Consider the following 576,716-nt stretch of genomic DNA (forward strand, 5'->3'; position numbering starts at 1 on the left):
TTGTAAATGCTAGGTAATGAAGACTCTGTGATGTTTCAACTCTAATTTAAAGTCAATTTTCCTGTCCCAATCTTTGGCCTTGTCTCTCAGAAGTTACCATCAGAAAGCTTAACAGAAGTTTTCTAGATGGAGTTATTTTTGCTTGTCAGTTTTGGTAATGATAAACATAAACTCTTGGAGATTAGAGCAACTGTGAAAGTTAGTGAACTGGTAATTCTCGTGGAGGAAAAAATCCATGGCTTTATTAATTAATAAAAACATTATCAAAATACTGTCAGATTTTTCTTATTTGTGTAAAGGAAAATAAATTCAAGGTATATTTTTACAACACTTAACATACTGTGCAGAAATACTAATTTAAATTGACTTTTAAAATTTGCAATAAATCACAAAATAAATGTATGGGTAGGATATCAAGTTAAAAATTCAATACCTTGTATAGTTTTTCATTTTAGTCAGTAATTCCATATGCTAAGAATACTATGAGGACTTTACAGTGAAAATAAATGTGTTTTTCCTTTTGGTAATTGGTACTTATGTGCTCTGCACCATACTAAATAGCAGTGAAAAAAAATGAAGGACATCTTTTTCTCAGGGCACTTGGAAAAGTGATCTGAGACCCCCAACTAGTAATGCGGCTCTGAACCAGAGTCAACAGTGTTAAATACCAAGCACATGAGTTGTATATCCATTTTGAATCTGTTTATGTATTCCACAGAGGTGGTCTGCAGTGCCCTTATAAGTTCTATTATCAGCTCCACTAACAATATATCCACTGATAGAGTTGCAGCTTAAATTCTTGAATTTGTGACTTCATTAAGGTTATATTAAGTTATAGCCCAACGATTTGCCTCTTCTCTTTGACATGATTTTTCACACTCTGAATGAAAATGCTTATCTTCATGCAAAAAAAAAGAAGAGCTCCAAAAAACCAACCCTGCTCATGATATAATCAGCTCAGATGATGGCTTTTTATGCTGATGAAACATGATGAATCCAGGTGGAAGATTTAAAAATCTGTTTCAGTGTTGTTCCATCCATTGTCTGCCTCTCAATCTAATTTGCTTTTTTCTGCCAAAAGTGGTGCTTCTATGTTTGTTAGGCACTGTTCCCAGAAAGAGCCCTACCCTCTGAAACATCTTTTAACATATAAACTTTACAAGGCTGGATAGATTGTTACAAGGAGGCCATCAGCTACTGTAATTTTTTTCTGTAATTCTGTGGTATCAGATCAATGTAGCAATTATTCAAAGTCAGCACAACACAGACTTGCAGCTCTATGTACACATCTGTGTTAGGAGTGTGTGAGTCCCAGAACAATAAAGCAAAACTATATATAGCTAATGAAGTATGTAATATGGGTATCTATGGGTATCTCTAAAGAGATGGTCCTGCATCCGTCAGGTCACCTTGAGTAAATTCTCACAACTGTATGCAAACAGGTTTTCTTCTCAGTTTTTCTATTTTACTCCAAAACTTGGTGGAAAATAAGTGACTTTTCTAGTCTATCACCTACACATATTAGATATTTATTTTTTTTATCATGGCTGAAGACTTTCTGTAACATAAAAAATGTTTTGGATTTTATGACAATAAGCTGGCATTCAGTTACCCAGTTAGCCTGAAGTACACATTTAGGATTCATTTTTGTTATTATTTTTACTTCTTTTGGCCTTTAATTGTGTTTTACCAGTTACTTCTACTGTGTGGTTAATTTCCTAAGAAAAAGGATGGTTTTGAGTATTTTCTTATTTAGCATAAGGTTACTCTACAGAAATATCTTTGAGTGAAAAATCTTTACAGTAACTGCAGTGATGTCTCATTATTTGTTGCATGAGCAGAAAATCTATTTCTTTGCAATGAATAGATACTTATAGTAATCATCAACAGAAGAACAACTACTTGGCTTTTAACGGCCACATGATGGAAGTGTTTCTTAATTTCATTTTGTTCATTTTAGTTACTGCCTGATGTTGCTGTACCTCAGAATAAATGTTTCTGTTACTAATGGAAATGCTAACAACAGTGGACTCAATTCCCCAGACTCAAGTTATCTATACCAGTCTCTTAAAAATATGCATTGAATTCCTTATCATGTGTCTTACACTTTGGAAGAAGTTTATATATCTTGCTCTAATTAACATTGATCTTGTTCCTGATGTACTGAGCTCTCTGTGGAGTTCATAGTCTCTTGAGCTCTGTCCAGGGAATTAGAGGTGCGCATGTTCCAATTAAATATTTAATCAGACCCTTAACAATCTATTTTCCCCTAATTCCCTTGCAACAAATGTGAGTATAGTATTGACCTAAAGAAGATAATATAGAAAAGATATACTGTGAAGGAGAATGATGACATATATCCTGATTTTTATTTTCTGAGATACCGTGACCTGAGCATAGAATTGAGACAGAGGTGTAAGTCTTTCATTACAGATTTCCATTCTGTACAAATGTCATCAGCATGAATGGTGGAAGTAACATATGTACCATTACCACTATATGCAATAATACATATCTATGTAAAAAACTTCTCTATTGTTTTGAAGGATGTGCTAAGATATGTTTATATTGTGTAGAAACAAATATGCAGAGGGGGAAACACAGGGAAATCAATGGCCTGTCCTGAATCAGCTTTATGGGTGCTGGTGCTAAGATCTGGAATGATGAGAAGCAATATATTAAGACAAGTAGGGTGTAAATATATTTTTCAAGTGGGTTTCTGTTATTTACACTAAGTGCCAAAAAGAATGCTCAGAATTAGTGCATGGAACTTCTTTTTCGATAAATACTTGCTGATTAATTTTACAAAGCCAAAATTTATTTTCACTCACATAAATACAAGTATACTGCAGGTTATGCAGGACTAAAAGGAATAGTGGAGTGATCTATGAATACTTCTACTTGAAGTTTTATCACTTCACTAATGAGAATCCCTGCAAATACTATATTAGATATCTAGCTCTGAGGCAAATATCCCATTAGAGAAGTACACTGATTAAACTTAAATATTTGAGGGACTGTGGTCTTTCAGATCTTAACACTCAGATTTTGTTTTGTGAAGGAAGGGATCTTGCACTTCAAGCATGTGTTGTTCTAAAGTCAGGATAAATTTGAGCTGCTATTATTCCATAGAGTGAAAAATTGTTCTGGTTCTTTCACTGTACTCCTAATTTAGTGGTTTTTATTTTAAAATATCTTACTGGCTGCTACTTTGTAATATATACTGCAGCCCTTAGTCAGCTGAAGGATAGCAGAGAAAATGATCTATTAAACTGTGAAATATTACTGCTGTACAAACACAATCAGCTGGTTTGAATAAATGTATGATGTTACTTAGGCAAACTTTCATTATATGTGTATTGATAGCAAAAGATCTGTTATAGATTTGTGGGTTAATGAAGTATGTGAATAATTCTATTACTAGGCTGCAACCCAGCAGATCCCATAGTCCTCACTGAAGGTAACATTACAGCGGCAATGACAAAGGATTAATTAGACAAAAGAGAGTTTGACTCATGTCTTCAGTCTGTCTCTGAATCATACTTTGAATAATGCCCTAATTTACTGTTAAAAATGACCAAATGTCTTTCTGGTGGAAATATTAAAGTCTATGCCTCCTTTAGTTTCAGTATCCTTTCCACATTTGATGATCTTAAGTTACAATGAGGACATAGAAGCCTGCATTAACTAGTGATAAAACAGGTACCTATTAGCTTTGCGGAATGATGACTGAAATCAGAAACACTGTCTTCTGATAGACTGTTGGCTCTTTTTCTAAAAGTAAATTTCCAGGGCTACAATAAAAGGTGGTAATTCCAGGATTTCCCTTCCAAAGTTATTACAATACATGAGTATCTCTCTAAGATATTGTATCTTTTGGTTTATTTGGCTCTCAGATAATTACTATTAGCTTAATATAAGCTTTGAAGTAGCAAAGCAATTTCTGTGAGAGCAGAGAAAGTGACTCTATGAGCCTTTCCTCTCCTGTCCATCTTTCCAAACTTTCTCATCCTACCAGATGTATGAGTGACTCTAAGTCCTGTTATGAAGGTTGATCCACCTGAATGATTTCTCAACCTTGTAACAGAGGACAGTTTCTGAAAGATTAGGAAAATGATGTCAGGATGGATATGCATGAACTGACTAAAATATACAGGCATATTATGAGAAACATCACCAGAATGGCTATGAACCATAGTCTACCTTCATGTGATAAAGCTCCAAGTAATAGTAAAGTTTTACAGTAGTCCTGAAAAATGAGAGTTGTGAGTTTAGTGATTTTGCTATCTAGTTCCTCAGAGCTGTTGATATCAAGTTTGGCTATTGCCCAGTTAAAGATAATAGAGGAGTAATTTTCTTAGTTTTTTGGTTTTTTTGTTGTTTTTTTTTTAAATTATATTATTTCATTCCACTGTAGCATTTATTTTCTGTTCTATTCAATATGAAAAACTAAGAAAGTATTGAAAAGAGGTGAAACATAATAGAAGAGCAATCCCACATGTAAAGACATTCAGATATCAAAATACAGTTTGTAAGAAGCAGAAAATTATAGTAAATGTTAAGAAATTTGGACAATAAAATATATGGCACTCAAAGACTGAATGAAAACCATGAAACTTTAACTGCTCATGTCTAGGAAAAGAAATGAACAGGAGTAGAAGCAGACAAGAAACTGATAAGGCTCAAAATAGCAATGGACTATCATAAACGGTCTAAATATTTAATCATCAGGTCCTTAAAAAGAAATATGCCTCATATTCCAGAGAAGACTTTGAACTAAAGTAATATAAAAACATTTTCTAGTAAAGCAAAATGCAGTGTACTTTTGCACCTGTATTTGCTACTGTAATTTTTAGTTTTCTTGTTTGGCTGTCTGGTTTTTAAATTAGATGACTGCACATTTTGGAGACAATTTGTCAGAACTGAAAGGAGCAGGAAGTATTACTAAAATGTCTTCAGCAAACAACACACAGCAGGTGTGGATAATCCATCCATCCATCCATTCTTCATTCCATTACCATGTCTAATGGAATTGTCTAGCTCTTCAAGCTGTTTGACAAGCAAACAATATATCAGCTTCTCAGCCTAGGCATTTTCAAAGCAAATTTTCTATCCCTATAAGCAATATACATAGTGGAAAATCATCTTCTTCAATAAGATTTCTGCCATATTTTTGAGTCACCGAGAGTTACAGAAAAGAACTTGAAACATGGTTTAGCTGTTATTTTGCAGGCAGTTATTTAAAGAAGGCCCCTTCATATGTGTTTTATTTTCTTCACAATTTTCTCAGGAAAACAGCACCTGAAAAAAAAATTTCCCCAAATGGGAGTTCAAAAAGTGACTAATTTTTGGTCTTATTTTCCAAGGCATTGAGAGACCAAATGTCTACTACATCTAAGGAACAAACAATTACATGACATCACTAGAAAAATTAAAGAACTATCACAAAGGTTATTTCACTGAGTCCAAATTGTCTACTGGTAATGATTTTTGAGAGAAGATGAGCCCTACAACCACTAGTTAATGTCAATTGTATTGCTAAGGAGAGCAATACAGTAACTCGGTCATATGACCTGGAAATTTCACACCAGAAACGCCAACTATAAATACAATAAAACTGTCTTTTTTAAACTTCTAATCATTGTCTTAGTGTCTTGCATGGGAGACAGGAGTTTTATGTGTTTTGCAGTTTGACAGACTTTAAGATAGCTAGTTCCCCAAGACTTAGTCCCGTTTGCAAGATTCTTTGATATCTGGCCGATTTGTCTAGAAATACCATTTATTTGACACAGAACATAACAAACATACAAACATAGAACAGATTGACACAGATAAACACACAATGAATACATAATTGCAACACTACAATAGTTAAAAATGCAATTATGGGGTAAAACCTTGCTTGAACTATAAAAATAGTTAAAAATGCAAGAAATGTTTACTTGAACTATAATGCAAGTTAAGAAATGCTTGCTTGAGCTAGCTGAAATGCAAGTTAAGAAAGGTACCTATAAGTTAGCCGGAATAATACAATTTAGGAAACTCAAATGATCTTACCAAATCCAATTTGGAGCTGGAATACATTAAAATTTCCTCACTCAATCCCAGGGAAGTAACCACAGGGCTGCATCCAAGCTCAGGGGAGAAAGCTTTACTTCACGCTCCAATGTCCATGTAGAAAGCTTCTACCTTTCTGAGATTTTGTGAGCTTTTTATAGGATAAAAATGTGTATTTGTAGTCACTGAAAATTTTCTCACATTCTCTCTGCATTCCACAGGGGAGTGTCTTTTCAGACTTTCAGTTGCCAGCACCAGGTAGCCCTTGATTAGGCTATCAACCTAATCTGAGCCATCCATATCCTGGGACCGATCAGGGAGAGAGAGAAGGGGGAGGGGGGTGTCCTGCCACACTTAGTAACAGCTTTGTAGATTTGTTTTTAAATCTTTGTAACTTGTTTTTAACTTCTTGTAACTAGAAGCTGTTTGCTTAGTGTCTAGCACATAGAGATTTTATATGTGTGTAACCTCTTTTTGCAGCTTCTTCTCCTAGAGAAAGGAAGTAGGGCTTTTCAATCCTATTGGCAGGGAAATATGCATGGCCTCACCTGCCATTGTAAATGAACTGATTTTACACACTAAAAGTTTGCCCAGCTAGAGATGAGGTTCATCCTCAGTTCTATCTATCAATTTCCTATCCTTGTAAAAGAAATCACATCAGTCTGTTACAGAACACAAGACTTGAAGTAGAGACCTTGCTCAAAGGCAGGATGGACTGTATTTGTGACAGGTATTTGTTCAACTTCCTGCTGAACATAGCCAGTGATGAAGATTCCATGTTCTCTTTCAATATATAGTTTTCCTTATTACGGAAAAGATTTTTCTTGCTACTGAGGAACTCTCATAGGTAAAGCATTCTGTATTCTGAATCACTGATCATTCTCACCACTCAACTGCCTTTTGATTTGTATCCCTCAGTTGTTGTGACCAGACTGGAAAGTGGGCTAGCCTTTGCTTGTAAGCTTTCAGCAGGGTAGTAGGAGGCTTATTTCACACTTCAAAATGGGGTTTCTATTGTGTATATGTATTTTAGCAGCTTGATTCCTGATCACATTATGATCTGCTTAATCTCCTTTGCTTCCACAGAGTGTGGCATGGAATTTTGCCTCCATCCCTGGTAAACTGCACCTTTTTCTAGGTACCTTCTCCCAGTGTATTATGTGGTTTGAATCCTAATTGATTCTGCTGTCTGATGTGTTTGCTGCTGCTTTCAGATTGCAAATTGAATGCATCTACTCTCCCATCGGAATAATTAAAAATGTGCTGAATAGTACCAAAAGTGGGACAGACTCCTGCAAAACCTTGCTTTGTGTGTTCCCCCATTTGACAATCAACTAGCGATGACTCCTCGTGGGCAATGCTATCATTCTAACTATCTTACCCTATTTTGTTGTATGAGCATGTTATGTTAAACAAATGTCAAAAACCTGGATAAAGGCAAAATGTCTTCCTCCTGCTGCATCTGCCCCTACACCAAAACCTATAACTCTCCTGCAGAAAGAAAAGAGATGGGTTAAACACATTTTGTCTTTCACAGTGCCCATCAGTCTTCTCCTTTTCTGTGCTTACAGCTTATTTAAAAAGAAAATTGACAGTGTTTTCCCAAGAATTAATATTTAAATAGTCTATAATTCTCTTCCTCTTACCCCTTTTACTGCATTTTAAAAGTACCCCAAGTAATTTTTCTGGTCTTCTGTACCCCTCTAATCCCTTACTAATTCTCAGAAGTAAAACTGAATTTGTCTCCTCTGTTACTCTTGTAGGCTGAATTTCATCAGCACTTTGTAATCAAGTGAGAATCACTAGCCAATTCTATCCCTTCTGTAACCTGTTTGTTGACCACTACTGATGCCAGTTGTCAGAAAGTTTGATCTTTATCAGATATTTGCTAGAAGCTAAAGCTCATATTAATAAATAATGTTTTCATATTCTTTTTGGTTTTGTCTGTAAATTATATTTGCTTGTCATTTCATTTTCTGCCATCCTACTGATGAGTTTGTGAAATATTTTTCCTACTGTCCTCTGTGTATCATGCTTTTTGTGGATGATTTAATTTAATAGCATGTGACACTTTTCTTACAGTAGAGACCAAGCTTTGGCTAAAGATTTGTATTTCTTTTCTAGTCTGCATTCAGACTACAAAGTCCTGTGGTTGTGTGGGGCAGGATTCCTGATAAGGCAGCAGTCTAGCAGCTGGAGAAGCTGGTAGTCTCACTAGAGGGCACGGTAACTTGTCATTCACCCCTTCAGTGCAGTAGAGTCTCTGTGGGACTTACCTGGATGCAATGGAGAAGAAAATATCTGTAGCAGAAAAGAATGCTTTTTGAGTATATGCATAGAAAAACCAGAGGGAAAATGAAAAAAGGAAACTAAACTCACTGAGGTGAATTCTTAATTTAATTGATCCCACTGAATCCATTTGTTCTGTTATTTAGAACTCTTCATCTATTGCTGCTCCCCAGGTAATCATCCAGCAGTAACATTAACTCTTCAATGCTTGCCAATATTAGTAGGTACTTCCTATTTTTCAAGCCTGTGCTGCTTCAGATAATTCTGAGCAGGCTCATTTATACTCACGAAATAAGTATAAGAAATCAAGATTGCGAAAGTGATACAAAAATGGTATCTTTTATGATGTTCTTCAAAAAGTTTTTCACTGCATTGATTCTCTTCAGTGACTTTGAATTAGCTGACAGTATGGAGCTTTCTTCATTTTAATTTTTGATTTCAAAATTTTAGCATGAAATTATGAGCGTCATTTCTTCCAGCATTCTCCTGGGGAAACTGGCTGCTCATGTCTGGGATATATGTGCTCTCTGCTGAGTTAAATGCTGGCTGGCTGGATGTGGGCAGAGAGAGGTGGTGCATGGTGTTAAATCCAGCTGGGAGTTGGTCACCAGCAGTGTTCCACGGGGCTCAGTGCTGGGGCCAGTCCTGTTTCATATCTTTACTGATGATCTGGATGAGGGGATTGAGCACACTTTCAGCAAGTTAAGTTTGCAGATAAAACCAGGTTGAGTGGGAGGAGTGTTGGTCTGCTGGAAGACAGGAAGGCTCTACAGATAGATCTGGACAGGCTGGATTGATGGGCTGAGGCCAATGGTATGAGGTTCAATAAGGTGAAATACTGGGTCCTATGCTTGGTTGGACTTAATTATCTTAGAGGTTTTCTCCAACCTACATGATTCCATGCTTCTACTTTTTCCATATGAGTAAATGCTTTTGCTTTTGGCACTGAGACACATTTTTAACATTAAATAAGATATATTTAATAAGCACAACAGCCACTTTATCACTAAATAAGTACAGAAATATTTTCAACACCCAGCCATTCATAAAAATCTGGCCATAAAAAGAAGTGCATAGTAAAAGAAAAGTTTGTTATAAGTTCAGCAGTATGAAATCCTAAGATGTATAATTTTTATTTGCTATATCATCATTGTAAATTTATGAACCCTGAAGTTGGATAGTTTGAGTATTTGTGTGTTCCCAAAATACAAAATTGGTCAAAGATGATGTTTATTGTAGAAGCCAGATGAGAAGAAAAATTCTGATGTGTAGGTGACTGTTACTGGTTTGTTTTTTGGGGTTTTTTTGGTATTGTGAAAGCTGTATTTGCAACACCTCCTAATTCTGAAGTATTTCTTACATTTCATCTATCATCAAAATGAATGTATTATTTACTTTCTCTAGTGGTTCAACCAATGTAACATTTTCCCAAGAGAAGCAGCTTTGCTTTGAGGAACATCAAAAGATTCAGTGTTTTTTAGGCAAGACTTTCTAAATGTATACAGCCCTAGAATTGAATATTCTTTCATATGAGAGAAAATCAACTTAAAACATTAAGGAGAGACTTAAGAGGAAAAGAGCTCATGGGTATAATGTTTTCTTGCAGCAGAAATGTTCAGAGCAGTGACAACTTTCTTCAGTAATTTTTAAAATTCATCCTTCCTGTATCAATTACAATTCTGTCATGGGGACCTGGTTCTTAATTTGTTGGTGGTGAAAATATTGTGACACACCTTTACTTTTGCCTCAAGCCTTATGGAAACTAGTGTAAATCCAATTTCCTGCCTGTCTTTGGGGGAAAACAGGGACTGCTCTGTTCTCTGACGCTGCCAAGCACTAATATCCAAACTTCATCCTGGTGTTGATTTCAGTAGTGTATCAGTTTGAAAACAAACCAGTGGGAGATGACAAGTCAGGATTATAACTTTATAGAAAAATTAAAAATAAATGCAATAATACAAGAAAAAGACAACCTGACACCCTGTTAGGGTGGTGATAGCAGTCCAAGTGAAGTAGTTCAGTTGAAGCAGTGATCCTGTGGAAGATCTGGTCTCCACCTGAAGGTCCAGTGGTAGCTCTTGTCCTCTGGGAACCCAGTAGACAGGGCTAGCTCAGGTAGTTCCAAGGCCAGGTTATATCCAGGTGGGAATGCTTGGCTCCTCCCTCCTGGGTGGAACATCTCACAGTAGGATGAGATAATTCCATGAGTCATGCAGTTGGTTCTTGATGGCCAATTGACAGTTATCAGGGGTGAGTCATGGCAGGAGATAACAACCTGTGCCCCAGAGCTTGTGGAGGTGGTAATAGAATAAATACATCTATATTGCAAGTTAGGACGAGCAGGCATGTGGTGCTTTGGGAGTGCAGTGGGGATGGATATCTGGCTGCTTCTTTCTGAGTAGGATGAGGATGTTGAAAGTGGGATAGCAATTAAGTGAAAGTTTTCAGTCTTGTAGTGGTAGCATTGCCTATGCTGCTCTAACAAAAGCACTAACTCTCCTTCCTCCTCAGAGACGTATAAGTAAAGGGATGAGTATATCTGTTCAAGATTTGTAACCAGAAAAAAGAAATGCTTAGTATGTAGTTTTTATCATGTGGATAAAGTAGAGAGGTTTTGGTCCTTAATAAAGAGTTACATTGTAAAGCAGTGAGATTCAACATGGATTCCTTTTTATCAAACCATTGCAAAAGTGTTTCTTATAATAAAGGTGTTTCTGTCTCGTTACTTTGCTGGCCTCTGTCATCAGAATTTCTCAGGAGCATCTGCACAAAGGCTCTTCTAACATGTGTGGCTTCAATACTTGCAGAAGAACCAACTTTTCTGAGTGTGATTTCAGTCACTGCAATGCCAAATATATAGATGTTGCCTCCTGGTCTCTTTTCTCTGGAGCTCAGGGGTAGTATAAAAAGTGGATGTATTAACCTGCCAGGTGGGGCATACTAGTGAGCATGTGTGAAAATGCTGTTATAAAAGAAATGCTGAGGACCTGAGCTGTAAGGCTGTGATTGTGAAAATTTTTATACCTTTTTACTCTTTTCTCTGGATCAAGTTTATAATTGTATTCCACTGCCAGGCTGTGGTGTGGATTTTTTTTTTTTTTTTGTTGGGTTTTGGGGTTGTCTTGCTTTGTTTTTTTTTTTTTCTCCAAAAAGTGGGGATAGACTGTTTTTAAGATCTGGTACTTTTAAAAAAAATGATAGTATTAGGCATAATAGAACCTCCACCTTTTTTTCCCCCCTGGATTGTGTACTTGCCTGATAAGCAGGCAAATTAAAAGATGTAGCTAAATGCAATGTTAAAAGAGAAGCATATAGAATATATAGTAAATAATTTTTAGTTAGATCTCGAGGGCAGAGACAACTGTGCATTGTGTTTGTTTTGCCCTATGCGTCAACATACACACTCCACCACTGCAGCCCTTCAAATCCTTTAGAAAGGATTTAACAGATGAGCAACCAAAAATTATTATCACTTCATTTCCCTTTAGTTCTAGATGTCTACAATAAATAAAATTAAATAGTGATGCCTTGTTTATTTTTCTCTGGACATGAATAAAATAAACAAGTTAACAATTATTTCAGCTGTTCAAAATGTTCAATCACACAGAAAATGTTTATAAATCATTCCTGCTTTGCATTTGAGCTTTGAAGGAATTTAACCTTGTTAAAAAGAGCAGAAGGGTAAAAATAACCTCAACCCAACTCCTCTCATGGCTTGATTTCTTCTCTCCCCACTGCCCATTGCCTGTAACGCTGCTGTTCAGGATGTATTTTAAGCTTGAGCCTGTGGAGCTGCCTTTCAGACTTAGTGTTTACCAGTGGCTACCACAGAGTGGTATCTCAGAAACCTTCTGAGTTTTCCTATGCTTATCTCAAATACCTCTCAGCATGAGTAAATTATAACTTTTAATGGTGAAACTAGAGTTCAGCTTGAAAGGTAAATCTGGCAATTTATGTGAAAGTTGCTTTTTGTGTTTTCTGATTGGCTCATGGTATTTTGCACGATCAAACAGGAAAATCCCAGTAGAAAGAATTCACAGAGTTTTGCAGAAGCATGAGGTATATTTTAGCTGAGCTTTATTACCCAGCTGAGAAAAAAAGAACAGCTCTCTTTATTTTAATCTGGTCATCTGTTTGAACATGATCTTTTATTATCTGCTGCAGTTCTCATGGGGATATTTAATTTATCAGTAAAATTGAGTATTTTCATTACCTCCTGATTTTCATATGGAAAATGTTTGTTTTACTGAAAATTGAATTTGCTGCTCATGGATAGATTGATGAAGTCTGTATACTGTGCTTATGAAAGGAAATGTTGAGCATATAAATCTGGAAAAAGCTCAAGCCTTTCTATTTCTCCTCTCTCACTTCAGACAGGAACTGTTTAAGATTTCAGTAATGTTCATGCTATCGTTCAAATTTCGTGGCTGCTTATTTTTAATTTTTTAGTAGCCTGAAACAAAGGTTAAATGCTTCTAAATTTTGGTAAAGTTTACCTTGAGATTTCAGGGTTTAAATATAAAGTAGATTTTCTAAGCACAGCGTATGCATCCTTGATCCTGTCAGTCAAGACACTCTTAAATTGCTCTATGGTTTTAGGCTGTGTAAGATATTATGCTTTTATACTTCAGTTTCTGTCATGGCATTATAGGAGCAACGATAAAGAAGCTTTTTAATAAGCAGATATATTGCTGTTTAGTTTAAAGTATGTTTCCCAGCCGATACAGCCTCTTTCTGGGACACATTAATTCTCATGACTTTTAAGAGGAAGTTTGCAGCAATATTCTACCATTAAAACTGCCTTTTTAAAGATATTCTAGTCTTAGCATATTTTTCTCTAAAGCTGTGCAGAGGTTATTGTAATCTAATTCTTGAGTTTAGGGCTGTGTCTAATTTCAGATAATTTTGGGCTTTGTCCCAGGCAAGGGGATCCTCACTGAATAGGCTAGACTGTGCCACCTTCCAAACAGTAGAGACTGCAGGATAATTTCTTGAAGAACCTTTCCATTTGTGATCACCTCCTTCCTCTGATTTTCCCTCATTACAAGGAAACAAAGAAGGTAGAGAGCCACTGCCTTTTTTTCTTTATGTCAAAGGGTTTTCCTAACCTGGGAGTAGTGCTCTGGTCATTTGTGGGCTTAGTAGAGATTCTGGCATGGCAAGCAGTCTATATTATTTATAGATCATTTTGGCTATATGTTAGGGGTCATTGGTTATTTATGTCTTAGCAAGCATAGCAGTTGCTTGCCACAAATATTAGGGTAATACTTTGTAGAAATGGAGGCCCCAAGATGAGTTTGGTTTATTGACATAATTTTGATTTGCTTCTGTCATGTGCAAACTTTCAAGTACAAAAGTATGCTTTTATTTCATCAGGAACTGATCTTTGTTTCTGTACCAGAACAGATTAAAAGACTAAAAGTATCTCAGAAAACTGATGAAAACAAATAGTGCCTTTTATTTCCTGGTGATAGATTGTGATCTAAATTAGGATCACAATTAAAAATACATAATTATTGCAACAATTAAAATTGAGAGCAACAGATGGCTTATTACTTAAAATCCTGTTTCACAAATCAGACTGTGAATGTTAAAAGGCACTAATTGCCACACTTTAATGTTATTTGGCTGTAAAATCTGGTTAAAGTCACAATCATCTTTACAGTATCTGGAGAGATAGTTATGAATTGAGAAGAAAAGGGAAATATGAGCATATTTTTTGAACATACATGCAATTGCTTCCTGTAGTCTAAACAACTCACAGTACATAGAATTAAATGGTTTGAAGGGGAGCTGGTACTTCATGTCATCTCCAGTATTCCACAATCTCCATCAGTTACAAAATGCAGATCTAAAGGATTACCAAACAAAATAGTTCTGGGGGTGAGTGGGCAGATGGCACAAGTGTAACAGAGTATGAGCTGTGGTACTGCAGTGATGTGGTTGATCCACCAACCACTGATCTCCTCTCTTCTGAGACACAGAGATATCTGTATCTTGGCCAAGTATGGCTTTGATATAGAAGACACCAATTTTCTTCAACTGCTCCAAAATAAGGTCATGTGTCCTTCCAATGAAGTGACACTACTGGATTTTAAGTGTGGGTTTGTGTATTTTAAGACTCCAATGAGAACTTCAGTCGTAGACTAAGGATGTCCCAATTTAGATAATTTTTCCTCCCAAATTATAATGAATAACTGTATAAGTACTTTTCAGAGGGGATTTTTTTTAAAATTTTGTCTGTTTTTATGATCAAATGTTATTAAAATATATGTTTTCCTCTCCAACTTCTTTGTGTCCCAGTAATAATCTTTTCAGGAGCATAAAAATCATAAAACAGCAGTAATCACTCTCACAGCAGGGGTTAGGGGGCAAAGACAAAGCATAAAATTGAATTACAATTACATAATTTCTAAAAATAAGAAAGCTAAACAATATTTGTCACTATTTTGTGTTTTAAATTGAACTACTTGGCTCTGTGATTATAGAAACTGGACAAAAGTAACATTTTTTTGGTGTACATAGCAATGAAAAGGAATATTGCAGAGTGCTCAGTAGGAAAAGGGGCATTTAAAGTTCCTACAAGAAACAAAAAAACTTCTCTCTTTGCAGAAAAACTCAGAATTAATTTCACACTGCCCCTTCTGTATAACATCTTTGATCCTCAGAGGCTTGTATACGAGAAACAAAAGGTAGGACCTGATCGTAAGACTTTTCTTTTTCCTCTCCCTTTCTGATTTTGGTGTCCAGCTGCTCCACATTTTGAAAAGTGAAAGAGGTGATATGCTGAAATATGAGCAAGTTCTGGGCTAGGATTGCTTAGCCAGGTCTGTCCACAAGGAATCAAATTTTCAGTAACTGAACTATGGTTCAATCTGTGGAGCAAATTGTACACATTTTGCTGTTACTTTTATCACAGCCAAGCACGGTATTTCTCTGCTCGCTCTTAGCTTTAGTTGTTGAAGCAGGGAATGTAAAATCAGGCAGTAAGGGGTCCTTTTTAACCTTTTCTTCATGCTTGCTTGCTCAAGGCGTCTGAGAGTTCCCGAGTGGAGCAGCTGGGGGCTGGCCAAGCCAGAGTCAGCAGAGGTCTTGACTCCACATGTGCAAGATGCTGGGAGCAGGCTGCTGCTGCAGCAGAGTGCCTGCCCTTTACTCCACCTCCTGGAGAGCCAAGCTGCCTATTTCTGCTGCCTCTGGCAGGAGGCTGAGGAAAGTGGATCAGTGATCATTTCTCAGGGAACTTTTATTCTCCTCTCCTGACTGTTGTCATTCCCAGTCCTCCTCATCCCTCTAGTAGTGATGGCAGCAGCAAGCCTGGTCTTGTAACTCTTGTCTTCTCTTCTTGCAGAGGTAGCCTCTTATCCTGGAGTAATGTGATTATGTTGCAAATAAGTCTCACTGGGTTGGAATCAAAATTTCCTGAATTGTAATCCCAGGTTTTTATTAGACTTGCATTTTTTTCCTGCTTGTCTCACTTTATTGTGTAAGATAATGACTACCTGCATTCACTTTGCTGTGGATCTGGGCAAAGTATCTTATATTGCCTTATGGAAACATGAACTTGGATCTCATCTAAGCATTGAAATTATTTTATTTTAAAAAGACTCCTACCAGTGAGGCAAACACAGGTCATTTACTTAATGAAAGTGCATTTAAAATTGAGTAAAATACTCTGTTCTATGCTTGGTGAGGTAGAATTTTTAGAACTGTGTATTTTCTATAGAATCTTATATTGCAAAACAATGTCTGTAGGAGTTTTATTGGTAGAGGAGAAACCTACAGATGAAACCACAGACTATTTTTTTGCAGTTTAAAAGCATATAGTGAGTTTAATTTAAATCCTGTGGAAGTCCAGTCGCATATGGAACTTGGTTTGATTTACAGGTTGCATTCTGCAGCCACTTTACAGATCTTGTACTCATTTTTCATGTGTAATGACCATATGTTCCTACTGCATTTTGAGACAATGTGGCCTCCATCTGGTGGCTAATTGAACACCTGAAATGTCTTGTTTCTTGATAATTAATGATTCTTTGTAGACTAATCAATGAGATATCTTACTGGTAGAATGTGGGTTCAAATCGAAAGGATAGATTTTTGGTAAATGACTTACTATTTATGGGACCCTTCCATGAGAGTGACATGACCACATGAGTGAATTCTTGCCATTTAACTGATTTTTCAATTCAAGTTAAGGGTGACATGGTGTCTGATAAAAAAATAAAAGCACGTAAAAAAAAAAAAAAGAAAAAGAAAAAAAAAGCATATTGAAAGGATGTTCTATGGAGTTAGAGAAGTATTCTGATTACAGATGGAAAAAATAAGTGTATTCTTAACCAGCAGAGGATATACAAACTGAAGAATGGTGTTCGATTTGCCCTGTTTTGAAGTATGAATGTCTATGGAATTTCAGTCAGTAAGTGAAAATGAATATACCTATTTCTAGATTTGATTTTTTTGTACCCAAGTTTCAGCTCATTAGTCTGACAATAAAGCAGGAGTTAAATTTATTACCCTTCTTTATAATATATTTAGAAGTGAATTATCTGTATTGATATAATGGATTACAGCAAAAGCCTGAGTAATTGTTCATTTAAATGTATATCTTACAAGAAAGCAGTGGGGAAACTAGATTTCTGCTCCTCTGTTTTTTTTGAGCTGTTGAGTTCCGTATAAATCTTCAGGTCAGTCAAAATCAGAAGCAGAAAATTCTACATATAAATAATACTCACTTGAATGATAACACAGTGAATATTACAAATTTCCTCTACATTTTTTAGTTAAGGGGTTTGGATTTTAAAATAATGTAAATTTTTCCTCATGGCTATCACTATTTTCTGAGAGGTTAGTTGTCATGTCCTCCAAGCATATGCTGCAAAGGAAGAAGTAAAGAAACTCAATATTAGATAAGTTAAACATTTATCAGCTGAATCAGTAAGGTAAAATAGTAGCCAATGTATAACATAGACATTCATTAAAGTGTAAAATAATAAATATAAAATAGATATTCATTTTACAGCCTGCAGGAGGTTTTTGCAGCATTCAGGTGCCAGCCATCACCATGTTATATTTGTCTGTCTGACCTTGACTATGAAGAATATGCAAACCATTACAAAATGTTCTTCTCAGCATTGGTTAGCACAGCTAAAGAAATCGGTATAGAGGAGGACACAAGCATCAACTCCAGGTAACACTGGAAATGTTCAGAATGATTTATTTTACAGAGCAGCTTGTGTCTTAATCAGGAGTTTTCTGTAGCTGAGAATTTTTTACTAACTAGCAGGAGCGAAACTTTATTTTCCAGGTGTAATTTGTTGTCCAGTGCTGTGCTGTTACTGCCTGTACTATGCTTTAACTTTGGCCTGGGAATGGAGAATGACTGATCAGTTCCCAGTGGCCTAAGACAATGGCCTGTTTTTGGATAATGTTCTTAGTGAGATGGTAAGCTCTCTGAGGATGGCTCCTGGAGGGTTTTGCCTTTTTTTGGGTTGGGGGCAAGAAGCAGCGTCTAAGAAAGTAGTCAATTGTGGAGGTTTTACCTCCGAGTTGCCAGCTAGAGGGCCGGCTGTGGGGGCAGGGACAGCCTGTGCTGTCTCAGTCATGGTGACAGTGAGATCAGCCCATGAGCCCCTGCGGCAATGTATGCGCCAGCTAAGAAGATCATTGGCCCAGACGCCTCCCCCGCCCCTTTCCCATATATGGCTTAGTTTCCAGACTGTTCTCCTTTGTTCCCCTCCTAAGTTGTACCCCATTGGTTGGTTTGAATTATGTATCCTCCCCTCCCCTGTAATGATTGGTTGTTACCCCTGTCCCTCTTCCCTATGGCTTTCCCGGTTGGCCTGCGTGCCAAACCACTCCCTCTCTCCTTCCCCTTAAGACCCTATTCCACTGTGTGCTCGGGGGCCATTTTGTCCTGGTGCTTGGGGCCATCTTGTGCTGCTCACCGGGACACCTTGCTGCCCGACATCAACTGCCGCTGACAGCTTGCAGCCTCCGGAGCTCCAGACCCCGCGCCCGTCCCTGCTTCTCCTCCCTGTCTCTCCTTCCCCGGACCTTCCCTACTGCGCCGCATAATAAACCACTGGAGAACCGCAGACTGCCTGCTGTGCGTCCTTCTGCCGCCGCGCCCCCAGCCTACCCGCTTGCCTTCTTTTATTTTTTACAACAGTCAATTTGAGAATTAGAGATTTTGCTTGTCTCTCTGATTGATGCCTTTTCATTAAAAAAGACCAAAAGATGTTTTTAGAGCAGAATGAAAGCATGTGAGAATGACTATAATAGCCTGCTTACATCACTCACCTGGGTGATAAGATGCCCAGATTTTTTATTCACAGGGATATTTATGGGTATCTCTACAGCTTTGAATGATTTTAGGAAAGCTGTTCACTGTAGGATGATCCAAAAAACTGTACTAAAATGCTATTTTGGGGAATAGAGGCTAATTTGAAATCGGGTCTTTGCATATTTTTAAAGAATTTAATTTTAAGTCTCAAAACCAACTGATTTTTATGACAACAATATCTTAAAAGTTTTCCTTTTTTTTAATCGTAATTTTTATTGTTTTTCAGTTCTGAGACTGAACTAATAATGTTTATACACATGTATTGTTAACTGTGAGCAGATATCTCTATAAACAGGGTACAGGGCACTATGGGTCTCTGTAGCAGAGACATTCAGGGGACAAATTTTTAAGGTGACAAATTCTGTATCTGTAAGGTCAAGTCCAAACCTATCAGCAGACATGAGCTGCAAGAAGATACCTGGTGACATTAGAAGACTAATATATCTAGTATAACTCACTGTGAGAGACTGGGATGTTCACGACTAGTGTATCACACATTGTTAGATCAGTGAAAGACTTTTGCCCACTGCATAAAGCAACTGCTCATCTGTGACCACTGAAACCCCTGTCCTGAGTATGCCTCCATGAATTCCTGGAAATTTTGACAGCCAGCTAGAAGTAGCTAACATTGAATTAATTTGCATTCACACAAAATTTTTTAGTAAAAAGATATGGAATAGTGTTACTTTGATATAGGAATGGCAGCATGCCTTAGAAGTCATGGATGGTTTATTCAGGTGTCTCTATGTAAGAATGCATGCATTTGTGCTCATTCAGCCCTCCCTCTCTTCTCCCTGAAGACACAGACAGAAAGTTTGTTTCCATGGTAATGTGAAAAATAAATTAACAAATAGGGAGCTTAGTCAGTTTCTAAACCTTGACATGCTCCCACCAACCTCAAATTAGAGATTCAAAACTTTATTCTTATATGCAGATCTGATTTACATGAAGAACACCATCTTAAGGTTTTAATTTTTGTGCTTAACATTTTTCATCAGTGTCAAAAACCCCCCCTCACTATTTTGGTGTGAATAGCTCTGTTTTCAAGTACAGACTCTTCCTACTATGCATACAGTGCCCAGCACAGTGGGACCTCATTGTTTTTTGATGGATACTGCTGTAGGACACATAGCAAATGGGTTTCAGAACAGGTATTTTTTTACACAATCAATTGATTTTAGTTTTTTTAATGTCGGCTCTTGCTACAGGGATTCAGTGAGACTTGAGAAAATATGGAACAACTCTAACGCAAATAATTGAATAAACTGAATATCTTATCACATAGATGTCTTCTTCAATCTTGGGTATGATGGGTTAGACTCATTACTGTATTCCTGAGTGGATGATTAAAGAATAAACAAAAAGCTGACAAACTATTGAAATGAACTGGAATACAGTTAATTTTGAATCTCTGCTTCCTGTAGTTCTGTAGCATAGTTAATGCTTTCTGAATGTCAACAGAAATTGTCCCTGCTGAGAGTGAAATTGGTGGCAAATGTAGAATACATGATGTATTTTATTTCTAGTTTTCCTTCTTTGCTGATGTGCAGCAATAAATTGGTTTTATCTGATGCAGTTTTGTGACCATATGCAATGAAGGCACTAGCAGAAAAATGTAAGTGATAGAAAGTATTTTATTTACTCAGTTTATGAAGATGTATTTCATAATCATGGTTCTTAAATATGAAAGGATTAGTTTTTGCACGTTAAGGAAGTATGTCCTGGTAAAGTACATAAAAACACTGCAAACGAACTATGATTAATATAAAATACATCTGTCATGGAAACAGTGTCAATTTGTGCTGCTTCCCCAACCCCCAAGTGGACCCAAGAATTATGAAAGCAAAATTGATTTTTGCCTTTTGAAAGGGGTGTAATTATGAGACACTTCCACTTTTTTGACGTCCAGTTCGAATGCTCTTGTGGAACCAGGTTTGACAAGGTTTGTCGGCATTTTCTGAAGGTGAGATAGACATAGATACTCTCAAAATGCTCATTGAACTGCTCAAAATGACTAGTCAGTTCTAAAACATGATGGCCTTGGCCCTGCACTTTAACTGAAATTAGGCCAAACACCAGTAGGAAGTGAATGAAGTTTTTCTGAACAAAGTATTTTGACTGATTTGCCAATTCCTCCTTCAGTCTATCAGAGGACAATGCTGTAAAACTATTGAAGCTTGAGGCTTTCTCATTTGGAAGTAGGCTTGAGTACTTAATGCAAACATCTATGTGCTTCATGCATGGTAGGAATGAATTCCCTTCAAGAAGACTCAAGAAGACTAGGAAAAGAATGAAATAAGAAAAATAACTCAAATTTAATGTATAACATAGCAGAAAAGTGTTTAACAACAGTTATCAAAAGAGCTTTCTACTGCAAATAGTGCAAATAGTGCAAATAGTGCAAGTAGTGTTTCCAAGACTTCCCTTAAGAGGAAGAGGAAAAAATGAACCCAGAACATGAAAAAAACAAACCCAAAACACCAGGAAGATAAATATCTTGCAAGAGGTGAAAACCTGACACTGCTGTGACATCTCAGCTGAATGTAATTCAAAGAAAATTAATCCTCTTTAGCTCTTTTATCTTTTATGAAGCTTACAGTAGTAGGAAGAGAAAAAAAGTTAAAAAATTGTAAGGCATTGAAAATGTAGACTCCAAATGCATGTGAATGATAGTAGCAGATGTTTTGTTTCTGATCAAAAGGCAGCTCTGATCTCTGTCTTCCCTACTAACTGTAGATTTTACAGGTAATTTGCACTTTAATTTTTCTTCCTCTTTTTAAATGGGACACAGCAGCATTTTTCACATAAACAGCTAAAAAGTGGTACTAGAGGATAGATTTTTGTAATACTTCTTTTACAGTTCCTTTTCTGTCTTAGCTGGACAGTGTTCAGCCCTTTATGAACCTGTCTCGTGAGGCTGCATTTTGGAGGGTATTTTCCTTTCTGTAAAATTATCTGATTTCCTATCACTCCCACAATTTGCATTCAATTCCCATTCCTGTTTCAATTTCCCCATGGAAAATAAGTTTTTAAAAATTCTTTCCAGGCTTGTTTCACTTTGGAAACCTTAATCTTGCAATGAATGATCTAGATTTTTACAGATAAATTTAAGGAGACTGGTGGGAATATAACTGTAAATTGTATTCTCTATCTGAATGCAGTGGATAGTGCTAGGTAATATTAAATGTTAGCTTGATAGTTGGAGTGATACCTATTCACGTAGGCATCGAGGTTTGATTTCTGAAATCTGTTTTAAAACTAAACTGCATGTGTCATAAATTCTCTGCTGTTTTGAAAAGCAACAACCATTTTTCTTGGCAGGACAGGTGATTGTGAGCCACCTATATGGGTGTTCCTCTGCCCACCTTGCTCTCTCCAGTGCATGGTTCTCCTTTTGTGCTGTTCAGGTGTTTCCTGGGGATAATCTCCAGCTGGGTCAGGTACAGATTCCTCTTCTGTAACTGTGGCAGTCCTGGAGAAATGTGTTCCTCAAGAATGATATCCAGAGATGTAGGAGTGTAAGAGTAAGGACCTTTCACAGGCATTATATTTCTCCAATGGATTCCTCTAATGGACAAAACAAAGGGAAACATTTCTTCTATCTGCGTAAACTCAAGACCTGGCACTTAGTGCTGTGGTTTAGTTGACATGATAGTGTTCAGTCAAAGGTTGGGCTTGATGATATTAGGGGTCTTGTCCAATGTTAATGATTCTAGGCTTCTAAAGAAATAATGTTAATTTCATAGTGAATTTTCTTATATTTTTAACTAACCAATCTTGAAAACTAGGAACACTCCCAAAGAGTATTTGTAGATCAGAGCACCACAGGATTAAATTTCAATTATGAAATGTGTGAAAGTTTTCACTGTCACATAATTGTGCAGCATTATTGGACTATATTTAAGTATTCTGAGTTATACCATCTAAAGGATCTACCAGCATTCTAGAATATTAAAAGAAAATTTTCTTTAGAGCAGGGAGAGGATATTGTATGAAGAATTGCTTTTCTACAAGTGACATGTACCAAGAGATAAATTGCACAGGCACTTTGATATTTGATGTTTTTCTTAGGGATATAATTATCCATTCATTTAATATTCTTATGGTTGAAGTGCATGAATTTGCTCTTCTGTATGGAAAGATGGGAAGAACAAGTTTACTTAACTAAACATTTTATTTAAGGAGGTATGTATTTGAGAGGGGTGATGATACGTTACTTTAGAAATTTTAGAGCCAGCATGTTACAGTGTGGGTGGGAAAATGAACCCATTGTGTATATTTGCTTTGCTGTCTCTGCATTCTATCTGAGAAGTTAATAATTTATTATATCTGACAAATAAAAGGCTCTCTTTCCAGGCCCCACTGTTATTTAGACTTAATGTACAATCCAGTGTCTTAATTTTTCATACTAGAACAGTGTGATTCTTGGAGTTTTGGCTGCTCTCAGGTTTAATTCTGGTTCAATAAGGTATTTCTCTTGGGGTTAGCTTATGAATATGGCCAGTGAAATAAATCAACTTTCTCTCAACAGACCCTAGCACTAGTGGTGTTTCTACCTTGATGGCCAGGAGATGTACTTTTCCCCCCATCTCTCTCTTCAATGTGTATTCTGGCAGGCACTATTATTTGCTATCATTCTCACTTCTGAAAGAATGGCTGAGTCCTCTGTCCCCCAAGGCTCTGAGACAAAAATACTTGAAACAAACCCAAACAGTTTGGTGATGTGGAATTCTTTATCTTCTGAATTATTTGTAAAGTTCACACATGAAATTCTGTTTCCTCTTTATTTTATTGAGTCTGATTTTGAACTAAGCAGCTGTCACAAAGTGGGAGTGGGAGGAAAACAGGACAATAATTTAAATTTAAAGATAGTAGCATAATTTAAGACAACAGGATGCTCATGACTGTTTTCAGTGATTGCTACCATTTATGGCAAAAATTAATGTTGCAAAAAGAAATCTTTGGTTACAGGAAGATAAACACATAAAAGATTAACAAAGTAAAAATTCTGAAAATAATCTAATGTGCAAAATATCTGAAATAAATTAATTTAAAAAGCCATAGTTGGGTGTTTGGAGTGTAGATGTCCTTGTCTCTATGGCTGTATTGTGTTGCTGTTGAGCAGCTAGCAGAGTAATGAAGGCATCAGTTCTCAGTGGCAAGAAGGAATGACCTTTATTGTTTTGATTTCATCATATATATAGAGTTCTCAAAAGTCACCCAGATTGGTCAGTCAGAAGCTTTCCCCCAGGCCTGATTGGCCAGGCCTGCACTGTCCAAGTTCTGGGACACTGTTCCAACAACATCCAAACTTTATCTTTATTTACAAAACACAAGAAAATTCTCATGGGAAAAACCTGTGCTAGCCACAGCATTGAACTAGCCTTATTGTTTCACAATGGAAGCTTGGATAACATTTAGGATTAGATTTTAAACAATTACAGAACCATACGTTTTATAGGCTTGAAAGAAATAATTGAAGTAATTTGCACTTTGAAAGAAAATATTCAGCTCTGTGTTTAATCTCTGTGGATACCTCAATCCTAGTCCTACATCCTCTTGATATGATTAACAGGGCACATGCAAGAATTTAGCTGTGGGCATCCTTACCATGAAAGATGCCTTTCTGATGCTTAGAGGATTTTTAAAAAATGATTGTAAAAGTAAAGTCTTCAAAAAACTTGCAATTTGTTATTTTTTATTACATTATATGATAATTTTAATATTATTATAACTGAGAGGTTGTCCATTGCAGTCTATTTCCATTACAACTTTCAAATCTGTACTCAGTTTCTACTTGGGTTATGCATTTATCTCTTTAAAAATAGTGTGGTCAAAATTGAATAAAAAGTGTTGTCAAATGGTTTTAATAAATTTTATTGTATTTAGATGCTTGAGATTATAGTTTCTTAGTGGGTCCACCCTATGAGAAAAACAATCCCTTTAAAGATGATATATTTCATTACAACTATATTATATAGAGTGATTTGAGGCACAAATAAATTTCATTTAATTCACATGGACATGAGTTAAATGCAAAATTTCAGTGTAGGAAAACAGAATAATCTGTTGGTTCTTTGATTTTTTTTTCCTGGTCAATCAGTTTGAGGATAAATAAGTGATAAGGGTATAGTTGCTCATATCAATTAGAGACAAAAATACTAAATATATGTGATATTACTAATGTGAAATAACATTAAGACTTCTGTGTTTGGAGGTTTTTTTTGTTGTTGTTGTTTGTTTGGTTTGTTTGGGGTTTTTTTTTTTTTGTTAAGGCAAAGTATTTAATTGCTTGGGCTGGGAACCAAATAGTAATGCATCATATCCTCAATGAATAATATTGAATATATTAAAAAATTCTGAAATGTTTGATTTGTTTCAGGATTGCACAAACAACACATGTACCCCGAGATATTGATCTAAGTGGTATGACAAGTTTTTTCAAATGTGCCTGTTGAAAGGTGTCACTGGATATTAAAATAGTTTCCGCTTTGATGCTCTGAGTCCAGCTTTTGAATGTTATAACTTATTTTATTCTTGTCCCACTGTCAGTGACTGTAATAAGTGGCCATGCTGCATGCAGTGCAGGATGAGTAGGTGGGGAAACGAGAGTGGGAGTGAGGAAACTAGTGCTGTGTTGTCCCTGAAATGTCCAAGTATTGTATGGAATTCAAAGCAATATGAGTATTAAAATAGCATTAGTCCCACTTATAAGCAATGAATAATGTTACATTTCAATACTTTTTTCCTGTCATGTCATTTGCTCTGTCACATGTTGCTAATTAAAGATAGTGGGAGAGAGCTCCCTTGAGGTATTGCATGGGTTTGATCTCAGTTTGAAAAAGATTTGCATTGGATGTCCATTGACCTTTCCACATTCAAAATGTTTTATGAATTAGCCTGTGCTTGCTGACTAGCTGGTTTTCAGTCTCATGTCAGGTACATTAGTATTGTTGTTTTGAACTGTGATGGCCCTATCATCCTTTAATTTTTTAGAAGGAGAACCAGTTGTCTCTTCTTTCAAGCAAATGTTCCTCATGTGACAAAAGAAATAGAACCACATCAGGTGAGTTGTTCACAAAGGCAAGGTCACAGGAAGTTGTAATGCAAAATACATGACTTTCTGAAGAATAAAAAGTTTATTTTAAACAATATTATACAATGAACAAACCCCATTTTTTACAAAATATCAAGCTGTTATGATGAATGCAGAAAGGCCAAATGCTAGATAAGTTTCAAACAAAGAAATGATAAATGAGTGTTGCATGAAAGCAAGAGAACTAAGATAAGAAAACCAAAAGGGATGGACTGGGTGGACAAAGTAACTTTTTCCATTTTGTAAGGTTATTTTTATGAATAAATGTCTCCCAGGAACAGAACTGAACACTGGTGAAAAATATGAAATTAAGATCTCTTCATGGACTATCTGTGGAAGTTTGATATCACCCTCCAAATTTAGTATACCTTTTTTATTCTAATCTAGAGTAAAGATTATAAATGAAATTAAAAACATATATATCTATATCTATATCTATATATAAAAATGAATTTAAATAACACTCAAATGGGCCAACAGTATTTCTGATCCATTGATCCCATCTACACAATCCTTATACAGCTTTTAGTTCAGCAAATCTCTTTCTAAAATGACAACTGTCTTTCTTTAGAACCTCACAAACAGAATTGTCATAACTCATTAATGCAGTGAATTAGACATAGATTATTCATTAATTTATCTCAGTGATGTATTTATTAAATAACTTAATTTCTTTCTGGTCAAGTTGGAGTCTTTGTTGCCTCTCTGAAATTTCATTACTACTGGGAGCAATTAGGAATTCTTTAGCAGGTAACAATAGTGTAACTAATTTTGCTTTGCAGTGCTTTGCACTTTGACATTCATTTAAACTGGCTTTGAATATCTGAAGCCTGATTAGATAGTAATTTTAATTTACTTTGCTAGGAGAGACACTTTGCACAAATAACTGAATAACAACAGTTCAGTGTAGACAAAAGGTACATAATGAAAGGAAATGTCTAATGGAAATGTGTATCACTCAGCATCTCAGGGAGGTGTCTAAATGCATGAAGAATATTGTTAAGGTGAAATATACTTGGATAAGGCTTTTAGTTATGAGAGTCACAGTTCTTATTCACAAATTTATAGAAAATGATCTTTATAATTCTGTCTTTGATCTTCTTATTTTTTATCTAGTATTCTGTGTTGTCTTGTTCCCAAGGAGAATGCATGTGTGAAATATGTAATTAGGTGCTTTAACAGGCTTTGAATGAAAGTCCTCTTGAAACTCCATTGTGTATGCAGGCACGTGTGTGTGACTGCTTGACAGGCCAAATCCTGTGGACATAGGAGTTAAAGCTGGTAATGAATTTGCAGTTAAATCTTCAGAGAAGCGTTTGTGTATGTTAGCTCTGCTTTTAGTTAAAATGAAAAAAATGAAAAAAAGAATGTCTTTCTATCTTGAATTCTATTACCAGGTTTTTTTTGTTGAAAATAATGATTCCTAGATCTACTGAGCACAGTATTGTATGACAGTTTATTCTAAATTTTTACAGTATTATAAATTTTTTATGACCTTCTGTAATGTTAAACTGAATAATTTCTTCTTGAGCCTTAAAATATTTTTAAATTTATTTTACTAGAAACTTTTGAAATTATACTTGCTCCATGAGTATCCTAATTTTAGACAAATGGTTATAGCAAATAATTGTAATTAGTTAAACTGCAACCTACAGTGCTATTGAATGGATAGGAGTATTCTTTTGAGTCTGACATGGTAACTGATGTGTTCACAACCTGAAGAAGTTTAATAAGAATGCCACAATCCATGAGTAACATTCAGAGTTTCTCCTCTAACTGCAATGTTCTGGATTACATTAAATTAAATTTAAAATTTGTGCTTTATCACATATGGCAGCCTGACTTGATTAGTTTTTTTAGGTGATAATGTATGAACTGGACAAGAACCTAGGAAGATTTAAAGATAACTTTGTAAAAGCCACTATCAGCACTGGGTCTGAATTCTAGAATTACTGGCCATTTGAGCAAGTAATTTCATAACTTCAGGGCTACAAATTCTCTTTGTATTTTGTGTGGATCTTTTTATTTGCTATGTGAAATTATTGGTGATAAAAAGATCAGGCAGAATAGAGAGATTAATTTTAGATGCATGTTCTCTATTCTGCTAATATTTCACTACTTCAAAGCACTGAAAACAACTAAGAGCACAGATTTTAGAGAAGCAAGTCTTGCAAAATATATCCACTACAATTTACTTTTAATTTACTCAATTCAGTGACTTAGTCTGAGACTCAAAGTCACACAAGACAGAGTGCATCTTGTGTCATTCGCATTTTGATAAGAAACCGTCTGACATTTTGAGAAATGACCTACTCTGTAATCACAATCAGAATATATAAAAGCTCTGTGATACAGAATTGTTTCCTTATTTAAACTGGACTCCTGTTCATAAGTTATTAACTGAGCTGTGGATTTTGGCTGATAAAGACAGGCTGAGTTTTTTTCCTGAACTTGTCTTGAAATATTGTAGAGAACCATATTGGCAGGGTATTCAGGTACCCAGAATGTGAATTCTCTTGGGAAAATATGTACAAAATGAACAGGATTGTTATCCCTATAAGAACAAGTTTCCAAGGGTGATTTAGACATTTGATTTTCTTAGAAGATGGTATTTAATATTGATGTTATCTTGTAACATATTATTGTAAAATATAATTACAGCATATCTTTGCATATCAGTCAATGTAAACAGAGAGTGAACAAGCAGAATACTGAGTGAACAAGCAGAATACTAAGTGAACAAGCAGAAAAGAAAGACAATTTAATGTATTAGCTTTAGAATTATTAAACAATTTTGACTGATGATGCTCTCTTAGAAGTGGTACTAAAACTGCAAAGCTGTATCAGCTGATTGAAGGAATCAATCTTCCATCAGTATTCTGCTGATTTTACAGGAAATAATGCTGAATAGGTAGTGTAAGCAAGACCATCTATGACTGAGAAGGACAATTACACAATTTATATGACCTAAATAAAAGAAATGTAATGGCTCCTTGAAGTGGAAAACTGCTTTACAGTCTTTGGGAACTTCACTTTTAAATATATGTAACAATTCTGGTTTTGGAAGATCCAGTCTAACTTCATTATCTGTTAAAAAAAGTTTCCAAATTGTAATACATAATAAAATGAAAATATTTTCAAAGACATCAATGGAAAGCTTGATTTTTATATTATTTCTTTATTTAGAATGTTCTCAAATAGCTGTTCTCCAGTTTTCTGAAAGAAGACACTCAAGTGGCCTTCTACCTTCCCATATCCTCTTAAAAGCACAGGTCCTTGAGGGCACAGGGTAGGGTCTGTGTACCCTTTATAGCTATACAAAGGTGTGACTAAGAAATGGAAACTGTGAGAGATTCCTGTAAGAGATTTTGCTTTTAGTAACTTCCACTCTTTAATGTAGAAAACTTCTCCTCCTTTCTCCTTCACAAGAGTAGATCAAACTGCTGTACTGCTTGAAAGGGTTTGCTCTTTCCCTCCTTATATCTGGCACACTGTTGTGAACTTTTGTGTTGTTTGCTTTTATCTGTTATTTATCAGATTAACATTTGTGCCTAATGGTTTGCTGAATTATTTTATAACTACTATCAGATTTCTTCATTTGGGAAACATCAATATTTAATCTCGTACACCTACCATTACTAGATAATTGTTTAAGAGACATCTAAGAATTCTTCTGTTTTCCAAACTTCATGGCAGGTCTGCAGAAATCTCTTGTAAATTGTCAGGACTCTTCTAGGTCAATAGTTTCCTAAGAGTTTATCAAAACTCAGTTAAGATGTTTTATTTCCTTCTTTGTCTGAAGATGGTAATAGGAAGAACTTTTGTGGATTATATTTTTCTTCTTAATATTATTTTTATTCTATAGAATAAAAACATGAATAGAATATACTGCCAGTTTCCCCATGCTATTTCAACTATGACTGGGACCTATTACAGATAGGATTGTTTGTTTTGGATTATCCTGGAAATTAGAGGTGTAGAATTAGTCATTAATTGGTGGAAACAATAGTGTATCACTATTTCACTCATATTTTTGCAACAGTTTCAACAGTATTGTGTGGAAATTATCAAAAATTTAGTGTATTCCAGTCAAACTCAGATTCTTTTTTCTGGAACATGTCAGATGAGAACAAGTTATACTTCAGTTAAACATAAATTGCTGATTTCAGTAGCTGAGGCAACCATGCAAGATTCTTGAGTTTCAAGGTTTGCTGTCTCTCATTGCTTTTGTATACCTGTGAAGGATGGAAAAATACTTGGTTTGACGTTTTCAGTCTTTATGTCTTTTTATCTAACTTCTGTATTTTCTCGAGTATCAAGTACATTTCAAAAGATGATTTAAACACATTTAGTAACATGTCTTAGGTTTCTCTTTTCCAGTACAGCCAAGTTATCCTTGTGTTTTACAAGCAGCTCTAGGTAAAGAGTAGAACAGACAAGCATTCTGTGACAGTCTAGAAATGTTGAATGCCCTGCAGTTTATATACAGGAGAGCACAATAGTTTAATGTGCAATTAATACACAATTTTTCCAGGCCTCCCTAAAATCAGCACTGCAGGATTGGTTAGTTGTTTTTGTTGGTTTTTTGTTTGGTTGTTTTTGGGTTTGTTTTTTTTTTTTTTTTGTTTTTTTTGTTTGTGGTGTGGTTTGGGTGTTTTTTTTGGGTGGTTGTGGGTGTTGGTGTTTTGTTGTGTTTTGTGGTGTGTTTTGTTGTATCTCTAATTTTGACACAGCTGTTATCCAATTACACATTCAAAACAATTACATGCCTTTTAAAATGATGCATTGATTGTATTTGACACTCACTGATGTCATAGATGCTATTAAAACTGCCATTCTGCTCGTGCCAATGACCAGGCATTACCTGCAGGTTGTTAAGCAAGCCCACTGAACCAGAAAGAAAAGCTTGTGTTGCTTTCATAGGCTTTGGATCAGCGTGGAAATCCACATAGTAACAAGAAAAGGTCAAACTCAACCAGAACTCGCAATTAACACTTTCACACTAGTTTACATTACTTACCTGAAAACTTTTAATTATAGCTACTGGTGTGATATTGCCTGAGGCTTTTAAAACATTGCTTAGTTTGGAAGAAATCTGAAAGTCACAGAGCAAAAAGTAAGGGAGAAACAAATGATTCTCCCGCTCCATTTCTTCAATTCTGCACAAATCGTCTAACCAATGCATCATTTGTCCTTGGTGTGAATTTAAGAAAAAAACAAATCACAGGCCATTAAGAAAACTCATCAGTTAAGGTTTCAGAGCATAGCCCAATGTATTCCTGCAGTTTGACAAAGTAACAGACTTCTTTCTTTTTTCACTTATCTGAGTAGTCCTTATAGTCATAATAATGTCAATTCATTCAATGAATTTCAGAGACAACTGCTGTACTAGTAAGGAAGTATTACACAGTAAAAGGGTCAGGAAAAGGTGTTTCTAACAGTGGGATTGGAACTCTATTTTGTCATGAACCAAAACTCCTACTTGCTGTAGAAAACATCAGCAATAAATAAGGTTGAAGGACGTAATTATTTTGGTCCCTTTCTGTCATGCACTGTTGGAGTCTCTTGTTTTATGTTGCCAATGTTTTGAAATTGTAGCAGATGATTGTCACTGCAGTGAATCCTAAACCATGTGTTACTGAATATCTTTAAATTTCTGTTCTAATTTACTCCTATCACTGCCATTATGGTTGCAAAGATCTTAGTGTCACTTCAGTTAATTGTAGAAGCTGAATGATGTTGTCTAACTTCCAGTGATGCAGAAGAAAATATGCACTTGCATGCTGCTATTATTCAAATTGAATTTTCAAGCTGAATAGTAAAAAGTCTTTAGTTCACAGCATATTTCACACATAAATTTGAACAAGGTGCTGAACTGTGACATCCAGAAGAAAAAGTTATATAAGCAGGTTGTTGAGCTTGCTATCTGTAATGCACTGGGCATTCTGAAGCTATAAAGTGATACAATACTTTATATTATTGTATACTATACAATTTTTATAGTATAAAGTTTTTTTCTTAGTCTTTGAAGTTACTTCTTGATCTATTGATGAACTCCTGATTTACTGAATATTGTGAAGGGAGCGTGACAAGCACAAGCAGGTTTTTCTACCTTGCAACATTAGCCACCTGTGTCAGTTTTCATCCTATTTGCTCTGTGAACTGAAGGAATTAAAAGAGACTTTCAGATGTAATCTGTTATATTTGTGATCATTTCTGACAGTACAGTTTTATCAAAAATGTGTGACAAAATGGAATCCTTCCTTTAGATTGGGGTCATCTCTAGGATAACATTAAGAGATGTGGTAAGTCTTAATCTCCTTTTGCTGAAATCCAGACCTTAGTAATGCTACTTTTGAATTACTGATTTCATAAACCAACATCCTGGGCATCTCAGTGTTGCATATGAAATCTTGCTCTCCTCAGCTTTATCTCTTGTGGCTGATAGTCATCTATGTGCAGGGACTTTAAAAATGTAAAACACACTTGCCACACCAATTTGCTTTTTTGGCAGTGACCTTCCAGTAGGTGCTACTTTTGGCTAGATCAGAAGATAGAAATAATTATTTGTGTGTTCACAAAAAGAATTCCTGAACGAGTTGCTGTATATATACTAAGATACAAATGCTTAGAGGATTTATATTGTTTGAGAGTAAAGGTTGATCTTACACAGTTCGAACATGGGTTTTTTTAATTTCATTCTGCTTGAAAATTAAGGAGAGAATCATAATTTCTGGATAGCACACATTCTTTGTGATTTAAAAGAACAATTTTCAGGGATTGAACATAAAAAGTAAGATGAAACTGCTATTTTAGAAATTAGCTACTAGTCCATGAAACTTTGTGAACCTTCAGGGTGTTCTCACCATCTTGGATAAGTGTTTGTGGAGAAGATAGAGGTTGTAATGATATTTTTTCTCATTATTTAATTATTTATTAATTTGAATTGTGGATGGTGATAGTTTCAAGTAATTCAGTATAACTGATAGCTACTGCACTTTTAAAAATCTTTGCTGGAGTTTTAGAACAGTACTGAAAAATTTATGTATCCCCCAACCTATTGTGGAAGAGCAGGGTACACATATCTTAAGGGTTTAGAGAACAAGGACAGATTTAATATCCTAAACAGCATTATCATGAAAATTCTCCTATATGTAAGTAGTATGCAGATCTGATCTGTTTCATATGTAAAGTTTAAAATATAGACACTGTGAGGTTGTCTCTGTACAATAACAAAATGTCTACTGCTGTTCTCTAGTTTACAGCTGGAGCAGTAGCTGCCAGGTTGTTATTACTTCTGCAGTAATTTATACTGTGTCTAAATTGTGCATAAGCTATGCAGGGTAATGAAGTAATATTCTGGCTCCAGAATCAGCTGGAGCTTTTCACTTTTATTCCTTTGGTACAATCCAAATAATCACTTTAGGGGAGGAAGCTGTTTCAAAAGGATGATATAAGTTAGCCTTGCTTAATTTCTTACCTATGCTTCTTTTTTTTTATTTAGAAAACAGAGCCTTGAAGTATTTCTAAAAGGAAACTTGACTGAGTCACTGTCTTTCTGTCAGCTGGGCGTTTACCAGAAGAACAATTATTCTTTGATGTTGTATTTAATGAAATGTGTTGTCCAAATTCTGTCTCCTTAGTGACATACAGCTGTAATGCATCATACCAATCTAATACATCAAAGCCTTCCTCACTTTGACCAGAGAATCACAGAATGGCCTGGGTGGAATGGGATGCTCGAGAGGCTCTTGCTTGAACCCTCCTGCCATGGACATAGACACCTTTCACTAGACCAGGTTACTCAGAGCTCCATCCAATCTGGCCTGGAACACTTCCAGGGATGGGGCATCGAAGGTTTCTCTGGCAACCTATTCCGGTGCACCACCACCCTCACTGTAAAGAATTTTTTTCCAAATATCAAATCTAAAACTACTCTCTTTCCATATGAAGCCATTTCCTCTTGTTCTGTCACTACATGCCACTGTAAAATGTTCCTCTCCATCTTTCTTTTAGGGTCTCTTCAGGTACTTGAAGGCTGCAATTAGGTCACCCCAGCTTCTTTTCCAGGTTGAACAGACCCAATTCTCCAAGCCTTTTCTCATAGGAGATATGGTCCATCCCTCTAATCATCTTAGTGTCCCCCTCTTGCTCCAACAACTTGATGTCCTTCCTGATTTGGAGGCCCTAGATCTGGATGCAGCACTCCAGGTGGCTTTTTTACCAGAGCAGAACAGAAGGGCAGAATGCCCACCCTTGCCCTGCTGCCCACACTGCTTTGGATGCAGCCCAGGACGTGCTTGGCTTTCTGGGCTGTGAGGGCTCATTGCTGGGTCATGCCCAGTCTCTCATCCACCCCAAGTCCTTCTTGGCAGGGTTGCTCTTGATCTGTTCATTCGCAGCCTGTGATGATAGCAGGGTTTGCCCTGACAGAGGTGCAGTGCCTTGCACTTGGTCTAGTTAAGCTCCATGAGATTCCCAAGGGCCCACTTCTCAAGCCTGTCTGGGTCCCTTTGGATGGCATCCCATCCTTCAGGTGTGTAAACTCCACACTCAGCTTGATGTCATCTGCAAATTTTCTGAGGCTGCACTCAAATCTTTTGTTTCCGTAATGATGATGTCCTTTAACTACCTACACCTTTATTAATACAGCAGTTTTCTGCTAATTTCTGTTTGCCGCAAGGTTGGTCTGGATGTAGTGCTTTATTAGGCTGTGCCAGTCCACATTTTTTAGATACTTTGTTCTCCCTGCTGCATGTTAATGAGAAAGCTATACTTACCTTAAAGGGAACATATTGTATCTTTTATACTTCTGTGCTTTTACAGCAATCATAACTGGATAATTGCTGCTCCTTAGATATAGTGCTGTAAGATATGTAGTCACATCAAATCTGTTGAGTGATTCTGTAATTATGTTTCGCTTATTTTCTTTGCTGAGAAGTAGTATGATTATGCATAATCTTGCTTTCCTTGATTAGCTGTTTGACCAATATAGTTTTATAATCAATAGCTAAAATAAGAAGAAATGAAAAGTTTTAAAAGGCAATGGACAATATATTTTCTTTTGAAAATCAGTATTCCAGTAGTAGAGGAAAATGGGATCACAATTTGTATAGGGTTTGCATGGCCAGGCTTTGGTATTTAGGGCAGATATAGGGGGGCTTCTGTGAGAACCTGCTGGAAGCTTCCTCCAATATCTGGCAGAGCCAAATCCTGGCAGCTTCAAAGATGGATGTGCTGCTGGTCAAGGCTGGGCCAATTATGGTGGTAACGCCTCTGTGATGACATATTTAAGAAGAAGAAGAAAAACTATATTATTGAACAGATGTAATTGTGGTCAGTAAAAAGCAAGGTGAGAATAAATGAGAGGAACAACTCTGCAGACACTGAGGTCAGTGCAGAAGGATGGGTAGGAAGTGCCCCTGGTGCCAGAGCAGAGATTCCCCTGCAGCTCCTGGTGCAGCCCATGGTGAGGCAGCTGTGCCCCTGCAGCCCAAGGAGATCCACAGGGATGCAGAGATCCACCTGCAGCCCATGGAGGAGACCCACACTGGAGCAGGTGGATGCCAGGGAGGAGGCTGTGACCTTGTTGGAGGCCAGTGGAGAGAGGAGCCCACACTGGAGCAGCCTGTCCTTGAAGGACTGCACCCCTGGAAGAGTGACCCATGCTGCAGCAGTTTGGGGAGCATTGTTGTCTGTGGGATGGACTCACGTTGGAAAAGTTCATGGAGGAGGGACCCTGCACTGGAGCAGGGGAAGGACTCCTCTCCCTGAGCAGTGGGAGAAACATTGTGCTATGAACTAACCATAACCCCCATTCCCTGTCTCCCTGCACCACTGGGGAAGGAGGTAGAGCTGGGAAGAAGGGATGGATTGCGGGAAGGTATTCTGTAGATATTGTTTTACTTCTCATTATCCTGCTTTGTGTCTGTGTTCTGTAAAGTTCTTCAGTTGTTTAGAAATTCCTGAATAAGACATTTCCTGTTTCTGTGCTGTTGAATTGTTTAGTCTGAAGTCTGTCAGTAGAAACAGCAACTGAAAAGACATTTTCTGACAGGCTTTGATGCTGTTTCCACTGGATCTGTGCTAACCTACCTCTGCCAATATGAGGAACCTGCATTAGAAAGAACAAGGTAGTATTTTAAGGCAACATTAGTTCAAGAAGAGGTAGATTTAAATTGCATGACTAACTGATTAGGGGTTTAAAATTCAGTGTGCTGTAATCTAATAGTATTACCTATTAGCATATCAAATTGGTGGCACTTGGAACACCCTCTATACATACACAGAAATCTGTACATGAAAATAATAAAATAGATAAAATACATTTTTGAATTACAGTTTGCACATTACAGACACGTTGCCTGTTTGCTGTCTGCACAAGACAATATTCTTGGTTTACCAAGATTATCTTGGTAATTATTTTCCAAGATCATGACACATCTTTTTTGTTTCAGACTCGAGATATGCTGTTGCCTGTTATTTATGAAACAACATATTTGTTCTTATTAGTCTTGCTTCTAAGGCTTTGTTTTCCAGATTTATGTCTAAAATAATAAACTTCAATCCAGATTATTTCTATGAGATCTAAAGTAGTTCTTATTTAATATCATGAAACAGTGTAGAAATTCCTTAACCAAGTGGCTTGCAATATTAAATATGTTTATCACAAGTAGTCAATTCCAAAAAAGTCACAGTAAGTTGCTGCCAAATCATTAAATGAACCATGGAAGAGGCACCTGTTTTAGTGTTCTGTCTACACTAAAAGGAAAAGAAAAATAAAAGAGCTTAAGCTACTGTGGGTCTTTTAATTGACTTTAAATTATTTCAGATTTGAGACATCATTATAGTTGAATGACAATGTTTTTCTACATGCCTGTATTGCTCATTCATCCACTCAGTAACTGAGACTATGATTTGTATCCAATTAAACTTGATCTCTAATACCCGATGATGCTGAATTAATATGTATTTAAAAACCCTGTGCAACCCATCTACTTTGAGACCTTATCAAGTTTTTAGTAGTGAGGAGAAAAGAGAAAATGGACTCCTGCTGTGGTAACTATCAGTTTGCTTTGTTTTTCACTCACTGAAGATCATATTATATTTATTGTAATTTCTTTTAAGTTTCCTGGTGAATATGGAATAAAAGAATTAATTTAATTTGTCTTCTAAGCCTTGTTCATATGTATAAATTTCTATCATCAGTTGCTTATGGTTCTGCTGCTTTCCCCATTGATCTCTTCCATTTCAAGAATTTAAATAATATTGTATTGTTTCCATTCACTCCCAGAACAATACTGTAATCACTGACAGTTTTACATTCCTAATGAGATTTTAGAACGTTTCTGCTTGGCTTCATCCTAGACTCTTTAAAATTGTATCTACTCAATCTGTCATTTACTAACTTTTGTGTAACAGAAAATATACTGTAATCCAGTAGGACTTCAATGTTTACAACATCTGATTGATCTTAAATACTTTATTGCTTTTTAATAGCTCAATGCATCCTGACACAGAATGTGTATTCTTTGTTAAATCCCCTATTTGCGGCAAAATCCATATAAGAAATTTCATTATCTTTTTCAATTTTTATAATTAATGTCAATGTCTGCCTGATATTTCCTCTCAGAAATTCTGGTGTTCTCAGTATTCTCATCCCTGAAATAATAGATGTATTTATTCAGCTATAAAACCTAGCAGTGTTTCTGAGTTCCAGTTGCTGGAAAATGAAAGATAGTTAATGGACATATGAAAATACCAAGCTCAAGTACTCTTACAATAAAGGTTGCATTGTGGAACAGTTTCTGCAAAGCAGTGAGGTATTAAAGTCATATTTAATGGTAAGTAATCAGATCACATAAAGAATAGTCAGGCTATCACACACAGCTTCTGAAAGCTGTGCAATTTTAACCTTGAACTCAAAGGCAGAAAAACAAAAAGTTGTTCTGCTTGATCTCCTTTGTTCAGAAGCAGAAATGTGGAAAGAAAACTTCATTACAATTTCTTCATCATATAGGTGATTAGCAATGAAAAATCCTGACCCATTTTTCTAATAAGGGGAGCGCACTTCTGTGGTGTCCACAGAAATCTCCACACTGCTTCTAAGGACTTTATTCTTCTTCCTCCTTAACCTAATTCTTATAAATTTCCTTATTTTCCATTATTGGAAAATAATGGAGATTTAATTGAAATTTAATGTACTTGGTCTTTCTTTGTTCCTAAAATCTACTGTCTATATGATTTTGTGATCACTGTAAAAAACTTGGCACTTTTGAAAGAGATTTAAATGTGCCATGAGATTTGTTTAAACTAAATCTCATACATGATGTAGATCCAAGTCAAGATTCATTAACTAGCTCTTTCTTGATACAATCCTCAATAACATTTACAAGCTTTATCTCTATACGATGGTGTTCTGACATGACATTTGTCCAGATTTTCAGAATAGTGGAAATTTCCTGGCAGAAATTATTTGCCTCCTTTGGTGCCTCACTGATTTTTCTAAGAACGTTGCATATGGGGTGTGTGTATGGCTCATTGATGACATAAGCTCCAAATCATAATTTTCAAATTTAGGGTTAGAATTTTATACAATGCAGATTTTGTGTTAATTTACAGGTTGGTTAATTTGATTTGATAATTTATTTAAGACAGAGGATTACTGTTCCTATAACACAAACTACTCTGTCTTTCCTGAATATTTTATGTTCTGCTCTCATACAGTTACACTGATTGTCTGACTTCCATAAGCTTCCAACATGTCTGGTGTATTAATCTTGTTTCTTATGTTGGATCACACGTTTCAATTTCTCCATGTTGTTTCTTAGGCCTCCAGCATTTACAAAGGGGAAGACATGCTATTGATTTTTTTACATTTTGTGTCATTCTTTTAAAATGGCAAACAGTTTGTTTCCTATTTCTTTATTTGATTATTTGATTGTTTCTATCTCCTGACCTACCCCTTTTTTTGAGAAACAGAGGATTTTTTTGCCTTCATGTTTACAACTGTTGTCTTAAACCCTGTGTACTTGTTCCTGTCAGGTTTCTCTCACTACTCAGTGTAAAGTTCACCCTGTTAATTTCAATCATCAGCACCTTGGCTCCTTAGAGCTGAATTCAGGCCCTTTCCTTATGTCCAGAGTGCCCTCAGCTCCTGAAAAATTGAATAATCTTCCTTTTACAGCAAATTTTGAAACTGCATGTCCATTGCTATTCCTGGACAGGTGTGGGTAAAATATGTGTGTATATGTATACAAAATATGTATATATATACATTTATATATTTATATTTGTATAATTAAATCAAGGTATGTGTTTCAATTTATAGGCAAACCCCATGTGATTATAATACCTGGTCAAATCTGTGAATATTAACACACTTACTTCATTGCCATAGTGTTATTCTCTCATAAAAGTTCCTTTTGGAAATATCAGGTAGTTCCTGGTAATATGCACCATGTAGTCAGAGTTTATATTTGAAGGACAAGAGGAATAATCCTAGGATCTAAATTTGTATACAAAAATATTTATACTGTAATTTCAGTCACCCACATAGTTTTAGGCATCTTTATTTTGTTTTGGGGTTTATATTTTGTTTTTCTACTGTCCTTCCAGATCAGCATTGTGAATCCCAATTGGAAGAATTATTCTGGCAATCATTGTCAATGGGCAGCCATATGCCATTTGCCACATTTTAAAAATATTTGGAAAAGCCTTTTGTTTTTGGCTAAAGATTGATGAGGAAGCATGTCTTGCCTTCTCACTCCTCTTACAATCAATCTAGTAAGACTTGTTTGAAACATTAACTAATTTAGAAAACAAATAAAAAAAACTTCCAAGTACCACATATGCCAGTAAGTTTTATTCCATTAGATAAAGGACATATTTTTGAAATCTTTGACATTTAAAAAGATGTTAGAAATCCCTAAATCCTATCCAATTTATACTGAGTGATTAACATCCATGCTAATTAAATAGACAAAGTGGTGTCATACTCCTTGGTTGAATAATCATTAAAATAACACAATTTTTGTTTGTTTGTTCTGCCCATATTACTCAGTTTTAGGTAATGCAATTTTTAAAAGGAAATTTTAGTTTACTAAACCACATGGTTACAGAAATTCTCTCCGCAAAAAGACATGTTGAGGAAAAGTGTTCCCTGTTATGTGTGTAAATATTCGCACCAACATGGATGATCCTCAAAATAAGTCTGTGTAATGTAGGCATGACTATGGCTTAACTGCTTAAATGCCGTTTAAAAACTGCTTATGGCTTAAATGCCATTTTCACTGTTCTAAGCAAACAAAACCATATCTTTATAATTTGTAACTTTCTAAATTAAAAAAAAATCAGTAATAGATGAGTGAATGAGATTAATAAGGACTCTTTTATGAAGTAAATGTTATGTTTTCATAGTTGAGGAATTTTGTGCAAATACTGTTGAATGCTCATCCTGTATATAGGGTAGAGAGGGACACTGCTTGATGGCCTGAGTCCTTTCCAGCATCTGACTGATGGAACTGAACGCCATAACAAACTGCATTATCCCTCTTGATTAGGCTGTGCAAACTGAGTGCAGAGAGTTCCAATGTATCCTCATTCTCTTTTAGTCTGTCTTGCTAGAGCTGGAAGGCAGGAGCTTTCATTTTCTGAGCAGTTTACTTCCAGTGTCATTCCTTGTGTCTCTCTTGCAAATTTACTCTGTACTTCGTCTGTTGTCTGGTGATGTTCTTTCCAATATCTGTTGCAATATAAACCATAGCCAGGGTTACCAATTATCCAAAGCTGAATTCAGAATGACCTGATTGATGGAATTTCAAATTTCAGCAAACTTCAACAAATACTAGCTTTTAATAGCCCCTGATAGAAACCCATGGAGCTGATATACAAGACAAGCTACATATTGTGTTGCTTATCCTTTAATAAACCCATTGATTTCACAGCTGAACTGATAGATATTTCTACACATAAATTTCTTTTTAACAGCAAATTGCTGAAAAATTTTAAATTCAACCCTTTTGCCAGTATTCTCTCTGCTAGGTTTTATGATGGCTTCTGACACAGATGTAAAAGTCACATCTGCAAAAGAACTCATAGGAGGTTATCTCTGTTTTCTTCTGCTTTTCCTGTCAGCATTGCCATATGCCTACCAGCAGTTAAAATTGCATGGAAGTATTTGCAAATGAATATGAAAGAAATCCTTGATATGTCTGATGATCAGCATTAGCAACACCATATTTTTGGTTGCTTCATTCACCTGCAAAATCTGAAAGTTGTGGCTAGCACAGACCTTTCCCGTGAGAATTTTTTCTCTCTTTCCTGTGTTTTATAAACAAAGATAAAGTTTGGATGTTATTGAAATGGTCTGTGGAGACATGGGCAGTTCATGCCTGGCCAATCAGCTTGGGGGAAGGTTTTGAACTGACCCAATCTGGGTGATCTTTGACAGTCTATATAAGTTGGAATTAATTAATAAAATCAGACATTTTGCCACATTGAAGAACTCGACTTTCTCTCTCTAGTAGCGGTTCAACAACGCAGAAAGTTACAAGTCAGCATGGAAAGATTAAAACTTTCCTACTGGGATTTCTTTACTTGAGTTTTTAGAAGGAAATCTTTCCACAAACCTTAGTATTTAATGAACGGATCTATGAAAGAGGCTTCTGACCATGAGCATATCTAATAAAGCACAGTAATCTTAATTATCCTAAGGATCATTTGTAACAGCAGAGATGGTGGGTCTTCCTGCAGGGATGGCAATAAAACTGACAGCTGGAGTGATGGACAAAGAAAGAATGAATTAGGTTTTGAACCTCCCTGATCCACCCAAATCCCCATTGCTTTCTAGACACAGTTTATGGCCTTTTCAAGTGTTTTAAATTAACCAGCTTTTGAAGAAGTTAGAACAGGGTTCACTCCAACTCCAAATGAACTCTCAAAAAATTTTGAAATAATTAACATGTTAAACCTGGTTACTGGGTAATGTGCTGTTTCTATATAGTTCTGGAGTTACAGAGCCGTTCATGCAATTCACACTACAAGATGCTCTGAAACAAGAGAGAAAGAAATCAGCTGACAAAACCAGCAGCAATTGATTGAAGATATTTAACCTTTCATGCTAATTTTAAATGTTGTTCAATAGGAACTGTTTTTTCTATCTAAGACTATTGCTTAAGTTTTAATAGGAGTGATTTGTATTCCAAAGTGAAGGAAAAGCCCCAGTGAGTTCAGTTTCTTTCTAAATGAAATTGTCTTTATCTTTCAGCTGCAGTCTGGTAGCCTGTGAATTTCATTTGACAACAGAGGACAGGAGAAGAGTGAATGAGTTTAGTTTCATTCTGAGTTTATTCTAATTTGTTCATAATAGACACTCAATGTCTCTCACCAGTTTGGGAGAAAACTTGGTGTAGTGACTTCCTTCAGGAAAAGGTCTTGTATGGGAACACAATAGTTCTCTGATACTTGTTTCTCACAAAACTAGCAAAGGGCTTGCTTTTTCAATGTATTTAATTTAAAAAAATATATAGATTTACAGGGCAAAAAAATTTTTTTTGCCATCCTGGCTCTAGCAATACTTCTGTCAAAGTAGGAGTTAGTAATGATGTTTATTAGCACCTTCAGGAGTGGATATGAACAGAGGTAGAAGATTTTTCCAATAGGTGTTTTAAACTATCGTCTTCCTGCCAAAGTTTCCAAATGTCCCTTTCCCTCTGGTGCTTCTTCAGGTCTGTTCAGTTATTTGTCTTTTCATTAATTCCCTGGGAGTCTGGGTGCACTTTAGTGACTCCTTGGGTGCATTCACCCCTCTTGTGCTTTAGACCATTGAACTACTGTTTTGGGCAGAGTTTATTTAACAAATGTGAGTTTGAAACTGTCCCTATGAATTCCCTGGTCTGCAGGGAAGAGATTATATGAACTTTATCATCATAATTGACATTTCTTGCTACAGAATTAGAGATTTGATCATAGCTACAGAACCACCACAAGAAGATGAGTAAAATTCTTGCCTGCTGGAAGGAAATTTCTAATGGCAAAAAACCCCACCCCAAACCCAAACAAAAAACACCAAACAAAATCTGCTGGTGTTGATTGTGGATGTCCTTTCTAGTCCACTTCAGGCCAGGTGGAAGAGCATTTGGGATAGCAGTAGAGAGTGGATGGAGGTCTGATAATGCCTGCGTCCTGGAGCAGATGCTTTGAAGAAATTCTTGTGTTGACAACTCGAATTACATTGGAGGTTGTTGAGACATCACTGTGTCTCAGCTCTCAAAATAAAAAGGCTGCCTCCCACAGCCTTCTCCACACCAAGCATAGTCTTTTTTCCTGCCCCTGCCGCCTTCTTCTGAGTATTGCTATTTCAAATATTTTCATTTTCCATGTCATTTGTCTCTTTGGTTATCTGTAGGAAAATACTCCCTGAAGGTATGTGTAATACTTTTAAGACAAGCCAAGAATTTTTATTGCTTTGTATTCATTCAAGCCTTCTGTGTGATGACAAGGGACAAGTGAGGGGAAGCTGTAACTTAAAACAGCTGATACAAGTTACTTGAAATGAAAATAAATTTAACAAGTTTCTCATACATTGTTATGAACTTGGAGGAGCCCATTCTCTCAGAGGCAAAAAACCAGGAACATGTCCATGGAAGATGGAGAGAGATTGTGTACTCCCCATCCTTGGAGATGCCCAAGGCCAGGCTGGATGGAGCCCTGAATAACCTGATCAAGACAGTGGCATCCCTGCCCATGGAAGGGGGGCTGGAAATAGATTATGTTTGAGGTCCCTGCAACACAGAATCCATTCTGTGATTCTACACTAAACCAGAAAGCTGACATATTGTACTTTTATTTGAAAAACTCCTGAATTTTACAGAACCAGACAATTTAGAATTAGGAACAAATTCTTTGCTGGCAAGAATTTCAGACACTGGCACAGGTTGCCCAGAGTAGTTGTGGATATCCCATCCCTGGAACTGTTCAAGGCCGGGTTGGATGGGGCTTTGAGTAACCTGCTCTAGATGTTTTCCCTTCCAAACCAGGTCATTCTATGATTCTATGAATATAGGTTTCCTAAGGATTTAAAATCAATAGGAAAATAGTAACTGGTGTGTGTTGGTGGCTGGAAAACAGATGGAAAAATGAAAAATAAATAACTCTCAAACAGCATCTGCAGATGCTGACTATCAGTCTAAGCTTGTGACAGCTCCTGCTTCCAGTGTGAATTGCTATTTTGCCAAGTAAATGACAAGTAATAAACACTGATAAATGGAGTATGGAAATCCTAAAGTATATTTTGTATTTCTCTTGGCTTCATCTGATAATAAATTGATGTTTTTAAAATTCCAACTTCACTCATTAGTATCAGAATTTCTATTTTCAGCATGAAATGATATTTCATATGTGAATATGATAGCTGCTTTTTTTCCATGATTATATATATTGAAAAAAAGCTGGTTTGGTTTATGATTAATTATTGGAATATATTAAGTCTTACTGTCTGTTTTTAAACTTTCACTGCCTCGTACTGGAAGGAGAAAATTTACCAGCAGGCATCATACAGTTTAAGTAATAATGATAGCACTTCATATAAATAAGCAAATATGGGCACAAAAGTCTTTTGTACAAATAAACTGTAAGAGACAATGTGGCACCGTGAAACATTGTCATACATAAATATGTATCTTGAATAATTGTGGGAGTTTTTTTGTAATTGTTAAATTATACAACATTTTCATGTAACAGCCTGTGACATGGTTTTCTTATCGATGCTTATTCACTGGTGGTAAATATACTGAAAAAGCTGGTATGGGGTAAGCAGGATCTGGTTTTGAGCACTGCGGAACCCTATAACGCTTATGGATGCTGCTTTTGATAAAAGACCAGGAGCTATGTCTACAGCTGTTAATTCAGAGGTGGTGATGCCCCAGTGATCCTAGCAGTATCCATGGGAAGGGTGGGAGTATGACAAAATGATGAAAGAATGAAGATCAAGTCCAGGGTTTTCTGAGCTTATATAGATTAAATGGCCAGAGAGAAATACTAAGCTGACAGAGTTAAAATGCAGTTTGCAAACCTGAGTCATTGTGAATGCAGTTATGCTGTTTTTATTTGTTAATCCTTATTTCTTATATTTGTTTACAAATAGAGAAAATAAAACATATTGATGACGATGTAGTTTGGGTTAGCACAAAAATAATCATTATAATTTTGAGTTAAGTGGTACACTGGAACCAGGCGATGCAGGTGAGACATCTTCCTCGCTGTCCATTTTAAAGATAATCATGTTCATTGCCAGTGAATAAACATGAGGTTCTTGCTTGCTCTGACGCTCCTAAAATTTGGCCAAAACCAAAACACAGTGCGATTGACTTGTGCAAATTTCTCTACTCGCTTGATCTCTCTTTGCTCATTATAACTTAGTAGGATGGATCCTTTTTTCTCATCTGTACCTTTGTTTTCCTCTTCAACATGGGCTCTCTGAGGAAATCATGCAAAGGCTGCTTTCCTCTCTCCTGCCTGTCTGTAGACTGTTTGATAAAAGCAAAGGTCCAGTGCTGTTGGAAAAACTGTTAACAGTCTATCACATACACAGACTTAATCTTCTGTTTTCTTTTCACCTTTGTGAAACAGAGGGCAAAAAGCCACTGCAAATCCTTTATTAATTTCACTTGTTGTAGTAGAAGTACTTCCTCTAAGTTATTTCGAAAAGGCAAAAAGAAGGGCATGTTGTATGACTCAAATAAAAGGGAATAATGTAGAAAGAGTGTTTAGCAACTGATTATTTAAAAATTACAGCTAAAATGAGTGCAATAAAGGAATGTTCAGATGTTAGGAACTGTCAAGCTCAGTATCTAAGCCTGAGCTGTGTGTAAAAAAAAAATAAAATTCAGTGACATATTTTTCTTCCTACGTGCTTGAAATTTTCTAAGAAGGAATTTTAGTGATACATTGTTCACCCTGCATTTACAGCACTCTGCCAGAGAAATAATGACTCCCCTTCCCAGTTTCTGGAAGGTTAAAAATATTAGAGTATGTATTAAAATAGTAGTGAGAAGAGTTATATATGCATATATTAATTCCATTTTAATAAAAGAATAAATGCAGTGAGCTACAAACAGAAGTCAAGAAAGGTGGGAAAATTAGTTAGGCAAACATTTTCTGTTATTCAAGGATTGCATTGTAACACTAAAATCTAGGCATAGATTAATATAATCTTCTGCTTGCCAATTTTTTCTTCTATTTTACCAAATAATTTCTTGATAACAGCCTAAAATAAGTGCTATTGTGTGAACTATAGTTTTATTAGATTTTTTTATAATCTTTCAGCCTTAGGATGTAGGCTGTACACTGGCTATATAAAACTTTACAACTAGTAAGAAAATCATTCAGTATAAAATCCATTAGAAAGAAATTACTTTAGTCAGAACATGAAACTATCCTTCATTCGTGATTTCTATGAGACTATTGGGCAGAATACTTAACTCAGATCTCCTCAGGTCAATTTCTTTCTTTAATACTAACCTGCAGCTATGAACATGTATTATTAGAGAAATGATGTAATGGAAAATCACCCTGATGTGAAAGCATATTAGAAATCACAAGTGAATAGGCTTGCTTGGGGCATTTGAATAACAAAGCAATGCATGACTGAAAGTTGGCAACACTTCAGCTCCTTTAAGGCTCATAGATTACGTGGGTTTTGTTCATAGTATCTAACTAAATAGGTTTCACTTTCTATTGCTATTGAGATTTGTCACCAGATAATGAGTTGCAAACATGGTTGAGAATTTATAGAATGTCTTACCCAGGACAAGATGAACAGTAGAACTAAGAAGATCTTATTCATTTGTTGGTAATTTTAGTTGCAATGTTAAACTCAATTTTAAAGCTGTATGAACTGATTTGAATAACCAATCAAAGTTAATATGTTATGCTTTAGCATTTGAGTAATTTTCATGAGGAAATGTATTTAAGAAATAAATCTTGAAGTAGTCTAACTACTGTTCAGAAGTTTTCAATGGATTTTGACAACTTTTGCAACACTTATAATTTACTGGATCTAAAATGACATGAAAACGTATCAAATTTTTAAAGTGTAGTTGTACAAAGTATCCTATTTTTCTTCATCATCTGAAAAAGAGATCTGCTCTTCTCCAAAGGTCATGGCAAAAGAGAGGAAATCAAATTATTTGCCACAACAATGTCTACAAAAAATCAGCTAAATCATAAAGGAAAATATGAAGTCAGTGAACTATAGATAAAAAAACCCAAAGCAATTCCCAGTCACATTACAATGCAAAATGTTGTATTAAAGTGACAACGCTGCATGAAAATTTTACCTAATGACATAAATAAATTGTATCAACTTAAAATTATTAGCTAATAAATCATGCTGTCTTCTAACACATTTTGCTACGCTGAGGTTGATTTTCAGCTCCAGCTTCACCTATGCTCAAGATCTGAGAACGAAGGCACAAAAGAAAACAAGGCAATGACAGAGTGATACACCTCAACTCAAACTGGACATTTTTAAGGAAGGCAAAACTGAAACTGTCCTACTCCAATGGGAACAGGGGGACATGGGAAGGGGATGTGCAATATTGTTCAAGGCGCCACAAAAAAATCATCCTTCTGTTTCATTACTTGGCCCTCTCATGTACAAAGCTCCCCTTGTTTCACAGTAAGTCTCTTACAGGTAGAGGATCTGATACTCAGCTGTTAAAACCAATGCGTGTTTTGACTTCTGCATCAGAGAGAGTTTGGATGAAGTTAAAAGCGCTTACAGAAATCATGCAGTGAGCCTCTAGAATCAGTCAGTGGCTGCTCTCAAAACCAAATCACTTGCTGGGGAGAAAAGATGAGTAAATGTGCACAGCAGAATCCAGCTGAAGACAGACCAGCTGGAAAGCAAAGAAAATCACTGGCAGAAATGCAGCATATTGGTATTCCTTTAATATTTTAGGGTATGAAGTGGTCTTAACATAATTATGGAAACAAAATCCCTTTATGAGCTATGGAAAGTGAGGCTGATAGATCACAGATTTTAAAATTCTGATTGTGAGTGAATCAAGGACTGGCAGCTGTGATTATAGCTGTGGGAGTAGTTTATTTTCAGGCAAATTCTAGGCAATTTTCAGTTTTCTATATCCCACATGTCTGACCATATATAAAAAAGAAACCCAAACTCCTCTTCTGCTTGACTTATGAAATGAAATAGCTACTGAAATTGAAGTAGTTTTTGTGAAATAGGTAAAATTGCTGTTGCTTTTGAAAAACTTAACCTTGGGCATGGAAAAACTAAAGAGGGGAATGGTTAAATCACTTTACAGGTTTATATGACTGCTGATGGGAATAAGACCTATCATTATTGAGAAGGAAAAGAGAGTCAGAAATGTTATTTTCTGTTTAAATTTTGTGTTTCTGGAACAAGGCTCTAAATCAAACCATTTTTGAAAACCAGACAGGAAGCCAAAGCCACTTGCTTTAATATTATTGAAAATATTGTAGGTCTTGGAGGAGGATAGTTTTGTTCATATTTTGAGTTGGATTGTACAGACCATGATTTAAAATAAATACAATTAAATTAATTTGTCCAATAATTACTTTATGTAATCTTTACATTTTTGTGCTTTGTGCAATTGAGAAGAATCATTATAAGCCCTAAATATTAGATAAATTATTTAGGCATTTTGAAATGCTGAAAATTTGGTTCTGATCTTTGGAAATTTTAACTTTATTCTACTGTTTTTTAGATTTTCTCTACCTCTAACAAAATGATTTTTTGAGACCCAGTTAGTATAATAAATTTTTCTACATTATAATACATTATATTGTTAAAGAACTATTGAAGGGCCTATAAAGCAGGCATTGTAATATTTTGCACTATTCTCGTGATTGTCATGTCACTATTACATCAGATTGCATTCTACCAGGTTTATTTTGGAAATGGCTTGTGTGTTCCCTAATTATTATTGCACATGTTTCTAGAGCTTTTGTTCAACATGTTAGAACTGAATATATTAATCACTTGATCATTGCACAGCTAATTTCTGCTCTTGGCTCTGTAATCTAAATCCAGAGTAGCTCCATTTGCTACTTTCTGACCAGAAAATAGTACACTAATGTTTTTCCTATAATGTTCAGAGTACTGTAAGATTCGTTTGATCTGCCATAATAGCTCTTCTATATTAATACCTTTGTAAGTGTTTCCAGACAAATGATGCCCTCATTTAAATGCAGAAGATCATAGAAAGGGTCTTAATGGTCCTGTGCAGCTTCCAGAACATTAAGAATGTCCTTGAAATATTGTGGAAACTGATGCAAATCCTGGCTCTGTGCCTCTCCATTTCAATACATGAGATTTGAGAAGGTGGCAAGGAAAATGTACTGTCTTCTAAAGCTAGGATTTTTTTTTCCCTCAGAGATAGCCTTAAAGAAATAAGCAATCGTGTTTGAATCTCAAAAGTATAATTACAGCAGTTAATTTGGTTAATTATTCACTTTATGTTTATGTCCTGATCAGACCAGAAGCATAATATTGTAAACACTGTAATGTTCAGATACTAATATTAATTTAGATCTGTAAAACTGTTCCTCTGATAGAGTACAAAATCCTTATCACAGGAATAAATATTTAGTTCAACATTTCCAGAAAGCTGAGTTTGTAAGGGGAAGGAGAAGGGTGCCTTTTAACTGTTCTGGTGTTTTTTTAAATTTCTCCAGTTCTGAAAACAATTAAAAACCATTTCAGTATTTAATCTAATTTAGGCAAGTGTCAAAGAATAGAGGACTGGGCTCTGGCTTTGGCCATAATCTGCTTCTAAAGATAGTATTCTATCAGTTTGAGATTTGGCAGTGCATGTGTGTTAATGTGTTTGTGGCATCTATTTCCTTCTTGCCCAAAGCAGGGAAATTGATGGGAGCTGAAGCTCTGCTGAATGCTTTGGGAGACTGTGTTGCCTGTTGCCTGCCACTCTCCAGTGTTAAGGAAGTGCTGTCTTGTTTTCAGTTGATGGGAAATGATCATGGTAGGGTATTGGAGCATGCTCAATAGGAATCTGAGATGAAGAGAAGGAATATAAGGAAAAACTACCCAAACATGGCAAAACATCTGTCCTGGGGAACACCATCACATCGCCATGGATGCTTTCACAGTCTGTTCTTGCTGTCAGGAACTGGTGGTTTAACACTGAATGAGCGAGATAGCTTCTGGACACCAGGCACATGCATTTAGGACAGAACAGAATGATTTTATGGACCTTTTTTTTCTATTCCAAACATTTGTTTAAATTGTAGCAAAAAAAATTAACAACCCTTGTTGTTATGTTGTTTTGTGTTGTTTCAAATTAGTCATCAGTTTCATTCACTCCTGAAATATCAGCCTTTCTCCAGTCTTACTGCTTTGCTGTAGCAAATCATTAGCAAATGCTTTTTGAAATGTCATTAATATGTGGGAGGAGCTGCAAGATTACTTTGCACCCTGAGAAAGACAAAGCCAGTTATAATGCATTAATGGATACTCCTTTCACCATCTGCACAGCCTGACACTTCTGTACAGTCTGAAGTTTCACACAGCTATTTTTTCTGCAGTGTAGTATGTAAACAGTTGACTTGAATTCTGCTCAGTGCCTAGGCTTCTATTCCGTGTGATGTTATTTCTCCATCAGATTAACTGTGTCCTTTTTAGATTGTATAAATCACAGTTTATCACAAAGGACAATGGAAAGACATTTTGTACTGAGGGAATTTGGTATGCAGAAATTATCTTTTGCAGACTAAAAGCTGCATAATTCAAATTATGTGTTTAGTCACAGGATGTTCTCAATTCAGATGAACAGAATGTAACATACTTATGATGCCAAACAACTGACAGACATTATAGACTTTTTTTTGAGCTGCAGAGGGAAAAGGAAAGTATGCGAAATGGGAAGGTGGAAAAATAGTTGATATATACCAACCCTTAGCACAGGGACTATCACAAAGAATATCTCCTCCAAAGGCTAGCTAAAAAGAGAGTAATGCAGGTAAGAATAATTTTTTGAAAAACTATAAATTGACTTGTACTCTTTCCATGAGGACAAGACAAGTTTGTAACACTTAAGGCCAAGCTTTTTATGTGATACTGGAAGATCTCACACGCTTGTTTCTGGGCAAAACACAGCCTTCTGTGGCAACAAGTTGCTGGGCTTTAAAAAAACCCTCTATACTACTGCTCATAGCTGGATATTTTGAATGTAAATTTTATTCTACTCCTAGCAATATTTTCAAATAAACCCTGGGATGTGTACTGAGTGCCTTGAGGGAGCAATGCTTGCAATCTAAGGAAAGCAATAAAAACAAAGAGAAAAGTGAAAAGGTAGAAGGCAAGTAATTCAGCGACTAGTTTATTTCAGCTAACACCAGAAAGTTTTAGAAAAAGTACAAACAGTTTGAATGTGAAAAAGGAACAGTACAAAATGTCCACAGGCTTGTGTTGGTTTTCCTGATTTTTTTTTCTTTTTTTTTTACTCCTTCAGACAAAAATTTTCTGGAAGAATTAAAACATTGCTAATGTTTTGTTCAGGAACTTACAATTTAGTCCTGGATGGCTGACTAATATTTGGGCTGCTGGATTCTTTGGGACTGGCAATAGCAATAGATATTTCTATCTTTGACAATTTTCTAATCTTTATTTTAAAAATGAAGTTGTTTCCTTGAAGAATTGACAAAAGACACCATTTCCACTGATTTAATTTCCAGATATTCTCTAACCAGGACATATTTGATAGGTACTTGGATACCTTTTTTTCCTCTTTTTGAGTTCCATTTTCTTCTAGGACATATTGTGGCCATTTGTTACTATGGAGGGTTTTCTGGCTTTCTCTCCTCTCCATCCAGCAGTACCAAGGAACATATCTTTCTACCCTGATCCCCTTTGAAGTGAGTGATGCTACAGTTTGCAATGCCTGTTTTTATAATGAGTTGAACTAGCATAACTATCCTGAAAATAGAGTTCCTGTCCACTGAATTGCAGTACCAGTGTTAATCTATACGAGGCTTGGGTATATTATGACTAAAATAAACATTAGCTTTGGAGACTCCCCGTTTGCCACCTTCTTTTAATCCACTGAGCATGAGGCATAGCCAATGATGTGCTTGTTATTTTTGTTAGAAAATGAGACGGTTTTGTCCCAAGTGTCCTTATTCCATTTATTTGTAAGCTTTCTGTGGGAAGCTTCTGATCTCTTAGTCCAATTGCTTTTCCTCCAAGGCTGTTTATAATGGTTTAAGGGGTCTCCAGGGCATCATGCACAGAGTGCTATAAACCCTCACTTTTGCAGGAATCTGAATGTTTGCAATATCTACCATATATAAGTGATCTCAGAACTTTGTTGAACATTTCAGATTAGACATCTGATTTTCATCATGTTAAACGGAAGTTATGAATGGAGACAGAAGTTGGAAAAAATAATTTTTGTTCCCTTTATTAATAGGGAACTTAGGGTTTCTGCTTTTGGTGTGGATTTCAGTCTTGGCTGGCTGCTGGGTTTTTCATTTTTTCTCATCACATGTTATTGGCAAATGTGCTACTGCATGTCTAAAACTGGGGTCACAGGTTGTTATTTAAATTTTACATTTGAAAGTGTTAGGGGGAATCAAATTTCTGAAACAGAGGCAAGGCAATGTGGAGTCATGGTGATATCTATACTGCTCTAAATAGCTCCATGGTGCAGCAAGTAGAGTGCACATCACTTACCTGGAAAAGCAATAAAAGATAATATTTTTCCAAGGCAGAGTTTGCATGGGTGTCTCATGAACTAGGAGTTTGTGACCACCTTACTGTGGCACTTGAGTGAAAGCCAAAATGAGGTAGTTTAAGTAAATGTCATTAATCTCCTTTATCTAAGAGCAGATGAAGTATTTTTCATAAGTTCTTAACTGATTTTTCACTGTAATATTTCAAGTCAATCAGAAGCGAATGGAAAAGAATGTCAACTCCTACATTTGACTGATAAATAGCATGCTACTTCACTCCTGGAAGTTTGTAAAAGTTTGCCCTCATGCTGAAAATAAATTCTTCAGGTTTATTTTAATCAGGATTTTAGAAACAGTTGGCAGAGACTATCAAAGTAACATTTTCAGTTGAACCAGTCTTTCTAAATGATGAGTGTTCTGGAGGTCACCTTGTTTAACCTAAGGTTTTATAAATTATTTTGGACTAAATAAGAAAAGCTATTTCTTTGAGACTGAATCCAAAACCTACTGGGGAAAAAAAATTGGATTTTGATGAATTGTAATCTCTTGATTCAGTGTTTTACAGGAATTATACATGGAAAAGAATTGTAGGGAACTCCATGAAATTATTGTGACAGCTGAAATAAAAATCGCAATAGCTTAAAAAAATATTATTAAAAATATTTTTTCTTTTCAGAGCAGAGTGAACATACTGAATGAAGCATGAAGTTTCACAATTTTCAGTGTGTAATCAGTGAACTATTTTAATTTGGCATATTTGACACCACCATTATTGTTTGCAAAGAGAATACCACTAATTTGAGACAGTCTAATTAATCAGCCTAATTAACATTAAGGTTTCAGCAAAGATTGAGCAGTTTTTATTGTGTCTTTATTTTTGCCATGCCACAAGGAGCTTTTTAGTTTTCCTTCATGATCCTAAGGTTATAAGCAAAAATATAGAAAACGGTGAGAAAAAGAGAGAAAATACTCCATTTTCAGCCTTTCTGGAAATCAGGGGTTTGCATTACAGTGGAGCCTGAGACAAGAACTGAAGATTTATGAAGATCAGGTTTTTCCTCTGAACTCAAAGGTGCTTTCTCTGGAGATGGGTTCTGCTTCAGGCTCCTAAGAGACAATGTCTCACCCTCAAGATAACAGATTTCCCTCTGAACTCCCATGAATTTTGGATCAGTCACACACCTCTGTGTGTCCTGAGAGCCTTGCAAGGCAGAAGAAAGACTGATAAGGAGCTCAGGTCCTCTTTCTCCTTGCCTGTGGGAGATGTTGAAATTTCTCTCAGAGACAGCAGGAGCCACTGCCTCGAGGTGCTCAGGCAGCACAGGGATGTGCAGGGCTCTGCCCGGCCAAAGTCCCAGGGGCTGGGGTGCTGTGCTGCGCTGCCCCTGCTCTGGCAAGAGGCAGCCAAGGAATTTTGGCCCCACTGGCCCCAGTGTTTCACTGGGCTATGGCAGGGAGCAGGTCCTCATGTGACAAGGAACCTTATTTCACTCTGCTTAGGTGTTTCTAAAGTACCCCATACAAAGCCTGAAACTTTGAATTCTAAGATGAAGATTTTTTCCCAAAGCTTTGCAACTGTCTCTTTCATCAGTACTGAGAGAAAAGAATAAGGTAATGATTTGCTTAAACAAAGCTGTTCCTGACAGTAGGGAGTTATTTTATATCCTTATTTGCAAAATGACTAAGCATTGTTACTTTTTGCCTAGCAAAAAGTAGCCTGAAGCACGTTTGTCTGGTTTGCTTAGCATTATCTGCTGCTCAGAGTTTGAGCTGAATGGTGAATTTGTGAATGTTAAAACCTTCTGTCACGAGTGGAAACAGAGGGTATATGGATTTTACCAGTTGCCTAGGCCTATGACAACTAGTTACCAAACCTATTCAGAGTGACCAGCACCCCAAAACCCAGTCTCACTCGTAAGTTCTTATAAAGACAGCCGATTTATGTCTAATGTAAAATAGATTATAGTTTATTAGACACAGGTGAGAACGGAACAAAGAACTAGACAAATTTTACTACACAACACATGAAAAGCTATTCATAGCTAAAACAAACATATATATATGTGTGCCCAAAATAGGGAGATTAAAACAATACAGCGCTAAAAATGAAAAAGGTACCTATTAATATTATTGTAGCTAGCAAAGAGGAATACAATTCAGGAAACTGAATGCTTCTTACCAAATCCAATTTTTGGGGTTGGGGATGCACCAGATCCGCTCTCAATCCCACGGGAAGTAACCGCACAGCTTGCGTCCAAGCTGGGGGAGAAACTTTTCCTCACGCTCCAGTATCCATGTACAAAAGCTTCTCATTTTACTGAGTTTTGCGTGGTGTTTTATAGGGAAAAGAGTGTGTATTTTGCGGTCACTTGAAAATTACTCACATTCTCTCAGTGTCTCGCTCTGAGTTCCAGACGCCAGCATTGATAGTCAGGATTAAGCCATTGACTTAATCTGAGCCATCGATCTCGGCTAGCAATCAGGGAGAGAGAGAAGGGGGGGGGTGTCTGTCCTGCCACACCTTCATAGGCAATTACTCTGTTACAGAAGGAAAGGAAAATATTATGCAGGGTACTGATCCTGCTTTATATTTGAACACAGAGTAAAGTCCTTTTGTTTAAGCATAAAGTACAAATGTTTACCTTGGACCCTTGTATAATTTTAATTAAAACACAAAGTCATGCCTTTGAACCTCTACCTCTGAGTTATATAAAATGAAATCTCAAAATTAAAATTTCTGTGAGTAGTAGTTTGTTTTGCTCTATTGCTAATCTTAATAAACACACTGCAGGTTAGTCCCATTTATAGTTTTTTTCTTATCTTCTTAAAAAGCATTCTGTGATCAGTTTGGTCATGTTTCAGCACCTAGCTAATTCTGATTAGCATTACAATCTAGTACAATAAAAGCAGTTTAATCAGAAATTGCAAATGAACCTCAACCACATCTAATATAATCAGCTATTTTGCTGACATTGCTTCAGCAGCAGGATTGTCAAATACAGAATGAAATAGCTATATGTATGAATAGCTTTAGGACATGTTTGATACTGATTTAGAGGAGAATTTGCATAAACTGCAGTTAAAACTTAATTAAAAGTAAAAACCCTGTTGTATGCTTGTAAGGTTGAACAATTTTGTCTAAATTTAATGATGAGCTAGTCTGTCCTCAACTAATCCTTTCCACTCTCTCAATCTGTCATGAGCACAGCCTCTTGCATTGATTATGTAGACAGTTGCTGTAGGTTCCAAGCATCACAAGAATTTACAGTACGTCTAACTACTAAATATCCATGGTTCAGCACTTCATGATTTTTTTTTTTAATTACTTTTAGGACTAACAAATTTACTTTGGCATGGAGTTTCTTGTCTTATTTAAAAATTACTTTATGCTGATGACCTATTACAAGACTCATATGTTTTATCAAACTCAGGAGTGTGGTTGAGGAACAGTATGCAGAAATTTTAATTTGTTTACCTTAGCAGACATAAACAAAGAAACAGAACGCTAAGCATTAAAGAAACCTAACCAACTGGAATGATATATTAGTTTGAGAAACATTCAATAATGAGTGGGGATTACAAATTGTTTTCAAATAACATGAACAATAATTTGGCTTAGAGGCTAGTTTATTATAATAATTTTTCTTCCCTTTCTCCTTGTGAACTAAAGAAAAAAATATTAATTCCTTTGTATTTAATGTTTCAGTTATATTTCTTGACACTGAGATTAGCTCACTTGGGTGTAGCAGGGTGCTAATAATGCCAAGGTTGTGAGTTTGATCCCTTTATGGGCCATCCACTTAGGAGCTGGACTCAATGATCCTTGTGGGTCCCTTCCAACTCAGAATATTCTGTGATTCTGTGATTAATGCATCCACCTGGAGTCTTGAATTTGTGTTGTCAGAGCAAGATATATGAATGCAAAATGCTGTCTACAGTTAAAATCTTGTGAGATATATGGCAAAGGTTTTGAAGTCTTTAGTAAATCCAAGTGCAGGTTAATCTTTGGCTATATACAGGCAAGGATCCTTTTCAGAGTGGTATATTCTCCATGGACTTGGCAGAGAGAAGTAAACAATGCCTATGGAGCCATAGGCCACATATATTTATATAAAAAACTAATGAAAGTCAATATAACTTGGACCAAACCTTCCCATTCAAATTCTCATCACCTTTCAAATCCCACTGCACTGTCGTTATCATTCAAAAAAATCTCACCAGAAAAAAAAATTGAAAATAGTGTTTTAATGTTGACATTTTAATGCTATGAGGTGAAAATATTTTAAATTGAGAAGGATATTTCCCTTATAGATAGGAAATTATTGCATAAACATTTTAATAGAAATTCTAAAATTCTAGAATACAGAAATATTCAGCAATAAGCAACTTTTCCAAAAGAGAACGTGATTTAATTATTTTTATGACACAATGTATTCTGAATGTATTCTACACACATTTAAGCAGAAAAGGCTCAAGCTGTGCAGCTGGATTTCAAAATTTAGCATAAAATGTAATACAGCACTGCACTGAAAAGCCCCATTTTTATTATATAACCAAATTATTAAGCAACTGGGTGATTAAATAGAGTCAAGAAAGAAAAATAACTTTCTTCTCCAGACCTAAAAGCTTATAACATCAAGTAGCATTCTTGTTAATGGATAAATAAATAAAAGAATGGCAACAATGCAATGGTTATTAGAATGGTAGCAAGTTCTTTAGTTTTGCATTCTGGTTTCTTGCTCTTGATGCAGAAACAAGTCAGAGGCTTGGGATTTGTTCTGTCAGTTTCTGTCACTCTGCCTTTTTTTAGTTTTGGGAAACACCACCTAATTTGGAACTGAGAAAAATGTCCATGGAGAAATGGGATAGCTTCATTTTATTCCTGCATTATTTTAAAAGTAACCTTATCCCTAGCTCACAAGTAAAAATATTAATGTAATATAAATTACAGTCTTGTAGGTTCTTTTGGCAGGGAGGTTACTAATGAATGTGCTTTATTATTCTTCAGTCTTTACTCTTACATTTGATCTCTTAGGCAAAGAATACTAGAAAAATTCAGGATTTCCCCCCCCCTCTATTATAACACAAGTTACAAAATAACCGTGAAAAATATTCCTCTTCTCCAATCACATAAAAAATGAAAGCTGTAGAGAAGTAGAGTAGAAGCTCTTTTGACAATTCCCATTCTATATATGAACAATTTGAAATTTGCACTTACTACACTGGGCATTTTGTTTGACTTGCAATACTTATTGTGTATTTTTTTAGCCGATCTTGCCTTCCATCCTTCTACTCTCAGCAAGTTTGATCATTTATGTATGTTGTGTCCTTGTGCTCCAACACAAAATCTTTTGACTCAATTAAATTCAGTATTGTGTAGGTCTTGAAAATTCGCCTGACATAGCAGCTTAGAATTCATAACACTTTTCACTTTAAAGCAGGAAAATAACCTGAATTGCACATCCAGTCTTTTTGGATGTTGAAGCCTTTTTTGTTTTATTTTTTTTTTCTGGAAAGATATCTTTTCCTGGAGTCTAATTCTTCAATGCTTATCCCTCTCTTTCTCTAAGCTTTTCCTCATTGTCTATACCACCACAGTTTTAGTATTTCTACCTAGAATTTTCTTGTTGTTTTATCTCAGCTTTTTTCATTGTCCTTATTCTTACAAATATTTTAGTGAAATGCCTACATGGATATGCACTCTACAAACCCTTTTTTTTTTTTTTTTTTTTTTTTTTGCTAAAGTAGGCTATGGAATCTTCTGATAGGAGTGAGATGGGAAAGGGCAATAGAAAGGGCATAAATTTGTTGTGCTACCTACCAATTTTACCAAAAAGAGGACAATTCCTTCCTTTTTATACTGAGTGAACAGTAGCTGGTTAGTCTCCTGCTTTCCTTGTGCACATTTTCAATGAAGTTCGACACAACCAAAAGCAATTGCCATTAACATAAAACAGTATAAATCATAATGCTGAAATGTAGTGCAGAGAAAAAAGAAATTGGGTACTGATTGACTCAACAATTTAAGCTATTAAATTTTGACCTTTTTTCCACATATTTTGATTTCCTTCTGCTAGATTACAAAAATTTGGATTTCATTCCTCATTTGTTATATAAAGCAGTCCAATCTCTTTGTGGTTTAAAATATTTCCTGCTAATAACAGTGAATAGATACTTTTCCTTTTTTGTATCTGTAGTATTTATAACTCAATGCTATTATCTCAGTCTGAATCTTCCTGTCAGGCTTATTCTAAACCAGAAAAGCTGATTCTTTGTTAGATAATACACATAACTTGAGAAACTTGCAGAGCAGTTTTAGTCAAGTGTGGCTTGATTATTTTTATTTTAAATCAACTGAAAATTCTCTGGTATAGCTAGATACTGTTCTGAACAGATAATTTATTTGAAAGTCTGAATAGAAAACACTGAAGTGCTGTCGTGTGCAAAAAATATTTTTTTCTTATCTACTTTTGACCAATAATGTTAGAAATTATTAAATTTTAAAATTTTTGAAATACTGTCTGTTACTTGCTCATAGCATGAGAAGTAAATGTAAAAAATCATCTTTTATTTCTCTCCTGCGAGTTTGTGATATCATACTAAATATATGCACATATAAATATCAAAAGGGATGTTTGAGGGAGATTAGTTTGTAATTGCAAGCTTGCTATTCCTAAGAAAAAATATAAATGTTTATTTATTTTAAATTTAAATTTGTTTTTTATTATCCATTTTACTGTGGAGATTCTGAAATAATTTGAATTTGTTAAATAAAGTCCAGTGAGAAAAAAGCCTTTAAAAAAAGTGAATTCTCTAAACAGGTAAATAATTTATATAATTGTAATTGATTTGTACTGACCATTTATATTCAGAAGTAAGTAGAAAGAATAAATAACTTTTGAATGTCTGATTGTTTGTTTTGTTGTAAACTGACTGCCATTTATGAGGAGATATGAATGTAAACTACATTTAATGACTTTTATGAGGCTAATATTCTAAATTGACCTCTTTTTTTGAGAGATTTTTAATTTAAAAACTCTCCTGATAAATAAAGCTGTATGTCATTAGATAATCTATGCAAGTGTAATTTAATTGATCATCTAAAAATATTAGTTTGAAGCTCAAAACAGGGATTTGCTATTAATCTAATCAGTCAGTGAGTAAAGGCATTAGATTCATATATTACCTGGAAAAGTGGTTATTATTGCAGTAGACAGAATGATCTGTGGGAAATTGAGCATCTAATGAATGAAACTTGTTTTTTAGGTTTGGTTGTGTTTTTTTTGCAAGCAGATACTGACTGTTACAAATGAGTTTCTTATTTCCATGTATCTGTTAAACAGATGAAGGCACCAGCTAAGCATGCACTGCTTTATGTTCTTAAGTAATGTGAGTGAGGGAACACCTGTTCTATTACACAGCTGAATGTGGACTTAGTAGAAAAACACATCACTGAGTTTTTTTCAAAAATTTTTTTTAAGTTAATCCCATGTTTAATTGTTTGGCCAAATGCAAACATTAGGTTAAAATTTTTGAAACATTTAAAAGCACTGAAAGCTCATACAGGTGTTTGCACTGCACCAGGAAAGTCCACATAGTGCACAGAAGCAAACTGGGGATTCCAAAGGTGCTACATCTATGGTGCTTTGTGTTCCCTCATGAAGTCACAACAGCACTGATCACTTTCCTGAGTCTTACATCAGGCTTAGAATCCACAAAACCACTTTGCTTCTTCCCTGCAGTAACTGTTTTAGTACCAGTTTCTACAAACTCCCATCATACATAGCACTTAGCAGAAAGACTCTGTCTAATTACTGTCACAATGTACACTAAAGGCTTCCTAGGGTAGATTCAGCTTTCACTTACTTTTGACTTTAAAAAAAAAAAAAGATATACATGAGCTAGTCTTAATCTTATGGTCTCAGGCCTCTTTTCACAGACGTTTTTTTCTTACTCCAGTAAGGATGCATGTTTTTTTGCCTCTCCGTTTTTTATTATCTACTTGCTGTAATACTAGAAATTGCTTTATGTAACAAGGAGTTAATACCTCAATTTGAGATATTTTGTCTAAATATATTTTTTCCTTTGGATTCTAATATTATTGACCATGTGAGAGAATGTGAACCCCCATGGTTTCATTTGTATCATGTGTTTACTTGAGTTTTCAGCTGCTCCTCTAGAACACGAGTATAACTCTGGTGACTTTGGATGCACAAAGGACACATAGTTATTAGCAGCATCAAAACATGAAGCAGGTCATTTTGAGGTGTAAAACTTCATTGTTTTGTGAGACAAAATAGGAATAGGATTAAACAATAGAATTTTATGCAGGTAAATGTACAAGTTCTTACAGGGCAAAGCTATGCTGGACGTTGTACTATCATGTTTCTCAAAAATTCTAGAGTATATTAGTAAAAAGGAGATAATTTTTTTGAAACTGATCTTGCTAAGATGGTCCACAATTTTTCTCTTGGAGAATGTGAGTTGTCCACCATCCCTCCAGGCCACTTACAGAGGAGCTTCCACATCACTGTTCCATATCTGACTGCATATATTTCAGATGACAGGGACCACAACAACTTTGATAACTTCCTAATGAAGAGTTTGTTAGGAAACTACTAAATTGGTCACCTCTGAATTTATTATCTGACGTTATTTTGACATTGCTAATAAATAACCATTTATTGTAAGTGGTTTTTCTTCCAGAGAAAGAAATCCCTTGTTTAAAAAACAGCTCACACAACATACAGGAATGTGTTTTTAAATATAGGGAGTAACAGATGCTAAAGAGTTAATTTTTTAATAGAATTTTTAAAAATCCTGATGTTAAGGGCTTTATGTACTTTGAATGCACCTGGCATTAGAAAAATATAGCTTTTAAATGCAAGTAAATTCTTTACGTTCAAGGAAACTAAAAAATTGTGAGTCAAAGTCTTACAGTAAAGAGAAAGTTATGATAGTTGAATAAACAATCCATGTTTGTAAAGGATTCCTAAGACTTGAACTTTCATCAATGAATTTATCTTTCTGAATCATTGAAAATTGTTTCCTGAATTTCAGTTGAACCTTGTCTCTGACTGAAGTTATTTAATGTCTTTATTAATGTCACCTAAAGTACTATTTTGATGATTCTGCTGATTTAACTTGTATATATCTTCAATATGACAGTTCTTTTAAACCCACAGGAGTGGAATATTTAAAGTTTTACATTTATTTAACCACCATTTACTTTGCATTATTGCCATTAATTATGGATAAAATGGCCATAACAATATTTGTACATCCATTTCTAGCTTGTTACTGTGTTTCAGTGTTTCATGTTAGGATGAGGAAATTTAACTCCAAGTATAGGAAACCATGCTGGAACACATTATCCTTTCCAAGGACTGTAAATGCAACACTTTCAGGACCTTGATACTTATTGATGTTATTCATTAACTAGTACCACAGTGACAAAAAATGACTTGTGTGCAGAAATGGACCAGTACTCAGAGATTCTAGGCTTGAAATCTGGAATTTAGGATTAGAGAAAAATGATTTTTCATCTTATTCTTTCACATAAATTCCTTTATAAACTTAATGCTTAAGCCACATTTTTCTAAATGTGTATTTTTCAAGATTTATTATAATTTTGCTGACTTTTTCTTTTTTTTTCATTTCAAAGCATTATTCTTCCTGTGATTGCTATCCAGTGCAGCATATGTAGCTCCTACATAGCCTAATGGAAAGTGCACAATAACAGCATTATATTTCCTTTTATTGTAGTCTATCCATCTACACGTTCGCAGTAATGTTTTGTTTGCCTTTTTTACTGCAACTGTGCTTTGTGTTTCTGGTTAAAATGATTTTCCATAATAACCTTGGAATTGTTTTCCTGATCAGTGTGCTAAATTATTGGGCCATTTGCCACATATTGTATAGCTTGTTTTCTTGCTCCAAGCCTAATTATTTTTCATTTTTCTGTACAACAAAACGCCTTTACCATCTGCTGTGTTGTTCATGTAAAGAATCAAAATCTGACTTAGTTTATACCATACAACCTTACTTATTTCATCTTCTAATCCTACAATCTTGAACATAGTGACCTAATTTCCATGTATCTCTTGAACTGATTCAGACACCAGAGAGCAACAAAGTCCTGCAGTCAGACTGCCACTTTTCTGCATCATTTGTACAATTAGAAAGGACGTGTCCACATTGATTACTTTTTACTTCTATTTTTCTTTTTATTCCTTATATTTCCTATACAAAGCAAATATCCTTTGTATGTCTGAATGTATGTTTTACATTATTTATCATGATAATATCGTAATAGGTGGACTTACTAGCAGAGCTTTAAACTAGATTTGGTGGAGGGAAAGGGATAGTCTCCTGAGCATCAGAGAGGAACAAGGAAGAAACAGCCTTCCAGGAAACAGCTAGCTATGATGTCAAACTCAATGAATCTAGTACAAAAAAAGAAGTTCCTGTCTACTTGTGCAGTGCCACTGAAAAAGCAAATGACTCTTAAAATTATAATGAAAAACTCAGTATGCTCACACAGATATAAGACAACAGAGATGAAAATTCACAAGAGGGATAAGAGGGATTATGCTTCTCCGGATGATAAACTATCTACTTAAAGTTATAGATGTGTGACAAGAAAGAGAGTGATGTGTGCAAAAAATACAAGAGAATTACCAGTTACAGAAAAAAGATTTGATCTGGATGTCAGTCCTGAAGTCTTCTGCCACTGGCAAAGAACAAAGAAATATTGTTTAATATTCACTTCATACAAGGCATATGAAGAATGAATCTCTTAAGGCAGTGACCATGGGTCCTAAAAGAAGAGCTGCAGAATGTTTCTGAAATTAGCTGAGCACATCCATATTTTAGGCATGCAGAAGTCTAATTAAGGGAGAATATTATTTTGCCAAACAGTAAGAATGTGCCTGAGAGCTTTACAGGTTTGTGGGGTAAGTCAACATCTTACTAGGGAAAAGCCTAGATATTTAAAAAGAGACTGCCCTTTTTTCTTTTTTTAAATGTATTGTAGAGCTCCACAGAATGAAACACCATAGTAAGAACAAAAATCTAAAATAAAGTTGCACTAATTTTAAAAATAAAGACTTAATTTCTTGGAGCAGGAGAGAACAATTTTTTCACACATTGCCTTTGATTCGGTAGATTAAAGAATATTTGGATCTTGGTGCTCCTTGATCTAAATCAATCCCTAAAGCTAAATCCTGATCATTGCTGTGTTGTGTTACACATAATGATAAGGACACAAAATAGAATCTTATTTGTTTCAGTTTTAACAAAATATTATTCAAACTAAATGGCAATGGTCAAATTATTATTTGTAGCATTAGTATACTCTCACGGTAACATTACTAATTAATTGCATGGGTAATTTGCTGGTAGACATATTTAAATGACATTTATTAATGATTCTTTGGCAGAGTTTTTGAAGTATGTGGAGCCAGGGTTTTGCTCACATTTGTCTGTGGGGTCAAATACCACTGAGGGATCACAGACAGCTCTATATGAACAACCAGCAACTTCTTCACATTCCCAACAGGCCAATATAAAGCCATTTACAAAGTAGCATAACTCTTGCAGAGGACATTCCTGATGGTTTATTTCTATGGCACAGTGTTTTGAAAAAAGGCCTGCTTTTTGATAAATACCTGAGACAGAAACATATTCTTCAGAAAATCATGAAGATTTATTATTCTACTCCTCTTTGCATCCTGTGCTTTTCCCTTGATATTTGTGATGATTAACCCTTCTGCATGGCAGGAAATCTTACTTAAATATTTCTTTTTTTTTTTCACCATACAAATGGAATTGAATACAAGGCTAAGCTATATGTGTTAAGAAATGTTCCTTTATCTTTTGATACCTAGCCAGAATAATAAAAGGGTTTCTGAATATATATATGAAGTGGTTGGGATTTTATCAGCTTGCTTCTCAGCTATCTCAGAGAACAAACTCCCTCAGATTACAGAAATAGTGAAAAGATCCCAAACCAATCCTCTAAAAGCTTCAACATTTCTCAAAAAAACCTCTTCAAATGCTTTCAACATCCCTCTGCCTTCAAGAATGCTACAGAGTCAATGTTCAAGGGACTAATAGCAATTCAATATTTATGCCAAGCTGAAGCAATCAGTTGTCTGTCTGCATTCTGCACTCCAACATGTAACTCTCAAGTAAGAGTTTCCTGGATGTGGTCTTTGCTGCTTTGTGTTTAGGTCCCTTCATTTATGCCCCTGTTTTTGGGCTCCTAAAGGGAACTTCTCATTATTTATGTTTCAAATATTCCCCAGAGCTACCTTTGCTAGAGCAAAATGTTGCTTGAAAATTGATGTAGTGAGACTAAGATCTTTTTCAAATCGCACCCCTGCTTTTTAAGGTACCTTGGGATGGGAGGTGCTTTGGATTCGGGCAAATGGAGAAATACATATGGTAGCAAATAGCTACAATGAGTGGGCCTATGCCTTAGCTGAAAGATTTATGAAAGCTAAATTTATGCTTTTAAATTTAAGAATGAAGACCAAAAATAAATATAAGTTGTTGGTCATATTTTGGGCTCAAATGCACTAGTGTCACTCACGAAAGACAGTGTTACTGGAGTTATGTTGAAGTCTTCATGTCAACTTTATAAGAAAAAATAAAAATAATGGTGCTTCTACAATTACAATTCTCTTTAGTTTAAAGAAATACAGTTAAATATTAGCCAGTGTTTTAAGGTTTTTTGTTTTGGTTTTGTTTTTTTTTTTTGTATTGACAGTACTGTAAGCTGTCTAAATCACGTACGGTAATTTAAAAATATGGGAATTGCTACATACAAAAACCAAAATGCCAAATAATGTATGATATTGATCAGCAAGTGAGATGACAGCATTTTGAGAAAAGAGAAAACAAAATTCATGCACAGAAGTATCTCAGGAGAAGTGAAGCATTTGTCTTTTTAAGCCAATCAAGGACAGTAAGAGAGATTGCTTCATAATAGTTCAAAGCATATCCCATAAATATGAAGAAGGAAAAGCAAAAGCCATTTTATGAAAATTGTTGGGTATCCTATGTAATCTGGTTAAGTTCAGGCCCATTTCTGATTTACTGGAAGTGAATGCTTTTATGAATAATGAGCTTTCTACAGAAATTTTAAGATAATTTATGAAAGATTCAAAGGATGAAATAGCAACTTTTGGTGTCTGCTGGTCCAGAAGAGTCTCTTTAAGAAATCACAGTGTGCAAATGATATGTGCTGGAACTGCATTTTGATTCCACTGCAGTATCAAGATAAAATACAATAGCAGAGATGAGGCAAAGTGTAAGTGCCATATACATGACGCAGAAAACAACCTGGAGTTTCCAGAATATATGACCTATCAGTGTCACAAAATTTTAGCCTGAAGGTTCAGCTTCAAAAATGACTTCAGGAACTACGTTTTGTTCTTTCTCTTTCTTTGCTGTGTTTGAGTGGGTAAATCCCTATCATCTTGAATGTTCTTTGCTTGTTTTGTTTCTTCACTTGCAGTTGCTCCTAAAGGAAAATCATTAGTTAACAAATGGCTCAGAACTCCCCAGTTTTTAGATCTCTGTATACTCCACAGTGCTTATTTGCTCCCTGCTTACTGTAAAGCTCTTCACTAAGTTTGTCAATGGATGTAAGCCTTGGTATCTGACCAAAGAAATCAATATTCTGCTGTCTCTGAAAAGATTTCTCCCAAATACTTCATTTTTCCTACTACTTTAGGAACTGTTTATGGCAGACCATTGGCTTCAGTTTCTGAGCCCCATTTTTGGAGCTGTTTTGATTCTAAACTTGTACTCAGGGGAGTGACATTTCATCAGCTTTTCTTCCAGATTTGAGGAAGGGGTCACCAGGGGCCTCTGCTTACTGTAGTGCTTAAGACTGTCTGAAATAGTGCAGTGTCAGAAAAGGAGAAAGTCTTGAGCAAACTGGCCAAAATATCCCTGAAGAGGGAAAGAGCTAAGTCAGACATTGCTAGGAATTTTCAAATGTCAGGACTAGGATTGTGATAGTATCCTAAGAATATCCCCAGGAGGAGTATGCCTTGATAATCTCTCTTTTCTCACTTTTAGTTTGATTAAATATGGTTTTTTTTAATCAATATTATAATACTAGAACTGCTAACAGTTTCCTCTATTTTGAGAAAGCTGAGTATAATTAATATTGCATCTTTTCACTCTCTGAAATGTAGAAGCTTGTATTTTTAATTAGATATTTGATCAATTTTTATTTGTTTGCAATTTCCATGTATTTAATCCAGTTCTAATTTTTTCCCTTCTGAATAATTCAATCAATCAAGATTTGACATGAATTTCCCATATATTTACCCTGAAATCACAGCAGTCACAAGTCTATGTTTTCATAACAGTAATTTATGCTTCAAGATTTAAAACTATAGAGTACCACAACGCAGGGCCACATTAATATTTTAGAGTTTCAAGTAAATTTGTCTCTGTGGTGGTTTTGATTGGCCCAAAACATCAGTAAAGTGTTTTTTAACATCCAGGAGAAATTTGTACCCCTCAGAAGCTGTTGTGGTAGGCCTGGGGAGATGTCTGAGGGGTGGGGAGTGGCACAAACATGGCTCTTGTGTGTCCTGAGTGAAAGTTCTGGAAGTTTTTTCACCAAGTCCAGCAGACCCAATCTCTGATGTCTCTGAAGGTGATGGACATGCTGCCGCCCAAGTTTGGGCCAATTAGAGATGTTAGTTATGCTTCTGTGAAAACATATTTAAGAAGAAATCAAAACAAAGTAGGCAAGCAGTTCTTTGTAGTTAGAAGAGGAGGAGGAGGTGGAGGTAAAAACATGTGAAGGGAGAACAGCATGGAGACACCAAGTCAGTGGAGAAGATGGGGGAGGAGGTGCTCCAGGCGCTGGAGGTGAAAATCCTCTGCTAGCCGTGGTGAAGACCATGGGGGAGCAGGAGGTTCCCCTGGAGCCCATGGATTCCACAAGGATGCAGAAATCCACCCACAGCCCACGCCAGAAGAGCAGGTGGATGCCTGGAAAAAAAACTGTGAACCAGTGGGAGTCTCATCTGAGTTAAAACTGCAAAGGCCTTGCAAATGAGAGGTAGGCCTTGCTCCTGGGATGGAAGCAGCCTGGCCTCGGTTCGGGAGAGTCTGCACAGCACCTTATGGACAAGAGGACTCATGTTGTTGCAGGATTTGGGCGGATGTTGCTTGTGAGATTGGACCCATGCCAAAGAAGTTCCCAGAGGACTGTCTTTTGTGGGAGGGACCCTGTGGCTAAGTAGAGAACGCCTCTCCCTGATGGACTGACCAGAGGAAAAAACCCCTACCCTGCCCCCTGTCCGTATTGCTGGTTTGGAAAGAGGGAAGGGAGGTGAGCGGAGAGACTGCTTCTTAAGAGGGAGTGGGTGAGAGAAGAAAAAACTGTCTGGAGAGTGAGAGAGAGAGAGAAATAAGTAGAGATAAAGAGTATCTGTAGTAGAAGAATAGTGGTGATGAATAGATATATGGATCTGCACTGTGGACTGAGTAAATACCCCACACCCTGCCTCCCTATCTGGGCTTGCTGGTTATAAGAGAGGAAAGGGAGTGAATACTATGGATTCGTAAGAGGGAGGGGGGGAGTGAACAAAATAATGTATGAAAAGTTTATTTTTGCCTTGCATTTTATCCTCCAACTCTGTTAAGTAATTAAATCACTTTTTGCAACTTTAAGTTGGAGTCTGCCCTTTTTTTTCTTCTGTGCGTCCTCCTACCTACCACTGTCCTATCTCGTTTGACTCATGAGATTGGTGTGTATTTTTAGTTTTTTCTGTAGCAAGAGAGAGTCGAGGTGCCTGGCATTTAGTCAGAGTCAAACCCCGACAGTCTCATTTACATGCATTCTAGTGAGGGTGACAGTGTTGTGTGTGTTTCCTCCAGGCCACCTGATCAGGTGGATGCCTTCTAGAGGCAGCTGGAAGTGCCCTCACAGTCACAGGCCCTGCTTCTCGTGGGGACTTCAATCACCCTGACAATCAGCGGAGGAACAAAACAAGGCACAAGCAGTCCAGGAGGTTCCTGGAAAGCTTTGATAACTTTCTGGTACAGGTGATGGTGGAGCCAAGTAGGAAGGGTGTGCTGCTGGGCCAGACAAAGAAGGTCTGGTGGGAGATGTGAAGTTTAGGGGTAGCCTTGGCTAAGTGACCATGAGTTCAGTATTCTGCAAGGAGGAAGCAAGGCAATTAGTAAGATGGCAACCCTAGGCCTCAGGAGAGCTAATTTTGGTCTCTTCAGTGAACTTTGAAGAATCCCACATGAATGTGTCCTAGAAGGAAGAGGAGTCCAAGAGACCTGGTCGATATTGCAGGATCACTTCTTCCTGGCTGCCTGGAGTGCATCCCTCTTGGCAAGAAAATGCAAAAGGGGGCAGGAAACCTGCATGGATGAAGAAGGAACTCCTGTCAGCAGATATACATGACCCTGTTTGAACAGTGAGGTTGGACTAACTGACCTCCAGTGATTGCTTCCAACCACTCTGTGATCCTTTGATATAAAAGGTCCATTGAGTCAGCCACCAGAATGGCATTTTTCCTCAGAACTGCATATAGATCTTCAGAAGGAAGCCTCTCTCCTTTAGCAATTAATGACAGTAACTGATCTGAGGCTGATGGTCCATAGGGATAAGTCTGGAAGTGCCTTAGGTATCTCCATGGTCACTATAAATTTATCACACATTCTGAGAGAAGGCACTACTGAGTACTTCCATTATTCATGGCTATCTTTGTTCTCTATACACTCAGAAGGAAAAAGGGACACCATGTTTTTCTAGGGGACATGTTATGTTACTTTGATGAAAAATGGTTTTGTAAACTTTCTTTTACTCTCACTATATTTCACTCCAAAAGACACTCCAAAGAGATATGTGACCAATGTGCAAAATTATAATTTTTTAACTACTCTAGCTTCTGATTCAGTGAAATTAAATTCCCACTTATGCTATAAAACCAGTGCTGCACTGTGTTTTATATAAGCACAATATATAATATCAGATAAATAACCTTTTCATAGATTCATAAATACTACAGAATCAAGAGAACTGTAGTTTACTAAGGGCAGATTTTATGAAGGCTAACATGCAAAGTGGATGTTACTCCCCTTTCACCTGCCCCACATTCTGTAAATTGTTCTTCATGTGTGGATAAAAACCCAAGTAATATGTTTTTAATTCAAAGATAACCTCCTATCTCCTACCAAAAAAAATCTACAGCAGTTGTTTTAAAGCCCTATGCTTTACATTGCAGGCCATTGTAAGGAAGAAATACATATATGCTGCTTTCAAGTGTGCATGCAGAGAGTGAGGAATACGAATGATCTCTTCACAGATTTTTTAAAGAATTTTTACTGTTACACTGACATTTACAAAGAGATAATTCATGGTGATTCTACTTGGAACGTTTTATTCATTTTTACTTTTCAATTTATTCTAGTCATACTTTGCATTAATCATCTTTTTTTCAGTACAGAGAAGAAAATAAACTGCTTTGCAATTTATAAAAAAGTCAACTTTAATATATAACTGAGTAGAATTCAGATTGGTATGAGCATTCTTGTGGTATCCAGTGTTTCCTGACAACATTCTAAAAGTTTAGGAATGTCTTTCCTCTGAGCCAAGAAACAGAATGGCAATTTTGCATCTGAAGATTAAAATTGAATTATGTCATGTATGCTTAATAATTAATGTGTTCTGTATACTGGCTGCTTAGAATAATTCAAATGCTATATGAGATCCAAATGTGATTTTTGTTATGACTGAATGAATCACCAATATGTACCTTGTCAGTAATATGCAGAAACTACTGATATTTGGAATTGCTTTTTGCTCAGCCATAGTTTAGGTTTACATAACCCCAGTGGTAAAATAAACATGAAAAAAACATCTGTTCAAATAAATTCAGAATTACTAAATGACTTACTCTCAAATGGCACGAGAAAGAAGGCTCATGGGAAAATGTTAACAAACAGTAATGCTGCATCACAGCTTCTATAACTTTGTCTCAGCATGGCACACCACAGAGCAAGCTGTCTGCCAGTTTCATTAAATTATTTGGGAATTGCTTTTTGTTATGCACTAGGGTACTTTTTTCAGAAAACATTATTTTGTTGTTAAAGTTGAAAACTATTTTTATTGATTCAGTCAGTTTACAGTGTGTTGCTTTCAGGGAAGGGTAAGTTATGAGAAATGCTGGGGTTCCTGCATGTTGCTAACCTGACTCCATCAATGCTTCCACACAAATGATAAGCACTGATGAACAGAAATGATGAGCAGCTGTCACTTCAAAAGCTTCATTTGCAATAAACAGGGAAATGTTGAGAGGAGGAATAGAATGTTGTAAATTTAAGGCAAAAATGCAGGCTGTTAATTATCTTGCTGAAAATTCTAAAGCTGTGCTTCCAATTTTATTTAAGACTTTGCATTACCACAAGACTTTTCCACAGTCTTATGCTCTCACCATGAATATTTGAATAATGCATTCCCATTTTTAATTTATCTGCTGTTCTCCATAATCTCAGATCTGCAACTGCAGATTTCTGATGTCTTCTAATGTCATTGAATTTACACAGATGTCTGTAATTCATTTCAGTGGGCCTTTTTATCCTGCATCATTTTACTGAGATGATTTATTTTTTCTGAGTGTGTCTTTCAAACTTTCTTGACAGTCGCTAGGCACTTTCTAAAGTCTGATAGGTTGCTCCATGGGCAAGGTTGTGCACTGACTTTTTTCCTTTTGAAAACAAGTAAGAGAGACTTGATAAAGTATATGAGAAAATTTACTTTGGAAGAGTGAAAGAAAAAAGTTAGCATAATGTCTTCATAAACCTTAGATTCAACAAATTTGAATGACATCACCTTCCCCAATAAAAAATATTCTATGTCTTGTAAAACGACACGAATGAATTTTTAATTTATTCTATCAATAAACAAAAATAAACAAAATAAAGGGGTATAAGTCTTACTTATACCATACCTAAAGCAATATTCCTTCGTTACAAGTAATGTATATTTTGAAGTCATGTTTTCCTCTAAGAAACCTTTGTTCATTTGGTTTTTTTTTTCCTTGATCTCTAAAATTTCTATTGCCTTAAATTATTGCTTTAATTCTCTGCAGTCTCTTCTTTGATTTGATATGAATTTATAATGGTTTTCTTTTTCATCTGGCTAGTTAAGAAAGAAGTTAAAGCACTTTTTCTTACAGTAGGAATGCACTTAATAGGTAGCCTAACTCCATCTTGAGACTTGCCATTCAACAATGTATTTGTTTATAAGCAATTTATAGAGCATGGCCACCAGTATTGTTTGTATATGCAAATGCATTACTTCAGAGGTCTACTTGAAATCTTACTGATTCTTCAAGCATGTTTTCTTATTTTTCAAATGCAGGATTGCTGTAAACCTAGAGTTGAGCATAATTTTAATTAACACTTGAATATCAGCTTTGAACAAAAAGAGAGAACTAAAGAAGAAAGTGATTCACAGTCATAGCATTCAGTTCCATTATCTAATCTAACACACCTCAAATTGCATAATAAGAATTATTAAAAAGTATGGGTTTTAATCCACTTCGGTTGGTGCAAAAGTTACCGATATAAAGAAGTCAATCCTTTACACCTTTCAGACCTTGTTCTCCTTCTATTATTTGATATGTATTATTATGTTGTCAGCGGCTTACTTAGAATTTAATCTATTCTGTTCCCCAAATGAAGCAGGAGCAAGTGAAAAATGCCTACAATAAAAGTTGTAGTTAAATACCTGTGCAGGAACAAACTGTTTTTTTTGGACTCAATATGTAATTTCTGTTGATTAGCACTTGATTATTATTACATGGACACTGGAGTTGCTGAGATAATTATTGCATGCAGTTTCTGATAGTTTAAAAACAAATGAGCTGTTTCCCTTCGGATGTTTTAGACCAGGCAAAAAGTCTATCTCCTTTTATCTTGGGCAATAAAACTTCATTTTTAATTTATCTTAACTCAGGAGGAAGATTATAAAAATTTCCAAGGGGTTACTTCAAGTATTTTTATAATTCCCAAGTACTGTTCTTAAAATGACTAATTTTATAGAAACTGCTTTTAACCAGAGGTTTGTTTTAACACAGACAAAAAGCATACAAGGGTTTATAATCAAACCTGGATGAAAAAATTGACAAAAAACCAAAAACAAAATAGTCCAAGTTTGTAGAAAATTTTGCTTGACAAGTAAGGGTGTGAGCTTTTGAGATTTGACATAACAAGGACTTGTTAAAGACACAATAAATATATCTACTTATATTAATTTAATTTTCCCCTTGTTGATAGTAAGGTATTGGTTTCCAACATGGAGATCCACTTACTAATTTTTTGTAGAGCAAAGTCAACAGTAAGTAAAAGACATTTTATGCAACTCGAAGTATTGTTGGAAATGCATTAAAATATCTGATCTTATTTTGATTATAAGAGACAGAGACATTTAAAATGTTAGAATAATATTTTTATAACAGAACCTTCTTCTTAAGGAGTTCATATAAGACTTCTTAGTATCTGTCACATATGAATAATACAGCAGTTTTAATTAGATATGAAAAAGGAGGTTAGGTCACACATTTTAATATTACGTTGGAAGAAGGCAATTTAAAGCTGGGTTCACTTTCATATGTTAATAAAACTGGTGTTTTTTAGGGTAGATGTCAATGTTTTAGCAGAATATTATTATTTTTTGGTCATTACTGGATAGCTTCATGAATATTTATTTTCCACTGCTTATATTAATATTGTGAACATTGATGTATTCTCACAAAATGTGGAATAAGATAACTTCTTTGGATGCTACAGGATATGAAGCCAGGTTTATGTTTTCAAATAGATCACTCGCTGTGGAATAGCATACATAGAAAGAGAAATTGTCACATAAAACCTCTTATTTTACTGAGAGTTACAAATAAGACGAATGGAGCACACCTGATTTTTAGATAAAGTAGGACATGTAAACAGTTAAGATTAATCCTTTTATGAATTAAAAAACAACACATTTTTCAATTTTATAAAGTATACAGCAAAAACATTCATAGTGCTCTGTAGGAGGAAATAGCTGTCTTGAAATTTCTGTTTTTAATGATGGAAATGTCTGAAGAATCATTACTTTGTTTTTCTTTCTAATATTCACCAAAAAATATTGGTATTAACAGCCAAGAGTAAGACTGCAATTTTATTTGCAAAATGAAAGGATCATGAGATCCAGTAACTAGTCCTGCCTCCTTCCCAACCATCTTCAGAAATGAGGAAGTAATAGTTGGTTCTACTACCCAAGTAGATCTCATCTCCATGTATCAGGATTCATTTTCTGTGAAAGAAGTATTACAATGAGAGATGTAGATTTTTTTTTTTGCCTCTAAATGTTAGGTATTGATATCTCAAATTCTCTGGTCCCAATTGTTTTTCACTTTATGTCTTTATAAAAGAAGATACAGCCAAGAGATATCCATTCGGTTGCTGGAAATATGTCTAATTTTAACTTAAGCCAGAAATGCTGCATTTTCTTTTTTTGTTGTTGTTTTGCTTGGTTTTGTTTGTTTGCTTTAATTTTGAAGAGGGATTACTTGGTCATTGGCAGTACCTAATATTAATAAGAAAGACATTAAAGGAATGATTCTTTGGGTAAATATCACTGGTCAGGTCTGAATGTGAGCATTTGCTTGACATTAACTGTATTAGTCAGAGCAGGGTAACCTCCAAAATGCCATATTCCTGAACTGTGTCCTACAGTAAAATAGGATTAGATGTCATCAGGACTGCCTAATGTGAGAAATATATCTGTATGTTAGGATGGATCTGTGGTACCTGTTATAACTATTAACCCCTCCGAAAGCTTTTTGATTAAATAAATGAAAGAATTATCAATAACATGGTTTTAACCATCTGATGTATTTTCTCTATTCAGTTATAAATATCTAGATACTAAGTACCTGAATCACTCACCAAACCTTTGAAAACTATTAAGGTCAATGATGTAGCTGAATATATTTCTGTCCCTTTTTTTTTTTTAAAAATGAAATACTTTCTACTGATATAAAATGATGGCTCTGGAGTATGAAAGCTTTCAGGTACAGGACAAGGGTAAGTGAAATGAAAACAAAAATGTAAGCTTTATTCAGCATGAGAGAGAGGACTTTAGAGATGATATGAAGGATACATCAACATCTCAGGGGATTGATGATTCAGTCTTGAGGTCCATTCAATCTGTGATTTTACTTTTACTTTTATAAAAATATCCATTTTACTGTGGTTATACTTTTGTAGTTCCAGTCAAATAGGACAAGATAAATCCTAATATAATTATATTTAATGATTAGATTTACCAGCTTTTCAACTTTTATCTTTTCTGTGGAGTAAAAGTAATTTACATTTGGTAGCAATTTTTTTTCTCCTATAATGGTTGATTTCAGCCTTTAATTAAATTTTTTTTTCTTTCTTCTATCAACTGCTAAAAACCTCAGATCCTCCTAGCTGCACTATTTCTTCTATGCACTGCTCTTGAATCACAATTTTGCATCTTAACTAAGGTGGAGGAAGACACAATTATTTAATATATATAAAAAAATCTTAAATATAGTTTATATTATTGATTGCTACCTTCCTTTCCTCTTAAAACTGTTATTTTAGGAAATATGCATTTTAACTCCAAAGCAATAATACACCAGGGCCAAAAGGAAGTTGTTTCATTTACTTTGGCATCTATACTTTTGAAGAGTATTTCATTCATTGTTCCCATAATTTATAATCTGATTTCTCCTTAAATGTTTATAGTAAAAGTGCCACTATAGCTCTTTGCACCATAGGCTATACCATCATTCAATTGCTTACACTGCTAATAACTTTTTCCTGATATCTGTCTAAACTGTTCTTAGCCTCAAGACATTGTTCTTTGTCTGTCATTTCTTGAGACTGTGACTGCGATTTTTATCATGTAAACTGTCACTGTGAGGGCATTTGTAGACTGTTGGAAACACATAATATCCCCTTAGTATTCACCATTCTAAATTACTTACATTCAGCTCACTCAGTCTCTCATTACAGGATTTGTCCTCCAGCCATTGTGTCAGCCTCATTTCCATTGCAATTTCTCTATTTTTTTTTCTGTTTTCCTATTACCTTTTGGGGATAGGAATGTGTAACCAAAGACATGAGTAACCTGTAGCTTGGCCTGACAGAAAAATGCTAGGACTACATTAAGGCGCTAAATAGTCATATATTCCAAAACATATTTTCCTGTTGTTTTCCATCAGTCTAATAAAGTCTAGTTCATGGGACCTTATTTACACCCATTTCTTTCTTTTAATATTTTGTCTTGAAATGTTATTTCAGTTTTATAAAAGCTATGCAGCTATGCAGAAATGTTAAAGTACATTTTATGATGCTAAAGTAGCTCTTCAAGATAATAAATTGCTTTTGAACCATAATGGTAATTGAAATCACTTTCTGATTATTCCACTGCTGGGAAGTTGAATTGATCTGATATATTGCATCTTTCATGTTCCATTAATGGTTTTCAAAATGCATGAAAAGAGTGTGTAGGTTTCTCCTCTTATAACAAAAATACAAAACCAAGAAAAAGTGTGTTTAGGTTTTATAAAATCCTTCAACTTTAAACAAAATGTAGAGGTTATTACTGAGGTTTGGCAAATTTTATGCTGCTCCTCCAAATAGGATAAGGAGCTGCTGGATTTTGACTTAATTTTTGAGATTCTAATATTAACCATGTTTTGCCTCTATCTACTTTAGTATCAAACACAATGTATTCAAAACCTCCAAAATGCAACAATTACCATCCTGACACACACACACACACAAAAGCAAAGAAACAAACATACAATAGAGAACGTAAAAGAAGATAAATAATATTTATCATAGAAGTGTAAGCATCAAAACATATTTGCAGGCTTGTATTTTTTCATAGAGTGAACAGTAACTTTCCCTGAATACCCATCAAATATATTCATACAGCAAAAACCACACATGGTGAGCACTATTACTATTGCTGCTGCTGAGTATAGTACCTAAGTGCAAGTTTCTAAAAACATTACTTTGGGAAAAAATTACAAAATAAACCCAGCATATTTTGGGCATGATTCAATTTCAGAGTTTAGAAGCAGTTCAGAGACAATTCTTGGAGAGCTACCAAGGTAGCTGCAGTGTTAGATGCTCAAACACACCTTGGCTGTGCTCCACTATAGCAGGACAGTTGGCATCCAGTGCATAAGAGAAAGAAAAGAGGAGCTCATGGAGTAGTCTCTGCCTGCTTAGATCAATGGGTATTAAGAATGAAACTGTTGCTGGATTAAATAATCTGACATACATAATGCAGGCTCTCCTGCTCTTCTAAATTAAGTTATTGTTTTGAATACAACATAGCTGTTGAAACAGAACAATCATGTAAAAAAAAGAATCCATTCTCTGCCACCCTTGTAGGAAAAAAATCATGTGTGAACATTATTGTGGCCTTGATTTTAAGACATTTTGGGAAATAGATTAGTCTTTGATAAACTTTTTTACTGGTAAATTATTCTCTGTGCTGGTTTTGGCTGGCGTGAAGTTATTTTTCCTGAGAGTGCCTCATGTGGGTTAGGTTTTGGATTTGTGCTGAACCCGGGGTTGATAACATAGAGAGGTTTTTGAGCAGAGCCAAGGCCTTTTCCCCTTTCCATACTGCCACACTGGTGAGGAAGTTGGGGTGAAGATGTGGGGAGTTTGGGAGGAGACACAAGCTGGGAGAGGTGACCCAAACTGATCAAAGGGATATTCCAGACCATATGACATCTTGCTCAGTATATAAAGTGGGAGGAAGGAGGAAGGGATGGCTGTTTGGAGTTTTGCTTCTCAAGTAACAGTAACATGTGATGGCACCCTGCTCTCCTGGAGATGGCTGAACACCATGGGAAGTGATGAATGAATTCCTTGTTTTGCTCTGCTTTCTTGTGTGGCTTTTGCTTTCCCTATTAAAGTGTATTTATCTCAACCCATGAGTTCATTACCTTTTACCCTCCCAATTCTCTCATTGATACTACTGGTGGGGGAGTGAGTGAATGGCTGTGTGTGGCTTGGTTGCTGTCTTGATTAAACCAGGACAGGTTCACACATTTCTCTTGTTTTATTGCTAATCTGAATGTTGTTAGTTTCTGGTTACAGATGCTGGAATTTGTTGCAGCTTCCTTCCACCTTTGCCCACTGCCCATCCTCTGTTAACTATTGTTCTAAACCCCTTTCATTGCTTCTTTATGTTAATGTCCTTTTCTTTACCTGTGATCATTTTTACTGCCCCTCTGAAAAAAATTATGTGCTATGTAAGGCATTGTTTGCAGAGTAGTTTGGTTCCTAGAAGTGAAAAATCCTGGAAGCATTAAGGGCAGGTATTACCACTGCCCTCACCATGTACAGTTTGGTTGGATTTGTTTGTTTTTCTGACAGTTAAAGGGCAGAAGTTTGAGGATCTTTCAAGGTCACCATTACAGAAATTTTCAGCCTAACTTTTCTGAATATCTCTTTCACCTGAGCATCACCAGGTTTTCAAGGGGCACCATAAGACTTCCACACAGCCACACTAATGATATTTAGGGTAGACAGTCATACAGTGACTGAATGGTTTGGATGTACTTTGGGATGTGTGGTTATTTCACAGTAAATTTCTTTTCCTGACTGTTTAGGCCCCTAGAAACAGTTAAGTTGTAGACACATTACTGTTTTCTATTTACTGTTCTGTAGTAAAGAAAGTTATCTATCCTGACTATAATACTGTGTCATTATATTAGCATTTGAGTGCTTAAAGAGGTTAGACTGGTATTTGACAATTCCTCTGGGCCTTCACAGAAACACTATGTTCTCTTCTCTCCTGATTGCAGAGAACTCTGAATTAGTTTGCAGTCTGTGTTGTCAGGATAGCTGTCCTTTTCTAAAGTTACCATATATTTTCATGGATTTTATTCTTTTTTGTAACTATAGAATAAAATTTATGCACAGAAGAAAAGCTAGTGAATAGAATGTTATGTGATAAACTATTTCAATTACTTCCCATTAAAATTCAGGAAGCAATGCAATTAATTTTCTGAGTAAGAACTTATACCTAGTGACATTAGGCTAGGTTGGATTTGTATTCAGATGCTCTTACTGCCTTAATGGTGATGATTTCTCAGTCTGCTAGGAGATTTAATTTTGTACAGAAATTAGTTTGATGCTTATGACATTTCCTCCTATATTATTCCACTGTAGTTAAGAACACATAACTGCTCCTATCCTAAGCTGTTTTCAGCTACAGACAGAATTCTATTTTACATACAATGAAAGCACTGAAGCTATCAAGAACACCAAATAATAAAAGTTTCATTTTTCCATCTGAAATATATTTTGAGGTTGTTTATCATTAAGACTTAACATCCAAAAAACCCCAGTGTTAAATGCTGGAGTACAGCCTGGCATCACAGAAAATTAATTAAATCAATTATATGGGTTCTCATGATCAAAGTAACATAAATTAAACGTAGGTTAACAAAATATATGTTGTAGCAAGATGTAGAAATGCCGATTATTTGTTGCTGTGTTACTGTCATTAACTCTCTTTCAGGTTTCTTGCATTTTCATATGTCATTGCCACAGAGAAGCATGGAATACATAAAGCTTTTATGTAAGAATTGTTCCTCTTTCTTTGGGGAAGCATCTGTGCATTTAAGCTTTAAAAAATGATGATAAAAATATTATTAAACCATTAGAATCCATATGGAAGAGATTTGATAAGTAGTGCTATTCAAGAGTAAAATAAAAAAATTTAATGGTGGGAATCCAATGGAATTAAATTCCATAATATGGATGTCAAAACTACGTGAAAAGACAAAGCTCTGGTCCGGATGGGCTGAATCATGGATACTCCCATCATTGCATGATAGAGACAAAGCAGAGAAGGAAGAAAACCAAATTGTCTTCTCTGTTAATATTCTAATTTTCACCTCTGGAGTATTGAAGCCTATGCATATCAAGCAGCTGGTATCTGTGACTTCCCACCTGGTTCTTAAGCAAACCCCAAATATAACACATAGGTTGTTTAACAATATTCTTCATTAATCATTCACACTATGTCCAGTTTCTGTCATCTTTTTTGTGGTGTAAGTAAAGATTTATAGTTTGTGAAGACTCCCTAAGATGTGTATAAATGTATATGTAACTCCATGAGCAAAGCATTAGATGGATGTGTATAAACTTAGAATGTTTTCTTCCTGATCCCATCTGATACTATAGGTAAAACTGAAAATGTTTCTCAAGTTTCCAGGAACTGTTAACTATTTTTAAGTATCAGGCATACAAAATAAGGGCCCAAATAAGTGATTTGAAATACATTTTGAAAAACTCAGAACCAATTCCTTTTTAAATATGCATATTATTCCATAATATAGGCAAGGATCTTGAAAATTATGTCTTGTCTGAGTACCTGAGAAACACAACAAATACAAAAAGCTTTAAATAAATGAACAGTTCATCTTAGCTTTGATATTTATTTATGTAGACGCCAATGTTCTGGACCTTTTCAAGACAAAATTACTCTGGGTGAATGGTAGTACAGGAATAGAAGGTTCAGTAAATGTATGTCTTTGTATACATCAATTTGCCCATTTATTAGTTTAGCACCTCAACAGTACCACTAAATGATTGAACTGGTTTAGAAATGAAGTACTAGACTGGTTGGTAAAAACACCAAAATGTATCATATCATTATCAAGAATTTATTCTAAACCTAATTTTCTTTTTGAAAGTATTGGAAGTAGAAATAAAAATAATCTGAGATGTTTAAGATGGTATATAACATGTCACTGGAATATCTGAATTGTTACTTTGGTCGCTAAAAAATTAAACTAAACCAGCTGAAGGACAAAAAGAACTTTTCTCAATGGATCCACCTGTAAAAATGAGGGCAATAGTTTATGTACAAGGACTCAATTGTAGATATCTTATACCTAAAGGACAATTTGCAAACAGATCCATTCAGAGAAATGCTCCATTTTCAGTTCTGCCTGCTGATCAAAGCACTGACCTCAAACACAGCCCTGGGGCAAAGCTTTCATTTAACAGTACCTGAATGATCCTCAGGCAATCTGTGTAATACCCATGGATGTAACAAATAAAGACCATCAACCACCATTCATAGCATTTTGCTAACTTGCCTCCTGTCAGCATGTGAAAATATTCAGTCATATCCAAATTAACTGAACAGTCAAAATGGGACCTCCTAGGATCACTTTCAGTTCATTTCAGAGGATGCAGGTACAGACCATGTAATGTTATAGAGATTATATAATGTACTCTATGACCTGAATGCTAGGCTGGAAAATAAATAAACCTTGCAGTTCAAGGTGATCCTTTCTGCTTCCTAGCTGTAAATCAATGTAAGCATGCAAGGTTGCTAATATTTTGACTTCAGAAGAAAACATTAAATATTAAAACAAACTTGTATATAAAACAAAGGGTACAAGCAGTAATGAGAAGTTTCATTACTCCCCAAAATAAGATGAGATCCACCAATAATGCCTGTCTGATGAATAAGGATAACAGCATGTACTTGTCGATTTACACAATATTGATTTAACAGTCTCAGTATCTTTCCTCCTAATTGCTTTTGTATCATCAGCTTGTTTACATTTACTGTATGCAGTCAGTGGATCTCACAATGTGCAGCCAGGAGAAAGTGAGTAGATGCAGAATTGTCCTTCAGATCAAAGTAAAAACATAATTTACTTGACAAAAATACACATAGAGCTCGTAAAAATGTCAGTTTATGGCCTAAATTTGTTCAAATATTTGCTTCCATCATCTGTTACCTACAAAGCCTGGAACAAGTATATTCATGGTAAGATTTACTGATTAAAAGTGAAAAAAGACCAGAAAAGAAGTTTTATGAACTTAGTGAGATTACATTTGAGTTGCTAACTGTTTTAATTGTTATAAAAATATGAACTTACACACAGCCTGTGGAATTGTTGCTTTACCAGTGTAAAAGACATTTGAATCAAACTTGCTCTGCACTGGTTGCTAAATGTTCCTTATGGGTCCCATGGAAGTTACATTTATTAGTTCTGTAAATCTGGATTACTTTGCAATACCAAATGTTTCTTCAAACCTCTTATAGTTCCTACGCCATCTTGAGAACTACTTTTATTTTAAAGTTTCACTTCAAGACTCAATTGTCACAGGATATAACATAGAGGATTGGGTTGTTTCCATTTCAGTAATTTCTTATGTTGTCTGTGGAAAAGGTTCAGATTTCACCAAAACAAAGGAAGTCCTTTAACCTTCATGGTTAAGAGACTTGATGTCTTGGGACTTTGACTTGATCTTCTCTTATGCAAAATAATGCATAACTACCTGTTTGAAAAAAGCATGACATCAAACCAAGATAATGCATTTTCACATGCTATATTACAGTTACAGCAGGCATTCAGGTTTTTTTAGTCAGGGTGATCTGTGAAATAAGTAATTTACTCTTACAAGTGAATTCTTTTCCTTTTGTTCTGGTGAAGACTATTGAACTTTCTACAAATAAGTGTAGACTGTGATGTCTACAATAACATGACATGTGACTCTCAATGTACATAATTGTATTTTTATGCAGTTTTGTATAAAGTTGTGTCACTGAGAAACACATGATTTTCCTTGGTGGGCACCTGAATGTGTAGCTATAGGCCACACAAGTGATTGAGAGGTGAAAAAAGAATTTACTTTATATCTTTGTTATCTTTTTTTTTTTTGGTAGGATGTATAGAGAGCTTTTAAAGAAACACCTTGTAAAAAATTTCTCAGCAAAGTTAATTCTTTGGTTCATGCCTAGTTACCTACATAGCTGAACTTTACTTTCCTGTCCCATAAAACTATTTCAGTATGATTTTTTTCTATACAACAGTTAAAATTATCTGAGTGAGGGAATGGGGATATTCCAATGCATGGTACCTGGAGTAGGCTGGGATTTTTTTGGACCAAAATATTGCATTTTATTTCTTTTAAATAAAAATTAATACTATCATATATACACATCTGTAAGTATATATCACATTCATTTCCACAAAGAAATTTTATTGAGAAAAAATGCCATAATTAGCAATCTAAAAAGTAATTCTAGCATGTCTAAGAACAGCTCCAGAAGAAGAACAAAACCAAGAAATAAAATGAGATTTGAAAAGCTTAAGTTTTACCCTCCTGCTTTGAATGATTACTGACAGTCAAAGTATTGGAAGCATAATGAATAAAGCAATAAAGTGATAGATTTTCAGGCCTTTTAAGTAGTCCAGAAATTTAATGATGGTTTTTACTTATCACTTTTACCTTCATGCATTTTGTGCTTGCATGTGCCCACCTTTACAGCAAATAATATAAAAAATGTTTTTGTGTAATAACTTTTGTTCATCCATATTTTATTATTAAAATTGCTTAATGTTTTTAAAATTACTCCCTGGGGTAATTAAATGCTCACTTTAATTCAATTGTTGGCCTTTCTAATGTTTTACTCTGGAGCTGGGAAAGTTTACAAGTATCTGAGCATCATCAGTAATAGATTCTGACACTTCTGGCTTCCAGCTAACTAGGTTTAGAAAAAAGCTACTGAAATTTCTGTGACAGAGCAGAATGTACACTGCACAAAGTGCATTTGCCAATGCTTCTTTTTCAATGTGAGACTTTAGATGAGATATGTCTGGAGGGTAGGAACATATGGTTGCTCCATGAAGTCATTTATAGGAGATATTTCCTTGTCCAATCACATCTGTGGCACCATCAGATGGCCTATTTTTTTCTAATTTACTCATCCAGAAGAATGCACTACCTGTATAATATGATCCCATCCAAATATTTTGGGTTCCCAGAAGAGCCAGTTCCAACAGCCCAGAGTACAAGAACAGAAAACAGATTTTTTTTCTTCTTATAATTCTATAGTGTTCTTAGTGGAATTTTTGATTAAGGATAGCAATTTTAGTACAAAAAACTGCAAATCAAAAATACTCCTTTTCAAAACTAAAGTTTTTTGGGAAGCTTGCCCCAATCAACACACAATTTTCTTTAATTTTTGTCAGTTTTGACAGGAGGTAAAGTAATTGTGACATGTAATACAAACTGAAAAATTAGAATATAAAATATTGCATTCTAATCTCAACATATTTCTTTAACTTCACATACTATTTTACAGTTACAGCAGGCTTTCTGGTTTATTTTTTTTTTTAGTCAGGGTGATCTGTGAAGTAAGACATTTACTCTTACAAGTGAATTCTTTTGCTTTTTTTCTGGTGAAGACATTTGAACTTTCTACAAAATGAAACCTTTCCTCCCATCAGAAAATTGAATTCCAGTGATTAAAAAAAAAAATCAATATTGGTAAAAGCTGACTATACAAATTCTTTTGTCCAGAGGGAGTTTATGAAGACCTCAATTATTATTAAAATCATGGCAAAAAGATTAAGTATACAAAGCAATATTTTCAGAGACAGTGTCCTTGTTGTGGTAAGATATTGATCTTTAGTCTGGGGGTGTTAAAACAGTTAACTGTATTCTGTGCCAGTAAGAAGTTTATAACCTGATAGCTTATTTATGATCTACCTTGTTCTTTTGATTTTATCTACTTTTGATTTTCTTGATTTAAAAATTCTTGTGTTAATTTTATGTCTCTGTTTCTACTGAGACTCCCTGATATGAGGAAAAACATGCTACTTCCCCAGTGTATCACCCACTACAAGAAGATTCTTTCCCATAAATAAACTCTGCTAAGTCTCCCTTTGCTGAGTAAGTAAATTTCCACTTGCAGATGCAAAATTTCCTTTGAATAAGAAAAGGAACTGTAGTAGTTTTTTTTTCTTGCTCAGATAGTTTCTGTAATGCAAACCAAATGGCCTGAGAGCACAGAAAATTGTCCTGTATATCTAATAAATACATTTGTAAACAGACTCTGGTGGTCATGGCTTTGAACTGCTGGGTCATAGCTGTGAGCATGCTTGCAATCCCTTTTTGCCATTTGGGAAATTAGGACCTTTATAACAGGGATGAGAGATATCTGTGTCACACTCACACTGGGATATTTACAGCTGGATCTTTCAGGCCAGCTTTTGGGCTGGAGGAAGGGAAAGATTTTTGCTGCAGGACAATACGTGAGCTACTGTGCAAATGCAGGATTTTTGTAAGTTTGATTTTATTAGGTTCTTCTAGACATTGCCTGTGCTCCCTCAGGAAAGCCAAAACTTGTCTGCCTAATGTAGAAAATCTTCCTGCTAATATTTTAAACGGTGTTTTTATTTTTTTTGTCGATTGAAATGCAATGACACTGAAAGACAAATGGTATCTTTGGTGTTATCAATCCATTACTATTTCATAATCAAAACACAAATTGGTACAAATTTTTCAAAAATATTAGGAATGTTATTTCTTTAAGAGGGTAAAATGCTAGATCTTGCCTCAAAACAGAAAAAACCCAACATAATGAAGAGTTGTTTTAGTCTTGGGAGGTACTAATTTTTTTACTTCCAAAAGTAAATGGGAATCTGTCAAAGTTATGTCATGTCTGATATCACTTATCTTAAAAAGTTGTTGGGTGCAATTACCCTTACATGCAAAATAAATATGCAATAAAATAAGTAAAAAATATATGTGGCATGGACATGTGTGGTTCCTTTCTCTTTTTAAGTTTCTTCTTCCCAAAATGAATACAGTAATTTGTGTGTAATTTAGGTAAATTTGTGTGTTTGCTTTAAATCACCTCTGGTCTGATTTCAGTAAATCAGATGTCTGATATCTTTTTTGTTTCTGAACAACAGACAGACTGAAATAATATAAGTTCCTGGAGTGTAAACTAACCTCATCTACTCATGAAAAGCATGAAGCTTCAAAGCTTAACTTTGGCTTTAGGCAATGTAATGACTGAAAGCCAGATCCTCTGTGGTTTAAATTAAATTAATTCTCCTTCTCTGCCTTCAGTGACTTGCACACACTTACAGCAGCTGAGCCTATAACCTTACACTCAGAGTCAATTTGTCCATAAGAGATACAGACAGAGCTGTGAAATGAAATGCATTTAGATTTTTCAGTTCTCCTCCTGATATTTTTACTCATTCATTTCCTTTTTGCCTCCCGGTGTCTTTGGGAATGAGGTAAGAGGAACAGCATTTAAGCCTCGTTCAGTAAAAATGTAGACTACAATGGTATATTAGATTAATATATTACAAATCTGTAGCATTTATTTATATATTATGCCTCTGCTATGGGCTAAATTATGCCCACACGTCCCTCTGCTTTAATTCTCAATTTGCATTGCATGTGCAGAGCTTTTGAAAGGAAAATATGATTTTAGCATATTTTGCCAATATCCCAACTTTATATACATACCAATGATCACAATTCATCCATGAATTTAACAGAATTTTCTTTATTTTATTATACGGTATCATCCTGACTTAAAAGCTGAAGATATGGCTTATTTTTCATCTTTTATGTGTTTCTAAAAAGAATTCAGTACTCATTCAAATGTACATTTAGCAAAATTTTCTTTCTTTACATTGTACTTGCTTTACAGTTATCAGCATAGAAATTTTAAACGGCAACAAGATGTCAGTGAACATGACAAGCCACATGATTTTTCACCATCTGTATTCAAAGGACTTCAGGAAATCAGTGTTTGTATCCTCCTCTCTAAGGAGCACTTACTGTCAGCTGAAGTAAATGTGTTTAATCTGGATACTTTCTTTTGAATTTTAGGGAACAGATGCTCTGCCTTTGTGTAAGAGCATAGACCAATGAAAATGTGTGTCTGTTAAGTAGCAGCATTGGACAAGATTTTCCAAAGTGTGTTGTTTGAGCACTTACTACACATACCTGTCTTCCTCTAAAAGTAGGCAACTTCCAAAAGATTTATTTTGTTTTCTGGTCATGCAGCTAGACATACCTTTCTTGGCTAGATTTTTATGGAGAATTTTCAATGGAACTATTTTGGTATTATCATTATTTTATTTATCTAACTTGCTGAAAAGAAAAATCAGTTTTCAGTAAAATGTAGTAATAATTATGCTTTTATTCAAAGCATGTATTTTTACCTTATCTCAGTTAGAAAATGGATTTGATTAAACCCAGAGTTTCTCAAACCATACCTTCTTCTTCCCACTGAGTACATTCTAGAAATAATTACAATATAACAGTTACAGTGTTTCATATACAAGACCAAAACGCCATGGATTTTCTTCAGAGAAAGCAATAAACACAAAGGCAGGTTACAGTATATAATCAGCTAGAGTTTAGCAGACCTCGCCCAGCCACTTTGCTGAAACTGATTATAGCTCTGTATAATAATAACTGATTAGAATTGTTTCATGCTAGGATCTCTTAAAGATATAATGCTTGACAATTCCTTTTTCCAACCATAGGAAAACAATGTTAACAAGATGTTAGCTGTCAATATTGTTGTAATGCCAAATTTTATGCACATGTAACAAGCTACTGAGAAAATGGGAGTCTTCCTTCAGCCTCTGCACAACTCTGCACCACTGCAGCCTCTGCAGGTATGAAGTAGCTGCACCATAGTTGCTAGGAGACTGTAAAGCTATTAGTGTTAGCTGCAACGTGACCTGGGTCTACTTCTCTTAGAGCATCCCTGTACCATGGGCAAATCCTGCATGGGAAGTTCAAAAGCAGTAAAAAAATTCCAGCAAGCTTCTGGGCCTCAACCAAGTAAGTTCCGAATGGACAGTATCAAAAGGTAACTCAGCATAGGGAAACAGATTTAAAAGAAGAAAATTCTTCAACTTCTCTCAAAATTACCTACCCACAAACTTAAAATTCTCAGTCTGATATTTTCCAAACACTTAATTTTCCAATGTGCAAGGTGTTTTATTAAACTCACTGATAAAAAGCTGGTGTTGTTATTCTTGCTTGTGTGTCCTTAAATCCTTAATCCTGCTTGACTGTTTCCTATTTTTCAAATGAACAGGTTTCTTATTGCAGCTCCAGCATCTTTTATGGAAGAAAAACAGATTTTAATTCATCCTAGTAATGAATAAAACACAGCATATATTTCTAGTGAAATATCGATAATAGTTGTTGCTACTGGTTGCCTATGGTTTTGCTTTCTCTAGGAAAAGTAAGTTTGTGGTTAAGATTACACATAGGGGCTCATCAGGATCATAGCTTTAAAGGAAGGGATTATGCTGGACATCTCTTGGAATTTCTTACATTTTGTTGCTCATTGCATTTCTTCAAATTACTCTGAAATATGCCTATAATTTTTGATACATCTGGAACATGACTGTAAATCTATTCTTGATTCTGCCATATAACTTTGGTAATGTATTCCATGGATCTGTGTCATTTTTGGTGTCATCTGTGCATAATGGAATACTATTTTCTCCTACATGGAATAGAGATTTATTAATAGCTGAGGATTGTTTAGATGCAATGGAGATTGAAAGCATCTGAGAAGAAAAAAGTGAGAGATTCCTTATTGAGTGTTGACAGGTATCGAAAGTAAACCAGAAGAACAGAAATCAGTCCAGGGCTCTTTTTGGTACTTTGAGGCTGCAACAAGAATGGATGATATGATTTGTATTTGCTTCTTGAACTTTTGGAATATTTTAGGAAATCTAATATATCAATACAGTATAAATATGTGTTTAAAGCTTGAAAATATTTTTTAGAGCTTAGGACATAAAAACATTAAAATCTACCTTCATGCAGAATCAGGCTGTAAGTACTCTGAGCACCCAAGCAGTGATTTATGATTTAATCAAGACATAGGGCTTAGATTTACCTGAGTTCTTTCAGAGGCTTGTTTCTTCTGATGAGTCCACCTGTTTCAAAACTCAGCTTAATTCAGGAATACACTCAGATTTATCAAATTGAAAGACCAAGTCAGACTTCTATAGGAAGGGGTGCAGATATCTGTCTTAGGCTTTTATGGGAAGATTGTACTTTCAGAACCTCTGAAAGTTGGAGGTAATCACAGCACCCCACAATCTATTATTTGCAAATCCCAAAACACTTTACAGTCTTGGCCAAAAATTAATTTTGTTTATTTTTTGTAACCATAAGCAACATTTTGGATTAGGCCTTCTGACTTCTGAGAGTCCATCACTCGTTCTACTTAAAAAAGATAATGAAGATGACTCTGGATTGATATAAGAATATTGTCCAACATAAAATTCCTTACTGGTTTATGAGTGCATTCTGAAAATGACAAAAATATAACTTCTGATATATGAAGGAACTTATTTCCACTCTGGAAACCACATTATAAAAGTATTTCAGGCTGTGTTTCACAAGTTGCTCATCAAACTCTTTTGGGTTTGGGCTATTTATCTACTGCACTGAAAGTTCCGTAAAATATTTGTAATGGTGAAATTTTTCAAAGATCTTTGGGAAATTAGGCAAAAAGCCCTCTTCAAATTTCTTTTGAATGGAAGTGGTAATCGAACTCATCCAAATCTCAAAGTAATTTTTTGAAATAGAGCAAAATTAGAAAGAAATCAATTAAATCAACCAATCAATAAAATAAATTAATTTTTCTTACTAATAAGACAATAAGACAAAATATTCTCTACATTACTGTAGCCCAAAGTCAGAAGACAGAGAAATTACAGCAAGGCAATAAGAGAATTTAACTTGCTTCATCTGCGTGAAGTGCCCTCTTTATGTACTGTGCAAAACTAGAAGTTTCAAGATATGTAATCAGCTGTGTAATGCAACAGACTGGTCAAAATTAAGTGCATTTTAACACTATATTTTAAGCAGATTATGAAGTTCAACATTTAAACAGAAGACATAAATTTAATATCTAGTTCACAGAAATGACAGACTCACACAGAAATAAAGAGAATATATTGTTTTCCACACTACTTAAATAAGGGAAAATTTTAATATTGTGGCTGCCCCACTTCAGAGATGATAGGGAAGTATGAATACTAAGTTACAAATAGTTTTTGCTACTGTATTACTGGTAAGACAATGCTTTAATTTTGTGACTTTTCCTGAAGAGATTTTTTCAAATAAAAGAGTAATTCTTCCAATATTCCATGTCTTCCTTTAATAACTAAGAGCAGTCAATTTAAACAGATTTTTTACCACTCATAATAAAAATAAACACTTCTCATTGTGTGTAGAAAATATATTTAGTCTATATATTGTTCAACTGCTAGGATACAGTCTAAAATATTAAAGTACACTTGGGAAGTATCAAAAGGATTTATGTTAATGAAATATTAATAACTATTTACATATGATGATCAGACTCTATTATTCTATGTCTGAAAAGCAATATATCTCGGTAGGATTTTTTCTATTATTGTAGGACAGTATAACAAAAATTCACTAGAAGAATTTTGGGCTGGCCTGAATTGCCCCAGGGAAGAAGTTCCAAAAGAGATTAGAACTCCAAAAGAGATTATTGAAAGAGATTCCATAATTCATTTGCTGAATTATGCATTTTTGTGACAGAAAAATCTCCAAACCAGCAGTCATGGCATGGGAAGATCCATGGTGCAGGCGCATTACTGCTTTATTCTTTATAGATACTGCATTCTGTTCCTCATACAAAAACTGTGTCTGTATTTGCATCTGTCATCTCACCTTTATTACCAAGTTGGGGTGAGAAAGGAAAACTAGTTTATATAAAGAAATACTTTCACTTTCTGGGACCTGATGACAAGTAGGGCTTTTAAGACTTACCCTCACTGAAACTGCTTTGATGGAGCTGCTTTTCTTTTAAGCTTTAGCGACAAAAGCCTTTCAGGCTTTCTCATTAAAGTAATAAGGATATTGAACAGTATTACACATTTGTTATAATGCATTTGAGGAGTTATCTTTGTCAACAGGAAACTAAACTTTTTTTTTTAAGTTCAACATTCTTTTTTCCCAGTCTTCTTCAAATGCTATAAATCAAGAAAGTTAAATAAACAAACAAAATTTCAAATATGACAGTACCACTGAGAAATCTTTTTTGGGTCCTATCATTAAATATTGCTGCTGTACTTATTTATTGTAACTACGGTTAGACCAAAGTTGGCTTCATCAACCTTGGTTTCTTCACTTTTAGGATGTGAAATACATCTTTGAATTTGCTGGCTTTTGCATTCCTTTGACAACCTATTTGTGTTTTGTGACTAGTAAACATCAAAACACATGTGAAGTGTATCCATTGGAATGCAAACTATGTGGTGGTGAGAATCAACCCCTTGTTCCCACAAAAACTGTTGTATGTAGTACCTTTAACAGGTAGTGTTTGTGGTAGTGAAAATGATAATAATAAAGGATACAGAGGTTAAAGGGTTTTGCTTTAAAATTTCAAGAGCTATTTTTCAGCATTAAGGTGAAAGCCTATTCTGTTAGCTCAGCAGAACAGGATGAAATACAATCATAAAAGGGAAAAGCCCTGGAACATTATAATTCAAGGAATGTAGCAAATACGTTAATTTATAATCTCATGTCAAATTGGAAATAATCTTTTCATCTTTTAAATACAGAAAATTGTACCATAAGGGCTGAAACATCAGCAATGCTGCAGCCTGCTTCAGAGTTTCAGAACTCAATATTTGCATTAATTTCCTAGTTTTAAAATGCACTAAATAACCTGACGAGATGAAGGAGGTTCTTAGAGAAAATATGTGTGTGACACAAGTGCCTATAGGCCATAGGTTTATAAGAACCTTGAGGGAAAAATGTCTTAACAATACATATTTGCTTTGTTATAGCAACTTGTAACTGAGCTGGTTTTCATATTCTTTTTCTGCCTTCTGCCTCATTTAAACCATCTGACACCTGCAAATTCATTTTGAAGGTATATATATATATATATCTATATATATAGATCTATCTCATATCTTGTTTTCCTTATTTTCTCTTATTAACATTTATAAAACATTCATTCACTTTGTTCTAATACATAAATACTCATCTATAGATAATGGACCATTTTAATATAGTAACTGGTAATAAGATTGGGAAGTTTTCCTGAGCTTTGTTTGTCATTTGTAATCAAACAGTATTTCATAATAAGTGACCTTTTCATAAGGCTGTAGCAGAGGTTTTGGGCTACTGTTTCTGGATCCTCTGTGTAGGATGAGGTACAGCAGAACTCTGACAAAAATATTCAAACACTTTTCTAAATATTATTATCGTCTCATCACGAAAATATACCCATGGGTAGATGGTAAGTTCAATTTGCTCCATAAGGCTTTATGGGAATTTCCAGAGCAGTTAAAACTGCAAGTCAAAAAGCAGAATTTATGAGTGTTTATCACTTAAATCTAAGCTAGTTGTTATCAGTTGTACTCAAAAACTGTTTTACATACAGCATATCTTTTGCTACTAAGATAGTGGTAAAGCACCCAGCTCCCTTAAACAATAAAGAAAAGATGTGAGACTCATAAATAAGCCTCAGTGAACAGAAGAGTTTCCTGATGGGCTTTTCTGAAGAGTGTTCTTCCTCCATGAAAGTGTCTCTGTAGTAAATCTAACCCTTTAGGCATTTAATCATTTTATGTGGCTGTCTCATAAATATCTGTGACTCACACTGGGAGCCAAGTGATCTTACAGTAAATATCATGGCAATAAGATGATGAATCTTTGTGTCTTAATAAAATGATGACTTGGATTACTTGATTATCACTTAGGAAAAACATCGTACAAAAAGCCAAGATGCTGAGAATATTGACAAAATAATGAAGGGTAGGTAAAATACATGTCAACTTGTCCTCATTTGAAAATAGAAACTCTAAAGGGTACCTTTGAGACAATTATCCAGGCCCTGTAAAATTTGGTATGTAAATACATACATTGTGGAAAATGTAACCAAACATAGTAATAATCGTTCATCCTAGTGGATTCCTGCATTTCTCTGAAATAATTATTTGGAATAAAATGGAATAAATAAAGTTTATTCATTGAAAAACAATTGCTTAATGAAATAGAGGTATAAACTACACCAGCTTAAGAGGAGAAAAAAAATCTGTATTTGTGGACTGTCATCAGATTACAACTACAGGAAATGGAGTATCAGCAATTTAAAAAGTGTTTAAATATCAGAATTTGGAATCTCAGCTAGTTTTATTAACTTACTATATTAATAAACTATCTAAACAAGTTCATAGTTTGAGAGAGGAAAAAACGTTTTTGCTAAATTCTAGGACTATTGTTGAACATTAATTGTTTAGTCTGCACAAGACAGTCACTGCTAGTCAAATATATTTTTGTGTGCTCTACTTTTGGGACAGTCCTGAAGTTTTCAGAACTGATGTCATAACTGACGAACAGATAAAAAACTTGTTCCATTAAGAATTCTACAATTAAGTGATTCTACCAAGTGACAAATTAATCTTACTGAATGATTTCAAAATGGGCAGTTGTTGAATCTTAGACACAGTTCAAGACAGTCACAGAGATGTCAGGAAAACTCATATTGTGAAAATATTAGAGCTAGACAATCATATTTCAAAAAGATGACTAAGAGAAGATGATGGGATGCCAATGAATCAAAAGTTAACATTTCCTTGATGCTGTCTTTATGAATGCCTTTTTATAGCTCAGTGTCAATTAACTGCTGTGTTATCCATTTTGCTCATCTGATCAACAGTTGATACAAGGTTGGATGTCACCATCAGACACCAAAGGCTTGCAACATGTACGGTAAAAATGCTACCCTGCAAAGTTGAAAGCAGCTGTTAGCAAGCTGCCAGAGGCTATTTTATACAACTATTTACATTTAGCAAGTGGCTGAGAGGTAGGCAAATGACAAAATGCAAAGATGTTCTCAAGAGAGCAGTGAGAAGCATCTTAGAAGACGAAGATCATCTTCTAGTGTCAGCAAATATTCTGTGTGACATCAAAGCGCATCAGCTAAACTGGAACAGTGAACGGCACAGACAGTGTCAGAGACAAACAGTCCTGGCCTTTTGAAGGGCTGTGATATGCTTTCACATCTGTGAAGACTGGGCTAACTTCTTGTTCATAGTTACACTCTGATGTGCTGTAGTATTTGGGAAATCTACAACTGCATTTCAAGTATTTTGGAGAAGATATTATGTATGTGTAAAACATCATTGTCCTGAATTTACTGTAAACTGAAAATATTTTCATAAATAGGACAATTTACTTGAGAATATTCTTGAGGTGTTTCAATAGAATTTGCCCCCCTCCCAAAATTAAAGTACTGGGTCTTACTCACAGAGGTAAGTTTCAGCTTACTATTTAAGAAACTGAGGTGCACTTAGGATAAAATTATTTCACAGGTTTGAAATGTATCCTGCATAAGGAAAGTTGCTGTTCCTCTGGTTAAACAAACAAACAAACAAACAAACAATGCTTTCTGTGGATTTTAATATTCTGTAGTTGTGTGCAGAACGTAGGGTCCTCCCCGTTTCACTGCTCTTCAGTATGCAATCAACAATATTGTTTCTAAATGTAATGACTGAACTGCAATTGCATTAGCAATTGAACTGTGATTATCCTAGTATTTATGCAACAACCTTTGGAATCAAAACCTAAAAGTTACTATCTTGACTGGCTACCTAGTTATTTCTGAAATGATTGTTTGGAAGCTAAACCACTGTTAATCTTCAAAACACTACATAACTCTAAAATGTTCAAACCTTTAAAAAAAAAGAAGTAACGCTGCCAATATTTGATTTCACTCCAGGGTCAGTACATATGGACAAAAACATTAGAAATAACCCTTCAGTAGAAAATTTGTTCTATTTTTCCATGGTTTTTTTAATGTCAGTTCTTCATATGATACAGATTGTGTTTTCCACATAAAGGAGAATAGGTTTCTTAGCTTGATAAATGCACATTTATGTTTATGTTTCCAAGTTTATGCTGTATGTGCTAAGAGCTGATCACCGATCCAAGTTATTTTAACTGAACCAAATACACAACCAGAGTGCAGATAGGGAGGGAATACTTTGTCACCTAGGGAACTGGGAATCCCTGACTCCCAGTAAGTTATTCCTAAGGTGTGTGACTAGAAGGTGGAACAAAACTTTATCATCCATCATAATTTATTTGATTTTTAAAGTTACTCAGACATTTGAGTCATGATTCGAATTTGTGTTTAAAGGTAGGTTGGTACTAAACTCCTTGTTACTGTGGATGCCAAAGGGTCTGGAAGCCAAAGAAGATGAACAGGATCAAGCAGAAAGTGCATTGAAAGCTTTTAGAGCTGAAAAACTAGGAAAACACATAAAGAAAGACAACTAATTCTTTGAAAACCTTTTTAAATAACACAAAACTCAAATGCTGGATACGTAAAATGATGTTACATGTAGTGCAAACATATATATACATCCAATACAAACATGTATTCATGATGTGTATTATGAAAGGCAGAAACATTATAGGCATGTTACAGGGGCTTTTTTCATGTGTTGATTTGGTTTATTTTGTCCTTTGGTAAGAATTGATTAGGAGGACACCTAGAAAATGGTGAAAAGACACTTTGTTGGAAAAGAGGAGGAACAACATCCAGGGGGAAAAGTAAAGGCATAAAAGAGTGACTACAAAACAGTATGGAGCCAACACGACCAGACCTAGAAAGGTATGGCACATAACTAACGTACACAGACCGCCAATAGCTGGTGAACAAAAGCCAGTCAAAGCTGACAACATTTTCACTCATTAGCAGCCTTTGCAGCTGCCATATGAATCTTAAATTCTTCTCCCCAGACACTTTTTCTAGATGGTTTACTGGGTGCAAATGCATCACATTCAATCTAAGATCTCCTGAGGGAATCTTTCCAGTGGTTTCTTGTGACCATAAAAATTTAAAGTGAGGTATTACCATGATTAGCTGCCATTTTATATCTCCTGTCTCATCATACCTTGTTCTGTTTCTTATGGTATGTAGAGGATGGGCTATTTGCAGTGCATAATGTTTGCAAATTTTGCCATGTCTCACTTCATACATTATTAAACAACAATATTATGATTGTATGAACATGTTTGTTTTGGAACTTATTCACTGAACACTGTATATAAACATATGAAGCTATGAATTATTCATGAGCTATTTGTTTTGATTTTGCTATGAAGTCCTATGTCTTTGTAGCACAATTCCAGTGGATTGCAGTGGTACTATTGCTTACCCTTCTGTTCATTGCAGGTTAAACAAGATTTCCTGCTAGCCATACAAAGAATTGTGAACACATTAGGTACACAACAATTGCAAGGCTATATTTCTCTGACAAGTGAAATAAAAGAACCTATTTAGATGTTTTTTAAAATGGAAAAGGTTCTCAACAGTGTCAAATTGAATTCATATCTCTTATTCAAATGAATGCATATAAGCATTTTTTCTCAGTATTTATTCATGTTGAATACTATTGATAGATATACTCTAAGGAGAAAACAGTGTTATAACTTACCCATGAGTATAAGTGCCATATCTTGAGTAAAAGTAATGACTGTGATTTCACTGTCCCGCAATTGTTGTCTCTGTTTGGAAAACATAGGGCTCTAGTCTCTCCCCGAGGGCTCTCTACCCTGACATAGAGCATGGTGGTGGGGCAGAGGCTTTCTACAGATTGAGAGGAGGTAGCAGCCCAGTGAAGGTACTGGCTTACTAATCTATAAGCCAAGTAATGTTTGTGTTACCCTAATTCCAAAATTTGGCTCGGGAACAGATCTGCATGTGGGACAAACTGTGAGAATTTTGCCACCTTCCATTGATCTGCTTGGCACATTTTTTTTTAAATTTTTTTTTAAATCAGATCAAGACTTAGATTTCTGTTAAAATAAGAGAGTTGTTATGTTGTGATGCGTTCTTCCCTCCCCTGACCCCTCCCCCCTGACCCCTCCTGACTGGATGATGTGATTCAGGACTGCCTCCCAGTCCAGGGATAAAAACCCCAGCAGGAGCCAGAAGGAGCTCTCTTTCGTTCCAGCCTGGATGGATTTCGCTTCCTCCCTTATCTTCCCTTTCCCCTCCACAATCCCCCAACCTCTCCCCCTGTTACCCTAAATAAAGTCACCATGGAGACCTGGAATGAGACAGCTGCCTTTTTAAACTTGCGACACTTCTGCTAGGACCGAGTCTGACCAGCCCCACAACTCGCTGTCACGGAGAGCTTTCCCCATGCGTTCCAGCTTCTGGGCAGCCCTCCCCCCACAGCAGTGGGGGGACTGCCTGAGGATTTACACTGCTGTACTGTTAGTTATAAACATTTTTGTCTTAAAATAGGAAGCGAATCTAACATCCCCGGTGTCTGCATCAAAATTACTTGGCTGATATGTTTTGTACAGAACAAGCTGAACAGAGACTGAACAAAGGTAGTCCTGTAAAGGAAAATAGGGGAGCAGGTTTTTTTACTGATTACAACTAGAAGAGAAACATGCCAAAAAAAGTGAATAAATCAAATAAGAGCGTAGATTTGCTTTTTGAAACTTTCTACATTGCTGAAAAATAACGTTAGAAAGTGATTCAGCAAAGACATAACAAGTGTATTAGTTGAAACTTAGAGACAATTTAGAAATAGGCACAAATATCCCACGGGAAACATGAAAAAGCAGTTTAAAAACTACCAAGAGAAATGACTAATTATATATATTTTCAAAGTCCTAACTGGAAACTACCTTTTAGCTACATCCATTGTTGGCTTCAGTACAGATGAATGTATATCTTTGTCTGCATTGCCAGAAGAGGTAGGGTATATGATTTAATGGTACTTTCTAGCTTTGAAATCAATTCTGCTGTTGTAGGTTTTCCAACAGGATGAACAAAGGGGAAAGAGAACAACCATGATGTACCTCTGAATCCACAACAGACAGTATCTTTTATTACTTATTTGGCAGCGAAAAGATTGCTCTAAAACCACTTCTCTCTTCTTCCTGATCCAGGAAGTCTCTGTCTCCTGAGACATGGGAAAATTTGTATGTATCTTTGGTGGATTTTATTTACAGAATAGGTAATAGAGAGCAGGCGATATCAGCAAGCATTTTTATGATAGGCAACTTCTGTATCTCTGAGAATATTTTTAGTGATATACTGTCTACATGATGTATCTTAATGTTTTCTGTTAATGCTGCCCTTTCACATGTGAAGCAGTGGCAGGCTTTACATAAATAAAATGTGTGTAATAGGTTTGCCATATTTAGAATATTTGAAAGCTAGCTGCCATACAATTTTATTTTATTTGACTAAACCCATACATTTTCTGCAATGCAATTTCAATTTGCCGCAAATATACAAAATGACTGTCAGACTTTCGAAAGAGGTGAAGACAATTTTTCAACAGAGAGATGAATGTTAGTAATATGAGAAATTGTGATTTATTTGAGAAATATGAACCTTCAAAAATCTCACTGTGACATCTTGCTTCCATTTTGCTGTGCTATGAATGTGACACTAAGTATTAGCACAGAGCAATATAACAATGCTACTCAAAGAATCAATAATTGAAAACTATGAGAGTCACTGGAGGCACAATCAAATTGCTGCTGTCCACAGAAACTTTACTACTTAAAATGGATGTTTTAGTTATGCAAATTAGCTAAATATGTTCCAGGCAGCTGTTGAGGTCACTGGTCAATGCTCTGAGTGAATTCCAGCTGATTGCTAGGCTTCATCACAGACCTTTGTACAATCATTTTAAGTGGAGGAACAAAAGGAATTTTAAGCTGAGAAATTGTGCCAAGTCTCTGCTTCTGTGTGAATTTAATTTAAAATAATGATAAAGTTATATTTTAGTATTACGTACTAATACTCCGCCACTTTTATTCTCTGTGTTTTCTTATTCTTTTGAATTGTTATATTACAAAAATGTGAATTTTATACTTTAATAAAGCATACTTCTGAAAATTGAATAAACACTTGAATAACTTGTTAACAGATTACGCATATAACTCCTTGCACTTATATTAAAAAAAGAAAAGAACAGTTTCTCTGTTTACTGAATATTTTTCTCCAGAGAAAATTTACAAAGTATTAACCATGAAATTTTTAATCATTTTACTAATCGACTGCTTTTATTCACAGGTGGAAATTATGATTGTATATTAAGATAAACAAGGTGAAGGGCAGATATTATAAAATCAGTTACTCTTATCAGCTGCTTTTGGATATATTTGAGTATCAGATATCTAATAACAAATGTGTCTTTAAAAATTAAATGTAATGATTCTAATTCCAATAAGAATTAGATTCTAATCCTTAAATGTAGTTCTTAGGCTCAATTTTTAATTTATTTTTAGTTCAGTGGGATGCACATTTAAATTACGCTGGATAAGGAATAAAAAGAGTACTGGGAACAGAGATCAGAATGCAGTAGCCCCTGGTATAATATTTACTGGTGCCACTTGGAAACCCTTTGGGGTTTTGACTACTAGTCAAGTTAATGTTGAAAATTTCTGAAGACTTTTGCAGTTGAAAAACTTCTAGCCCATAGGAAATTTAGGGCACTGATAATCAAGCAGCAAGATTCAAATGAGCTAAACAGAAAATAGTGCGGTGACCACTCCAAGTGCAGTAGGACATATAAATGATAAGGAATATCAAAAGAAGAAAAAATGACACTTTTGTTTGCAACTTGTCTGATCCTAACCTATTCAGCTCCTCTCAAAATAAGGAAAGAAAGTGAAAGCATCAAGATTGATGTTACTTTGTGATTTCATATTTTTATAGCAAATCCATACCCAACATGTCTTTAAAACAGCAGGAGTTTATTGACTGCTTTTGAAGCATAACAGGATAACATAAATCACTGACTTAATTCTTTCATAGAATGTCTTTTAAAGTCTAGTTTATAACAATATAAATCACCTTGGGATCATCCATAAGGCAACCAAAAGCATCTGATGGCAAATCTGACTGCAGGCATGCTTCTGGGGTAGTTGAAGGCACTATCTCTTAATATTGAGGAAGAATATCCCTTCACTGTATTTAATTTTCATGATTCAGTCTTGAGCTTCAAAAGCTAAAACAACAATGAATTAACCTAACTTGCTCTGCCATGTACTGTTAGCAAGCAGTCCTGAGAGTGGCTTTTGCCAAGGTTTACTTTTCACTTGGAGTCCCTGTAAGGAAATTGTAGGTTATGTTCCCTGGTTATCAGGGAAATGAAAATGAATTAAGTAATGAAGCAAAAAAATGCTGTTGATATTATGGTAGCCACATCATTACATCTGAGGAAATTATGATTGTTCCTGTAGTAAAAAGAATGATATCTAACAAACTCTGTAATGATAATATACCAAGTTATCCTCTGTTACACAGAGGCTATCACAGGGACTGTGATATATGGTTTCAATATATAAATCATGCCATTTTTATCTTGGAATATCAAAAAAGGAAAAGCTGTGACTTATTTTGAGACATATTTATTTACAGATAAAAACATATGTTAAAATAGTCTGTCATAAGATCAAGGAAGAGAGAAATTAACTTTTAAAAGGAAACTCTCATTTAGCTCCAAGTCCTTATTGTATTTTTTGAAGGCCTGCTTCAGCTACACCTTGATGAGTTTCAGGCAATTGTCTCACTCTTTTGCTGCTTATTCTACTAAACAGGTGTCTAATTTCACTCCACTTCACTTTGCTGCTAGTAGCATTTTGCCTCTTCCTTACAAGAATCTGTAACATGATATGCAACAATAACAAATGGGAAACTCTCTTCCATGTCCTCCTGCTTTCTGTCTACTAAACCTACCATAGGGAATCAACCAGGGCTTATCCCTTAGGCTCATCATCTCTTTTCCATCCTAAAATATGAAAAGCAAATAAAAATGATCCTCCTGTCATTAAGATTAGCATTCACTGATTTGTTGCTCCTGGCAGAGCTGGGAATGAGCAACTCTTTCTTCTGTTTTATTTACTAGCAGAAAAAAGATGCTGAAAGGATTTAAGGTTGTCTGTGCATCTGTTATCTACTGCACTTTGATTAACTTGATTCTTCTATATTTTCCTGTATATTATGTAGAATAATAACTTTGTGAGCCTACATAAGCTTGGATACCTGCAAGTCGGCTAGTAAATCTAAGATTTCCTTATACAACTAACTTTTTAGCTATTAAGTAATTCAAGTTTTCTGGTCCTGAAGTCTTCTAGTGGATGATCATAATTTTACAGCATGAAAACCAGTGGCCCACTGTCAAAATTTATCTTGTTTTAATCCTTATTCTCCAGAAATTTGGGCAAGTTTGGCACATGACTGCAGCAGTATGCCTTTCTGAATTCAGGAAATCAGCCATTGCATCTTAGTAGAGATGTGACCAGGAACCTGTTGAGTGATCCATCATTGTAAACCCTGATGCAATATTTCCTCCTGCTTCAGCAAATGCTTCAAAGTATGTGGTGATTTTCATGGACTGTCTGCAGCACTTGCTTCACCTTGATTGTCCAATTATCACTTATCTGTGGCAGCCTGGAAGTTTTCCTGAAGTTCCAGAGATGATATCAGTCATGGGTCTGGGTTCTGGCTGGTGGGAGAAGCAGACTTTGGAGTGGTCTAATGTGTCAATAAAAAAGTGAAGAACTCAACCAGAATTGAAGCAATTTGGTCAAGGTTATGGAATGCCAACAATTTCCTGTGAAATTGTAGTCAATTGACCTGTGTAATAAATAATAAAAACAATATTTTCTATAATAATTTAGTCCTTCAATATTTGGTTCTATTAAATATGTATGAGCAGTTTACTGAGTACGTCAATACCAAAAGATACAGCAATGCCTTAGAGCGTTAGAAGCCCTTAATGCTGATCAGAAGAGCCTCTGAAGAGCTCTCCAATGGTCCTATAATTTTACCCTTACCAAGGATAATTATGTTTTCTACTTGAACACAATAAAAAGTAGTCTTGATTTTTAAATTTTTTTAATCATGCTTTTGGAAGAACTGAATTTGTACTTAGAGTTAAATGTATGCAGAATATGCTGATTTTGAAATCTATACCCTAAAGAGCCCCTCTGCATTTATTAAATAAATTTTATTGTTTTCATCTTAATCAGAATGAAACTTTAGTCTGAAACTAAGCTGATATGCTAAAGGAAAGCAATGGTTTTGTTTTATGTGTTATCTTTCTGAGGAAACTGTATATATGTTTGCCTTCTGATAATTCAAATTAATTATGAACAGGCTTTTGAAGTAGATAGGGTTTTTTTCCTCTTCATTAATCAAAAGTTTTGGAGACTTTCCTTGTATTATAGCAGGGATATATTCTCTGGTTGCACGGAATTAGATTTTTATGTCTGAAATTATGCAGAAACTGATTTAAGATGTGATGAAGACTCTTCAAGTTACAGTTGTTTGGTGCACACTGTAGTAAATTTTGACCTTGACAGGTGAAGACAGGTGAATTATGATCCAGCCTCTGTGAGAAATGATATGTCTACCATATTAGATTAATTTCCTGCAAACTTCACCATTTTGCATTACCAAACCTTGTAAATGTCATCTTTATCCATCATCATGCAATATTTTGATGCTGCTTATGAAGCAGTTCTCATTTCATTTTCAGCTTTTCTGAAGAGTTCTATTGAACTGTCAAAATATGTTTTTTTAATTCTGCATTTTTATTAATTTTTGTCTAAGTCTGCACAGCAACCCTTAAAAAGTTAATTAATGTAGTTTAGTTTCACTGGAAATTATTTGACAGAACTTCTCTTTGAATTTCCTTATTTCATTCCTTAGTTTAATTACAAAAATAATATAGGCCTTCATTTATTCTTCACAGAAAATATGAAAAAAAGGAAAAAAAATTAGTCCTTCTCAAAGATTAAATATCATATTCAATATTTTTTCTAACTAGCTGTCTGTTGACCCTTAACTTAATGTCTAGCATTACTTTCCAATAAAGAGAACCTAGATTTATGAGACGAAAATAGAGTAACCTATAGAAATCTGAAAATCCAAAGATATGAATTAAAAATAAAAGCTAAGACCCTAAAGACAGGCCTTTAAATCTGTACTCAAAGATCTTCCTTTTCTTCTGTGAAAACTGTGTAGACAGTACTGATGAACAGGGCTTCCCTGCCTGATAAATTACATTGGCTAAGCCAATCAAAATCACAGGAGAAATATCCCATTTCCCAGGGCTTTTATGAAGCGGAAATTCTTGTCCATCTGCCTAAATTCTTCAGCTGTTACCACTCTTAAGAAATTACATTCCTAATGAGAATGCAATGTTCCAATTCAAGTTAATTTATATTACTAATTTATCTTATTAAGCTGAATTCCGAAGGTGGATTTTATCCCCTTTGTTCCTATTCCACTATTAAGTGATTTTTATTTATCTGTCATGGAATATCCATATAATATCTCCTTTCAGTTAATCATCTAAATGGGGTAGTTTGGTGTTTCTTTAGTGCAGTTTACCTCTTCAGCTCCTCATAATCACAGATGAGAATGTAAAGGTGTTGGCTTTAAATGAGATTGTTCTGAGCCTTATCCTGTTCATTGTATCCATCCTGGAATACACTGCACACAGGCAGCTGATTTTCTGCTTCACTTTTTCAACAAAAATATCATTTGGAATATATTGATCAGACTGTTTAACCTTGAAAATAAAAAACTTAATTCAATAGAAACTTCTCTGTCACACTTGAAAAAAAAAGACTTTAGTTCAATTTTAATTAAAATATCAAAAATATGGCATTTTATATAGGACATATTTCTGCATTAATTTTTTTTTAATTCAAGATTTTAACTTCCTTTTGTGTTTTAAAACATTTTTTTTTTGCCTTCCCAGGCCTTATGAATATCAGTCACATTAATTTCTTATGTATTCTGTTAGAAGTGGCAAACACCTCTCTACTCATTTGAACTCCATTATGTATTTGGGTTCTTTAATGTATTTAAACATTTTTCCACTCTAGATCTAATTTGTTCTGTCATCTTTTTTTTTCAGTTTCTTACAGGTTATTTGACACCACTGTTTTGACTACAATGTATATGATGTCTCTGTTCTCAACATTTCTGTGGCTGAATTACACATTCAAGGTAAAATTGTCATAAAATGAAAATAAAATAAATAATCTGGAAAAAGGCTGAGAAGGAAAATTAGAAGTTTGATAAAGATTACATTACATAAAAATATCTTTCCCCCCCTTGTTTTGTTGCTTTTATGCCCTTTTTTATTATAATTATTTTCCTTCATTTCTAAACGTGTAGTTCTTATTTTCTGTGTAGATTATCCAGAAGAGGGAGCCATGTGCATGCACACTTAAATTGTATACTGCAACATCAGAGTCATTAAAGAACAAAAAATGTTCATATGAGATTTATAACACAATTCTTCTCCCAACTAATGGTTGCTAGGTGACCTGTGGTCAACATATTGTAACCTAGCAGGAAGCATTGGGACAGTGTTCAAACAACCTCGTCAGGACACTATAAACATCTGATGTTCATGGCAGTTCTAGAAATCATTAGGATGCTGTTACATTGGGGAATTCAGAATATATTATTGGTACATTTAATGACATTTCCATATCTCAGATGTTGAGCTAACTTCATTATTTATTAGTGTGGTCAAGAAGGTGCTTTAAACTACAAACTTTTTTTAACATGAATATGGGTGATAAGACATGCTTTGGAAATGAAAAGTTTTTGCTACACTCTACAGGAAGGGCAGTCATATGGTAAGAAAATTGTATACTATTTACTACATTTTAGTGATCAACAATATGTTAAGGAATACATTAATTTTTAAAGACTTCATTACATACTTCACTTCTGAGCTCAACACTTTTAGTTCAGAGGAAAGGAATATTCCTTTCTATGAGGATAAATATGAGGGCTCAGCATAGAGGCTGAGTACCACAGAGACAGTTCCTATTTAACCCTCTTGATATGCAGAAATCTGGAGTTCTAAGTTTGTGAAAACAGTCTTTTGATAACCTTGGAAGACCATGGTGGAGCTGCTGTCACTGTTCACCATGCACATTCATGGTTGCCTTTCCTCTGTGAACCTGACAAAAACCCAACAAGCAGGCAGATTCTCTGAAACCTAAGGACAAAGACACAGAACTGTACCAGTGTTTTGATAGTCCATGATAGGTGTAGAAAACTACAGTTAAAGTTTGTGGGTGCCTTTATGTATAACTCTACGTGTGGTTACATAGCTCCCCCAATCAATTTCTGCTCAGACATGCGTTCATATTTAGGTTTACATCTGCATCAATCTTGACAAGATGCTTTTAAAAGCTTTTCAATATATTTCCAAGACTACAATCACCTGATTTAAAATCCTTGCTTTGCCTGGTGGATACTGGATAGCAATAGGCAATGGGATGTGTGCAGACTCCTTGCTTCCTGACTCATGCCTGGCTATGACCACCACGGGCTGAAACCCTTGGCTACTTCTGTAGTGATATGCCAACACGTGGGGCAAGGAGATTCAGCTGGCTGTACAAATCCTGTCCATACAGATCATATCACATATCAGAGCAGTTTTCCTTTTGAAAAAGCCCGTTTTGGAGCTGGACAGTGAAGCTGACCAATGCGATTATAAACAATGGTGTGGCAGTACATCTGTCATCTCTGAGACTTATTCAGCAGGGCTTGCTTCTTTAAATTTCCATCTGCAGTGACAATCATGAGTCCAAACAATGCTAATGTGTATCAAAATAAAAAGGCAAGCATGTTCTAAGTTCCCCTGATTTTCAGATTTAGAAGGGCACCCTAACTCCTTTTTTCAGAAATGTTTCCTGAAGCAGAATGCTGCTAAAGGTCCTATTTTACTCTGTGGTCAGCTCATAACTGAAAGCCCAGATGATAGCATCATGGAACAAAAGCTTCAAAGAATACTTCTGATTTCGTGTTAATTTATTCATAATATAGAAATAATTGTTCATCTGGAGTTGAGTGAAGTATGAAATCTGATAACATTCAAAATGATGACAGATTTGAAAATTTATCAGGTCTCTCGATAGATTCCGAAGATGACTTCTGAATGGCGAGCTATATTCTTTACTTGGCAGTAAATATATATTATGTATGTATAAATCTATTATTTTGACTTATGAAGTTGCAAGGGGGAAATCCATTTCCAGCTTCTTCTAGTTATGTTCAATCCTTTAGAAAATCTATATAACAGTCTCTATCTGAAATGATTAAAAAATCAATAACACACTTCTTTTTTGAGAATTGTGTTTTGATAACCTTTCTACAAGTACTATTCTAGACATCCTTCACCACTTGCCTGGCTGTATTATCTGTAATTGTCTTTTAATAGACTGAGACTAAATTTTTAGAAAAGAATTGCATCACCAGGGAGTAAGGGTTGTCAGATACCAGTGAGATGTAATACATCAAATGCTGTTGTGTACAGCCTTATCTCATATGCTGTTTGTTGGTTGTTTTTTTTTTTTCCAAATAGCGCTTTTGACCCTTGTAACCTATTTTCTAGTTCAGAACAGGTAAATAATGAATGCAAACCTGCATGCAGCTCCAAAGAATTAATGAATCAATGAGAACAACAACATATTGGATAAAAAGTTCATGACCTGAAAAGCAGATACTACAAAGTTTCTTTTCAGCAGGGCTTTTTTTTTTCTCTACCACTAAAGACAGAGCTTTGTAGGAAAGTTTAGAGAGGTTTGTTTTGCCATCACCAATTATTTAATATGCTCCTCCAAAGTATTCTGCTACTTCATTGAAAAAGCATTTGAAACATAATTGAATAAGACCTTGACAAGTTCTTGAATACCTGGGATTTAATTCTGGCTAAGCAATTTACTTTGTAATTTAAAGGACGCATTTAGCAGCTTTGTATATTGAGTATCTTATCACCTACATAAAGATATTAGCAGTGAATGGGTACATATAGGTTGACAACATTTAATTAGACAGGGTGTTTGGGCAGTGTTTTGGTATGCACCAGCATGTCTTGTTTTATGTAATTTAGTTAAACTATTTTAGTGATGAGTTTTAATAATTGCCTCAACAAATTGTCAAAAATAAGAGCTGGTTGAAAATGCACCCCAAATTTACTGTCAGGACAAGGTAACTCTGCATTACTGTACTTTGAAGACAGAAGTGATATCATGGGCCAGATGAGTTTATGGGTGAGAGAAAAAAGTCTTCCTCAAGGCTAGTGCTCGCTCAGTCAATAGTCACCTATGTGTGAAGGTCTTTGGCAGAAACCTGAGCATGAGGGAGAGGAAATCCAGCCCTCCTAGGTGAGATATGCTGTGCATGCAGAGCTGATGTGCTGAAGTGCAAAGGGTGGGTGGCAGTGCAGAGTGGCTGCTCACAATGTGACCAGGAGTCTTCCTTTTCTTTATGGGCAGAGGGACTTGGAGTAAGAAAATATATGTGATGGAGAAGCAAAGGTGTATAAGAGCAAAGAAATTTCTTCTTTAGTGAAAAAAGGGATGAACATTTGCTTCACAGTGCAGGGAATATGCTAGAATTGGGATAGCTGTTCTACCAAGTCAGTAGCATGATAAGTTCTTTTCCTGACACATGAAGCTATGCTTTCTTCTTACTACTCCCTGGTGTGTTTGCCTGCTTCAGGACAGACAGGAAATTTATTTTGGCACTATTTTATATGGGTGCGGTGGAGGGAAAAGTCTCTGTATAACATCATACTTCCCCAGTTCACCTGCACACAGGCTAGAGTTTAGTTACATGAGTTTATTCCAGGCCTCCAGCTAATTTTTTTTTTTTTTAATTTATTGTGGTGCTTTCCACTCTGTGCTTTGCTGATTATGCACTCCATAAATATTTGCCCCTAATACTTAGACTTTTCTTGATTTTTAGGAAAGCAATAAGATGAAAAAGATTTCTTGAATGGCAATCTGTCTGTGATAAACACAGTCAAAATACCATAGTTGATTCTCTGATTTTTTTTTGAGGACGGTGTCTAAATTTTGGAAACTAAGATCTCAGAACATAAAGGTACAAATCTGGGCGAGAATATATACATATACATATATATATATATGTATACGTATATTCTGATTCTTCAGAGAAAAAAATTTGGCTCAATGTGCTAACGACTTTCTCTTAAGCATTGCAAATAAATTTTTTGCTATTTTGCCTTTTTTGGGGCTAAGCAGTTTGTACCCTCAAGCTCATTATTTACAGAACTGAAAGGGCAAAGATGTTTTTTGAGATTTTCTTGAATATTTTGTTTTATTTTGAAATGAACTATTAGCCCAATCTGAAATGAAATTGTGGCTTCCTCTCTGCCTCAGGCAGCAAGCCCTGGAAGCCACACGGCAGACACACTGCTACATGAAATAACAGGTTTAGGCCCATTATTACATAAAATATTACCATTTATCTTCAGGTGCAGGGGAGGTAATGTGGATTCTGCCATTAATCCCAGTAGTTGTAGGACCTGTCTCTTTGACTCTTTGAGAAACGGAAACCAGAAGTTCTGCTTCTCTGAAGATTTTGGAAAAGCGTAATTAATTAAAAGTATCTTTTTATCAGTATATTTTATATATGTTTTCTATTTAAATTAATGGGATAATAGTTCTTGAATATCATTAATGATATTCTGGGACCTGCTGAAATCAGTGGGAGTTCAGTGTTCATCTTAGGGTCAAGATTTCATCAACTTTGAAATTCCCTAGGTGTTGCTTTTCAAGTACTTGAAGGAGAAAGAAAACAAAACTGAAAACTGAATAATTACATACTGGAACATTAAGCCTGGTGAAAGTCACCTTGCAAAGTTGATATAACAACAAATAATTGTTATTGTTGATTTTGAAAGATGTTAAAAGATGTATAAAGATCTTGTAGTTTTCTGATTTCATGGTTTATGGCCCTTGAAAATCATGATGCAAAATATATTTTATAGAATTCAGTTATTTTCTTCAATAAATTATAAATTATAAATATCTCACAGGAGGAGGGAAATTTTATTTTTGTATCAGAAGAAAGAAACAGTTAACAGTTATCCATATTATCCACATTGTAGCTGTACAATAGAACTTACCTTGGAAAGTGAAAAAAACAGTTCAGAGCTCACAAACAAGTTTTGAATAACCTTCAGAAATCTATAGTTTGCCTTTTTGTAAGATGCTAGGTCCAAGAAAAATGAGAGAAATTTATAATACAAGTTTGATTTATGTTTCCATTTATTTTACCAATGGAAAGGTGAGACTAAATCTTAAAGTTGAATAAAAGTTACAGAATTAAGTCTGAGGCTAGTTCTGAAGCCAGCTACATTGAAACCCTCTCCTCTAGATGTGACCTGCTGATCTGGTTGCTGAAACTTTTGTGAATTTTCCACTGTCAGCCCCAGTGGAAAACTTTACCCCAAAAGAGCTTTTTCTAAAGAAAACCCCATTGGCTTCATGCATATGAAATAGCTGTGGTATTAACAGGCATTTGATGTTATCCAAATATAGAAATAAATTAGTTGTATTATCAAGTTAAAAGATGTCCTGTGTATCATATGCATGGTGAGCTGCACTGAAATAAATTACTTTTAATCTCTAATATATTGTTTCCTTGATCTCTTCATTACTATAGCTGTGAGGTGTGGACTGGCATATTTACATTTGAGAGAAAAGATACACCTGAAGTTTTTGAAGTAAAAGACACCAATAATGCCTAGGTAGTAGAATTGCTCATTAAACTTGCAACAAGTGAACTGCATACTAAAATGCTTGTTTCTAGAAGAGTACCAAAATAGATCTGAGGTTTCTAGACATGAGGAATGTATGGAAAGTATTCTCTTCCTATGTATTTGTTGCATATACTAATCACTTTCACAGGGTACCTGCATTATTTCTAATCTGAATATTTCTAATCTGGATATGATTAGGTGAATTTTGCAAACAGTATTCTCTTTTCAAAAAGTCCCCAAAGACAGACTTATATACATATATTCCTTCTTTAAAAGAACTGCAAAACTGAGTTTAGATTTGGTATGAGAAAAACAATTAAAATGAAGATCGAATGCGTGGAAAGAAATTAGGTAAAATTATATGGTAATTGGATTAATTGTTGTGTACACTTGTGAAGGTTTACAGCTGTGACTATATGTATAAATTTATTATTACTTCCCTTTTTGATAAGACTGTATATAGAAGTTAGTACTGAGAATACTTAAAGAAAGTGAGAATGATGTCATGTTCAACTCCCAAAGAGAGGTAATTTGGATTCTATGAGATTATAAAAAAGAAAGCTGATATAAATGAGGAAGACAAGGGTGGAAATGTAAGGAAGCATTAAATTATTCAAGAGCCTAAAAATAAGGCAACTGTATCAACTTTATAAGGATGTAACCAGCAGAATTAAAGTAGAGGATGTTTTGACCAAACCAGAAAGATTAAAAACATTTTTTGAGTGATCTCAATGAGAACAAGATGCATGTCATGGAAATGAAGAGATATCATAAGTAGCTATTTGTCAAGGTATGGGCGTTTACTGCACTGTAATCTAGGAGAAGAAAGCAGCGAAAAGGCAGAAATCAGATGGTTGTAACAGCTTGTTTGCTGGATGAATCTATAACACTTTGATTGCAGGGCCAAGTGATAACTGAATAGAACTAGACTGACAAAGGGGTTAAGTTAAAAATCAGGAAAAGTTTAAATGATGGGACTCTAATTACATTGAGGTAGAAGTTTGCATTTTATAGAGCCCCTGCAGAGAGACCTCAACAGGTTAGAGAGCTGGGCAATCACCAACCGTATGAAGTTGAACACGGGCAAGTGCCAGAATCTGCACCTGGGACAGGACAAACCTGGTTGTGTGTGCAAACTGGGGATTGAGATGTTGGAGAGCAGCACTGTCGAAAGGGACCTGGGGGTCCTGGTTGACATGAAGTTGAACATGAGTCAGCAGTGCCCTGGCAGCCAGGAGAGCCAACCCTGTCCTGTGGGGAATCAGGCACAGCATCACCAGCCAGGCAAGGGAGGGGATTGTCCTGCTCTGCTTTGCACTGGGGCAGCCTCACCTGAGTGGGGCAGTTTTGGGTGCTACAATATAAAAAAGATATTAAATCATTAGGGAAGTTTAGGGTAGATATAAAGAAAAGATTTTTCACCCAGAGTGTGATCAAGCACTGAACATGCTGTCCAAATATGTGGTCCCAGCACCAAGCCTGTAAGAGTTCAAGAATCATTGGGAAAATGCACCCAGGCACATGGTGTGATCCTTGGGGTGTCCTGTGCAGGGCCAGGAGTTGGACTCGCTGATCCTGATGGGTCTTTTCCATCTCCACATGTTCTGTGATTCTGTGATTCTATGATATTCTGTGATTATGATGCAAAGCTGTTGACAGTGCATGGAAATTTCTTTTAGCACAAATTCCTTAATCCAATAATTTTCAGACTATTTATGATTGCATCTTAATTAGGGTTCACTAAGATTTTATATGATCCAGTGTTTTTTACATGGATCATAGAATTTTGGAATAACAGCTGGAGACTGCTGACACTTTAAAAAAAATCACAGAAAGATGCAATGAACAGAGGCTTAAATGCTAAGTTAAAAATGTCATAGGAAAGTTTTTAAGAGAGATGGAAAATGATCTCTGAATCTGAGAAGAGCTATAAACTTTTTTCCTCATCCTGGAGTCCTAAATGCTTGATAAGATGTCCAATGTCTGTTGTTACTTTCATTCAGAATTCATTTTCAATACAGAAAAAAATAAAACAATTATTTCAAAAAAAGGGCTAGATTCTAAATAAAATTTTTAACTTTTTGAATTGCTTTCAGTCTTCCTGGCAGTAAATGAAAAATGTCATACAGATGTTGATGCAGAGTGAAATTTTGTTTAGTTGCCTTTGGTGCCATGGCAGTAGGTGGTCATTGTCCTTTCAGCTCAGCTGCCAGAACACCATGTGAAAATAAAGATCAGGCCTCTTGGAGTGCAGCTGTTTCTGGTTTTTTAGGTTTAAAAGTGCTGGATGTTTGACAAGATTTGGGATGTTGTATATAGTGTATTTTGAGCAAAATTTGAGCAAGCTACAAGGAGATTACTGAATATTTTACAGCTTTATATTTTTTCAAGAGTGGCATTTATTTTAGTTATTATAATGCAGAACATCACTTTAGAAAACAGATGATTGAAGATCAGTTTATATAACCAAATCTACATGAGTCATGAGGACAACTAGAGACTTTCTTTCTAAAAAACAGGGATCTGAAAGAATGTGTTCTAATCCTACATGTAAATCTTATATTGGCAACTGTCTGCACACTGAGATTCTACATACTTGTGAATAAGTAAGATTGATTATTGCATTTTTATTGTTCAGAATTTTGATGCACTATCTATAATCACAGTTCTCTGAGATTTTCTTTTCTGTGGAATCTCTCCTTTCTGCTAATATTCCCTAACTGGATTCAGGCATTTAATGGGAACTTTCCCTTGAAATCAGGTCACTGATAGTAACTACATGGTGCTATTACTTTTCCATCACTGCTTTGATCACATTATTGCATTCTGTCTTTCTCCCTCTCATCATGTTAAGGTTTCCCACATTTGTCACAGAAGAGCTGAAGACTGTTGTGCTGCTTATAAACAAAAACTAATATTTTGAATCATGATGCATTTGCTAATACAGATAAATAAATTTATTTAGAATGCTGCACCAAAGATTAGAAATACTGTTTAAATTAACAATTTTTTATCAAAAAATATGATCTTTAGAAGAGAATGCAAAGACCAAAACTCCCCCTAAATAATTAAGGGAGGTACTACCACAGTGAGGGTGAATGGTGGTTTGCAGTACACAACACAGACCTATGGCAATAAAAGCTTATATCCCAAAGCATGCAGCTTAGGGTGAGCTAAACAGTTGCTGCTGTTTCTATTTCTGACCTATCCTTTCCTTTTGAGTGTTTTCTGTACAAGGGCAAGCTGTTGTTGCATTGGGAGCAGAGTAACAGGATTTTAGTACATAAAGAAAAGGAATGCTGGGGAAAAATATTTTCTGTAAATGATTAATGACTACAAATTTTTGTTTGAGCTGAGATTTTAACGTTCAGAGAGCTAAGTAGGGTCCTGTAAAAGAAGGTAAAATTACATCTACGTAAAGTAAAACAAAAACAAAGATGGTTTGATGATTATTGTGCAACGTTTATATCTGGAGAGATTATATAGCAAAGCCAAAAGACTTAAGACTTGTGATGCTATTATTCATTGAATGTCTGTATTACATACAGAGGAAGGTAAAATCTATGGTCCAAGGAGTTTTGCTGTTGTGTTCATGACTAATGATTGTGACATTCATGTGGAATTGAGCACCTCTCAGTTTCAAAGAGCTATATCAATAAGATAGAAATTTAGTGAGAAAAAAACACAACAAAAATAAAATCATTGACAATAAAGCTTGGTAAGTTCTACCGTTTAGTCGAGTTTTTTAAAAATCCATGTTGCTTTTAAGGGGAGTTTTCTTGGGTCTGGGTAAAGTATTGTTGAATTCTCAACTGGATACTGTAGATCATACATTTTTGTTCCCTTTTTCAATTGCTGTGGCACCTGTTGCATGTGCTTCCTTGATCATCACAGTGCCAAGAGAAAGGTAGTCCTGGGGAATGCCAGTTTAGAATCTTTTGGCAGAAAATCCTTCACCCATGTGCAGAATCACATTCTTTTCTCAAGCTGAGATTCAAGCTAAGCTTCCCTCTCCTCTCCTATGATCAAATAAAGTAATTGTGCAGATAGCTGCTACTGCACTGATAGATTTAAATTAAACACTACATGAGTGTGAATTTTAATGGTTTCTTTATGTCTTCTTGGCACAGACCAGACATTTATCCGTGAATGTATTAAATACAGTTTCAAAAGTTGCAGTGAAAAAACATATAAACATGCTAAAATGTTGGAAAGGCTCAGTAGTGACACAGAAGCTCCTGTTCCCAGATCACAGAAACAAGATGTGATCTACAGTACAGTCTCCAGCTCCTTCATGAAGTCCATTAAAAATCCCCAACCACAATTATTAATAGTGGTCAGTATTCCTGCATGGATTATAACTGTAGCATCTCAGGGTTATTTCTATGACATCTGGGTAAAAATAGCTATTTTTGAAATTCTGTATTAAAATTAATCAGATAAGAAAAAGAGAACAAACAAGGACCTTGAATAAAATTCCACTATTAGGGACAAGCATTTGCTATTGATTTTTCTTGAATATGTATTTCACTATGAATGAGTTATCCCAGGTACCAAGGTCCTATATCCTACTTACCAAAGAAAACAGGACTGAAATGGATTCCTGCCTATTTTGACTGGAATGTTTTGATTTTCAAACCATTCTCAGGGGGCATCTCATGGTTTTTATTTGGCTAAAGACAAACAATTTTCGCTGTGGCAAGATCAGTGAATGATCACTTATGCAAAGTTTCTTATTTCAGTACAGAAACTTAGTGTTATGGCTTAATTGCACCTGCATACATAATACCAAGTAGATACAAATAATGTAATTTAATTCAGAACAGTAGCTAAGGAGGCATCATAGAAATTACATTCAGACTGATCAAAATTTAAATGAAGAAAGATATCAAGGCTCTTCATTCATGGAGCATGGTTCTGAAGGTAGCTCCAAGCTCATTGTGTTGAAAGGCTGGAAGTGATTAATTTAATGAGAGACACATTTTACTTGAAGAGAACAACCTTAAAAATATCTGTCAAGCCTGTTTTCCTCTTAAACCATTTGACTGATGTTTATTCAGCTTAGTGAACAATCTTTAACCATCAAGGAAAGTGGTTGCCATCCTTTTTCCCTTCAAAATCTTGTGCTACAGTAGCACAGTAGGTGTTGGGTATGGCAGAGATTTGCTCTTTGCTAAGAGTTGGCTTGGACAGCCCAGTCTTGTCCAGATGGGATTGTTTGCCTTGGATACTTTGGAGAGACAAGAACAAGGCCAGAGGGTGTGGAATCGAAAAGCTGGAATAGGAAACAAATTAGTTTGGTTGCTGGAAGGGGCTGATCACTTCCTGAGTAGAACTGATGAGCTGCCAAGGACTGTCATAATGAAACATACCAATGCCTCCTGGGGGACTCTGCTGCAGACTTCCCTCTCAACGTGCCTTCAAAGGAATTTTGAACAGACTGATGCCAGACAAATTGTTATTGCTCTGCTGTTCCCCTTTCATTGTAAATGCCGGAGTTATTTATTAGAAAAGGCCTAGGACTGTGACATCTTTCTAATGTAAAATGTGATGGTTTATTCTGTTTGAATCAAATTTTATGTATGCCTTGAATTGGCAAGACAGAGTGTGAGACTTTAATTTTGCGCCTATCAATTAGTCAGACATTAAAAGGAGTTTAAGTGGAAAAGGCTGGATAGGTACCACAAGCACTGGAAAGTTTTTATAGTTGCTGAAATAAAAAATATTTTCCATTTAAAGACACCAAATTAATAAATTTGAATCAGAATGTCACTTTAACTGAAATATTTTGGTTTATAACACAATTTTGACTAATCTGCAAAGAAGAAAATATTTATGGTTTTGGATAATTTGTGGTAGTGCTAATAAAACTTATCTGTCAGATTATTTTAGGTACACTATTGATGAAAAGTGCCATGTATTCTGAAGTTATTTTTCTGATTATTTTAGCCTCCACTTGTAAAAATTAATGTAGATATGATCATTTATCCTCTGGCAGTAGTTCACATCTAGACTTTTTCTTTGCCCCCAGTTTTTTTGTCAGTTTGTAGTAAATTCTTTTCCAGTTTGAAGTTTTGAAAGTTTGATGTAGATGTCTTGACAATGAATCCATAGACATACTGATTTAGGTGGAAGATCATCTTTAATTGTTTTTACTGGTATTTAGAATAGTATTTTAGATAACAGTAATCTGAAGTATTATAAATGATTTTGTAAAATTGGAAAATAATAATTTAATTGTATTTTGTACTTGTCAAAGTCTAGAAGATTAGAGAAACACTTAATTTTGGATTGCAAAACATGCAGAGTAAAGTAGATAATGAAGAAGCTTTATGTGAAATGAAATAAACCACTGCCCTTCTATTTGTCTCCCTTCTAGCCTGAACAGAAGCTTTGTGTACTCAATAGAGAGACAGCATCTTCAAAGAATCAGTTATTTAAATACAGCAAGTGATTTAAAAACATTCTTCAGTTGCAAGTTCATTACTAATTCTACTATTACTAATCCATTACTAATTCTACTAATCCTACAATAGTGAATCTATCATCCCATTATAAGCACAAATGGTTTGGTGTCTTTGCTGTTAATATCTAAGCTTAGGCCTGGATGATATCATAAAAAAGAGACAATTCAGAGATGAAGCTGAATTTTCTGTATTTCATTATTGAATTTTTTAATATATGAAATGTTGCACTTCTTATCATGGAGTTAATTGTAGGAGATGTAGAATTTCTGTTCTACTCTCTGTCCAAGAAAAGCATTTTATTAATTCTCTAAGTTTAACCTTATTTATCTGAGGGTTAGGTTATTCTCAACCTTATTTTTTTCTATCTTAATTACAAAACCCAAACTGATTCTATAAGTTACTATTAACAATATCACAAACACTTCAAATCTTCATTAAAAATTCTTTCTTTTGAGTCAGTTTTTAGAAGCTTTCATTCAGTTTCAGAAAAATCCTACCTATCTATGTTTCTCCAACATCATTAAAGTTTTGGTATGACTTTCAGGTTTCATCCCAATTAGAATGCATTGTTATAGTTTCCTGTCAGAAGGAAAATCTGCAGAGTTTGCCAACACTGAAGACTCCTGAGACTTTCTTCCAGTGCCTGTGCATATCTATCTAGTGCCTCTTGGGTGCTCTGGGGTCTGCTGCTGAGTCTCCAGATAGTTATCCAGGAGGGAGTGAGTTTCCCACAGGTTCTGCACTGTATCTGCCATCCTCATGCTGATGATTCAGCAGGTCCCATGTGGCACTAAGTGCTTGTAGGCACTAAGAGCAGCTGAAGTCAGCTTTGGTTTTGATTTATGTGCCAGAAAGCTGAAGTCTGCAATCCATGATGATAGCTATATTGTGAGCTTGAGTAATTAAAAGGCTTCTGTGTATCCTCAGTGATGACTTCAGACCCATCCTTTCTTTATTTTCTGTTGTCGATCACCATAACCATAATTTCTCACACTAACTGTAAAAAGTAATTTCTTTCACTTACACAGCCAGAAAATGTTGTCCAAGGAGAATCAGCATCCAGGTGTGATGAAACAAATCATTTTAGTCACATGATAAGAGCAGAGACTAAATTGGAACTTTGTTGATGCACTTGATCCAATAGAGTTTTTCTTTCTTCCCTTTTGTTTTTCCTTAAATGATATTGAATTTTGACAGACTGGTTTAACTCCAGCCAGCAGCCAAGCCCCACATAGCCACTGGCTCACTCCCCCACCAGCAAGACCAGGAAGAGAACCAGAGGGTAAAAGTTAGAAAATGAATGGGTTGAGATAAAGGCAGTTTAATAGGGGAAGAAAAAGCCACACACACAAGCAAAGGAAACCAAGGAATTTATTCACTGCTTCCCATGGGCAGGCAGCAGTTCAGCCATCTCCAAAACAGCTCCATCATGTGCAACAATGACTTAGCAAGTCAAATGTCCTTGCCTTCCTCCTTCTTCCCCCTGCTATATACAGTAAGCATAATGCCATATGGTCTGGAATATCCCTTTGGTCAGCTGGGGACTGCCCCAGCTGTGTCTTCTTCTAGCCTCCCATGCACCCCCAAATTCTTTGCCAGTGTGTCAGAACAGAAAAGCCTTTGGCTCTGTGTAAGCCTTGCTCAGCAATTACAAAAACATCAACACTGCGTTCAACACAAAACCAGCGACTGTGAGAAAAATTAACTCTATCCCAGCCAAAACCAGCACATTGGCAAACAGAATCTCATTTCTCCAAATTTAAGGGATATGCAGGAATTTGCATATAATTTTCAAATGATGTATGGAAGACTGATACATTTCCATCTTCCAGAAAAACAGGAGTTTAAATAAAGTTAGCTGAATTCTGGGAAAAAAGTAAGCTATTGAAATTTTGAGGAGAGCAATTTCTTCTCTTATGAGGAGAAATACCATTTCTGCTGTGGGAAAGCAGAACATGCTCTCAAAAATATAACATAGAGGAGCAGGACATGTAAAGGAAAAAAATTTCTCCCTTAAAAGGTGGAACATATGCTTGCATCCTAAACTGCAGCAGCCTTAATTCACTGCAAAAGACTGAATGGAATGAGAAAACAAGTTTTTTCTCTTTCCTTCATCTTTAGGGTAAGGAAAAGTGGAAAATATAAGCTACAATATACTATGATTTGGGAACTATGCTTAAATAAGACCAAAGACTTTGGGGGGGAGGGCAAAATACATATTATAGAACTTCTCCTTATTTGAGCCATTTGTTTCTGACACAAAATGTAGATTATTTATGAAGTGACCTGTTTTTCTGACTACTTATTCAAACCCTCAGTTTTCAACAATAAGACAGATAGTCCTCAGGACAACTGGCCTCTTGAGCTGGTAGATGGGGAGACGGAGCAGAATATCCCCCTGTAACCCAGGAGGAAGCAGTTAGTGGGCTGCTGAGCCACTTAGATGCTTGCAAGACCATGGAGCCAGATGGGATCCATCCTAGGGTGATGAGGGAGCTGGCGGAAAAGGTCGCCAAGCCGCTCTCCATCATTTATCATCAGTCCTGGCTCACTGGGGAGCTCCCAGATGACTGGAAGCTGGCCAGTGTGACACCCATCCATAAGAAGGGCCAGAAGGGGGATCGAGGGAACCACAAAGCTGTCAGCCTGACCTTTGTGCCCAGCAAGATTATGGAACAGATCATCTTGAGTAGGATCACATGGCACCTACAGGACAGCCTGGCAACCAGGCCCAGCCAGCATGGATTTAGGAGGGGCAGGTCCTGCTTGACCAACCTGATCTCCTTTCATGACCAGGTGCCTAGTGGATGTGGGGAATGCTGTGGAAGTTGTCTTCCTAGACTTCAGCAAAGCTTTGATACTGTCTCCCACAGCATTCTCTCAGAGAAGCTGGCAGCCCAAGGCTTGGATAGGTGCACTCACCACTGGGTTAAAATTTGGCTGAATAACTGGGCCCAGAGATGGTGGGAAATGGTGTCACATCTAGTTGGCAGCTGGTCACCAGTGGTGTTCCCCAGGGATAAGAGTTGGGGCCAGTCCTGGCCTAGCTGATAAGGTGGTGTTAAGTCATAGTTTGGACATGATGGTCTCAAAGGTCTTTTCTAACCCAGCTGGTTCTGTGATTAATCTGTTCTATCTGCTACCTCCTACCTCCTTTCCTCTGAATGAATACCTGCCAGCTATTTACATGCTTTTGAGAGTTTCCTTATGCACTTGATGATGATCAAAGGATGGATTTTTTATGGTACTTGGGCTCATGAAGATGCAGATAAGCACCTTAGGTACCTTTGAATAAGATACTTAGGTATCTTTGAAAATTTCATTTGATGACTGTTAAGAGCTGGAAGTTCCCTTAAAAATCTAGTCATGTATACTTAATGCCTATCCATATTACTGAAAGGGACTGTGAATTGGGATTTATGTAATGATTTTTTTCAGCTCATTTGTAAGCCTTTGAGAATAAATCAAAATTCACTTTGATTGACTTTCCAAATGGACACTGAATAATTCTTTCATTATCCTCTTAGTATCAGCTGAATAGCTGGATAACAGGAAAGGTATTCCATTCCTTTATTATCCTGTACAGAAGAGGAAAAGTAGTACAGTGCTGAGAAAAATAGCATGGAGAGGGAATAAAATTGTAGTAAGGAGGTTTCTAATCCTGCTATTCATCCCCTATTGTAGGCAGACAGCTAAAAACAGCCTAGGGGGTTACTATACTATGGGAGGTATATTATGCAAACATACATGACACGAGTATTGCAATATAACCAAAAACCAGATTATTCTTTTCCTCCCTTTATTTTTGTTTCCCACTGCCCTAGGAGGCAGAGCCTAAGGCAGAAGGCTGAGCTGTGCATGAGTCTTTTCCATGCACCACAACTTTAGTCAGTGACAGAGCATCCAGAGCAGTATTTGTACTAATGGTCCTTAGCAATTGAAATGTTCAAATCCTGTGGCAAAGACCTGAGCTACCCATCATGTCAGTTACAGCTGTTCACACTGAGAGAATTTCCACGTGCTCCATAAACATCCCAGTCTCCAAATAACAGCATGATAGCCAAAGAGCAGAATGACATCTGCCAGGTTACATGTTGTTGAGCTTCAGAGTATTATGAAGAATTTTAGGCTCATCATAAATGAAGCTCTTTCCTAACAGCTTGGTTCTCTAGGAATCATGACTTTTCCTCATAGCTACATGTTTGGACATCATGTCCTCCTCAGACCCAGCCACCACAGGGCTCTGTGGGATTTCTGAAACAACTTTAATGTGCCCTGCAGGGCGGGTTAAATTATGATTTAGTTTATAATGGCTTCTGTCATAGCATTAATTAAATTTAAAAGTCTTTCATTTTATCTTAGCAGTAACTGCAGAAGCTTGAGACAAAATATCTGTGCACTAAAAAACTTATTTGTTTTTGCTTTTAGAACACTTTCTGTTCTGGTCCAGTGAGTTCTACTAAAAGTCTCTCAGTCTTATTCTTTTCAATTTTCATGTATTATTATTTTTAACTCTTGTATCACTGTTAAGTATTTTTTCATTTTAATGTATTTAAAAGCTTTTAGATTCTTTGTGGTGTTTTGCAAAATGTTGACAATAGGTGTATAATGTAATGAACAAAAAAATGGCTGTCCTTCACCTTTCTTAAAAACAGGATTTTGTTTTCAATTGTGTGTAATATTCAGGCATCTACAAGCATGCCTAGATCCCCAGAAACACAAGAAAAAAGAAACCACATTGGCATCAGTTCCCTCACTTTTCAAGAAAATTTTCATTTCAAGCCATTCAAAATATTTCCTGACTTTTTTTGCTCTCCATGTGACACAACCAGTCACATCTGTGACCACCCCATCTCTGCAGTGTTGTGCAGCGTGTCAACCCCTTCATCTCAGTTTCTCTAACTCTTATTGCAGAGCTTGCAGAATGTAGCATAAAATAGAGACATAAAAAATACTCAAACTAGATATGTTAATAATTGATTTTACTCCAGATCAAGCAGACAACAGTATCAATTGCATGGAATTACCACTGCTGGTACTAATTGAAGAAGTGGAAGAACCAAGTGTTATTATGAGGCAATGCAAAAACTGTCTTAGAAAATACACGTATATTTACTCCTGTTGCTGATTTTCAGGCCATAGATAGCACATATTTTAATTTAATTGTAACTACCTGGTTAAATCAATAAAGCTGTTATTTTTATACGTATGCCAAATAAGAGAGCTTTCTTTGAGCACTTTTAACTCATGCTTAAAAATAGCCTCCCAGCATTATCTTACAGACAGATCATAGCAATGTAGTTTTAATTCATTAAAAAGGTTAAAAGCCAAGAAAAGAAATATTTCAGAAGCAAGGAAGTTTATATATAGCATCTTTTGATGACTGATCAAGAAACATTGCATTTCAGAAGGATATGTAGTGGTGGTACAAAGGGGAGTACCTTTAAGCTGAAGCAGGGTAGATTTAGATTAGTTATTACGAAGAAATCCTTTGAGAGGGGTGAGCCAAGGAGCAGAGTGCCCAGAGACTCCTGATCCCTGGAGTTGTTCAAGGCCAGGCTGGATGGGGCTTAGTGCAAGTTGTTCTAGTGAAAGGTGTCCCTGTCCGTGGCAGGGGAATTGGTTTTTAGGGTTCCTTCCAAGCCAAACATTCTATGATTCCATGATCTTTTGCAAATCGTGAAGTTGGGAAGCTGGGATAACTGGGAAACATTTTTTGTCAATAAACAGGAAGGCATACCTTCAAGTTGAGCAACTAGAGAATTAATTTATGATACAGATTGTGACTTTGCATTCTTGTTTGCATTTGGTTGGCTAGGATTTCTTTTTAGCTTTCAAGTACAATATATGTCATTCAAGCAGGAATACCCAATAGAAAGACTCTTGTTACAAAGAACAACAAAAGCCCAGGAGACATCTAGGAAAAGCTGTTGTGTTGGTAAGAAATAAAGCTGCCTTTCCTATTTGTTTTATATTTAGCTGTTTGCCTTTTATCTGCTCATACCATTATCTTCACTTTTTACTATAATTTCCTTTCTATTTGTATTATGAAAATTCAATTATCACAGTTATATTTCACTGTTTCTGTGGTGGTTTGACCCTGGCTGGATGCCAGGTGCCCACCATAGTTTCTCTATCACTTGCCTCCTCATCTGGACAGAGAGAGAAAATAGAATCAAAAACTTGTGGATTGAGATAAGGATCACTCACCAATTACTGTCATGGGCAAAACAGAATTGAGTTGGGGAAATTAACTGAATTTACTACCAATCAAATCACAGTATGGTAATTAGAAATGTAACCTAAATTTTTAAACATCCTTCTCCCAATCCTCCCTTCTTCACAGGCTTATCTTCTCTCCTGAATTCTCTGCCTCTTCCCTGCTTCAGTGGCACAGAAGGACGGGTTGTGGGGGTTGTGGTCAGTTCATCACGTGTTGATTCTACCATTTCTTCCTTCTCAGGGTGAGGACTCCTTACACTCTTCTCCTGCTCTAGCATGGGGTCCACCCACAGGGGACAGTCCTCCATGAAGTTTTCTGACGTGAGTCCATCCCACAAGCTGCAGTTCTTCATTGCTCCAGCGTGGGGCCCTTCCATGGGGTGCAGTCCTTCAGGAAAAGGCTGTTCCAGTGGGGGTCCCTTCCACAGGGTCACAAGCCCTGCCAGCGATTCTGCTCCAGTGTGGCCTCCTCTCTCCACAGGTCCTGGCAGGAGCCTGCTGCAGGTGGATGGTCTCTGATTTGTTTCAGGGCTCATGGTAACCTGCTACATTTTCTATTCTCACATATAGTTTTACTTCCTGATCAATCTTAGTTCTCATTGATTTGCTTATTTGTGGTAACCTTTATAGAGATATTTTAAGCACTTCTTTACAACTTCTTATAAGGGATTTTCCTCTTCTCTTAAAGTCAATATTTGTGAAAAATTCCTAAATTTCTTAATGAATACCTTCAAAATATTCATATTCATAGATTTTTGAATATCATTGATACTGTCTTGTTAATTAATAAACTATCTCATCTTCCTTTTTTGAACGTACAGAACATGAGTTGATATTTTTTCTTAAGACTCAGACTTCAAACACTGTGATCAAAACATAGATTTTGTTCATTTGCTCATTTTCAAATGGGAAATTCCCCAAGCCTTTCCCTTCCAGCAAAAAACAGCAATACCAACATAACAGGCAGTTATTATTTTTTTAATGCCTTTTTTTCTTTTTTAGCCTGAGTTTGAAGACTTTTCTGTGTAGTGCACATATTTTTTTGAACTGCTGTACCACCCTTTCCAATTTTTTGATATATTCACTTCAAAGCTTTGCTGCTTATTGCGTGAAATCCATCTATCTTCTGGCAAAATACAGGCTTTCAATTCTGACAGTTTATTCAGTGTGTTTATTATTTTCTGTATGAAAGAATTCACTTCCTACTACCCTTATGTATTGCATTTACTTTCCTTTTTTCAGATTATAAAGTAATTATTTACTCTACTCTTATATTCTATATTAAAATATGCCTCTGAACTCTCTGAATTGTTTTCTGTCATGCACAGGCAGTTTATACGCAATATCCAAGATTTCTAGTAGAATACATTATTCTCCAACATATGTACAAGTAGGCTCTGTGAAGGATCTTACGTACATTCAGATGTATTTCACAGAATCAGAGAATGGATGAGGTGGGAAGGGATTACAGTGGGTTGTGTGTTCCAACCACCCTGCTTAAACAGGGTCATCTCGGAGCAAATTGCACTGGATTGTGTCCAGACAGTTCTTGAATATCTCTGGTGAGGGAGACTCCCCTGCCTCTCTTTACAATCAACTCCAGGTCATGATCACCCACACAGTAAAGAAGTTCTTCCTCAGGTTCAGGTGGAACTTCCTGTGCATCAGTTTCTGTCTGCCCTTTGCCTCTTGTCACCACTGAGAAGAGCCTTGCTCCATTCTCTTGATGAGGTCCCCTCCCACTCATCTCCAGGCTGAGCAGCTCCATCAGCCTTTCCTCACAAGTGAAATTCTCCCATACCTTAATCACCTTTGTTGCCCCCACTGGACCTGCTCCAGGAGCTCCATGTCTCTCGTCCTGAAGATCCCAGAATGCCACACAGCACTCCAGATATGCCTCACCAGGGCTTAGTAGAGGGGCAGAATCACCTCCCTCAACCTGCTAGCAATGCTCTTCCTAATGCACCCCAGGATACCACTGGCCTCCTTGGCCACAAGGACCCACTGCTGGCTCATGGACACCTTGTGTCCAACAGGACTCCCAGGTCCTTCCCTGCAGAGCTGCTTTCCAGCAGGTCAACCTGCAGCCCCAACACCCTGTGCTGATGCATGGGATTATTCCTCCCCATGTGCAGGACCCTACATTTACCTTTTTTGAATTTCAGACTGTTCTTCTATACCCAACTCTCCAACCTGTCAAGGTCCTTCATAATCATGGCTAGAAAACTTATTTACAGCAGCTACAATAAGCCATGTTCCTTTAAACTTCAGGGAGTGAAAATGCTGGGACTTCACCCTTAGGCAGTGATTGCTTTGTTCAATTCTACTCTAGACTGCAGTGAGTTGCAAGTAAACTTCAGAAATAACTTTCCATGATCTCTTCTAAATCTTCAGCTTTCTCACTAGCATTATAGAAACACAAGAAAAAGCTTCGTGTTAACACTTGTTTAGATGTGCAGGAATGAGTTAACCTGGTTTAGGTCTGGTTTAGTTGTTGTGTTTCTTTTTGGTTTTGTTGGGCTGGTTTGTTTCATTATTAAGGGATTGATTTTCTTTGAATACAGATGCCTAGGAAATGAAGATAGGTCAGCTAGGGAGTCCATGAAGCTACACCAGCATTTTCATTAAAAGGTATCAAATAGATAAGAAAATAGCAGAAAATTTCATTTAGTGAGAACTAATTTTTTATATAAGAGTGACAGCAGGCTGTGACCAATCCCAGGGAAATTGATTTTGTGGTATAATGAAATGGAATATTAGACACAGTTTCAAGCTTAATACTGTAAAAGTATTAGAGCATAGAAATGTATATGTTTGTAATTCTCCCTTGCTTTCTCAACACATTGAGTTCTTAGATTTTTATTCTTCAGAGATTTGTTCTAAAATGAGAGTTAAAGACCAGTTCTCATTAAAATTCCATGAGATTATGGTATTTACTTTCTGAAAATCTTATTAAATCTTTACATTCATTTTCTTCTATTGTCTTTTCAAATAGAGCAATACAAGCATTTTACTGTCTCATGTTGTCCTGTACAGAGACTAAGGTTAACATTTGGACTATAAATCAAAAATGGCTATTTCTTTTCTTTTTCATTATCTGGTTCTCTTTTCTTTTCGTGGTGGGGTGCATTTTAGATGATGTATTTGCCCCACTGAGAGCTGCAGGATTCTGTAAAATCTGTGTTGAAACCCATGTCTTCATCATTATCTCACTTCTAAGTATTCTTATAATCACAAATGTAGTAGGGTTTCTGTTGCTGTAAAGATGAATAAATTAATCTCAAGTGGCCCATTATCAAAGGTGAAAAACCCTAATTTTTTTACAAGTGTGAAATAACAACCCATATTCTGATTACCAGAATACATTGATTAATTGCTAGTAAGTGAACACTACCTGAAAAATTATGACTATTCAAAGTGCAGTGTGTTTAAGGAATGGAATCACCATCATGTCTGCATACATATCTTCTTCATATGACTCCTCATAATACCAAACCAAATTAAAATTAAATAAATCTGATAGTAAATTTCAAGTTTAATTTCAAGTAAATTTCAAGTTTAATACTCTTTTTGAAATGCCTCCCAATTTCATGGGCCCAAGGGAATATAACTGCTGTATTTACAGATAAAGCTGCTTTAGTATCTTGAGATAATTCATGGGAAGGCTTTCACTACAGGACAGGGAATTTGATTTACAATTGTAGTCGGGACCATGGAGCTAATAGATGTGATGATTCTGGTCAATAATGTCCTGCTCCTGTTGCTTTGTAAACCACAGGGTGCATTTCCTTGGGTAACAAGGAGTGAGATAGACTTTGAGTCCCAGACTGTGTAAGACTATGTATGAGGAGTCTGCATGGAGGGAGACAACAATTCTTTCCAGTCAGCAAACTCAAAACATGTTCCAGGAATGATTCATAGCTTCTGTTTGCCATCATTCTTGCTTCTGCTTTACATACAACAGTCTCTGCTGAGAAATGGTTGTCTGACAAAGCTGGGGTAAATGACTTACTGAAGAGTTTCTTCCTCCAATCCTCTGGCTTTTTAAACCATAGTAGCTGATGCAAATAGAGTTTGTGTTATGCACTAATAGCAATGTGTAAAGTCTGTCCACCTATACTATACTATATTATACTCTTTTTTCCCATTTATAACCTCCTAATGTTGTAAGCATAAAAATATTGGTTAGAATACTATTCATTTCATTGTAAAAACATATTCTTTTTACAATTTAGTAAAAACATATGCTTTAGGGTACATTTATGCACTGCTGGCTGGCTGCTAATCACCTATAACAAATATGTATTAACCATATATTTCTTCAATATTTCTATTTCAATTTTCTACATCCACTTTTATCTTTATGAAAATACTCACAAAGAAAATGAAGAGACTGGCTCATTTCTTGTCCACTACTGCACATCAATCAGTGTTCTGGCAGTAAGGAATGGCACAGACTTAAACGTTATAGGATAGACATCTTTTCTTAAAAGTCTGACCAATACATAGCGTAACTGGCAAAATGCGTTTTGCTGCATTCTCTCTTAATTTTTATCAGAGTATGAATTTCCTTCGATGTTAAAAACCTTCAAGGCACTGCCCCTCTCCATCCCTCCCTCCCTCCCTCCCTCCCTCCCAGTTAGGGTCTGTACCTGTTGCAACGTGGAGTGTTGGGATTCCATGTGCTCCTTTGTCCCTCTGCTTTGTATACCATTGTTCATTTTAAAATATACTCTGCTGTACCTCAAAACCTATTGGTGTGTAACCCTCCTGCCAATCTTCCCTTCGTCCTCCTTGGACTGGCTCAGAGAGAGCCAGCCCCTGCCCCCTCTCCTTCCCCTTAAAAGGCAGAGCCTGGACGAGCTCGTGGTCTTTCCATCTCTGGGCTGCTAGCATCCCCTCCCTGCCTTGTGTCCCTTCCCCCTTCTCCTTCCCTGCACCCTTTTACCGTTACCCCAAATAAACATCCCTAGCAGAACAGAGATGGAGTCCAGTTCTTCCTTAGTCTCACTATATTCCTGCTTGAATTGATGTGGTTTGAAGACTGCCGCCATGCCGCAGAACCTCGGGGGCCGCCTGCCCCAGATCCGGTGGGATTTACAAGAACCAGAGACCCGGTCCGGGGGGGAGCTAGTCTGTGCCACCCTCCCAGACCGCGCTTCTACATGTACCCTGTTTGCCACCAAGTCACATCACTAGAATATCATGGTGGAAAGGAGGAGAACCAGTGCTCCAGTGTATTGAAACACAAGTGCCTCCAGGAGAACCTACTACTCTAAAGGAGAAGAGTTAGTAATGAACTAGAAAATCAAACAGGTGTAAGATACTTTTTTTAACCTCAATTCCAAAAGTGGTGGTTTTCCTTCTATGACTAGGAAACAGATACATTAATTGTAGTAAGTGGTAAGTCTGCCTCTAAGAGAGGTATAGCAAAACATATTTTTGTGTTATGTATACCTGCATAAGGGTCTAGTTAAATAGAAGATAATTATTAATTTTGGGGGTGTTTATGTCAGCAGCATTCACATAATTTCTGTAAATATTTTTCACTTAGACACTCCCTTTTCACTTGAAAAGAAATGTTGGTTACTGAATCCATGGATTTATTGATTACTCCTAGAGATGAACATAGAGTTACCTTTATGTTAGTAATGATTATTTCACAGCTTACTGTGCTTGTAATTTCAAAATAAGGAATGCAATTGCATTTTGTTCTCTGACAGGAGTAATTAACTACCTCTGCACAGTGTTTCCATAGCACATATCTGCCAGTGATTTAGATTGTTTGTCTACTCATGTTACAACAGACAAGGGGGAGGGAGATGACATCTGTCATCTAATTTATTTTTCATGGCATTATGCATATAAAGTAAATGCTGGTTATGCATTAATGTTAGTGAAATAGCAAAATTTTGTTGCATTTTTTTTTTGCTTCTAAACTATCACTTTTATAGCCTTATGTTTAGAAAATAAATAAATGTCTTCTATGCCTTCTGTTGCCTGTGGTATGAATTTCAGAGCTCTGTAAGAGGGAAAGACCCAATAGAACCATGTTCAATGAATCTATCCTCTTACGGATAGGTTTTTCTTATTTTTAGTGAGTGTAGAATGAAAAAGACTTTTTTTATTCACTTCTCATAGGGAAGTAGCTAATATGTCATCCTGTCCTCCAGTTTGTGAATATTAATTCCAGCATTTCAGTCTGACAGGTGCTTGCCTCCTCAGGCATTAACAGGTTAAGCACTGGTCTTTGAAAAATGAGTTACTGTTTCCATATGAATTATTTCCCTCAATAAAATTAATACTCTATATGAAAAAAAATCCTCTTACCTTTATGTTCTGCAAAGTTTCACAATACTTCAAGACAATCCACTGATTTTAATGTGTTCCTCTCAATTTCAGTTCAGGTCTGCTATCTGTTTTTGTCCTTGGCTTCATGAAAGAGAACATGCACACAGAAAGTCTTCACTCCTATTTCTTTGAGCCTTGAAAATTACCTGCTTTTAATTGCTCTGTAACAAAATAAGCAGTGAACTTTTAATTCCAGAAGGATATTAGGAGCATTCAGTGATATTTACAGGACCTTTTGTTTCTTTTTATCTTAGTACATTTCTAATTATGCTTTTTATTTATCTTACAGAAGAGCTGAAGAATTCCAATTAGGAATGGGCCTCTTCTGTATTAACATTCTATTGAAAAAGAATTGTGTCATGCCCTGAGGAATTTGCAGTATGATTTAACTCACAAAAGTGAATTAATTGAATAATTTGAAAGAATAGCTGTTATAAAGGAAGTCTAATGTATCAACCTGTGTGATATTAGCTGTGGATATCCAGCTTTTAAAATCCGATGGCTAAGCTGTGAGCCTCAGTTTGGTCATTTTTCCCATCCTAATCTCCCTTCTCTGGAAAATGTAGTTCTTCAAGTTAGAGACAAAACTTGAAAAAGTGAGCTTTCATGGTACAGTGAAGAATGGAAAGACCATTTTGAAAACTATTTCAAGACATTAAGGCCTTTTAATTTTGGAATGTTTATGCCTTTTAGTAAAGTGAAAAATTCATAGCTCAAGCTGGTTAAGCAGAGTTATACAATGCTGAGTAACACAAATATGGAGGATTATATTTCCAGGACAGTTTAAAAACCAAGTCAGTTTAAATACTTAGAAGACTGGCATGTGCAAAAAGAAAATATCCAGACTGTCATTACTTTAAAATATTATTCATTACTTCAAAATATTATTCATGTGTTATCACTACATTATTCTCTTTTAAAATGGTTTCACTAAAGTCCTAGCTCTTGCTTGCAGTGCCACATCTACAGTGAGGATCTGGGAAACCTCATGAGCAACAGAAACCTGTGCAGGAGCAGATACAGTATGTAGAAATCTTAATTTTTTGGCAAAATCATTTGATAATTTCCCTAAACTTACTGGAGTCTTGTGTCAGTTTTTCTCCTGGTGCCCTAGGATATGCAGTGAGAAGTGGAGCCAGAGCCATGTCTCAAAACATATCCAGATGCCAAAACATCTTGTTAAAACATCTGATGGTGAATGGTTTTGAATGTAAATATTCATAATTAATATTATACTAGGAAAAGAAAATTAATATAAAGTTTGCAGTCACTGATATGCTTTCTTTTTCTTTGCTTGTTTTTTTTTTTTTTCTGTACAGATGATGAATGGTACTATGGCCCTAATAGGAACCATGCTATTTCATTTAGCACACTGATTTTTTTCAGCTTCTGTCCTAAAGATTTTATACCAAAATATTATTAAGACAAATGATTTTTCCAGGCTAATTGAATGAAGCCGAAGAATTTATTTGATTATTTCTACTTTTTGCATAATTATTCCTGAAAATCTGATTTTGAATAAAAACAATATCGCTGACATCATAATTATTGTTGTTGCTGTTGTTCTTCTTCTTCTTATTATTATTATCTGTATTACCAAAACCTCAATTATAGACCAGACTCCTGTGGGTCTAACTTTTCTGTGAATAAGAAAAGAAGTATATAACCAAGACAACACATATACACAGGTATAGAGACGATCAGAAAAACACAAAGATTCAATTAACAACTGTAAATCAGCTTAAAGTGCAGTGCCCAATGGATATTTTTGCCTTTCCTTGTCCTGTTTTATGTAACAATATTTAAATTTATTTAATTTATTTGCATTTTACAGCAAAAGTGACCCTTCTTTCATAATAAGAAAAAGTCAATGAGACTTTCTGATAATGCAAAGTATTCCCTTAATCTGAATATTATACTGAATATTGAACAGCCAAGAAACTATGGAAAGCCATGGAGATATCTCTTACAGAGAAAATGTCCCTGGACCAAATGGCAGAGCAGATATTTTTCTGTAAATCTCTGCCTCTCCTGTTAAAGGGTTTGACCACTCTACTAATCCAGCCTAGACCATATGTGGCCTCTTCTTCTGACCAATAATGTAGGTAACTATAATTTGTAGATGGGTAATAAGGAGAGAAAAAACCTTATAATATTATAGAAAGTGAATATATCATATACCTTAATTTATGTTTTGGGCTACTCAGCAACCCAGCTTTGTCTTTTTTGGTTAGAAAAAAGATTTCAGTTCCCACCTATATGTCTTAAATGGGCTACCGAACACTTTCTCAAGGAATACAACCGTGGAACTACTGTACAGTCAATGTAATTATTCAGTTATCCCCTGTAACATTATTTACTCCTCTTATTTTTTTTCTCTTTGATAGTGAGAAAAAAGTGGGGTACCAATGAAAATGAAGAAGAAAAAGATCAAGAAAGATTCACTAGAAAAAGAGGTGCAAAGTAGCCGCAGAGCTATTTTCTTCAATGCAGCTCCTAAATGATTCATTTTTAAGCTCTTTTTCGTTTGTCTTAGCCCTTTAGAATTATTCATATAACCTGTGCTGAGAAACTTCACAAAATTGTACTTCATTGTTTGTTTTTCTATTTAGGGCTAGTTAACATTTATAGCTCATTGAAAGTTGATCGTTTTTTCCTTTATCTAAGACACCAATTTTTGCCCTTTAGAACACACTCCAGTTCTACATCTCTCCTTCCTCCTTTCTTCATCTCAGGTTTATATCTTCTAATTTATGGATCAAATGTTGTTTGCCAGCCTATCACTGTAAATCTTTCATGAGCTGGTCTGGATTTACGCTGAGGAAAAGGAGGCAAAATTGGCTTCATGCCTCTTATGTGGTGTAATCTCTTTTCACTCTAAAATACAGCATCTCCAAACATGGAGCAGGATACAAAACCCCCTGGAGCTAATACAAAATCTCCTGTCCATAGTAACTGTTTTCAGCCAGGATATCTTGCTGAATTCTCTCTTCCTTGATCAGTGCCTTCTTCCAGATCCACATCTACTATTTTTGTTTCAATTCTTCCCAGAAGGATGTATCTTCTGCAATATTTTACCACTTGTCTTTTTGTTCTTGTCCATCGAGTGCATGTTTTCTGTCAGCTCACTGAATTAAAAAATGGGACAATTAAACAGTTGCTCTGAGAGTCAAATGCATTTTTTTCGTAATCCTGAAGATGAGACACTAAGTAAATACCAAATGCAAAAAGGTGGTACATAATTTTTAATACAATTAATATGTTAATTCACTTTATTTAATTATTTACAAATTCCTGAACCTACCATTCTCAGACCACTGTTAAAAATCTATCTCTATTACAGCCAAGCTGCTTCTGTAGCTAAAAGGAAAATGTTATACATGATATAAGGCTCACAAAAAGTTATATATCCAGTGAGATCAGCACAGAAAGGACCAGTTTTCTGCCCTCTAATAAATCCTGCAAGTCTCCATTCGTTATGTGCAAGCATATTCACTCTGAACAGAATGTGTTACTTTGTACTTGAGGCCGTATTTCACCAAGAATAAATGGTGCCATGCTGGGTAACTTGCCAGCCTTTCTGCTGTAATGAATCAGAGGGCTGGGCTGTAACTCCACACCCAGGAACTGGGCGAGAGCAAGGCTCTAGTGCCAGCAGCTGTCGCTGCCCTGAAAGTCCTGCTGTGTTTTCTGTGGCTTTGAAAATGCCCCAGTAGTAATTTTCTTCTCTCATCCCATTCTCAGAAAATATGAAGAAATGAAAGAAGTGCTGTTTAATGCAAAACTCTCCTGCTGACTAGTTTAAAAACTGCATAGTAGCCCATGAATTGGTAGTACTTCCACTGTCATTTGACACTGAAAGCAGCTGTCAGTGAATATTTACCTTAAAGGAGTTTGCAGGTCTTTCAAACAGATATTTATTCCCAAACCCCTAAATTTTATATTTGTCAATATTATTTGGAATCTTCTTTTATTGGTCTTAATCACATTTTATATTGAATTTCTATAGAGAAATGGATTAAAATTTTTATGGACTTCAATTCTGCTAGGATGGGGCTCCTTTTGTTGTGGGTTTTCTTTTACAAACACATTAGGCACACACAGCAGTCGCTGAAATTCTTTACCCGTAATCAGAAATTCCCCACTAAGTCACTTGGCACAGTGGAGATGATAGCAATCACAATTGAAACCATTCCTATTTAATCTATTTTGTAACAAGTTATATTACCTAATTAGAATTTGAGGATTAAATTTTGAAATGGAGTATTTTAATGCAGTTAAATTGCTCCAGGATCTAGGAAAGTAAACCCATGTGACATTTTATTTTAAGACTAGTGTACAGCTTTTCATTTGAACATTGTCAAAATGTAGCATATTTTTAGACAGAGAAGTTAACCTTGAAGTAACATATCCAATTTGTATTAAATAGTAGATGCCAGAATTTTTCACATCCTGTAAAGACCATGATTAAGGCTTATCTAGTAAAATAACCAAAGACCATTCAATTACTGAAATTTTATTAAATATCTTTTAAATAAAATTAAATACAATTATTTCTCTATTTTTGAAAAGAAACATTTTAATTTTTAAACATTTAAAAAATGTAAAATACACTGCGTTTCTCAAACATTAACATTAGGGATTAGTAACAGGCAATGCAAAACATAATTCTGTTGAGTTTAAAATGTGATGCTTCTGTCACTGAAATGTACATTTTGCTTCCTCTCATCATGCACTGCCAGGAGTGTGTTGGGACCCCAAGGTGGGATACAGAGACAAGAACCTTTGCCTTTAACCACAGCTTGCATTCTGAGCTAGATGGGGAAGAAGTTTCAGGGTGTCTGATAAATCTTCCTTTTTATCATCTACACTTCATATTTCTGAGAGAGGATAGTATTTTGCTTGTATCAAAAAATTTAATATGTAATCCTGCTTTCATATCAACTGGTGTATGAGTTGATCTCTGATTTAAACTGCTCTGGAAACAGGCAGTATGGTGAAGGAGAGGAATTCAAACGCTGCCCTGGGAATGAGGATATTGGGGGTCTCACTTTTGCTGTAAGACCTTTGGCTAGCTGGGTAATTTTTTAGTGTAAGAATTTTCTATTTGTAAAACAGGGGTGATCATATTCAACTATTCAATAAATGGTTTTTCATTAAAAAAGCACTGGCAAAAGTGAAAATTATTCAGGAATTAAAAATAGTGAAGTTGTGTTCTTAAGGGGAAAAGTGACTTTATGGCAGTAAGGAACTGCGGCAGTGTCTTATCTGAAAAATTTAAGACCTGCGTGAAAAATAGACTTTGATTTAACACAAAAAGCAACCATTTACTGTGTAATTCTCTGTCAAAATTGGTGACTGTAGATGCTGAGCTGTCAATAACTAAGATTTTCTCATAATTCTGTCTCCAGGCAAACAGGAGAGAAAACAGTACTTATGTAATGGGGGTTTTTTTCAATTTTTCTTGTTTATGTTTAAAAGGGAAAAATACTTGTGGGTTTATAATAGTGTTATAGAAGGCTTACTTACTAGCAGAAAAATTACCAGAAGAAAGAGGAGTAGGAGAAGGCAGTTAATAGCTCATCTCTTTCTCTGGTGTTATTGGAAGACAAACAGTAGGAGATTACTGTGGTTGTGCAGAGATGAGCACTCTGCATACGACAAATTATTACACAGAAGTCTGGAATGCACAAAATTACAAAGATATCTGTCACTGTTGAGCCGCTAGCAGAGAAAAAAGACCCGGATTCTCAGTGCGGCATAAAAAAGAAAGCTTTTATTATTTGATTCCAACTTACTTAGACTTTTCAGAGGTCACTCAAATTGGTCAGTCAGAAACCTCCCCCTAGGCCCGACTGGCCAGGCCTGAACTGTCTAAATCTCGAGACACTGTTTTTAACAACATCCAAACTTTATCTTTGTTTATAAAACACAGGAAGAATTCTCATGGGAAAGACCTGTGCTAGCCACAGATATCTAGTGAATTTTTAGGTCATCTATAAAGTATGAAGCACTTGCTTTCTGAGAATATAACTAATTTATAGTGTTTCAAGTTGTCACAGGACTTTGATGTAATGTGTTTAGGTATATCAGCCACAATATGGCTGTTCATCTATGTGCTTCTCTGTTAAGTTTCTGCCACTCTGAGGTGGCTTCTCTCTCTGACATGGCAAACAGGGAGACATAAGCTGTAGTAATGCAATTTTCACATCTCCATGTACTTCCTTTGTTTCCCTGCTCTGTATGTTATTGGTTCATTTTGAAATATGCATTCTGCTGTACCTGAAACCTATTGGTGTGTACCCTTTGCCAATTTTCCCTTACTCCTCATGGGACTGGCTCTTAGAGAGCCAGACCCCTCGCCCTTTCCTTTCCCTTGTAAGCCAGTGTCTGTGTCAGAGAGAGGTCTTCATCTCTGAGCTGGCAGTCCCTGAACCTCCTCTGCCTTCCTCCCCCCTTTTCCTCCCCTGAAACCCTTTTTCCTTACCCCAAATAAACCTCCCTGGCAGAACAGAGATGGATTCCAGTTTGTTTCTTCATCTTAACCTTGTTTCCCACTGAATTTCTGTGGCTATGAGACTCACACCACGCCAAGCAGACCCCAGGGGCCATCCACCACAAATCTGGTGGAATTACGCAGACCAGGGACCCTGCTCCGGGGGGGAGCCTTCTCCTGCCGCCCTCCTGGACCCTGCTACATCAATAAGCCACTCAGGTTCTTCATTAATTAATCCAAGATTGCATTAGTATTTTTGAAGGTGTTGAGATTGAATATCTTAAGGCACATGTTCTTGTTTGGGAATTCAAAGGTGTCAAATTGTAAGGAGGATCTCATACACAATCATATGCCTGGATAAAAAATCTAACTCTGTCAAGATAGATTGGGTTCTTTTGTCTGGCAAAACATTGTTTCCACCATAAAATTGATTTCCAATAAATAGGATAATTTACTAATTTCACAAAACTGAAGCATAAAGCCAGGAGCCTGAAAAGTTCATTTTAGTAGTTTTCAGCACTTTACCCTGGATTAATTTCTGCTTTAGAAAATATGTATTTCTTGTTTTGCATTGACTGTGTTTGTCATTGACAGTGAAATTCATCTGCACTACCTGACCCCACACGACCATCTGTCTGTTTTGGCTGGGCAGTGATGCCTGTAAGCACAGATCTGACCTCAGACACTGACACATTGCCACCAAGGTCACCAAACCAGCTGGAAGCCTTGCAGGAGTCAGGCTGGCTGGTGGAAAACTTTGAGAGGTCTTTTCCCAGGAGCCCTTCTGCCAGACCACGGGGGCAGCAGGACTGCACCACCAGCAAATTTTTGGAAATCCTTTGAGTGAAGAAAATGAATGTCAGGGTTTGTGGGGTTTTTTGTTTCCTTTTTGTTTTTCACAGTAAACAGTTTTTGACTACATGTTAAGTTATATCTTAAAGTTATTTTTACAGTAAAATATGGGATCTATGAAAATAGCTCCTTTTAGTGATTTAAGTACACACAGTTAATATGAATTAAATTTTCAAAGAAGTGATTGACCTTCTTAAATTTGTGCAGCCTCTCAAGTCTTTAAATTACTTATAGTTGTTCTGAATGAACTTTTAACTGTGAAGATATGCTTATATGCATATAGAAAAAGAGTGCTGAACTAAAACTCAAGTCAAAAATTAACTCTGCTTTTTTGTTCAAGTTGTTGTGAACCAAAAATGTAATTGTACTAATACTATAAATAATCATATTGCTTTATGTCACATATTCATTTAAAAGCTTTTTTTTCCCTACCAAGTGGAGCTTATAAATAAGGAATAAATGGAGGCAATTATTTTAGCCTATATATTTGTGAATGTGGTTTTAGAGCACAGTTTCTCTGGACAATTACAATATCACTGAATTTGTGATTTTTATAATAATTTCTTTATCTTGGATCCTTAGTATCCTTGGAGTGATAATATATTCCCAGTCCTCTGGACCAGAACCATTTAATTAAGAAATTGCTCTAATGATCTCCTTGCTGACTATTTCTAAATTGTTTAATTAAGGATTCTGGTTTTAGCCCTTTAAAAATGTCATCTTTCCAAATCTGACCCAAGTTACTCTGTGTACTAGTAGTACTTTCAGGCTTAATGATACACTGAATATTTAATTTTTGACCAGCCTGAGTCCTAAGTGATTTCCTGATGTCTTCTCAGCAGAAGCTGCTGTAGACTTAGCATGTTTATTATTTTGGGTCTCCTGAGTAATATTTTTTTACCCAAAGGAACAAATTAATTACTTACTAGAAGAGAAGTTTTCTATCTTTTGGTAGTCCAATGAGAGAGAAAGAACTGTGCTCAAACAACATACAAATTGGAAAGAGCTTAAATAGCAGGAGAAGAAATTTCTAATGGAAATAGTGAAGCACACAATCTATACAATATTCCTAGTGGAAGGAAATTGAAAATCCATCTTTTCTAATGAGATTACTGCTGATCTTTCTATGAGAATTGGTGCTATTTTTCAATTGTTCAAATCCTTGATGAATTAATTATTTTTGGCTGTTTATAGGATGTCTTTTCTATATTAATTTAGCTCTTCAATCTGTCCATATCAATAAATGTAATAAGTAGTCAGTTATATTCTGCACATCTGTAGTAATGACTCAGGGAAAATACTCTTTATTTACACAAGCAGAAGAAACAGTAGAATTTCCCTTCATCTCTGCTTGTTTCCAGTTTCAAAAAGAGTCACTCTCTTTTTGAAGAAACACAGATATTTCTGATTATCTTCTTTGCCTCTTTGTTTGTTTTTGCTGCCATTGTTGCAGTCATTATTCAAGTAAAAAAATTTGCTGTTCACTTTTTAAAAATAAGTCTTCTGTGATGGATAATCCTAAATAATAATCTCAGCTCGATCATGTGTATGCCACAGATCATTTTTACAGAAGTGAAGAATACTTGAAGATGAGAGATGAACATGAACATCCAGGATGATGCACTTTAGGATGATGCTGGAGCTCGCTGTCATTGTACTCCCTGAGCCACAGCTGTGGCTGTTATCACCTGCCTGTGCCCCTGCTCCCAGGCAGCTCTGCAAACCCCTGTGCTCCTCTCTTCAGAGCAGAATAGCAATGCTCCCCTCTGCATGAGCTGACATCCAGTGGGACACTGATGGCACAAAGGTGCTGAGGGCAGTGCAGAGCTCTGTGCCTCAATGAATCTCTCCCATCACACTTCTTCTCAACTTCAGAAACTATTGCTATGAGAAAGAAAAGCACCTTTTTCCCACGTGAGGTTAGACAAACTTTTTTCAATGTGTCAAAGGAATTCTGTGTATGGTTTGAACAGAACTTCACAGAGTTGATAGTCAAAACTGTAGATACGTGGGAAGACACTTAAGGAAAAAAGGGATTTGTTTTGACTTCTATGGCATTGATACTGGACACATTGTTTAATTTGAATAAATTTAAAATGTTATATGAGAGTGTAGATTTTAATATAATTTTTAGTTCAAAGGAGCATTCAGATTTATTTTATTATAGAAAGAACTTGCTTCACGATAGCTGGTTTTTTTTAAAAATCAGACTTTTATTAATATTATGACTAACCTTATTCCTTCTTGCCCTTTTAAGGGGGTGGAAGCAACTGGTAAAACCAAAATTCTCAATTGCATTATGTATTGATCTTTTTTCTCCTAACATCATGTGACCTGAGACAAAAGCAAAGGTGAATATTTTTCTTCTCCTTCTGCAGAGAATTCATAGTAGTGTGAATGTAGGATTCATAGAAATGACTTCCATACATAAGGGGTCAAACTGTCAGAGAGAGTGTCCTATTAAAGAACTGAAGAATGAGGAAGTCCAATCAGAATTCCTGAATGTACTAAAGCAGCATCATCACAGAGAGAAAAATATCCTGAACTCTAGAAAAACATATTTTCTCACCATTCTTTGTGGAATACAATCCCCAGGGTAAACTACACCAGACTCCCTTGGAGTGTAAAATATTTAGTTCTGCATTTTTGAACCAGATCGAAAAGCAGTGGTGCTATTTTATGCTTCATAAAGCATACTGCACTCTGGTAAACTCCTGCCTATAGTGCACTTAATTTCGTGAAATATTTCCTTCCCTTTATCTCTGCTCTATCTTCTTCTCCCAAGACCTGCAGAAGGGCTGCAAAGGTATCTCATTAATTTGAATACATTTATTCCCCAACTCTTTTGGATGCAGGTTATGAAGTAATGCAGGAACAGTCAATTGAATGTTTAGGAAAATTCATGAACTCTTTCAAATTCTGTAGTGCAAAAGGGAAAGAATGAAGAGGATTAGAAATCTACGGAGGAAGCTAAAATAGATGAATCCTTTATTTTGAAAAGGATACAACTCTGGATGAAAAATATTGTTCTTGAATATTGTACTTCTGCTAAAATGCTTACTCTTAAGTCAGCAGGTTTACCCCCTTTTAGCAGCACTTGCCATCTTGATTCTCCAAAGCTTTTAGGAAATGAAACAGAATGAGGATCTGGCTGCTCTCTGCCTGGGGCTGTCAGGTGTCTGCAGCAGTCATGTCTAGAGGCAATATTTCATCACAGCTGGAAAAGCATAACTAGAAGAAAAAAATTTAGTTCTGCTGGACAATAGAAAACTCATTTGTCCTTATCTTATGGTGTGTGAATATGCAGTACAGTACAATAAATCTGGGAGAAAGCCTTATTACAAGCTGGCAAATAGTTACTTCCATTCAAGGGCTTATTGAGAGGTTTCTTAGTAGTGTGTAGGAGCAGGTTAACAAGGGAGCAGTTAGCATACTCCACCTAAGATGGCCCCACAAGCATTTCTTTTCAGCTAAGATATTGTTTTCTAGTTCATGTGTGCTGTGCACATTCTTCAGGCAGGATCAGTTCTTGGCCCTGCTGATGGCATTGAACCTACGCCAGCAAAAGTTTCGCTAAGCTGTTTTTTCACACTTACAAAGACTTCAAGCCCATGAGAAATATGAATTTCTTATTTCTGTGTTGCTTATGAAAGCAAAATAATGCCTTCAGTAAAATACAATCTTTTAAAGGAAACATAAGAAAATAGTCCATACAGTAGCAAATAGGAGGAAAAAAGGTACTTCTAATGTTGACATTGATTGATCAGAAAATATTTGCTTTCATATGAAGAGAAACAGATGCCTATTAAGTCTGACAAACTTCTGAGGTGTCTATTTTCATCCCTGTTCATATTAGCACCCATTTCACCAGCAATACAAAACACACTGTGTCTGCCTGGCACGTGGAATAAGCATCTGTCAGGATATCTGCATCCACAATTAAATCCTGAACAAGCCTGTATAGTATCTAAAGAAATAGAAGATTAAAATCTGGCTGTTTCTATCTTGAGAATTATTTGTGGAATTTGATTGCCCACAGTCTACAGGGAATTTAACCTTGCCCCGCTATGAAACACAGAGAGCACTTCAGCTGCATTACCATTAATTTAATCACCCAGAAATCTACCACTGGGAAAAGAAGCTTGGGGGAGGAAGGAGACCCAAGAGGTGCACAGTAGTGCTCCTTTGGTCATCCACTCCATGGAAAACATAATCACAACAGGCATTGATTGACCTCCTCCACCTAGTGTCCACAGAAGATTGAATTTACTCCAAGCCTAATGTGGTCTAATAAAAGTATTACCTCTCTCAATAGACCTTTCCTCCTGTACTGAAACACAATTTCTCTAATGAGTGTGGTCCTTCTCAAATAGCCCTGATTTATAGGGAGGTTTAGTGTGACTAAGGGTGCAATAGAGAGTAAAAACTTCCACTCCAGTGTTGTCAACCCAAAATCTTTCAGGGCATTCAGTTCACGTACCCAAATTTCATTATTATTTTTCTCCTTCAAAATGATTTTAGACTGGAAGAAACAAAGTCCTTAACAAAAAGAGCTCTATTTAGGTAACTAGATATGAACAATATATGTCAAGTATCACTAAAATTTTTTTATGTTTTAGTATCCTTAATATTTTTCCACATTTTTTCTTCTGAATTGTGTACTGGATTTACACCTTATCATTCATTATTCTACCTAAAAAGCAAGTTTTCTAAAGTGGGAATATAACATCTGTGATTTTCTGCTGAGATCTTTTCATTGAATTTTACACGGTAAAAGGTAGAAATGTCCATCTGATTTGGTCATAGAACCATATGCCACACAGTTTCCTCCAATTATATTTGTGGTAAACTGTGATGTTTCTCTTTGACTAAAATATATTTTGAAGAAAGGAAATCAGTTTTGAAATGAAGTTGTCAAGAAATAGGGAACTATTCTTTACCTCAGTAAGTTATTTTGAGTTGAACCACTAGTCACTCTCATAATGACATATATGTGCCTTTATTTTTAATATGAATCTGAATGGATTTAGTATCCAGACTTTTAAAGTAGGGGTTTTCTTCTATTAAAGTAATATATTTCTTCTGCTAAAAACGTTGGTATTGTATTTTCTTGGATGTATTCCAATATATTGACTAAATAATATCTCAGGCTTCTCTTTTGAAGAAGTAACTGGGTTTTCCTCCTTAGTTATCTCTTCTTTTTGCATTTGTACTTCAATTAAGATTTGGGGTTGTTCTATTCTCTTTGATCTGTCAATCTCACTTTTACATTGCAGACATCTGAATGAGCTGCAGTACTCTAATTTATTTTCACTGGTGATCATGCAGATACCTAATGCCCGATTTTTTCAAAATCATTTGCTGTTCACATTAGCTTTCTTGGGTGTGTTTGGTTGTCAGTCCTTATGGAAATAGTGCCACTTTTATAAAAATTACTTGCTTTAGGCATACAAATTTGAAAATACTAGTATTTGCTCCAAGAAACTCATCCAAAAAAGGAGTTTGATGTAGTGAGAATTTAGTATGCCCAGGGGCATCTATTGACTTTAATGATGCTTTATACAGCCCAAATACGTTCCCATGTGGGAATCCATGAATCAAAATTGAAAATATTTAAGATCTGTAACAGGAAAAAATAAGTGTAAAAAAAGAGAAACATGCTAGAAAAAGAAATCATCCTCAGTTGGGAGTACAATTCTTCTAGTTTCAAGATTACATTTTATTTTATTTTATTTTTAATTTTAATTTAATTTACTTTTTAATTTTTTTATTTTATTTTATTTTATTTGTGTCTGAATAGTAAAGAGAAGACCGATAAACTGTTGTAAGAACTCCAGTACAGTGGAACTGGAGGACAAATCCTATGCTAGAATTCTAAGGTGATACTTGATAGTTTTCCCATTGATTTAATGTTTTTAGAAGTGTATATGTCAGCTAAAGCCAAGGATTTAACAATATCACTGTATTTTCATTTGGAACTTGTTCATTGGAAACTTTTTTTTTGAAAGTGGAAATCAATTTGTAGAGTACTTCATCTATTACTCTCATCTTCAATGCCTTTGGGAAAAGACATAAGAAAAACCATCATAGATCACATGGAAACTTAAATCAATTTTTTAATAATTTCAGAACATTTATAAAATCTAAATATGAAAATTGAACAAAAGCTTTCTAATACTGATTTTAAGCTGAAGTTTCAGCAATCCATGGCCAAATGCAAGTAAAAGATGGGAAGCAAAATGATGCTATTTCATTCATCTTATGATTCTAAAGTCAGGAATGCTATATGTGCATGAGAGCATGAATCAGCAAGGTAGGAAATTACATTTACTCCACCACAGATTTAAGTAGTTGCTAAGATTCATTAATTGCAAAAGAAGCAAGATTAGCTTTGGCTTCCATAGAAACTTCTAAAAGCCCAAAGGAGCAACTTCTTGTTGTAAGTGCAGTTTATACCTGATATAGAGCCATAGTTTTTGAAAGACAAAATTAAATAAATATTGATCCATCTAGAGAGTCGGCAATTTTCTCGCACCATTGCAGACAGCCAATGCCATAATATCCCTCTGAAGGTAGAACAGATTTAAGACAACTTAAGTTGCTAGTGGCACTAAAGTTGAGATTGACTCATTTAGCAAAATCCCCTGCTTTCACAAAATAGTCAGAGAAAAAAAATGGACTAAGTGGAGATTGGTTTCATTTGATCTAGGAGATCCCAGGACATTTATCTAACTCCCAGTAAAATTTAAAATCTGCTTCCATCAGTCAAGATATGTGGAGAATACAGGGAGAGGGTAAATATTTCTAATGTAAGTGGATGACTAGCCTGTAAGTAAAATACATCAGCATCTTGGGACAATTCATGTGTGTGAACTAAGTAAATCCAAAAGGGACTCCTTTTCATCTGTTCTGCACTGGTTATTTTCTTCCCTCTTTAACTTTACAAAAGATTCTGAGGCAGGCTACTCAAATTTGGAGAAAATTTAAAGAAAGAAGTGCCTAAAAATGTCCCTGAAAACCAAATAACTCTATATTTCTTTGCCAAATCTGAACTGATGTAAAGAATTACTTGGCTGAAAATAAATTGGAAAAGCTTAAAATCAGAAAATGCTTTTATAAAACTTTGATCAGTGGAAAAAATTTTGCTTTTTTTTGGAATGACCACTTCAATACAGAAATGTTCTCTTCTTATTCACAACTGTTAACTCAAAAAATTAAAGTCCACTAACAGAGCCTATCTAATGAATAAGGTCTATTAGAATCATCAGGATCTGACCATAAAGGATTACATATCTTATGATACTGTTATGGTTTTTTACAGGACATCACAAAAGTGATGTCTTCTACAACACTTCTAGTAGATCACTTCTACAACACATCAGAAGCTGTTGTGACCACAGAAGAATATCAAGTTGTTCTAGGGTGAAATTAAGGTGGGGAATTATGCTTTGCAATATCAATAGCAATTTCACATTAAGAGTCTGAAACCTCTTTGTATCATTTCACAATAACACATTATTCTGCAATATGTTGCAACATATTGCAGCTACATTGCTTTCACTTCTTTTGGTTTATATGAATCATCAAAACTATTTTAAATCTTCAGGTAGACAGGCTTTAATATCAGTAGCTTCTACTGAAGCTTCAGTCTCTTCCATTTAAAACTATGTTTATATGTTAGTACTGAGTGGAAATTTGTCACTAAAACTGTCAGTAGTCTTCTGTGCCACTTCTGCAAACATTTACTCATGAGTTTATTTTTAGGTATGCTTGTATTTGCTGAAGGTCAAGTGCTCAAGAGCTTGGCCACATAAGAAATGTTATTCCAGAACAGAATAATGGTTCAGTGATTTCCATATCCTGTTCTAGTGATGACCAGTGATGGATGCTTCACATCTACTTAATGGTGCAGTAATTTATCAAGCAGATATGATTGTCCTTATCCTAGACAGCCCTGGCTGAAGAGCACCGAATCGCCAGAACTGCTAACACTAAAGATGCTACAGGCATTGCTGTTTAATGGTAAATCTTTTTTTGTGAACCATTCTGCCTCTAATGGGTTCGTCTAGTATTAAAAAACTGTTTTCATTGCAGTTTCACCAAAGAGTTGGATGCCTGTGAAGCTAAATTTCACTTTAGGAGCAGGTGATGATTCTGGTCTGTCATGATTTCCAGTCTGTCATTTCTAATCACAGATTTCCAGTGATGTTAGTGCTCATACTTCTAAAACCAGGAATAAAAGTACAAAACTAGCTGGATGTTTTTCCATTCAATCATGTATATAGTGATCTACGTATATTAAAGTCATGTATACAATGATTTACATATATTAAAAATCAATTCTAAACACAAAGTCTACTGCAGACACCTGATATGATACTCCTTCTGTGTTAGAGTTTAGTGTTGATAGATAATGTAGCAAATGTGGAAAACCTGGAAAGGACAAACAGGAACTAGATAAGAACTTAACTAGATCTTGAGAAAAAAAAAGTGAATATTTTTCATTTTGGTTATGTTCCTAATAAATATTGAAAGAGATAAATATTTTCTACCTTTAGTAGAAATCACAATTCATGTCCTAGTTACTGCAAACATGAACAATCCAATTTGCTGTTGAGCAATGTTTCTAGAGGATGATGTGCTCTCTCAACAGCTGTACTTTGCACCTAGAGGTAGAGCAGGTATAGAATCTCAGGTACTTTTAGAATTTTTTAATTCTAAAACAGACCAGGAGTAGGAGGATGAGGTTCAGATTCAGTAAAACAAAGTCAAAGGGAAAAAAAGTGGAAGGAAGCTGTTGGTCCACTTTACTAGGTGTATTTCTTTTTTCTCTGGCAAATATTCAGCTGGCCAGTTGCTGGAAACTTTTAAAGGTGAAGACTTCAAAGCAATTTATATTCAATGCTTTGTTGTCCTTTTTTTTTTAATGCAGTCTGCCCTGAAATCTAACCTTGATTTTGCTGCATTATACTTCCATTTTTATCTTGGAAAGCAGAAAATACTACTTTATCTTCTCTTTCATTTCTCCTACATGCTTTGAGATCACTGATTGTTCTACCTTTTCTCTCAAAGAAGAACAGTCTTTATCTAGTCAAGCTCTCTTCTGAGTTATTTTGCCTGATTACTCTTGTTGCTATCTTCTGAACTTCACTGAAGAGACTAATATATATTTCTTAGGTGACAGCTCAAGACTTGACAGATTAACTTTCTCCTAAACAATACCAAAGAAAAAAGAAAATAAGTTTATACTTCAATTATATAAATGAAAATATTATCATGTCTGTCTTCATGCAGGGCCTGTTGGATTCTCCTAAGGTCCTAAGTGGACAGAGAAGAGGCAAATATGTAGGACACCAGCAGGTAACAACAGTTCAAGGACTCACAGGTAAGTTGTCAGGTAATGAATTGCACAGGGGACAGACTCTATTTATTGGGTTGTTTGAGTCAACTGTTGAATAGTTTGCAAGGTCAGGCAAAATTTCCTTGATGAAGTAACAACTCTATGTGTAAAAATTGATTTTCTTTGGTATCAGGATTTGATCTAGACCTTTCTCAGAACACTGCCCAGCTGTTTTGAAATAAATTATACAACTAGTTTTCTATTAGTGAGTTCAGGTTTCTAGAATGTATCCAACACTGCATTGCAATAAAAATTCCCAAGCAAACAAACAAATAAGCAATGATCTAAATCCAATATGTTGTATGTATATTAATTTTACAGATCTGTGAAATCAGTTTCAAAGGGAGGCTTCACTAGTGCTCATTTCTCTTTCTCTTGCAGTTTAACATATTGGAATACATCTGTTTCAATTCAATACATGCTCCTATATATTTTTCTGTATTTTAGAAAAGTATGAAATACAGTTGAAATAAAAAAGGGTTAGGCTTTAAAAAAAAAAAGTCATGACTAAATTCTTTTGGTATTTTAACTCAAAGATTGAGAACTCAAAATCACGGTTTGCATAGCATGGTTTACACATTAAACTGTCAAATGATTGTGGTTCAGATCAATTGACTTACATGTGAAGCTCCCTAGAATGTTGGTGGGAAACTACCCACAGATCAAGGACAGTCTGTGATTCTAAATACACTTACATTCTATACAGTATGGAAAGTTGAGTACTGCAAATATTTGTACTTTTATTTATTCCACTGGTTAGCTTGCCATAGGAGCTGATGAATCCCTCCCTAATGGTGAAGTTGCATCATCTGTTTGTGAGAAATGGAAAAAGGGGTAATATATTTTGAAATTTGGAATGGAATTAAGTTTGCATTCATTAAAAATGTAAAACCAACTCCAATCAGGTCTATAATTAATAAGAATGTTCTGCACATAAATTCTTAGAAAAATATTGGCCTAGGTCAGTATTAACTTCAAGTGCATTAAGTTCATACACTGATTTTAAAGGAACTATGGTGGTATAGGGAAGGCAGGAAATTGGCTTGCCTCTGTGACATCAGGAGTCACAGCCTAGAGCCAAATCAGCATTTAATCAGCTAAACTGTAACTCCAGTGCAGCTTAGGCAGCTCAGCTCTTTCAGACTGATTCACAAAGCCTCTGTCTGACTGCTTACATGTGCCAATAGACTTTTGGTCAGCAACATTAGTTAGCTCCCTAAAATCTAGATGTATGTAAACAGCATTTTTAAAGCCAGACATTGTATTTACTCATTTATCTTACACCTAAAGCCATGAAATAAATTTGCAAATGTGACTAGACACATTTTCATTTGAAGAAGAGATGAAATCTTTTTGTGGATCAACAATGTTTTTTCACGGAGTACAAATTTATGAAAATTAAAAATTCACTTCCATAAAGTGCTTTATAATGCAATCTTCAAATGGAACAAATGCCCATTTATGCCAACAGGGAATTTGGCTCATATTGAAACTTCCAGTGACCCATTTCTTTTGGTTCAAATAGGCTTCATTTACACCTTAAGGGTTTGCTGGACATCATTGTTCTTTGTGAAATCTCAGCCAACAGATATTAAAAGAAGTTCAAGAAATAATGCCCATAGCAAGTAATTAAAAGAAACACAGACAATGCTCAAACAAGGCACTTGTCCTTCCTTTTTCTAAGGAAGGACACATTATTAACAGTGAGAGAATTCCCTCAAAAAGTTAGTCCTTGATTATAACTTGAGAATCTCACATCTACCACATCCACAATTTATACAACCGTGTTGCTGAGTAGAAGGGGAATGTTTTCCCTTGCCTCAGACACTTATAAAATTATGCAAACAGATATACCAAGGAGGAGCAATTTTTAATCCCCTGGTTTTGCATCATTATGGATTTCTAAATGGATATGAAAATCAGGTTAATTGCCTTCTGTCCTGGACAGCTTGCCACAAGTCTCTTTCTGACCTGCATGTAGGTACTGCAAGAAGGATATGTCTACAAACAGCAGCAGCTGCCACTGTAGGGTGTATTGGCAGCCTATCATTTTTGGGTATAAGTCAAGAGTTAGAGGACGTATATGGATGCCAAGCTCTCCTTTTATCCTGTATTCAAGTTTGGCATGCATAAAAGTGGGTATTCATCCACTCTTTATTCCACAGTAGCAGAGAAGGCAAGTTTATGGCATCCATATTTTGTCCTCTGTGGGCACCTCTGATTTTCTTTACATTTCACTTCTCTGTAAAGTGCTGTTGTGACAACTGACTCACAGTGTTTTTTCATTGCTCCTACCAGTTCTTCAGGTGTTTTCCCTAAAACTTTGCAGTCTCATTTCCTCACCTTTCTGTGTTTAGCACTGCCTATTGGTTTTCTAAATCAAAAAAGTCTATATTGGTTCTGTTTGTTCTATTACCAATATTCACTTGATCTGTAGTCTAATGGCTTTTAACTCCTCCTCATTGGTGAACTCCTTCATAGTTATAACATGTGTGTACCTCCTTTTCGATTTAATTTTTGCTTCCTTATGATGGTTTTGTATGTAGATTATAATTCCACCAAGTCAGACATGCATTGAGGGAAGCAGGATTAAGGGAGTCCATAAAATACAGCAGCATTACAGTACAGTACAATACAAGAAACACAGAGTACAAGGAAATCCATGCTACAGAACAATATTTACATCTCTGAACCTGACATTATGTATTTAAAGTAGTTGAGAATATCTACTTATTGGAGCTCAACATCAACTAAAAAGCCAAATTTAAAAATATTGCATTTTCATTCATGTCTGTACTAATGATATAGACTTTCAAAAGAGAGACTTTCAAAGAACTGAGAAGTCATACTTCAAAAAACAATTGCAAGTCATTTTGAGGCAAAGGTACACACATGGAATGAAGAAAGTAGAGAGATAGTTTTGCTGCTAATGCTGAATGAAAAAACAAATTCAACAGGACTGCCAATAGAGCCTTTTGGGTATGCTCTGTATAATAAACTTGCAGAGAGATATTTCACATTCTACTTCTTGTCTTCAAATGACTTAATTGTACCATTAGCTCTATAACCTTGTACTAAGAGTAAAAGATGATTCAAAAAAATCTCTTAAAAGAAATAATCCTAGAAACTTTTCATATGGGGTGGTTTTCAAACCTTTCTGTTCCTATTAATTGTTATGTAATTCAACAATACATGTGATTTGTCACCACATTTAATTATATTCATTAGATATAATTATTTTTACAAAAGACTTGTAATTTTCATTACCCAGCAAAGAAATAATTCAATCTAAAGAGTTAAAAATTGAAAGATGGAAGAAAAGGACATCAAAGAAAAAGAAAAGGAAATTTAGAAAAAAAATTATAAGGAAGAACTGGGGGCAAGAAAGAACAAATCCAAGGACAGAGAATCAGATCTTGCTTTTCTTTACTTTTATAGTTGTCCTCTTTTTATAATAATGTTTTATTTTTAGATACCAACAATTCATATAATCATAGAATCATTTAGGTTGGGAAATACTTTCAAGTTCATAGACTCTAATTGTAAACACACCATTGCCAAGTGCATCACTAAAGCTTGCCCCTTAAGTGCCAATTGTTTGCATATCAAATACCATTGCTCAAAGACATTCTGTCTCCTGTGGACAGCATTGAAAATGCCTCTTCATAGGTGGACTCCAGGGCTGAGTCAACTGGGAAGACTTTTGATCATCTTTTCTGAATAAAAGATATCCGATTATGTCAAAGTAAGGCAAAAAAAAAATTATGGCACATATCAAAAAGTTTTCTATTCTGATACATTTTTACTGTGGTTCCAAAGGAGATATGTCAGTATAGATTTGTAAGCACTAGAGGGACAGATTCTGTCAGAGAACCATTTAAATGCACTTTTAGCACCAGTGTTTACTAAGAAGTGCCTCATTAGTTGACAGTGTATAATGGGAATGGTTTATGTGCTTGTGACTCAGGAAAATAAATCATATGGTAAGATGGTTACTGCTTTCAAGTAATGAAGCAACAGCATATTGTTCTGACATGTATACTCTGGGTCTTCAGGCTATCAAGTATGCAGCTGAATGTGATTCCTGCCTTTGTCTACAGCTCTTTGGTTTTCCCTTAAACCACTATCAAAATTAGATGTTTTTTGGGTTTTTTTGGCTGGAGAATGTGTGTATATCTTTTCTTCACTTTTATTTATTCCTTTTAATTTTCAGCAAAATGATGCATTTTAACTATACAGCAGTTGGTAACAACTTTACAACAGCAATTTTGACATTTACAGTAATACAGTGTGTGTTTGAAACATATCTTTATGGTGCAAATGAGATACATGATATATTGGTATAAGTTAGCTGGAAATGTGATTTCCTGGGGAGGAAGTGGTGTTTCTACCTTTGAAATTCAGGAAAAAGGAAAAGATTATATTCTTGTAAAGTGGTCATTTACACTGAAGTCTCCTCTTCATGAAGTTGAGTTTAGACAAAGTGGTCATCGACAAAGAATGATGCTGTTTCTTTGAAACTTGGCAGTCTGTCCTCTCAGTCCTGTTGGTCTAGGCCTAGGACAGTATGGAAACCTGTTTTCCATAATCTCCTTCCCTCCTTTTTGGATTTGATAAAGGAAGCCTGAAAGCCTCATTCATTGCCGCCTGAAGTCTGGGCTATAGATGTTTTGAAAAAGATCAGAAAGAAAAGGATAATCCATGGAGAGAATCTCTAGTTCTGTGTCAACAGCTTGTTTTGCTGCCACACAATCTAGCCACAGTGGATAAATGAAAATTTTGTAATCATATTTAACAACAGTATTTGCTGGTAACCAACAAGAAATGCTGAGAAGTGTAAGGAGGTGCATTTGACATGACATTGTTGTGTGATATCTGTGGCTGATTTGGGACTTGGAACACTTTCTGGGAACGGGCAGGTAACAGCTACTAAACCCATGCAGCCTGGGTGATTGGATCTCCTGAACTCCTGGGATTTTCAGCCTGCCTCAGTTGCAAACACCCAGATGCTTAAAAGCCACATTGTCATAGTGAGTTTCCCTGAGGTGATGTGATGTTGAAATTAGTCTCACAGAATAAATCCTCCTTAATGTCACTGCTGCAGTGAAAGTTTTCATGGGGAATTGACATGACTTACCTCTTTTCCTTGACACTACTGGCACTTGGCTGCTGCTATGTACCATGGTTTATGTAATTTGTTGTTTTCTCAGTACTTAAAAAGCTAAAATTGAAGACAGAACATCATAGGCTTACAGCAGTTTGCAGCTAAGGATAACAACAATATTTGAAATTTCAGATATTTTTTTTCCTGGCTCTTATCTGCATTTTAAGTTGGCAGTTCCTCTGTAAAAATTGCTGCTGTCTTAATATGGACAATCCATGTGGTGCTTCCATAACCACTGACAGTGTTTTCCAGTCTTCACTTTCAGTGACTCTATTAATCCTATTTGAAACCAAAGAAAATGTCAAGAACTACAAAAAACTTTGATGTGGTATTAGAGATACAGTTGTCTACCAGGACATATCCTTGAAATACTGAAACTCAGTGCTGAAGCCAACAGCAGTAGATACAAGTGCTTTCACTAAGAGCTTTGTGAACAATTGTGGAAGCCAACTTTGAGCCTTGATTGAAAGATCTAATAGATAATAATAAGAGAAAACATTGAAATCGATGAAGTTAGAAAAGGAAAATTACAGTGTTTCTCTTTTCTTTGGATGCTGCCATAATTGCTGTAGAAGAGTAGGTAAGAAGGAGGTCTAATTGGTTCATATTGAAATAATAATTCTATTTCTGTGAGATTTTCATACTACCAAAGCTGAAAACATGTTGTGATTTTCCACCTGTGTCTGAGAATTGGAAACATGTCTTTGACAGTTTGGTGGGAATTAATACCAGGGGTTTTTATTTTTTTGTTTTCTGAGAGTTTTCTTTTAGATAGGAGCTCTAATTAATTTACTGCTCTTTCATTGCTTAATAGGGGTGGTAAAATATTAATAACAACTGGTGAGACAGGTCTCAGAATAATAATATATTTGTCATTAAACTCTATTTCACTTAATGTTATTCTGCCCCTTTATATTATCATTATTTTGTGAAACTTAGTTGTGTTTAATGATGTCATATTAATAGTTTAAAATTTCAGAAGGAATATTGCTCAAGTAGAATTAAATTTGTTTGGAGAGGGTTTAAACTCAAATGCTGATATCTGTCTCCTTTTCTTGTTTCAACAACTGGGAGTCAAGAGCTGGAATACTCTCACTATCTGAGCTCTTTCAATACAATGTTAGCACTAAATATAAGCTTATGAAGCTTTGAGACACCCATCAACCTTCCATCTATCTGTTTTTAAAAGAATTGCCTCTCAAGCAGAAAGACACTTTCAAACACTACTGTATTTGTCCTGACTGATACTTTTGGAAAGAAAATACCTAATACCTAAGACTAATATTAAAGCTCTGCAACAACCCCTGACAACTGATAACTGCAGAGAATATAATTCCTTTACACCAGCTACAGGAAGTTTTAATCCACTCTATCCTAAAAAAATTTCACCTGGTTTCAAGGGCCGGTATTTTCTTGGTGCAGATTTACTAGCTGTATTTTCTTTTCTTCTTTAGGCAGTGTGTCAGGGAGCCTTCTGCACTGAACTCTTGCCTATGACTATGGCCGCTCCTGCTAGATAACCAGCAGGGCCAGGGCTAGGAAAAAGGCAATTCTGCTTTTTTCTGGTCATGCTTCTCTAGATAATGTTTTGTCTACTGCCACAAATTAGAACCATAACAAGGATACCTTCTTTTATAACTGCCTGGAAAGTATGATAAACTGTGGTGACAGTCAGGAGCAGCTAGTGTCCAGCACAATATTATTTTCTTTTTTTTTTTCTCTCAAATACTGCTTTTTTTTTCTGGCAAGATCCATGTCAGACAGTTTTGGAAGTGGCTAGGTAAGTTTTACTGTGATCAATATCCACAACTCTCTCATGGGTAGAGACTTGTTTGTGCTGCAAAATGCTATGGTTATAGATTAGTTACACCTTCCTTCCAGTTTCCTGCAAATACCTCCCATTTCCCTTAAATTGCAGATGTTAAGCCTTTTGTGTTTCATCATCCCATGGCAAACATATTTGCACTACTTCTCCCCTCACTAGTGCAGATGGCAGTGGCATAATGTTTGTCCCATACTGACACCCAGTGTCACTGGCAGGATTTTAAAACATATGCTCAAGTTATATCACCAGATTTGCTGTTGTGGTTACTCTGAACTTGGTAAATCACAGTTACTTCAGCTTTGTCTATCATGCTGCAAAATGCTTCAGTAAATACAGAAACAGTCAGGCCTTGTGCTACTGTATCTTGCATATCACTCACTCTTATCCAACATGCCAGTCTATTTTTATGCAGCAGTTTTGGTGAACCACGAAAAATCTGTTGTCAAAAACATCACATGCCAAGTCAGTTCTTAGGTGCTTACTCTTTTTCTCTGACCTCCCACAGGTGTATTATATCTTCAAAGTGTCTATGAAAAGGTGGATTTTCCTTAGTCATTCTGCTAATTTCTTTCTTTTGTAAATTAAATGAATGTATTTCTGCAAAGGATCCTCTTCCAGTGGTCACATGACATAGATTAGCAACAGTATCTGCTCAAAAACTCCAGAAAGAGTGTTTTTAAATGTGTAACAACTTACATTTCTGAGTCCTCAAAACAGTTCTGTGGAAGTTATCCACTTTTCTGATTGGAGTCAAGAGGGGAAGCCTTAAATCCAGCAGGAGAAAGACACTCCCCTTTTGTCTCATACCTCAGTTAAATTGCTATGCAGACAAACACATTTATTTTCCTTTGCAGATAGCAGGTACATAAATACACAAGCCTTCCACCTACCCAGACAGAACCTCAATCACCAAGCTTTTCTGAGTCCATCTGGTTGAGTGGCAGATGGCAAGCCATGTGTTTAATCTTTCAGATTGATATTGAGCCCCCGTGAGATATGAGCCCCTCAAGATTTGAATCAAACTGCAAATTTTTTTAGTTGTTTATCAGTAGCTATAGCTGGAAAATTATGATTAAGTAATTGCATTTGAACACTGTATGCTTGACTAACCTTTTGTTTTAAGGAAAAGAGAAGACTATCCCAAGATGAATGGTCTGTCTGGATGAGAGCCACAATGAGTGAAACCAGCAGAACGGGGCAGTAACTGGGGGGAAGGCAATTCCAGCAACGGGCGATTGCAACCACAGCTTTGTTAACCACCTGCTCAAAACACACCCCAGACTCAAATGGGGAAAACAACTGTGCCTATGGACTGATTAGCATGAGAAGAGAGAGATAAAACTAGCAAATAGGGGTTTGAGTACTAATTAACAGAAAAGTTATGTAATTTGTAACCAATGAATGCTGATGCATTTATGTGTTAAAATGCATAAAGAATGTAAAGTTTTGACTGCTGGTGAGTCAGCCTTTGCAGGGTTATTACCTACTCCCGACTTGCAGCTACATGTGCAAACTAGAACACAATACAGAAATACTTTGCCTTTCTGTGGGAATTGGTGCTGTGCACTGGGTAAAAAGCCTGCGTTCAGGACAGCAAGATGAACACTCGATCCAACAGGATATTTATAAATATAATATTAGTATATATAAATTTTAGTAGTAATTTATTTTAGCCTCTTGTTATTCTGTTATAAACCCAAACTTTCTACTGACTTTTCTTGAAGTTCAAAACTCAATCTGATTAAACAGCTGGATATGTTTATTTCTTCTTGATTTATTTATATATTTAGGGAGCAAAATATTAATAAGCAAACAAATTAATATGGTGAAATCAAGTTATACTATATACAAATATATTATTTAATTTATAAATGAAAGTCATAATGGAAAATGCAAATAACAACACTGTTTACAAGTCTGTATTCACTTTTTTATTATTACCATAAAATATGGTAATTGGATGTCTGTTTTTCTGAATATATTTTTGGGAAAATGGGTTAATTAATTCACTGGAATTTAATGTTTGACTTTTGTCTCTTCCCTAGAACTCAAAATTAGAAAGTTTTAAAATATCTTATTATAGTTCCTGCCTTGATATGTCATTGGTTTGTCATTCATGCACAGATTTTTTAACTTGTAGTATGACCAAGTCTTCAGGAATCTTTCTCTTTCTGATATTTTATGAAAGTTTTTACTGTAGTTTCCTTTCTCCTCTACTGTGACATTAATCTGTGGAATTATGTCAATATAAAAGTACAGGCAATGTGCCTGAATGTTATACTTAATGAAGGACTGAATCAGTAGAGATTAAAGCATTAAAACATGTAATTATCAACTGTCAGCATGATTGAATAAGAAGTAATCAACCCCAAATTTTTTACTTTTTCTATAACTTTTATTATTGTATGAATAGAGTCTCCCACTGGAAAGGGAGCAGTAAAAAAGGAATTTCATTTGAAGAAGAAATATATTTTTTAACACTGAAACATTATTTAAATCCACCTAGATTTAAACACAGGCAATGCTGAAAAGATTACAAATTTAAGGAGAAGGAAGTCAAAACAGAAGGAGAAAGTGGTGTTGTTTTTCCACTGCAGCAGTAAAAATAACCTGTGATAAGGGTCACCGAATCCTTAGTGGATCTTTCTGGTTCCTAGAACAATTAGCACTCAGTTTAGGTTGGTATGTACACTGGATTGCTCAATGTACTACTTTTATTGGTGATTTAACTTACATATAGTTATTTAAACAGTAAATTTAAACAGTAAATTTAAACAGTAAATTTCTTCTGAAATATTTTGGATCCATATGCATAGCTGGACTTAATTATGATATCTGGCAGCATTATGGAGTGTTTGTTGTGACGAAAAACAAAATTTTCTGGGATTATTTTCTTGTGGTTGTAAATGCCTTTGTGAGACAGGAGATTAGTAAACACAATGCAGAAATGTTCTATTTAAATTAGCTATTTAAGGCCCTAGAGGCTTTCTTCTAGTTGTAGACTTACCTTGTACAGATATGTGCAATATTTTGCATATTGTGCAATACTCACTTGAGCATGCCACTGGTGATATCAAAGAGTTTCCCTCTTGGCAGAACCAGGACAGAACCACCTGACAGCCTCCAGGTACAGGTGCCCATTTGAAATGGAGGTGCTGAACCCTCCAGAACCTCTCTACACCTGTGTGATGCCTATAAGTGACAATTTATGAGTGTCACATCTGGTTAAGAAATGAGGTGGAATTGCAGTCTTGGAACCCTATGGGCAGCAAATTAAACCATGGTGCCTCACTCTGCTCTGGTCAGTTGGTAATGCAAAGGCTTCTACCAACTGCTGTATCACAGTAAGCACAGATTTTGATGTTCAAGCTCAAAAGGACCTATGGAACCTTTAGAAAAGTCTTCACAAAAATGTTATGCAAAGAAAAGCAGTTACCCATTCTTTTAAAATGCAGACTACCTCGATAATGTGCTGTGTCTGGGACACTACAAATGAAAACCAGAACAAGTGAAAAAAGTGAGATGGTTTTGCAGACAAGCTTCTTCACAAAATGGAGATGTATGGGAGTATCCACAATATAAATCAACTGGCATAGACATCAAAAATTTTAGATATCATGTCATTTGATGTCAGATATGGGAACTGTGCAGAGGAAGCAGTTACAAAGATTTACATTTTCCTACCTAATGTACTATATAAAAATCTGATCCTAGTGATGTTTTACTGACAGAGAAAACAGAAAAAGGGAAAGAGCAAAATCTTGTGACTGAGCTTCAGGAGTTGAAAGGCTGCATATATTTTGGCTTCAATGAAGCATTATATTGAGTTGCCATGAATGTGTTTCACTGAACAACTCTGACAACAACTGATATCACAAAAAGCTTACGCAGTGATGTTTGTTGTATGCCTGTCTATTATCAACCTCTCATTTTTATGAACTAAACTGACTTGCAGAGTTCAAGCTTCTATCACTTATGAATAGAATGGATATGAGAAGAACCATGCTGACAGCACTTCTCCTTAAGAAATTATAAAAAGGGTGAATAGAGTACAATGTTGCCTAGTAAAATGATAGCTCTTTCAGACTGGGTTAATTAGCTGGTTTTGTGATACAAATAAATGGTCTTCAAGGGGACTTTTTGGGTTCCAAGGACATATATGAAAATATTTATGATTTCTGTCATTTTTGCATACAGAAATCAATTGAAGGAGTTATAGCCTTGAAAATATATCTTCGGTATTCCTTGTCTTGTTTGGAAATATTCAGCCAAACTTTAAGGAATAACAAATGCATACCTTGCAATTAAATCCTATTCTGAGGTCATGGCAGACCAAAAAATATGTAATTTAATGACCAAGCCAAGTCTCCTTAGAAGGTGACAGAAAGGCAAAGCTTCCAAGTTCTGGTAATTCTCTACAAATGTGAAAACAATATATTGTTATCTTTCATAATTTTTCATTTGTAAGTAGGATTGAAGAGGAAATTTTGACAGATTGAGGTGTAATAATCACATCTTTAGGAAAAAATATTGGTCATAATTTCAAAAAGACATAGGGCAAGCTATAAATGGAAAATTATGTCAGATGCTATCTGATCACTATTTGAATCTGTGCATCAAATCAAATCTCTGGATTACATATACAGAGGAGCAGAAATAACCCTGACACATCATCTTGTTTCCCCTGACACACAGGTATCATTATGGCTTTATTTGAACTGAGTATTGCGTAGCTATCTCTGCTACCTGTGTTAAGGTCTGTGAATAAGGACGCTTATCACAACAGCTTGTCACAACATCACAACAAAGATGATAAGCTGGCTTTCAACAGGACATGAGAAATATATGGCCTCTAGGTTCCTTATAAAAATTTTTACTAGTTTTGGCTTTACAAGCAGGATGGGGCAAGAAGCATTTCAATGGGGCACGAAGAGGTCAGAAAAAATTATTTCTTTACCTTAGTGTCTGAGAAAATATTGAAAGGATGGAAAAACCCAGATAACATGAGGAATGTACAGTATTTATTTGGCACTATCATCTGAAGTCATACATGTGAATGAACACCTGAACATCTTCAATTGCAGATAGACATTCATAAACAATGAAGCAAGTGTACCCTGGGTATTTTATAAAAAAGGCTGTAATCAAATTAACTAGCAAAATCAAATCTCTGGTAGAAAGATTATCTGCAAATCTATGACTCCATATCAGATTATGTGTCATCTTTTGTGGGAAGCTTTCCTTCTAAAAATTGCTAAACACTCCACACACATCATTGAATTTACCTTCTGACTAATGAGGTAGGCAAGTACTAATCTAATTTACAGGTCTGGAAATTGAGAAGCTAAGTGCCTCCCAATGTCATAAATAAGTCTTATTCACAGTGTAAAGAACAGAGGCTACAACTTCTGACCTATTTTCCCTACTTTTACCTTGAATTTCAAACTGTTAAATTTCAATCATCTCTCACCTGTTTGTGAACAGCAAATGGAAAAGAGAGTTACATGACTAGAATTGTGGTAGCAGCCCATCCTAACAGGTGCAGGAATAGTCTGTGTGTATCCATGTTTAGTGAGCAGATTGGATCTCAGCTGCCAGATGAGAAATCGTGTAATATGAAACTCTTTTTCACTGACCTGTATTTCCTTAGGTAGTCTATGTCTGATCTTAGAGTAACTAAGTCTTGAGTGGATGCAGTGCAAGTATGAAAAATGTAGAACCACAGAATCATAAAATAGTGTGAGCAGGAAGGGAACATTAAAGCATTTTAATCCAAACCCCCTGGAATGAGGAGTGTAGTCTTCAACTACATCAGGCTCCATTCAACCTGACTTTGAATATTTCCAGGGATGGGGCATCTGCCACTGCACTGGACAACCTATTCTACTGCTTCACCACCCTCATTACAAAAAAATTTCCTCCTTATATCTAGTCTGAATCTACCTTCAATTAGTTTCAAACCATTGACCCTTGTCCTGTTGAAACAGGCCGTACTTAAATTTTGCCCACCTGAGGTATCAGAAGGCTACAATAAAGTCTTGGATCCTTTTCTTCTCAAGGCTGAACAACTCCAGCTCTTTCAGCCTGTCTTCATAGGAGAGGTGCTCCAGCCCTGTGATCACCTTTGTGGCCATCACTGGCTCCTGCTCCAACACGTCTGTGTCTTTCCTGTGCTGAGCACTCCAGAGCTGGGTTGTCTTTCCAAATTTGGTTGCACTGAACAGTCATCTGCTCTTGTCCTCTCTGATTTACTTGACTCTGGAGTAAATTGATTGCAAAGTAACATGTCTGGGTAATGCATGTGTAAAAAAGAAATAATCTGATTCTTAAAACTTCATACAAGAAATATATGTGGTGAAGCATCTGCTCTAAAAGTAAAAAGTTGTTCAAAGAAAATCTGTTCCAAAAGGTTATTGTTACCATATTAACACTGGTAAAACCTTACATCTCTGGCTCAAGGTTAGAAGTGGGGAGTGAACAGCCCAGTAACATGATGGTTCATTTTGATTTGAAATTGTGGAATGGAAAATTTTTTTCATTAACATGAAATTGTCCTTAATAATCTTGAAGGGAAGTTTTCTGGCTACTCAAGAAACAGAGATGGGAAAATAATGAAGATGAGTAAATGGAGTTCAAGTGTTTAGGTTACAATAAAATATAGAGTTAATTTATCCATTTTCAGGGTTAATTACAAGGCTTCAGTACAACTCTGAAGCTAATGGGCCAAATTATTTTTTAATGTGAGTGCAAAAAAGTTTGAAAGAAGTCCAAATATATTACAAAGAAAAATACTGCTCATAAGGGATATACAAGGAGGAATAAAAAAGCACTTGCCCTGGCAAAACTGAATTTTTTCCACCCTTATGCTGTAAATTCAGCAATTTCCTAAACTGCCAATTGTCTTTTTACATCCTCTTGTCCTCAAAGTTCAAGCTTAGAGCTGTGGTGTTAAAATAGATAGTATTTTAATATGTACTGTGTTATTGACTGAGTGGTGAATGTATTGCTAGCATTGTACAAACAAGTAAGAGGACACAGAGCTTACCCCAAGGACCTTGCAATGTAGGTCAGACACAAGCAAACAAGCTCAGGAATGTTAAAAACTGACTGACACCACATACCCAAGGTGGTGAGAAAATGTCCAAATCTTTGTAGAGGTTAAAATCAAAATATTTTTTCAGGGAGTGGTGGTGGTAATATATTAAGGAGTGTGTTGAGGGAGATTGATGAACGGGATAATATAAAAGAGATAGTTGGTACAGAGGTCTTCAGAGACCTGATCCACTCTACAGTAGCTGAATCTATAAATGCCATGGTTTCAGGCATGTGGGATCAACAGACAAGAGGGTGATAATGTGAAATCTTGTGAAGGGACAATATCAGAGAGGCAGAAAGGAAATTTTGCTGTAGAAAACACAGCAAAAGAATGATGATGAGGCAATTTTGAAGAAGCAGGATAATTGGTAAGGGCATCCTAGAAGTCTTAAAAAGCAATTAAATACATATGCAATACCAAGTATAACCTCTTGGGTCTTAGTTTTCTCTCTGCAAACATGCAACATAACAATTGGACATGAAAGAGAAAAAATGGCCTGCATTTTAATGGAAAAAAAATTCCTTTCACCAACGTTTCTTCTGTTTTGTGTTTTCAGGCTCAATGAAGCTAAATGGAATATTAAGGTTCATCCTGCCATGCATGTTTTTAGTAGTTTTCTAGGCTGTGTTAGTATAAAACTGTTCTAAACCCATTTACTAATCATCTGTTAACAACCTTGTGACATCCATTAAGCAAACCTTTTCCGAAATGTTTCTTTGCAAAAAAAAAACAAACTTTGCTGACTTTTACCTAAATAACATTCTTTTTTTCAGGCTGTTTTAATTTAATGAGATAATTTTTGTACTCTCATTTTATTTAGAAGCATTGGAAACTCACCATTAGCAAAAGATTTGATAGCAAAGGCTAACATACAACTACTGTTAAGTAGTATTGAGAATAAAAGTTTGTTTAAAGAAACGAGATTAACCCCCTGCAGAAAATGAACATATTCCCATGCTCAAACCAACTGCTCAAGTAAATTTCAGACCGAAATAAAACAAGAATTAAGTGGAGAAAGTAAAGCTATCTTGCAGCCATATTTTAAGAGATAGCATAATTTCCTAACATGGGAGAATGGGAGACAGATTTACACCTCTAACTCAGTAAGAATTTACATACTCTTTTTATCACCTGAAAATCCCAGGGGAATGATCTGCCAAAATCAACTCTCATGGCATGCTTTGTTCCTGAGGGAATGCTGCTGTGAGTCACATCTGCTGGAGACAGTGTTGACCCTGCTGGTGGTGATTAACCCCCATTCTTGATGCACCACACTGCATCATTGTCCTTATGTTGAACTCTCTATTATCTTTTTCCTTCTTTCATAAAGTACTGATAATTTTTATATGGGTGAAAATAATAAATTAATATATATGCCTGCTTTGTGTTTCGGCGTATAAAAGGTAGTATTAGTGAGGTTGATAGCAGTCTGAGTCAGACTGTAAGAAACATTTTTCAGGTATGCTAGTGTATAGACAGTGTTGGGTAGTTGGCTGCCTTGGATTAGCCATATTTGATATGGAATCATGACATTGCTGGGAGGTACTACATCAAACTCACAGTCTTTACTGTCTTCACTGCTGCCCAAAGAGCTAAGAAAATTCACCCTTCTGCTGTTGATTGGAGGGTTACTCCTTTTTCCCTCTTGAGACACAAAGCTGGTGAAGTAGCTGCTGCTCTGGCCTGTGCCAGCACTCTAATGCAGTGTGCAGAGATGTTTTGTAAGATAGCTGCTTCTTTGCCAATGCTGCAGATTTCAGATTTACATCACCCCAGCTGTTGCCTCTCTTTCCACAATCAAAATCAGTGGAAGCAAAAAAGAGGCTTGAACATTACTTTAATAACTGATAGTACCTGCTACTGCATTGTCATTACAGGTTGGGGAAAAGTTCTTGCTCTAAGAGAGCCAAAAGTGGCAGATTTAGTAGAACCCCAGAGGCAGTGCTGAATCTTTCCCTCTTACTGTGATAGAGATTGTAAAGTTGAGTGAGACACTGGAATTAGATCTTCTGTAGGGCTTTATATTCCCCTTAGCTCTTTGACATGTATGAAGAGCTCTCACAACATCTTGTCCTTTGCCCTAATGATAGACTAATAGGGATGAAACCTGTTTTACCATTGCTTATTTGCAATATAAGTCTGAATGTTTTGCAATCTGCCTGAGGCAGTAACTGTGAACTGTGGTATTCAACTCCTTTCCATATGAACTCTTTCCCTCTACACTCATCATAATTTGTAATCCAGGTATGGTTCATATTAAATCCCTATTAATAATGCTGAAAGTTCTATCAGCCTCCTTTTTCTGTCTGATTTCTTATTCTAATTACATACTGATCAATGTGTTGGGGTTTTTTTCTGTCATTGTCGAAATAGAGAAGACAGTGATGATACCAACTCATCAGGCAAATAAAAAATTATTACATCAATTTATGTCATTACAAACTGTTCTCAAATGTGAAATCCTTAAAGACAAAAAAAGAAGCCTAGAAACAATGATAAACACTGGTGGTAGTACCATACAGAAATGAAGGGTGGAGATGGGAACAGGCAGACATGTCAAAAAAATGATTTCTGAAATTACAAAATTGTGGCTTGACTGAGAGGATGGGGTGTAAAGTGAATGAAAGTAAAGACTAACAGAAGTGTATTAAAAGAGTTGAGGAGAAAGTAGAATATTAACAGATTGAAAAGCTTGATGAGAATGAGAGAAGCGTGAAATAAAATTGTAAGATTTTTTGAGAACGCTGCAGAAATATTTTTGTGTTGCCCAGCAAGAGGTAAAAATCAGTGCTATCAGTTGACTAGATCTTTGAATAGATGAGCCTTACCTTCTTCTAAGTGTATATGCACATACCCTCAAGTTGAAGCTACTTGTATGTACAAAGTAGCTGTGTGTGGGGAAGGTCACACCTGGGAGAAAGCTGAAAATTTTTGTTAATAGAGCAAAAACTGCAACCTGAAAACCTCTGTTCTAAGTAGTTACTGCTGATGCACATACTGAGGTTTGTTTCAAACTTAGCACATGGTCAATTTATGTGGTCTGACAAACAGAACATCACAAAGTTAATGAATTTTCCTTGGGTCGTGGCAGTAGGATACTAGAACACCTCCATTTCCTTTTTTAATATTCTTATGCTTTCCATCAGACCCTTCTTGGAAATGACTGATCTACTTTGGCTTAATTATTTCATTAAACTCTTCATGATGAAGCTATAGCTAAGTAATTTAATGTAACTGGGAAAAGACACTTTACTGAGAACTGTCAGATCAGCTTATTATATTGCTGAACTTATTACACACTTATAGCATTATGTTAGCCAGGTTACACCCAGTAAAAAAATATTGCTCCATTTGCTTCACTCAAATTACCTACATGCAGAAGATTTACTACTGACACTTCCTGTTTCATCAATCTTTTGTTTTTACTTTACTTTACTTTACTTAACTTTACTCAAAAAGTTAAAGTACTGGGGTAGCTCAACAGAAGTTAGCTATTGACTGTATTAGCTATAATTACAGATGAGAGGAAAAAACCATCAAACATAAAGATTTTAGAACACTTGGGTAGAATGTTTGTCAAACATACCAAAAACTAACAGCAGATATGTATCACAAAAGTCAACTTGATGATAAAGTGTCCCAATTGAACTAGGAAGATAACTAGTCCTATGCAGGAGGAGTATGTCTTGATAATACTAAGGAAAAATTTCACCCCATGACCAAATTTGTGTAAAGCTGGTATGCAAGAAAGAAATGTAATTAGGCATCAATGACTACATTTCTGATCCTTTTGATTGCAACCTGACTTTGACATGGATGGCATTATTAAAGCGCTATATTTTACTCTTGCAGAGCACCATAAATGTCCATAGCTACTGGGAGCAATGATGCTTTCTGAACCATGCTGCAAAGAAAAGGGAAATGGGATGTTGAACAGGAAGGAAGCAAAATGACAGAAAGAACAGCTCAAAAGAAAAAAAAAACCCAGAATTGATACATGAAAAATAAGGGGAAATAAAAGGAAAAATCATAATGGAGCAAAATGGGAATGGCTATTGTCCCAACAACCTTCCCTAATATATAAAAGTCAGCCAGCCATAGTATAACATCCCACAAAATTATCCTGCCTCACATTGGAGGTACTTTTTTAAAAAAGTACAGAGTGGAATGACCACTGACATGAGAATAAATTGACAAGGCATTCTGTGTGTATCCATCTCTGTAATGCAGAAAGAGCAGTTTAGTAAAGTGTAAGCAAAAAAAAAATTGATTTGAAAGGAATATTTATCAAACCTAATGGATTGATTCAACTCCTCATTTTTTTTCAGTAAATTCCCTCTGATTCCAAATGATGTGTACCACATTTTGCTTACTCTATGACAGACAAAGAATCAATTTCTTTGCAGCAATATAAATGAGTATTACTGAGTTAAGCATGGCTAATGCAACTTTGCTTATTATTACTACTATTATTCTCTCAGGCCTGTAACCCCTTCTATGATATTTGCTTAATATATCAAGGTGATGTACACTTGAAGTTTTGCTTTCCCAATATGCTTACATCTTTATTTAACATTGTGTGTGTGATTAATGGAATGTGCTCTTTCTGTTTTACTGTAATGGATGACTATGTTGGAGCAATACACAACTTAGTAATAACATCTCATTCCACAGAAGACATTATAACAAAAATTCATAGATGAACCAGAGCTGACAAATGCATTTTTACCCTGTATTTATTTATCTCTTTCTCTTTGACATCTCTTTACAGCCTGAATGGCTTTCCCTGTAAAATCCCACTGGTAGCACTTCTTCTCAAAAGTTCACTTCTAACTACCCCAGGGGTTACATTACCCCAAGAACTGAGGAGAATATGTTGCTATATTCACAGACTGTATAACAAAGTGCAGATTCAAATGTGCAATTCCTTAATTTAGAAGGCAATTGTGCACTTCAAAGGACTGAGAAAAGTATGTCATATCCCTTGGTTACTAAACTGTTAAAGCATTTTTTATCCTGAAAGGAAAGAATTATTGAAATCCTTTTGCCGACATATATCAAGCATTACAAAAGATAATGTGACTTGCAATTTTTGCAATAGTGGACTAATTCATGTAGTTACATGGATATAGAGAGGACCTATTGACAAGACAGAAGATTAAGATACATCCTGAATTCACTTATGGATTTATCTGTTGCTGTGTTTATACTCAAAACAGAAAACATATTTAAAAAAAAAATAATAAATTTAAAAGGTATTTTTAATGTCCTAAAAGAAAATACATCTAAGTCAAATGCATAATACTTGACTAATTCAAATTACACAAAAATGAAATTCTTGCCATCCAACCTCAAAGGATTGCTGTATAATTGGAATAAATTCAGGAGAAAATAATAGAAAGACAAAGAGTTTCTTAGATAACTTAAATAAGTGGGGTTTTTTATATAAGATAATACTTTATAAGATTTTGCATAATATCTCATCCAGAAAGGAGATATCTATTGAAATGTAATCCATACTGCCTAAAAGGTGTGACGAACATGACTTTACTTTTCTAGTAGCACAATAGGCTTCAAAAATAATAATGAGAAATAGGCTTAATATAAACAAAAGGAAGTACTTTCCCACATAACCACAGCATATAATTAAATTGAGAATCTGTTCATCAGAGGAATTAAAAAAATCCCAAAATACTACAAATGTATTCAGAAACAGATTTGCCAAATTCATGAAAAATAGATACTTAGCAACTATAAACAAAAAAGTCTTAGGTGAAACCTTGGGAATGGGAATTTCCTAAGGTGGAGATTGGAAAGGAAAAGGAAATATCAAGGAGAACATTATTCCCTGTGGAATTTACAACCCTATGTAATTGAGGACCATTATTCATGTCATTAGAGACATGATACTTGTCTAGGGAAATCCTGTACTGACCCTATATTGTCATTCTTCAGCCATTCCTTCCACTTTCTGTTGTACCTATGTTTTGTATCTTCCACTTCAAATGTTATCAGTAAAGGATTTTTGCTTAGTTCCACAGTTCTCGGAATTCATTCTGCAAAGACCACAGCATCTATAGCACCAAACATTCATAGAGTATAATTTAGAATAGAGTATCCTACATCAAAAAACTGTAACTTTTATGAAGCTCAAGGTCCTAAACAGATATTGGATATCTAAGGATAGAGCAAAGCATATAGGAGTGTATTCTTCAGGTCTTTTTTATAGGAACAGGTCCAGGCTTTACATCAAAATAACTGTGTACAATCAGTTTTGACCTTATTAATGCAGATCTATTTTTTCCTCAGAATTTCCTTGAAACTTGATGTTTTACGAGTGTTGTATTTGTCATTTGATTATATTCAACATCATTCACAAATGCAAACGTTATTCTAAAACACTCTGAATGAAATATCTTCAGTATTGATTATTGTTGAAATTATTGCTCCAGTTTGCATCAAAATACTATAAAATTACCTCAGGATTTTTGAGGAATTTTAGACATTCTTAACTGTTTTCTGAAGGTCATAGTTCCTTAGTTGAAAATTACCAACAATTTGCTTATCAGGGTCATAATTTATATGGGATGTTCCCTAAGGAATTTTAAAAGCTGTCAAGGTTTGCAAATATTTTTTTGAGATATTTAAAGTTGTCTGCCTTTAAAATTAAATTAATTTCATAGGTGTACTCCCATTACTCTGGTCTCAATTCTAACGTGCACTATATTTGATAATCCAATGGCCTCTGTAAATGTACACAGTGCTCACTTTTGTTGTTGGGACAGCATGTGATAATGCTCTCTGGAGCGCAAAATTTTCAAATTGAGCCTGCCGGAATATAAACTTGCTAAGATATAAACTTGCTAAGATAAGTCTAATCATAAATAGGGTTTTTTTGGATATTACTCTTGATTTCCAAAATTTTCCTAGGTTTATTACAAATAAAAATATTGCAGAAAAACTCTAATGTATTCTGAGCTTCTATTTTGTGACCACTCTGACAACCTCAGAAATATATCTTTCTTCTAGGTTTAGAACACAAAAATATGCTATCCATTAGGAATTAATGTACATATACAATTACAGTGTCAAGATTTGAGTCTTTAGATGCCTTCAGGTTTATTCAAACTTGGATTTCAAATATAATATACTACATTCTTCATAATGAATGTTAACATACACCATTCTCCAGTGTTTTTTAAGTTAGCCATGCAGATAAAAGTTATTATTGATGACAAGCAGCCTTTTCATGGGCAAAATCTGTGCAAACATTTTTGTCATGAGAGATAATTCATCACTGGAAAGGAAGATGTAAGATTTTTTAAATGATTCTTCAGATTAATTGAAAACTATCTTTGGTCAACAGTGATTTAGAGGCATATCCACCAGATACCTACAGGATATCTCATAGGATTTTTTTTTATTGACAGTATGGATGTTCAAAAACTATTCATCTCAGTTCTAGAGGCTGGTCTTTCTAAGCTGGGTCAGTGGAAGACGCACATGCTGTCAAGTCTTTTTCTACATGTTCCTGTTATAACTCTGCTGGAGATTAGCAATGCTTATCTACAGGGTTTTAGAGAAAAAATTGAATTTGCGTAGTCATTTGTTTGCCTAGTCTCATTGTTAGAGTGAATCCAACATTCCTTATGTTTTATCTGCTTAACAAATGTCTTCCCAATGCATTTAGGTGTAGCACAATTCTTGACAAGCTTTTAAGAATAAATACCTGAGATTAACCTGTTTGTTCTTCCTTCAGAAATATTCTGATTTCTTCTTTTCTTTTAAATAATGAACATACTGTGCAGGCAAAGTTTAACTAATGCCTTACTTCCCTGACTTACTAATTAAAGGAAGGCTCAGCACAACAGAGAAACCTTTCAGCTCTACTTCATGAATAAATGAACAATCCCTTTCAGATAATCCCAAACCTTGCACTTTGGTATAACAGTTTCAGTGAATATTACTGTCACTACTGATGGCATAGATGACTACAATGTTTTCTTTTCAAGACACATAAAAGGCACTTTCAGTTCATGATCTGTCAGAAACTAGTATTTAAGGTCCCTTCCTTTATGTTTGCTTCATGTATGGCTGACTTTGAAGGGTTTTTTCTGCATATTAAAAAGAAAATGTTGCTGTAATTTTATTTGGTTTTTTCAGAGTACATAAATTAGATACTATGTGAGTGAGAGAGGTTGTGGTTTTGAGTTAAAAGCTTTCATGAGGCATAAACAAACGACAATGTCACTCCTCCTGGCTGGAAAGCCTAGTAAAGGATAATAGTTTTCAGGAAACACTGCACCTGTTCTCAAATAAAAGAACACATTAAGACACTTGTAAATTGGGGGAAGAACATTCATATAATTCAAGTAAGAACTATAACTTCAAATGGTATCTTTGCATCACATATAGTACATCTAACCAGAGCATAAAACTTGGAATGATTTTTTTGGTTAAAGTGATATAGATAAATATGGATATTTAAGAGAGAGAACAAGTTATATAAGTGAGGGAAATAGTAGTGTTAAGCTGCTTTTAACAATATCTATTTGCTCTAACTCCCAGGAATACACCTGTGATGAAAGATAAACTGATTACTTCACCTACGTGCCAAATGTCCCATGCTGTCCAACACTGGAAACTGTGTTAGTGAAGCTAAAGACTGGCTTAATTCTTAGACTGGATCTAAATACATTATGATATACATATCATCATGCCTGGCCTGAAAGAGAAGAAATTAGACCAAACAAAAACTAAGAAATTAGTTTGAAATAAGACTAATTAGGTAGGGCTTAGATAGTCCTAATTTAATACACCAAAAAGTAAAATAAGCAGAAAATAACAAGTCTTGATTATATCAGTACAGCTGTGGTATAGTCTTAATATAGGAAGGATTATCTAAGAATATGAGTGACACAAAAGAGAATATTTGTTAGATCAAATGATATAACTGGAAAATCCAAAATGCTCCACAACATATAAGTTTGTCTGACTTGGTTACTGAGAAATTCAAGCAATACACAGGATCTGAAGAGATTTCAAGCTCTGAACTTCATTCCCAACTAGCTGCCTTTTTACTGAGATATATTGTAATGCTGACATAGTGCTGAAAGGTCTAATCTGACAATGTACTGCCTACACATCCCTTAGAGAAATGTGGAGTGATTGCTTTCTCTGGTTCACCCCATGTGAATCAAATATTTACACAGGTTAATGCTCCATGATTAATTAGCTCCTTTAAGTGAGCTGTCTACCAAGCAGATCGTCCACACTTTTCCTTATCAATATGTGAGCTCAGTATTGGGATGGGGTGTTTGTGTAAACTGACAATTGAGTATGAAGTTTTCTTTTTATAGATGAACCTTAAAAGCCTCTGGTTTGCTCCAGTTTCCCAAGAGGAGGGTGAGACGAGCCAGTAACCTCTGACATTTAAGAGTGGGGTTTGGTTTTGTTCTTTCTTCCAGAGACACAAGAAAGCCCAAGATATGGGCTGAGTACAAATGCACCTGAGTAAAAAATACTCAGGTATTTTTTCTTGGCTTCCTTATTCATGATCATGGAATCACAGAATATGCTGAGTTGGAAGGGACCCAATCAACGTGATGGTGGGAATGTAAGTTTTACTTTGAACTTCAAGGTCTCTGAGATTCGATGTGAAGAAGGATAACTTTCCTGCTTAAAAGAGCAGCTGCTGAGGGAAAGCAGAGCCCTGATTTCCCTTGCATCTGCCCCCAGGGTTGTGTGGTAGCTTCACAGAAATGTATTTCAGCTTCCCCTCTTAGCTACTGTGTTTGCCCTTAACACCATCACACTGTATGGATGAGACACGCATGGAGTTTGGATTACCTCCACAGAGGTTTTTGTTTTCTCCTTCAGCATGCTGGCAGGCTTGTTTTCTCAGCAGCAAATGTTGCAATTATGGTGGGTGACTTGTTCTTGTGGGGTCAGACAAAGCTTTCATCTCATTTTGACCTTTGATGAAATGAATCATGTCATATATTTCACACATGCCCTTTCCAGATATGTGATGGCAATCTGTCTGACAGAGACAGGGAGGAAAGGACAAGACAAAATAATAACTGATGTTATCAGCAACAGCAGCAGCAGCAGCAGATCAGTTGTTTTAGTTTTTCCAGCTACATTTTCTGAGATAGCAGAGTAAACATATATTGTTTGTATAATACACAAAACTTTTTTCTTTCTAGAGTAAGTCAAACCACAAAAGAAGAAAAAGTATTATACATCAAAACAGACCTTATCTCATTTTTCTATCTCCTTTCTCTGTCTTCTGTAACGAAGACTTTAAGTGGTTCTGTTTCTGGAAAATTAATCTGACTTCAATGAGTCTGCATAAAGGTTTCTCAACAATTATTTAAGAACATATTGCTGATTTCAACCTGAAAGAACACAGCAGCTCTGAAGTTTGTGTTTTGTAGAAGCTTAAAAAAAAGCATAAGCATAACCTAAGTACAACATTTTTACTTTATTGCAAAAATGAACATAGATCTGCAAATAATCTGGATTCTTCTGAGCTATCCTTGAGGAAAGTTTGCCAATAATTTATCCAACAGTGAAACAAATGTCTTTTCCAATGACTTGAAAAAGGGAAGCAATTTTAGTATAAAGCTTATTGATGCAAGTGACCTTGGTTGATCTTGGAAAAAAGCTTTTTATTTTTTTCAGAAGTAAGCACAGTGATGTGAACACATGAAATACCCTTACAAAGAAGCTGCCAAACATCATTCAAGCAGGTGTTTGTAGCAGTCTGATTCCCAATATAGTCTGTCTGCATGTTGCACACAAAGTGCACATGTTTTTCTGTGGCATCATGCTTACATATATGTGCATTTAAAAATATTATTCCTGCTTAACTCTATACAAAGTGGTTACAACACTTGGTGGTAGTTCTTGGCTCTGAGTATGTACACAGCCACATCTTTGCCCAGTAGTGGGTGAAAGCTGCTGTGCACTGGGTTTTCTCTAGCTGTGCAATAGATTTTTCCTTCTTGCTCCATCTTCTCCATTTCTTGGTAATAAACCTGGACACTTGACCTGGTGGGCATAGAAACATTCTATGTTAGTGTCAGTTCTGTCTGGACTTACCTTTTTTATTTTACATGACGTTTCATTTTCAAGAAACTTTCCTTTATTTTAGAAAAGATAAAACCTTTTGGTCTAGTAAGTGGAGACTGAATTTCTCTTTACAGAAGAAATTGAGGCAGATGAAAGGACACAGTTTAAATGCTATGATCCTTATGTGTGTCACTAGGTCTGTTATTGTCTTCATCTGTACCTGATAATAGTGCACCACTCTAGTTTTAAAACCATGGTCTTATTTAATATGTAATAAAACTGATCTCCAGGTGATGACTGTGTAGTTTAGAAATACAATACAATGTAAATTAAATAAGTCTCCTTTTGCAGAGTTCAAGGTTAGATAGTTTTTTTTCTTCAGTATTCTAAAAACAGTGCCTGGGTTTTAAGAAACTAAATAATATAAATTTTTTAACAGAACAAAATGCAATACATAAATGAAACATTTAGACAAACAAACAATAAAAATCTATTTATTATGAACACTCTATGCTCACAAAAATATTTCTGAAATTGTTTTCTGCAAACTTCTCATAACCATAATATCATACAGGAGCATTTTTGGAATTTCATTAAGACTCTTAGTGTTCCCATTCCTAATCTTAGATTGATAACAGTATTTCATCTGGAAGGGTATTATACATCATCTTGCCAAAACCAGGTGATTTATTTGTCCAATTTCATAAAAGAAGCCAAAGGAAAAGCCAAAGGAAAACTGACTCTATTACCTGCCTCTATTACCTACCTTACAAAGTTCTGACTCTATTTCTTACCTTTATCAATTAAAGCATATATCAGTACAAATATTAAGACGTTTACTTGGATACTAACTCTTGGGTAAAAAACTGCTGATTCAAGATTTTGCCTCCTCACAAGCAATAGAGGGTGTATTTTGAACCTATGAAATAATTTTATTATTTGTAACAGCTTTAAATACTTATATGAAGTTATATTACAGGTTCAGTTGTCAATGTTTCTATACCAAACACAGAAAGGGAGGTGCTTTAGAAAATAGCCAGTGTTTCACAGAAGATATGTACTCTTTTATATGCAGAAGCAAAAATATTAATAATGCAGAAAAGCAGTACTGTATTATTGTGGCTAGCACAGGCTTTTCCCATGAGAATTCTTTTTGTGTTTTATAAATAAAGATAAAGTTTGGATGTTATTAAAAACAGTGTCCCAAGAGTTAGACGGTGCAGGCCTGGCCAATCAGGCCTAGGGGAAAGCTTCTGACTGACCAATCTGGGTGACTTTTGAAAACTCTATATATGATGAAATCAAAACAATAAAGGTCATTCCTTCTTGCCACTGAGAACGGAGTTCTTTACTCTGCTAGCTGCTCAACAGCGACATATTATTATAGTTCTCATAGAGTCAATGAATCTTCAAGTTTGGAAAGACCTCCATGATCATCAAATCCAGCCTTTGACTGAACACCACTATGTCAACTAAACCAAAACATTGTGTCATGTCCAGCTGTTTCTTGAACACATTCAGGGATGGTGACTCCATCCCTTCCCTGGGCAGCCCATTCCAGTGCTTCGCTACCCTGTCAGTGAGAAAATTCTGCATTCTGACACAAGAAATACATATATAGTGCCAGTGTCACTTCTATCAAGAAAAGGGAAGCATTTACAATGTTCAAATTTGAACATTTTTACAATGTTCAAATGGGTACTGTGCCTAATATTTTTCTTTTAAAAATTGAATAGATTAGTTGCCTACAGAGAGGGATATTTAACCAATTTCAAGAAGCAGTTGAGAGGGAAAAAAAAAGCTGTTTAGTTGTGGAGTGAACACTCTAAGAATCAGATCAAGAAACATACCTCTCTTGTCCTGGGGTACAATAGATTTTTGTCAGAAGAGAGTATGCTAAAGGCATTGCTCAAACCAGAAATATAAACTATAAATCCTCTGTCAAAAGACTGACCTCAATTCTGTTTCTTTCAAAGTAGGAAATATCATGGGAAATGTGGGGGAGGAATAAGCACATCTAAAAACTGAGAAATGTGAAAGAATGAGATGTGCAAGAGAGTAATAAGTTAGATGAAACATTTCTGAGCTTTGAAATTTCAAAAGAATACACTTATAGATTAGAAATAATTTTCTAAATGAATACAGAAATTCCAATATTTTCAGCTATATTCTTCCAAAAAGATGCATTTTTTATTGGAAAAAAAAGATCCCCATAATATTTATTTGAGACTTTAACTTTTTGTGAAACTACGTGTGAAGTCAACAAAATGTTTAAATTCTAATATGCTAAACTCTACTTCAAGAAAAAATTGAATTTCAAGTGACTTGGTGACATATTTGAAATATCTCACTGCAAGTCTTTGATATTCTGTGTGGAAAAAGCACAGCATCTTATACTTATTGTCTTTTACAGTTTGACAGATATTAAAAGTTCATTGATATTCTTTTTCAATATCTTTGTGATGGATGAAACCTTTCTTTATGGGAAGCCATATTCCTTATGTAAATAGCAATGCTTTTGTTCTACTAATAACAGAAATCTGCCTAACAGAGCTTGATGGAATTTTATGAGCTCAATACATGGGAACAACCTGCTTCTGTTGAAGATCCTTTAAGATCTCCTTCTTGAAGAATGTCCAGCATCCCTGGACTTCTGCCAGTCACGAAGGCATTTTGCCCATCATGAATGCCTCCCAAGGGACTCTGTCAACAGGCTCCTAAGCAGGCCAAAGTCTGTCTTCTGGAGGTCCAAGGTTCTGCTCAGTGTCTCCTCAGCTCCATGACTGCCAAGAGGTCTCCAACCACCACGTCCCTCCCCAGTCCTTCTCTGTACACAAATATCATGTCCTGTGGGCAGCTCCCTGAGTTGGCTCCTTCACCAGCTGTGTCAGGCAGTTGTCTGCCACACACTCCAGGAATCTCCTCGACTGTGTCCTCTCTTGTGTTGTATTTCCAGCAGACATCTGGTGACCTGAAGTCCCTCCAAAGGGCCAGTGACTGTGAGACTTCTCCCAGCTGCTTACGAAATATTTCAGCTGCCTCTTTGTCCTTCTTGGGTGGTCTGTGACAGAATTCCACCAGGATACCTGCCTTGTTGGCCTTTTGTAAGACCTGCCACCACTGATGATTCTTTTCTTGTCCAGGGAAAGCAATTTTAAAAGTCAAGATTTAAAGTGGATTATGAAATTCAAAGGAAGTTTGAGCTGACACAGAGTCTTTCATATATTTTCTGATATAAAAAAACCCAGCAATTGGGCAAGCATATGCAGTTTTCAGTGTCTCTAAAGGGAAAAAAGGCTTTTTTCAGGTCTGCTTGAGCCACTGCTTACAAAGCTGTCCTGCGTATTTTTCTGTTTTGTTTTGTGGCACATCAGCTAGAGTATAAGAACTTTTTCTTGCTTTCTCACTTTTTAATCTTCTCACCCCATTTGTGCATGTCACCAATTTTAAACCACAGTTATAACACAGGAAAAGACATCTGTGACAAGTTAACCATAGCCTGGTATCTATATATTTTGTTTATTAATTAGGACATTCTTTTAATTCATGTATTTTTAGTGGAGAGCTAGTAAAACATCTTTTCACACAAGACCTCTGAACCCCTTACCGGAAACTTTAATTCAGACACCTCCACAATGCCAAAAGGGTTTTAAAACATCACAATTAATACACAGGATAACGTGAAATATACAACATCCAGACCCAAGGAAATAACATCACTTCTCTGTCCTCCATAGTAACATGTTAATTTGCAAAATTTTCAATGCTTTCTTCACAAACATAACCATAATGATTAGTAATAACAGCAATTATCATCTTTGATAGAAATAAAGAAGCATAGCTCATAAAACCAGAAGATTTTCTTCTGCACACAGCAATTACTCCTGTTGTCAGGAAGATGAAAATTTACTACCCCAGGAAGTCATAAAAACTCTGATGCATTCTTACACAGCACAGTGTGAGCTACATCTGAATGAGACTGTCCTTTTCAATGGCTTCACCCTCACCCTGTACTACTCTGTACAAACTTGTGTCTGTGGCATACTGCCTGAGGTTTTTGCACCATGCACAAGCAAGCTAAGTGGCACACCAACACTATTTATGATTATTTCAAGGTGGGAAGAGTTTTCTACCTATTTGAATCAAGAGGATCTTTTATTGTTTCAGACAATATATTAAGAAGTGCATTTGGAGTGACTGTTTTTTCTCTAACGCCCAAATAGCCAGTGGAGCAGTTAAATGGGGGTTTTTTGTCTCTTAGGAAGAATCTAGCAAAGCTGTGAAAAGGATGATATCTTGTCTTCCAGGCCCATGAATACTTTATTTGTGAAGGTAAGGAACGGATGCAATACACCATCAGTTAGAAGGAAAAGGACAGCCTTACATTGCATCAAGTCCTGGAAAAATACGAATGATTGAAATTTCTGCAAAACCTTAATGCAATGGCTGAAATACTTGGCAACAAGGAAGAAGAAAATTTTGTAATTGCAGCTACGTTCTGTTAAGGTCTTTCAATCATGCAGTAGAATTCAATCCTTGTGGTGATGAGTTCTGCTTTTGTCTGGGATAGAGTTAATTTTCTTCACAGTAGGTACGAAGCTTCTGATTTGTGCAGAAAACAGGGTCAATAAGACAGGGATGTTCCCATTACTGCTGAACAGCTTTGGCACAAGTCCTCACCCCACCCTGCCAGAAAGGAGGTTGGGGGTGCACAAAGAGCTGTGAGGTGACAGAGCCAGGACAGCTGATCCTCACTGACCAAAGGGATATTCCCTGCCATATGGCATCAGGCTCAGAATATAGTGCTGGGGGGAAAAGGAGAAAGAGGGCACATTTGGAGTGATGGTGCTTGTCTTCCCAAGTGGCCGTTAAAGGTGATGTAACCCTGCTCTGCTGGAGATGATTAAACACCTGCCGACAGGAAGGGATGAATGAATTCCTTGGTTTTGTTTGCTTGTGTGTGCAGCTTTTACTTTACCTATTAAAATGCCTTTATCTCAACTCACAAGATTTCTCACTTTTACTCTTCCAATGCTCTCCCCTATCCCACTTGAGGATATTGAACAAGAAGCTGTGTGGGGTTTAGCTGCTGGCTGTAGTTAAACCATGACATGGGGTGGGAATAAAAATTACCTAACCCCCTGGTATAACAAGGTTATGACAACTGCATGACGTTAATATAACATCCTAATATTGAACATTTGTTGCAATCTATGACTGCAATTATTCAACAGCACTAGTTGCTGAGCTACTAGTAGACAATTTGTATCAGATTTTGGAAGTATCTTTATTAGCTTTGGATGTCATGTCAGTTGATATGGTTGTTTACTAACAGAGATTCTACATTTTGTTACTTTTGTCTCAGTCTGAAAAGTTTGTATACAAGGGGACCAACACTCACAGAAAAAAAAGAAATTGTTCCCATTCCCAGTCCAGTATCCATTCTGTATCACCCTTCTGAAAGTCAATGCATATGGCGAAGTTCAATTGACAGAATCATAACAGCACCCAGAGCTCGAATCCACAGGGATAATCAGCTCCGACTCCTGGCCCTGCACAGGACAACTTCAAGGATCACACCATGTGCCTGAGAGTGTTCTACAAATGGCTCCATTGGTGCTGTGACCACTTCCCTGGGGAGCCTGTCAGTGCCCAAATTAAATAAATTAAATAAATACATATAAATAAATTACAATTTAAATAAATTACATTTAAAAGTATGCACATAGATATACAGAAAGTGATTCTTTTAACTTGAAGTACAAACATCTATTTCCTTTATGTTTGTGTCAGATGGGGACTATATATTGAACATTCTTAGGATTCCTTTCTGTTCTGACAGACTAAACAACAGACATTAATGATTGATCTCTTTAAATCAATTACATAGAGAAATTTCCTTACAGGATCCAAGACATCCAAGCAGAGTATTCTGGTACAATGTTTCATCAAAGTGAATTATAGACTAAACAATTAGAAACTCAAGTTTTCTTCTTGTCTTTTACTAAGGAAATGTATGTTCATTCAGTGAGAGCTTGTCATTTACCCATTGATTGCTCACCGTTTCTTGTAAACATTGTTTATTTTGTTGGGTTTTTTAATCAATGCAGCACAAGGCAACCATAAGTTCACTAAAAATAGCAAGAAAAAAATGACAGAGACTTCTTTTACAGATAAGGCTTTCTAAATCAGTAGTGGCATACAAAATAAGTAACAATAGAGTAGTATTTGGAATTAAATTCTTGTTTAGTCAAGTTCCATGAATATATCTAAAGGCTGATCCAGAAGATACCCTACATTCTGCCAACTGCAGAGCTTCCTAAAACTCTCAGGCTGCTTGCCTTTTGAATCAATTTCAGGACATGTGCCTTGTGCTAGAACCTGAATGATCGGGTTGTCCAAGTTGTATAAAGATGTGTGGGAGTCTGAGGTGCAGGCTCTGCCTCATTAGAGATATTTCTACTAGATGCACATGAAGAAAAAAAACTATAAGAAACCCTTTCTAGAGGCACAAGGACTTTTCCACTTTTATACACATAAGGCTCATCACACAGGAGTACATTTGCTGTCTTTGTTCTCTAGGCTCCAGTTTCTGGAATATTTTGAATGCTTTTCTGATTATACCTTCAATTATTAGAGGTATTGGATTTTTTTATTCTATGCTGTATGGTATATTGACAGCTTATCACACAAGCAACATCCTTTTTCTGACTGCATTTTATTTTTACACTATTCAACATAATTGTTTGCAATGGCGATGTCTATGAAGTTTCTCATGTTATCAGATTGATTCTGAAATGTCTAATTTATTGCACTAAGATAATGTAATGAGTATCACCTATTATCACCTTATAGGCAGGTTTTATCTCAGTTTCCCAACATTAAGTCCATGTTTGGAAATTTAGCACCCAGTGAAGGCAGTACAACCTGCATCATGTATGCTATAAAAACAGCTGATAAATTCTTAGTCAAAAAGGATTACAGATGATGCATTAAACTTGTAGTTTCTAAACAATAATACTCAATTTCTTTGCTGAACAAAGAAAGCCATAAAATAGTGAAGAAAACCTTAAAAAAGTAAAATCTGATATTTGAGCACTAGACTATCTCAGGTTTTCTCAGGGTTGCATAACCACAAATTATAGTAAAAACCTGCGTAGTACAGCCAGGATGTATGCAAACTGGGTATTATCTTTGTATACAACTTAAACAAAGAGGCCTCATTAGCTGCGACAATTTACATACACTACATCTAGCCTATACTGACCATTTACAAAACATTTAATATAATAAAAGGTAGGTTTTTTTTTTTTTAAATTTCATTATATTTTTTTCTCATTTTCATAAAGATACAAGGGATGTCCATTTCAAAAATACTTTTGCAAAATATAACTAATTCTTTTCATTGCAGAATATCGTATTTTATTCCTATAATTTTTCTCATTTCAGTACTATTATCTTAAACAATCAAGTTTTTTAAACATCTAGTTGCAGACAACTGGTAAAGTAATACACATTGCCTTATTATCAAAAAATTCCTCAATGGCTCAAGGAAATATCTCACCTGTGAAAGCCTGTATTCCTAAACAGACACATAGATAGCAAACCTGAAAACCTATAGAAAGTTATATTAACTGATTATTCTACTTGCACAGCTTTACAGCTCTGCAAATCATATCACTGTGGAGTACTGAATAATTTCACAACAGTATGAATTCCATTACAGAACCTTCATTACTGGATTATTGGCCCATTAAAGCTATCAACACATCATTCTTGAATAATCACCATAATGATGAGCCACTACCTTAAAACATAATGATGTGTATATGCCCTGCAGCAATAATAAAATAACAAATTATTGTATACTAATATAACAAAGCACTAAGTGGAGTTGACAACAACCAGTAAAAATACTGGCATGCCTGCTTAGTATTCCCTAAAGCAATGAGAACAGTAGGTGAAGAATTTGTTTTAAATACACTGCATCTTAGGGAAGATATGAAGAAGCAAAAAACTGTCCTATGATCTCTGATGTCCAGCCATGAAGGTAAAAACAAGTTGTGCCTAAATATTTGTGTAACAAACCAGTTTATTCCATACTTTCTGGATTTTCCCCATTTATTAATAGCAACAACTGGGATACTCACAAAATTGTTTCAACAAGAATTCTCAAAACAGAAATTCTGTATTTTTCAGGGGAACAGATACTACAGAGCCACTCGTACTGCACATTTTTATATGTGTCTTCCAAAACACCTTCAATTTTAAGCTGAAAAGACTCCTTTGTGGGAATGAGAGAGTGGCTCATTTTCAGTGCTCAATCAGTTCTCGCAATTTCTTCCAAAAGTGCCAACAGGGATGCCAATTAATTGGAGCTAAGATAGATTTTGTGATGTGCCTTGAGATCATTATTATATTTCATACAGGTCACTGACCCACTGTTGGCTAGTAATACATTACTGATCAAGAAACTTCAAACTGTTATGATTCATCTACCAAGCTCTCTTTTTCTTTTTTTTTTAAGGGAATTAATAATTTTTCCTTCTTTTCAGATAAAAATTGAATTATACTCTTGAAGGATACACTTTAGCTGAAATGCAAGTTACTGAATTCAGTTCAGGGGCAGTTGGGTGAAATATAATGACATATGGGAAGTGATCCAACTTTATAATCAGATTGACCCTTGAGGCCCTCAGGTCTGTCAGTCTATGAAGTTTAGCTGAAGTATTCGTGATTTTTGAATCTGCACCGTTGTACACTGTGATGAGCTTCTCCTTAAAGAGGAGCTTTTCTCTCAGTTCTGAAACAGAGAAGATATCCCAAAAGAACTATTTATTACTCCAGCTGTATTGATAGAAGTGTAATCACCCATTATTCTTGAACACAACACATTTTCACTGTAATTTTTTTCCTTTTAGTCCCTTTAAAATGAGGGAGAGTGGGCAGATGAGGAGGGGTATCATTCCTAGATGTTTTTTCTCAAAGAAATAGCCTGAACCTGGCAGGGTCAGTAAGTCCATCTGATGATGTTTCAGACTTCCATGCATGTATATGTTTTCCACTTTCCTGGCTTTGTTATATTTTAGGACACAGTAGAAGGAGAATTATTTTTCAGTTTGATGGGCATTGCCATATTGAATATGTGGAGGCTGAAGTATCTTCAGGACTTTGAAATCCATGGACTTTGCTCCCTGACTAAGCCTCTCCAGTTAGTGGAGAGTTTCTGGTATCTTCTTAATGAAAAGAATGAAGGCACTAAATAATGCATATTTTCTTTTTGATAAATTTGTACCTGACCACAGCCTACTTGTTCTCTATTTTTTTTGAGGAAGAGAGGTATTAAACAAAAAGAGTTTGCACAGAGCAGGTTAAGGGTAAGATGCTGTAGCTGAGTCCACACTCACAAATTGTGTCTGTGAGCAGAGTGAGTACAATGAATAAGGTTTCAAAACCCTTAACTAAAGAAAGTTCTTACAGTTTCCATGGTTGGAGGTGGAAACTTGTAGTCAAGCAAATCTAGTTCCTTCTTGCTGTAAAATGTTTGCCAGTGAACTTTCTGACAATATATATTTTTTCATCTGGTCAGATGATATGGCTGCTGACTACAGCATATGAGTTAAAGATGTAACAGATGGAGAGGATACGCTAAAACTTTAAATTTTTGCATATATAAGGCAGTAATACTCCATCTGGGACTTGCTCTGCCTTTGTGCTTCATCGAACACCTCATCAGACTACAGAAGGCATCTCAGCTTTTCTGCTTTACAGAAAGACTGTCCCAAACTTCTAAATACCAGACAGAACTTTTCAAAAAACCTTTTCCTTGAATGTGTTTAATCACCGTGGGAATAGTTTAATATTCTTATCTTCACATTTTCAAACTATACTGAAGAAAATGTTGATGTGCCAACTCAAGCAGATTATTGGTGCATGTATAATAAGGAACTTAAATGTTTAATGAAAAAAATTAAAACCAACTTACTGATGAGAAAAATGGAATTTCTTTGCTTATAGGCATATAATTCTGTGAAACTTAGTTATTAAAATGGCTAATCCCTACAGGAATAACTGTCTATAACTCCCTGTTGGCTGAAAATTGCAGGTGATAGCTAGTGAAAAATACTAATATTCCTCAGATGTTTTTAAACTTTGCTGTTGCTGCTGTTGACACCTTTGTATTATTTCTATTATTTCTTTATTATTTTTGGATTAGTATGAATAATTTGTCAGTTGTAATACTCAGGCCACTTAAAAGGCACAATTGATACAATTTTTGCAAATTAAACTGCTTGCAGTTACCACTTTCGTGTATATGTCCAGTGGCAGCAGATGGCTGTTATCCAGTGAAAAATACTTCATTTTGTAAATCAGCTCTTAAATACAGCAACCTTGTGGAACCAAAATACTACTGAAAGGATATGCAATAGTAAGTATTTTCTCTCCATTAATTTGATTAATTGCATTGTTTATTTGTTACCAAAATGTACTATAAAATGTAAATGAAAAGTAATACTTGTCCATGTGTAGTAGCAATCGCACAAGATATGCTGGACATATTTGTGCAAAGAGCATGAAACTAAATCCAAAATACATTTAATTAAAAAAGAGATTATTCAGACTCAACAACATAGAAAATCAAATTATATCTAGTTGAATTCTGGGACAATGTTAGGTCACTTACATCCCAAGCTGAATTCCAAATACAAACTATTCTGCCTCATCAATCACAGTGAGAGAGGAGGGTTGCAGACTAGACAGCAGCATTAGCTAATCTCAGCACACAACTGACTCTAATAAAGGCCACTGCTTTCAGTATGTGCAAATGTAGGGCTGGGATGGGAAAGCAACAAATGTAGGGACCCTCTTTATGGAAGGTATTTTTGGAAAAGCACTGTCCTAAATTCTCTCAAGCAGGCTTTGGCTTAAACTGTTTCATTGCATATTGTCTGACTTCCATCCTGCAGAATTGGCAACACCTAAGGGGAAAAGGAGGGAATCCTGCACACACTGACAGCACAAGCAACTCGTCCAGAAAGAATTTTAGCTTTCCATGTGTTAGAATTTGGCTGGCCTACAACTAACTTTCTCTCTTTGCACAAATGGAGGCATCCAATGGAATAATTGCATCTAAGGGATATGTCAGGGAAAATGGAGCGAGAGAGCTCGCTTGCATTATATGGGTATGGTGCCTCCAGCTATTGACATTTTGGAAACTTTTTCTGGCTTCTTCCCAGGATGATTCTGCTCCAACTGAGTAATACAGTTCAAAGTGAGATACAGAAATTTGGAGTTGAACAAACCAATGTACTTAATGAAGAATGATACTTTCTCTTTTTAATGTTACTTAGCAAGTGAATAACGGGAGGTTCTTGCACAACATCCCAAACCAGCTAGAGCTTTTAAGCCAGCACTGCCTATGTCTTTTCTTTTCTATGAGCTTTCCAACAAGCTTTTATAGACCTGCATTTGTTAGAACTTTAACTGTAAAGAGAAACTCTTTTTTAAAAAAGAGAAAAAATTAGAATGCAAAGAGTGAAAGGAGGAGACTTGGAAACAGATCTTACTCCCTTTACCAGCCATGTCCTTAAGCAGCAAGTCACTTTAAGTAACCCTTTCATTTAGGCTTATTTTCATCCAGCAACCCTTACTGCCTTCTTGGGCTGTAATAAATGCTGCAGGGATGACTTTGGATTTACTCTCAGTCTCCAGTAATCTGAATAGGTATCTTTGCCTACTTCAACCTGCACTCTGAAATATTATCCTCTGAATATTTCCAACTGTTCCCACAAAGGAGTCAATTCCTTCCACCTTCTTTTAGAAAGTTGTGTTTGACAAGGCGTGTAGAAATGAGGACATGACAAATGGAAGCTTTCTTGTTTTCCAAATTCATCCTGAAAAAGAATCCCAATGTATAAAATGAGAACAAAACATAAAAGAGTTGCTGCAGAATGATAGATCATCAGTTTTAAAGGAAAATTTACAACTTTGCTGTTGAGTACTGTAATTAATTGCTACAGTAATAGATAAAAGACTTCTGAACATTCAAAGAAATTTTATTCAGTATTTCCCAAAGCGGGAAGAATGAGCTCATTTGCAATCTGATCCTGAGGCTCTATTCAGCCCTTGAACTAAGGGCTTTGGCAGAAGCTGATACAATCACTGCTTTCTTGATCTTCATGGTCAGTGCATAGAGATATATTTGAGGGGACATCTGTGGTGGTTTGACCCTGTCTGGATGCCAGGTGCCCACCAAAGCCACTCTATCACTCCACTTCTCAAATGGGATATGGGAGAGAAAATGTAATGAAAGGCTCATGAATTGAGGTAAGGACAGGAATCACTCTCTGTCATGGAGCAGGCTGTTCCTGAAGAGCTGTGCCCTGTGGAAAAGGGGCCCCTGCTGGTGGTAGAGAATAAAGTTAAGCCCAGGAAGAAGGTAGGTGTTGGGGGAAGGTGTTTTTGACATTTGTTTTACTTCTTATTTTCCTTCTCTAATTTTGATTGATAAAAAATTCAACTAATTTTCCCAAGTCAAGTGTTTTGCCCATGATGGTAATTGGCAAGTGATCTCTCCCCATCCTTATCTCAACTCACATGCCTATTGCTATGCTTTCTCTCCCTCCATCCAGTCTGAGGAGGTCAACTGCTCTACAGCCAGAGTCAAACCACCACAACATCCAGCATGTTCTTTCAAATGCTTGTTTCCTTTTAAAAGGAACTTTTCACTTTCAGAGAAAGTTTTCATTTAGCTGTTGCCACTGTTCTGTTATCTGCTACATGTGACAGGGATGGATAGCCCTCTGAAGATAGCTGTGGGCTGGACCTTTGAACAGGCAGAAAGTGCAGATGCATGAAAGCTGGATTAAAGCTATCAACACATGGCTGTAATCATGCATTACATGTGCATATTAGTTTATCTACAGAAATGGAGAAGAAATGGTGTGTTACAAAATAGAAATAAATGAAATAACTCCTAAATTCCAGTGTTTATGTTAAAATTAAAATTTTAAAACATCCTTCATAAGGTATTTTAGACATCCTTCATTAGGTATTTTTTTCCACAGAAGACACCTGGAGAGTTAAATGCAACAATCTCTGTTATCGATTTTTTAAGGAAGAGTCTTAGAAATACTTGTTTCAATTCTTTTTCTAGCATGGGGAGACTACAATAGCTCCCCAGGCAATTATTTTATGTTTTGTGCCCTTATTCACAGAATGTCAACTGTTGCCTTTTCATCTAAAGAAAGGCAATGTGGCAATGCTGTAAATGCTGATACTGTAGGCATCAGAATTTATCATGCTTGAAGTCAGCTAAGCTTTCTACTTTGTGCAAGAATTCTATCAGAATCACTAGGGATGATCTCTGACATTTTATATCTATTTTTCTTGCATTTATGTAGCTGTACTAATTTACTAAGTATTACTACTTAGGTTTCACATCAGTTCTTCCTCATGCATTACAACTTTTGTATCTTGTGCCTTAACTAAGATTTCCTTTCCCTCTTTCCTCCCATCATCCTCACCTCCTAACTAGCTTACAGAGCTTTTGATTCATGTTTCCTGGACCTCAAAACTACATAACAACATTTCTTCTTTCGTGGTTTGGAGTTAATCTAATTCAAGTTCCTTCCAATCTTTCATTATTGCAAACAATCACTGGCCCTCTCTTCGACACACCATGCTGCATACATAGGATGTATAATCTTTAATAATGTTTTTCTACTTTTCATATCTCTATTTAATGTTTAGACCTTAGAAAGGTCTAAGAAATTTCACTAGTCTCCTCAAGGAAAGCTAATTTCCTTCTTACCTGCTCCTCAGAGGACTATCATCTACTGGCTGATTTTATATGTTACCAGAGAAATCCAGATCCTGTGTCTGCTAAAGCTAGCGAAGGCACCATTACAACCGGTCTCTTTTTTGCAGTGCAGATTATGTGGCTGTATAACGCGGAGGGAGAGGAGGGGTGGAACCAGGCCTCTGCGTTTACCGAAAGTGTCTCTATGGCTATTGAGAGATCACTCCAGTCAGCACTGCCTGGTGCTGTACAGAAAAGCCCTTCTCACACCCGTGCCGGTGTAAGGCACATATTCTCACTCACCCACGGAGTTGGATAACTCGTGCGTCACCAGAGACAAAGAACTCAGAGCGCTCAGTCAGCTGGAGGTTCCAGAGGTTTATTCTGAAGGGTTCCAGGGTGAAAGAGGGCGAGAGACCCCAGCCGTCTACATTTAAAGGGATGGCTGGAGGGTCAGGGGAGAAGAGGCGGGGGGAACACCACAACCAATGGGGAAGAGGAAGGGATGGAATCAGGGGTTAGGTTACAGCTGGGGGGATTTACATAATTTGGGGAGGAACCATCGTGTTCTCCAGGGGGGCTAAGATGTCTCCCACCAGTGAAGCCTTGTGGTAGTGGAACCACTCAGCTCTCCAGCAGTTCCTGAGGTGGTATTATCCACCCCAACAGCTGTATTTTCTCAAAACAGACCTGTTTGTTACCCTGACACTTAAAAGTTTTTCAGCTTTTCAGTTTGTTACTCTTTTGATTACAGTTGCTGGTCATCTGTAGTCTTGTAGGTCCCCTCCAACTCAGGACATTCCATGATTCTATGACTTCCTTCCTTCCTTGTCAAAAGTCAAAATACCTGCTGCTCTTTTGACGTGGCAGGCTCCAGGAGGGAGGCAGAAGCCGGGTCCCCCCGGGAGTGAGGTCCCTGGTCTGCATAACTCCACTGGATCTGGGGCACCTGGCCGCCGGGGTCCTGCGGCATGGCGTGAGTCTCCCAGCCACATCAATTCAGCAGGAAACAAAGTAAGACGAAGAAACAAATGAATCCATCTCTGTTCTGCCAGGGAGGTTCATTTGGGGTAAGGGGAGAGGGTTACAGGGAAAGGAGGGAGCAGGAAGGCAGGGGAGGTAGCAGGGGCTGGCAGCTCAGAGATGAAGACCTCTCTCTGACACAGACATTGGCTTATAAGGGAAAGGAAAGGGGGAGGGGGCTGTCTCTCTCAGAGCCAGTCCCAGGAGGAGTGAGGGAAAATTGGCAAAGTGTGCACACCAATAGGTTTTCAGGTACAGCAGGATGCATATTTCAAAATGAACCAATAACATACAGAGCAGGGAAACAATGGAAGCACATGGAGATGTGAAAATTGCATTACTACACTCTTTATTAAGATCAGTACTTCTCGAGGGTCTTTCTACTCCTTGTAATATTCCTCAAAAATTTTGTGTGCTTCCAGTTGCTCTTCCATTTATCTGCCATTTGACTTTGAGGTTTTCACCATTGTTTATTGTGTGGAATTTGTCATATTTTCTTTTTAACTTGACATGATTCTAAGTATAATTTTTTAGGAATTATTTAAATAGACAAATAGAATCAGGAACCATCTATTAGGGTGATGGTGCCCATTTGCACTTGGATCCTTTCAAATTTTGTTTGAAGAAAGAAACTTTAATCACTCCTCATGGCTTGCATTAATTTCCTCATTCTTGATTTATTAGAGATCCTGCATGTTTTCCTTTGAAGTTTTTGAACAGTTAGGTCTCATGAAGCCTCATGCCCAGTCTAATTCCCCTTCATTTTCAATTTCATGCACAATTCTTTAGCCAGATTTTTTTAACAAAGCTGGAAATTTTCAGAATCCTAAAATACCTGTCTAAATTCAGATCTCATGGCTTCTTGCTTAATATTGTTTTGTTTTCTTTCTGGAACACTGGATCTTTCTCTCTTCACTACTAACTCTGTTCTACATGGGCTGACAGGTTTGACAAACTAAGGAAAGCTGCAGATAGCAAGGGAATGCATAGAGCAGTGATAAGTGAATTAAGAAAGACAAGCTGCTGTGAGTGGATATGTGATTATTAGGATCATAGTTAACAAGCAGAGAAAAATCCAGGGAACATAATGAAATTAGAGAATTATGGAAATCAGTTTGCTAGCATTTAATGAGGGAAATGGTTATAATCCTCACCCATCCTATATGACTCTTTACACTAACTTAATTGATAAATTGCATCAAGGTAGGACATTCTGCATGCTATAACTTTCAAGACACTAATATTATTATATCCAATACTAGCTACTGTTTGCCAAACCGTTAGACCCCCCCCAAAGCAAATTAGTAAAATTCTGTAGAAATCCATATCAATTGCTACTCACTTCTTTATCCTCTTGCTAATGGTTACATAATGTGTGATACAAAGTGGAGCTGCTATCTTTGCTGTTATGTAAAGGTTTCTTTGCTTAATTTCAGTGATAACAAGTTAGCAAATAAAATGTTTGTGTGGGGAGTAATAAAATAAATACATAGATAACACTATTTTTACGCTGAAATGTCATCAATCTCTATAAATAAGTTTGGCGTAATGAGTGCAGGATCACATTTGAATGTGTGGGTGTTTTTAACTTTCAGTAAATCTCCCCATCTCATATACTACGGCACCCTTACATTTTCTACTTGAATTACAGATTCAAATATATGAGAAAAGGATTCCACAATACCATTTGTGTTGAAATCTTTAGCAAATTCAGTTGACTGCAGATATCTTCTTGAACACAATACAATTTCCTTCTTAAATGTCCTTAAGATGCATCTATACAAGTTCTCTAAGGTGGCTAGGGTTTCTTATATTCAAAGGTAAGTATTTATACTTGCAGACTACAAGAGTAGTTAATATTTGCAATCAGTTTATTTAGAAAATTTAGGAGAAACTATAAAAAGTTCATCTGCTTCAAATTGTTAAAACCCAACATTTCAAATAGAGTAGGTAAAAATATCTCATATATCTCATTAAAAAAAAGTATTCTACATCTTTTGTATTTATACTCGAGTTACTGTATAAACAGGTATTTGATGTCTAAGAGTTCTAGTTAGAAATTGCCTATATTCTTTGAATTCTGGACAAAGTACTACGATAACTTTACTCTGTATCTTATGAAAGTTGTGGGAGAAGTCTGACATCTTACTCAAGGACCCAGATCCTTCTTAAAAAGAAAAATAATTGACCTTATGTCTTGTATCTGTGCAACAACCTGTCAAATAATTATGCTCAAACTTTTTCTTAGAATTTTCTTCTTAGTGTTCTGATGATTATTACATTCTGGTGACATTCTTCTGCTTGTAAGTAAAAGTGACTTACCATTCAGCCTGTGATGTACAGCACTGTAAAACAGCTAAAAGTAGTGACTAAAACAAAATAATTGTGTTTTCTGTAAGAGGGATCTAGTATCTGACAGTAATTCAGAAGGTTACAAGGAGGGACACAATAGCACCCTAAGGTGCTAAGGGAAAAATAAAAACTTGACTACAGTGTCCTAGCTTCATTTCACATACATCAAGCATTAACATTACACAACTGTTGAATCCAAGTGTTACATTGTAACATCTGAAAAAAACAGTTCTTTTTAACTCTGTGAACTAATTTGTTATTCAGTTACCAGGATTTCAGTTAAATGGAATTCAATTCAATCGTTAGAAATATATGGATACCTACTGGAGAGCTCTGCACTAAGCCTTTATGTTATCTTGTCTTTCACTTTTACAGTTTATTTAAACACATTTCTCCAAATGCTCACTTCATTGCTTGTAAAAGGGAGATGTCTGAATCTCCAGATTTTTATTCTATTTTCACTAATTTTTCTCAGCCCTCAGTAAAAAATCAAACCTACCACCTTTTCTGATGTCAGAAAATTTCTTATTTTTAAATTTTTTTAATCAAAATTTATTCTTTACTTTGAGAGTTTTCTGTAACTGGATCCTCCCTATCCTTCATGTATGAGATTCTTGTACAATTCCCTGTGCCTGGATGTTCTTCTATTTTTTGTGACCATCATGTCGAGTAATTAGTTGGATATTTTCTTTCATATAAATGGTACCAGTACTGGGGATTCAGCTGTACCCAGAATTTCTATCTTCCATTTATCAAGATCTTCTCAAGATTTTTTTCTCCCCGCTGGAGGGTGAAATGCTCTCTACTCTAACCATGCTTTCACACAGTGCCTCAGGGACTGGTCAAGGCTGTTTGGCATCAGTTGAGGAGGAGAAATAGACCCCTTAATTTCCTTCATTTCTTGCTATGCTGTATACTATTCTTTGAAAATGACCAGTTTCTGTTACATATTTCATTGGAAGCACCTTAGTTTTAAGTCTCAGGTACACAATGCATGTATTTCACTGTATTCAAATCAGAATCAGAAGTAAAAATTCAATAAAACTTGACAAAATTTCATAACTGCTTTGGATGTTTAAACAAATCCCTCTGGCAATGCAAGAGAAATATACTGGGGAAACGATGCACTATATTATTAATATTGAAAAAAAATGTGAAAGGTATATTGAAATCCACCATTCAATTCCTGAAAGATGTTGTAAACTTTAACTGGCAGCTACTTGCTAGAAAGGCAGAACATCTGTTTCATTTGTGAGAAAAATTGTCTCAGGCTTAACAGAAGGCTGTTAAAATAGAAATGGTTATTATATCATCTCAGTTTCTGGAACTTTTACTAATTCCACACTGAAAATTCAGGAAAAAAATGTATTTCACCATAAAAATAAAAGCTGACATCAAATTTCCTGTTACCTTAGCAGTGATTCAGAGCTTTTAGCTGCGAACAAAAACCCTTCAATTTTTCAACAAAAGAATCCCAGCAACAAATGATTAATTTGTCTATGTGAGGAACAGTCAGATTGCAGACCTCTACCCTAGCACCCTGGCAAAGTTCTTCCAGTAGAAGCTTAATCCTAAATAGCCATAAAAGCTGAACAAGAGATTTTCCTGCTCAGCTGGGAAAAAACTCCTTCAGTATTTCCTTCCTGTCACTATTTCATTGCTATTTACTGCTGTCAATTTTTTTCATCCTTTGTATTCCCTTTCAGGCCTGCTATTGTGCAAAGAGAAATGGTATAGTGAAGAAAGAGAATTTAGGTTGATCAAAGTTACTCAACACTAGGAAATATAGAAATTTGAGAGAAAGAGATTCAAAACAAAGAAGAATATAACTAATAATAATACAGGGGAAAACTAGTATAAACTAGTGCAAAGTGGCAAACCAGTGGAGTGCCATACCAAAAAGCCCCTTATATAGCTAAAGGTAAAACTAAGAAAAATATCTGAATATTGACTCCAATGACATTATAAAAACAAACGCTAAAAAAGAAATTGTGAAAAAGACCTGGAAACACCTACCTGATACATGAACATGATGTCTGAAGAGGTAGTCTGAGGATCATCAGAGCCTATCAAACTTGATTTTCAGTTTTTTTCTCATTGATTTTTCATTTTATCTTATTACACCAACTGAAGCCTGTGCTACACCAGACATTAAAGAAGCCACATAAAAAAGATATTTTCATTCAGAGGTAGATTTTCAAATATCCAATAAGGTGTGCAAGCTGTCAGGGGTTTCTCCTGTGATTCAAATATTGACAAACATCTCCCTTCCCCAGTGGTTTCAATGCACTATCTCTTTTCTTGCAGTGGACATATTAATAAGGCCTCTAATGTTAACATGGCTAAGAATGTTCATTTCCTGAGGAAAAAAAATTAGTTGAATCTTTTATAATTCTTTGAATGTGTTTTTTTTAATTCCTGAGAGTATAGTTTAGGTAGACTTTAATTGTCTTGTCAAAGACTTGAGACTCCATTCAGAAGCCTGAGAAATGAATTAAATGTGAATGGAATGGCCAAATATTGTTATGGATAAAAATCCACCTAGAGGACAAGAGAGATTAAATGTTTTATTGTGAGAAATGATTAATAGTTGTCTCTCATACAAGAACTGTCCCTGGAAAGCAAGTGAAGAATGAGACAACTAATGTGAAAATTTCTTAGGCTAATCAAGACCAGAAAGAGCTGTGAAGAGCTTCAGAAAGCTATAAACAAATAGGACAATTGGCAACTCGACCAGCAGACAATTATGTGAAATTACCAAGAGGTAGGTAAAGTGCATGAGAAAGAGAAGTGCAAATCTTTCTTCTCAAAAATGCCAGTCATAAACAAAGAGTTGTGAGTATCAAATTGGAAACAAGTCTACAAGTCAATAGTGAAATCTCATCTGGGGCTTTTGGTGACTGGGCTTTTAAAAGGATGTTCAAAATGAAAGAAGCTCAAGAAGGATGCAAATACTGAAACTGTAAGGGGAAAAGGTTAGGATTATTTTCTTTAGAAAAGAAATGGGTAAGAGAAAATATAACGAAAACCTACAATATAATCAATGGTAGGCAAGATGGAGTGAACATAATTACCTGCTTGTCTCATAACATGGGAACATGGAGACGTTCAATTTAGTTCAAAGGCAGAAACCTGAAAGACCATCTGTACTTTTCCACATACAGTGCAGTTAAACTGTGACACTTCCACTTTCAAGAGTTTATTTCAGCTAAATTTAGTGAGATTCAAAGAGGAATTGAGTATTTATATGATTATCAAGTCAGAGTGCTCCAAATTAGTGACAAATAAAACTTTAGATGTTAAATTCTGCCTTTTATGGTTTTTATGCTTGTCAGTTCTCTAAAAATTAGAAAGGAGCAGGTGACCTATGTAAGAGGACAGATCATGCCATACCTATGCCAGCTGCAGAATGCTTGACTCAGTCCCTCAAGCTTCTTAGTCCTGCTCTCTTTAAACATAAATTACTGTATAAAATATCCACTCACTTAACACAGTATGGCATTTGGTTTTCTTCCATGGTTTCGTATAGTTTAATCGAATATGCAAATTCTGATGTACAATTACTTTAGTTTTTTACAACATTGCATTATGACTCAAATCAGAATGCAACTCAAAGTGAATTGAAAAACAAATAAGAAATGAAGGTAGTTACAAATGCAATCTGAAGTACATGAACAACCACTTTATTTAGCTAGCAAAAATCTAATGGATGCCTGAGCAAGTTTCCCAAAGGAATAAACAAGCAATTAAAAAGTCAAAATCACAAAAATGTCAGTGGTTATTTTGGCTCTCTTCCCCAGCAGGAGCATTCATTAAATAAACATGAGTCTTCTTTTTATATTTCTGTGGTTTTGCCTTTTCCTTGAGTGCTCATTTTTCCTTTGCTTTTGTGGATTTTTTTTTGCTTTTGTTTTGTTTCCTATTGCTTTTTTCTACATTTTATATTATAACCTGGATATAAGGAATATAAATTGCAAAATAGTCTTTCCAGATATCAGAATTACAGTTATGTGAAAAAAGTCCTCAGACCAGAAAAGCTCATAAAAATGTGCTTATTGCGAATGAAATATTTTTTTACAAATATAATATAACAATAACAATAACAATAACATAGAATATCAGCTTGTTTTCTGAAAAGAGTTCAGGTTCTTCTTCTATTAATTTCACAAAGTATCAAGTTCTCAGTGTTGGTTTTTGTCAGTTTCCCCAGTTATTCTTACTAGTCCACTAATTTTTTTCTTCTAGAGTTGATCCATCAAATAAAAGAAACTACAACATGTATTTTTGATTGCACATATTAAGGTATTAAATAATGTATTAGTCTTCTCTGATTCCACATGAAAGGAATGTTAATGTGAAAATGAACTGTCAAGGAACAAGGTTATTCTTAGCTACATTAAAGAAAATATTTTTACTTGGTTTGTGTTACAAGAAAAAAGTTGAAATGAATAAAGGTTCACCTGCATCATTGTATAAGCTGATTATGGATTTTGGAGAAATTATTTCTGTAATCATTCACTACTATGTTCCTTTCATCTTTCTCTCAAACACTTGGTGCCAGCTATTGGCAAAAAGAGAATAATGAAATGTATGAATTGCTAGATTTTATTAGCTGTAGCAGGGATTTGAAAATACTATTTTTACTAGAAAATAGCTGGATTTTTCAATGTATAACCACATCAATTTTTTTCTGAAATCAGAAACTTTTTAGTCATTAATTATATAATCTAGCACATTTCTAAATAACCCATAAAATTCTGTGAGTCTTAAAGCAGGACACCTGGTCCCATATAGGGTTCAGCAGAATATTTGGTAGGCAATTTATATCAGTGATCTTCTTTTACAAGCCATCCCATCACTCTCTCAGCAATGTTATATCAGTCTGAGTGTTGCCTCCTCTCTTTCCCTTTTAGTTTCATTAACTCCTGGCAGTAGCCAAACTTAAACCCAAATGAAAATGAGAAGACCTTGATGAGGTTCATTATCTCTGAAAGTGATAATTATGTTATGATCAGAGGACAAGATGTTGATGCAGCAAATTTTGATAGGTGGAACCTCAAGCATAAAATTATATACCCAGTAACAAATGTCCATGGTGATAGCTTGGAACAAAGCGGAGAGTGACTAGTAGCTTTTCTGCAAAGAAAAAATTGTGGTGAAAGAGGCCCGGTGGAAGCATAATGAGCAAAAAAAGAACATAAAACAGGTTGGAAAGATTATTGTTTTCAGTTTGTAGTGTCACTGGAATTTAAAAGAAAGCTCAAGTGCCGTCAGAGCTAAATATCCATATAAAAATGGTGAAAGCTAAAAATGAGATTAGTTGCAATAAGCTCGGAGTACTTTATGATCCCTGAAAATTATACAGATTTCAATCTCAGAAAGAAGAGAGCACAGGAAAAAGTTTTACTTTACATAATCCTACTTTGGGTTGCGACACTGTATGGACATTACACCAAGACTGGTTCAATACTTAAAAACAGCAATACAGTAATACTCCAGAGTCAGAAATCTGTGATTAACCTGCCTCATCTTCTGCATAATCCTGCAGAAATGTTGTCATTGCTGTTAAGCAAAGCAGCTAGAGTGATTATTTAAATCCCACTGAAGACATTTGGGCCTACTTTCTCTTTGAAATGTGTTTTATTCCTTGCTCTGCCTTGTTGTCTAGGCTGCCTCAATAATTAATGCAGAAATGTAAACATCTTTGGAGGACAATTAACATCATCTGTACCATGGTCCATCTTTGGAGAGAATTAATCAGACTGTGGAGGCATATTATAGTCTAATTACTATGAAATCAGCCTAGATGTCTGGTTTAGACAGCACATAACTTTTGAATACTTAAAATTAATTTGTGTCATTTTTCACCCTTGAACTTGAGCGCCTGGTTTGGATGAAGTGGTTTTGCCCAAGTGATCAAAGCCAAAAAAATTTTAGGGATTTTTCTGAGCTTTGAGAAGTGAGACAAGCCATGTTCATTTGCAGGACAGCACCACAAGCTTCAGTGAGAACTCTACATAGATTATACAGCCGAATATTATGTGGCATAGGAAGAAGAACTAAATAAAAATCCTAACTGAATAATTCGGGGGAAAGTTATCAGTATCTTTTATCTCAGCACAGCTTCTTCTTTCATTACCAGAACTATCTTACAGTCTGTGGGTTTATTTCTTGCTGACCAAAATACTCCCAGTGGACTTTCAAAGGGCTTGATTACTTAGACTCATTTCAGATGTAAATCTGTTGATGTCAAAAAACTCAAGGGTTGAGTCTGGTTCTGGATTAGACACAGAATGACCTGAGGGCAATTCTGACCTGCAGTTTTTCAAGGAATTTGGACAAAAAGGGTCAAGAGTAAATGCAATAAAGAAATATATTAAGGAGTGACCCTGAAGAACTTAATTCACAGGCTATGTAAACAAAATTAAAAGTATTTTGTGAGAAGTACAGTTTGATTTCAATATAATTCCTCTTCCTTTGGAGTTCACTTCTGTCTTTATTACAAGTATTCAGATGTTGAATGGGAATCTGCAAGCTGAGTAAATTGGAAATTCCTTTGAAAAATTTGATGCAGAAAATATAAATGCACTACTTGCCTTTTGCTTTCTTTAGTTGATTCTATTGTCTAGTATAGAAAGAAGTGGTAGAAGAATAAAAATACATTGCATTTCACGTGGGAGTGCTTTGCCAAAATGTCTGTGTTTTATAGGAGAGCTCTTTTACTGACTTTAGTTGTTTTGAAATCTAGTAATTAAGAGCCTAAAATGTATAATGTAATTATTCTCTCTGCAAAAATGTGAGCAGTTAAGGGGTTTTCTTTTGCATCCTCTTCTATCTACCTTCTATCGATATTCCTTTTAAAGGGTATTTTTTGCTAGGATATATTTTTCAAATTTTTCTTTGTAGATTAGATGTTGAATGTATATTTTTGAAAATCCCACAGGGTTTAGAAAGGTGATATCCACATTTTGTGTGTATTTAGGAACCTTTGGTGACAAATGGAAGTTGAGCCACTGGAAACCAGTGTACTTAATGGATCAACTTTAAAAAAACATCAGTAAGCACAACACTGGATGTTTCATGGCATAACTATCTTCTAAAAAATCTTATTTCATGTTTCATCGAGAAATCTCTTTTTTTTTTTTTCTTTTTCCCTGTCATTTGCTGTTAGATGCACAGTTACAGTAAAGGATACCTGCTTTGTTCACTATAGTTTTAACTCCAAAGACTCTTTTTGCTAGTGCAGTGTTGAGATGTCATTCTTTAAACTGGTAACCAGCACTGTTTTATGAGTGAGTGCCTGACTGTGTCTCCTGTGCAAAATGTTCTCTTGCAATACAAATTTGAAACCATATTATGCTCACTATAATGAACACAGGGAGACTTCATGGATTTACTTTGCATCAGCTCAGAACAGAGACTGTTTTAATCTGTGAAATATCTGTAAATAGGGAGTTAGTCAGAGTAAAATAGTTGTATAACTGCTATTGTTAACTACCCTGTGTTTCTATATTTTTGTGAGATGCAAAACCCATGCATATTTAACTGACCTTTTGAATGAAGGCACAACACATGCTGTGTACTTGCTCATGACCTATCATATTGGAGCATGAATTCTGTCCAGTGATGCTTATCTTTCAATGAAGAAAAAGATTGAAAATGTGAAAAGAGAGAACAATAAATAGCTATAATAGCAGTAAGTAGTGGGCTCACTCATGTAATGGTTACAAATACCAGTGGATATTTGAGCTTATTCACATAATGATGGTTCATATTCAGCAGATGCTTCTTCACAACCCTAATCAAACAATGAATAAGTTTAACAGATTATGAATCTTAACAGTTTAACAGCATAGCCAGAAAACTGTTTCACCTGGGGCAAACTGAGAGAAAAGGCATGTGACATTACATGAGCAGATTATACTAGAGGAAAAAAAGTCACCTGAGTGTCTCAGTCTGTTCTTTCCATACACAATAAATTCTGTGTTATGGCTGAAAGGAGGAGCATACTCCATGACTTCTATCAAAGCAAATAGCAGGAATATTTGATGTGTAACTCCAAATTGTCACTGACTTTGTCTAGAAGATAAATATCTTTCTAATGTCCATCTTTTGCAAGGGGCGAAATGACCATTGGGTATGAATAGTCTTTATTTTTTAAGCAAAAGGCAATAGTCAGCTATTTGATCTGAATGGCAATTTCCACTGTACAAAGCTGTACAGCCTAAGTGTGAACCCCCAGAATGTAATAGAGGAACTGATATGGTTAACTAATAGAAAATTAAAGTCAGGTAAGGTAGTTAATGATAATGAAATAGATTTTTTTGGAAAATATATACCGCCAGTACTCATAATCTGACAGTCTTTTATTTCGTCCATAAGATTATAAGACAATTGATAAAAAGTTATTATCAGTAAAGCATTTGTCTTCTTTCTGCATGACATTTTGATTAAGAAAGTAGAATGATACAAAGTCAACATGACATGCATTGACTGGACTCAAGCTGACTAACCAGCAGTCAAAATATAGCAGTAATTTCTGCTGAGGAGGTCGATTTCAGTTGCATCTCACAAAAATTGGTTTTTGGTCTTGTTCTGTTTAACATTATAAGTGATGGGGAAAAAAACCCCATAAAATCAGTACTGACAAAGTTGGCAGATGACATAAAGAATGAGATTGATAAGAAATGAGTATATAAGGTGACAGAATATGAGCAATTATGCTCTTTAATATAACCAAATGAAACATCATATATATGGAAAAGAAATATTTAACTCAAAATTGAAGGAGATTTTGTAAGGAAACTGACCACCTGTGGTTTCCAAAAAGTTAAGAGGCATCTGGGTATGGTGTTGGGTGATAGCATTTAGCAGTTTTTGGGTTACAGTGGTGGTGCTGGATTGACAGTTGGGCTGGATGATCTTAAAGGTCTCTTCCAACCCTGGTGATTCTAGGATTCTAATTTTCCTACCAATTTCTGTAGTTAAGTGAGATTATTAAGGAGAGCAATTTTTTTCTGTCCTCCAGACAAACCACACTAGATGTTAAGTCAATCTATATTTCTTTTACTGGTATTATTCCTAACATGTTAAAAAATTTTCAGACTTTTTACAACCTGAAAATACAGATTCTCAATTGTAAATTATGCAAAGGAAAAGTATATGTTCCACTAGCAAGCTAGCAATAAATGAATAGTATTTTTGCAACTTTTTTCTTGCGTACTTATTTAATCTCAAATGGTGGTGCCCTCTGTCTTCCTCCCTCCTGATATTTTTTCCACTAATCCAGACAAAGTCACTTTATGTTTGAGACTGAAGGGTTAATCTCCTTTTTCTTTCTGTCTGGCCTTTATGTTTGCTCTAGGAGTTATCAAAAGGATTTGGAATGAATTGTGGAAATGAGCACAAGGGCATATTGCCTGATAAGGTAATGTTAAGAAGAAATATAGAATTTATAGAATGGCTGAATTTATATTTGCCTATGTTTAGACTGAGGGGTCAGAACAAGACAGTTAACCTGTGATAATATTCTAACAGGAAATGCATATTTAGGTGTTAGTGACTAGAAAATGCCGAACCTTCTGGCTTAAAAAAAAAAAACAGCATAGGAAAAAAATACAATTTTCAAAAGTGTTATAGTTAGGTAAAGAATAGAAAACAGACGGAGGGGAGGTAAACTGAGTCATTTTATGGAAACATATTTTACAAAGTATTTGATGTGCAATAATTTGACAACATTAGCTACCTCTGTATAGGATAAATTTACTGGACAAAATATGAGAAGAAATCATAAGTAATCAAGGACAAGAATCACTTTATTATGTCAAATATCAGAGGTCTGATCCTGTGTTTCCCTGCATCTTGCCTAGTCTTTCTCTAATGAACAAAGCCATATACAAGGAAGGCATGAAATTCCATTTTAATGTGTGAAGCAATTTGTGTGCTGAGTAGGACATTTGCACTCCTCTGAGACTGAACAAAGTGTAGAACAGGAAAGAATGGGTAGAGAGACATAGAAGGGGAGACAAGGGTTCCTGCTAATAAAGCGCTCTCATTCAGCGTGCAGTCCACAAATACTCAGCATAACTGCTACTCTGTATAGCTTTGGTTTTGCTATACAGAGTATAGCAAAACCTTCTCAAATCTTTGTCAGTTGCTCAGCCCAGGAGGAATGAGAAATATTATCAGTTCCAAGGAGACCTTGGTTGATGGGCAGTGTATAAAATATGGAGATGTTAAACTGATTTGAGCATTGAAAAAAAGGTGAAATAATTTGGATAGACAATCAATAGTATTGTCTTGTACTACTTTTAGGTTACCATGTATTTCTGCACTAAAATTAATAGATATATTAATGAGACTGGGAAAGAAAACCAGTATCTTAGGCAAAAAGGTAAAAATTCCACAAAGATTGAAACCACCTAAGTGAATATGTTTTTACAATATTTCTGGTAAGTAGCATTTTGTGTCATATAATGTTTATAATCACTGATAAACTGATGATTCTAAAATCAGTGGTGTCACTTTTTTGTCAGTCATATCACTGAGTTGTTGGTCTAAACTTTTCTACAAGTTTTATCGTAATTTTTCAGATAAAAGATGTCCTGTTACATTATACAGTATGGTCCTCTGAAAGAGTTTTTTGTTATCTAATCCTTTCCTCTACATTTTAGCATTAGTCACTCTGTTTTATGATGTGGCTTCTATTAATCTCCACTGATCAAGTTTTAATAACTTTTTCGCTTTTACCTGTGTTTCCTTCCCATCTGGAGTATATTAAACAACTTTCCAGTTACGGAAACTTTGAGTGAAGATATTTTTTAATAATTTTGATTTGTTGCAGGAAGCAAAAAGGCTGGAATCTCAGCAGGATTAAATACATTCAGCTTTCCATAGTTCTATGAAATTAAATGGCAGTGTGCCAGGCTATATACTGTGAGCTTCTACATGTAAATATGGAAACAAGCTAGGTTTTTCTTGCAAAAAGTATTTGAAGCTTTTCTACATACTATCACCTTTTTATTTTTATTTTTTCCTGGGGAAAGTAAACTCTTCCACATACTACTCTAAGGGTTTACAGTTATGACAATGGGGAAAAAAGCAATGCATTCCTCTTGGCAGGCAATGGAATGAAAACAAAGGCCATCTATAATTCAGAACTACAATGTATCAAATAAAATCATAATAAAATAATAATGATGTGATTCATGAACCAGAAACTCTGTTTGTTCAAGAAATGTTGTAATAAAGTTAAGAATGTAATTCATTAGTATGAAATACAAGAGTTTCCCAGCAGGAGCTGAAAAAATCTCAAAGTAATTTCTTCATTAGAGTTTAATAGAAATTGCACATGAATTCATGCATAATTAAGGTTGAATTAGCAGCAAATAAGAGGCATGGCATCCATAGAACCCTCACAAATGATGAGAGTACTTTGCTTAAGAACAGCAAAGTCTGGACAAGTGACTCCCACCTTCAGGATACTCATTTACACTTTACTGCAGCATATAATGAGGTTGGTGTGGTATTCAGGGTGCTTAATAAAAGCTAAGTTCCCAATGGTCAAAGTCTTAATTAAAAAAGTGTCCTGGATAAGCTACTATTCCACTTTTTATCATTATGACTGTAATCAGTGAAGAAGAAGTATAAATTGTTTGACACCTTGTACAGCTGAAGATTGCTTCAATTTAAGTGTTAATCAGAACTATTATTTTTATGTGTAGCATAATAGCAATATTTGCTTTTTCAAGGACATAGGGTTATAACTGAATATATAACAGAGATCAGGAGCTGAGGACTGAGGGACAGCACCTGCTTCTCTGCTTGGAAGCTTGAGGTCTGCTGCTTCTTGGCTGCTCAGGCAGATGTGCTGAGTGCAGGTACTTTTTGGGGTGTTTTGCTTTTCATGTAACTTTCTGCAAGTTTATCTTTGGTTTCTGTTTTCACCTTTATTAGGAGATTGAACCACTGTAAGTCTGCGATGCCAATTATCACACTGTGTGACTGTCAGGAGGATGTTCATATGATGTCATGGCATGTATTGGTCTCAGAAGTGGTATAGGGTAATTGCTCCCTCTCCCTTTCTCAGTGAATTTCATGGACTGCCCAAAGCGATATCCACCAAACCTTAATGCCATGTTAAGTGATGTAGCAGTGTGTCTGCAAGTTTTAGTGGTTGAAGCACCACAGCTAGAGATCATTGGCCCTGCACATCTCCCCACCCCTATCCCATATTTAGTTACTGTTCTAGAAAATTCCTCTTTGTTCCCTCTAGCTGAGTTTCCCCATTGGGTTTCAAATTTTTGTACCTTCCCTCCTCACGTCCCCATCGCCTGGCGTCCCTGTCAATCCTGTACCTCTCGTGCTCTGGTTGGTCCTCCTATGTAAACCCCTCCCATGCTGCAGCCCCTCTTAACCCCTTGCGTGGGGACATTCTGTGCTCTTGCGCTCCGAATCCTGACTATATCTGTCCCCCGCATCCCTCCCTGATTCCGCCTACCTTCACTGCCTTGCTGCTCCTCCCAATAAACCCTGGATTCCAATCACAAGAGACTGTATTTCTTTATTCTTGCCTTGTCTCCTGCTGGCCTCCATCCCCGCAGGAGTTCTCGCCTTCACCTGCGAGCTTCACTGCTGCACCTGGCCGGTGTGCGGTCGACATGGCAGCTTGCCTGCTTCATTGTGGCTTCGGGGCTCACCGCCTGAGAACACCCGGAGAGAAGCCACAAAGTGGCAGCACCCAGCTGTATCCCATGTCTTTTATCTAAATTATATTCACTCCTTGCATTACAACGGCATGCTACATTAAAAAGAAATATCTGAGTCACAAAATAAACATTCCAGGCATAAGCATTTAATAGATGATGGATTAATTAATTAAGTTGCTGATTAACTTCAATAAAGCAAAGAGTTTGTCTTGAAAAGGATTGAATTTCCAAAGCTGAGGGTGCACAAGTGGCTTGCTTTAGTATTCACAGTGTTTGAAATATGAAGAACTGACAAGTATGGAACATAAAATGTGAGGATTGAACAGTTTACATACTCTGCAGAAACAAAGCAAAAACCAAGACAGATGTTCCCATTTTCTTACAGAAAACGGGAGCTGGAGAATGATATAAAATTACCCTTTTTTTGGTGTCAATTTATATTAGACCATGATGCAGACACTGCTGTGGTTAAGTCTGATATGACAGGAAATTAACATTCATAAGTCTGAATACAAAGCCTGCAACTAAATATTGCTGTATCTAAAGACAATCTCTGGAATGGAGAGCACAATCAAACTGAAATAGAAATAATTCTGTTTGGTATGAGGTGCCTCTCTCTCAAAATCAGTAGCCATTTGCCATTCCCATCGATGGCTCTGCTGCTGTATGAGTGGTACTTTTTAGAGTGATTTCAGAGGTGGGAAGGAGATGCTCCTTTTTTCATTGAGAAGCATGTGTAGGTAGTGAGTGTTTCACCCAGAGTGACATCAGAAATTACTAATTTTTGTAATTTGAAACATCCTATTCACTCTTTTGAACTGAAATAAATGAAAATTTTATAGGCTATGTATTCATTAATGTAAGTGAATGTAAGTATAGAAAGAGAAACTAGAAATATTTTATTCTATTAATTCTATTAATAGTCATAAGACTTATTATTTATCATTGCTTCTCATGGAAAACAAAAGGTAAAATGATATTTTAAACTATGACTTATTACCACTGCTAGCTCTTTCTACTACCCTCTCTTAGAGGTTTTTTTAAAATACATGAGTATTTTTTTTCGTTCTTAAACAGTCTTTGATTCATCCACATAATTTTATATTTTATCTATACATCCTAAATGCAATATATGGTCTAGTAATTACAGTAAATAAAAGTAAAAAACCCTTTATTTTTATTTTTCCTCTCAGGCTCTAAAATGACTGCATTATTGCCAGAGTGCTGCGTTTGTTTTCTGTTGAATATTCATATGACTGTAATACTGGCAACCATCCAACTTTCTCCTCAGAACTTTAGATGCTTCTTATTGGTGCTGTTTCATATTTGAGATTTTCTTTTTTTGTAAACAGTACTAAATATCTAGGATTATAATTATAGTAATATACCAAATTTCTATTTTTATCATAAAAGCAAACTAACTGCTTTCAGAAAAAAATATTATAACAAGTTTTAGTACTTCTCTTCATCAACATTTAAAATGTTTTCCTTCTCAAGCTACAATATAGTAATTATGCTTCTGAGACTTTTTTCATTACTATTATGCCAAGATACCATTAAAACAGAAATCTAAGAATAATTTAAGCTAATCATCGCCACCCATTTTCCCATCACAATAATAAATGAAAGGAACAAGAACATAATAATTAAAATGATCATTTAAGTTTAGTTAATATAATTGTGTAAGCAAAGACAAGCATATTAGGGTGGAGGTTTTCTTCAAAATCATACCACAACCATAATACAGTGTCCCTTAGAAAAAAAGATTAATATAATGTATCAATATCTTTTCACTGAAGAATATCATGTTCATAAAGGTAAATCCTGTACCTTAGGTTGCTTGTTGTTCTGTATCTATTCTTGGAAATGTTAGAAAGTGTTCACTCCCCCCACACCCCTCCTTCTGGTTTTTTTTTTATCATCATCGGGAAAATAATGTTTGTGTTAAATTTGCTCTTCTTACAGACAGCAAGAATATATATAAACATATCATAATAGTATCCATACAGCTGCTGTTTGCCCCTCGTAATATTGGCCATCATTTTGATTTTATTTATTCCATGCCTTCACTGCTAGTGATTTAACATTCAATAGGATAAAAAGGTGAAAGAAGGAGCAGAGGCCAAAATGAAAAGGATTATAGAATTGGTGTGTCTGTTCTGTGAACATCTATCCTAACACTGTCACAGTCTCCTCTGATTGAATCCCTTTCCTACCTTTTTTAAGACATTCATTAATGTAAAATATCTGAGAAACAAGAATGGGTTTGGGAAACTGTGGAAAGTGCATCGATAAGAACATGAAAAAAATCAGATTACATAAAGGCTTAATCAGTCCCTGACATCATGTCCAACCACAGCAGAAAATGAATACTAATAGGAAAAGAACCATTACCAAGAGAGTGCTAAAGAGCTCTTTCACTAGTGTTACTTCAGATTACAGGCATAAGAAATTTGCCCATTATCTGTTCGTTGGTCTCATGTGCAGTTTATGACAGTGTGTTTTATGGCTTTAGGGGAACAGTTAAAAGGGAGATTTTTGTAAAGACACTATGAATATTATGGAAATTGTCCTCAAATATTACTGCTTAATATAAATGTTGGATGTGTCACTTCTTGGAAGGAACAAAGTTCAGTGAGATAAAGGTACATAAACCCCTTAAAGTTTTTATTTGAAGCACAATAGACATACAGTCTGCACAGTACTTCTGAAAAGATGTGGAAAACAAAGGAAACTTCATCTGTGCTTCAGTGAAGTGCTGGGGTTCAGGGTGTAAGCTAACATACCTGCAACACAAACAGCTGGCATGTCCTGGCCTGTCGCTGTTGAGCCGCTAGCAGAGTAAAGAAGCTAGTTCTCAGTGGCAAGAAGGAAAGGACCTTTATTGTTTTGATTTCATCATATATATAGAGTTTTCAAAGGTCACCCAGATTGGTCAGTCAGAAACCTCCCCCTAGGCCTGATTGGCCAGGCCTGCACTGTCCAGATCTTGGGACACTGTTTTTAATAACATCCAAACTTTATCTTTATTTATAAAACACAAAAGGAATTCTCATGGGAAAGACCTGTGCTAGCCACACTGGCCAACATTGCCCACTATTCCTTTCTGCCTAATTTGGGCTACTCAGCCCCCACAAGCGAAATAAGTTGGTAGGTCAGTCTGAAAAAAGCTGCACTACTGCCCATTTTATACCTCACTTGGAATTAAAAAATGGTTCAAACATTCCTCTCTTCTAGGTTGCTATTTTTTGTGAACAGTAGACTAATTTACAAGAATGGTAGATATATAAGCAAACTTGCGTGAAAACATTATTTTTCCTTGGAATATATCTATATACTGTTGACACTGCAACCTGAAGTAATATTGTATACATCAGCATCTTTAATATATGCTAGTCTGCTCATAAAACCATTTCTGCCTGAGCTTACTTACTGTCATATTTTAATTCCCTAGTGACTGCAACAAAAGAAAATTTCATATAAGCCTTTTTCAAAATTATATTTGGGAAACAACCAATACTATTTACAATCCAATAGAAATGCAACTATTTAATATATCACTACATTCTGCTCTGCTCCAGTCTCTCTGCCTGAATATAATATCCCAAGCATATATGACTCTACTTATGCTAAGCCCATACAGCTAAATCAGATTCCTGACTTTTTTTCTCCAGTTCTATGGTTTGAAATGAGACCCAGATGTTATTATACTCTTACATTTTGTTGTTTAACCTATAAAAATATTAAGTTTCCAAATAATGTCAAAGATTCAAAACCCATTCAAAATTCTGGTCTTTTTCTATCAGTCCAATAACATGACATATTTATTTTCAGAATCATCTGCCTTCTAGGTGCTACTTTTAACACTGATTTAAACACAGTTATAATTTCTGAGATACAGATGAATGAAAAAGAAGAATCTGACCTTGTTCTCTCCAGCTTCTGACTTGCCTTGTTATTACTGGCTCAGTTCTTTATGGACATTTTCCATGTATTCTCTGAGTTGCTCATACTGCTAAGGCGTTTAAAATGCTTCCTACTGAAGTCTTAAACTCTATTCATAAACAAACAGCACTTTTTATCCTTGGTTGAAATACTTGCACAGCCTCCCTCTTTGAGAAATATTTGGGAATTTTTTTCTCCCCATTAGGAACCAGCTCACTAAATGGAAAATAAACTCAAAGACATACTTTGAATAGAACCAGGAAAACACAAGGGACCAGACTGTACGAGCTAATGCCAAACTGCCTAATATATAGATGTTAAATTTCAACCAGGCACTAGGAATAGGATCCAGAATAATCACAGAATTGAGAAAAGGATGCTCAAATTCCAGAAAATTATAGGGAGATGGAAATATAGCTCCTTTCTTGGAGCTCTAACCAAAGGCAGCAGTGAGGAATAACCGGGATGAAGTGAAACCGGGATGCAGTCAGAAATCTCTGATGCTCTGAGTGGAGTAGGACACTACTGCCACAATAGCTACAACCTTTCCAGGAGGGTAAGGCCTTCAATCGTTTTGTGTCTGAGTCAATCCTCAGTTCTGCAGCCAGGAATATAAGTGTTTACAGAATGCCTGATGGGAAGGATAAATGCACACTGGGACAGTCCTGCATTCTTCTCTCTTCTTTTAGGATTCTTAAGGTTTTTGTCCTATAGCACTTCAATGTAAAGTATATCAATATGAAAGTAACTGTGATTAGTCAAGACTGTGCATGACTTTTGCCTCTAAAAATCATGTGTTAGTACAGCAAAAAGTAAGCATTTTGAGTTGAGCAGCAAAGAATAAATAAGGAAATAACAATTATTTCATTGTGATATAGAAATGGTAGTGTAGATAATGGTTAAATGATGAATAAACTAAATACATTTTTCACATGAACAATTTATTTAATCCCAAGAGGGAAATATGAATGATTCAACACAATTAGTTCCATTTTAACAATGTTCTTAAATACTTTTTTAAATTCTAAACGCAAATTAAATGTTGCATCTTTTAGGAGTGGTTCAGTTTCAGACTGTACTTAAAAATTGTCTTTTTTAAATGCTTTCAAAATGGACATAGCACAAAAAACTACAGGGGTCAGTAAAAATCTAGAAAAATGGGACCATGGGGTGAGGGCATGGAAATCATTCAAACAACCTTCTGGGCATTCAGAACAGCCCCCTTGCTGCTCCCATATTACTCCTTCATGAAGTGACCCATTTTAAAAGCAATTAGGTTATCCTCCTGTTGCTCTGACAAGGAATTTTCCAGTTTATAACTAAGTTTGCTCATAACCACTTTATACTCACTTGTGCCAATACTTGCCCTTTACCTTGAGGCGCTTCCCCCTCCACCCATTGTTTTCTCTCTGATTTATTTATGGACAGTTCTCCATAGCCTTCATTTTCTTGACTGAAACAAATCAAGTTTTCCCTTCCCTATTAAAAGATGTCCTTCATTTATTAGCCAAAGCAGAAGCAAATATTTCTCAATGTTGACTCTCTGTGACCCCCACCAGAAAAATTTACAAACCATAGAGGAAGTTCATGGAAATATCCAAGCTGTTCCTCACATTCACAGTCTCTGAGAGCTAGCAGATCACTGCAATTTTCAGAATAGATGATACCTCAGAAACCAAGTGGTACCAAGACAAGAATTCACTCCATTAGCTTTATTTAATAGTCAAGGACAGCTTTCATGGATCTTTATTGTTGCAATCAGAAATTATATTCTTGTTTCCAAAACTAATTGTCATCCTCCCCCCATCCCCCTTGAATACATATTTCAAAGGAATTACTTCTGGTTTCTAGCCAGAATGGATTTTACAATTCATGACTGAAAAAAGAATGACATTGAATTTAACCTCCTAAATGTAATCCTTTTACGTCTTGCTGGCTTGTAACCCAGCCATCTTGGTTTTAATGGCAGCTGTTTTCTCAGATTTACAGTTCAATTTTCACAAATACATGAAATACTTACCACAGGTCTCAAATGACATGTGTTCAGGAATGTTACAATAATCAATAAAGGCATTTTTATAGTGTCACTAAATATTTAATCAAGCTCTCAAGAGTCTTGTGCCGAAGTGCTACATTATGGTTTTCTCCTTCTGGCATTAACTGTATTAGATGGTCTGTAGAATCTGATTATTTGTCCTTTGTGGAACATTCACTTTTACCAATTGTCAAATAAAATATATATCTTGCAAAGAGCATTTCTAGAGACAGACCCATCTGCAGCATTAACTATACACTGGGAACAGCTGCCTATCTGCTTCAGATTTAGGTGAAGGATAAGTTCCAGAAGACATTAGCATTTTTAAGGCTAAACATTTGTTAGAGTTTTCATGCCTGACTTCCTTGGTGTAAACTATTTTCTAGAGAATAATGGGACCTTAGATGTTGCAAATCTTGTGAGAGATTCTTAAGTATTAAATAATACCCACCATTCCATGTGAGAATGGAAAACATAATGAAACAAAGTATAGAGAGTTTATGTGAGTGGGATAGAAAAAGGCAGCATAAAGGACTAACTACAATCAGGATCCAAAATGTCTTCCCTCAGCTCTGCTTTTATCAATTACTGCTCTTACTCTCTACCTAGTTTTGACTATTTCTCCTGAGCTGTGATTTTCGTCTGGTTTTACATGATATAGATTTGGCCACATACTACAAGCAGCATACAACAAATATTTCTTATCTGCTAAAGAATCTGACTTCCAATTTCTTTTGTATTGTTAAAATCCATATGCACTTCCTCCTCTTAGTTTGAACTGCACATGCAAAATATTGTATGCCTAGCATAGTGTCATTTGATTATTTTATTTAGCTATTACTGTTGTGTTTCTATATTGTTATAAGTTTTAGCTGTGCTATTTGTGCAGTCTTGACTCTTTGATTTTATTAGTTGTGTTAGACTGGTTTTTAAGTCACATTTAAGGGTTTATAATAAATATTTAAAATCATATGCTAGATATGGCTAAGTGAAAAAAGAGTGTAACACAATTGTACACAAAGACAACTCTGTACACATATTTTTGATATAATATATCAAACAATTTGGGAAAATTGTTTCTCTTTAGTGTGCAATGTGTTTTGTTATAACAAGAAGCATTGTGATTCCCACAAAAGCTAAGCAAATAGACATATTTGTGTACCAAACATAAGCTTACTTTTAAATCTCTGGTAATAGTAAATTTCAGTAATTCTTGAAATAAGTCTACTTTTATTATTTCTCAAATAATAATTTCTTTCTTTTACTATTTCTCAAAAATTTACACAAAATATGTTATAACATCTAAAACCTCAACATTCTGTATGGAGACTCTAGTAAATAATAATCAGTTATGACTGAAAATGCTGCAGTGAGCTACATGTTCAGAAGAAAATGTTCTGGTCCCATCACTGCATTACTTTTCCCCGGAGGCATAAACATTGTAGGAAGGAGAACTGTGATACTGTGTATGAAACACAACATCAATTTTTTTCCTGAAAATAGATTATTTGTAGCAATGAGAGATAATGTCTTAAATTCCTACAGTAATACATTTTATTTATGCCAGTGCCAATTATGTGACAAAGTCCAATGTGTTATATGAAAAAATCATCACTGCATAATATCCCACTGCAAGGACAAAAGACAGCAAAAATAAATTGGTAATGATTTTGTTTCAGTTGAAAATACACAAATCTAAAAGTGCAAAGAAAATTGAAAACACTTTTGGTGTAATATTCTTAGTCCTTCCTAACATTAGATACTCTGATGCTAGAATTTCATTACGGTGGCCAACATTGGACATGAGTTGTTAGTGTGGAACCCTTAGCTCTCAGGAAGTTCAAAGTTGTTATTCCCTTATGAATAAGAAACTGCAATGAATGTGAAAAAAAGATCATGTGAACAGACACGTTTTTCCTTCTCAGCTTTAATGCTCTCACACAGCTGCCATATTAGCACCATGTTGCCACACCCTTGAGATAAGCCAGTATCTTCTAGTAGGAAATTTTAACAGAAACATTTCAGTCTAGGTTCTTCAGATTTTAGTCCTAAACAGAAGAAACAACTTTCACACCCCTAAATTAGGGGCAGAAATATCACCAAGTGCCTTTCCCTGTTCCCTGTCTTAAAAGACTTAGAGCTAAAATGCCTCTGGGACCCCCAGAATTCACTGTGAATGCCATGAGCAACTCTTTATCTAGGGATGCCAGGGCAAAACTATAATGACTTTTTAGAAGAAGAGTTCCATCAAATTAATAGCTGGCTGAGGATCAAATTTCTATGGCTTGAGTACAAGCTTTTTGTGGATCTTAAAAATAAATGTCTTTTCAAAAAATGTTGCTGAGACACATGCTTATATCCCATCCAAAAGAGTGTAAAAATCTGATCCAATAAAAAAGAAATTGCTAGTTGTCCTTCATGTATAGTAAGGTTATGTGGCAGTGCAGTATTACGATTCATGAACGACCACCCCACGCCGCAGTGTGGCGAGGCTGCCCGGGGCCAGAACACACCAGGCTGACACGTGGCTGTGGCAGGCAGTGGAGCGGCGGGGGACACGAGACACTGTGAGGGTGTGGCGATGGAAGAAATGCAGGATCACCATCTGAGGTTTCCAGGGATTTATTAAGGTCCCCAGTCGAGGGTCAGAGGATGGTGGAGAGGGGCGGAGAGGCAGGGGAGGATGCGGGGTGCTGGAAAGCCAAGATGGTGAACCCCGAGGGAGGCTTTCTCAGCAGGTTATCAGGAGAGGGAACAGAGGCGTGGTTACTCAGAAGAACCAACTAGGGGAAGCCAGAGGGGAGGAGCCAGGGAGGAGAAGGGGGTAAACCAATAAGATTACAGCATGGGATGGTACAGGCTTCTGCTAGGGAGAAGTCTCTAGAACAGCATCAATATGCAAAAGATCTATAAACACACTACAGCAAGGTTATAGTAATATCCCTAATACCTACCATGTTTAGTCATAGACATCTAGATGATAGCTGTATTTGAAACCCATATATGTTATCAAAATTAGACAAAAATAATTCTACTGAGTTGTTGAATTTTGTAATATTGCTTAGAGTAAGGAGGCATTTTTACCTGTCACATTACAGCAGAAAACCTCACATACCTAAAGCACATATAATATGTAAGAAGTGCAGGATTTGTTTAGGGAACCTGTACAAGAGAGAGTGTGAAAATAGAACTAGATGTTTGCGTTACTGAACTTTCTCAGAAGTCCTTAAACATCTTCTCCCTTTAGGAAAACATTCTGCAGAGAAATGAGGCCTTAGTGTTTTCATATTCCAGAATCACGATGCAGTTTTAAAGCCTCATATATACCTGATATCCAATAGAACAGCTCTTTCTTGTTTTTACAATTTGCAACCTTATTAATGCTATTGTATAACCATGACTGCCTGAGTCTAGCATTGAAACAGAGCATATGTCAGTCTCTGTGGAAACATGAGAAACTACAGCTTCTGCTCCATATCAATTAACCCAAAGGAAAATAATTTGTATTAAATTTCCATTTTTTTATTGCACAAAAATAATAAAGTTAGTTATGTGGCGCCTCTTCCTAATATTCAGACTGAGATGACTAACAAAACTAACTAGAAACTCTAAAAGTTCTATACTTAGGTGTCAGAAATATTACCCCAGAGCTATAGCCTCAGTGACTGGTAAAGCTAAATGTAATTAGTCCTAGATAGCCTTTTAAATTTTTTTTAACCAGAAGCATTTGAAAGTTTTTTATTAAGGAGACAAGCTGGAATTTAATGAAATTATACACTAGCAATAACTTTGAAAGAAAGGCTAAGTGTAATGGAAGAAGATATATAATCCATGGTCAGTTTTTAATGTAATAAAAGCAATTGGTTTCTCAGACTTGAAAGAAATAGCATGTTTTGTGCTCAGTAATGCTTATTCTGGCAGTCGCTCCTGGCTATGTATCTCATATAATTTTGAAAAGTACAAAGACATGAAAAACTTCTTACATGAAACAGAGCTCATGGATATTAAGGTGACAGAGGGTGAAGTGAGGAGTGTAGGCTTTGAAGAAAGCAAGGCAATTTTCAAAGCAACTAATTTTATATTCTTTTTCTAGAGTTACTCTGTCAAAGACACTTAGCTCAGCTGTCATTTCTTCCTTACTAAAGCCATATGTTTCACAACTTAAATCGGCAGATCCATCTGTGTTATTGGTGGCGGATAGCAGTGGTTAACTGCATACCCTGCATACAGATCATTCTGTTGTACCCAGACTCAATTTTCATTTAAAAAAATCAGCAACCAAATCTGCCACACACAAGTCATATACATTTTCAGGTTTCTGACTAGGAACAGAGAATAACAAGAGCTCTTTTTTCTTGCATGTATTATTTGTTCAGAGACATGATGGGGAGGAAAAAAAAAAGAAGTGTGATTTTTTTTTAACGTAATTTCTTCAATGTTTTCGAATTGAAAATAAGTATTTTTCAATATTTACAGTAGCTTTAGAAGATCAAAGAGCTAGCATACAAAATATTACTCTATTCCATCATGAACAATAAGCTTTTATTTATTGTACAAATTAAACTTAAATACCAGTAGGTAATAAAGATTCAGTAGCATCCATTGCCCCATGTCACCACCTGAGACACATTCAGTAAGATATTTCAGTTAATAAAGTACTTTATTTGACAAGGTATGTTATGTGAGTAACATTTTACAGAAGTTGAGTCTTCTGACTTAGGAAGCAAAGGGAAAGAAACGGAAACTATTGCAGTGACAGCATGGTTTCAAGTGAGGTATCATTTTCCAGGAAAAAAATGCTTTCTCTTACTTTCAAACAGCCCTAACAGCATCATTAAAGAATCACAGACTTGCATGCTCCTTTTAAAAATGCAACTCTTGCATAACTAGGAGCCTCATCAATATCAGAATGTTTCTGTTTTTAGCATTATCCATTACATTGCAAGAGGCAGAGGGTCTCATTCCAGCATACCCATCAGCACATTGTGGATTTCTTTGGAACAAAATAAATCTTTCTGAAATTTTAGTATTTGAAGAGCCAGAAGAGATGATATTTGAAAACTGATTTCCTTTAGAGGATGACTGATTACACCTCCAGAGAGCATGTGCAACCAACCAGACCTTTCCTAGCTAACGTGCAGGAGGGGGAGAGTTCAGACAGGCAAAATCTCTCTCCAGTTGCATGGTAAGGGTGGCTCATGTGCCCATGGCTGCCCTTCAAACTTCTGAGCTAAAACACAGTCTGTCAGTGACCTGTGGGATGAGTGGCAGGAGCAAAACTCTTTGAATCTATGTCTTTGTTGATTACTTGGATACTTTTCTTTCCAATGTTCATCCCCTGTTGAACTCAGGGCCAGTACAGGAAACTGTTCTGTTTTCATGCAAACACAGAACTCTGTTAAGAGGGAAGAATTTTTAGAGTTCTGACCCAGCCCAAGAGCATGAGGCGTATTCTAGGCTACTATTTCTCAACTTCAGCCTGAACTAAGTAAAATACCTATCTTCTTCATGCCAAGAAAATTACATGGAATAATTGCTTTCAGTCTCATAAAATTGGTCCCAGAAAAAAAAAACCAAAAACATTGATTAGCACAACAGATTAAGGATAAAGGTAAGCTGAGACACTTCTGCCTCAAAAAGTATGTGTCAGTGAGCAAATGCATATATTTCAGCTTTCCAGCAACTTGACAGTCATGCGCAAATCTATTTTGAATTGAGACATTTCCATAGCAGCTGACACAATGATGGAACTTAGAATTGGAAGAATTGAATGCTTTAAGGTAAAGTTGAAGAGTAATGCTGATGAACACCATAATAAAAAGATAGAGTGCAGTTTCTCATCCATGTATGTATCAGTTGAGACCTGACATTTTCACAGGAATACTGCAGACATGTTTCTATCACCATCACCTTTCCTTAGCAGAATTTAGGTGCAGCTCTTCCCAATGGAACCACACATTTTCAGTCTTTGATTTCTTTTCAACCTTATATCATGTGAAATTCTAATTATATAAACTCATTCTCACCCTCCAAGTATGGAGAACATCTGCCTGTGTGCCAAAACAAAACAATAGATCACCTCAAAAAACATAATGTACAGAAAAGGAAAATATTGGTTCATTTTGGTCTTTTATAGATAGGCTGTGTTTCACATTTGTATATTTACATAACATATGCAAACTGTTCAAATAGTCACTTCCTCTGCTCCTCAAATGTCCTGCAAACAGCCCACCACTCTGCTAGCAGATTAGAATGTCTTGTCTCCTGAAATCATAATCAGACAGATCCTGAAGTTATCATCTCTGCCTCTTTGCACACATGTAGGTCTACTTATCTTTTCTATTTTCCCCTGAAGAACTGGAGAAGGATTTCTAGACTAAGAGTACTGGATGGGGATTTAAAAATCACTGCAAATCTTTTTTAATAACACTGTAAGTTTTGTGTCAAATAAATCCTATTTGTTCTTCCAGCTCTATATGCATTAACTTTGTCCTAGTGGCAATTTAAATTATGATTGAGGTGCTATAAAGAAGCTGATAACTTTCTAAATATATTGCTGAAGGATTGCATCAAAGCTAATTATTCTCCTCCAACGCAGGATTTGATAAAGAGCTTGATCTTTTCTTTTTCTTAGATGTCCTTATTTTTTTCTCCTTTGTCAAGTATTTTGAGCTGTCTCTTTCCCATGATAAATGGGAATCCTTTCAAAAAGCAGCTAGGGTCAGACTGCATCCTGCCTGCGTGCGTGGGAAGGTTTGAAAAGGATTCCTCCTTTCAAGTGTCCATTCCCACTCCTCTGCTGCTTTCATTGCCAAGGTTGTTAGTGATATGGACTGTTCCTACATAAGAGCTGAGAAAATCCTGACTCTCAAAGAACCCACTTCTGAGAGATCAAAACCAGTTGTGCTTATGATGGTTTTTTTTTCTGAAGTAACTGATTCACTGAGTTGCTCATACAATATTCCCAGTTGTATCAAATTATGGTGAAAAAACCACCACCTTAGATTAATTTTCTTGACATTAGTATAGGCTGTTTTAAAAAAGGATTCTGTGGTTTTTTTAAGGTTTTCTGTTTATTAGAAAGGTTCTTAAAACATAACTAGGTAAATCTAGTGAATTCTAAGTATGGCCAAAAATCATTAGGGGCAAATCCAGAAACTCTCCACTACTCTCCATTTATACAGGCAAAATGAAAAGTTACTTTTATCTGTCAATCTTACTACACTCCTACTTCCTCTACTTTGATATTTGTGTCAAGCTTCAATTTTTCTTTTCCAACAAAGACCAGGAGTTAATCATATCAAGAAAAATTGACGAACATATTTTCAGAAGTGCTAATTAATTTGATCTGATCAATTCCTGGCAATTAATACTTTCTGTCTTGATTTTCCAAGGAGCTGGGGACACATTTCAACCCTGGATGATAACTGAGGCAGCAAAGCTACAGAATATCAATAAACCAGTCAGTCTGGGTGTTAAAACAAATTGAGACATTTAGTATAGGTAAGTAGTCTGGTACAGGGAAGTTTTAATCCTACTTGAAGGCTGAACCTGGAAATCCAAATTGCTTTTTTGTACACAGTAACTCTGCTCTAAGGCCATACTGAACTCATTGTGTATTTGGGAGCCAAATTTAGCTGAGTCAAGATTTCAGTTTTTTAGTTAGAGAATATGTTTATTATTAGAAATATTGAGAAATATTGAGAGTATATTTCTATTCATTACCTAGGCAGCAGAATGACTTTCTAACAATTAGGAAAGATAATACGCTTACTGCTGTAATGCCCCTGCTCCAGATCTGTCAGGAATGATCAATCTCCACCACCTGAAATATCACTCCAGAGGATCTTATGTCTTTAAAGTCATACACTTAAACCAAACTTTTCAGCATTTCAATGACTCCTTTTCTCAGGAAGATTATAAGGTGTTGGAAGGGTTAAAATATTCTTGCAAGAGCTAAAGCTTTTAGCAGATGTGAAAATAAAGCCTAGACCTTTCTTTTCCTAACTCTATTTTAAAAAGGACTTTTTGTTTAAAAAATAATTGCTTCCAATATAGATTTATTTTTGCAAGAGATTTGGAAAACAAAGGTAAACTTGTGTGACCTTTCCCCAGTGTTTTGAAAATAGCAGTGTATCAATGAAATTATTCAATATTACTGAATGTGATTTCTGCCAACCAAGACAATATATTAACAAAGCCCTGCTCATATGGCATATCACAAAAAATAAATGAAACACTTATTGATCCATTTTTTTTTTAATTCAACAGAAGTTCTATTAAAGCAAGCTCATTTTATTGATGTATCTGTCTCACTAACAACTTTCCCATGTTTTAAAAAAACTCGTGCTGCACAATTCTGCAAGAGACCTTACTATTTGAAACATCATTTAAGCACCAATCTTGGACTACGAATGAAGAAGGAAGAGCATTTAAAGTATATATTTGTAATATGCACAGTGTATAGTTCTCTTTTTACATTTGATTTCTCTATTCTACATTTGGTTTCTCTAAGTAGAATTACTCTTATTAATGATGGCCTTTTTTGATTTATGTTTACATTAGATAAGTTTATCAAAAAAGTCCAAATTCTGTGGGATTCCTTCTGTTTTGTGATCTTCCTTGAGACTGCTCTTTCAAAGACTGTTTTCAGTTCCCAATATTCTCCCTCATCCAAAGACACTGCATGCTTTAACAGGTAAGTAAATGGTCTGGTCAAATGTTCTTATCACTGATTTTGGCAATAAAACCAGCAAACCCAAACTGCTGGATTACCTATATAGATTCTTTCTTTTAAATTTTTTTTGTCTGTCTGTCTGTATATAATATTAGTATCATCATAACATAAAATTAACTTCCAAATAGAAGAATTGTGGGAAATTACCTCATGTCTGACAACAGTAATGTTACTCCCTGATGTGAACTGAATATGGCAGAATCACGGCAATCAGTGCGGGCAGGGGGTAGCTGATGGGTTGGAGCTGCCTTTTCTGGCTGGCTGCACTGTTATCTCTGAGTTCACAACTGAGAAAATGGCCTCTGCTCTCCAGCCTGACACTGCAGACCAGAGAAAGCTAGGGCTCAGTAAGGATCTGTTCTGCTCATAATAGGCTCAGAAAAGGTGGGGTCAGCCTGCACAGTATGAACACAAAGCTTTCAGATGACCTTTTCTGCCTCTTTTCCTCTTAACTATTACTTAATATTGTACCAGTCTGTCACATCCCAAAATAGTGACTGCAGATGAATTGTTGTGTGAATCGCTGTGGGGAAGCACATCCGGGATGAGTCGAGGCTGCCCTGAGAGGAAAGGTTATGAAATCCTTCCTCAGTTCAACAGCTCAGGATTGGTCACCTGAACCATCTTTTCAAAGAGTGGACAGAGTCTAAGATGGGAGAGGGGTTATTATACAATAGTAGATTGCTTAAAAACCTTATTAAATTTGGAAGTTTGTGTTCTAACACAGCAGTTAGGTTTTATTTGCTATTATAATGGAAGTTTAACAGTGATGACAAAATCTCAGTTGTTTATACAATAGTGTCTGGGGCTTTACAAGAAGTATCCAACAGGTTAGATAGTTAACATGAAACTGAGTATATATCAAGTAAATTCGCAGCCCCTGCTGCAGTCCAAATCAGTGGTCTGGGAAGTAAATTTGGGCTAAATACATAAACTATTTTCATTGTTGTTGCACAAATACAAATGTTGGCAGATATTTTTCTGAGATGACCTGCTATTAAGTTAAATAGCACACTGAAAAAACATCGAAATAATTTCTGCTTGAGAAAATATGTTATTTGATCAAATATGAAACTTTTCATTCTGTTTCTTGTTCCTGTGTTTTAATTCAACCAAAATAAAGTGTGGAATGGAATTCATCTTTAAAGAAGGAATTGAAATGTTTTTATTTGAAATGGTAGAATCAAGCATCTTGAATTTGTTTTTCAGCCAAAGGATGCTCTCAAATTTTGTAAATGGTTTATATATTCTTCTAAAAGGATCTTTTTTTTTTGTGCAAGCTTTAGTCACTTATGCCAGTAAGCTGTATATTGCACACATATTAAATTTAGAAGAATGTCTCTGTTCTCCTGCTGGATGAGAGAAAATGCAGCTTACACGCAGTCACCTTCCAATGTGAAACTCAAGTGGCCATGTGTCCTTCAACTGTACCTGGCAATCTCTCTGCGCATAATAATTGTAAGTAAGAGACTGAAATGTGATTCAAATGCAGCATAAAATTTCAGAGTCCAAGTGATTTCACCTTCCCAGGAGTATCACCTATAAACGCAGTGCTTTTGAGGGGTAGCACCCCAGAATGTTCTGAGTGTGCATTCAGCAATATTGCAGAAAGCACTGTAGGCAAGGATGGTTGAATGCTGCAGGAAATAAGGATCAAGAGGTGAAAGCAAAAAATGTGGAACCTTATAGAGACAGGGGTGAAGGAAACCCTACAACCATAAGAATGATGTGCTCTGAGGCATTTGGATATTGTGATGAATTCCAGAGAAAGGCTTGCAGAAAACCAGGAGAGTTTCTTTGCCATTGTGTTAGCAGACCTTGCAGACAAAAACTGTGTGAGAAGTAATGCACCCCAGAAGTTAAATTTTAGGCATAAATGTGGAATCATAATTGTTTGGGGTTCTACATATGAGAGACACATTATGTACAAGAGGTTAACTCATGTATCTCAAGCCAAGCAGCCCCTGTTTGTGCTGGCAAATGATTTTATGTCATTATTTGTGGATTTTAATCTTTTTAACTGAGACAGAGCAACAGCTAAATACAAAGTGTTCTTCTGCATCTGACTGAAAGGAATGAAATATGAAGGGAATGATGCAGACATTGGTTTTGAGCATCAGTTTTTTCTTACTTTTGTGATTTATCCCAAAATTATGTAAGCAGAATATGCAAGTGTTCTGTTGTGTTCTGATAGAACTAAGGCCACCAGATACCAGTCACTAAATACAGTAATACAATACTAAATATGATACAACATATTGAAATATAAACTTGCTTTTTATAATGAAAAAGATTGATCTAAAGTTTTTTAAGGACTTCTAAAATATAAAATCTAGACTGTAACTTGATATTTTAAAGTTGGGCAAGTCTATATTCTCTTTTATTATTTTTCCACCTTATCCATACAAAACTTTCCATAAGGTCAGTCAGAAAACTTGTCCGTGTGAATTTTATGTGAATTACACCTTGTTTTCGTTATTTTCAGCTTTTGTATTGTATACTAATTCACGTTTGAGATTTTTCATTAAAATTCATAGATTAAACCAATATAAATCAAATTATATCAAAGAAATTGCACATTACTTCAAAAATGTATAGACGGTGTTCTACTAAAATAAAAATTAGGCTGGAAATTTAAAGCACTACCATTTTAATTAAAGTGACTGTTAACACATTGAAAAGATGAACTTTGAAAGGTTAAATGCTGTTTGCAAGCTACTAACCTCCAAGCAGGTAAAAGGAATGGGGATAAATTAAGAATAGAAATCTACTCATACTATTATATAGCAATATCACAACATTTTTCAAATAGAAAGATATTCCTAGCTCCTAAATTATATTATGTTCAGGGAATTTCAAAATAATTTAGAAAAGTTTAAATGCTTAAGTGGTGGGGTTTTTGTTTGGTTTTGCTGGGGTTTTTTTCTTATTCCCTTTCTATTACAATGCTATTGGGTAATGACAACTTCTGTATAAAGCCAGCTTTTATGTTTGCTGGAAACCTGAGAGCATGTTGAAATCTTACCCATTCCTCATCCTTATTATTCTTGCTCAGAATACTCCGAGCTGAAGCAGTCAAGGTCATGATCATGCATTTGATCACACAGAGTTCCTGTGTTTCTCTCATCAGATGATGGGTTTGGGGCTTTGCTTTGTTTCATGGAGTAGCTGCTGTGAAGAAGGACCTGAGGTTGACAGTTCCTTTTACCAGTAATCCATGAGCTTTGTGGCTTCTGTTTACTAAGAGTTTGCCCTACATGTTATGCAGTCATGATTTCTGGATGGTTATTAGTTTTGACTGGACTTTAGCAGATGGTTTGCATGTAAAATAATTCTTTTCTCTTTCACCCTTCAGCAAAATTAGGCAAAACAGTTAGCAATAGAATTCAAACACCTGGGAGCATTTCCATAGCCCCTATTCTTCCTTCTGTACAGTATTTTGATTCTACTGCAGTGGTGTCAAAACGTATGGTTTTACAATTCAAGATTGTGCTGGACAACATAAGGATTCAGTCTTTTATAGGCTTGACAGTCTGATAGCAAACAATTTTTGAAAGCGCAATTATTTCGAAAAATTATTTATATTGGGTATTTGTACAAAACCCATGGAAATTAAAATTAGTAGAACAGCTTCACGTATCTTTAAGATACAGAAAAGAATGTCAGGCAGGAACTGTGTACCTAAGTCACCTTGTTCTGTCTGGTGGGGGCTCTTGTGAAAGAACTCAGAGCTATTATAACTGATTTACTGTAGTTACTGCAATTCATTATTATTGCAGCTTTATCTTGACATAGTCAGATCTCAGTTTTCTTGTATCAGTTGGCATGTTTATAAATGTGAAACCTTTTATTTAAAAAAACCAGACATCTTTTGCCTTTAGGATATAAAGACTGCAGTGGTGAAAGGACAATGCTATGGGAAAGAATTACTTTTGATCTAATGAATACAAAGGAGACATTTCTACCTCAGGAGGTGAATGGTTGGTCATTATCAGTCACATATATTTTAGTTGCCCTCTGCAGTTGTGACTTCTGGGCTCTCATAAATCAGATGAGATGCTGCTGGTCAAACAGACTTATTATATTCCCTGAGTCAAAAGAACTGCTTTAACCCTGCACTAATCATCTAATCCTATTTTAAAATACTTCTTCAGAGTTATTTTTCACTGCTGGCTGATATCCAGCAAAGGAAAACCAGTACTTGACTTTTATGCAGTGAAAAATGAGAGCTTCCTAGTTTAAAACTGACCTGGTCTCCCATGAAATGCTACCATTTACCAGTCAGCAGGACTTAGAAACCTAAATGCCTTGGTGTGGGGATGAGCACACAGCTCTTCTATATGTACAGAAGTGCCAACACTGAGAGCCTTGAGGAGATCCAGACATTTAAGGCTGCCCTCCTAGGAATAACCTCTCCTCTCACTCTTCAAAGAGCTCTTATATCTAAAAGATACTTAATTCCTACTAGTGTTTTCTCTGTTGTCACTTCTTGATGAGATTTAGCTTATTCTTGTTGCTTCCTTCACATTCCAGTGAGATGTTAGTCTCTTGGGGAATTTGGACATCAGATAAGTTTTATGCACACAGTCCTAGGGCAAACAAAGACCCAAACTATGAATGGCACAGGAATGAGACTAAAATAAAAATTGGTCCCAATGACAAAAAAAACCCCAGTCCAGAACAATATTTTATATATATATGTGTATATATAGACATATATATATTAGTCCACAAAGAAATTCTTTGCCATGTCAGGGAAACTTAATATGGTAAAAGTATCTGACTGTGGCTTGAACAAAATTTCTTCAGCTCTGATTTCCCTTAAGCTTCTAAAACTAAAGGTTGAAATAGTTTTTTCTCAAGTGATAAGAAAGACCTAAATTTTACTATTATTATTTCTGTTATTTTTGTTTAAATTTAAGGAGTAGCAGTACTGGCTAGAATTGTGAATAATTTCATAAATAACCAGCATATCACAGGATAAAAGAAATAAGATATATTGAAGTGCATAGAGGGAGTGGTCAGTTGCATGAGAGCCTTCCAAGCCATAACATGAGATCATTATGTATCTGCTAGAATTAAGACAGAAGAACACAAGTGATTTCTCTCTGCTATGTACTACACAACTGTTCCAAATGTTGCATTCATTAAAAAAAAATCTGTTTTAACTAAGCTTTCATTAAAGGATATGTTCTCTACAAAACAGATTTGAGTTGTGCTAAAAGACAGCCACATCGGACAAGAGTTGTGGTTTTTACTGAAGTATTGATAGAAATACTGTTTACTGAGGGATGTTAGAATTGCTGACAGACAGGTTGTGGAGGTGGTAAGAATACCAGATGTGACCTCTGAATATAAAAGCAACATTCCTAATTTCACTAAATAATATCCCTTTGTGACCTCTACCAAGTTATTTAGGATACATATTGCAAAAGCTCGAAAGGAATTCGTATGTCAAGACACCCCTCATTTTCCGTGGGAATTAGTGCTTTAAATGTGCCTGAGTCACTCACGGATGTGGAACGTGTTCTCTGAAATTGCTTAGGGAAGTGAATCCCCAGGGAATTGGAATGGCAAAATTTTTTAAAAATTTATTTGTAGAATAGTGTTGAATGATAATAACCTGCTTCACCAAGGTACAGGGAGAGCTTGAATTTTACAGTGGTTAACAGCTTAGAAAAATATATGGATATACAAGCACAAATGCATGTTTTCTATGTGACCTAGATGCATACTCTGCCTGGATTATCTTGATTGGGGTTAGAAATCTCACCCTGCACAGCTGGAAATGCAGGAAGGTAATAGATCCCACCAATTCTGAAAATTGTGGCCAGGCCATTTAAGTTACTTGAGAGAGTGCTAACTTCTTGGAAAATTAGGACTATAAAGGCAATGCAGGTGGCCCAGAGGAATCACTGAGGAAAGTGAACAGCCTTTGCCTTGTTTTGTTTACTTCAGAGAGCTCATTGTCTGGAAAAAAGCTGATTCTATAATTCAGTTGATTATCCCACTGATAATGAGGACAGAAAATTGCTGAAGATTTCTCATGTCGGACTATTCCTTGTGATTAGCTTTTAATACTCCTAACCCAAAAGCAGCTTTCTCAAGTCTAAGAGAAATCAGTATTTAATCACCTGGGACTGCTAAGGAGAATGCAGCCCTTGCTGGGTGACAGGAAAGGGTAACACAGAAACATTCTGAGGCTGGTGATAAAGCAGAAGTTATTTCATCTTGTTTTTTGCCCTCTGAAGGAGCACAGATAAGTTCACTGCTACAAGAAATAAGAAATGCCCTCAGGCACTGAAGATCTCAAGAATGCATATGTGTCTCTCTGCCTCTCTCTCACACACCAAAGAGAGCAGCTCTTTAAAAATCCTGTTTCAGACAAATAACTGAATTCATCCTATAGAGCCAGGAGAGAAATGAGACTGTACTAAATTCCAGGATTAACTGTTGAGGAGGACTTCCACACACAGTGGTCCATCAGTGAGGTATCAGAAGCATTGTGTGCTCCTAAAGGTTGCACCCAGTTTTTGACTCACAGTTAGGACAAAAAAACCGAGACAGGATGTGCCATTTTCCTTTCTCTCTTCATCCTTTCCTCTCCAAACCCACACAGGCACATGCTCAAATATTTCTAAAACAAACAAGTATTTTTTGGTCTAAGCCAATAGTCCAAAAGAGTAGGTGGAATGTTGTTACCAGATAAGTCTTTATTCTTCTGGTGGTGATTCAACAAATAGCAGTAAACAGAGGCTGACTAGAAAATTGGGGGTAGGCTGAGGCCATGCTCTCAGTATTTATATTTTTTGTTTGGACAATCTGCTCCCTTGAACATTAGACCTCCTTTTGGGCTTCCTTCCCCTTCCCCAGCCTGGATGGTGCTCTTGGCCATGGACCTGTGAACTAAGGGCACTCCCTTCATGTGGACCTGAGCAAGATCACCAAGGCATGACCTCTGAGGAAAGAGAAATACCTTTACTGAGGGCATCTGGCAGAGGCTGGGTGTGAGCAACACATCCAGCTGTTCAGCACTATCTGCCAGTGCTTTAGGGCTTATCCTAAAGCTGATTTTGGGAGACTTAGTGAGAATTAGTATTGGCACCTGACGTGCCTGGAATTTTCAAGCATCTCCAGCACCAAAGGCTGGTATTTAGGAGTTTGACTATGTACTGCTATAAATCCTTTGGATCTAATTTTGTATATGTAATTTATGTTTTGAAGGGAACACAGGTGCTATTTGTGGCTTTGAATTCACAAATTAAAGTGCACCACAAGAGACATATATCCATGTAAATTGAAACTAATGAAGAGATTCCTACAAAGCTTAGCAAAGATATATACCTTTATAGATCTCTGCAATAAAGGTATTTTATAAAATTGAATTAAATGTATTAATGCAGTAGTGTGTTACTGTATTAAATTAATGTACTGTAGCATTAAATGAACTTCATCTTTCTATAAAAACAATTATTATTATTATATAATGTAATTTCCTATGTGTTAATACTGTAGAAACAAGGAACCATAGACAACTTACAGTTATCATCTCAGCAAGATAGATTAAGAGATACCTGTTATTTACTTTGTCCTCTGTTTTTTTGGTTTTTTTTTGAAACCATCAAAGCCAGATTTTCCTGTTTCTGCACAAATACATTTTTCTTCCACTTCCTCCCTCAAATACATAAAGTCAGTTACAACCTGAAGTCACTGAGTGTCGTGTTTAGCAGCAAGCCATGTGAAAGCATTGCAGCTATCTGGTCTAATGCTGAGCCAGAACCTACCAGTGTGAGGGAATGGCCTGAAGTTGTGTCAGTGGAGGTTTGGGTTGGATATTAGAAAAAGATTCTTTGCCCAGAGGGTGGTTGGGCACTGGAACAGCCTCCCCAGGGAAGGGGTCACACCACTAAGCCTCACAGAGCTCAAGAAGTGCTTGGACAATGCTCTTGGGCACATGGTGTGACTCTTGGGGTGTCCTGTGCAGGGCCAGGAGCTGGACCACATGATCCTTGTGGGTCCTTTCCAACTCAGTATAATCTGTGATTTTGTGATTCTATGATATCTGGGGTGGAGAGGTTGCAAGGAGAAGTGGAAAGCCCCATACTGCTGACAGAGTTGTCAGTGTTCCACTGAGCTGTGAAGAGAGAAAGCTTCTGGCAGCTCTCTGTGTGGAGGTGCACTGAGCAGAGCAGCTGTGGAGAGCTGCTGGCAGTGCTGACAGACACTGCCAGAGGCTTTCTCCCCTGAAAGAGGGAACACAGAAAGAGGTCAAACAGGACTCTGTAACCATCAGAGCCTTGCAGTGGGTGGGTTGAATCTGCTTCACAAGAAGACAGAAGTTTCTGTGTGGTTGTTGCAGTGTTTTTGAAGACAGAAGGCTCAGAGGAGCAGTAAAATATTATTCTCTGCAAAACCCTGTGCAAAATCTTAATTTGGAAGATCCTGAATAACTTCAGTACCTGTAGTTTCTCCCAGATAAATACTTACAATATGTCTCTCATACCGTGAGTATTTTTTGTTTTAAAAAGATTTTTTTCTTTTGAAACAACCAAATTTTTTTTAAAAGGTGAAAAAATCTTTAAAAGAAGATTTAGGAAATGAAAATCAATAGGCATATGTAAGGAAGTGTTTTGTAGTATCTGAATGACTTTGATTAATGCAGATCTTGACCCATTTAGCATAATTAATCAATAGTAACTCAATGTCATTTTAATTTTATTGCGAACAAGAAAAGAGGGAATTAAAAATACTAAAAACCAAACCATTGTAAATTAAATCAAAACAGTTAAGGGTTGTAAGTGATGGTATGTCAGTCATTTCCAGTCCTGTAAATATCTTCTTAGGCATCACAGTAGTAGCTGGCTTTCATAGGTTCTACATATGCCCAGTATGCATTCATTTCAGAAAGGAGTTTAAATGAAATAGTTTCCATCATAATGCTTGAGGGAAAGAAAACAGCCTTCTTTAGTTGTCATTGTGCTCAGATCCAATTCATGATGACTGAAAGCAGAGTGAAATGGGGTGATGAGGATCAACAACAGTTTCTAAAGTTTATAATTTTGCACTAATGGGTATTTTGGGATAAAAGAAATTAAGTTATGACTACATAGCATTTCTTCCTTTCCCTCAAATTTGATCAAATTCATGGTGTTAAAAAGTAAAGTTTGTGATGACTTTTTATACTAAAGAAAAACATTTGCTTCCCCTTCTGAAGGTTAATATTCTGTATTATTAACCTTTCTACACTTTTTTTGGTGGTTTTAATATACAGGGAAAAAGAAATCTGATAGATAAGGCATAGCAGAGGATAAGAGATTATCAGTGGTCAGGAGAATGGATAATAAGAAGAAGGTACTCATACAGATGAGAGCTGCAGCCAGTTAGCTGAAACTGATAGTGAAAGATTAATCCAGCTAAGGAAATTAGTTTCTGGTCAGTAGAAAGCAATTGAAATGCTGTTTATTATTGCCAGCAGTCTCAGTGGCAAAACTGAAAAACAAGAACTCAGTGCAGGATCTGAGAAATAACATTCTGCAGGTAGCAGAAGTGTGTTAGAACAGCAGCCACGGCAGGAACAAAGGTATGAAAAGATTTGCTTTGCTCAGAAGTGACAGAAATAAAGACATAAGGTGATTCTATTTTAAGGGTATGAAAGACTTCAGGAAATAAGAAAGATATGAGGCATAAAGTGCAATCTTTTGGAGTCAAAATCATGTGGGAACACATGATAAAAGATGAATTACAAGCATGACACTGGGAGGTTTTGGGTCAAATAGATAAGGACAGAGAACTTCATGGTGTTTCTAGAGGGAAAAAATAATTCCAGTAGTGATAGAACTATGAGAATATCCAGTTACTAGACACAGACTGAGAAATAAATGAAGTAAATATTCACAGAATCATTTAATCCTGGACATGGTAGTTGAGAGATTAACTAAAAAAATTAACATGCAGAAGAAGAAATATTTTAAACTTCATTTCAGTAAGAACTTGAACTACACATGGTGTTAAAAATAACCAGAGTTTGAAAAATGTAAATTAAATGGTAAATATGTAGAAATAATACAAATATTATGAAATAAATAAATTATTAAGAAATAAATTTGAAATGGCAGACTTGGGGGGAAAAATACAACAAAGAAAAAGAAAAAAAAAATGAACCCAGAAAAAAGTTGGGGAAGATGAAGCAAACTGCTGAGGCACAGAAGCATGACAGTAGCCAAGAATTCATTTCAGTTGAAGGTACTATAAACACTCAGGATCTAAATCTCAGAAAAAGACAGAGAAATCCTTGGAGAAAAAACCCCTGCACTTAGAGCATGAACACCTTGAGATATATAAATATATATATAGCATCTGAAACGCGTGGGGATAAAGAGGGATGATCAGCAAAGTATGTCAGACAAGAAGTGAAGAAGCACAGAGAAGTATGAAAACAAAGCAAGCTTGGTCTTATCTTATGAAGGCAACTAAATAATGATGATATGTGAGAGAAGAGCTAGTGCATGGTTCCTAAACTGAGTTAATATTTAGCTTCACTATTAGTTAGAGACACTGCTGGCCCCTCAGACATACACGTGAACATGGAGTTTACTGCTGCAAAGTGTGTGCTAGTTGAGAAGGCTGGATCAGAAAAGTTAGCACAAGATAATGGGGAGGTCTTAACATATTTTCTTTATTTATTTATTTATTTTTTAATAATCTGATTTATTATTAAACTAGGCCATTTGAGGACAGTCACAGTCATAGAGAAAAGCAAAGACAGAGGGAAGCTGTATTAACAGAGGGAAAAATATCCAGGGGATCCCATCATGTATCCCTTCATAAGGACAATGAACAACTTTAAAAGGGCTTGAAGAAGAATATACTGCAACCTGGATACAAATTAAAAACTGAATACAATGCAGGATAGCTCTAACAAATGAATATCATGCCATGCTAATTTACTAACTTCCTTTGCTTTTTTCATAAGTAAACTCGTTTGACTTAACAGAAATAATTGATCATGGTGAAGAGAGAACAGAGAAATTGTAAGACAGATGAAGAACTCACAAAACACAATGACAGTTTATTGTCTAAGAGATTTTAGTGGAGTTTCTAAAAGACAAATTTGGGACCCATTCTTTTGAATTTTTTTTTATTTACGTTCTTAGTAGAAAAACCACTAAATGTATTCAGCATGAAGAAGGAAAGGACAATCAAAAAAAAAAGGGGGACAGTTGAGACAGTTCTCTGTGAAGTGTATACAATGCTGGTGAACACTTGTCTGACAAGGAATGCCAAAAATTCACAGAAATTCTCAGACTGTCTCTTGACACTAAATAGTGCCTATCTCAATTCAACCAGATGTTTGAGTCCTTTCCATATAATTAATGTCTACTTTGCCAACTTTTTGCTGGCTTCATTGCAAATCAATTCACTCCATACTTAGTCCAAAGGAGATGGTCCAGCCATGCACCTGGCATTGGTATCTGGAGATTAAAAGGCTGTTACATACTTTTGTGAAAATACCTAGCTTTATAGGTGAAGACTCATTCATGCGTTTTGTATCTGACCTTATTAACAACTTTTCTTCATTTGCTACAACCACAACATAAGATTGAAACTTATGCATATAACAAGTTTAAAATATGAAACAGTAATGCTCATTCTTATCAAGACATCTCTCACTGATACCCAGGAGATGAAGAAATGTATTCATATTCAAAGCTACTCATGTCAGTCCTCACATAACCCCGAGGAACCTCTCCTTCAGGGAGCACAAAGTGTATGTGGCTGTTGCATTCTCACTGCCAAACTCCCTGCTGCTTCCACTTAAGTAGAAAAGTTTTAGCAGTTACTGTGTGCTATGAAATTTACATTGCGTTTGCTGCATAACCTTTTCCTGGCTGGCAACAGTGTGATTGCTGTACTTGAGGAGATAGTGGGACAGTCTGACCCAATCAAGTCATGTGTAGAGCCAGAGTTCAAGGGGGTTTGGGGTTTGTTCATCAGAGGAAAGGTTCAGCCCGACTTAGTTCTGCTCCTGTCAGTCAGATCTGCTCCTTTCCCAAATTAAAATGAAGTTTCTGGAAGAGACTGCAAAAGTGAGAGAATTATAGTGGTAGAAAAGACATTCTTCATAGGAAGCTTGAATTCATTAACTATAATAACCAGGATTTTGCTGGTTTGATTTTCTCTCTATTACATTTTTTATTTCTTTTTGTGCTTGTGTAAAAACAGTCAATTAATCTGGATAGTTTATGCATTCATAGGTTTGTATAATGGGGCAATTAGAAAAACAGTTATAAATTATACGTTAAGACATTGATTTATCCCAATGTAATTGGAACTGAACAAGAAAGTGAAGGGGTGAAAGGGCTGTTCTGATTCTTAGATGTCCTGATGTCCTGAACCTGTGAGTACAGCTTTCATCTAATTAAACAAACTTTGCTCAATAAATCAAAAGAACATGGAATTAGATCTTCATGCAAACTACCATATTCTTTAAATCTCCTGACATGCCAGGGATTATTCCCAAAGGTGAGGCAGTTTAATGAAGGTGGAAACCTCCTGGTCTTCAGGACACCTCTGAAACTGCATGCTCTAAAACATGTATATATGTAATGCTATCCAGTTGTACAATAATAGTAAGAAGTGTAGGATTATTGTGAAATTCTATTGAATCAGGGATGTTGCATCATGCTGTATGTTTCCACTGGAGCTTGTAAAACAGTGGTTCTTTAGCCTGGTCTTTCACCTTCATTTCAAATCTGGGCCCTACTTACACAAGAGTTCAGGGAAAATATATTAGTGAAAGAGTTAATAATAATATTTTGCTTTTCATTACCGCCTTGCAATAGTTATCTAAGAACTGCAGAGAGTGGATTTAAAAATAAAAATGTAAGACAGTTCCCAAGATGCTGAGCTGGTACAATGAAACAGCCCAGCAGCTGAATATTCTCCCTGTTTGTACAAGATAACTATAAACAGCAAATCAGTGTTTTTAAATGAGCATCAAATAAAGCAAGCGTAAAAGCATGACTACATCTTCCATTTGTGATCATATGTTTGGTTTCTGTGTTTCATATGAAATTAGTAACAATTGCACTCTTGCAAAAAGTGTTCCACAGAAGTTAAAGAATTTCCTGATCCCCCAGATGCAGAGTGGGAAACATGAAAACTGTTGCAGAATTATTAAAGCAAGGTGGTAATAGCCAGAATTTCCACCTTATCAACCTGCCTGAAGGGCAGAAGCAGCTGGGATGAAGCTAAAAATTTTCTGGCTCTTTCTGGCTGGAATTTTTGTTTGAAATATTTTGTTTTATAAATCAATAACAGTAAGCCCTGAGGACAGGGACCAAAACCCTGGCAGTGGTGAGAACATTATTCATCTTCCTCAGCTGGTTGTTCAGCCCACTGGCATACAATCTTACATTGAAAGTGATAGCCATGCCCAACCGGAATGGATGATAACTTATCTAAAGGATATATCTATTGGGTCTGTATTATTATATTGCAGGTAAAAGGAGTTTTTCAATTGACTGAAATACAATGGAGATTTGGCACTGAGTGAGATTACTTATGAGTAGGATAAAGTGACTTTAGGTTTTAAAGCTACATCAGAGATATAGTAAATACATCTTTTATTATTTGATGCTGAAACTCATCCATGTGTATCAAGTCAGCACACAGCTTTTATACTATTCTCTATAGTTTAGAGATTCCACTCCTGGAAAATGTTATAATAATTTTAAAAGGTAGATAGGTTGTTATAACCTTAATATCTTTCCTTCAAAGGAGGAATCTCTCAAAAGAAATTTTATCAACTCTAGGAAAAGAAGCTAGTGAGGAGCTCTTACACCTATCTGTCAGTATGCGAAAGAAAATGTGAATTATTCCTCTGAAGATGCACTTCTATGTATATCTAGTTCAGTCAATATTAATTTAGTTGTGTTTCTCTTCATTGCTCTTAATCTACTGCAGACAAAAAGGGTTAGGAGAGAGGAAATGTTTTTAGGACAGACACTCCCCCAACATATAGTAGAAGAATACCTATAGCTGCTGGTTATTCACTGTTGCCCCTGCTCCTGAAAATGTCTACCTTATTTTTCAAGCTCTTCAAAACAGAAAATTTTCTTTCCTAGTGTGCTCAGAAAACCCTTGACATTATTATATATACCTTTATAAAACCATCCATCATATACAGTTATTCCATGAATGTTGATTATTTCCTCTGACCAACTTGAAAAGTTCTTCTAACTCCTTACACGTGTATCTGTCATCTTACATCTATTCATTTGTATCTAACAAAGCCAAATGTGCTCTGCTCTTTTCATCTTTCCTTTAGCATCTTCTTGTAGTCTTTTACTTTCCTCCCTCTGCTCTCTTAGATGTGTCAACATTAGTGATCACAGAAAAAGGGAAGACTTCAGGATGATCCAATAGATAGTTCTAAATCAGGAATTGGAATGACAAAGTAACACAGGCTAACCTGCACAGCCTGGGACACTGTGCCCAGCGAGGCAAATGGCAGAAATCATCTTAGGAGACAGCCAGGCAATTTTACGCTGAGAGAAAATTGAAGGAGACAGTGACATATCAGAGAGTAAGGGGAAAGATAAGCTTAAGAGTTGGCTTTCCTTGTATAAGTAATTCTTAAGCTTCTGTGAGACATCTAACTTCAGCAGCTGATGTTTTATGTTACACTGAGGTAAAAAGTTTGCTAATAAAATCAAATTTGATTTCATTTAAAAGGAGCAGAGAGTTGTTTCAGGAGCTCAGTGCAGGTTAAATGTGACACATCTGAGATTTAATATTTGAAAAACTAGCTTTTCTAGCTAGAGATACTGCAGATTTAATGTGCTTGATAAATCACTGTCATTGCTACAATGGGACTGACATAGCAGTTATAGTAATAGAAGCCCAAAGGAAACACAACGTGGTGAAGATGAATGATATCAAACAATACCTTTAATGGAAAACAACTTGGACAGAAATGCCTTGAGCTGCTATGTTTTTTTATCACACTTTTTAAAATGTTGCATTGCTTCAACAGTAATTTTGAAATTGATATGTAGGTGTATGAATATATTGTAAGAATTCAGAAATATAAGTGTATTTGATATAACACATATAGCATACATTATTGAAGGTAACTGTTTTGTTTGCATGAAACAATGCAAAATATGTGAAAATAAGGTGCTAAAGGCTGGTTGAGTTTGAAGCCCTGTATAGATTTGGATATTCCCACAACACCCAACAATTTTTGAACACAATAATGTAGAGTATAAGCAAAAATGAGCAAGAATATTATGCTAAAGATTATGGAATGAGGTTTACTAAACACTTGCATTTGAGCAATGTGACTGCATTTGTACTTGGGCAAAGTTTAGCTACCAAAAACCCATCAGAGGCAGAATTTAGGGGAGGTATTTACACCACTTTGAAAATTAAATTCCAAAAATAAAATCTTATAACCTTTGCCCAGACATTACAATTGCTGTTTCTGGTATAATAACAGAAGCCACTGTGAATTTGCAAGTTATGAGTAATAATTTTCTCAGCACAGTTGGCATTGTGCAGCACTGTAGTGTGCCATACAGAGAAAAACAGTGATGCAGTCACTGACAAAGGAGCAAAGGTGTGTGATTAACACTCTGTGTTAGGAAGCATGGGGCAGGTGGGGGGAAGAACTGGCAGGGCAAAAGTGACAAAAACTCGTTTGATAAGTGCATTGACATAAAAACAGTTCAGTAAATGAGAGAAAGAACCCTGGTGATACAAAGGCAATCCCTCAACTTCTCTCAGAAGCAGAGCAATGCCCAGTCTGTCTCTGGACAGCATCCACCTTGGAAAGTCTGCCCCACCACTTTTTGTTATGTATATGATGTTCTATGGCATGGAACCACCCTTGGGTCAGCTCAGGACAGCTGTTCTGATGGTGTTCACTCCCAGCCTCCTTGTTGGGGGGCAGAGTGAAAAAGAGAGAAAGCCTTGACACTGTGCAAGTCCTGTTCAGCCCCAGTTCAAGCACCAGTGTGTGAACACCAGCACTTTGGTCCCAAATCAAAACCTCAGGAGCACAGTGATTTCTACAAAGAAAGTTAACTCCATCCCCACCAGGCAAGTCCAGTGAGTAAAATCATTATGGACTAAAATTTAAGTTTAGTCTTTGTCCCTGCCTGCCAGGGAATTATTTGTTATGGGATATGATCCTGCTGCCATTTGAGCAAGTGCAAGTAGACCCTAGATCACAGTAAAAGTAGAACCAGATGTTTACTGGATCTTGGAAAATCTGGCTACAATATTCAAGCCATACTGGATTAAATGTCTTTGAAGCTGAATAAAGTATGAAAGTTAATTAAACTGAAAAGGTAGGATTTCTGGAACATGGCTGGTGTGGTCTTTATGCCTCTCTGAAATCCAGATTCAAGTCCAGGGATTTGGGACTTATGTGTCAAGATAATGCTTCATTTTGGCAATTCTATTCAAAGCTGGAATGATTTTTTTATCTTGCAGGACACCTAAGCCTCTGAAATATTGATCAATATTGAAACAATAATATATGAGACTGTCACATAGCCATTCACTAGAGTATTTGAATAAATGAAAATATAAATTATACCACTCCCAAAGAGAGGTAGTTCACACCAGGACTTCCTGTACTTCCTTGGACTGAAAACAATTCAGGTCAAATAAACAAATCAACCCCCTACCACAATTTCATTTTACATTCATTTTCCTTTCACCAAGGTGTAGTCTATCATAGATAACAAGACCCTCTAAAGTGGATGCTGTTTGCCCATAGTTGAAATACAGTAATTTTTTCCTGTGCATGATTTTATGTAGACTTCACTCATGGTCAGTATTTGTTGCCAGCTTCAGTTCTGCAAGCAGTAGTACCTGAGTCATTCCCATGCAGTTTCTTATCTCCTTTCATTACAGAAAGTCTTTTTTCTGAAGACTCCAAAGATTCTTGTCAGGATTTAATAATCAGAGGTTGTTTTAATTTTACTAAATACAAAACCTGTGGTTTCTGCCTTCTAAGTCACAACCTGTGTCAGCTGCATCACTTGAATTAAATTTATTGCCCCAAATGGATAAAAGATTAAAAAAAAAACCTCACTGCTGTTTTAAAATTTTGTGAAGTTTGTGTCACAGCAAGAAAATTAAAGCTGCAGAGTTTTCCTTTCCTTAAATGATTCAGAGTGGAGTGAAAATTGCAGGTCAATATTCTTGTTGGTGTCATGTCACTGGAGGTAATTTCTTTTGCAAGATTATGTCCTCCTATGGCATTCTACCCAACTATCTCCCCCCATCATTTCCCCTAGATGTATTAAAAAGCAATATATTCTTTCACAGCCCATACACCCTTTCTAAACTCAAGTCAACACAAACCAAAGAAACTTAATAAAGTTACTATATATTCCATCCAAAACATCAGATATCATAAATGCTGGTGGCAGAGAGAGAGTGAGTTTGGATCTAATACTCAGTATGAAGTAGAAGCTTAAGAAGCAGTCATATGATTTTAGTTTGCAGAGAAAAATCCCTCTCAATATGTTAGATTGTGGTTGCTGCAAATGTATGTAGCATGAATCCTGCATTGGCTCTGTAACTGTGGTAAGCAACATCAAACTCGGAAACAACTCTACCTAGCAGAAATGTAAACAAAAAATAATAAATTGATCCAAGGGGCTACCTTATATCATTAAATATGCAGTCTAGCCTGTATGCAAAAAACTTCTTCCCTGAACTGAAAATAAGACTGAATCCACAGCAAAATTTCCTGCCTTAGTGCTGGGTACATATGTAGTCAATTTGTTTGTTTTGTCACAGCCAAGGCATTGGATTATTCTTTTTCAATATTCATCACCAAAATAAATCAGAATTAACTGAAAATCATAGCTGGTTGCATTGACACTTAGATATTGACATAAACAATGTCTCTCAAAATTCACAAGGTTGATGTACACAGGCAAATAGAAGTAACTATTTTTCACAATCATCTACCATATTTTTCTATGATTAAAATTCATAACAGAATTTGAACATCACATTTTTTGCAAGATGCTTTTATATTTTATGTATGCAGCTAGAATCATTGGCACTGTCAGTTGGCACTTGTCAGAAAAGCCATACTCTTAGTAATAGAATTTTTGTCTTTGAGGAAGCTTTCTGAATTTTTTTTCTTAGTCCAAGGGATATTTGTAGAATAGAAGATTAAAAGGAGCATAAAAACCCTGAACCATCAGTATAGTACAACTTACACAATTCTTATGCACTATGATATTTTCCTTTTCTAGGAAAATTGCCAATTAGCAGGAGCTGTCATCTCCTGTGAAACTTACTGATCATCTTCATTATGTTCTTCTTCAAACAGGTAATGATCTTTTTTATAAGGTTAGGACTTGTATTTACTCATATAGGCTGTTGCCCTAGGTGGAAACAGCCATACAAAAGGTGTTTAGGTATTTTAGTTTAAATGAGAATTTCATATTTGCTGTCACTATAAATACTGCTGTGATCACACAGTGCCACACATGGCTCCAGATTTGCTCCAGCCTTTATCACAAAAAGTATTCTCATTAGTGCCTGCATGCTCTACTCATAGCCAAGATAAGTTTTGCAAAATAAAATGTAAATAAAGGTAGGGCTGGAAATATGGGATTTACTGGAAAATTAAGTGAGAAAGACTGGTGATGTATATGGGAGAATGGCATTTCTGATGATGTGCTCTTCCTTTTCCTGTCCCTAGGTTCATCCTGGAGACAGGGGTTCTTTCTGATGTGCTTCCAGGAGGGTACCAATCCTCCTGCAGGTGGAGCAGACTGGCTCCAGGCAGAACCTCTCCCACTTGCAAAGTCCTGATGATCTACAATGTCTCAAACCCATCTTGGATCTCAGTCTAGGCTGAGCCCAAACCTGCATCCCTGTACTCACAAAGGTCTGAATCCAAGGGAAGCAGAAAGAAAGGGGCACTGATCTCTAGATGTAGGCTATTACTTCTGTGGGAGGCAGTATTCCTTATGAGTACTTCACAACACAGAGGAAGTCACAGACTTTTGCAAACTCAGGATGCAGCCTTTATGAAAGGTGGTTTCTCTTTGGCTCCTATCAGCCCTCTAGCTCAGTAAGAAAAAGGATGCCTTAGCTGTCAAGCTGGCAGGTTCTTTCTGCCAAAAAAGAAGATGCTTTATGCCTGGGTCCTTCTGAACTGGGACTTAAAACATTTTGCAAGCTTGAATTACATCTCAGAAGAGATTTCTTGATTTAAGCAGATCACAAAAAGAAGCAGGAAAAAAGTACTAGGAAAAAATTTTTTTGGATGTCTGAACAGATGAAAGAGCTACATCCCAAGCAGACAACAGGATACATTAGATAATTTTCCTTTCTTGGGCCACATGCTGGTGCAATAGTTAGCACATATCTTGAGAAGAGATGAAATTTCTAATAAAACAGCTTTCTTTGTACTTCTTGTTCTCTCCACATTTTCAGAAGGCAAATTATCCTTTGCTTTGTCCAGACTGGCTCATTGTTGGATTTCTCACTCCTCTCAGAGGTAACTAGAGATTGCCCAAGAACATTTCCAGCTTTCCAACAAGCAATAGTGTAATGGTCTCTACTCACCTCCTATTGTTCTTCCTAATGACATTTACCTGTACAGAAACTGGGATAGTATTGACTTTCGAGGCATTTTCCCCACTCTCTTTTCCTGTGATGGAAAGCCCAGCTTTTAAGGAGGCTGGGTGACTAGACTATCCTTAAAGGTGAAAGTCCTTCATACTGCACATTTCTGCCTTTTTTACCTTTCTCCAGCTGTCTCTCTCCACCTTGACCCCGTATTAAAATCAAAATGTCTGAATGTATAATGCAAATAATCAGATCACTAGCATGTTTTATATTTGCCATACAAGCCTGACATTAGTCATGACAGTGGTCCTAGACTGGGATGATTTTAGAAAAGATGTTTGGAAGCTTTGACCTATAGACTATAAAACTGCTAAATGTTGGCTCTGATTTGGTTTGCTCTTCATTGTAAAGCCCTTTTGATATCTTAGGTGCTGTTAAAATGATAGCACATCATCTCTTGGCTCTCTTCAGTATTAGGCCAGAAAAGTTACCTTTCATATAAAAAATATAAATATAAATATAAATATAAATATAAATATAAATATAAATATAAATATAAATATAAATATATTTAATCATTGTTTTAAATTTGAAATTGCATATCCAGCACAGTTTATAGCAAATCATAAACTAGTTCCATTGTATTTGACATCTTCTGTGTCTGCCCATGCCCAGACATCAGCTCTTCCTATTTACTATAAGCAGAGGAATCTGATGTTGAGAACCAGAACTCTAGATTGCTGAAATTCAAATTGAAGTCTTTATCACAACTCTTGCCAACATTTTGTACTAGACAAAATTTCAAACTGGAAAGCATTGAGCAGATTTTAAATGGTTGCATTACAGCTATTTTTAAATCCACATTTTTTTAAATTAAGGGAGAAAAACAAGCAAGCTGTTGTATGCTTTGCTGTCGTTAATGCCATATTTTATGTCACCACTTATATTGGTTCATCTTATATTGGTGAGAAAGGTATGTTTTTAAGGGATCCAAACAAGTCAGCCTTCAGTAAGCATGAATATATTCAATACTGAAGAACAATATTTCTTAAATCAACCCTTCCCTCTTTTATTTTATAGATATATCTTTTAATGCCATGTAATAATATGAAATTTTATAGGAACATATTTCTAAAGAAGTTAAAAAATATAAAAAATCCTTACCTCTCCTTCCCTTAATAAATGAATGTGAGCTGTATTTCAATGTGTGTGAGAGAACAAAGATTGACTGTCCCCTCAAGGCATTTGGTAAGATAAGAAATAACCTTAAGGCAATATTGTGACTTTTGCAACTATTGCTGTTTTGGAGATGTAGGGTAAGGAAGTCCATTCCTTCAGTTTTATCTGCCAGAGGCAATCTGCCCACAGAGGACAGAGCTTATGTTTCACATTTCTTGTCTTTCATGGATAATGCTAGAAGTTAGAATTATTTGACATATTAGAGGAAATCTCACACAAATCCCTATAGCCTCCTAATTTTAAACTTTTTTAAAATAGGCAAGAAATATTGAGTTAATCACTTAAATATTGAGACATAAAGCGGTTTCCAAACTTATTGCAGAAAGGAGGATGCAATGTCCTGAAATTCCAACACACCAACTGGGTTATGGGGAAAAGGACATAAACTCAGTTGCTCTGCAGATGTAAAACTGCCATTAAAAAAGAAAAAGCCTGACCAAGTAGCAAACCTTTGGGAAAAATATAAAAAATTACTGTCTTACTAGGGAAGTATTTCAAGATTAGATCTCACAGCCCTTTCAAAGAAGGTCCTGCTGAAAGGCACTTATGAGCCTGGAACATGACCAAATCCAACACTGCACACAGTGTACATGGAAATTAAAATACCTGAGATAAAAAATTGGGTTAATCTTATTACATTTATCTCAAAGACAAAGAGTCAAATAGTTTGAAATATAGAAGTACATTGGGACTGAAACAAAAGTATTTAATTATAAAGTATGACTTTTTTTCTGTTGCTTCTAACAAATGCATTCCAATACTTTAGAATTTTCAGTTGAACCCAAAATCATGGGGGAATTAATTGACAAGAATTATTCTCTGGGTTAAAAACATGGAGTAAAATTGTGCCTAGAACACAACATTAACCATTACCTACTCCCTGGGCAAACTGTCTATGGATTTCTGAGACTATGATACATATTGAAAATGAAGAGGCATTGAATTCCTTCTCTGGATCACTGTGAGCCCCCTGTAGTGGGAAGCTGGCCCCATGTTCTCAGACAATGTGTGATTAAAGAGCACAGCTCTCTCTACAGGGCTTATTAGTCACTTGCCACTAGTTGCCTGCTTGAGAAGCACAACACTGTGTAGTTCAGGTGTAGCCTGTTAACTACTTTTCTCTCTTACTCATTCTTCTGGGTCTTAAAATAATCCCAAATGAGATGAAGTGGGTCAACACATTCCCAAATATTCACTGAAGCAGGAAATGTAAATCTCATGGAATCCTGATTGCTCAAGGGACTTCTAAAAAAGAGTGGATGCTGTGCATACCTGTTGAGGCTCTAAGACACAAAGACAAATGAAATGTGCTTACATCTGACTCATCAGGATTTGTTCCTTGTTTTTTATTGCTGCTGTATAAATGTGAAAATAGCATGAATTACTTCTGCAGACACAGATAACCACTGGAACTAATATTCCAATAGATTCACTAAATATTGCAGACAAGGCACAAAGTTCTAGTATTAGTTAAGTCACAGATTAATGAATTTGACATACAGCAAACATCCTTTCAGGAACACCAAAAAAATTAGACATCTTAAAAATACTGGCTACCTGTTTTGTCATGATGAGAAGACCAACTATTCTGAACTCTAAATTACTAGAAATACTTGATTAGGCAATGATGATTTCAAATACTGAGTTTAAGGATTTTCTGGACAAGAACAGTGGTCCAAATTTGGCTTTAACTGCTGTCTGCTGGCTAGGTTGAGTGGTGAAAAGACTAAGAAACTTAATAAGCTTAGTTTACACTGAAATCGAATTTCAAGAAATATGAGTCCCTGTACTGTTTCCAAAGGCACCTAAATTTACATCATAGTTGTGTGCCTATTTCTCTATATCTATACATGATTCAGGTATTTGTGTGATAGGTTGTCAGCCTGGAATAAATTGACTCATGTAACCCCAATACAATATTTTGCAGCCCAGGACCACTAGGGATTAAAGAACACAAGTCTGTGCATGTGGAACTTCTGAATAACTTCAGTGATGACAGGCTGACTACAGCAGTCTCCATTTCTGCAAGGAGTCTGTCTCCTTGTCTAATGCATTCCCAGAATTTAAACTGCAGTTCCTGGTTCAGCAGCCCTCAAAAAATTACAAGGGCAAGTACACCCACTTCTGGTTATATTCTACTGTTGCTATATCATCTATCTTTTAGTAATCTTCAACTGCAATTATTTTGACAGTTATCTCAAGAATACCCTTCCTTTCCCTTCCTTTCCCTTCCTTTCCCTTCCTTTCCCTTCCCTTCCCTTCCCTTCCCTTCCCTTCCCTTCCCTTCCCTTCCCTTCCCTTCCCTTCCCTTCCCTTCCCTTCCCTTCCCTTCCCTGCCCTGCCCTGCCCTGCCCTGCCCTGCCCTGCCCTGCCCTGCCCTGCCCTGCCGCCCCTCTCTTTCTCTCCCCTCCCTTCCCCATTGATTTTCTAAATTTTGCACGGCATTTAAACACATTTAAGTCTCCAAAGGACACACCAAAGCAAAATAATGAAATACATTTTGATGAACATAGGATACATCATAATAATGTCTTAGTTCCCGCTATTGAAGAGAAAGTCAAAACCATAATTGGATAAAAATTCTCACAGTGTCAAAATTCTGACATTTGGGACACTATTTTTTGTCTGTTTGGTTATGCAAAGTGCTGCTTTCTCTTCACAGTGGTAAATTTAAAATTATCTCATTTGCTACTCTCTGTTTGAACTTTTCATTTCTCACCTTTCCTGTCAATCAGGAAATGTAGAAAGGGAAATAACTTCTTGGTGATTGGACACACATAGCTTTAATCATCTGTCAGCTCCTGCAAATCAGCAGAAAGAACAGTCAAAGACTTAGTTCAAAAACTGTAACCAAAGTGTCTAAAGCTAGCCAGGTTTCTCTGATTGCTGGATTTTGTTAAAAAAATTAAAGAAAAAAAAAAAAGATTAAAAGTGAAAGTAAAATACACTGGGTAACCAGAAATGTTAAATACATAAGGGGGAATTATAATGATACTACACATAAAAGAATATCTGTAACCTAATGGTTAATTAGACTTTGGAGAACATAGTATGTGTGAAGTAATTTGGTTAAATGGAGAATATAACAATTTCCTCTACCTAGGGTTTCTGAATGGAGATACCCATCAGTCCCATAAACTGGATTATCATACTGGACACCCTCCCTGAGGCCACCCATTTCCATCTTCCCACCACCAGTCTAGCACAAAAATTAAGAAAAACATCTTGATAGAGATTAAACAGGAATAATGTTCGAGATAGGTGAGGCTTTCTGCATACTCACTACTCCATAAATACATCTCCCTTGAAAACATGGTCAGGAAACCAGATGAAGGAATGGTCACCTGCCATGTCTTGTTGCTGACATTTCCTGGCTCTTCTTGGATTTTGTCATCTTGCTTGTTCCATGCTGCCTGCAGAGCTCAGCCAGTGCTGGTGACAACGCAGTGAGTCAGGGAAAGGTTTGTCTCTGTTGCCAAGTTATAGACAGCAGTAGTTTATTTTATTTTGGCAGTTCCCTCCCTGCTTCTCAAGGTTTTTTTTCTTCTCTTCCTTATGCAACATTTACTTCATTTTCAGATTCTATAAATGTTTGCTCATATTGTTTACATTGATTTTTGTGCCAAGTGTTTACAAAATTAGATTTGTTGCCTCTTTTCAATCTGCAAAATATCAGTGTCATTGTTAAAGGAATTAAAATAATTTTCCTAAAGGACCTATGATTTTTAAGTTTTTCATTCATGTCAGGAAATGAGTTTCAAGTCAAAAGGCAATTAGATGAATCCTGACAATGCAATTAAACCTTTTCCTTTGATGGGTAAATCCCAAGGAATTTTATGAGAAACAAATAAAGGTAGTCATGAATTGTAACTCCTTTTTCTTTACAGAATAAAAAAAAATGCAAATTAAGAGGCAGAAGCACTCAGGAGCAAAACATCCCACTTCATCATCAGCAGAGAAATTTATCTTCTTTCTTCAAGTACATTCCTATCTCTTCCCCCATTGCTTTACTGTTCCTCCATGGATCAGTGGAAGCATTAGAACTGATTTCTCCTCTCGAGGCATTGATAGAAGTAGTAATAAGATGCAATTCTGATAATATCAGCGATCAACAAAACTCAAAACTCATGGGAATATATTTAAGATGAGGCCAAGTGCTCTCTTGTGGGGAAGTTTCCAAGGCCCCTTACAAGTGATGCATGTAGACATTTGTCTGTCAAACAAGCACAGAGACCTCTGAAATCTAGCAGTGACAATATAATGATATTATGGGATGCAGACACAGTAAAGCAGATTCAGTTTCTTCAGTGAGAATATTTACATGTTTATAAAATAAACACCTGCAAAGTTTTTATTTACTTTAAAAGGTTCAAAATAATGCATTGTGTTAGAGTTCCCCATCTCAAAAACTGTTTAGTAATCTAACCAATTTGTTGGTTTTTAAATGTCTAGAAAAGTGGAAGGGTGAAATAAGAGGCAGAATGCAGTTGAGGCTCATTTTAATTTTATTATTTCACAGTAATCAAGATGGCAAATTCCTGGAACTTTATTGTAAACACCTAACCATAAATATTTTCAAATACAACAAAATGCGCTCACACATCTCATGCACTGATTTTTGTGGCACTCTGAGGAGAAAGAAAGAGCATTACAGCTGTTTCCCCAGTAGCTGAGTGCACTAATGCACTGTCTGTCACCAATCCTGACTGGGTGTGACCACAACAGTAACAGGTAAAAATAATCGTGAAACAAAACATTTTGTGGGGGAAAAAAAATCAGTAGTCCATGATGTTTCATTATATTATTTGGGGAACAACACTTATCAAGGCAAAGCAGAGAAGGTGTTGCTGTACAAACAGTGGTCAGAAGGGAGAAAGGTCAGAAAGCAAAGACTCCTGGTAATGGAGCTCTACCACACAAATCTGCACCAAACAATTATGCAGATTATTACTATAGAAACATGCTGATAAGACAACAAATGCAGATATTATTCCACATGCTATCAGAATATGAAGAGATTTTTACAATCAGATTTTATGAACCTTTAAATTGTTCAAGTTTCTTTATGAAATGATCAGCAATTTTGCTCAAAAGTTACACACAGAATGGAAGAAGGAAGATTATTCACAAAAGTAGTATGCATTATATAAATGTGTAGTTTAACTAAGCAGAAAATGTTATCAACAAACATTTAAGGAAACATTAAAAACACATAAATAATCAAAATCTGTTTACAATTTACAGCTAATTTCCTTGAAATACATTCACAGATTGTAATTCTGTCTAGCAGTCAAATTTTGCAACTGTGATTTTTTCCATAAAATATTTATGTGTAATTGCAAATGGTTGATAATTTCATCAATCATTACAGCTTATTAGACTCATCTTAGTAACCCAGCCACTGAGTTCTGTAGATTTGATACAATTCTAAGATATTGATTGGACTCCAGCAGTTAATTACATTTAGTATGGAAGGGTTTCCATTTATTTGGTTAATTTTATCTTGTTTAATTTATTTCACTTCATTTCACTTTATTGTCTTTTCAATGCTATTATTCTATGCTATGCTATGCTGTGCTATGCTATGCAATTCTATTCTTTCTGCTTTATTTTATCGATTAAACTGATCAATAGTTCCAAGTAGATTCAGATTTTGGCATCTAAAACTTTCCATTTTCCTTGGCCATATCACTTTTCACCAGCTACATGGGCAAACCATAACTGTGACTTGCACAATTCTCTAGGACAGATGCTGCTACTTTTCATTCATTTTCTTGATGTTCACAGAAAAGGCTAAAATCTTTTATTCCTTTAGACAACTTCAGGGCCTACCTTTCTTCGAGTTACAGAATCAGTGAAGTTTGTAGGATTCAACAGGAGAAATGTTGCAAGGTTTTTAGTATTATTTAATTAGGATGAAATGTTTGGAGTTTAGTAAGCGCTTAAAGTAAGTGTTCCATAGAGAATTCATTATGCTTTCTGAGAGCAAGCTCTCCCATTCTGGGTAGAGACATTTGAGGCTGTCTCCAGAGGCAGGAAATGCTTTAGGTAAGAAGGGGAGAGGTGGGAGAAGACATGGTCATTCCTCCAGAAGCCATCCAGCCAGAGGAGCTGTGGGAGTGGCATGCAAAAAAGAGTGTGCTCCATGTGCCCTCAGTGGTGATGTGCTCCCTTTCCCTTACCCCTCCATGTGCCAGCTCTTTGATTCCTGAGATGGGTCCAGATAATGACGTCCACACCAGGTGCAGGACAGGAAGCACTGGTGAGGAAAGGGGGTGGATACCAAGTGATGTGGCTACCCAGATTTGTGCTATACCCCTGCAGGGACACAGCGAGGGCTTTGACAGGAGTTAAGTGATATCCACCTGGGTGGTTCTGCAGAGAACAATACAACTGCAGGATGTTACCCACAGCTTCAGACCTCTCAGCAACTGAACTTGAATTATTTTTATTTGCTTATAATTTTATTTTGATTCTCACCTATTTTTCATTTTGTTGCATTCAGAAAAACGATGCAAGGGTTTAATATTTGGAGTTGCAAGGACAGTAGCATTCTTTGAAGTTGTTAGCATTTTCTCTTAATCATTTTCTCTGTTAGCATAAAGGGAAAAGAAGGAAATGGGTCCATCCACGGTACTGCTCAATAGTGTAACTACATCTCTCATACTGGCAGCTTGCACCAGTACAACATACTTCATGAACAGTTACTTTGATGGATGTGCCCCTGTGACATTGGACAAGAGCACTAATGGCAAGCAGTAAGTCCATCAAACAGATTCTCATTGAAAAAGCTGCAGACCTTGTCAGAGGGTGACCTGTGTGACGGCATGACCATTAATTTTCTCTTTTGTAATTTTTTTCCTTTTCGTTAGCAGATTAGTCTTAATTAAACATTAGCTGTTAGATCAAAGGGAGCTAGATCAAAGAAGGAAAAAGCCCAATGCATTTGTGCTGAAGTATTTGGCATAATACTTTCCCAAAAAAACATGTGAAAAGTGTTATCTGACCATACAGTTGTAGCCAGGGCCTGAAAAATAGGACCCTCATCTTTATAGCTCGAGTCCTGCACAATACCTGTTTGGTTTTTTTTTCAAGTCATACAAACATCACTTTCAGGACTATCGCAGATGAAGGTATCCACATACTGGCAATCAACCTGGAAGTGGTGCCCAGCTTCAACAGTAAATACAAAAATAGTCTTGCCTATGCTACAAATAAGCATCACTAGTTTAGGAGGCAAGTGAATTTGAAGATGATTAAGTGGAAATCTGTTCAAAGTTTTAAGAAGGATTTGACAAGAGAAGCAATTTTCCTTTGAGCTTGTGCTCAGCTTTGAATCTCACTAGAACAGAGTTTTCATTTCACAGGCAGTCACTCAGTGCACACCCGAGCTTTAAAATTTAATGAAGGCATCCTTTGCAGGAGATTCTGGCAATAGCTCAGATATATTAGTAAGAGCAATGATGTCAATCAAAAAAGGAAAAAAAGAAGTGGAAGCAGTGTCTTTCATTGTTATGATCATATTGATAGTTTCAAATCTTCTGTGTTTTGAATTCCAGAACTGTTCTCTACTTTGAACAAAATATAACCATAAAAAAGGAAGCATATTAATTAATATTATATAATTAGTATAATTAGGGAGATAATAGATCTAATTATACAATAGTATATTAATGAATATGCATATTTTAGGGAAAGTACTTTCAAATTAAAATAGACTATGCTAATTTTCATTTAGCTGCTCTAAAAGGTAGCCACAGCTCACACACATAACAAGTTCAGCTACATTCAAGCTTCCAATTAACATCTACACATTGCACCAGTAGGATTTACACACGTGCTGGGGGCAAGGCCAAGGGTAACCTCCTGAATAAAACACTGCTGAAGGAAATGGGATCAGCTGCTGGGAATAAAAGAGCAGGAGGAGGCACCTGAAGCTTTCCAGAGAGTAAGGAAGCCTTAGAGATATGGATGGTGTGGATTCCATGAATGATAGTGGTGTGTGACTGGTGTCAGGGAGACCTGAATTCAGAAGCTTCCCTTGGTGTTGGAGAAGCTTTTTCTGCATGGCAGAGGCTGTCCCAGGCACAGCTGAGGGACTTCAGCCCAATAGTGGGGCAGTACTGGTACATCGCTTTCTGAAAATTATTGGTATTTGAATGTGCATGTACACCTCTCTTATAATTTACTCTACCAAAGCATTCCTTGCATATCCTGTTGACTCAGAGTTTTTTGTGCTGTGCTGGGAACTGACAGGAGAAAATACAAGTCTCCTTGTACTGTATGGGACATGTGAAGCCATTTCAAGTGCTATGTCTATCTGAGATTCCTGATTTTCTTGATCAGAGGTAGCTGAGATTGAGTTGTTTCTATCCTCTCATTGAGGTTAGGATGAAAGGCCATGCTGTCTTTAAAGGCTGAATTTTATTAAGGTACCCTGACTAAGAATGTGGAGCTGCTATGAATATGGGTCAACACATGAGTTATTTAACCTAGAATTATCTTTCCCACTTGCCTGACACTGTGCCAGCAGAAGAGGTACAGCACCCTTGGAGCATGAGCCATGTCCTTCACTCCTGGGGTTGTGTCTGGATGGGAGCAAAGCAGCCTGTACCTTCCATCACAATGCCTGTGACAACTACATGCAGATGGAGTGGAAAATCAATATGTGTGGGGTTTTTTTGTTGAGGTTTTTTTGTTTGGTTGGTTTTTGTTTGTTTGTTTGCTTTGGTCAGCTGCTTTTTATTTATTTACATTTCAGTTGCCTTTACCATCTTCTGGAGCTCATATCTGCTTGCAAATACTGCATAACTTGCATTTATAATTGGAAATTTTCCATGTTTTTATGTTTCATGTTGCCTGTTCTCTTTTACTGTTATAGTCCTGTGATGAAAGTAATAACTGAAGTAGAAAGTATGGGAGACATAACTTGTAGATACAAAGTTGCTTTATAGTACGAGACTTGTAAGCTTGATTTAACCTCTTTATCAGAAGCACCAAGCACTTTTGCTCTTGCCATGACACTTTTTATTAGGACTTTGAAGATGATACTGATAATTAGTGCAAATGTGTGCCTGCTGGAAGCATGAATGAAGAACTCAGCTCAGCAGTCTCCTAAACCAAGCAAATTGGAAACCAATCAATTATTCCTAAGTAGGAAGACAACTACTTTGCATAAGAAAAGATTAATGTAAAATGTAATTGTTGCTTTTATAAGCCAGGATTATTCATTATTTTGTATCTCATAAAGCTGTAATCCTAATTACATACAAGGCTGTATTACAGATCCACAAGCCAATTACTCCTACAGTTGTTTTTTTAAAGTCAAATCACAGGCAGCATCCTCTCTGTACACAGAGTATGTGCTGAATGAGCTCTTCCCAGACATTTCCTACCATCAATACTATGAAAAACCTAATTTTGTGTTCTGCCTTGTAAAAATAGTGCATTCAAGTTCTTTGTACATGTTTTAGCACTGAATGCCAGCAGTTCCTTACAACAAGCATAGCTTTCTGGTTTTACTTATTTAATTACTTACCTGAATACCAGATACTGTTGACGGCAACTAACATGTGGAAGTTTAAATAAAGGATTATCAACACATAGCATATCTGAATGCAAATAATATTAATGGAGAGAATGAAACCTAATTCCATTATTTCTCCACAATGCAAACACTGGTTTGGGGAGTATGGCAAGTGGACTCCAGGAAAGCTTGCATGGATGTGCTTGTTACTTAATTGCAGCTAGCTTGTGGTAATTGACAGCTGGTGTGTATTAAGAGTACATTTTGTACCTGTAATTTATCTATAAATCCACCGACATAACAATATTATAAATCTAAATATTAAGCAGTATTCTTGTTTTCAGATTTCTGACACTCCTGGGAGTACTGCTGCTTGCCTTGCCCCATCTGAAAATTGTGCTGAAAGCTAGTCTGTATCAAGCCATTTTGCTATACATCTTCATTTATCTCTATTATCTTGCCCAGTTTTTTGCCTTTATTAATACATGACATACTAGAGCACCTTTCAGTGCTGATTTATATTAGTGTCACAAAAATTGTAGCCTGCAAAAAGGAAATTCCTTCCTTCAGGAGGATGATAAATATCTAGTTAAGCCTGTAATGACATTAAATGTTAATGTTTTCCTGAAATGAATCAGACAGAAGAGGTGTTTAAAGGAAGAGTGACCCAGAAAGCACAACCAATTGAAACCAAAGTTCCTTAATGCACTTCTTCAGGTATCCCTCAATGTGAATGACACTTGAAAGTACCAGGCCACTTCAGAAGGAAAAGTGATGATACTTGTGGACTAATAGCAGTAGAGAGCCTCTTGAGGGAATGGTAAATTTGGAGGGTTTTATAACATACATAAGATGTGGCAAGAAAGGAAGCTTGAAAGAAAGACCATGAAATTAGAGGATTTTAAGGACAGACAGGTTTAATATGGTAGAGTGGACACCTTGGCTTGTTGTGCTCTGCCTTGTAATACTACACACCTCTTTTGAAGAGCACTTAGAGACCAAAATGGGTTTTTTCAGTTTGTCATGAAACAAAATTTCATAATAAACAGAGTCTCCAGGGGCACTCAAATGTCCCTGAATGCACAGGGAAAAAGGTGTAGGTTATTTGCTGTTGCTTTGTGGAAGAAATTTCTGACAAGCTTGTTAAAAATAAATATGAATGTTTATGTCTTAATAGTTATGGGGTTATACCAGCTGGTAGGTAGGTTGATGGTGACTAATATATCCCTGAATATACATTATGGTGGCTTTGTTCACTGGCATAATGCACTGCCATGAATGCTTTCACTGTTTTGATTCTGTGAACTAAAATGTGGTCTTCAGATTTGCTGTAATGTGTATGAGTGTTTAGGTCCTTTTTTTTTTTCTTTTTTTTTTAATGAAACCACTCTAGGGAAGGAGCTATAGGCCCAGCAGGAAAGGAAATTTCCTTTAAGGAAATTCCAGTAAGATAGCTCTTGCACGAGAGCTGAGCACTTCTGGGCTAAGGGTTTTGACAGATGTGATTACAAGAAGGGATGTAGGATGAAGTTGTACCATTACTGTCAGTAATGTCTTGAGGCATTTAAAATGCTCATTAAAATTCTCAGAACTTATAAAAATTCCTAAGTAACTGAGCTGTGAGGGTAAGTTTGAAATGAACCTACATTGGCTTCAGGACAGAGGCAGCATTATAAAGCAATGAACTGTGACTATATCCTGCTCTCCTGGAATGAGAAGTGCTGAAGAAATGCTTACTCTGCTCTTTCTACATCTTCTCTGTATTCAAGTTTTTGTTGCATTATATGTTAACTGAACATCTTAGGTGCAAGTGATTGCAGTGTTTGTATGAAAAATACTGTTTGCCAACTTTATTTTTGCAAAGCTGTATCTGTTATTTTGTTTTGCTTTAAGCCTATTCTTGAGAAACAAATGGGCTGCTAACTGCAGGAAGGTGTCTCTGGACTGATGTGATGCTGTACAGCAGAGACTGACTTTTAGCTTTGTTTCCTCTTGGTATTTTATAATGCACAAGCTGTGGAAAGGAACATAATTTTGCTTCAGAAGGCAGGGGAATAGGGCCAGCCCAGCCCTCTTCTGAGAGCATCACCTTAGGAGCAGAGCAGCAGGGAAGCTGCTAAGGAGGAGAGGTTGCTTGGGTCAGGAAATCATGGGATATGTGTGTTCGAGGGCAGGGAGCTTTGGCCTGGGGCTGGACACCTCTGAGTTCATGAAATTCTCTGAGAAGGCACAGAACAGTCCAGTCGACCTCTTTGGTTCTGTGACTCTCAGTTGAAAATGGCGAGTGAAAGATTCAAGAGTCTGGAGAAAACAGGGCATCTGAGCAGCAATTAGCTGATGAGGATTTTAAGTGCCATAGTAGCTGGGCCATCAACTGCCAAAGCCCTATCCAAGAGGCAGCTGGAGGAAAGAATTGGTTAAACACACCTGAGGAGAGTGAGAAATTATAGAAAAGGAAGGACTAAAGGCTGTTTAGCACCAGGTGTGATTATTCCTAGCTTCAAATACCTTGATTAGAGAGGACTTTTTATTGACACAGATAGATGGCCAAATCCAAATTCAAAATGGAGGTGATTTATTACTTGCCATGAGATGTACTGGTAGTAGATAGCCCTCTCGAGGGCAAAAGCTAGCTACAACCTTCTAATACTAACAATAACTTCTACTAGCTTTGACCAATGAAAATATTTTCATACAAATAAGCAGCTCTGTTTACCTTCATTCTGCTAAATGACTCCCTTGCTAATGAAAATATTACTATTACAAAACAAACTAAAACTGAACAGGACTCTAACAGCACTTTAACACAATGTAAAGCTTCCTGTTTTCTATTCTTAAAACCAAAGAATGAAACTCCTGCACCAAGTGCTACTGGAGGGGAAACAAATACTTATGGAAGTGTGTGTGCTACAGCCTAGACAAACTCTTATTTTGCACTGTTTTTGCCCGAAGCGCTCCTTGGTAATGACATACCTTGAGGCTTTTTTTCTCTCTAGAGTCAGACTCCTAGAGCAAAAATGTAACTATTAGAAGATAAAACAAAGCTTTCCAACTTTGGAACTTCTAAGGCTTTTCATTACTCTGTATACTTGTGATGCATTCTTAAAATGCAAGGTAGAAAGGCTAAATACAAACCAGAAAAATATTTCCTATTTAATTCAAGTACTTGTAGAGGGACCAGCACAGCCTAATGTTATGAAAGTTACTAATCTCAAAATATACCTGTGTTAATGCACAGTAAAAACATCCCTTGAAAATACACGATGATGCATCTTTGGGCATCAAACATTTACTGTGTTGGACAAAGAAAGAAATTTGGGGTTGCTTATTCATGCCACCTCTCTGTTGCATAGTAGTATAGCTAACTGGAGTAAATGGAGGACGTGGAATTAAAATTTTTAGCATAGGTAACATAAAATTAAAAACCACCCCATAAAGCTCTGTTCACCTGTCTCCATATGACAGTGTCAAAGGAAGTTAAAGACTTGAGTTGTTTGACCTACCCTATCTTTATGGATGATAAGGGTTCAGTTTGCCACGACAGATAACAAGCTCTAAACTTGCCTAGCTCTTAGGGTATGTAGTGTGAATCCATACTTCAGAGAAAAACATACAGAGTTCCTGTTGATACATGCACTGTGCTTAGGGGAATGTCTGCTCTTGGATTTGAGACGTTCTAACAAGAAGTTTTTTCATTAAGAACTCCTGATGAGGCATTCCTTTGTACGTGGATGTATGCATTTGGAAATGAAAGATATGTGGGTCAAAATCCTCTAGGACCAAAAATATCAAGGAGTAAAAAAAACTCCAAAGCCTCAACAAGCATATAAAATCTTCAACTCACACTAGCACATACATCTGTATCACATTTTTCTCTTGAATATAGTTATTCAGTAGTACCAAACAGAGCAAAATCATACTCATTTGTTCATGTATTACAAAGAATTGGAAGAATAACTACCAGAGTTTGTAACTCAGGACATCTTAAATCATTTAACAGTGAGGTCCTGAATTTGTGTGTGACTCCACCTCATGAGACATCTGCAATTATGTGGAGGTAATTTCTAGGTCCTTAACAGGACACTGAACCTTATTAATGTCACTTAACATCACAGTGGAGAGAGATTTATTTGGCTTTCCTGAAGACTAACTGGAGATAAATTTAATTTAAAAAATAATAGTGATTTTTTTTTACACTTTCTTTGCAGATTCAGTTGCAGGGTTTTGCTCCTGTGAATCTCCAATACTTTGATCCTCAAGTATGAATTTCTTTTATTACAACTTTGTAGGTGTCCACTGCTGCAAACACAAACTAGCGGAAAGTGCCATAAACGTTTTAGCACCACACTCTCCTGTTCATTTAGAATCTGAGTACTTTTAAGAGACACTGCTTGCTTATCTCCACCTTCAGGTTTATTTCATTTTCATGTAAATGGTCCCTTTAATGACAACACATGTTATTCCAATTACATAAGCATCTAGTTAAAAACAAACAACATGCAAGAAAACATACAAGGTTTCCTCAAATACAGTTGGATTCATGTAAAAACTGAGGCCTGTGATACAGAAAAATGACACAAATAAGAAGCTGCTGTTACATAAGGATGAAAGACAGTGGAGATAACGCCTTTGCATATGCTTGCTAAGGTCTCGAAAAATAACTAAACCTGAGGGTGAGAGGAGGCGTATGTGCCAGGTAGCATACAGCACAGCAAGCATAAAGAAATGGAGGAGTCTGTGTTGCCTGCTGTGTGTTGACTTGCAGTTCTTACTGCCTGTGCTATAGCTGTGTGTTTCTCACTGCTTTGGTTTATTCTTTAAACAAAACTCCAACCTGTCCCTATACTACTGTGAAGGCTATCGTTTTTAGGGTGATAAGTTTGTAATGCTGGAAGTTATCACTTAAAAAGAATGACAGGAACTCAGTTATCAGTTCCTCATGAATGTTCCAGGAAGGAAAGACCTTACAAACAAAGTTAATACAAACAGTATTAACTCCAGCTCTCCCTAACATGCATTGGCATCAGAAGAGGAGCCATAGATTTCTGATTCATCACACATGTTGCATGTCTTGAAGCTGTTAATAACACATTTTTGTATATATTTTAAAACATGATCGCATATATACTTGTCACTCAGCACTGGAGATCTAAATACACTATTGTATGTATTCACATTCTGCTAATTTTTGTACTTTTTTATCTACAGGGTTTTCCTGACCATATGCCTTGGGATTGGGGTTTTTTGAAATGCTTCTTATCCTTCTGAGCTGTGCCAATACCTGTGTCTGCCTCTTCTTTTATTGCTGGTGCTTTCCAGGCCTGCTTATTTGTGCTGTCTTGAGAACAAAAGTTGCAGTAGATCATACAGGTCTCATTAATGTCACCCCCCTTCTCCTTCACAGCTCTTAATGAGCTCACAAAATGCCTGAGGGGGTCAGAACAAAAGCCCACCTAGCTCTACATTCAGACAGATTGGAGACACTGTTTAGAGGGAATGTGGTCTATTTCCTGCATATTCCCTCCAGCATTTAGAATTACTGCATTAAGGATGGTAAACAGCGCACCTTTAATTTCTTGTGGAACTGTGACCAAGAATTTTCTGACCCTGTTCTGAACCTGCTGATACTCTCTATCACCTTAACTTCCTGTGACAGAGAACTTGAAAAAATAATAAGGATATTAATTCCTTTTAAATAAGCTGCACATTCTAGTATTGTAGGATTTGGTGAACGTTCATTATGCAGCTTATTTAATGCATTTATAAACTTGTAACCCACAATCATACTCACCACTCAGCTGTTTTTTTGTCTTTTCCAGTTGAAGAATTGTCTTTTCCATGTCCCTTCATAAGGAAGAACTCTATCTCCCTGAGCAATTCCCTATACCTTGAACTGCTCAGTCTTTGGGACGTGAAGATCAGAACCACATACAGAACTCACTCAATAGGAATCCACAGAGAGATTTTGTGTAGTTGTAGTGCTGTCCTCTGTCTTGTTACCCAAACCCCTCTACTGATGACACCGAACATCTCTTTGGCTGTCAACACACAGTGACAACTCTACTAAAATCTGTTCAGTTATTACTCTGATGTCTTTTTTCTCAGTTTTAGCTCAATGAGGTATGATTTTTTTTTCTCTAGATGCCTTCCCAAATTTACACATCAAAACCTCCTAGTCTTACCCATCAAAGTTTTAGTGGACTTCTCTCCCTATCAGCACAGTACCATGAGCTAATCTGTAATGTAGGTTGCACTACACATGCATTTTCTACACATCACTGATGAAGATGTATTCAAGTGGTCCCAGCATCTTCAGGAAGACTCTATTTCTGACTTTACTGCCATAAAAAGTGACCATTAAGCCCTATCCTTCTCTTGCTATCTTTTAACAGGTTTTCAAGTCATGAAAAGGACATCTCTTCCATATGAGGTTCTTCAATAAATCCTTACCAAAGGATTTTTATCCTTGTGCTTTTCTGACACAGTGAACTTAAATGCTCCCTTATAGAAGTCCTACACCTTTTTCAGATGACTATGTTTATACTTGCTCTCAGTAAGCTTATTCTTTATTGCCAACTCGACAATCCCATCAGGATTGGAAATTGTTCACTGGTCCATGGCTTAGCCTTCCCTCTAGACTCTCCTTTTTATAGGTGACAGCTGTGTTGGCAATCTGTCAGTTCTCTGACACAGAGGCAATCTGTAATGACAGCTGAAGACACCTTGCTCAGCAGTTCTGCAATCTCACATCTGATTTCCTTCAGAGCTCTTTAATAAATGCCATTTGATCCCAAGATCTTACCAGCACCTAGTTTATCTATTTAAAACAATCACAGAGAATGTGTTGGACCACACTGACCTAAATCTTCAGGCCTAGCTGCCACAGAAAATTTGGCTTCTCTGTCACAGTCTTTATCAGTGGGTGCCCCTTGAACTTTTGTCATCACCCCTCTGACTAGTTTCCTGCCTGGTGCCCTGCTTTTGGTGTATTTTAAAATGTTTGTGCTATCATGCTACCACCAGGAGCATCATCTTCAGATGATTTTCTTAGACTAGTTATTTTACAGTTGACCTGTGTGCGGTGCTGTGATTTTTATTTCTTTTTGAACTGTGGTACATATTTTAGCTGTGCTTCTAATGAAGTATTTAACAGCCACCAGGCTATTTGTAGGTGTCTTGCTTTTTGCTTGTTGTTTATTGCTGTTTGGGCGGGATGGGGAGGGAGGTTTATTTGCATTATTAGCTGCCTTTATTTCTAAAATACCCCAGCTTATTTCAGATTTTACTTTGACTGTCCTGTCTTGCGACATTTACCCTACTGGTTGTACAGAGTAGCTATTCCATGAATACTTCTTACATATTATGTTAGTACCCACGCACTACTCAAGCTACTGCTTTTAATTTGGATACTATTTGATTTGCATACTATTTGATCTACTAGTTGTTCCAGGAGGCAGTCATCTGTCACTGGAATGCTTTACCTCATCAGAAGCTGAAATATTTAGTCTCATTAGCATGAGGTCTTGAGATCTCTCACTTCATGTCTGAAACTTGCAGTTTCTCTTCTCTCACTTTCCAATCACTCTTGTCATCTTGATTAAAGGTCAGTAAGTAGCATGGTTCTAATTCTTTTTTAGAATAAAGTTTCCAACCATGGAGACCTACTGCTATGCTTCTTGTTTCTCCTGTAAGATGTCTGTGCTGCACTCTATGTAATCTTTCCCATATGGCCCCTCTTTGTCACCTACATATCCAGCTGTGCCAGCCTGAAGTTGTTAGCCTAGTAATAGTCTTCTACTGATTTATTTATTTTCCCACCAGGGCTATGAATGCCTGTTATACCAGGGCTGTTGTTCAATACCACACAATTTAATTCTTCCATCCCTTTCTCAAGCTTCTAGCATTGACATAAAGCCCTTGCAAATTCTGTCCTGGTTTCCTTGCACTGCCACATGCCAGTCAACTGGCATAGTGGGTAGGCTGATCTGCCTGCCTGAATAACAGCTGAAGTACCTCTGAAAAGGCTGCAACCCCCTTCACAGTCCACATCAATCAGTGAACCAGGTGTTTTGAGTTTCAGTTTTCATCCAGCTTCTAGTTTAAATACTGCTCTACAACGTTCTGGTGTTTCCACTAGGTAGCTAGTAGGTCTTGCTCTGTTTTTGTGTAAGATATAAGCTGTCTTTCCTCTTTTTTTTGTCCTAAAGTGTTTCCCAGTTCTTAACAAACCTCTATTTCTAGAGAAGAAATAGATAAAAGCATTAGATGAAATGAGCTTTGTAAACTAGTCAATCTTATTTTCATATTTGGAGGCATTTTTATATTATGAATGAAGAAATTCCAACTGCTACTGACAGTGAACTGGCTCATGAAAAAGTACCAGTTGGAAAACTACCAGTAGGGAGGAAAAGAAAAACCAGGACTCCGATGTAGAGCATCATGTGATGGTTTGTTTCCTGAGCCACTGAAAATATACTTTGTAGGTGCACACAAAGATTTATGGGTAATTCACATAATATGAGATGTGAACAGTTAAAAAACTGACTTTTTAAATGGCATTACTAATTCCTATATAAGCTTTTCACAAAGCTGGGTGGACACATAAAACTGGCAACTGCTGTTACTAAAGTTCCAATAGACTCATCTGTACTGAGTTACAAGCATCATTCAGGATAATACCTTCCTCCTGCTGCTACTTCAGAAAATAAGCATATTGTGGGTTATCAAATATTGTTGCCCCCCACCCTCCCATTTTGTCACCACAGACTCAGCTTAAAAGAATGCCAGTTCTGACTGTTGTAAGCCTTCTTGCCTTCAAGATTCCATAATGAATTCTATTATGAATTGCATCCTTTGGCAAAAGAGGGAGATGAACTTGCAATGTATGTATTCTGCATACTGCTGAATCAGGAAGAGAACTCCAGGATGAAAATGTGTAGAATACACTTTTATGTTAATGGTTCAGAATGTCAGAGGTGATCAGAGACTCTACATAAATACTCTGTTACAAAGCAAAGTGAAGGTAAGTTGTAGTCACTAAATGATAGTTTCCTCAAGGATATTTCTCTTAATAGTAGCTAAGGAACTAATGCTATTTTTTTCAGTTCTAAAACACATCTCAAAACAAACTTCAGGTGAAAAACCTTGGAAATACCCTTTGGATCCATGTAATACAGTTAATAAGGAAGACTTAAACAGAAGCCCATTATACTGAAATTTATTTAAATTCTTGAGCACACTATATTCATAACTTTTTAGCACTTCCCAATGAGATGTCTACTATATGCTTCTATAAATTACGCATTCATTGCATAAAACTGCATTCATTTCTCTATCACCATACTATATAAATTATCACAAAAACAGATGAACCAACAAAAGATTCTTGAATACATGTAACATTGGTGGGCTGAAAATAGCAGTTATAGCTTATCTTCATGGTAAGCAGCTCTAAATGAATCCCTCTTGAACTCATTTAATTAAGAAGCTGAAAAGAAAGAAAACATGATTAAATGCTGAAAATGCATATAAAACATAGCACCAAAATTCTTTGAAAAGAATAAACAAGGACTTCAAAACATTAATTTGAAAAGTCATTTGACATTTGTGTAATAAGCTCTTAAGTTTTTATATTCCATTTAGTAATTACTAAGCAAGCATGAAAGTTATCAAATAAAACATGAGTGATTGAAACTTAAATTTGCCTATTTAAAAAAATTAAAAAGCAAAACACTCTTCAAACATCTGTTCTCTTTAATCAAGTTCTGCATCTGCTCTTACTACTTTAAGTGAGAAATCTCTCCCAAGGGATATTTCAGGTTTATTTAAAACCATCTTCTTTTACTGTTGAAGTGGTGCCAGAGCTGGGAGAGTACATAGCAATTGGCAAGGCTCTGTAGGGTTGCAGACTCTTAAATTCTTAGTATTCTAATAAGTTAAGAAGTTTTCAGCACAGTGACATTGCTGTTTCTTTACACCTGGAAGGAAACTTTGTATTTCTAAAATGTAGGTATGCATTGTGTGTCACACCTTTCTAAGTACTTTACCAAGGCCCATAGATTGGGAAAAGGGAACAGAGAGAGAGAGGGAGACAGAGACAGAGACAGAGAGACTTGTGCATGACTACAGACTAACTGTACAAACACAAAAGCAAGGAACTGCTGAATGGAAGTACTGTCTCTGGCTTTGCCCAGTAGGTCTTTCAACTCCTAGATATGCAGTGTGCACTAGCATACATGTTGTAGTAATTTCATCACTTTTTCAATTCATGGCATTAATTAATTAGTCATTACAAAACATAAATACAAGTGCTACGAGCTTAAAAGACTATATCAGTGTAAAGGTGTTCACTGCTGAAAAAAGCTGACAAGCTCATTAGGTAAGACATACAAACCAAGGCAAGACAGATGGCAATTGGCTGGGTGCTGCAGGGTGAAGGGATTAACAAAAGGCAAAAGCTAGCAAGCACAACTTCATGGAGAGATGAATTGTAGGGGGCTGACTGGAGAAGTAAGAGAATGCTGAACACATGTGACTAAAAAGATAACCCACATCTAGAATAGATGTGTAAGGCCATGTATAGGAAAGGATAAGAGAGGAGAAGACAGAGGACTACTAGCGGAGAAAAAGTTTGGAGGGAAGAGTGGGATGGGCTGAAGATTACAATAATCAGGGAGGTAGCACTGGTAGGCTTAAGAGGTATAAAAGACTCAATAAAACAGAAAAGAAATACAGATACAGCAGTGTCATTTGGGATCAACATGCTACTACCACAGCTATAGATCCTTATTTTCTGTCTATACGGGAACTGTATCTTTAGCAGCCAAGAGACATGATACAGAACATGGATAAGAGAAACACTGCAAATTCTAAAACAAGCCTAAGAAAGAAAAAGCCTAGGGCAAAATGCTGAAAGATATCAAGTTCCATCTGAATATGAGGAAAAATTTTCTTATTTCAAGGGTGAGAGAGCAGTGGAACAGGCTGTCCAGTGAGGTTGTGGAAGCTCCTTCTGTGTGAAAACCTGCCTGCAAATGATCTCCTTCAACCTGCTATAAGTGAACCTGCTTTACAAGAGAGATTCATCTCCAGGAGTCACTTGAACTCCACCCATTCTGTGACTATGGAAAACTACAAAAAGCCAAAACACCATGAAAAATCACAAAGCAGCCACAAAGAAGGAGATGGGGGGTGGGCAGTTGCTGAAAAATCAAGAGTGACAAATTGGACAACATCTGTTGGGATAGATCTGCAGATAGACAGAAGATATCCCCTTATGCAAAGCAGGGTGAAGTGGAACAGGAAAGGCTGGCTGAACTGTGCCCCTCCAGACATTAACTAGATGGAAATAGATAATAGGTAAAAGCAAATGGCAAACTGTAAGACTTACGGGAAGGCATAAAAGCAAAAGGAAGCATTTTTAATGGTGGTAACCACAGAAGGAAGGTGCTACTGAGAGAAGAGCATACAAACTGCTTGCCACAGGAAGAAACACAGCCTTCCTAAGAGACCTGCCATGGGTCCAGAAACCTAAAATTCAGATCTCCCATTTTTTTAAAGGATTATGAACCAGCACTGAAGTCAACATTTCCCATAGCGTAGAATATGGAAGTATGTGGATTTTCATGAATTCAGCGTGCTGTTGGATGGTTTAGATGACCAGAGGGAGACTGTGCTGTGTTGCTTTCCATTTCAGTGGGCAGCTTTTTTCCTGAATAACATACTGTTTTAGCCACATTAACAGAAATAGTATAGAAAATGCTACAGGTAAGGGCTTTGTTTTGACAACTGCGTATTATTGTCTTCCTGTCTTTTAAAATAATCCTGATTTCTGCAGTTTTAAAGAAAATAGCCAATTTTGCTGGGCACTATAGACCACAGTGTGAATCCTGGTGTTTAGGAGAAGCAGATTTACCAATTCATAAACATAAGGTGGATCAATTTAATTGTGCATGAAATCAACATGAAGCATCTAAAAGACTGTTAGTAGTGTGCTCATGTTTATTAAAAAACTTAATTTTATATCTCTGCAAATACTATTTGTTCTACGTACTAATACTTTTCCAGTATGTTTCCAAGAAATAACTATTCTATTTTATTCACTTGCATTTAATTTCAATTTCAATATTATACAGGATTTCTCTACTGAAACTAATTTAATTACAAGGGTAGGCATGTGTATACAGCGAATGTGAGGATTTTTGAAGCTCTGGGGCATCTTGCAATTTGTGTGTTCCTGTTGCATTGACCATCCTTCCTCAAGCAATGAATGAATACTTTATGTCTGACTTAACATTTATGGGTTTTTGATGAAAATAAGGCATCTTTTATTTATCATGCTTTCTCACAGCTCAGTTCATTTTCTCTGCTAGCCAATAAAGAATATGTATTTTCCATTCCATCAATCTATAGTTCAAGAAGGCTGGTTATTTTTTATGGTTTAACTAAAAAGTTTCACATTACTCTTGTAAATAATACTGAAATACAATGGCTATGAAGAATAATTGGATAATGAAACATTCAACCGCAGGAAGGTTCTAAAAAATTCTTTCAAAAGCTACTTAATGAAAAATTATGAAAACATAGAATTTTCAGGTGTTCATTTCATTTGAATTGAGATTAAAACAACAAATGATAAAATGTAGGCTTGAAAGAACAATTTAAAGTTTTATGAGTAATGAAACTGTGCTAGAAGTTTCAGAAAATAAAGTAGAAAAAACAATACAGGGCAGTTAATTAGTTGCAGCCAAAGCAAAAAAAAAATTAAGAATTTTTTTTAATATCAGAAAAGCATGGATAAGACTTTTCTCTGCGTGTCCTCCTGAAGAAAACAGCGTTACAAATATTTACATGCCTAAAATCCCCATAATGGAATCCTGTGCTATTGTACTGATGTCTTCTGTTCTGTTTTTACCATCCTCTCTCATTCTTTTTACATATTCTGTGTGCTTTTTGGACTGAAACTACCTAAGGTGAGGTTTTCCAAGTTCTTTCCTGACTAGCAAAGTTAACTTAAGAGTTCATGCTTTTGGCTTATAGTGAAGAATAGCCTCTCTCTGTATGTGAGAGATATCTCTCTCACTCTCATGTGTATGAGATTACAAATGAAATTCTGTGTTGATATAATGAAATTTTGTTGCTCAGTCACTGAGTATCTGATATTTAATATATTGTTTATTCATGTTTAATACTAGGGTGAGAAGGCTTCCAAAAAGCATTCTCTGAGATGTAACAACACACTTGTCCCCTCCAGAAAGAACTGTAAAGGGAAAATGCTCAACAGTATAAAATAAAATTATAACATAATCTTTCAATAGATAATTATATCAATTAAAGCAAAAGGTTCAGCAAAATGAAAACTTTCATCTAGTTCTCATAAAAAAGGTGGATTAGCACAGCCATGAAAAAGCCTTGGCATGGCAAAAATGGCTCTAGCAGAGAGATTTGTTACATGTGAGCTCATCCATCATGCTTGTGTTCGCTCAGTGAGCAACCTTCATGATGACCCCCACTTTGCATCACCTTTCCCATTTCAATGCTTTACTGTATAAGCGTACTTTACCAGCATATTAATTAAACAATTTTTTGCCCAACCCTAGATTTCAAGAAGAAAATCCTGTGAAAGAAAGAATCAAATCAGAATTGAAAAATGTCTTAAGTGGATCAAAAGAAGTATGTCAAAGTAAGTATCCCTTCCTACATACATGCCCTCTAAAGAGCACCATATAGACGTGTGCTCATATCTAGCACACCTCGGAACACTGTTCTGTTTCTCACAGAAATTAGCAATGACAATGGCATTACCAGGGTCAAAGATATTACAGAATTCCCAGTACATGTATTTATGCACATTAGAAAAGGAAATGGTCTTTCCCCGGTTTTTAACTCCAGTTTTATGTTTATCCACCTCTGTTTTGATTTATCTTCACTACATGGAGGTCACTGCAGTAAAAAGAGGATGCACAGCAGGTTGTGTTACTGTTTCACTTTTTATGGATGCATGATGTTTCACAAAGGACTGACTTAGTGTTCAGTGCTGGAGAACAGAAACAATTTAGGACATTTTAATTTTTTTCTTTTTTAAGTAGGATAGTGATGTTGATGCTTAAGGTCATGCATATAGCATTAAAGCAATTTCAGTTTTCTTTAGCTGTTGCTTTAGGCAAGCCAACATAACCTTACTTTTTGACTGATAGATCATTAGTATGCGTTGTTGTTAGTATTGTTAAAGGCAAAGCTTTACTAGCCCGAGGACAATTCATCACATAAAGACTGATAGTTTCAAGGAGAAATCTACAACTAGTGAAACTAAGAGGACAGACATATTTCACATTTTAAGATATATCTGCACTGTGATCAATTAATGAGGCATGGAACTTCTTGGAAGATCCTCAGGAATTCAGACAAAAAGATTAATGTATTTTAGCATTTATGAATGAAGTTAAAATGAAGGATACTAAATTAAAAGGGGAAAGAGAAAATAACAGAGTTTATATATTTGGTCCTCCCCAGTGTTTCGCATGTTCATTAAAATTCATAAGAACTATCCACAAAAAACGAAGAGGCTTTTCTCAAGAACGCTATGGGATTGTGATGAAGATGACATGGTTGAGACCACTGAAGTGTCAAGGAATCAATAATTTGCTTATTTAAAATAACAGAATATGTGGTCAGAGCTACCCAAGAGACCAACAGAAACATGAAAGATTTAACACTGGAAAGGACCAGAGAAGTAAATTACACATTTGTGAAAGCAGTAAATGAAATTTGACAATAGCAGAGCAAAAGGATCAGCTCTAGTGATGGTTTCCAATAATTCTGCATTGAGTGAGGACTTAAGATTTAACGATTAATTTATTCCCATGAAAATCTAGGAATGACCAACTAAGCCCAAAAGATCTTGCTTAATTGTGCAGAAGCAGTAACATTATAAAATACCCCAAGAAAACTGCATAACACTTAGCCAGCTATTCAATGTTTCTAATGCATTTATGCATACACACTGTTCATTTCTTTATGAATTTGCTTGATGGGTGTTACTGATTTTAAGTTGTTGTAAGTTTGTAGGTTGAGTCTACTTAGCTCTTTAAGACAGAATTTGATTTATGGATCTAGTAATTCCTTTACAGTAACAACCTGATATGGCATTACTTCATTTTATCAGGATTGTGATGAATCATTCTTTTCAGCATTGTCCAGGACTTCTTTTAGTTCTTTCTCAACTGGCTTTAGCATACTGACAGGTGCACTTATTTTTGATATGCATCATCTACCAAACTAAATTTTTTTAAATAAACTTTTAATAGAATTCTTCCCCTCACCCCCAATTCTTGCTGTCCTTTTTTCTTTATTAGCCTGGATACTAAAATCTACATAGGCCTCCAACTTCTGCTAGACACTCCCATTAAAAGATGTCTGAATATTTCAATAAATCCAAGATTAATTATGGGAAAAAAAAAAAAAACAAAAATCCACTCCACCCAGTATTTACAGCAAACAGATTAGCAAGAAAAGAGGGAAAAGCTCTGCATTATTTCAATTAAGATTCTCAAAGCTTATAATACCTGATACTACAGGATGTGTAGTAGACCTCAGAAATTAAGTTTGCAATAACACCAATGGTATTGTGTTGGCATGCAAACTCACAGAGCATACCAATGCTCACAGTGCTGTTCAGCACCTCACATCCTAGGTATCAGACAGCAGTGAAAAACCCAAATCGTAAACACTGACAAAAGCAATGCAAAGTCTGCCACAGACATATATAAGCATGTTGTTAATAAGTGATATGAACATTCCCAAGATGAAAGAACTGAAAATGAAACTGTTAGGTTCTCTTTAGTAGCTGATAAATTGCATGGGAAGGAACACACCACCACCACCACCTGCCTTTTTCATTTAGTACACTTGTTATGAGAAGATGGAAGGGAGCTCAGACCATCGGTTGCCATTCTTCAGCAGTGCTTCTCAAGTGCGCTTTGAGCTGCAGATTAAGGTCATATTTGTAGCTTCTTTAAAGTTTAGGACTTAAGCAGTTAATGGGAGGTAAGAATACCTCACACGTAGGAAAACTAGATCCTGCCTTTCACCCCAAGTCAGTCAAGCTAGAAAGTAGTCTGCAGAGAGGATGCTGAGAGGAAGGACAGCCTATCGTAAATGGCAAACTACTAACTCCACACTGATGGAATTTGGCAGTATGATGCTAATGGGCCCTTTACAGACCTCTTTCCTTAGCAGAAATTACTAAAAAGCAGGAGCATAACTTGTACACATATTGCAATGGGAAGAATTCTCTTGTCTTCAGTATGGTGGTATTAAATGCTAAAACTAATCTGAAGGAACCTAAATGTGAATTCAACAGCCTAAAGAGACCAAGCTTTGTAAACAAAAAAATATAGTTCCAAAGTGTCACAGCAAAAACTAATAGAAAAATTGTGGAAAATTGTGTTAGCTGAAATGTTCGATCTAAGTTGGCTTTGCAATGCTGAATCCTTATCAGTGGAACATAATCCAGAATATGAAACTGGCTGTTGCACTAATGATGTGGCCTAATCAGAGAAATCTACTTTTTCACTTGTCAGAAAAATTACAACTATTTAACTGAAGGTGTATGTATAATTTAGAAAAACTATAATCCTTTCTCTCCTCCATGGTGTGGCTGACAAAAGAAAAGGGTACTTTTAGTGAAGTCAAAGCTTAGCACTGTACACTGCTTTGGTGTTTTTGTGCTCTGTCTTATGCACATCTTAGTTATAAAGCCACAAAAATAAATATCTAATAAAGCCTTATAAACTAAAGCATGTTTCCTTTCGCATTTTTCAGGGGGCACTGCATATATACCACATCTGTGCTCAGACCCTTTTAACTGGTCTGCCTTAACAGTCATGCTAACTGTAGCATTCCAGCCCTTTCTGGTTTGCTTGAATTAATCATCATTCTTCCTGCTTCTACCACCTTCCATTGACTTCAGTGGTAAAGATTAAAGATTGTTTACCTGAAAGCTGTTCTTAAACTTCTACAAAGCTATTACCATTTATAAGATGAGAATTTCATGACAGATTACCTGTATGGGTAGCCATGGTATTTGGAGCGAAATATTGACAGCAGGAAGCTGAAGAAGAAGACCACGAGACCGAGGCCTACCAGACATATTACTGGAAAGAAAACAACTTTGTTTATTAGCACATAGAAGATTTAAAACTTGAATCGCTACAAAGAATATTATTTATGTCAATCACTTATAGAGAATTTTGACACAGTTAAACACAAAATGTTACTGCCTTGACTACTGATGCCCATTATCTTCTGACAGGATTTCAAACAGAGATGGAAATAATATTTATGGTTATTAAGAAAAAATAACCTGTCAGGGTAAATGTAGTTTCAAGAAAAAAAGAGCAGAAATTTGAAAGTCAAATGTGTGTGGATGCAAACACCTTACTGCTGATAATGGACTTAGTAACCCATTAAATTATATACATCAAATAATGTCAGTTCAGGTATTTTCTTATTTTTTTTAGTAAAAAAAATTACATTTAAAAAATGTCCCTTGACTAACAGAATCATGTTCTCCCTAGTCAACCATCTATGGCCAAAGTAACAGTAAAGGCAGCTTAGTAACTACTTTATCTAGTTATTAATGGCTAAAAAATTTCACTGTTCTAAGTTCCAAGGCTGGCAGCCAAATCACTTTTTACTCTTAGCTCAATAGCAATATAAATCTTCAGGTTCTGAAGCTAAATAACAATGATGCAGACCTTCTGATTGCACCCAGCTGAAAGTGCTATGAGTCTTTTCAGACAAAAAATGAATTAACAAATTAAATGTTTAAATTAACAAACAAAAATTGGAACATCTGTTGGCACCCTGTGGAATAATAGCATAACACCTTCTCGATCATGATAGCTTGCTCTATTGCATGTAAAAAAAAATTTAAAAGGGGGGATATGTTCCAAACTGATGTATATAACTGAGATGCAGCTCATCTACATTAGATAATGTTTTGGTTCTAGTGAGGTACTTTGAGTTTGAAAACTCCTCTTATACAATTCCTGCTTTTGCCAACCCTTTGCTATTTAATTGCAATATTCATGCTTCAAAAGTGTACTGCCTTTGAGCGAAGGATGAGCAAACATGAAGCCAAGGAAACTGACAATGATTCATTTTTTCATTAAAACTGACCATGTGGAAAGTGACACATGTCAACTGGAATATAAAATTTCTACAGTTATTTTGAGAGAACTAGCCATGTACAAACCTAATGAACACACTTCATTATAAAGAAATCACCGCTTACAAATACGACTTCAAAGCACGGATGAATAAATTGGAAGCATGAACAAGTGCAAGGCAGATGCATGGAAAGCTTTCACAATATGGCCACAAAGAGCAGAGTCTGAATTTTTACTGCAGTCCTCCGATACTTCACTATGTCTGCATTCACAGGCCCAGATCTAAGATCATATTGCAATTAAACTTATGTCACTGTTTCCTTTGACATCAATGTTAAAGCCAGTTACTGTAGAAGATATTCAGAATTAAATGATACATCTACAGCTTGCTGAAGGAGACCCTCAAATCACTATCAGTTAGAGAGATCAGATCTCTAGCCATTCAACCAGCTATTATGAAGAGTTCTAGAACGCTTCTAAAGAAAATAGCTGGCCAGCCTTATCTGTCAGACTGTATATCACAGAGAAAGTAACAAACTGATCTCGAAAGAAAAAGAAGGTAGTGTAGGAAATCTGGTATCTTCCAAAGACTTTCAATGGCTTATACAAAAAAAATAAGTCAGAGGATATAAAAGGTGCAAAGGCAGATGGGCATATTTGTTTCAATCTATGTCATACTCAGTAAAGCCTTGTTTGACATAACAGTGAGAAACTGGATAAAATACTTTAATACTGTGTGTTTATGAGATTCATCGACAAAAAAAATCTCACAAACATTCTGAGTAACAACAAAATTCAGAAAAACATTAAAATTGCACTTCAGGCTAAAAATCTTTAGACATTACAGATTAGGATGTGTACACCTGTACTACACCTACTGATGGGTTTCCACCTTTCTCTGGAGACATGATACTGGCAAGAGTACCAAATAAAAGAATTTTCACACTCTTTTGGATGCTGGTATCTTAAATGCCTAAATTAATTTTGAAAACAGTATTTTGAAACTCTTGTTTTTTATATCATTGACTTCTGATATAATTCGAGAGCCAAAAAGCATTTATGCAATGTATTAAAGATATGGTGTCAAGCTGTACCTGGGCTGAGAATGCTTAAAATATCTTTTTACTGTTATTATTTCATGTGTTGCAGTTTTATCAACAGAACTTTTATGATCTCCTCTTTTCCACCCCACTAAAGGAAAACATTGGTTTAAGGTAAAGACCTTCTGAAAACTTAATCAGATATTATCTTGTAATTTTGCAGTGTCTTAATTGTGTAAAAATTGCCTTAGCTATTTAGTACAACTTACTTCTCCTTTTTCCAACATCCCCTTTGGAGGTAGCAGCTTCATTCAAGAGCACCATTCCCATGGTGATAGCAGCATCTGTATCATCATTGTCAAGGAAAGCAGCAGATGTGTGGATACCTCAGAAAGCCACAAAGGTACATCTATAAACTAAAGCTTTCAAGTTCATAAAACAAAAGAAGGTATTTACATATAAAATCTGCGTATCATAATCTGTATTGTACCAATACACTCACCTGTGGCAAAAATGTGTAGGATTTTATTATGTGCATTCTAGATTTAAAAAAATGAAAGAAGGTTCAAGAAGCTTTAAAGGACAAGTCATCAAGCAGGACACACAAATTTTGGAGTTATGGAAACAGCCACTCCCTAAAATTTTACAATATTCTGAATATTGGTAGTAAAGGATTTTTAAAAAATGAGAACTGTAAGATCCAGAAATCATTCACTGCAATTGCACACAATTCATCGGTTATTTGACACAAACTAAAGCAGTTGGATTGCTTTATCTTCCTCTGCATTTAGATAAGACATTAACTCCCTCTTTAGTGTCATATTGCTTAATCGTTTAGCAGAGAAACATCTCAGAGGCAAAGCACTGTCACTTTCAGTGTTTTGTTGTCTCATTATAACTGTTACAAACATGAACAAGTACATAACTATAAAACGATTTCACTAATCTAGCAAGCTCTTAAGCCATTTGCTTAATTGTTTATTTGAAACTGTATAAACGAAAAGGAATGGTTACTACTGTGCATAACATCTGTTCAGAAGCAGAGGCAAGCCTGAATGCTACCCTGAAGCAGGTGTGAATCATGAGAGCTATAGGACACAATAACAGTAAACACAAACTTCAACACACTTTACACATTTTCAAATAAGGCTGGAGTTTTCAACATCACTTACCCTGGGGCATGATGGGGTAACTTCAAGAATAAGATGTTACTATCTATGCACACAAATAATTCACAGAATTATAATTCACTTCAAACATGCTTGATCCATAAAAAATATCTGCTCATTGTAATATTACACTTGCACTAATTGTAATATATTATTATTTTCATTTTAAGAATGTTCAAAATTAGACCAAAATGCTCAAAGACATTCGAAATTTGCATTATAAAATTTTAATTAATCTGAGCTTGAACAAAAGGATTTAGAACTGAAAATGCTAACACAATCATACTTCATCAGAGATGAGCAGCCTGATTCAGGTTTGCCTTCTAAATTTTATACACACAGAATGAGAAATGTCAAATGAAGAATAATAAGATTTAAAAAAGCAAACTTCAGTGGTGAAAGATGGGAGAAGCAAACAGGCAACAGGAAGGAAATATATTTTTAACACCACCTCTGTAAAAAAAAAAGTGCAAAATATTGTGAAAAAAATTAGGCTTGGAATCCATGCTACAGAAATTGCTCTCTAAAACTTTTACTTAAGATTCAGATTCATGAACCTACAACACTGGGAATCTCCTGTTCTGCTGCTATGCTTCAGGTAGGGAAAAAGAAATGGGGAGAATGTAATCAAAATCATTCCATTCTTTATCTTCCAATGTTACAAAAGCATAAAGATTAATTAATTGAGGCAGTTGTCACAAGAAGGCTGAGAAAAAAATTTCCACATGTATTTCTACCCTGTTTAAGAAAAACCCCTAAGGTAGCATTATCTAATAGCTTTATTTTACCAAGTCCTCACTTAGATTTATTGTAGTGTTTTTGTCCTAAGTTTAACAGTCATGGGGGCAAAAAAAAACCAAAACCCATTCCCAAGATGTGAAGGTAACTCACCAGACTCTCCTGAGGAAGTGCTACTTTTTGCAAAGGTTTTGAAATGACTTGTAAATTGAATTTTCTGTTCTTGATAATCTCATGCAGTATCAGTACATAATCTGGTCCTTTGCTATTTCCATTACCTGGCTGCTTCTGCGAAACAAACCAGCCAATCAACCACGCACCAAAAAAGCCATTTGGCAGACATCCCTTCTGTAACTTAGTTGTTATTTTCTTACTAGACCATGAGTTTAATTCACTTTTCTTACCATCAGGAATAAGAGTCTCACAAAGGTAACTTGTTTGCTTTGCAACTGAGAATTATAGTTCTGTAACCACCTGAATTGTGTTGGTTTCTTTTTCCTCTCTCTTTTGGAGCTTCACATCATTACCCCTAAAGCCTCCCTCACACTGTCACTAGTTTTGCTTCAGTTGTTGCTTTCTAACTTTAGTCATCACTATTGAGCTTTCAGCCTCATTGGCTGCCTTTTACCTTCAATGATATCAGCTTCATAGCCACAGTGTGAGTGTGGTACTTGCCACAGCTCTCTGATGCTGAAGTAAAAATTCAACCTGAGTTGTCATTTCGATACAATAATTAGTTTTTACTACAGAGTACATGGCTTGCTACTATTTTTTATTCATTTCTAACGTTCTGTGTTATGCCTATTTTGATATTCTACAATATAAAGCAATGGACCCAGCTCTGAAAATAATCTTTTACACTATCACAATTCTCTAACAGTGCAGAATGTAAAATTTTAGCAAGTGGTTACTTGAACAGCTTTTCATGTGCAAAAAATGATGCATCAAAAGATGTACTTATTTTCCAATTCCTCTTTATCTGCCTCACTGTGTATTATGAAACTATTTTGAAAAGATGAGGGAATGTGGTGCTCAGATAAGCCAGGGCAAGCAAATGTTTTAAATTCAGATGTTCATGTTTTCTGATAAATTTATTCCTCTATTGAATTTTTTCTGTGTAAATCCTGTTATATATCTTCTTGAATTATTACACTTTTACATATGAAACTTCTGCTTTTCCCTTTCCCGGATGATACATGCTTTTCATAAAAATTGAAAACATATTATTTAGATAGGACTTTTGAAAAGGTTCTGAATTTTGATACAGGAAGAACAACAGTTTTAAAGTAGGATGAAAAAGACAGTGGTCATTACAATTTATAAGCTTATTAAAAAAATGATCAGTAATAACAGAATAGAATATTCAGCCCTGAAAAAATCAAGACGCCTTATCAGAAGTATGAAAAAAACCCAGACCACCAAATCCAAAACCAAACCAAAAATAATGGATCAATAAAATCCAAAATTATAGATATCCTACAAAATAAAACTAATTGCTAGTAAATTTGGGATACTTTTTATTAGCATACTTTAATAGAAAATTTAATCACAGAATACCCAGAAGGAAGAAAACCAGATCATTCCAAAGTTTATTAATGTAATACATAATTTATATCTTTACGTCACAAATTTAGTTCTAATTAGTAGTAAGTGAGGAATGAAAGGAGGAGAGAAAATAGCTTGTCTAGCACTTGGTTACTTTTGTGAAAAACATTTGGTGTTCTCATTCATATTCAGTTGTATTTCTGCCAAGAGTACAAAATCTGGCATTAGCATTACAAACACATAAAGAAACAGCTACCTTTTAAATTGCAGATCACGCAATTGCTTAATAACACATGAGCAAGAAAAACTAGAGAACAAAATATTCATCCACTTGGGCCTGTGCTCAGTTAACTGTTACCTAAATTGGGGATACATTATAATGCAAACTTTAAAAATTGCTGGTTCAATTTATCAGACATGGAACAAAGAAAAGCACATACTTTTTTGCCAAGGAACAATACGATCAATAGAGATCTATGGTGGTTTCTTCTTTTCTTCTTTTTTTTTCTTCTTGCTTGGTTGGTTTGGTTTTTTTGCTGGGAAGTGATGACAAGAACACGAGAAATTCTTTGCAGGCGCCTTACAAGAGGGCATATTATGCTGACAGAGATATTTATATTAACTTTTTCCTACTAAAACTTCTGTGTTTAACATGCCAACTACTGTATGTTTCATCTCAAGTGAAGAAGGATGATTCCTAACTCAGAAATTAAAAAGGCTGAGAATAGTCTGAAAATTACTTATTTGAATATGAATTTATGGATGAATTGTACACAATCAAGATGTATTTAAGTATTTTTAATGGCCTAAAATCCAGATGTAATGATACTAACAATAATCCTGAACATTCTTTTTGTTTAAAACCTGGCTTCAGCTACACTGAATGGTTTTTCAAGAATTTTAGGAAATATTACATGAGTCTTGGCACCAGAGTTCCCCTCAACTTATTGAAACATGTATCTCACAGCAGTGAAATAGCTTGAAGCTTGCATTTCAACCATTGTAAAGCCAACTATACTATACCACTTTCCTTTCTGATGCCTTTTCATAATTTTAACAAAGCAGAGAACAGGTTTGATCCTAATACAGAATTTCCTACAGTGAAAAAAATTATTATTAATTTGATTAGTTTCAGCTTCAATTTATGAGCCTTTCTAATCCACAGATAATCTGATGGAACAATTGCTCTTGCAGTGCTCTTAGACACTTGAGAATGGAAAGGCCATATAAAAGCTTCAAAAGAAGAAAAAGACTCTTGAACATGTTTTAATTCAGCTGCAAAAAAGGAGCATTGAGATACATGATTAAGTTTGTGTTAAATCACTAATCAAACATTCAGGGGGTTTCAGCCTGATTTGCATCCTAATTATTCACATTTAGGATAAGCTAAAACTAACTCTGGGGAGATGATATTTACATTTATGATTTATGACCTTTTTGACTGTATAAATTACATCTGATAAAATTTCAGGGTTAGTCCTGTCCATCTTACATATTTTTACAGTGTGGTTTGCCCCTAAATATCTTTTTATAACTTTACTTATATTTTGTAATCAGTTTTTCTATATTTTCTTGTCTAGTGATATTCAAATCACAGAAGTATAAACATCTCCAGAACAGGTAGACGTGTAAAAGTACTTTACTTTCATTAAAGTTAAGCATACCAGAAAAACAAATAAATGAGGGAATTTCCTAATAGTTTAATTTCTTAACTTTTAAACACAGATAAATTTCCTAAAACAAACTCCATTTGAGGTATTTGTAAGTATGTACGAGATGATATAATTTTCTCTCACTATTCTAACACTATATTGCAAACATCTACCTTATTTTCAGGCACTTTATTTTAAACACCAGACCTAGTATGTTGTCTCATCTGTTTGTCAGCACACACTTGATACTTGCATGCAGACACATAATCTCTCTTGCTTTCCCTAAACACCTATACATATTTGTAAGAATATCACACATCTCTTTCTATACCATAAGTCATCACCAATATGAGTCTAGACTGGCTTTTTACTCTCTATCATTGCTAAGGATCTATATAATATAATTTTATTCTTAGCTGAATGCACTTGAAGACTATTCCATTTAGTAAAAGTTATCTGTAGATCCAAAAGGTAAAACATTTATTTTGGACTAGATTTCTGCATCTTTTAGTCATTCAAGCAAATATGTTTCTTAACAATTAAAATATCCATTAAAATAATTAACTGAAGCCCAAAGAAACCCTTAAAAATGTCTTCAGCCTGTGGTCAAGTGAATGCCTCTTGCTGTGTGGACTAGTAGTCAGCTATTTGAAAAAGGCAAATAAAAATGGGCCAATTGCCAGAGCAGCTGAAGCTAAATTAGCTTTGCAGGGGTCTGCACTTCCTTTGGAATATTTTAGTCAGCAGCTGAAAATGGTTCAAAATCACTAAGCTACAGAGTTGGTAAGTTCATGCAGAGGATACACACTGTATGTGAAGGTAGTTCACCAATTCCAGTGTCCTGTAATTAGCTGATGAAAGATTATGAATTGTGTTTCATGTTTTGTTAACAAATGATTAACTGTAAATTTAAGGTCTCTACATATCTCTCTCACATTTAAGAGTCTTTAATGTCATACCTACAGCACCACATGATGAATTATTTTAAAGTCAAGCAGTAGGAGACCTAGGTAACATAAAAATGTCTTGATTTTTCTAGCTATTATCTCCTTATGCTTCATTACATTTAGCAGGAATCAGACAGCTTCCAGAGGAATCAGAAAAGGTTATGAGGTTAACAGACAGTGCTGGTGGATAATGCAAATAAATAATAGAAAATGCGAAGTATGTTCTGCTGCTTTGGAGGTTGACTTCCAAAGTTAATTAGTAAGCATGCTTAAATATGCTGTAGTGTTGTGCTTTTAATCCTACCTTTATCCACCGAGGACTTTTTTCTTTTTTTCTTATCCTTAAAATCAAGAATACAATAACCCTGTCTCACTGCTTTAGTTACTAACATCATTCACTTTACCATAATCTCTGGGGAACACACAACTACTTGTACATATTGATGCACAACTGACAGAATTATACTTCTAACGGTTCTACTGACTTTTGACTCAAAATTTCAGATTCTTATGCTCAGTGACTCTACATGACGCCTACTGACATACAGGGAGTCACCTCTTTACATTCATCCTACGGTAAAGTTTCCTTTTACCGCAAAGGCGCTTAATACACTTAATTTAAATTCACTCTGCAGGACAGGAAATCTCTTTCATAATAGGTGTAATTTTAACACTACCAAAAAGATTTGTCTTTTTCTTAATCAATAGCTCATATCCACCTACACAGCTGTCCCATTAAACTTTGCCTTAGGAATTCAAATTAACAAATTGAAAAGACATTTCCATTTCTACTTAGGTGGATGTATTTAATCAGCATCCATGCTAACTAAGTTTAATAGTAACAATGAGAAAATTTGTCAAGTTAATCATAATGGCTAATACCTATAATAATGCTTTAGATTTATCTCCTGTACAATAAATAATGTGCTTAATAAACTGAAATCCTTTGATAATGAAAAATATTTACTGTTAAATTTATTCCTTGAAGTTTGGATACACTGTTACTACAAAAACGAAAAAACTAAGGCATATTACATTCAAAGCAGTTTTATTTCTCCAGGGAATGACATAAAAACTTGATGAAAATTCATTAGAAATACTGGCTAGTGTCTACAAAAAAGAGGAATAGAAGAATTGAAGAAATCTTTCAAATTCAACACAGCCTATGCAACATTACTACTCTTTATCTTTTGTGCTGTATTTTGACACCCAGAGCAATATTTACAGCTGAACACTGCACACTTCATTGTCTTTTTGGCTATAACAGTAATATACACTATCTGTATTCAATTGTAGTTAATTACAACAGTAATACTGATTGTGCAGTTTACTGCATGTCATTTCTCTTAGGCAATGACAGCTCTTCATTCCAAAGTTATCTCTCTTTTGCCTTTATGTCTTCTTAATAACTCTAGCAACAGTACTTCAATATCCTTGTCTTTAGGTCCTCTTCCTTGTCTCTCCAAGAATGTCAAACTGCTCTGCATTTTAAAAAATTTTATTAGTACCCAATAATTTCTGCTGATTCTTGTTATCTATGACCCCATTTCTGTCAGAAGAGGGCTGCAAGAATAGACACTGCAAGCCTGGAACACCTTCTGCATGGGGAAAGATTAGAATTTTTTTACTTGGAAAAGAGAAAAGAAAGAGAAGTGTGTTTGGCAAACTCTATAAAACTCCAAATAGAAGGGGGGAAAAAAAAGAGAGAGAATGGACTACTTCCCATGAGTTATATACGAAAGTCACACAGTACATTTATGGTGCAAATTACAGGCTAAAAAAAACCTAAAGGAATAACTTCTGCATATTACATGAAGTTTACACTGAAAATTCATTGCTATAGACTATTATCCCATATTTAATTCAAAAAAGGATTAAAAAGAAATAAGAATTTATTAATTGATGACTAGAAGCTATAATATTCTTTATGATCAATGTGGCTCAAAAATCCCTGAATCGTTGATTATGGTTAATTCTATTTGCACAATTCTTCTCTATATTTTTAAAAGTCATTGCTGCACTAATACATGTGGATGCAAACTGATAATCACTTGAGAAGGTGCTAAACTTTATTGCTGAATCAAAATGTGTTTAGATATGTGCTCTTTTTGCACGGTAGAACTGGATATCTAGCACACAATTAGACTGCCTTACCAGCATTGCTCCTGTGACTGAAGTTATTTCTCTCTGTAAACTATGTAGTCCTAGGGTCCTTAGAGATACTTGGATTCTTCAAAAGCAAAACCTTGAATTACAGACTATACAATGCCTAGCATGCTCATAGCTCCACATACATTAATGCTTTTCTATTAAAAAAAAGAAGATTTAACTTAAAAAAAGGATCTATTCCATGCTCTTATTTAAATAAGTATTTAAATAAATTTTCTCTGTGTAGACTACCATATTTATTCTACAGCAGTTATATTTCTATTTCTCTAATGACTTTTTGATAAATTTTCTACTTCATCAGAAAGTCTCTATACTGAAATTATTCTACACCCCCCCTTAAAATATTATGTATGTAAATTGAACCCCGATTTTCTTGAAGCACTGATTATCAAGCTGACGTGGAGATATATATTACATAAAACTTCCTTTTCAATTGCATTTGCTAACAAGGTTTTGTTGTTTCTGGGGACGATATAAAAATTGGCCAACTTAAAAGAAAACTGAAAGCAGATATTGAAAAGACCAGCATATTTTCATGGATATAACCTCAATTTAAATCTATACCTCTCTTATTCAGTATTACTTTTTCTCTGGAAATAATTACAAAAATTGTTTCTTTAAAAAAAGTTATCTGGTCAATTTATGGTGAGCAATAAGCTATGATGTGGCATTAATAAAAGCAAACCTTGGCTTTTGTTTTATTCCTAGGCAATAAAAAGCTAAAATATAAGGGATCTCATAATTCTACTCCATAGAGCGTTCTGTTCATTCTTTAGTGAAAGCTTCACTAAAGCTATTCCACCAATTCCACAAGGCTGGAAAAAAAAATCCAAAGGGAAGCAATAATATTATGCCAGACAAGACTGTAATTCACACCAGACTGAGCCATGAACTGTAGTTTGGAAGTTTCAGACTGGATGAAAAAACACTTCATGCCTCAAACTGCCCAGAGAGATTATGCAGATCTCCATCCTAGAAGTTTTGAAAAAATTGCACCAGACAAAAGCAAGAAAGACAAGATCCAGTGTTAGTGATAATCCTTCATCAAGAGGAAGATTGAAGTATGTGATCTTCTGAAATCCCTTTTAACCAACATTTATATGATTTCCATTATTATTTCCTGAAGTTACTCTCCAACACAAGAGAAAGGGGAGCCAAATAACAAAACTGAGTAAGAGTCATGTTGTCAGCATAACACAAACTGCTCAAAGTAATAGCTTGAAAGTCATGAAAGTGTATAATATACAAGCACCATCATATCTTGGGTCTTTTCCAACCTTAATGATTCTGTGATACCCAACCATGTGTTTTCACTGTTCTCTGCCACATGCCCAAGTACTGCAGCCTACAGGAAGGACTCACATTGAAGAAGTTAATGAACAACTTTCTCCTACAGGAGGAAGCAAAGGGAAGAGTGTGATGAGTCCTCATCCTGAGGAAGAAAGAGAGGCAGAGACAATTGTGATGAACTGGACACGACTTCCACTCTGCATCCCCATGCACCACTGTGGGAGAGGAGGTAGATAAATCAGAAGTAAAGTAAGTCTAGGAGGAAGGGAGGGTGGGGGGAAGTTGTTTTAAGGTTTTTTATTTCTCATTAACCTTCTCTGATTTGGTTGGTAGTAACTTCAATTGATTTCCCTGTCCTTACCTTGACCCACGAGCCTTTTGTTACATTTTCTCTTTCCCCTGTCCAGCTGAAGAGAAGAGTGACAGAGCAGCTTTGGCTTGCCCTTGCCCAGCCAGGGTCAGCCCACCCCAAGTGCCAATGAAGTTCACCCATATTACCAGTCCTAGGGGAGTACACTGTATGTGTATATATATCTGGTATGTAACCAGCAACTTTGTATGGATTTTACTGCATTTAATTTTGCTTTATAAAATAGTTTAAACTGAGTATCTGACATCTTCACAAGTCTTTCTTACCCATGTCCTAATTATGTAGCTACAGCATGGAAAACCAGATCTTTATATAGAAAACATCTAGCAGATGGGGTAGAATCACTATCTAAAACAAAATATAGAAATGAAATGTAAATTCATACTTTTTCATCTGAGGTATTAAAAATTCACTTTATAGAGAAATACAACATTGCATTTCAACATCTAGCAAGAAGTGACATGCTTACTACTACAAAGTAAAAAGAAGCAACCAAACAAAACATGTACATTACCGGAGTAGTAATGTCCTGTTTTAAAATTCAATGCATCTTTTAAACTTCAAAGGATAAAGTGAATGTACTACTGTTTATCAATCTGGCATACTTTTTTTCTAACTCCCACATTTTCTAACAACATTTTCTGAATAAACAAGTAACAAAGAAGCAATTAAGCAGCTCATAATTACTACCAATATTGAAAGTATAAAGGAATATTAATTTTCATGCGTAACTGTTAAACTCTGTCAAGACTTTGTGTGAAAGCTTTCATACTGAAATTTGTGTGTGACCAAAAACTCATCTCAAGAGTATTGAGCCATAAAATGAAACCTTAGAGAATCCTTTTTGCAAGTGGCAATGAACAACATCACTTAAAGGATTCTTTCAGACAGCTGCATCAATGTAGCTAGCCAACTTCCTGGTTTAACAACAGTATCTGCCAACAAAAAGATATCCCTTTCATGCCTAAGTCAGTCAAATAAAATATGTCATCAACAAAATTTTTGCTTATTTTTAATCTTCGCTTGTTTTGGGGTTTATTTTTCTCATTCTCAAGCAGTCAGCTGGATTGGCTTAGAAAACAGATTTGTTTAAATTGTGGCAGTTCAGAAAAAGCAAAAAACAGTGAAAACATAAACTGCAGCTCTACAAAGAAAAGCATAAAGATCATACTAGTAAGATGAAAACTCTATTACACAATAAACTTTTTATATGAAATGTAATAGCTGTCTCTGTGTACTTTTTAAAAAATGTACCATTTAAAACTATAATCACCAAGTTTTGACTTGGCAATTTTCAAGTGGAAACTCTACACAGATGGAAACTCTAAAGCCCTTTCAGACAACCTGCTTCAGTGTTTGACTACCCTTACAGTAAGAAGCATCTTCTTGTCTTCAGACTGATTTTCTTCAGTTTTAGTCCACTGCCTCTTGTCCTCTCAAAGGGCACTACTGAGAAAGTCTGTCACCTTCCTCCTAATTTCCTCCAATCAGGTATCTATATTCATTGATGAGAGTTCCCTGAGAGTCTTCTCCAAGTTAAACAGTGCCAGTTGTCTCAGCCTTTTCTCATAGGACAATCCCCTCATCATCTTTGCGGCTCTTTGCTGGACTCACTCAATTAAGTCTGCAACGTTCCTGTACTGGGGGACCCAATACCAGAAACAGCATTCCAGTTCAATTGCAAATATTACATTTACTCTGCAAAATAGGATCATAACTTTAAAACTAAATTAATAACAGCTATTTATGGAGCATGTAAGCTTTCACAGGTAGCTAAATGGATGCCAGGCAAATGAACATAATGAAGGTGGATAGCAAATGCCAAAGATGGAGGTAGACAGGGAAGTTAGAGGAAGGGCAGGTTCTACAGCAATGTAACTTCACAGACAGAACAAGAGAGTAGCCACAATCATAAAACTGGGATCCAGCTATTACTGCAGATTGGGAAATACTGTTTTCTTTTGCTTGTTTGCCTTACAGAAAGGTATTTGTGATGGAATAACTGAACTTTAAATATGGTTAATGGTGACTAGAGTTGTCACTCAATGAATAAAGCTGATGAGAAGCACAGTTTAAAAAGCCCTGAGAGCGTATAAGTTTTTCTTACAGTTTATTACATTTCATTAAGACTTCCACAAAAAACCAAACCAAAACAAAACAAAACCAAAAAAACCCCCAAAACCCCCCAAAAAATCCAAACCCAAAAACACTAAAGAAAAAAACCCCAAAACCAAAACCCCAACCTAACTTTTTCTGACTCACTAAGAATGAAAGAGTAAAAGCAGGTCTCAAGAGTCTTTGTGTGAGGAGATGATGTCAGAATAAATCTGATTATTTGTTTCAAGAAGTGGTAGTAAACTGTTTACATTAGGTGGGGGAAAAAGAAAATCCAAGGACTATTAGAGGACAAGCATATTCATGCAGTTGGTAGATTTTTTTATGCTTTTCTTGTAAATAAAAAGAAATAAATACTTTTTTTCATTGAATTTTTAATTATTATCAGAAAGAGTAAAAAAAAAAGAAGAAAATTAGTTTCTGCTACTGGAAAGGTAACACTGAAAAGAAAAAAAAAAGAAGATTAGTAACCAGGCATAAGACTAACAAAGGAGATAACAAAGTGCACATCAGTGAAAAGCAATGCCAGTGTTACGTGGCAGTAAATAGCAACAATGAATATTTATTTCAACATACAATAAGTAAGCCAGAATACAATACCTGCTTAAATGTTCAATGATATTCATTGCCAGAGCAATTTTATTTAACGGCACACTGTGCCTCAGCTTCGTTTTTTAATATTCATCACCAGTTTGAAGGATACTCAGCAGAAGAATAATATGTGACTCTGCCACAAACTGAGCCTGACTGCTTCCATGTATGTAACTCTGTAAAATAAAAATGAAAAGCATTCCTCTTTAAAACTAAGAAATCCTTTGAAAATGGCACAACTGGATATGTGAGAATAAAACCTGTTTTGAAGAAAAAATGCAGGCAGCAACAGCTAGAAATTAACAGCACAGTTTATGTATGTATGTTTAGTAAAAAGGAATGTTAAAAATAGTATATTTAGGCAAAGCACACATATACAGTAAATATAATGTTTCAAACACAAAAGCATTATGCTGGACTCTTTTTCACACTGCTGCTATTGTGGAATAAAGAACATGCATTTATTTGCTCAGATAATACATTTTGGAAGGGAAGTGTTGAAATCAAAGGCATGCCTCAGCATAGCTTTTACAAAAGTGAAAACTGAAGCCTGCTTTCAAAAGATCATTCTACTTTAGTCTTTCTCAGATTGAGTGAAGTTTCTTCACACAAAGTCCTATTTGTCTTTCTCCAATAAGGTACAATTTTTTCCATCAAAGTTACTAATTCATACACCATCATATTTATATGAAAATATTAAATAAATGTTAATACTATAAGTGTAACACAATCTACTACCCTCTCTCCCAAATAATTATTGTTAATAGACTCCCTTTGTACATTTATTTTAAGAACTTGTAGTGTATTAGTGAAAAGCTGATAGTGTTTATTGTAAACTAGCAATAAACCATCAACATGCACAAAATGAGGGAGATTCTCTGTCTTCCTCTACTATATCAATTACAAACACTGAGTACACTTTGTCATGGCATATATTCTTCTTAGGCATAAATAAAATTTTTACCCCAACTAAATAGAAAGAAAAATGCTCACTAGTAAGGTAAAGAAACAGAATTTTTTTCCCCCTCATTCTGGCTGAAGGGATTTGTTAGTTTGATTATTTTTTTAACTCATACATGTTGCTATAATTCAGTTTATTCTGAGTAATTCTGGCTGAATGCCATCCTTGTCATGATTCAGATCAACTCAGATTTTAAATAATTGGATGCTTCAGCAGACAAAAGAATGCCTTCACCCATACTAGTTAAACTCTTGTTGATGCAGTGTCAGATCATGTAATTTATATTTATTCAGTAGACTGTTATCTATTTTTTTCAAAATTCAGTCATATTATGCACATTCAAATAACTAATTCAAACCTAAAGCAGGCAAGAGCTTCATATAGCTGAAGTTTCCATTTCTCAGAGATATCTTTTTTCTTTAACAAGATAGAAATCACTGATCTCATAAGAATACCTCATTGCAGTATCATATGACAATAAGCCAAACTGTATTTCTTGATTTTTTTGGCATGACTTCTTATAGATTTCACTAAGGCTACATACACATACACACTCACACACATATATATGCACACATATACTTAACAGAAAAGAAGAAAACAAGTACATTTCACATTAAGAAAAATTAATGACAAAGTTAAAATGTTTGATAGACTGCGTACTCTGATTCAGTTCAGAGTACTGTCCTGTGAATAGTGACCTTCTGTCATTATTTTTCATGCAGCTAAAGCAATATATAAACATGTAGGGATACATAAACTCTTGCAGAATCTGGATTCAAGAGTGCCTAACAAACATCTATTTCTTCTAATGATCACAGGACAAAGTTATAGTCTAAAGCTTACAATGATTAGTCCAGTAGCACTATTTAGTTTTTATAATCACTACTACTTGTTCACTACACACATGGTAAATTTTATGAAAATGCACAATGGTAACTAAAAAAATAAACTCTGTGTTGAACAGACAATGTTATTATCACTAACTAATAAAACTGCTACCTGGCTCCTCAGATTATAAACACCTTCTGTATCTGCAAAACATTTATATGAGAGATGTCATTTTTATTCATGTGCTGTATACTTTTAACAAAGTAAATTACATTTCCTCTTATGGTAGCAATTTAATTCACCATAACACCATTGAAGAAACAGAATCCAATATTTGTACATAAACACATATACATGCAGACACTATATAGAAAAATTATTCCCTTCCTCAAAATAGTTTGCTGACATTACATTGTTCAGTTTTCCTCCTAATAGGAAAGAAGAGAGTCACTACCAAAAATTATGTGCTGCTGCTTCTGATTATGAAAACCTGTCCCATGCTGGGGAGGAATCACATTTTAAGTGCTGGTTTTCAATGCCCAGCATAGTAATTTTATTTAAAAATACCACTGAAGCTTGTGTGACTTCTGGTTTTGCTTGGGAGTAAAAAATAACAACAAATAATTTTGTTAATGAAATAGGACAATTTCACAGCCATGTAGCTATCAAACCTGTACAATAATGATGTATTCAAAAATGCCAGCAAATATGCTCTCAACTCTGAAAATTTCAAGCATGATTTTTCAGTAGCTATTCACAATCGAAAAGTTGACTAAAAAAATTATCTAATCTAAGGATGACCAGAGTTTTAAGGAAACCCAGTTTGCAATACTGTCCACGTAGACTACTTACAATGCAAAGCTGCATATTTATATCAGAATTTGACAAGTCTCTCAAAAGATAAAAGTCCTTAAGAAACAAAATGATGAAAACAAAGATATAATCACTATCACTATTAATTAGGCAAAAGATAAGAGTCATAGCTGCCATCTAATACTCAGTATAAAGAAAAAAACCCTTGAACTAAATAAAGTGTATTTGCAAACATGATACTTGAACCAACCAACCAAAAACCCAAAACAAACAACAACAAAAAAACCCAACCAAACAAACAACCAAAAAGCACCTGAAAAAAACCTAGAATATGAATTTCTGGCTAAATATCTCATAGAGATTCATGTTATATTTCTTTAAATGTGAGTTGCTTACAAGGAAGTAGATGTTCTTTGAGTTAGTTCTAGAAATATTACATGTAGATCAAAAAAGCTAGTAGGAGACAATTGTTAGTTCCCAGAGAGGGGACAGAAAGGGATAAAAGCAAAGGGAGTAGCCACCTTTAACACAAAAGCCAAATTTCATCTTTCTTTGAGAGGGCAAGAGACCTCAGGTAAACTGAGAGAGTTGAACTAACTGAAAGCACTAGTTGAAAGCCACTCTGTTAAAGTTTTAAGTAAGGCAGATGTTTACTGTACTAACTTCTTTGTTCGATTACAAATGTTCTTAGGTAGATTATTCTTTAAAGTTACCTAGCAATAGATCTGTGTGTGATCAAGAGGGTCCTCAAATTGCTTCCCCAATGCATTGTTCTCCAAGTACTCAAAACAGCAGCATGACTCATCTCTATAGCTATGGGTCAATTGGAGCAATGCTAAGTAAGTACAGAAAGTGACAGACTGTTCCAGAGATGAAGGATAACCAACATAATTTGCATTTGACAACATATTGTGAATCACCTGCCTTTATGACAGTAACTCATTCCATTTCTTATGAGGAATGGATCTTAACCATTTCACAAAGGCATTACAGGGTGTGTTTTTCCTCAGTGAACCTTCAGACCTACTTTCTAAATAGACAAAAAATAGAGTAGAAGTTTTCAGAACACAGAAGAACAGTATTTAATGTAAAAAGTTATGGCAGACAGCTTTTCTTGAAGAGAGAATGGTAAGAACTCTACCACATTCATCTTTGTGTCTTTCTCTACAGGCATGTGACAATACTGTGAGGCCATTTGAAGCATAGATTATATGTGTATCGATACATATTTACGCAAATGTACCCCCCACACAGCAGTTTTGTACACTGCAATGGTCACTGACTCATCAAGTTTTGAAATTCATGGCCATCTGTGGCTCATACTTACCTAAAATAGAATATCTTCAAAGAAACTTTTTCAAAGAACTATTGAAGAATTAGCTATCTATCAATTCTCAAGCTAAAGAAAGGACCTGGTCACATGTGAGGTTTCTTTATTTTCATACTACTTTCTTTCTATAAGAAGATTGCTGAATGACCCATATGCAAGGCACATATTCTCATGAAATTTTATTCGAAGACACAAACCATTAAGACACTGAGAAGTAAGAGTTCTGGTTTTGCTATATTTTTTGCTTTTTGATACTGAATCCACTTAATATTTCGAAACTCTGTGAAGTCTATCTGGCTGCAAATGCTTTAGGCAAATGCTTTAAATAAATTCATGAATAAACTAATTTTTTCTCTTTGAATTTAAAGGCAGCAAGAGGGAGGACCATATAAGATGCAAAAATAAAGTCTGTCAAAATAGAGGCAACCATAGCTTGAGCAGAAAATAGTACAGCCACAAAATTAATACTGCCACACAACAAACAATAGCAAATGTCATGCAGGTAGGACTAACAAGGGAACCAAAGCCTGAGAACTTTGAACAACCAGTCCTTTTCCAACTGCAACATTTTCCTATCTCAGGTCTTATTTCACAGAAGCTTTGAATTTTGAACTGGAATAATCATAACCCTAAATCAGGCCATTTTCTTTGGCAGTGACAAACAATTGTTCAAAGCATGCATATGTTTACTAAACTGTTTAAAATGTTTACCTACTATTCAAAAATTCATTAAATATTCAGTGTTATTGAACTGCAGATGGTACACACACCCATATATATATATAATTCCACACCAGGATAGTCAAGGATAACAGGAATGTAATATCCTTTTAAATCTCCCTAAACACAGCATATGCTTGTGATTTCCCTTCAAGAGTCATAGTTGTCAAGGTTCAGTAATATACTTAAATATAATCTGTACTCTTCCTTTCTGTTAATGCAATGCAAATAAACCAGAAACAAAGTAAGGGGAAGTAAGGCCTCTGCAAATCATGTGCTAATTCTTAAGGCAAGAAGAATTTGTGTAGTACCTAAAATTAAAACATGATTTCAGGTGCTTCAGCAATCTTTCTTAAAACAAACATCATTATGTTTATTTTCCATTAGTATGTACAGGAAGGATGCCAGGGTGAAGGGAGCTGATTAAACGGAGTTGGGTTTAGTAATAGCTTAAAATACAAAGCTACTTCACGAAGCATAATCATTCTGGGTAACTGAGAAATCACTCGTCCTGAGTTTACGAGATGTGACGTGCGGCTAATTAAAAAGTGTATCGAAAACTGATCAAAAGCAGACAATTTTGCTAATAATTATTCTTGAAAATGATGAGCTGAATTTGGATTGCATTTTGAAGAAATCCCTAGATGGAGATTTTGCCCTGAAGGAGACAACAGGCCAAGTTCAAGCTAATATATGTAGAAAGAAATGAAGCAACACAGTAGTTAACTGCCCCAAAGAGAGAGTGATGAATTCCACACCATTAGGATAAGTGCTATTAAGTCTTCTTTTACTACATTAACATTCAGGGTGAAATTCATCAGAGAGAGGAACATTACAGAAGGCCATGGATTACTTAATTATGATTGAGCCTTCAGAATGGCATTTTAATTAAAGACCACCAATTTTGCCAAGAACATGCATTAGATATACGCAGTTGTTATTTTCTTTTAATTTAGAGGGGAAAAAGAACTGTGCAACATTTTCTATCAATTCAGATTTTACATGTTTTCCAAGCCCATAGCAGGATCTTAGCAGGACTTTGATCAGTCTTTATATGTTTAAAATGTTTAAAAACCAAAAGTTCTAAAACATTCTCTCTCAATTTAAACACTCATTTTATGTGTGAATGCAGAAAAAGGTTAAAAATTTTATGGAGGACAAATGACTCATTCAGTAAAGCAAACACTTGGAAATCAAACATCAATATATATTAAAAAATGTTTTATAAAATGATTTCACAATCATAACTGCATTTCTCCAGACAGGTTTCCTTCTGTGTGAACTATGTAATACCTCAAAACCAGCTTAAACTACCCAGCAAGGTTAAGAATAAAATCTTAGACAGCTCAAAAGCCCAACCTTTCTGACTCTGTTATTGCAGCTACCTATTTAAATATTATTCTTTTTAAAATCAGCACAGTTTCACATAGCTCCACTTGAAGCATGCTCTCCAAATATGCTTTTTTAATTCCTACATAATAGTATCTGTTCAGTTCATACAGGCAAATCAGAGTTTTAACTTACTTACGAACCCAATAGGGGACTTCCTACAAAGTTATTAAACTACTCAGGTCTGTGAAAATTAAAATAAAAGCCTAATCTAATTCCCTGCTTTCTTTCCATCACAGAAGATACTATTATCTGCTGGGGATAGCACATGTCCAGTGACCTATTTTCCCTGTAGCAGCCAACTCTGAAAAGCTCTTCTTGTGACCAATGATGTGAAAAAACATGAGATGACACTGACTGGGGCCGAAAGTCATTCACAAGTGTGTTAATGGCTACCAACTTAGAACATCTGCTAGCATATGGATGGAATTTGCTAAAATAATAATAAACTTTTTTGGGGACAGAGGGATGTAATTTGGGTATGAGTTTATTTCAGAGAACTTAAACAACACTGAAACTGAGTAAATAAGTATATGAGATCCCATCTCAAAAACTAAAGAAAGACAAGAAGTCTTGGCACTAGTTTATTTACTAAAAGAAACCTTTGACTATTAATGTTCAATAGTTAGGATAATGTCCAAGTATTTAATAGGGGAATTTCTTTTGTTGTAGATACCCAGATATAAAAGGGGCATCTGCAAATGATACTTAATGGTTCTTAATGTAGTATTAAACACAAAACAAATCTAAACTCACTTACTGCTAACAGAAGTCCTAAGTAAATGAATTTGCATTTCTGGCAAAATGAAGATCACATAAGAGAGTATGAAATATGCAGTCAGCTATTTGAGACAATTTTTTTTTCCAGGAATCTCTAATTTTATGTAACAATAAACAAAATCATAAACTTTAATTAAACACTAACCCACCTGAAACAATTTCTTTTGAACAGTTATTAGCTTTATGAACATTTCCAACTCAAATATAAGGCAACAGTTCACCACCCTGGTGAAAATTTCATATATTTTATTTCTAGCAAGCAATCTCTCTAAGCAATGTCTCTACATGAAATGCAATCTACCTCAGTTATAGACCAGCTAGACCAGGACTAAGAAAACAGCTGAAGTGCACACACCAGCACATACGAAATGTATGAATATGAATATAAAGAATTACTAGACATTGTACTGATGTACTTGCAGTGATTTTATTCTGTTCACTCAAGCATCTTGCTCCAAAAATTAGTAGGATATCTAGAAAACCAACACTGGACCTCAAATAAAACTCCATGTGGTTATTAACTTTTCAGCATCCTTGGTGTAATAGTGCAAGTGTTCAGACTCACTTACTAAACATGACCATAAACCATATCAGCCACTTCTGATAGGAAGGATTAATAACTATGGATGAATTTAACCCTTTTTAAGACATATTTAATGTTGGGGTGTTTTTAAGACTTTATGTAATACAGATACACACAACAATCTCATACAGACTCTGTGATTCCCTCATATTTAAATACAATGAATATGAGTTACATTTCACATGCCTGAGCTCATTCCTGTGTTCACCATTGCCCAAACCAAAACCTGAGTCAAGAGACAGCAACCAGTTTCATAGGACTGGCTGCCTGAAACAGGCTGTGCTGGCTGCCTTCCACAAAGTCCATCTGGTACCAAGCACAGAATATGATCTGCGTTTCCAGCCCTAGAACAAAAGTGGAGAAATCCTCCCTAACTTTTGAAGACTAGCAGGCTGGAAAGGGTAATTGGTATAAATTAAAATAGCATACAAATCCTAGTTTATGCTACTGCTTTTGTTGCTCTTAGGCAGCTTTTATAGCTATACTGCATTATTTAGGGTTTCTAGAAGTATTATCAAAGGAATCTGTTAGTAGAGACAATCTCACAAATCCAGAAACTGTAAACACTCTGCTCAGATATACAGAGGTTTTGATGTAAACTGCTGAGTAAGAGTTAATTCTGAGGGACTTATTAATATTAATCAATCACAGAGTAATAATACAACAAAAAATGCAGCAAGCCTTCAAAGAATCATACTTTGTGGATTTCAGAAACAACCCAGAACTGGCCTCTCTCTTGCTCTCCTCTCTTTTCTACTTCTAATGTCTCTACCTCACATTTTACTAGTAAATAAAATCCCTACTTACTGTCTTCGGCATATGGTGTCGTTTGCACCTTAATTCAGCAAGAGGCATCTCTCAATAATCAGACCTTAACAGCTCGTTATCTTCTTCCCAGTACAATCTCTCTCATTTGTTCTTTGTTTTTGCTAATTAACACTTAAGATCACAAAGCAGCAGTCATTTGGGGAAAGGGACTAGGGAAAAATACAGGCTTAACCTGATTGTCAAAAAGATCAAAATAGAACTGAATGCCTAAAGAAAGGGACAAAACCAAATTCCTAATAAATTTTACTGCACTGTTTTTAAAATTCCTACCAGTATTCTAGAATAAGCCTATACTAATCAGAATTGTACAGCTGAGTTATTAAAAGAAAGAAGTTTAGTGTTGCCCAGAGCAATTTTTTGTGTGGTATACTAGGTCTAGTTAGCAAACTGGAAGACATACTGCTGACATGACACAGAAACTGAGTAAAATGAAGCCTTTAGTAGGACAAATTGAGAATAAAGGATTCACTTCATGTTTAGAACATAAAATTTGAGAGCAGGCACACCTGACAAATAGGAATTTATTTCACAATAACAAACTCTTTGAATCCATGATTTATGAAGGCAGTTATAAGAGTCACTTATCTAAATTCATTGCTTAATGCACTGGCACATGCTTCCTTATTATTAGAATAAAGAGTGAGAACATTTTTTTAAAAGGATGTGCATGCCATTAAGCATCTCGTACTTCAGCAACTATCAAATTTGTGATGATGTCTTTTATAAAGTTTTGTTTATGATGTCAGGCATTAACTTAATATACTATAAAAGCTGGTAACTAAAATTTTTATGTTATGACACAAAATCTCAGACCTATTTGCTGTGTTATCCTTAGCAAGTATTCCAGCCTGCAATGAATACAAATCAAATACTGCTGTCAGCAAGACAAGTTGCATTTCAAGTTTCTTCCATCAGCTGTCTCCAAAAAAACCACCCAAATAGTCAAGCATTGAAAAGTTCCAGGAGTGCAAAAAATGCTAGCTTTACTAAAGAAGCAACGTTAATACATTAATAGCTGGAGGAGGAGGGTAGAGGGGTGGGGGTGGAAATCAACTGAACATTGAATGTCCATGTATTTGGGATAAGGAAAACAGGGAATTACTTGATGTGAAATAAAAAAATCTCTTAAGATGTTTTAAGTGCTAGCTCATGTGAGACTGATACTTGGACTACATTTTGCAAGGAATTAAGAATATTACGAGTACTTAATTGTGAAATTGCAGCACATTTTCATCTCAGAAAGGAGAGAATAAGTTTAGTCACATTCTACAAATATCAGAAGTCAGAGCTATTTAATGTTCAATTGTTGAACCTTGATTCATAAAATAACAAAGTTGTACTTTTCAACACAATCAATATTTTGAAATAAATAAACAGGTGACTATGGAGAAATAAGTTTTTAGGCCAAAGGCAAAGATTATACAATGAATTGCATTAGCAATGCAGATTGAAATGTGAAGTAGAGTTTTGAGAGCAGAAACAATACCTCACGACAAAATGATTCTCTGCAGCAGGAGACAAAGTAACTTGGCTTTAGTAGATCACAGCTTTGCAGAAATGAGGGAAGCTTACAAGTAGGTACTACTAATTTGGGCAAAGTTGTTGAAAAACAAAAACTTAAGATGGTTCAGTTTTAAGAACAGCATATTAATTAACCAGAAAAAGGCAAAATACTGACGTCAACAACAAATTTTATGTAAGAGCATTCACATGTTCAAAGTGTAAACACTGTGATGCCTGAAGGAGGTGGATGAAAACATACTAAGAAGAAAAGGGAAAGAGAACATTTTCTGAGAAGGATGCTATGAATAAACAAAAAAGAGAGGAAAAGGCTAAATAAATGAATGAAAGAAAAAAGCAAACATAGAAGTTAAATTGCTTGGAAGAATTTCTGAAAAGCTGATCTACCATAAAGGAGACAGCAATAGAGCGAGCAAATCCAGTGAGATCTATAAAGTTTTGAGGGTTTTATGGGTTAAACTGCAAATGAGAGATGGAATAGAACAAAAATATCACTGTAAAAAACCATGCAAAGAAGAACAACACAATACTGCTGATTAAGCAAGCAACAGAATATCATAGTGAAGCATAAATATAAATGAAAACTCAAATACATACAAATCTTTTCATACAATTATAGCAAGAAAAGATCCAAGAAAAGACCCAGATCTAAGAAAATATTTCTATGGATGTCCTTTCAGCTCTCATAGACTAATTAGGCAAATATTTTAACACAAACGGTGATTTCTCATAGTATCTTTTAATTCAGAAAAAAAAAAGTTTCAACACACACCTCTTTAGTTTACACAAGGTATGAAGTTCTAGTTAAAAAAACTCAAGGTGACTTTGACCTAAGCAGACTCCCAGTCACATATATTTGTAGAAGAGCAAAGAAGTTTCTTTGTACCTGAAATAATTTGGGTGAAATAAAGACTCAAAAGAAGTCAATAAGCATTTTGCTATTGATTTCAACTGAGCCAATATTTCATTCTGATGGTTTATTGCTGATAGAATTTCAGAACATTAATATTTAGAAAGATATATACTATTGAGTGTGCCACTTAATTGCATAGAACAAACTATAAAGTAAAACCATTTACTCTATATTAAAGAATTTCAATATAACATTTATTTCTGCATAACATTTAGCTGCAGAAGGCTAAAGTGGCTGTCACAAGAAAAATCAAGTTTTCAATATAGACGAATAGGTTCTGCAAACAACCTCGGGCCAGAAATTCAGCAGGTAAACTTTCAACCAGATTTTTGAAGGTTAGAAATGCCTCTCTCCCAAGTTCCTTCTAAATTGACCTGGAGAGTAATAATAAGACAAAATATGGCTTACATTGAGCAACTGAACAAGAAAAAACATGTAGGAGAATTAATTTCTTTACATTCTCCTAAGGCTCCACATACAATCTGGTATCACACATCTAGCAGTTAAAGTTTTTCTGAGGTGAGGTTTTTCCTCTGGTTGTAATCAGAATTTTTTTTTTTTTTTTTAACATGAGTGAACAATAACTTGCTTACTCCAAAAAGCAAGTAACAGATTTACCCCTGACTTTTATGGCACTGTCTACCTCAGCAAGGAACAGTGATAGCTAGAAGCTTTGTATGTAATGTATGTGCTCACCCTTCTTCATGAGTATGAAGGGAAGATCTGATCACACATCGGGAAGAAAACAGTCACAGTCCTCTAAGTACTACTTCTACTATCTCTCAACTTCTGCTAGTAGGAGGCAAGTTTCTGCCAATTCCATCTAAGCATCCTTTAAATGTCCTAAAACTCCTTCAAGTGATAGGGAATGTAGCACTTGCCTTGATAAAGTCCTCCAAAATATAAGCTATTTTCAACACTAGAAAGTCTGTCTTTATGTCTGTCCCTAAGCAGTGAATGTCCTTTCTGTTTCTAAGTCTCTGTCTCCAGTGATCTGTATTCCCTCAGAAGCTAATCTGAACAGCTGGCATGCCTTGCAATGTATGCCAGTATTGCTCCCCACCAGTCCACATCTATTCTTTCCTTCCTCCTTACACCCTGCTAACTCCAAAGAAAGTGATTAGTATATACACCATGTAAATGATTTAGGATGTCCTTTGAAACAGCTAAGCTGGCTAACAAAAATCTAAGAAAAGCTTCAAATATGGATGCAAATTGTTCAGCCACCTTAAAGACATAATAACTTTATTTTTAAAAGTTAGTCTGTGACATCATAAGTAGAACGCTACCACTAAACCTGTGCTGCTGTCAAAATACTTTGAATAAAGTTTCTTTACATCCCTGTGTACCTGGAACTTTGAAGACAGTCTTTAGCATAAGCACAGAAAAAAAAAAAATAACCTTCTATGGCAGAAAAGCTTAACTGAACCACTAATATCTGAATTACTCTGGTAGATGACAGTCTTCAGAAGCTTTCTCAAAGAAGACTGTTCATTAGCATTATATGAAATAAATAATTAAAAGTTGGATAATAAATTAAATATTTTTCATCTCATCTTCTTTCAGCATTTTCATTTTGTTCAATTGTCTTTACTTTCTTTTTACAGTTTGGATCCTTCTAGAACTACAAAAACTACTAAGATTCAACCTGTTAAGGTATAAAGAGAAATATGGAAGAATATATTTGAAAACAATATCAGTTTAGGTACAGCATTTTAACACTATATATTTTTTATACTTAGCACAATTAATTACTCCATCAGGAAGAGGAAAATTGAGAGAGAATGCACTTAACCACTGCTTCAACCATTTTTGCTTACCTAAAGGCAGGTAGATTGGCAGGAGAAGAGGTAAGGTAACTTACAGCAAAGCAAAAATAATCCCAAATTTAGCCTCAATTCTGTAAGATAAATACTATAGCCTAGCTTTTCATGCAGTAGAAAATATGTACTATCAACCATACACCTTGATAAAATCAGTAATACTCTGACAGAGGTTTCCAACTTGCAGAGTTCTTAGCACAACATCCAAAGTTGATCTAAAGGCCATTGTACAAATTAATTTGGAATCTTCTTGTCAAAAGCAATGTTTGTTATCAGCTTCTTGAGTGATGCTAACAGGGAAAACAGGTAACTTTATAAGACTTGGGCTACTGTGAATGCCAAAGGAAGAACTATTTTCAGTAATAAATAGTTCCAACCACCATAAAATATGGTCTATTTTGTGTAATACCAGCAAGTTCTAGCTTTCAGCAGAGCCACAATTCTGCCTATATAGAATTTTCCAGGCACTTAACGTATTTAATGATTTTTTGATTTTAATTGTCATAATGACTCATTAGATCTTAAGAGTTATTTTCATACATTTGAAATATTTGAGATTGCTGATGAAACCCTAAGTCCTGTCAATTTTTATTTGCTAACCTACACATTAGAAGATCAGAATATCATTTAAGTAAAATACAAATATTTCTTCAAAATATCTAAATGCAGTCACTATTCACAAGACTACCAGTATCTTGTAGTTGAGATAACACATAGTTCTTGTAGAAATTATCTGAAATAATTAAACGAAATATTGCTAACAATGACCTACAAGTCAATGGAAATGAAAAGAAAGTCTTCAAAGCTCTCTACAGTGCATCAGTAGTGGTTAAGCCCTTGATTAATTTCAGTGTAAATACCAACAATATTGAACTGGGCCACACGTGAAAGCTTAGCACAATTGTATTGCCATGCAAAATTTGCACACCACTTTTGAATGCACCGGTATTTTGTGCATTAGCTAGCCTGTAGAATAAAATTACAGTATTTAAGAAATAAAAGTAACAAGCCCATGAAGTGCAGCCCAAACCAATTATCAAAGGCAGGGCTTGAATGCTTTGTCAAAAAAAATAAATCCACATGATGGTGATCATAAATAGCTTGTAATGGTATTTGTATATTACACTGTGTGCTAGTTTTCATTCTGTATTTCACATTCCAGTGCTAAACTTTGAAGTTCCAACTGTCTGACAATTCAACACACACCCCAGAAAGAAACACATTATTTAATGTCAATTTACTAAAGAGGTTAGGAATGTGTTTAAAAATTACTTTTTTATTTCCAGAAATGCTCATAAAAATCTCTGAAAGCGACTGGAGTGGAATTTCATACTCTATCAAGACTGACAGAAACATTCAGAATTTAGTTTAACAGTCTGACATATTTATCATTACATTAATATCAAAACTGTATTAAAAACTGAATTTCAGTACATGCAATGAGAAATTGGCTACACTACAAAAGCACTGATAATAGTGTTATCTCTTCTGTTCCAGCAAATATAACCGCAAAGAGGAAGCTTCCTCTATTGACAATTCAAAGCCTTCTTGAGTATTCACATTATGACTCTGACACTTGCATGACTGATAAGAGACAAAGTCAGAAAAAGTTTGAAGGTCATTCTTTTGTCTCCCTTGAAACTGGTATTTTTAATACCATCTAGCAAGCCTTTTCTGGCAAACTCTTTCTTTGGAAATGCACTCTTTTTGGGTAGATATTAAAATGTAACTACTGCATGACTGAAAGTATTCTACTCCCCTTTTTTTTTTTAACTTGCCATATTAAAATAAAAACTTCAGGAATAATAGAACTGACCTTTAAAATGAAAAGAAGCAGCACTGAAATTAGGAAATATACCTATACATAGCAAAATGTTTGCAAGTTATGTTAAAAGATTAAGCTTTTAAAACTGATTATGTCTAGGATCTAAGTAGCAACTTGAATATGTATTTTTACTAAAATTTCCAAAGAGTTGTAGAGAATTATAAAAATATTAAAGGACTGAAAATTGTGTTTGAAAGTCAGAGGAAAGAGGATAAAAATATTTCTATAGTATGACCTATTAAATACAGAAAAATTATATTCATAGCATGTTAAAAAAGCAAATTATCCTCAGAGTATATTAAAAATGAATATATGACAAAGGGGCCAGGGTTCAACCACTGTAATACTTTAAAAAATGACTGAAAACCCACACTGAAATGGTTTTTCCGTACAAAGGATGTAACATACTTTAAAATTGTTATCCCACATAAATAGCATTTAAGTTAGTTTTATAGTTTCTCAGTTGAGAAGTCAAATTTGATAATATAACAAAAATTATGTCAAACTTGTCTCTAAAAGGCCTAAAGTAAGTCAAGATGTTAAATTGAAGTATTCATTGAAATTACTGTGAATTTGAGTTAGCTATTAATTACACGTAGACACCCTCCAACTTCCCCACCACATCATTTAGAATCCCTTCTCAACACCAAAATCACTTTGCAAATTTGGAACAAAGAAGTTTACCCTTTGGTATAGTCATTTTCTAAACATTCATTTAAAGAGGCATTTTTACTGTCAATAAAAAATTACAAGATTGAAGAGAAAGCATCTTCAACCTAAGTAGACAAAAAATATATTTGATCTACAGTCTAGAAAACTAGAAAGAAAGAAAACTTTCCTAGCCTGAACATAGGAAAGCAAAGCATTTAAGTCGAGATTCTGAGGTGCTTACAGACATTTGGTCTTTTCCAGAAATAGAGAAAAGAGCAGTACAGTGCTACTAAGATACAAGCAGACATGACCCAATGCTGTATGCTAGCTTTTGTTCATTTACACATGTATCAGCAAGAAATGTATATACATTCATTTAATGATCTTTTACCAGACTATGCCTCATAAAATACAAGACACAACTTTTCTTAGGTACAGGCATATCAGATAAAATCTGTGATTGAAATGATCTTCATGGAATTAGAACCTCTTGCACATAACCACCCTTTTCATCAGAACAAATTTCAAAATTTGACTGGAAGAATACTACCATTACTGATATAAAGATGCTTACATTAAGCAGCTGTGAACTCAATGACTATGTTTAAATTAGCAAGCAGTGCATATTAATGCTTCAACACAATACACACACTACACACATCTCAAGTAGTTCTATTTCACACTAGTTCGTCTTTGGTCCAATGGACTGAACAAACGTCTGGGAGTGTACTGACTCAGCTCCTAAAGTTCAGCTTCTAGAATTATTTCATGCAAAAGGATCATAGGCCATGCGCCCAGTTTATTGTTAAAGCAAAGCAGAGAAGGTGGGAATAAAGGTAGCACAGGCATCAAAAGCAACTCTCATCTGAACTAGGCACTGATGCAAGTGAACATTTCATGCTTTGGAGGAGGACAATGAAATCGAGAGGTAAGTCAGACCCCACCCACGGAGAAGGATATTACAGAGCAGAAGAGTTGAAAAGCATTCAGAAAGAGAACTCCTTGTGGTAGACAAAAGACTAATTTTCTTGGTTGAGTTGAAACAGACATTACTAAGAGCAGATCACAATGATCTGTATGTGACACCTGGCAGATTCCATTCTCAGTTACCTGTTGGAAAATGCAGTTTTCCAGCAAAACTTATGCTAACTGAATAAACCTGAGCAGGGCCTCAGCGTTCTCAGGCCTCAGTAAAATTCCAACAAGCTACAGTGGCTTGTTTACCTGAGAATGTTCTGTGGGAAGAATGTCATGAGAAAGATTAGGGAGTCAGAAGTGTTATGAGAAAAGAATAAGGGAGTTAACAGGAAGATCCCTGAATGTGTGAGAACAGACTGCAGGTGTGTGTGTAACTATGAATAGTAACTTCTGTAACAGTATATAAGTTTCTCGTTTGGTGAAATAAAATGGAGCTTACTTTATATCTCATATTGAGACTGCCGTGAGTTCCCTCTCGTCGCAATGTTAAATGGTGACTCCGACGACTACGGACACCAACAGCAGCGTTTTACGACCCTGCTTCAGGGAGCGGCGGGAACGGAGAGGCGCCGAAGCGTGCAGCGACGGTGTGTCAAAATCTTCGCCCGAATCGGGGAAGATCCCAGAGACACAGGCCGAATAGGACCTGCCTACCGTGGGGGCTACACTTCGGTGAACTGCACAAACTCTGGCGACTGCGAGCTCCGACAGAGTGCTTAGACGGTGTCGACCAAGACCCTGAAAACCAGCTGGACCATAATGGAAACAGAGGTAGCCCACATTTTATTGTTATGCTTTTTAGAAAAGCACGGACTCAGTAAAAGTAGCCTATCACACTTAATGAGCCTGATGGTGGTAGGACAAGCTTATGGATTTTTTACAAATCCTATTACAGTATTCGATGTAAGAGAATGGTTGAATTATGGAGCTATTTTACTTTTGGACTGTGATAAAATTGCAAGAAAGCTTGGCAAACCATGGAGTAAAGTCGTAGCCTGCTTACAGAAACATGCCACAGAGCAAAACCTTGCGTGGCTCACGGCACAGGACATAACAGCCGCATGCAGCAGAGAGAAACCTGTGAGTTACTGTACTGTTTTTGCTATGCGGGGAACTTCAGCAGCCGCACAGCCAGGGAAGCCCCCCCCCCGCTGGGGGGGGGGGGGGCGAGAGAGCGCGCCGTGCCGCTGCCGGCAGCCGAGAATACAAAGTTACTCGATTGGATGAAAAAGCTATTCCTGTCTCAATATATCACAGAGCTTGGCAACTTTACAACGAAAAACATCTTAGCTGCTTTGTTTGGGAGAGTCACTGTTGAACTTTTGCCAGAACAACTGAATACTATGTTAGAACGAGCTCAGATATCGCGGGTAAAGAAACAGAGTAACCAGAAATCATCCCGATGTTACCGATGTGGGAATGAAAAACACATAAGAAAGAACTGTAACGAAAAAGTTTGGTATTCCCGCTGCAACAGAGATACTCACAGCATAGAAGCTTGTAGAAACAAAAAGAACAAACACAAAGTGACCAGTGACCGAGTAGCAGCGGCGGCCCCTACCCTTCACTGCGCGCCGCCGGCACGCCACACAAGGAGACCTGTGGCGGAAGTTGCTCCAGCCGTGGTTTCCGGTCAAATGACGGCGACAGCGGAGGTCCCGGAGGGTGCCCCGGTGGGTGGAGCCGCGAGCCATCCACGCCTCCTTCACTGCCCCAACTGTAACGTCTGTGGTGAAACTCTAAACTCCACTCCTCCCCAAGGATGAGGAAATGATTGACAGCTTCAGCAGCGAACCAGAACTAACCAACAGCGTTGCCAGCAGAAACAGCAGTCTGATACAGAATGGAGTTGTTTCTTTTGTAGTCATGGAGAACTTTTAAGAGTTTCAAAGATGCGAATCTTCTTCAGTGCTCTGAATTAGAGGTCCTTCATCTCCCGCTCGGGAATCACATCCACGTCGTCCCCCATGGCGGCAGCGATCCCGCCACGCTCTCTAGCCTCAGAAACAGATCTTTGAACACATTCTCCAGCTATTCTCTCCAAAACCTATTTTCAGCGTTTTACTAATAAAGGAGCATTGTAACAAGATATTATCCTGATAAAAAATAACACCTTAAATACTAAAGCCTTGAACGAGAGTTAAATTTTGCTAAAGCATTACTTAAAATAGAGTTTGTGTGTATGTGTGAGTATTGTAGGTCTACTGAGAGTGTGTTGAGTGCTTTAATGTGTAGATGAAGCCTGTGACTGATGAGAGTGTGATTTTGAGAGTTTTAATGTGTGAATGAAAACCTGTGAGTGAAGTTATACTGAATAGTTTAAACTACCTGCTAAGTACTTTTAGTTAAGCATAGATTCTGTTAAAGTTAAGTAATAGTGAATTTAAATTCTATTAAGTTGTAAATTCTGTTAAAGTTAAAATTCTGTTAAGTAATATTAAGTGATGTTAATTTTAAATTCTGTTAAGTTTTAAATTTTGTTAGAGTTAAGTTGTTAAAGTGATATCAATTTTAAATTCCATTATAGTTAAGTCCTATTTGTTAGTTTAAAATCAGATTTATTAAGATTAAGCCTTATTCATTTTCAGTAATATTAATTTTAAGTTTTAAATTTGTTAGTTTACATTATTATTCCCAAAAAGCATTTGCAGTGTTATCTTTCTTAGTTAAAGTCAAATAATAATATCTACTATTTTCAAATATTTCATCTCGCCTTATATAGCTATCTACAAAGTGGTAACATGTTAAGATACTCTCCTTATTGATATTAATCAAAGCTTGTTTATAAGATGTTCTAAGAAAACCCTTCCACTTAGCACCTAAGCTCTGGCCAAGCTTTGGTTCTAATTGGCTGGGAAACATGCCATGAGTCCCAAGTATTTTGTACCAAAATGTGATCAAATAATTTTCATTTACCAAATTGAGTTTATAAAAGCTAAACCTTCTTCCAAGTAAACTTGGAGTCCTTGTCCGGAAAAGGTTCTCCAAGCTTTACCTGTGAAGTGAATGTTTTCAGCAATGACAGTTCCTAGACCATGGCAACATATCTAAATAACTAGTGAAATTTCCTTAAGTAAATTTATAACAATTCTAATAATAAGAATTACTCATAGCAAAGCAAATTAATCTGATAACAGACAACGTCTGTTCTCACAAGCGAAATGGGGGAACTGTTGGAAAATGCAGTTTTCCAGCAAAACTTATGCTAACTGAATAAACCTGAGCAGGGCCTCAGCATTCTCAGGCCTCAGTAAAATTCCAACAAGCTACAGTGGCTTGTTTACCTGAGAATGTTCTGTGGGAAGAATGTCATGAGAAAGATTAGGGAGTCAGAAGTGTTATGAGAAAAGAATAAGGGAGTTAACAGGAGGATCCCTGAATGTGTGAGAACAGACTGCAGGTGTGTGTGTAACTATGAATAGTAACTTCTGTAACAGTATATAAGTTTCTCGTTTGGTGAAATAAAATGGAGCTTACTTTATATCTCATATTGAGACTGCCGTGAGTTCCCTCTCGTCGCAATGTTAGTTACCTACTGGTTCCACAAGAACAATAACATTTTAAGTGTGCTTTTGATATAAAAAAAGGCACTGTAAAGACACAGGAAGCAAAAAATAATTTCAGGTCTAATGACCTGAGCTAATTCAGTAAAATAACCTGAAATAACAATAGTAACACATATTAAACTTTCAACTTGAGATTTTTACATTTCAAAAGAGCTCAAATGAAATGAAAAATTAACAAGGGAAGTCACCCACACCAGAAAAATTTGGTGAACTGAGTCAGAGACTAACCATTAAATTTTCTTAAGTTATCTTGAATCTATACCCCACACATCTTAAAAATAAATAACCAAATAAATTAATTAGTGACCGAACTAACTGATGAATAATTAGTGACCTAACTAACTGATGAATAATCCCACATGGAATACAATGAACAGCCAGAGCTCAAAAAGAATGGAAAGCGAGTAACTAATAAATACATTTCTCTCTTAAAAGGTCAAGAAGCTTAGGGATAAAATGCAAGTTATCAGGAGGCAAACTGAGGTGACCCCATAGATAAAACGCAAACAGGTAGCTCACATTTCAGTCATCAAAGCAGAGAAAAGGCAAAAAAGTTAATGTGCAGTAAATAGTGGTAATAATCCAGTTTCCTAATTCTGGGAATGTTTATGATGAATAAAAGGGGTAAAAGTGTCAAAAGAGATACAAGTGTCTACAGCTGACAGAATGTACTTACACCACATAAAGTGTTGCAGGAAAACTCAAAAAGCAGAATTCCAAAACTAGTACATGAGTTTTAAAGCCCAATAACAATTTTATATATCGATTTGAGACAAGTCTATCTGCCCATGTCAGTGTAAATCTACAGAACAGCATACACAGAAACCAAACACATCCTCAAAAGAAAGTAGAATTTCACTAATATGAAATGTTTCTAAAAAATTTTGAAATAAAGAACAATTAAACATATGAAGGAACATGAAGAATGAGATTAAATACAGCACACTTAATCCAAAGAGATAGATTCCAGATCCACTAGGCATAATCTCACCCTAAAAGTAATTAATTCTCCTGACAAAAAAATAGAACAAAAACCCCACACCAAAAAAAGCTACTATTTATCTGGACTTTGGCATTTCATTCTGTTATATTTAAAGGTGGAAAAAATGGGATTGGAACAAAGTCTATAAGCAGTTTGAATAACTGGCTCAATGGGAGACAGAACAGGCTGTTTAAAAACACATAAAGTCTATATCTTGGGACTAATTTATGAAGTTCCAGGTTGACTTGGGTGCAAAAATCTGTACTAATGAATTCAGCTGAGCCCTTTCCTCAGAAAGGAACTGAGAAAAAAACACCACTTTACACAGGAAGAACTGAAAGTCATATGCTTCAGAAGTCAGAAGGATTTCCACAAATTATGCTCTCATTGTATGAAAAGAACCGACAGAAAAGAAGTATACATTATACAAGTATGGGCTGGAAGTGATTCATTACTGTGATCAAATAAGTCAAAATCAAGATACAAAGAGTTGCATGCATGATCCGCCCAATAATTAAAAACTTAATTCGAATAGAAAAGGTGGTACAACACACTGCAAAATGAGTCCGGGAGCAAAATCTTAAGCCAGAGATTTTGCTAAGATACGTTTGCCCATAACTGGACAAATGCATAAGGGCCCTCCTGCTACTGCATACTCATGCACTATGAATTAGGCATTAAAGGTATTTTCAAGATCAGAGGTATATAAAATGGTGTAGATGACTGATTGGAAAAAAAAAAGGGCAAAAGAGAAGGAAAGCAATTCAAACAAATATTATGCATATGGACTGAACTTGTTACCTTGGTATTTATGTTAATAACCCAACTGAACAGAGACTCATAAATAAATCAGCAGAGGAGTACTTGTAACCTACACCAATAAAATCCAGGATTCTGCTGGAAGATATTTCTGCTTTTTGTTTTGTTGATTTTTTTCCCCACTTATCCTTTTTTTTTTCAAATTGCTGTTCTGTGTTAACTATTCCAGTTGGGCTGTCTATTTTCAGGATGTGTTTTGCCCTGTGTTATATACACTGGGTTTTTTTTTGGAAGATAGCATATTCAGAACATAGATGTTCTTCTATTTATACAGAAAATAATCTTCTGAGCAAGAATGGTTTGAATGTGCTTCTTCTTCTAAAATTTTTTCCTCAGCTTTAAAGAAGCTAGTTTGGAGTAATTTCAATTGTTTGTTCTTTACTAAATGAAGCTTTCCAATATTTTAGCAGAGATAGGAAATTAGCAAATTAAACAGGTGAAAAAGTCAGAAGAAATACAAATAAAGTCTTTGTACTGTTTTTATTTTTCCAGTTACTCAAGTTTTGCAAAATTTTTGCAGACATGAATTTGATCTAGTGTATTTTAAAGGATGAGAGCAATGCAGTAGAAAGACCACAGGTCTGAGTGAGCAATACCTGAAGTGTATTTACATCACAGCCTTGTGGTTCTGTATTTTCCAGAGCTAATTAATAATAATGTAAGAGACTGATTATTGGGAGTTTAAATGACTAATATCATAATTTTAGTTCAATTTTGATCTTAAACCAATTCTTAAAATGCATTATTAAACTGTGCAGTTGATCTAATGCTTGCATTATCACCATTTACTGTAGCATGCTTCCAGCTAAATGCACATTCAGTTCTTTTCAGGGCCATACAAAAGGGCTGTGGGTACTACCATGTTGTACTGGTTTTAACACCAGCAGGGAGATTAAATTCCAAATAAGCCATTTTCCTTCCCTCCTCCTTTTGGTAATTTCCTCATTTCCAGCATTAAGAATATCTTAAATGACAGTACTGGACAAGACCAGATAATATTTATTAAGTCATTATACCACTGATTGAAGTGTCCTCTGTCTATAAACAAATAAAAGATCAGTAATAGAACTATGCTGAAAATTGTTTTTTTCGGTGACTCTGGTAGTTAAACACACAGAAAACTGTCAAACAATTCCTACTTTAAATATCTAAAAGGGATTACTCTGGTTAATATGGAATGCATTTTTTAAAATGTTTTTTAGAACACTGACTATAAAAAAAATCATAAACCAAATTCTTCTTTCATTCCATTGACCCATATTAGAAGTATGAGAGACTGGTAAATGCAGACAAATTTCTTATTTGAAATGGTAGTGCTATTTTTATTCCATGTAGAACATTTTGCTATGCTAAGTGACCCTGGGACCTGTGAACATGAAGGAGATTATTTCATGCTTTTCTTTACTGCTCAAAAGCTAGACTTGCAAGACTGTCCATAAAGAGCTCTTTTTAATTTGTACTGTACCTGAAGTTAAAGTGCTGCAGCTTATAACAGCTTTGGTATAAATATTAATACTAGACTTTTACAGGGAACAGTGAAAAATGCCTCCTTTTTTTCAGTACAAACATATACAGAAGAACTACAGTCTATTTCAAATAAATATCAAAGTTTGATTCTGTGAGTACTGAATACTAAGAGTAGCTGATGCACATAAAATCTGTTCCTCAACCCCCTTCTGTGCATAATATTAGCTTGACACGAGATGCCTCTAAAACCTTTAACAAGCAGATCAATCACAGCTGTGTTATGCAGAAGCAAACACTCCTAAGATGGGCTACAATTCTGCAATGGCTTTTTAAGTGACAGACAGAAGCGTGCATGTCTAAGGGGTAGGGCAAAACAAAAATAATTCCTTGTTCTAAAGCTTGCGTAAAGCCCACTCTTGTTGCAAACTTCAGCTCTTTAACTTCTCAACAATGTAGACATAAAAAAAGTTTGAATGCTGACCAGAAATCAGGGTAGAAGTTAAATTATGTCCTCCTTATACTCCAAAAATAAGGACAAAGCAGTTTGAAAACAGAAATTCCCTCACAAACATTTTTGGGTGACTTTTTGGAGAAACACTGCTTGCCATTTACATAGCAAGACAATTGACTTAGAAACATCTGCTTTTAAATGTAAGCATTTATAATGTAACAGCCATGTAAACTATTCTTGAGCAAGATCTTATTGGAATTAATATAAATCAAACTTTTCACCCAGTAGTTTAGAACAGAATCCCAATAGTTTAGCTTGAACTTGTCCTTTGGACAAAACAGAAGAGCAGAAAGGTTTAATATTACTAACACATTTTGTATGGCCTTTCTGATAACACAAGCTTTATAGAATCTGCAAAATAGTTTTTAGATTTCCATGATATGATACAATGACTGTTGAGAAGACAAAAGTACATATATACATTCAGATGCTTTTATAATTATAATTATTACAATAAACAGAAGCACAACACCAACCAATGAACATTAGATAAAGAAACAACTAATCTGAGAAATGCAAAAAAATCAGGAAAAGAGGTCCTTCATTTATTGAAAGATTCTCATTGTTTGTTCTAAAGCTAAACAAAATTTTATTTCTGCTATTACTGTGCCAAAAGAAAAATGAGTACACACATGCTCCTCCTTCAAGTTGATTTTCATGGTTGCTTTAAATAGGTCTACTGTTGTAAAAGTCACAAACAACACCCACCCCTCCTCTGCTCCAACCCAACCAACTAACAACAAAAACAACCTAACCCTGCAGTCAACCCTTGCCTTTACCAGAGCACCTACTTGCACATTCTGTTCATATGTATAACCTTGCCAAATAACTGCTTATTCTATTTTAATTTTAGTATAGGAATAGATTTTGCCTATCTGAGCACACCAGCTGAAGTAAAAACTGATTCCTCTGCTACCAGGGTTCAGACTGTTTAATCTTAATGCAATTTTGCTGCTAGGCAGTGGGAGAAATAAAAAGGGAAACTACCAAGATCAGGAATCTTATAAGTGTCAAACTGAATGGAACAAATAACAGTAGTTGCAACATCATTAACCTTGAGAATGTTTATAATGCTTCAAAAGAATATGTAAGGAAAGTAATGAAAGCAGGTATAGGTGTGTATCCCTGACTATTACATACATTTACATTATTTGTGTGGCAACATCTATAAATAAAAGAAAATTAAGTCATATGAATGATTCAAAGAAGAGAAAAACGAAGAGGAAATAAACTGCCACTTACTATCCAGGAATTCAGAAATATTTGATATCTAATAGGTGAGGTAATATAGTACCACCCTGCTTGCCTTTGAAGGCTCAGAAGAATAGACTGCAGGTACAATAAAGCCTTTTAGTTTACCTTTTAATTTAGTCCTTATGTCTTCTTCTACTGTATCTTCCTTCAGGAACAGTCAGTTAACATGAAAGGTTAGCCAAAGAAAGGAATTAATGCTGGCACCAGAGCTAGACAAAAAAAAATGTCAGAATAATTTTTGTTTCCATGAAAATATACAAAAAGCATTTAATATTTAATAAAATATCAAGTAGCAAATAATTATTGCCTTGCTGAAAAAAACCCAAAATCCCAATCAAAAGTTCCTTATGTTCAATTAAAAAAAAAAACAACAAAAAACCACCATAAAAGAAGAGTAACAACAATAAAAAGGTATCTCTCTGAACCGGAGACTACGGGTGAATTAGTCCATGAAGGACTATCTGAAGAATGCTGCTTCATTTACATTAACACACTCAAATGCATGCTCCTTCTCCTGACACAGTTCACAGGTGTAAGAGAAGTTAATCTGTTACATTGAAATTACAGCATTAGAGCTTACTAGTAAAACAATATGGAAAGGCAAGAGCTCACCAACACAAAAACACACCAGGTCTAGAAGGCTCTGCAGGATAGAAAATATTTTAATACTTTCTGAGTAGTTCACAAAACAAATCCCCACTGCTGAAATTTTACTTCAGCAAAAGGAAAATCTGCACCCTTGTACTATAGACTATGTTTCTACAGGGAATAGATAAGATTCACAAAATAATCTATCAAAAATAGTGCAATATGTTCTTGCACAATAAGGAGAATATGGTCCTTTCCTCTCCTCTTCCTTTCCCAGTCTCAAAGTTGTAGGATTTTAGAAGAAAACAATTGTTTAATAGGTACAAGAAGAACATCTGCAAGGCTCTATTGACAGAGCAGAATCTACACAGAGAAAAATCTCTGACAACTCAAGGCATAATATTTTCTTCTTTCCAGTGTGGATTTTGTAGTGATATCATAGTAATGCTAGTGTCACTTAAGTAAAAGTATGCTGTCAGAAGCTCTGAAGAGCAGTACCACTGAGCTAAGTCCAGATTTTATTAAAGCCAACATTAAACTCTAATTAAGAACTCAGCTAAATCAGCTTTACTGAAGAGAAGGATAAATTTTACCTTGACTGTTCCTGAGGGAAATTAAAAACAAAAGATAAAAATAAATTAAAAGGTAAAATTAAAAGAATTCTGTGCATGATCAAACACTGGAACAGGTTGGGGAATCTAACCATGGAGACATTCAAAATTTTCTCAGACAAATCCCTGAGCAACCCGACCACTTTTGAGCTGGTGCCTGCATTAGACAATCTTCAAAGTTACCTTCCAGTCAAAATTACTTTAATAGATAAAACTCTTACTATATACATCTACACAGCCAGTAAAGTCCAGGAAGACAGAAAAAAATAGAATCCTGACTGGCATTTATGCTGGCTTTATGAAAATGACTTTGTTCTATTAGTAACAGAAAAACATGAACCAGTTTTTCTCACCTGTCTTTCTGGTTTTCTGCCTTAAAGTATATTTTACTGTATTGCGTTATCATTCTATCTTCAGGTACTGCATGTATTTGTAGCCATCCTGACTTCTGACTTAAGAGCTGTTGTGCAGAAAACAGTTCTTTCAAATGAAAGGAAATAGCTTCTAGGAGTCCATTTATACTAAGCAAAAGGAAGGCAAGGAGTGGGGACAGGTGGTGTTTATTAGTTGAAAGTGGTATCAGTCAATTAAATTTGGATTTCTGTTGTTACAAGAAGCAATTAAAATCTGGCACACTTTTTTACACTTTATTTTATTCAATTTTTCCATGCTAGACTACTTGCTGCATGATTACTTGTCTGAAATCTAGTTTTGCTTTACGAAAACATGCTCCATCTTTACTCAAAATAACAGCACTGGCAATGGAATGGTACTATGTGAAATTTTACAGCATGTAAAATGTCCAGAATGTCCAGAATTGACCATCTAAGAACACAGAGGTTCTAGTTCCTGATCTCAGCAACCCTTCCATCCTGACCATCTTCCCACCTCCTTTTCTTCCCAAAATAAAAACAGAGTACGAAATATTGCATAAGGTTTCCCTTTTCTAATATCAAGGTAGAAACACAGGTTATACAGAATGCCAGATACAATCACCCTTGCAATCTCAAAAATTAGGACAGATGCCTTACACAGACTAATAATTTTCCCAACAGTAGTTTAGATATGATGCCCAGTTGTTAATGTGCTGATCTGTTAACAGAATTAAGGTTATTTTATATTAATTCTACAGCTTACACTGCCAATTGCTAACTTTTTTGGCTAAATCATGACAAAAATTTAATTTAAAGGCTTGAGAAACCCTTTACCACTTGTGGCTTCTGAATACACTCACTGCTTTCATAACCACAGGAAAGCTATTTCATTAAACACACTCGTAAGTAATACACTACTCATTTCTATCCAGCATGCCATTACAAATAATTGGCTATTCCAGTAAAATATTAAGATGTATTTTCAACAGTACTATGGCTGTGATTAGTGGCAACAGATGCACTAAAATATTGCTGTGGTAAAAGGCCAATCTGGATACCTTATGTTAGGTAGTAATAATAACCTTTTTTAATCCAAAAACAAGATAAGCATAATAATATATCACACAGTAAAATGACTTCTGGATGTATTGAAACTGCTACCATCAGTATGGCTACTTTCAGAAAAGTCAGGCATTACAAAGACAATCTTAGCGAATTGTACTTCAAACATGCTTCCAGATACACTGAAGGCTAAAGGACAGTGAATTTACTGTGACTTACTGAGCTTAAAAGGGTGAGTTGTTCTTTAAAACCGTTTTCAGAAACAATTCCATGTATTTTAATTAGAGTCATATGAAAAAATTCATATCAGAAACCACAGAAGAATTAACTTTGGTAAGTGACATTTTATCCTGTTTAGCAGTACAGGACTAGCACTAATTAAGAATTCCAATATTCTTAGCATAAATTTTTCAGAGTACCTTAATTTTACATTGACAAACAGAAAAATTATACCAACAGTCAAATATAATTTCCATGTAACTTCAGAAACACACAGATTACTACATAACTGTATCAGCAAGAAAAGTGAGTAAAGATCAGTGGTTATAAAACTATGAAAGGTAAGTAAGGGGAAAAAACAGGACAAGTAAGCTCTACAGTTGAAAAAAAATTTATATTTAATATGGTATTACAAGATGTTCTATCTAAAAGATCTGTTAAAATACAAGTTGCTTCCCAAGGACATAACTTGTGTTACACTTAAGGAATTTTAGCAGTCTTTCAAGTATACAACAATAAAAAAAATCCAGGTAACATAGTGGCAAATAATACCATTTTCCATTTCACAAAGCATCAATTTATGCAGGAAAACCATCTAATATCTGACAATAAAGTACCATATTTTCCTCTTCACACAAAATCTTTTCCAACTTCTAATACCTTCTTGTAAGAGAAGGAAAGAAAATTATGAGCTTTGGTAACCATGTTAATTCAGCATTTTAGACCAAGCTTGTCCTTTTCCCTGTTCGCATCTTCAGCAAACATCCAAACATTTTAAAGATGCAGTCTTGAGCATATAGCACAATAAAAGCTGTAGAATTTGTATTCAAAATAATAACAAATAAAGGCTGCTAACCCATGGACAGATATACATAAATGCTCTCTTAGCCCTTGCTGCTATTTGTTTAAAATCTGATGAAAATCTAGTGAGAATTCTTTGCTATTAGGTCCATTAAATAGCAGCAGAACTACCTCTACAGAAGGCTTCAACCCATGTAATTGCTTTCTCCAGTTCTACTTCTCTCACCAACAGCTCTGTACAGATCAAGTTCTGAATAAAAATCATCACTCTCACAAGACTTTATACACAGACACCAACAGGATGTTTGCCACTCTCAGACCCAGTAAAACAGGTACAGATTTTAGTGTAACACAGTCACTAAGGGCCCAGTCCTAACAAAATTATTTGGCAAAAGATGGAGAACTCCAGAAATAAAACAGAAATAAAGTATGTGTCAAGATGGAAGACTAGCACTAGTTTCATAACTAGAACTGAAAAAGCAAACAATGTTACTGCGTGTTTCAGCTTTCTACATAAAAACTGAAGCTCCTCCATGCGGACCCAAAACCTGAAATTAGTTGATGGCAGTGGGGAAGAAAGGAACCAACTGCAATAAGAGAGGACAGTTCATAGAATAGACCACAAGAAACATAAAAATATGGTTTAAAAGCTTCAAAGAGTACAATCATGCAGTTAAAGTAATTTGTCATCATAAATACAATGCAAAACCAGAAGTTTTAAGAACTGGTGATGTTACTTGCACAAGATACTGGCAAGAGTAAGTAGTACTGTCTAGGTAAAGGAAACAGATCTCTTTTCATCTTTTGAAAACCCCCCAGGAATTTAAGAACAAATTATGTGTAATCTAAAATTACAGCAAGAACAAAGCATAAAACAGGAGATATTTGAGGCGAAGAACAGATTATGAAGACAGAGTATTACCACTTTCACAGTCTGCTGGCATATCAGGCTAGCATAGAACTGAACCACTAACTCCCGTGAAATAAGAAAAACTAGGAATCTGTCACTATGAACCTAGCAATAAACTACTAAGCTTAGTGAGCTATTCTATGCCTCCTCTTAAAACCAGAAATTTCCATGGTAAGACTGTCAACAAAGTTTCCGAGTATTACATGCAAGTAATCCTTGTAAAAAATTGGCATGCAAATTTGGAATTGGTACTGAATGCTAGACATTGGAAAGAAAGTGATGGGTTAAGTTTCATCCAGATGAAAAGACAGCAGTTGCTGACTTAATTCACAAAGTGTTACAGTGAATTATCATGGCTGAATAAATCTTACAGAAGGTTAGGTAAGCACATTTATTGCTTCAAATTCACAGAAACATAGATAAGTGCTAGAAAAATGAAACAGGAAAATGTTCAAGTGTTATTTGAAAAAAAAAACCCACCAAAAACCCACCAAACCACAATGCAAAATAGATAAAGGTTTATAAAATACTTATTAAGGTTCTTACACTTCTAAAGTTGGAGCTTTGAATTACAACTATACTGATCAGTGATAGCTTAATTAAAGCAGGATCTAGGTAATCCTGCATTTATTCTTCTTTAAATTCTTAGTCTAACTGGCTTTACTTACTGACACAGACAAAGCTCCTAAGAGGTCAGAGTACTGACACATATGAACAAGGAGAGACAGGTGAATCAGAGACAAAAATAAGCTACCTGAAGTCATATAATGCATCAAAGCCAGACAAGAATGTATGTTGACCAATACAATAGATTAGTATCTAGAATTTTAAATCATCTTTACCATTATTCCCATTACTTAGTTGTGTGTGCTAACATTCCCAAAGTAGTAGCACTTCAGACACTCAGGATATGAGTTCACACTCTGAAAACGTAGACAAACCAGCACAAATTCAGGAATATTTCAAAATTATTAAATGTAGGGTATACTTCCAAAGCAGGGGTTTAAGACAGGCAATGTGTTTAAAATTGTATAAGATAAAAACTAATTTGTCACAAACAGTGTTTTTCCTATGCAGTATTTCTTCTTTCTGTCACTCCACAGGAAAGTGTCATAAATTTAATACTGCAAGGCAGTAATGAAAAATCCCAAATTTTCATAAACAGGGTTTTATTGATATTATTTATTGTATCATCAATTCTATTTCTGAATAACAGAGTTCACAGATGAAATCCTGTCATATTATGACATCAATATTCTGCCTCATTCCTGATAAAACACAGAGCAGTAATCAAATTCAAGCCATCATTTTTTGTGACTCCAATTAAGATATGACACAAAGAGCTTAAAATAATTCTTTTCTTTAAGACATAAGACAGTTTCCTTTAACTAGTGATGGCCAAACCTAAAAATAGCTCAACAGGCCATGAGTTACCAAAAAAAAAAAAGCTTCCTGATCACTAAGTTTGTTGCAAGTTTTGTGGATTCCATCTCAAGAAGTTGCTTTAAAAGTGGTAAATAACAAGGCGTGATAGGAACTAGCCAAGGTAATTTTTACTTTCCTACTAGGCAAAGAGAATTTATTTTTCTGAGATCTGATGAACTTTTGCTAATTTGTGAGCAGGAAGAAGCAAATAAAGTAATCCTTTAAAGACAGCAGTAGCAGGATATAACAGTAATTTTGGCAATAGTCAATAGTAACTACTTAGTAAAGCTGATAAAGAGTTTAAATTGAAGGAGAGCAGAGATAAAGGAAAAAGCATTCTGTAAAGTTTAGTGGAAGAGTTACAGACATGATGGAAAATGGTACAAAGGTCACAAAAATACTTGACATCTCCTTTTGTAACTAAAATGGTTGGGAGAGGAAGGTAAGAGTTACAAACCTCAAAAGTTTGTGTAAAGAAGAAGTTTGTGTAGCCTAGAAGGAAGAAACAGGAAGCACATCCCTACAAAATGACACAATATCTACATTTATCTTTGGGCAGCATGAATTGTGTGGTATGGAACAATTTCTAACATACTCACTACAGATGGGAGCCACATAGAGAGAAGTTTAAACAACTCAACCATCCATTTTATTGCTCAAATCAGAGATGGTGGCAGCTTCTAAAGATCTGAAATTCCAAAACTTGCTTGCAAGACTCTGCTTGCAACTAGATTTAAAACTCTGACAGACTGTCATACCTATGTACCCATGGTACTGCAATTATTTGCAATTGTAGGCTCTGTAGCAAGTGACTGTCTATACATCATTTCCCCTCAAAATAAAATTAAAATAATCAACTTACCACTTGTCCATTCTGAGGATTTTTATGTGCATATGGTGGTCCGCGGATGTGATTCCACATCTGACCAGATGTCATAGCAAATACAACACACTAAAAGAAATAGAAAAACAATGTATTCATTAATTTATTGTGAGGGACTGAACAGAAAACCATTCTGCTGGTTATTCTTACTTTAGATACATAGTTTTTTTCACTATCCAGACCAAATATCTACCTCCATTTGAATTTTAGGATAATATTTTCAGAGGCATTGCCTTCATAAAATCCTTAATGACTTCTGCCATTCTGAAAATGAGTTAGCTCAAGACAGACTTTCCAAATCTCATTTGAAATAATGCTAAATTTATGCACCACATTTACACATCTACATGACAACAAGAACTTGCATCAGTGGAAGGCATTCACTGCAGATAGTCTGGAAACCAGTATTCAAGATTTATACAACCTTCCATGAAAATATTTCTGCCACTAAACCCTATATAAATATTTAGCTTATCTTTTTGCTTTCAGGTGGATGGTATTATTTATTATGAAATTAATAGAAAAAATCCAGTTATTAAAACAAAAAAACTGCCCTAGTTTATAAAATTCTCATTGTGTGTCCTATATGACGGTGATTCATTTTAGCTATGACAAATAGCAATGGTTGAATTGTTGGAAAAGTTGGAAATTCCCTATGGAAAAAAAAAGTGAAGTTAGGTTAGGGATGCATGACAACTGAAAACAGACCTTAATTCTAGAGATCATACTGTAGAATATGCATGACAAACACCATAGTCATTAATGACTTGGTCTTGTAAACTTTTTCAAATTATTTATTTGTGTTTAATACATCCCTTTCTCAAAGGCATAAATTTTGTTTAACAATCTGTCAGTCCATTAAACAAAACTGCTAGAGACTTAAAAAGTCATTTGGTAGGCATTTTGAAGAGAAACTTCCTATTAGCAGATACTCTACAAAGCAAATAATTAGATTTCTTTGCAAGTTTAGACCCAAGAACATGGAAAAACACTTTCTAATTTAAGAAAAATAATGAAATTTTAGATTAATTTATGAATATAGTTAAATTCAAGCACAGTTTCAATAAAAAACATGGCAGCTAGTTCTGCACTTAATTTCTATGTTGTTCTGTATATGTAAGTTCTAACAATTTCAGAATTATTATTTTAAAGAAATATAATCCTTTCTTATCCAATTTAGCTTTGCTTTTGTACTCAATGAAGGCTCTTATGATACGAGATCTGTACGCAATTTCTAAATCCATCTTATTAGACTCTTCAGCAAGAGATATATAATTAAAGGACAGAGTACAACAGAAGCAAAGAGAATGGATTTCTGTATCTTTAACCATGCATCTGTAAAACCTCTAACTACAGGAAGAAAAGGAAATTAGCAATCAGAATTTATTGATGTTCTTTTGAGACACCTACCTAGTCACACAGAGGAACCTGAGTTTTTCTATATGTATCTTTGAATAAAGCACATTAACTTTTTTATCCTCATTTCCAGGAAGGGAGGAAAAAGTCACTGGTAGCCATAATACTCTCCAAGCTCCTTTAGACCAATAACTGATGATGAATATACTATGTAGCACAAGTACTGGGGAGTGTACCAGCATAGAACACATTTCTCATACTCATTAACTGTTATGAGAACACTAAATATTATGATAATAGCTGCAAGTTCCCCACACCCCTTTCTTAACGACTGTACTTGTCACCTATTGTCCTGCCTTCCCTACTCCACATAGTCCTAGCCACGCCCCCAGTTTTCCCTATTGGTTCCTGTACCCTAACCCCACGTGGCCCTGGCCACTCCCTCGGGTTTCCCCTATTGGTTCCTGTACTCCTAACTCCGCCCCTGTACCTCCCCTGTACCCAGAGGTCACTGGGCCTGTGTGCTGTCCCTGCCCCTCTCTGTTTCCCTATAAAACCCCTTACCCTCCGCCATCTTGCTGTCTATGCTCCACGTGTGTTTATGCTCCACATGTGCTGAGCATGTGAGGCCTTCGCCCTCGAGGCATCTCTGCCTCGGGGAGGTCGTTGGCCTCTGCTGCACCATGCGAATAAACATCTTCCATGGACACAACGCATAGACCCTCCTCGCCTCCTTTATCACCGCCGGTTGTGGAAGCAGATGAACCAGAGCTAGCCTTATGGCTCCCTGGCCGGTGAGAGCGCAGTGTCCAGCCCTGGGACAGAGGGTTTGGAGCACTGAGGCGCTGAACCGGGCTGGGTAGAGAAGCTCTAGGGTAAAGTCTGCTGTAACATCCTCCTAAACCGCAACAACTAAACACACGCTTTGTCTCCTCATTCAAGTGACCTATCATATTTTCCCCAATAGAGTTAACTCCTAGGCAGCTGCCTTCTACTCACAGCACAGATTTTGTCTTTCCTGATTCCACAGGTACATAGGCAAATCTGAAACATACACATAAAATAAAACTGAAAATTACATGGACAAAATAACAGTGGCAGCCTGGTAAAGAAAATGCTATCAAAAGACATTCTAGCCTACAGATCAGAAACTCTCAGCACAAGTACTGTTGCCTAAAATGAAGCAATTCGTTATCTAAACTGTTAGAAGCTTGCCTAGTTTATACTGCCTGACCTTTTTTTCTCTCTGCTTAAGAACAAAATGTCCTGAAGAGAGTCCGAATTGCTTCTTGTTATCAGCATGAAAGGACAGGACTCTACAAATACCAAAGGACTGAAGTCCTTCCTCATCTTTGTGTTGGCATGTCAGAGAGGAAAATATCCATAGACAAATAGCAGAATTTGAATTTAAGACCAAGATAATCTAAGGGATAAATTTTGCATGTGATTTCAAAAGGCATCTTTTGGGATAGTATGTACTGTGACTCAGTGCCATTCTAAAAGTCTTCTGGGTAATGTTGCAAGTGAAAATGCCTAAGGCATACAAGATACTACCAGAGCCTGCAGTGCTTCAAGGAGGAGATGAAACCACAAATATTGCTGTTGCACAATCTAATGTTGAGGACAAAACCAATTCAATGGTCTTGTGTGAGCTGGCATTGGAATCAACATGTGAGATGAAAGCTGTGGTCTTGCTTCTTGAAAGTCTATCAAAACTATTAAATTCCTAAATATTCTTCTAAAACAGCACTGGAAATATTGTCTATGAGACGCAACATTTTTATATCAATGGAGTTATTGAATAAAAGCTCAGTTAACATTTCTGGGATCCTCAGTAAAAACAGCACAGGCTCTTTATGCTGAGAATTTTCTTCTAATTTTTATTAACAGCTCATTCAATCAGGCAGAGAGGCACCCTACATTTTCAATTTAAATAAAAAGTATCCACTTCTTTTTTAACATTTGGGAACATAAAAACTGTTCAAAGCAAACTAAGAAGCTCTAAAAAAAACAAGAAAAAGAAAACAGAGTTCTCTGTTTGCAGTGATACAGTTTTCAGTCACTGAATTCCATAATCTCTATGAAAAGTTTCAGCTGAAAATAAAAAAAATTATTTTCAGTATGTTTAATGAATAATAGCTACCTAGCAGTACACCATCTCCCAAAAAGGATTTAAACCCCAAATCTACAGCTTATAGAAAAGTGCTTTTGTACTTTCTCAGTTCTATACCATCTGATAAGGAACAAAATAATTATCAATACTTCTGTCGAAAATGTGGGCTTCCGACAGTTTTTATTCATCTTGCCAGGCTTTCTCTGTTTAATTTGGTTTTGAAAGTTCAAAGAGTAAAAAATACTCATGAAGAATATAATTATTTAGCATTAAATATTTATTACTTATTTATACCTGTCATAAAAAAAATTACTAGGCATTGCTTTTTCTCCTTAACTACACACCATCTTACAATTTTTTCCTTTTAATGAGCTTTTATCAAAAAAGAAGCTCTAAGTTTTACTGGTAGAAAAAAAAGCACTAAGTAAGAGAACATAACTACTCAATAATGAATAAAATGATTATATTAGTGACTGCCCATTTTCTTCTCTAAATCATAACATATTTTAGTCATTAACTGAGGTCATCTGTCCAAGACCCTGCAATCTGGACTCCCTGCTGATTCCACCAAAAAGAAGTTATAAAATTAACTAGTATGTAACCATGTAGATCTGAATAAAACTATATGGACTTCTGGTAATGGGATGATCTTTGCTAAACCACTTTACAGGGTATGGGGCTTTTACTACATTGTGAATTCAGAAGAACAATAAAAATTAAAAGAGTAAAGCACTGGCTCAATGCCATGATTAATTACAATATACTTTCATATATAAGATCATTTTCTAAATATCTTTTAAGTGCTATTAATATTTAAAGTAAACAGAATTTTACAGGAAATAGTATTAGGAAGCATTAATGCCATTTTGGTACTTGCTTGTCAATACAATCAGCAAGTACTGAATGACATTAATACATTTATTAAAATATTTTATTATATTTGGACCTGTCCTCAGGGGTTCAGCTGAATGTCATTATAAGTTTTCTACACTACACTTCGGTTATGTTCAGATGCAAACTGTTGAACTGCTGCTAAAGAGAACAGCAAATATTCTAAGAAAGAATTGATGTGGTAATTTTCTCAATTTAATTATGAATTTAATTACATCTTCAGTATTTACTGAATGCAGCTTGTAATAGAATGATTCTATGATTTGAAGAACTCATTTTTAAACTCTGCAAGACAAAAGCTACAAATTCCCAAAACATCCAAACATTAAACTTTTCATCTGGAATCTGAGGTATGAAATTGAGATAAAATTGCTGTCTACAGAGATACAGTGCATGGTTAAACAAAGGAAATACCACTGATTATGTATCTTCATTTGATTTTAGACACAAGTATCTATTTTGGTGTGATAATTATTGTTTTACTCAGGTTATTACTAAAGATCAGGAATCCAAAAAAAGTTAAGACTGATATATATCAACTGTGAGCTTTCTGGTGAGCGTCTTTAAAAAGTATTATCATTGAAAAATAATGGTACCCTAGAAAAACACATGGAACTAAATACGATAGACTTTGGAAGAGAAATGTCAAAACTCTGTGCTAGATCTCAGGATATTCCAAATGACATCCTGGAACAAAGAAGACATTCTGACCCTGGCTCTCTAGATCAAAAGGAAACTTCATTCTACTTGAAATCTAGTCTTAATGATGTTTTATTTGAAAACTTGTTCTTTATTCCTTCCTCAATGTATGGTGTAGATTAACAAACTGCTTAAACAAAGAAGCCATATACACTAGTAGGAAAAGCTATGACAGCGCATGAGAGAAAACAGCATTATCAGTAGCCATTATTCAAGATTAATGCCAAATATTAATGAATTCTGAACAAAGAGCTTTCCTTAAGATCTTATTAATAATCTAGATATAAAAATTAGAGCTCATGAGATACTAGGTGATTTTATCTTTGAACTTTATGTGATAAAGGCTGTCAAAGGCCTGTCAGCACCACAAAAAAAGGTATCTTCTCATATTGTTGAATCAGGGCAGAATAGCAAACCATTAATCTGATATGGCTTTCAAAAGGAAAAACCATTTTTATCATATATCAGTAACCTAATTCTAGCAGAGGTAAAATACACAGAACTATGGAATAGCCCAGGTTGAAAGAGACCTCAAAAGACCATCTGGTGCAAGCTTTCCTGGGAAAGGGAGCCTAGATGAGAAATAAAATATGAATGCTGATGTACAAATAAATCTCATATTCCATCTACAATTCTAGCCATGTCCTTTCAAGAAAGGTTAATTCATATTGATACAAGTTGAGAAAAAGTCCTTAAAATTAACACGGGAATAAATAATAATTTAAATGGCAAAAGAATAAAAGCTTGACTTAAATTGTAAAAAACACATGGCCAAATTTTTTAAAGTACTGTTCTCAATTAATATAATTGCTAGTGAAGTAAAATATTGGATTTGACCCAATAATTACAAACACTATTCTAATGTTGGTAACCATGCTTCTGATGCCATGTCCCTGAAAATTAAGCCTTGGATGCTGCTCCTCAGATTTTTCCTCTTCTGTCAGTCATAGTGATGGCAGAGAAATGAGTGATTGCTGACACACTCTAACTGTCATCTGCCATCCTTGAATACTATTTCCTGTTTAAAACGGACACAGCTAAGTTGCACAGCCCACATTTTTCACCAGTTAACTCAGTTATTTGAAAACTACCATGTAAATAAACACACTGCAATAAACTATTAAACAAATTAAGCCTTAATTCATTATTTATGGTTTTGAGGATTTAGTTGACTAATATTTCAAACAGACTTGGTTAGATGTAGTCTTTCCTTAGAGCTAATACTAAGATCATCCTATTCTCATTTAGGTTAACAGTAGAATGTTAAATTCAATTCTACTGAAACCAGTTTTGGAAAGAATTCCCTTTTTTTTTTTGTTTCCCAGATATTTTATTATTGCCTTACAAACATATTAACCTTTTTTTTTTTTCTCAATCTTTCATTACTCTGAAATGATACAGTCTGAAATGAATATCTACACTAAACCAATTGATCAACATTATTGATTTTATCAAAAAAGGGAAAGTTGAACCATAGCCGTAAACATCAGTAACAATTATTGGAAATATTTTCATATTAAAGTTCAAATAAAAAGCGGCAGGTATCAGAGAATTTGCTAATTTTCAGTGAGTCACTCATAGTAACTCTGATACTCCCTGCTTATGAGAATTAGACCCAAAATCTGGATTATGAATCTTTTTCTGACAGTATCATTCTGAAGAGTATACTAATGCTATGGTTTTTAATTTACCATGCAAGTAATGAAAACATATATGCTAAAATAAGAAATTATTAAAAAGCATATTAGTAAGGAAAATCTGCATACCAGAGCTGCCATGGCCCAGCCAGTTTTGTTGTAGATGAATTCTAGATTATTTCTTCTCAGATATAACAAGCCACCAACAAGAGATACCAGAAGAGCCAGTGCAATGGTACCAGAATAGTTAGGAGGCCTGAACACTCTAATCTGGAAGGATAAACGCAAATACAGATTGTAATTAATGCTTACATACAGATCATCTTCCATATAAACATAATGGAGCACCTGACATCTCATTTCAGAGTCAGCAAGACTAACCCCTAAATATACTTAAATAAGAAAAAATAGTACTTTCTTTAATTAGCACATACTGTGAAAAAAAAATAATGCATAATTTTGAACTGTCCAACTCTGAAACATTATTTCTTCAACAGATTTGCAGGTTGTGTCTGAATTAAAAGCAGTTACCTTCAAATCTATGTGTTTTGTATACAGCTTTGCAAAGCACATTTTATTTATTAACTAATTATTACTGCTTGTTTTTATCCTGAATAAGGCTACATAAAATTTAACAAAGCAAGTATATAATCTGCAGACTGCAGAAGTTTCCACAAGTACCAAGAATGTTATTTTGTTCAATGTGTTGTGGAACCTTCACTTGACAAAAAAAATTGTTAAGAAAAGATGGAATTTATATCAGCCTGTCTCAAACTACAAAGATACAGTTGGCTTCAACTTTTAAAATTGTTGAAAGACTTACATGAACATCTGTTCTGTCAGCTATCCATTTAGCTAGCTGTTCAGCTGCAAATCCGATTCTCTGCAGGTCAAATGTGTCAGCTCTCTTGGGTTTACCTTTCGGAGGAAAATGCATGAAAGTCGGAGCAGAGTTCATATTCAGCTACAAGCCCAGGAAAAACAGCAGGAAAAAAAAATTAGTAACTCTGTCCTCAAAATACAACAGCACAATATCCTCAATAACACAAATCTAATTAGCATAAAAATATTACTTGCCTCCATACATGACATTTTTTAAAACATCCTCATACACAGTCCTCCAAAAAGAGTGCTCAGAATATTCCTTCCAGTAGTTTCTTCAGGATGTTTAATTATTCAGAGCGTTTCACCCACAAACTTTTGTATGTAAGAGTATCATATGCTTTCAAGTTCTCACACACTGTAAGATCTTTCCTGTAATTGGTAAAACAAAGGCCCTGCACCCATCCAATCTATTAAAGTATTTTAGGTAATAATTCTAAGGGAACAAAGTAGCTTGACACTGTTTGCACTGGCTACAAGACAGACTAACCACACTAGTGGTTAGCCTTTTTTTGTATCCAAAAAGGCCTGGATAACTAGCTTAAACTACGTAACTTGTCCTAGAAATTACTGCCAATTCATATGTTGATGTCACTGGAACTATTCACAGTATATAAAAAATCCTCAAAGGTGATAAACAAATAGATCTCCATATACATTTGCCACTTGAAATTTTGACTTCAAATTTGCAAGGCGGTATAGGAAAATACAATCTCACTGAATGAAATTCTCCCATATTCAGGCCATCTCAGAAATTGTGCAATAAAGCACTTGAAAAAAAGAGAAATAACATAAAATCAGGGGTAGTACTTAAAGGTGGTGCAATTTGGAGCTCTTAAATTAAAAAAGTAAGCTTGTTTCAGTCTTGAAAAACGAATTTCATATCACATCAATAAAAATTTATGTTGAATCAAGTACAGAATTAAATTTACCAATAGGAATTACCAACTATTAAAGTATTTTCCATCAAAGCAAAAAAATAGCCCTCTTCTTTACTGAAATGATTTGGAAATAAAAAATATTCCAAGAAAGGCTAAGACAAATGTGAAATAGTTAAATAATACATTTTATAAGATACAGAAACAGGCTGATATTGTAAAAGGTTGGAGGCAGCTGATCTGGAACTGCTTTATTATTTCTCTATAAACATGGCAAAAGCTGAAAAAAATCAAGATCACATTACTTTTTGGGGTTTTTTTTGCTATGGCATCAGTTTTACATGACTTTGCACACATAAATGTAAAGTCAGAAATGCATTTCCCTCAAATGACACCTCTAAAATAGTCATTAGTGTCTCTTAAAAAACCTCCTTACATATTTATGTTTAATTTTGTCTCAATGTAAACATGACTTTCAATGCAACCATTTGAAATAAACTGAATCTGTGCCCTGTTACACTAGGAATAAGCTGAACTGGACTCTTCAAACATGTGTTGATTGGCCTAAGGCAAGATAAAACAAAATATTTCGTAGTATTATAACCATGCAGGTTACCATAATACAAATTTTTATAAAGTCTTTAATTTATATAGCAAAAAAACTTTAATTTTTAAAGCAAAATTTTAAGCCAATAATAGCCATTCTTTACACAATGCATTCCATAATTTCAATTGGAAGTAAAAACATTTATTAAACACATTAATTAAACTTTTTAAAATAAGTATTTTAAAAATAAATATTAATCTTTTCACCTGAACATTTTAAGTCACATAATTCATCAAAAGCCATTTAAAATATACAGATAACTTCAAAGTTCTACAGTCCTCTTAATCTGCATTTTTAGCTTCAGTGAATGGGTAAATATCAAAGATGAGCATGTCAGTATTTAGTATTCATTTTCAAGGAATGCATTTTTTCTTGACTTCTCAATTTTGGAGGAGACCTTAAACTACTCTCCAACTTTCACTCTTCATAGCCAATATATCAAATGTAAACCAGTCTCTTCTCTTTTCCCTGAAGAACTTCCACACTAAATATTTTGAAGAATACTGTATTAAATAAAAGCAATTAAAAGGCTCTTTTACTGAAGCACTTTCTTTTCCCTAAAGAGAAAAATAAAGGAAATCTTTAAATAAAAATGTTATTTACAATGTGCTCAATTCTAAAAAATGTCCTAAACAATTGTTTGGGAAAAAAGTTGCATATATATATATGTATATATATATATATATATATATATAATGTAATCTATAAACAGAGACTATAAACTACCCTTGGGAAATTCTAGAAGTGGTTAGTGGTAGAATGTGTCTTCACTGATGTCACAGAAACTGCTGTGTTTTTAACCAGGAAGAAATCTTATACAAAACACAGAGGTACACACCTACATACAGAAAATCATGTATCTTGTATTATTTGACAAACTGACATGTAGTTCTAAAAATTAACACTGCTTTACAGTATTCAACATTTACCTGCTGAAAAACATCTGCCCCTTCATCATAATCCACTATTGTGAAAAACAGTTTGTTTGAAAATGCAGATGAATAGCGCCATGAATTAGCCAGCACTTGATATTCCTCATTAGCTTGCCTGTTAAGGAAAAGAAACAAATGTACATCCATATGCCATTCGCGTGCAAAAAATATTCTATAATCAGCTGCAATGGTTAAATGAATTACACTTGCAGTATCATTCTCAATACCCATAACTATCAATTAGAAAGTTTCAGCTAGTTATGCAACTCTTTGCTTCAAACTTGTCATCTCCAAAATTAGAAATGTCTTAAGTTAAACTATACAAGAGAAATCCCAAGAAGATATTAAGAAAAAATAATGTTTTCCATATTTAAAAGTCTCAGTAAATAGGACTGGTCTGAGTGGCAAGTGTCACATAAATCTGCTAACAGATGCATGAAAGGATATGCTTATGTGGCCCTTGAGTGTGATATCAGGATGCACTTGCCAGAAACAGCTACACATAAGAAATTCTGAAACTAGGCGACAAACAACACAGGGCTGTGAATGGAGTATCTTCCTAAAATAGCAGAGCCATAGAAAGATAGCCAAAGAAACTGCTTAGCACTGGGGAAATGATCCTAACTGAATAAACAGTACGCTTATAAGTAGCATATTAAACTCCATATTATTGTCTAAAAGTTGTTTTAAATGTGCTAATTTTGTACAACATATAAGTAAGCTTTTCTATCATAAGTAGAAGGTGATTTGCTACCAAATCTCCTCCCACACAACCAACCAACCAAACAAAAAACCCACCAAAAAACAACTGAGAACACAAATCAAAACAACTTTGCCCTGACTGCACCAAGAGGAAGGGAAAGACAAAGGGAATTCCAGGAGAGTAATACCAGCAGAGACATCCTCTAAACACACAGTGACATAAAACCACAGGTTCTCCCACAGGACAAATCTATACCAACCAACAATTCAGGGGAAAACAAAACAAAATGAAAGAATGCTTGCAATACTTTCTGATTTAGACAGACTCCTTTGCTAATTTCCATATTACTATTTAACCACATCCACTGTAGAGTCCAAACCAGGGTTTTACCACTTGACAACTCATCTTTGCATATGGTAAGATACAGAAGTAGTATAAATAAAAGTGTTCTGCAGCTTTCTTAAAACCATTGTTTCTAGAAAAACAGTTCTATGTGTTTGATGGTGCAGAATACTATTTAGAAGTTGTAAATGCAAAAATCTGTTTATTGCAGGAATAACTCTGCACTAAACATGTATGAGACAGCAAAGAAGGGAACAAGCATTACAGGACCACAGATATCATAGGACCTTTGCCATTTCTTCATAACTGAGATCAATCTTAGCCATGAAATATATTGCATACAAACTTCAGCCTCGTTCTACTGTATTAAGAAATCTAGTGTACATGAAAAAAAAAGTATCATAAAACCCCAAGACTTAAAATGAAAGTTCGTGATCTCTTACTCCCACAAAGAACTAAATAACATGAAGCACAATAAAACTCAGCTCTCACCCTTATGACCTGACTCTGTAAAATTTGCTACTTAACACACTTAATCAATGGGCAGTTTGCAATTTAAGAAAAAAAAAAAAAAGAAAGGAGCAATTTAGACATTAGAATGGTTATTTCTAGATATTATCACTAAGCAGACTAACATATTCATTGTCCTCCTGAAGAGGGCAGTCAGACAACATCAAAGGAATGCTGTAAAATCTTAAACAATATCTGTACTGCACTCTTCTGTTAAACCTGCTATATGAAAACTGAACCAGTTTTATTATAAGAACAAGATGAAAATCAGTTCATCTTGATGCCATCATTCTTCTTTATCTACCTTTCATTTGTGATGAAACAGTCGAGTATCTGAATTTCTGGGAAATTCAGATACTCCACTTATGGCCCCACTATTTGAGAGGATTCTTGTTCCCACTGATCTCCACGCATTTTGCACCTTTGAACTACTTTGAATTAATGGGTATAAAGTATTATTTTGCAAAACGCTGCATTTTCTGTAACAGACTCAAAGCACAATTTCATCTTCACACTTAAAATAGCAAACCATTCTATGATGCATCCTCATAGAAGCTCCTGAAGGGTGTGGAGAAGAGTGAAATAAGGAGCAGCAGGAATACAAAGTTAAAGGATTACCACACACAGGACTGAAGATCACCCTACTCTCCAAAATATAATTTCCAATTGATACAGTGCTGATACAATCACATTAGTAACTTTTTGTAGCATTGTTTCATTCCTTTCCAGACACAGTAACAGTAAAAACTGTAAGCACTTGACTGAAAAAATTCAGTCTTCAATGAACAATGGACAACATCAACGGTCAACTTTTTATCTACCTATCTCTATAATTGGTTCATACTCATTCTATCAGTTTGTTTCTAGGAAGTAATGTTCATTGTAAAAAATTACTAGAATAATTACATGAAAAACCACAAAGGCATAAAAGCAAAGAACTAAACTTGGTCTGAACTCAACAGCATAATATAATGTTAGCACTGCTTTTTTTCTTGACAGGATTTTTTGATAGATGGGGAAGATTTGAATGTTATTGTTGCTGTAGTCACCTCTTTAGAATTTCATCTTAATAGCAACACAGCAGCTAACAAAAACAGTAATATTGACCAGCTGCCAGAAAATAGTGGCCAGATCAAAAGGGAATTCTATGACTGGATTTAATCAGAAAATTCAATATACTGGAAAGTAAGCTGCTAAGCAAATGCTCTACAGAAATTCTTCCATTACGCAAGAGGTACTCATGAAATATTAAAAGTTTTATTTAAAAAGATTAATTACGTGGGTGTCTATGGCAGTTAATCAGATTTGTATAACTTGAGCTATATTTAATGACATTAATTTTAGTCTGTTGGTCTGACATTATAGTAAGGAAAACACAAACTGGATGTTAGGAAAAGTATAAAAGCGTGTGGAATTATTTGACACAGAAAGCAGTAAAGCATTATTTTCTGACACACTATATATAATACTTACACAAATATACAGTTGGCACAGAATATACTACCAGGTTACCTTCCCATTCGTATCCATCTGTTAAAAGTAAACTGTGATCATTGACACAATTTACTTCCTAAACAACTTTTGGCTTTTTTTTGGAATGGTGCTCCCCAAAACTAAAGGAACAAGGGGCTAAATGCATATTTTGACATCTTCTCAGTGTCAAGAAGACAATAAATTCAGAATGTTTATTTGATTTTGCTTAGGGCTACTCATAATGTTTTGGTGAAAAACACTGAAAAATCTACAAATGTATCCAGAAAATTCACTAAACACAACAGTGTATAAACACCTATTGATAACCACACAGGTTTTGCAATCTATGTATCTACAAAAGGGGAAAGCAAGCTAAAATCCATGCTATTCTATTTACAGCATCCCATGAAATTTTCAATATTCTGCAGATGAAAAGAAGCTATGAGGTCCTCTTTTGTAGAAGCTGCAAAGTAAAAAAATAAAAAAAAAAGTGATCACAGGAAAAATAAGAAGCCCCTTATGATCCAAGTATAAAATTACTGCCTTGTTAAGCAGGACTCATCAATACTTCCATCAAGATCCTGAAGTGTACAGGAAAAGCAATTGCAGAACTTTTAACAGCTCCTTCCAAATTTCCTATTCCTTCATTGAACAGAAGTTCAAATGATAATTCTCTCTGACTACATTTAAGAGACCTGTCAATGATTTTCTCACTACCTACTCTTGATCAGCCAGCAAAAAACTGAAAGACTAAGGATCCTGTTTCTTCTTTCGGATGATGATCCTTGACTGTCACAATTCTTTTTGCTGTTAAACTACTCTTGGATCAGCTACTTGAAAATGTATCTCTTTTCTGAGATTTTTTCAAGCAGGGAAACCAACAAAATTCTTCTTTGTCCAGGATTAGAAACCTTCTCTTGGAGGTCCCATTGATAGGGTAGATGTTAATAAAAGTATTGGAATCTCTTCTCATATATTTTGCCATTTCCTTTCTTCCAAGCACAGAGTCAACAGAAGTTACAAAGCCCTTTACGAAACACATACTGCAACATTAAGCTCAAAACTTAAAAATACACAAACTGTATGTTAAATTATAAACTACCATTTAGATAATCTTGCAAGAAGGAATAGCTTCAAAAGAGTTAACTTTGAGCTCAATCTGCAGCATGCTTTCTGCAGTAACTACAAGCTTGTTCCAAAAGATGTTATTAATAATTTCTAACAGAATTCAGTCTTGTCACTCAGATTAAACCAAAGTAGTTTTTAAAAAACATGTGCCACACCCAAAAAATTGACCCATCTCCCTGATATCTTATATATGTTTTTTTCTATATACTTTATAGGTATATTTATATATACATGTGTATTTATACACACAGACACAGACACACACACACACACACACAGAGCTTCTGCTAATCAGTGTTCCTTTCAATATAACAAAACTTCTAATGCTTTTAAAAATGAAACAGTCTGGTCAACACAGGGTGAAGAAAATTACTGGCTACCCAAACTCCTCTGCATTACCAGCCACTTCTATCTTTCTTCATAAATCCTCTTTGCACAGTCTTTGCAAAACTGTGTTTCCCAACAATCTGAAAGCAAGTTTGTTACTTCCACTGTAAAATACTACTAAATGTCATCCAGGACTGAAACAAAACAGTTTTCACCTTGTGCAGCTTACAAGTTTGTCTTCACAAATGGTTATCTGCCATTGTTATAGTCTTTCTCTGTTGCATTTCCCTATTTTTGTCCTGATCATTTATGATGCTAATTTTAGGCTTCAATCTTGATTTGCAATGATTCAAACAGGCTCAGCTACCTCTTTAAAGGAAACATTTGGGAATTCACTGGCATAAACATGCATAGAAAGTATGAAAAAAAAATCTGTTTGTTTCAAGCAGCTGTAAATTCACAGAGAGATGTATATGTCTAATTTACATGTTGTAACCATTATCTTATAACAAACTAGTGGCACAGGTTGAAGTAAAGAGCCTATCCACTGAAACACAGCATCTTTCACCTTTTCAAGGGACACTAAGAAAAAAATCAACACAAAATATGCATCTTTTTGTTCATGGGCTTCAGCTGTTGGGGAAAAGCTCAAATGACCAGTCTCATTTCTCTGACCCAGAGATCACTTTCAAAACGAAAATACCCCAGCAATGAATTTGAAAAATGAACCAGAGAAAAATGTGGACTGTTTGGAAACAAACAAAATACCTCTGATATTCACATACATTCAAAGCAGAGATGGTTGCTTCTGCCAATCAGGTAAGAGAAGCAGAATTTAGAAAGTAAAATTAAAGACCTCATATAATGTGTTTATGGAGTGAGCAGATGTACAGCAAAAAACAAAAAAGGAGTTAATTATAACAATGGAAGATGAAGACGAGCAGTCCCCATCAGCAGGCTTGATCAGCTCTTTTGCAGCTGAAAATCAAAACACTAATAATCAAGAGAAGCAGGAGGGTCACTGAATTCTGACTGGTAAAAAGGTGCTGATCACTTTAGAAAAATGTGGTGATAATAAAATGTGGGAGCAGATTGTGAGATGCAAGAAGATGAAAGGCACACAAGCTGGCAGGAAATTTTCACCCAAAAATGCATTCAAGTTAGTCCAGTAGTTACCATTTGCCTGTATGCAGTACAAAGTACAGGCTGAGAAACTGTCTCCATCCCTGTAAAGATATCCCTGTCACAGTGAACGTAGTATTTTCTCCTTATTACATATACAAGTCATTTTTTTCAGGAGTGTGACTGATGTGGGTAACAGAGATTAGCTATCTAGTTGTATGAAGACCTAAGGACAAAGAGAAAAGGGAAGCTGTTCTTACATCCTGAGGAGTAACTGTTTAGAGTTAGATTATTTCTGACTGCTCATCCAAACCAATTCATCATCACAGTACATGAAGGGGCCTTTTAGTATTTGCTTCCAGCGTGCTGTTGAAGAGTATACCAAGAACAGCAATAACAGGTAAAGTCAATTAAAACACACCAAGTTTAATTTCCTGGAACCAAAATGGTTTAATCAAACACATTTCCAAACATGTATAGAGAAAAACCCCATCCTAACCCATTAGAAATACATTCCACCCCCCATTTAAGAGCTCATTGAATATCTAATCTGTTAGCGTTACTTCATCTCCCAACACCAGCCATGTCATATTGAACTTAAATAATTGTGTCAACAGGAAAACTGGCATTTATGCTGCCACTAACACAGTTATGAAGGCATGACATGGCTTTCAGTACTCTTTTGGATCAGAAAATTAGAACTTGCTTGTCCACAAAGCTAGATGAAAGAATTTTACTCCATATTCTGATTTAGAATAAAGACAAAATTTCTTTGAAAAAAACTCCAGAAGCATGACTAGACCCTCTACTAATATGTATACATAAGCTGCTGGTTTCCAGAAGCCCTCATGTGTTAGGACTAGATTGATTCAGACAGGATTGACTGAAATGGTATTTTTTACATACAAAAGCTTTATCCAAATATCTAGAGTCCCAAAGACTTCTTTGTATGCAGCATTTTAAGAGTAAGTTGATATAATTTCCACATACTTTCACAAATCATGTGATTTGTGTGACTGATGTTATAACATCCTCCTTGCTGCACAGAGAAAATCCTTAGATTATCTGAGACAAATTGGTCAGCTTTCCACTATATCATAGAAAACATAAAATATAGAAGTGTCAAATCTGGACACCAAAAGGAAAGGACAATTTTTACTTTTTCTTTTTATAGTCCTGAGGTGCATAAACCCAGCATACTCAATTTTTAGAGAGAAAAAAAGTTCTCATTCTTGTGACAAAGTTATTCAAAGATTTCAGCCTAGGTGCTTCTTCACATTTGAAGTGTGACATTGATTTTTTTTTTTCTATGCAATTATTCTGAAAATATTTTGATAAGTAGCAGTTAACTTAAATCTTGGACAAGACCATCTTCACAGAACATTGCAGATTAAGTTAAAAAATCTATTTTTCCTTTAGGCAAAGTGGCTAGTGAATAGCTAACAATCAAGTAATGCATGCATTTCAGTTCTATATATCCTTTCAGTGCTCCTGTCCATTAATTAGCCATTGATTTGGAAATGTCGATTTTCCTGATAATGGTTTTATGGGCAGTATGATCAACCTCATTAAATTCCTTTTATTTCACATGAACAAGTGGATCGCAACTTTACATTTATTTAAACAAGCCCAACTGAATGTAGCATGCTGATTTTCCCTTCATTTTATGCCTAAAGATTTTCAGTTGCTTCTGTACAAGATGTCTAGTCTGGTCTTTTCTAAGATGAAGTTTCTAAGCTCTTTTTCAGCACAGTAAACAATATATACTTGCAAGCAAAATTAAATCCCTTAATAACAGCAATATTTATGTTGTTTTACATGGCCTACGAAAGACCTGTACATAGAACAGGGCAAGAATTTGCCGTGGCCATTATAATGACAAATACAATGATCCCTTATAAAGCTGAATTTGGTGCATCTCCTGTAGCTTTATCCACTAAGTAGGAAAATAAAGAATTATATAAAAAAATATGGTAAACTTTCAACTCCTGTATCATCTCCTGAAGTTGAACTCTGGCAACACAAAGAAGAAATGGCGGCAAAAAAAGTGTTGAACTAAAAATTAGTTTGACTGAAGAATGTTGGAAAACTTCTGTAGCTAATCCTTCAGCTTCACAGTTCATATATGGATGGTGAAGTCACAGAAAGACAATTTATATACTCTCGCTCAAAGCTGACCAACTGACTTTGATGACAGAAAATTAAGTTATAAACCCCAAAAATCTAATAAAAACCATATACAACTACAGATGCCCAAGTTAAAATTTCAGTTATAAATGTCACATTCCAACACATCAGAAATCTAACATACTGCTACATTTACCAACTTTGTATATAGTTTAAAATGAACATATTTAAAAATAAGAAATAGTATTTCCTCATATGTAGCTTATGTATTTCTCATCCTACAAAGTGTTTTGCTTTTGCCTATTTAAATAGCGTTTAGAGCTCCCTGCTCAATAATCCCATTTAGTGCTAAACACAGTAATTTCTAATGCATATTTTGACTGAAGAAGGTTTTATTAGCACAGTTTCTGATTTAGTGAGGTAATTAAGTGCATGACTACCTTTCAGTGTCTTGGCCCTATTTCCCTATCATTAGTCATTTTTGTATTAACACATTGTACTAGGAACTTGCAGAGAGAGATCTTGAACTTAGAAGACTACCAGAGGCACTCTAATACATATTATGAATAGAACTACCAGAACATATCAAATTGCAGTGACAGACAGTATTCCACAGTAAGTATGACCTCATGTCAAAATGTTCTTCCATGTAAGAACTGTCCAAAGCTATGAAATCAGAGGGTAAGTCACATCTGCATCAGAGCCTTGGACATCTCTTGACTGAAAAAATCAGTAATGAATCACTTTTGTCACAAAATGTTTATGGAAAGATCATAGTTAACTGATAATAAAATAAAGCTGATTTCTTCAAGAGAAAGTATTCCTCAGTTGTGTACACTTTACTCAACTGCAATTTACAAAAAAACCAAAATCTGGAAGAATTCTAAAATGTGACATATCGATTAAATGACAGTTGAAAAGATGCTGTAACAAACACATGAGCCTGTTGACTGGTGAGCATCTATCCCACGCAAAGAAAAACCCTACTTGGCATATTGCACATTGAATCAAACATTCACTTGAAAACTGTGGTCAGGACGATGAGAACTATCACTACGGTATAAATTACCTGCAAACAGAGCACTGCCGCTGTGGCTGGAGAGCAGTGAACATCACTATCACAGAGTAGTTACGAGGCGGAGCCTTCACAAATCTTCGGAATTTATCTCCATTCATGCGGACGACTGAACGCCTTGAGCTCCACTCCATCAGCTGTTCCACTTTCTCTGCCAATAGATTCTGTAATTGAGGACAAGGATGAGGAACATTTAAGCTTAAAATTTAAGTGCTATATTCTGCCTTTGCACCCTCCGAATTCCACTGGACTCAAGATGGAAGTTATATATAGCTGTATGTAGCACAGTTCAGCTTATAGCACAATTTAGTCCTTCGTGTAGCCGACAAGATCTTAAGTATTTAAAAGAACAACTGAATGTGGTCTTAAACAGAAAGGATACATAAAATGAAATCAAACAAGTTGCTGCCAAAGGCAAAGGAGTAAGGATCACTGCCTAAATAGAAGTTATCAGTACCTCAATCATTTGACTTTCATTTTAAAAATTGATATTTTAGAAAATGCAGACTTATGTTACATTTATTCTATTTAATAAAAATCACAGCAGGATATTGTCAGCCATGTGAGTATAAAGATGAAAGAAAACTGTACCTACAAAGAGAGAGAAATAGTTACTATGCTTAGAGTTTCCTACAAATGTATTATACTGAATTTAAATTAATGCAAGTTTTATGTTTTGCTACAGACAGGACTGAGCCATAATACAAGCCCATCATTCCATTATGAGATCAACATTTTAAGCTGATCTCAAGACTGAGAAGCCTAAAATATTTTGAGTGAAATACCACTGTATAAGAAAAAAAGCTGTTTGTGTATTGCTTGTCTTTTGCTTGAAAGCATTCCGTCACATGAACGATTTAAAAGCAAGCTATGAGACGTATTAAAAGACAGCCCTATTTATCTAACTATTCCTATGAAAATCTATCTGGGTTTTCCTTTTTTTTTTTTTTTAATCAAATAAGCCTGATTCCACACTTGCTCAGCAGAAAGTCTTTTATTTCCTAAGTTACCTAGGTTCAGCAAGGTTGTACTGACCATGCTCTAGGTGGATTGCTGCATGCAGCGCTATCAGGATCAATGCATCTATCTTGGTTTAAGTCTTCAATTCCCTGATTACTGGCCCTGTGGAAGCTGCCTGTATGAAACAAAAATTTTAAAAAGAGTGGAGAAAACTGGAGTATTACAACTCAGAAGCTGAGCACTGAGTGAAAATGAGAAGGACAGAGAAGAGGGCAGACTGACAGGAACAGAAAGTGAGGAAGGAAACAAACAGAGGAAACTAACTTCAGAAAACTTAAAGATGCAAGACCTCTCTTAAAATACATATAAATTAGTGAAAGGGTTTACAAAGTGATGAGGCTCCACTGTGTAAGAGAAGAACAAACCAGCTTTGAAAACATTTTGAAATGGGAACACTCTCAGAAAAGAGAGCATGATGACAAGCAAGGCAAAGATAAAAGTCAAATACAATGCAAGAACAACTGAGCAAGGAGACAAGGTGGCTTTTCTAGGACTTTTTTAAAAAATTGAATGAAATAGAAAAATTAGGTCATCTAGTAATATTTTCACAAATCAGTAATGCTATAAATGAGAGTAGATATATGACAGGAAGGAAGGAATGAACTGCAAGGATAAAGACAAATTGTATTTTGCCTGTCAGATCTTCCATCTTCAAAATTATCAGAGCCCCTTAGGGGCTGTGCCCCGTAGGCACAGGCCATCAGAAGGCTTGAGTCCAAAAGAAGCTTTGATGGGTGTGAATCATGAACAGTTCTGAAACACTAGCATTTACTTGACCCTTCAAAAAAACCTTTAGGTTTTTGTTCCTGTTCTCAGAATTTAGCTGATATTTGTAATCATGAATGTTGAAGAAGAGATTACAACTCCGTTTATCATGAGAATACCAATGACTCGATTAATACCATAACATTTCTTCTGCTAAAAGACTTATGTTTCTGTTGGTTTTGTTTCAAGAAGATATTATGCAAGTTCTTTTCTTTAAAAGGAGTCAGAAGGCAAATTACATAAAAATGAAGCCTACACATTTTTAAGATTTCCTTCAATTAGCAGTGCCTGCATTAAATCTTTATTCATTTCAAAAGATTCACTTGTTTTGCATCAGGCACTCCAGCCAGTAATGCACAATAAAATACAAGGAGCTAAAAAGGATGGGAACTAGTATATCCAAAACCTTCCATAACTCAAGCAAAAAGATAAACCAGAGAGAACTAATAAAAAGACAGAACTTTTATATTAACACAGGAATAATGTATAATATCCTGCTTGGTAAAGAAAAACAAATACTTTTCTGAATAAGCCTTATTCAAAGAAAAGAAACCCATGAAATAGCATTAAGAGTGTGAAAGCAAAATCATGATCTTGCCAGAAAGGAAAAAAAAGAGAGGGAAAAAATCCAGCTCTATCAGTGCTACATAATTTGCTTCTACAAAATAAAGTTACATGCATGAGTCTCACTCAGAAAAGTCCCAGTTCAAGTTCTACTTGGAAGCTAGTTGCCAATAAAGAAATAATTGATTCCTTCAGATTCAGCCTTTGTCACCTTTCCAGAGCTCTTGTGCAATATTCATTACAATGCTCTCAACTACTTGTATCATTTGTTGTTCACATTTGTTTTCCTACATGCACAAGGTAAAAAGCTAGTAACTAAACTAACTTTGTATGTATATGATACTAGTTAAAATCAAGCTAATACTTCAGGAGCGTAGTCATTAGGTACAATATATATACTTGCTTTACTGCATTCTGAAGAAATCTCTTCAAATAGAAAGTTATTCAATAGATTGCAGATAGTGACTTGCATCATAAATCATTCTGCTATAGGCTACACTTAGGTAACTGACTTCAATATGCTACCAATTTTTTGGTACACTTTATTCCAGAAGACTTCTTTTGCAGAGTAATTCATAGAAAAGACCTCGGGACTGACAGCTCTAGGATTCACAGTGAAGTCTTTCTGACTTGTGAGTCTTTAGAGAGACGAAGGTCTGATATTGTTGTTATTTACAAAGAATTTTCACAATATATGCTGCTGAGTAAGTTATCAACCTTTTCTTCATTTCATTTAATAATGAAGTCTAAGAAATAAAAGTTTCCATTTTAGCCATGCATTTGACTTTAAAGTGGAGTCTTAAGAAAATATGGCACACTTCAAAATTCCAACTGTCTATTTCAGCTTTGGATCAAAAAGGCACCCACTTAACAGACAATACACTCAGAAAACTGGCCAGTCTGTGAACAGGCAAGGGGGAGGGGAAAATGTGTTTTAAGCATACTAAAGCCAACAGACCAGTCGTAAGGATTTCATAATTCCAAATCTGTGAAATTTTTGTATGGCTTTTTTAGGATAAAAGTAAAGAAAACAGAAAAACATATTGCTGAATAAAAGCATGAGCTCTACCTCAGTCAAGAATTTTCTCCTGTGTGAAAGATGAGTGTTGAAAAGTGAAGAAAAATTGACAGAAAAATATGTAGAACCAAAAGACAAAATACTCCACATTACCCTAATAAAAATAATTAACTAATATCCTGGAAAGCAGTGTTAGAAAAGACAATGATCTATCCCAAAGAGTTCTTGCTGTGAAGATATTGAAACTGAACATGTTTTCTTTTATCATTTACTGTCCAACTATACAAACCTTACATAAAACTGTCACCAAAGTGAATTCCCATTAGGATTCTAGATATTTACACAAATTTTGTTAACATGCCTCTTTCCACCCCTTAGGAAAAGTCTTCTGCCAGAGAAAATCTAGAAGTAGGAGACAATGGCTAGATCTGACAAATCTCTGGGTTTGATGTTGCAAATAACTACAAAAGCATCAACAGATAACAGTCTAGAGACTAACACATAGAGAAAATTAAATCGATGGGTGAAAAAGCCATGTATCATTTATTTGTTTTCATTAGCTGATGTTCCAAGCCGAACAGAAGAATATGTATGATCTATGTGTGGAAACAACATGAATGCTGATTTCTGTAAACAAACATAACTAGAACATTACTTGCTGCTCCTACACTACTTTGTAACAACTGAAAATACAAAACTTAATAACCCTTAAAAATTTAATTGAGAAAATCCAAAATCCAGGAACTTGCCTACACAACAAGTAAAGCTGTTCGTTTTTTAGAAAATGAGATTTCTTCAGAAAGTGATCACCTATGAAAATTGTCTTTGCTCCTGAAATAGTGACGGTCATTGGCATTGTCCTCAATCCTGTTAAGCAGATGAGCATTCCCCACTGAAATAAAAGCTGCTTGGGAAAACATTTCTAAATAATTCTTCCTTTATCCCTATGGCTAGCAAAATATTTTTCTATTTGCAGCTGTCCCCATTATTGAATCAAGAAGAAAGCAAAAGAAAAAAGTTACATTTCAGCTGGTGTAGAGCTTGGTTTCCAGTGATGTGAAACAACTATGCTACCTGTAAAAAAGCAGTGTGACAAGTTATGAAACTAAAGATGCTGGTAGGCCAAGCTTCTGGCATCTGCACCAGAAGCAATTCCCTACTAGGGACTGCTTCCCAGTGATCCCCCATATCTCCTCTGTGCTTCTTAACCCAATAGAGCTTGACATCTAAAAGCTTTCCCTTTCATTCTGTGACTAGCAGATTAGCTACTCAAAACACAGCTTTACTAATTCACTCTCCCAAGACACAGTGCCATAAGACAAAGCATAAACAACACAGATCACCCTGTATACACACATGTTGTATCACCTGATGGTTCATCTTTCTTGGCCAAATTTTCTAAATTTCTTTTGGCCCAAATAAAACTCTGTTGGGGACAGAGGGTACCAAATAACAAAAAACAAAACACCACACATTTTTTCTTAAATGCTGCTTGTTCTGTCTGTGCAGTTGGATGTCCCTGACATTTTTAAGATTTCTTCTTTAGACTTGCTTTTATTTAGTTTGCCTTGAGTTACAACAACCTGACACAGGTAACTTAAGGCATAAGGGGTTATTGAAAAAAAAGAAAAAAAAATAAATCCCATTGATATCACTCAATGCTTCAGTGTTCAAACTAGACTCTTTCCATTTGAAATGCACCAGCTCTACCACTTGGCATCTTTCAGGTTTCAGAAGAGATTTCAGGTCTTTCTGATGTAAGAGAATGCTGAATACTGTTCTGAATATGTGAACTTAAGACCTCAGCTCTAGAAAGATTAGGTCAAAAGCTGTAATATGAGATACCTAAACTAGGAAAAGTCTTCAAACAAATTAGCCTGGGACTCAATCTACTTATAAGGCTGAAGCATTGGTTATTACCAAGTCATTCCCCTTTCCTGATAAAAAATTCAAATTCCTTCCAGTACCTCAAATTTCAGTCTCTGTAGTAAAAGAAATAAAGTAAGGAGTTCCTAACTAATGATTTGAGATACTACATTTGCTACTGGAGATGAGTTAACTACAGATTTTGTGGAGTATTTCTGGAATTATGATATTGCAAATAAAATAAAAAAAAAAAAGATGGCTTGACTTCCATGTTTCCTTTATGTGTATTTTACCAAAACTAGCTAAGGCAGATTGAAAAACCACCCTTGACGAAAATTCTGTTTTGTTCTCTCAGGTGCATCAAATTCCCAAGAAATGTTAGCTTTGTACACAATCACTTCAGGACAACACCCACTGCAAAAAAAACCAACCAACCAAACAAAAAACAAACCACAAAACAAGGTTGCACTGATAAGCCATGTAAAGTATCTCATAAATCTATCTAATGAAAGTAGCTTAAATTCCAATTTATTTTAACAATCTCTATTTTAGTCTTTAATTACAGTAAGAATGTTGCGGTTTAAAGGATGTTGCAGCAGACTTTACCCTAGAGCTTCTCTACCCAGCCCGGTTCAGCGCCTCAGTGCTCCAAACCCTCTGTCCCAGGGCTGGACACTGCGCTCTCACCGGCCGGGGAGCCATAAGGCTAGCTCTGGTTCGTCTGCTTCCACAACCGGCGGTGATAAAGGAGGCGAGGAGGGTCTATGCGTTGTGTCCATGGAAGATGTTTATTCGCATGGTGCAGCAGAGGCCAACGACCTCCCCGAGGCAGAGATGCCTCGAGGGCGAAGGCCTCACATGCACAGCCACATGTGGTGCATAGACACACGTGGAGCATAGATGGCAAGATGGCGGAGGGTAAGGGGTTTTATAGGGAAACAGAGAGGGGCAGGGACAACACACAGGCCCAGTGACCTCTGGGTACAGGGGAGGTACAGGGGCGGAGTTAGGAGTACAGGAACCAATAGGGGAAACCCGAGGGAGTGGCCAGGGCCACGTGGGGTTAGGGTACAGGAACCAATAGGGAAAACTGGGGGTGTGGCTAGGACTATGTGGAGTAGGGAAGGAAGGACAATAGGTGACAAGTACAGTCGTTAAGAAAGGGGTGTGGGGAACTTGCAGCCATTATCACAATATAAGAATAATAGTACAGAGAAACTAACTGAACTAATAAACACATTTCAGAAGTATGTTTTAAGAATAGTTAGCTTCTCTAAAAATGTGTCTGATAAACAGTCACAGATATGCAATTACTGATACCGACCCCATTACATTAGTGGCAGAAAGATGATGGAATCAACATTCAAAGTGTTCTTACAGGCATTCATTCCTCTTTTGTCCCTTGGTCACCTGATGCCTGCATATAAATGTCATTTACACTACCAACATATCAGTATCCTTGAACATATAAAAAATATTTTTATCATGGGTAAAACTCAACACACAATAATGGGATATATTTAGATAATTTAATATAACATTTCCTACACACTAAAAAGGGAGAAGATAGATGGCTACTTTCCTGCACAAGCCTTCCAAACAAGATTTCAAATAGCTCATGGGCTTGAAAGTGCGAAAGAAAGGTAATTTCTTTGATCTGTCTACCTCTTCACTCTTCTCTCTAAAATCTTCTAGGCTATTCTAAAACCTGGGAAAAAAAAATATATTTCAGTTTTGTCAAAATTTATTCCTCTTCAAATTAAGGCATGCAGCATCAGTAGCTTTATCAAAAATACTAATTCCCTATTTTGAATTTGTCTTCAAACAGGAATAGAAGCCATGGGTCATGTCAAAGTTACAAACTGTAATTTCTTGATTCACAACCCTTGGCCTAATGGAGAACTCCAGAAGTATCTGAATATTCCACTGAGCAACAAATTATTCTGCAGCCATACAGTCATAAACTAATTCTTCTATTAAGAATGACTATCAGTACTGCAAATATTTTCTCCAATTCCTCCTCTGCAGCAAAAGAAAAGCATGAGTAATGCAAATATTACTAACCACTAAGATATACAGAAATCTGATTGGATACTTTTTCCCTTCTAAGATTATTTATTTATTTACAAAAAGCCATTGCCTGAACATAATTGAGAAGCCATGTAAGCTCGTACAGTATGACCGACTTAATATTATGCTCCATTGATTCAAAGTCATTTAGCTGTGACTGAGGATTTGGTTTTTGGAATGAGACACCGATTTTCATGTTTATGTAATATAGCCTACATTTTGTGGCATTAAACATAAAAATGTCCTTTTAAGGCTGAGTAGATAAATGAACAGAGAATTAAAAGTACTGTGTGGCTTGGTTTTGTTTTGGTTTTTTTTTTTAGCCCACAAGTTGTTCTATTAGTAGTTTCAGAAAAATCTGTTTGATTTCTTATTATATGAACCTGACATTTGCTGAACATTTTTATTTTTTGCAATGTGGAAAATGCAAGACTGAAAATTATCTCCATAATGGTTTACATGACTGTATTTTGTCCACCTAATTTTACAAAGATCATCAATTTCCATTGAGTACAATCAAAAATTGACAATTGATTTCAAAATACAAGGAATTCACCATTTTTTATTTAATACTTTTCAAAATTTTCCTAATTTGTCACAAACTTCATAACTTACATTCATTAAAAAATACAAGTAATCTAATTTAAATAAAGCCTATAAGATCAACAATATGAATTACAAAGTAGGAGTCTAGTACTGTAAACAAGCACACAGCTTACTTCAGGAAAGATAATCCTTACTGCGCTGCATTACATAAACACAAGTGAAACCATATAATTTTTATAGAAATAAGCCTAGGTAAGATGCCTTATACAACTATATGCTTTTCCCCTATTATTTTACTTTTTTTTTCTTTATAAGCATGGAAGTGATTAATAACATAATGAGAAATATAAAAAGGATGAATTATGAATTAGAGAAAAGATTCTACAACAAAAGCACCGGCTAAATCTCAAAGTACATTTTGCTTAGGTCACCTTTATACTGGAAGGATATTAGTCTCAGGAGAGCATAATATAGGACATCCAGGATGATTCCAAGACTACCTGTTACACACAAAGGCTAAAAAAGCTCCGTTTACTCTCAGTGGAAAACAATTCAGAGTGACCTAGCAAAAATATTGCAAAAGTTCTTGATTAAAGATGGGAAGAAATCTTCAGCTAAATATTAAAATTATGTACAAAAAGTTAAAAACTAATTCTACACATATATTTCAATTGATTAAGATCAAACTCCTAATTCTAAATTACTACAAAATTTTCCAATAGTCAAAACCTTCAGATTCCTGGGAATTGGATTCAGCCATACCTTTCAGAGTGCTAACTTTATGATTTTTAAGCAGATACTTCAAGTTAACTCTAAACACAATTATTATTTCACAAATTTCACAATTATTTCACAATTATTATTTCACAAATCAAAACTCTTTCTAAATCTGGGAACACATCTCAAAGCTACAGATTATCAAGATGTTTAATATTAATTCATTTGGCCTGCCATTCTCAAATATTTCTGAGTTTTAGGTAAAATTAAACTTAACAAAGCCAGCCTTTTACACTACGTGCTATTTATATTGTCATTCTGAGTTTCGTGACCCCAAGGATTTTTTTATTAAATGCAGCTTTCTGCAGTAGTCATCTCACAGCATTCAGCAGCCTGGCTCAAATCTACAGTATAGAATTCGGAATTAACTACTGAAAGCCATTCAGTAATTAATATATACTTTGTGTACCTGTCCCTTGCTACAAAGTATACTGATTTCTGACCGATTATTACCATAGTCTTCATGTTTAAAGATAAGTAACTTTTGATCCCATTATTTTCCCTTCACTTCTTCAGTGTTTGCTGAAATCAGCAGGCACCCTTATTTAATCTAGCTCATTTGAAGAAATGGTATTTCTGCACTAAGAGCAAGGGTTTGACACTACAGGAAGACACAAGCCATTTCTCCTCCTTTTTCCTTCATTCTAAAACTAGAGTTCACAGTGTCTTTAAAAATTCAAAAATGAGGTCTTTCCTTTACTGTCAAGCACTATTTGTGAAGTTGGACAGTCTACATACAATGCTGTATAACCAACTGTTCCCTCTCAACTTTATTGCAAAATATTTTTTCAGCTGAATCTCTTTAACTATTAAAAAAGAAAGTGCTACAGTCAGGTTGCTCATATATGTTTTGTACATACCAGAGCACGTAGTTCTGGTACACCATATATACCCTAAATGAGGATGTGCTACCCTGGGACAAATTCAAATAACTTATGTACTATGTTCCTTAGGGCAAGCAAATAAACAAAATTAAAAAAAAAAAAAAAATTAAAACCCACCAAAAAAACCAAAACAAATGCAAACACTAAATAAACAAAACAACAACAACAAATTACCAAACAAACCAAAAAACCCCAAACAAACCCCAAAACCAAACAAAACAACCAGCTACCCCTAACCACCGGGCAACTCCTGACAATGCTCAGTCATCTTCTAAGTACAGAAGTGTTCACCGATATTCAGATAGAACCTTCAGTGCTTCATTTTGTGCCCACTGCCTCCAGTCCTGTCACTGGGCACCAATGATTCTGGCTGTCATCTCTACACTTTACCCTTCAGGTGTTTATTTACATCAATATAACTCCTCCTGAACCTTTGCTTTCCTAGGATAAACATTCTCAGCTCTTCTGGCCCTTCCTCAAAACATCTTCAATTTCAGAACATCAGGTGGAAATCATTTATATTTAAAGGATAAGCATGAAAAGACATCACTTTATTAAACAGTGGTTCCACCCTATTTTTTTGTTTTTCATGAGTATAAAGAAAGTTCTTAGAGAGCAAGTAGCATCTAGAGAAAAGGTGACTTGAACAGACACCAACAAAATTGTTCCTTTGTTCAAAGTGTATTTGTTCCCTGTTTCACAATAAAGTAATTCACAAACTGAATTGCTGTTGAAATACTGCCAATCATCTTTCCTTTTTATCCCTTACTGCACATTTTTCTGCATATTTGTGGAATGGCAAGATTTTATGTTGAAAGTTGATAAAGTAATGATGATAGTAACTTCACAAAGAGGTAATTCACCTCAGAAATTGGAAGTTGCTTTGACTTTGGTGGAATGCTGCCAGTAAATCACAGTTTGAAAGGGGTCAAAAAGCCAAATGAGCAACAAAAGTTCAGGGTATTACTGGATTTTCTCCCTGAAAAATTAAAAAATTAAATAGAATCTAGATCTTTTTTACTCTCTGTAAACAGGCATGCTAGAGAGACATTTTACAAAGCCATTGATAACTCAGCTCTCTTCTCTGTGGAATCATCACATGGAAATTAATCCCTCAAAGCCCTTAAGCTCTGTGCTACATTGAAGAATTGCCCAGACAACCAAGCTATGGTTAATGCTAAAAAAGAACTTTCTTCCTCTTCTTCAATTTTTTAAGTTACTTCAAACACCAGATTCAAATACAAATAGACGACTAAATATTCAAATATTCAAATAGAATAGACGACTAAACTGCTACAATGAAAAGAAGTTTTATTAAAAAAATGTTATGAAAGGCTAGCTAGGGAAAGCACCAAGAATTTACACTGAATTAGGTTATAAAGGAAGACTGGGAAGGGGCAGTAGCACATACCGTTGAAAGAAAGAATGCTAATGACAAATCAATTCAACGATCATTTCAAATATAAAATGCATAGTAAATACAAAAGAAACCAGAGAAGATTTGGTTCTATGAGTGAAAATATACTAGAATGAAAGGGCAGAAATTAAACTGTTCTAACGCATGTAAGCACAGTTTGGTAATCAAAAATATAACTGCTTGAACAGAAAAACAATGAGACCTCAATCAAGCATACCGAAATAACTTTGACAGAATCCCCTTCAGAAAAATGATTTTTTTAACTTGCTCCAACAAAGAATTGGAGCAAATCATATAATAAGAGTACATCAACTTTCTTTGTTATTACGTAACAGACATTTAAAATGAGGATATAGAACATAAAAGTTTTAGAGAGAACTAAGTGATCTTTAACAAAAGCAACAAATCAGCAGAGCTGTCCAGACAAGCAAAGAACAACTAGTTAACTTAATACAGAGAATACAAAAAGCATCTAGTTGAAAAATATTCTGGATATGAGTACTCTGGCGTCTTCATCTTCCAAAACATTAAAAAAAAAAAACATGATACAAAACCAAAAACACCAATCACAAAACTTAACCAAAACAAACACAAAAATCCAACAACATCAAAATCCCCCAAACCTCAAAACCAACACATAGGCAGATGTTATGAATTTGGCTATTTGGTTTTACTGAGAGGATTCTCAAGTACTTATTTCTTATTGGCACCTTAATGTTAATACGAAAGGTTATCTTGCTGATTAGCATACTGGGAAACCAAAAAACAAGATTTTTTTTTAATTTCTCACTTGCCTCTTCACAGCAAGTGAATTAAGAGAGTAGTGTCAGAGGAAAGATGTGGTGATGATAAGCAATAAACACTTTCTATCTTGTGACAAGGCAGTTAAGTACCTTCTGAAATAAGATATCTAAGTACGCGCAAACTAATTTGTGTGAAATTTAGGAATTTTAAAAATTACAATCAACAAGTTGTAGACAAAACAATCTTTAGACTGGAAAAAGTTGTTATTACCAAAGGCACTGAAATATCTTGTAACTACCTACCACAAATACAAGTTTTACTTTTTCCTTAAAATTCCATGTGTTTTTTACGTTTTACCTATTAACTCAAGTATCCATAGGATCAAACCTCTACAGTAGAAAAGAAATAAATATTATGCAAAGTATCATTACTATTCTCACTAAACAAAAGAGGTAACTCCAAACTTGGCTGATATAAGACCTATCAGGGTTAAAAACAACTGCAGATTTAAAAAAAAACCCCAACTATGAAAAATCTCCACCCAAACAAACAGAAAGAAAACTTCTTAGATTATTCTTTCGATAAAGAAGAACATAATTTCAATCATTAAACAAGTCAAGAAATAATAAGCTTCAATTCTGTAACAGACCAAGTACAGACAGATGATTACTCTGCATCTAAAATTAAGGTAAACAAAAAGAATATTCGTACTTTTGAAGGGTAGGGTGTTTAAAGATAGAGAAAATAGGGAGAGAAAAAATTATTTGGAAGTTTGTTTTCTGTGACTGATTTTAAGGAGTCTTTTGATACAGAATAATGAAAAATATAAAAGGAGAAAGGAAGCCTGACTTTAAAATTTGACATTCCACAGACTTATCCTAGAGATTTGCTTTGAAAACAATTAGAAGGATAAATCAGAGAAGCACTTTCCCTATTTTTTTCCCCCAGCTGAAAAAGAGACACTTTTCCTGATTTTCTCAATAATCACTTTTCCCAATTACCTAAATGCACACAGATGTATTCTGAAGTCCCCCTAGATCCCAAGTCTGTCATCGTAAGAACGTAACAGAGGCAGTATCAGCTCAGGCTACAAGTCAGCCTAGTCCCCATGCAATAGGATTTCCACAAAACATTGCACATACAAGGCAAACTTATTAGATATACTAGTATATATCCTCCCAGCCCTCACCATTCGCATCTCAGGCACATCCTGAGGTAGAAAACACTACTTTTTTTATTTAAAATAACTCCACAAAGTATTAACACTGAAAAATTACTGAAGTCAAAGGCTACATAATCTTTAAAAGACAAATTCATTGATATGTGAATAAAATTTATGCACGTTCTTGTCTTGCCTTGGTTTGAAGCTGGCTGAAAAGATTTACTATACCTAATTCAACCCATCATCCTATATTTAAATATTTCAGTTTTGAAATCTGCATTCTTTAAGGTCAATATTAGACACTAGTTAAGCACACCACGTTCCAGCACCGCCCCTTTTCAACTCCCATTCAATCTAGATTTTGAAGTCAGTTTGGGGAATAAAAAAATGCACCTCAGAAACCTTTACTTATGGCCTGGGGAATCCACAGAAATAGTTTCCCTGCAAAAAGTTTACCTTTTTGAGCGTGAAGGTCTCCAGTACTGCGCTTTCTCCAATGCCAGACTAAGACAGCCACCTCCCTAGTTCTGCTACAAATGCTAAAACTTTGCCATAATAAACAACCAGAGAAGTTTGCCAGTTAGGATACATTGCTGAGACTAATTTTTAGTAAAGTGGTAGCAAAGTGGTCTGGTTCCAATAGCTAAAACAGTTGCTATTAGAAGGAAAACTCAGAAAAAACTGAAACAGTAACTGACCCAAAAGCAGAGAAGGGTTCCAATCTGTTCACTTCTCAATTTAAGCTACAAACCCATTTATAGAGATAACCTAAAGCGGCAAGTCGACTAGTGAAAGACCAAGGGAGAAAAAAATCTTTGATAAGCTTACTCCCCTTCTTCTCCCTAAAGTAGAGTAAAAGGGTGGATCTTTTGATAGATAAAGAATAATTGCTATAGAGAGGAAGATTAGATAGCCCTAAAATCAATTGTAAGTGGTAAGTAAGTGCAAAGCACATCAATATGCTTAGCAACAAAATTGGTGAATATTCATGGAACATGCAAGAACAAACAGTAAAAGACCTCATTACAAGGAAAAATGCCGATCAGGAACATTGACATTGCTTGCACCACTTTAAATATAGTCAGTCTGGGAGATTTTCGTCACAGAAACTTCTTCCAGTCTTAAAGACATGCCAGAGAAAAAGTAGATGCTAGTTATCAGCTCATTCCAGTTTTCATCTGGCACAATTTACACTCCATGTTGTTCAAGGGAGTCAGGGTTTCATAGCTCAAGAACTGGACATTAAAAAAACAGTTACATTTTTACACAACTGTATTATTCATTGTGCCAAAACTTCCTTTTCCCTGCATTATATATCTGCATATCCCCAAATAAAATTCTCCACTTACACAATTAGTTTGCCCCCTCTATATTTAGAAGAAAACAGTTATGAAAAACTCTCATTCTGACAAGCCTAGAGATGAGTAAAGTAATAGGAATTACATTCAGGTTCAAGAAATCCACTGCAGACATTTCAACTCCTCCCTGCACATTTTCAGTGAAATAATACATCAGTGACCACAGGGAGGAGAAAGCATCACCAGAAATTAGATGCAATTACTTGCCCTAATCCCTACAGACACAAAGACTGAGAATACACTTTATCTCCATTTGACAGAAACCTATCCTTTTACAAGAACACAACATGATTTGCTATAAAGTTTTTGGTCTGAATCACATTTAAAAATAACTATGAGGCATTACTTTCCAATTTACTTTGCTGGTACATAAGTCCTTATCTCCCACTCCAAGAATGTAGCTAAACTGAATTGAATTTACTCTGCAAAACAATGTATATAGGACACAATAAGTACAAAAATTAAAAATAACATGGTTAAATATTCTGCACTATGCATACACATGGAGTTACATATGCAGGACTGAAACTGGATGATTATTAACCAAGAACACAAATGGGTTGCTCTATACACACACTCCAACTTGACTGAAATCATCTGACTGCCTAACTATTAGTTTGGCTCACTGGTTTTGGCCAGATAACCAGTAATTTATTCTTGAGGTATAAGGTCAGAAGAGACCATAATTTTTCTGAAAAAGTACTGTGTTGTCAAAAACTATGTAAATGAATGGTTCAAAAGACAAGGGTACAGAAAGGAAAGTATTTAAAGATTTCATAATATAGAAGAGACATGGCTTGTGAACCAGATGGCTTTTTACCAGCTGCTTGTAAAAGGGGATGGAAGAAATAATCTGTAGCATGACTAAGTCAATTTGCAGATACAGAGTTCTGTCTTCAGGGTAAGTTACCAGAACCTTTAACACTGAAATAAAGCTTCAAATTTACACAAAATCAAACACTGTATTTGAGGCACATTAACAGTTCCCACTTCGGACGGAGTTAACCAATGAGTTAACCAATGAGAAGAATTTACTCTTCTGGTATTTCTAAATGGCATTTAAACAGACCATCAGGGAGAAGTGGCAAGATGCAAATAAAGCAGTTTTCAGACAATTAAAACTGGAAATTTCTACGAATACACGAAGTTTCAGGAAAGGGTATATTTTAAAAACATTAATGCAAAAAACTATGTACCAGAGGCAAGCCAGTGCTTTCAGAAAGGCTGCAGATTTTAATAGAAAATTCTCCTGGAGAGAATTCAGTTCCTCAATCAACTGCAGAAATCCCTAAGAACAAGCTCCACTATCTGCTGATCTTTCCTCACAGTCCATACTACCTTTAATAGCTCGTATTTCTCTTTTTCCCTTTTTCATCATTCATTGTCATGAAAATACCCATTTTTCCCACGGAAATTAATGAGAAGAAAGAGAGGAATGTACTATTGACTTCCCGATAGCAGACTGGGCCACCAGAACTCTTAGTGGAGAATAGAGAATGGAAAAGAAAGATTCAGAAATCATGGAATTTCTTCTTCTAGATGAGGAGATCCAGAAGATTTCCTGAAGACATTCTAAAGGGAAACAGGATCAACAATGACAGAAAGAGGACATCAGACCTGGAAAATGGTTGAAGGGGTATAAGCACAAAGGATGCAAGCTTCTGCCATACATACAGTATATGGCTGAACAGTACACTCTAATATATGCTACAAAGCTGAAAGAAGCAAGAAGTTACTTTCAAGGTGTTAAAAAAAGCCTGTTACAGAATCCGTGACATCTGTGTTGAACTCACAATTGAACACACCATTTAAACTGCTGAGCAATATATTTCTTTGATATTACACTGACACAGAATTTATACGTCAAATCATGTTCTCCAGCATTTAAGTATAATATTAGAGCTCTATTTACACTCAACTAATTTTGCAAAAGGAATTATTCTTTTGATATTGTTGTTATTCATGTAATCAGAGCACTAAGAAATCCTAATCAAGAAGCAGAATTTAATTGTGTGTTCCTGAAGAAACACATTAGAGACAGTTCTTGTCCCCAAGAGTTTGGAAGCTGCAAGTCAAAGAAGACAAAACACATGTCATTTGCTTATTATGTATTTCTGCACACAGAACACAAGAGACCAATGAAGAACATGCATTAACATGGTCCACAGTTGCTTTGCCACATTTTTCATCTAACTACTGTCAATATTTTAGAACCTTGACAGTAAGATAGACTCAAAGAGGGATTTAAGAAAAAACAGTTTTTGCAATGCTTAATGATGTGCTGTTCCAGTAGGAAAATATTAATAAAATTAATCCAGAGATACTTGCTTTTAAGGTGAATGGACAACAAAGATGCAGGAGAATGAAGAGCACAAAGTTGGTAAAAAAATTGCTTATGCACAAAAAGGGTAAAGTAAAATATCTTCTGTAACTTTTGTTTACTATTCATAGTTGCAGAAGTAAATGGTATGTAATCTATCATATATATTGATGGACTAGGGCTAGAAAACAAACCAAAGACAGATGTGGTAAGTAAAACACTGTCATTTTTGCAAGTTTTCAAAGCAGTCATTGCCTTAATATTCATTAACTGTAGAGAATCTTTATTTTATCCCCGAAGCCCTAATTATTGTGAATCCACACTGTCATCTACATTTTTTTGCAAGACTGCACCCTCTTCCTTTTCAGAAAACTTAATTAAATCTTTAATAAGCCAGTATAAATGTAAAGGATGTGGAAAACAAAGTATCACCTTATGCATATTTATTAAATTTCTGCAAACCCTAAAGCATTTCTCCCCAAATTAATGGTATGGAAAAATTGATTTCAGTTTACCTACCGATTTCTTTTCTTGTAATAATTCCATCTGTTAGCTCTCATGGCAGGGACCTTGGCACTAAAGAGCATCTGAATATAATCTCCAGAACTTGGTCTCAACCCCACAGCTGATCACTTCCTCAGGTAATTGGTTAAAATAATGCTGTTTAAATCACTGTGTGAACTTAAGCATGAAATCTACCCACCCTCAGCAAGTGGATAGCCTTATTTTCATATTCTTGCTCAAACTGTAGCATATAAAGCAGCTTAAGATCATTGAGGAAGTTACCAATGACATTCTAGTGGTGTTACCACAATATGATTATGAGCTCTGGTGTTGAAACTGGTGATAGTATAAGTGCCATTTCTAAAAATACTTAATCCAATACAGTTACTTCAGGTAACTCATTAGACTTTTGAAAGGCAACGAGCATAAGATAGATATGGTAGATCACCGAACTGAATACTAACAGCTGCATACATGCAAATAATCTTGTCCTAAGAACAAACATTACTTTCAAATAATATTAGTATATTTAAGTCATCCAGGGGACAGAGGAGGAGGGAAGAGCAGAGAGGACAACAATGCTCAAATGTTCCAAAGAATTGAAAAACTGCACTAGTTCTGGAGAAATCACATGAGCTCTAAAAACAAAACAAAACAAAACAAACTTAATTCCAACTTTGAAACTTGTGATGAAAACCCTATAAATTAATTGATTGATTAGACATCTGCACACTGTTGATTCCTCAGGTCGTGGAAAATTTAACAGCTATGAAAGCATGACTTGCATTATTCATCTGGTCTAACTTTGGGATCTACAAATAGCATTTATAATGTCAGCACCAAATTTCAGTGCTGCGTACTCTCATAAAACATTCAGCTAATATTCTAAAAAACTGTATCCAACCACCTTTCAAATATACTAAGCTCAATGATTAACACGATAGTGTATCTAGTCTGTCACTCTGCAATGCACTCATGTTTTGTTCTTCAGCAGTGATATCAGAAATAGTTACCATAACCTATCAATGGTCTCTCCGATGCCAGCATAACCATATGCAATAACGTAATCAGCTAATTATTCCCTCATTTGTTTGTTCAAAAATTGCCCTTTCCTCAACAGCTTAGAATTGCCATTTATTTTCAAATGGCTGACATTATTCCCTCCTTCCCCTCATCATAGTTTTACAGGATAGTCTTATAGAAGTGACCTTCACACTTCGTTCCCAATCACACAGAGCAATCAGGTAGGTGAGTACAATAGAGAAATACTGCATCATTAGTTTTAAATCACAGGAAATAACCCATGTCATGCATAAGATTACTTGTCCCTCTTCAAATGACTGATGGAAGATGACCAATATATTAGACTGAAAAAGACTTCTAGAATCATCTCATTCAAAACAGTCACGTGAAATGAGCATTTCTTCTTATAAGTTACTTCAAGAGCTAATGACTATCCACTACAGCACCATCCCTTCTGTCAAGATTTAATGCAGTTTCAATTAAAACGGTTTTTAAAAAAATCATGCGTTCTTGATTCTTACTGTTCTTATAATTTTAAATGTTGTAGAGGTCATTCCATTCAACCTTCTCCTCAAATCATGGTTAAATTCTGGAGTTACTATGGGCTGCTGAGGGCATTGTCCAGTAGAATTTTTAGTTTACAAGGATGGAGATTCTGCAACTTCTATGGGCATTCTCTCCAATATTAATAATTTTCTCCCTTCAATTTCTGGTGAAAATTTCCTTCCTCCTGCACCTTCTGGCTCTCACTGCCTGTCATTTCACTATGCAAACTACTAGATTATGAATAACACATCCATTCCTTATGTTTCTTGGGAAAAACTTAAGAAAAAATGCAGAGCTCTGATCTTTCACCAAGTCAGAAACAGCATGATTTGCAGAGTGACAGTTATCCACAGAAGGGAAGAATCCCTGCTCAAAGCATGGACAATATAAAACTTATGCCATCTGAAAAACTGTGTAAGTCTGATATGCCATATCAGCTATTTGTGTGTCAATTTACTGCACAGAAAGAACCAAACATGCCTTTATTGTAACAGCAACATACAAGTCCAGTTCTGCAAATTTAAATCTCCTCTAAGTCAAAAGGGTAATGTCCAAATCAAAGGTTAAATGATCACAGATTTATCCCAGCTCATTGTAACTTAATTACTCCCAGTCCCAGAAAGCTAAAACTGCATTCACAGTCAAAGAGCATCATCAATAAAAGGTCCAGATACCAACCCAATTATAATGAAATAAATAAGTGCTTCAGTAAGAGAATGGGCCCTTAAGAATGCTGACCCACTATGAAGAACATGTTTCCATACTACACTGATTAGGATGTAAACAAACCTTCTCAACAGCGATGGTGAAGCCATCATTGCAATCCAATTTGTACATGGCAAAACATGTCTGATTTTATAATAAATTTGAATATAAGTGATTTGACAGTTTCACTTCACTATTCATGTCTAAGAGAGAGGAAAAAAAATCTGCTTCAGGCCAGAAGAGGTTCTTGTAAAAGAACAAACTAACTATGAAGCAAGGTAGCTGTTTGAACAGTATTACTCTATTCAATGAGTTCAGAAAATGGACAATACTTCTCTAGGTAGTAGGAGAGATGAAAAGCATTCACTTTCCTTGACAGCAAAATACTTGGCAAAGACAAAGACTAATAAAATGATAAGGCATGAGCCATAGACTTGTCAATCCTCTCCAGACACAGTTGTAACTACAGATGTAGCTTCCTCAACAGCATCATTCTGAATACCAGGGAAAGAGAGGTACAAGACCTGCTGAACCAATCACAACTGAGCATTCCTCATGGAAAGATCCATTAGTGAAGAACATTAGACTCAAGAAGACCAGAGCTGAAGACAGTGGAAGGGTGGAAGATTACAGGTTGGTAAGAGGGTAATGCTTCCCCTTCCTAGGCGCCTGTTTGCAGATGCTGTTAGAGAAAAAAATACTGGATAATGTGAACCCAGCCTGAACGAGTTAAGCCATTATTACCCATTTTATACTGAGATCCGAGATGATTTCATGTTATAAAATATTCAAAGCACAAAGTAGTTTTACACTGCTGCTCAGAAAGGAATTAAAAAAAGAAAAGATGTCTTCTGATTATCACAAGATGGCACATAGCTTCCTGTTCTGGGAAGAGATACCATCTGAGCCATTTTCACGCAACAGAACACAGTAAGAGGACCACAATCACTTCTATGAGGGCTCCTGTCAATAGATGGATAACAAGAGAGGCAACGATTAAAGCTTAATGAATGAGAATCATCCCTTTTATAGATTAGAGCAGAGAGTGATCATGATGAGACCAGAACCCATTAGTAGCCTTGTGTATTTCAGGGAATTGCAGAAGAACTGAAGCAGGCAAAATAAAAGCGTCTAAAAGAGATCATATTTGTTGCAATAGCATTTCACACCATGTCAACCCATTTTTCTTCTCCAAGTGTAGCAAAGCACAAAGAGTTTACAGAGCTAAGTCATGCAGCCTAGTTTGAATTTTCAGGGAAGAAATGCAAACTCAAAACCTACAAGCCACAATGAAGATCTCCAAGCCAAAAGCAGGGGACTTAATAACTCTCAAAGACAAAAGGAGGTCACAGAGAAACAGAACCAAGTTTCTGAGAACTACTTCACTTTACGTCATGATTAGAAAAGTTAGGTCCAAGAGAATAACAATCTGTGTTGAAGATCTGTAAAACTGAATGTCCTTTAGTATCTTATAGTTAGAAATAGTAGTAGGGATATTTGAAGGATTTATCCTTGTTGTTATTTTGCAGTGTTTGGAAACACAAGGAAAAGCACATGACACTTAAGTATATGCTAACAACAGAACAGTAGTTGTAGGAATTTTCACAGAGAAAACCTGAATCACATCAAATAGCAACTAAATATTTCTTTCTGCAGTGTGAGCTGCAAGATAGCTTTCTAAAACAATGGTTTATTAACTTGGAAACTAATGACTGATTCAAGAGCAAGTTAAAAAAGTTAAAAGCTGAAAAATACATAATAAAAAAGGAATTCTTAAATTTCTATCTATACTTGCAAGTGTTATAGACCTGGAAGGAAAGCTGATGAGAGACAAATAACTGAATTAAGAACCAATACAACATTCAGTCAACTCAGCAATGGGGAGGAACTCAAACAGTGGCTGATATAGGCTGGTGGCAAGTAGGAAGAAGAAAACAGTATCATCTAGTCTTTCTTGAATGCTGTAACCCAAGCCCATGTGGGTCCTGATGGGATATACTTGCATAAATACTAGCACTAAATGTGCACATGATCTCTGATTTCAGAATAAATCATACAAATCAGAAGGTAAGAGTAAAGATGAGTACCAAATAATAAAATCAAACCCTTGATTCCTTTCCACATTTGCCTACAGATACAATAAAATGATTACAGGTGTGCCTTCCTCCCTCACTCCAAACAAATCCAGAGGGATGATACTGAGATTTTACAGGAAAGAACAAAAGAAAAATTTCCAAACAACACAGATCTCTTCAGAGACATCAAAATTTGACTCAACCTACTGTTGCATTTCATTCATCCCTCTCCTTAAAGGAGAGCAAAATGCGACAGTCTTAGAACAACAGACATAAAATAAATTGTGGGAATACTTTAATAATCTATCTGTATGTAGCAAGAAGAGTAGAATATCAAAAAGAAGGAAAAATTAAAAATACTGAAATTCTTGAGGTGAATGTTGAAAATATTGCAGAAAAACATGGGAAAGATGACACTAAAGTCTGTAAGGAAAAATATCTACATAATCACAGAAGTATGACACTAAGCAAGAAGTATGATGACAAAAAACATATGAAGGAAAACCTTCATATGAATAAAAAAGTAGCATCACTGAGAGTTACAATATGAATAAACAGACTAGAAGAAAAATAATGCAGTATTACACTAAAGGGAAGAGAAATACAACCTAATACAGCAAGTGAATGTAGGCAGTCTGAAATTTGACTTTGAACAGACCTAGGGAACAGTTTTTGGCAGAAAGTATATGCATAACTTTCCTCAGGGCAGCCACAAATGTTCCAGGATGAAGTCTGCTCTCTGAGTTGAGCAGGTATTAAGTTTGAATCAATATATGTGAATATTCTTCTTCTAGATGAAATGGAAAAATCTAAGACAGTAATCAACACTAAAAGAAAGAGGAACTAAATTATAAGAACCAATCCAGAAAGGAACAAAAAACCCCAAAAAACCAGCAGCTGGGAATAGGAGGGAAAAAAGGAGACTTTTAGGTTAAACAGAACATGACTGTAGTCAAGGGAGGAAAAACTTTTTCTGTAGCAACTTGAGTTTGCCACTGGTGAACAGGCATTTTATAAAAACTCAAGAGGATTTGGAAGACAAGTTCTACCTTGAAAAACAAACAAACAAAAAACCCAGGTGGAGAAGGCAGTTCAAAACTTATTAGAAGATGACTAGAAGTGTCAAAAATCTGCAGAACCCCTATCAGAGGAAGAACATGAGGTTATAGGAGACTGACCTACTATTATGCTTTTTCTTTATAAGCATTACGACTAACACTGCGTAAAATTAGAAAAATATGCATCCTTGCATCAACACTTTTTCAAGACCATTTGAATGATGCTGGCATTGTTAAAGTTTCAGAAGACACCAGGAAAACTGGGTTTGTTTGACCATGTGCAATGATAAAGATTTGACAGATCTACATTATACATCCAGTTTCTTTTGCCTTCATGAAATTTCATAAGATATGGAACTAAGTTTCATAAATCCTTTCGATTTTAAGTCTAACAGTGCTTTTGCAGATTCACAAAACCTATCATGAGCACTTGCAACACTTTTTTTCCAAAATTAAATTTATTAAATAATTTGACACATTATTTGCTACTAAAAAAGGCATGGAGCACACACTAAAGACTGCTACTTTTTCCAAAAGTAATTAAAAAGAATTTGTGTTGCTATACCTCAAAAATAACAGCAACCAAAAAGAAAAAGGGAAGAAAAAAGAAAAAGCAATTTACAACCCTTTTTTGCTATGAAATGGAAAAAGCAAGAAAATAAGGAAGTACTAACCTTTACAGTTTATAAAGTGGACAAGCAATCAAAGAGGATTGGGCAGAGTTCCACAGGAAAGCAGTTACATATCTAACAATTGAACTCAAATACCTGAGGTCTCCAGATGACTTTAGCATTAGGGGCAGTCTTAGCAATGACTCTCTCTCAAGCTGAGAGGGTAAGACAGCTAATTTCATTTTTCTACAAGGATTTCAGAAAGTAATACCTTGTTTCTTTGCTTCACATGAAATTAGTCAAAACTCACTTTGGTTTCAAGGTCAACTCTTCCAGAATGAAGAAATTATTTGATTTTTTTTCCTCCAAATATCGGTCAATCTACCTCTCTAAACAGATGTACAGCTTTAGGGCGTTAACAGTACTTATCAGAGACAAATAAAAAAGTCTACAGCACTTTACATGGTTAACAGTAGCAACATGATCCAGTCAATTTAATGGACAGCCTACTGTAAGACCAGAAAGTGAAGGGTCCAAAGCAGAGCAACAAAATTAATAAAAAATCCTACTTCATATTAAGGAAAAGTCACATTTTTTCTTCTTGTCAGAGATGACAAACTGTAACACAGAAAGGTTCAGATGACACAGCTATTTAATCACTAAAGTTTGGATGCAAGTTCAGACTGCTGATTTTTCCTTCTTTCTTTTCAGGATATTCAAAATCATCCTTTTCCTTCTTTTCCTTATGATAAAACATTTCAGTGAAGAGATTCTACAAGCAATTAAAACAAAGTTAGAAAACTAGGCAGTAGAGAAAGTTTTAAAGGCTTCATAATTAATTGATGTGGGTGTAAGCTTCACTTTTAGAAATCAGGCAATTTGTATATTACAGCCATTACACCTGTAATGTTTTAGAGTATGCCTCCTGATACTTTCTTCAAGCTTTTCATCACGACTCATGTTCATTGTGAGAGAAATCATCATCTACCCTCACGTTAATTCACTGTCATTTGATTACTAATGATTATTCATAAATTTTTTGCCACCTCTGACATTTACTCTCCATAGTTTTATTTTACTGTGCCATCCATTCATTGGTTAATTTATTGTCAGTTTCCTAGTAAATTCTGTTTCTCAGGAGGCAAAAACACACACAGATATGACAGAACTACTAAGTTTAGCATTCTTCCTTCTGCCTAGCACCTCAATATTTTCAAACAACAAAACCTTTTACTTCTCACAGCTATCTACATGAGGTTCTGGCATACTTGCCACTTACATACACATTAAGAAATAGAAGTATTACAGTTTCCTGAGCAGGAGTTCCTTTAATCAGAAAACCTTCCCAGTAAGTAATTCATTAGAACAGAAAGGACATAGCATGGTGCTAAGTTAATGAATGGATTCTGTGGTTCAACAGGTAGACAATCTCCAGTGACAAATCACTTAATCCTTTTAATATAAAATAATTACTTTGCAGTTTTAGATTTCTGAGTAGTGTAAGGAAAAACTATTCATACATACCAGCATATAATTTTTATCTAAATAAAAAATGTGATTAATAAAACTAAAGCAAAAGTTCATTGTGGTCATGACTTTAGGTCATGACTTTAAGCATGACTAAAGACTCTAAGTCATGACTTTACAAGCAGTTAGGAAGCTTTAATGCAAAACCTAATGGTTTAAATATGTTAAGAAACTGCTGTTTAAACACCAGTGCTCAGCATTATTTTCTACGCTGAATATTAAAAATTCAGGTACCTTATAGTGAATAATTCAATAATTCACATTGAGGAAATTGGAGGTGGAATTAATGTTTATATTAGAAAAATAAAAATATTCTGTTTACCAAAATTACATTTCATTCTCACAAAAACATTCTCATAATATAATGAAGTCTAAATTTTTACTGCTGAAATTAGCTTCCAAAATTGAATGAAATCAAAATGCAATTCCGAAATTCCATTAAATCAAATTTCTAATTCCATGCATTTTTCATTCTTAGAAAAAGTGGCTATGGTTCTAATGATAGAAACCAGCTAAAAATGTCTCTCTAAGCCCATTTTTAAAGCACACTTTTTAATTCTTTGTAGATTCAAGATTCACCAAAAAGACTTCAGTGAAAATGTATTTCCTCCAGAACATTTTTACTATCAAAAACAGTTCATTAGATTCAGGAAAAGTTCCATTTTCACTTGGGAGAAGTACAGACATCAAACTACTTTTGAAAACAAAGCTGCTGTATCAGCTAATGAACTCGTAATTTTCTCCCTCACAGCCAAGCAAGCATGAGTTCTGCATGACAGCACAATGCATTCATTGCTCAAAAAAAAGTGAAGTTGCTATAGCTGAACAGGTTCAGCTAGATTTTTTAATCACTTAAGATACATGTTGATAGATGAATACACTAACACAACTATATCACTTTAATATGGTGGGACAAAAAAATGCAATTAAAGCTTAAAGTGTCTTTCCTATGACTCCACATGTCATCTGAATGTGCAATATATACTTGAACTTACAACCTGTCCAACATTGCTCGCTTGAGGCTCTTGTAAAGTGAACACACCTAAGGTATCATCATATCTGTCCTAACTTTATGAAGGGGATAAGGAAAGAAATATTCAGTTCTTACACAGGTGGCATGATCTTCATCAGTACTGCTACTGATGGCCCTACAGGCTGCTAAAGCTCCAATACTAACACAACAGAATTCTAGAGTGGGGTGACTTCAGGCCTCATTGCTTTCTGGTGTAGCCCACTTGCTAATATGTTTTCTACAGTACAAAATATTTTGCACTAAAATTCATCAGCTTTAGTGCCTCTCCCCCCATTTAGCATTTCATTAAAACAAAGTCAAATAACGTGGTATTTGACCATGTATAGATTAAATCATAATCTTGTGCTATACTATCTTTTACTTGGTACCTGTAGCAGCAACAAGGTACTTCGATTAATCCACACAGAGCAGTTAACTGAGGTATTTGGATCTACAACAAACCGAAATTGAAACCAGAGTGGGCAATTCCAAAGTTGAACAGGCTTCTCCTGTATGCCACCAGGTACTTACAAAACACTTAGATTTTGTGTAATCTCCCCTTGCTCTACATTCTTGTAATATCCAAACAGCCTGGAATACTGAGATAAAAGTGTGGATTTCAGCACCTTAATGTTCCCACAAGGGCCTCTATTACTTTTAAATATTCCAGGGCTGGCTCTTTGAGCACAGGGTGTACTGCACTCTACACTTAGATCCTTCAGCCACCTCTGCTGTCAGAGACAGTTACAACTGAGAAGGTGATAGCTGCTTAAATGGAGAAAGCAAGTGTACAGAGGTTATCCTGAGAAGCCCTCACCACTTTAAAGTAACCTTGATTTCTTTCCCTGCCCTCCCAACTGGTTTGGCAGGCAGCACTCATGTCCAGATGGTGGACAAGTAAACCTACTTGAACAGATTGTATTACAATGTTTTACACTGAACAGTTATTGGATTAAATGTATAAATAGCTGTGGGAACCCAGGACTTTCCTCTTTCAAATGATCATCATTCAGCTAGAAAATTGTCTTCCCTCTTGTCACTCCTCTGTGGCACAGTGAATCCTGCAACATTCTCCAAATGCCTGTGTCAGTGAAAGAGGACAGTTCAGAGTGCAAACAATGCTCAAGAGGGGGAAAACAACAGAAATACTTCACAGCAGGAACTTTTGCATTAAAACTATAATGAAGATAATGAAGATCATCTTAAGAGGATCCAAGCACCCAGAGGAGCAGACAGACAAGCATTCAGGGTACTTTAGGTGAAGCAGCATAGAATTTCCCAGAAATCAAATTAATATCAACTGCTCCCACTGTATCAGTTTCCCAGACATGCTCTAACCATAATTCTACTGTAGAAAAGGCTGAGATGTCACATTTAATTGAAAATTTAACTCCTATTGTGAATGTTACAAGTTCGTAGCACACAATGACTTCAGAAAGCTTAGTTTCTGTGCACAGAATAGGCTAAAAATACAAGATGTCAAATCAGATGAGGACTGTCCTTCCTCATGTACTAAAGCAGAACTTCAGGTAACTATTACTTTTAAAGAAATCACATTATGTTAGCAGCCTCCAGAACCAATATGCAGTTACATGAGAGCATTTTAGTTTAAAATGTTACTCTGAAAGCTACATTCTCCATAAAGTCTGGTTAAATCACTTTGATCATTTAGAGCATCTAGAGTTACAGGACAAAAACCCACAGATGTCAACACCAAGGCAAATGCTATTTCATCTAGACAAGGGCAAACCAATGTGTGCACAGATCTGTGTGTGCATAATTAGGCACACACTCCCACATCTCCATTGACTGATTTATTCCGCTTAGAGTAAATAAATAAAAAAATGAAAAAGCTTACTATGCATTTGAAGTGGAAAATGATTAGCAATGCACCTGACAGACAACAGGCAGAATAGAAATTTTCAGTTCCCTTGAAGTTACAAAATAGACCTTAAAGACTAACTAGCAAATTAGATGAAAGAATGCAAAAGTAGACAGAGGACTGTGAATGTAGCTGGAACCACTGGATAAACAGGTAATGAGAAACCTAAGGGATTTTGTGGCAGTTATGTAACTTGAAAACAAAAAACACTTACTGCTGTGTAAGTTTACGCACTCTTCTAAATTTCAATGTTTGATTCAAGTGGGGAGAAGTGTATTCAATATAATTTTCACCCTTGTGGAAGTATTCAGGTCCCACAGCTCAGAAATCCCTGAAGCCTATCCTATAAACCCTAATCAATAGGTATGCTTGTACCACCTGACATGATCTGAACAGAAACCAGTGTATATACCACCTTAAGCACATCACCCTAAATACAGGACCACGTGATGTAAGAAAACAATGTTCTAATCAAGATATCATATTCTTATTTTTCTTTTTTAATTGTTGCTTTTAAGGACCACATACATGATCCTCATTAAAGAATTAGTACACAGTCATCACCACTACCTTTTCCTCCTGTAGCTGAAGTCTACACAATACTTTACCAGCATATATTCTGAGTAGCACAGCCTTCACCATTTTGACTTTAGCATCCAAATTCTTGAGAATAATAAGATACCAGAAACATCCTTTTGCATTTTGCATTCCCTAGTTCAAGATCACCAACTCTGCAGAGTGCTGGTACTGTGACCTGTGAGGAGGTACTCTACTCCTGTTAATTAAATTGCTCTACAATTCTCTCACCTAATTGTAGCTTGAATTACTCTCTTTGGAAAGACACCTAAACATATGTAGATACAGCTAATTTATTCCTTCACTGTATGCAGCCCTAGCCCTGCAACTCCTAAGGTATCTAGAAGAGCATTACCTGTATCAGTCAAAACAGATTTCTACTCATATTCAGATAACTTCTTTATAATGTTACATAACCTTGAAAAAACAAAGACCTGTATCTCAAAACATTGTATGCTCAGCTTTCTCAACCCCTACATTAATCTCCCTTGTAGAATCTGAATCTCTAGCTTAGTCTTTTATAGAAAGACAAAGATTCACGCTGAAATACTTTCATAAGATTAAAAATAAAAGTAATTTTACATTTCATATTTTTAGTGTATCAATACCCCAGTGAATCTAGTAATTATGGATTAAATACAATTTATATTTCATTGCAATTTACTACCAAAAACAGAAGAGGGTCATATGGACTTGATAACTAAAAGAAGTAAAAAGAACAAAATATTTTAAGTAATAATTTGAACCACTGAAGCAAAAAAGACAAAGCAGCTACTATTACCAAGGGAATTTTAAGCAGCACCAACCAAAAATACCTCTCATACTTTACTGTTAAAATAACCATATTCCTCAGCATAGTGCAGAAAAACCACTGCAATATAAATATAACAATTCATTAATCTAAACAGGCTCTTGTAGGACAGCAAAGTTTTGAGTTAAAGGCCTAACTTTAGATTCAAAATGCACCTCTGGCACTGATAAGATCAAAGAAAAATAAAAGTGTGTGAAAAAGCCTGAATGAGTATATATGCAACCTGAAAATATGAAATGATAAAGGGAATTATCTAATTAATTACCTGGACAACTGTAAATTATTTTTCATGAAAAACAGTCTAAGTATCAAAAGACTTAATAAAACAATCAAGTTGACAAAAATGCTTAGTATAAATTACAAAATAAACCCCAGAAATTGGCCTTAAACTAATGAGAATTTTACAATATTGCCTACACTTTTGCTTGACAAGCTCAAAAATGTCCACTGAAGAGACATTAACATGGCTCAGACATGAACACATACACAGCAAAATCTCAAAAAGCTAAACAGAAATGTCAATACCCAAGATTCATTACTAGACTCTCTTGTAATTGGCTTTTGTAAGGCAATTGGATTGGAAAGCAACTGAACATGCTAATTTTGTAACAGTAGAGCAGACAGCAATAGTGATTTGAAACTATGAAAAAGCCAAACTAAAAGCATAGTAGAAAATGGTTTCTATCCTTCAAGCAGCAGATGCTACAGCCTATAACCTTGAGTAGCTCTGCAAGCACAAAATGTCATTCCACAGAGGGACTGCATAACTGTAATTACACTTATGTTATGGACTTGATGTACAAAATGTTCTATGCAACACAGCCAAACTCTGCTAAGCTTAATGACCAGTTCATCTGAAATTCAAAAATCAGTTGCTTTTGATTCAGCAGCAAAGAATGAGAACAATTAATGGCATGGCATAATTAGGCTAAGGGCTGCAACTGCTTAAGAGATTATGAACTTGGGGTATTCCAGAATGGTATTATCAGATACAATCATCAGAAGAAAGTAAAATCCTAATAGTAAATCCTGTTATGTGGGAGAACAGTGTGTCCAGAGAAATGCTTCAAGTCCTGCCACTACTTTAGCACTCATGAAGAAGAGTGTTTTCATGAAGAAGCCTGCAATGGTAAGGGTACAAACCTTTTCTATGTCATGGGATTATTTTTTGCAACCAAATTATTGGCAAGCCTTTTTATGAATTCTGTCAGAAGCAATCCACTCAATGCATGTATCAATTTGTTTATCTGTCTTAGAATATGAAGGACTTGGGATAATCACACATAAAAATAGAAGTTTCCCTATCTGAAATGCAGCATTCAGGCTGACTATAAAATATCTTTCCATTTGTTTCATGGCAATCCCTCATTATTGAAAGTTGTAACAAAAAAAACAAAAAGTAGCTATTACATTGTATACACACAAACAATAAAGAAGATATTATACTTTTATAAAATCTCATAGCATTAGATGAAAACAATTTTTTTATAACTGCTTTCAGATTTATAAGAGCAAGTGAAAGAGGCCTAAACTAAATATCAGATAAAGTTCCTTCTTTAGTTCTGACCATTGTCTTAGGAATAAAATGTGACCTTCAAAACACTTTTCAAAATGAAGAGAATAAATCTAAACACCCAAACCAATACCCAAAAAACCCAGTGCTTTCCCACTCTAATTTTACTGCCTGATTTTTCTAGAGCATGTAGAACTCAAGCAGATACAATCTGTATTTTCCATGTGGTTGCACAGGATGTGCTGTGTAAATGGTTATAGAACAGAACAGGGAGAAAGATCAATTATGTCACTGATCTGTCTTATGACAGCAAGGATGCCAAATGGAGACATCTGGGACAGAAAAGTTTCAGTAATTCAATCACAAAATGCTATCAGGCTGCTATAAGCATCCTTCATTTCACTTATTGTATGCAATCACTGAAGTTTTCTGTACAGATTAGCTAAAATCAGAACTGCTGGTCAATTTTGCCAAGTTCCTGCAAAACTTCAGTTAATTAGAAATAAAAGAGAAAGGGATATAGATATTTTACAGGGTTGTAAAAACAGCAGAAAATAAAGAATTCTTGCAAACATTTTTTTTTGTCTACTCTGTCCCCATTCTTTTTAGGACAGAGTAGAGAAAAACATTTGGAATTGCATTTAATGAATCTTACATATTTAGGCATGACTTAGCACTGTTAATTCACTTCAAACCAAGAACACTTATTTTAGAGCTTTAAGCATTGTTTGAAATAAACCTCTTCTCTCTCTACTGTAAAAATAGTTAAAATGTCCAATTACACAAATGGATACAAAATCTCGACTTAAAATACATCTTTTAAATGGCTTAAAGGCAAATCTACAGTCAGGCCTGAGTTTCCTTCCACAGATTCAACCTTTGCCACAACAATTTTTAATAAAGTTTTTAAAGAGGAGTCTGTATTTGGTATAACTTTCAAGCATTTTCATGCATGCTGTCTCAAAAGCAAAAACATGCAGTGCTCCACAGTCTGGAGACCAAAACCAAAATTTTCACAATTACAAGACCAAGAAGGCTTTATATTCAAATGTAATGTTAAACAATTTCAGTAGACCAAGAGAAAAAACTTAGGTTTTAATTATCACTGTTTTTTAAATAGTATCAGAGATCCTGAAAAAGAAAGAATTTCTTTCTTAAACTATACATCCAATTGAATATATGCTGAGCACTCCCCACTCATCACACATCTTTTTTCCTCTTTTATTTTTCTCCACTTGCTCTACTATGTTTCCTAATATTTCTTCCTTTCAATTAAATACACAGGCAGAATATTGATCAGAAGAAAAGAATGTTACAGGTCATTGAAAACAGCACCAAGAGACAGAGTAAGAAAAGAAGTAATATTCTTTCCATTTCAGAGCACGACCAAGGACAGCAGGTTTTGCTGGCTCTAGCTCTGAATGGGTGAGAATTGCTACCTTTATGGTGAACCACTACCAGAAATTAGATAAGAAATGCATTTTAAAGCAGAAGATGCCATTCTGGCTGCAACATGGTAATAATCAGTAACCGTGAATAAACGAGATAGGCTCACTACAAAAACCTCAAGGAAAACAAAAACACATGGTGCAGAAACAAGAGGATACTGCCAATCTATCCCAGTTAATTTCAAATAAAAGAGCTAAGTATGTTCAGGAATGAAAATTCTCTCAGAAAAATTATCATGTTTTGTGGGGGTGCGGCGGCCCGATGCTGCAGATCCCGAGTCCCCGAGGCCGGCGGTCGGCGTAATCCACGGGGACGCTGCCGAGGATGCCATCGCCTGGGACTCGGAGGAGGCCGGGCCGTAAACCGCTCTCTCCCTCCCCTGGAAAGTTTTTCCTCAGTTTATTGGTTTAAGGTTTGCTTCCCCGCCCCTATCACCGCCCCCGCTGCTTGCCCACACTAGAATGTTCTGCTGCCGGGCTTTCCCCATGAGGTGCTTGTAATCCCCTCCCTACTTATATTTCATTTGCTCCCCCGCTTGTCCCTCATGTTGTCCCGGAGCCCCGTTGGCTCCGCCCCTGTTGTTCCTCCCCGGGAAACCCCGTATTTCCCCCTAAAAACCCCCTCCCTTTGTTCTCTCGGCGTGGCGTGGCTGCGACCCCAGCCCCGCCGGGCTCTGCACCCGGTAGCTGCGTGGACCGCCCCACCCGAGAGCCCCCAGTGTGCCTCCCCCGCGCCGCTTCTCCTTTAATAAACTGCACACTGGTGACTCTCAGCTCGTCGCACTCTCTTTATCACGGGAAGCGACCAGCAACTCCACGGCGTTCCTGCCCGGCAGGCACCCGCCTCCGCCGCGTGGTCCCTGCCGCTCCAAGGAGCGAGCCTGGGAACACTGAGGCTGACCGTGGCCGCCTCTGGGACAGAGCTGAACAGCCGGGAGGGCTGAGAGCTTGGGCCCAGGTGAGGCCTCCGAGGTCTCCCAAAGCCCCAGAAGCCATTAGGACTAAGGCGGCCGGACCCCTCCGGACCCTACAACTTCAAGTGGCGCCTTCAACGTGACCCTCCGAACCTGCCTTCGCTCCTTGGAAGGGAAGAGTGGAGATCCGTTGTTCCACCACCCGGCGAGTTGCAGCACCCTCCCTGGACTCCTTCGAGAGGTGCTCCTCGTCGGCACCGCCAGCCCCGTGAGCCCCGTGAACCGACCGCGCCGCTTTGTGTTCGGGTGAGTTGGTAGGGGAAGGGGTCCCCTAGCTTGCCCTCTTTTCATTTAATTTTTCGTTCGGATCGGTCGGGTGAGAGTTTGGTTCGGCTAACCTTTATCTCGGGTGGAAAAGATGGGGGTTAACCTAACCAAAAAGCAACGAGAATTTTATGTTTCCGTTAAAACCTCCCTCCGAGTAGCGAAATTTTCTTTTCCCTCCCCGCTCCTAAAACGCTTTGTTAAATTTATTTTTGCCGAATTTCCCGATGTTTCTCCCCAAGATGCTAATTCCATCGATTTTTGGCGTGGGGTCCGCTCGCGCATGAACCAGCTTTTGTCCCGGGGGGACAAGCGAGTGGACCAGTTTTTCGGGATTTTAACGCAGATTTTCCACGCTTTCCGTCCCTCCCTTCGGAGCGCGGGAGTCCCTGCTAACCCTTCCCCGTCTGCCCGTTCCTCAACTAACCCCAGCCCCTGTCCTTCTCGAGGCGACCGCGGCGGCTCAGAACGTCCGCGGACACGGAGTTCTCATCTAGTCTCCGGCGCCCCCGTGGTCACTTCGTCCCCTGCCTGGGAGGGAGAACGCGCGACCCTCTCGGGCACCCCCGGTTCTGTCTCTCCTAACCCCTCTTCCCGAGTTGATTCGTCCCTGGTAGTCCCCCGCAATCCCCGCTGTGTATCCTTTTGTCTCCCCGGAGAGCCAAAAAGGAGCGGCGGCTGGCACCGGGATGGCGCCTGCCGCGTGGCTTTCCCATCCCCCATCCCTTCTCCCTATAATTCTCCCGTTCCCGCTGCTTCTTCGGCTTTCCCGCCGAGCCCCTTCCCTGATCCCTCCCCCTGGGCGGCCTATCCATCACCGTGCGGGCACACCCCCTCCCTCGGACCCTCCGCCCCTGCGCCCAACCCCCTTATCCCTACCCCGCCTACCTCCCCTTTCCCACCGAAACCCCACCTCTTCCTCGACTCCTCCCCGGGACCTTCGTCAGTCGCCCCTCCCGATGTTCCGCCCCTTCCTAACCCCTCCCCGGAGGCGGGTCTTCCTGGTTCCCACGGCTACCCTTCCGGCGTCTGCCGGAAGGACGCCATCTTGGATCCCCTTTCCCACGATGACCGGAAGGAGGCCATCTTTGTTGGTCCTCCAACGGTCCCTGACCGGAAGGAGGCCATCTTTGTTGGTCCTCCAACGGTCCCTGACCGGAAGGAGGCCATCTTTGTTGGTCCTCCAACGGTCCCTGACCGGAAGGAGGCCATCTTGGATGGGTCCTCCGGCTTGGCTGGGAAAGGTTGTCACCTAGATCCGGAACCGGGGAGCCTCCAGGCCCCCTTCGCCGCACCAGTCCGCGTTTCGGGGCAACGCGATCACCCACGGTGGGAGCCCTTTGATAGGGCCGCGCTCAAAGACCTGGCCAAAACGCAAAAGGAGTTTGGCCGGGACTCGAACTATTTCAAAGCAGTCCTTCACGCCACTCTAACTGGCGTCCCTCTAGTTCCCTCCGACATTAAATTAGTGATGTCTTGTCTACTGTCCCCCGTTGAATACCAAGAGTGGGAGGACGAGTGGAAAAGGCAGATCAGGGGGCTAGAGCGACTGCGTCCTGGGCACGGCACTCCAAACGGCCCCACCTTCGAGTTGTTGTTGGGTGAGGGGGATTACTCTAAACCCCAGACGCAAGCCCGAGAGATACCCATAGACATTCTGGTGTCTCTCGCTGGTGCAGCGGAGAGGGTACTGCTTGGTATCCCTCCGGTGGATGCCCCTACCATCCCTTACTTGGAGATATTCCAAGGGCCTGACGAGGCCTTCCCCAGTTTTGTTGATAAATTAAAACAGGCCATCGATCGTCAGGTCCCCGACCACACCATCAGGGAGCAGCTGCTTGTGGATGGGGCAATCACCAGATCCAACACCATCTGCAAAGAAATCATATTGTCCTTGCCACATGACCCACAGCCGACCATCGCCCAGATGGTCAGTGCCTGTCGGCGCCTGGCTGCGGTCAAGGCGCTGAATGCTAACACCTCTCAGGCACTGGCCATCCGAAACACCTATGCCACCTGTAACCGGTGTGGCAAAAGAGGACACTTCGCCGCAGACTGCCCCACGCCGGTCGAGGAAATTTCCAAGTTCTCCCGCTCTCCTGCTCCTGCCCCTGCCCGCGCCCAGCGTCCTTCCCCCATGTCCCTAACTGACCCTTCCTCGTTTCCACCTCCCTTCCCTGCTGGCCAGGGAAACTGAGAGCGCAGCGTGAGATGCCGGCCTCACGCTGCCAACAGCCACTGGCCGGCCTCGACCCCACGGATTTCCAGCAGGCGTGGGTCGATGATGACTGTATCATACCCGGATGTGACTCTTTTCTTGTTAGACTAAAGTGTGACTTTCCTGACGCTCTTGTCCTTGCCATTTCAGATGCGGACGCCGGACCCAAAGGGATTGCCATCATCCCTTCCTTGATCAGAGTGGATGCAGAGGGGTTCTTTCCACTCCAGGTTGAAGTTGCCGACCCCCCTCTTATCCTCTCTAGGAATCAGGTCGTGGCCAGGATCAAGGTCATCCCGTTCCACGCTATCCTCACGGAACGACCGCTGGTTGCCTGGTCCGAGGCGGTTGCTAAGGAGAGGCCAATGCTTACTTGTGGCCTTTCCCAGAAGGGAAGCAACATCTCCCTTACTGGCATGATTGACACTGGTGCGGATGTCACGGTCATCTCCTCGGCGAGTTGGCCGTCGGCATGGGCCAAGGAGCCTGTGGCTCAGTCGTTGAAAGGTGTGGGAGGATATACTCCTGCAGAGCGGAGTTCCATCCCCGTTCTAATTGAAGGCCCCGAGGGTCGCATTGCCACCGTGCGGCCATTCATCATCAACTCGGGATTCAACCTGTGGGGGAGAGACACTATGTCCCAATGGGGTGCCCGAGTCGAATTGGCTCCGGCTCGGGATTTTTGATTGGGGTCACTGGTGAGCGCCCGACCCAGCCATTGAATTGGCTCACTGATAAACCTGTCTGGGTCGACCAGTGGCCTTTGCCTATACACAAATTAAGAGCGCTCGAAGAGCTCGTTGAGGAGCAACTGGAGAAGGGGCACATCGTGCCCTCGACCAGTCCATGGAACTCGCCCGTCTTCGTTATCAAGAAGGCGGGAGGGACCAAATGGAGGCTCCTCCATGACCTCAGAAAAATAAACGAAGTCATTGAGGACATGGGGCCTCTCCAGCCCGGGTTGCCATCACCTTCAATGCTCCCGCGGGACTGGAAGATTGCAGTGGTGGACATAAAGGACTGCTTCTTCCAGATCCCCCTGCACCCAGACGATGCGCCCAGGTTCGCCTTTTCAGTTCCCTCCACCAACAGGGAACGCCCAATGCGCCGCTATCACTGGCGAGTGCTCCCGCAAGGGATGAAAAACTCCCCCACCATTTGCCAGTGGTATGTGGACAGCATTCTCGCACCAGTGCGAGAGGTCACGGGTGAGTCAATCATCGTCCATTATATGGATGATGTATTGGTCTGTTCGCCAACCGAAGCCATCTTGCGGACAGCACTCTCTAGAGTCGTGGGGGCCCTAGAGAGCGAAGGGTTTGAGATCCAACCCTCCAAGGTCCAGGTGACGGCGCCGTGGAGATACCTGGGAGCAAAAATTGAGGAGCAAACAATAACACCCTTGCCGATCAAAATTATTGACAATCCATCTAACCTGCAGGAAATGCACCAGCTCTGTGGTGCCATCAACTGGATTCGGCCCCTGATCGGCATCTCCTCGGAAGACCTGGTCCCGCTGTTTTCCCTCCTGTGTGGAGATCGCGACCTGACCTCCCCAAGGACACTGACCCCGGAAGCGCGGGAATCCATCAGAAAGGTACAGAACGCCCTGAAAACATGTCGCGTTCACCGATGCGACCCCAAATTGCCCTTTAATTTGGCCATCCTAGGTAAAATGCCCCACCTGCACGGGCTCATCTTTCAATGGGACCTGAAAGACATGGAGAACCGACTGCTCATTATTGAGTGGGTCTTCCTGCCTATCTCGTCCCCCAAAGTTTTAGTTTCGCTATTGTGATAATAGCTGCAAGTTCCCCACACCCCTTTCTTAACGACTGTACTTGTCACCTATTGTCCTGCCTTCCCTACTCCACATAGTCCTAGCCACGCCCCCAGTTTTCCCTATTGGTTCCTGTACCCTAACCCCACGTGGCCCTGGCCACTCCCTCGGGTTTCCCCTATTGGTTCCTGTACTCCTAACTCCGCCCCTCTACCTCCCCTGTACCCAGAGGTCACTGGGCCTGTGTGCTGTCCCTGCCCCTCTCTGTTTCCCTATAAAACCCCTTACCCTCCGCCATCTTGCTGTCTATGCCCCACGTGTGTTTATGCTCCACATGTGGCTGTGCATGTGAGGCCTTCGCCCTCGAGGCATCTCTGCCTCGGGGAGGTCGTTGGCCTCTGCTGCACCATGCGAATAAACATCTTCCATGGACACTCTGCATAGACCCTCCTCGCCTCCTTTATCACCGCCGGTTGTGGAAGCAGACGAACCAGAGCTAGCCATATGGCTCCCTGGCCGGTGAGAGCGCAGTGTCCAGCCCTAGGACAGAGGGTTTGGAGCACTGAGGCGCTGAACTGGGCCGGGTAGAGAAGCTCTAGGGTAAAGTCTGCTGCAACATCCTCTAAACCGCAACAAATGGCGCCCAACGTGGGGCAGAAGCCACCCTGGAAAGCGTCCCCCTGCAGCCGCAACTGCGGCAGGGGAGTAATCGCATTTGGGAAGCCATTTCCCCGACGAGAAGCTTGCATTCAGCGAGAAGACCGAAGGGGCGGCCGGTAGCCTCTGAAAAAAAGTCGCGCTTTTCAAAGAGGTCGGCCGAACGGCGGTGGACCATCCCGAGTGCTTTTTTTTTGATTCTCCGTGCTTGGTAAACCGTCTGGAAAGCCCCTTGGGAGGGGAGCCGGTGAAGGCCTGGTCAGCTTGGTACGGGGGTCCCTTTTTTCTTTTAAGTTTGTTCTTTTTGCCTCGGGGTGGGTGGAGGGTTAGAGGTGGTGTCTTGTCGAGGTGAAGGGAGTCGCGCTCCATGCGAAATCTCGACAAGAAAAAACCCACTTCTAACAAGGGGAGACCTAAGTTTTGTGCCCCCATTTTGGGAGAAGTTTTTCTTATAAAATTAGACATTTTTTATAAAGAGTGGGGAATCAGCTGTTATGTAGGAAGTTTTTGCGCGCGAGAGATAAAGTAAACTAATCTGTGTTTTGTTTTATTTAGTTATCTGGCAGTGAAAAACCCTTGTTCTCTCCCTAATAAGCACCTTCCCCTGCATGTATCCCCCAACATGGTGCCAGCCATGTGTTGGTAGCACCCCCTCCTCCACCAGCTCGTGCTCCCCCTCTGTCCCTCAGGAGAGAGCTGATCGTACGCTTTTCAGCCTCTCCTGTCCCTTTCCCGGGTTAGAACTGGCCACTCTGACTCGAGATCCCTGCTAACCTCCTTTCCTATGCCCCAAACCTCAGCCGAGCTAACTCCACGTGTTTTCCAATATAGCGCCGGCCGCATGGTCAGGCACGCCATGTTGTCTTCTTCCCCTTGAAATTTTCCCGGGCTTGCTAAAGCTCCACCCCCTGCATCCCTCGTGTTCCGTTGTAGCCCCTCCCCCCGCGTCGGTGAGCGCTCCCTTCGGTTACAGATCCTTCCCCATCTGAGTGTTTCTCTTTGGTGTGGGCCCCTCCTCCCATCCTCTCAGGTGTTCCCTCTCAGCCAGAAGCAACTATGGCCTGGCTGAGAGCGGAGCCGCACCTCCAGTTTCCCGTGGCAGGCTCGGAGGAGCCAGTGGGGCTGCACCTCTAGCTCCCCGCGGCAGACACTGCCCCCGGAGCCCGGTGGAGCTGCGCCAGAGCAGTCCCTGAAGCTGTGCTGCCATCCGGCCATGCTGGGGCTTAGTGGAACTGTTCCAGACCCAGCAGAGCCACAGCAGAGAAGAGCTGTGTGTCACCCAGTGGAGCTGTGCTGTGTCCAAAGTTTTCTCCCTCTCCTAAGCTGAGAAAGACTTCGGTGACAACCCCGTTGCTGCTGCAAACCCTGCCTTCATCTTAGCAGCCCCAGCAAAAGAAAAACAGACTACAAACATGACTGCAGTCCGAAAATTCAGCCTGTACTGAATTCCAACATCAAAATCAGCCAGCTGCATCATCGTTTTCCCCATACTCACAGCAAAACGAATTTTGTTATTGCTTTACATTATGTTGTTTTACCATTTTCCTGTTATTTAAAAATTTGCTATGAAAGTTTTTAGGAAAAGCCTTTCCCTCTTTAATTTAGTAAAAAATGGGGAAATATTGTGATAATAGCTGCAAGTTCCCCACACCCCTTTCTTAACGACTGTACTTGTCACCTATTGTCCTGCCTTCCCTACTCCACATAGTCCTAGCCACTCCCCCAGTTTTCCCTATTGGTTCCTGTACCCTAACCCCACGTGGCCCTGGCCACTCCCTCGGGTTTCCCCTATTGGTTCCTGTACTCCTAACTCCGCCCCTGTACCTCCCCTGTACCCAGAGGTCACTGGGCCTGTGTGCTGTCCCTGCCCTCTCTGTTTCCCTATAAAACCCCTTACCCTCCGCCATCTTGCTGTCTATGCCCCACGTGTGTTTATGCTCCACATGTGGCTGTGCATGTGAGGCCTTCGCCCTCGAGGCATCTCTGCCTCGGGGAGGTCGTTGGCCTCTGCTGCACCATGCGAATAAACATCTTCCATGAACACTCTGCATAGACCCTCCTCGCCTCCTTTATCACCGCCGGTTGTGGAAGCAGACGAACCAGAGCTAGCCATATGGCTCCCTGGCCGGTGAGAGCGCAGTGTCCAGCCCTAGGACAGAGGGTTTGGAGCACTGAGGCGCTGAACTGGGCCGGGTAGAGAAGCTCTAGGGTAAAGTCTGCTGCAACATCCTCTAAACCGCAACATTTCGCCACTGGACAAGGCGGCGCAGCTTGTTAGACGAGCGAGGTCCCGCCTGTCCACCCTAGCAGGACGTGAGTTCGCATACATCCACGTTCCATTTGATACAAAATCATTCGAATTCGCCTTGATAAAGAGTGAGGAGATGCAGCTAGCACTTGAATCGTTTCCCGGCCAGGTTGTTACCTGGTTTCCAAAACATAAGATATTCGCAATATCTGAACTAAAAATTGTTCTTGACCGGGTCCAAAGTCGGAAACCCCTCAGTGCTCCAACACTTTTCACTGACAGCTCGGGCACATCAGGAAAATCGGTGATCGCCTGGTGGAACCCCTCGACAGAGCGGTGGGATTGCGATGTCGAGATCGTTTCTGGGTCCGCCCAGGTGGCCGAGCTCGCATCCGCCGTCAGAGCATTTGAGCGCTTTCCGGGACCCTTCAATCTGGTTACTGATTCGGCCTATGTAGCGGGGATCGTTTCAAGGGCTGAGGGCAGTTGGCTGTCCGGCTCCTCCAACCCAAAAATTAATTGCTTGGTCAAGAGGCTCAAGACAGCCATTTCCCACCGTGACCAACCCTTCTACGTGATGCATGTGCGCTCACACACTGACCTTCCGGGTCCAATCACGGAAGGGAATAGGGTGGCAGACGCGCTCGCTGCGCCCGTGCATGTTGCCAACGTGCCTGATCGATTCCAGCAGGCATCGCTGAGCCATGCACTCTTTCACCAAAATGTCCCGGCCTTGAGGCGAATGTTTGAGTTAACAGTGGACCAAGCCAAGGCCATTGTGGCGGCCTGTTCCCATTGTCAACCCCTCCAGATTACATCCATGGGGTCTGGAATCAACCCCAGAGGGCTTAATAGTGGGGAGCTTTGGCAGTCAGATGTCACGCACGTGCCTGAATTTGGCCGACTAAAATATGTACACGTGAGCGTAGACACCTTTTCAGGCGCGATCTTTGCCACCGCACATTCGGGGGAAAAGGCGAAGGATGCGATTTCGCACTTCCTGCAGGCCTTCGCCGTCCTGGGTATTCCTAAAGAGGTTAAGACGGACAACGGTCCGTGTTACACCTCTGGACCAGTGAGGAAATTTTTCCTCCAGTGGGGCATTTCCCACACCACCGGGATTCCCCACTCAGCCACGGGTCAAGCCCTGGTGGAAAGGGCCCATCGGTCCCTCAAGAGGGTGCTTCAGCAGCAAAAGGGGGGACCAGAAACAGAGACCCCGGCAAATCGGCTCGCCAGGGCTCTTTTTACTCTAAATTTTCTCAATTGCTCCGATAAGGAGCCAGACCCCCCGGTGGTTCGCCACTTTGCCAACCACAGGCGAGCCAAGCTGAAGGAGCGCCCCCTTGTCCTAATCAAGGAACCGGACTCCCTAAAGATCGTTGGCCCCTTCCCTCTCGTCATCTGGGGGCGTGGCTATTGCTGCGTCTCCACCTCTGAAGGGCCACGATGGGTCCCAGCTAAATTTGTCAAGCCTTTCCTAAAAGCAGGGCCACTCTCCCCGAGACCGGAGCCAAAGGACGTGACATCGGCCCACTGGCGCCGCAAGAAGAAGGCGGAGACTCCACCTTCCTCACCTCGCCGCCTCCGACCCCACACTCGCAAGCAGAGCGTCTGAGTCACCCAGAGTCCATCCCGCAGTTCCCTGAGCCAGCCTCCCACTTTCCTTCCCCCTCTTCCCTATGGCCTTTCCGTCCTCCCTCCTCCTCCTACCCCAACACGTGTTTCTTATGTTAATGCTGTTTTGTTTATCTCCACATTCAGTGGCCAAGATGCGCACCGTCACCCTCGCGCACCTTTTCCTCCTCCTCTTGACCATCGTCCCAGTCCAACCGTGGGTTGTGAGGCAGCCTAGCTCCAACGTCTGGGTGACTTCAGCCCGTGCCATGAACAAGGAGCAAATGTGTATCCGTTGATTTTTTTGCTCCTTGCGCATGGACATGGCTGTCAACAGTTTGAGGGGCTCTGCTGCTTCAACCTATCCTCCAGGAGCCGTAGCATCCACCAGAGGCTGCAGGATATGGACGCCTTGATAAGAAACATCACCTTCGACAGCAGTCTCTGGTTTGAAAGCACCTTGGATGGCGTCCGTCATGCTGTGAACTCCACGCTTTCCACCGTCGGAGGATGGGCCCACAAAGCACTGAAAGGACTGGGACTGCCCGAATGGGGAGCCACGCTTTTAAAAGACTGCATTATTGTTTTATTTGCTATTGCTTTAATTGCTGCTTCATTTGCATTGATTAAGAAATATTTAGTTAAGCATATTCGCTCCTTATTGAGTAAAGAAGGGGGAGGTGTGGGGGTGCGGCGGCCCGATGCTGCGGATCCCGAGTCCCCGAGGCCGGCGGTCGGCGTAATCCACGGGGACGCTGCCGAGGATGCCATCGCCTGGGACTCGGAGGAGGCCGGGCCGTAAACCGCTCTCTCCCTCCCCTGGAAAGTTTTCCTAAGTTTATTGGTTTAAGGTTTGCTTCCCCGCCCCTATCACCGCCCCCGCTGCTTGCCCACACTAGAATGTTCTGCTGCCGGGCTTTCCCCATGAGTTGCTTGTAATCCCCTCCCTACTTATATTTCATTTGCTCCCCAGCTTGTCCCTCATGTTGTCCCGGAGCCCCGTTGGCTCCGCCCCTGCTGTTCCTCCCCGGGAAACCCCGTATTTCCCCCTAAAAACCCCTTCCCTTTGTTCTCTCGTCGTGGTGTGGCCGCGACCCCAGCCCCGCCGGGTTCTGCGCCCGGCAGCTGCGTGGACCGCCCCACCCGAGAGCCCCCAGTGTGCCTCCCCCGCGCCGCTTCTCCTGAATAAACTGCACACTGGTGACTCTCAACTCGTAGCACTCTCTTTATCACGGGAAGCGACCAGCGACTCCACGGCGTTCCTGCCCGGCAGGCCCCCGCCTCCGCCGCGTGGTCCCCGCCGCTCCAAAGGAGCGACCCTGGGAACACCGAGGCTGACTGCAGCCGCCTCTGGACAGAGCCGAACAGCCGGGAGGGCTGAGAGCTTGGGCCAGGTGAGGCCCCCGAGGTCTCCCGAAGCCCCGGAAGCTCGTTGGGGCCAGGCGGCCGGACCCCGCCGGACCCCCCCCGGACCCCTTTACAACTTCAATGTTTAATACTTTAAACTTTAAAAAATACAAAGTTGCATCTATTTATTAAAAAAAAACCCCAACCAGCCAAACAAAAAAACCCCTGAAAAACAAATGCTACCTTTAATGCCTCTCCAAATTGAGAAGACTTTGCATCAAAGAATAATCTGTTCTTTACGGTCATGATGAGGACAAGAAATAGCAGGCTTAAAAATGTAGGCATTGAACACACAGAAATTTAAGCTAGATCTTTGGGGGGACAGAGAAAGCCAGCAGCTGTAGAGTCACCACCACTAAAGGCTTCTACAGGCACATCAGATACACATTTGTCAGGAATAATGAAGGCATGGCTGACCTTTGGGATAAACTGTCAATTACATTGTCCTTCCAACTCTATCTCCCTCAATTTCTCACAACTGCCATAATTTCTACACTCAGCTGGGGAAATGAGACAGGGAGAAAAGGGTAAAAAACTATTACAGATATATGATTCTTGAAATCCTTCAAAAATAACAAGGGCAAAGTAAGACATCAGAGAACTTTGCATTACAGAAGAGTATAATTATTACAACATTTTTATATGTCTTCAGCATCTTTTTTAGTAGACTCAAGCTCAACAAAATACTTCCACCTAAAGAAAGCTTGTATACTGAGCTACACAAATAGCTTCCCTGTGTCAGATTTAGCAGTAATGACAAACTTATCTACAGAAAAATAGTTACTCCAACTGCATATCAATGGTTTAACTAAGCTTCTGAATCACCCACCTGAAAGCTCAAAAATAAACATTATCCTCAATGAGAAATGCTTTTAATATTGCAAGCCCAATGTTCTCTTTCTACATGTTTCAGTCACAAAAATAAGTGTAATTAAAAAGCCAAGCAGTAGATTTCAAAGTGAATTATTCTGACTCCTTTAATTTTTTTAATAGTTTAATCTACTTCAAATTTGTTTAAGATATATAAAAAGCATCAAAAGCATTGGGAACATGCCTTACAGAAAATGCATGTATGTCAATACAAATATATTATCTCAAATGCTGTGGAAAGAGTCAATTAGTATTTCCTCTCATTATGTATACAGTTGTCAAGAGAACAGTCCTCCTCTGCTGTCTGGTTGCTATCTCACAATCCAGAACTTCTTTTGACGTCATTTTAGATACAGGTACTTTTCAGCACCAGAATTAAAACCATAAAAGCAAGCTTTTCACATCTACTCAGCCTCTAAGTGTGAATGATGGGAGAAAGTTATGGTGTTGTTGTTCATCTCATTTTCAAATTAGACAGCCCAAAGTTTTCTATTTATCTCCTCAGTTCTGAAGGCTGTCATGAATGTCCACAATAAGGAAAAGGATACAGCAAGATTAAAGTAAAGCAATAGGAATGTTTGCATGTTTATATACTCATGAAGTGATTCCAGAAATAGCTTCCATGAAACCAGATGACTAATAATCTGCTAATTCAAATCTATTTTTCAAACCGCTTTTTAAATTCCTGCAGATTTAATACAATTTAAAACCAACCTCAGTATTTCTCAGTAATTTGCCAGAGAAGACAGTTTCTTTAGTTATCATTAAGAATACGTTACTGTACAGGACGATGTATTTTAGCAATTTAAGAACTTGCATATTTTTAAATACAGCTTTAATGTAGTAATTCACAATCAACACAAAGTTATAACAATGTTTTCCAGTTTCCCTGTTCATCATCCTCTGCTAGCAGCAAGTCCTTCAGAAACATCTAACACCTTAACTAGGTCCTCTCCTTTCTGCAAAGTCATCTCTACCTCTTGCAGGCTCATACAACTAAACCAGACATCTCCAATAGTTCAGACTTTATACACACTTTTCTATGCAGTCAACAATTAAAAAGATAAATTAATAAGAAAATAAAATCATTGTCTTCACCAAGAATACCTTTCTTCCTTAGGCTTTAACTTCAACATCTGAACTTCAAATTTTGAAGCACTTTTCAAGCAATCAAGTTTTTTTTTTTAATTTGATTGGGAAAGCAGTTTCCTCTCTAGTCCTTAACCTCTTTCTAGACAACCACGTCAACAAAGACACACACAAAGTACATAGGAAAAAGGAAACTGAGATGTGGCTTTGTTTCATCTCATGAGATACACATTTTAACCTTACTACGTTAGCTTTTCTCTTACAGTGTTCACTTTGAAACAATTCACTCTGTGTTCAACCATTATTCCAACTTCCAGAAAAAGATATGTCAATCATACCAGTCTTTGTATATAAAATCTTTGGTTCACTTTGCACATTTAATCTCCATCACCTTTACCTGTTACCACTGTGCTTCTGGACAGTGCTGTGAACAGGAACCTCCCACAGCACAAGACCCTGCACTCTTTCAATTCACATAATTCTACTCAGAGCAGTTTTAAAATGTTATTTCCACACTACTTACTGTAAGTACAGGCTTCATTTTTCACATACAGATGTTTTCCTCATCATATATATTGAGTAAACTACTACAGCTTTTAACATGAGGGTTGTAGGGCAAGAAGAGGAGCCAGACTTTAGCTCTAACATATACAACACACACACACACAATGAATAAAACCCTGAAAACCACTAAATTACCTTTTATTTTAAGCTTGCATTTAAAGTGAAGCAAGCATTTCCAATATTGCATTAGCTTCTATAAATATGCATATATATACTATGTCTGCATAAAGCCAAGTGTTTGTCTGTATGATCAGTCCATTGTGTTAAAATAAAAATATTAAACAAGAATGAAAAATGGCAGTAAAAAGATCCAGAAGACTGGGATGTGTTAGATTATATCAGTTAAAAATGAAAACACTGAATAACAAGCTTTACAGAGGAGAAATACTAGCTTGAACTGTCATACCAAATAGGTGGACAAACAAACAAGCATTTCTATCCTTTTATGTACAACCTCTACAGTAGGACTGGGAAAATTTCTTAAAAGTAGTTGTAGATGTCCATTTTAATTTGCCATTATTTATTTGTAAGGAAAGGATTTCACTTAAAAGAAAGATTATTTCAGCTATCTTAGTAGCACAGCTGGCACTCCACATGAAAGTGTCAACAAAAGTTGCAGTGCCAGCACATCACAGCAAGAGAGAATCAAAAGTGTCAAACATTAAACACATTTTATTAACAAAATCTAATAAGTTAAAGTTTTGAAAAGAAGTTAATTATGGAAGCAGAAGGGCAACAAATTTACTTCTTACTCATTCCAGAAAGAGTGGAAGAGACAATGCCGAGATTGAATGTGTTCATTCTTTCAAAAAACTCCCAAGGGATTTATCTCAATGATCAGATAGCTTGGTAAGATCACAGTCAGACCATTATTTAGATACTTAAGTAAAAATTTTACATGCTAACTTGGGCCTTGTAGAATCACAGAACATTGTGAGTTGGAAGGCACATCATGGTTTGGAAGGGACTTTGAGTCCAACTCCCAACTCCACAGAGGGCAACCTAAAAGTTAAACCATATGCACAAAAAGGTAGTCCATATCTCTCCTGAACACCCTCAGGCTTGGGGCAATGGCCACCCACCTGGGTACCTTGTTGTGTGCTCAGCCACTCTCTCAGTTAATTACTCTTTCCTAAGATCACACCTGAACTTCCCCTGAAGGAGATTTAAGCCATTCTTTCCATTCTTGTCGCTGGACACCAGTGGGAAGATATCCCTGTCATTTTACATCTTTGGCCCATAAGCCTTAGTAACCTACATAGTTCTTTAAAGAAAAACAAAACAAGCAAAACCCAAAAATTTTGGCCACACTTCTCTTTGTTGGAGCACTCAATCAAAGAATGGATCAGCTATAAAAAATTGTTCTTTCCATCTCCACCAACACAAAACACAAGTCATCAGCACAACATTAACAACAGTTGTAAAAAAGAAATAACAAAACTGACATAACTCTATGGTTTGGTTAAAAGCTAACTCCTCCCATAAACGAAGTTACAGTGACACTCTAAAGAGACTCTACTGGGTGGCCTAGCACTCCTATGCACAAACCTGCCCTGAAATCGAGGGCAATCCAGGGAAAGAAGTGTAGCCAGCTCTAGTAGCATCAAAACCTGAAAAAGGCAAGTATGTACACTACACATTTTTTCACGTTTCCCTACTTCAATACAAAAGCTGGTGAAGATAAACTGTTTCTATGAATCTATATCAAAACTGATCCTTCCTCCACGTCTCTCTTACCCAGAGACACCTTGAAGAGACTACCATCAGCTACACCTGCACGCACACACACACCTGCTGCCATCGCTTCCATGCTAGTTAGTATCTCTGGGCATTTCTTTTGGTTGGCACCACAAACACGGGCTTTAACTTCCATCTCCCGCGGGCTGCTCGCCCCGGCTGCCTGCCAGGCCCCGCTGGCCCACGGCGAAGGGCAGCCCAGCCCCGCCCGGCGCAGGGCAGCGGCCCTTGCCCGTCTTTGCCCGGAGCCTGCGATTGCAAGGCCCACGGCAGAGCACGGCACCGGCCTGGGCAGGGACAGCTCGCTGCGCACCGCGCTCCCGCTGCCTGGAGACGCCAACGCCGCCGGCCATCGTCTACCGGGCACGGCACGGCCAGCGGCTGCACGGCGCCTCCCGCCCCGCTCGGCGCTGGGCAGGGAGACGGGCCGGCGGAGCGCGGGGGAGGCCGGGCGGGGGGCGACACGGGGATTCCGGGAGGGAGGCAGCGCGACGGGGCAACCCCGGCCGGGCGCGATGGCGAAAGAAGCGAACGTCTCTACCTCCTTCTTTTTCTGTCCTCCCCCGAGCTGTCCGCAGAGGAGGAGCAGCAGCAGCAGCAGCAGGGGGAGGCAGCCACCGGCCGGCGGCAGCCGCCGCGCTGCGCCGGCAGCCAGCGCCATGTTCCGCCCCCGCCGGCGGCACCTGCCGCACCGCCACGCCGAGCCGGCCCGCGCCGGCCAATCGCAGCGCCCCGCGGCGCGGAGCCGCCTGGGAAATGTAGTTCTGTGCGCGGGGCTGCGGCGCAGGGCGCGCTCGGCTCTGCCGGAACGCCGCGGGCAGCGCTGGCGCCCAGCCCCGTCTCGGGGATCCTGCCCCGGGGTGACAGCGAACCTGCTGCTCCCAGCTCCCAGCTCCCGGCGCCGGCAGCACACACTGCGATCCTGAATCGAGAGTGGTAAACTAAACCCCCACCCAAATCCAACGCGAAGCAAAAGGACTCCTTCCCTACGCGTTAATGCACACACGCTTTTCAGGTTTCACTGTGCACACACAATGCCATCTCCGCAGAAAATACTATTAATGCAAGATGCTGATACAATTAATTCGAATTTATTTCCCAGAGCATTAACTGTGCAGCTTTAAATTCATATTCTGATTTATGGAACAGTCCTCAAATCGGCGATTGTGTGTTTCTTGAGAGTGCACACTGCGGTGCACAGGATAGGTAATGTTAAACTAATAAGCACATACATTTTTTTCCCTAGAATTCCAAGTATGCTCCTCATACTATGTTAGTTACTTACACACCTCTGTGCTGAAGACTCAGAAGCCAGAACTATTAATTTCTCTGGAGATCTTGCTATATCACGAGGAAGTTTTAGGCAATTTATAATAAAACACCACAATGAAATAGAAAGCTGAGGCATGAAGAAAGTATTTGAAAGTATCTGCTTATTTTGTGCACAGAATTTTTAGGTGGTATTATGATAATATCATGCCAATCTGATGGCACTGCTGACATCTTAGCCCTGAGCAGTTAAAACATTGAATAGGCCACTGTCTTCTCTTCAGTTATATTTGCACTGTGCCTTTCAGAACTTACATCTATCCCTAGGAATAGTAGAACATATTCAAATAATCTACCAATCACTTCATAAGTTCAAGAGAGTTCAGACCATTTGTTGTCCACATCCATCAAATTCTGGCTATTGTTGGGCAATAATAACCATAGAATGGTATGCAACCATGACATTGGATTGCAGAGGTTTCTAACACAGACCTCTGCTCTAAAGAGACAGGATATATATATTGATCAGAACTGTGTGTTTTGGAAAAGGTCTTTTATTTTTGCCTTGTCTTTATTTAGGAGATAAAAAATTCAGTAGAAATTTTGCACTCAAGAGAGGAATATGGTAATTAGTGTGCTAAAAAATAACATTTAATTAGAAAATCTTAGGCTACTCTTGCACAATCTGTAAGGTGATTTCACTGTCCTCCCCCAAGCTGTCCACAGAGGAGGGGCAGCAGCAGCAGCAGCAGCAGCAGAAGGGGGAGGCTGTTTGAAAGCCTTGTTTGAAAACCTCTTGGTGTCCTCCTGAACCTAATAAACCGTGGATCTTTCACGTTGTCACTGTATGAAAAGAGCATTAAAACAACCGAGAAAATGAAAACCACTGGGAGCTCCTCATTCCTTGAAAACACTACAAAATTCATTTGACACAACTCAGCTCTGTCAAATTCCTTACATTTATTTTTGATCAATAATCTCAATTTTCAATTGCCTGAAGTCCAGACCTTAAGCAGGAAACAGCAATATGGGCAGTTTTGTTTTATTTCTTTTCTGTTCAGAGTTTCATATAAACCAGAACTTTCATAGTCTGGGTGGGTGCCATAGGGTGGGTGACCCAGTGAACCTGTACCTGCAAAATGTTTTCCAACATGTATGGTACTCTGAGACTATCTGGAGTCTGTGCTGATAGAACAAACCCCATAGATTCTACGTGCAGGTGTAGCTGCTGTGTCATGGTGTGGATGAATATGAACCTGGTAAGGAAGGTCTAAAATGACAGGAAGACATCTCTTTGTTTTTTCCTTAAGGCATGACACAGGAAGGGTTATAAGAGGAGGGAAAGAAGTGCAGTGCTAGAGAACGTGAGATTAATATGAAGGATTACAATAAATCTGATTGTTTAACATTTGCTGTGTTATGGTTCTTGAGAGTTAGCTCTGTTAACGGAGTAATGAGGGGAATGGGATTCCTCACCTTAGAAGATAAAACATTTTTGAGTGCTGAAATGCAAATACAATGCAAATGACCCTGGGAGAGCAAGGGAAGTACATTTTGGGTAAAAGTCTTCTAAAGGCTTAATAAACAAAAGAAGTGACCAATGCATTTCTTGTGAACTTAGATTTTCCTGCAAGATGTGCTAAATAAAAGTTTTTAAAAGCCTCCTGTGAGGTGGAAGACTGCCTTTCTCAATATCACACCAGCTCAAATCAGACCTTTCAATCCAGAAACACATCAAAATTTTGAAGACTGAAGATAGCTGTGTGAGGGGGAAACAGTAGCCTAACACTTCCCTAGCAGAAAAAAAAAAAAGTGAACTGTTTAAAAGCATTTTAGTAATGCTAATTAGTTGTTCTTATCTTGTGTGCATACTGTTTTAGCTTTTTTTCTTCTTGTAATAAAAATATTCTTTGTATGGTATTTATTTATTTATTCAGAAGTGAGGAGAATCATCTCTCACAGAACTGTAAAGTTTAATATAAACATCCAAAGGTGTCTAGGTGGAACTCAAGCCAGCACTTTTTTAAAGTAATCTTCTTGAATTTAAACATGGCCTTTGTTACAGCCTGACAGAAGACTTAAAGGAATTAGGGTTAGCCATATCCAGACATATACAAAAAATTTACTGCTCTGATTGTCAGGTATCATCATTTTCCAAATTTAATTGGAAAAATTTCCAAAACACCACAAACATTTTCTGCAGCACTACAGCATTACAAGCTCCAAAGCTACACACTTATTCAACAGCGGCATTTTGATTTTTATGAAGCCTGTCTCTGGGATATTTAGTTACAATTGGGCCAGCAGCCTGGCCAATGAGAGAAATGTCACATGAAGCTTACGTGCTGCAGCTTCATGGAAAGAGGAATTGAATTTGGTAAGTGCAAGTTAACATTTAGCTGACAAGAAATTATGCCATTTGACCATTTTACTAGGCTGTGATGAACCATCTTAGCTCTGGGAATCCTTATGTGCTTCCTTAAAACTAACAAAGCTAAAATATTTTTATGATTTTCAATAAAATTCCAAGGATATGGAAAAAAATATTAATTTCATCGTGATCTGGGATCAAAACAAATAACGTGTCAGAACTTTCTGCAAAAAATTCAGGTTTCTGTTCTAATTGCTGCATCTGAAATTTGTAGAGATGATAGGCTTGCAAAATGATTCACGTTAGTGTAAGCCTGCTCTTCAGGAGATGGGTGTGGTGCATAGGTGATGATACAGGCAAAGTGTCAAAGGTTGTAGCAAGGGCTTCTTCAAGAGAATATACTACAAACTTCTGGACAAACACAGTTTCTTAAGGAAAATCTTTCACTACTTTTATATGGGCATTTAACAGTCACAAGTCAGAAGTTGCAGACTTTAATGTTGAAAGATGGTCTTGCTCTTACAATAAACCGTAAAGATACTCTCTTTTGGCTTTCAGCCGTCAGCCTTCAGAGAGCCTTTTTTCATTCATGCCCCATTGATCTCTCTCTACCCAATGAGCCACATCACATCCAAGTCAGGTCTGAAGGGTGGTGTACTGAGTTATATTTTTTCTTTCTGCTGTTGAAGATGAAGCATGCAAAACAAAACTTAAGAGCTGCTGAGAGAAGCTGCCTCCCAGATAGGCAACTTGCCATTAATCAATTGCTGTCGTTATAGGACTATTACTTCTCACAGATGTGCTTTTCAAGATACTGAGGCTCTAGGGTTTTGGCATTGCACAGATCTTGATGCATGCCATTGGAAAGAAACCTGCTTATGCCTATGGCTGGCAGTAGTGTAACAGTTGATGATTTGTGTTCTGGAATTTGTTTTCTCTCAGTAAAGAAGATAAAACTGCCTAGCTATCTTTCAGCCATCCAAGTGACCTATTCTTTATAGGGTGACCTATGTCAACCCTCCGTTTTTTTGGGGAGGGATGGAAAGGAGAAGGAAAAAGGAAAAGGAAAAGGAAAAGGGAAAAGAAAAAGAAAAAGAAAAAGAAAAAGAAAAAGAAAAAGAAAAAGAAAAAGAAAAAGAAAAAGAAAAAGAAAAAGAAAAAGAAAAAGAAAAAAAAGAGAAAAAGGTGAGGTGAGAAGAGAAGAAAAAAGAAAAAGAAGAAAGAGAGGAAAAAAGGGAAAAAAGGGGAAAAGGAGGGGAAAAAAGAAAACAAACAAACAAAAAAAAACCCCCCAAAAACCAACCAACTAAACAAAAAAAAACCAACCCAACAAAAAAAACCAACCCCCCAAAACAAACAAACAAAACCAAAAATGAAACCAAACCAAAACCAAAACCAAACAACAAAAAACCCAAAGAAAAGCAATGAAAACAACAAAAAACCCCAAACCAAAAGGACAAAAAACAACCAACACCAAAAAAACCCCAAAAAAGCCCAAACACACACAATACCACACACGCACACAAAAAAAACCAACCAAACCAAACCCAAAAAAGCAAAACAAAAAAACCCTGCCACCAAACAAAAGCAAACAGTTGCCCAGGCTGGTAATACTGAAAAATACCATCCTAAATTGAAACCAGACTAACAATTTTTTTCATAATGTTTATTTCCTGAACACCAATCCCTTCCTTGGGAATACAGCTATAGTACTTGCTAAAAAGCATGCTGTGTTTGCTTTTGCAAATAAATTTTATTAGCGTGCTTTATACCCCTCATATAAAAGATAAGTACTATGAAGACAGATTGACTAGAAAACCTCATATCAACTTTACTTTGGTATTTTTCATTATGTTTAGTTTTAGTAAACTTCTTATTTATGTATACAATTCTAATAATGTAAATATTTCTATTATCCTATTTCACTGACTGTAACAAAGATTCCAAGAAATATTATACAAAAAATTAGTAGTTGTAATTGAATATTCAACATTAAATAATTTATAACTACACCAACACACCATACATTTTAAATTTTCTTTGGTTTGAAAACTTTACTTTTGCTTTGTTCATAAATGGATTTCATAGTGTTATGATGAATGTATTGCATATTATCTTGGATAAACAGACACATACAGAATAGAATAATCCATATATTCAGGGAGACTAAACCAGCAATCTAAGCATAACCAAGAATTTTCTTAGGATATCTATAATATTTAAAGATATTAAACTTATACATGGATGCATATAAATCTAGATCAGTAATGCATGTTCTTACATTTGAGAGCAGGGCCAAAGCTCAGATTGCATTACTGATTTGCCCAATTTTATCCCTATATTGTTAAAATAAAAGTATCTCTGTTTAGGGATCCTGACACTTGTTAACAAATGTTGGTAAATTAGTACATGCAATAAAAATTCTTAAGCAGAAAGAGCTTTTATCTATCAAGACAGTATCAGCACAATACACCTCTCTCTTTCTCTATGCATATGTATACCTAAAGACTAACTTAGGGAAAATAATGTGTAATTGTGAATAAATATATAATCAGATCTTTGCCTTCATAGTTGTATTTTTCGTGAATTTTGGTTTATATTAGTTTATTAGCCTTGTTATTTTAGCTGGCATATACTGCCAGCTAACAGCTGACAACTTTTTTCAGAGTAGACATTGAACTGTGGGCTGGTTGAAGATGAGATAAAGTAATATCATTCATGGAAATATAATTGCTAAATGTAATACTTTAGGTGAATGAATGAATGAATGAATGAAAAGCAGTCTGCATTTTGAAGTGCAGTTACTACAACAACTTCCCTGAAAACCCTGAACCTTGCCTTCCCTAATGGTTGCCAAGAGTAAGAGCTTTATCTTGCCACACAAAATCTGGATTTTTATTTCTGGAAATGTAATGATAAATGTATAGTTGTTATAGGACCTCCAAGGAAGACAGGAATATACTGGGGGGAAAAGCACACAAAACTAAAAAATTTATAGTGCTAAAAATTATCATCCCAGTTTCAATCATTGTCTTGGTTACTGACATGTGGATGCTAATATAGGATTGTGGGGCAGGCCATTTTTTACTGCTTTGAGGATCATCAAAATTCAGGACATGTAAAATACTTAATAGTCTTGGCTATGAATATTTCATTGATAAACAAAAAACGAGGAGTATGAAAAAATCCCAAGTCAAGCATCTCAGGTGATTATTTCAGTAACAATCTCTTACATGTCTCCCTGTGCAAAGTTTTAAATAAAAACAACCCCATTGAGATTGCTGGTTATTTCTTCTCTAGGAAAGTTAAGACAAATACAAATAATTTCTGCATCAATAATGAGCCTTTTTATTAGACAGAGAAAGGTTTGATCTGTTCCAATAATAATTGCTACAGAGTATTGAAATGCTGTTTAAATGAAGATTCTAAATATTTCTGTAAAACATCAGTTCACATTGTGGCTTTTTCATGGAAGAACAAATTAATGTTTTATTAGTCAAAAGAATGTAATTTAAGGACTACTCTGTATTGTTCAGTTTACTGTGGATCGTCAAAACTATTTTTGATCTCTAAAGGTGATAAGAATATAAATGAAAATTAAAAAAAACCAGTTAGTACCTTTAAATAAGCCATTGAAGAGTTAGCTAACTTCAATAACATCACTTAAATTCTAAATAATCTCTTAAGGAATGATATTAAGAGAGTATTAACATGCATTGACCCAAGCATACTCTTAGGTGAATGCTGATAGCACACAGATTTTAATTGCCCCTTTTAAGTATTCATCACTTTCAGAATTTTTTTTCTGTGAGTGCAAAAGGTGAAATTTGCTCTAGAGAATGTGCAGTGAATTAAAATATGATAAAGGGCCCTAGACTCAATTTGTGAGAGATGGCTAGATCATGGATAGATAGGAAATGTATGAACTTCTTCAAAATCCTGGAGAAAAAAACCCATATTTCTTCAAAAAGGAAGAAGATTCTGCTGTGTAAAAAACTTACCTGTGCTGTTTATTGTTTTAATCAAAACAATGAGTTTAGTTTAAACAGTAAGTCCCAATTTTCAACAGCTCTCCCTATGATCTAGAAAAATCAAATGGTTCTAGTAAGAAAAATACAAAACATGGTAACCTAAAGTGTGTTTCTCCAGCATAACAAAAATAGTCATGCATATTGAAGTTTTTGCTTGTGACAGAGGAAAAGGATTTTGTAAGTTTAACTATCTTAAATATTTTACTTATTACAGTAAGCAACAACATAAATATGTAAATTATGCTATTCATCAAGCATATGAGGATAATTTTAAAGACTTGATATTAAGCAAAGCTAATGGAAATATTTTAATGACCTATAATAATCAGAGTAAAATATATAATTTTCTTAATGACTTCTTTTGCATCCCTGTGGATATTTATTCCTCACAGAAAGCAATTTTAACTTACTGTGGATAGAAAATGACACTGAATTGCATAGCCTCCTAACTATTATTACTTTTAATACTAATGGTCCTGAAAGATCACATATTTCAAAGTACTGGTATATCTGCTAGTTTAGATTTGAGAGAAATTTTTGCTGATAACTATTTATTTCCTAAAAAAATGAAATCCCTCATCAATTCCACTGGAGAGAGGGTTTAGTCAGCCTGTTGAAAGTCATCAGGAGAGATTCTCCAAATGGCAAGACTAGCAAATTATACTGTTGGGATGGCAGCTCAGTTCACAGGCTATGAATGCCTCCCACAAGCATTTTTATCATTCTGAAATAATTTTAGTGTTCTTTGAATGCTGCAAACTATTTAATACTCATACTAAGACAAAGGTTTTCTCCACTGAGCAAATTTTTCAAGCTATCGTACATTTCCCCTACATATAGATAAATGTTTAGCATTTAATTTGCATGTATCTTAAAGCCTACCTATACAGCTATATCAGAGAAAAGAAGGGAATAACATATCAGAATTCTAGAGGCAGTGAGAGCAATTTTCCTGTACTTCACTTCCCCTGCTAGACTGTGAAGACCTGGGATCAATGGAAAGCTTTTTCACAGTCCTTCTGTTTCCTGAATTCCCAATGGCTTGGGATGAAATCTTCATAAATAAAAATTCTAGTACCCATAGGAACTGCCAGCCTGCAAGTTCATCCTGAACTTGCTAAGATTGACCAGTACTGCCCTGCCTAACATAGGGACTAACATGCCTCCATAAACTGTGTGTATTGAGAGTTTCAAAGACCACTGTTGCCAGTTAGAAATCACTTCTCTCACAATTAGCAGGCAAGGACCGCCTGCCACCCCACCCTTTCCCTGTTCAGCTTTAATATACTCCCTCTTGCTGGAAACCCTAAACCGTCCATCTCAAACAGCTTATTATAAACATCCCATACACTCCCTACATCATGATTCAGCTGTTACCTGTGGTGCTGTGACCTCATACCTCATGCTATTATGGTAAGACCATGGCCAAAGCAGAGTTCAAATGCTGGAGTGATTAAGCAAAATTTGCCAGATGTGATATTTAATGGGTTTGTAGTTTTGTGAGCTTCGTTACAACTGCTGCCACTAATAGAATCAGCTTCACAACATGGGAGGAAATTGTCTTTTTGCAGATCCATTCCGTATCCCCTTGTTAAAATAATATAATTTACATTAGTTTATTAAACTTGGGTACCACACTCTAATAACAGCAAATGAAAACCAAAGAGAAATCATTTTAAAAAATTAGAGAACAGTTACAGGATGGAAAACCAGCAATGATGTGTGACCTGGGGGTTATGCTCATATAATATGACCTCACATTGTCATGCAGTGGCCATGTGGTGGTTCCCTAACACAAATCTTCTATGCATAAGCAAAGAGACATAAAATTGAACTAGAAGAGTACTACTGCTTCTCTATAGCAACTAGTGAGACCAAATCTGGAATATTTTATCTACGTATGGTACCTTCACTTCATGAAATGCAATTAAAACCAGAATAATGTAGAAAAATTAATTTAAGAGATTAATGTAAGTTCTAACTTATTTTACAGTAAAGACTGAGGAAGTTTGAACTATGTAATTGCCAAGAAACATGATTAGAATCAACAGGTATATGTGTAAAGAAAAAAAATTGACAATAGCTCTTTACCATATATGAAAAAGACATTAGCAAGGATCAGTCATTAGAAACTGAAGTTAGAGTTGCACCAAATAAAGTGCAAAATGTCCACAATATTAGCATTTTGCTGTTGTCCTAGGTTACAATATAGATGTACTCAGTATTCCATTACCACCAGCTGTGGGGCATTAGCTGTTATCTCCTGCTAAAGACCCACCCCTGATAACAGTTAATGAGCTATCAAGAACCAACCGCTGCATGACTCATGGAGTTATCTCATCCTATTGTGAGATGCTCCACCCAGGAGGGAGGAGCCAAGCATTCCCACCTGGATATAACCTGGGCTCTTGAATAGCACAAGCAGCCCTGTTTACTGGGTTCCCAGAGGACAAGAGCTACCACTGGGCCTTCAGCTGGAGACCAGACCTTCCACATGATCACTGCTTCAGCTGAACTACTTCATTTGGACTGCTACCAACACCCTAACACGGTATCAGGTTGTATCTGACTTTGTCAGTATTTTTTCCTTCTATTATTGCGCTAATTTTATTTAATTTTTCTATTAAATTTTAATCCTGACTTGTGATCTCCCACTAGTTTGTTTTCAAATACAGCTGTTGAAAGGCTAGATATTCCCGATCATTTGAAATCAAGACTGAATACCATTATTATGTGTACATTGTGGTTCAAAGTTACAGCTTATCTCCTGAGTGAACAAGTGAAATTTAGTGACCTCTTCCAGATATTTGAAATCATGTTTTCAGGAGTATTTTTTGCATTTATAATCTTCATAATATTATAATACAATGAGTTACCCTGAGTTTTGTTTTTTTTGTGTCATTATTAGATATTTCAAATTTCTTTTCAAAGCTCCTAATACTCAAACACTAAAAAAATCTGCACCTTAAGAAAAGGTCAACAGTTAAGTTGAAATTATGTCTTTCAGCTCACGGACATGTGTGGAAAGCAAAATTACTTGCTTGAATTTATTTATAAAAACAACCTGAAATATTATGTCAAAAAAGATTGTTCTTGACATAAGTGTGATCAGAAACAAATAAAAAATGTTGATCAAGAAAGATATGTTAGACTTGTTTTGTTTCACTCAGTTTGTAGTCATAATTTCCCAAAGTTTGCCTTACTCTACTAAACTTAGATGTATTTGTTCACTAAGTACTGCTTAGAAGCTTCTTGTCAAGCAATTTAAATTTATGTGTACTATTGTACAGATGGAATCTGGAGGACAGAATCAGTGATAAAACAAATTTTATTCAGATGACCTAGAACAAACAGAATTGCAGGAAGGAACAATTTCTATTCCTTCATTTCTCAAAACTCATTCAGTTGAATAATTATGCATTTATAGAGCCATTTAGGTTGGAAAAGATCTTCATGAACATAGATTCCAACCATAAACCTAGCACTGCTAAACCCACCACTAAACTATGTCCCTAAGTGCCACATCTACTAATCTTTTAAATAACTCCAGGGATGGTGACTCAAACACTTCCCTGGGAAGCCTGTTCCAGTGCTTGACAACACTTTCTGTGAAGAAATTTTGCCTAATATCAAATCTAAACCTCCACTGGCACAGCTGGACACTGCTTCCTTTTGTCCCATTGCTTGTTACTTTGGAGAAGAGATTGCTATCCACCTCATCACAACCACCTTTCAGGTACTTTAGAGAGCAGTAAGACAGATCACCTCAAGTCTTTCTATGTGTGATCACCAGTCCCAGAAAATCAATATACTTAGGTTCTAGAGACTAACTCTTCATGAAAAAGTTAGCACAGAGAAAACTAATGTGTTTCATATTTACCATTTATGCTGTGAATTTTTTGATTTATGTTAGTAGATAAACACACTTGAATGAAACAAATATGGCTAAGAACATGTGCCTGGTACCAAAATAACTGTGTTCTTTATTTCTGCTTATATAGAAATTAGATTGACTTGCACAAATATTTAGTATCTAAACAGAGTATAAAAAGAAAATTCTAGCTGCAGAAAAGGTGTGTTGGGATTAAAAAAGACATTATTCTTTAAATGTTCACAAGCTTCAAAACCAAGTTTGACATCTAATATATTAGAAGTGGACTGGAAGTAGTAAAATACAAACAGTATTGTTACAAGCAGGTATACTCTATCATTCTTTAAAAGTTTAATTAAAAGATGAACAAAAACTCTCATGTTCGCAGATTAGTGTATCACTATACACTGTGAAACAAATTACTCCACAAAAACACAGCATTGCAGATTAGTTTTACAATAACCTTTTGTTATATAAGCAAAGACTTAGGCTTAATTTTTAAACAATAAACTAATTCTTCATTTCCTGACTGAACTTAAGGTACCTATCACGTTATGCTTGTTTTACCATTATCACAGTAAATGAAAAAAAATTTCACTCTTTATTAAGCACTTTAATGGGAATCTTAGATTGAATCATCTCTCCCAGTTAAGGGGTATTCAAAAATACAAAATGCAAGTGTTCTTTAGCTCTGTTGGAATAAAATGGCTTAATCACAATTTAGGGTTATAAGCATGAAAAGGATAGAATCCCTTGAAAAATTAATCCCAGCATTCTAATTAATTTAATCATCACAAATAATATTTTCCTCAGTAATATATTTTCTAGTACACATAGAAATATAAGAAGTGTAATTTACAGCTAGTCCAATAAACAATCTGCTTTCTATGTTAATGTACTGTTACTACTCAAGTATCACGAGGTGTGTTAGTGTTTGTTGACCTTTTTAGAAAATTTCCTATGAAAAGACACTTATAAAAGCCAAATCAGCATTGTAGCGTAAGAACAGTCTGGATATTCCTGGCATATGCAGACTGCAAATGTAAAACACTTTAAGCTTGTGGCTGGTTGACCTTGGCTGGATGCCACTGTCATTCCCCTCCCCAGCTATAAAATGGCTCACGGGTCAAGCAAGATAAGGGCAGGAAGAGATCATTCAGAGTTTCCATCATAGGCAAAACAGGCTAGACTTAGGGAAATTAGGTCAATTTATTACCAATTAAATCAGAGTATGATAATGAGAAATAAAACCAACTCTTAAAAATACCACTCTGCCACTCCTCCCTTCTCCTGGGCTTAACTTCACTCCTGAATTCTCTGTCTCTCTCCTCCACTGTCACACGGGGACAGGGAACGGGGGCTGCAGTCAACTCATCACATGTTGTCTCTGCCGCTCCTTCCTCCCCAGGGGGAGAACTCCTCACACTATTCCCCTGCTTCAGCACAGGGACACTCCCAGGGGAGACCATTTTCCACCAACTTCTCCAACCTGACTCCTTCCCACAGACTGCAGTTATTCACAAGCTGCTCCAGTGTATGTCCTTCCTATGTGGTCACAAGTTCCTCATAATCTAAGGGGGAAACTGCAATGGTTACATCCTTTTATTTTCTGGGTACATTAATGTCTATGGTACAATGAAGCCAGCAGATCTGTGCCTTCAGAGGATCCCAAGGAAAGGAAGATTATCACAAATCCACTCCTACTTACTTTACTCTTTTGTGTCATGAATATATGGTTTGTCTGCTCCCAGATGAAAAGATAAATCAGGAAAAAAATATTTGGCCTGAAAGACATTTAAACATCAGTTTATATAAAATGTTTTCAATCCTATGTCTCCTATGGGGAGGATCTTTCAGCTAATTATTTAATACATATCCATATAAATGTAAATACCCAGAGCAAAGAGATTCAGCTCTGGATTAAGAAATGCAAATCAGCTTCAGGAATACAAGCAGCAAAGCTAACAAGAGATTAGCATGGAAGCTGCAAAGCTAACAGGGGATTACCTTTCAGAAGAGCTTACTAGTTTATCATTATGAACAAAAATATAACAAAAGATGAAAACAAGAATAACTGTGAAGACAAACACGCAGGGTGAAGTTACTAAACTGTTCCTGCAGTGAATACATGGCACTATATTTCTAAGCACAGGCCTGAGCATACATTTCACTCCAGGCCTTCTACCTCCAACCAGGTACAAGACAAACGTGCTTTTTAAAGCAAGGTACTTTAAATTAGCTTCAAAGCCTCACCCACACTATTCAGCAGCAGCGTTTCAAGCATGCTTCTGTCCAGAGATAGCTGGAGTCCCATTGTTAAAAGATAATATGGGTTTGTCTTAGAAAATATAAGAACAGTTGGGCAGAGACCTACTTCTGCTACTACTTCTGTTCCCAACACACACACACACACATAAATATATATATACAAACCTGAATGACCCATCAGGCAAAAAAACGATGTAGTATTGGGGGGCACTAAGGACAAGAAGACAGAAGGTTTGTATAACTAACAGATCTTACGTATAAAATGTAAAAGCAATGATGTCCTAGGGAATATTGGAAACTCTACCAGTGCAATGACAAGATGTCCTGAAATGTGGAAACTGGCACCCAAAGTTTATTTTGTTTGCAGAATAGCAGAACTGCTATTTCACAATTGGTTTTTTCAAAGTTTACAGTTTTATTTTAATATGTTTATGCTATAATTATATCTCCCTTAAAAAACCCCAAGCTCAATATGCTGAACTGTACTATCTATCTGCATGACAAATTTGGAAAGACTGAGACAGCTGAATTCAGTTCAGATAGGGTCTCACCTGAAATCATTATCAAGGTTTTTCTTGTAAGCTGAATGCTTCAACTCTACGTTCTGCTTCAATGGGAGTGAGCATTTGCTTTTCATTGCCTCTGTTCCACAGACTGAGTAACAGACACCTTCCTGAGAAGAGGCTTGGAATTCATTGGTTTTGAGAGTATCAGACATACACAACCTAACTCTCATACTCTTACTTGCTCTGGTTTTCTATTAAGGTATTGCTTTGACCTGCTTTTTAAAATTTTACCTGTCAATAATTACATAGTTGCTTTTCTGGAAATAATGAGGGATATGAAAGATAATTGCAGTGAACTTCAGGTCCTTTCCCAACCAACAACAAAACTGCAGTCCCTTAGAAAGTTTAAAATTGGAAGAAATACTTCCATACACTAGCAAATTAATTAAGAAGCCTTCTCTTTGCAAAGTTGAGATTATAGATAGATAAAGCATAATAAAAAAATTATGAATATACTAATTTGTTACAGCCTGTCCTTACCATAGTGGATACAGGTGAAACACTGTGCAAATTCATTTGTCTAAACCAACTATTTTGTCCTTAGCCACATGGGGAGTTAACTTACTTGAGGAGTGTAATGAAAGGGGCATAAATTTTTAAACATTCTAAGTATTTAAATTTCAAGGTCTTCATCCCAGTCTTGTCTTTAGATGGCAGACAATGCAAGTAGAGCACCATGCTGTACCCCATTCGTTAAAGTTCATCTATACATCTCTAATGGTCTGGACTAAACTCACACTGAAGCATTTGCTCTTCACAAATATTTCAATGAATCATGCCTGTCATAGATGAATTAGCAGCAGCATGAAAGGATATTGAAGTAAATTTGTGCACCTAGTTCTCCACCGACAGCACCTTGTAAAGACCTTTAAACCAATGCGAAGGGCGAATCATTTACCATCCCTATTTAGTAGGCTGTTGTTACACTGAAATTGGACAGGTGTAAATTAAAATTATCCACACAAATTTACTTGAGATGCTAGATTAATTACATTTTCCAATTTAATTATGCTGACATAATATCTGTGACATGCATATTGCACATTATTTCACTTTTGGGTAAGTCAGTCTCAAAGCATTCATTCTTGAAGCCCTGCCATTATTATGCCTGCCTCAAACTGAAGAGTGTATTTGTGATGGTGTCACACCTGAGTGGTGCAGGTTAAGGAGGAGATAGATCTGTTTGCCAAGCTATCTTCCCTCTGCTGCTATAGATAACTAAACTTCAAGACAAGTGTGCCTGCATATTTTACTCAGAATTCTGTGATTATTACTACTGTTGTGTTGATAAGAGGGTAGAAAGGAAGAAAAAATTGGCAATTTTCATCCTAAAAATATATATTAAAAAAACTAAGATGACATCCATAGAATCATAAATGTCCTAGTGAAATCAAGGCAAGTGACAATGACAGCAGTTTCAAAATTCATCAAGACCTTTGTGATTTTTTAATTATTTGGGACATTATGTATCCACATGGATTACATTCAGCTTTTGATGAAATTGTTTTAGGTGAATAAAGGTAACTGTAAATCTAATCAATTTGGTCTTTTGCCAGGTTTCTTTTTTGTACAACTATGTTTAACAATTTAAATAGCTTTAACAAAGCAGATCTAGAACATCTACATGTCATATATCAGAATATCTAATATAGAGTCATCAAATAAATAAAGAATCACCTAATCAGGATGCTTCTGGTGGTGCTCTGCTGAGAGCAGCTGAATACTACTATGGAACATTTTTGTTACTGTTCTAGCACAAAAAATCTCCTCAGACATACTGCTGACAAAACTTGGAGACTGTTTTTGTTATTATCTGTTATTATTACCAATCTTATTGAATCACTTATATAACATGGCAGGCTTAAGATATTCAAGAAAATAATGCTTTATACATCTATTAAAAAACCCCTCAGTACTTGGTCATGAACAGGGGAATCCTGAAAAGGATTTACAAGAGAAAAACAGTTCATAGTAACCTTACTGTAACCTGATCCTTGGCTGTAAACAAAGAAGTGGGGACTTAATCTCTCAAGGTGATGTGGCTGACTGTATTGTTGGAATACTGCATATTCTGCTGCTGTTCATGTTTAACAAATTGGAGAAGGCAGAGAAAAGAACCAAAAATCACTGAATGCTGAGAAAATGCCTTAGAGGAAGAGACTTAGAAACTTAATCTGTTTAGCATGTCAAAAAGAAGATTGAAGGGTGGATTGACATAATGCATAAGTATTTCCTTGAGGAGCAGATACCTGGCATTAAAGATCTTTCTACTTTAGCAAAGAAAAGCTTTAATAAACCACAATAACTAGAATCCAGACACAGTCAAGGTAGAAAGAGAACATGAATTTTTAAAAAGAAAGATGTTTGTGCACTGACTCAAACTGATGGAAGGAGACAGAATCTAACTGTTGATTTTTGGTACAAGACCAAATGTCCTTTTAAAAAATAAACAGTTGGCATCAACTGGCTGAAATTCAGTGGCAGATATCATACCTGAGATCACAGTAGATGACATAATGCTCCCTTCTGGCATTAAACACAACTAAAAAATACCTCTATGAATATTAAGTATCAGAACTACAAAGCAAAACCACATTTGCATTCACTAGTGTGTTTCAGGGTAGATGCTAATAATTAGTTTCATTAGCAGATGCTAATAATATGCATCTACTTCTTTGAGTGTTGCACTCTACAATCAGATGTCTGAATAGAGCATTATGGCAAACAAGGCTACTTAATTCATGCAGTATAATCAACTCAAACAATGGTATACATATTAAGTGGGAGTCTTGATATGGTGAGGACGAAATCTGAGCAGCAATAGCCCAATGCAGTAAACTATAGCTCTGCTTCTGCCCCAACAAGAACAAGTCACTTGTATGCTTCATCAAGGGACCACGCAGATAACCAGTAGGTGAGGTTTTAGCACACATATTCTGTTGTCTAGAGATATGGTTGCTCCTACTCCTTATGTACATCCAACCTGCTGGGGCATAAAATACTTCTTTCAAGGATCTAGTGTACATAAAGGGCCAGGTCCTTTGAAGAAGGACATTGTACAGTCATTTGAGAGCCCAGAAATATTTAACAGATCATGAGTGACTGTATTACAGTGTGGACAGGTCTTCTGCATCAGGAGGCTGTTATCAGCAATGCCTGGCTCCCACTTAACCCATCATGTTATGTACTCTTCACCACAATAGCATGCCAAACTAATCAATGGTAAGCAAAGCTGTCCAAAACCTTAGTTTAAAGGTTTCATATTAATTTCAGTCCTTCTTCTTCCCTAGATAAATCAACTCTGCTGTTTTTCTGCCTCTGGTTTTCATTTATGTGCAAAAATATAAGAAATGGTCCAATTACTTTTGTGATTTAACCATATAAACGATAAGAAAATCAAAATCCTTAGCAGAACCTTTCTTTTTTTCCTAGTAGTAGACAACAAACCTTGACTGTGTATCTTACCTTATACTATCCTATAATACTAGGATATGTAGACTAGGAAAGAATATCTGGAAATATTTGCCAACTGTAAGAAAATTGAGTTGGGTTTGATTTCAATTGTAATTAATGCAAAAAAATCTTAAGCTTATATACATATTTTCTTAAGGAATATAGGTTAATTCTACGAATAGAATGCACTGTATTTTGCAGAGAAAAGAATTAATGTAACAAATTAGCAAAGTCAAAATTCATATAGTGATATTTTTTTCTGTGGCCAAATCTGAAACCTCGAGTGGTCTTAAGTCCAACTATCTAGAAAAAGATGTTTCATTAATAGATTTCTCTGATTTAAATTTGGTGCTTCCAGGCTCATAAAAATATCTTGCTAGTGGTTATGATAGATTTCAAACCCTGTGAAATTATTAGGAATCTTTTTTGGCCACTGTTTATTGCTACATCACAGTAAACCTTACTGAATAATAGAACAGGTAACCAACTGTACAGAAATAGGAAGTTAAAAATGAAGGCAAGAACTTAGTATTCCTTATTAGGAATGTATATTACATAATATCTTAATAAGAATTGATTTTGTTTTAATTACTTTTGAAACATTACATGGAAGTGTTTTTTGTTTAAACAAGTTTAAAGAACAAGCTGACAATTTTTAGAGGAATTATTTAAAAGACCCAACAATAAATGGGTGTTCCTATGTCTGTATGGTGAAGTCCAGAACATTTCAATATCAGAAGGAAGTGCAAGTCTTCATAAGTAGATTTTGATGAGACACTTCATGATCAGAATTAAAGGGCTCATAATCGATACCTAAATTACATGTTAATGACCAAGCTTAAAGACTTCACAGTTCAGAAACTGATGGAGGGAATTTGCCCTTGGAAATAAGTTGAGATATTGCTTAGTTTGTTTCTAGAGGTAATAACTATTAACTTAGGGTTTCTCACAGCAATACCTCAAGGGCAAATGAATAAATCAAGTCTGTTTTGATAATTTGCATACAAGGTACCTTCTTAATTGTATTTAACCATAAAGCCAAGGTACTTCAATGCTGCTCGGGTAATTGATCTCCTAAGTGCATCAGCTATGTTCTCTCCTCTACATATTTCAAGTTGACATAGATGGCTTACAAGAAGCATTCCTCTCCTGCTTCTCTTTTGGGGCAGTCTCACAATTCTAGAAATGTAGCAAAGAAGAAATCCCTGTGGTCCACCAAGTCCAAAGGCTACAATCAGGCAATGTCCTTATACAAGCCTTACAGGCTCTGGATGAAGAGAAAAAGTTGATTCTGCTTTCTCTCTGCATGCATCTGCATAATTTCTGGGCACAGTATAGCCCCTTGTGAGATAGTATATATCTTTTTTGCAAGAAAGCCATCATTCCTGGCTTAGCAGCATCTTTGAAGGTACTTGCCAGTGGCAAAAGGAGCTGTAGCTCTTAAAGAATGATCACAAAGATCACTCCAATTACCACTGGGCATGCTGGTGCCCTAACAAGACTTATTCTGGATCGTCAAGCCTTCACTGTAAAGTTGTGTAATCCCTATTTCTCCATTAATAAAGATACTGGTGAACCAGGGCCTTACAACATCTTTCCTTGTGAAACAAAGTACACACACTGTGATGTTCAATCACTGGCATATTATAGAAGTTAACATGGAAATCACTTATTTTCTCCTCTAAAACCAGTGGATTTTTCTCTTTGAATGCACATTACAAAAGGCACATGTGAAAAGTAACTGAATAAGACAAAAATAATTTGGAAAGATATCTAAAAGATGCAGCTTTTGCTTTAGAGCCGTTTAATACTATCCTCCAACTGCCTAAGCTTTAGTACTATTTTGAATTTTCCCTTTAAGCAGACACAATAGAAATAATAATAGTTTTGAAATAATTCTATCTTAATAAAAGTGTAATTGTGTGTATGTAATTAAATAAGACTTTGTATAGCTCCTTTCTTTTATGGTTACTATGAAAGATGCTATAATTTGTTCATGATAAAATGAAAAATTTCTATCTTTCTTGCAAGGATCAATGATAGGGAAATGAGTGTTTTCAATGGCTTACTGATCATACAAATACTTCACTAATTTTCTAAAACAGCTGCTACTAAAGAGAGAAAAAAACCCAATTTGTTTAGCTTACATCTCCAAATATGACAAGGTAATCCTTTTAAGATTTATATGAAGTTAATTGCAAATAGTTAGGTTGTGAGTTTATAGCTCCTCTTGCCAAATCATTGTTAGTTCCTAGCCTACATACCCTGAATGTATACCGAAGGCAGACAAATATCTTAAAATGAATTAGAGAACTGATCCGAGCAAGGGACGCCTAGAGTACTGAGGCCACAGCTCATGTTTAGATGAAGTGTAGTTTACTTATCTGTTGCATTAAGTAGAAAAACTAAAACAAACCTGACCACTGGATACAGAGATGAGACTTTCAACTGGAGTGTCTCTATTACCTTGCTCTTCTCCTTTGGAGACAGCATAGGCAGAGCTGTCCGCATTCACCTGCTGGCTTATACACCTGGGGCAGGGAAACTTAAAATCTATATTCATTTGTTTGTAACTAATGCTCATTATGAGTAGCAATGTATGGAAGTACTATCAACTACGTAGGGCTATAAATCACAGCCCTGAATACTGTGTACTGACTCCCACATGCAGACAAGCTTTGGTAAGTCTTTTAATATGACTGCTAGGGTAAAAATTTGTTCAACTGCCACCTCGTTTAAAATATCTTACGACAGGAGTTTACACAGACTAGAGTTGTTAATGACAGAACACAAAAGAACACAAATATCTCCACCTTTGAGGTCAGGACATAGATGCTCATTGAATAATATCTTTGATAACTCAAATGAAGCCCTGAGTGTGGAAAACTCTTTCTTTGCAAGGATAGATTGCCAGTCTGCTAAGCACCTTCTTCTGTTACATACTGTTGTCCAATAAATCCTTTATATTCTTGAAACAATGTAAGACCTTCCCTGGAGGTGAGAAAGTTTCAGTCCCAAGTAGGCTTTTATCTGGTTCACCTGATTTTATGGCGAGTTTCAAATCTTTTCCAGTGACAAGTGATTCCTCCTAGAGTTGAAGCCTGTCTTTTTTTGCCTTTTCTTTTTTTGGCCCTTTTTTTTGTTTGTTTTTGTCCTCAGTTTTTGCATTTCTAGGTAAGACACTCAGAGGTTTCTCTTCACTCCTGGTTTCGATTTCATCATTTAGCCCTATGACAACATGGTGCAACTATCAAGGAAAGGTTTCTTGCTTCAACATTTGTAGAAATACAAACTGTGACTGTTTCAGCTAAACAACCCTACTAACACCATTCCCCAGATATCTAATTATGTCAAATATGTAATTTTGAACTGGATATATAATACAACCTGTTTTCTACTTAAAATGGATTACTATATTCTTGAAAATAATTTTCTTTAAGCCACCCACAGTGCTGTTCCTATCCAAAGCTGCTGTTGTCATGGTTTCTCTAACTGCGGTGTTTTGGGTTAACCCCCATAGGCAAGTCAGTACCACACAGCTGCTTGCTCAGCTTCCCCATCCCAGTGAGATGGGAGAGAGAATCAGAAGGTAAAAGTGAGAAAAGCTGTGGGTTGAGATAGAGGCAGTTAAATAAGTAAAGCAAAAGCTGTGTGCTAAGAAAAGTGAAATAAAGAATTCTTTCACCATTTAACATCAGCAGGCAGATATTTATTATTTTCAAGGAAAGCAGCATTTTATCACACATAACTTGACAGGAAAAATACCATATCTCCAAGTGATATCTCTCCTTCCTCCATCTTTCCCCAGTTTTTGTTTTGCTGAGCATTGCATCATATGGTACAGGATATCCCTTTCGTCATCTGGGTTTAATTTCTTGGGTACTCCCAGCCTACTGCTTAGCAGAACAATGTGAGAAGCAGAAAAGGCCTTGACACTGTCCATCCCCATTCAGCAATCAATAAAACATCCCAGTGTTACCAAAACTGTTTTGATCACAAAGTTCAGGTGTCAAGTTTGAACAATAAAATAGTGCAAATCTGATTTCCTTATTCCAGATCAAGTTCATTTCTCTAATGACTGACTCTCACCTTTAGTAATACAGCTTCAGCCTAAAAAGATCATAAAACAAAATTAAATTGCTAGAAAAATGTAAAGTGTTCTTAGCACAAAAAATGACCCCCCTTAATGTCACCTATTTTATGTGGGCAGGGCTGCTATAAACATACTTGGAGACACAATTTGATGAAGGACTCTTTCTCTGCAGAAACCAAGATGGTTTCTGGGCATGATCTACAGATTCTGTAGGTTATATTTAAGTGCTTACAACTTTCAGGGAAAAAGAGAATAAGCAGGATAAGCAGCACTGGAATTGAGGCAGAAATAGTATATCCTGGATATAAATAATGGGGCAAAAACTTCACGAGATCTCAGAAAAAAAGCCAACACCTGAACAAAGAGTAGATCTAGAGGAACTAAGCTGCTGGTAAAGTTGTTTTATTAGTTGTTTTATTTGTTCTCCATAGAAGAGAAGGCTTCAACTCTTGTTCAACCTCTGTAAGATGGAAAGCTTGTCTAGTAGCAGGTCTTTTCTTCTTCATCTGCAAAGACGTAAGAACAGCTCTAAGAATGTGGAGTAAAACACAAAGCTCATGAACATCTGAGCAGATAAATATATGCAAATTAGATCTTTTTGTCAGACAAATATGTACCACATCACTTAATAAAATCTGGGTTCCTGACCGCTCTACATAAAACTAGGAAATGACTACACACGACCAACTTCCCTGACTAATTTAAAATGAAAATTGCACACTATATTTGAAAGGCTTTAGGAAATAAAAATCTGATCTGCACTTGATGTGAACTGGGAAGCTGTTGAGTTATATGTGACAAAGCCATTATTTTACACCTTTTCAAACGAGGTAAAGCAATATTTACAGCTAACTGAAGTACAACCTGCAAGAGCTGCACCTGTATCAGTAGAAGGTTAGAAATAAGAGCTGCTGAGCCTTTCCCTGAGCAGGGACATATCGCCATACCTATCTGATCATTATGTACAAGCAATGAAACTTTTTTCCTGACTCTCTGGAAAAATCCAGTCTTGTAAATAGCTTCCCTAACAGACAGAATCCTCAATTTGAAGATGAAGGGTTGGTGGAAGCAATATGGCTTAAGAAGTTCCTGCCTTGGCAAGCTGTCACAGCTCCCTGTCCTCTTTTTTCAGCTGTTTGCTGGACTCCCCTGTGGACTGAGGGCAGCTTAAAACAAGAATATGGAGACAAAAGAAGGAGAGAAGGAGGAAGAGGCACCAGTATTCAAAGAGAATATTTTGGTCCTGGTTGAACCTGGCCGTGCAGTCACTTGGTTTGACACAGCTGACAACCTAGCAAGTTGCTGGAGCAATAACAAGAGCAGGCATAGTGAAGGTTTGGAGGGTGACAGGAGCTTTTGAAATCAGCATTGCCACCAGAGCAGTTCATCCAAAACTAAAAGAATTATTTTCATATCACAAGATGTGAATGACAAAATGAAAATCAAGTGTTATGGCTCAAGAGAAAAACTTCTTACCACTTAAAGATAAGTGTATATGGAAAGGAAAGAAGGATAAATAAAATTTCATTAACAGCATTTGATTTTTAAGTTAACTAAAATTAAAATAACTTCATCTTGTCATCCAAAATCAGCCATGATCCAGCTACAGGACAAGCAATTAAAAGTTAACAAAGGACATGCTTTATTTACCTGAAAGAGTAATTAATCCAGTGTAGAATCTACATTTTTTTAAAAACAAATAGAAGGATTTTACAGGAAACTTTAGAATTCACCATAAGATCTTCTACAGTTACTTTAGAGAAAATTAAAATAATCCATTGACATTTTCATGCTTCAGGACACGTGCAACAACTGACTGAGGGGAATTGAAAAAAAGCTTCTAAAAATAGGTTACCCCATTGTTCTTGCATTTTTTCTCAAATTTACACTGATTGTTGTCAGGCAGACTATATTAGATTAGAGTGATCAGTGTTCTCATCTATAGCATATTTTTGATTTCTACTGGATGGAAACAGACTTGCCTGGTTTTGTTTTATGGATAAATTATTGCTAATAATTAATGGTGATTCCACTAGTCTGAGTGATAAAAAGATATTACAGCAGTAGGTATGGAAACAAATCACCAGTGTCACCATGCTGTGGTATGCAATTTGAGGATGTTTTTGTTGTCTTCAGGGGCTAAAGTTGAGGCCAAATGCAGTTCCAGCTGATGTTGGCATGAGTCTATAGTATGTTGACCCTGCCTGGACACCAGGTATCCACCAAATCTGCTCTCCCACTTCCCTCCACAGCCAGCCACATGAGTGAATTTTTTCCAAGAACACTGCTATGATTTCTACCACCAGTATTATAGGCTACTTGAAGGAAACTTAATAACCCTCAGTTACTTCTTTACAGATGTGTATTTAAAACCTGATATAATCTAAAAATGGCCTGATGATAAATAGCTGCCATTGGTAATTAGCAAGTTTTTTTGAAAGTGCTAAAACCAAATTAAAGACATAAAAGAAATGAATGCGTTAACAAAACCCCGAATTTGGAGGAAAATATGTTGAACAATAAAGGGGACATACAATGTAAAACATTCTAAACAATCAACAAGTAATGAAGTTCAAGTTTCAGTGCAGGATATATTGAATGTACAGCCAAGTGATACTTCAAGGGTTTTCTTGAATCACTTGGTTAAAGATTCAAGACAATTATGTGCTGTCTTTAATGAACTGCAGTGTAGGCACTGATCTCATCAGATGGGTCTTGTGCAAGTCAAAAGAAAACGTACTGGTTTAGGGATTGTCTAACAAATGTTTCATCTGGTAGTTTGCAGTGATGTACAGTTACATGTCAGCAAATGGATATAAAACCCCATGTGTATGCATAGATATTTCTCAGCAAATTAATTGCATTCTTCATCTCTGCTGCTGAAATGCTAACAAAGATAGGTAAAAAAAAAACCAAACCTTTTCTATGCAGACAGCTTAGAGGCAGAAAAGCTTTACTTTTACACAGTATCTGAGATTTGAAACTTAAATAAACAAAATACTTTGAGAGAGATTTCATTGGATTTCTTTAGCTCTTTTTTCTTCCCTATGTGAACAAGAATTTCAGGACTGCTGAGTGATTGTCATGTTACTTAATAAAATTAGCTGGAGGGTCTTTGAAATTTTATGGTTTCTGCAGCATAAAAAAGTCAAACCCCTGCAGCATTCCCAGTCTTTGGCAGAAGTTCCCAGAGGAAGGAATTAGTTTTTGCCGAACCACAAAAGTGCTTAGGTTGTGGGCAGAAAGACACAGGGAGCATCAAACCAAAGTTTGTTTCTGAAAATGCTGAGACTCGTTTGATGTTTCATACTTTGAAGAGAAGCTTAGCTTTGCTGAAGACGGAAGCTGCAATGAAGGATGACAACTTGTTCAGAGGTGCTTTGAACAGAACTTTAGCACTAATTACAGCAAAGGCCAGGCAGAGACCCAGGCACTAACATTTCTGCTAAAGAGGCGCAGCAGGAACTATGGGTGTTTTGAAACAAAACTGATTATTAGAGCAAAGGATTTAGTATTTTTGTTATGTAGTTTCTGTTCTTTTTGTTAGGATTTTGGTTTTGTTTTTACTGTGCTGATGGCTTGAACGTCTTTAAATGTTTCAGCAAAAATTTCAAGTAATATATGCTGGAAATCATGGAAAAAGACAAATTAATGGAGTCTGTATTTAATACATTTAAGCTATATATCCAATTCTGGTTAATTATTCCATTTCAATTTCTGTTCATTTTTGCTTTGAGCGTTTGAATAACCGTGTAATTTTGCAACAAAAATTATGTCTAAGATAGAGGACTGAAGTCTGTCAAAATGAAGGGGACAAAGGAGATCTCCATTGCATAATTCATTTTGACATTTAAAACTCTGAAATATCATGGAGTAGGGAAGAAGTGTGTAAGAAAAAAGACTGGAAAAATAAGAATTTACTCCAGTAATTAGGAATTAAAAGAGGCCTCTGCAGTCTAGTCTTGAGATATCACAGCTAAGTATAGCTTTTCTTAGACTGACTTGTATCAGTTTTCATGGCTCTTTATACTCCAGTTGGTAGCCTCATTCCTCCAGACCACCACTCCAGCAGTACTGAAACCTCCTACTTTTTAGATGCATTTTGTTGTGACCTGTTTAAAGCCCTTGTTCTCCTCTATTATCATGATTTAGTTCAAACAGTTCTCCCTACTGGAACAGGCTGACCTACTAAAAATCCTTACCAAATCAGACACTTCATTCGTTCATTACTGTTGTTGGCTTTTTTAAATTGAATTTCCTAGTAAGGGTTAGTTGGGTCCTCAAAATCTTGGAGACCTATTTCAGCTTGAATTGGCAATGGAAGTAATCTGGTATTCTATTTGTTGTGGTTTTAATTGGCCCAAAACATCAGTGAAGTGTTTTTAACATCTAGGAGAAATTTGTACCCCTCAGAAGCTGTTGTGGTAGGCCTGGAGAGGTGTCTGAGGGGTGGGGAGTGGCACAAAGATGGCTCCTGTGTGTCCTGAGTGAAAGTTCTGGAAGTTTTTACATCAAGTCCGGCAGAGCCAATCTCTGATGGCTCTGAAAGTGACGGACATGCTGCCGGCCAGGTTTGGGCCAATTAGAGGTGCTGGTTACACCTCTGTGGAAACATATTTAAGAAAAATTCAAAACAAAGCAGGCACACACTTCTTTCACTTTGTAGTTGGATGAGGAGGAGGTGGAGGTGAAAATATGTGAGGGAGAACAGCATGGAGATTGCCAAGGTCAGTGAAGAAGTGGGGAGAAAGAGGTGCTCCAGTGCTTCCGGCACCAGAGCTGAAACTTTCTGCTAGCCGTGGTGGAAGCTATGGGGGAAGCAAGAATTTTCTCCTGCAGCCCATGGAGTCCATAAGGATGCAGAAATTCACTCACAGCTCACTCCGGAGGAGCAGGTGGATGCCTGGAAAAAGACTGTGAACCAGTGGGAGTCTCATCTAAGAGTTAAATCTGCAAAAGGCCTTACAAGGGAGAGAAAGGCCTTGCTCCTGGCATGGAAGCAGCCTGGCCTCAGCTCGGGAGAGTCTGCACAGCACCTTATGGACAAAAGAACTCATGTTGCAGCAAAATTTGGGCGGGATGTTGCTCGTGAGATTGGACCCACGCCAAAGAAGTTCTCAGAGGACTGTCTCTCGTGGGAAGGACCCCTGGCTAAGTAGAGAACCTCTTTTCCTGATTGGACTGACCAGAGGACCCCTCAACCTGCCCCCTGTCTGTGTTGCTAGTTTGCAAAGAGGAAAAAAGGGGGGGGGGTGAGTGAAGAGACTGCTTCTTAAGAGGGTGGGGGTGAGAGCAGAAAACTGTCTGGAGAGAGAGAGACAAGTAGAGATAAAGAGTATTTGTAGTAGAAGAATTGTGGTGATGAGTAAATTTGAGAATCTGCTCTGTGGACTGAAAAGAGACCCCACACCCTGCCCCCCCCCACCACCTGGCTTGTAGATTGTAGAGGAGGAAAGGGGGTGAATACTATGGGTTCGTAAGAGGGAGGGGGGAGTGAACAAAAACTGTATGAAAAGTTTATTTTTGCCTGCAATTATCCTCCAACTCTTGTTAGGTAATTAAACACTTTTTGCAACTTTAAGCTTGGAGCCTGGTTGCCCTCTTCTCGTGCACCCTCCTGGCAATGTCCGGTCTCAAATCCATGACACTATTATTCACCATTTTCCCCTGTTACGATAAAATGAGATAATGGTTTCATTTTGTCTTTTGGACTGTACCAATATCATCTGAACTGCTAATGACCACTTTTTTCTTATTCTGATTTTGTGTAACTCAGTTTTTGTATATAGAATGTTTAATGTTTATTATTTAAATTAATATTTTAAGATCAACCCTACTTTAGGCTATATTTATTTCATCTCTGCAGTTCTTGATCTGTAACATTCAATTTTTTTTAAAAATGAAGCTTTTCATCCCCCTTTTACTAAATTCTTTCTTTAATCCTATCATGTCCTGAAGAGGGATCTGGAATCCATTTAAATTTCTGATAACATTTTTACCTTGCTGAGAAATCAGATTTCTTTGATTTCAAGGAATTCAGAACCTCATCTAAATTCAAGCTCTTAAGCTCTTAGTTCCTACAGTTTTACTAACCAGTTCTCTTCACTGAGCATCTGAAATTCTAAAACTTATCACAGAACTCTATAATTCTTCTATTTAACAGAAATAAAGTTTTGATTGTTGATACCATTTTGCCCCCACCCCCCTTTCACCCCCATGATCACCATTCTGATCACATTTTAATGTCTTCCTGAAATCACATCTGGCATTTTTTGTTATTGATTAGCTGACAAAAAACTTTGTCAGGTATGAGATTCCAGAATATAGAGACCTGTAACTACATTGTAAGGTCTATCATTAGGAGCTTAAGCTCTTCAGTAGTGATCAAATCTTCTGTACATATTCTCCTGCCTTATTTCTGCATATTTTTTCCTATCCAAATCCAATCTACAGACTCTATTACAGTATACAGTGTAATACAAATATACTATACAGTATGTTTGTATTACCCAAATATAATCTGGTTTATAAACCTTTCCTAAAATGTATTTTTTCTTGGAGCAGATTTTAGTTTATTCTTGGCTATCCTTTTTACTTTGCATCTGATACAGAACCACATGCAGTGGTATTCATCATCTTTACTTTTATATCCAGAATATTCTTTCCAGAATGATGTGTGTCAGGCAGTAGCTATGCTATGTCATGATTGCCACATTAATAACGGCTTTCATTAATTCTGGTGGCACTATTTGATGTCTGAAGCCCAGAACAGAGCACAAGCCATCCAACTACTGCTTCCTGTTTTGGTGTCCCATCCAAGCTTTCATCATTTGCATTACTTACCTGCAGTTCTCACCTGTAACTATGCATCTTTCTGATGTCTAATCTTGTTTTATTTGCTTATTTATTGGTTCTTCTCTGCATGCTTTATGGTCATGTGTAAAGTTACATACATACCTCTCAAAATTCTTAAATTGTTAAGTATTTTTTGCCAGTACAGACCAAGCTCAGCCCAAAAAAAGTTATTTCTTTAGGCTGTGTGATAAGCAATCCCTTCTCTAGTTACACTTCCAAGTTTTTAAGCTTTCTTCAAACTCTCTTGAATATTTATTAGTGTTTGAGCCTTTTGTTCATCTTCCTTGTTGCATTTCCCTTTGCTCCCAAAGGTCAAAAAAATTTCACTGAGGATAAAAAGTTTCCACTGCTCCATCTCCTCTGCTTTACCCAATGGACATTTTCCATCTGTTCAGGCAAGTCCTAATAAGCATTATTTTCTGAAATTTGTTGGATTATATCTTGCTACAAAAATTCTGGTGCTACATCTTATATTTATTCTTGGCACTCAAGCTGGTGAAAAACAGACCTGTCATTTGGTAGGAATCTAGAAATCTCTCTCCCTTCACTGTTGTGTTCAAAGAGAGGGAATTTCTCTCAAGCTCTCAACTGATGCCTTGCAATGCTAAGCCTTACATTGGCAAAAATAACCCCTGATGGAACAAGGTGTGCACTTCTCTCACTAGGCACAACTCTCTTCCATATTCCTGCTTTCAGCTTTCAAATTCATATCACAGGAGACTGAAGCTCATTAAAGCCAATGAGAAACTTTGTCATATTTTCAATAAGGGATCAAGTCCATGCCATCTGCAGTGCTTAGCCTTGTCCTGCAAATGTACTTCACTTTACAGTGTATTGTCTTCCAGATTCATTTAATGTTTCCTTTATGAGAGAAGGTCCAACTATATAATTTATATCTCCATTTTCTTTTTTATTCAGCATGCTTCTTATATGGCCTTTGGTTCACCTCTTGTCTAAAGTAACTAATCTCATGAAATAAATTTTAAAAGAAAATTTAAAAGACTTCATTTCTTTTCAGCTATCACAGAATAACAGGATGAAAGCAAAGCTGATGAAAGCATCTAACAGACATTTTTAACAGCTGTTATGACTGACAGAGCCATACGAATTGTTCATTACATCCCTAATCTTTCTTTTTATTCCTCCAGATTTGTCTAGCTTGATTACCAATTTGCAGTAACTAATGTCATCCTAAAATAGGCAGTTCCTGAGCAGACTAAATACTTCAATCATACATAGGAGTGACACAGATTTCTCATCTGGCTATTATAAGTTTACTGACTGCAACTGCCTAATTTTCCATTTTGGCTTGCAGCTTACAAAACCAACAATAGCAAAAAAGAAAAAAAAACCCCATCAAACCAACTGACCAAAAAACAACAACGACAAAAAAAACCCCAAACAAAACCAACAAAAAGCAAAACAACAAACAACAAAAAACAATAAAACACAACAACAAAAACAAAACAAAAAAAACAAACCAAACAAACTGAAAACCTATGACAAAACTATATTTCAATTTAACAATCCAAGACTTGTAAGATATCAAGAAACATCTATATAAAAACCACTGAGACCAATGGTTAAACAGTAATTCATTGACACATAGTATATCAAAGAAAGAGCCTCAGTCTTTACACTACATTAGAGGCATCAGTGAGCTCTGTAACTAAAGTCAACATAGGGTACAGAGCTCAGTAGGATTCAACAGACATAAATTTCTCTCCTCACCTTTTCCCAGACTGAGTAATCTAAAAGAGATTATATTAAGGAACTATCCTACCGCCAAAGATTCCAGTAAAGTGTTCTTTCTAAAAAGTCACAGAACTATTACTGAAGACAATGTCAGATACATTCTGTGATGAGATAAAAGACTTATTTAGTGAAACTAGATAGACTCATAGGATCTAAGAATTGGCCCCTGAGATTGCAAGTTTATCCCATCTAAGACCTGATTCTGTCCTGATCACCATCCTTTGTGTCATGTCTTTTGTCCAGGTATTTTTGGTCTACAGGGAAAGTTAACATATTTTTGTGCCATCCTGGCTCCAAATTGGAAGGTATAGGAACTTGATTTAAGTCAAAATGTTCAACTGTTCTCATCATTAAATAAATGATATGTTATTTCACCAATTAAAGCAAAGCCAAAGACAGACTTAAAAAAACCCAAATAAACAAAGAAAACAAAACCAAAAAACCACCCCAAATTTACCTTAGGTGATGTTTCTAAATTTTAATAGGGGATCAAGAAAAATAAAAGGTCTTTTCTCAGTGAAACAGTTGCAAGTGATGCCTATTAACCTCAACACCTGTTTTAGAGAGCTTAAATTTCAACACAGAGCCAGAGGCAATTTGGTGCCCTGGGATGGGATGTAGCTACCCAGCAAGCTGAGTGGGAAGCCACTGAGTTAATAAGAAATACCAGGCACAAGAACTGTTATTTGATTTCTCTCGGGCAATAGTCTATCCATCACCTCAAATAATCCCCTAAAAAAGATTCCTTACCCTTCCTTCTCCTCCCCTCCACTGATTTGACCAGACTGGTGTTTTTCACCAATATTTCCCCAATGCCTGTTTCACTGGAGAGGATGCTACTCCTTCTCCTAACAGTCCCTGGGAAGCAAAAGATTAAACCTCAGCCTTCATCCACTGCAGGGACCAAAGCCACTTTCCCAGGAGTGCTTTAGATGCCAGATGAAAGTCTCTTTCAGGATGCAGAAGGAACAAAACTTAGTTTGGAAGTTAGCTTATAAGTCCTCACCACCTTTCTCGTGTTCTTTTTTAACTGGTGACAATGTGCTGGTTTTCCATCCCTTAAGAGCTGTCAGTGGCTGTAATCCTCTGTCTCCAGCCCTAAGTGAGTGAGTCACCAGGCATTTCTGGTGATGAGCACGATGCTCCTACTCCACGGCTTTTGCCTCTTGATCTTGGTGTCTAGTGGCTCCAACTTGCTCTTTGTATCCTTGCCAGGATCTCTTACTGGCTTCAATCTATTGTTTGGCTTCATCTGTCCCTCACTTTCTTCTGGGCATCTCCTTTGTTTCCTGTTTTAGGCAGTCTTTTTTTTTCTGATGTAGGTGTCTTAGAATCTGGATGGAGATGTACTGTAATGTTCAGGACCTTCTGAAGCAGATGGTATTCTTTTTATTCTGCTACCCTTCCGTCACTGTTTCCACACCCAGACTTTCCCATCCATATCTCAGCCTTTTGACCTTTCTCTGTCTTCTTGTGTACAGGGAACAGACATTTTAAAATTTGTTATTATATTACTTTAAATGTTAATTATTTTAAAGCAGCACATTTTAAAATTGTGCTGAATTAAAAAAAAAATCGCTTATTTGATAAAATTTTGGAAGATACCAATGCATCCAAGGCTTATACTAAATATTTCATTTAGAAAATTTGATTCTCAGCGTATTTCTTTGAATAGAACTCAATTTCATTCCCCAAGGGCTGAAGGATGAATCTGATATCCTTTAAGTTTTTAGTGAAACTCAGATTTTTTTTTAATTTTACTGGCTTTCTTTCTGTGTCTATTGATTCAGCAGAGTCCAGTTTACAATGTGGAACTTCAACAAGATCAGCTGTAAGTATAAAACAAAAACAATATTAGATGGCTTAGGCAAACTTTTCCCTGCCTATTCTTTCTCTATGTATCCTCTACCTTTTTGGGTTTTTTTGACGCATTCTTTTGAGCTCAAAATTTATTCTAAACTCTCCTTAACTCCTAACTTACATTGTCACAGTTCTTCTCATTTACAATGAGAGAGGTTCCCAGACTGCCAAATTCATTACAGCATGAGCACCAGACAGGACACATTTATTTTATGTCTCTGAACTGACCCCACATCTAATCAATACCACCAACTACTATCAAAAAAGAACAGCAGCAATAGCAACAAACAAGGGAAAAAGACAGTGAGATCTTCACACACTTTCTTCAGTTCTTCATGTTAAGAAGATTGAGCTGTTTTACCAAATTCCCCTCTTTGACTGTACAGGTTTCTGTGTTAACTATATTTTACACTTTTAGCAAATAGCCTTTAAATATTATTATTTGGTATACATTCATAAGTTTTCTTTTTCTATGCTATGTGAAACCCAGAAATTATTATAATATTAATGTCTATAAGAATAATGCAACTTCACAGAAATAATGTAAGCTGGAGGCATGATTATCACTTCAAGGGAGCTTCAAAAGTGGTATTGAGTGATTTAATATTTGATGCACAGGCCCTTAAATGTCCATAAAAACATTGTATTTGTCCAGATAGGCTTCCATTACAAGTGGTTTATCTAGGAGCAATTTTCACTTTGACCCTCATGTTTTTGAAGCTGAGGAGTTTCAAAACACTTAAAGGCTTTTATTCCATGTCCAACCATTCAATTCAGCTGTTTGCAAATGACTGCTTATCATGTTAAAACTGAAATTAAAGACAACTTGGAAAATACCATCTACTAGTATTGCAATTCAGTTTGAGATTGTTTTTTTCTTTCTATGAGGAAATGTTTAAAGAAATTGGTTTGATATATTTCCTAAACAGGAGTAACTGTTTCAGTACAATAAATACCTAATATTCTTATGGACCTGATCCTAAAAACTCATTGAAGTACTGCTTTGTAGGTTTAACTAAGGTGAATCTTTTCCTTTATGAGTCCATGGGATGGAATCCTATGGTAATTTCCAAGGAAAGGCATAGCTACACCTTAACACTTGCAGGATGTTGGGTATCTCCAATATACACTGTTCTTGGACGAATCAGGCATTATTCAAATTCAACAGGAGATGCTAAATAAATAAAGAAAACATTTTTTTGATTGGTGTCTCTATCAGGCTTTTTGCCCATTGACTCTGGACAGACATTTGTATAAAAGGATATCACTTTTATGTTTCTGTTTCAGTAAGTAAAATGCTTCCAGGAAGCATCAGGCATATTGAGATTGTTTTGCACAGATGGTCTGTTCATGCTCTGTAATTAGAAACCTTTGGGATATGTCAGACTTATTGTGCATATAATCATAAGAAAATATACCAAGAAGGAACCCAGGGAGATCATCTAGTCTAGTGTCCTTTGTAAAGCAGGATCTATTTCCTGACAGGTGCCTATTTTACTTGTCATTAAGTATTGCTAGTACTGAAGATTCCAGTTTCCCTAAGCCACCCTTTTCTGTGCTTTGCAGTACTGATACGTAAGAAAACCTAGCCAGTCTCTGACTAGAAACCTTCTACTGCCATTTAAGGTCATTCCTTTCAATCCTGTTTACCACAGACATGGAGAACAGTTCATTCTCTCTCCTCCGTGGTACCCTGTATATGCCAAAAATGGTTTAACCCCTTCTCAGTTTTGCAGGTGCATATTGCCACAGTTTATCCATAGTGTAGTTAGCTGGAGGGTTCAGACTGTAGTCTCACTGCACATGTGCAGCACATCTATGCTTCTTTCCACTCTTCTGACCCTTGCTGTGTCTGCTGATCTGGGTCAGCTACTCTTTGGCAGTGTTGCAGGTGGTGTCAATGCTCTCAAGACCATCCCCTGTTTGTGCCCTCAGACTGAGACACACAGCCAATGTGTGCAAGGTTCCATGGATTCACAGAAGCTGCCTGAGGACACTGAGCTAAAGCACATCTGGAAATCCCAAGCACACACTTCAAGCTCATCCAAAGCAATCCTGCAGAGGAAAAACCACATGGGAGGGCCCAGATGTGTGGTGGCTCTGTCAAAGGGGCAACAGGCTAACACTGGCATTTTTTTAAGTTCTAGTTGCGTAAATGTGCAGACACACATCTACAAAATGCAACAGTAAACATTCTGGTGGTAATCAGCTGCCCTATTTGTTGTGCTCCACTCTCAGTACCAAGCCAAAGTTAACGAAGGAAAATATCTCCACATGCATTATGCTGTACAGAGATGACAGCTTGAAAATATAGTCTTAGTCATTTGCAGCCTTGCCAGTAGCATTTAATGAATGTACTCACTAAGGACCTATATTCAGCCCCTGGAAATTCTAGGATTTTCATCTAAATGGGTTTTATCTCTTTGATCTCAAGAGTGAAACTTCTCCTTTCCTCTGTGTTTTTTACCCACTAAGATGAAATTTAAATGAAACTCTTTTGCACTTGTAAGATAGAGGAAGAAAACTTACCATGTCCATATGCTAACAAACACTGTAGTAGTTATCAGTAATATGGATTCTTGCAACTCCACTGCCATTTCCCAGTATCTCAGATTGAAGGAGAATAAGTATGAACTTTTAGCTCAGGAAAGAGGCATAGGCAATTAACTGAAGCCATTTCAGTTTGAAATCAACGTGTTTCAGAGGGCATTCACAACTTAATGAAAGGCAATGGTTTAAAATGTCTAAAAAAAGTAGAGAGTATGTTTCTTTTCAGTCTTGTTAGGTTTGTTTTGTTCTTCAGAATAATCATGTTTATGTGTGAAACTTGTGAGATGAAATGATTTTTCATTTCAGCAGGGAAAGTATATTTTGAGTTACTAGAATCTGGAGCATATGGAAATGAAGCTTCCCAAGCAGACAGCTGAAAATGGCACATTCAGAGAACAACAGATCTATAGGAGATGGTTAGCTGCCAGACTCTTGGGAATTTTTCAAAATAATCACTGGAGCCCCAAAAGGACCTGTCAGTGTTTGCAGAAAGTATGGGATATGAAAAAAAGACAAATATTATGAAACTGCATCCTAAACAACTTATTTCATTGAAGTAAAATTTCTCCACCTGGGATTCATTGTTCTATATTAAGGATATACTTTCTCCAAAAAGTTACTGAAGTTCTAATTTTATGAGACAGAAATAAAAAAGCAGAAATGTGATGTGTTCTCTGCAATCAATAAGCTATATCACCACTAAACATGTGTCTAGCACTAAAATAGTGCAACAAGATATAAAAGAGTTACTCAAGGTTCCTGGCAAAGTACCACACAAATCAGTGAAGTAAGATCTATATATAGAAATCCATTTGATGTTAGTAAAAGTATGCTGGCAGGAAAAAACCACTTTGAAATGGCAAGTGAGACTTTGGAGTTTCTTGGTTGAAACTCATCCTCTTCCTTTTTATCCACCCCCTTACTGTTCTTCTCACACATTCCCTCCTCCAGTCCCTCCCTGTTAATGCCTTCAGTTTTACAAGGTTGTTATTAACCCTTTTATACAAATCTTCACCTTGGAACTCACTTTGGTGTAACATTTATTATTTACTTAATTCTCTTTCAATCCTCCCAAATTAAAAACAATGAAACTTATCAAACTTGTCTAATATTCAGTGATGTGATGTAAGATAATCTTTGTGTCTCCATCTGTATTCAGGTGATTTCAGGTCATACTTTGTTCCTCACCAAACCAAGTCTTAACTTATTTCAATCTCTCCCACAGAAATAAAGATAGTGAGAGTCATCTTCAGGTTTTTTTTGGTTCTAGGGTAAAGTTGGGTTCACCAGTGTCTTTTGTAGAATTGGAGGATATGGCTGCCAACAGCTGTTTTGTGTCACAGCTTGGCCAAGGTCTGCGATCAGAGTCCTGATATGTCCATATTGTTGATAAGAAGAATCCTGTACCTATGAGTTTAGTGCCAGTAGAATATAGGCTACCTCACCTTTTTCAGGGTAGGGGATCATGATTTTCTCACACACAGCGACAATGGTATCTTCTAACTCAGTTGGAGAAGGTTCTAGCTGTATAGATCCACTTGGGTGCCTAATATAAGTGATATCTTGGCACAGTTCTTTCTCAACAAAAAAGAGAAATACTCTGAAAACAGAAGAGCAGAAATTCAAATGGTGGGGTACCCCACTTGACACCACTTTAAGCACAAACTATGGTATTGGAGTCCTTCAGAATTGTGGTGGGTCCTAATTCCATGTTTTATCTGCCATTTTCCACAACAGGCAGCAACAATAGCTCCTTCAGTCTATTGAGGGGCTCCAGCTGAGATGGGGAAGTGGGGAAAGAGAGCCAGATTCTGGGAACAACAGGAAAATGAGCCTCTGTAAAGGAGTCTGGTGAGGGAATTGGTGCTTGGCACTGCAAGACAGTCTGGTCATTGTTTCTGCACAGCAAAGGGACTTTCAGGGAGTGAATTGATGTTCATGGATTTTATAGCAAAATAGTCCTATATGTTTCTTCCTACAAATAGATGGAAGTCCTTGAATGAAAAAAACCCAAAAAACTGTAGAGCACTTTTTCTCCCTCCTTTGCTGATTTACATGACAATAAAGCACTCAAAATTTTAATTCCTATTCACTATTAAACACTACTACCTCTCACTCAGCACAATTAACACAGCACAACTAATATATCTCTATGTCCCCCCTTTGCCATTCCCAAAGAATTAGAACACAGACTTTCCCTCCACGGGCTGAGTTTTTAAGCACCCTCTTTAAATCCAAAGCTAACTATTTCTAGTGAGAACAGGGTTGTGAACATGGCCTCAGTTTCTATCCTTTGTAGTCTTTCACATCAGTGGGATTTGCATATTTGTATATCCAGCACATCTGTGTCATCACCCTGAGTTAGAGACTAGCAGGATACAATGGAGATCAAACTCTGAACTTCCAGAAGCACTCATGGAAATTTGGATGTTCAAATGGTATAATTGGGATAGACTCTCAGTGTATAATTTCTCCACAGTTTTGGAGTTCTTGTTCTTCATTATAGTCATTTAAGCCTGACTGTGGACTGACTACTGCCACCAGTCCTGTTGAGACTAAATTCTGCACTACACCAAAATATCTGTTCAGTAGACCTGCACACAAATTCTTTTGGGGTTAAATCCCTCATATTTGATCTTATTTAAGTGCTGATGGTCCTACATATCTAAATGAAAGAAATGTAAATAAGTTATTTAACTGAAAAGAAATCTTTAATTTATTTGGAGTTTAGAGCACTGAATATTTTGAGCTGTGTATTGGTTTGAAAACAAACCAGTGGGAGATCACAAGTCAAGACTGAAAGTAAAAATAAGTGAAATAATACAAGGAAAAGCACTGACAAAATCAGATACAACCTGACACCCTGTTAGGGTGGTAGTAGCAGTCCAACTGAAGTAGTTCAGTTGAAGCAGTGATCCTGTGAAGGTCTAGTCTCCAGCTGAAGATCCAGTGGTAGCTCTGGTCCTCTGGGAACCCAGTAGACAGGGCTGGCTTGGGCAGTTCCAAGGCCAGGTTATATCCAGGTGGGAACACCTGGTTCCTCCCTCCTGGACAGAGCATTCCACAATGGGATGAGACAAGTCCATGAGTCACACGGTGGGTCCCTGATGGCCCGTTGTCTGTCATCTGGGGTGGGTCATTAGCAGGGGATAGCAGCTAACGGCCCACAGCTGGTGGTAATAGAATACTTAACTACATCTATATTGCAACCGAGGACAAGCTGAAAAACAAATATGAAAAAAAATACACCAATAAATACAAAAAACCAATTCAGACCAGGCTGCACTAACAGAAATATTAACAATTTTCTTTGAGCTCTCCAAAACTGGCAAATTAATCACTAGAAATTCATCCAGTTTGTCAGAACAATCAAAACACTTTTAAAATCTGTTATTTGACAGATTAGATGAAGCCTGTCTCTGAACATGAGATTTTTATTTTGAATTAGGAAAATTCTTTAACATCCATATTTACAGAAAAAAGTCCACTATACTGTGATACCCATCAACTTACTTCAGACTTTGACAGTGTCTTAATTTCCTCTCTTACTAAACACACATTGCAAAGAGAAAGATGTCCATGTCTTGAAATCAGTGTGGAAAAAGGTTTGAAACCTTACATCTTACACTTTAACAAGGATTATTAGGGGGAAAAAATTCGGAATTATTTGTGTAATTAACACAATAAATAGATTAAGATTCACCTCTTGTTCCACTTCTTATTTCAAATAACAAATTGAACAACTTTGTGCTGCAAAACAATGACAGCTGGACAAAAAACACATTGCAGTGTTTTACATATCATCTATTCTTCCTTTCCTCACATCATAACACCAGTTTAATAAGTCCTGTTTTACTAGAATATTAAGACTGTTAGAAGATCCTGTGAAAGGTACAGGACAGTCTCAGCACAATATATACTCTCAAAAATCAAATTTTTCCAAAATTGCATGCTGAAAAAGCATGAATAATTGTGCAAAAATCATTGACAAATAGTTTTATATACATGTCTTAATTCCAAGGAAAAATCAAAGAAAATTGATTCAATAAGCTAAACCTGATTTCATAACAGATATCTGAGTTCAAGTCTTGCTGAAAGCTATGCTCCGCCCAAAATTTCACTGAGTATAATTGACATGGAAATATCTCTGATACTTTGGAGACAAGATATAAAGCTTGTGTTTGCACGACTTGTCTAAACTTCATTTTACCACACAAAACAGGTCAAGCATATTGTCACTGATCATATTGATCAGCTCAATGACTTATTTCTTTAGAGTATCATCAAACAGCAGGATTAGGCAAACCTAGGGTACAATCATGCCTTTGTTTCAGGTTTCTCTTTGTGTCTGCTCATCAGGTTGCAACATTTTTAGCTAGAAATATATCTCTGAAGTTACTTAAATGCAGTTTAAAGTCTGGAAGGATTGCAAGCTCACAGAGCAGGTGTAAACAAATCTTTGATCCTAAAATTTTCTGAAAGCTTCTTCTGAAGGCTGGGCTTCTTTCATGCTGCCTTCATCTGCTCTTAGGCTCTACTTCCTGATTTTCATCTTGATGTTTTAAGGAATACCCCAAACCCCTTGTTTTTACATTTTCAAAATCCCTAATCACATAACATTTTTCCTGAACCTGAGCTCTCTTTTCCATCCATCTCTGCCCAGTCCTAAAGATTGTCTTATGTAACTTTAGTCTTACCAGATTGTTATTTTCCTTTACAAGCCTCCAAAACTTTCACCTATTCCACCTCCACTTTTATGCTTTTCTTTGGGGATGGCTGTTATTTCTCAGTTATTTCCTAGCATTATCAGTAAGTCTCTCTGTCTAGAGCAGTAAGTGAAAAATCAACAAAAGAACTCGGAGTTGAGTTCTTACAGTGCCAACTTATAATAAGATCACAAAAAAACCACTCTGTTCCAGAGACTATAAAGTCTCAGGAAAGGGAAGAAAAAAAGTGAAAGTTCTCCAGTAAATACAAAGCTCTGAGAGTATTAAGATGTGTGCATCAGTGTGATAAAAAATCATTTGTAAGCTTGAAGTTTTAGTGATTTAGCTAATAGGTTCCTCTAAATGCACAGAAACTATTAGCTCTTCTGTCTAAGTAACATTAAAGTGTTAAGAATCCTATTAATTAGGCACTCAGAATTCAAAGCATAGATAAATATTCATATAGAGTGATTTTTGAAAATGAAAGAAAGAACATTAGCAATTACTAGTTTACCTGTTAAATCTTACACTCTTTGATACTAGGAGGAGAGAATTTGCTAGAATAATGGAAAATGTTCTAAATACTTTATGAAGCATCCCACAGAAATAGGTAATGAATTTCTTTCCTACTGCACACTGTTTGACTCATATAGAACAGGTCAAACAGTCTGGGGGATGGGGGGAGGAATACATCTAATCTGTACATTGTCATGACATTGGCAAATTCTATTACTCTTTATATGTTAATAATGTTTTAATCAGGAGAAAAATCTCCAGAAGAGATACATCATTTTATGGTAAAACATCTGTAGAATTGTGAGATAGGCCTGCAAAGTTGTTTTTGCAAATTGATGTTAAGGATTAGTGTAATGTGCAATATAAAGCAACTACAAAAAGGTGTTTTACAGCACCAGTTGGAGCTTCCCTTCCCTCCCTATTCCAGAGTTTCCAATCCAATACTTTTAGTCATGTAGCATGTTTCAGTGCTAACCACAGAACTAGGTTACATGTCATATTGCAAGTGATTAATATTTCTTCCTCCCACTTCTGCTAGTTCAGGGGACAATGTGCTAGTTAATGCATTTCATACTAAGTATTGCAGAGCTAAAGGTAATATTTCAACTTAAAAGTTAACATTTCAAGTTTAAAAAACAGAAAACAAACTCCAGAATTGTCTTTGAAGCAAGTTATAAACAGTAGAAAGCCTTTTGTCTGTTAATCCTCTGAACTATGGTGGGTTAAGGTTGCTTTTTCATGATACACTCTGCACCCAGCTCTTGGGGAAAGCCATCATACTAAATTCTTGAGGGTATGTGAGGATCAGAAGATGCTGGATATTGATACCTTCCTATGCCTATACAACTCATAATGTGGATGACATGGAGAAGCACACAGAGTGGCTGTAACAAGAGCCATCCACCCAGCCTGATGATGAGAAGATTACCTCAGTCTCTGCATTTAAAAAACTAGTACTGACTTCTCTGAAATACATATGCATGTATACATACATATATTTTTAAAAAGTCAGCTACTGATTATTTTCTTAGCAGAGACACAAATAATTTCTTTTTTGAGAATACTGTAAAGTTAGCAACTAAGTTTATCAGTATTTACATTAATGGAGTCATAGAGAATCTGAAAATTACACACCAACAGCCTCTCAAGGTAGATATGCACAAATTTGGGCTCAAGTTTGTCAATCAAGCTGAGTGCCAAGGTGAATGTTAGTTTAGACTCTTAGTTAGTTATGACATCTTTACAAGAACAAACTTCAACGTGCCTTTACAAATTTATTCTCCAACACTACTATTCTGACACAGACACCTCAGTTTACCTGTATTATGCATTCAGATCTTGCTTGCGGCTCCTTTGGGGCTCCATGATACCCACGTTGTGCTTTCAGTGCAAGTTCCTTGACTGCTTTGGTTGCTGGTGTGAGAAACATGACCAAAAAAGCCAAGCTCTGCATCATCCTTACACTCCAGCCTTTTAAAACAGAGAAGAAAGCAAGACTTTGATACCTAATCTTAAAAATTAGAGAGATATCTTAGTCAAAAAGCAGAGAAGTTAGAACATCAAGCTGGTAATGCTACAATGGCTTTTATAGTCCAAATCCTAGTCAGCTGGACCAAAAGTGATTATTTGCAGCTGAATCTTGTTCACCCTAAACTGTAACATACAAGGTTCTCATAGCATGGGAAGAAAGGATTCAGTGCACCAATGCATGGGGGCTTTCTGCACATTACACACAAATGCAGTTCCCACTAACATATTTAATGGACACTATGAAGAAATCCAATAAATAAAACCCCTGAATCTTTTCTTCCTTGTTGCTAATATCGGCAGGTGAATGGCTACTGCACTGTCCAGATTTGACAAACACATTCACTGCCCTTATCAGAAAGGCAAAATACTGTGGTGGAGTTTTTTAAGTCAGGCAGCTGATTATTTTTATTCTTTCAACTTGCATTCATTTTTCAGCTAATCCTTATGACATAGTGGTTTTTATTTTTGTTTTGGTTTTTTTTTCTTTTTTTTCTAAAGCCTAATTAGTACTAGTAATAGCATAAGACCAGTCATACTTAACTATTTATCTCCTGAAAACTTGATGATTTTGTCAGACTAAAGGATGCAGTGTAGGTTATTTTCTATACTTGCTCCAGGCTAATAGTTTCTTACTGGCAAAACCCAGATTTTAAAGAATATTGTCTGTTCCACTCAACATTTTTGACTTTCAACACATTCATAATATCTCAATCTTTATCATAAGCAAACAACACTTGTGGCTACACCGGTACTACTTAATAAAAGCATCAGGTGGTGAACCTGCCATTTTAGCCAATATGCATATGCTAAACTGTGAAACACCTATCAGAGAAGAGTTTATAGGCAACATTAATTCAAGCTTTATACTAGTAGAAAGTCATGCATCCAGAAAGCCCTAGGCAATTTTTATTTAAAGAAAAAATTGGAGAAATAGAGCATGATAGTGCATAATCTCCAATGTGCATATACAGCAATATGCAAGGAAACAGTGGGTGGCCTATTGAATAGTAACAGAGGTACAGATGAATGAAAATAAATGTCAGCAACTGACTGCTGTGGTTTCAGCTGGGTGAGTCTAGGCTAATACTGCAATGGCTTGCTCAGCTTGCTTTCTGCAGTTTTAATGATGACTGATCCCTATGGTTAAGATGCAAAATTCAGCTCAAGTATAACACAAGACTATGTGCAGAGCCTATATGCTGCTTGTTCAGATTTCTGCTTTCCTTTGATCTTCATGCCCATTTGCTGGTAGTATACCCAGTTTATTATATGATCTGATTTAGACTTTAATAAACTTACTGTTAGGTGACAGCTCTAGCAGACATGAGATGCATCCTAGATCTGAGTGTCTTTTCCACTTAGAAAAAGAGGACTTTCAGTAATAGAAACATTTATGCTGATAAACAGAATCTAGCTTCTAAGCTTTACTGAATACTTATTGCTGCAGTCATTTCTATAAACCAGGGATCTAATATTACAATTAAAAGTCTATCTATGGTTGACCACACTCGTTGCCTCCAAGGCCTGGAGTATTTCCAGCCATTGAAGGAAAAATCTACAGGACATAATTATGTCAATCATTCAGAATGCTCTAGTGCTGGCAAAGTCTCTCTCCTATATATATATTATAGTGTTAATATTAGTGTTTAAGGGTTCTATATACAAGTTTATTTCTATCCAAATAGCCACAAATTATGAACTGCCTTTAAACATTTAGGTATATTATGACAAATGCTCAGATAAATCCTTTGTTTAAGTACAGCCCTTAGAGGCCTATGTAGTTATACAGATCTATATAAATACACCTATAAAACTAACACATTGTGAATCAACCTTTGTAGTATCACCTTTGACTAACTATAGTAAGAATACTTTTCCAAGCTATTGTGTTGTAAAATTATGTTGTTGAGGGAACAAAGAGGTAAAGAAATTCCACTTAGATGTAAGTGTTTCTCATTTGCCATCTTAAAGCACATCCTATGCACACTAAATACCTCACTTGACATATTACTTACAGCTTGACACTCAGAAGAGCTTCTACTTCTACATGAAGCTGTAATACAGAACTAAACCTTTAGCACTTTCCTAGTAATTTTGCAGCTTTCCCCATGCACATTTCCTTGGTTGTGGCGTGTGATTCACTTGTGAATACTCATCTAAATATATTTCTCTTTTAGTTACTCCTGTGCAGTGTCTTTGAACTTGCATTTCAATTTTCAGTGCTCAGTATTACAATTAGGAAATATACCTATATATGGAAATCCTTTTCTATTGTGTTTTGAACATTTGGGGATTATATTTAAAAGGTCTCTGCAGTGAGATCTTGCAACCATCAACAGAATTTGATAATATGTGTTTTCTGTATTTTAAGTGCATGCTAAAAGTATTATAAAATCATGGAAATCCACGTTGCAGGACTCTATGGAAAGATACAGCAAATGCATCAAAACTTCCCTGCAGTGCTACCATGGAAGTTCTAAAAAAATGTTAATAACTTCACAAATATTTTCTCTAGACAACTTTTTAAGTGAAATATTCCAGCAATGTGTGATAGCAAAGGATTAGCCATATACTGCAGGAGTAATTTTTCCTTTTTAGGCCTGATTCAGCAGGTAAGTGTCTGTTTTCAGACTTCCAGCATCTTCAAGAAATTTCACCCTGATAATGAAAACAGTATCATAGATTTACAACATAGTTTCTTATTTAATGGCAGCACAGCAGTTTTTTCTTTATTTTCTATGTGAGTTTCTGAAATATACTCTTCAGACATATTTCAGAGGGGCTACAAAATATATTCAGGCTACTGGTTGCTATTTCTTAGAAACAGCAAGTTTTATTCCACTTGTCTCTAACAAACCAGTTTTGAAGTGATGATGTTATAGTTCAGCAAATGTAGATTTTGAGATGTGAGCCAGGTTCGTGACACATAAATTATGTAACTTAAGATGGAGTGTAACGCCCACGTTACAATAGAGCTATGTTTATTTCCTGAGTTGTAGAACAGCCTTGTCTTCTGTCAGTGCAACAGCAACATGATAGGATTTTTTTATGATTAGTGACTCTGTATCATATTTGCTCAGGTTCTAGGTAAAAAATGAAAATCTTCCCAGCTGCAGCCCTGCACCTTCATGCTCAGCCTGAGATTTCAGACACAATATATCCTTTCAGACTGTTATATATTTACTGGCAAAAAAAAGCATCTACAAGACTAAAGTCTCTTTGCAGTTTCTGCTCTCTCCATTAGGTTGCACAGGCATATTTGAAGGTATAATTTTGCACCATTAATGGAATTTAGTTAACGCTACTGTTGAAGAGGTATGAGATGGAAACCTCTCCCTAGCTTTTTATACAGCTGTGTCAGTCTTGTTACTGTCACCTCTCTCTAAGGTTACCAGGTGTAGAGAGGAATAATGGTTTATTTTTTCCCTTGAAAAAAGTATGATGGAAATCTGAAAACCCTTGAATAACAAGCCTTGGAAGAGGATGCCATGGTTACACAAATGCTTTACCAGCTAAAAGGGTGGAAAACCATGTAAATTAGATTGTTCAAAATGTCCAAATTCCATGAACTACAATGCCCTTCTTTACACAGCACAAGCAGAAGACAATTATACAATAATTTTTGAGTGTATGACTGTGTAGTTCATGCCAAGCAAACTACATCTTTGCTGCTTAAAGCTTGTCCCCATGGATATACATGGAATTCAAATTATGACTGATTATGAATTTATAGCTAAGCATCTATTTCTCCTCTTCAACCCTGTGAAGATATTCCAGCTTTAGAAAAAGAGTAAATAATTTTGAATTTGAATAATATCTTTTCTTGTATGTTGCATGCTAGGATTGCAGTAACAGAAGTAATTATTACAGTGTTTAATCAGACAAGAAACAGGAAGCATGTACATTAGGAGACTGAGGTATTTACATGTGGAGGTTTTACCTCCAAGTTGCCAGCCAGAAGGCCGGCTGTGGGGGCAGGGACAGCCTGTGCTGTCTCAGTCATGGTGACAGGAAGATCAGCCCATGAGCCCCTGCGGCAATGTATGCACCAGCTAAGAAGACCATTGGCCCAGGCTTCTCCCCCGCCCCTTCTCCATATATGGGTTGCTTCCAGACTGTTCCCCTTTGTTCCCCTCTTGAGTTGTACACCATTGGTTGGTTTGAACTATGTATCCTCCCCTTGCTTGTAATGATTGATTGATACCCCTGTCCCTCTTCCCTATGGCTTTCCCGGTTGGCCTGCATGCCAAACGACTCCCTCTCTCCTCCCCCTTAAAACCCTATGCCACCGAGTGCTCAATGGCCATTTTGTCCCCAGAGCCATCCTGCTGCCCGGGGCCATCTTGCTGCCCGACATCAACTGCCGCTGCCAGCTTGCAGCCTCTGGAGCTCCAGACCCTGTGCCCATCCCTGCTTCTCCGCCCCGTCTCTCCTTTCCCGGACCTTCCTTGCTGCGCCTTACAATAAACCTCTGGAGAACTGCAGACTGCTGGCTGTGCGTCCTTTTGCTGCCGCGCCTCCCGGCCTACCCACCTGTGTTTGCTACCACAACACTTACAGGCTGGATCTCAGATTTACAAAACTCAGTTCTGACACATCCTGTTTCTAGTTCTTCCATTTGTAAACGGATTTAGTAGAAAGATTTAAACTCTGGGTTATACTCACCTGGAGCCTGTGGGAATTGCTACCAGCCCATCACTGGTGCCATAGGCTGAATGTGCTCCCTTGGCGTGAGCAGACAATCTCAGGGATGTTTGTATTATATTAGCCAAGAGCCAAATCTGGTGTAATTGAGGCCCCAAGTCCTTGCAACACCATTGCAAAGACTATTCTGAAACTCCTTCAACTTTTACCATGCTGCTCCTACATGAGGTTCCTTTAGTGTGTGTGTGTGTGTTTCAGTTTTGGGTATTCACCCTGCCCTTACATATACTCTCAATGACCTGCTTCGTGTTCACAATTTAAGCTATTTTTTTTTTTGTCTACGGTGCAAACGTACACTAAACAAAACATTGCAAAAGCAATAGTTGGTAGAAGCCAGAATGAGTAAAATCTTCAAAATTTGGGAGATTTTATTGGGTTGTCACCCTTTATGGTACTCTTTGGAGAATAACCTGCAGGGACTGCTGACCCATGTCAAGGAATCTTGGAAGACACAAATCAGAATGTTGTACAGCACATACTAGGATAGGAGAAAGTACAAAACTTTTTTTATCCTTTCACTGGAAAAAAATTACAGTCAGCAGCAGTAAGCAGAACAATTTTTTAATAAGATTATCCTTATTATTGACACAGAAATAGGCCATCAGGTGTTTTCCCTTGCAGAAGATCAATAATTGGTCCAAAGTCTTCTGATATTATGGGCTCTGAGATATTTATTAAAGAAATTTGGTAGTGAGAAAATGGTGAAGGGCTCATATTTATCAGGTTATTATCCTGTAACAGTGGTAGGCATAGAAGATATATGAGAAGTGGCCTATTTCAGAAGAAGCTGGGATCTCAGAAATCTGATAAAAAGACCAGAAATACCATTTGGGGTTACTCTGCTCTTGGGCAGCATGGAGAAGTTAGATAGATAATTAAAAGCTTTTGGAAGTGATTACTTCTGTGGCGGAAACACCTGAACCTGGAAGAGTTTTACAAATGACTCAGCTCTTGAACAGTTATGGAATATAGTAAAAGGCAAATTATGGGAGATGCTACAGTTAGTCATTACAGCATTACACAAGAATGCTGCAGCTTAATTACATTAGTTCCGGAACCTTATCAGCATATCTGATTTCTGTATTGATTTCTGGAAGCTAAATGTAATATCTGGTTCAGATGTACATCCAATACCTCAGATTAATGGAATGCTACTGGGCTTGAGTAATGGCCAATATGTAACTAAACTTCACTTAACAAGTGATATTTGCAGATGCTTTTAGCTTCCCAGATTCTAAAAGACAACAGTCTTTTCTATACTCTGTGAGGTGTGCTAGTTTTAACAGTCCATTTTTATTCACAGTAAGCTCCAGCAGCATTTTCAAGACTGAGAGAGAAAATAATTTATCTTAAGCAGAGTTGCACTGTTTGATGCAGTGATCTATATCACGCAGTTATCTAGATATAGGTGGAACATCTACACAAGATATAGATGGCCCTGGAACCTTTTAGGATGTTCACATTGCCCTGCTGACGTGGTAAATGACAAAATGGGTGCACTGAGATGAAATACAAGAGAAATATATTTTTTTAAAGGTAAGGAATAAGACTGTGTGCTGGGTATGGCTGGAAATGAGTAAGTTTCTCTTATATCAGCCCCTATAGCACTGTGTTTTGGATATGTGGTTAAAACAATGTTAACTGTTTGGTTTGTTGCTGAACAATGTTTGCACAGCCTCAGAGCTTTCTCTGTTTCTCACCCTGCCACACATAGCAAGTAGGCTGGAGGCTGGCAAGGAGCTTGAAGGAGACGCAAGCAGGACGCACCCAGTCTGACCAAACTAATGTATAACACCATGTTCAACAATGAAATCTGAGCAGAGGGTATTTGAGGGGAAGTAGTCATTGCATTGAAGCTGGCTGGGCATCAGTGTCCTTGTGAGAGGAAGTCAGTGAATGCCTTTGTATCACCATTTTTGTATGTTTTTCTTTCCCCTGTTGCAGCAGGGAGAGTAAGCAGTGGCTGTGTGGTGCAGTCACTGGCCAGGGTAAACCCACCACAGACTGATGAAGAAAGGGCTTCTGCAGAGTGCCCCATTCTTACCAAGAAAGCAAAAGACTTTTTTATTTTGTCATTGTCTGAATATTGACAAGTTACAGATGGTTTTTACCTTGGTAGGTTTGTTCTGTTACAATGTATTCTGTAAGGTATAGTCATAGCAACTTGTGTGATGCAGTAGGTGAGAGAACATGACTCTTTCGTAATACTTTCTTTGTTATATGAAGACCTTTATTGGACCCTCAGAGTTAAAGGTGTTCAGATCCATTCCTTAATCTTCTTTCTCTTCCATGGAAGAACCATTACATGATGATAGACATTGACTGTCTGGTCAAACTGAGGACAATTAAGACTTAAATACCACTTGCTTGAAGTCTGTTAAATGACTGAAATTTACCCATCAATGTATTAGAAGATTATCCATAAGAAAAAACCCTTACTGACTGTGTGATACCTACAGGTAAGACCCTAGCATAGAGACATTGATTAAATGTCACAATATCGCATTAATTGGGACCACATATACAATTTAGATTTTTGCTCAATGTACCGTATTCAGTAAGAGACCCTGTGTCAGACAGCCTGTCTTACAGATTAAAAGTGAGAAGAAATCTGTTCTGCAGGGAAAAAAAAATTCTTTTGAGTTGGGATTTCCAGTGAGATGTTCCCTTTTTTTCCCTGTCCAAACTCTTTCCACTTCTCCTTGGGTTTTTTTTTTTTGTGAATTCTATTCACTCCATCATGATTATGAAATACACCCACATGATCATTATTTATGTGTCCTTGAACATACTTAGTCCTTTTCTTGGTAAAAAACACACATCTGTTTTAAGTCCAAAGTTAATAGAAATGAAGACTTTTGAAAAGTCTTTGGTCAGATGCTTAATGGTTGCACATATGGTAGGCTTAATAGCTTACATTCAACATGACTGTGAGAAGTAAATAAACTCTAAGCAATTTCACATAATTTAGTTCCTGAAAGAAACTTTGACCTTGATATTCCTTGTTATGTATATAAATAAGAATAAATTAAGATGCTTTGTGCTGAGCTGACTAGGGGATTCTAGAATAGCAATGAAGCTCTACACTGAAGCAAGGTGTTCCATAAACCTTTAATTTCCTTGAAAAAACAGTAATTTATTTCATGGTAATCTCCTTTTTGCTGAACAAGTGGTTGCATTTTCTCAGTGGGAAAGTAAACCAGCTGGAGATTTAATGTAAAGAGTAACTCAGCACTGCAAAATACTGTGTATGTAAGGAGATTTGCAGTTTAATTCAGAGGTCAAAAGACATGTTGCTTTTTAATGATATTGGAGAAATAGCTTGGAATGATGCCCCTTCCTTAATTCTGAGCAGTAAAGAATAGACAAATTAAAATGTCAGTATACTGAATTGAAAACTGTTTTATGATAAGACACTTGAGCCAGCAATCAACTTTCCAAATACTACACGTGACAGTAGATTTACAGTTCTTGATGGGAAGACTAGTGCTAATTTCATCATTCAACATATCAGAGAGGCAGTGCTGGAATTCAGTGCTCACTTTATATCAGAGTGTAATTTGAAAACTAAACAAATCCTAAATTGGAGTAGATATGGCACCCTGAATCAGACAACATAGGCTATTTCAGTTGGAAAGAATTAGGTTGACTTGTCACAGGCACTGATATTTATAGTATTACTTAGTAAAATGCTTTAAATAACTTCATAAGAGCTTAAACAGAAAAATATTCTATTTGTGACTGAAGGAAATAGATAACTATGAATTAAGAAAAGAATAACTTTCTTCATGGCATAAGATGATGATGAAACAAATAATGGTATTTCACTAATCCTGCTGCAAGCCTATAAATTCTGAAGATATTTATGCTGAGCATATTCCTTTGTTTAGCTCTGAGTTCAATAAGCTTTTTACTTAATAGCAGTTGATTTGGAATGCAACTATATTTGGAGTATAAAATCCAAGAGTGATGGTTCAGTCAATATTTTCATTGGCTAAAAAAATTAGCAGCTGATTCATAGCTTTATCTTCTACTTCTCAGGATAAACTTGTTCTCAGAGGATGCCTGAATATGCAGATAGTGGGATAAAAATACTGTTGTTAGGTGACGGATTTTTGTATTGTTATGTTTGCTTAGGTCCTATATTGTACTAAACTCAAGCAGTCTAAGCTCCCATACACTTTCACCACTACAGCCACTCATCTTGAGAATGGTTTTATCAATTCAAACGCAAATCATGAAAGAAAACAGCATATTTTTCCTCTGCAAATATGGTGTTCCCTTAGAACTTCTTTGTCTCAATTCTCTCAGCAGATTGTAGGCATCTAAGTGCCCATAATTTTCATCAAAAGTTTCTAGTCTTACTGGTACCTATCGTCAAACTCTATTTACTTTAAAGAGCGAAGGTTTTCTTGTCACACTGGATTATTTTGGAGTCATAGACTTCAGCATTCATACTTCTACACTTCTGCATGAAATTCCTACACTATGCCAGCTTTTAGGAATTCCCTTTAGGAATTCATCACATTTCATTCAGTATACTTTAAAATGTTGGCCCTAAGCAGCCTACTGTTTTAAAGGGAAAAGTCTCCACTTCAGTCTCACGGCTTGCAGTACTAGTGAGTGTTCATGCAACCACATCAATACATGGAAGTAATCTGGTGTATTCCTCTGTATCTGGATTCAGAGGGAAATACGTGGATGGAGAGAGGAGCAGCTACAGAAACAGCTACAACATAAGGTGAAAACATGAAAGTAAGAAATGGAAAAACATTTATTCTCTGATACTCCAACTATAGCCTGTCAATTCTTTCCTTAGGATAAGGGGAGGCTTCCTAGTATATTCACATCCTCACCTTAAAACACCATTCATTCAATCTCAGTCTCACAATTGTCTTGAAGTGTCTAGGATAAAAGTGTGTATAGAAGTACAAGCATCATGTGATCACATTATTTAGGATTAACTAATATCAGGAGGAATGTTTGGCATTCATTTGAAGAAAAATATCTCTTCTAGAACCTGAGGTTCTTGTACGAATATTCTAATCTCTGGACCTCCATGCATAATTTCTGTTATTTTTCTCTAATATTTGCAGATTAGGCATGTTTTTCCAAAGGACAAAATTCACAAATCAGTCACTTTTAAGCAAATCTAAATAACAGAAATGTTTCTTTCCAAGACAGAGGGATATTTAGCTATGAAGAGCTCCATTGGAAGAGAGTCTGGCTGTTTGCTGTCTGGCTGTTTATATTACAGGTGGATATTTCAAGAACCAACCTAACATTATACAAACCAAGACTAGAAATAAGACATGCATTTTAAGGGCAATAATAATTAATCTTTAAAAAAAAATTATCTATATAGGATGTGTACCCTCAACTCCATGCAGTATTTAAGTCAAGATAATTTGCTGTTTTTCTAAACTGTGTTGACTGGCCCAGACAATGGGTTTGAGATAACAACTCCTGATATTCTATGGTATTCACTAACTCAGAATGAGTGTTCTTAGTGACCCCCTCTGTAGCAATGTGATTTTGCAGGGTTCCACGAGGTTTTTCCTTTGTTCCTCTGCTCTGTATGCTATTGGTTCTTTTTGAAATATGCATCCTGCCTTACCAGCAATCTATTGGCGTGTTCCCCGGCCTTTCTTCCCCTCAGACTTTCCAGGATTGGCTCTGAGAGAGCCAATCCCTCCCCACTTCCCTTCTCTTATAATCCCATGCCAGCGTGAGCCCTACGTCACTATCTCCGAGCTGCCAGCCCCTCCGACCTGCCCCCACTTTCCTTCCCCTCTTCCCTTCCCTGCAACCTCTCCGAAGAGCCTAATAAACCTCCCTGGCAGACTGGAGATGGTGTCCAGTATGTTCCTTTGCCTTACCCCTGTTCCCTGCAGAATTTCTGTCGCTTGAGCCTCATGCCACGCTGCGTGCTCCCGCGTGCTTGCGGCGGCCTGGCTCCGACCGGCCTGGACTGCGTGGGAGTTCCCATCGAGGGTGGCGACCCTCTTTTGGTGAGGTTTCAGGGTCCTGCCGCCTCCCCGGAGAGAGAAACCTCATCCCTCTAGCTATAAAATCTACGGGTGAATGTTGAAAATTAAATTTCTTGAGAAAATGTATTAATTTCTCCTATTTGATATGAAACTTCTTTTCACAAAAGAATAACGCTCCTCACTTGAGACTTTCAGTTCAGTACTTTCTATATGCTTTGGAAGGCCATGACCAAGACAGAAATAATTGGAGGGTCACCTATCTTCCGTTGTGACTGTCTCCTTGCAGGCTTTTTGCTATCACGACACCAACAGAGAGGCAGCTCCTATTTTTTCTTTCCTCCCACATGTGAATATTTCTGTTGGCAAATAAGTCAATTTGCTGGCAGTGTAAAAGAGAATAGCATGCTTCTAGTATTAGTGAAGGGAACATAAATAATTTCTGCTGATGACAATGTTTGAATTCACTCTACCACAATTAGGAATTAACAAAATTCCTTCGGTACAACTCTCTGAAAGCTGCTGGCAATTGCTGACTTAAACAGCAGTCCCAGCACCTGCAATTAGGTCAGCTATTTGCAGTGTGCCCCTGGGGAGCTTGGCCAGTCAGGTGTTCCTGTGCCTATCTATCACAGCTACCTACTCCAAAAAAACCCACAGGTATATCTGTGCTGCATGTTGCTGTATCATTTTTTCTCTATCTCTGTCATCTACTCTACATTTTATCAGGGTACTTTTCTGCCTAGCTAGGTGCTAATGTAGCCTTTGGCCTCAGCTGATCACTGTTTATGTGGAACAACCATGATGTCAAAGGAGCAAAGCATCTTAGTCGTATTTATACATGGTAAACAGCAGACATGTTCCAGTGTTAGAGGTGTGAATGTCACCCCAAATCTGCAGGGTACCCATTGGATTTCTTCAATGAATAGGTTAGTATAAAACACATTTGTAAAAATATGGTGTTCCTGTGAGGAAATGTTCATCTGTGGTAAACACAATTGCTAAAGTGTATTTTCTATTATTTAATATTCTTTTTCATTTGATGTCTATTTTCCATGGAAATATAATGTGGTTTTATTCCTAGAGAAATGGTTGTCTCAGCTTAACAGGTGACTACCCTTCTCTGACATTTAAATGAAGTGACACAGTCTTCTAGGATTTTGTTTCAAATCTATGCTTAGCAAGACATATATAATTTTAGGACCTTCTTATTCTCCATTTTCAAAGGTATGGTTTTTGGTCTTTCTCAAATTCCTAAGCTCTTATTATGAACCCATTAGATGCATGCCTTGGTTTTTAAATGGATGTAGAAAAACGATTTTCTGCTTAAGAAATACAAAACTTTTAAAGGATACAATGAAGCATTTCTCCAGTGCTAATCACTTTATGCCTTACTTCATAATATTTTATCTGCATATTTTGTTACTTATTCTTCCACATTTTCTCCTTCCCTTTTCTCTCTTTAATGTAAAATAATCTCCTTAATCAGTTTACTTTCTTCACATTCTTGTTTTGTATGATGAGTTATACACTTTTCAGGAGTGCCATGATGGAAGTGAGATGCAAAGTTAGGAGTCAGAGATTAACTCTATTAAAATTCAGAAATCTTTGAATCTGTTATTTTATTTCAGATCCTTCTTTATTTTGAGCTGAACAATTCTGTATTTTTATTTTCAAAGATGGCCTTATTGAGGCATTCCTGAAAAGCAAGAAGAATAATGATTGGGCTCTTATCATTTGACTGTGGTGGATTTGACACAGCATTGAAAGGAACAAATGCAAATAATCAAACAACAAATGCAAAACAGTCTTTTGGGGCTTCAAGGAATACATTTGCAATCTCTTTAATTTTCTCAAGCTGTGTCTTCTTTTGGGAAAGCAGCTTGGAAAGATTTGGCTGAAAGTATTAACAAGCATTAAAACTGTGGATGGACAATGATTAAATTATTGCCTCCTTTACTCATCACCTAACTACAATAAGAACTGCTTTGGGCAAGAGAGACACACCATTAAGCGAGCTGAAGGATGTGAAAAGAAATATCTATTAAATTTCTGAGTAGGTTTTCTACAGACTGGAACTGAGGCCCATTTTACTTGCTCACAGACTAACATGCTATCAATATTAATTATCAAAGAAAAGAGTATAAAACAGTCTTGTCATAAAATCAGCACAGGGTAATGAACGAAAGCAACATAAAAGCATTTTTAAGTATAATGAATGCATACATTACATTAGAATTCTTAAAAATAGATTAAAAAATCTCTATTTTCAGAAAGCTAGAGACTAGGCTTCACTTTCATTGTTTTGTCTCTGCTAAGTTAGGTACAGTATACTGGGCAGTTATCTCAGAGAATAAATAATAATGGCACTCTGACTGATGTTTTTTAAACAACACTATATTAAGAAAGGAGAAGCCCAGTTCAGTTTTTAGTGCTAATTCCTCAAAGTACCAAGAATCTGAGTGTTTTACTACATGGCCTTATCAGTTGTTGAATCAACATGATCTGCCAGAACATGCTGTCATAAAAGACATTCTAAAATCAAATAAAATGAAAAATCCTTCACTATGCATTGTTAAGCTCTATAATCTGATCATTTTCAGCAGTTGTTATGCATTGCATAGCAATGAAAATCCACTTTGTTAGGTAACAGCCTAGATTTGGTGGGAGGTAGAAAAAAGGAAAAGACTTCCTTTCTCAAATTATTTTACTTCATTTAATATTAAACCAGTGATGATTAAACAGTTAACAAATGTAAGACAATTGAAAGTTTATCACATTTGAGCTTGATTCATTCAATTGAGAGGAGTCTCCTTTTTATAGGACTTTAGGAGACTGTTTCTGTCTCACACAAATGTTGAGAACGTGGTGGAGATATATCAGTATTTATATTGATCTGGACAACAAAGTTGTGGAATGAATTGGGTTGCCTTTGTGCATAGACTGTGCCCACTCAGCACAACTATGATCTGGGTAGTGATTCAAGGTCTGGACTGTTCACACATCCTACAAAAAGCACTCAATGCAGTTGCCAGAAATACCAACTTAGACTTATAGTGCTTTGTCTCAGACTCTAAATTGTTCAGGACATTCAGCCACGCCATTCTAAATCAGATTTTTATGTCAGTACTTTTATAGATTACTTCCATATTGCATTCACAGCAAAACTGGCACAGTGCTGTAGTTCTGAAATCTTTAGGTAGGGTGAAACACATGAATTACTGAACATGAATGCTAATAATTTGAATTATCAAAGGGAAGAGTTATATTGGAATATTTTCAAAGATGGCACCATCTCCTCACCACTAGTGAATTTTATTAATTTCCTTTGTTAAAGTGTTAATTCTAATTTCATTTTTCAGATGCATATAACTGGATCTTACTTTTTTTGTTTTTATTTAATGAAAAAAAAATATTGTGACTAGTATTTCTTAGCAGAGAATAAATATTCTATACACAATTTTCACCTCTCTTCCAGGATAGCTCTTTTCTTCTTCCTTAGTGTTTAAGAGAAGCTTCCAAGCAGACTGTATTTTTAGTTCTTGCACAATCTGTCTTGACTGGTGAAATTGTGAATTCTTGTACCTATTTTATCAGACTATGGGATGTTGACCCCTCAAGCCATAAATGTAATAGTGCAGGTCTGATTATTCTTCTAGATTGTGGATTCACAAGTCAGTATCCAGCTTGTATCCTTACTTTGAGAGAGCCTCGTCATTCATTTCTGTCAGTCTTCAGAGATTTATTCAGCACTGGAAGTTTATTCTCTACATAGTGCAGAGGCATATCTAGCTCCTTGAGGATCTAACCCTGCAAGATATTCCAGTTGCATTAAAATCTTTGGAGACCATTGCTGCTTAGTATGCGGAAAGATTGGACTCCTCAGATCCTCAAGTCCATATTTATAATGGAGTTGGTCAGAAATTGGAATACTTCCATAGAAGCATCAGGGTCTTGAAAAACTACAACTTTTGACAGCAAAATGGTCAATAGTTTTCTCTAGTTCTAGTGTGTATCTTCCATCAAAAATAGCATCATTATTCTTCTCAGAAAGAATGTACACATAATAAAGACATCAGTTAAAGGCTTATTATTCCTTTTTACACAAAAAAATGTTTACTTTGTTATACCTGCAATTACTCTTACCTATTTATTGTTGTGGTGTTGATAATATTGATTAAAACAAGGTTCTCAGACTCTTTCTCTCCACAATTTTTGCCTCATGACAGAGAGAGGGAATAAAAGGTCTATTTTCTGTTATATATACTCTTTTGGTATTCTGTTTCTAGAGAAATAGATCCTACCAGTACATTTCTCACTATGGAAAATTTTTAGTCCAAATAGGCACTGGAAAACAAAGACTATTAATTCAGTCTGGGTATTCTGAGGTGTGGTGCTTGCTGTAGCTCATCACTGAACTACCTGGAAATTATGCCAATTCAGATTTTATCTCAGTCTAATAAAAATAAAGATTGGTCTATAGTTTAATATTGGCTTCAAATTGGAAAACTTTGAGAAACTGCAAGACTTTGAGAAATCAAAGGAAATAGGAATGGCATTATCTAGGCTGAAGAGCTTAGACCTCAGCATGAAAGCTTTCAAGACACAGAGATTTTCTGGAAACTGTTGAAAAAAGGAGAAAAAAAAACTTACTAAAACAGACCCCAGATATAATTCGTTGAAAACATCATTAGGAACAGCAGCAATGATACAAAATAAAAAAGGTGGGTTGTCATAGAAAGAAAATGAGAACTTTAAAAGAAACTCCAAAACAAAATTTAAACTTGAAAAGAACGAATACAACAATAATAAAAAATTTCAACTGTTTAAAAATAATAAAATACTGAAAGGTTAAATTTTAAAGGAAAAATAAGTTTTACTGAAAAGCTAAATAAATATTTTATCTTAGCTTTTGATGAGGACTGTGCTATCAGGAAAGATATAGAAACCCTGAAGGTTAGAACTAACTGATCTGTCTAAAGTCAGATGGAAGGAAACTTCAGAATTTAGTACACTCTGCTGAGTGTGATCAACCACCTTGTCCTGCCAGTGTGAAATCTGTTTAAAGATCTTCCAAGTTTTACAGATCTTGTTTACAGGATGACTAATGTGTATCAAAGTAATACACCATGAATAAGGTGTAAAGACTACAAGTAGTAAGGTAATTCCATTAGATATTACAAAATGTTACAGTTATTGTATAAACACCTGCTGAAGCTCCATCTGGAATAGCATATATAAAGCTGGTCACCTATATTCAAGAAAGATTAATTTGTACCAGAACAGCTGCTGAGGCCTATTAAAATGCTGAAGGGAGAACTAAGCTTGTTTAGTCTAGCAAAATGTAGAACTTGAAAAGGCATTGCACTGTTCTCAGTAAATACATATGAGATACAAATACAGGGAGAGAAAACTCACATATTAAATCATCATAAAATTTGAAAGAACAAATGTATTTTAACAAGAGAAGAGTAACTTTGGAAAAAACTTCTAACCATGTGATAGATAAAACTGCTTTATGCAGGAGCCCACAGCCTATTTGTAAACAAACTCAGAACCATAGTATCTGCCATTCAGGTGTGTAGGCTAGGCTATTGTACAGTTTTAAATTTTACTTCACAAACAGAACATCTCTCAGATTTCATACTGTAAAATCAAAATCCTATACTTCAGATGTAGCATCTTTTCTTTCCTTATGTGTCAGAAAGGGAATCGTTAAACAGAACCAGAGTACTCTTAGTTTCTTGACGTGGACTTGATCAATTGATATTAGTTTAGGGATGTAGGAATATTTTCTATATAATATTTTGGGACTTCCCATGAACATAATCATCTTACAGGATCTTCTATGACATATACAACAAAAGAAAAGGATGGTTACTGTTTCTGTCTTCTGGGGACTCGTGGAAGAGGAGATGTGGAAGGGACTGGACCTAGAATTGGCCATTCAGTCCCTAGTGCAACATATGCCATTTGGTGAAAGTTGCTCTCTGCCCCTGGGCTGCTGCAGTTTGGACCAGAGCAGGGAGCGAGGGTGCCACAGCAGAGATTCTGACAGCTCCACTCGCTGGCTATGCCCAGTGTATTCTGCTGAGGAGACAGAGCTATTGCACTCCTGCTTGCCCAAGTCAATATATTTGACTGAGTGCCCAGTCAAAACTGAAACATACTTCAGCAGTTCACTCTTTCCTAACATAGCAAAGCTGTAATAATTATGAATATCACTGATGGAAAATTTTATTCACACACCCTTAAGCTGTAGAGTTCATACGGCATTCATTCCAATAATCTTGTCATTCTGCCCTTATAAATAGTATTCATTATACCTCCCTGGGTTTCATACAAGGATTGTCTGAAAAACACATGAACAATATAATTTAATTACAGAAACATAAAATATATTAAGGATGATAAATGTATTTTATGGCCTTTAAAATGAAGTCAGACAATATTCATATCATTTCTGCTTTTTCACGCCTTGGTGAATGTCTTGAGTTTCAGGGAAAAACCTCCAAACTATTTTGATGGAAACTGATTCTTATTCCACATTCATAGGGATTTGCATTGCTGCTGCTGTGAATGATATATCAATTTTACAGTCACCACACAAGGTGCTAAGATAAACTTTCTCCAGGTCCTGTCATACAAAATTATATTAGAATAGACAGAAATTATTCATTTAATGACATATTAAAATTCAATAGCATATCTCCAGAATATATTGAAATTAGTAGATGTTAATTCCTTTTGAAACTGAAAGGAATAAAAACTATAAAATGCTATCTGCAGGTGATACTCTAATAACTATGCACAATATTGTATATAGCAATATTGTATTCTTACTTACAGTAATTTATAATTTCGTCATCAATAGAAATCTTTACAAAAATAATCTCTGCCAAACATTACAATTTCAAAAATAATCAGAAGTTTAAAAAATACATCTTGGTAATGATGTCTTTTTGCAGCTGTTAAAACTGTAATGATGAGGTAATTTTTAGCTGTGACTGTTAGAGTAAAGATAGCAGTTACGTTCCAAGTAGCAAATACTAGTTTTTCTTTTACTTTCTTTTTTCAATTCCTTTTTCAGGCCCAAGGCAAAGGTGTTGGTCCAGCACTGAAAGAAGATTAAGTACCTGTACTATTATTGCTTAGCTGTTATTGTCTAGTTGGATGACAAAGAACAGGAGAGAAATGTCATGGTGAGGAGTCCTAGCGTGGCCAGGGATTATATACTCGGTAATTAATTTATTTTTCCTTTCTTAACTTGAAGCCACCTTGAGGCCATCAGTCATCAAATGAATGTAATAATTTATACTGCTTGGAAGAGGAGATATCTGAATGACTTGCATAACACACTGAATAACTGCTGGCATCCAACTGTAATTTTGGTTGTTGCTATTTCATTTGCTAAATAAAAGTTGCTCTTCTCTTTTGCATATATTTTGCCTGAGTCAATACAGACTTTCTTTACATTTGCTGTGCAAGTCTGTATTTACTGCAGACAGAAACTCATGTGTTGATCACTTACTTTTATTATCTCATTTTTGTTATGGTGTAAGTATATTACCTTTTCTCTCTGTGGATAAGCACTTCACTCATGAGCTTTCTGAAGCAGTGCTGCAACAGTTTAATTGTGCTTATAACCTTGTTCCAGGTTTTAAAATCCACTTGTAAATTGATTTTCATGCTCTCAGCTGAAGATCTTTCCCTGATGCCACCTTCTCCTAAGTCGTGTCAAGCATATTTTTTGTCTCATACTAGTCACTGCTTCTGATAACACCATCTCTATAGAAAGGAAAATTTAACTTACCTTGTTCATGGGATCTCAATGCATATCAGTCCTACTTAGCTTTTAATTTAAAGAGCAAAACATTTCACCATCTCCTCAAAATGAAGAGGTATTCAGTTGGAATAGATATCAAAATATCATAAGGTCTGGAATATCACTTCACATGAATACACATTTAATATTTGACTACATGCTAAATACACTTAAGACTGAGAACAGTGTGAAAAATATGATTTTCACTCTACAATTAATCCTTGGTAAATGAACACACTAAGGGAATTAATTACCAATAGAAAAGAATATTCTTATTTCTGACAGTTACAGAGTATGATTTTTCTAACTAAAATCTAATTTTATAATAGCTAATATATGTTGTAACTATCAAAACACTATATATATATAGCATTAGAGAAAGGGGATTTCTACATTAACTCTGTCTATGTAAGCTCTGATTCATTTATATCCACTGAGGTTTAGTCACCCTTGCACACCAGGTAAAGATTCCTCTACACTCAGGAGTAGGTAGCTGGGTCTCTCTTCCTTGCCTCCACCCTGAAACTTGGATCTTTTCCTTTTGCTGTATAAAAGTTGAAATGATAAACAAATTCACCAATGCAAAAGGCATACTTTAGCATCTGCATCTTCCTTTCTTAGTACACAACCTTCCTCTATGATGTCTGTGAAAATTATTTTGTGTCAAAGAGTAAAAGGGACTCTTCCATCAGCTATTAGCCCTGTCTATAACTTCAGGTGTGAAAGTGTCAGTAGGTAAAAAGAGTTGGTCAAACACTGCTCTTGCTTACACTGCAAATGCTCTGGAGTCACAGCAATGAAACAAGTTGAATTATGTTGATCTCTCCTTTTCTACTATGTTCAGGATAATGATGAAGTTAGTTCCCTTCCTAGATTCTTTGAAAACACTTGAAAGCCTGTTCATGGTCAGCTTGAACAAGCATTTCCTGGAACTTCATAAACAAGGTTCATACTATTCTGGAAGAAACAGACCCAAAATAACATAGTATCTATCTGAGAGTAATAAAGAGGAAGAAGAGGAATATCACTTTGGGCCAAAACTAAGAAGCTTGAGGGAAATCTTTATAACCAAAGTTTAAAAAAATACCTTTTCATCCCAACCTGGAGCAGAAGATTGAAGAAAGTCATAAGGAAATGCAAGAAATAAATTCATTAAGAGCAGCAGCAGCTCAAAATGGAAGTTAACAAGGTAGTAGGCTATCTTTCCGACTCACAGGATATGAAGACTGAAAAAATATATACCATAATCAGGATAGATTTAGACATCTATTTAGATGTGCAATCATAGCAATTGTCCCAGTTTTCTTATTTTGAAGATGTCAGGGTTGCTTCCCTTCAAGGTGAGTTAGAATACTGTGAATTTGTTGGGGTTTTTTTCCCCCCTACCACTAGCTGATCTTTAGATTCATTAATATCTTTGGTATTGGCACATTATTTACTTCTTATCATAACAGCATTTTGCTGTTGCTGATACAAAAATGTACATGCTTTAAATATGTATGAATGTATGGTACCTAGCACAATGGCCATCTAACTGGGACACTTGGGGACTAGTAGTATAAAAATAGAGGAGGAAATAGACTTAACCACATAGAAAGTAATCCCTGAAGTGTAGATGCATCAAACTGCAAAATTTTAACTACAAATTCTCCCTTAGCTATAAGTCATATGTTAGTTTTCAAAATGGACAAGTCATTTGTAAGCAGGAGTTCTAATTTTATGAACTTTTTAAAGTAGGGAAATAAACACAGAACTTAGGTTCTAACCAGATTTTTTCCTGGGTTACAGTAGCTATATGCAACATGGCATAAAATTCTGAGTTTAATCTGGTTTTACTTATCGCAGTTATTCCAAAGCATATAAAAACCCCTACTCTTATTTTTAATAAATAGTTCCAGTCAGTTCCTAATGTTGTTAGTACAGCTCATTAATATCAGCTGTCTCCTGTACTCTCTTCCACTTTCAAAATTAATTAAACTAGTGGCACATTAACTGGAAGGAAGAGGCCATAGCTTTATTTATGCAGAAAACAATAAGAGCATAAATCAAGAGGAGTAATCCTAATGTTTTAGAATTGACCTTATGACGGGGTACTTTGCCAAGTGACAACAGCGTCTGTTCAAATGGAAAAAACAAACATAACTAGTGAAAGGAACACATTCACTTCACTCTCAAATATTGTAAAAATACTGCTCATTGCTTGCAGTCACCTACCACATCAAGAACACTCTTTGTTACCCATTATCCCATCCATTGTACCATTAACAGTCATAGTTTCCTTTTGCCTTGTAATTTTTCACCCCTCAACAACCTTAGAATCTTTATGTGAATATACGTATATATGATATTATTATGAGAAATAATATGGTATTTCCCATTTTTGTCTGCTAATATTTTTAAAGTAACGTTAACATTCTGGACATATAAACTGCTATAAATATATGTATATTTATACATGAACACTACCACTGAATTAAAACAACACTTAAACTGCCACAGAAGGTTGATAACACTAGATAGTTGCAGAAGCTTGGAAAATAACTGCTTTATTTCTGCAGCTGTTAAAACAGTTGGCAGCATGCATCAGAAAGAAATATTTGTGAAAACTGGCATTTCATTGGATTTTAATTCACATATCACTGATTAAAAGATGACACACCTTCCCCTGCAGGTGAGCCACAGATCCACAGCTGCAGGCAATGTTTTTTGGCTCTGCAGGCTGGGAGCAGGAAACACCAGAGTGGTGCCTAGACACTGAGGATGCTTCCTTTGGCACACAACTGGAGAAGGCTTTCCATTGCATGCTGTAGGCTACTGCATGACCCCAGCTCTGCTTATCCTGCATAGCTACAAGGTTATGGGCCTCAGCACTGCTGAGTTAGCATCTCCCAGGAGGCAGGGAATGGGGAATCACTGCAGTCTAAGTGCAACCTGAAGTGTGTTGATACATGAGTGTTCACCAGCCTTTCTACCTGAAACCAAGGACCAGGATGCCATTACTCATCTCTAAGAGTCACTGTTGACTTTTCAGATTTATTCCATACACAGCCTCTATCTAGTTTCCCCCATTATCCCTCAGGAGGAACAAGCTTTCTGATTTGTAATTAAAACACTTTGGATGTGTCAGACAGATGCTTACCAACCCTTGGGGACTGACTTTGATCACAGGTTCTGAATATACTGCTGATTGATATTTAAAGTAATAATTGAAAAGACCCTTTTTCCCAGAAGCTAACATGCCTTTGTAGATCTGTGAGAATGGCTTATGTTCAATCTGCATCCTTGTGACCTGTCTTTTGTGATTTAGTTTAAGTGAAGAGTTGGACTACCTTTCTCCTCTTTCCCATGACACAATCCTCTCTTTCTATTCCTCTCAGCCCCGTTTCACCTGCCCCATGTGAGAACACCTGGATTTCTGCTCAGGACTGGGCTCCTCCTCAGCTCCTCCACTTCTGAAAGCACTGATGTTATCCACAGAATACGCTGGAAAAAAGTACCAAGCAGACGTGACAATTTGGACTCTTCATAAGCAGAAAGTATTTGGAAAAATTATTGTTCTGGTTACCAAGTTAAAGACTTCTTTCAGGACTCTGCTGGGTGTCACTGAGTGCACTCACTCCAGTGTGTGACCTTCAACAGAGTATTCTGCAGTAACACTGCTCAGACAAAGGCCTGAGTTACACTTAGGTACAAATTTGAGTTAATGTAGGAAGCTTAAGGTTTCCTTCCCTTAAAGACCTTCCTTCTGGAAGACTGTGGCAAAAGCTGACTGAAGCAGCTAATAGAGCTTTTGCCAAACACAGCATATTCTGTTGATTCCTCAAAGGTGTCAAACATTTAGGATAAAGAGGGCTGATTGCTGATGCACCTGTATTATTCAGACCTTTTAATGTTGCTTAGCCAGCTCCCACTCTGACAGAGTCATCCCAAAGTGCTTATCTCTTCACTCCTCTAGCAGCCTTTCAGTCCACCATGTTCCTTCTCTTCAGAAAAAGTAAAGGTGTTTGGATTGTGCATGGTTCTTTGTGTGTTCTTTAATATAGCCTTGAGACTACTAAAACTGGGATGCAGCAGATAATAAGCACTTTCTTGTTCCTTTATGATCACACATTATCTTGCCACTGCTTTTGTTGGATCTAATCACGCAGCCTGCCACCTCCAGAAAGCTACCAGGACTTTTAAGATCAGAATCCTGCTTTTACTTGAGCAAAAACAGAAACAGTGTTAGAAACATCTTGTAAAACAGAACAACTTGTGAGTGGTTAAGAGAGACAGAATGAAAGGCATCACAAACGTGCCCTTTAGGGCAGCCTCTTTCTTCTAGGTTTTCCCTCAGCCTGGAGGTCCTTCAGGGACTTCCTGTGCTGTGGCCATCCAGTCCACATGCAGCTCTATTCCATGTTCTCTGCTTCCAGGAACGACACTTTTTCCCCCTCCCATCATGTCCTGGAGTTGCCTTTGTCTCACCCTTTACTCCTCTCATTGCTTTCTCAGTATTTACAATGCCCACTCTCCCCTGTGAGACACATCTTGCCCTTCCCAGCACACTCAGCCAGCACCTGCAGCATGCCAGGCTAGGGGATGGGATCAATGACTAAAAAATTCCCTTTTTATTCAGGGACTTACACCTTATCTAAACATTTCTTACTTAAAGGAATCAGGCACAGCAAACAGAAAAAGCAAATGTTTTTTCATGTATCATGGGCCTAAAAATGAGAAAAAAATTATTTGAGTGTATATACATATAGATGTTTATGTAAATATATATGCATATATAGATATATTTTGCACATATGCAAAACTAGATATATTTTTATATATACAAATTCAAAAGCAAAAGATAAAAAAGATAATAACTGTAGATGGGATGAAATATTTTTGTGATAGGGAACAGTAACTTTATTTCCATTTTGAAAATATTTGGTGAAAAAGAACTTATAAAGAGCCTGATTAAATTCCTGATTAAAGTACCTTATAATACAAAACTCTGGGGTAGGCTAATTTCAGTTTCACCTGTTGATCCTTTTCTACTTAAATATTCAGTGGTTGAGAAAGACAACAGCACATAAGCTTAATTGTGGGGCATATTTAATTGAAATTCTTCTTTTGGATGAGATTTTCATGTCTCAAATCCAAACATCCATCTGGAAAATATGCAAAAGGCAGCATTTGTTCAGTTTCTGCAGTTAATAAAGGCCACTAGGCTCAGAAGACAAAGTCTATCAAACTTGGGGGTATGAATGAAATACCTTTAAAGCCATCAGCTTCTGGAATCATTCTTCTTGATGCATATCCAATACTTACAGGGTCACAGTCAAGGGGAGATACTGAGTGTAACCACCCCAATATACATCACAGTGTTGTAAGAAGGAGTCCTTGTTACTATATGGGATTAATACCTTTCAAGCAGGGGAGAAAATTGATTTTGTGCCTCCATCAACCAAGATGAATGCCCTAACCAGGCAGGAAGAGAAAGAAACAGGACCTGAATCACTTTCTTCCAAGTTTTATTAATCTACTCTTTCCTAATTTTTTTTCTTTTTTTAGTAGAAGAACCATTGAATAATTTTAAGTTAACTGGACTATTTTTAAATAAGTATTTTATCTAGAAGGAAAACATTTCCTGTGTTACACCAAGGCTCCTGCACTGAATATAGGCAGTTAACTGATTTCTCCCTGCAAAGTTTTTCCACCTGTTCTGAAATATTATGAAATAGGACACTTAAGGCTGACTTGTGCCAGCTTGTTACCCTGTCTTTCAGTCTTAACAGTCTTCCTCAACTCCTTTTAACTATTCAGGCAGCCTACAGCAATACACCATTAGAACACAGTAAATCATATAAGATTCATAAAGTTAACACAGTCTGCCAGATAATCTCAGCCATAAAAAAATAATGCTACTTTATTAAGAAATAATTCATGTATTTAAAGGTTATGTATTAATGCACTAAATGGTTTTGTATAGAATTCATATTACAATAAAACCTTTGAATTTCTTGCTCTCTAATATTAAGCAATATTGAAATGAGAATAAAGTACCATTTTAAAACTTCCAAATTGAAGTTATGCTTTAGTTGTAATGAGACATCTAGCAAACTTCTCAAAAGCTTAATTGAATTACTTAAGTAATGGAAAACATGGCTTAAGTTTCAAGTAACATCTATCACAATTGCACATATGCACTAACTCCCCCTCACCACTAAGATCGGCTCATTATGAATGATAACTCCTCATTGAGACATACCAGTAGGAGACATTTGAGAGGAGCACTTATGAACAGGAAAATCTTCTTTTAAATGAATGAAATACCATATTTACAGCAGCAAAACACCTGACCTTCATATTTCAACTTCTTCCATTTTTTTGTTTTCTAATGAAAATGTGTGTTTTAAAATACATCCTGTTTTGTAAATAAACGTTGTTTTGTTTGTATACAGATTCTTGTAAAATATGTTTTTCCGACTAAAAAAAAGCTGAACCAACTTCAGTCAACCAGTCAACCAAAAATTTTTAGCTTAACTGAAGCATAAGATCTGTGAGCCCAAAGAGAAGATCAGAACATTATAATATTGGACAGGGAGCTTTAAGGCTGCAATTCAGTTGTCACTAACAATAGCTTTTACTGTGGAAAAAAACAGCAATAATAGTAAATTTCATTTATGAAGTGCTGCTCTCAGAGTTCCAGGGAGTTTTGCATCCCAAGCAAGTAAAAGCAACATAGGAAATAGATCTTTCAAATTCTGCTTTAAAAAGCCAAATCCACAAGCAGCTTTCCAAACATAAACAGGAATTTCATTTCATTGTAAAACATACAGTAAAAGCTCAGACACCCACAGTCTTTAAAATATTTTTAGGACAAAATAATGAATTGGGATATTCTGACCTAAAAATTGTACCAATAAGAAAGAGAATAAAAGAAAAAATTGGGAACTAGGACCCAATATTCCCAGAGTCCTTATAAAGGGAAAAAAACCCGCAAAGATGCAAAACTTTAAAGTTGTCCTGGGAATGGCAAGCTTAATATGAGTCAGCAGTGCCCTGGCAGCCAGGAGGGCCAAGCATGTCCTGGGGGCATCAGGCACAGCATGGCCAGCCAGGCAAGGGAGGGGATTGTCCTGCTCTGCTCTGCGCTAGGGTGGCCTCACCGTGACTCCTGGGAGCAGGTTTGGGAAGTATTGAACTACTAGAAAGCACGCAAAGTAGAGTCACCAGGATGGTGAAGGGCCTTGAGGGGAAGCTGTATTAGGAGCAGCTGAGGTCACTTGTTCTGTTCAGCCTGGAGGAGACGGAGGGGAGACCTCAGTGCAGTTACAGCTTCCTTGTGAGGGGAAGAGGAGTGGCCAACACTGATCTCTTTTCCGTGGTGACAGTGACAGGACCCAAAGGAATGGCCTGAACTTGTATCAGGGGAGGTTTAGGTTTGGTATCAGAAAAACATTCTTTACCCAGATTATGGCTAGACACTGGAATGGGTTCCCCAAGGGAAGTGGTAACAGCACCAAGCCTGAAAGAGTTCAAGAAGTGTTTGGACAACATTTTCAGGAACATGTTGTGACTCTTGGGGATGGTTCTGTGCAGGGTCAGGAGTTGGACTCAATGATCCTTGTGGGCCCTTTCCAACTTTGCATAGTCTGTGATTCTGTCATATCTTATATCCCAGGGAACAATGAATTTTTTTTTTTTAAAGCTTGACTTGTGATTTCAAAGATAGGTTTCTCTGGCCCTTGAGGGCAAACATATATTTAGAAAAAAAAAGTATATCCTTTCCTATTATGGGAACAGAATATGGATTTCTTCTGCTGCACCTGAACTCAAGATTTCTACCCTGAAAGAACCAGATCTTTTTTGCCATGACCAAATCCTAATCATTAACCAGGTTGTGTGCCATAATCTGGATTTTTTTAACACTCTCTGTAGAAAGCAGTTATAATCATAAGGATTTTACTTCATGTCATCACTTTGTCTTAGTCATTCCATCTGGAAAAATCGATATTTTATTTCTAAGTGACAAGTTCTATTAGAAAATCACTATTTATTAATCATTGAAAAAAATTTATAACACTGATACATTGCTCCAGTACTCTATTTATTTTGTCTATGTGAAAGTTAAGGAATAAACAAACATCTTTTCAAGCACATAACTGAGTATTGTATTTTTATTCTATTTCTTTATGAGAATGTATATTACATGGGTAAATAAAGCAGAAGAGAATTCATCATGCCACTAAGGAGAAGACACACCAGTGGAATTAGGTTTTACTTGCTATGACACTTTAGATTAACTATATCTGTTCACAAATATGTGTGTGTGTGTGTATATAAATATATATATATATATATATATATATATATATATATATATATATATAATTATAGTGGAAGGATCTTGAGATTGAATTGGAAATTGGCATACTCAAATGTGGCAATGAAGTAGATCATATGTCATGTTAATGAAGCAGATATGTAAATATTGTAATTGCATTAATCAAATATGCAAAAAATAAAGTCTCCAGTCCCACTCAGTGTCCAAAAAACCCCGAAAACAAAACCACAGGTATTCTTCTTCAAGGTGTGCAATCAATTACCAATGATAATTACAAGGGGAGAAAAACTTCATTATTAATGAAACAAGGGAAAGAAATAGAATGCAAAAGCCAAATGCCAAAGGTAAGGAGAACATCAATTCACAGAAGTGCATATACATTAAACTATGTCATGTCTATGCTGCTTTAGGGAAGGCTACAGCATTTGGTAATAAATAAGGCAAAGGTTCAGTCACAATTAATCCAGGCTCCCAAACCTTCACCTTCAAACATTCAGTTAGCAGTTTATTCTGCTACAATAATTTCTTTACCTCCCCCCATTTCTGTATCTTTTAGAAATATAACCAGTGTTCAATCATCATTGCTCAAAAATCTGTATATATGTCTTTTATTTTGCCTAATTTAAAGCTTCTATATACAGTCCCAGCATTTATTATCAGCATTCTAACTGCATTTACATTTTTCTATAGTCATCCTCTACTTCTAGACTAGAGACAGTTTTAATTACTCAGTGCTGAAAACCCTTGCTTGGCATTTGAAACACAAGGTTTGTGGTGTTCTTATTGCTGAGCTCAGGCAAAAAAGTCTAGTGAGTGTGAATGGATAACAGAATAGCTGCAGAGTAGCACCGGCTGGGTCATGAATATAAAAGTGTCTGTTGTCCTTTTAACTCTGCACTTTAATAAGGCATGGTGAGAAAAGATCTATCAATTTTTCTTTGACTAAGATCCTGCTTGGCAGACAGTAAGTCCATGTGCTCTGTGGAGCTGAGTCCTACCAGGTGTTGCCATGTAGCCTCCATGATGAAGCACAAGGAGTTCTTCCTGCTGTTACAGCCCCTCATTTGGGACCCTTTGTCCAGACTTCTTTATCCAGGTGCACAGAGAGTCTGCAAGTGTGTATACACAACTTGAAAGTATAAATTACTTTTAGGGAGCTATTTGGCCAAGCACTGTCATGCTCATCTTCCCTGATACAGCACCCCAAGAGCATATGCCACAGCTCAAGGGTGCCAGAAAGGTGGTTCCCAGGGCAGCAATGTTAGCCTCAGTAGCTACACCTGACTGGTCCTGGATGTTGCTGTGCTGCTGTATCCCATCCACTGTCAGCTCTGACCACTCAACCCAATGACCCCCAGCAAAACTAATTAGCTGCTCTGTTTCTCTTTTGGGCATTAAACCATTTCTAGCTGTTGTTTTTCCTCTTGCTTTATTAATGATCCTGTCTCAGCAATCCTGTTTCTGTAACTTTTGCTTTTTTCTGTCTCTACAGGCTGTCTCATGTCTCTTTCTCCACAGGATGAGTCAAGGTAACACACCTGAGGTATGTGGGCTGGACCCTGGATCCTTCATATCCACACAACCCCTGGAATGGTGGAGCACATGGCTAGGATTTCAGGGAGAGGGTTTCATTAGAGATCCTTGAGAAGATCTGCAGGCACAAAGCTGGCAGAGAAGCAATAAGTTTTGTAAACCTCAGCACCAATGACCTATATTCCTCACTGCTCTACATTTGTTCACTGATTTAGTACCTACTTGTTCATGTATACACAGGCAATTTTTTTATTAGTAAGCTCCATAATAACTCTGTTTCTCACACACATATAGAAAAGAACCAGTTGCAGCAACTGAGATCATGAATGCAGACTCACAGCATTTGCATGCTTTACGCTTAAAGTTATTTCAGGTTTTTAAATAATTCTTGTCCTAAAATCTGCATCAGTTTTCTTTGAAATATTACAAGAGAGCAGTGTAAGATTAAAGCTAAACAATCCAGTTAATAATTAAAAAGTAATCATCAACTTTCAAAACCTTGCATATTAAAAAAAATAGAACCAGCTATGTTTATGAAAAAAGTCAATTAGATTGCTCTTTAAAGCAAGCTGTTTCACAAATTTTGCCTAAAGACAGTAAGAAATACTTGTCCCCAAAGATGAAATCAGAAATGCAGAAGTAGCAGAACCTCTGCTGCATTGTGTTACCAGTGATCCCACCAAGACAGCAGTTGTTCATTTCTTCATCTAAATAATGAGAAAAATGCCCACTGACCTTTTTCTGTAGTTCTCTGCCTGTAATCATGGACCAAATATTGTATTGTATTGCACTCTGGTTCACAGGGTAGTCAAATGTGACTGCCAATGTGGAAATTCTAAACCATTTTTTACAAGCATCTCTTTCAAAACATGAGAAATAGTGTTTTATATAAGATTAAGCTTTCTGAAACACTAACACAGGGCTCATGAGGTGAATAAAGGATGGTTTTATGTGAGTAATGGCATCACTCCATGAACTGCTGAACTCATGTACAAAATGTTCTCCATATGCCTCATTGATATAGACCATTTGATTGCAAATGTGCTCTCCGGTATTAATCAGTAGATTGTTAATATCATCTTGTGTTGTCACTAGACATTTAAATAAGTAAGCAATATAACAGGGAATTTTTTGCTAAGATATTCCAGTAAATGTGCATTAGCCATTTCTGCATACAGTGAAAGACTGCAATAAATATAGATAGCACAGAAAAACTCATCTGGCAACATCACAGAAAACGTGGTAGTTTTGTATATAGCCTCTAAAGATTTTCTACATAGTCTTAAGATAGAATCCAAAGAAGTCTAATGAGTTTCCACAAGGCCTTTTACTTTCCCTTATCCTCAGGTTTTATGGTAGAAGATAGAAGAATGTGTTAGTAGCTCCAGTAGCTCTACAGTTTGTTACATTTTTCTTTGTCATCTCTTTTATTTTAACTAGTGACATCATTGAATGGTGAATTTTAATTTGTATCAGCTGAAAGGAGACAACAGGTATATCACAGAAATAAAGATAGAATTTGGTCTATATTTTAAAAAAAGGTAAATATTTTGGGCACGGTAAGAAAGAAGTTAATTATTCACTTGTAAAGAATAAGTTTATAAGAAAAAGAGTATAAAATGGCCCTGCCACAGAAACACAGAGCACAATAGTAAAATGATTTATCTTGCTACTTGCTATGATTTATCTTGCTATCATTGTAAAATATAACCTTACTTTACCTCAAATGCTGTTGAGCTGCTTGTCTCCACTCCACTCTTCAACCTGTTTCAGAAGGTGTGAGAGACTGGAGGAGATTGCTGGCTTGAAATATTTCAGGTGCATATGTGAGGGGAAAGGGCAGTTCGGGTCTTGCTCTGGCGAGGTGACCCTCTGCTCCACACACCCCATCCCTGGGCCTGCATCCCAGTCCCTGCAGGGGCTGCCAATCCCTGGCACACTGGAGGCAGTGCTCCACTTCCCACCCCTGGAGCCCCAGTCTAGCCCAGTGTGGCCAGATGGCCAGAAGATCCACATGGGGGAAGCACCCAGGAAGGCCAAAGGGTATTTAATCTGAGATACGAGGCAAACACATCTTGACCCTACTTCTTTTTGGAATTCCTATCAGCTGAACATTGCTGGAACCAGGACTGGTAGCTATGTTTGTTCTTTTCTACTTCTTTTCTACATCTTTTCAGTCTTTTGCTCTTTTTTCTTCTAATTCTCTCTTCCAGAATTTTTTTGGTAACTTAATATTGTACAGGCTTAGAGTTTGCTAATGGGCTAAGATAATGCTTTGAGAAGTGTTTTATGTTGATTGAATGCTGTTCTAAACCTTTTGTCAAAGTTCTTTGATATTCTAAAGCTTTGAGTAAAGTTTTCTTCTTGTTTCGACCTCTTGAGAATATCTTGTCAGTATTTCTCCCATGCATCTAACCCAGAGTACGTGAAAAACCGTAAGCCCTTTCAAGTGGCTTCTCAGGTGAGCTTTCAGGGCCCTACAGGAGGTCACTGCACTGAAAGTAAGAAATCCTTTTTCCCCCATAATTTCCAATCAAAGTTATTTTTTGCAACATCTACATCTACTTTTCTTTTTTTTAATTTTGAATTTGCTCTTTTGAATTTTAGAGATTCTTCCTCATTGATGTCCTGCTTGTGGAAGCTTTCCTGTCTGACCAGAATCCAGTCTGGCAGCCACACTACCACCATCAGAGACTTTGACTGCTGGGATCAAGGCCCTTTTACAAAAGTTGGCTCCAGTGACCCTATGGGTGCCCTGCTTGGCTCCCTACACCACCTACACTCACATGGCCAGAGCAGGTTTCCTTGACCCAAGGTTTCCCATAGCTGTCTCAGACATCTAGATCCATGAAATAAGGTGCAACAACAGAATAACAGCTGGAGCTGGTGCCTCCAAGGAAGGACCCCAAGCAAAGGAACCCCTGGGCTTTTATACCCTCACAGACTAAGCACCAAAAGTTTGGAGTCCTGCTGTATCTCTGAGGGTCCAGTCCCCCCCTAGCTGGCACCACAGTCCCCGTGCCCTTTGCTGTGCAAAGGTGGGCTCCAGTTCACAGCCTCTTGTCTGGGGCTCTCACCGCCCAGAGCTCAGCCTGGAGCAGCACTGCAGCTGCTCACCGAGGTGCCAGCACTGACTGTATTCCTCAACATGTTGTCCATGGGACATTTAATCTTCACCTTCAAAGTTTCAACCAACCATCATGCAAGTTGTCACTTTTTTAATATCTACAATCACTGGGCATATGCATTTTGTTCCTGCAATTTAATTTACCTGAGCACAAAGGAAGATCACCGAGTTCTCCCCTGCTCTAGTTAAGGTTCATCCTCAGCTTCTGTGCTACACCTAGATACTTTTTCTTCCATCTTTCTGTCCTCTATAGCCCCAGATTTTTAGGCTTTTTTAATAAAGGATCTTGAAATACTTTATATTAACTATGTTCAATCGATGCCCATAGATCTCGCAATGTAGAATCTGAATTGCATGCCTTGCTTGTTCTCCTTCACCACCTTTGAAAGTTACCAACATCTGCAGTTGACTCCCTAGTCAATGAGCCATCTCTTCCATAACACTGATTACATGACATTTCCTATATAATCTAGTTGTCTTTTACTCCTTTTCATCAAATAACCATTTAACTGTCTTTTAGCTCTTCCTAATTCATTTTTGGTCTTTCTTTTCCCTATCCTTTCTGTGATAGGGAAAGGATATGCTGCTTTAGAGAAGCATATTTTTCTTTCCACGTGATCTTTTACTTTGCCAATCCTCCTGCTGCTTGTCTTGAGAAAGAAATTTAGTGACTCATTTACAGATTCCTGAGTTTAAAAACATATGCAATCTCTTCTCTCTATCCTTTCTACATCTTATCTTATTATCTTATCATCTTATCTATCTTATCTTACCTTACCTTACCTTGCCTTGCCTTGCCTTGCCTTGCCTTATCAAAATAAAGCTTTTAGCCAACATCTCAGGAACCACCAGAATGCAGCTGAAGGCTAGGCCACCATGAAGGCTGCTATGAACCACCCACTGTCACTCACTATTTCATTTCTCTCATTTCTAGATGTCTTTTCCATCTCAGCAATGCAATTATAGTAGTAAAACTTGCAATATATCAAACTGCCACTTTTGTATTCATCTTCAAACTGCAAAGAACTTCTGACATTATCTTGAATATAGAGTTCTGTACCTAATGCCCCAATTTAACAGTTAGCTACTCTGTGTCCTGAATATTTCTCTTTATGTCAAACTAAGCAGTGAGAAGCCAAGTTAAAAAAATTAAAATATCATTGCATATCTCAGTCATGTAAAATGTATTAAGCCAAGTACCAAAAATTAATAGATTTCAAGAGTGGATTTGTGAGAAAGACTAATTTGTTTTGTCATGTTTAAAGCAAGTAGGATCATCTTTTAGTTTACCTCTTTATTCACTGTAGAAACTTGTTATGGAATGTCAAGTTCTAATTTAATTTTATATGATCACAGAAGCTAAATCTCTTTTTGGAGGCTCTGAGATGGTTGAGTGATATTAAGATATTAGCCAAGTATCCCTTGGCTTTTTTTTTTTCCTGGAAGATTGAGGCATCTTACAGCAATCTACTCTGTCTTCTTCTAAGACTAAACTTCAGAAAGGAAAAAAAAGAAAATACAGGGAAAAAAAAACAAACAAACATCAGCAAATAGATGTTTGGCAGATTAATTTTTAATTTCTGTGAAGTCTCTATGGGACTTAGTGGAGTTGAGATAAGATTTTGAACACAAGAACATAGATTGTTTTTGAACACAAAAATATAGATATGGGATTCATAGCTCCTAAATGTCATTCCTGAATGATCAGGTTATTAGTGCAAAAGCAGGAAAATCTTAATTTTGCGGTTAGGTAATAATTTGCTGACACTTCAAAATGTGAACAGTTATTTATCAAGTTCAAAAGGTTCAATCTCTAAATTCCATTAGCATTTCTTTATCTGTAAACCAGTGAGGACTTGAACAACTACTATGTATTACTTCACAAATCATCCTTTAAAAAGCATTTCTATTTAACTGTTAACATTATTTCCACTAAACAAAATGGCAGGGAAATAATTTTTATTCTACTTTTTAATTAAAAATATTTTTTCAGGCTTTCTGGAAAGATGTGTACCAGATTCATATTGTTAAATATCAAAGCTCAGCCGTTCTCATTTAATGTCATTGTAATGGATGTTCTTATTTGCGTTCTAATTGGACTATAAAAGTCTTCAATTCTACAGCTGATGTGTTTACTTTTTGCAGCTTACACAGACTCATTCATTTTCATCATCTTCCAGTCAAGGTCTCTGTTTTCCCTTAGCAAACAAATAACATTAAAAAGAAATCCTGATTTTGAGTAAATTCTTTTATCTTGTTGTAACTTATTCTCCATAGTGTAAAAATGCAACAGCAATCATCTTGTACACAACACATCAGCTGATGTGTTGTCATATTTGCCAGTATTTATTAATTTTTTCCGTTTCCACTACTGGGGAATCCATAGATAAAGTAAGGCCATATGCCATACACAAGATTGGTATATAAGGCAAAAACTAAAGTGTGTGCCTTCAAAAGCTCTTTGTTATAACTAGATTCCATTTTAATATTTCTCAAAAAATATCACAATTCTTTTACACATACTTCCAAGTTCTGCTTTAAATTTATTAACACTAAGCATTTATAATAATCTTCACTCTCCTCTTTAGGGAAAAAAAAAAAAAGATGAAAGTTAGTTTATTACATATCAGAAGGCAAAAATGTTGGTGGCTGTAGCCAGGACTTAGGGAAAGCATACAGTATGCAAAATTTTGCCATGAACAAACTTGTGAAAGAGTTTTGTACCTCTTATATTTAGAATTTAACTTATTAAATTTTAATAGAGTTATGCTTTATATCAAGAGTGATCTTCAAGCAACTACTCTAATAATATTAAAAACATAAGTATCTAGAAATGCTTCATATCATGAAACAAGTGCTTGGCATAAGTATCAAGGCTAAGGGAATGAAAGTAATACAGGTAATTATTTTAAATTTATTATTTTAAACAAGAACTAATTAGAAAAAGAACCTGAACACATTTAGGTACAGTTTAACTAAACAACAATTTATGCCCTGTGGACCAAATCTGTTATAAATATTCATTATTTCTGTTCTTGTAACAAAAATACAAACAGTTCTTCCTGTTTGTCACAGCAAAGTTAAAAGATAAGGCATTGGCACATCCCATAGACAGATATCGTGACAAAAAATGAAGAGGAGTCTGATGTATGGTTATATTTCTTTGCATGAAATTATTGTCAGAATACCCAGTGGAGGGCTCAGCTGCTACATATTTGGTTTGGATCCCCTGATGTGGGTGAGGCAACGTTCAGGCCAGTGGCAAGTATCATTTTTTTGAGCACAATTGTTCTAAAGAATTTCAGCCTGGTATTTACCAACAAAGCATTTTACATCCTACCCAAACCTTCTGCCTTTAGTATAAGTTTGTTTTGTTATGTACAAACAAACCCTTGAGGCAGGGAGGTTTCTGTGGCTACTTAATCTGTTAGCTTTGCTTGAAAGTTGAAGCAGAGGGAAATACAGACATGTTCACACATTTTTCCCTTGCAGGGTTCTTTTGCAAAACCTATTTTCAGAAGGGAAAATTTGCCACATATTAATGATAGATCTTATTTAGATTTAAGCAGCCAAAAATAGCAAATGCCATAGGTTAGCCTTATTCGTGGTGCTCCAGCTGTGGTGTAGCTCATTAACAAGTCTGCTAGAGGGAATGACAAGAATTTACTGTAAGGAAACTTCTTTTCTGAGGTGATTTTCCCAGCTTCCTCCCAGCACTATTAGTAGGAGCTACCATCTATCTCACCTTAACATTTAAGTCATTGACCTACTCTTATTCTCTGTCAGAACTTCTTAATAATTTTAGTTCAAATGGAAAATGAAATGAAAAGCAGGAGGAAATGAAATATCAATATATGGCTTTTTTCTCATAATGAAAAATGAGACAAAATCTAAAGATAAATTAATAGACACTGTACCTAACATATTGTAGTATTCAAATGCAAATTCCAAAGCATGACTGTCTTTTTTCAAAAATGCTGAAGTAATCCAAGTCTACTAAAACTTGACTGCATGAATGAACTATGAGGACACATATCTCCTAAGGAAGCAGAAAATACTCATCTTGCATGTGGATAAACGCAAGAAAGACATGTTTACACTGATGGATTTTGTTACTGGCCTAAAGTTATTGTAGAAAAAGAGGACAGTATGATGTGCCAGCCAAAGAGATAAAAATCAGTGTCAGTATGAAAGCCAAAAGTGCATGTGCCACACATTTCTGTAACTAAATGGAAGATGTCAGAATATCTGAGTTTAAGCATAAAGTATAAAATTGACACCTGTATTTTAGTGTAAATGAAAGTACTTGAACCAGGATAATATTTGAAATGAAATCTCTGAAGTCAAAGAATTGTTGCTGAGTTTTATTTACCGGGGGTAGTAAATTTTTCTAAAGGGGTTCTGTTTTTAATTGAGTAGAAACAAAAATTTCATGCATAGTTTTAAGTGGCTTTTGTCTACCACGAAAGCAACAAACAAACAGCCAGTTTGCATGTCTGGAAGGGAATGGAAAAGGAAGTAGTGTTTTGAAAGTGTGGGAAAATGGGCAGAGTAGATGAACATCCACCAAATTTTTAAAAAGCCAAAATATTTCAAAGAAGATATAAAAGCCACAAAACCCTGAAAGCAGTACATAGTCTCAATGAGAAGCTTCAATGAAGAACATATTTCTGTGAGAGCAAATACCAGTGCTAGCTCAGCAGCAACAGCAATTTTAATATGAACAGTTTAGCCAGGTACAGACCAAATGTTTGTAGAGATTACAAGAGACAAAAATAGCAGCAGGCTAAGTTTAAATTAGAGGGTGATGTATAATTCAGGATAAGAGACATAGGGTCACGTGAACAATTGCTGTTCTGAAAACTCTTCACATCTGGCACCAGAAGATTGCTTGGTCACAATGGGGAGAGACTACACTGAGGGCAAGGGGTAGGAAAAATGATCACAGATCACACAGAAAATCTGTTTTGCATGGAAAATTCAGAAATACCCCCAAAACTTGATCTTAAAATGTGCTTGGTGCTTTCTTTAATTAAATTAATAACATAGTAAGCATTCCAAGTGTACCAACGCACAGCAGGTGATTTACTCAAGGGCAATGTAGATGTACTTTATGATAAAGGCACTGTTCTGTTGAATATAAATCTCAGACATGAACAACTGCAAATCTTTCAGTAAGTCACTCCTCTCTCCCCCTCATGCATAATTTTTATGTGGGCTTTTCACACGGGGAAAAAAATAGGAATAACAGTGAAACAAATTGTAAAGGAGGAAAATATCCCCCTGGAAAACTGATGCTGTAAGAGATCAGCAGTGTCAGTAAATGTACAATGAAACCAGACTGTTACAGACAATGTAACTAGTTACACTGGATTACAGTTGTTTTTTTATTGTGCAAGACTTCAACATTGGATATGAAAATCAGAGATTCAGTGTGAAGAACTTTCAAAAAACAGAGGGAGAGAAAGAATTGAGGAATAGGGATCTGCAGTACTGTAAATATGTTTCTCTATCTATATGAAAAAATATGATACCTGGGACCATACTACATTGGAAAGACAATGGGACAGAGAAGATGCATTTAGTCTGGTCAGCTGCAGCACCACAGCCACAGAGCTTTAATATCCTATTTATATTTCAGTAGAAAATACCAAACTACTTTTCTGGGGTAGGGAAAGGGTTAATCAGGAATGAGGTTGTATTGCCTCGGGTACAGGACCTGTAACCATGTCCTGTATTTATGCACCCAGGAGCAGTGTGTGTTTATGTTATTTCAGTCTATAATTGTATGTATGAAGTCCTGTATCTGAAGGAGAGATCCATCCACTTAGGTTTCTGAAATGATTAAATTATATCTCCTGTATTATCTTCTTAGCATCCTTGTTGTTACCTTTATGAGAATTTTGGATGTCATGCAAATATTGTTTTTTTAGTTATACAGGGTGTAGACCCTTTTTTATTTTGATTAATTAATTAATAACCAAACTTTGGCAAGGACAGACTGAGAACTCTATGATCCTTTAGGAGCTAATTCTTATCTCAACATTTTGCAGTCTTTAAATCTTCTTACTCCATGTGCTGTAACCTGTGCAAAGATACAGTTGTTTTCATAAAGAGACTTTATTTATTTATTTTTTTAATTCAAGTCCTGTTTCTTAGTAATATTCATTTAAAGAAAGCATTTTTCCATTTGGTCCATGGTCCTAACCCTACAGATGTCAGAAAATGTCCTTGCTGAAAGATCATCAGAAAAAAAATCAATTCCATCATTTGCAAACTTGCATTCAGAAAAATGTTATACACTTTTATCTTTTTCAAATGTGGATTCGTACTTCTGCAAACAATTTACTTTAACCAAGTAAATTGTTTTTACTCAGTTAAAGTAAATCACATCACCAAGCTATGTGATGAACAATGTCTGGGAAAAACAGCTTAATAAAAATATTCATAAATTACATTTTTCATAAGTCATGTTTGATCAACTCAATCTCTTCTACAATAATGTTCTAATATAATGTTAATTGTATCTGTTGAAGAGAGAACATAGGTAGAAATTATTATTATTCCCATTGCACACTCAACTAAAGAGGGACATACAGACAAAAGTAAATTTTGGTCTGCTTTTCAGTCTCTCTATGTATTTATACAATATCAAACAACAACCCCCCCCGAACCCCCATTTGCATCCAAAAAACCCCATAAACTATTTCTTATGAAAAAAGATGTGCATTGATGTCATTAATATAGAACTATGCTTTAAATTATGATGTTTTTGTACAAATTCACAAAAGTAATGTTACAGTTAATCTTCCCTATATAGAAAAAAACTCTAAAACACATACAAACTAGCCCTTAAAATATTTCTATACTCACCAGAATAAAAACCACATATATATGTACATATATATACACACACATATACCTATGTATGAATACACACATACATACACACACACACATATGTATACAATGTGTATATATTAAAAAATCTTTCTGCTAGCTGTTCTTCTGCTCAGGAGCTCAAAAATGCTTTCTGTTAAGGCACAATGCCAATTTAATAAGGGCATTGTGATTGTGAAACAGGTGAAATGTTACCTGGTGAAATTTCCCAAGAGCAAAACTGAAATTTTTTTCTCTCTTTTATATTTTTATTTTTTAATGAGGATCACTTCTAGACATACTTTAGGTACTTTATCCCCTGAATCTGCTGCAGCAGTAAGGTAGAAAGCTGAAGTGATAAGAACAGCACATGCTTCTTCCCCCTGGCTTGGAAACATTGTGCCATTTCGTTTCTGACCTCTCAAGTAAAAGGTGGAAACTTTCTCACAAAACCCTAGGAATTCAATTTCTCAGAAAGGTGGTGTTTTGGTTTTTTTTTTAGGAGATAGAAGGGATAAGTATTATACTACATCTAAAATTTTCTTAAAGGGCCTGAATAGAAAAACCAACTGCCCTGTAATATCAATATATGACAAATAATATATTAGAAGTCTCATACATGTTAACATTTTTGATTTACCTTATAGGTGGATCTCATTGTCATGATCAGAGAGCTCCATATCATAGGGATCTCAAGTTGTGAGCTCTATACACTGCTGTGTGTGCAATACTGCAGCTTCTTTATTAAAAAAAAATTGGTTTATGGCCTTACTGGTCCATAAATACACTTCTAATAACTCAGGGAGTTTAGATCACTCTCCACAGTCAAAGACAGTCTGATGGGGAATGAAGAAGTGTGGCAGCTCAGACTGTCTCCTTGGCCAGGGCATGGGTTGCATTATGCTAAAATAACATACATGAAAAAAGAACATTACATGATATCACTACTCTGACTCCTTTAATAATAACTGAAGTGAGATGTTTGTAGTTGAGATTAAAATAGAGTAACTCTGACCTGCTGAAGCCATTTTTATCATGTAAATTGTCTTTAGCAATCTCTGGAAGAGTATGACTGTCAGTTGGCTAACCTCCTCCTAGCTGCATCAGAATGGACATTTCACTCGGGTGAAGATCTGACTTTTGTTCTAAATGAAATCTGCAAATGATTGACATCAATTTCTATCTGCTCTTCCCATTTCCTTTTATATATTTTACCTCCATACAATACTAAATTATTGAATCATTTTCTACCCATCATGACACAGATCTCCTCTTGAAGCATTTTCCACAGAAATTATTCCCCACTTTGCATAGGACAAGATACACTTCATTGTCTCAGAAGCAGGTCGGGAAATTGCTAAAGGGAACAGTTTCACAAGGTTTACCATATTCTTCTCAGCTGACAGTAATTTCAGAACCCCTCCAGCTCTTTAACTTTTTCATTTACAGCTACAGCAAAAGTCAATAAGATTAATATGAATGGCAGAACATTTTTTAAAAAGGATTTAAAACTACAGCAAAGAACAGTGCTCACAGGAGTGCCTCATTCGAATTTTTATTCCCATAAAATTATGTTGTGGCTTCTGTGTTATATGAGGCCACTGTATTACCTGAAATTAGGTCCCACCTGTGCTGCTGATTCAGCCAAGTCAGCAAGCCCTTCCACAAATATCTTAAAATATTGTCTTTTTTTTCCCAATGCCAAGATTGAGAGATGCACTGAGCTAATCAAGAAAGCTAATCAAGACCAAATAAATTGGTCTTTTGGAATTAATAGTCTATCATGTGATGACCTTTTTTCAGGGTAGGCATTGCATTCTGTGTATGTGCTGTTCCATAAGGACCTTAATGGAGCATCAGGTTAAAGCTGTTCCCTTTAAATTAGGATTTAAAATTTTCAAAGCCTTGATGATTTGTTTTCTTTGTTTGTTTATACTATTATGTAACTGAGCTGGAACCTTTTTATAGAAAAAGTAAAAAGTTATAATTACAACCCAACATGATGGAACATTTTGGCAGGACCACTTAAGAGCACAGACAGCTGCAGTGACATAGGGACATTATTTCCATTTCAAATATTCTTTCATCTGTTGAACATGGTCTTTCATATGGAATTTTTTTTCAGGAATTTCATAAAATGTAGTGCCATCCTAGAAGAGACAAGCAGCTCCTAATAGGACAATGATTCTCATGGTCCCAGTCAAGAATTTTTCAAATAGTGATTTAAATCAGGATCATTTAAGCATGCTACTTAGGAGTAAAGGTGAACTTTCATCTCTATACAAATGACTTAACATACAGAATGGAAAAAGAAAGACTCTGTATAAGTAAATTGGTTTTATTGTCTGAGTGTATGCCAGTGAGAAGGGCAGAGATCGAAGATTTATATCTTTCCTTAAGTTATTCAGGGAACTCCATGTATTCCAAACTTAATCAAGCCAACAGCCCAAACTATTATTGCTCTTTGCTTTGTGGTCACTTCTACTCTCAGTCTCAGGTACCTATTGCTGTCAGAAGTTTATCTGTGAAAACTATGAAAAGTATGGTCCAGATGCCAGATTGCAAAATATAGCTCTTGCCATCTAATAGGAAGGGTAATGCTTTTTCCTACTTCGCAATGCTAGCCAAATTGTTTTAAAGAGAGCTCTAAAACTAAGCACATAAAAGCAGCCCTTGCAGACAATAAAACCTACATGATGAATGTTTATTCCCAGTGCTACTAATGATCAAGGTCCTTGGCTTGAATGATAAGTGGGTTTGGTATCTATCACTAAAATGTCAGCAGTTTAGAGGGCAGATTTTAGCTGTAAGGACATGAGTTTCTGAAGACCTTCACTCATTCGTTACTGCTTGTGCACAAGGTTAAATCCCATTATGGACAGTCATTCTCTGCTCTGAGTTAATCAAATTAATAGTTAACATCAATACTTGAAATAAAGCTTACATGCAACTGTGACAAGCAGTTAAAAGAATGAAGAGGGCATAATGGCCTGATGGTATTGGAACAATCACCAGGTGGATGTGAAGTTCATATCCAGTGGCTGATTCCTCAGAAATAATATGATTTGTGAAATAGTTTTAGTTTTTTCTGTGGAAAAATGATATAAAGATCACTTTAAATTTAGAGGAATCCAAGCTAGCTTATCTGATTGGGATTCTGCAGCTGATTCCAGCAATGGTGTAAATCTTCACTGCTGCTCCTTTGAGATAGGAAGAATTTCCAGAAACCGAGAGTTTGTTTCACCAAATCTGAGGTATTAGTAAATTGAATGACACAACAGAGGTTAAGGAAAAATAGCAATAAGAGAAAAGTGTACTGTGTGATCTCACCATGCTGCACTGCAAATGAAAGTTCTGACTCATCATTTTGTAATGACTGCTGTAACATCCTGCTCAATTAATTGGTTTTAGGAATCAGCTGGGGAGGAAACAACAGGAGTTCAAGCAACTGGCATAAGTAATGATGAGAGGTTTTGTATGCAAGCAAAAAAGTATTCTAAGAAGAAATGTCTACTACTGGTAAGAGAGGACAGAGAATATGAACATTATTTTACTTTACATTTAGGAATTTGGGTTTAGTGGCCTTTAGTGATATATTATAAAGTTGGCCTATTCTGAATAATACTGAAGAACACAGTCTAGTTATCAAGTTTTCAGCCAATATCAATTAGTATAGGACTAAATTTTAGTAGATTGACATGGGTTCTTAACTAGTGATGGCTCTTTCCAGCATGTAAAAATCTGTCTATAAAGGCAAGGATGTAATCCCAGTCACAAGGATGGAGATATCCTACATTTTGATTATTACCATAGAGGAAAAGGGGCCTCACTGTGATTTCTCGAAATATTTTCTGGTTTTAGTTTTCTCTTTCATGGATAGCAATAATACTTAAACTGTAGTTTTGTTGCATTTTGACACTAGAGAACTATTGTATTGGTCAGTTCATATATATGGAAAGAACAAAATGAGCTTCACCTCTTTTTCATGGTGGGGAGAATGTTAAACCAAAGAATTTTATACGTGGCGTTTACATCTGTAGAGACAATTTACAAGATGGCTTTTACATCTTCTTTGTCATGTGGCCTCTGCCAAAGTAAAATCTGCAGTTTCCTTGGAAACAAAATTTCATGCCATTCAAGACTTGGAAGATAAAAAGGATTCTTACTCCTCAGTCATGTGGCATTTTGGTTCTGGAGTCAACCATTATCTCTTTGATATGACATGAAAAATCCAAATGGAACAGAAAATTAGATAATGAAAATGAAAGCTGACACCTGTGACAAATCTGAATTAGGTAAAGCTTCATGAAATTGCATTTTTTTTAAGTTATCTGCCACATTTCCTCTTTTTTGAATTCAGTAATCAACGGACAAGAGATATGGACTGGAACCCAGAAACACGTGCTTCATACCTATTGATACTTATATTCACGTCCCTATTAGAAATTTCATTTGTTTCTTGAGCAAATCACCTTACTTCTCATAAAAAACTTTGAATCCTTTTAATCAAAAGTTTCATTTGGAGAAGGTTGAATGGTTTAAAATTTTTGAAAACATCAAAATAGCTTGTGCTGGCAACCTGAAAACTTTTTGATGGTAATAAGAAAAAGTAAAAAGTCTACTTTTTCTAATGCATTAGAATGCAAAGTCCATCATTTGTTTAATACAAAATTTCCTGGAAATTAATAGAACCTCTCTGAATTGTCCTCACATCCTGGAGGACTTAGAAAACATTTTTTTAAATCTTTTAAAGGTACTGCATAACATCTTGATGTAGATTGCTTTCACTGCTTTCCACCAAAGCCATTCCATCTTACATGGAAAACTTACATATGCATTGGAAAAGAGAGATAATAACTCTAATAATGAGCAGAAACAGCAGAGTTTTATGTCTTAGATATTTATATAAAGTAGAATTTAAGACATGAAAAAATGAAAATTATCCCATTTCATTCTCCCTTACTAGAGGGAGGAAGTTCTCCATAACTTAGTGTGATTAGGAACTTGACTGGTAAGGTAGAACTAAGATAAAAGAGAAAATTTATTCTAGGAGACCTCTATAACTAAGATAAAACATAGAAAGGAGCAAGAACTCTTCCTTAAAAAGAAACAAGACATATTCCTTAGAAATGGAGACATATCCTGTAAGTTTAGTGCTTTCTTTCCACGGTTTTCCTCAAAAAAATTTTTGTGTGTTGAACAAAACATACTTCTCAATATAAAATAAATACTTTTAATTTTTTTATTAAAAAGATGTTTGTTTTCAGTCCATGCAGCTGTGGTTTTTTTTCTTCAGTCCTTCCTCAGAAAAAATTATTCACATTTCTCCTGAGTTTGTGCCTCGGCTGCTCATCTTTAACAATTAGTTAACAATACTCTTCTTCTGCTGTTTGCCCATCTAGTCTATTTAGATGGTAACCTTCCAAGAGCAGAAGCTATTCATCATTTAAAAATTAGAGACATTTATAACATTCTAGTCTCAGAGATGGCAACTAGACACTATTGTAGCAAATAACAAAAATTTATCTATGAATTCTGGATTCACACAGAAATTTCACTGCAACAGGTGATAACACAGCAGTACATCAAAATTGCACTGAGTAAGTTGAAATAGGGAGACTGCTGGTATGTAGTGTAATTCCTGAATGGCTCTGTCAGGTTTTAGTTGCTCCTCCAAATTATGAAAACTGTTGGGGAATGAAGGGACAGGGGCTGGAAGATAATGCTGTCGCAACTATTCGAAGGCATTGTCTTGGGAGGAGACTCTTACAGCCAGGACAATAGTTTTGTGATCATGAATAACAAGCCAAAATCTAAAACGAATTATTTGCTAATTATCTGTTTTCTTACTAAATTCACAAGAATGATCAGTAATCAGGACTCCTTTGTTCATACTTTCAGAATTACTTTTGGCTGTTTTTGCTGTTAATTATTTAATTTTTACCTTTAATAAAGATTTACTTAAGCATTATAACTATTACTCATTGTCTATTCCAGGAGAGAAGCAAGCAGCAAAACCTTAAAATACACCTCCTCTCACACTTGTGAGGACTTGTAGAGATAATAGACAGCAGTCAATTCAGCTTTCTGAGCTTTTTAGAAGTTGTTCTATACCCATTTTCCAGCAATTTCTGAGAGTTCCTAGGTCTCTTGAAAGGAAGCATATATTCAGAAGCATTAATGAAATGCACATAACTTTTTCCTTGAAATTGATGCATTAAGTAGATCAATGAGGAAATGGAAATGTAGCGATTCATATTTTAACCTATTCTAAATTAAACTTAGAGCATGAACTCTTGACTTAAGTTTATGAATTATTTTGTAGTAGTGCATCTGAATACATATTATCAGTACTGAAGAATTCAGCACATCAAGTTCTAAAGTTAAAGTTCCTGTGCCATTAGTGGGTACAGTATTTAATCATGGCAAAAAGTGAGTGCATGCATCCACACACGGGCGAACATGTCCAGAGTCATTCTCTGTGGGATGATATTCTTAAATGCAAATGTGTAGCAACTGGGCCTGTTGATGCCATCAATGGATGAAGAGAAAGCTTCTAACAGAATTTAGGAAGTAAGCAAATGCAACGCTTAATGGAACTCCATTAACAATGATTCAAGATAAAGTTATTAATATATGTCTCAAAAGGCTAAGCAGAAATATGTACAGTCAAGACAAAATAATTACAGTGTAGGTTGATATCTGGCTTGCTTTAATATCCACCTTTTAACATTACAAAGAGGGAGATATTCCAGCAATTCCTGAATTATACAAATGGTTGAAAATGAACATTCAAAATAAGAAACTTCAATTTCTGCTGTGGGCTATGCATGAAAGAGTAAAATGATGGAAAGAATTTACTAGCCAAACATCTGGCACATATCTTGAAAAACTTCAAATATTGATTGCATTCAAGTCTGCAGTCATCCACTATCTTTATAAAAACCTTCAACCACAGAAGCTGAGCTAAAAAGCATCTGGATCAAACAGGGAACTCAATCCTTCTGACAGTCCCAAACTTTATTTCCATTATAATGAGAAAAACTGTCACAAACATACTCAGCACATTTGAAATTCAGCTTTTCTGCCTTAATGACGTATGATATGTAGAGCAAAGATGGTTTTACAAGGCTCTACAAGACACATACTTCTTGAACCCCCTGCAAAACCAGCTGAGATGTTAGGAAGAGCTCACCTGTTTTCTTTTTTTTTTTCCCCTCCTGTTCCTCAAGAGCACACCACGATTTTAAGGTTAGGCCTTCAGGACCTAGCCTGATTCTTCTCCCACCTGCTTCAGCCAACCTGCCTTACTATACAAACAGGTTTTGACACCTTGGTATTTCAGTCATGTCCACCAAAAGCCTGGTGTACTTTCTGTCTTCTTAGCTGTTGTTCGGGAGAAAGGTGAAGACAAAAACAAGGTTGTGATTGATCAAAGTAGCTGTTCACACAAAAACCTACCAGGCAGAAAACAAAAGCTTTGAGGGAAAAATCTAGTTTTAAAATATATTTAATTACCACCAGTTAGATGAAGGGCAAGCTAATATAGCCCTAATTTGAAAGTTTGCCAAGAAATGAGAAATCAAAATGGAGTGTAATTGAAACAGCACAAAGGGAAATTTAATATTCGCTGATCAGACTTAGCAGATGGGGGAAAAAATGTTTCATTGCAACCACAGCCTTTTATAATAATCTCACAAATCATGTTGTTTATATCTAATAGAGATTGCTAAATAATGGATCTGAGTTTGCATCAGAGAGCTTTTGTTGAGGAATACACTCAGTGCTGGTAGCTCGGTGAGCAGCTGCAGTGCTGCTCCAGTCTGAGCTCTGGGTGGTGAGAGCCCCAGACAAGAGGCTGTGAACTGGAACCAACTTTTGCACAGCAAAGGGCACGGGGACCTGTGGTGTCAACCAGGGGCATTGACACTCAGAGACATGGCAGGATCTCAGGACCTCAGCTGGAAGACCCCAGACTTCCCTGCACTTTGACTGTGAGGGTATAAAAGCCCAGGGGTTCCTTTGTTTGGGGTTTCTCCATGGAGGCACTGCTCCAGCTGTTATTCTGTTTTTGCACCAGGATTAAATTACTGAAAGGATCCAGAGATCCAAGACTTTGCTCTGGAAACCTGGGATCAAGATGGTAAGGAAACCTGGTTTGACAGTGTGAGTGTGGGATGTGTAGGGAGCCAAGTAGGGCACCCATAGGGTCACTGGAGCCACCTACTCGGGTGGTGCGAGTGTGACTGCCAGAGTGTGACTGCCAGAGAGGCTCATGGATGGTCAGACAGGAAACTTTCTTTAACACTTCATGGTTGCCACCAAGAAGTACTTCTTACTCTCCTTTTCTTTTCAGTGCTAGTTATAAAAGGGGCTTGCATGTATTTTCTAGGAGTTATTACTATGTAATATGCACATGAGGAAAAAAAAAAAAGAGTGCTTTCCCCTCTAATATATCAAGATCTACCAATATTGTACAGTTTTTATCCTTTTCCTAAAGAAGCATCTTGTATTTCAGAAACACTTAATTGCATGTAGTCCTCCATAGCTTTTATTTAGATTGAGCAGTTTTTCCTTCTACACCTCGAAAATCAGTATTCCTCTTGCGAACATCTTTCGTGTTTCTATTCAGTTTATTTTACATCTTCCTGTGCACTGATTGACTTACCTGATACAAAAATCTAAGTAGAATAAGTTTATGCAGTTCATTACTTCACTGAGATCAGAACAAAGCGAGCAAACCTTTTGGATAGGAACGGTTTTGGATTTGACCTCCAAAATTTATATGGTTTTATATACTGGATATAATCGAAAAGCAAAAATTAGAGTGCTTTGGTTTTTGCAATAAGTAGGCCATGAAAGAAACATAAAAGGGTGGTTTGTGTAACTTCTGTTAGGTGAGAGCAACCTGTAGAGTTGACAGTTCAGGCATGTCTTTGGAGTGTTTAGTGTGACCTCATCTACAAAAAACAAGTGTATGTATGGATTATTTGACACATTTGCCTTTATACTTAGGCAAGTACAGAACTGCCAGGTGATAGACCAATTTCTGTATCAGCTTAAAAACAGCGCCAACAATATGTGGATTGTTTTAGACTGTGAAATCACAGTGGGTCAGAGACTTAAATAAACAAACTAGAGTACAAGCAACAGTAGATCAGAATTTCATGAGACATTCAAAAAGGCATGGAGTGCCTAAATCCCCCATTTGAACAAGAAAAGGCTTGTATGTACTTTGTGCACATTTTGAGTAGTTGAAGCAGGCTCCCAACCAGGCAATTCTCAATTTGTGTACTAGACACTTGAAATACTGCATGCCCAGCGCAAGACATAGAGAGGAGTAATAACTTTTTATTTCAGTGCAACATTAGTTATTAATGTTAACAGCCCATCCCAAATCTAGAAAGTATCCACCAAAACCAGAAAGCAAGCAGATATTCTGACTGCTGTATTGGGCATATGTATGTCCATTTGGGACAGGAGAATTCCAAGGGCTGACAGTGAGCACCACTAGAGACTCACAGCATCAGCTGGGCCAAGGTTGCCAGCTCAAGAAAATTATGTCAATACAAAGAACATGCCAGACAGAGCCTATCCAAATGCACCTGTGCAAGGTGGCTAGAAATCATGAAATCACTGAGAATCTTTCCTGCTATGAATGTACATCATTGTACAAGAGTATTATTTCAGAGCACGGTCTTGTTCAAGATAGTTACATTTAATATTGTTGAATAAAGCAAGGTCAGAGAACAAGTCAAACCACAGGAGCACTGGCTATTCTCTCTTTTTAGTTGTTAACATACTTCCTGATTTCAAGACAATAATTTCCAAATGAAATTATGGTCCAGGCAGAAGACATCTTTCCTGTTAGACTAGAGAATCTTCTGTACTATCCCAGAAGACTCTGAAGCCTCAGGTCTCCCACATAACCTCCCACTGTACTCTACAAAGTCTATGGGGTAGGTAAACATCACTGTCTTGTGCTGCAACATAGCTGTCACACTCATATCCAGCACTCTGGACTGCAAATATCCACCCCAGACTCAACAGATGATAACTCTCCTTTAGGGCATATGAGCATCTCATAGAGCCTGTGGAAGGACAGGAAAAAGTTCAATACACTATTAATTCAGCCATTTAAGACCACTTACATACCTGACAACAGTCCATGGTCCTCTTTTATTTAAAAGGACAAATTTACCTTAAAATTTTCAAGATTAACTCCAGCAATATGCCAGGGTGAAACAAACTGGGAAACAGCAATAATGAAAGTATAGACTCAAAACAAAATAGAAACCAAAGTCCCAATTAAGAAACAGCAAAAAAAACAAATATGTAGAATTGGATCAAAGAAGTTCTAATGAATATATAAGCAGGTGAAAACCAACAGATATTAAAAATAAAAATGAGTGGCATGTAAAATTCTAAATAGTGTGAATTTAGATTAATTTAATTGTCCTTTAAATAAAATAGGACAAGCAGTCAGAATTTTCTCTAAATGTTAATGAGAGTGAAGTAGAAGTCATTAGCTTAATGCCTGGAATTATTTTATTGGAGCTGTAACCTATCTTTTTACAAATGTTTCTTTTTCTGCGTGTACAGGAAGAATAAATTCTTCGGTTCAGTTTCCAGCTAATTCAGTTCAATAACAACTTCATTCAAAGCTGGAAAATCAAATAAGATCAGGAAAAGCTTTTTTCTTTCTGTTTCAATCTGAGACTATAATAAGGTATGTGGTACTGAGATTTCAGAAACCTTGAAAGAACTCTCAGTGACATTTGCCTTAAATTGTTTGAATCAATTTTTTGTGTGTGTGAGTATGTGGTCAAAATATAATTTGACATGGTGTTGGGAACCTATTCCTGTCAGATATTATCCTCCTTGTGATTTTTCACTGGATGAATCAATGGTTTACTCAAGTTCTGCAAGGCCTCTTGAACTCATGCTCACTGAGTAACTGAGAATTTTTGGGTGCAATTTTACACTTGGATGGCAAATTTTGACAGCATCTTCAATGTGAAAACATATAGTGAGCAGCAGCGGGGCTTTCCTGGCCAAAAGGGCTGCTGGATTCTCTCTTTGTTTGCTTCCAAACAACACTGGCAGGCTGTTGAGTTCTATTTTATCAGATAACAAATACTGATATCACCTCAAAAACAGGATGCCTTTTTCCATTTCCTTTTTCCCTCCCACAAGATGGAAAAGTGGAAATGAGAAGCAATAGTTGCCTCAAGTTTAGAGAATAAATCTGTCCAGGACCACCACAGTGGCTTCTGAGAGCTCTTTGTTCATCTGAGAGAGTAAAGCAGGAGACTGAGTAATATTATTATTGTGAAATACTTCAAAGTAGCAAAAATCTGAAAGAAAAACCATCCTCCCTGAGATTTACAAAGCCAGAAAGATTATCAGAAAGTTTTGCAGCTTGAGTTCTGGTAGCAAAAGGAAAGGAAAGATGATGATTGATTTTGTGTGAGGCAGTCCATTTCTTTGATGACAAATTATAAATATGTTTTACCTTTACACACGGAAAAGCTGTTGATAATAATAATGATATGGGAGTGAGAAATTCTCCATGTAGTACATTACTATTACTCTTCTGGAGCTGTGACAGAATTGTGTATACATAAGGGTGAATTCCCAGCCTGTACTCATATTTCTCCATGCTGTTAAGGATGTTACTGTGTGCTGAGGAGAGCAGGATGGGGCAAAAGAATCCTCTTAAACCAGACAAAGCACAGGTGAGAAAAAGAGGCTGTGTCTCATCCTTACTGACCAGCTTCATCATTCTATTTCATAAGATGATCAGACTGTTAAGGAAACTTTCCTATCTGTCCATCAAGGAACCAATCTGACAGTCACTCACACTACCTGAGCTGGGACTGAGGCCCCTTTGCAGTGGGCAGCTCTGTCACTGAAATAATTGGGAAGAAATGAAACCCTCCAACACCATCTTTTAAGTGTTAGTGAGCCAGGCATTACTTAATTCTGACCAGGGTATGCAGTGAATCATTCCAGCTACACATGCACCCACACACACACCCACACACACCCACCCCTACCTTTTAAGACTTTTCACTAATTTATACGTTTTTAGCAAAAAATTAATATTTGTTGGCTCTAAGTTATATAATTCTCTTCATTAATTTGAATTCTACCCCCTGTTGGTTACTGATTTCTTGTACTTCATGCTAAGTTGATCCACATTCTTTTGTGCTCTCGTCCTTTCTCAGACAGGGAGTCTTCAATTCTCGTGCTGTAATGTCTTTATTAATGACCTCTGTATCTTCTTGTTACTCCAACATCTCCTTGAAGGGCAATAAATTTATGATCCCAGATATCCAATCTTCAACTCCCTCAGGCTTTGTTTATTGCAGCTTATAAGGTGTAGTCCAGAAAAACTCAAAGTCTCAGTGATCTAAAGATCAAACCAACAACAAAGTCTGTAAAAAGAAACCCAGCCACCAGCTGGTAAAGTGGGCACTGCCTATGACCAGCAATCGTGACCAAAAAGTTACTTAAAAATATAAAAAAAAAAAAATTTAGGAAAGATATATAATTTCTAATATATATAATAGGCTCCAGTGACCCTATGGGTGCCCTGCTTGGCTCCCTACACATCCCACACTCACACTGTCAAACCAGGTTTCCTTACCAGCTTGATCCCAGGGTTCCCATAGCAGAATCTCAGGCATCTGGACCCTTTTGATAATTTAATCCTGGTGCAAAAACAGAATAACAGCTGGAGCAGTGCCTCCATGGAGAAACCCCAAACAAAGGAATCCCTGGGCTTTTATACCCTCACAGTCAAAGTGCAGGGAAGTCTGGGGTCTTCCAGCTGAGTCCTGAGATCCTGCCATGTCTCTGAGTGTCGATGGCCCTGGTTGACACCACAGGTCCCCGTGCCCTTTGCTGTGCAAAAGTTGGTTCCAGTTCACAGCCTCTTGTCTGGGGCTCTCACCACCCAGAGCTCAGACTGGAGCAGCACTGCAGCTGCTCACCGAGCTACCAGCACTGAGTGTATTCCTCAAAAGCATTCTCCACATACTTTCCCAGGATCTGCTTTGTCTGTACCTATCTGTGCCTGTGTGGACCCACCGATGTAAAATTTGTACAGAAGACATATCATTTAAAAAATGGAATTATGGCTGATTCATTAATTCTGAGGTTGTTTGTCCTGCAGTTTTGTAACTCACTGGAGGCGGAATGACCGGTCCTTTGTCAGCATTTCTTGTATCTCTGCAGCACGACTCCTCCTGATGAGTAATTCTTTTTATAGTTATTTTACAGCATTTTCTGATATCTTCAATAGTTATAAGGTGCTTAGATACCAGCTGTCTAAAAATAACTATGATGGTCTGATAGACTGAATAGGAACAAAAAGTGAAGTCACGAAGAAAGAACTGAAAAGCAAACTAAAAGATTTGGAAAGTGCTAAAGTAAATCAAGTATTCCAGAAATGGCAATTTGATACAAAATCTTGAGGAAAAAAATCTAGAAAGTACATGGAAAAATGAGGAAAACAAATTAAAAGAAAAAATTGTGTTAAATATTGAAGAGCTCAGAATGTAAGTAGAGATGTGGGAAAGTGTTAAAATATGAAGCAGCTGGATATATATTATAAATGCAGTATGGGGACACTAAAAACATAACAACTATAATCTTTTAGCTCTGTCTTCTTTAGCAATATTTAACTCTGCTGAAATAGAGGCCCTGAACAGGTTGTTTTCCGGAATTTTTGCATTCCTGCATTTGATATGCCCATGGTTCTTATATTCATCAAAGACTGAATATCATGTGCCCTTTTTGATCAATAATAAAGGAATAGCAAGAATTAGAAAAAACAATGTGCATTGAGTTTAGATTATTTTCAGTCTTCTTTAAAGAGAAGCCATTAGTAGATCAAGTGGCATTTTTCATAATATCTATCATACCTTGTTGCTCTTTATAATAAATATGTTTCCACCAGAACATAAAATATACGGTTTACATATATGTATATATGGTCTTTTGATCTGTATTCAAAGCTTGTTTTCTAAGACTCCTTAGCTTGATCCTAACACATGCTGTACGCTATCCACAGTCTCGGCAGATTTAAATGTATGACTTAATCACATTCATTTTTAAAATGCTCAGGGGCTTGCCCTGTGCAGGCTGCCTGTGATCTCTCCAGCTGGAGGGTGGAACCTCTCTTTGGTCAGCAGCTGACTGCTTCTTATCTGCTTGTGGTAAAACTGGCAGAACCACATCCATTAGCAGGCAAATCTCTAAATGCTGCTTTGCTCATTTGTTAATTTTACATTGTAATCTTTGACCACATATAAAACGTTTCTTCTTAAGTCTGTATCTGACTGAATGTCTGTTTTCATTGTACTCATCCTACTCGCAAACCCCAGAAAGAAAGCCCTGCTCTCTACCACTCTTTTCCTTTGAGTTGTACAAAATCAAAAACTGGTGTGTAAAGTACATGAGCCATTGTTTGACAGTTTAGGTAAGGGGAGAGAGAATGAAGAAGTTAAATATATCCTTTTGTGTTCTACTCAGGGTTGCTCAAGGTTACCACGAAAAGAAAACAAACAGTTTCTTGACGGAAAAAAATATTGTGCAAAAGCACTGAAAATTGAAATCATCTGATGATGATAAGAAGCCTTCAGACAACTTTGTATCAGTCAGATACAATTCCAACTTTACGGCTTTTAACCAGAAATCTTTTCCTTTCTTAAAATCGTTGCAGATAACAGAAGACAAGGAGACCTCAGAATGTGATCAAATATAAAAAATTTGCTTTTAGAAGATATAAAATAGGTAATTGTAATTGTACCTATTTACATGAAGAAGCCTGTAAGGTGACTTTAAATCCCTATATATAATGAACTTCTTAGGGGTCTTGGAAGGTTTAAATCATTTTGGGACAAATTGTAAGCAATGTTTCTCTAAATCAGGGTGCATTTGTCAGGTAATATGGGAAGCTGCACTCTGCAGGCAGCTCTTTAAAATAAGACTTGGTTTACTGTACACCTAGACATCTTCTAAGAGAGAAAACCTGTAGGTGCAATTTACCATCTATAAGTCAGTACATATTTCAGGATTCCCACAGAAACTCAATTTGTGAATGTGCTGTAAAGGTTTCTCCTAGTGAGACACTGGTATCCCACTGAACTTTAATGATTGCTTGTGGGTTAAAACTAGATAGCTATATCAACTCTCAGAAAAAAAATTTGAATCAACTTATCAAGACTCCTGGAGATAAAAGACCTCCTACTTATCTCTGATAGACCTGATTGTGCCTTTTTGTTTCACAGCTTTAAATATTCCCCTCTTTAATGGTAAGATAATTATCATTCCACCAACTCTAACAAAGCCACCATTTCTCAACGTAACATTCCACACAAGATGTGGAGAAAAAAGAAAACATTTAGACAAGATTATTAATAAGATGAACTTGCATGTGGATTTTGAGAGCACGAGTCTTAATCACTTTCAGTTCTAGTTTAATTTAGCACCACTAAACTTCAGCAGAAATTTAATGCATCTTAATCAGACCAGAAAAATGCACAATTATTTTTTAAATACTATGTACAGGGTATGTCAGTTAGACTGGTGGATAAATTATAATTTGAGTAAGTATAAATATATGTTTGTATGTATACATGTACATACAAATACATGCACATTGGGAAGTATTTAAAAGAGTTGTAGATGTGGCAGCTGGGGACATGGCTTAGTGTCCTCGTATGCATTACCAGGGGCACAGTCAGTCAGTTAAAGGAAGGCATTATCTCCCTCTATAGGACGCTTGGATCACCTTCAGGACATTTTTCCCAGCTTCGGGCCACCCTACACAACAAAAGAGCAAATGTGGAGACACTGACCGAGCTGGAAGAGACTGGATCACTAAGGCTTTAAGCAGAGGCTGCATGACCAGAGCTTGTTCAGCATGGAGAATGTTTTCCTATGTGGGACTTAAGAGTAGTCTCCATGACATTCAGGGGTGTCATTGAGAAGATGGAGCCAGGGTCTCAGTGGTGCATGGAGAGACGATGGGTATAAACTGAAACAAGATGTTGAGACTGAATGTAAAGAGAAATGTTTTTCCCATGAGAGAAGTCTGTCAGGTCACCCAGAGCTGTTAGGCAGGTGTAGAGCATTTCAAGACCAGATCGGGTAAAGCACTAAGAAACCTGGACTGATCTCACAGCTATTCCTGCTTCCTTAGCAGGAGACTGAGCTTCCTTCACAAGGCCCTTCCCACCGGAGTTATGCCGTGATACTATAATGTACTATATATTTAAATTCTATATTAGTATTATATTATTAGTATGTATGTTAGAGAAACCAATAGACTAGACTAGATGGGCTATGCTAGTAGAATATGATAAATTACAAAGAGATTTGATTGCAAAGACAATGTAGGAAAAGTTCATAAGCCAGCTGCTTCCCTTAGATCACAGTTTCTACAGGTACTTGAGATTGAGAATAATTTTATATATTCACATCATTTCCTGAAATCAATAGGACTACTCAAAAAGTGAAACCATGCACTTGAGGGCATATTGCTAGACTGGGATCCTTTTCTGTGCACAATTCCACAGAAACTGTTTCTGAGCAGAAAGATGGAGTTTAATGTTTGCCTACAAAAAAATCGAGCAAAAAATACTCACAAGCACTCTGAAGAGTGCTCACTTCATCAAAAAGAGATATTTTAAGTAAACAGAAACAGAATTTTTGTGCTTGGTCTTTTGTACTTGGAATTTGTCATAAACAGATAAAACACATGACAGGAGTATCATATTTGAAATTTTACATGTGATGTTTTAAAACATCTCTGATTGAAAATCAAAACTGATTTGCTTTGTCTGCATAAGCAAAAGATAATTTCCATTTTCTGCCAAGGACAATGTCAATAAATAGTCAGCCAAGCAATACTTAGTAGGAAATGGAATAGTTTTTTTAATGTCCATGCAGATATAAATAGAATAAATTATGTATTCTCAGATCTTATTTTTCAGCTTTCACTAAAACATTATGAACAGGTCTAATAAATAAAAAATTTTCTTCAGTACAAAATAACCTCCTCCAGGTAATTTTATAAGGCAGAATGCTGTTCTGTTCACCTCTGCATTTTACTTTTCATTACTTTTCTATTATCTAGTTTACAGTTTATGCCCAATGATTGAGACACTGGAGCTAGCCAGAAGGTAGTTGTAAGAAGTGTTTAAATTAATATATATCGGTATGTGTAAAAAATCCATGGCAAAAATTATTGTTAAAGGTATTTTAAAGCAACAAAAACCAGAGTGTTTAGTAAATCCAGATTTAGGTGGAAAAACACCCCATTGTTAAATATATTTACATAACTACAGATTTAGTCTTATGACAACAGGACAAAGTCTTGCTTGTGGGAATAGTGCTGCATTATTTAATTGGGATTACTGAGAACCGATATGAGCAAAAAACTGATGGATTATGCCTTTGCTTTACAAAAAGAAAAAGGTTTTCTATACATCATATAGATTTTTGTCATAAAAATAAAGAGAATCTTTATTCAGAAATACAATAAAGTTTTACATTCTATCTTATACCAATCTTATTGATTTAGAAATTATCTAATCTACACATTGTTCCAGAATTTTGTTTCAGCCTCTTTATGAAATGAGTGAATGAATCAGAAGCTTCTATTCTTTCAGCTATCTCCAAACAGGAAGACATTTAATTATTCCTTCATTTAACCTGAAAGAGAGTTGATCTAGCATGCTACCCTCTTCAGTGAAATGTGATAGTTGATAGATTAAATATGTTATTATCAACAAACAATGCCACTAAATGCAGTGAGAGAACAGTACTAAGGGCTCCAATTTTTTGAGCTAGAAGTTAGAAGAAAATGCTTGAGGTTTTATTATTATTATTCTTTTATTGTCTTCTCATAACATAACAGAAGCTATGTAGATAAGATACTGGTCTTTTGGTACATTTGGTTAAATGGGTACTTATAATAGTATCAATAAATAACACTATGAAATCCATTCATGGGTTATAAAATATTACTTTAATTAAAGATCTCATTAAATAACTACAAGATTGATTACATTATCCAGGTGTGCTTTCACCAGCAATTTTACCAGGATGACAAAGGAGGAGAGGATAGATAAAAACATAAATAATCACATTCTCCCAGAAAGAGTGCTCTCTCTTCCTGTTGGGGTCACAGAGTAAGATATGTCTGTTTCTCAATGAATGTATGAGGATCTACTCAACTGACAAGGTTATTACTAGTAGACAGTGTTAGATACTCCCTGTGTGTCAGAGAGCTAGTTCACAGCAATTTCTTTATGCTTAATAATAGGTGTCAATTGTTGAGAAATTGTTTTTCTTTGTCTTTCATATGACTGATGACCACATACTTATTCATAGTTTAATTCCAGCAGTTTGAAACTCAGACTGGGTGGCTCCACTGGCTGCATACTACTGATTCAATCAGGAGAGCATTAGTGTTGTGGCTATCAGTGTTAGCATGTAAAATAAATTTCCGAGAAAAATTTTCTCAAAAAACTAGGTATAAATGTGCACTGAAGAATAGCAGGACATGAACACCATGTTTACTAACATACATAAACTTCCTGTACAAACAATCCACACAATTTGATTGGCAGGGTCTGTGTCAACACAATATATAATTTACTTGTCTCTCCACAATGACTGTAAGGTATCTGGAGTGGTTATGTCTTTCACAGAATACAACAATTGTCTTGAATTTTTTCAAAGCACAGGTAAATCTCTACAGTTATTAAAATTTTTTTATACTCATATTTTTTTGCCTGACAAAAATAATTGATTTTTTTCTTTTTTTTTTTAATGTTGAGAATGCACTTTACTTTTCAGCTAAAAATTTTGATATCCTATGAGAAAATTTACAACAAAATGGCATTCTGAAATGTAAACACAGTGACATTTTGAAAATGTTTTATTGGAATCAATTTTTAGAAACAAAGCATTTCACTATCTTCAGTGAACTCCTTCTTGCATAATTTTTTGGCATGTCACTATTGTTATATTTCAAGATAAATCAAGTATTTCCAAAGAGGTCTGTATGGAACATTTTCTTTTTCTTTCCTATCTCAGTGTTTCTCCATTGAGCAGCAGTTTGCTAAGTTATGGTCAGAATTGTTGCTTTAGTTTCTGGCCATAAAACCTGTAGCCTCCGTGTGAGTCTGAAAAGTCAGTCTCTTACAGGGGTAAGAAGGCTGAATATCCTCAAATGTACCTTTTTATACAGACAAGTAATTTCATCCTCTCAGTGAGTTCCATCAAAGTAAATTTGTTTACTTATCTCAGTAATAATGTATGTATGTATATTCCCAGGACTTTAGTTGTTGTACAGCTAAAAAGTCCAAGTTTGTAGCTGAGAAATGTGGGGAATAGGAGATATTTTAATTGTTTCTATAAAGTTTGAAATTTAGCATTGTATTGTATTATCTCAGTTTATATAATTTACATACATATATATATATGTTTTTATATGTTTTTTAATATTTTTATTGCATTTGCATAATAGTCTACTATATAAATGCTTCAGGAAGACAGAAATAACCCAAACCACCACCACCTCCACAAAAAATCTCACTACCAATAGAAAAAAAATCTGGCCTTTTCAAGACTTACATCCACATGAGTTTAACAAGTCTTCACCACTTATCAGAGTGAAAAGCATTATTCAGACACTTCAGAGGAAGTGAGGTTGTTATCTGAGTTAATATGCTGTATAATACATCTCTAACCTAGAAATGGTGAATGTTTAGGTTGTAAGTTTGCCCTAGTCAGGATGTATTATTATTTGGAATAGAAGGAGGATGATATTTTAAGAACTAGCAGGGTTCAATGAACACTAGGTTGTATTATTTTTAAATTGGTATGTAAGTATAACCTGCTATTGAAACAACAGAATTTAGAAATTATATTATATGAAACTTATCTTTAAACACAGATTTTTTTTCTTTAGCTCAAGATATTATTAAGCAACAAAAGTAATATATTGTTTATATTAAAATAAAGGTTATAAGACATAAAACATTCTTATTAGTAGATCCTATGGGCATATTATTAGCACAAGGCATACTATCAAAATAAAGGAGAATTTGAAGGAAAAATTGTGACCAAAAAATTATATTGGCCACATATTTAGATCTCCTCAGTGTTGACTGTGATGCTTTGGATAAATTACTGCATGTAACGTATTCATTTGGCTGGCTTGAATATGGTTTAGAGACATGGTTTTTGTCATATTTCTTTTCTTATTTCTGATTTTTAATGGACTTTATATTATCACATCATTCTGGTTTTGTTGTTTAAAAGAGAAAGAGCTTAGAAGCAATTTTAAGTTTTAAACTTAGTGGCCTCCAGGCTGTTCACTTAAAATTCAAACAGACAAAAAAAATCCAAAAACCAAAAGCAAAGTTTATTTCTGTTCCTCTTCTGAAAATTATTGAGGAATTCTGAAAAACTGAGGAAGTTACAGCTTCTAAGAAATATTGATTATTTGCATATGTAGTGATCCACATCTTTGAACCCTTATGATCACAAATGGAAGAGAGGCTTAAGTTTCTTGAATTCTAGACCAAAGTCACCTTCATAAAACCATATTGCCTGTTGCTCTAATTAGGGAAGGTAAGACAGAAAGAAGTATTTTGCTGTTCACAATAATTTGCCTAATAACATTCACTCCATTGAAACAAGCAATAAGACATGGATCTTAAATTAATAAACACTAATACCATGCTAAGATAAATACTTCAGAGACCTCTTCTAGCATTTAATATGTCTTTCTTAAAAAAAAAAAGTTTGAATGACAGTGAACTTTGAGCATGTTCTGTATATTTAAGCCCACAGAATTAACCTGAGTTCTCTGCAATACAGTGATTTCTTTGGGAAGGAGTCACACATGACTGTACTGATAGAGCACTGCTTCAGCACATGCTGTCACTTGCCTCATTTAAATTCAACCCTCTGGTAGAAAGATAAGTGAATAAAGTAAATAATAGTAAAAGAAACAAAACCCCACACCAAAAACAAAACAAAATCCCATCTGCTCTTACAGAGGAAGAGAACTTCTGATTCCAAACTTCTGCATGTTTTCCCACCTGGGCTGACAGAACTGTGAGCAGATGCATCTTTCATGTGTATCCTAGGTGATGCTGATATGAGTAGGGCAGAAAGAAAATTAAATAGATTTGAAAAGCATGCTTCTTTAATTTGTGCTCTCTCATTGTTTGAATTAATTCAATATTCTTGAAAATGCAGGAGCACTATCCCTAGATATAAAGCAGATTCCATTTTCGTGCCTTGCACTGCAATTTCTTTGACACATGCTGGGTATCTGTGTCCAGAATGGGCAAAGTCAGTGACCCATACTCCTTAGGAACTGATGTTCAAGCTTTCTATTCCATTCTTAAAAATGAATGCATTTCAATCCTGACCTTCATCACTTTTTCTGATCCCAGCCCTGAACCTTTTCTAACTGGAGACTGGCAGTCATAAATAATGTGCTACATTTTGTAATGGTTTTTCACTGTGAAAAGAATATCACATAGAAGTTGAATGAGATCACTGGCTGTATTTCTACTTGTGTTGACAGAAACATGGCTTTCAAATCTGAGTGCTTTACGTGCTTTACACACAGTGCACCCAGGCCAAGCACTAACACAGCTGTTACAAATAAAGATTCTCCATTTAGTAAGAAAATGAGTAATGGAGAAGTTAAATAATACAACCTTTTTTGGTATAATTCATTGAGAAAAGTTCAAAAGAAAGTACCTGGGTAAGCCCAATATACGATGATGCTTCTCTACAGTGGTTAGTCTTTAGGAGACTTGTATTATCTTTATGTCGATCCTTAAGAAACTGGAATAATGTTCTCTGTTTCCAATGACAACATAAAAGGGTGTTGCAAATGTGTGATCTTTCTCATGGTCAATCAGAAGGTTTTAAAGCATATTGTTGTATGAATCACTTAACCTTAATCGATAATTAGTACATAAAGAAATATCTGCATTCTTATACATGTAAATATCCATTAGCATGTGCAGAAATGGGAGCATGTTCATGTATGTACATGCATTTCATAAAGGTGAAATGCTGATTTAATAAGAAACACAGAGATGTTCAACAAATTAGTTTGTATATACTTCCCCAGTATCTACATCTGCTTCAAATTCAGATAAACTCAGATAACATTTAAAAGTTTAATAACTGTATCTTTATTTTTAATGAGATGAGTTCAAGAAATTTTCTCTCCTTTAACATCAGGCTAATTAGGATCTTAGGAAATACAAACACTCTTCAGATAACATTCTGACTTTTCAATTGAGATTAAGGAAAACAGAAGCTTGAAATTTCCTATAGCCATGGAAATTATGGAATTTATTGTAATCAAGTTGTGTTGGATGCACAACTTGCATCCAACAGGATTGCAGAAGTGTATTAAAACTGTCTGACTTCAGTTCAACAACAGAACAGTTGAAGTAATTAGAAAATCATATAATTCAGAAGGTCCGAATCAGAGTTTGCATAAATTAATGCTAGAGAAGTTTCATTACTGCTGACTTTATCATGGCCTTATGTGAAACACAGGCAACACAATGGCTTTGCAATATCTCCATTCAAGGAGCTGAGCTCTGCTCAAGAGAGAGCTGCTCTTAATCAGCACCTTTCAAAGTACATAACTCATTATAAAAACAATAGAATAAATCTAAAAATTTGCTAGATTCATAGAATCATAGAATCAGAGGATTGCTTAGGTTGGAAGGGGACTTAAAAGTCATCTAGTTTCACCCTCCCTTCTATGGGAAAGGAGGGACACCTTTCACTACATCATTCACAATATATAAAAATATTGATGTTTATAAACTGCTATTGATAAATTTCTCTATTTTAAGTTAGATTTATCTTCCTGGCAAATCTTACTTTTCTGGCCCAATATTACACTGAGCCCAAGAAGAGCATCTTCTCTGATGTCACAAGCTCCAGTTTATGAACACTTCAATACGTGAGAACTACAGACATCCATGCAGTCAATATTTTTCCAACTTTTTAAAAAATCAACATGATTATCTTTCAATAAACACAAATTATTTAGAATTTGAGAGCACAAGCCTGCTGAGTAATGAGGAGTTTATAATTTATGACACTGATCCAACTACAAAAGAAAGACCCAGCTATGTTGCATTAAACTTAATCTGAAAATGCAGCTGATACAGATTCCCTACTTTACAGCTAGTAACTACTCCTTCAGATCACCTAGGTAGTGCTGGCAACACAAGGTGGTGCTCCCCAAAAGGTTCTCAATGGTCCCCTCTAATTATCCTCAAAGACTTGCCTTTTTTCACAGAACTTCCCCCTAACAGTCCATAAAAGTTAGTCATTCCTCACGTTCTGTACCTTTTTTCTCAGATTCTCCCTTTGTCATTTGTTATGTCTGACAATTTCTGTTCGGTAGTTTCTCATTTTCTGTTCAGTAAACCTCAGGCCAGGATCCCCTGCCTGCGTACTTGAACAATGTCCCCCCATGAAGAGGAAAAATTAGTAAGCCAAAGAACTGCCTGTGGTTATCTAAGCTCCCTCAGAAATTTTCAAAAGAGCAATTAATTCCAGTATTCTTCTAAATTTAGCTTTAGGTGACAACATTCCACTTAGGTGATAACATTTTGTACATGCTCTTTATTCCCCCTCCAAAGCAGGAAATAATCTCACCTCCTATCCACTCAGTTCCTAACATTATTGAATCTACTGGTAAAAATTCTGAACCCCAAGAAACTCCCCAGCCCCTTCATGTTTTCATCTGTCTGATGCAAAATATCTTTACTGGCAATTGAGCAGAGGGAATTGATTGGAGGCTCCTTCACTGTAGCATTTATTTTAGCTTTTCCACCATGTATTCAACTTTGTGTGACAGCACCCTGTACTATGGCTTTCTTCAGCTACCACTCAGGATGAGGATATTTGCTTAAAACACACAATAATCCACTGTTTCCAGGGGTAGAAAGGGAGCAAGGTCAGCCCCCCAGTTCCAGCAGAGCAGGAACCTTCTTCCTTCTTCCTCTGTCTATTCGTCACCATTAAGTACAATTGATTCAACTAATCTTAAATGCAACTCTCTGCTATTTCTACCTTCATGACACACCACCTAATGGCAAATTACAGGGGCTCACAATTCCCCAAGATAAAGCCAAATGATATCAACTAGGGCCGCCTTCAGAGAATCAGGGGGAAGATTAATATGGGAAAAATGTAAATACATGAAAATACATGAAAAGGAGTGGAGAAGGAAATCTAATCAGATATTAAAAATGTATGAAAAAATAAAAAAAAATTTAGAAGCCTAGAGTAAAGGAGAAAAACACCAGAAACCCTTCAAGTGAGAAAAGAGGAAGAGAAAGCTCATAATATGGGAAATTAAAAGAAAAATCTTGTCAATATATGACAAAAATCTATGGAATAATAGTTGATCAATAAAGAAGGAAAGATCTTGAGAGAAATTATTTTAGGAGAAAAAACAAGCAGACAGAACTATTTCCTTGGAGAAGATATTATAGTTGTCCTCCTAGTCATAAAGATTAAAATAATGGCTGTTAAAATCTTAATGGAAAATATAGCAGGAAATTAAGCCCTAATCAAGGGATGGGGGGTTGCTTTACTTTACCAGGGTATATTTTTAATAAGCTTTCTTCTGAACTGAGAGTGTGCTCACTAATTTTTATATCCAGATTATAAATTTAGTTGTTTAAGAAGAATTTTGAAACTGAATGTTCATGAACCAATTTTTAGAAATTCTTTAAGACATTTTCATCCACTGAATCTTGAAAATGTTTTTTCTATCAGCCTGTTTCAAACTTTTCAGTCAAGCTGCAAGTTAGGTGACATGATGAGAGCACAATAATCATAGTCATACTTAAACAGTTCTGCTTCTCACAGGCAAAATGAAAATATATCAAACCATAAAATTCTAAAATAAAATATTAAAGTAGATTAGTCCTGAGTGATCTAAAATAAATTTTTAAAGGACCTGTTGATTAATTCTATTAAAAAGTAACCGCAAAACTTATTTATCTTACTTTCGTGTAAACTTTAGTTTTGCAAGACAGGGATTTCTTTTTTTAATGAGAAAATCGTGTTTTTAATTTCTGTCTTAGGCCAAATAACATCCTTTTAGCCTGGAAAAGTATCATCTTCACTGCTGACTATTTGTGGACAAAATGCCTAAAAGCACCATCCAATTCAACCAGTTATTTCCTGTAACAGATTTATCTACTGCAGCCAGAAGAAAGGAAGTGTGGGATATGCTACTACTTGCTCCTATATGAGTGAGAGCTCAATTTTGCACACTGAGAGACCGGTGTGGTTTAATTCTGCAAGTTTTTTAGCTCCACGATAGTTTTTACAGAGCTTGTGTACCTTGTGGTGCATGCTGGAGGCAGCAATGTGCCGATGGACCAGGCTGCCCAAGCATGTGGCTCTTTCTTGAAGTTGCATCCAATGTTGCCTGCCCCAAACTGCAGCTCAGACAACACCTAGGGCAAAACAGTAGCCTAGAGGTGTGCATCAAAATGAATTTCTGCCTTCATTCCCATCAGCACCTTACATGTGAAAAGGGAGATAAGCCAGAGAAAAACTTCTTATGCTGTGTTACTTAAAAGGTCTATTTGAAGAGGTGTATAGACCTCAGATGGATTTTGACCATTGCACAGCTCATCTGAGCTGTCTTCCAGTGTGCTTGGCTGGAGGCATTTGCACTTTCCCTTGTAAAGTATTTGATGACTATTGAGCTAAATACTTAACAGTATATGTTTAAAATCGTACTTTAAACTAAGAATCAATGTGGCTTCTGTCCATGATTTGAATTATAAACTGCTCTTGGAACTCAATAATATTTACTAAGTAAATACATTCTTTAAAAAGCACTTTGGTAGTGTATACACAGTCTTATACTGTCAGAACAGAAAGTGTATTTAATTGGCAAAATATCAGAAAAAATAGGAAGAGGTTTTTATTAGATGTGACCCACTACTTTCAAAGTCTCTGCAATGCTCAGGACATGTTTTTTATTGGATCGTCTGTCATCACCCTAGAAAACACTGAATTTTTTCACAAAATTAGATAGCCAGAAGTTTCATATTAAAATCTGATTGTCCAAGAACACAACAGAGCTTTAGCTCTCACTAAAATTGATTGAATTTGCAAGTGGCTAAGTAAACAAAAACTTATATAAAATGTTACCTGTTTACATATCCCGTGAATATTATTAATAATAATAATGAATAAATAGGCCCATTTTAAAATTAAGAAAGTGGAGAAATAAAAAATTCCAGCTGTGTTTGCATTACATGATTAAAGGTAATAAAGTAATGTGGACATGGTTTACTGAGAAGGGAAGTCATATTTTATTTATATCAATTCTCAGTTTCTTTAATAAATCATGATTTTAAAACACACATACACACACATACAACTTTATTTTTATTTAGGCCTAGCTTCCAGTCTAATTGCTCTGACAGTGGTGCTAAATTAATCTGAAAGCCATTCTGAAGAGTTAAAACCCTGGAGGTAGAGACTCTTTCAGGTTAACTTGACTCCTCCAGGTGGCAGTGAATCGCAGGCATCACAGCTCCTCGGGGCATCATTGAAAACCGAGTCACAAATATATGGGTCATGTGTGAGAGTGCGCAAAAACACTTTAAAAATTTTTTTTGGCAGACAGCCTGCCTGCCTACTAAGCTAAGAAAGTTTAACATTCAGGGAGGGCAGGTCTTTCAGGCTGGGACTCTGGAAGGAAATTATGATGACCTGTCAGAGACCCCATTTTTATTGCCCCAGCCGAAAAAATCTTTTAATGACTTGCTGAAGCCTCTTGCACTGAAACAGAGGCAGGTGTGCAAAGTGTTCTGCTGAAGAATTAGAGGGGTACCCGAGGCTGCCGCCACGGCAGCAGCCTGCATCAGCATTGCTGCCGCATCGCAGCCCCAGCGGTGCTGGCAGCCCTGGCCCCGCAGCTGCCTGCCGAGCCTGCCAAGGAGCCAGCAGCTGCTGCTGCTGCTGGAGAAAATGTTTTCTACAGCTGAGCAGCTGGGGCACGCCACTGCCATGCAAAGGCTTGAAATAATAGTTTGAAACAGAGAGGGATGCAGCACTGGGAAATGAGCATTAAAAATTTCTGTTACAAAACGCAACAAAAATGTTTCAACAAAGACAAACGGCCCTGAAAACACTAAGTGGTGATTTGTTTGAAATAATAGAAATTATAAAAAATGGAGCACATCAAGCGGTTTCCTTAGTTATTTGCAGCAGTAAAGGTTGGGGGGGGGGGTGGTTTGCTCAGTTCAATCCTAATATGTTTGGCTGTAACATGCCAATAAACAAAAGGTGTCTAAAACAGATACTACATCTTGCCTACTCATACCTTATCACTTTACCTAGTCATGAACTGAAGCAACTTCTATGATTAAATAAGTCCCCCCAAAACACCTACACAAATTCATAGCTAAACAAAGGTTCTGAGGAAGGACGCTCATGCCCAAATTTAGATGCCTGGAGGATTATTCTGAGTCACAAAAGTGTATTTCCACCAACTCAAAGTTTCAAACAAACCTCCCAAATGTCTCTTTATTAGGGTCCTAAATACAGACTTAAGAACTGACCCCTAGACTTAGTTTTACAGGTTTCCTGCCTTTGGCTTGGAGGTGCAGCTGCACTCAGGAAATGAAGACGTAAAAATAGCATTGTCTTAGTCAAGGATTTGGCCCATATAAGCAGATTTCTCTTCCAGCTCTTAATGATGTACTTCATTGATTAAAAAAAAAAAAAAAAGAAATTGCACAAAAAGCTTTCAATTTATTTTCATCATGTATGTTCCAGGACAAATGTGCTATAAAGGCATGCACAGATTTCTACTCTGCTTGAATATGTGCTGACTTAGAGCTATCTGAGGTATTACCTCTGGAGATGCTAGAAAGTATTTGTCTTATTTGTTTTGGGGTTATTGGTATGTTTTGCAACAAAGCTATGCCCTGACAGCTGCTTTCCTTAGGAGCAATGAAGCTGTCAATCATGAGAGTGAAGTCCATACAAGCGGAAGTTGGCTTGTTCAGCAGCAGCAGCCAGGCCTGGCACCTCATTACCAAGGAAGATTAGGATGAACACAAATCTCTCTGGCTTCAGAGCAAAGCAAAAACTCACTTCCATGGATTATTTCTTCTGCTGCTTCTCCAAATGAAAGTGAGGAAAACCGAAGAGGAGAGTAAGGAAACAAAGGGAATAATAAAAACAAGGAGAATGAAGAGATGGGGGGAAGGTAGTGAATATTTCACTTCTCCTTAAAATTATCTTCACTGAGAAATTAAAACCATTAAATACTACACACAAACCATTATCAGCCAAGAGATTCAAAACTTGTTTGAGAACATTAGAAGGTGTCCAGAAACTGTAATTTTAGGCAAACTAGAGTATGCAAACAGACAGATTCCTGCACTTTTTTTTTTTTTTAACTGCAACATGACAAAATATTCATGGGTTTTAGGACCAGAAGTGACCATTATAACCATTTCATTTATTTGCACTTTAAAACAGACACTTGAAAGTCCAACCTGATCAGGTCCATGATTTTGGTGTGATTGGGAGTGTGACCACTAAAAAGACCATGAAGAATGTTTTGCATACTGCAACTAGTTATGTGAGATTCAATGTGCTCTCATCTTCTGAGCACCTGTGGTTTGGAGCATTTTTTGTGGTCTTGAGGGTGTACATTTAATTGCATTATCTGAATTTTGTTTTCCATTGGTTTTCATCAGTTATGTGCAGGTCCACATCTTTTACCTTCTAAGTAGTGTCACCGACTTAAGTCAAGCACTACATATTATTAAGGAGAAGTATGTGCATTTTTTGGAAACATTTAAGGTATTTCAAATTCTCTCTCACCTCAAGTGCATGCAGTAATTATCAGATTGGTGCATAAGCAGAAAACAACTTCTGTTTTCTAATTGTTGGATATTACACTTTACTTCATTAATGGTCTGTTGATAGAGGGTTTTTCTGGGTGTAAAATATAATACAATAACTAACTAGGTCTCCATCATTTGGAGTTCCCTGGCATTAAACAAATGAAATGACAGTGTCTTCTCTCTTCTCTCCTTTACGTGTCCCAGTTTTGATAATAATGAAATAGCTGATGAAAATATTACTGCCTTGTTACATAATTTTTTTTAACTGGAATTTAATTTAGAGAATATTGTGGGGGGTGGTCTGGGAGGTTTCAGCTAACAAGAAAAATCAGTATTTCTAATTTAGAGAACATCTGCTTCTTCATTGAACTGTGCACATTCATGGAGAGTAGTTTGATCAGTCACTGTTTTCTTGCCATGATCTAAAAATGGGGTTTTCTATGAAAGTCCTAAACTCAATTGAAAGTCTTACATTTTCAGTTGTTTACTTCACTTGATAAAGTGAGTGTGTCTCTCACTGAATTTTATGAAGATTAAATGTTTAATAATTTTATATATGCAACCATAAAAATATACACTCGTAATGTAATGTTTTGTTTTAATAATGCATTTAATTTGACTATTTGCACATTATGGAGACAAAAGGTCTTGTTTTTCTGATAAGCAGACGTAGATACATATGTATAAATGTACCTATTTTTAAGGCTGGAACTGAAGACTCAGACAGGATAAAAGCTTTTACTTGAGGGATTGCAGTATTGAGAATGATTCTGCATGTCAGAAAGCAATCCCAGAAGTGACTGTTTTATTCTGTCAGGTAGACTGTAGCAAGGAAGTTTACAGTTTGCTGGTTTGGTCAGCCATGGAGACTACATACAAGCTGGATTTAGATCACATCAGTTGATGTCAATTTACTTTCAGAAAGCAAGGCATCAAATACGAGGAGTTCCTGCCATTCCTACTTCAGTGTGGTTATTCTTTTCAAGGCGGACTCTGAGCTGATTCTCCTCCTCTTGCAGGAATGAAGGTAGAACTGTTTGATATGATATTTTAATTATTAATACACATTATTCTTTCCCACTTACCGTAGTTGTATGACTATGCAAGTAATATTTGACCCAATGCTATGAAATGCACAGTGATTAGATGTTCCATTTCCTGTATCAGAACGTCATTATTCCTACCACCATAAAGATGCAAGAACAGTCGGGATGAAATATTGATTTATCAATTAATCATCAGTTAAACCTAGGCAATAACTCTCTGTACTGCAGAGAGTAAACATAGCAAAAGAACTTTTATATCTATGCCTGTGATTTTTCAATCTATTTTTCACTGATCTCACTGTAATTAAATCAAAAAGCCATTCTGAGTGGTTTAATGTAGAATGATGTTGTGAATCAAGTTTTTACTTTTACTGCCAGTGAATAGAAGTATTTCTTGAATGCTGGGAGCTTACACAACAGCAAATAAGTTTAGATTGACATGTGTTCATCTGCCCTATTTCTTATCCATCACACTTTTTTTGCAACTTCCTCTTCATGGTTATCTATAACCTCTATTGAATTACTTATTCTGCATATTTTATTTCAGTGTTTTTCACTGAAACAGGTGAGGGCAAGTAAGTTCCATGATGAAGATGGTGGTTTGAGAAATTATTATCTCCTCAAAAGCACAATATAAAGATGATTATCCCACTGTATTCATCACTGGTGCAGCCTTAGCTGGAGTATTGTGTGCAGTTCTGGGCCCCACAATTTAAGGATGGGATGGTCCAGAGGAGGGCAACAAAGTTGGAAAAATGGTTGGAAGGACTGTGCTGTGAAAGGCTGAGGACTTTGGACTTGTCTACATCAGAGAAAACGTGTTTGAGGGGTGACCTCCCTGCTCTCTACAGCTTCCTGAGGAAGGGCTGTGGAAAGGGCTGAGCTCTTCTCTCTGGCATCCAGTGATATCCAGTATGGGAATGGTTCAGAGGTTCAAAGCTGCATCAGTGGAGGTTTAGACTAGACATAAGGAAGTATTTCTGTACTAAGAGGGTGTTCAAACACTGGAACGGGCTTTCCAGAGAGATATTTTATGTCCCAAGGCTGTCCGTGTTTAAGAGACATTTGGACAGCACACTCAGCAATATGCTTTAGGTTCTGGTCAGCCCTGAAGTGGTCAGGCTGTTGGACTAGATGATCTTTGTAGATTCCTTCCAACTGAAACAATCTATCCTGTTCTGTTCTGTTCTATTCTATTCTATTCTATTACAAAGTATTCTATTCTGGTGTGAAAAAAGGTCTTATTCATATTTTATATTTTGCCTCTCCTAATTATGATTTAAATTTTGAAAGGTATACTCTGGATTTCAAAGAAGAGAAAATTTGAAAAAACCCCAAAAGATCCTGCTGCATTGGAAATTAAGCACTATCTCTGCATGTTCCTGAAAATAGACTATGTTATAGTCCTATGTAAATGTTTCTTATGATCACCCCAAGACCATTGCAACAACCTAAATACTAGTTTGTCATTTAATATACCTAATAACTACCTCTGTCTTAAGAGACATTATTGGACATATTAATTCTGCTGCTGTTTATCTGATACAAAGGGAGCTCAAACAATGCAAAACAATAGTCTGCATGAAAGTCCATGAGCACAACAGTTTCTGCTGGAACAGAAAGCATTCAGAAGTTAACCCACACTCTGCAGTTAAATTGACACTACAAAAATAGAGAATTCTCTTAGAAATTAATGGGTACGCAGATCACAGTCTCATTTGAAGTACAGTAACCTTATAGACTTGTGTGCATACACTTGTGTGTCTCCAATAAAACAAGTTCTCAGTTCCATGGGGCACTATATGGAGACACAAGGAAAGGCTCCTCAAAAGAACACCCCCAATCCAAAATAAAAAAGTAATGAAGAGGGACCTGTAGAAGAGTTATTAGGTGCAAACCTTAATCTCTTCTGACAGTTGAAGAGAATGAATTGTGGCCTTCACAGCTTGGGTTAGTGATGTAATTAGATAAAACGGTGGTAGTATCAGTGGTGCTTTGTCTGACTGCCATTTCCTGAGAGAAAACCCACTGTGCACCTTAATGAAGTCTACTGTACAACCACTCTGTGTGCTATTTGGTGCCTGCCGTACTTACACTTGAGAATACCTGCCAAATCTGGCTGTTCACAGAATTAGGCATATGTTTTGTGATCAGATGCTGAGAATAAGGCCCTGTAAATTTCCTGTAAAATTGGTTTGGGAGGTTTCCAGTTGGTGGACAAGTTCTTCCTGTCCACCTCCAAGTTAGGAGGTTCTTCCTGCCACCTCCTAACCTATGGTCATACGTCCATTCAAATGGTGCATATGCTTCCAATAAAGAATGGGAATGGGGAATTTGGTTTTTTCTCCTGAAAATACAATTTTCTTGAACATTTGCAATGTAGGTTGGAATTAGGCACTTAAATTGTATCAGGAAGTTGTGCTGAATCTGTCATGTACCTTCATCAAAACCTTGAAATGAGATAGGTAAGTGCGCAATGGGAACTTTCAAAGCATTTGAGGCTAAGCTTTATTGACTGTAAATAAAAAGAGTCGAGCAGGATAAAAAATGAATAAAAGTAGCATTGAAAAGGAAGTAAATCTTTTGTCTTTAAACCTGGATTTACTGGAGGTAAGCAGGGCTATGCTTTTGTGACCAATATTTGAAAAATGAAACATATAATTTCCTGATTTTTTTTCATAATAATCTGAAACCCATTGGATCATCACTGAGAAAAATAATAGTGTTTCCAGACAACCCAGAAACCTCATCTTTTGTACTTAACATTGGATAAATATTCAATGAGTTATCAACATACAAAATGAAAATATTTGCTTACTTTATCTATATTGAAACATAATAGCTTCAGCCCGCTTCTTACTTTTTCACTGCTTGCTGACATTTTAATTGTATTTAAAAGTGCTTTTCTATGTTTTTTTAATATTTAACAGTGAATTGAGAGTGGCAATCCAAGCATCATCATTGTTATAATTATTATTTACATTTATGTCTAATGTGTTCTGGAAATAGCCACAAAGAATCCCAAAGGCATCACCTTCCCTGGTTCAATTAATCAGGGAAAGCCTCAAAATCAGTTCAAGCAGTTGCATGGCACAAAGGGTCTGTCTTTAACTATTTTCACATGCTTGTAGTTTTAAAGTTATGTTAGTAAACATTGCACGTCTCAGAACAGATCTCAGTTTGTCCTTAGAACTCAAAATTTTTTTGAAATATATTCAGCATAATGAGTAAAATATGATTAATGTCTACCTATAGAAAGTCCTTTAGTCTTCTGATGTGTTATTTACTCCAGAATTTAATTTTAATAAGTAAGAGCTATGGAATGGGCACAGGGGAATAAATGGGAACAGAACAGCTATTAGGCAGATATAGATCGGCATATAGACCTCAGCTGTGAGTAGATCACCTTTTCCAAAGACCTAAAAAACAATAACATCAGCAAGACTCTACTGATGCTGACTCAGCATTGTTGCCTTAGTAGGGAGCAGCAAGCAAAAATGCACATGATTTTATTTTGGTAAATAACATGTTGTAATACAAATTGGAGATTATGTGCTTTTGCCTTTTTTCCAACTCTTCCATTTTATCAAACCAAGAATGTAGTTCATTTAGTACAGGTGGAGCTTGTGACTGCAAACATATATGTGAAAATGGTAATGAACAGATATTTTTCAGCACTACAAATGATTATCCTATGAATCTCTTTATTGTCTGTCATATCTAGCTTGGCAGAATCAGCTCTCCTCAGAGCTTCAGCAAATAACGTCTCTAACACACTGATTGGGTACACTTTAAGTAGCTATGATTTATGATATTCAGCTGCTAAAATCAGACATTGTATATTATATTGTCATTTTGTAGACTCGGGAATCTAAAATGATACCAATAAGTTAAGGAGCTCATTTTTTCACACAATTGGAGATTTCATATCTGGAAGCTTTCATTATCCACAGGCAACGAGGAGATGAGGCTGGTTTAGAAGACTGCAGTCAAATTGGCTGAATTGCTAGTTTTGTTCCAGATAAAATTGAAATCTTTATGGGTAAGGTAAGAAAGCTGGTTTGAAGAGCAGCTGAGCTCAAGCAAAAAGCAAAATAAAGGAAACATGGCTTTTTGATACTGCTGGGATAGTCACAGCGTGCACTTCTGAATCAACATCTGTAACTGATGGGACTCCCTCAGAGGAAACTTTGCAGCAGAGTACTTACTTCATCAATATCATTAATTAGTGCTGAGAAAACAAAATACATAGACATGTAAGGCAGTGCAATAGCAAAAAAACGGAAATTGGGGAAAAACTGTTTTCATGTTATTAAATTAATAAATATTTTCTGACCCATCCTTTTTATAGCAAAAATTTACCTTTTCGATATTCTTGTTCACAGAAATATATGTATTTCTGTTTCAGTAATATTTTATTATTTCATAGCATGATAAAAACAATCTAAAAATGAAAAACATATCATAAAACAAGAGGATATAATGTGTTTTTAAAATTCTGTAAAAATATCATGTTAACCTAACCTTTTTAGAAGGGTTCTATGAATATTATCCCTATAAATTATGACATATATATAAATACATGTGAAATATGAATTTATGAAAAGAAACAATTATTCCTGCCCACAATTTGTTTCTGGCTGAGACTGAAAATTCTGCATCTTCCAGTCTCAATAATTATCTCCACAAAGATTAAAACATGTAGCCCTTTGTTTACCAATAAAAATATTACTAAAATATACTGTGAATGTTTCCAATAAATGCTACAGTAGCAAAAAAGTCTCTCTAGTTTGGAAACTCTCCTATTTCTAGAATTAGAGATGACATTGGCCTTTGTGGGAAGTGGGAGCATGAATGGTTAGTTCACATGTAAGAAAATGTAAGAAATCCTATCTCTCCCTTCTTCTCACTCTACTCCAAAACTTTTTCTTTTCCTGCTTCCTAGGTTACAGTCTGCAAAGAAGTATTTTGCTCCTCTGTCCCTGATATGCAGCCACATGCTTGGTGGGACTAAAATAAGTTTGTTTGCTTGCACCCTGAGAGCAAATGATCAAGTTACTTTCCACAATTTCTTGACATCATCAATGAAATTTATTGCTCCTCAATTTTTGTGTGAGACCTTTAAGTCGCATTAGCCATATTTTTATGTTTCCTTGAAATTATTGACAATTTAAACATGGAGATAACAAGAACAGATTTCATAAGAACCTTCCTTTCTTCCAATGTGCAGGCATCCATCTGTGCTTTGGAAGGGGTAATCCAACTCAAAAATTCCCTGCTTATCACTTAAAAAAATTATCAGTAAGGCAGAGTGTGACAGCTATTTAGTTACTCAATCTAATAGAAGACAAAAGATCTGGGTAAAGAAAATCCCAAATATATACAAAAAATTCTTCCTTCCATTAACATGCATGTTGCTTTCTAACCTCTAATTTTTTTATTTTTGTTTTTAGTGAATGGGATCTTACCAGTTTAGTTAAATTCATATTATTTCAATATATTCTTATTTATTTACTAAGTTCAAAAGGACAAATACAGGGTGTGCCTTTTCAATGGCTTATTTTCCCCCATATTTAAAATGAAACTCAGTGAGGAATAGGATAGGCTTTAGATAATGTGACCAGTAAATTATCTATCAAAACAGATTCTCTTTCAGGTGCTTCAGAAAATCCCTACTTGAAAGAATTACAAAGCTTTCTTTCTTAATTTTTTTTTTAAGTGGTACAAACTGGATGCTTTGTACAGTAGGAAAACTTGCAACTCAGAGTCTTCCGACTAGTTGTAGAAAATACACTTATGATTCTTAAATTTTAAGGCAGGAAGAGCCTTTGGGGTTAATTATTACAGGCCTTTGAAATTTCCTGTCTATTGACACATCTTCAATATGATGAGTAGCATTTACTTACAGGCGTGAACTCACCAAAGAGGTATGGTTTTGGACAAAGGTCAGTAAAAGGGAATGCAAATGCCGGCAAGAATCTCTCTTGTGTCAAACCCAGCAAACCTCACCAGGTCTCAGAAGTGATGTACAGTGGATGATTCAAACGAAAGGTTAATAAGAGTGTAAGTATAAAAGAGTTGTACATCTCTTGGTACAGTCACTGTGCTGTTGGTGACCAGCAGTTAAGGACTTCTTCATATTGAGATTGTCCTCTGGACTTTAATAAATCATACATTGATTTCCTAATTCTTCATCTAGCCATATTATTGAGCTCTATCATTCCATAACAATTGTGACTACATTGTATGTATTTATCATAAGACTTTCTCTTTAATTTCCTTTAAGCCTATTCCCTAACAATTTTGCTATGAGTAAATCTTACTTGGTTATAGTATCTGTACTGTTTTAGATTTGACATAATCCTGTTATACACTACTCCTCTCAGTCACCTCATTTCCCAAGTGAAGAGTATTTTTAATCTCCCTATTTCTCATCTGACTTACCTTCTACCACTGAAACTGCCCTACTTCTGCTGCATCGTTTTAACAGGGATGATCAGAATTACATCCACAAGTCGATATAGACTCACCAGACATGAATGGTGTGATAACAACAATTTCTGTTCTTTATTACTTTCCTAATATTTCCTAAGTTCTATTTACCACTTTAACTGCCTCTGAACATTCAGCTGATGCTTTCAAAAATCTACTTATAATGACTACAAGATCTTTCAGAGCCCATTATTGTGCATCTATAGTAGGGTTATTGTGTTTTTCCCACCAAATGCATTATTTTGCATTCATTGACATTGAATTTTATCTGCCATTTCATTCCCATTTCCACAGTTAATATCACAAGATATTCCTGCAGATCTGCCAGCTGTAGATTTTAACTCACTATTCTAAACATATCTTTTACCCACACCACTGAGTCTGTGAAAGGACTCCAGCATATTTGAGAAGCAAAAATTATGTTGCAAATCACATTCCCTTTACATAAAGCACATTGACCTTTTCCAATGTGTTATAGTTACTTCACTATCTAATATACCTGTCTTTCTCACAGTATTTATTTATAGTCTCAGTTTTGAAGTCAAGCACCTAGACATATCTAGAGACCTCTTGCTGCCCTTCAGAGAGGCTAATTTGACTGACACATTGGTTACCATAGTCAGTATTTCAGCAATTTGGTGTTTGGATTTCCTTAGTTTTCCTACTTAAAAACTTGTATTGATGTCTTGCTACAAGGTATTCTACTGCACTATTCTGACATCTGACACTTTAATATGAGACAGTTCCTCCCTCCTCCTCCTCCTCCTTATTCTTTGTGTATAAGTGAAAAGAATTTAAATTTTAGGCTATGGCCTTGTCTTTCTCAAGATCAGTCACTATATTTCAGTTGTCTATTAAATTTTATTTCTGGTTGGATTCCTGCTTCTGATATGTGTGAATAAAATTGGGGTTTTTAATTTTATGCAAGTAACAACTTGTTCCTTGAAATCTCTTTTCACCTTCATTGCTAGGGGTTTATATTTAGAAAAATAAATACATATTAATGGATTAAGGTTTCCATGTTATTCCACAATTTTCTTCTTCTAGGATATGGCTTTAATTTTTGTGAAAATTCCTTTTTTTTTCTAAACAATTCTTTTATTTTGCTATTTTAGTAAAATAGGTGCCTTGCTTGATTGCTTACTCATATTTTTAAGGGGAATTTTGATAAGCAAAGTGAAGGACAATAAGTAGTACTAAGTAGTCTTCATTCTGTCATTAGCATTTTCCTCTTGCTGTTCTTTCTCACACCTCTCATTTCCAAACTGCCGCAGAACCTGATGCTGCATGCATGGAGAAAGACGCCAAAAGACAGGGGCAACATGTGGTGATACCTCCCTAGATTCTAAGCTTTGTGAGTCTTGGATTTCCTAAACAAAGGTCCTTGTATTTATCTTTTGATTTGCTCCACATATCTGTCAGGTACATTTTTAAGTCAAGTATTGCCTCCTTTTCTATGCTTCAGACCCTGAGATACCAGCTTCTACTTCCAAAACATTTCATTAACAAGTATACAGATGTAGATACCAAGAACTGTATGTCTACACAGCTCTATATTTTGTGAACAGCAATTTTTTCAAAAACCAGTGAGAGAAAACCTTCTGAAGTTTCTGCTAAGGCAATAAGGCTGGGTGATTTGGTAGGATTAAATTTCTATTTATTTATTTATTTGCATAAACCTGGGTAAATGATCAGTATTAAATGAAAGATGTTTGATCTAATGATTGTAGCACATTCAGCTGACACTGCAATTTACTTGGTACATGTAGATGAACAGAATTCAAGACCATGTAAAATTGAGATAGTTTAATAGGATTGCCACTGAAAGACCTCTTAACACATCTTTTATTCACATCAAAATATGTGATTATTTTGAGTATTGCAATTTTGGGTCCATTAGGAATGACATAGAAAGATTATGTTAATGAGGATTGCTTTTTAAGCTCTTGACTTCTCTCTAGTCAGCTCATCAGATTTTTGAGGCTAGAGACATCCAATCTTTTCGTCACACTTGAAACATTTTTAGAGGAATTGAAGACAGAAAAATGTTCTCAAATCTAGATATTTATGAGATTTGCTTTCCTCACCACGGTGATGAGTGGGTTAAAAGCCATGATTTTTTGGCTTTGAAAACTAGTTTTCTGAAATCTATGCCCGGGCACCACCAGGCAGCACAGGCAGCCGACAGCTGTGACTCCCAGGGCTACACTGGGGAGAGGGACTCTTCCAATGTCAGAGGTTTTGTGCTCCCCCTTTCTGGGAAGAGGAGGTCAGAAGGAAAACCAGAAGGAATTCTGGAAATGTGTGTTATTCCTGCTTTGCATTTGGGTAGTTGGAATTGTTTTGATCTGCTTTACTTCTCAGTTTGCAACATCTGGTTTGCAAGCTGCCAAAGCAGAGCTGTTAGTAGAGCATTAGAAACTCAGACTTTCTTGTTCACCTTTGAGTTTAAAATCATACATTCTGCTGCAGGGATTCAACTTGCACCAGGAAAAGATGGTTTAGAGCTTCAACACCAAAAGACAGTAAAAACAGTCCTGTGGAGTCTTAACAGAATATTTGAAATGTCTAAAGAACTTCTGTGGGGATCCACAGGCAGAATTAGAGATCCTCTGAGAGCCAGGTTTAAATATTTTATCATCAGAACTATCGTTTTATGTAAGGATGATGTGCTCAAAAACTACACAGAGATTGTTTTAATGACAGCTTAAACAAAAGATTGCTTCCATTCTTTCCATAATGAGACTGATCCCACATGTGGAATAAATTCAGTGCTTTCTCCAAGAGAAATCCTCTTAGTTGTTTCCTAATTCCAGCAAAGGCAATGTAAGAAGCCAGGCACTGCTACTAGGAGGCATCAGAAAGCACCAGATGGGGGAAGCATGGAGAGGCTGAATTTCCACCGGTAAACTGAAAGTGGCTGACTGAGCTTGATTATAACTGATCTGAGAAGGGGAAAACATTTATCTTTGTGCAAAGCCTCTGTGTTTACTCTCTTTTGTGTTGACTTTGCATTTTAAAAGACTTTCTTTGGACTTCTGGAGCCTCAATGGTTTTGTTTTTCATTGGTTGATTTGGGATTCTTTTTGCAAATGAAAATGCTTCCTTCAAGCTGTTTCACCGTTGCCAAAGGTCTGTGCTTTATTTACTCTCCTTTGCAGTGGCTTCTGCTCTGCTCACTAAATGGCAGCCTGATTCCTGGCAAGTACTTGAAATCTGCATGACCAGGTAGGCTGGGAGGATAAAAGGAAGTGAAAAATCCCATGTGCACTTCCAGAGGTGAAATCTCTTCAAGTTTTATAAATGTTGTAGGCATGAAGGCATTTGGACTATAGCTAATTAATCCATTAATATACTTCTGCAACAAACCAAGAAGTGCTTATTTTCTACAAGCTATCAGAGGAGTCTGTTTTGCATATTGCAGAGAAAAGGTTAGACTAAAAGTTTTTATATCTCTGCATTTCACACTTTTTTAATTTTAAATGGTAAAAAGTATTTAAATGAAAAAAATTAACTTCCATAGAACATTTTATAGTTTAACTGAAAGAAAAAAGTCTTGTTTCAAACGACAGAGCCTGTACTCAGAGAACTTGACACAGTTTGTGATTAAGTCACTTGCTCCTTGCATCAGCTCTTTCCATACAAGCACCAAGGCTGTGATGCTGCACAAATTCCTAGAGCTCTGCTTTGAAAAGAAAAACCTCTTCAGAGGAAGCGCAGAAGAAATCCTCTGTGCTTTTGCCCAGAACGATGAATTTGAACCCCTAATGTAGCACATCCTGATGTCTGTTAGCTCTTCTCAGCATGACAATTCGTGTTTGGCCTGGGAAAAGAGCCTGATCATTTTGCTCTTTTGAACCGGTAAGTGTAATAGGTACCTAAATATCTATTAAGTACCTATTATGTACCCATTAGGTAGAATAATAGCCAATCTGAATATGGCCTTAATTGCTTCTGTGTAAATGTTCCAGAAATTTGTGTGCTAACAACAGTAAAGACTTCCACTGCTTAAAGAAAACCTATGAGCAAAGTCACAGCTTCTTGATAATGGGCCATTATCCATTAACTGTACTCACATAAAAAGACATCTCTTTCCTAAAATGCCCTTACAATGGGATTGCAGCTGAGAGATGATATTTCCTCTAACAAGTGTTGTCTAATCAAACGGAGGCAGCAATTTGCAAAGGCCAGAAGTGCAGCACAGCAATTATTCTGAAGGCCTAAGTGAGTCGGGTGCTGGGAATGGCTGTAAAATAAGGTAGAAAAAGCTGAGGGATTCCTTGTGCAGAGAAACCTGCAGGAATTATCCAAGGCAAAGTAAGAGCCTCCTAAAAAAACACAGTCTGAAAAAAGCCTGAAGAGGAAATTGAGAAAAGAGTAGCTATAACACGGAGGAATGCCCATCTTCAGGTCTTTTCCTGCAATAGGGCCTGCATATTGTCATTTCTCTGTTTTCTCATAATTTTCCTGCTTAAGAAAAAGACAAACAAGAGCAAAGTGAGGCCTTTTCACTGGATATGAAGGTAATGCATTTTCATTTTATGTGGCAAACATCCCAGTCCATCAGGCCCAGTCTTTACAGTATCCAAATTCACTTGCAATATTTTGCATGCAGAAGTTGAACTCTCTTCATTTCTGTACCAACAGAGGGATGGCAGTCAGAAGACCCCATGGAGGAGCTGAAGGCAAAAGCTAAGGAAACAGCTTAAATTTTGCGTGTACTTTCCTACACAAAGATGCTGCAGCATTTCTGTATGAGTTTGACACGAACTGTAGGTAGAAGAGGTCCAAAGAGGTTTACCTTCTCATTTTTCTTCTCTCAGTGATATGGGGAGCCAATGAAAAAGTGATACTATGCATTAGGAACACAGGAGTTATCACAAGTCCTGCGATGCAGTACTCCATGGAGCCTTTAGGCATTTCTATTGTTTGGAGTGAAGAGAAAGCCATAAGGACATTTGAGTGAGATAAAGAGCATTCTGAAATTTCTTGGGTTCAGGTGATAAGGAGTTCTCTGTATCATACATATATTCTCAAGTAGTTTATTTATCATAGCAAATCCCAAAGTTATATCTTGGCTAGGAAATTGATTGTTTTCATTTTTCATCTAGGGACTCCAAACAACAAGAACTAATTAAGCGTAAGAGTGATGTGAGACTGACAAGCAGAACCATTTCTTTTTTGTTTTTGACCATTATCTAATGTGATTTTTTTCCTCTCACTGGAAAAATAGAATGATCTTTAATTAAAAATGCCACCATTTGAAAGACTCTTGATGACAGTGAGGTTAAAGAACATAATTTGTGGCAGTTTTAATCAGAAAGCCATGAGACCAGCATGAATAATACAGTCAAAATAACAGACTATGTGCTAGTAATAACGATTTAATGTTTGACACTTGTTTGCTTAATTTTGTTTGTGTTTATGCAGAAAGAACACTACATCTTTTGCTAAGGGCATAAATAAATACATCAACTTCCAGCTCTTGTTCACATGGTATCTGCAATATAATGGAGCCCTTAATGCATTACACTGCTGCTGTCCAACTCCTGGCATGCAGGTCGAATCTATTCCCCAGGTGATTCATCACATTATAAAGTTTGTTTGTTCTCTGGTCCATGAGCAACACACTGTAATAAAATCTGGCTATACTTGTCAAAGAAGTTGAAGAGTCCTGTTTTATATCACCCTTAGGCTAGCTAAGTTACAGTGAGCATCGATGAGAATGCAGAGTTACCTAGTCACTGAAGGGATTGAGGAAAAATTCCTAAAGTCTTCAAATGGTTTTCTGAGATTTTTGATTCAAACATCATTACATGAAAAGCTAAAACTGAAATTAAAAAAATCCTTTCCACATGTAAAGAAATTCTTCTATTTTGTTAATTTAGGACAGCTGACTTGCACAGAAATGCATAAGGAACACGCATGGGAGCTTTTCTCTTGACAACATTCCCCGAAGAGGTGAGGAATGACCAGCCAGGGTAGGTAAAGGATGTATTCTATTCAGCCATCACTTCTGATTTTTTTCTACTAGGGGGATAAACTCTAGAAAAATACTAAGATACTAATGCACATATTTTCATCATCAGGATCTTTTTTAAATTAATTTATTCCAGCTGAGGAAAGTTTGCATTAATTTTTTTTAAGTTTCCTCTTTTATTTAAAGAAAAAAAATTGTACACCTACCTGTAGTATAGCACATCTTTCTCCTGACTTTAAAAATAAAGGGGTGCAAAACTGAATTATTTTCTTTATTTGATAGCTCATCTAATGAATTGCTGTACTAAAAATTAATTATACAAAACTGAATGCAGCACTGATATAAAATAATCTATATATTTATGCAGCTTGTTACTTTAAGAAATCTTTATTGAAATTATGAGAAACCAGACATATCTGATTGTTATCTTGTTGTCTTTCTACAAATGTTCTACTGTATTTTGAGATAACAACTGGTATAGATCCTTTCTGAACAGACTTTTATAGATTCTTTTTTTCTCATATGTACTGTTATAGTTCAGACTGAGTGAATGATGGGTGAAATTGGTGAGCAACGAAGTTGCAGGGAGTTCCAGATAAATTTTAAAAACTGTTAAAATCTTATTTCTATCCAGCATTTCAAACCCATATCCTAGGTTGTTTAATGCTGTGAAAGACTGGTCAGAGGCAGAGTAATGGAAGTGGAAGCTGAGGGAAGATCTTGAACGTCGCAGCAGTGAATACCGTTTGCATCAACAGGCAAAAAATATTTCAGAATATCACAAACTGAGAGAGGAGAGAGGCTTAAGGAAAGAGTGCCCTTTGGAAAGGAGACTTTGGAACTCTAAGCTGACAAACAGTCCTAAGCTCTCTGTGTTCAGTAAATCAAATCATATCTATCAGCTGATGGTAATGAAAATAATGGGTAAAAATATCTTAAACCCAAGTAATTCCATCATTTATTTCTTCTATATCAGCACATATTTTTTCATTATTTAGGAAAAAGGCCCTAAGGCTTTGTAACTTAGAGCTGGGGCTTTTTCCCCCTCCAAAACTTTATCAGAACAAACAACTTTGAGTCCTGGAAGCCACTTATCCTCCTAGTAGGACCAAGGTGGCCAGCACTTCCAAGAACCACACAGCTTCTGCTCACTCCGCCTGGTTGCCATTGCTCCAGGCAGTGCTTCAGGACAGTGAGGATACATCCAGCACATGCTGCTGCTGCCAGAGCTTCCCAGGCCAGGGAATGTCCTTTGCTGCCAACTGTTTTGGGAGCTGGAAGAGCATGAATAGGGTAGATCACCTACTGGTGAAGGAAGAGGCAGCATTAATTGCACGATGGGTGCAGTAGTACATGTTTGCCACACTGCCCAGCATGAAGCTGGAGCAGCAGGGCTGGGAGAGCGCAGCAGCTCTTGGCACAGGTCCAGGCAGCCCTGCTTGTGTGAGGAGGAGATGAAGCCTGGGAGACTTGGAGATATTTTTCTTGAATAAAAGGGAAGGTTTCCATAGAAACTTCTCTTTTATTTTAAACAAATTTCAAAGAGAAGTTTAGCAAACTATAAAATCAAGCTTCCAGAGCCCAATTTAAGCTATTCCTTATTGATTGCAATACAAATGAACATAAAAGCCTGCAGCCTGGAACTGACAGCAAGAGACAGGCTTCTGCCAGCTCCCTTGTTCCTTCCATCAGTGCATAACCTCTATTAGCTGATAGTGGCAGTGACACACACTTTCTAGCACCCTCAATTTTATAAAAGGAGCTTTCTCTTGAGCATCTCATCTAAGGGCTCTTTGTTCATTAATGAAAACACATCTCTTGGACTTAACATGCAATGCAGGCATCACCCTTATTCTGAACATCTCTTACTTTAAATTCAGTTATTTACAAACAAGCAGAGCAGAGGCAAAGTGGCCGTTTCACCACCACACTGCATTTCCCAGAATACCAAAATGCAGCACTGAGGGTCCACACCCCTCTACCAGCTGGAGGTGTGGGAGATGGTATCCCTTTTAGCAAGTATCTGCTGCAGTGCACAGGGTATCCAGAGGAAGCAATTAAAAAAGCATCTTGGACTCAGGCACACATATGGCCTATTGCAACAAAAGCATACTAAGATATCCCTTTGACAATCATTACGTTTTGCACATACCATTTTAAAGCCAGACCCAATTGCGCTCCCCCTCGCAGTTTTCAGCAACTTATTTAGTATTCAACATACATACAGTACAAATGGAGCCCTTTGAAATACTGATTTATTTTCTGAAATATCCTTATGTTCTTAATGTTTTCTTAATTCTTAATTCTCAGGCTTTTAATCATTGTTTACTGCAATGAAAATGATACAAGTTTGTTGGTCAGGTGTAACTACAAACCCTTCCATGTTGTTTTAGAGAAGCCTTATATGCTGGCAGTGCCCTGAGTACTCCAGTAAATGCATTGCTGCCATTCTATGCCACCCCATTCAAGTCTGTAATAAATGAGTGGTTTGGCTGCTTAAAGAAACATTGTCAAAAGTATTGGCAAAAACAGGGTTTAATATGAATTTGGGAAAATGTGACTTTACAGAGTTTGATGGCAAGGTTCACTCTTACGTACTACACAGATCAAAGCATACAAAGTATGATCAAATTAGAAACAGTCTGCCATGGTTTGCACAGAAGCTGGGTGTGCAAAAGGGGGTAAGGGCGCAAAGAATATGGATGTAAAGATAAGGGTGCAAAAGGATTTAGCAGCACTTAATCATTGAGTACTTTAACATTTGCAAAGCAATTTGATAGGGTTCACTACAAGTTATAACAATGACTTAACTACGGTTTTGAGATAATAACAAATCATAAATTATAAATCAAACTCACACAGATAAGGCAATATGTATACCCATTATTTTGTGTGCAAAGGTACTTATAAAAATTTCCCCTCAGGTTCAATGAAATACTCACATCAAAGTCCTTTGCGTTTCCCAACGGACAAGGGTTGCAGCTCAAGGAGCATGAAGATGTGGCAGGGGTATCAGTCCACGCCTCATCTTCAGAGAGGTTGGTTGAATACTGCAAACTTGAGAGTTTGTGAGCTCCAAGAGGCATCCAACTCAGAGGGAGATTCTCGTGCAGCCTGCTGCAACCCAGGAGAGCTCAAAGAGCCTCTCTTAGGACTGCTATTTATAGGGTTCCAAGATGATTAACTTTGGCCATCAGTAACTTTCTATCTGGGCCATAACCCAAGCTGGTAACTACTTCACTTTTTTTTCCCAAAGTGCAGTGACAATGGTACAGTTCATCTCAAGCTGCAGTTCACAATAGTGCCACTCTATTGAGACTGTGATTCAGAAAAATGGTATACCAAAGCTACAAATGATAATTGCTTATCCTTTGTTTCCCACCTAGGCTGGGCAACTGCTGTTTCCGATTGTTCCCACCTTTAGCATGCAAGAGCTCCTGGTGCATCAGGGAATGCCTCTCAGACAAACAAGTATGGTCAAGGAATGATTTACTGCTCAGCTGGTTTGGCCAAGGTTTATCTGGGAGCTTCTGAGATCATGAAGGAGGCCTGAGGATGAGGTGGGATTGAGATGCAGCACCACAAAAGCACTGCTCTCTTTACCAGCTTCATATAAAAATGGTTACATTTTCATTAAGGAAGGACATGATGGACTGCTCCATTTGGCATGACAGCCATGGTCACAAAATCCTCCAGTGACCTAGTAAAAATGTTGTTGGGCTTTTTTTTTTTTTTTAGAGGAAAATTAAAACCCCACATATTTCATAAAAGAGGGGCTGCTTTTGATCCTGGAATGACCCAGATATTGGAGGTTAGCACATTTGCCCCTATAGTGCTGCTTTGCATCTGCTCTGACAAAAGAGGAGTCCAGATTTGCGTCTTCTTGAGTGACACAGCACTCGGTAGGCTGAAAGGGCAGATGGCACAACCTCTCAGCTGCAGAGAGGGAATGAAGGATGGGATTGCCCGTACAGCCAGTTCTTTGTAATTTGGCACTGCTATGCTTCTGCTGCTCTCTTCCTTTCATCTTGTGAAAGGACCCTGAAAACTGGAAATATTCCTACTTTTTGCAAGGATAAAACAAGATACTGGTCTTAACATTTCTTTTTCTTTCACTTAATTTAAAAGCTGGACTTCTACCCTAGAAATCTGCTGCCAGGTTTCTGATGTGAGAATAGCTTGAAATAACTGGAAGATGGGGTAGCAACAGTGTAAAGGGGGTCCTGGTTATACATGCTACTTGTGTATCCCTGTTCCCTGTGTATCCCTGTTCAGGAGGAATCATCTTAGCTGTGTATCATGAAAACAGACAAAAGGATTTAACATCTCAGAAAAGAGCAGTGCAATTCAGTCTGCTGTTATTCCACTTTTTGTCCTGTGTGAGCTTAAATCTTGATTCCAAGTTATAGAAGATAGAACAGGTTGGAAATCACATATGCTGACTCACTGTGAATTGTTATGAGTAACTTAATAGCTTAGTCATCTAACATAGAGATACATTTGCAAAAATATTGAAATCTGGGAAGAGGGATGAAGTGTAACAGAGCATAAATAAAATGCTCTTGTGTTTGTCTGAGATGAATGTTATGATTTTCATCTGATATCTGACAATTGCAATAAAAGTACTGCCTCAAATATTGAAAAATTGTAGTGATACAAAATAGTATTTTTTATTTTTTTTATCCTAGAAATGAAAAAAGACACCCTGAAAAATAAATGTTCTCCAACATTTCAGTTACATCTCACATAACAATTTAAACCTACTGACACAGTATTTTTGTAAAAAGTAAAAATTGTAATAATCAGAATGTCAATATTTTTAGCCATTTGTTTTTAAGAGTCAGTAGGATGTAGGCATATAATTACATGCAAAGATCATGTTTTGATTATCAGTTTGTGCCCAGGAGTCCTGGCTATGTATGAGATCATGTGCTCATAGGCACTGCTTCAGAAGACATACGCGAATTACACATAAAAATAACTTCTTTTTACATTTTTGCTCCATCTGTAGTTACACACACAAAAAAATAAGTGAATGATCTTCATATGGGTTATCTTTAGACAATTAACATTTATTTTCAACTGGACTTACTGAATAGCATATTCTATTGAAAACAGTAGAATTAAGAAATTCTATTCTAGAACAGTAGAAACAGGAAAAAAAGATGTTAGGCTATTCAGGCACTGCTGGCTGGACGCAGGGTGGGGTGCAGAAAAAAAGACAGGATTTAAAAAATCTCTAAAGAGGTCATTAGAATACATAGCTTAAACAAATGCACATACTGCATTGAATTTTCTTTGGTGTTTTTTTTTTTTAAGTTTTGTCCATTGGTGCAAAACTTTACTCTGGAAATGTCTCACAATTTTGTTCCTTGCAACTCCTAACCCCTGCCAATATTCCTCATACAAGGCAGGATTAATCCCCTGGAAAAGAAGTGAGAAAAAGTAGGCTAGGATTATGGAAAAATACTAGCAGTAGTATAGAAGTTGGTAGCACAGTTAATACTCTGTCATTTCTGGATTTAACTTTCCATATCAAGTTTTGCGCTGTTTTCTCTAAAAAATGGACAACTACTATGATCAATCTTTGCTGTCAGAGATAACCCATGCACACACTCTATATATTAGGATCTGAATGAATGACTCATAAAAATCAGATAAAAGAACAGATGCTAATAATTTATTTAAATATAGCCTTCTTGAAAAGGTTAACTTGTCACATTTCATCTGCAGTCAAAAACCCCCTATTTTTATAATCAGCAATATTGACTATCTGCTTTCCTTTTATTGGATGGGAGAGAACACACAATAAGTGTTAAAAATAGCCTAAAATTGAGCCTTTCGCCATTTGTGGAAAATGCTGCCTTGGCAATTATGGTAAAAGTTCTTAATATGTACAAAGATGTTGTAGTTAAGCTCTTTCTGCCACCTAAAATTCCTTTGTTTCCACCCCTTAGTAAGTACAACCCATTCAGAGACTGTCCCTCTAAAACTGCTGTGTGCTGTTAAAAAATTTCAGACTGTTATTAGAGTTGCTATACATGAAGTGCTCTTGAACTGTCCTGGCATCTTATTTGTATTTAGTTTATCTCTAAGAAATATCTTTTGATCATTAAGCTTTTATATTTGAGTAAAAAGGGGGAAATTCTGAAATAAACTGTGCTACTTGATCCTTACTCGTGTATGTCACGTTGCTGGGAGAGCATCCTCTTCTGTGCAGTTAGATGTATGGTACTAGCAGGTGGTAATGTTCAGTTTTGCAGCTGCTATGTGCTTATTAGTGCAGAGATCTGTGCCACATCCCTCTGTCAGCAGTCATCAGTAGTCATTTATTAGGACTGGGTTTGAGGAAACAGAGCCCGCAGTGAACTGAAACCCACAGAGTAACCCAGTCATTTTTTGTTGCAGGTTTGCTAAACATTAAGCAGCAACAGAAATGGATATGGCAGCCTTTCTTCTGTCTTAAGGTGTTCAAGAAATTCCCAGTATGTGGATGAGCTTGGGAGGAATGGTGAGACTGCAGAACGTTTCCTCATGAAACTTAAGAGTAGTGCCTTACAGAGATTAAGCAAAATGGCTTCTTTCCAGGCTTCATTTCTTAGAACAAAAAGTATCTCCCTCTAGCACTAGGACTTGATTATGTCCTCAGATATGCACAGCACTGAAAAGAGGAATAATTTATGCATTGGAAGGGAAGGGCTAGATGCAGACTCCATGATGATCTGTTGCTCCTTAGAGATACTGTCTTCCAAGAATTGGTGCATTTTGCCAGGTATGCACAATTGCTTCTGCATTTAAATATTCCCCCAAATGCAGGATAAGTTTGACCAGATGTAATGTTATGTTTCTACATTTAATTGTTTTTAAAATGCTGTCTTAGATGTAGAGAACTTTTTTGTTGTTGTAGGTTGTGCACCTTGTTTTGTACTTGAAGAGGTAATTCAGAAGATTTCTGGATATGGCTCTCTGACTATATAATTTCAGCAAACCCAAAATTCAGGCACTAAGTTTCAGCAGTATGCTGAAATACACATCCAATAGTAACTTAGACCAATAACTTACTATATTGAAAAAATTAATGATCTGTTTACTTTTTGTATTGCCTCAAAAGACGTATGGGAACTCCAGGCTGTGTTTGCCCTCTGACAGGACTACAGGATGTGGCCAGCTGCATTCAGTCCAGCAACAGAGATGTTTTGGGTTTGTTTTTTTTTTTTTTTAATATAATAAGAAACAGAACGAAATTCATACATTCCCTAATACAACTGACATGCTATTGTTTACAAGCTGTATTGCCGGCTGAAAGTATTAAAATAGATATGATAGCATATATGTGTATAAGGATTATATAACAAGAATGTAATATATAAATGTAGTATTATAGCAATACAATAGAAAAATTGTGTAGCAAGCAGTTGTCTGAATACTGAACTTAACAAAGCCTGTTTTCCATTGGATTTGTCTTATAGTTGACAGACATTTTAAATTAATTAGTCAAAGGGTGCAAGATGAGCTCACCCCTAACTAGACAGCAGAGAATCCAATGAGGAGATTTAAGGTAACTAGGATAAAAGGATCAGGTTGTTTCTTTTTACATACAAGAGGATCGGCAAGGGGCCCTAAGTTTGACTGCTGAGCAGCGTCTGCTGTCATGTCTGATAGCTGCATGTTTATAAATAAAGCTTCTTACTGTTTTCCTGCAAATTTCAGCATACCTACTAAAGTACATTGACTTTAGCCAGCAATTGTCCTTTTAGTGAAGGCACTAGCAGAGTTTTTGTTCTCTCCTGTTCCAAGTTGTTTGCTTTTACGTATAGGTGGGAGGATCCATTTAAGACTTCAATTAATGCAGTTTGAAGTTGGTCATTACATTCAAAGGTTGCTAATGGGCTCAGAGTCAGTGCATATCTCCATCCACCACATATAAACAAAATCCATTGCCCTCAGAAATCTGACTTACTAATAGGTACGGATTGTCAACGCACAGCAGCTGGGTCTTTCTTGGTACTACTCTAAAATAGCTCTAGTTAACATCATAACACTGTTATGTTTACATTCAGAGCTGTAAAGTAACATGATTTTGTGAAAGTATACTCCTCACTCAGAAATATTATTAATATTTGTGTATTAAATATTAATGTATACATGTGTCTTTGCATGGCACTTTCCAGATATTAAAAGCAAAAGGTCTCTGTCCTCAGGAGCTTACAGTCTAAATACCATTGTTGTAAAAAGCACTTGTCTCCTGATGAAACTGATCCTATTCTGAAACTATTTCTTTCCTATGGAAATGTCCAGCTTCTCTAAGAAGTGCTCCAGAATATGAATATTTTTTCCTACATGAAGTGGGAATTTTTTTCTTGACTCATTATTTTTATTATAGCTAAAAGTTTATGGATTTTTCAAACTAATAATATATTTGCGTATTTATTCATTTAAGTGCTGACTTTGCTTGCTAGAGATCAATGAATAATTTTGCTAGGAAGTTTAGCTTTTCAGGAATCTGTATGGGTTAAAATATGCATATGGATCATACCTTATTAGAATACCTTAAATTCTTTGAGATAGAGATATATTGTGCTTTGGTGTTCTGCAAGTGGGAACAGTGTTTTTTTTTCGAATATCCAAACTGGTAGGTGGCAATTTGGATTACTGTGTGATAACACTTTGAAAACTCTTTAATTCATAAACTTACACAGATGGATAAATATAAATTCCTTCATCTTACAACTGTGGAAACGGATGCAATAAGGGACATGAGTTACGGAATTGTATAAGGTCACAGAGCAGGTCACTGGCAGAGCAAAAGCAGTTTTTCTAACTATATCTTCCCTTGGTTGGATTATTCTATGCATAAATTTGATCTCTTGAACCAGTTGGGTAGAAAATACACCTTTTAATGAAAAAGATTACCTCATTTTTGTCCTTAGTAAAAAAAAAAACATTCTTAATGTCATCATCTTAATCATCTTACGTTTTCCCTGAATATCATATTGCTTATTGCGTATTAATTTAATTGGCAAATCAGGCATTATAATGAATTGTTCCAACAATTACTATCTTTCCTGTACAATTTCGAACACATCAGGGAACTGTAAGTTTGATAGGCAGTATTTGAATCTTAACTCCTAAGAGTGAACATAATCTAAAATAGTTGTATTAAAAAATTAAGTTCCCCTGTATCAGCTTTTAAACAGGCCCTACACTGGAGTTTTCACATGCAACTTTGTTTAACATGTGAAGTTAGTTGTGGAGACTTTGGAAAATGTGAAAGAAACAGCACAGGGATGCAGAAAAAAGGGGAAGAGTTATCTGGATTGGGTGGAATAATGAGAAAGGCAAATAGGAACTTTTTGGGAAAGCAACACCTGACCTGTCCCAGACTAATTAAAACCAAACTACTTCATCTCCTAAGTCCTTCTTATAATTAATTCAATCTAATTATTGCCTTTATTCCTCCATCTTTCCTATTTACCTTCATATTTCATTCATATATTTTGAAAATCTGTAAAATGTTCTAGGACAATGAAGAGTGGCCTTAAAAAAGTTGCATAACTGTCAAGTTATAGAACAACATATGGTAGCTATAGTGCTGCCACTATATTTATTTGTATCCATGATCATAATAATTCCAATTCAGTGTAAACTCAGACCATCAATCACAATATATCTTTAAATATACCATTTTTTTTCTCAATATAAAAGTATTTCTGCAGTGAATAGAAGAATGGGATTAGTCTTAGACCTTTTAATTACCAACACATTTATTTACTCACATGATAATACTAAATATAACAGTTAGTAGGAAATCTTTATTTGCTCTCTGCTGCGTTTTACTTATTCTAGTGTTACAGTTCTTCTTTATTCTTAGCTCTCTTAAACCCAAGATCATAGCAGTGCTTTACAGGCCCCTCTGCAGCCTTTGCTAGGCCAAAGAAAGTTATTCCTTCTGGCTTGAGATGGGTTCTGAAGCACGGAAGACAGTTTGGTACCTTTAGCTCAATTGTTTTATGTTACTACAAATACTCTTCCTAAGAGATAATTATAATGTAACTTACATATGCCTGTGTTAGCCTGACATTCACTATTAAAAAAAAAAAAAAGGAAAAAGTTATATGTTGTGGTGCAGCATAAAAAAGCAGTTGCAGGTATACAGATTTCCCTTATTACAGGGGAAAGATTCATTATGTTTAAAAACTGTATTACTACTCATCTGTTCTAGTATTTGATGCTAAAGTCTAAATCCCTAGCCTTAAATGCTGAGTTTGTGGGTGTAAGAGTTTTGGTAGGTTTGGATTTCTTTAAAATGGAAAATACCTATGAAACATATCAAACAAGTTATATTAGCTTTTGAATTAATTTTCCATTTTTAGTACATTAGGAAAATTCTCCTTTCTATTTTAAAAGTATGAGAAATGAGAAAGACCAACACCTGTGGCTTCACTATGGTGGATTCCATCATTTTCCACGGTTCCATAATAACTTACAACTTTTTTTCAGATGCATATGTGTAACTCTAGCTTGAATTCAATTGTATCTGTATTAAGTTACTGAGCATGTGGTCCCAGACTCTGTCATCTAGGGAACTCCCATGCAGTCAGAAGGAAACAGTCAATTCCCAAGGTGATTTAGACCTTTGTGAAAGAAGTGGTGCTTATCTTCCTGCATGGTGTATGGAAAATCACGCTATGAAAAGCCAGTGTCCATAAAGGAGACACAGGAGTCCTGCAACTTTATCCAAATTAAGGGAGAGAGTCCACTGGGGCACATGCCCACAAGGGTTTTCTCTCTCACGTTGTTTGGGACATCATGGGGGTCATGTCTCCATCTCTGGAAAGAGAAAGAAATCATGATGGCTATGTAGCGCTGAAACTACTGTGCCTGTTTAAAAAGCATGAGTCCTTGTTAAAAAACTTTACCTTCTCACTGCTCCCTGCACAGATTTGAACTGCACTTGCTCAGTGTTTGGATGTATCACTGGGGGAGTTGGCTGCAATCCCTACATTAGCTTGCTAATACCCCATGATTATAAAAATGGGTTTGCAGACTTTATTTAGGAAAATATGCTCCCCTGCTGTTTGCATGCAGTCTTAAGTGACTGCAGAATTTAATTCTTTTAAGTTCAGGAGGCAACTTTTCCTTATTGGGTAAAATTATGCTCTGATCTGACCATTGCTGTGACCATTGTGAAGTCCTGCATGTGTTCTCATCCTGCTCTTGTATTTCAGAATCAGCTCTGATAAAATGTACAACATGGATCAGGAGAAAGCAAGTCTTTCTAGCCTAATAAAAAGAAAAAAAAAAATAGCAGCCTAGAATACTAATACCAAAAAATAACCTACACTTGACCTTAACCTAAGTCAAGTACTTCAATGTTAAGCACTCAGTTTTTAAAGATGCTTATTCTTCAAGGATTCTCCTGTTATACAGCCTTTAATTATATCCCAACAATACAATCTTTAATTACATTGGATTTATAATACTTAATTATGCTTAACAGGAATGCCTTCCTTACCAGGAAGACTGGAGGACATGAAAGACATAGGACTAGGCAGTGAATGACATTTTCAGAGTGGCTTATTAGCAGGGGGAAAAAAAAGAAAAACTGGAAGAATTATCAGATGCATGCAAGAATAGAAGTGAAATAGTAGCTAAGGTAGCTGGAGGTATAAAAAATAACACAATTCCTTCATTGGTCTACCACATGTTGACCTGTTGAATCAAGGGCCTAGGTCAAAGTCACTGCTTGGTGAGTTTGTAGAGTGCTGCTTTCTTTGAGTTTTTTATTTCCAGACACTCATCTGCAAACACCAGGTTCAGGCATAATTTTCAGAGCTTGGGCTCTTATTTGCTTCAAGATTTGCTGGTTCCTTTTTGGATCTAGCCTTTTGGCTTGGTTTCAGTTTTTCCCTGTATTAAATTTGCAAAATTTTGTGTTGATACTTATGCAGAACACAGTTGTGAACAGTGTTGAATGAAACAGAAACCATTCTTTAATGAAAATAATAATTCCACACTATGTGCAACAACTAGAGACATAGGGCCATACTTGAATAATGAGGATGAAACTATCTTGTGAATTAGAGCCTAGCCACGAGAAAAGAGATGCCTTGCAGATTACACACAAGATAAAAAACTAAGATATCTGAAGCACCTAGAAATTTGTTATTAATCAAATTTGGCATGCCTGCCTTAGCAACAATAAACCCCCACTTTTAAAGTTACTTGTTAGGCTATATTAACTGTGAGGAGTGAAACATATTTTAAAGTATTATTCAAGCAATGTCAAAATCAATTCCTTTATCTTGTTTGCTAAGGATGCTAGGCTTATATGACTGCCTGTCAATTTTCCTTGTCTCTTCCCTGAACTCTTGACCAACATCAAATTCGGCAGAGGATTCTCAAATGTATCACATTCCCAAAGATTTTGTGCCAACATGAAAACAAATTAAGGAGTGCCAAATCCAAGAAAGTCTGCAGTGTAGTAGCAACAAGTCAACAGAAGATCAAGGTGCTGCAGGTTTTTGGTCCTCTGTTTTTATGAAGATGCATTTTGTTCAGCTACTTGTTGATCTTTTAAGCACCATGCAAATTGGCATGGATTTAGGCAGAGGCTCAGGAGTGTTATGGTTATCCAGAGGCACCAAGGAGGGCATCAACGTGTTCTCACACTATGTCCCCTGGTTGGTTTCACATACTGGGCAGTCCTTTCCTCTACCCATCCTGCTTATTGACACATTTTGGGAGACTTTGAAGTGCTGTCTGAGAGATGTCTTTCTTCAGCATGGTGTCTTACAGAGGTCTCTCCAGGTTTCTTTTTGATTGGGGGTGGGGTAGGGTGGTATTTTTCTTTTAGGTGAAAACACTCTTTTAAATTTATATAGGTTCTACAGTGGTTTTAGTGTCCACTTTGGCAGTCTTCTATTTAGACATGAGCATTTTGATTTACATGGGAACACCAGACCAAGTGCTCAATCTTTACAAATTGCAGTTATAGATTAATGATAATAACGATATTTACAATACATTCACAATGTACCTGGAAGTCATGTACAGTTTGTGCCAAGAGAAATGTCATTTGCGTGCATCTGCCTCACATCTGCAGCTGTCCAGAAGATGAGAGCTATATCCAGTCTTCAGAAACAGCTATCACTGGCCATCACCCAGTGCTTAAGCCTATGCTAACCTTGAAGTGTTGGAAGCTGGAAACAAATCTATATTGAACTGGAAACAGAGTGTGCACTTTGAGCTATTATGTCTGTCTACTTAAGTCAAATTACCAGGAGTATCAATCCTATTTAAAGCAGTGTAGGAAGGAGGTGATGGTACTAGGAAGTGATAGTTCTGAATTTGCCATTAATGGAGTTCATGAATAAATAAGTAAGGTCCCCCAAAAGGCTGATAGCAGGAAATCAAAAATCACAGCCTTCCTCTCCAAAACTGCAAGTGACAGATTTACAGAAAAGGATCACGATAAAATCTTAGTGGGGAGGAATATAATTTTAAATATAATTTTGGTTCTCTTTGGAGTGATCTGAGAGCTACAAGACAGTGAGTCCTTTGGAAAAAGGGATTAGTAATAGTAACACCCTGAGAAAGTCTCAGACTTAATCCACGTGCCATCAGAAATGCTGCTCCCTCACAGCTACAGCCCACCGGTGATGCACTCACAACAGCTGCACAAAACCGGTGCACGACAAGCCAAAGACTGAGAAGTTCCACACCACTTTATTAATTTAGACACACCTGCAAATATAAATATATGTTCATTTTCATACGGAAAGATACACGAGTATCATACAAAGCAGTTACAAAACAGATACAAAGCAGTACTGGCTGTAAAACTGGCCACTGTGGCTACTATTCAAACCCCTTGGGACCAGCGAGAGGAGCCCTTGGGATTGTGCGGCAGGGACAGCGGGAGGCGGAGGGGCCGCGGGAAGCTGGGAGGGCGGCGCTGGGAGCTGGGGCTGCTCGGGGAAGAAATGTTGCTGTTTGAGAGCTGAAGAAATCCCCCCCGCGCGAGCCGGGAGGAGGGAAGTCAGTCACCTGGTGGTGAAGGACAGTAAAACAGGGACGGAGAGGGAAATCTCTGCCTCTCTCTCCCTTCTCTTCTGCAAGGGATCCACCTCCTGTTTTCCTACCAACTCTTTTAGCATAACCTTCAGAGAAGACTATACCCTACAGACTTTTTTTTTATTATATATATGTGTGTGTGTATATATATATTACTATTATTACTACTGAGAGACTATCTTTAGCTGCAAAACAATTTTTGAGCCTATGCAGGACTTGGGGGATTTTGTTATCTTGCCAGCGAAATTGTTCATCGCTAATGTCTTGCGCTCACAGGGTGCTAAATTAGCTACCAGACTACTCCGGTAGCATGACGGAGAAAGGCTTTTATCATAGACTGTTCTCTTCAGTTTGAACACATTTGCTTGAAATTTGCTGCATGATGCTGTCCAAGGAAGCAGGATTTTTTCCTCGGGATACAGTGATTCGCCGGTTTCTGAGCTTATTGCAGAAGAAAAAAAATAATCTTTAAACTGAGTGGATTTGGGGTTAATTTTTTTTTTTGCTGTCTCCTGCTTTCATTGCCAGAGGACGCGAATCTATTTCACCAGGGAAGGATCACCTGTCGCTTTAATCCTTAAGGGAGTTATTTTTTAAAAAAGTGAAATATTTTATTTATTTATTTATTTATTTATTTTAACCGGTGGAGGCGTGATCGCGGAGAATGAGACTGAGGGGAGCTGCCAGGGTTTGGAGGACAAGGCTGAGTTTAGGCTGGAAATTGAGAGACTAGATCCCGCCCCCCCGCCCCCTTTATTTTCCCCTGTTTTTATTTTCTTTTCTTTTTTTTTATCTTTTTTTTTTTTTTTTTTTTTTTGGCACAACTTCCGTAGTTTCCAGTCTGCTCCGTTCAGTTTCGCTCTATGGACAGCTCAGCAAACCTGGACACGGAGGAGCTCAAGGTAGGCGACCCGCCGGGTGCCGTGGCTGTGCCTGGGGTTTGGATCCCCTCCTGGGCTCTCCGCCGCCGGGCCGCGGGGGCGGGGGCCGTGCGGGGCGCTGCGCGGGGCGCTGTGCGGGACTCCCGCAGCCCGGGCGGGGGCGCGGAGCCGGGCGCAGCCGCCCCGCGGCGGGGGGAAGCGCGGGAGGGCGGCTGCCCCAGCGGAGCGCCGCTTCCCTTCTGCCGGCACGGCCCACAGCATCGTCATGATAGCATTAATAACAGCAGCGGTGATGATGGTGGTGATGATGGTGGTGATGATACTGCCCTTGTGCTCTCGGCGTTGCACAAGCCGAGCTGGGGGCAGCGCCGGGGACAGCGGGGAGGAAGCGGCAACTGACCCGCGGCTTTCCCGGCAGAAGTTGGCTCTGAAGCCATTCTCGCCTGGGCATCTCCTCTTCTTCCTCTTTCTCCTCCCCTCGCTGCCGGGAGCGACGGGGAAACCCTTCTCCATCCCTCCACCCCACCCCCCCGCCGCCCCGGCTCGCCCCCGGTTCGCCGTCCAGTTCCCCCAGCCGGGCGAAGCTGGCATAGCGGCGGCGGGGCGCCGGGCCGCTGGGCCCCGGCTCGGGAGCCACTGGAGCAATCAAACTTTGCACTAGGACGGTGCAAGCTGGCAGGATTCCGCTCCCCCCCGCCCCCCGGCCCAGCTTTGGCTCCCTCCCCGTTGAAGGAGCATGCCTGAGAGCGCTGAGCATGCTCCTTTGCGGAGATAGAGCCTTCCTACACCTGCTGCCAAAAGCCCCCGGCCCTGAGCGGAATTTGGCTCAAATCATCATCATCATCCCCACCATCACCATCATATAAATCTCTCTATCAATCTGTGTGCGGTAAAGAGGGTGGCTGGCCCAGGGAGGCAGCGGCGAGGGAGCGGGCGCATGGGGCGAGCGCAGCGGGGCCACCGGGCCGGAGTGAAACGACGGCCACGCCGGAGGGGCAGGACACACACACACCTCGCCGCGGTGGTGGCCGAGGTAGCGCTAAAGGAGCGATGGGAGAGGGGAAATGTAGCCTTGCTTCCCCGCCTCATGCACTGCCATCCGCGGGACACCCCCTCAGGGCGCTGACTTTCCCACGGCCGAAGAGAAGGGTTCGCCTCTGGGAAGGTAAACTGGCGAGCCCTGAAGTGCAGCTGCCAGCTCTCAAGTGGGCTCCTTTCCTTTTCCTGTAAACCAGATCTGAGAGTACTGAATAAATAGATTGACCCCCCAGTCTTGCTCGGAACTCCTTTAAATCTCCCCAGGGCAAGACACCCCAGGACTGTAGCGCTGTTTGAGCATTTGAGGTGACGGAACGGCAGGAGGGGAAAGACGATAAAACGATTTGCTTGAGAACCGCTGAGCCTCACAGCACTTTCAGGGCTTTCCCCGCCGCAGACGCTGCTCGCCTGAGCTGTCGGGGAGTTCTCTCCTTCCTCCGTCAGCCTTCACAGGAGACAGCTGGCGCGGGAAAGGCAAAAGACGAATCTTCCGAATAAGGCGGGGGGAGGAGGAAGTTTTATTGTACCGGATTATTTTTAAAAGGTCTTTAAAGAAAATATGTTTATGCTACAAGAGGGCAGCACTTGGCATGAATTGTCCGTAAAGCCTGAGGCACGTCCCGCTGGGAGCAGGGCATCCAGCGCGGGCTGAAGCGCAGGGGGCTTCCAGTAATCCCCTAGTTACCTGCGCTGCAGTCAGGACTCCCGTTTCAGCGTGCGCAGGCTGAGCGACCTTGAGCAAAAAGCCAGCCGGGAACTAAGCGTCGGCACTTTCATCGTCTCCCCCCCCACGCCCACCCCTTCCGCTCATAAGGATGAGAACAGCTTCCAAAGGAGGCATTTCTGCAGATGCTGTTAGGGTCTGGACAGCTTTCTGGGGCCAGCCGCTTTGGCACGATGCGTTTCCTGGCTTTCCCGCGTGTTTTATTGATGTGTGGCTGCTGGGAGAGATCCCAGGATCGGGCAGGACGCCGCCGGAGCGGGAGCCGAGGCTGGCCCCGGCGGCCGGCAGGGGGTGGTGCGGGCTCGGCCGCCAGCCCCGCGCCAGCCGGGAGCTTCCCAGCCAGCAGGCTGGCTGTGACAAACCGCGGTGACAAACCGCGGCGCCGAGCCGCTGTGCACCTCGCACCGGCAGCTGGGGCTTGCCCGCAGTGCGAGCAGTCCGGCCACTCTCCCACCAGCGGGAGTACAAGGTGGGGGGCAAAGCTTTTGGGGGTCTAGGAAGTTTCCAGCTGGTGACCTTGCTGTAGTTGGGCACAGTAAAGACCATTTCCCATATTGCTCCGAGTTGCTAGGCTTGCATCAGTTTCTGGGTAGTTTCAGGAGAGGTGAACTGCTCCACTCCTTTTCCCCTGTGCCGACGCAGCGCCTGGCCAGACCAAAGCGGCAGAGTCAGGGCGCACAGACAGCGGGCAGCCAGAGGTCCTGAGGTGTCAGGTGGGCTCTCTCCCCCATCACACTGCACGGAGGGCTCATGTCAAGATTGTGAAATATGCTAGTAGAGTGTCGTAGCCGAGCTTGCCAAGAATTTTGGAAACAGGCTGGACACTCTCTTTCTTGATACTGGGTTTACACCATTATGACAAATGTATGCCAGTGGACATCAAAAAGTGACAACTTCCTTACTAATACAAATGTATTGTCTCTAAAGATAATAGTGAGACTGAAGACATATACTGTTTTATATAAAGCTCTTATACATCTCAAGTCAGGCATTAAATACCAATCCAAAATCTTTTTGTTGTTTGTTGCACTGATTGTCATGCATTCTGGATTATTTATATTGATAATGCACATTTTTAAAAGTGGTTTTGTGAAAAACTCAACAGGTATCATGTATGCAACATCTGCTAATGAGGGTAGGTGTGCTTCCGCTTACTAGTCTGTGCATGAAATCCTGATGAAAGAAATCAGTATGGAGAAGAGAGACTGCTCTTCCAGAGGTTTTGAGCTGTTCTGGTTTTCCTTTGATCTGTCTCATCTCTCTCAGATGCATACAAGAACTTTCCTCTGACTTTTTAAACTCACAAGCCTGTGGGGTTTTGTTCTAAAGGAGCAGTACTGAAAACACAAATGAAATAATTCTGTCATAGTTGCAATTTGTCTTGGGTTTAGTGTTGTGTCACCTAAAGTATATGCAAGTCTATACCTACATTTTGAACATACATGCAACTGTGTGGTTGTGTGAGTATTATGCCTATTACAGGGCTTTGTAGTTTGGATATGTGTATAAAATATGATGAATTAACTTATTTTTCATTTAATGTATTTTAAAACTATGCTGAGGCATGTAATGGCTTGAAATTGTCTGAGAGTTATTTGCAAAGAAGAGTTCAGAGGCATTTGTTTTTGCTGGATCCTGTTGACTTGTGATTTTCATTGGCACTGGATAGATTACAGATTTTGTCCTTCACATTTGCTCCTTCTTTTGATACATAATTCCTCTAATGTGTATCATGACCATTTCTCTTATGTTTGTTTGGAAACCACAATTTGTGTACAGTCTTAGAGGTAGGTAGTATTCCTTGTAGTGTGTAAACCACTGATACTTCTCTGGAGGAAAGTTGGTTTGTAATTGAATGTATGATAACAGTGAGATTATTAATATGATAGATTAAAAAACATTATGGCAACCATTTATTACTTGAGGACACTGGTTCAGTGAGAATTCTTCATTACAATCCCAAGATGTTTGATTAATAGTGTGCTTAAAAGTCTTGAAATTACCACTTTTAATATGCAAAAGAATTAAACACTTTATTTCTGAATTGTCTTGTAAATAGTAGCTGAACCTTTTTATCCAGCTCATGAGAGAGTATTTACAGTCTGTTTACAGTTTTACATTTCCTGTGATATAAAACTACTTATCTGACATAGCCTGAAACTGGTCACAGAAGAGGTTTTTGGGATAGGAGTCTTCCAATGCCATTTATGTAATTTATGAAATATCTGATAAAGAAAATTAAACAAGGGGTAGTTTAGTGGTCATGTAAATCACTTCAGTATTTAAATTAACAGGAGAACTAATACCTTGAGGAATTCTGTAATTTTTTATTTATTTAGGTTTTAAAAGAAGGAGACAGAGAAACTCATGTGCTTGGTGTGGTGTGGGAGGACTTTTAAAGAGAATAGGTAGATGGTTTTATAGCTGTTTTAGTCAGTCACTCCATAATGGAAAGTGTAGTACTCTGTATCTCAACATACTCTTATGAAAGTCTGTATCATTTATTCAAGTCTTCTGCTTGGGACATGGCCAACTTAGTGAGGATGTTAAGAGATTTGTTTTTTTAGTGCAAAACCTTCTCTTTCCAATCTTTCTATACATACTTCCTTCCAAGGAACCTTCATGGTTTCCTAGGGTCCTTTCAGCAATGCTCAGTATCAAAGACAATTAACCTTTGCATTCACAGTCAAAGCATTCATCCTTTAAACCATTTTTCATGAAGGGTCGAGCTGAAATGGTTTTAAAGTAATATGCATACAAATTTCTTTTCTCTGTGTTCCTATTCTGGGATTTCTTCTCCATCTTTCAATATGTATAAAGACTAGACGTAGTCCAGGAGGTTGGAGAGAATTCTGTGAATAAGATATAGTTGTTCAGCAGACACAGAAAAAAGGTCAAGACAATGGCAATGCTCTCACTACACATTTTAGAAATCACTTCTGTACTATCACTGCAGAGAATCAGTATAACCTGTGTCCGAGCTTTTTGACATTGTACATTACAGCTTTGCTAAGCTAAACACTCTTTAAATGGAAAATACATCAAAATCCAAAGGCTTGGATAAAGGGAAAAAACCAGTTTATCTTCCTGTTCCTCACGGTTTTGGGAAAAATACTGTGTTTTCCTCTGCCACTCTGTTTTGCACTTAAAAAAAAAAATAGATGAAAGAGATTTACATAAAGGTTAGCAACACATTTCTTTCTTCCTGAAATGGAAGAGGTTAGTGTGTAACGCTACTGTAAGCTGCCTTGTTTCTACAGGTCTGAATATAAAATTTGGAGACAATGTGCAACTCATTCTAGAACCTTTCAAAGATAAGTCTCTAATGTGAAGACATATTTGTGGATCCCAGTCATGCTTTCTTACTATGTTCCTTGACCTTTTGGAAGTTGATACTGTTTTCCCATCTTCCTGATTAGGGCAGGAATAAGATTGCTTGTGAAGTGTTGTGGCAAAAATGTCACAAGAGACATTTCCTGTGAAATCATTTCCCCTTGTGGTATTTTATATAAATTTTGTCAATCCATATCTAGCATAGTTGTTTCTATGTCCTCTAAAGATACAGCATTCCAATGGATAGAGATAAGGATTTAAATAATAAAAAATAAAAGGCACTCTGAGTTACAAGTAGATGCTTTTCTTACTTTGACGTGGAAGTTCCCCATAGGGAAAGTACTGTAATTTTCTTCTCTCCTTCAAAAGAAACCTGGAGAACATGACTTGGAAGGTGTACTATTTCCTTTATTTTGAAACACTTTGTACGCTTAAAGAGCTTACAGAAACTTTCTTAACGCTGTGTTGTACTTTTGACTGCAGCAATGTGTAATGTATTGTAAAGCCAGAATTACTTAGCAGTCCAAGAAGGAAGACACATTTATCTACTAAGCCATCTGATCCTTTGCTAATTCTTAGATATTACATGTTAACTCCTTGATCCACAACAAAACCCTTCTTTGTGAAGAAAGTTGTTGTGAGGTTGCTATCCACGAGCAGTGGGTTTTGTTCCTTGTCACAGGAAGGAATGACTGTTGGCTAAGCCATAACAGTGAAAGACACAAAATGTGAGGCTTTATTCTCAGCAGTATTACTGCAGCTAATCACACAAGACCAGATTTACAGAGGTACTGAGTAAGTCAAAGCAAGCTTCTGGTGTTCAGCAACTTTAATAAAAAAAAGTGTTCTCTCTGTACCTACCTTCTTAGACCTCTGCTTAACACGTTAAGGAGGATTGTGTGATATAAACCCTGTGTATTTGCACTGCTTGAAAAGTAATAAATGAGGATGGAATACCTTTCTGCAATTTAAAATTAGCAGTGCTTTGTTGAATCACTGCAGTTACGTCAGCAGAAGCACATCAGTGATATGCCTGAAAATCAGTGCCACAAGCAGTAGAAAGCCTCAGGCATAAAAATCTGGCCTTTAGCCATATTTCTTGGTTTTAGCAGTTCTCTTCAGTTCCTCTGGGCAGCTTGGTCTGGAATTTATAGGTTCCACCTTCCTGCTCCTACAACTCTTGAACAAATTATGTTAGTAAACAGAGGCTGCTACTACTGAAAAATCACGTCCTTTCCAGTTTGTATTAAGGTAATTGTGTACATTTAATAGTAGCACATAAAGTGAAAACAGAATTAATTTTAATTTGTGCTTTCTAAATGCATTGTTCTTTGATGATCAAGGTGAAGAGTACAAATTGCTGGATTAGATCCACAAAGGCATTTTAGTTATTTTTGCTTTTCAAAATCGGGGTTGACGATACTTATGCTTCTCAGTTATGTAGGTCTTCTTCTACACAAAGTTGTTCAGAAGTAATTTTGAGTGGGATTCAAGAAAGGGGAAAGAGTTCCTAACTTCATATTGAACACAAGCAGTGCAATTGCCTAGGTATGTTGGGACCTGTAGTTGAGAAAATAATGTTGTAAGCCACTGAAATTACAGGTAGTATTCTTTCCAAATGAAGTTAGTAAATTTTATTATTTCTGGTTAAAGCTAGTCCACATGCACAAAGCACTCTGTAAAGAGCTCTGGCCATTTAACTGATTGAAGACAAGTAAATGAAATGTGTTAGAGGAAGGTTTCATGTTTGCTTAACTTAGACTTGCATTTAACAAATTTCCAACGTATGTGAAACAATCAAAACTAAAAGTAAAAAATCAATAGCCTTTGCTGCTTTATAAGCTAGTAAATTTCTGAACATAAATCAACAGAGATGACAAAGGTTGAAAGGCAATCTAAAACTTCATGAGCTACCTATAATAAAGGGGAAGAGAGCTAGCTGAATTAAGCCTCAGAATGTGGGTTTTATGTTGCCTTCAATTTAAAGCCTTATATTGGAAAGGGTGTTAAATCTGGACTCAGAAAGGTGCTTAGCTGCTGCACATGCAGCCAGTTCACTCTGTGCTGGGCAGCCACCTGTCCACTCTGTCTTTCCTGATTGCACTTGAGACTCAGTCAAAAACATGGTTTGGTTTTAAGTAGCTTTGGAAGTAGTCAAGCCATTACCAGGTTCCCTATGAAAGTTCCAAGTCCTGTTTTCCAGAAACATTCATTATTTCCCTTAGGAACTGCTACAGGGAAGGTGCCTGCAGTGCAACAGAGACTCTGTCCTGTCAAGGAATCCGCAAAGACCCCGCTTCACCCACAAGGCACGAAGCATTTGCAAGTGCTTCAGTTTTCCCTAGTCATGCTGCTTAGGCACATTGCACTAATAACACATTTGCTTGCATATTTCCCATCTGGACCAAGAGGAGTATTTTTGGATTTATCCTGCTTTAGGGCCATTGATATCCATCCCCCAGATATACTGAAATTTCCTGAGGACCCCAATCAGGGTGCTCAAAGATGATTTCTTTGCAAAGATGAGTTAAGCACACAATAGTGACCCCAATGGCTTTCACTTGGTAAGTGGCTAAATGATGTAAAAATGCCTGAGTCTACATGACTTTTTTTACTATTCGCTTAAACTACATATATTTTAAACAATAAAAGGAGACTGTAGCTCAACTTGGAGGGGTCGTTTCTATTTTGAAGAAAAGATTGAGGTAATTTTCTGTATTCAAAGTGATTGCTTGGTCATCACAGTCCTATAGAACTTTTAAGGATGTGAATCACAGTCAGTGCAGAAAATTCTGCCAAGGTTGCAATGCTTTGGAAGAGATGTAAGAATTCAGTCTGTGCCTTTTTTCTTTCTTTTTTTTTTCTTCTTTTTTTTTTTTTTTCTTTTTTCTGGTAATTTGTCTTGGCTAATTCAGGAGTCTCCCTGCTGAGCAGGCTGGCTGTTGTAAATCCCATTCACCGTGTAATATATGTGTGAGGAAGGAAGTTGAATGATCTATGCCTCAATAAATGGCAGAGAGAATTTCAGAATGCATTACAAAAAGACTGGAAGTTTTTCCAAGAAGATTACTTAGCCTTAAAGCTGAAACTCATGGCATCATTTATTACTCTCAATAGTTTGAAAATTAGCTCTGAATAAGTACAAACTAAGAGACACTCAGTATAAAAATCCATTCCTTCAAAATGACACAACATCTTAATCCTCTCAGAAATTTAGAACAGTTCAGGCAAAAAAAGAAAAAGACCAAAATTGGGATCAAGATCCATCTGTGGTTTTTTTTAGCTTGAGTCATCACCAACAGATGGTAAATGCTATGTAGAAATCACTCACCTGAGTTATGCCAGTTTATAGGCTTCCTAAGGCATCTATCTACTCTTAGTTCAAACCTCTAATAATCTGTCAGAACCTCAGTTCCCCTGAAGGTTCTGACAGGTACCAGCACACAGGCTTGTATGTAATTATGCATTTAGATACAGTACCTAATATGTAAATATTGGTAACAATTGTCTTCCCTTTTATTTCTTCTGAAACAATAGGATTTAGTCCTAGCACAAGACTGCCTAGCTGTGTCAAAATTTATAGGTTGTTGCAAAAATAGCTAGCAACAAGCTGGTATTGACTGTCACTTCCTGTAGGACTCGAGTTGACATCTACTATTTCAGATACACATCAGTTTAGAAATGTTCTATGTGCCATTTCCCAATGATTCCTGCAGTTGAGCAGACATGAGATGAATGCAAAAACTGTCCATTGTATAGACTCATGTTCCTACTTAATCTTCATGCAGGGAAAATTATTCTTCCATTTCATCAATGTTTTATTAGGTTTTCCTGAAAAAGCTGGCAGAAGAATATAATTCTTCAGAGACCAAGTTACTTAGTGTGAGCTGTTTCCCCAATAATGGCACTGACATTGTCATTTCTGTAAGTATATTCTTGTTTTCAGGGGACTGAGTTACTATTTTCAGAATTGATCTCATACCTTTCTTCGTTTCTGCCCTAACTCATTAGGTACAAGTGAGTATGCGACTGAGAAATGATCTATTTGTTCAGAAGAGATCTCTCCCTAGTTAAGCTCCCTATTTTGCTCAGTATTATTTTAGATGAGGTAGATAATTTTCACTGTTTATGCAAATATGTCATCTACTCAGTCTGGTGAGACCACTTGTCCTAGTGCTTAATAAAATTATGGGATTGTGAGTAGTGTCTCTGTGTTTTGTGATAAAATTTCCATTATATTGCTGACAGGCATAAAACAGAAGGCACCCTTTGCTGAGATGCTGTCTGTCCTATTGAACTCAGGCTTTTGCAAGCCTTGATCAATCAATGAATGTACCTAGTAGGCAGAAAATTGCAGCATGATGAGCAGAGCAAAGGGGGACACTAGCAGAGCTGTGCTGAAGCCTAGCAGCTGATATATCAAGAATTATAGATTATATCGAGTAAAATTTATTTTGGTTTTAAGCATATGCTGCTGCATCAGACCTCAATGCTACTATTTTGTAATAGACATACAGAGCTTGCCAGTGTGGTTTTAGGATAGCCAAGTGGAATGTAAAGGTTTGAAGCTGAAAGGGAAGGCTGAGGGCTGCAATAACAAATGACACCACAGTGATGCTGTGCTGAGTTGGTGACAAACTGAATCAAAAGGGCTGTATGGCTGTATGCACTGTTGCTCATGCTGATTCCTCATGGACATATCTTAATTATGCACAGATTAATACTATATTTCACCATTTTTAAGACATAGCATAACCCTGTGTTTTGTGCTAATATTACTATTCAGTAGGTAATGTGTCTGTAGCATGTGCAACATCTAAAGCATGTGGAAAAAAAAAAGAGTGAAATTTATTGGTTGAGGTTCTAGAAAACTAAAATGACTTACTCAGAAAATTTGTAGGAAGCCCATGTCTGTGAACATGGTCCTGCACAGGGGGTGATCAGGCCAGAAAATCTCAGAAGCTATGAAAGCAGATGAAATTGCTATTGTCGGTATCAGTTGGATGGTGTTAAGACAGCTACTGTCTTACTGTCCCAATGGAATCTTACTGCTGAATTGGCAAGCAATGTGTTTTACAGTTTTCTTATCAAGGGTCAAAGTATAGGGTCAAAACTTGTGCTCCTGGGCAATGCAAATTTCCCTCAAGTCATGCAAAAACATTGGGACCCATTTCACTCAGCTTTCACTGGATATTATTCTAGGGTAAACCCATCTTCTTCTGTTGAACAGGTGTACTTTTCTGTTTCTCGTAATGTGAAATAATTTTTTTTACTCCTTCACACCTTAATAAAGAGCTTATGGTACTTCCAGAGGCTAGGAATCACAGGTATGAATGTTGTTTCTACCTGTGGAGACTAAGTATGCTCTTACAACTAATAAAATAAGTAGACTTAACATTTGTCTTACGATGATGCTGTGATTTTTCTTTTAAACAGGAGTGTAGTTCAATTGCATCTATCATTGCATCTTTGTCCACGTGCATGGATTCATTTGCATTTTACATTATGGATTTCTTTAATAATTGATAACAATGCCAAAATATCGTGTAGCATTGACATGTAAATACTTCATGCATCTTCTTGTGACTCCTCTCAGGAAAAGCTAGTAGTGTGAAGAAGAGAACAGGAAAGATAACAAGATGCAGATCTCCTGGAAGAAGGCAGTAGCACAGTGTGAGCCAAATGAAGGTGCCTTCCTCTGTCTTACCCAAGCCAGTTCAACACAGTTCTGTGCTTTTCCCTCACCCTTATTTGACCTGCCAGCCAGTTGCAGAGATTGACTGTGCAATTTTTCTAGCAGTGATAAAGTGCCATAAATTTTCATTTTAGGGGACCCAAACACTTTCAAACAAGATCCAAAGTAAAATACAGCTGACTTGGCAGTGGTGCAGAGGTAGTAGGCTCTGTTGGGAGGGCTGGCAGTCTCAGCTGGTAGCTGGAGCATCTTAAGTTGGATCATCACTCACAAAACAGAATGGTTGTTACAGTGTTAGGTGCCCATTCTGCATATGATATTTTCCAGACTCTTGTGTATGCTGAGTTGCTGCTATTGATATTATTCCAGAATTTGGCCCAAGAATCATGGCATAAGGGCAGATGTTTGGATCACAATACACAAATTGCCTACTTGCTGCAGATGGTTATGGTGGTGCTTTTGTTTCTTGCTTTTTTATTATTTGCCCTAATTTTTTTCTTCTGATCTTGTAAACTGAAGAAAAATTGTGGAAGTTTCACTATGAAAATACAGTTTTCTACGTGAGGAAATTAAATACTTATTTCCAGTTCAAATAAAACTCACTTTCCCTTACCTTGCAATGATTTGGTTTTCACTCGTATTTATTTTTACCCCAGTTACATACAAAGAATTGTGTTTTATGAAATGATATATTTGAAATAGATTTAAATGTAACCTTAGAACATAAAACATGAAACAAGAAAACAGAGTTAAACTTTTAAACCAATCAATTTTATTCTGAACACAGCAATTGCTTCAGCTGTCAGCAGAAATAAAGTTTACTGCTGATGGAAACTTGTAAAAAGTCATATGTGTTCCAGTAAAATGCCTTGTCAACTGCAAGTAAACCAGACCACACATTTCGAGAACCAAATATCTCCTTATTTTAGTGTCTATAAGGTTTGTGTCCTAAACATCTGCTCAGAAGTAGTTACAAGAATGTGAATTGAACAAAGAGAAGGAAGGGCTATATTCCTCAATGACAAAGAAATCGTGCTTATTGACCTTCTGGACTGCCTCAGCCAGAATACACAGGATTCAGTTGTTTATCTTGTGGGGAGCCATGACATGCCTATATCCATTGTTGAACTAAGATTAATATGGATGTCCTTGTGATTATTACATCTCAATAAAACTAATCCTTATATCAGTACAGGGTGTATTACAGTTAAGTCTTAAGGACAGATACAATCCCAGCTTTTTATTGAAAAAACACTTCTGTGAACCTTTCAAGGGAAGAGAAGACAGAAGGAGGAATAATTATTTGTCTGCTTAATTTATTCTATTTTAATCTAGAGCCAATTAAAATATCTAAATTTTACAAAATCTGCCTTTTAAAAACATACCTTTTAAAAGAGAGGTAAAATTGTAACGCATGCCTCATGTAACAGTCTGTATCGTATCAGTTTGATGGGTAGTTTGCTTCTATTGGCACCTTCTGAAAAAATGAAAGAAATGAAAACCTCAAAGCTGTAAACTTTCACAGTCCAGGGCTAAGAATCAGATGGCAGTGCTGTTTACTGGGATAAATCAGGTGCTACTAACAAAATTTCAATACCAAAGGTTAATAGTATCATCATCAGTAGTTCTTGAAAGAGACCTGGCTGCCTAAAGGCAACTTAATTTTAAACACTGAGACAAGTCAATCAGTATACACCTAAAAATATTCATTGAGGGATGCTGTTTGCATACATTAGAGGCTAGTTTTTTCTTTCTAACCTGTGAGATCTTGAATTCTTTTGTTTGCTTATCCAAGAACACAGGCACAGGTGCATTACTTTGTAGGGTATGGGTCTGCTTGTTGCTGGTTACTGGGTAGAGAAAGAGAGTTTCTAGGGGAAGTACAGGACACAGAAAAATAGCCTTTACTCAAAATTCTGTGCTTTCTGTACTAGAGTTAAAACATCTTTCTCACAAGGTTGTCTGGGGATGGGGGATGTTAATGATTTGAAAATGTAAATGTCAGCTCAGCCAATGTCCACTCACTGCAGCCTGAGAGGTTAGAAGGTGGCCCCATTTCCCATTTTTACATTTTGCATTGACAGCCTGTAGCATTTAAAGTGGCTGAGGGCACAGTGGAAAGCAAAATACTGAGATGTCAGTAAAGCTATCTCAGTGCTTTTGGGAACACTATCCTGGATCATGACTAAATGGATGTTTCTGATTCTGACCAAATGCCAACAATTTTGTCAAGGCTGTATCAAGGACAAAAAAAACCTATGGAATTTAACATTTTTAAAAATTAAAGTATTATTTATGAGCTCCAAGGGTACTTTTGTGTTTCATGGAATTCAGTGTCAGTGGTGCAGGGAGGAACTCACTTTCACTTGACGTTCTTTTTTACATCTTGTGCTTTGAATACGCTCAGATTAGATTTATTATGTAAATCCACATAGGCTGGTAGAGAAGGTATGTCTGTTCATGACCACAGGGTAAAATATGAAAAATGTTATTTCCTAGACATCTATTTTGACTATCAACCTCAGAAAGAAAATAACATTGGTCCTTTTAAGTCACATGCAAGGATAGGATTTATGGATGATAGTATAGGTAGCCATTGACTCCTGGAAAGAAATACAGTAAGCCTGATTTTAAATGTGATTTAGAACTTAATGAATACAGGGAAGTTGCAGTTTTATCAAGGGCTTTGGTCTCAAAACTTTTCTGAACAGTTACTTTAAAAGGCTGTCACTAGCTAGGCCAAATAGTTAATACTGCAGCAAAATGTCAGAGAAAAAAAAATGGTGGAAGAATGCCATATCACAGAATCATAGGATAGTTGGGATTGGGAAGGACCTTTAAAGGTCATCTAGTCCAAACCCTCTGCAAAGAACAAGGATATCTTCAACTGGACAAGGCTGCTCAGGTCCACATTGAACCTGACCTTGACTGTTTCCAGGGATGGGGCAACTACCACCTCTCGTGCAACTTGTTCCAATGTTTCACCATCCTCCTTGTAAAAGACTTCTTCCTTATATCTAATCTGAATCTTTAAGTTTACCACTCATCCATCTTTCTTATAAGCCTCCTTTAAGTACTGAAAGACCACAATAAGGTTTCTCCAGAGCATTCTCTTCTCCAGGCTGAACAAACCCAGCTGTCTCAGCCTGTGCTCATTGGAGATGAGTAAAAAGAGGAATCAGTAAAAAGAGGAAATATTTGCTGACATTTTCAAGACTTAAAAAGATGTGCCTGCTATTGTGATATGTTTTTAATAGAAGAAGTAGTCACAGAAACAGCTGGGAAAAATTTTCCAATATCATGAACAGTGAGATTGGTACTAGATTTATGCTCATTGACTTTGTTGCTGTCTAGAGGCTTTCTTATATACACCGTCATTGATGACAGCAGAAGTTCAATCAACACATACAACCAGGGCAGTGTGTGGGTCTAATTACTGCAGCACTGTTCATGTATGTGACAATGGGCATTTTGTAGCCAAGACCAAAATAACAAAGTCTGTAAGCATCAAAATTCAAAGGTCTCGAAAATAATGGGCAAGGACTCCTCAGTTTTTAGGAACTGCCATAGCCAATAATCCCAGTGAGCATATTTTGATTTAATCTTTCCTCAGCCAGTATCTTCCTGTTGCTGCATTTCATCTGGCTTGAGTCCCATGAAGCATTTTCCTTCTCAGAAGACTAAGCTTCAGCTCAGCTTCAAGTCAGAAAATCAAGCCCAGGCATATATTTTACAGCTCATAAGTAGTTATAGTGGATGGAAGAAAATGTGGGCTAGTCATGAAAATAAGGGGCAGTGTTACAGCTTTTGCAGCCATGTAATCAAAAATATTCTTTTTTTTTTTTTTTTGCACTGAGCCACTTGCAGTCTGTAATACACCAAAAATCGATTTTATGTTTCCTTTTTCCCTCTCAGTTTCCAGCAAGGAAAACAAGTGCTCTGCTTCAGCAAGTGAATCCACCCATGCTTGTGATACACATACAAGCTGTGTGTGAGAATTATACCAATAATTACTGTTTAGAAGTGCTCTGCATGCAGATGCCACAATAGGGCATTGAGAATGTATCACATAGTTATGGGAAACACAATAGGAATCTTTCTGTGAGCGAAATAATTATATTTTAGCCACGTTGGAACCAAATAATCTAGCTAGCTCTAAGTCTTTATTCACGTGTAAAAAGATCGTTTATGCATTGTAATGCACCCTTGTTCAGATAATTGTGCTGGAATATTCTATGAAAGTTTTTGAACAGCTCTGTAATAGCCATACTGTTGGGTGACAGCAGTATCATTAGTAACCTGCATATTTCTAACCATGTGCAAATTCATCTTTTATTCCATTGTAATTTATCACAGTGTTTTCTGTGGTACTATATATTTATACTATATATTTAAAGAGAAATTATCTTTACTTGCAATGCTTCCCCAGCCCAAGCAGCTGCATGCATAGGTTAGATGATCGTGTGTTGGTGTAGGAGAGAAGTGACACCATGTGCTGTCCAAGGCTCACATCTGCAGGAGAGGGCTGGAAGACAGGGTGGCTCAGAGTCACAACAGGGGGATGATTGCGGTTCAAGGTCTGTTTGTCTGGAGAGGCACAGTGCTGGGTAAGGCACTGGAGGCAGCTCTCAATGTTCTCTAGTGCCCATTTGAAATACTTTTAATGAGATCATTTAGCAAAGGTTCTTTAAACCTTTAAGCATAAAAATTCTCTCATAAACAGTGACTGAATAAAAGAGAGGACATACTCTTCTCCAGGAATGGAAATTGATGAAAATATCCCTAAATACTTATCCTGTCTCTTTATATGGTGTCTCCAAGTATCCTCCTACAATGACCCATTATTTGTCTGATCTGCTGCAGCTGTTTCTGTGGTCATAAATAAACATTACTTCTAGTGCCTGCATGAGTATCTTGAAACAGGGACATCATCAAAAATACCCCCCAGTGAAAATCTGAATAAGCTTGGCCTGTTTAATTTAACAAACAAACAAACAAACAAATGAGACTTGAATTGATAGAATGCAGGGTAAAATTTCAGCATATTAAAGAACTTCCTTGTAGTGGAGAAGGCCATAATAATAGGGGCACAGGGCATGTGCAGATCCCCATCAGGCACACAAATTTATAAAAGGCAGCATGATTAGCTGCTGGAATAAACGTACCAGGAAAGAGATGAATTGTCAGTCCCTTGATGTTTACAGGTTGAGACTGAATGCCTTTCAAGACGATATGCCTAAGGCAGTCATAAATTATGCTTTAGTCTAATTTGTGTTACCAGCTTAATGTGAGTAAATAAGGTAAATGGGTGAAATAAACCCATGACATTGAGAATAATCCAATTGTTCCTTAAGACATTAAATATCTGGAAAAATGGAGTAATCTCAAAGTTTCTGACTATAACATTAACAAAATGAAGCAACATTTGCCAAGTGCCATAAGCACATTTTCAAATGGGCTGCAAAGTTTTTAGTACGTACATGCAGAGATTAATTTTCTCACTTTTTATTTTGATCAAGGTTTTGTGGAAAAGATAAACTGCATTTCCGAAGGTAGTATAGCCATCCCAAAATGAGCTGCTTACATGTGCTATGGCACCTTTCAGAGGGGCATATGTATAGTATCCAAATGGCAGCCATGGCTTGAATTTGATTGCGTTTGTTGTGAGGATCAACTTCTTCCTGACCTTTTCAGATGAATTTGGTTGTACAAAGATTTTAAAAAAATAGATTTATAGGATATTCCTTAGTCAAAAAGGCTTAGCATCTTTTGTTTGGAAAATCAACCCTCCTGTCCTTCTAGAAGCCAACAGAAAGTATTTTCAAATGGTAATAGTATTCTAGGCAGAAATCCAGAACATTATATTTGCTGCCTGAGAATATTATTTAGAAGTTGTAATATATTCCCTAATTAAAAATATCATACACAGTACTGATTTTATTATTCATTTATTATCTGGACCATTGAACTAATCTGATGACAAGCAGCATTCTTGGGAGCACAAGTGAAGAAGCTCCATTGCTATTTTTCCAGCAAAAGGGACAATATCTTTTGTTTGAAAAATAAGGACTTCCCATAACTTGCTACACAAATGTGTTAGTTTAGCTAAATAAAGGTTATATTTTTTGTCTGAAGGAACATTCAGGATTACTTTTGTGACCTTTATGTTTTGTGGTTTATGGGTAATACTTCGTAAATGTAAATAAATAGGAGATTGAGAAGCAAAAACCAAAAAAAAAGGAGATAGGAAAATAAATATAACAATTAAAATCTTAGAATTCTTGACTGTGAGACTAAAGCTAATTTTCAATCATTTGAAAGAAATTGGAGACATACAGCTTAAAATTCAGAAGCAGTTGCTTTCTAGTTATTTTCTTGCTGCACCAAGCTTACAACTGTAGGCTTTTAGCTCACACGTATTGTAAGTTTTTGTCCATGTCGGTGACAAGTGGAGTCAAGCTGTTACAGATCCAGGCTACGGAGATTCGGCTGTGAAGCAGTACACCCAGATGGAGTCTGCAGGTCCCCAGTTCAGTCCCAAAGGCACAAATTGACACAATCTTCTACATGACAGAATACCTTGGTGAATACTATACAGTATAGAATATATAGTATTTAAAATCCATTATATACTTTATAACAAGTTGTCTTCTTCTTCAATTGTATTATGGGGTTTGATGCATGATGCTGGTTGGTTCTTTCCTTAAGCCTCTACGCCTACAAGTGCTAATGCTTTTGCTCTTCTGAACCTTCAGACACTATCTATATTTCAGTAACACTAAACTATAAAGAACAAAGCATTATTTCATCTAAATTTTATTAGACCTGCTTTACATTTTTCAGCCTTCTACCAGATCAAGGGGTTTGAATTTTTGTGGCTCTTTGACTACACATCTTTTAAATCTTTCCTACCTCTGCTCTCCAAAACCTTCAAATCAAGAAGCCAAAAATCTGTTAACATCATACAAACATGCAGTTCATTTTTAGTTTCTTAGTGAATTGTTACAGAGTAGTACTGGAGATTCAGGACAAATAATTCGGATAACTAAAGTCTGAACCCTAGAACTGAGCAATTCTGCAGTGACAACTTTTTCAGATTTACAGATGATGAAGCCAGTTTACTGGAATTAAACATCATGTTTGTCAAGCATGTATGTTCTCAGATGTCTTTCTTTTGGAAAATCACATTATTTATATTGCAAAAATTTCCGCTCAGTTGATTTCACTGTATGTTTTTGTTGTACCATGTGTAATGTTTTTTACTTTATGCTACTACTTCATTGGTCTACACTAAAAAAATAAATATTATTATTTTTGTATAACCAAATTAAAAATTATCTGTATCTAGCTGAGTTCTAATTTTGATTTTGTCTATCTGAAACCAATTTGTGTTCCAAACTAATTCTTCCAGACTGATTCTTTAACTCATGGCATGGTGTTTTATTCAACAAATGCAGCATAAAATGTAAGGATTATGTAAACAAAGCTTAGAGGTAAACTCAGTGTTCCACTCTGCTGACAAAACTTGCTTATTTATCTTAAAATTCTGAGCTGTTATGCTTCAATGATTCTGTTTTACACCACAGAATATATCTAGAGTAATAGACAGGATTTCTAAATTTCCTATGGAGCACAACACAGAAACTACATTACCTTTTTATTTGCTGAGGGAAAGAAATAACATGATACAGAGAGAAGATGGCCTGGAGCCTGGTATATGGTTATGCCCTATAAGTGCTTTGATGTTTCTCAGCCTGAGTTTGCTAATTCACATATTGATTGGTGTTTACATATCATCACTTTGCCATTAGGAATCCAGTTACTTCATTCAATCACAAGTTTAGGAAGATTATCTCACCATATTTTTGGTTGGCACGGGGTACTTTTCCTTTCCTTGAAAAAAAAAAGGCAAACCCATGCAGTACTGGAATAGAAATACAACTTGTAAAATATTACACAATACATGTGTACCAAAACTTTTTACAATTTGTGTGCTACTAAAATTAAATAAGAAACATCGGTACATATCTGTTGCAGTGTCCTATAGGATTTTTTGTATAATAATGCTGCTTCAGATATTTCTTTCTGGCTGGAGTCTGTATGGTTTTTCCCCTCCTTAACTCCTCCTGTCTGGCTTTCCCTGGTTGGCTCATATGAGTTAGCTCTGCCCCTCATCCCTCTGCTGATAACCCCCTGCAAAAGCCTCCCTCGGGGTTCGCTGTCTTGGCTTTCTAGGACCCCTCATCCACCCCTGCTTCTCTGCCCCTCTCCATCATCCCTGAACCTTTCCCTGGAGTCCTCAATAAATTCCCTAGAAAGCTCAGATCGTGATCCTGCACTTCTACTGCCATGCCTCCACAGCAAATCGCGTCCCCAGCAGCTCTACAGCCCGCCGCAGCCGTGTGCCTGCCTGGCGTGCTCTGGCCCTGTGCAGCCCACTCCACATTGCAGCGTGGGGTGGCTGCCCCTGAATTGTGTGACTGCATTGCTGCACGTATCTCTTAAGTCCATTACTGAATACAGCTTTACCTTCAGAGAAAACCATATTAAGCCATTTATTGTTGTCTAACACTAGATCATAAACAGCAACTTTTTTCTTTCATGATAAAGCAGCTTAATCCATTAAATCCTTATGAAAAATGTAAATGTTTACATTAGTCAATTAGAACAAGGCTTTGTGGTGCTCTTGTTCTCTTCCTCTTTCAATATATGCCTGATTTATTATTCAATAAATTTTGTCTTTTATCTTTCTTCTTCCTGCACTGTAACTTCACTGCTTGGAAATCCAGAGGTATGTTGTAATTGAAACTAGGGAAACCCCAGGTTTATTTTGGCTTTAAATTTTAAGCAAGTGTTACTACTTTCAAATCTGAATTTCTGTCTATTTTGGATTTTTCTAGTGGAATAGCTAATAGTTATTGATCTAAGGTTTGATGTTGTTTCTTACCCTAGCCACCAAAATACAATACCAAAATTGCAATGTCACCTGCATTAAGCTCCCCAAAATGCAGAACTGTGGTGGAAGCTAATACCTTGGTGTGGTGAAGTGAAAAATTCTTGCATAATTCTTATTAAGCCAAGGGAAGCCAGGGAGAAGCATGTCAAAATGGTTTAAGATGATGCATTCTTTTCTGTAAAATAAAAATAGAAGGAGGAATATCTGCAAGTATTTTGGAGGAAATGTTGAAGATCTAAAACAATCTTCTTAATTGGTGATTTGGTCTGCAAAGCAGGATGCAGTTCAAGCAGGACAAATGCAAATTATTGCACTTCAGTAAGAATAATTAGCTGAGCAATGAAAGATAGAAGCTGCCTAGCTAGCCAAAAGTTGCTGGAAAAAAAATTGAGATGTTTTATTGTAGGGAGCACCAGATGCCAAATTCATGTTGTTATAAGGGGAAAAAACCCAACCAAACCCAACATCTGGTATCCTGGTTTGGTGATTGCACTTAAAATAAAATACTGGCTAGCTGAAGAGATTGCTGAGAAAAGCATGGAGAATGATCAGAGGGCCAGAAAACATGACTTGAGTAGGAAGGAAATAATCTGTTTCCCTCATCAAATGACAGGAAGGAGTGAACCAATGTTGGAACAAGGGATTCACAGACATTTAAACATATTTTTAAAGATCTGAGAAGATCTTTAAACAGAAGAGAGCTGCTGTGGAGCATTCAACAATAGATGTTTTTGTTGAATGGCCTACACTGAAGTCTGTGCGGGTGATTTTGACACAGATGATTCTGACTTAGGAGGGAGAAACAGACAAAGATCTTATGAGATACTTCCAGTTCTATTTTGTATGGTCAGTCAATGTCGGTATTCCAGCATGGAATTACATAAAAGAAAGACTAATCTTGAAAAAAGAAAAAAAAAGCAAAGTAAACCTGCTACTTTGAATTACATGTTTTTAGTTTAGAAAGTTTTCATTATTTTTTTTAATTATGACTTTTCTTGGAAAGTTTCACCTCACTGTTCATACACTCTGTCATACACTCTAATTCAGCATGTGCTTTGTCAGTTCAATGGACATAAAATGTCACCACCCATTTTTCCTACACATCCCCTGCTGCATGATAGGTGCTACCCAAAGAAATCTATTTTTTTTTACTTTATTTTTCCCTGCATTTCTGCGTAAAACTTACTATGGCTCTGAAACTTACCTGGTCTTCAGTAAGTCACATCCTTGAATTTTGTTAGAAAAATTGTTATTTTTCTGTTTCCATGGAGAGAACCCTCCCCCCCATTTATTACTTGTAGTGCAACAATATATCTTTAGATGCATCAAGAATCTGGTAAAACTCTCAAAATACTTTCTCAGGCCAAATGCCAGTGTTCCGGCAGGAATGCCCACTAGCTTTTATCAATATTGCTATAAAATCCAAGTCCCAGTCACTTGAGTTTGTTTCTCTCAGCTGATTTATGTTTCTAGTCAAAATGTATTGAAAGCAGAAAATGGAGCTGAATGGCTTTCAAAAAAAGTGGAGTACAAATTGAAACACTGAACATAAGAAAATGTTTCTAATCTTACAGTCTCTTTCAGACTGCATTATTTCTACATTTTATTCTTCATTGGCCATGTTTTTAACCTTCTTAGATTTTTTTGCCAGTTTAGGAGGAAAACAGTTTTCTTTACAAGATTGCCTTGGGAAATTACATTTTTGTATACTTTAGTGCAATGTACTCAAATAGTGCTTGCATTTAAGGTTGCCTATAATTTGCTGTTGTGAAAATTCTAGAGAATTGAGACAAATGAAGAGATTTCCATTCGTCAACCTCTGATTCAGTACTGGCATCTAAATAACCCTCTCTGGTTGTTTACCTTACTCTGTTTCTCCCAAGGTCACTGTGGCTTTTCTTTCCTTACACTGCACCCCAGCACCTTGGGAACTGGAATTGCAGCCCAGTTCTGTGTCTGCCATTCAAAGCCACACCCACCCCTCATTTTCCCTGTTTTGTACATCTTCTGTGTGCCCATGTTCTCAGGCAGGAAAGAAGGTCCTAGAACTAAGTCCAAGAACTGGCTCCCTTGCATCTCAGCATCTTCTATGCTTGCTCTTCCCATATTTTGTCCCAGGTACAGCTTCTACTCATCTATGATAAATTTCTAGGCAGAGGAAATAAACTTGTCCAGTAAGCCTATATAGAAAATGAGTTTACAAACACGTTTCTGGGGAAAAAAGGCGGAGAGGAGTAATGAAAAAATGGGTCACAGGGTTGCTGATGTAGAGTAGGACTTCTGTGTTCTATCACACATGCTTAATGTTTTTAGCTGGAAGCCAAAAATGTTTTGCTTCCCAAGGCAGTGGGAGTATGATATCAAGGAAAGAAATGGAGAAGAACCCTTTTTATAACACAGTTCCTTTTTTATGGACGTCATGAAAAAAAATATTCCATGAGACTGAATTTCTCATTCATGGCCTCTGTTTTCCACAGATGGATGAAAAGTGGATAATTATAAGTGAGGAAGACAGAAGGCCTGGTGCTGTAAGAACCATTGCTGTGAGTCGTGAACCTGGAGCAAATTTCTCTATGACAACTTTGCATATCTTACTCTGTCCATGAGGTTATCCATTCCACAGCCGTAATCAGCAGCACACTGGGTCAGTTGTGTTCTGAGTATATTCTTTCCTAGTACAGAAGAAGAGAATGTCATCATGGACATTCCTTTCCTTGCCTTTGGAGACTGCTTTCACTGATGATACATGTTGGACTTCCTTTTCTGACATACAGAAAGAATGAGAGATTGGAGAATGTTCCTGATAAAGCATCAAGATTTACTTACTAAATTCTTTCTGCAAAGGGGAACTAATCAGCAGGCCCATTATCACAAGCAATCTTTCCCCTTTGGCTACCTAAGTGTAATTTGCCAGCTGGTTGAAAACTTGATCATCTGCTAGAAATTTATTTGTTTTTATGTTGTTTTTTTTTAAACTTTTTTTTTAACAGACTGACATATTTCTTTCCATAGTCCCAGATACTGAACTAGATTTTTGTGGCATGTACCCAAGTTCAAAAAATACCCAATTCCAAGCCCTTAAAAAATATTTTTCTCCTCTCCTGGAGAAGGACCTACTGCTCTCAGTTTGTAATCTCTTTATAATTTTATCTTCAGGCTTGTCTCAGTTAAGAGCATCACCCTGGCTTCTGGCCCCATGTATTGGTTTTCTGTGGCAAGGTCTTGGTAGCAGGGGTGGCTTCTGCAAGGAGCTGATAGAAACTTCCATTGTATCTGGTGTTGCCAATTCCAGCTGGCTCCAAGATGCACCCACTGCTGGCCAAGGCCAAGCCCTGCAGTCACAGTGATAGCACCTCTGGGATATTGTATGTAAGAAGGTGGGGGAAAAGCTGTGCAACAGTAATAGCAGGCAGAGAGAGGAGTGAGAATATGTGACAGCAATAGCTCTCCAGACACAGTGCAGAGGGAGGAGGAGGTGCTCCAGGAGTGAAGTTAAGCCCAGGAAGAAGAAAGAGGTGGGGGGGAAGGTTTTTGAAAATTTAGTTTTTATTTCTCATTACCCTGCTCTTATTTTGGTTGGTGATAAATTAAACTAATTTCCCTAAGTCAAGTCTGTTTTACCATGATGGTAATTGCTGAGTGATTTTTCCCTGCACTTATCTCGACCCATGAGCCTTTCATTATATTTTCTGTCCCCTGTTCAGCTGAGGAAGGGAGTGACAGTGCAGCTTTGATGGGCACCTGGTGTCCAGGTGACTCACCACACCCCAAACCCATGAATTTTTTGAGTTTGATTGAGGCATCAGTAATGACTCTATTGTACTGATCAGTAGAACAACTCTCTTAAAGAGATGACAAGAGCCTTTGTTTCACTCTGTTCAATCTATATTATTCAGTTGTAGATTAAAAAATAACTTGCAAGATATAATTTTGGTAAAATCTTTATTGAAACAATTTAAAAATCAGAATTTTGATAATGTTGCTGTTTCTGGTGAGATTTTGGAATAAGATGAATGAATACAAAGCAAACTCTAGAGTGCACTGCATTTTTCCACCAAGAATTTTTAAAACTCAAATGAAATTCCTCGCATGCAACACATGCATTTCTCATGATGAGCTTATGTCAGAGTTTTTGAAATTGTTCTCACAGTTTACCTTATTTTTATGTTTCTTCTTGAGTATTTTCATGTAATTCAGTAACACTAGACAAATGACAGTGACAAAGATTATTTCACAAATGTTACACCTTGCTTCTCTTGCTGTTTTCTGCTTTGCTATTTTCCCTGATTTTAGACTCAAAAGAGCCACACTTTTGAAGTTCTTTTTCTCTGTATGAGAATATACACATCTTTTTGGTAAGGCAGATCTTGACTGACATTCACTCTTGGCTTCCTGGTATATCTGGAGCAGCAGAAGCTCCACGCGACCAGGCAGCTGCAGGGCAGGCACACTTGAGCAGCAGTGAAATGTTTGACTTTAGTGTCAAACAGTTCATTGACTGTACAACTCAAGAAAGTGAGTGGAATGTATGCCTGAATAACCACGGAGTCAAAACTTTGTAAAAGTGTAAAATTCACATTTATTGGGATAAATGCGAAAAGACAGCAAATTTGAGAGTTAAAATAATTTCCAGAAATAAAATAGCTTCTGGAGATTACTCTACACATTGCACTTGAAGAAATTTATTTTGCCTAACTTAGAAAAAAAAAGATTTTCACTGGTGTTTATTTGTGTAGTAAAATATTAGTTAATCTAATGTATAATTTATAGGAAAAAGACAGAGAAAAGAGCTAAAATTAAATAGTTTGGAATATATACATAATGTGTTTCCTGTGGAAGGAGATGAAAAAGCCTGTTTTCCCCCCTATTGGTAGTAGGATATCTTAACCAAGAAGAAAAATCTAGTTAATGATATTTGCATTACAATTAGCAAAAAAGAAGATTTGCAACAAATACAATGATTCAACCAACTTGCTCTGCATTAGATTCTTCAATGATAAAATTAGGAAACTGCAGAATAGTGTGAATTCCTAAGTATCCATCTTTTCATGCTTATCATATATATAATGGCCAGTTAATCAAAATTGTCTACCCTCCTGTTCTTTAAAGAAGGTGCTTTTAGTTCATCAGCTTATTTTAAGCCTTTAAGTGCACTTGGAAAAATGTCTAGAAACCTTTTAGCTAGACTACTTGCATGTTTTACATTACTGTGGATTTGGCAATTGACTTCAATTATTATTCTTGTTACAATTTTCAGTGTAGAATATAATCTGTTAATGTTGCCTGCCTAATGTTACTGAAAACTCAACTATATTTTTTTCAGTTTGTTCAGTCACTGACGAGCCATTTCATTATGGTGTCTTTTGTTAGATTCAGAACTGAAAATGACTGACATGAAATGGCAGGTTTTTTGTATAAAAGATGTTAAGAAGTCATTCTTCTGTTTTTCAAAGTGAGTCAAAAAATATAAAAAATACTTAGTGGATGTTGCCTTAGAGCTAAAAATTCTGTGACTGCAATACTTCAAGTCCTAAGGATCTTAGCATTTAAGGCTTTAACTTGTTCTCAGTGAACATTTCTATGGGAACAATGCTGGTAAATTGGTTGACTCCTTTGCACTATAGTGTGGTGAAACTTACATGTAAGTTTGTATTTCACCAAGTTCTAGTTCTGTCACAGGGAGGAAAAAAGGGCATTCCTCCTCCCTGTCCCTTTTATCATAGCTGGCAATTAATTTTATATAATCAGTTGTTACATTTTAGTCTGAAGAGAAGCAGCAGGAAGTGGGATCAAAACTTCACATAAAGTTGTTTCTTTTCAGATTACAAAAGAGCTCTTCAAAAGGCTTCAATAGGAAAAAAACGTACAAGTGTACTTGCTAATTGGTTGTAGGAGAAATGAGTACCTAATTTTTAATTTTAATGTGTGTCACTTTAGCTTCTAACGTTTGCTTCTTGTTTCATTTTCTCAGCTAGATTAAAGAGCTCTTTACTACCTAGCTTTTTCTCTCTGTGAAGATACTTTCATAGAGTAATCAAGTTATTCCTCATACTTTTTGTTAAAAGGAACAGCTTGAGCTCTTTAAATCTTTAATTGTAAAATAGATTCTTAGGTATTAAAATTTTATTTGTGTTTTTCTTTCCACATATTCCACAATCCTTCAGAATCCATTTTGAGAAAGGAGCACTGGACTATTGAGATCTCTCTGATGAGCTGAAAAGTCAGACACACTGCAAGGTCTACCTCAGAGTGTATATTAATAGGAAAATATATTTTTCATGTATGTGTGTATGTTGGTGGGTTTGGGTGTCTAGTCAAAGGTTTTATTAGTCCTTTATTCGTTGGCGTTTCATGGATGGTTTGACGTCATGAGTTTATTTTCATTGTTGGCCAGAGCACTTGTCCATTCTTTACTCTGTTTAGCCTGTATTTAATTTGTATCTTTTGTTCCTAGGTATCTATGTGAATTCTGTATTAGTTAAATTCACCCAGTCCAGAGAGGCTCTGTCTCTTGTAGCAACCAGGGTGACAAGAGACAGATCATCATCCCCAGCTCTGGGGATGACACACTGTAGCTGTGTGGTGCAATAATTGTGGTGCAATTTATTTATTTCTTTATTATTTATAATTGTGGTGCAATTGATTATTTATCCCTGTGCAGCATTTGCTTCCTTGGTCATGGTGACCAGGAGGCTGACATGGCATCTTCTAGTGTGGTACCAAGCCTTGACAACAGGGAAGATGGAAAGTATCAGTGACTTGACTTGTCTAATACTTAATATAAACCTATGGTTTTTTCAGTTTTTACTTCTACAGGGAGCTTCTTAATCCATAATTTCAATAAATTGTCTCTTCGTGGATTGTTACTGGCAGATGGTACAAAAGACCTTGGAGAATCCAAACTTTTACGAGTGCTTCAGTAAACTGACAAAAGCGTGAACCTCAGCAGCAAGAAAATTGGATTGCTACTATTCTGGAATCTGGCCCTCAGCAAAATAATGCACAAAAGCACATGGAAACGCACAGTAAATATGAGATTCAACTACTCAGTGATGCACATACCATTGATCTGATTTTTAAAGTGCTTCTATATTTTTCACAGTATTCCTAAAATTATGAATAAATTTTCAAAACTGCCACTGTGCATAATGCATTTACATCATGACTGCAAATCCTTAAACCATAACACCACAGTTATCATCTACCTTGTCACATTTACTGTAATATATTTGACTTGGGTTGTGATTATATGTAGGTTTTAGCTATGGAGACCTTTTGTATTTGTGAAGAGAAAATGTAGCTACAGAAATACTGTATAATTTTTAAAGTTCAGATATTGAGGGTTCTCTGTATTCTTGCCTTGTACAGATTTCAATAATAATATGACATATTTAATAATAGCATTTTATAATGTACAGTATGCTCCCTGCAGTACTGTGTAGCTCTTTATGAGCCAAGAAAATATGTAAGGCATTAAGTGAGTGAATCTTTCCTAAATGAATACCATTGCTGTAGGGCTAACATATTAAAACACATTAAACACGTTGAAATTAATGAAGCACTGTCTTTCTGTGTCCAGTGGGTGCTGTACTAAGATTTTGTTTGGGGACATATAGAGGTAGATTCACAGAAGCTGTGAAAAAAAATCAACTTAGATTACTTGGGATTAAATACCAGATTGCTAGCCACAGGCATAATTTCTCTGCTTCTTACCATGTCAGAATGACTCTATGTTCCTGCTAGTTTAATTTCAATACTACAGTTTCAAAATCTCCTGATTTTTAGCATAAAGCAGATAAACAGATTTCCTCCAAAGAAATTGGTCTAGTTTTTTCAGGACAACACTGGAACTGTAGAGCATGTTGCATAGTCTAGTATCTGTGCTGATGATACCTTTGGCTGAGCTGTCACCAGTGTTTTCTGTCACTCCTCACTGGACTGAAAAAATAAAAATACAAACTTTATATTGAAGTTTGGTGGAAATGCAACAGGTACAGAAGATCCTCAAAAGGAAAGTAGTATATTCATCCTTCCTTTTTTTTGTTTGTTTTGGTTTTGTTATAGTTTTTTTTACATAGAGCGTAAGGCATAACAGTTTTGAAGGGACCTCAGGAATTCTGCAGCCCAAATATATGAGAGGAGGTCAGACAAGGTTAGTCAGGTCTTTACTCTGAGTTCGGTTTTGCACAATCTCCCTGGGAAGATTGTGAAAGAGGTGAACCCCACAGTGAAAAAGTTTTTTTTTATATCCAGTTAGATAGGCTTTGGGTGTTTTTCTGTTGTTTCTCAGTGTGTATTACTCAGTCCACAGACTTAAAATGGTTTTTTTCATGTACTGTTTTTCAGGGAAAGGTAGGTGAGAATGTGGTTAATGTCAGCATTCAGAGTCCTGGGACTTCAGTGTACAGGACAGTCTTCTGCAAATCTTTGTGTTTAAATGTCACAAGTCTGCTGAGTGATCAGGTTTCCCATTGCAGAAATAGCAGAAGCAAAGCCCTAAGTGTGTTGTAAATAACTTTTTTTTAAAACTCTGCCAGGATTTGTAAGTGGTTTTTGACACTGATTGGTACATTTAAAGGAATTCTTCTTGTGTGTTGCATGCAGAAAAGCTTCTGACAAAACTCTCTGGGTCTTCTGTAATGAAATTGTCCAACTGCACTGGAGATAGTGGCATGTGTTTGTTGTGAAAGGGCAATTGCATAGGTGAACTTTGATGATCATTGAATTCAAAGGTTATTACTGAAGCAAGGAAACACCCATCGAAACCTGGAACATGCAAACAAAATTAATAATTGCTAAGGGTATACAAAGACAATTCACTACAATTAACAGCTCAGGACATTAAAAACATTAATACATAATAGACCAGCACCAACTGGCTGTATTTTTTTATCTATTTGATTCAAAAGGCTCCTGGCCGAGTCACTTGCTGTGCTGTCTTTGAAGTGCACTGCTAAAGAACTTGGAACACAGTAGGTGATATTTCTAAGTCAAGTGTAGGAGCTAACTAAGCATGGTTTCCTGCAAAATGCCTGCATGGTGTGTATGAGCTGCAATTCACCTGTGGAACTCTGAAACCATGTGCAAACAACTTAGTGTGTAGGTGAAGTGCCCATCTGATTTAAGCATTGACTGATTTAGTGGGTTTGCTTGTTTCAGCTTTCATAGGCCTAATTATGGGCATTATGCATAGTTGCATTTTCATCCTAAGTATATGCTGGCTCAATGATTTCTGATGATTTAACTGCCAATTGCTAACCAGTAGAATAGGACTGCTCATTAAAGAAAGTATTCTCAAATGGCCTGTTCTTTTAATTTTTCATTTGAAATTTAGACATTCCAGAATCAAATAGTACAATCCCTGTTTTTCTCTGTATTACCTGCTATATGGATCTTATTTAAATAAAAAATAAAGCTAAAGAACAATTTCCTTAGTGTGGTATATTGGTGTCAAAGACTGCAATTTTCAGTGTTAAGCTCAGTTATGGAACCTGTTTTTCTAGAAATTTTCTTACTCAACATAATTTCAATTAGTATTTAATATATGGTTTTATGTCTGTGATATAGTACAATTACTACATGTTAGAATTCATGACCTACAGAATTTATCAGGATATCTGAGGGATTGAAATAAAATCCTTTGTGTACACACAACCTGAATTAGTGAATTTATGGTCCCATCTTCACTTTTGAATAGATGAATATTTAATAGATCTTTCTTAGCTTTAATTTCATAACAGATCACAACATTTGGGCTTTTATCCTTTTAGGCTTCTAGACTTCTTCATGAAAGACATATCATGTGGCTTTTTTGACTTTAACACTCCTTCTTTGTGTACTCTGACTTTCCAAGGGTCTGACTGCAAGAATTTAGTTTCACCAGCTCTAGAAGAGAACTTGAACTTTAATATTCCTACCAGACATCTGGACCTGAAATTTCTACTAGATTTAGTGCTTAGAACTAAAAATAGTTAAAAAGTTTAAGTATGTATAGACCCCAGTGAAAGTGAGGTAAACTGTTTCCAATAAACACCATATCAGCCAGCAATCTATAGGATTGGGTAGTGACAGAGTTTACCAAGTATTCCACTTTTAATGACTTCAGGTGAAAACACATAGGAGAATAGAGGTTGAAGAGTGGATCTGTACTTGGTAGTTCCAGCAGTCAAAAGCCACTGGTGCTGAAGTGGATTCAATATAGAGTCTATAAGCAAAAATACTTTATAAGAGATTGAGCATCATAGATAACAAGTCAGCAGTTCACCATCAAATATTTAACTCTTTAATAACTTTCCTCTCTAGTTACATCTGTTGTAGGTGGTACTTTGGTACTACCACTGTAGACATAGATGCATGTTGAAGACATGCAGTTTCTGCAGTATACAGTGCAGAAACAATAGAGGACATATTTGTGACCTGAAAAACTGAGATATATTGATGACTTGGATAAAATTTGACTGTGATTTTTTAGCCCAGGTAAAATTTTAAAATTTGTTAGCCCAGAATTTTGATCTGAATATAATTTTTCTATTTTGCTGTTCACTAGGTTGGCAGTTGTTACCCCTTTGAAAATACTTAGTTCTGAGAAAGCACTGCAGTTCATTATCACAAGTGTAGACACTTATTTTCTTTCTTTTGTAAGAAAAACCTCACCAGCTTCAGTTACTTCATAGTCCTTAACATGATGTCCCTAAAGTAAGGAATAGCTGTAAATTACTTTTTTTAGGTGTATAGTCATGTCAATAAACAGGGTGCACTCATTCCTGGAATCCTTCAAGGTTATTTAGTGAAAAATGCTTTGGGAGATGGGGTGTTTTCTGTTACACTTTTATTCCTTGTAGTAAGTAAATTCTGACACTTTAGTTTGAAGTACTGTATATTATCTTAGTTAACATGCTGTTTAGATAAGCTTGTGTTTGCTTTATAAAAAATTGCATTTTCATACCTGTGACAAAAGAATGGAATTTCTCAGGAGAAAAGGTAAAGCAAATTACAGCATAAGAAGGCCCAGCTAAATCACAGCAATTGACCATCCAGCTGAGAATAAGGAAAAGTGCTATTTGAGGAATAGCAATTTTCTTTTTTTTTTTGGTGTGTCCCAGACCTGATTTTTTGGGGTTTTTTTTGTAGTCTGTTCTTCAATTTACTGGTACAGTCTGTCTCTACAATCTTGAGATATGGCTACAAATTATAAAGAGTGCTATTGAGTGTGTATGGTATTTTATTTTACCTGCTTTAATGTAGTCTCTTGCTTACTTGATTGAGTGGTTCTTAGTTCTAGTGTTATTCATTAAGCGAGTAATAGTTTTGCAGTCATTCACTGCATTCAGAAAATTTTGAAGCCTAATCATGTTCCTTTTGTGTTGTTCTTTCCAAATTAAGGAATCTCAGCCTTCTTAATCTTTCATTGTAGGGCAGCTGCTGCAAGACTTTAATCTTTGTAGCTGCCCTTGTCTGTATTTCATTGAGCCTCTTCTACTTTAGAGTGTAACTCAGCTGAGATGTGGAGTTGCATGTGCTGCTCTGGGTAAGATGTGCTTAAGGTGGTGTTATTTTTTTTGAGCGGGCAGGTTTTATAAATGTATTCTCTGACTTATTCTTAATTCATTTCCTGAGGGATACCTGATGCTGAAGTTGTTTCTCTTTGAGTCCTGCTGTATGTTGAGCTGGAGACATCAGAGAAACATCAATGATGATTCTAGGAAGTGTTCCTTATGTTTTTACTTTCAGTTCTGGATTTTTTCTAGAGGCTTTAGATTATTGTTTCTATGCATTTAAGAACTTGAAAATTCATCTCTTGTCTTTCAGTGTGCTCAGTTTCACAGAATTGCTTCGCTTGCTTTTGACTACAAGTATTAGGTCTTTTGCTTCAGTCTTTTTTTTTAAATCTTATATCTGTGAATACAGGTGACTGATTTTATGTGATACTGATTTTCCTGCCCAAAATTTAATTGAGTAAGAAATGCTTTTAGGTTGATGATGACCACATAATGAGGCTCCATGTCTGTGTATAAATAAAATGCACATAGGCAGCATACTGCTTGCTTTCCAGTTTTTTAATACTTCTGTGTGTGTGCAGCCAAGACATGTTTGTCAGTTTTTGAGTTAAATATTTTGGCAGATCATTGGTGGATGATAGTGAAGTGCTAATGTTATATGGATGAACTGATTCTGATAGAGCAGATAAAAGAAAACAGACTAAGTTACTACTCTCGTCATTATTAACACTTACTTTGGTAGCTTCTACAGCACTCCTGATGCTGCTTGTGAAGATGGGAATACTTGTTCCTTGCTCCAAAGAGATCACAAGAAGTGCAAATAAGAGATGAAAGTTGAGGGCATACTATAAACAGCTTAAAATTAAAATCAGCTACTGCCAGCTGCATGTCAAATTGTGATCATAAGGAAAGCAAAACATGGAGAAAAATAATTTAATAAAAACATAAGCAAAAGGAATTTGGAAATGTAAGTAGATAAAATTTATATTTCATCAATCTAATGGTAACTTCTCTACTCATGTATAAGCGTCCTTCAAGAGAAAAAGTTCTTTAATAAAAATATGCATTCAAACAAACTCTTCTTTTAGTAGTTTAAAATGATCACTGAATTCATGCTAAATTTCTAAAGTTCAATTGGCCTCAAAGGATTGGAGGAAACTTCTAGAATTAGACCAGACTTTTATCCAAGAGAGTCTGCACTATTTCAGTACTTTGAGTCATGTTGTCAAAGGGTAGTTTTTAATCTCCTTTTAAGCACCCTAAAAACAGACTTCCATGCAACAACATCCTACACTTTATGCAAGCTCCCACAGACCTTCAGGTTGAAAGTTTCATTCCAACTATATCTACATTTGTCTGCAAACTTGTCTTACATTCCTCTTCTGTTTTGCTTGTATGAAGTAATATACATGGAATTAAGTTACTTCCACTTATCTGTGGCCATCGAAAGCCAAGGCATCTAGTTTGATCTCTAATTCTGTTATCTACTTTTGATAAATAGAGGTCTATTGTGATTCTAATGTCCTGGAGCTGCTAGTATGGCTCCATACAGGAGAGTGCAGACTTTTCTGGTGTCCTCTGTCATGTGACAGCTTGTCATAATTCCCTCCCCCAGACAGCTAAGGATTAATTTCTCTTGAACATAAAGTTAGACAAATAAAACTATTTTGAAAATAATTCTTGCATTTTCAGGCTTTTTCTTCTTTGTTTTAGTGTTTTTGTTGTATATAGGAAACAAAATATCTTTTTGCTTTTTTTCTTGTGTAGTTACAATACATATCAGTGAATTTTTTTTGTGTGGATGTGTTTTGAATCCTACAGTTAGTAGCATTTTATAAATTACTAAATGATAATTATAATCCATAAAAAGATACACTCATACAAGTTCTTTTTGACATGATATGTGCTGGATACCTGGATATATAAAAGACATACCTCTTTCCTGAATTCTGCCTTTCAAAGGCATATTTGCTACTAATTTGCTTGCATATTATATGATGAATCAGCTCTATGGTGTCAGGAACTTAATACTATTCCCTGAAAGTGCATTAATAAAATTAGACTTATATATAATTGTTTTTACTTGAGGATGTATGTGACCTTTGTTGCACAAAAATTGCTTTTCCCACACACCAAAAATTTGATCACTCTGACCAATTCTAAAGTAACAAATAATGCAAGCTTGCTATCAGCATATTGGTTATATATTTGATGATTATTATATAATTAAATAAAAGCAATATATATTTCCTCAGATGTTCAATTAAGATTTCTTAAAAATTTATGAAATAGCTGTAGTTAACCTGAAAATTTTTTGCAAATGTTGGTAGCCTTTGTTTTAAAAATGGACCAGACAAAAGCCTTCTCTTCAGAATTGTGCTGCATGATTTGTGCTGAGTATTAGTGGATTTTTAAATTATGTTTAAGCATCCATATATAAATCCAGTACTTTTTTTTGTTGTTTCCATAGAAAAGAATGGTCTGCATTACTATTTCTATTAACTGCATAAAAACAGGGAAAGAAAAAAAGCAGAAATGAAAGGGCTTAGCCCATTCCAGTATAAGTAAAGGCTATTCCTTTTTGTCTAAGGAAGGTTGTAGAAAGGAAGAAATCAGAACAGGTAAGAAAATACTGTGGGGACAGGACAGGAAGGTGAGGAGGAAAAGCACAGATTGGTTGTTCTAAGCATATGTATCCCAGGATCTAAAGGATGAACCACACCACCTGTAATGATTTATGAAAGTCACGGGGAACTGAGAAGCTGCCACTGAGACGAGATAAATATATTCCTGATAGAAAGCATGATCCTGAAAATTACAGCACTCTGCAAGAGTCCTAACTTTAAGTCTTGGTAGTATGTGGAAACAGATGCTGCTTTTGCAAGCTCTTAAAGCTTACTGGGCCATAGAATAAGGAAAGAATGAAGAATATCAGGCACATGTAACTTCTAAGTCATCTAATAAATAACAGATAAAAGGAAAGTAGGAATACAGGAAGCTTAATGTATGTAAAATCTAATGAAGTATTTGTGATAGTAAAAATTAATAACATAGTGGTTTTCAAAATCTCATTGAAAAATTTATGGAAATGGACTTGAATAACACAGAGGCTGAAAACTGTCCAAAAGACTGACTGTAAATAAAAGATAATGATAAAAACCAGTACATTGAGCTGGGATGTGAAGGGCAAGAAGTGTGTGCTGAGATGTCGCAGAGATCAATTTTCTGTCTGATCTAATTTAACATTTTCATTAGTGATTAGCAAATGATATAACCTGCATGTTAATGAGTTTCTTCAGATAAAGATGTACTAAAAAGCATCACAGACCAATAAAGTTCGTTCAGAGATCTAGGGTATTAAAAAATATGAGGAAGCTATTTGATCCAATAGGCCACAAACTTAAATATGTTGTGAAAAATTATTGAGACATAGATAACTAAGGACATTTTTTGTACAATAAGCACGCCTATTGTTGGGATAACAAGAAAATAATGTGGGCAAATCCTGATCAATAGGTGCCATACATCTGCAAATAGATCTGTGTGCCAGGCAAGAGGAAGATAGCAAATGCCTTGGTGTTCCCTCTTTAGTGTTTGCACATGATGTAGGTTGGCATTTCCACAGTTGCTACCATGTCCACAATGTCTAGTTCTTCTTTGCTTTCTGGCATCATCTATATGTCGTATTTTCTGGTCACCTACAGACAGCAACATAAACTGGTATAACCAATGTGAGCAGAGGAAAATAAAATAAAAGAATGATATTTTATTTGAGTCCATTTGCATGAACTTTCAGACTCAGACAGGAAATACTTCTCCAAGGAGTTCATCAGAAATTCACACTTATCAGCAATTTTTCATAGGAAAAAAAATTGGAATGCACACCTGGGATGTAGAGTTTGAATGCTGCTTTGAAATGTTTGCTTTAATATTCAGTTCCTTTGCTGGTTATCTGATTAATTTTGATTATTGTTCCAAGTCCAGCCTGCAACAAATGACCAGTGTGTCTTTCATGTGACTTCTGTTGCAACTTTCATTTACTTTTTGCCTGGCATGACTGCATAATGCCATGTTTTGTGCTGAGGGCCAGGATTTTCTACAACAATTTGCAGTTCACCTTTCTGGTGACTGGATCTTTCCTTTTCTCCTGACTTAGTTTCCTACCTATGACCCCACAGTGACTTGGATTAGAAGTGGATCTGAGAGCTACAGAAGTTGCTATGCACAAAGTGAGGAAATAAAATGTAGGTGGAGGTATTTAAAAAAAAAGTATATATATATACTTTGACATAAGACTTCAAGCACTTATCTAACTGTGCAATGGAGTTTGAAATCTCAAGGCAGTGAACTATGAGCTCAAGCACAGTTGAGCTGGGTGGCTTCCCCACATCAGTTGGTAGTCATGATGGAAAGAACTTTTCTGTCTGTATGTCAATTTCCAGACTCTCACCTTGAAGAATGACATGATGATATTAGCTGAGAAGAAAAATTGCAAAACAATTTATGACAAAAACCACACTTGTCTGGGGTGCTGTCAAATTCAACATTTGATTCCCACTCTTTCTTTTTGACTTTGGATGTTCCCTTCTTAAACTGAGAAGGTTAAATTTGTCTGTATGCTATACACTGGAAAGATGATAGGTTTTTCTCATTGAAGGGTTGGTGCACTGTACATGCTGGATCTCAGCAGTGTGTGCTTATGCTGAACAAAATACAATACAGAATTACTGGGTCTCATAACCTGTTTTTACCCCATGTTGTTTTGTCTATTGAAAGTCATTAATCAGATGGAGCATGACAGGTAACTTGGACAGAGCTTACATGACCTTCCTGGTTGTTCTTATATGTCAAAATTATAACTTCCTTAGAGTAATGAAGTAAAAGAAAATCAGTCCTTCAATTAAAACTTTCTCAATTTTATTTCAATTTTGTGCATAACTTTCCAGATGCTGCTGGTTATAGAATAAACCCGTGTCTACAGTGTTCTTTTCAGGAGCTGCATAATAATTTAATGTGTAAATTGTGCTGTCATGCACAGCTTTCATTTTAATCTTTAATGTGTGTGAATGTATATGCCTGGATTGTCAAATGCAGATACATCAACCAATAGGAAATATATTAAATCTGTATTTAGGCCCATACTGATTTACAGGTGCATTTCAGAGCTGTGAACACTCGCAGCACAGATGGGAATTAAGGAACTTTATCTATCTCATTGTGAATTGGTAGCTAGGTATAAGCTATACTAATGTTTGGGTTTTTACATTCCTATGTTTTCCTTCATGTATAGATTATCTTATTGTTATTATAAGACAAAAAATTGGAAAATAAATCAGACTTGGAGGAAAAAGAAGGAGGACCCTTCTTAATCTAAAGAATGCTTGAAAATAACAGGATTAAAGATCCATTTTATAGACTCAGTTGAGAAACATATTCACAGAGACATGGGCCATAAGTGATGGGGAAAAAATCTGCTAAATTACACAGCTAGGTATTTTCTTATTAAGCTATTTGGCTGATGCTCTCTAGTCTGCGTAGCTTGCAATAAAAAGCTTGCAATTCAAGCGATCTTTTCGTTTTCAGACAAAGGATATAGAATGCAAACCACTTCAGCTGTGTTTGAGACACCTGGTCATGAATCATTCCTCGGTGCTGTTCCATGGATAAATGGGAGTAGCAGCGGCTATCCAGAAGAGGGCACTTGCAGCGCTCCGGTCTGTCTGCTCAACCCAAAACGCTGTCCGTGCTGCAAACTCCTTGTGGCTGCAGGGGAAAGGCTTGAGAGACTCCTACCTGAACTGAGCCAAAGTACTAATGAGCAATTATGGGTTATGCATGGCATCAGCTGGAAGATTTGCTTGCGGGTTTCTGCAATCAATGGGCATATTTATCACACAAGCTGCTATCAAAACAGAGCAACGCCTTTCAAGTGCTTTCGGAACTGCAGCTGGTGACTGCAGAAAGCCACCCTTGTACCAAAAGGGCTAAAGGCATTTTCTGCCAAAAGTTCAGTCCAACCTATAAGACTTGATAAGTATTTAGACAGTGACACTGGGGGTTTGGGGGCAAGAAATTTTTTTTTTCTATATTTGTTGCCAGGGAAAGAAAAACAATAACAAGTCAATGGAATGTTGTAATTCATGCAATATAATTCAGTATTTGTAGTCTTACATGGAAAATAAGCTACAAAAATTTTATTTGACCATTTAAGTTTTTTCGCTCCAGCTAATTATGCCTTTGAAACCAAAGCAGGTGTTTGAGTATGAGAGATGGATGTGATGTTTGTTGATCACATAGCATTGACACCATGGCACCTAAGTTCTAGTGTATGAAGAGAGCAGTCAAATTTGCTTTTGAAGCGTCTGTAGTCAAGTTAGGAAGACTGAGACACTTTAAGTTCTATGCCTAATACATGAGACATAAAATATGATAACTTCTGGAGGGCATTATCAATGTGTATGAAGTTAAAGGAATAAAACCTAATCTGAGCTTTTTCCTCATATAAGCACATTTGGTACCAGAACAAATATTTGGAAAGTGCCTGTGTTGCAAAAAGTCTTAGTGTTTAGTACAAAAAACTAAATTGTTTTAAGAGTATTTTCCAGGTAAATAGATACTTTTTTTTCTTATTTAGAAAGTCCCCATGAAAAGTTACAACTGAATGGACTGAGACCCTGTGTTACTATGCAAAAAATCTGACCTCCAGTAAATCCCTTTTCCAAGGGGTGCTGAACCTTTCTAATCATATTTTCCTCCAAGATTTTTCTGGAACTAACAGGACTGGCTTCTGACATATGTAAACTTGTATCATGTGTCACATACAGCATTCTGAAGACTAGAGTTTAATGCTCTCCTGGGCTTAAGAAAAACATTTTTTAAAACTAATTGCAATGCCAAATATGTGTTTGTTTTACATGCTTTGTTGAACTTTAGTGGAGTAGGTGTAGTGACAAATCTTGAGAGGTAGAAAACAACCATTCCAACATCTATTGATGCCATTTAGTTTCCAATAAATTAATGTCTTTTACAATTACATCAGTTAAAACTTCTCTTTTCTGCTGATGGTTAGAGTGCCAGGTGAGTGTGTGTGTCTGTGTGTGCTCTGTCTGTTGGGAGGTTGTGGAGGGGCGTGTGGCAGTGGCCTCTCTTTGCTTTGTTTTTATTAGTTAGTCTTTGCAAATTAGTCTTGCAGAATGATTGAATTGTATACATTTTTAGCAACTCTCCCTCCAGTTGCTATAGCAATGGTGCAGCTATCATGATGTCTGAGTAAAGCACTGGCATTTGGGAAAAGATTGCTAGACCAGCTGATGTGGTTTGAAAGAAAGGAGAAGCTATCTGACATAATTCTTTTGACCTGAAAGTTTGTTTTTTGCATTGGGCAATATTAGTTGAGAGAAGTTTCTTTTTCTTGTAAATCTCGCCTTGTTTAGTTTTTCCTCTGAGATTTCAACACATCAAACTAATTGAATAATACTAGATACAATTTGTCAAGCAGTATCATCAAATTCATTCCAGTTATCCCTCTATACCATATTTCTCACCAGTGCCCACTTGAGTTCTTATTAAGTGAAATTTGATGAGCTGTGATGATTGCAGGGTCACCTTCCTGATTCACAAAGAAGCTGCTGAGCAACAATAGTCTACAAAGGATTACAGAACTAATCCCCTAATTTTTGTCCCTCCAAAGACTGTGTTGCTTATCTGTTCAGGGTGGCATGAATGACAAAAAGAAAAATGGCATATTTTATTAACATATCTGTACAGTACCTGTGGCTGACATGATCCTAAATTTAGACTGTCATATTCTTACCACTGACTGAAAAATAGGTAATGAAAAGAAAATAGCTGCATGCCTCCTCAGGAAATGAGAGACCTGGAAGATATGTAAATGTCTCCTCCATTTAAGGGGGCAGAAGTCTGCTGTAGTACATCAGATGAGGTTTGTCATTCCGAAATTCAAATCTGTGTGTTGAAGAGTACACACCAAAATTGCAAAAAAAAGGCTGTATTAAAATCTTGAGTACACCTTCTATGAGATGGTAAGGATGAGGAATCAAGGAGTGTGAGGAGGTGGGGAGGATGTGCATGCATATTAGTAATGTGCTACAGTTGTGAAAACCCATGAAAGCTCAGTCTTGTACCTGCTTTAAAAAAAACCAAAAAAACCCAAACTCATGCATTTAAAAGTGCCAGGTAGATGCCCATTATCATACACTTAGTTAATTATTTTTTGTTTTAAAACCAACAGGATTGCTCATGATTAGTGTCTATAGGTCTGGGAACACTTTATAAAGGTCAGAGGACTATTACAATATTGGTTATGCATTCTTTCTTGGTGTAGGCAGAAAGGTATCTAAAGGTTCCACTACATGTCAAATACAAAGAGCATGGTTGTAATTTATATAAATGTATATAAATGTTTAAATTTCTTCTGTCATTACAAGGAAGAAAACAATAGAAATTTGAAATTTTAGCATACTTTTAGATAGGAAGTATGTTTCTAACCCAAGCATCATTTGTTTTTCTCCATGTTTTCAGATACTTTAATTATTAGTGGATTCCTGGAATGGAATAAGCATGAATCTGTTCTAGGTCTACAATAGATAGGATGAACAGAGCTGGTTCTAATTGTCCCACAGCTATATTTTCTTCAGCTTGCTGGAAATATTTTTCTGCTAGAAAGTTGTCTGAATTTTTCTCAGCACAGACACTTGTAAAGGTTGTTGCTAAAGATAGCAAAATTAAGTACTTGCATTCTTTTTGAGCATTCTGGATGAGCATTTAAAAAAATTATAAAGATGGCAGAAAAAACTTAGTGGAGAGTCTAATGTGCAACACATAACATTCATTTGAAGTCACATGTAGTACTAAGGAACTCAGAAAATTACTTCAGACTATAGAAGCCTGATGAAAGACAAATAATTTCACTAATTAAACCCTACTGTTGGTAGGAGTGAGTAAGGAATGTTGAGGAAGCACACCTCATGATTATAAGGAGTCTGGACAGAGGCTGCTATAAGCGCTGATACCACATATCTGATTTTTGTCACCCAAAACATGCACACAGCACATATCACCCAAAACTGTCAATTGCTCAAACATGTAAATTACCATTTTTTGATATAATGACCTGCCTCATTCTCTAAAACTGTTTCCAATTCTTCTGTCAACTAATAGAAATTTATTTCTACTAGAGAGTGCTGAAATGTATGGGATAGTTAGAAGAATTTTTGTGGCCAACTGGGTCATTATGTCTAAAGTATGCAGCAAATGCTTCATTCGCAAAACAAGTATCACAGTGCTCTGAGATGTAGAGAAACAATTTTATTATACAGCTATAATAACATACTATAACCTATTCAGTTAAGTAAATGTTTTCTTAACTGGTGCAAACTATATCCTCTCAACTCTGCTGGATTTTATTTATTCTTCACTATCCCTTTGGCATATTGATTCAATGAATATGATCTACTTTAGCAGCAAAACTGATGTGCATAAGGAGGTCTTTGTTGGTCTTATTTCTTTCACAGTCTGTCACTATTCACTGCCATCTCCAATAAATTTATTCTTCCATCACATATGCACCCCGGCACTCACAGTAAGTTTCCTTCTTCCACCAGTACCATAGTGCTTCCTGTCTTAATTTGACTTCAGTCTCTTTCCACTAGCTTTGTTCTCTCTGTTTGTCTCTCTTAATACAAAACACATCATGATTTCCTATAATCTGAGAGCTTTGAATCTTAATTACTCCATATGTCTCTCCCTGTATTTATTCCCTTTCAGTGCTTCCTGATTTGCTTCTGTGAATTTCATTTGCCTTTCAATCTGGCTTTAGACTTAATTCTACCAAGAGCATGGTAGTAAATGCTCACTAGAAATACTACTGAATAAACAGCCCAATTTACTGTTAGCACTTCTTATCTGGTGGTTCTGGTTCTGATAATAATTCAGCAATTACCTCTGAGCAACCAGTTCACTCCTTCTGTGCTTCTCTTCTCACTTCTTCAATTATTTTGTCTATCTTCTCTTAATAGAGTGATTTAGAGAAAATTAGTTGCATAGAGTTAGCGAAAATAGAATCACACAAGTGCAGAATGTTAGAGGTTGCAAGGGACCTCTGAAGCTCTCTTATTACCACACCCTGCTTAAAGCAGGCTCAGTCATCTCAGTTTGTTCTGCTGAGTTTTGAATATATCCAAGGACACAAATTGTATATCCTCTCTGGGCAACTAGTCTCCATGTCTGACTGTTTCTCGAAGTGTTTTTACCTCTAAGGATTTGGTATTGTCACAGAGAGTTTGTGGTGTTTTATTGGCCAGGGGTCTTCTACTTGGAATCTAATGTACTTCATTGCTAGAAAGAAACTTTATACTTGAAGTTTGCCACTTAAGAAAATTCTGTTTGTCTGAGAAATTAAATAAAAATTATTCTTAAGTTTAGAAAGAAGTTTCTATATGAAAAATTCCTAAGCCTTTAATTAACAAAATAAAAGAAAAATAATATAAAACCGTCCTGATTGTTTTGTCCACTGGATAATAATTGAATGTGTTTTTTCACAAACACACCAGGAAAGCTGAACCACATTATTCCTATTGTATCAAGTATGTGTGCTGTTTTGGGCATTCAGCAATTGTTTTTGTTGACACCAAAGTGAATAATATGACAGCTGCATTCTCAAATGTTGAATCACAAATTCTCTGATTTCTAAATGCATATTACAGGCAACTCTTGAACTCAATACTGATTTAGGTGCTGTAGTACCTCTCAGAGTAAGAATAAAATCAAGACCCTAAAGCAATATGGGAGAATATTTTATGCTTGAATACTGACAGCATTTTATCATAGCTGATAAAATTGTCTGCAAATTAACCAGCCATAACTAAAACACCATATGCAATCTATAACTGCAGCCATTCACAGTGGGACATGCTCAGTCCAAGTGCTGTTGTAACTATTACTATGTAATTCCCTGTTCTGTAACCCTGGGTAAATAGATGGGTGCTGCCAATGCATTATTATTGTTGTATGACTAAGATTCTGTTTCCTACCTGTGCCTGTTTTAATACAACCTTCAGAACTGAAAACTGAGTCCTAATCAAGGGTTTCCTACAGCTGATCTGTATATATATGCAGTTTAGAAATATTAAGGAGCTAAAATAATCTGCTTGAATAGTCAAATTATATAGGCCAGGATATCCTCATATCACATTCTTTCAGTCTGTAAAGGTATTAGTTTGACTTGCTTTAAAACTCAAAATAAAGCTAGAAATTTCCTTTGGATTAATTATTTTCTTTCCAGTATCTCTTAATGCTACTTAGTCTTTTGCCTTGATTGGTTTTTAAAGATTGGGTGATTAATCCTACCTGTCCCAAGAACAGAGCTAAGAAGTGAGACTTTATTTTTGATAGTTGCCGCAGTTCCCAGAGTAGGCAAACCTGTGACAGAAGCAAGACAATTTTGAAGCAATTTGCAAAGAGGTAGTGCTTTTCTCCACTTCAATTCTTTTTGATTTATGTCTTGAGGCAAATCTGAGCATTAATAGAGTTACTTCCATGCCTTCATTTGTCTGTTCTGTGCTTCTCTTTTTGATTTGAGTGATGATCTTGGTAAATATTCAGAGCATTCAGCTCTATGTCTGCCATCTGCTTCTTGCCAGAGAGTTGCCTGTCTGTGCCTGCCACATAGGAAGGGCTTTTCCTCAAAATCTGTCACTTAATGATGACATTTGAAGTTCAAAAGAGGCTTACCCCAATACCTTGGTCTTTCAGATCTGTCTCAGGTTCATGTACACACAGTTTAATGAAATTTACTAAGTTACAAAAAAAAAAATCCTCTCATTAGTTAGCTTTATCTGGAGTCACTTTTAAAAGTAGGCAAGACTAATGTTACAACTTATCAAGTTTCTAACAAAATGAAAGAAATATTTGATTGCAGAAGTGGCAGGTGGAAAACATGGTCGACAAAAATAATCATAAAGCAGCATAACAACTACAAATTATATTTAATAACAGTTCTTTTTCATCTTAGCACTTCTCTTCCAAGAATCTCAAGGAAGGTTTTGGCTTTGAAAGCCACATAAAATAACATGCCCATTGCTCTTAGACTGTCTGACACTGTTATATCAAAGTAGTCTGAATGTCTAGCATGTTATCCCTCTGTTTCACAGTTCTGAGTATCTTTTATCCCTTTTTGCTCCAGATAAAATGTGTTCTGCCTTTTCTTCTGAAGCTTAAGAAATGTAACTGACTTTTTCTTATGATTGCTCTTGATTTCTATACCTTTATTAAAGTTGTTTTGGCAGCTCCTGTTTTCACCAGTTTTCTTCTGACTTACTTCTGTTGCCAATAAAGGCTCATTGCCTTTAGGAAATAGCTGTGAAATAACTGAAGACCGCTGAGGTTTCATGAAGAATGAATTTGAAGAAAGCAATGCAGTACTTAAATTTGGTTTTGTGTTGCCCTAGAGGAAACAGTAAATTTTAATAAATCCCCTTCAGGCCAAATAAATATGCTTAGTAAATTACTTCCAGGCCATACCCTGGGCTTTGGAGATCTTCCAGTCTGCTTTGACTCTCCCCATTTGATGTGCCCGAGCTGTTGAGGTACCATGTTAGTATAGCTGCAGGCAGCTGCTGCAGCAGTGGGTAAAATTTGTCCATAGATAAAATGCTTTGGATGTGCTTGTAGAAGTGTTCATATCAATAAATATGTGGCAGTATGTTATGCCATGTTTTGAGCTTTACTCCATGTTTCCTACTGCGAACTTCTGTATTCTTACTCCTCTGGAAAGCAACGGAGACCATGTTGCTGATTAAATCAATACCATAGATGAAAAATCTCAACAGCCAGTAGAGCATTTTGGTTGTGTCAAATATACTTTAATTAACATAAAAACAGGAAAAAGATGAGATGCAGTTGAGTCAGGATAAAACTTAACTAATAACACCTCCCCCATCTCCCCATTAAAGTGACACCTGCTTTCTGAAAACATTATTTTAAAATATTAACAGAAACTTTTCTACATTCACTTCCATAACAGATGGGATGGAAGGAAAGGCAGCTTTAGGCAGGGTTAGGACCCCAAATCTTGCAGATTCCACACTCTGAACAAGTGTTGTAATACGCAGTTGACAGTGTGGTTTATCACTGCAGAACAAAGAAGCAAAAAATAATTAATTGTTCTTATGCTTATCCTTATCCAAGAAACAGAACTGGGAAAAAAGGATCCCAAAAGAATGTATTCCTATAGATGTGAGCTGTGTATATAATAAATTTGAAGTAGCATTTTTATGCCTTGCCTAATTACTTACTTGAGTTATGCTTCAGTAACTTTAAAACAGCTATTTAACTGTTTTTAGTTTAATTGCTGAGAGTAGCATTTAAATCTCACTCACTTCAGTACCAACATTTATCACAGTCAATTTATATAGAATTATTATTTGTGAAAGAGCAAGAATCTTTTTTTTTCTATATTTTTTCCCCATGCACTTCCTTCAGGTATCTTGGATAGCACTGATCTGGAGTTCCTTGGCAAACTGTTAATTATCTCAGTTTTATTATTCTATTAACTATCTTAATTTTACTGTAATAAGATTTAAAAACTAAGTCGATTCAGAAATAGTTAATTATAACTGGAGTACAGTTCTGTTGTATCTCTCTGGGACCACAAAGAGCAATGATAAGATAGCCACTACTATAAAACTAAAAGTTCACTCTTTACTTTGCTCTGCCTCCTGACTCTTGAATGTGTAACCATATAAATTTGAAGTTGTACTTAAGTACTTCTCAGTGGATTTGCAACTTGGGGTTGTTTATTTTAAATGTAAGGAAGAAAGTGGGAACAAAGGTGTGAGTGTGTGTATGTGCACTTGTGAGTATATATATGTATATAAGGAAAGTACAAAGTAACTGAACAGCAGTGAAACATCCTCATTCAAAATCTTCTGGAGGTCTAAGTGATATGTTTTATCCTTGAAATTTAGAGAAAAATGTGGGGTTTGTACTCTGGTGAGCTCTCATCAAGCATTCTTTTCACATTTCCTCAGCAATCTGTAATGGAAGAGCAGATTGAGCAATGCTTAGATAGTTGCATCTTGTTTGGGGTTTTTTTGCTGTTTGATTGGGGGCTTTTTTTTGAGGTGGTGATGTTTGCTGGTTTGTTTTTTTCCCATTTGAACTCATTTTACTTGGTTTTCAAAAACTTTGTTGAATTAATAAGTTGCCCAAATGTTAAAATAGGAAATGGATTCTTTTTTACATTCTCTGGAAATAAATAAATGTGCTAGCTTTTACAAAATGCGCAGATAAAGCATGTTCTTAATTTTCCATGAAAATTAGCAGAATCATTAGCTGATAATTACATTTCTGCAACACATGATGGAAGGGCCTCGTCTTATCTTTATAAGTGTTACAAGTTGACGTAAACATCTCTTCCAAACTTCTAGCTTCCTAGGAATCAATATTGCATGTGTACTACATGATTTGTTTAATTATATGAGTACAAAAAAAAGGTAGGAAAAGGCCACATGTGTGGGAGAAAATTAGTATAATTTTGAAATTTTCTTCTTGAAAACACAATGATTTTGGAGCAATGTCACATAGGTATAGAACCACTGCATATCTTAAAATATGATGGACAGATCATTCAAGTATGTAAGTCCATTTATGCACTTCTGCAGATGTGTTGATTTTCAGGAGAAAAAGGTATATTTAGTAAACAAAATACAACATCAATCTCATTTCACTCTTATTAGGCTTAGAATCCAAACATTTTGAACAATCAACACTTTTACTGAGAATATAAAATGCAAAGCCTTACAGATATTTGAGCATATCAAGCTTCAAATTATACACATAACATATGACATATGAAAATTACAATCCCAACTTTCTCAAAGCTTTACATGTGAACCTCCCCCATGCTGGAGGGAGGTTGGGATGTGAGATTTGGGCTGTCTTTATTGTAAATTTGCTTAAACATAACAGTCAGAGATAACAGTGGTACACACCTTAATCTGTAATTTTTATTTTCCTTCATAATCTTTTGTTGGGGAGCTTGCATAGGAAAGGAAATAACAGTGTTGCTGTGGAGATATGATGGCTACTGGAGAGTGAGCAAGAAGATTGAAGTAGATGGGGGCAAAAAAGATTAAATTGAAGAGTGGGAAAATAGGTGTTTTTTGGGTTTTTGGGTTTTTTTTTGTTTTGTTTGTTTTTGTGGGTTTTTTTTCCTAGAAGGCTAAAATGGGAGAAGTCTGATAGGGGCACAAAAGGAGACACATTTCCACTGACAGACATTTAAGAATGAAATTAAACTGGAATCATAAGCTAATACTGACCTACTTTTTTATGTATGTAAATATTATACGAGAAAATACAATGGCATTTTCTCTGTATGCCACTTTTCAAAACATTGACTGCTTTTAATTTAAATATTTTGTTACCTTAGACCTGTTTTCCACATAAAAAAACGTATAAAGTCACAACTGGGTTTTTCTTGGGCAGTTCTCAACTTTGGGTGTAACAAACATCTTACTGTGCTTTTAAGAAATAAACCCCATAGAACAAATACTAAAATGCATTCTTCAGAAAGAATGCTACAGGATATAATTTCAGTGTAACTCGCTAGTGGTGTGCTCTCTAGTCAAAAGCACTTAATGGTAAATTATTGCTTTACATTATAGGAAACCCAAGTGAAGAGAAGATTACAGATTTCACATCAGGAGTTACCTGACTTAATCTGGAATCACATACTTGCCTCAGCAGTGAAACTAGACCTGAAATGTGCAAACCACTGACTTTCAGGTGTGATTCACCCTACAAATCTACTTTCTCGTGTAGACATAGCTTTGGGGAACTGAGGCAGGCAAGGGCAAAGAAAAGCCTTGTGAGACAAATTTGGATGATGGCAAGAAGAAATAATAGAACTAGAGACAGAGATGAGGTGATAAGGAGAAATGGTGGCAGTCTTGCTTAAAAAAGGTGGAGCACATTGAGAGAACTGTGAGGAGGTCTTGTGAACGCTGAGAGAGCTGTGAAGCCTTGAGCCCAGCCTGGGAAAAAATGAGGATGAAATGGGGAAACTGGTTCTGACTGCTTTGTAGAGCACTGCCCATAGTTAGTTTAACAGCTAGTATTTTTCTGTTCTTTGGAGGCTCTTTGAAGTGAATGAATGCTGCTTGCTCCACCTCCTGTGCTAGTCTATGATGCTATCTTGCCATTTCTAGAGAATTCTAGAGAATTCTTATGCAACAGCTCTGAAATATATTTTAATGCTTTAGTTCTGGTGCCAAACTCTGCAGGCATCTCAATGTTATTTTAATTTCTGAATTGCAAAATTGGCATATTTTGCTCTGATGGTGTTATTTATGGCATCTTTCACATCCTAAGCAGCTGGTTTTGCGGGCTTACCCTTTGTCAAAGGTTGTGTGTGTTAGCCTGTGTCAATATGAATGTGTGAAAATCTTGCTTGGTTAAAGTTAATGGAAGTTTGCTGGAATTCTCATGCTGCTCCAAGTGTTCTGTGCCTTTCAAAACATAAACAAATTAAAAAAAAAAAAATCCAAGGCTTCGTATCCACCCAGTAAGTAACTTCATTTTTGGGTTTGTTCATTGCCATAGGCTCTCACTAAAGTGAAAAGTGATATTAAGATTTTAATCTAGTAGCTCAGGAAGCTTCCACATGAGGCCTCTAGCACTATAAGAACTCTCCTGTGCATGGATCTGGCCAGCATGTGCCTACATTGCACATTAAACTCTCTGTTTAAAGGACAAACAAAGCCACTTAATAGGGTTTTAGATAATCTTCACCTGTTACAGTAGAATTATTCTGCAACCACTGGAACATTTAGACATCAAAAGGGGAGAATGTGTCGCTGTTGAGCCGCTAGCAGAGAAAAGGACTCCAGTTCTCAATGTAGCAAGAAAAGGTGTTTATTATTTTGATTTCCATATATATATATAGACTTTTCAGAGGTCACGCAGATTGGTCAGTCAGAAACCTCCCCCTAGGCCCAACTGGCCAGGCCTGAACTGTCCAAGTCTTGAGACACTGTTTGAAAAACATCCAGACTTTATCTTTGTTTATAAAACACAGCAGAATGTTCTCACGAGAAAGACCTGTGCTAGCCACAGCAATGTGCAATTTTCTGCTCTCTGGTGTCTTTTCTATGACAGCAATTAAAGACTTTCCATTAACCATGTTAATGTACAGTGTTAGTGTATCTACTTTTCTATCTAACTGATAAGGTTTTTAGCCACAATGTTACACTAATACTTTTCTAACTGGTATGAATATTAGCTAGTATATTACGCTAATAGCTCTGCAGAAATATTCAGGTTCAGGTCTTGAGTTTTCAGGTTAAACTTTTTGCAGTTTTACTTTTTAACTACCTTTGTCTTGCTTTTTGACACAAATATTAATTACCTATTAATTGCACATTTCTGGCTTTTTTTAGCTCTGGAAACAAAACAAGCAAACATTGAATCCCACCCCCAAGACTGCAAGTCTGACCCAAGATTAAGATGTCTAAAGAAAATCCAGAATCACGAAAACTTATTTTGCATAGCGTTTTTTTCAGCAGTTTAGCATGGCTTTAGCATGGCTTCAGTTGCAGAAAAAGATGCACCTGTATGTTGTATTTTCCATCTTAAAAATCAAGGTTTTAGTTTACATTCAAATATATTATCTCTGCATATATGTATGTATAAATGAATTTACAGATTCCATCATTACAGCATCTTCTATTATATTAAATTACAAGTAAGAGATTTTTCTTTATATTTTAATTGCATAGAGGCTGATTTTTGAGATCAATTAGGAGAGATTCACCTGGCAGCAGAATAAATAATATTCTCCTGGGACATTATGAGACTGTTCATTCCTATTTTCAGGTCCAAGTTTTCAATCCCAGAGACTGGAAGTTCAGTTTACTCTGTGGCTGGAAAGAAGCCCTACTCTGTCCTGTGAGTAGACAAGTGTTTCATCTTTCTGTGGGACACTTTCATTATAAGAGCGAGCTCATGTTTTTTAAAGAGCTTTAGTAGTTATGAGGTCACTTGATTTGTAAAGGTCATGCTCTCTCCTTTGTGTTGCACTTGGTAGAAGTGGAGAAGGGGAGAAAAAAAGGAAATTTTGCAGAGACTTAAGCTCTTATCAACTTCAGCAGTTTTTTTATGTGGGTCATCCCATCTTCCCCCTGCTTCCTTTTTAGTCTTGTCAGTGTATGTGCTGGCATCATTTTTGTTGAGGGAAGAGAGAGATGAGACCTTAAAGATAACACTTAAAAGTAACATCAATCAGGTAAAGAGAAACTTCATTACAGTCCTTTCTAAGAGAAGTGAATATATTCTGTTTGAATGCATTATTGTCTTAATGCTTTCTGAGCTCTGTTGTTTATATAGGCAGGATCTGGACACACTAAAAACCTGAAAATATTTCCTCCAAAGGCTGTCCATAGTATCTTCACATTTTGAGATAATTGTGTGCAGGCCTCTACATGCAGGTTGAATAAATGTGACAGTTTCTGCTTCTTAAAAGAAATAATCTATCAGCTTTGTATAATTGCATTTTTCACAGTTCTGTCAGCTGAGAAGAGTCTTTGACTAATAAGTAGTGCTCAGATTAAACTCCAGATGCATACACTACTAAAACTGGCAACTCTTATCTGAATAAGGAAAATAAACAGATTAAGCAAGAAGACGCAGTGGTGCTTTATTAATTAGTTACAAGAAAGTTGTCCTGGTTTTGGCTGGGATGGAGTTAATTTCTTCACGGTAGCTGGTACAGTGCTGCATTTTGGATTCATTATGAGAATAATATTGACAACACACTGATGTCTTGGTTGTAACTAAGTAGTATTTGCCCTAAGCCAAGGACTATTTTCTTTTCCAGTCTCATGTTCTGCTACTGAGGACATCCACAAAAAAGCTGGGGGGAGTATAGCAAGGACAGGTGACCTGAACTGGCCAAAGGAATATTCCATAACATAGAACATCATTCCCAGTATATAAACAGGGGAGTTACCTGAAAGGGGGATGGGCTCTGGCATTGGTCATGAGTGATTAGCAATTGTATTGTGCATCACTTTTTTTCTTGGGTTTTATTTATTTTTATTACTGTCATGTACTATCATTATTATATTTTATTTTATTGCAATTATTAAATTTTTCTTAACTTACAGGTTTTACTTCTGATTTTCCTCCTCATTCCGCCTGATGGGGAGTGAATGATGGCTGCATGGTGCTTAGTTGACAGCTGGGCTTAAATCATGATATAAGTAAAGAAACAGTCTTTGCTTTTGCAGTGACCAGTCTGACAGCATTGCAACAACTTTAGATTTTCAGCTTCTGCTTATTCCATTGTTATTGCTGAAAGACAGATACCTAGTTTGCGTTTTGTTTGAATAATATTCCTTTCTTTGCAGAAGAGAAAAATTAAAACACAAATTCCATCTATAAATAGACTGTGAAAACTGGAAAATGCTCCCTCCAATGTGTCCCTGTGGGAGAAAGAAAGATTATTCTTTTGAGAAGTCAACATTATATATACCAAAAGAGTAAATGTCTGATTTTCATTTCTGTATGGCTTAAAAAAAAATTGATGCTTTTTTCTCCAATTAAACTTGAGCAATAGATGCTTCCTGGAGGTTAAAGATGAAAATTAGTTTTTATGGAACAAATACTGACACTTGCATCTGACTGAAGTCATGGGCAAATTCGTAGTAGTGTAAGATCTAAATTTTGCTTCCCTGTTTTATTTTTTTTTTTGTTATCCTGAGTGATGGTGGACTCAAATACTGACACACAAGATGGTCTTAGGCATCAGCAATTTATTATCCCCAGTACACCTTTTTATACTCTTTCTTCATATGCATAATAGGTGGTCCTTATTACATTACCATTGGTTAGTAAACTATCCACAGGTGCCTTTTTAAATTAGTCCTACAGGTCAGCATTCTCTGCTTCATTCTCTAAAAAAAGTTGTTTACCTCTCTCATTTAGGGGCACAGCTGTAATTTTTTAGGTTTAGGCTGCCCACAGCCTTTTCCTATCGTCCCACAATTCCCCCCTTTTAGCTTTTCAACCACAAATATGGTGTTCACCATTTCTTGCAGGGCCCTTGGAGAAAAAATAGTAAACACGGTACAAGCATTTTCTACGTAGTTTCCACCAATTATTAAATGCATTCATGAACTAACATTGATTTGATTTCTAAATTCATATGGCACACACCATCAAAATCCTCACCCTCAAGCCCATGGGATAATACCAAAAAGTCATTTCAGTGCTCTTTGTATTCCAGGGATTTAGGTGAGCTGTGGCCAGGTCCATTGCTCTGCGGGGTGCTGTCCACCATTTCCTGGTACTGAATGGCCACTAGGTCAGTTGAAATGCCCTCCTTGACCACACTGAAAACAATTCTTGGAAACTTGCACAACCACAGCAACTTGCTTTGCAAGTTCCTCCATCTGATACTTCACTGTTCCAACCTTGCTGCAAGTCTTAATCATATCTACCAGTGTAGGATTCTGCAGCCGCAATGAATACTGCTTACAGTCCTCACCCACATGTTCTTTAGCCAATTGCAAAAGCAAAGTTTCTTGGGCTGCTACACTGTCAACTTGTTTCTCAATTGCTTCCCTAAGACAATCTATAAACATTATATATGGCTTACTTGATTTCTGATGAACTATTGTCCGTGACTGACAAGGAGCCCCTACATCTGGTACACGCTGCATTGCTTGAAATGCGAGCTCTTTCCCTTGCTGTAGCACTAAGGAATGCAGTTGGGCTTGGAATTGTGGGGAGTTAAGCAGAGGGTCCCCCGTGAGCTGGGCCAGACCTACTCCAAAACAAGTGTCCTCTTGAGAGCGTTCTAAATTACCCATAGTGACCTCATTCACTAGCCTTCTCCACTGCGACTCAAAAACCATAATCTGAGGCAGAGTGAAGCAAACTTGGGCTAGCTGCTGACAGTCAAAAGGGGTAAGCTCATTAGTAAAGATACCTCGCAGCATAGACTGCGTGAAACGAGAAACAAACCCACACTGCATCACTGTTTCTTAGGTCTCTGATTACACTCCAATGGAAAGGGTCCCACTCATCAGGACTGTTACCACCATTTCAGGTCACAGGGCATGCTAGAATCTGGTCTGCCAAATCTGACTCTGCCTCTTCCCTAGCTTGTTCATACAACCTTGTCCAAAACCTTTTTGGATCTGCCCCCCTTTACCGAGACGGCCTCTGGTTTTAGTGTGACTGTATCTTGCAGTGGAGGGGCAGTTGGCTGACAGCCCACCCCTCCCAACAGATCGATGGAAACAGGCTCAGGGGCTTTGTCCCGGGGCAGCACTGCCTGTGCCGCCTCTGGAGGCATTAGTGTCATCATCAAAGTCCGGGGGAGAGGGTAGCTGTCAGGCAATACTGGTAAAACAGGTTCCTGCACAGGAGCAGCCCCGGTGCAAGGAGGAGCGGGAGGAGAAGGAGACGAAAGGGCAGTAGGGGGATTGATCGGCTGCTGGGGTGGTGGCTGCTGCCTCTATCAGCTTTCATTTGCAGCAACGAGTTCTGAACCAAGCGCCACCACGTTAACCACTTTGTGGCTCTTTGATACCCCTTAGAGCTGCCTCCCATAACGCTTGTCCTATTTCCTTCCACTTTTCAATAAAAAAGGCAGTGTGTACATCTGCTCTTACTCCCTTTCCTTTACACCAAATGAGCTGGGTGCATAACGCCACTCTTCATATATAACACCTCTCTTCTGTAAAATGAGCAGCAGAACGTCCAAAATAGAGTTTTCTTCTGCTGATATTTGAGCCCCCATTTCTATGTTCCCAGACACTCACCTGGGGTCAGGTGCCTCTTTTTTTTGCTTTCTCAAATCGTCCAGACTTCAGGCTCTCGGTCTGCCTGTTTGCTTAGCTGGGCTCCAGCGCCGGCTGCTCTCTGGTCTGTGGTCTTAACCTTCCTCACGCTGGGGTCAGCATTTAACAGTGGACTCAAACACTAACACACAAGATAGTCTTAAGCATCAGCAATTTACTATCCCCTGGTACACCTTTTTATACACTTTCTTCATCTACATAACAGGTGATCCTTATTACACTACCGTTGGTTAGTATACTATCCACAGATGCCTTTTCTAATTAATCCTACACATCAGCATTCTCTGCTTCATTCTCTAACAAAGGTGTTTACCTCTCTTGCTGAGGGGCACAGCTGTAACAGGTTTAGGCTGCCTGCAGCCTTTTCCTATCTTACCACACCTGAGGGTCATAATCCTAACCTCTTCAGGGGAAATACCCTATACACTTTTAGTTCACATACCAGTCTGATGCTCTCTAAATGACTGTTGCTATGACTTGTGGTCAAAAGAGGCAATATAATTCCTGGTGATGTATGTGCCAGTAATAGCTCTCCTGCAGAGAGGTCTGAGGGGGGGCACCACTGCAATACCTTGATGAAGTAGAAGCAGTAAAATCAAAGAATGCCACAATTGCCTAAGGAAAGATTGAAAAAGTAGACAACTATTTCAGAACGAACAGTGTTCTCTGTAATTGTTTCATTGAAGCTGAGCAGACTCACATGTTGGGAAAATATGCATGTCAAATCACATCTGCATAGGCCTTTGATGTTTGGAGAAATGATAGTGCTACTGTGGTTATTTTTGTCAGAGGTACACTTATCAAAGAGGAGAGGAGACAGGGAAATGTGTGCTAACAGCCTCTTGTGTTAGGGACCAGCTTCAGCATGACCGAGATCATGTGCTAGACAAAGAATTGTGCTCTCTTGCAGCTGTTCTGTCCTGATTACAGCTGCATCTCAAACAGGGCAAAACCAATAGTGAGCATAAATGGCTCAGGCTACTCTGCTGCAGTCGAGAGTACTGAAGATCATCCATGTGATACTTCCAGTTTTAGCTACCTAAAAAATAAACTTGGGTTTTAGCTAGACTTTTCTTGGAGGTAAGTTAAGCTAGAGAAGTTTTCATTTTTAGAAAAAAAAAAAGTGATAGGAAGTTGAAATTTTCTTAAACTATGTTGAGAGGAGCAACAGCTATTTATGGTAATGTAAAAATAGATTTTTTTACTTTAGCAAATGCTCTGAACTGCTTTTTGAACATGTGCTCATATGAGCTGATTTTAGAACTCAGATGGTTTTTTATGGAAATCAGATCTCATGAGTTTAGAATACTACATACTGTAATTGACTATTTCATAGATCACAAAAGCAAAGAATATCTGGGGACTACTTTGTGTATTAGGATTTTAAGCAGACCTATGATTTTCATCATATTATGTAATAATAGATACAGATTTTTCTTTTCAAAAAATTTTGTTTTTTTAGCATTTTTGATGATTTATCTTTAGGATCTTGAATATGTTGGGATTCAGAGGTTGCATTTAACTTAACCAGGTAGTGTGTGCCTTCATCCTCATGTAGTAAAGTAAGCCAGCAAGAGGAAGAGTGATGTTGCACTTGTTTATTGAGAGAAATCTAATATGTATGTGTCTGAATACATTGGGCTCAGTTATCTAATACATAAGAATATACCATATACTTCACGATTAAAATTATTTCACTGAAATGCACTTGATTATGATTCTCAGAAGTCTAGAAATGTACCATGCATTTAAACACATGCCATTATAAGCAATTTTCTATTTCATTTAATTTATTAAATATGTTGGAGTTTATTAAAATCATAGAATGTTTTGGGTTGGAAGGGACCTTTAAAGGTCATCTAGTCCAATCCCCCTGCAATTAGCAGGGACATCTTGAACTAGATCAGTCTGCTAAGAGCCCCATCCAACCTGAGCTTGAATGTTTCCACAGACTGGGCATCTACCACCTCTCTGGGCAACCTGCTCCAGTGTCTCGCCACCCTCACAGTAAAAAGTTTCTTCCTTACAGTCTGATTCCACCTTCTTTAAGTTTAAAGCCATCAGCCCTTGTTCTGTTGCAACTGAAAAGTAGGTATTCCATCTCTCAGGCGTGCCAACCCCACCATTCAGCTCAGAAATATACAGAGATAAAAATTGAAGTTGATTATTTCATAAACGTCTTAAGGTTCAAATAGCTTCTTCTGTGAAATAGAACAGAAAACATTTCCTGCATTTATTTCCTTTGGAATGATTTTTTCATTATTCCTGAATTTCACAGAGAAACTTAATATATAAAATGGTTATTCCACAGCTCCCATACGCTTTATTGAATACTGAAATAGCAGCATTAAGAACTCTTTAAAATTATAATTATCTTACTGTGTTAAAGTGCATGAAATTCATATTCTTTTCCAGGGTGCAGAAAAATAATCCTGTTTAAAATAATGCATGATTTTACATTTCTCCAAGTATGTGCTTATACTGAATTGTATAAGCAATAAGTGCTTATGCACGTGGAAACTTTAATGTCAGTGTTGCTTGAAGATGGTTGGAATTTGTTAAATTTAGGATATTCTAAAGATACGGTGCTGCTCCTGACTTTATTTCCTGTGCAGAGAGTTTTTTCTTCTAAGTGCTCTATCCTCCATTGAGGGCAGAAACTCTTCTGTCTGATAATGCAGTACATATGCAAAAGGGATTCCGACATTTTTCCAAACTGCTGGGTGTTAAGGCCAATAAAATTACTTAAAAAATCTTTTGAAAATATTTGCTGATTGATTTTCTTAGAATTACTTTTTCTTATGGAGCTGAAAGGTTATGTTCAAAGCAGTTTTGGAGTAGATAAAGGGGATGTTCACTTGTTTTTTGAATATTATCCAAACTGGAATAACATACTTCTGCACTTACAGCATTCTAACCTATCCTTTCAGGTGAAGTTTGTCTAAGAAAACTTTTCCTATAACAAAATGTTTTTATTTTCAACTGTATAGTACATAAAGTTCAGGGCATGTAATAAATTAACGATAATGTATAATATCTCTTGAAATGTCGTCCTGCTTCTTTACAGATAGTATTTCTACAGCAATGTTTTGTCACTGGTTTAGTTCAACATGTAACTAATAGATGTGAGTGTGACCAAGAAGAATCTACTAACTTTCTGCATTCATGTGTATGTCCTTTGGAATTTGCAATACTGAGAAGCAGTAAGAAATTATAAAATTATAAAAGAAATTATAAAATCCTTAGCAAGCCTGAGGTAGTTTCTGTCTGCCAGTTATGAACCACAGGTTGCCATAAATTACAATTTCAATATGACTCTCACAAGTGTGGCCACCATAATTGTGCTGCCCAACTGAATTATTTCTAAAGCACATTAGTGGTTAAATGGCAGATAAATGCAACTTTTCACTGATGCAACTTTTCCCTGTTAAACTAACGAATTTCAGCAAATCATTTCTTCAAGTATTTTCACTTAAAAACTCCACAGATTCATTAAGGAAGACTGAGAAAAAATATTCTTTTCTGTGCATCTCTTTTCCTGTGTGAGATGGTTTTGCTCTCTTGCTGAGCCCAAATGATGGTTGAAAAAAGCACAGGAGCAAAGTAACTAAAAATAGTAGGAGAAAACAGTGCAGCAAGAAATAATAGAAAAGACTGAGGGAAGAAAGAGATAACTAAAGAAACACAAAAAGACAAAAGGACTGTACTGGAAACAGAAATGTCAAGAGGAAGAGAGAAAAGAACTAATATAGGAAAGAGCAAAATCAAACGATACTTTGCTTCAAATATTTTTTCATAACAATAATTCTTTTATAGCTCTTAATTTTGTGTAATACACAGTATAAATAAATGTAAAAGATGAAACAATCAGAAAGATATTAAATACTCATAGCATTTCTAAAAAATATTGCACTTTTCAGGTAAAGTAATTTAAACTTGATGTCATTGTATCACTGGGAATGATTTAGATATGTACAGTGGTTATATATCCATAGCAAACCAAAGTTTTGTCAATTAAATTATATTTCAAGTTAAATAAAAAAAAATCCCTCCTTTTAAAAGTAAGAGGATATGTCTAATCTGGCTACATGTGAGGAAACATGTATTTGCATTATGCATCAGGTGACTGGGACTGTCTTGTTTCTCAGACCCTGATAAATTCATGTCTGCAAAATTATACTGATGAGCTACTTCTGTTTTTCTCTAAATGATATGGGCTCAGGACTTTGTTCTTCTTGTTGGACTGAAAGTCACTTTCTGATTTCTGTGTCTGCTCTGTTTGTCTTGTATTGTGTGCTGTGAAATACTCACTCTGCAAATATTTGCCCTGCAAATCATTCCTTCATTGTGAATTTATTTATGATGTTGAGGTTTAACCCCAGCCTGCAACTGAGCCCCACAGAGCCACTTGCTCAATCCTCCTGATGAGATGAGGGGGAAGAAATAGAAGGGAAGAATGAGAAAACTTGAAGATTGAGATAAAAACAGTCTAATAGGGAAAGCAAAAGCTGTGTACACAAGCAAAGCAAAATAAGGAATTCAATCACCCTTTCCAATGGGCAGTCAGGTGTTCAGCCATCTCCAGGGAAGCAGGGCTCCATCACACATAATGGTGACATGGGAAGACAAATGACATGGCTACAAACACCCTCCCCCACTTCCTTCTTCTTCCCCCTACATTATATACTCAGCATGATATCATATAATCTGGAATATCCCTTGGGTCAGTTGTGGTCAGCTGTCCTGGCTGTGTCCCTCCCAACTCGTTGTGCACCCAGGCCCCTCACAGGTGGGGTGGGATGAGGATTAGAAAAGGTGTTGACTCTGTGAAGACACTGCTCAGAAATAGCAGAAATGTCCCTGTGTTATCAACACTCTTCTCAGCACAAAATCAAAACACTGCTGTGTACCAGCTACTGTAAAAAAAAATTTAACTCTACCCAGACAAGACCATCACAGATGTAAAACTTCAATTCAAGAACCTCAATTCAGCAGCTTTCCCTGACTGTACTCCCTGCAACATACTGAGGATAAACAAAATGCAAGGTCATCAGCTGATATGAAAATACACAAATGTATTTTTGAATTCTTAATTTATGAAGATTAAATCTGTGCGATAAATTTTGAAATATCTAGTAACACTGACAAGCTTATCAGTTGGCAAGGAAATCAGTCTGGTTGTCATTGGCTTCAGCACACTTTCTTGTGAGCTGAGAGAGTGATGAGATTTTCTCCAAGAACATGAAAGGCAAGTGTAAAAGTGGGAAAGTAGAGTGCTATAGTTAAAATATGTAGTTATAGATAAGTATTTAAAAGGTGAAAAGAGACCCACCAGTATCACATTTTTTTACAACTCAACCTATTAATTTTCTTCTTTTTTCTTTGTTTATTTTCAGAACAGGAAACTTACTGGTTAAGAGCAGTAGTCTCTAAAAAGCTGATTACACAACTCTCTTAAGATTGTGTCAACTAACAAATGTTTTAACTTATTTTTCCCACAAATTTTTTCCATTTGCTAAGTAAGTGCAGTGGGAGAGAAGGATAGTCTACATACTGATGTATTACATTGATTGTACTTACATAATATTGTGTTTGAACATGCAATCTGGCTGCACCTGCCCTTTTGGAATACCCTTTTGGTGTACCTAGTTATAGGAATATGATTCAAATTCACTAGCTATGCAGTGAAGATTCATTCATGCTGCACCAAAATGGGTAAAAGGTAAAATATTTTTCTGCATGGGAAGTTGTGAGATGGTTCCTGGGGCACAGCTGAAGCTGCTGCTGATTCTTTTACAAGTTGGCTCTAAAAAGCTCCAGCAACTGCCTCTGAAGGAACTGCTTTTGTCACAGCTCAACCTGACCCAGACCTCCCTTGCCTCCCTCTTTGATCAAACAGAAGAGGAAACACAACCCAAACGTGTTATGAAATTTATCCTTCAGGTATTACTGAAATGCAAAGTTGTCTTTCTGAGAACATGAGAGATGGAGGCTACAGAAGGAAGGGGAATTTTCAAAAAGATTAGAAGTCCTTTTACATAGGGATCCCATTTTTTTTTGGACATTGAGGCTCAGGAGAATTGTAGGAAGCCTGCTTGAAGGAAGGAAAAGTGAGAGAGGCATATGCCTTTTTGTCCAGCAGCTGTAAGAGCTGTACTGAACAGAGAGCAGGACTGTGGGTTTGCTATAAACAGCTGTAAGTTTTACTTGAAAACTAAAATGCTTCTCCTTTTCTTCCATTTTTTGGGGTATTTTTTTCTCCTCTGTTTTGTACCTACCTGTTTACTGCTAAGCGGGCTTCTTGCTCCTTTTCTGATAACGTTAAAAGGGTGTGGGTCAAATCAGAAGCAGATGGAGAGGACCTAATACAAGTGTACACAGCACTGTGTAGTAGAACTGCTTAACATTTCGATGAGTAATTGGAAAATGCTTATGCAACCATTTTGGAAGAGATGCTGAAGAGAAACAAAGATTGCTAGAACTGCACAATTTGCAGAAAATAACTTTATGCCCTTGTTATTGCCTGGAAACATGGATTTTCAAAGCAAGAGCTACAAGGATGAAAGAGAATAGGAAATGAAAGGAGCATGCATTCCTCTAGCAAAAAACATCCCTTAAATTTCTGTAGTGATTATTTATCCACTTTGGCATTTAAAAACTTGAATATTTTTTGCTCATGTTGTCCAAAAATGGATTTTGAATTTAAATTAGGATAGACGGCAATGATAATGTTATAAAATGAAAGCAATAAAACAAAGAAACCCAGAAAGGGTCGGCTCTGCTTGGCATAAAATAATTGTCTCTAGTGGCAAGAGAAATAACATGTACAGCTAGTACAAACCACAGGATCTCTTGAGTGTTCTTGAAAAGACAGGAATTACATATAAATCAAGCTATACATTCTAAAACTGAAAAAATAACATGCTAAAGCTTAAGTGCTAAGTGTGTTATTTGGTCATAGCTGTACAATTTTATGTAACATAAATAATAAATATTATGCCTTCATGATTTCGTATTTTGATTGAAAATAAAAGGAATTGATTCTTAAAAAAGCAAAAGAGTCAGTTTTATAAGGAAGGTAACTTGAACTTAATATTGTGAGATGTTATTACATTTCAGAAAGTACAAATATTATGATTGCCTTTCATGACTTCGAAGTACAATAGCCCTGTCATAGCATACTATGAAATAATTTATAGGCAAGGCTCCTCACTGGTGTATTTGAATATAAAATAAAAAACTACTTATGGTATTTTTTTGCTTGATTTCACAATATGGAACCGTAAGTAAACTGGTAGGTGAAAAAACTGTATTTTTGAAAAAATGTAGTGCTCAAGAAAGATTTTAGATGCAGCTTTTCTTCCTTTTCTCTGTTTATTTCAAGTCTTGAAATGAAGCTTATGAACTAATGAGTGAACCAAACAATTATGGGCTGAAATAATTAAATTAGAATTCTATAAATTTCATTTTCTTATATTGCTAAAAGAGAGAGCTCATGGGGTTTTCTAAAAGAAGTGTTAAGAAAATTTTTTGTAAAAAGGTGTTCTATTTTGAAAGTCACATAATACAGGATCAAATTCTTCCTGAGCATCTTTTTTTTTTTTCATACATCTGGTTCTACATGCTTAAATCTGGATTAAAGCAATGTAAATGAGACCAAAAGCTAAACCACTTTTACTTTCAATTGTCTACCAATACTATGAAAAATGTGAATATGTGTAGATTTTGGAGCTTACTTTATATTGCATTATATTGCAATTGAGAATATGAACATGATAGTTTATTTTTAACTTTCATTTGAAGTACATTACAATCACTTCTTTTCAGAATGCAACTTTGTTATTGTCCTGAGTAAATTTACAGTTTTGACTTTCTTACATTTCATTCAGTAGCATGAGGTGTGCTGACTGCTTTATTGCTTATTTGAAAATATTGCACAGAGAGTACTTAGTACCTAATTAATGTTTGCCTCAAAAATTAAAACTGATCCTTTAAAATCGGCAAGTCTTTGGTCAGATCAGGCTGTAAGGAATTGATTTCGTTCTGATGAACTAATGTCTGAAAAGGTAAGCCCTAGGAAAAACACTGATTTGCTCTCAAACTGGGTCCTTACCCCTTTTAGGCTTTTGCATCTAAGTGTTGTTTCAGTGAACAAATAAGGAAAGAAATAGTATTTGCTGCATTTTGTCATCTGACAAGTTACACTGAGCAAATCTTTTGTGTGGGGTTGAGGACAGCTGGTAACCAAAGAATGTTTTCTTTCAATTTTGGGGACATGGAATTTTGATAACACAATGTTTATGCCTCAGGGCATATGTGATGTACCCTCTGCATGTACCTTCTGCTCCAGCCCACTGCCTGCTACTGGCACACATTCAGAGTTTAGGAGTTTGTGTCTGAGTAGTTATAATGAACTTTCCACTCTCCCTGACTTTGTGCTGAAACAAACACAGTGAAGTAAATGGATGAGTGGAAACATCCTTCCATCTCTCAGGTGGCTGTCACTGCAGTAAGCCCTCAGGTGTTTGCAGAGCAGTGCCTTCAGGCTGGGCACCTCTCCACTCGCTCCAGAGAAACAAAGAAAACGTATCTGACTGATGTGGAGATTATGTTTTTTCTCATTTGCCATTTCAAACTAATCAAGAGTCACAGTTCTGTTTCCTAAAACCTGGGCTGAATGAGACCAACTTCTTTTCTACTGTGCCTGATTTTCAAGGCAATAATAGGAGCCGTGTTGAATGTTTATGTAGGTTCAAGTTAACAATATACGCCTTTTATAAAGAAATTGATTCCATCAATACAAAAACAGGGTTTCAAAGTATGGCAGAAAATGTCTAAAATGATGTGCTGAAATTCATTGATTTTATGCATAAATGCACTCAAAGGATTTGAGTTATTTCAGTTGTAACAGAAGGAGATCTCTGGAACAGATAAAGGTATCACCAATTTGTAATAAAATCGTGGATGTTATGGAGCAAATATGTTCTTCAGTTATAAGAAAAGAATAACAGTATCTCCTACGCTTATATAGGAAATGTTCATCAACGTTTTGACTCCATTGCTCTTGCTCCACTCTCTGGAGCTCTTTCTCTGTATCTCTTCTGCCTCTCATGCAGAAGAGTAGGAATTCCTGCCTTGAAGGACCCTGCAAACCCCTCTGCCCCTCACCCTGCTCCTTTCCTCCCCCTTTAACCAGAATAATGTGATTGTTAACAGCAAACAACAGGTCTGAGCTACAGCCCATTATTTAGAAGAAAATCTTTAGAAATACACTCTGCAGAAATGTCTAAAAATCACTTCCATACTTGTCTGTTATGACCTATTGATATGAAACAGGAATTAATTGAAAGAATAAATTATTTTTTATATGCTATTTTTTCAAAGTTACCATGTCCATATTTTAGGACATTCTATTAAAAGGCAGTGATATTGATATTACTGACTGGTATGTCTACTTCTGTTACAAGTGTTGTTGTTGTTTTCACAACAACAACAACAATAATAACAAAGTAATGTGACCATCTGTCATATCAGGTAATTGATTTCTATAGAGAAATAAATAAAGCAATGACATATATTATGACATGTTAGCATTTCCACCAATTCTTGTGGCTTTGGAGAAATAATGTGCAATTTTCCTAAGAATTTTTGAGCATATAAATTAATTCAATTAATTTCAAAGGCTGTCCTCAAAGCAAAGAACTAGACTGAGGGAAAAAAAAAAGAAATATAGTTTTCAGTAATGGTTCAGTTTCTTGTGAATTGTTTTTGCAACACTTCTAACAGAAAACATTAGGATAAATGTAATGCTATTTTCATTTTGCCAGTTTTTGAAAGTGGTCTGTGTGCTGGTTGTTGCTCACAGCTAAAAAGTAATCAAAAATAATTCAGGATGAGTAGCCAGATTAATAAAGGCGTTAGGTCTACATTCACTTAAATTTTTGGAAGGAATGCAATATGCTTTTCCTTACTGCTTCAAATAAAACTGAAGCGCAGATAACTAGTGATACAAATTCTTATGTTCAATGGAACTAGCAAGCAGAACTATGTTTGCACAACATTGACAATATCTGTTTTGCAAAAGGAATATTTAATAACACTATATATTTAGCAAATTTGTGTTTGTTCCACTGCGTTTCTTGGATTCATATAGACTCCTCCAGGACGTTGAAAACAAAATATATTGACTTCTAGATATCTTGAAAGTTTCCTTTGTTTGGAAAGTCTGCTTTTCATATGAGCAGTTTTAAGGGGCAAAATGAAACTAAGTGGTTCAGATTTTAAAAATATTTTTGACCAAACTTAATGAATCTTTTTTTTCCAAACTTTTTTTTCAATATACAATGACTGTATTAATGGTTCTTTCAGTCAATGGTTGTTTAAAATCTTTTCTAAAGGGGCCCTCCAAGCCATTAAGGGAGTATAATGCACTCCTGCATATCTCTGGGAAATTAATGAAATTTTTAATGAAATTTTTAACGAAATTTTTATACTCCAACAGATAGTAAATAAAGAGATATTAGGCATTTTAATTTAACAGATATTCTTTTACATTGCAGTATGCTGATAAATTGTTCAGAAGGAAACTACATTTCATAAACCAAAAAAGAGTTTTGAAACCTTGAATAAAATCTTTCACCTTTTAATCTTCTGAGAGTTGCTTGCATGAGCTTCATTCTGTCATCAGCAAAACAAAGGTGGCTAAAAGGAGGAATGAAAGAAAGGAGAGGAGGAAGGAAACAAATTAGATTCAGACAATCATACCATGATGTATTTTCACAGCAATCTAAAGATTTAAAACAGATTTATGAACTTTGTGAAGAAGCTTGTCTTACAATTTAGCTTGAATTTGCTAACATCAGGATTTAAAAAAATGCAAAATAAGGTAGCAGGAAAAGAAACAAGCTTCTTCATGGTTCAGTTTTTGCACTAACCCATATAGTTACTATATCTATTTAATGCGAATGCATGTTAATCGTATAAACATACCTGTTATAATTCTGGTCTACTTCTATCCTCTGCCAGGTATTAACTGTGCTTACAAAGAGGCCAAATATAAACTGCAGTAAACATAAATCAGCTATTTCCTATTAAATTGTCTCTTGTTCAGTACATCTACCCAAAGAAACTAACCAATTGTTCATTAAGTAAGTTTCACAGAACCTTAAGATATTTTAATAACTGGAATTGTAACAGGCTTTAAATTATTTTATTTTAATTTTTTTAATATGGAACAGGCAAACTTGGAAGTAACTGACCTTTAAGTGGTAAGATCATTTCTACTTTAGATAATATAGTTAATGAAATTCCGTTATAATGAGGATAACATAACAACTATAGTAATTGCATTGCAATAAGGAAATTTTAGCCTTGAAAGATTTAAAAGCTAATTACTGAATGCCATAGTGAAACAAATGAAACTCTTTATTTCTATTGTGGTAATATCTGAATTGCTACTAAGCATTTACTCAGCAAAGATACTTTTTAAATGATGATAGGCCTAAACATTCCTATTTAAGCTCCAAAATATTTTTTGCACAGCAGCCACATTTAATCTTACTGTCACAGTTGCCTGGTGCACATCAGTAGAGCAACTGCCGTGAGGAGAAGGTGAAGTTTTTCTTAGTCAGGATGTGTGATGAAGAATCACCCTCTTTTACACCGATGATAGGAATCAGTTGGAGACCTGCCCCAACTGAAAGTGCTCTTGAGTCATGTCCTTGTGCAGGTACAACCTTCTGGTTGACCCTGCAACATCATCAGGGATCTCTTGTAGGCTTCTCTCCTGATTGTGGTCATTCCTTTTTCCC

At 36.5% G+C, this 576,716-nt stretch overlaps 1 protein-coding gene and 3 long non-coding RNA genes across 7 annotated transcripts; 2 read left to right on the forward strand and 2 right to left on the reverse strand.

Annotated features, from left to right (window-relative positions):
* The first annotated feature begins 67,948 nt into the window (after positions 1-67,948).
* LOC146438337 (uncharacterized) lies at positions 67,949-401,633 on the forward strand. The gene is made up of 2 exons (XR_014851743.1): positions 67,949-67,979; positions 401,490-401,633. It is a non-coding gene; the product is annotated as an uncharacterized LOC146438337 (long non-coding RNA).
* On the reverse strand, positions 254,208-374,951 carry TUSC3 (tumor suppressor candidate 3). 2 transcript variants are annotated; one of them, XM_085058879.1, is made up of 10 exons: positions 374,791-374,951; positions 327,017-327,186; positions 318,213-318,330; positions 315,740-315,880; positions 315,046-315,186; positions 308,200-308,289; positions 276,915-276,978; positions 264,486-264,560; positions 262,069-262,159; positions 254,208-254,493 (listed from the first exon to the last, which is right to left on the reverse strand). In XM_085058879.1, the coding sequence occupies exons 1-10, from the start codon at positions 374,908-374,910 to the stop codon at positions 254,478-254,480; spliced, it is 1,026 nt and encodes a 341-aa protein (XP_084915005.1). In that variant the 5' UTR covers positions 374,911-374,951; the 3' UTR covers positions 254,208-254,477. The 2 variants fall into 2 exon arrangements, with proteins under 2 accessions (XP_084915005.1, XP_084915006.1); XM_085058880.1 differs by lacking the exon at positions 374,791-374,951 and adding an exon at positions 333,580-333,599.
* On the reverse strand, positions 395,785-415,958 carry LOC146438339 (uncharacterized). 2 transcript variants are annotated; one of them, XR_014851742.1, is made up of 4 exons: positions 415,732-415,958; positions 410,637-410,791; positions 405,532-406,610; positions 395,785-396,677 (listed from the first exon to the last, which is right to left on the reverse strand). It is a non-coding gene; the product is annotated as an uncharacterized LOC146438339 (long non-coding RNA). The 2 variants fall into 2 exon arrangements; XR_014851741.1 differs by lacking the exon at positions 395,785-396,677 and having other exon boundaries at positions 404,429-406,610.
* A 78,519-nt stretch (positions 415,959-494,477) lies between these two features.
* On the forward strand, positions 494,478-496,479 carry LOC146438340 (uncharacterized). 2 transcript variants are annotated; one of them, XR_014852062.1, is made up of 3 exons: positions 494,478-494,699; positions 495,486-495,614; positions 496,269-496,479. It is a non-coding gene; the product is annotated as an uncharacterized LOC146438340 (long non-coding RNA). The 2 variants fall into 2 exon arrangements; XR_014852061.1 differs by having other exon boundaries at positions 495,486-495,610.
* Positions 496,480-576,716: the final 80,237 nt, after the last annotated feature.

The sequence above is a fragment of the Lichenostomus cassidix genome, chromosome 4 (assembly GCF_008360975.1).
Source record: "Lichenostomus cassidix isolate B80296 chromosome 4, HeHo_3.0, whole genome shotgun sequence".
NCBI classification, from domain to species: Eukaryota; Metazoa; Chordata; class Aves; order Passeriformes; family Meliphagidae; genus Lichenostomus; species Lichenostomus cassidix.

Bases quoted from the DNA above. Each gene is read 5' to 3' on its own strand.
- TUSC3 (XM_085058879.1), bottom strand. From the start codon at position 374,910: ATGGCGCTGGCTGCCGGCGCAGCGCGGCGGCTGCCGCCGGCCGGTGGC. The intron at 327,187-374,790 runs GTAGAGACGTTC...CCTCAATTACAG, and splicing joins GAGGACAGAAAAAGAAGGAG to AATCTATTGGCAGAGAAAGT. The intron at 262,160-264,485 runs GTAAGTTGTACT...TTTTCTTTCCAG, and splicing joins GGATGTTGGAAAAAGGAGAA to TAATATGTCTGGTAGGCCTC.